This window comes from Homo sapiens, chromosome 5, assembly GCF_000001405.40.
Source record: "Homo sapiens chromosome 5, GRCh38.p14 Primary Assembly".
NCBI lineage: Eukaryota > Metazoa > Chordata > Mammalia > Primates > Hominidae > Homo > Homo sapiens.
The window spans coordinates 135,557,666-136,124,233 of record NC_000005.10 but is presented as its reverse complement, the minus strand read 5'-3'; the positions used below and the strand labels follow the sequence as shown (position 1 = coordinate 136,124,233).

Sequence of the window (566,568 nt, the reverse complement as noted above, 5' to 3'; positions counted from 1 at the left end):
TTAAACTGGTGTTTTTGCTGTCCTTACTGTTCCCACCTCCCACCTGGCCATCACATTGCCATCAGCACACCTTTGCTTTTATAGTAATCACTAAAGGAGATGTCCCTTCCTGTAACCAGTGCTACCTTTCCTTCCCAGGCCACCTTACATATCTCCTCCTCCTTCATGACCTGGCTGATCCTCAAGGATCTTTTATTGATGCTTGACATTCTGGAAGGTGCATAAAAAGGAAAAGAGATACACAATGCTGAAATGGAGAGAGGTGAGGGGTTTTACAACCATTTTACAGATAAGAAAATGGAGGTTCAGAAAAGTGAAGTCATTTCCTGAGTTTATACACATAGCGATGAAACTAGAATTCAAATCCAAGTGAACCTAACTCTCAAGCTCTTGCTCTAACCATGACACAATACTGCCTGCTTTCTTGACTCACTCTTTTTGAGATGCAGAACCATTCTAAACTTTTGCACTCTAACAAAAATGGTACTTATGAATCCTGTGATCAATGTCAGGGAACCATAATACTCTGTAAACCAAGCTGAGAAAACAATAGGTTACTAAGTAAGAGAATGAATAAATAAATGTGTCAATGTGCACAACTGCAATTTCTAGCCTGAATTTGTATTGGGTGATGGTGAAGTCATACAGAGAAAGTAAGCCATAAAACTTTGTATTTATTCTAACAGCCAGGTAAGGGCCCTGAGCAAGCTCAAAAGGCCCTGAGTGAATGGAGTTAGTGTTTCGACATGTTTATCTTGAAGTGTAGTGAAACCTATTCATTCTATTTGTATAATGACTAATGCTTCTGTGGATGTATCATTTACAATATGGTGGCATTACTAATGTGCCACATTAGAGGTGATTTAAAGTGTTGAATCAAATCAGTTAAGCTCTTCTAAGTCAACTCTAGCTACCCACCTCATGTGGTGTAAGGTTTCCACTGCAGAGAGAGACCATGCTAAGCAGTCCAGGGATGTTGATCTCATCTGTGTTGCCTCCACAGACCTGCTTTTATAGAGCACTGTTGCATTGTGTACTGAAAACTAAATTTCAAAGGTTTTAAAAAGAGGGTAGAAAGTCAACAAAGTCCTCTGCTTCAAATGTGTCACAGATGGAGCAGAAGGAGCCCCCTGCCAGGTCATTCTGTCAGAAATGAGAATTTGTACGACTTCTGAGCTCCAAAGTGGTCTTGGGTATAATGTCTCTGAGATCAGAGCAAAAACCATCTGGGGACTGCTTCTGGCTTCCATGACCATTGGAAGGAAGTCTGTTCTCATATGAGAGTAAATATTTACTTTACCTGCTTATGATTGCTAGATGAGTTTCCATTATATGCTAGGAACTATAAGGTAAGAAATTATTCTATACATTTCTCTATTTATTCATGAAAAATAAGGATATTCAAAGACAAAGATATCAGTGGAAAAGAATACACACCGGCCGGGCGTGGTGGCTCAAGCCTGTAATCCCAGCACTTTGGGAGGCTGAGGCGGGCGGACCACGAGGTCAGGAGATTGAGACCATCCTGGCTAACATGGTGAAACCCCGCCTCTACTAAAAATACAAAAAATTAGCCAGGCGTGGTGGCGGGTGCCTGTAGTCCCAGTAACTCAGGAGGCTGAGGCAGGAGAATGGCGTGAACCTGGGAGGCTGAGCTTGCAGTGAGCTGAGATTGTGCCACTGCATTCCAGCCTGGGTGACAGAGCAAGACTCCATCTCAAAAAAAAAAAAAAAAAAAAAAAAATAGAATACGCACCTCTCCCAGTGAACCTCTTTCCCTATCTCTTCCTTCAGTCAGTTCTCTGTCCTGATCTCTAGTATCATGATTACAACTCTCTTTTTGATTCATTTATTCACTCAACAAACATTTGCTGAGTGCTTGTTATGTGCCCAGCCCTGGGGAATGCCCTATAGAGTAAAAACAGGCAAAGGCTCTGCTCTCAGGGAATAAAATCAAGTCAGGGAGACAGACATAAATCGCTTAATCTCTAGTTTGCCTGAATAAGATGATCCAAAAACACCCTCTTTATTTTTCTGATCATCATTGGCTGAGCTAATTTTTAAAGTGTATTTTTTTTCTCTCTTTCTACTCATCTCATCATCAATACCTGGAGTTCATTTTTTGAGGCCTACAACCAGCCTCAGAGAAACAGATATTCTCATGGTTTGCTTGTTGTCTTTGTAACATTGACATAGCCACAGACAAATTGGAGTAATGAGGCAGCCAGATACCCAAACACCTACATCTACATTGACTCTTGAAGGATTTAGCACCTGGGGTGCTGATGATTACCATGATTCATAAGCAAGTCATGTCATCATTGAGCTGTGATATTTCACTTTGAAGACCCCAACAGTTCTAGAACTACTAGGATGCAATAAAAAATTTAGTCAGCAGGCTAATGCCCTGTAGCTAAATTGCATAGGAAAACCGACACTAGACACAGGTTGTATGCTGAGCAGTTTGTGGCTGCTACCTTTATTTTATTTTAATTTTTTTGAGAGACAGGGTCTTGCTGCGTCACCCAGGCTGGAGTGCAGTGGCACAATCACAGCTCACTGCAACCTCAACCTCCCAGGCTGGAGCGATCTTCCCACCTCAACCTCCCAAATTGCTGGGATTACAGGCGTGAGCCATTGTGCCTGGCCTGGCTGCTACCTTCAAAGACTCTTAGCACCCTTAAGTAGGAAGCCTTAAAAAGTACTTTAATGAAGTCCTTTTCTCCACAGCACACATGAAGACAAACATACCAAAAGAAACTCATTCCTTAGCCTTACACTTGTTTTCTTCTTACTCCTTATAATGGAAAGGAAGGGGTGAATACAAGTTAGCAGTGGTAGAAGAGGCATTTTGCAAGGACACATGAGAGTTTGAGGTGACAAGGAATATGGTTTCCTTGACCATAAAGACATACTTTATGGTATCAGTCTACTGAGGCTGGCTTGTCCAGCAGTTGGGGATCCAGCCAGCCCTAGAGTGGCCCTTCTTCTCTTTTTTGAACTTTTACAGAGTTCTTTGTAGTTAGTTGTCTCAAAAGAAACTCCTAAGTTTGCCATTACCCAAAATGAAGCACCCCTATTGGTTAGAAGTTCATGCCAAGCCTCCTTAGAAAGCATTGGTTTATCTCACGCCCAGCCCTTTTACAGTTTGGTAGGGACATCAGTCCTCATCTAGGCCATTATGGACAGAGCTACAGGGGTGCTACCACTTGAACCACATGACATAAGCCAAAACCACTGATCCAGGAATGAAGTGGCTCAGGTCACTTTCCTGATAAGATGACTAGGGGCATGGTAGACACCATGGACTTCCTGGACTCCAACACTGCCAGCCCAGCACACAAAGTGAGGGCTGGGCATCTGCTCGGCATGGCTACCTTTCCCCATACAAGACATTCCATGATTCATGTATCCACCCAAACACTCATACTTTTACAGACAGTCTACTATGTGGCAGACTTTGTGACAGGTGCCAGACACAGTGGTGAGCAGCAGGCCTGTCCCTGCTCACACAGATCACATAACCTAGTGGGAGGAATGGGTAATAATTGGATAACCACACAGTATGAAAAGGAGCATGGGCTGCCAGCGCACAGAACCAAAGGACGACGAGGGCTGCTCTGACACGTAGGTGATTGAGGTGAGACCTAGTGGGTGAACAGGAGTTCATGAAGTAATGGAAAAGTCTGGGTGGGGATTAGAGTGGAGGAAGCCTTGTAGGCAGAGGGAATAGTGTAAATGGAGACCCCAGGAACATGGGGAACATGGTGGTGACAATGAGAACTGAGGAAAAACTGATATGTTGGATAGAGAAAGCCAGGGGGAGATGGGCCTGGAGAGGCGGGCAGGATAACACATGTAGGCCATGAGTGGCATTTTGGAATTATCCTAATGGTGCCTTACATGTCAGGGCTGTTTGCTGGATTCTTCTGGGCCTCAGGCAGTTGCCTTCATAGTGAGGAGGAAGGCTGGAGGTATCAGGGAAGAGCTGGAGGTGCAGGGGGGAAGTAGATAGAAAAATGGAGTTGCTCAAAGGACAAGCTCTCCCCCAGCATTTCAGCAGCATCAGCCCTATCTCACTTGTGACTCCGACCCCAGGCTAGCCTGGGACCATTCTGCCACCCCAGATTTACCACAGCTGATACTCCCAAAACCTTGCACAGCTCCCTGTTGTGCCACGGGCTAATAACTGTAGGGACCAAGGTCCCAGTCCACATGCATGCCTGCTGCCAGGAAGGGCAAGAGTGAGAAGGAAGGTCAGAGGTACTGAGAAGCCATGTCTGGGGCACACAGACCCCACAGGAGGATGGAGACCCACACGCTACTTTTACCTTCCAGCAGGTGTTAGATGTCACTTCCCCTTAGGGGGCCCTTCCATGACTCCTGGATGAGAAGACAGCCAAAGCACCTGTGGGAAGACTCACTGCACCTGGAATTATTTCTGTAATGTGGGGTAGGGGTTGGGACATGTCTGTCCGATTGTTTGCTGTGGTGCCTGGCACGTACTAGCACATAGTCTACCCACAGTAAATGTTTGTTAATTGAATTATAAATGCAAAACATATAAAAGACACTTTTATTTTCTCTTATTACCTTGAGAGAAAAACCTGGGAAGAACACTCCAAATTAACAGTGAAAACCATCCTACTTCTTGTGCCCCGAGTTAAGTAGATGAGTCCATTATAAATGCTTTAAATGGGTAGAGAAGTTCTGGACTAAATTGGGGCTCCTACAGACTTTGCTCTCATTTGCCTATAAGACATTTATTTTTGTTTTGGTTTGGGTTTTTTGTTGTTGTTTTAACTATGGAGACTTCATTTATTTTGCCCTGGCCAGTGCTTCAGCAAAGGTTAGAGTCCAGAGAAGTTTTCACTGTGCAGATGCATCTCTTGGCTCTTTGTGTTTATACATTTGTGTGTATGTGTGTGTATACATGTGTGTCTGTACACGTATGTGTCTGTGCACCAGTGTGTATGTCTAGGGGGTCTTCTCCTCTCTAGTAACCTAGGAAGGCCCCCAGGTCTGGCTCACCAGTCAGGAGTAACAGATTTGGTCCAAGGCCATAGGGAGAGTTATGTAGATGTTCCCTTATGAAACACTGTGAAGAGCATTTTACTCACCTCTGGACCTGGAGGAAAATCCTGGCTCTGGAGCCCCAATTTAAATAACAGTAGGGATGAAGGCCCCTGTTTAATTGGGCTGTCCCCCAAAAAGAAAAGTAAGAAATGTGCTCATTCGCCTGCTCTTTTCCTGTGACCAGGACCTGGAGACTGAATCTAGGATGGGGCCAGGTTTCCCTCACCTTCTCTGCATGGGGAAGGGGGCCTTGGTGCTCTGCCTACCTGCCAACTGCTCTCTCCTGGTCCTTGAGAGGGTGGGGCCCTGTTGCTGTGTGCAGAGCCTTGGGTGCTTTTGCACATGTACATTTTTCTGGTGAGAGAGCCCTTTGTCCGTCATAAGGGATTATGATCCCCAAGAAGCTAAGAACCTCTTATCTTTATAAAGGGTATTCTTTACATTTTATCTCATCTTCCAGAACTCCAGCTGAGCATGGCCTCATTTCTCTTTGATCATCTCAGTACCCCGACAAAGACAGCTGTCACACAGTGGCCCACCAAATCTGTGAATGGAGGTGACAAAGTAGGAAACTCCCTGTAGGGATAAAAGGTGGCTCTGCCTGGGAGAATACCTGTCCCTCTTTGAAGCAGAACTTGCAACTAGTTCTGCTAGGCCCTTTCCACATCCAAGCTGAAGCTCTGCACTGTTAGGCCAAAAAGCTGCAGGATTCTAGTACCAGGAGAGCATCTTCAGATATCCACGGCATCCTTCCTTGTCCCAGGCAGCACAACGGATCCTGGTTCTGCTGGGAGATTGGCAATTGAGGAAGAAGTGGAGAGGAAAGGGGGCAGGGCGTGAGGTGGGGTGTTGAGGGTCTGCTGCTCCTCTTCCAGGGCTGGGGAAATTGAGAGAGTCCTTCCCATTTCTTTCCCACATACTCACAGCCTCCAGCTTGGGGAGTCTGATCAGAGGGGCCTTTGAATTTGATGCCAGACAAAGAAAATAAAATGGCGACGTGAAGCACTGAGCCAAGAAGGAGGACCGTGTGAGGAAAGGAAAAGTTAGGGATTCATGCGATGAGTGTGAGGAGGGCCCTGCCTAGTAAACAGGAGGCTGCATGTTGGGAGGGAGTGGGATCAGAAAGGGGTGTTTGGAGTCAACAAGCAGGAAGGAGTTGGGGTCTGTGAGAGCGGCAGGAAGGCTGGTTACCTGGCAGAGAGAGAGAGAAATCTCCAGACTGTGAGCTTAGAGCTCTTTGGGTTGAAGAGGGAAAGGGTCTGGGTGTCTGAGCCCATGGGCAATGACCTAGATTTCCTGAGGAAGGAAGAGGGCCCAGGAGTCCGGATGAAGAGTATGCAGTATTGAACCAGACGCTGGCATTTTAGATTCCCGTCCAGTAAAAATGACAAAGATTAAACCAGATGACCCAGTGTGCACTTCTGTCATGTTCACTTCAAATCCTTAATTTCTCGTCATTTTTTAATGAGCAGGCATTTGAGTCACTCCAACTCTTAGTTTCTCCCTCAGTAAAGAACTGAAGAGTTTAGTAAAGGAAAGGTTCCAGCCCTCTGAGGAATCCTTTGGTCTTGATAAGTTCACCCTCCATCTGTTTCCAAGTAAGATATACAGAGGGTGTGTGTGTGTGTGTGTGTGTGTGTGTGTGTGTGTGTGCAGGGGGTAGTGGTCATGGTAGTCATACCTATTTTCTTTTTTTGAGATGGAGTCTCACTCTGTCGCCCAGGCTGGAGTGCAGTGGTGCGATCTCGGCTCACTGCAACCTCTGCCTCCTAGGTTCAAGTGATTCTCCTGCCTCAGCCTCCCGAGTAGCTTACAGGTTCCCAGGATTACAGGCACCTGCAACCCCACCCATCTAATTTTTGTATTTTTAGTAGAGATGGGGTTTCACCACGTTTGCCAGGCTGGTCTTAAACTCCTGACCTCAAGGGATCTTTCTGCCTTGGCCTCCCAAAGCGCTAGGATTACAGGCATGAGCCACCACACCCGGCCCTGGTAGTCATACCTATTTTCATAAAAATAATTCATTCTCTTTCTCATTATCCCCTTCCCACCTCTTCTCTCCATTCTTCCTGTTGCCCCTAACTCACAGTACCATCCTCTCTGGCTGGAGGGTCTACAAGAGTCTCCTCCATCTCTTCCTGACCCTTTCCATTCATCTTCCACACAGTAGGCAGAATGAAATTTTCTTTTCTTTTTTTTTTTCTTTTGAGACGGAGTCTCACTTTGTCTCCCAGGCTGAAGTGCAGTGGCCTGATCTTGGCTGCAACCTCCAACTCCCAGGTTCAAGTAATTCGTCTGTCTCAGCCTCCCAAGTAGCTGGGATTACAGTTGCATGCCACCACACCCAGCTAATTTTTGTATTTTTAGTAGAGATGGGGTTTCAGCATATTGGTCAGGCTGGTCTCAAACTCCTGACCTCAGGTGGTCCACCCACCGTGGCCTCCCAAAGTGCTGGGATTGCAGGCGTGAGCCACCACAACCGGCCCAGAGTGATGTTTTCAAACTGCTAATATAATCCTGTCAAATCCCCAACCCCTCCCAGATTCAAACCCTTCAAAAGCCTTCACTTGGCTTTTAGGACAAAAGACATCCTTTGCTGCTCCCCAGCTTTCAAGCCTCAATTCTTCCTCCCTCCTCCATGCTCTGCATCCCTCCACACTGGCCTTCTTTTGGCTCCTTGCAGGGCACATTCTCCCTCCCTCACCTTGGACTATATACTTCCCCCACCATCCACTCCTACTCACCTTTCAGATCTCCGCATAGCTTCCTTAAGAAAAAGCCTTTCAGGATTTCTCAGTCTCGAGTGGCTCCTTCCTTCTAGGTTCCCAGATAACTATTTTTTTCAGACCGCATCTCTCCCTTCACTATTATACATTCTACATGGGGATTATGTGATCACAGGTTGCCTCCCTTGGTAAACTGTAAGCTTTATGAAGTTGGATATTCCTGCTGATGCTCATCAGTGTACTTCTGGAAGCTAGCACGGGGCTTGGTCCCCAGCAGGTACTCGAGAAATATATATCAAGCCAATAAGTGAATGAGGGCATTCAGCAACTACTTATTTATTCATTTATTTATGCAACAAAAATTTTATTGAGAGCCTACTATGTGTCAGACTCTGGGCTAGGTGCTGTGTATTCCATAGTGCACATAACAGACAAGATCCCTCTCTTCAAGGAACATACAGTCTAGTCAGAAAAATATGTATGTCTTCTTTAAAGAAGTAGTATTTGAGATGACAACCAAAGCAAGAGTAAAATTAGCCAGGCCGAGAAAGGAGGGGAAAGAATTTCAGGAAAAGGGACAGCATATAGGCAGGCTGAAAGTCTTGAAAAGTTTGAAGAGTTCAAAGAAATGAAAGAAGGCTGACATGGCTGAAAAGAAAGGGTGAGCAAAGGGGAACACAGTGGGAGATGAGTGCAGAGAGTTAGAACCACACTCTTGCAGGTCTCAGAGAATGTGGAGAGGAGTTTGAACTTGCTCCTACATGCAAAGGGAAGAAACTGGAAGGTGCAAGTGAGCTGGGGGTGGGGTGACATGATCTGTTCACGCTGGCTGTTGGGCTGAGAATGGATTGCAAAGGGCAAGAATGGAAGTGGTTGACTAGTTAGGAGGCTATTGGAGTTGTCCAGGCAAGAGAATCATCACTTGCTTTGAACCAGGATGGTGACAGTGGAGAGAGACAGGAAGGCAAATTAAAGAAGAATTTTCAGTGTAGGGTTGGTTGAAAGTACTAAGTGACAAACTAGATGTGGGGTGGTGGTGAAGAATAATGAGGTGTCAAGAATGACTCCCAGTTTCCTAGTTTGAGTAACTATGTGGTTAAAGTGCCATGTACAGATGATAGTAACCAGAGGAAAGGCAGATTCCTTCTGAGAAAAGATCAAGAGCTCTCTTTTGGATATGTTAAATTAGAAATGCCTATGAGATATTCACATGGTTGTAAGTAGATAGTATACATCTTGAGCTCAGGCAGTAATCTGGAATAGAGATGCAAATTTTAGAAATTCTCAGTATAAAGATATTGTTTAAAGCCATGAGTATCAAGTAGCCTTTGGTGTATAACAAACTACCCAAAAGTTTAGTGACACAAAACAACAGTTATTTACTAGCTCACAATTCCGTAAGTTGGCAGTTTCATCTGGGATTAGCTGGGTGGTTCATCTGCTGATCTCTCTTGGGTGAGAATGCTCTGCAACAGCCTCACTCACAAGTTTGTTAGGCTGTTGGCTAGAGCATCTTGGCTATCCTCCACATGGCCACTCCTATGGGCTAGCTTAGGTTCATTTACAAGACAGTTTTAGTGTCCAAAAGCACAGCAAGAGAGGGCGATCACCAACGTACAAATGTTTTTTAAGTCTTTATTTTCATCACTTTTAAAAATTACCCATTGACCAAAGCAAGCCCAGTTCTAAAGACTGAGAAATAGATTCTACCTTATGATAAGAGGAATGGCAGTTACATTTCAAAGAGGCATGTGTGCAGGGAAGAGAGGGAGGGATTGCAGCTGCCTTGTAAGCCACTACACTACAATAGTATGACAAGCTCACTCAGGGAAGAGCGCAAACATGTAAGGGCAGAGCTCTGAGGAGTTTCTATCATTAAACAACAACTTGAGGAAGAGGGGTGGCTGAGTAGGTGAGGAGCAGAGAGTAGGATTGAGGGAAATCCAGGAGCGATGGCTTGTGCACACTGAATGAAGACAGTATTTCAAGGAGGGAATAGTCAACAGAATGGCAGGAGGTAAAGTTGGGTCAAGTTGGATGAGGACAGCAAACCCTGGGCATGGCTGATGGGATAGGATTTCTGAGGAGGAAGGCAAATCAAAGACAACAGGCTGTGTTCACAGAATAAGTGACTCAAGCTGCTTCTAGCTCCCCTAAGCCCCATTTTCCTGTCCCTCAGATTCCTAAAATAGCTAGGGAGACAGAGATGGGCAGCACCCTGTTATGCCCTCTTTTCCTCCTGCTCCTGCGTCTTCCCCTACAGTGGCCTTGTGGGCAGGACTTTGGGGATGGTTTTTGGCATCAATGAGTTACTTCCCACACATCCATGGAGCTCCTGCTGGGGCCCAGACACTATGCCAGGTGCTAAGGGTGAGGGCAGGGATGGAGGGATCATGTCCTGTTAGGGAAAAAGGGATCTCAGAATCTAATCCCTATTATTCCCCCAAATCCAGCACAGGCCTTGATTCTCTCACCTGGATAGCAGCTGCTACCGTCTGACATATTTGCCTCTCTGCTTCATCCTTTATGGTCTACAACCCACACAACAGCAGGAGGCCCCTTATAAACATCCAGTCTCAGCCTGTTGCTTCCTGAGTTAAAATCACTCAACAGCTCTTCCCTGGCTAAGGATCAGCTTTAACACCCTAGCAAGGCCCCCACAATCAGGCATCAAATCATCTTTGTAGCCCCATCTCCTGCTACCACCTCCCCAGGCCCCTCAAACTGGATCACCAGCCCCACCTGCAACATCCCTGTAACATGCCATGGCCTTCTCTGCCTAGCCAAGGTGACCACCAACTTCGCCTTGGATCTCTCTCTTTGGAGAACCTCTCTCCCTCCATGCCTCCATACTGGCTTTGTTTACACACTGCTGCATTTGTGTGTCTGTCTGCCCCGACACTGTGAGCTCCCTGAGGGCAGAATATAGGCTCAGGTTTATCTTTGTTTCCAGCATCATACAACATGCATTCAATGTGTGCTTACAGGAGGAACGAAGTCACTTGTCTTTGTGTCCTCAAACCCAGCACAGCACATAGTACAGAGCCCATCAGTCCCACTCACAATTCGCTGACCAAGTGAATAAATGAGTGTCTTTGCTCTCCTTTTTATCCCCCAGATTTACCACCAGGCCTGGAACAGAGTGAATGACAGTAAATATTTCCAGAATCAAATGAATAAGCCCCCATCACCACAGGACCTCAGAGCTTTCCAGGTGTCCCCTGGGAGGGCAGAAATTAAAGGGAACAGACAGTGCCCAGAAATCAGCTAACCTGGGTGCTGGTCTTGGCTCTAGTTCATGGTGATGGTAACACTGAAGACATTTGAGCCTTCCTAATCCCAGTGCTGGGATTATGGACTGAACCCTAGCTGGCAGAAGGCAGCAGATTCCAAGGACTATTTCCCCCAGAGCTGCTTCCTTCCTGGTACTCTCCATAACCCCAGCAGGCCCCTCAACTCCCACTAGACCACACTGCTCCTCTAGGGGCTTCCCTTGCCTGCTGGTTCACAAACGCTGCTGCTCCCCTCCACTCCCTCTTTCCCTTAGCTGTGAGTTAAGAGTCCTGGGGCACTTCCCCATACTGACAATCTCTTTGGCCCCACCTCTCATAGAAACACATGCTCCTTTTGCAAGGGCCCATGTGAAATTCTGAGCATGACAGCTTTCCCTCCCAACTCTCTGATGTATAAAGGAATCTGAAGACAAGAAGGCACTTTGTTTTTGTCCCTAGTGAGCTTCCTAAAATGTTTACAGGTGTGTATTAGGCCATTCTTGCATTGCTGTAAAGAAATACCTGAGACTGGTAATTTATAAAGAAAAGAGGTCACGAAATGACCTCATGGTTCCACAAACAGTACAGGAGACATGATGCTGGCATCTGGTCAGCTTCTGGAGAGGCCTCAGGAAACTTACAGTCATGGCAAAAGGTGAAGTGGGAGCAGGCATGTCACATAGCCAGAGCAGGAGCAAGAGAGGGAAGGTGTCACACACTTTTAAATAACCAGATCTTATGAGAACTCACAATCATGAGGACAGAACCAAGAGGATGGTGCTAAACCATTAATAAGAAATTCACCCCCTTGGCCGGGTGTGGTGGCTCACACCTGTAATCCTAAGCACTTTGGGAGGCCGAGGCAGGCAGATCACCTGAGCTCAGGAGTTCAAGACCAGCCTGGGCAATGTGGTAAAATCCCATCTCTACCAAAAACACAAAAAATTAGCTGGGCATTGTGGTGCATGCCTGTAATCCCAGCTACTTAGAAAGCTAAGACAGGAAAATTGCTTGAACCCAGGAGGCGGAGGTTTCATTGAGTTGACATCATGCCACTGCACCCCAGCCTGGGTGACAGAATGAGACTCTGTCTCAAAAAAAAAAAAGAAAGAAAGAAAGAAATTCACTCCCATGATCGAATCACTTCCCACCAGCACCCCCCCACCCACCCCCCAACACTGGGGATTACATATGGACATGAGACTTGGGCAAGGACACACATCCAAACTATATCAAGGTGGGTGACAATCTTGTTCTCTACTCGCTAATCTTCACTGCCTGACAACTGCCTGATGAGCCCTGAGTCTCTTCCCAAACTGTTTTTCTAGGTCTGCAATTTGAGCTGCCACCAAGCTCTGAGCCTGGGACTAACAGCTTAGGGGTGATTAGCAGCTTAAAATGGAGAACCTTCCCTCATGTGGCTGTGAGACAGGCATATGAAATAGTAATTTTGACAGTAATTTGAGTGTACTGTTAAGTGTATTGTTATTGCCCCTATTTCACAGGTGAGAAAACTGAGGTTGAAAGCAACATGAGAAGGCCATTTGCTCAAAATCATATTATTATTATTATTTATTATTTGAGACAGAGTCTCACTCTGATGCCCAGGCTAAAGTGCAGTGGCTCAATCATATAGCTCACTGCAGCCTCGACCACCCAGACACAAGTGATCCTCCAACCTCAGCCTCCCCAGTAGCCGGGACCACAGGCAGATGCTACCAAGCCTGAGTTATTTGTTTTTATTTTTTGTAGGGATGGGGTCTCCCTACATTGCCCAGGATGGTCTCAAACTCCTGGGCTCAAGTGATTCTCCTGCCTTAGGCTCCCAAAGTGCTGGGATTACAGGTGTGAACCACCATACCCAGCCAAAGTCACACTTTTAAGTGATAGAGTCAAGTCTGTATGAATCCAAAGCCCAAAACTTTGATGCCTTGCTATGCTGCTATGTGTTCTGAGAACAGCCCAAATCTGAATGTTTTAAAGCCTAATTCATCCATAATGTTGAGTAGTCATTTCTGAAACTCAGACAGATTTGAATGATGCTGAAGATCATAGAGCATCCAGGTTTCCAGATGATAGGACTATTAACTTGGATTTGGGGAAAAAAAGAGAATTCTAAGGATCCACATAGACACCCTGAGAGGCAAGTTTCTGTTGCTATGCAGCAAGCTGTGTGCTAGGTAAAGATGACACGGAGCTTCAGTTTCCTCCCTTCGATCATTATTTTACTTCCCTGTTCAAAAATACACACCAAACATCCTCTACACAAGCATTGCTCATGTAACTGGTGTACAACCATGGACAAGCAGATGCAGTCCCTATTCTCATACATCTCATATTCGAATGAAATTCTGGAAGGGAACAACATTCCCTCCTTGTTAGAGCATCCTAGTCATCCTCTAACAAGCCTGACAATGGCCATCAGCTCTCTGCTTACACTCTTCCTGTGACAGGGAACTCACTGCTGCTGTAGGAAATGGTTCATTCCTTTATATACTCAGTTTCTTAGGTAATTCCTTACAATGAGTCAAAAATGCCCCACTTCCCCTATAACCCATCCCCATTTTATTATCATTACTATTCTTTTTGAGATAGGGTGTTGCCCTGCCACCCAGGCTGGAGTGCAGTGGCACAATCATAACTCACTTGCAGCCTCAAACTCCTGGGCTCAAAAGATCCTCCTGCCTCAGCCGCCCAAATGACTGGGACTACAGGCACATACCACTGTGCCCAGCTAATTTTTACATTTTTTTGTAGACATGGGACCTTGCTTTGTTGCCCAGGTTGGTCATTCCCACTATTGACAAGGATACATATCCTCTGGAAACCCACAGAATAGGTCTAAGGTCTTCCATCATGAGTTAGCTTTTAAATATTTCAGGGTAGTTCACATGACTTGTATAAATCTTCTCACTGTTAAAAAGGCTCAGAGACAGTTCTGGGCCTCTCCCCAGAAACAACATTAAAATTGGAAGCAGATCTCAGATGAGGTGGGATTAAGGGAAGCAAAGACTTCTCACCCCATGCCACCTTTCCAACAGGTCCAGCTGACTTTACTGACTCAAAAGAGGCACACGTGCTGTTCCTCAGACTCAGGTTCTAGAGCAGTTGATAATGTCTTGCTAGGGAGGAGGACTCTGTCCTGGCCTGCTTATCTGCAAGAAATGATTCTATGGTCTGAATGTTTGTGTTCTTTGTAAATTCATATGTTGAAACCTAGCTCCCAGGGTAATGCGGAGGTAGGGCCTTTGGGAGTGAATAAGTCACGAGGGCAGAGCCCTCATGAAGGGGATTAGTGCCCTTATCAAAGAAGCCTGGGGCAGCTTGTTTGTCCTTCCATCACAGAAGGACACAGAAGATACCATCTGTGAGGCACCTCACCCGACACTGAATCTGCTGGCACATTGATCTTGAACTTGCCCAGCCTCTAGAACTGTGAGCAATAAATTCCTGTGTTTATAACTTACCCAGTCCAGGTTATTTTGTTACAGCAGCTGAATAGACTAAGACAGCAACACAGCATAAGAAGCTGTGAGCAGAGTCTGCTCAGCCATCTGGATCCCAGAATTGACCGTCCCCCAGTGTGTAATCCAATCTTTCTCATCCAGCTCACCCTGAATCAAAACTTGAAGAATTAGGGAGCCATAAAGGGAAACATGAAAGTTTTTTTGGGGCCTCTTGGAGGAAGGAAAGAATGGAAAATCATCTGTTCAGAGTTTCCCGCCTGGGTGATGGATGGAGCTATAAGGAAACCCTTCCCTGTTGGCTCAGACCCAGGTCTGCTCTCAAGGGGCAACCAGGCTTTGACCACTTCCTCTGCACCCCAGCTCCATGGGAAGAAAAAGAAGGGGGCTGCCCCTGCATTCAGGTGGCCAGACAACCACCCCTCTGCTCTGATGCTCAGAACTCCCCTATCAGTGAGCGACTCACAAGGTGCTGGTTGGTTGGTGTTTGCTGCCTTCAGTGGAAAACAGGCCCTTGAGCTGCCTATGTCCCAGGTTCTAGCAAAACTTGACCACTGCCTACTAAAGATCCCACAAAAGAGCCCAAATCAAACTGCCTCTCTGCATCTTTGAAACTGCGCTCTAACTCAGCTGTTGCACATATGCTGTTATAACCTCTGCTCTGGGATTGATTTATCCTCAGTTTTGCTTATGTATAGTTCCTTAATCATTCTGACTGTTTTAAAATTCAAAATTAATGTATCCTCATCATGAAGAAGTCAAGCCCTATAGAAATAAATAATGTAGAAAGTACAAGTTTCCTGTAACCTCCCTCCCCTCCCCCACCAAGATAACAACTGTTAATACTTCTCCATACATTCATTCAGATCTTGTTGCCATATGTATGCTATCAAAAAGGATTTTAGTGCATTTAATGCTTTGCAATCTACTTTTTCCACTTAATATATATTTGGAGCCTTTCCATGCCACTGTAGACTACATACTAAATCACGTCCATTTTATAAAAGCTCCTACAAAAGAGTTTGCACCACCTTGCTTTTTTTGTTGCTGTTATAAACCTGATGTAGCAAGCATCCTTGCATCTTTGTGCAGTTGGATGAGTACCTGGGTTGTTTCCAGTTGTCTCCTATTACTGGCATGCTGTAATAAACAGGCTTGTGCCTATGCCTCTGTGCATGCATGGGCATGTTTCTTCTGAAGAACTGAGGTTTTGAAGTAAAACCTGAGTTAAAGAGTAGGTAAATCTTTAGTTTTGAAAAATACTGCCAAATTGTGCTCTAAAAAGGTTGTGCCAGTTTTCACTCCTACTGGCAGCGTGTGAATTAAGCAGTTGTGCTTTAATATTGCCTTTGGCTTTTACTGAAGGACATGCCAAGACACAGCCCCGCAGACTCATTCCTGCACTTGCTGTGGGACTTATGCTCAGCACAGTATGGTTGACATCCCTTAGGACCTGCCAGAAAGTCCCACTTGAGGTTGCTTATGAACAATGGCATGATCTAAGGGGACTTTCTCAGAAGGACATTCTGAGATACTCTAAGAGACAAGCAGAGGCAGGAGAAGTGGGCAGATAGATACCCAGGAAGACCCTTGTGTGAAGTATCCTCTGTCTTATCCAAGGAGCATATTATTTTTTTCTTGGTGGCTGTTCCACATCTCTCATCCAACAAACACACACATGCACAATCACACTTCCCAGGTTCTTGTGCTCTGGATTCCATCAGTGGTTCAAATAAAAGGCTCCCTGGAGATTCCATGACACTGCTCCATGGCCCAGCAGGTGGACAAGACTGCAATGAGTTCACAGTGTAGTGTAATTTTCTGGTCTTGGAAAGACATGGCATCTCAATTGGTTAGATCTCAGCTGTGTTGTGAATCATTTTGTCTTTAAAACCATCTACTGCTCTGTCTACTCAGCCTAGCCCTCTTTGTATGATGCAGGACTACTGTGGGCAGAGTGGATATTTGACCCATGTGGCCAGAAATGATTAGAAAATGAAGCAAAGTGCATAGAAACCCAAACTGGGCATCTGACATAAGCTTGGCTTAGTCATTACAAGCTGAGGCTGTCCTGAAAATAATAACCCATAATCAATATTAGTTAACATTTATTCAGGGCTTACCATATGTGCTAAACATCAGTGTTTACCTTTCCAAATGCTTTGTTTGTATGTTTATACACACACACACACACACACACACACACACACACACACACTATTTTATCAAATTCCCTCATCAATCTCGTGAGGTATGCATTAGTTTCTGAGTCTTATCTGAGTTAACCAGGTAGTCTGACCCCTCAGTTCACTCTGTTGGGATTTTCTATTTTCACAACACATCTCTTATTTTACAGAGCATTCCAAATATGTCATCTCATTTGATGTTCAGATAAAGAAATGCTGGGAGGCTGGGAGGACAGGTATTGTGACAGGTGGGGAAACTAAGGTATGGTGGCATGCCTTGCCTCAGGCCCCACCCCACAGGAGTGATAGAGCTGGAATGTGAAGCAAGTCCTTTGACTTTGGGGCTTCTCACATGACTCTCCAGTTGGGTGTCCATCGTGGGTGTGTGTCCTTAGTCTCAGGTAAGTCCTTAAAGCACAGTTTTCTCAAGACTTGAAGGTCTGGGTGCTGGGGCCATCACAGGTGGCCCCCAGCCAGGTGACAGGACCTGTAGACAGGCTCAGTCCTTGCTGGTGGCTTGGTATTCCTCGGGCAATTATTTTCAGAAGCAAATTGACATTTTGGTTGTCTAGAAAGCCTGGCTCTCACCTGCTGCCCAGGAATTGAACTGCTCATTGGCCCATGGGTTTATGAATGCCAGCTGCTTTTTCTCATTACCGCTTTCAATTAACTCATTGTTCTGAGCCCGAAGGTAACAGACTCCCCTTGGGATTCATTTGCATTAAGTCTGGGCCCTGGTTTCTTTTCCTTTTTTTTTCCTTCCTTTTTTTTAGAATAAAAATTCAAGTGTTGCGAAGTAAACAATTAGAAACTTCAGGGCTGGAGCCCCTGGTTGTGGGCCTGGGACAGAAAAGGCAAATGTTTTCCACCATGACCCTGCCAGGATGAGGTGCCCATGCTACCCAGGAGAATTGAACACATCCTTTAAGCATCAGATTGGTCTTTCTTGTTGGCGGCCGAGGCTGCAGGACAAAGATTCAGGTGTGTAGGAAGGCAAGATGTCATAAGACTTGCTGAAGAGGGCACCCTCCTGTTCTGTTGGGACCCACTGCTTAAGGAACATGTGTATAGTCTCCCATTACAGAAGGAAGAGAACTAAAGCTTATTGAACTTCTACTATATGCTAAGTGTGATAGCCCTCATTTCACATCACCCCCAGGGCAATTGTATCCCTAAGAACTATTATTCCCCCATGCCTTTTTTCTTTTTTGTAGAGACAGGGCCTCACTCTGTCACCCAGGCTGGAGTGCAGTGGTATGATCATAACTCACTGTAACCTCAAACTCCTGGGCTCAAGTGATCCTCCCACCTCAGCCTCCTGAGTATCTGTGATTACAGGCACATCCCACCACACCTGGTTAATTTAAAAAAAATTATTTTTGTAGAAATGGGGTCTCACTCTGTTGCCCAGGCTGGTCTCAAACTCCTAGGCTCAAGTGATCCTCGCACCTCAGCCTCTCAAAGTATTGGGCTTACAGGACTGAGCTACTGTACCTGGCCCTATTATTCTCACTTCATAGGTGAGGAAACTGGGGCACAGAGAGGGGCAGAAACTTGCCCCAAGCTACACATCTGGGATTAGTGGAATGATGATTTACACCAGTGAAGACAGAGGTAAGCAGGGAAAGTCAGCCCGGGCAAGGAAGGGGATAAGGTAATACAGGACTTTGTGCGATTGAGTGATAATTCCTTAAAATTTCAAGGCTTCCACTGACTCCCCACCTGTTTTTCATTCATTTCTTTGAGAAACACTTCCTCTGTACTGCCTATAGATGGTCAACAAGTGTTGACTTGACAACGGAGATGTTTATTGGTAGGTTTCTTATGTTAAAAAAAAAAGGCTCATGCTTCTCCCCTTTGGGGTGTGTATCAGATGGCTGGTGGACGCAGGAAAAAAGCCCCATCACTGCTGCTGCTTCATGGCCGAGAGCCGCAGATTAGAGTGGATTCCTGAGATGGGGGACCAGCCAACCATCCCAAGAGCAGGAAGACAGGAGGCACAGAGAGTCGGCAGATCAAGCCCAGGTCCGTGACCACCATCCTTCTCCAGAAATGTCTCAGGGTAGATATAAGCAGTGCCAGGGGCAGGCCCTTGAGCTGGGACACCCCACTCTGCCATCAAGCAAGGGACCTGGGGCAAGTCCTTCCCACTCAGGTAGGACCTCAGTTTCTACACCTGGAAAGTGAAGAAACTGAATGAGGTCTAAGGTCTGCCCCAGTCCCAAAGGTCTCTGCTGTGTCAAAGAAGATCTGGGTCTCTCATTATTCCTGAAGTTGAGAAAGCTACTTTACCTATTATTTTATCATACTCAAACACTTTGATGGTAACAGAATCTGTGTTTTTTTCCCTTGGTGTGTTATTTTAAGTTATTAACTTCTTTTCATTATCTTTATCTTTGATCAAAGCCACCTATTCTTCATTGGATCTGAATTTACTGATAGACCAAATGAATCTAAAAGCTGAATTGCTACCCTCTCACCCCCATTCCCTCCGACATCCACCGACAACCAATTTGCTGGGTAGAGCATATAAATACTATGCACGTTTGCGGCACTTTGCAGGCTACCTTTTGTTTCTCTTCTGGAGGGTTTTCATGCATCTGAGCTAAAGGAGACAGAGCGTGAAGAAGCTGAAAGATCTAACAGAGAGGAAAGGCCGGAAGTTTACAGGGAAGATGGCTGATCCTTGCCAATGGGGTGAAAAAGTCAGACATCTGGTTGCTAGTTGTGTTTCCTGCTGAAATTCAGGGCAAAAGGTCCCCTACAAGTTTGGGTCTGGGACGGAGGAAAAGAAAGGGAGTAGGAGGGTAGTTGTGAGACAGGAATCCTGCAGCCGGGGAAGGGGGAAGTGACAGGCAAAGACAACTGTTCTATGTGCTTTCAACTCAAATCTTCTTCTAAGAGTGGGAAGGAGATTTGGCAAAATATTCAAAGCAATCCAGCTTCCGGGGGGTGAGCAGTATCTGAGAGGCCCTTACAGGTTTGCTCTTGGCTCAAGTATGCATTTTCAGGAGGAGCTACGAGGCTGCAATCCAAAGTTCTGCCTGATAACAGAAGCTAGGAGTTAACCTGGAATTCCTTATTACCACTGCAGATTAGCAAGAAGGGAACAAACAGATACCCAGATGTTTTGTGTGTGCGTGCCTTATTGCTATAATCCTTAACAGCACTTTGTGTTTTATGCTTTTACAAAGGACAAGGCCCTACATCCGATTCCAACCATCCCATGTTGATGAAGGATGAGTTAATCTGGAGTTAAACTAGGCAGGTTGGGACTATTAACCCCCATTTCGCAGGAGAAGAAACATGCTCAGAAAAAAGAAGCAAGTCGACCCACATTGCAGAGCCGTATCAGGCCTTGATTAGGTCTCCAGGCCCAGACTTGTACCCTAATATCTCATGTCACCAGGAACTGTAAAGAAGCCTGAGCTTTGTGTGTGGCCCCTGTAGCATTCAGTCCAAAGTGCTGCTTTTGAGCCACATGGTATAGAACTAATTCTTTGACCTTGTTGACTCCTGTAGCATTTTGGAGTAATTTCTGATCCAATGAATATTTGTGTCACAACCAACCAACCTAACATTAAATTCAGTTTTCCTTGAAATGAACTCCAATTACTAGCTCTTATTTTATATTAACAATTGTTACATCGACACTACACAACTCTTTCAACATTCTAATGTTTAAGCATTATCGTATTAATACAATATCCAGGAAAACAGTTTATGTTTTATATTTAAACCTTCAAATAAAAGTGATGCATTGGCCTTCCTTTCTTCTCTCCTTTCATTCATCATTCCACAGATATTTATGAAGCACTGAGCCTGGTGCTGGGGACACAGCAGTGAACCAAACAGGCAAGAACTTTGACTTCATGATGATGAAGACTGACAATACACAAATAGACACATCTGAAAATACAATAAGTCTTCATAAATGCCTAGAAGAAAAGAAGTGTGCTATGGCAGAAAAAAAATTAACCGAAGAGCCTATATTCAAGATGAAGAGGGAGGCAAAGAGGCCACGAAAGAGGAATAAACAAAAGGAGGATACCAGCAAAGGCCAAGACAGGCTGGTTTCAGGAGCTAGAGCTGAGGAACACCAGTGTGGCCTGAGTTCCTAAGAGGCTTCACAGGGGGTAGCTAAACCAACAAGTGCATTCAGCAAGACATTGTGGAGTCTGTTTGCACTATGAACCTCTGTTTTCTCATCTGTAAAGTTAGGAGAGTGATACTAACCACACCAGATGTTTGAGAGAATGATTAGCCTCCAGCCCAGTAAAATGGAAATCCCAAGTCAAGATATGCAAGTGTGCCTTTGTAATACCAGCTTTGCTTCATTGTAATGTTTTCCTGATCTTCCTCAGTGGTGACTGGAGCACTTTGCTTTGGGTTATTCCTGCCCCTAAACTATTAAATGATCTATACACAAATCTTGCAGGGTTGCACCATGCAGGGATGCTGTAGAGCTTTGGTCCTGGGCACTGCGTCACCCTCTAATTTATGACTCAAAAGCATTCCAGTACTAATGGTAGGGGTCTAGCATTATTAATATATAAGGCTGCTGTTTGTGTGTGGAAGAAAACATTCTTGGCCGAGTGCAGTGGCTCACGCCTGTAATCCTAACACTTTGCAAGGCCAAGGCAGGAGAATTGCTTGAGGCCAGGAGTTTGAGACCAGCCTGGGCAACAAAGCAAGACCCTCTCTCTAAAAAAAATTTTTTTAAAAATTAATCGGGTGTGATGGTGCACACCCGCAGGCCCAGCTACTCGGAAGGTGGGTAGGATGGCTTGAGGTGGAAGGATTGCTTGAGACTGGAAGGTTGAGGCTGCAGTGAGCTGTGATTGCGCCACTGTACTCCAGCCTGGGTGACAGAGAGACTCTGTCTCAAAAAAACAAGTTCTTTCTTTTCTCATATCACTCCTTGCCTCTGTGTTCGGGAGACATTTTGAAAGTTTAGAAGGCACACTGAGATAAATATGAGCAAAAGTGTTTTACCAACTGTAAAGCAGCGTTTCTCCACCCTGTGCCATCTAGGTGTCATTTCCCCTCTGATACACCACTCCTCCTTAGAGAATCACAGAATCTTGGGTCACTGGTATTACAAATGTATGGGTACGTTATTGTTTTCTAAGAATTAAAGTATATTCTATTTAACATATCATGTTTCACAGTCTTAAAAACTCTTCGATGAAACTTATTTAAAGGCCTAACAACCCTGCCTGTTTGTTTTTATAGCACTTATCTGATTGCACCATTGGATATTAACTCATGGATATATTTTGTTGATCACCTCTTTTCCTAATTCTAGAATGTAAACTTGAGGAGACCTGTCTGTCTTGGTCACTGTTGTGTGCACAGCATCTAGAAATATGCCAGGCCTATAGTAAGCAATCAGTAACTATGAGTTTAAGGAAGTAATGAATCCCATTTTACAGATGGGACAACTGAGGTTTCACAGGGTTCAGTAACTTTTCCAAGTTCTTACAGGAATTAAATGGTAGGGCTAGGCTAGAAATCAGATCCCTAGATTTCTCCTCTAGAACTCTCTCCGGGATACTACCTCTCTTTCTGTGGCATAATCATAAGCTCAGAAATATCATATATAAGAAATATCTGAAATGGCTATCCACATAGCCCATGCTTATAATCAACGTGATTTTTAATTTCTCAAATAAAGGAGATTAGAAACTATAATGAATACGGGAAGCAGCACTGGGGAAAAGCTGACCCATCTGCCACAGACCTGATGTCAAGGGTCAGGCAAGAAGATAGAGAAGCAGGCCCGGGGCTTGCAGGGATTGGCTGGCCAGGCCATGCTGTGTAAGGGTGAATGGCCCCATGTATTGTCATAGCTCTAGATGAGAGCCTCTCTGCATCACAGCACTTGATGGAGCTTGTGGGAAAATTCAAAGTCAGGAAGGACTTTGCCATAACTGTTAAGGGTGGTTTCCTGGAGGATAGGAGCAGCCTGGGCAGACTTTCAGTGCTGACTGCATGGACTCTTGCATTGTTTATGTTTGTACAGCAAGGTATATTAACCATAACAAAAGCTGGACAAAAAATCATTCAGTGTGTTCTATTTAATGAGTCTGAAAAATATCCACTTCAGCTTAGAATGTTTCCATTAAAAATAATTAAGATATAAAGGAAAGTGTCCTTTTCATTGGCAGGTCAAGTTTCCTCTATGAAATATGCTTAATGCCTATTGAAAACTTATACCAGGCTCTAGGCAAAGCACTTTTCTTACCTATCTCATGTACCTCTCATGACAATCATATGAAGTGGTCTTTTTTATTATCCTAATTTTATGGGAGAGTTGGGCTCAATAAGGCTGAAAAACTTGCTCACAGGCACACAGGAAAGCTACAGAGCTGACTCAAACTCAGACCTTTCCAGCAATGAAGGTCTGCTTCTTAAACAATTGCCCTAGCTGCTTTGTTTTTTGTATGAATCTTGCATTAAAGAAGTTGTGGCAGATTAGAGGTGCATAGAAGGATTTCCATCCTATAAAATAGGATGTGCCTTCCTCTGCTCCTGTCAGTTACAGATGTTCATTGGACAACCCCTCTCTCTTTTCCAACTGCCCACTCACCCCTCTCCTCCAAAATCGAAGCCCCTTGCACTAGCCCATACCATGGTGGAGGCTTGTGTCTATCTCCTTATGAACAAAGGGACATAACCGTGTCTTCACTTGACTTTACCTTGAGTCATTCTTATGTGTCCTGTATCCTAAAAAAATGTTGCTTCTCCTGTATCGATCTGGCATTTACAAAGCAGCTTATGAAAGTGGCAAGCTATTTTCCTTTGGAGACCTGAGGAAGGATCTGGACACTTGAATCATGCAGTGGCCCCAGTTTTGCTTTGTATCTTTATGGCAGAATGTGACACCTTGGAATATGGAGATGATTGCCAGGGGCAAAAGTTTTGCTTCCTGAAATAAACAAACACATGAAGGTAAATCGATTTTGAGTATTTCCTAGTTTAGCTACTTGCTTTACATCTTTGAGAAGTAACCTTGGTCTGCTAGTGCAGCCTCAGAAGAAGGTGTTATGGAGCTGTCTGAAGCTCAGGAAAGGAAAGATCCAGTGTCTTCCTGGAGGCAGGGAGCTTTGCTTCTGTGTGATCAACTTATACGGAGTAGGTATCAGACCTGTTACCTAGAACAAGGTACTGAACCTCTCTAAGCTTCAGGTGAGTCCTTTTAGCATAAGGTTATTGAGAGCATTAAATGAAATTAAAGCTTTTAAAATTGCCTAGCACAAAGCAAATTCTCAGTATAAGCATTATTATTACAGTCTCATTGGGATGCCAAACATTGAATAAATAAATCATACACATTATCACAATACGATTGAGATAAATGCCATGTAGTATAAAGTACAGTGAAAAATCTCAATGAGAGGACAGAATCTAGCCTGGGTGGTCAGAGAAAACTCCCAGGAGGAAGTGAAGGTAATACTGAAATCTAAATGGTGAGAGGAGTCTGTCAAATGGGAGGGGGGCAGTACTACTCAAATTATGCTTTTCAAAAACCAACTGTATCAGAATCACCTTGAATGCTCAAGTATTGTAACTTTAGAAAAATCCACAAACGTAAAAAGCAAAAACGTATATGTCAGTACTGTTTTGTATTTGCATGTCTTCTTTGATTATTAATGAGGTTAAATCTGTTTTCAGAGATATAAATATTTGTGATGGTCATTTGAGTCTTTAATTATTATTTTTTGAGATGGAGCCTCATTCTGTTGCCCAGGCTGGAGTGCAGTGGCACGATCTTGGCTCACTGCAACCTCCGCCTCCCGGGTTCAAGTGATTCTCCTGCCTCAGCCTCCCAAGTAGCTGGAATTACAGGCCCCTGTCACCATGCCTGGCTAATTTTTTGTGTGTGTTTTTAGTAGAGACAGGGTTTCACCATGTTGGCTAGGCTGGTTTCGAACTCCTGACCTCGAGTGATCCACCTTCCTCGGCCTCCCAAAGTTCTTAAGTTTTTTATTGCTAGTATCTTTCCTGTTTATTTTTAAAAAGTTCTTTATATAGTCAGTATATTAATTCTCTCACATTTATCATAGGCATTTTTCCAAATTTGTTATTTAGCTCAATTTTGGGATGCTCTTTAAACTTTAAAAAATGTGTATATCTAAGCCTCCCCCATATGAAAACAATTAATTAGTATATATAATATACTGTTGTTGATGTTGTTTATCTGTTTAGAGAGTTAGTGCCCTTCTGACATCAGATAAATCCTCACCTGTATTTTCTTCTTTTTTTTTATGGTTTTGGTTTTGATTCACATACTTATAAATTTTAAAAACATCTTTGCAAGGTTTTATTCAATGTTGCTTTATTGGTTCTACACCCACATATTTTGATTCTTACTTAGGATAACCTACACTTCTTGGAATTTGTCTCCATTATTTGCCCTCCAAGTAAATAATTTCCTTTCTCATAATCTTTATTACTTTTCCCATTTCCTTTGCATTTTGTAAAGGCTGTTGAAATTTATCCTCCATGTGAATGATTTAATTTTCTGGCATTAATTATAGTTTTTATTGCCTCTAATTTGATGATTTTAATCTTATCATTAATATATGAGTTTCCTTGCCCTTCTTACAGCCCTTTTCATCTCATCTAGCTTTCTTCTCATGGCTTTCTACTTCCGTTTTATAAAAGCTATGTTTATTGAAAGTGTCGAACAGTTTTCTAAAATTTTCTTCTGGGATTTGCCATAAGTTATTTTCACTGTGATGCTCTTCTTGGGAATTTTCAAGATGTTGTTTCCTGTGGTGTTCCTGTCATCTTCACTAGGGTTTTTGTTGTTCCTTGTCAGGATTCCCCTGCTCCACTTGGCTCTGCACAAAGAAGGAACTGTGGGGACAGATGAGTGGATGTGTGTCCAGCCCCACTTCCCATTAATTCAGCAGTAGAGCAGGTGGCTGGAATAGCTCATGACCCAATTTCCAATGTCCAGGAGGAAGAACTATCGTGGCTTTCAGTAAAACCATTTTTTTTTTTTTTTCAGAAAAATACCGTACTTAGAACCTCAAGATAAAAATCTATGTAATCATAAAAACTTGAGTGAAGTGAGAGATAAGAGCTCAGAATAGCATTCCTGTCCTGTGCCTTTCTTGCCCTAAGGCACGTTTTCTCCTGCTTCCCAGTTCTTGGCTCTCCGAAAGGTTGAAAGGATGGAATACCTGAGAGTTGTGAACCTTTATCAGGTGCTGCTATGAAGATTTCCTCTCTCTTTTTTAAGGCTTTGACCTTGGGACTCTGCCACTCTAAAATGCTCCATCCCCCCTCTTTCTCTCTTGCCTACCCCCAATCTCCCTGCTCCCTCCTTTCTGGGATTTGCACTCTGAATGGAGGTAGAAACTGGTGTCCGCAGGGAGTGGGAAATGATAGTTTTCAGAGCACCTCAAAAGGCAGCCTCCTGCTGTTCTGAAATGCCTGTCTGATTGTATGGCTGTTGCAGAAACTTCCAGAGGGTAAAAATGGAAATTGCTGAAGATTCTTTCTGCCTTCTTTTGGGGAAGCAGGAATGCCCTGCTTCATGGGTGAGCACAGTTGGCATTGTTTTTTCCCTTAGTCCTACTCCATTTGCCCTATATTTGGTAGAAATTCTCCCCAGATTCAATTTATAGGGTATTTGCTAGGCATTGTGAGCCTTGGGACCTTTTCTGTATCTTCAGGAGTATTTTGGTGGGAAATTTGGGATAGGAGTTAGTATGAAGCTGCTTGCTCGTTTTTAAAAGTTCAAGTTCCAAGGATTATTTCATGACTGAGTAGACATCACAGGGACCATGGGCACTGCTCCTGCCTCATCTATAGAAGTGGTCTTTATATTTAAATTGTATCCTTTAAATTTTTGACAGTATTTGGTTTATAAGATATTCAATATATCATTACACTATACATTAGAAGTATATGCTCAGACATTTTTAGCAATAGAGGTAGTTGTGATCAAAACAGCCTGGGGAAAAAAAAAACAGTGTGAAGACCACCAGTCTGGAAGATCCTCTGGCACTTCTGGCTCAGGAGGTACAGGTGCCACTCTCCCTCCCTCCATCAGTGCTCCCTCTGGGCCCAGGCTTTTTGGGGCCTCACCATAGAGAAGAGGAGGAGAATACCTGGGCAGCATCCCTCCTGCCCTAGACCAGTCAGCCTGGCTCCTTCCCTACCAGGGCTCAGACACAGGTGTCATGGTCCCCTTTCTTCCCAAGTTGCTACAGTCATGACCTTGCTTTAGGATATTTTGTTCTATTCCAGAGCCCAACAAAGTCAGCATTTAACTAATGAGCACCATACTACTGGGAATATAAAAGACCCCATTGTTTCCCGCCATTTATGGAGGAACATGGCTTCCTGAGGTAAATTAATTTGCGGAAGGAGTTAGAATAACCAATAGCTTTACAATGAGCGATTCCTTACGCCAGTCATGCACAGGGTGGGGCTTAGGAAATTATTTCAGCGCATGTTTTTCTTCAACTCAAGGCTTTTATGAAGAAAAACATTTCTTAAAGCTGTTATTAAGGTATTCAAGCTAGGAACTCAGACGATTCTAAAACACTCCTCTATATTCTTCCTCATCTTCTTGGAATGTCTTTGGAAGAGAGAATTGTTAGGGTCCTGGAAAAAGAAAACCAACAGATCAGGTGGTTGAATATGGCTTCCTGGTGGGGCAGACAGTTCAAAGGATACCTTGAGGCATCTGGCAGTGCACAAGAAAGGGCAAAGCTTCCAGAGAGTAGCAAGTCACTGAAGACAGAATTCTGTTATAGAGAAAAACTGTGTGTGTGTGTGTGTGTGTTTGTGAAGCTTTTTTAATGAACTAGTTTGTTTTTGTTTTTGAGACAGTCTCACTCTGCCACCCAGGCTGGAGTGCAGTGGCGCGATCTCAGCTCACTGCAGCCTTGGCCTCCTGGGTTCAAGCCATTCTCCTGCTGCAGCCTCCTGAGCAGCTGAGATTACAGACACGCACCAGCATGCGCGGCTAATTTTTGTGCTTTTGGTAGAGACAGGGTTTCGCAATGATGGCCAGGCTGGTCTCAAACTCCTGACCTCGAGTGATCCACCCGCCTTGGCCTCCCTCCCAAAGTGCTGGGATTACAGGGGTTAGCCACTGCACCTGGCCTGAACTAGTATGTTTTTTGTATTATGAAAGTGATTCATCCTCAGGGTAAAATTCAAATAGTGCGGAAGGCACAAGGTGATTTAAGTTTTATTACAGTCAGAAAATCTATCTCTCTACCACTGCCCCCCAACTACACACACACACACACACAGACACACACACACATACATACACATATTCAATGTTTATCTTCAAATTAGGTCATTTATGAAAAAATGGAGAAAAATGCTTCTATAAGATATTCACACTGTTAACTGTAAGCAGTTTTCAAAAGTTACCATCAAGCTTACTCTCCTTTTCTTTGAATACTTTTGGAAGAGACACAATTTTCCAAACTGTGTTTGCCAAAACACAGTTCAGGCAATAGAATAGATGAAATTTTTACAAACAGGACAGTGAAAGCCTGGCACATAGTAGACACTCAGGAAATATGTATTGAAATATCTGTTGGCGAAATAAAACTATAATGCTCCTTTGCGATATGGTTTTCTCTCTTAACAATATATTTTGGGCCTCATTCCCTATTAGTTACTAGAAATCGGTAGCATCATTGTTAATCGCTGCTTTGTATTACCTTGTAGGGGTGCACTGTAATTTATTTAACTTCATTGATGGGCATTTAGGTGCATCCAATTTATTTTCTGTCACGACCAAAGCCACAAAGAACATCATTTTGTGTTACTTTTGCACATGAGTGTAAGTCCTTTTGTAGGATAAACAACTACGAGGGAAAAGACTGGGTCAAAGGGCTTACGCAGGGTAGAATTTCAGGATAATCCACTTCTTCAAAAACTTTAAGTGGGAAGTGAGAATAAGATCAGGAACTCTTCTGCCTTGTCCTTTTATTCCAAGTACTCTTGACTACTCAACAGGGCTTCACCAACTGTGTTAGTTTGAGCAAATCTAAGAGCAGACCCTAAGGCAAGTATTCAAGTGCCAGTAGCTTAGTTGGCAGGAGATCTGCAGGCCTACAAGTAGGGGTGTGCAGAAGTGAGACAGGTAAGAAAGGGTGTCTTATCATGCCACTTCTCACTGTGGACAGCTGGGACTAATCTTGCTGGGAAACAATGTAGTACACACCCCAGAGTTACCCCAGCTGTGGGACACGGAAGCTATGGTATTCATTCATCATGGCCATATCGAATTGTTGGATGAGAACTGAATCAAGGGGCATCAGGTATCTGGCTCTTCCTGCTTGTCCCGGGGAGAGGTCAAGTGTGCTTCTGCAGCTGGCAGAGAGCTGCAGGTGTTGGAAAGAATCACCTCTGCTGGTAGGGGTGAGTGCAGAGAGGATGAGCAGGGCAGCGACAACCTCTGCCTCGTCATCTTTTGGGATGTATCACAATCTCCAGCAGAATCGAAGGCTGCTACTTAGTGATAGAAATCAGAAGTCTACTGACGTTTGCCTAGATAACACATGCCAATTTTTAGCTGCCCAGAATATAAAACCCCCTTCTTTGGGGGAGACTTCTTTATTCTGCATGTCTTTGAGAGAGACTGAGCCCCCTTGCCACTGAGAAAGCCCAAATGGGGAATAATTATACTCTGCCTGCTGCATATGAGGCCAGGCAGTGGCACAAAGATTCAGGTACAGTCAGTGACTATTTATGGTGGCAGTAGCCAAGTTCAAAGTCCAGCAGCAGCACGGTGAGTGTCTGGGAACAGCAGAACAGGCAACATGTCATAATCAGACTGTTTTCATAGTGGAGTTCCCTACCATCCCACCTCCATTAGTTCCTACCCATTTTCTAAGCCTGCTTCTCTAATTTGTCCAGCCCTTCTTGGAGCTTCCCAATAACTATCAAATAAAATAACAGAGTTTATATTGTTTGCAATTAAGCAGTTTAACTATTATACTGAATCATTTCTCCTCCCCCAAAACCATTTTCTCACAGACATATCCATGCAAACAAATGATGAAATATGACATTTCATTAGAACATTAGACACCAGACTGTTGGGCAATGATTCCGGACATCAGGGGGACTCTCCATCTGTGACAGCCTAGATAAAGTCCAAAGGCTGATTGTTTGGGCTGCAGGGAGAAAATGGGGACATAAATGAGATAATGGGGAGTTTCCAACTGATCTCAGTGGAGGCAACCACTTGTAAGATATCTCTTTTTCTAATAAAGAGAGAAGCTGCCCCATGAGCCACCCAATCGTAGGCACTGCTTTCTGAGTGCTTACTAGGCACTGGAGAAAAAAACTGGATCCCCAAAAAAGAACAAAAATCAGGCCTGTATTAGACTTTTCCTCAACGATACTAAATAGCAGGAGATAATTTAACAGGAGAGGAAACTCTCAATGTTTTGGAGAAAAAAAGTTCACAGGCTATTTTAAGGAGGGAAGCCATGTCCCCAACAGGCACTGATTACACCTATGGAGGCAGTTCTAATGGAAGAACAACAAGAGGTCTCTAAAATGGAATATTTTAAGGAAGTTATGATGTAAAAACTGCAATTTTGTTTAATTAACCAAGGAACAGGAAATGAACAATTACTGATTAAAATGGAATTTGTGTTCTGGAAAATCAAATAAAGGAAACATCTCTCACCCACACACTTACAAAAGGCAAAAAATATCCACAACAACCAAAAGCAAATACACAAATAAATGCAAATAATGAGTACAAGATAAGATTCATAATAAGTAGGTCTGGGAGGTCTGATAAATAAATAACAGGAGATCCTTAAGGCAAAAGGCACAGAAGAAGAAAAATATTAAAGAAACAATGCAAGATAACTTTAAATGTAGAAAAATTTACATTTTAAGAACTAAATGGCTGCAAATCAAATTCCAAACTGCACAAAAAGCCCCAAACTCGTCATCTCCTGGTGAAATTTCTTAAATCTGAGATTAAAGAGAAAGTTCAACACTTTTCCAGGTGAAGAGAAAGTTTACTTATGAAGGAAAATGAATCAGATTGGTACGAAACTTCTCATCAACAACAGTGAAAATTAGAAGACAGTGAAACAATGATACCAGACATCCAGAAAAGAGAACTATATTCCAAGAATTGTATGTCCAGCCAAGTTATCATTCTTATGTAAAAACCATGTTTCTCGCTGTACCAGGACTTAGAAAGTACACTAGTGTTTTCTAGGTAAAAAGTACTAAGTACTCTAGGTGGGTTAAATTTAAATTACAAAATGAAGCATGCAAATTAAAGTAAGACGAGGAGTTAAAAAACATTTGGGAACATGAACACTGTAAGGTGTATGATTAAATCTCAAACCAATGATGATAATGTGACTGGGGATAGTGGTAATAGTCATTAAGTATTAAGAAAGATAGGAGGGAGTGAAAGCTTTTGAATGATGTTTACATAGAGGAGTGCCAACAAAAGTTTCATTTAGGACATTACTGATTACAGGAATATAGGTTTAAGCTTCTTTGGAAAAATTAAATATTAATACTATTGGAATTAAATTCTCCTACCAAATGACTACTTTAAAAAAAGGAACTATTTGAGACCAGCCTGGCCAACATGGTGAAACCCTGTCTCTACTAAAAATACAAAAATTAGCCCAGGCATGGTTGTGCACGCCTGTAATCCCAGCTACTCAGGAGTGTGAGGCAGGAAAATTGCTTGAACTTGGGAGGTGGAGGTTGTAGTGAGCCAAGATTGTGCCACTGCACTCCAGCCTGGGCACCAGAGTGAGACTCCATCTCAAAAAAGAAAAAAAAAAAAGGAATAAACCAAGAAAATATGTATATGTCTGTGTGTATGTGTGTGTGTGTATGTGCGTGTGTATAACTGATAGGATGTACAGAAAAATATTAACAAGAAATGGTAGAATTATGGGTAATTTATTTCTTCTTTTTTACTTATAAAAATAATAGAACAGGCCGGGCGCGGTGGCTCAAGCCTGTAATCCCAGCACTTTGGGAGGCTGAGGCGGGTGGATCACTTGAGATCACGAGTTTGAGACCAGCCTGGCCAACATGGTGAAACCCTGTCTCTACTAAAAATACAAAAATTAGCCCAGGCAACCTGTAATCCAAGCTACTTGGGAGGCTGAGGCAGGAGGATTGCTTGAACCTGGGAGGTGGAGGTTGTAGTGAGCTGAGATTGCACCACTGCACTCCAGCCTGGGCACCAGAGGTAGACTCCATCTCAGAAAAAAACAAAAGGAACAAACCAATAAAATATGTGTATGTCTGTGTGTGTGTGTGTGTGTGTGTGTGTATAACTGATAGGATGTAGAGAAAAATATTAACAATAAATGGTAGAATTATGGGTAATTTATTTCTTTTTTTTACTTATAAAAATAATAGAACAGGCCGGGCACAGTGGCTCAAGCCTGTAATCCCAGCACTTTGGGAGGCTGAGGCGGGTGGGATCACTTGAGATCACGAGTTTGAGACCAGCCTGGCCAACACGGTGAAACCCCATCTCTACTAAAAATACAAAAATTAGCCAGGCACGATGGCAGGTGCTTGTAATCCCAGCTACTCAGGAGGCTGAGGCACGAGAATCGCTTGAACCCAGGAGGCAGAGGTTGCAGTGAGCTGAGATCGTGCCACTGCACTCCAGCCTGGGCGATACAGTGAGACTCAGTCTCTCTCTCTCTCTCTCCATATATATACATATATATATATATACACACACACACACAAACACACACACACACACATACATACACACACATATACATATGAACAATATACATAGACCTATATATGTTCTATATATATAGAACAATATAATATATATAGAACCCAGGAGGTGGAGGTTGCAGTGAGCTGAGATTGCACCACTGCACTCCAGCCTGGGCAACAGAGCAAGACTCAGTCTCAGAAAAAAAAAAAAATGTGTATATATATATACACACACACACATATATATATATGAACAATATATATAGAACTATATATGTTCTATATATAGACTATATAGAGAACAATATAATATATATCAAGTAAGACTCAGTCTCTCTATATATACATAATAGAACAATATATATATAGAACTCTCTCTCTCTATATATATATATAATAGAACAATAAAATTCTACGTGTGGAAGCAAGGACAAATTTTGTTTTCTTTGATACTAGGTGGTCTATTTTTGTCTGCCAGTATGTCTTTGGGGAATGACCCCTCTCATATTTCATACTCCTGGCATTCCAGTCTGATCCACTTGGTTTGGGTAGGACTGATCCAGAGCCACCAGACTGCTCTGTTCTCCTGGCAATTGGCTCAAGGACGGGCATAGGATCCAAGCCAGACACTCAGAATTCAGATGACAATCCATCTCTTTTATCTGAAGTAGCATGACGTTCATCTTTACCTGTGCAGGAATGAAGCCATGTCAGGGCAAATTGGCAAGGAGAGAGAAGGGAAGGGAGAGGAAAAACACAGAGAAAGACAACTAAGAACAAGGTGAACCTTCCTACTCTGCTAATTTACTCCTTGGACTCCTCTGTTGTCATAGCCAATACATTTATCTTTTCACTTAAGCTAATTGAGTTGGTTTCCATCACTTAACTAAAGGAATCCTGACTCAGGCAATGTCCCAGCCCCTAAAAGTCAGGAACACATTTCTATCATGGCTTCTTTGGGTTTACTTTAATCAAGAATGCTTTCCCTTGCCAATATGTTATGATTTTAGCCTGAGATAAGTTTTTCTATGAAATCAACTGCCCATTCTCACTCTACTTGTGGGCAGAGAGAGCCTTTTCTGGCCTCCTCCCCTTACCATTATCAAGTGGGTTATCTGTTCCCACAAGTGTTGCTTTGGGATGGTTCCCCCCTCTCCACAGGTCTTAAATCCTCAACTGCGCCTCCTAAGAGATCCCCATCCATAGGAGATCTGCCCCACCCCATTCCGGCCTCATTCTCTTTCACTTTCGCCCCTGCTCATTAAACTCCAGACACCATGGTTTCTTTTCTTGACTTCAAAAATGCCAAACTTTTACCTCACCCCGGGGCCTTCACCATGCTGTTCCTACTGCCTAGAACTTACTTTCTTCTGAGATCCTCTCTTTCTTTCCCTTGGCTGACTTTTCATATGTCAGCCTGAATATTATTTGTAATCTTCCTTCTTCCTACTTTCTTACACTCCAATCTAAGATCTGACATCAGCTCTCATTTCACTCTTCACTGTTCTTTCATAGCACTTACCCCAAAACATAATTACACAGTTACCTGTATTTCCGTAATCATGTGCCTAATATCTACTTCCTTCCCTCGACTATAAGCCCCATGAGCTCATGAACAGGGTCTATTTGGCCCATGGCCCGATCCGCAGTGCCGACACATGGTTGACCTTCTCTAGATGGTTGAGGAATGGATGAGTGCATGCTCATGGCTAGCCATTAATACTCTGGACAGTTCCTGGAACACAGTCAGCAAGAGGGCTGCTTTCAGGAACAGGGCATCTTTTATGAGGCTTGCCAAGGAGACACTGCAGAGATTAATGGCCTTTGCGTTGACTTCAGCACAACAATAAAAAAAAGAATCCGGAAACAGAGTTTCCAGGAAAGCTCTAGCATCTAAAGAGCAAATAAATGGCATGGAACTAGGGAAGGCTCGGTGTTCCTATCAGTCCCCTGCAGACAGTGGCCAGGACTCACATACATCTTCTATATAGAGTGTTACAGGCCACTGTTAAATCAGATTAACTGGGAAACTCTTGGTACAATCAAATTTATTTTCACAGCATGCAAACGGTGTCCACCAAATTCAGAAAATGTATTAGGAACGTTAAGCAGTAAAGTTGGAGGAACGGCCTAATGAAGGTGCTAAACTCTCAGATCAGAAGAGAAGGGAGTGCTTTTAATATTAGAACTATGGTTTCCAAGACAATTTTATGAGCATTTGCAGATTATTTCTTGCAGCATAGAGTAATTGCAGAACAAGGGCTTTGGAGTCAGCAAGGCCTGGATTTGGATCAGGCCCTGCCGCTTACTATCTATGTGCGAGTTACTTAACCTTTTCAGGCTTTGAGCATTTTTTTCTTCTGAAAATGGTGGATAATATCAGAACCTACCATTTAGGGTTATAGTGAATGAGTGGGCATTAATGATCATAATCAATGCCAAACACAGAACAGCACCTGACATCTAATGAGCACCCAATACTTGTTAGCTATTGTTGTTGTCTTATTGTTATTGCTGTTGTTGTTAATGTAGGTAAACCCCCTGGAATGGTTACCTGGCACATAGCGAGTATAAATGACTGCTGTTACTCTTTGGGGTCCAGCGAAAGTGATATATTGAAGTATTTAGCAACCCTGGCACTGGCCAATCAGAGGGAGGCTAGGCATTAACCTTCTGGTGGTTGGATTTTGTGGGAAGTGAAGAGGAGTATCCCATGGGATGAAGGGGGAGGACAAGGTTGGCCATCATGGTGGGGGGTCATTTTGGGGGATATGGGAAGTGGCTAGTTACCACTCAGTTATTTCTACATTTAACTACCAGAATGGCTGTACCAGTGCAAACCAACTCACCACCAACTACTAAGTTGGATTCTACAGAGGATCTAAACCCAAGGGTGCTGCTGGTGCTCACCCAGTTAGAAAATCACCTCTGAATGCTCGCTCACACCGTAAGGGTCATTATCCAGCCTCTGCTTCCTTATCCAGACCCTTCTTTAGTCACTTCCTGCACAGGAACCATCGATTCCTCCACACCCAGCCACTGGCAGCCTCAACACCACCTCCACTCTCACACTTTTGCAGGGACTAGTGTCTCCCTGGAAATTCTTCCCTGCGAGCCAGCTTGACTCAAGCCTCAAGGCTCACTCCATGCTCCCTTCCTCTTCTCCCCACCCAAACCAGAGGTGGGAGCCACATCCGGCACCTTCTGCAATATAGCAACTATCCCATTGGCCTTGTGTGTCATCCCCCAACCCCAGCCCCAGAGCCTCAGGGCCCTGAGTATTCAAGTCATTTCCCACTCCCCACCAGGGCTGTAGGGATGGGGCTGCCGCCCCACACTCGGCTGACTCCCACTCAGGAAATGGCCAGTCTCTATTTTGAGCAGAGGAACGTGTCACACCTCCTGGGCCAGGACACCTCCCCCCTGCCAAGAAACCACACTCCAACTGTGCTTAGACAATGACCTTTCGGTTCTGTCCCGCAAAGGCCTTCAAGTTGCCCAAATCCTCTGAGCCTCCAAAAAGTAAATCTTATTTTCTCTTTCCTCCCAACAATCAGCTATATATAGCTCTGCACGCAATATCTAACCTTGGAGAGCTGAGCACTTGGACAGGCTTGGCCCATTGTCTCAGCACCCGCCCACGTGCAGTGGCTTGGAGCCACCCAACTGGGAGCTATCTGCAGGGAGGGGCCGGAGAAAGGGAGAGGAAACAAGTCCACCCTGTCAGTCCAGAAGGTCCTGGCCCTGTCATTTCCTTGCGGTTCAACTTTGGACAGCTGATTCGAGGTTTCTGAGCCTCAGTTTTCTAAACTGCCAAAATAGTGTAAATTTGTTGAGAGTATCAAAAGGATTAGTGTACAAGTTTGTCAAGAATCTGACACAAGCCTGGAGACGTGGTGGTAGCTAAATAAATACTTGCTGTTAATTATATTATCTGGTGACTTTTTGAAACCTCTGGGTATTTGGGCGATTGAGAAAAACATCCTTTCTCTGTCTCTCACAAACACAGCACACTCACACAGACACACTCACAAAAGGCTCTTTGCTCCTCATCTTTCTGAATGTTTAACTCTTTTCCACTGATGTCCTATCACCAAGCTGGTTCCTAACATTTGTGCAGCCCCAGACTAGAGTACATAAGGAGACTCATATACTATATAGTCTTTTAATAGCGTTAGTGAAGTGAAATTGATTACACAATAAACTGTCCGTGATTGATTTTGATATTGTATATACCCATGTATACCTCCATGAAAACATCGTCACAGTCAAGATTGGGAACATATCAAATACACTCCAAAGATCCCCCTCTGCCCCTTTGTGAGTCTACCCTCCCACCTTCCAACTCTACCCACCCCCCAGCCCCAGGCAACCTTTGCTCTGCATCTACTTTTGTCAAAATAGATTAGCTTGCATTTTTTAGAGTTTTATATAGATGGAGCAATACAGTATGTACTGTTTTCATTTGGTTTCTTTCTTTCAGAAAAATTGTTATGAAATTCATCCACATTAATGCATATATCACTATTTCATTCCCTTTTGTTGCTGGGTAGTATCCCATCGTATGAATATAACACAGATTGTTTATCCGTTGATCTGTTTAGGAACATTTGAGTCGTTTCCAGTTTGGGGCTATAATAAATGAAGGTACTAGGAATATTCATGTACAAGATTCTGTTTCTATATATGCTTTCTTTTCCCTTGAGTAAATATCTTATAGAATGGCTGGACCATGTGATAGGTGTATGTTTAGCTTTTTAAGAAATTGCCAAACTCTTTCTCTTCCAAAGTGATGATATCATTCTACATCCCCATCAGCAGCATATGTGTTCACATCCTTGCCAACACTTAAAATGGCCTTTTGTTCCAAACATTGTAATAAATGTGGAGTAGTATCTTACTATGGTTTTAACTTGCATTTCCCTAAAGACTAACAATGCTGAGATTTTTTTTTTTCATGTGCTTATTTGCTATCATATATCTTCTTTGGTGAAATGTCTATTCACATCTTTGGCCCATGGAAAAAAATGAGCTGTTTGTTTTCTCACTATTGAGTTATTTTTTATTCTGTATACAAGCCGTTTACCAGGTATACCATTTACAAAGATTTTCTCTCAGTCTGTGGTTTGTCTTTTTATTCTCTTAACAGCATCTTTTAGAGAGCAGAGTTTTAAATTTTGATGTAATTCAGTTGATCAATTTTTTTCTTTTGTGATTCTTTTGATTTTTGATCTTTCATCTAATAAATCTTTGTCTAACTGAAGGTCAAAAAGATTTTCTCCTAGAAGTTGTATGGTTTTTACTTTTAAAATATTTTTTAATTAATTAATTTTTTCTTATAAGTAAGGTCTCACTATGTTTCCCAGGCTAGTATGGAACTCCTAGCCTCAAGCAATCCTCCCACCCTGGACTCTCAAAGTGTTGGGATTACAGGTGTGAGCCACCATGGCCAGCCAAAGCTTCATGCTTTTTAAGTTATATGTTTAAATCTATGATCCAGCATTACTTTTTATTTTTATTTAATGGTTTTATTTTGTGTATGGGAGGAAGTGTGGTTCAAACTTTATTTTTCTGCATATGGATAACCAGTTGATTCAGCCCCATTTGTTAAAAAGACTACACCTTCTCCATCTAATTACCTTTGCAACTTTGTCAAGAATCAGTTATCTATATATGTGTGAGCCTATTTTTGGAGTCTGTTCTGTTCCATTGAACTGTTTGTCCATCTTTACGCCAATACTACACTGTCTTGATTTCTGTAGACTTAAAATTGAGTGGTGATAGCCTTCCGTATTTATTCTTCTTTTTCAAAGTTGTCTGGCTAACATAGGTCCTTTACTTTGTACATAAATTTTAGAATCAACTCGTCAACTTTTTACAAAAAAGCCTGCTGGGATTTGATCAGGAGTGTACTGAATCTGCAGAACAATTGGGACAGAATTGACAACTTAACAATATTGAGTCTTCTGGCCCATGAGCAAGATATGTTTCTCCGTTTATTTAGGTTTTAATTTCTCTCAGAAGTGTTTTGTAGTTTTCAGTTATGGATCTTGCACATATTTTGTCATATCCATTCCTAAGTATTTCATAACTTTTTTGTGCTTTTATAAATGGTACTTAAAAAAATTTCAATGTCTAATTGCTTGTTGCTAATAAATGAGGATACAATTTATTTTTGTATGCTGATCTTGTATCTTGCAACTTTGCTAACTCACTCACTAGTTCTAGCAGCTTTTTCTAGATTCCCTCAGATTTTCTATATTCTGCCAACAATTCTACTTCTTCCTTTCTCAATTGGATACCCTTTATTTCTTTTACTTGATTTATTACACTGGCTAAAACCTTCAATATGATGTTAAAAAAATGGTAAGAGCAGGCTTTCCTGTTTGGTTTGTGATCATAGGAGGAAAACAGTCTTTTCTATTTAAGTATGCTATTAGTGGTATCCCTTTGGTAGAGGCCATTATTACGTTAAGGAAGTTTCCTATCATTCCTAGTTTGCTGGGAGGTTTTTTTTTTAAAAAAATCAGGCATTCCTGATGTTAAAATGTTCAAATGCCTTTTCTGTATCTATCGTTATGATAATGTGAGTTTTCTTTTTTAGTTTTTTAACATAGTAAACTATGTTGATTGATTTTCAAATGTTTAACCAATCTTCCATTTCTGGGATAAACCCCACTTGGTCATGTTGTATTATCCTTTGTATAGATTGTTGGATTGTATTTGCTAAATTATTATTTAGAATTTTTGCATCTATGTTCATAAGGGACATTTTCTGCTGTTTTCTTATAAAGAGTTTGTCTGGCTCATAAAATGAGCTGGCTTCCCTGTTGGCATGCTCTGTCTTTGGAAGGATGCCCTGAGAAAAAGGCCTACATAGATGCTGAAAGCAGGTGGGCACAGTGCCATTCTGGCAGGTGATTTGAGTGTTCTGGTAATGTAGAGCATGATCTAAAAGAGTTCTGGGTTAGGTTATACACTTAAATCTATGCTTTATCATTACCTAAATTTAATTTTTTTAAATGGTTGCGTTTTGTATATGGCAGGAGATAGAGTTCAAACCTTTCCCTTGGTTCCTTCACAGTTCCTTATCACACTGTGGAGAGGTTTCCAGGGAGGGCTCTTTAAAGCATTAGGCTTAGGGCAGGGGCCCCTTTTGCCCAGGACTAAGGCATGCCACCTCCATGAAGCCTTCTGGAATCCTGACTAGCTATCATTTGGAATCCTTGCCTACTATGAATCCCACTTCTTCTGCAACCTTCCTATATGAATTATGCTAGTGAAAACATTCTCTAATGTATTTTCAACTTTTTTTTTTTTTGCCACTGCTTCTTCTCAACAATGTTTAGACATGCTCCAGGCTCCCATCTGAAAAACCTACAACAAGACAAAGCTCTCCCTAGTCCTGAATATCCTTACAACCCTTGCTCCCTCTCTCCTTTCACAGCCCAACTTCCAGAAAGATTTGAACATGCACACTGTGTCCCATGTCCCATTCATTACTCAGCCATCAAAAAGCTGACTCTCAGTCTCACCACTCCTGCCAAGGTGAACAACATACTCCTTGTTGCCACAGTCATTTGGGAGATTGACTGTGTGCAGCCTCTGGCACTGCTGGCCTCACCTCCATCTTGGTCCCTGTTCTGTTGACTTCTCTAATGCCTTGGTTCTAAGCTTTTTCTTCTCTCACAGAACGCTACATACTGATGCTCCTCTGAGATCTCTTTTCTATTCTCTTCTCACTTGTCAGATTGTGCACCTAAATCCAGATGACTTATCCCATTCCCACTGGTAGCCACGTATGCTTGCTCAGGTTGTACACTGCATAACTCTGGAGAGTACCATTGACATCACAGTCATTCTGAAGGGCAACACCCAGATTTGAGTTATGCACAATTTGGCCATATGTGATAGCCTTGCCTGTACATACTCCAAATATATCACTTGACATCCTACAGAACAATGATCTGTTACATGTCCTGGTTGTAAGGCTTTTGAAGGCTGAAATTACCCCCTTAATCAACCCTGAAGGGCTTGGCACAAAGTAGATGATCTTTAAAGGTATGCTGAATAGATGAGCCTGCCACTGAATTTTAGCCAGTATACATTTCTCCACTGAGAAGTACCACCATTGCACAAGCATGAGATTGAACTTCCTTTCAGACTATATGTCCTTTTGGACTAGAGGAAGAGACTGTTTTCTAACCTTCCCCTCACCAGGTACTCCCATTCTTTGAGCCCAACACTAGCTGGACATGCTACTTTACCTTTGAGCCTCAGTTTACTCATCCAGCAAATAAAAGGTTCTACCTTGCAGAGTTTGGTGAAGATTATGGAAGTAAAGTTGTGGAAAGCTCCTCTATCTTCTTTTCACTATTCCAGGGCACTCAGGATAATGCCTCTGACTAAAGGCTACCCCAGGAAAAAATTATTATATTGATCACGAAAGGGCATATGAAGGGCAGGAAACAAAAACCCCAGGAGGTATGTCCTGCCTCACCTGCTGCTAGCCTTCAATTTCAATTCTACTCCAGCTTGTTGGTATCATTTATTAATTAATTCATCCATTCACGTAACAAATGTTGAGCACTTTCTACTGCCAGGTGCTGTGGCAGGCACTGGGAGACAAATAGCATACGTAAGACAGATATGGTCTCTGTCTTCGTGACACTTGTCTCTACCACATTTGGCAATGTCTGGGTTAATGTCTTGTTAATGGTGGAAAGACGTAGGGTGATGCAACAAAGAGTAAGGAGAGTGTGTGGAGAGGAGAGAGGTGGCCTGGCCCTTTAGACAGAGTGTTCAACAAAGAGTTCTCTGAGGTGGTGGCATAAGAATTGAGTGTTAAAGAATGAGATTGGAGGGTGGGGAATCTCTGAGAAAGAGTGAACAGGATGGAAAGGGCATGCCTGAGAAACCAGAGAAGGCAAGGTGGTTGCAGCAGAGCAAAGAAAGAGGAGAGGGGCACCAGGTACTGCCAGAAAGTTAGGTGGGCACCTGATCATCCAGTAAACCCTGTCTGGATTGGATTATAAGAGAGGAGGTCTTTCAAGGTGCTGAGCTGGGAGGGGATGTGATTTGATTTAGAGTGTACAAAGACAGGGGATTTCCTTACTGTCCAGGGACATTTCCCCACCAGGGGGAGCACCTGGAACGCACCCGCTGGGTCCTTTCTGCTGGCCAGTTTTCATTACTAAATCCAGGCTCCAGGCAACGAAGCCAGGGCTGGATCAGATCAGCAGCTGGAAATGGCTAGCGGGGAAATGGTCATTGGCAGTTATTTTTGTAATTGTTTACCGAGACTACTAGGTACCTAGCCTGAATAAAATGTGTTATTTCAGCATAACTTCCCATACCTCCCTCCATCAGGGGTATGTTATCAATAGCCCCATTTTTGGATGACAACTTGGCAATTACAATGAACATATATGCTATTCAGCCCAGCAATTCCACTTCTGAGAGTTTATCCTCACATTCATGAAATTGCCCATGTTCACAAAAAGGCGTGTGCAAAGGTGTTCATTGGAGCGCTATTGGTAAACTCATGGAAAAAAACAAACAAACAAAAAAACCTTCAATGTCTAGCCCTAACAGGGGATGGCAAAACAAATCATGCTTCATGCACTCTTGGGGAGCCATTATAAATAATGAGGGACCTCCCAGGCATGCTGTGGAATTTCCCACAAAGCAGGTGCAGAACAATGTGTACAGTGCAGTCCTTCATATCAAAACACAGCCATAACCCAAATAAAGCTATATATTTTTAATTATCTTTATATAATAGAAAGAGGACTAGAAGGAGACACAGCAAAATTTTAAAAAACAGTGGTTACCTCTGGGGAGAGATCTGGATTGGAAGCTGCAGTTAGGTCAAGGGTGGTGGGCTTTCACTACCTTTATTGTTTTAATTTTTACTGTACTCGTGGTTTTTGTTTAATACAAAATGAATATGAAAAACAATTAAAAAGTTTAAAGCTACACAGCTAGGAAGAGGGGAAGCTGGATTCAAACCCAGGTTGGGACAGCGCAGTTTCTAGTATAATGGGGTCCTACTATCCCCAGTCACTCACTCACTTAAATGTTTATTGAGTGTCTACTGTGGACCAGGCTAGGAACTGAGGAGGATATAGGGAGACAGCAAAGAACAGAATGGAAGATCCCTGTCTAGTGCAGCTTACCAGTTGTTTGAGATACTTTTAAGCAAGACAGGCAGACAGACATACACTACAGGCAACTCTTTCTTGAGAGTTCAAACTTTGGTTCTGTTCCTGAATATGTCACTTTTTGTTAATTCCTAACATTTCAGTTACTTACCACCACTGATTCTCAGTTTATTCATTTGCAAAATGGGGGCAACATTATGGATCTCAGAGTTGTTCCGGCCATGAAATGAGGTAAATGTTTAACCCAGAGCGTGGCACATGGTGTGTGTGTGCTCAACAAACAGGGACATTATTAATATTCTGAAGGTCCCATTTTCTTTGTTAGCAATTTTCTCCATCCAGCTCCTGAATCTTTCAAAAGAAAAGTAGTGTAGACAAGGGGATGGGTTGGGGAAAAAGAGGAATGATTTATTCTCCTTCAGCCTTAACAGAGCGTTTCTCTTGAGCTATGAAGCTTTTAAATCTTCAGCCTGTGATCTCAATTCTGGGCTTACTCCTGGGCCCTAGTGCCCTGCTAATCACTCATTAATTCATTCAACTCCCCACCCAAAGAGGATTTGCTGATGATGAACTCCGTCTCCAGGGTCCAGCCCAGGACCTGGCAAGAAATGAAACCACAGAACCCCTGCCTTTGGCAAGTTCATAGGCTGCTTCGGGGAGATTTTATGGAGGCCTTAGGCTGCCCCCGTCTGCTGGAGAGAACCCCGAAAAGCCTTTGGCGGGGGTACTCCTCAGCAGCCTGGCTGCTGGACCTAGGTAGACGGCCCACACGCCCCCCCGCACCCTCCTGCCTCCCCTCCAGTGGGTGGATTTTGCCCCCTTCCACGGTTCCCGCGCAGGATGCGGGCGGGAGGAACTGAGAGTCCCTCCAGGACACGTTAGCAGGACGCCTGGCGCAGAGCGGGCGAGACCGCATGACGCAGGCCTCTCGGGGGCGGGGAGCACATGCAGCCCGTCCCTCTCCACATCGTCACTCTTCTATGGTTTAGAAGTTTCAGTCGCACACTCCTACCCGGGTCGGAGTTAGCTCAAGCGGTTACCTCCTCATGCCGGACTTTCTATCTGTCCATCTCTGTGCTGGGGTTCGAGACCCGCGGGTGCTTACTGACCCTTTTATGCAATAAATTCGGTATAATCTGTCACTCTGAAGGCTTTGTTATTTTTTATCCCTTTTAACTTTGCTAAATTAATAGGCTGATAACATAAGTTGGTGTCACTTTGAAGGTGTGACAGAAAGTATGGAGGCTGGCCACTGGTCTTACAGGGCGTGCGTGACCAGCCTGTACTGCCAGGTAGGACGCATGGGGACAAAAAAATGCTTGTGCAGTTCACGAGACACACCTGGAAGCTCCGAGACCCCACAACTTCGGACCGCGGAGTGCGTTATGGATTTCGTCCCAAGTAGGACGGAAGTTTAACAGCAATAGCTGCCGTCTACTGTTTTATCTGTATGACTGTTTTTTTCACATATATTGCCACCCGCCAGGACTTGCCTGTTGGACCACAGCGAGTGAGACTCGCTCCGAATTTTTCTTTACGTCTTTGAAAGTTCCAAGTTTCTTCCTCCCTGGCGGCCTGTACCTACGCTATTCTCACCTGTTCGCATCGTGTCCAGACATTTTATGCAATTTGTCTTTACCTTTAGCGTGGGGGCTCCCCCCTAGAAGCCATACAAGGGCAGGGGCCTCTCCCCTTGCTGTACTTACAGCGTCTAGTACATTGTTGACCAGATTTGAGTATTAGCTGATTTAAGTAGCTTAATGCACAGGGACATGCACATGTGTTTTTCATATTAAATCCCTATAAGTAGAATTGTGGAACACAACTTGCCTATACTTAGGGCTTTAGATTGAAGTGGCCTCAGTTCCCTTGGGAAAGTCTAGGCTGGTATGGGGAGGGGTCTTTTTCAGGGGAGAAAATGCCTGCGTCTCTGGGGAGGCAGAGAATGCAAGCCCAGAGGCAGTGGGTGTTCGCAGTGATGGGCTCCTGGGGGCGCTCTCGGGCGGCCTACAATCCAGAATCGTCTTCTTGTCCCTTGACCCGGTTGCGGACCACTGAGCAGCTGTTCCGCCTTGCTCTGGTACCACCATACGCACCTTTGATCAGGCCCGGCCCTCGCATTCACCAAGTCTTTTTGCCCTGGTAGTGCCCCTACCTGTGGTGCATGTTGCGCCGCACTTAAATTTTGGTGGGGGCACCTCCCCTCCGGTGTGCGCCTCCGGTCCCGCGCGCCTCCTCTCCAGTGTGCACCTCCCCTCCTATGCCCGCCCCCAAGCAGAGAGCCCCAGGGACTGCTGGCGGGCCCCCTGCTACACCTAGGGCTAGTGGGAGTTCCTCCCTCAGTTTGGCAAGCAGGAGAAGGACCTTGGAGATTCACGGACCCCCTCTGTTCCCCACCCAAGAGGTTGGACTGAAGGATCCTTATAGGGGTTTGGGAACAGCGAACATCAGGAGCGAGCACCTCCCTCTGGGAGAGAAACAACCCAGGCACAGAAAGAGGAGCCCAAACTTGAACCTTTCAGGGGAGAGAAACTGAGCTAAGGGGAAAACTATTGAGCTAGACCTATGATAGAAGCCAAGATATTAGCAGTGGTGTTGGTGGTGGCGGAGTGAGGGACTAGAGGGATTCAACTCAACATTTGATCAATCTTCATTTTCCAGTTTGCCATAAAGAATACAAATTACTTAATGTAAAACAAAACCGACACCAAATCCTTCCTGCTGTGGGTAGGAAAGGGACAATCCCCATACCAGCATCAACTGAGGGTCTTTTAAAAACTTCAGCTTCCTTCCCCGACCCACCCCAGACAGCTGAATCAGAATCACCGGGTGGTGCGCAGGAACCCGCGTTTTTAAAGAACACTAGTGTGACTATTTCATATTTCCTCTCCTCAAACCTTCTCCCAAACTGATTCATCTGCCTTATATTTCATGAAATGAATTTACATAAACCTGAAAATCTCCTCACCTTCCCACCACCAAAGCCAATACTTTTACCACAATGGTTCTAGGCTCTCTGCCTGCCTTCTCACCATTTCTAGTGGAGGTGTCCAGGCAATCACCACAGGAGATGCCTCCTGCAACTCCAGATCCCAGCCCCTAACCCAAGTTTGTTCAACCTGTGGCCCACAGGCCATATGTGGCCCAGGATAGTTTTGAATGCAGCCCACCACAGATTCATAAGCTTTCTTAAAACATTATGAGATTTTTTTTTTGCGATTTTTGAGCTCATCGGGTATCATTAGTGCTAGTGTATTTTATGTGTGGCCCAAGATAATTCTCCTTCTTCCAATGTGGCCCAGGGAAGCCAAAAGATTGGACACCCCTGGCTAACCTCTCACACCACCAGCTCCCCAGCTCTACCGAAATATTCCCATTAGCCTTCAAACTCGCCTTAATATGGTCCCCCTCACAGCAAAAACAAAACAAAGCAAAACACACACAAAACCTTCCCTAACCCATGTCCCTTCCTGACAACATCTATTTGTCCGTCCTCTTTATGGCAAAGCCTCTCTGTCCCTACTTGATTCATTTATTCACTATCTCTTCATTGGCCTCTACTCCGTGCCAGCAAGATCTCATCACAGGGGAGTGAGAAAAACAAGAGAGGGATGGAGAAGACAGCTTGGACACACCCCACAGCATCCTCTTCCTTCTCTACCATGAAGAGATCCATCCCACCAGCCCACACCTACTCCAGGGGTCAGGTGCCAGGATCCCCTCCCCAATAAGATCACCACATTACCTTTTCAGGGACATATATTCCTCTAACCTGGTGACTACTGGCTTCTAGACAGGAGGTCTTTGGGAGGGGAGGATGGGTCCTATTGGTTCTACTTGTAAAATATATCCTTAATTCAATCGCTTCTCATCATTGCCACTGCAACTTGGTCCAAATAAATTCCGACTCCATCCCTTTTCACCTGGACTACTTAACAGCCATTCATCTGGGCTCCCTGCTTTCTGTGAGCACCCTTTAGCCCATTCCTCACACAGTAGAGCGGACTGATGATCCATTCTGATCCTCCTTTCCTTCTAATTTTCTTTCATGAAAAAGGCAAGGAAATGCTCAAAGCTCCTGGGGCCATATTGGGATACAGAAGCTAGCTGGCCTAGAGGGATGTGGGGGGATATTCTGAGTCTATTTAAATCCCTAAATCTGAACCTTGTGAGGATGGCTGGAGACACACCCCATCTTAATTCAAGAGCCTCAGGCAGGAAACCAGTGGATGATGAAAAATGCATGTATTTGGCAGAAGATGAAATGGAGAAAGCACTCTCCTCTTCCTGCTCAAAGGGAACTCTAACTAGCTGCCTTCCGAAGCTGTTGATGTATGGTTCTTTATGCTCCCTTTGTTTCAGACTTGAAACAGCATTACAGCAACACAATTTTTTAGTGCGGAGGTCATCCCTCAGCTGTAAGAGACTTCTTGGTGGGGTTGTGCCCTGCTCCCTGTTTGGCTCCTCTTGCAGGTGTCCTGGATTTTGAAAGCTTCCATTTCAGGACCAGGCAGAGCAGCTGGGCTTTTAAATGGGAGACTTATGTGATCTCCCCAGAGTCCAGGGGTGGGAAGCTGGAGGACAGGGGCCATTTTCCGAGAAAGCAGAAGGGACCACTTCTGCCCCCAATCCCGAGGTCCAGCTCTCTTGTTCCTTCCACATTCAACTGTAATTGAGCATGCTGTCTTCAGAGGGCCAGGGCTCCAGCTCAGAGAGGCACAGCCATTCTGGGTTCTGCTTTTTAAGGGAGCTTATTTGGATTTCTTGCCCAGACCAAAGACCCCTGAAAAGGGTACCTGGTGACCTTGTGGGGGAGGGATCCTGGCACCTGACTCCTGGAGGGGGTATGGGCTTGGTGGGATGGATCTCTTCAGACTAGAGAAGGAAGAGGGTGCTGTGGGATCCCACCTATCCTGAGAACTGGACCAGTGAGTCCAACCTGTTTTTTCCATCCCTCTCTTGTTTTTCTCACTCCCCTGTGATGAGAAACTGCTGGCATGATGTAGGGGCCAATGAAGAGACAGTGAATAAATGGACAAATTAGAGATGATTTACCAAATGGCGGTTGTCCCAGGAGGACATTCAGAGTCAAAAGGCTCTTCTTTCCTCTAGCTCTCCTGGGGATGGTATAGACATGTGTGGGGCTGTGGAATCACTGTGCGCCAACCTAGCAGACACGAGCTGACTAATTCTGCACAAGTAGCCATTTGCTTTAGGATCTTTAACCAATTGCCTCAATCCACAGTTTTGCAGGTCCACAGGTAATGGATAAAGCAGCACTACATCCCACTTTCCTCCCTGCCTCATGGCCCCACAATCGACTGTGTGACCGGGGGCATGTGATGATTTCTGTGAGTCCCAGCTTATTATCTACAAAATCGAGGGGAGGTTAATGATACTGTCTACTTCATAGAAATTGCTTCATTGCTATAGAAACAGCCATGAGAAAATGCCATGAGAAAAACAGCCATGAGAAAACAGCCATGAGAAAAACATCACGAGAAAATGATAAAGATATCACTAACACAATAAATGGTATTATCATTTCTCCCTAGCATAGTGCTTGGCATACAACAGGTATTCAATACATGTTTACTGAAAGAATGAATAAATGAATACATGTTCAGAATGATAATCTTACTCATCCTTTCAGGAAGGTATTAACTTTCTGTATTTCCACAGGCCATGGAAATCCCACAGCTTTCCAGATATGGGTACTTAGGCTCCAGAAACTGATGCATTAAATTGAGAGAAAACAAACAAATCAACCCTGCATTGCATCTCCCTGGCAGCTGTTGGTAAGCCAGTAAATAGACATCTGGAGAGAGGACTGAGCCAGATCTCATTAAAATCAAAGTCAAGGGCTTTCCTTCAAGAATGTTGCTTTTTGCATATTTACATAATGATACCAACATGGCTGTCCCTGACCTTGTTGGGAAACTGAAGAATTCATGCTGAGTTCCAGATGTGGCTGGTAGGACGCTAGTCTTCTTACTGCTCAACCTGACTGGGCCCCCTGGGGAAACAGAGTTTTGCCTTTGAGCAAAGAAGAGACCTCTAAGACACTTGCACTCTGCTTGCCCTGAGTGGCTGTCTCAGCAGATGTGGTCCCTCCCTCTGGTGGTGGTTCCCAAACTGTACCCTGTATCACCTGGGGTGGGAACTTTCTAAAACAGCTGGACACCATTCTTTGAATTCTTGATCCAGTAGGGCTGAGGGGGTCTCCCAATTTCCATTTCTAACAAGTTCCCAGGTGATGCTGCCAGTCCCAGGACCACTCTTTTAGAAACATTAGCCTAGGGCAGCTCTTCCACACCTATTGAGGTATTTGCCACTCAAAGTGTGGCCCCTAGACCAATAGCAGTGTGACCTGAAAACTTGCTTGAAATGCAGAGTCTGAAGCTCCATCCCAGACCTCTCGAGTCAGAATCTTCATCTGAACAAGTTTGAGAAACACTGAGCTGGGAGGTATGCTAAAGAAGCTAATTCCTGGGGTCCTCCCTACACAACTGAAACAGGATGACAAGGTACAGCCTAGAAATCTTATATGTAACGAGGTTCTGAGGGGGTTCTGATGCATGGTAATATTAGAGAACGTTTGCTCTGCATATTGAAATCACCTGGGAGAAGTTTTAAAACTGCTGAGGACTGGGTTTCCTTAAGGTCAATTAAAATCAGAATCTCTGGTCTAGGTATCAGAATTTTAAAAAGCTCCTTGGAGTATTCTAACATGCAATCAGGATTGAGAACCACTTCTCTGTGTGTTGTTGCTGAATGCACACCCTCTCATTGGCCTCCCAAGGTAGTGGTTAAAAGAACCTAGAGTCAGAGTTGAGTTAGAATCCTGACTTCATCACTTATATAACAAAGCTTCCTTGGGTAAATTCCTGTCTTAGTTCAAGCCTCTGTAACAAAAATATCATAGGTTGGGTGGCTTAAACAACAGAAATTTATTTCTCACAGTTCCGCAGGCAAGGAAGTGCAAGATCAAGGTGCTGGCCAATTCGGTTTCTGGTAAGGGCCCTCTTCCTGAAGTGTGGATGGCTGCCTTCTTGCTGTAGCCTCACTTGGTGGAGGGAGGAAGCAAGCTCTCTCCACTATTCTTATAAGGACACTAATCCTATCAAGAAGACTCCACCCTCATCACCTAAGTACCTCCCAGATGCCCCATCTCCAAACACCATCACAGTGAGGATTACATTTTCAACATAAGAATTGTAGACACAGACATTCAGTCCATAGAGATTACTCAATCTCTCTGAGCCTCAGTTTTCTCCTCTGTAAACTGGAAACAAACATTATAACAAATGAGAACGTGAGTGTAAACTAGTGAGAATGAGGCTTTGTACAAACCAGGCCTTCAATAAGCAGTGGCTTTGATTGGAGGGTGTGAGGCGATCCAGGGCCCTTTGTTACACAGTCTCTCTCTCTCTCTCTCCAGCCAGCCCTAGAGCCACCCTTGACTGCTTTGGAGCAGAAATTTGAAGCCTTCAATACGTTAAAATGCAAAAGTGGACACTTACTCCCAGAAGACCCTGTGGAATCTCACAGGCCCAGCTGATGGTGATCACAGTTTGTCAGTCAATGTCATCCTGGTGTGTGTGGATGTCCTCAGGATGTCAGCTAGCTTGTCAGGGCAGAAGCCCAGGAACGCATGTGGTAGAAGGTGCAACCAGAGCCCCAGGGGAGTTCTGTACCCTAGCTCTCGGCAGGTGCCTGTGGGTCTGGGACAGTTTTAGGGCTGGGGAATCCCCCTGATTCCTAAGGGCCTTTTTCTTCACAGTAATGCCTCACAGGGCCTGGCCCTGATGCCTAGGCCCAGAGACCCCTCTTGGCCCAGGACTCAGACTTTCCATATACTCAGAGGTCTCTGCAGAGGCAGAGTGAAGAAAATGAAACAAAATTTGCAGGTTTATTCCCAAATATGATTTTTCTTAAGAATATAGTAAGAAACATGACAAAGGGCATTTCCACTGGTTTAAAGGCCTATATTAGTTTTCTACTGTTGCCTAACAAGTTACTACAAATTTAGTGGCTTAAAACAATACCCATCAATTATTTCATAATTCTGTAAAGTCAGAATTCTGGGTGGACTCAACCAGATTCTCTACTCAGGGTCTCACAGGCATAGTGACAGCAGGTCTCCTCTCTGGAGGAGCGAGAGGAGACTCCCTCTCCGAACTAATTTAGGTTAGTGGAGAATCCAGTTCCTTGCAGCTGAAGGTCCAAGGTCCCCATTCCCTCACTGGCTGTCGGCCTGAGGCTGCCTGCATTCTTTTTTCTCATGCCCCTCTTTCTTCAAACCAGCAACTTTGTACCAAGTCCTTCTCAGGCTTCAAATGTCTCTGATTTCCACCTCTGCCACCAGCCAGAGAGAAAAGGCTTTGCTTAAAAGGCTGCTATTTGATTGGGCCCACCTGGATAATCTCCTTTTTGCTATCAACAGAGTAACACTGTGGGGCAAAAGTCATGGTGGCCATCTTAAAATTCTGCTTACCACAATACCTATTTTCTTTTTATTTTGAAACTTATAGCACAATAGGGGAAGATTGCAATATATTATATATGCTCATGTTTTCCTCAAACACAGTATCTGAAAGAATCTGCTCCAGTGATTTGATAATGGTTTACTTTTTTCTTTCTGCTTGCCTATACTTTCTAAAACTTCCACAAGGAGAAAGTGTCAATTTTGTAAAAAGAAAAAAGTTATCTTCAAAAGCAAAGAGATCTGACTGTATGAGATATTAAAAGATACTAAATTAACACCAATTTACGTGGTGTGGTCCAGGTGCAAGCACAGTTATGTAGATCAAAGGAACAGATATTGTAGCCCAGAGACACAAGCTGATAGGAATAATGAAACATATCTCCAAGAAGGCAGAACAATGTAATGAATAGGCAAATAATTGATACATTTCTGACGGTAGAATAAAAATTTCTATGTGAAATTAATTCATTAAGACCCTGAATTTCCATCTTAGAGGAAATGAAATTCAAGTTGAATTTGAAAGTTAAAAATAACACAATAGAAACATTAGGAAATAAAACTAAATTCACACATACAATTTTTCTAAAATCTCGTTAGAAAGATGACAAAAGGACTTTTATTTTTAATCATTCAGCTGTGTAAATTCTATGATCTTCAAACAAAGAGATAGGCTATTGATAAATGTGTTTGAAGATTTCCTTCCTGGTTGAGTTCTCTCGAGTATGTAAATAATAAACCATAAAGAAGGTGCTTCCATGTTAAGTTCTCAGGGTTTCCCAGCCCATGGATTCTCTGATACTGAAACAGTTTTGCCTGTGGAGTAAATGTCGTCTACATTGCTGACATCACAGCGTTTCTCCTCTGCAGCATACTTTACTAAGCGAATCAGTGCCGTGAGCTCTGAGGGCCTTTCCACAGCACACCTGACTATGGCTCTTCTCTTTTCTCTCTTGCTGTTAGGCTGCCACTGCGCCATTGGGGGACAGCCCCTATGCCCTGTTGCAGGCAAAGAAACTGGGCTGCAGTTGGATGCCCTACTTGTTCTATGCTTATGCATGACCTACTGTGTGCAATGTCTAAGCTTGATGCTTTGAAGGTAGAGGACTTGTTGACTGCACACAAGAAGCACATAGTACTGTGCATGCAAGAAGCACATAGGTCTGTATGAAATGTATTTTGAATAGGGGCTTGATATGGTTTGGCTGTGTCCCCACCCAAATCTCATCTTGAATTGTAGTTACCATAATCCCCACATGTCACGGGAGGAAGCCAGTGAGGTAATTGAATCATGGGGTTAGGTTTTTCCTGTTCTATTCTCATGATAGTTAATAGGTGTCACTTGATCTGTTGCTTTTATAAAGGGCAGTTCCACTGCACACGCTCTCTTTGTCTGCTGCCATGTAAGACTTGCCTTTGTTCCTCCTATACCTTCTGCCATGATTATGAGGCCTCCCCAGCCATGTGGAACTGTGAGTCCATTAAACCTCTTTTTCTTCATAATTTACCCAGTCTTGGATATTTCTTCACAGCAGTATGAAAATGGAGTAATACAGAGCTCGAGGGACAGTGGTCATCAAAATCGTGTGTATTGTAGATACCTGTGCATTTTTCTGAGGAGAGGGTCCACGGCTTTTATCAGGAGTCCCTGGCCTAAGGAAGATTAGGAATCCTGTTCTAGTCTAAAAGTGAATAGGATCTGATTGTAGGTGATTCCTCTCAAAGCAGGGCTGGGATTTGAGGCTACATCTTCGCTGTTCAAAGACCACGTTCTTCCTTAGTTCTCAGGCATCACTGAACAACTGAGGACCCAGGAGTGCTTATTCCTATACCCCTTCTTTTCTCCTCCCTCCACTGTAGGAGGGACCAAGCCTTCTTCACTCCAAAGCTGGCTGAAAACAGCCCCTCTAGCAGGGCTTTTTCCCTCACCCTCCGATTCTGGAAGCCCAACTGAGAGCGGTCATCAGGGAAAGGTCCCTGCGTGCAGATGGCTTCCTTGAACTTGAATTATTCATAAGCTGTTGCCAAGAAGCCGCAGGGACTCACCCGCCCCACTGACAGGAGAAGAGAGTAGTTTTCCATCTGTTCACTCAAAAACTCATTTCCGCCCAAATGAGGACATTTAATCATAAGTCTTTCCCCTCTGTCTCTGCTACTCCCAAATCTCAGACTTTCTTCTAATAGAATTAGGATCCTGGGAATGGGGAAAAACCCTCCAAGCATGAAACTTCCTCCCCAGAAGGGTTAGAGGGTGGAGTCACCTGCTAAAGATGAAGCAGCCTTTCTGCAGTGTGACTCATCAGCCATTTACCTGTTCTCTGGGCCCAGATGTTCTCTCTGAGTTGGGGCCTGCTGACCCAGGGGTGACCTTTCTCAGTTAGGGAGTCTTAGCCAGAGGGGACCGAGGCACACATAGCTGGGCAGGAGGCTTCCCTGGGGATGGTGATGCTCATAAGCCACCCTGCTTTCCTGAGAAGACCCGAGGAGAGCTCTGGTTGCAGGCTTCCTCCAGCCCACATGCGTGAGAGACCCCAGAAGGATACCTCAAGGGTCTGGAGAAGCCTCCTCTTCCTTTTTTAGAGAGCAACAGGGGCCTGAGCCCACCTTGTTGACTGAAGGAGCCATTTGTTCTCTGGAAACACACCTTGTTGACTGAAGGAGCCATTTGTTCTCTGGAAACCAGGCTCTGAGATAACACTTTTTGAATACGTACTGTGTGCCAGGCCCTATGCTAGGCACTGGGCGGAGGAGTCCCTACATACCTTTGAGCAGCTCACCTCCTAGCAGGGAAGGCCAAACAAGAAGTAGGGAATTAACCCAAATAAGTCCTTAGGGCTATGGCGGCACATGTACGGGGGTTTAGAAGAAAGAGCTGCTGATCTGACATGAAGGGTAAGACTGAACAAGTAGACTTCCAGGTTTTCATATGCCTGTGGGGTTCTCAATCCCTGAAAAATGGCATCCATTCAAGCACTCACAGCAGAAAATGTATCCTTCTCTCCTGCCCCCTTTCCTCCCAGCCCAGAGTCAGTCCTCTCATCTCCCCCGAGAATGCTCTTGCCGTGGTTCCTGATGACATGCACATGGCTAAACCCATCGGACACATCAATAATTCATCTGAGTTGATGCTTGTCCTTAAAAGGCTATCCTTCCTCAACTTCCAGGATTCCATACACATATTATCAGACCCCTTTGCAGGTTTTTCTTCCTCTTCCAGATCTCCAAATGCTGGAGCTACCCAAGGCTCTGTCTCAGGCTCTCTTCTCTCTCTACACTCTCTCCCTGGGAGATCACATCCAGTCACTCTTTTTAAATAGCACCTATATGTACTAACTCCCCAACACTCCATCTCAGCTTAGACCTCTTCCTTGACTCTAGGTTTGAATATCTAACAGCTTTTTTTAACATCTCACTTGGATTTTTAATTGGCTTTCCAAACTTAAACTATCCAAAGGAGACTCTTAGTCTTTTTTTTTTTTTTTACCAGTAGCTTCTTCCCTGCTCTGAATTTTAGGAAAAAAAAATGGCATAACCCTTTAGCTGGCTGTTTAAGGCAAAAACCTTGGTACCGTTCTTGAATCCTCCCTTTCTCTCATGTTCCTCCTCCAACCCCTATTCTAGTCCTATCTGTTCTACCTCCAAAATATGTCTCAAGTTCCTCTGTGTCCTTCCATCTCTAGTGCCACCACCCTGGTCCTCCATCATGTCTTGCCTGGATGACTGTAACGGCCTCCTAATTGGCTTCCCAGCTGCTACTCCTACCCTCCACTTCAACCCACTTTCCACACAAAAACCAAAACAATCATTTAAAAACATATTTAACAATTAAGAAGACAATTCTATGTATAATAGCATCACAAAGTATAAAACACTTAAGAATCAATGTAGCAAAGGATATGAAAGACTTGTACACTGAACACTGCAAAAAATTGTTGAGATAAATTAGAGAAGACACAAATAAATGGAAAGACATCCCATGTTCATGAATTGGAAGACTTACTATTATTAAAATGTCAATAGTACTCAAAGTGATCTGCAGATTCAATATAATCCATATCAAAATCCTAATGATATATTTGGCAGACAGAAAAAAATCTACCCTAAAATTCATACAAAATCTCAAGGAATTTCCAATAGCCACAACAATTTTGAAAAAGAAGAACAAAGTTGAAGGACTCATACTTACTAATTTTAAAACTTACGCCAAGGCTACAATAATCAAAACAGTGTGGTACTGGCATAAAGACTGACATACAGACCAATGGCATAGAGTAGAGAGCCCAGAAATAAACCCTTGCCTGTATGGTCAAATAATTTTCAACAAGGGTGCTGAGATCATTCAATGGAGAAAGGACAATCTTTTCCCAGCACTGGGTAGCCACGTGGAAAATGGGGTAGCCACATGGAAAACTGGGTAGCCACATGGAAAAGAATGAAGTTGGGCCCTTTCCTTATTTCATATACAAAAATGAACTAAAAATGAATAAAAGGCCTACATGTAAGAACTAAAATTCTTAGAAGAAAACAGGAGAAAAGCTTCATGACATTAAATTTGGCAATGATTTCTTGGACATGACACCAAAAGCACAGGCAATAAAAGAATAAATAAATATTGTGAACTTCATCTAAATTAAAGATGTTTATGCATCAAAGGACACTGTCAACAGAGTAAAGAGGCAACCCACAGAATGGGAGAAAATATTTGAAAATCATATATCTGATAAGGAATCAATATCAGAATACATAAAGAACTCCTAAAATGTAATAACTAAAAAAGAAAAAAAAATTTTTTAAATGGGCAAAGGAATCAAATAGACATTTCTCCAAAGAAGAAATATAAATGACCAATAAGCACATGAAAAGAGGCTCAACATCACTAATCATTAAAAAACAAAACAAAATCAAAACCACAATGAAACATCACTTCACATTCAATAGAATGGTTATTACCAAAAACCAGAAAATAACAAGTATTAGAGAGGATGTGGAGCAACTGGAATCCTTGTGCACTGTTGGGGGGAATGTGACATAGTGCAGCCACAATGGAAACACTATAGCAATTCCCCCCCCTCCCAAATTAAAAATAGAATTACCATATGATTTATCAATTCGACTTCTGGGTATAACCAAACTAATTTAAAAGAGGGACCAAACTAATTTAAAACAGGGACTCTGACAGACATCTGTACACCCACATTCATTGCACCGTTATTCACAAGAGCCAGAAGGTAGAAACAAGCCTAATGTACATCAAAAGATGAGTGAATAAACAAAGTGAGTGGTATATATATGCAATGGAATATTATTCAGCCTCAAAAATGGAGGAAATTCTGACACACACTACAACATGGATAAGCCTTGAAGATATTATGCTAAGTGAAATAAGCCAGTCGCAAAGAACAAATACTGATTCCACTTACATGAAATACCTAGAGAACTCCAATTCATAGAGACAGAAAATAGAACAGAGATTATCAAGGGCAGAAGGGAAGGGAGAATGGGTAGTTAATGTTTAATGGAACAGATCAGTTTTGCAAGATGAAGAGATTGGTTGCACAACAATGGGAAATGTACTGAATACCACTGAATTGTATACTTAAAATAGTTGAAGTGGTAAATTCTATGCCATGTATATTTTACTAAATATAAAATATATATCTGATCATTGCACACCCCTCTCTATCTCCCTCCCCCAACTAAAACCCTCCAGTGGCTTCTCATTGTCTTAAGGATAATGTCTAAAATTCTTAATACTAATTATGATAGTACTTAGCCTATGAGGCCCAGTACAGTCTAGCTCCCAAACCTCTCACCAGAGGAATTGTCTCTCTTCTCTCTAGCCACACAAAACTCTCTCACATTTTCTCAGAGCCTTTATGACACTGTTCTTCAGACTGAATTCTCTTCCCCACCCTCTTCATTCTTCAGGTCTCAGTGACCTCCATCGCCTCCCCAAGTGATGGGGAGCTCCAGCACTGCAGGGACTGTTAGGGCCTGCATGGGTGACAGGGTGTAGCAGCTCCAGGGAGCCTCCTCTAACAGGCCTGAGGCCAGAGCTCCAGCTGCTGCCTTCCACCTCCAGGTCCTGGAGTCCTCTCCCCAACCACAAGTGGGTGTGCTGTGCCTGTTTTCTCTGCCTAAGGCTGTGTCTTCGGTTTCCCATGCAGGGGTGTGTGTGCATGCATGCATGTGTGTGTGTGTGTGTGTGTGTGTGTGTTTGTGTGTGTGAATGAATGTGCGTGTGTATAGAGGTTGTCCCAGACTCCTCCCCTCTCCACCCACCACTTATTCTCTGGGCTGGCTCTCTGGCTTTCTGGAATGGATGAGTTTCTTTCCCTGCCAGATAGGGATGGCCCAAGGTGGCCTCATTTGACTTCTCTGGACAGGGCTTCGGGCCCATCCCTCATTCCATGACTTTCTCTCCTGGCTTTGAAAAGAGTTCTGAGCATAATATTCCAGGCATCTCTTCTAAGAGCATAACACTGAATTATGCTTTCAAGCACAGAGGTATTTTCCTCTCTTTTTTTCCAGACATGAGTTCTGGGGCACTCGTGGCTATTGCTAATTCTTAATGCCCTGGCACCATAGAAACAAGTTATGTTCTAGGCTGTGCAAGCAGAGACCTGGCCTGCAGGGGCTTCTCTGGAGGGTAGGGGGTTTTGAGCCCTTCTGACCACCTGGCATTCATGTCTGCTTGTCCATGGCTGCCTTGACTACCCCTCCTGGCCTCTGGTATAGTTGAGCAGAAGGGAGAAGCGTGGTTAAGAATGGCTGGATTTGTGTTTCAGCCTCTTCTTATTCTGTGACCTGGCAAACTACTTTAGCTCTCTAAGCTTCTATTTCTGCAGCAGTAAAATGAGAATTTTAATAGTACTTACCTGTGTCATAGTATCAGTGCAAGTAATAGAAAAAATAATGCACATAGGTGCATAGCCCAATACAGCAGGCCTCTCTGGCCCCATGGCTGAGCTGGCCTCTCAGTTGGCCAATGTGGCCAGGTTTAGGCCACCCCTGTCCCCTGTGTGGGAAAGGCATACCCCATCCTGGGAGGCCTCAGGGCCCAATGCTGAGGGTCTTTGCAGTCCTCTCTACATCCCAGAAAGCTTTGTATTCCCAGAGTGACAGCAAAGACAGAAGTGGACTAAGAAGAGCCCATTCCCCTTCTTCCTCTCCTTCCATTTCCTTGGTTGGGGCTCAGTGGTCAGGGCTCAGGCAAGGCCTGGGCAACCTCCTTCTAGCTTGGGCTACCCTCTGGCCTTCTGATGGGGTGAGGCACACCTCCCTCCCCAAAATCACCCACCCCTGGAAACACACAGTGCTGGCCCCTCAGCTCTAAGGGTCCATCCTCCAGATGGCAGCCCTAATGAATGCTTAGCCCGAGTCTTCATGAGAAAAGAAGGGGTATGGATGGTTAGGAACCAAAAAAGGGAATCTGACCTTCTTTGGTGGGAGGGGAAGGCTGCGCCTTGTCCTCAACCACAGGGAGGATTTCTCTCCAGGGAGAGTTTGGAGCATAGAGTGGAGCCCACATTACTAGGGGGTGGGGCAAAGTCAGGGCAGGGAGTGGCAGGGACAAATGAAGGGGAGAACTGGAAACACACATCTTAGTGTTTGGCATTTATAATGGATCCTGTAGTGATTTTTACTTTAAATTTAAGGGTCTTTAAAACTTATGCTGATCACCTCTTTGGTTTCCGAGGTCATCTTGGTAAAGTGCAGTGTGTGTATTTTAGGTGCTCAAAGTGAAGCATAGCATAGGATACCCAGCATGAGCAAGGCCCTCACTAGCCGCCCAAGCCCGCATGGCTGCAGGGGAGGTGGGAACAGCAGGACAGAGCTATGGGAGAGTGACGGGAACTGAATTCACACCCAAGGTTAAGCCTTACCTCTCAGGACACCTTCTCCCTTGGTCCCCTAGCCTGATGCCTTCACCTTCAGGTAAGTTCCTTCCATTCCTCTCATCTCTTCCCACTTCTGGGAGCTCCTGGGCATTCCTGCTTCCAAATCCTTCATTATCTGTCACAGAACCACAGTGCTATCCTCAGAGTCACTAAGAACACACAGGCTGTAGTGCCATTATCTGGTTGACAATTCTCTTCCCCCCCATCAGTAGAGAAGCCTCATGAGAATGACATGTCTATTCCCCAGGGTCTAACATGGGGGTGCACATAGGTAGCCCTCAACAAATATTTGTGGAACCAATGGATGAATGATTTTAATGGATTGATGTCATATCTCTCTTTCCTCAGACTGGAAGCTATTTAAGAGAGGGCCTCTGTCTGCCACTACCATTGCTGTATTCCCAGCAGCAGTGGACTGACCAGCAGTAGTGCTGGGGATATATCTTTGGGTCATTGGTTCCATGAAGTGAAATGAGCTCCGCCTGCTGGAGTGAATCAGCCTTGGCAGAGATGGGTGTGGGTGGGAAGGAGGTCTGTCCCATTCTCTAGGAAAGTGGGCCAGCCCACCTGTGGGAAAGACACAAATAAAGGCTCTCTGGCGCATTGATCCTGAGCAGTCCCAGACGGCAGGATAAAAATAAGGCCACCTAATGTTGTACCAAGCATTTTATATAGATCATCTCATTTCATCCTCACGATGGACCCATGAAGTAGATGTGACGGTCATCTCCCTATTACAGAAGAGGAGACCCTGGGAGGTCACATGACTGGCCCCAGGCCACACAGGTAGGGGGCAATGGCACCACAACCACATGATATCACCTCTCAGAGTCCTGAGGATATTCTAGATGCCAGAGATTACGGGAGCCGGGGAAGGAATCTGAATGTGGGTTGGCACAGAGGGGATGGGCCTGGAAAACCTGGACTTATGCTGTTGTCAGTGGTGGTCACTGAGAGTCAGGAGGTGTGAGTTCCAGTCCCAGCTCAGCTATTTTACGTGCTGCTGGTGGTTCTCCCTTCCCTGGGCCTTGGTCTCCTCATCTGCATAATGGGATTATGCTGGCAACCACTTCACAGGTTGGTGCTGAGGACTCAAAAGTCCAGCACACAGGCAGGGGATCACCATGCTGGAGGGAAGGTACTTCCAAGTAATAAGAGGAATAAAGTGCGGGGTGAAGGCAACACTGAAAACTTGAAACCCCAGGACCGGAGGAGGGTGAAATAAAAACCTGTTTGGCAAAGACAGGCTCAAACCCCCATGAGCTGTCTGGCTGTCTGAGGGCTGGCTGCTGGAATCTCCCCAAAACCATCCCTCGGGGCTCCTTTCTGAGCTTCTCCAGAGCAGAATTGAGGTGTGGAGGAGCATGACGGCCTCAGGTCAGCACACTGTACCATGCACACAGGACGTATGTTTCTTTGGTTTTATTATTACAAACACACCATGGCTCTGTCACAATAGGGAAATCTAAGCTCTACATACCATTTCTTTTCTACCTGGACAGGGCCCCATAAAAGCCTCCAAGCCACGTGTAGATGTGAGACACATTTGACAGAACATTTCAACTCATAGCTTATAATGATGCCATTTCTCCAGCTGTGCAAGGGCTTTACAAAAACTGTGCCAGGACTTCCCATGAGGCTGGATTGCTTGATTCATGTTTTATGAGCCCCACAATACTGAAGCTCCTTTTCCAGGGACTTGGCATAGGCAGTCAATTCCACATTTGGGATAGGTCCTCTCTGGAAGTGAATGTCAGGCAGTGACATCCAAGTTTCTGCATGCAGTGGGTTAACAGCCATGTTTAGGGGGAACATGATTTAAAAAGTACATCTCTCTCCCTCCTCCCCCACATGCACAAGGCTCACATCTCATTATGGTGCGGCCCATGTACATTAAAGTGTGATACTTGGTTTTGAAAACATTCAAACAGTCTCTGTGGAAATCTGAGAGAAATTGGCGGAGAGCTGCCGTGGTGCATTCCTCCTGTAGTGCTTCAAGCTAATGCTTCATCCTCTCTAATAACTTTTGATAGACAGGGGCTGAAAAAGAGAAGTTGGTAACGTCAAATAGGTGCAGATCTCCCCATGTCTGTCTAGGACACTGTCAGAATCTCAAGGACCAGGGCCAAGCAGCCTCCTTCTGCCATGCTCTCCTGCACATAGCAGGTGCTTTGTGGTTTGTGAAACTTCACTCTTTACTCAAGGCCCGATGTTCTGGTTTTCTGTACCTATCAACTTGGAACTAGATCCTCACCATGGGTTCCTGCCAAGCCCTTTGCAATATTCCCAGACTTCCTAAGCTGAAAACTCACCTTAACCCTAAAAGGTTGTTACTCTTATTATCCTCATCTTACAGAGAAGGAAATGGGGTGCTCTGGGTCTGACCCCAAGTCACCCTGCTGTTCTGACTCCAAAGGCCAGGCTTCTTTTACTGCACCATGATGTTCTTATCTATATACAGCAGATGGCAGGCTTGGGCTTGCTTGGGGGTAAGGCCTAAACAGGTCTGCAATGACTTCAAACCCAGACCAGACTCACCTAGTCGCACAGACCTCTGGGAAGCCTGAAAGAAAACACAAGGTGTCAGGTTTTCTAGTGAAAGTTATACCTGCAACTGCTTATGACAATGGCTTTGCCCATTGCCACCCCTACTCAGAAAAAATGCTGGGGCGAGGAAGAGGAAGGGGAAGGTGGAACTTATAGGCACCAGGGAGTTCCTCAGGTGGCCTTGGCAGACATAAGTTGTGCAAGCCCCTATCAAGTGTGCCTTCAGGTGGACATTCCTAGGAGACCCCCAAGCCAGGCTTTCCCACTGAGACTACAGCCTAGAGTTGAGGGAGCTGGGGCTGCACAGAGGTGGCCTCAGGAGTAGAAGCTCAGGGCCAAGAATCCTTCTCGAGGGCACTAAGGAGACCCCTGTGTACAAAAGTAAAGTGACACAGTAAGCTCCAGGCCTCTGGGTTTAGGATGGCTCCCTGCAGCCTCTCCTCTTGAAGTGCAATCTTTCTGTAAGGCACTTCACATTCCCAAGAGGCTCCACCTGACCCGAAGTAGCAAAAGAGCCAAGTGGGGCACTGAGCACTGGGCAAGCTGGGGAGCAGGAAAGGAAGCTCAGAAAGAGCCAGAGAGGGTTTGAGAGGGAGGTGGGGCTGGGGCAAGGAAGGGATGGCTCCACACACATAGCGAGCCCAGTATCCCTGTATCCAGAATACATACAGTGCCCAGGAGAGCCCCAGCCTCACCCAGGATGGGCAATGCCATGGACAGCAGAAGAGTGACCCAGAGGCCCCGGCTCAGGGCAGGCCTGGCCACTGTAAGATGAACTTGGGATGGGCTGCCCTCTTGGGCAGATGGCTTCCAGAGCTATGTCTGTTCTCTCCAGCAGTGACTTCCCCATGATCTGAGGCTCAGAGGCCTCGGTGTGAAAGCCTGCGCTTTGGCCCATGAAAGCCAGGGAGTTGCCTTGGTTCTTTACTCTGAATTTGACACAGGCTGGGGCTGAGGATGCCTCAGTGGGAGTGGGGAGAAGTTTTAAGAGAGCCCTGGGGAGCAGCCAAGGAAGACAGGGGCTGGAGAGGCTCCTCTATGGCCCAAACAGAGGACCTGAGGCTGCTCAGGCTAGGCGCAAACCTAGCAGGCATCTTACCCTGGAAAACGCTGATGCTTGTTTGAAGATCTCAAGCGCAGAGTCTGCAAGTTCATCCCCTCTTTCCTGAGGTCTGTTGGCTGAAGAGGAAAGAAAAGGCAGGTTTGACCAGAGTGAAACCATTAGCATGTCATTCATAACAACCGTGACTGAGGGGCACTGGTGGGCTTTCTGGCTCACATTTCCAAAGACATGTTTTCTCCATAATGTTTCATAACTCATGGTAGAACTTGGCCCATGGGGAGAGAGCACCAAGAAAGGTGAATGCACACATGAGGAGAGGCAGGACTGAGGTTCAACTGCACTGGAGGCAAGGAACATACACTGAGGTGAGATGCTGTAAGAGGAGTGCTGGGAATCGCGCGGACAGCATCCACGCGAATACAGAAAACTGGGCTGTGTCCGAGGGGAGCTAATATAGCTGGGCAACTCCGCAAAGAGCAATGTGTCCTCACATTCCTTAGTGTGGTGCATTCAAAACCAACAGCTCCCAATTCACTCTGCAATCAGTCACATAGGCACAGTTTAACTATCACAATTACATGTTATTCTCATCATTGTTTAGAACAGTTTTTCTTCTCTCCACCAACTGCCACATGAAGAAAAGGACTGGCTGCAGAGTCAGTGGGGATGCGACACTTACCTGGAGGCTGCAGAACATTGGTGATGACATGGACCACGCCATTTGTGGCCATGATGTCAGGCTCGGCAACAGGCTCCTTGTTGACACTCACCACATTGTTTTTCTAAAAGAAAAACAGAGTAGTGGTTGAAAGTAGAGCATTTATTTATACATTTATATATTTATTTTATTCATTCAGCAAGTGTTTACTGAACAGTTTTCGTTTTTTTCCTTGTTCTTTGTTTTTGAGATGGAGTTTCAATCTTGTCGCCCAGGCTGGAGTGCAGTGGCATGATCTCGACTCACTGCAACCTCCGCCTCCTGGGTTCAAGTGATTCTCCTGCCTCAGCCTCCAGAGTAGCTGTGATTACAGGCATGTGCCACCACGCCCAGCTAATTTTGTATTTTTAGTAGAGATGTGGTTTCACCACGTTGGCCAGGCTGGACTTGAACTCCTGACCTCAGATGATCCGCCCACTTTGGCCTCCCAAAGTGCTGGGATTACAGGCATGAGCCACTGCACCCGGCCTACTGAACACTTTTCATATGCCAAGTCCTGTGTTAGACTGGGGATACTCTGGTGAATGAAACAGTCCCTGCCCTTGACAGACCTTCAGTGTGGTGGATTAATTCAAATCTCCTGTGTGGATTTAGCACTTTGCAATTTACATAATGCTTTTTTGTGTGATCCACTCAGTCCTCACAGCAGTGTATGATAAGGAGAGTAGATATTATTGTCCCATTCCACAGAAGAGGAGACTGAGACTGAGACTGAAGACAGGCGAAGTGCCTCTTTTAAGCTAAGTAGGTGGAACAGCTGGAAATGGAAGACAGGCTTCCTGCTCTGGGCAAAAGGCTCTTTCCATTTTGCCTGGGTGCCTCACTTAAGATTTTCTCATAGGAGGCCCACCCAGGGCAAATCTATCTCAGGCCTTCCTGAAGGGCCATGTGACAAACTCAAGGGGGTAGGAGGCACAGAAGCCTGTGACAGACAGGACCCCAGCATCTGAAACCAGGTGCGAGGAGATTCTTGAATGACCTGCTAAAGTCAAACAAGTCATCCCCGTGCCTACCTCCCTACATGCATATCTTCCTATGCTCCTCGTGAGAAACTGGTGAGCAATGGATGGCTGAAGACCAAGAGAGAGGAGCAGAGAGTAGAAGCCAGCCACACACTGAAGAGCGGTCCCTCCACAGAGGGGTCAGTGGCCTCTGCAGGTGCAGCCAGGGAGATTTCTGGAGCTCGGCTGGCTATCTGCTTTAGGAACACTCTTAGTGCAGTTACAAAGTTATATCATCAATGTGCAGAGCAAGGGAAGGCTCACAGAGCAAGTGTCAGAACTCAAAAAGCCTCTTGGGATGGTCTGGTTCATGGTACAACTCAGTGAAGCCCTGGGTTTGGGGGGTGGGATGGTGTGAGTACAGACTGATCTCTTCAGTCACATAACTAGTTGCCTACAACCTCCTTAAGAGAAGGAAGATCTAATAGCCTCTCTCAGATGCCAAATCAGATGCTCTATTCCCTTGTAAATCTGGAAGTTCTTACTCATGTCTAACTATGATCTCACTTGATTTCCCTGAAGACCCTCTTCTCTTTTCTCTTTTTCTTTGGACGAATTACACTCAGAGATTCGGGCTGCAACTTGAAGGTTGTGTGTGTATAATTCCATCCTGGGGGTGAGATATGTCCTGGAGCCCTGCCCTGGGGAAATTTAGCCAGCCTTTGATTTGCAGGACACTTACCAAGCTGACTTCCAGCTTGTCACCTTGGAGAGACTTTAGCCGCACCAGGGCCCCGATGCCTCCGCTAACCAGGATTTCATCACCAATGTGGTATTTCAGGATGTTGGCAAGTTCCTTGGCATCTCCTGCAGGTTGCGGGAAAAGGAGATAGAGTTAATCCCAAGAATGGTAATTAGCCTGGTCAAGGAGGGCCCAGAGGAGAAGATGTAAGTGGTCACCCCTGAAATGAAGAACTCCCTGCCCAGGGAATAAGCACTTATTAAGCTCCCACTGTATACTCAACGTTGTGACCCACAATCTGTCTAATGGTCAGAGGACACAAAGCACATGTTCATGACCACAAATCTGCCCCAGCAGTCAGTTGGCCTCTGGGTTAAATATGCTGTCTGGGATGCTGGGCTCCCTGGCTGCTGAGAAGGAGTTAATCCATACTCCTCTGTGAGTATGACTCATGTTTCCATGAGATAAATATTTGCTTGGAAAGCCAGGGACCTTTCCAGCACCGGCATCTGGGACGTTTCATCATCAGCATGGCTCCTGACGGTTATAACACAGTAGTGCAATATTTACACATTCTGCCCTCAAATGCACATTCTGTTTGAGATGGCTATTTCCTGAAGGGAGAACTTAAAAGAGTAGACAGCTGTACTGTGGAGGAGCCATGGAGCCGATGAGGTCAGGGCTGAGGGGGATATTCCCTCCGCAGCATCTCTCCTCGTCACGTCTCAGCATTCCTTTCAGCCCACATCAGTGTCTCCAGCAACTGGGGCAGGCATCTGGTTGCCCATAAAGGTGCAGAGGCATTTCCCAAATTAAGTGTGGGAGGTCATTCCGAAAGTTTCCAGCTGCCCTCTCATCTCGGATACTCCCATTACCAGCCAAAGGGCTAAATTTCCCCAGGGCTTATGAACAGCTATTTCCAGCATCTTGAAACTGAGAAGGGAGGAAGTTTTAACTTATTTTGGAGAGTTCACTTGGTTATTGACAAATCCACATGCCTGCCAGAGGATGGAGCCACTGGGTACCAACTGATTTTCAAACATCCACAACCTGGAGCTGACAAGGTTCCCCTTCCACAAAATATTGCCTGGAAGTACAGAGCCACACCAGCCCCTGGGGTGCATGGGATGTCCTTTCAATATCTCTAACACCTGTACCAACCTCTAACACTCTCTGTCCCCCAGGGGTGCCTCAGGCCTGGGGGAGGGTGTGTTTGGGAAGCTTTTCCCATCCCCCTCCTCAACTCCCACATAATTGAAAACAAAAAGAAAGCCAAGCTGGCTCAGGCCACTTGGGGAATATTCCATTCTTGCTGGACAGAGAGAGGATGAAAAGTTTATGTTCAGAATGAACTTCTCCCCTCTCCTTAGGAACATACGTCAGCATCACAGACACAGGCATTCATTTAGCAATAAAGAAAATTAAACAGGACACGAATTCAACTTAGAGCTGCCTGCAACCTGAACTTTCTATTCTGCTCTAGAGCAGGAAGGGAGGTGTAGACAATGTGGGCCCCAAGGTTTGTCAAGGTCCTTCCTCTTCCTCCTCCTTTTCCTTGGTCTCATCTTTCTGTGAGAGTGGAAGCATCTCTCACAGGCATGCATCTGAGCTAAACACTGCAACTCCCATTCCTGCTCCCCCCGCCCCCATCGTCATGGCTATTACTGACCAGGCTGTCTGCCTGGCCCTGTGTGTGGCATCCTATTTAATCCTCCCAACACAGGCTGCAAGATACTCTTACCTTCCTCATTTTTCTTAGCCACCCGTAACCACTAGATCCCCTGCCAAACATCCTCAACTAGATCTCTCAGAGCCATGACTAACTTCTTGGGAAAGCTTTTGTCTGGAGGGATAGTCAGTGCAGGTAACTGGCTTTATTATCACTGTGCTCATAGGTCTCCAGTGGGAAACGTGCCTCAGTGACTGGGCTGGTCGCAGCCACCCTTAATTCTTTTCTACTCCTCTCTGCCCGGTTTCCTGCCCAGGAGGCTGAGCTCTATGAACTGCATCAGTGGGCTCCCTCCTGCTCTCGCATCAGCCAACAAGAGACCCAGATGGCAACTGTCTGAGAGGGAGGCTGGGGCGCTGAGTGGTCCCCCTTGCATGGTTCTGACAGTGGCTGGCTGCACATGGCTCTGGCTGCTGTTCTGTGCCCTTGTCCAAGGCTCATGACCTCCCTGGTTCCTGCTCTCATCCTCCCATTCCCCCAGGCCTAGGGGTAGTAAAGGCTTCCCAGGGTTGCTAGTCCCTGGTTGGCCTCATCCTTTGCTAGTTCCTTTAGTCCCGCCCACTCTTTCACTAATAGTCTTGTCATAAAATCCCTTCAAGTCAATCCTTGATGTGCCAACTGTTTGCTGCTGGGGCCCTGAGGGATCACTACTTTAGAAAAATGGAGACGTGTACTTAAGTTGGTCTTTACCCAAGAGTCTGCTCCGTTCTCTTGGTGGCAGGGCTCGGAAGGCTTCATTTGTGGGAGCAAAGACTGTGTAGACTCCTTCCCGGTTGAGGGTCTCCGTCAGTCCTGCAGACTGGATGGCAGCTACCAGCATGCTGTAGATACACACACAGAAAATGTCACCTGTCAACAGGTATTTTCCTTAAATACCTCACCACGCTGAGAGGTATTTTCCTTAAATACCTCACCACTGAGGATAGTAGAGTCCAGGCCACTGGAATGCACACACCTTGGTTTTCATGCCCTCCGTATGCACAAAGAGGGAGTGATTCCAGGCTCCAGCTCTCTCCACCCAGCAAAAATGCTAAGCTCTGTTAAATGGCCAGACGTCAGAGGCCACAGGAGAAAGGAGGGAAAAGAAAGGGCAGAGGTATGGCTGACCCAGAGACTAGCTGAGCCTCCAGGGATATGATTCTGGGAGGGCAGAGGGGTGTGGTCTCCAAGCCCTTGTGCAGGTGGCTGAAGTCAGTGACAGGGAAACATTCAATATGACAGCACCCCAAGGTGAATGAGCAAGTCAGAAATGGAGATAGCCGGGCAAGAAAACAAACTCACAAGGGTGCTTCAGTTGCAATAAACAGATACTGCGCAGAGAGTGAGAGGCTCATCGTGCACTGTAAACTATGTGCTCTTGGCTCACTTGGAGCTTTACAATGAGAGGGTGATGTTTTCCTTGCACTTCAGTCATAAAAATGTAGTCCCCCCTCCCTGCTTCCCATGCATGTGAAGATTACACTCTTAGAAGTAACCCTTCTTCCCAATGTAAGCTTTCAAGGCGACCCTTGCCTTTTCCCCATCCCAAGTCTGGAAGGTCGCAGCAGTGCACTGCTAGTGTTAATTGAATCCCCAAGGTAGAAGAAAGCTTGACAAATAGCTGGGGCCCCACATCCCACTCCAGCATGACCACTGGGCAGAAGCTCCACCCGGGGATGGAACTAATTACCTAAAGCGATTGTCTCCCTTCAGGACATCCATGACAGTCCCCATTGGGGGGGTCAGCACCCGGTCCATCGTGAACAGGGTCCCGTACCTCCCCCTCTTGTCGTGGGCCGCGATGCAGCTGTTCTCAATGCAGAGGCTCTGCACAGAAGAGGGACAGAGAAAGAAAGGACTGGTTATACTTCCACGAGGGGCCTCCTGATTTGTTCAGAGCATGTAGCAGGGTCATTATCCATGAAGATGAAGGAGTATACACTGGGATGGGTTATTAAGGCTGGGATAAAATGATGTATTTTCTCCAGGAAATAAAACAATAAATGGTCTTCCTTAAGGAAAGAACGGTTAGAGAGGCCCCAATAAAGTCACACAGAGGTCCCATAATGAGAATATCAGTTACACATGAGGTCCATTGACAATGTTGAAATAAATACGTTGAACCCATTTATTTATTTCTTTGTTTAACAGATGATAACCATCTTTAGCCAAATGGTGCTGGTTGGTCCCAGGCAAGAGCTATGTTGAGTTGTACTTCCTTTTTGATTTCCAGGGTAACTGTTGGGTTTGAAAACAAAGAAGATACAGCAGAAGAGAGAAGGCACCTTTTGGACCAAGGAGGGCTGTATTTTAGTTTAGGGGGCTTCTCTTCTCATAAGCTCAGAAAGAGTCTGAACTCCATCCCTCCTCCCAGGTGTTAATTCCTGAATTCAAGAAGGACTTATTCCTTCACAATACAGGTTGGATAATTGTGTGGTTTATTCTCAAAGGCCTCCAGAAAAAGAGATTCCAATCCTTCTGCAGGATCTCATTTTGTTATCTATATTTTCCAGAAATTATTTCCTTCCTTGTCAGCAACCAGTTCTCATGCAAACTCCTGCTTATTGAGGACATTTTTTTTTACACTAATACAAGTCCCACAGTAAGGAGCTTCCCAGGAGCATGATTTAGGACCCAGAACTTACATTACGATAAACAAAAACTCTCAGTTTTTTGCCGCCCAGAGTTTCCAGGGTCTGTCCATGGTACAGATACTTAGAGGCCAGCTGGTCTTTAATTATGTGGTTCCGAAGCAAATTCCTTGTATGGGCATCAATTGGAGGGGTTCCATCTACAAGAAAGGGTGATGGTTAGGTCCAGAGAGATGTGCTCCTGCAATGAAGAGAGTGATGAGAGATAAATACAGTGAAAAAGCCCATCCCTCCTTGAGTTTGGAAACAGGGATTGAGAAACCAAGTGAAGCTGCCAATATTCCTTAACATCTGGTATCTTCTATGGAGAATTAAAGAAGATCCAGATAATCAAGGGTGTTTGGAGTTTTGCCCTAAGAGGGAAGGGCAGGCACGCACACAACTTGGCCCCCTTCTCTGCCTTCCTGGGGCTGCAGCTCAGCTGTACCCTCACTCTGACCTCTTGACTATACATTGGCAAGTGACCCTGCAAATAGAAAGGCAAGGGAATGCTCTGCTCTCCCAGATGTCAAGTCTTGAGTTCTGAGGAACGGCTGCCTCCCAGATGTCAAGTCTTGAGTTCTGAGGAACGGCTCCCCAAAGGCATTCTCTGCACTGCCTAATGAAACAACAGAGCCTCTGAAGTTTCTGCTGAAGTCACATCTGCTTTTGGTTGAGCTGAGTGGAAGTTCTAATGTCCCATGGGGTGCTGTAAATCGGAGAGTGTTGTGGAGGTGACAGGGGTGGGGAAGCTGCCTCCAGGGACAATCTAACAGGGATGCCTTCCCCATGTTACCTTTGAATACAGAATTCAGGGGAGCCAGGAGGGTCAACCGCTCACTTCCAGAGAGATGATTGCCGAGGCCGGCTTGTCTGAAAAGGTCAATGGCTGTGGACACATCAGACTCTGCAGCCAATTCAAATAGTGTCTTGGCTACAAGGAAGGAGAAAGTGGGTTCAAAAGTTAAAAGCGCTGTTTTCATTTATCATTCATCCACCCCAGGGCATGACACACATCAGCAGGAATGTCATCTCGTGAGTCAACAACCCCTCTAAACACTGCTGGGGCCCAGCGGGCTTGTGTCATCAGGGGAACAGTCACCTAGAAAATCTAACCAGTCAGGAGGAGAGGGAGGAGAGGTGAGCTCAGTTAGGCAGAGATCAGCCTCTGTCCCAGGCCCTGTGGGCTGCTTGGTCAGGGCACATTCTAACAATGGGAAGAAAGACAGTCTGTGTGATGGCTTCTGTGGTGTAGATAAGGCCAGCAACCACACCCATAGAAGCATTTTGTTTTTTCCTGTGAGATTCCTTCACTCATGGACAGATCTCACTGGAAGACTAGAATGGGGCTAGGATTCCTAATGAGACACAAGCCAAAGTCCATTCAGTCATTCTAACTGGGTCAGTGACCATGGGACAGCTTGGGCACTACTGAGAAAGCACATGCTCTGAGGTCAGCAAGTGGCCCTCTTTGCCCATGCACAGCAGGCAGATCTTCTGAAAGGCCTCTGTGATTGAGTCTGTCCCCAGACCCCTTCAATAGCTCCCCACTGCCTCTCCACTGCACTTGCAAGCCTGAAGCTCAAGACACATCAGTCTGGTCACAACCCACACATTTGCAGTGGCCGAGAAGCTGTGAGCTGGGTCCAGGCAGGGAAGTCGCCCAAAGATCTCTGAATTTCCCCTCCCCCGCCACAAAGGATGGCAGAAGAGATGGTGGGCCAGGCAGGGCCAAGGCCCCCGGAGGCCTGGCCTACCTGAGTCTGGGATGAGTAGCTCATCAATGTAGTGGATCACCCCGTTGGTGGCTAGGATGTCTTTATTGGAGATGATCGCCTTCCCGTTGATAGTGAGCATGTCCCCGCTGCAGCCCACCTCCAGTGTCGTGCCCTCCAGGGTCTCTACAGACAGCCCCGCAACGATGGCTTCAGCACACATAGCTGACTTCAAGATGTGGTTGTTCAGCAGGTCTGGGGTCCAAACAGACTCAGGTCAAGTCAGGGTCCACTCCACGATAACCTCAGGGACCACTTGCAGCCTGCCCATGCTGTGAGGATCCTGTTCTCTCAGATGAGGACCCTCAGATGAGGCTGGGGCACCACAGGGCCCAGATCCTCCTCGCCTTCTGCCTGCTGCCCTAGAAAACCAGCTGGGGCCCTGTGGCCACTTTCCAGCTGTGGGACCCTGGGAGAGTCATTTAGCCTCTTTGAACCTCAACTTCCTTATCAGTCAAGTGGACATAAGAATTGCATTCATCTCCTAGGGCTGCTGTGGGGATGACATGAAATTCTGAACCTAAAGCACTCGGCACGGGGCCTGACAACAGAGTAAATGCTCAACAAATGTTAGTGATTAGCTTATTTGTAGCTGAACTTCAGGGATACAAGAAAAACTCAAGAGAGCCTACCACGGGATTTTAGAAATCTACTCACCTTTATAAAAATGTAAACTGTAGTAGGAAAAGACGAAAAGTGTACAAATGACAGCTTTGAGTTATTTGTGTACACTTTATTTGTCCAGTTTTCTGTTCATTTAGCCCAAGGGTCTACTAGCTGCCAGGATATATCTTAAGGTTTGGTGATCAGTAAGACTTGGCCTTTGCCATCCCATTCACCACACCCATAAATAGTAAGTATAATAATTTATTTGCTTATCCAAGTGCTACTTTAGGGGGCAGGGCAGGGCTGAGGCCCAAAGGGGGCTCCTGACCCATCGTGACTCCTGCTGGTCTCCATTGCCTCGGAGAGCCCAGACAGGCTGGATGGAGGCAAATGCAAGGACCAGTCAAGGAGGAGGAGCCCCCCCCAACCCCAGGCTGAGCAGGTGGCCTGGACTGCTGCTCACCAAGGTCACCGAGGCTCTATGTCCCATATTCTCACCACGGAGGCGAGTTTCAATCTGATCCCAAGTGTGGGAACCAAAACCACACTGTCATAGGCAGGAGGAAGCTCTGAGGCCCTGCAAGGCATGGGGCTGCTGCAGACGAGTTGATGGCCTTGGAAGCCCGTGCTGGCCACATTCAGCCAGAGGGAAAGAAAAAGGGTGAGAAGGCCTATGGGAATGAGGCCTTGGGGATTGAGCTTCTTAGAGAAGGAAGGTGAAGTCCACGATGTGGTAGAGGAACCTGCCAGGGCCACTTGGAGGGTGAGCAGGGCCAGGGCTGGAAACTAGTCTTCAAACTGGACACACCACCAGCCCTGGCTGCTTCTCGCCTGCCTGCCTGCCAACCTGCCGGTAACAGCAGGAGACTGTTGGGTGTGGGGCAAGGACCTCTTCCTTCCAGTCTGCAGCGATGGCACCAAACAGAGTGTCCTTGCTCTGAACCAGCTGGTTAGTGAGTAGGAAAAGGCAGATTTGCAAAAGGGACGAAGTAGGGGCCTTTTTTTTCTTACAGTTTATAATAAGGAGTTTTTTTTGTTTTGTTTTGTTTTGTTTTGTTTTTTTCTTTTGAGAGAGTCTAGCTTTGTTGCCCAGGCTGGAGTGCAGTGGCATGATCTGGGCTTATTGCAACTTCTGCCTCCCAGGTTCAAGTGATTCTCCTACCTCAGCCTCCTGAGTAGCTGGGATTACAGGTGGCCACCACCACACCCAGCTAATTTTTGTATTTTTAGTAGAGACGGGGTTTTACCATGTTGGCCAGGCTGGTCTTGAACTCTCAGCCTCAAGTGATCTGCCCGCCTTGGCTTCCCAAAGTGCTGGGATTATAACCATGCCCGGCCTATAGTAAGGAGTTCTGAGGTCTCCAAAGCAAAGAATGTGCTCTGTGCAAATCATGTTTTAATAGGGAATACAGTTCTAAAAGCCTTTGGGCCCCTTAAGGCTATGTGTGTCCCAATGCCCGCCCTCATTCCCCATTTTGTGCTGTGAGTATCTCTGTCATTGCACTCACCAAATCAGATCCCAACAACCTGTTTTAAAGCCTGCCATTTCTACTAGGTCTTAAGTTTCTTGGAGGCAAAGGCTGTGCTGTATTCATTTTCATGGCCTCTGTCCCCAGTGCCGGCCAGGCGCATAGAGGTACCATAATCACCTGGACACGGAACAAATCCCGTCTTCCCATCTGTGCTTTCAGAAATATGCCCTTTCCCATCCCTGCACAGATAGAAGGAGAACACTTTAAATGTATAGATGTATAGGGTGTCTGAAATGCATTAGACATTTTATATAGCACATTGACACGGTGGGTTTAAATAGATTCAAAAGAAATCAAGTGATCCTGGAATATGTTTGAGAGGAAAAGTGTGGTGGGGTACATCAGAGACCTGGGGCGTACCCTGCATTTCAGGGGACTCAGGCAGCAGCTTTGTGCTCATGGCCTTTCAGAGGTCCTGGAGTAGAAAGGGGCAGGGTAGGGGGAAGGCAGAGTCCTCCTTTCTCATCTCCAAAAGGAAAACATGTGAAAACACGTTAGCTCCTTCCTTCCCTCTCCTGCAGCAATAATCAATGCACTGCCTAACTTAGCAGCTCATTGAGGAGGGCATGACGAAATCTGAAATGGAGAGTCAAAAGTTGACTACTATAACTGTTTTTTTTTTTTTTTTTCTTGAGACGGAGTGTCGCTGTGTCACCCAGGCTGGAGTGCAGTGGTGCAAGCTTGGCTCACTGCAACCTCCACCTCCTGGGTTCAAGTGGTTCTCCTGCCTCAGCCCCTGAGTAACTGGGATTACAGGTGCCCACCACCATGCCCAGCTAATTTTTGTATTTTTAGTAGAGATGGGGTTTCGCCATGTTGGCCAGGCTGGTCTCAAATTCCAGATCTCAGGTGATCCGCCCACCTTGTCCTCCCAAAGTGCTGATATTAAAGGCGTGAGTCACTGTGCCTGGCCTATGGCTGGTTTTTAACTGTAATTTTGGTTTATCCATAAATCCCCTAGCCACAGAGAAGAATAGTGAAGCGTGGGCATGAGGAATCCATTTCAAGGGTGCCAGTATCTGCCACCCCCACACCTGTAAGCTGTTGCTCTACCTATTAGCCTTGCTCTGGCCTTGGCTATTCCAGCCTTTCACTCTCCCTGTTTCTGGCCAGGGCCAGCTATGGGTCTCCAGCTATGCCTCTCTTCAGTCCAGCTCTCCCAGACAAAAGCTGCTGGATTCTGTAGTCAGCCCTCAGAGTAGTGTGGCTGCTAGAGACACGGTTAGCTGAAGCAACAGGACAGGATGACCCCAGCCCATGGCTGCAGTGGATATCCTGAGGGTCACCTCATGGCAGGTGGTATGTTCATCTTGGACCAGAGCAGGTCTTGGGCTCAATCTAGCTGCACAAATGAGGCAGCAGCAGGAGCCAAAGGATGCTCACCTCTCAGGGCTTCTGGGTCGCCCAGGATACGGTTCAAAGTCTCACTAGGGATCTTCTCGAAGGCCTCATTGGTCGGGGCCAAAAGCGTGTACTGGCCGTTACCTTCAAGCATCGTGTTGAGCCCTGATGCAGCCACAGCAGCCTGTGGGGAGGAGAGAAGATGGAGTGCTCCCTGAAGACTCTGGCACTCCCCACAGAAGATGCACACACAGCTTCACTGGTTCCCCGCAAGGGCTCGAGGCTTTCACAGAAGCCCAAGACGAAAACAGAAGCCAAACCCAAGCTCACCCATGACCATGGCCCCCAGGGGGCCTTGCTGGGCCTGAGCTCCAGCCAGCCTGGCCATCTTTCATGTCCTTAACCTGCCTTTCCTCTTCCTGCCCCCAAGTCCTTGTCCCTGCTGTCCTCTCTGCTCTTCCCTCTTACTTTGCTTCTCTGATTCTATTCATTCTTCCACTAAAATATCATTTCTTTGGGAGGTCAACTTGGCACACTTCCCACCCCATCTCACCGCCAGACAAAGGTGAGTCTGTCTGCTGTGCCTACACTCATGGCTTGCAGCCCTCCTCACACTGTCACTCGACAGTTACTGGTAATCACGTACATGAGCCCATGCATGGAAGGATCACACCACCCATTCTCTACACAGCTGCCAGAAGGATCTTCTAAAGGCCTGAGTGGTTTCCTGCTGCTCCCAGGATGGAGATGCACTCTTTCCCAGGTCTGCAAGTCCTGGAGGATTGGGCCTGGCCACTCTGGCCTTGTCTTTGCCCATTGTATGCCCTTCACATGTGACCTCACCCACTGGCCTCTCCCTTGCCCTTCCTGCCCTGAGCCTTTGCTATTACTCTCCCCTCTACTGGGTGTGCTCTTGCCCCAGCATTTTGTATAATGGACCCATTCTCATCCTTTAGGCTGCAGATCAAAAGCCACCTCCTCCAGAGAGAACTCCCTGACTTTCCAATCCTCCCTGCACTACTGTCACTCCCGATTTACCTGCCCACTTGACATAAATTATCACAGCCCCTGGCTACCTTGTTGATTTGTTTGTTGTCTCTCTCCAGATAGAGTATTAGCTCTACTGAGAATAGAACTTTGCCTTCCTTGTTCACCTCTATACTCCTGGCACATAGGCCCACCCGGGAAGTAGCAGGTACCTAGTAAGTATGTGTTATAAGAAGGAAAGATCGGCAAAATGGAGGGTCAGAAGAGGGAAGGAAGAAATATTTACCAAATCTAAACAGTAAGAGGAGGTGATGCAAAGGGATCAATTGCTGTTCACGTGCTGCCAACTATGTGGGAACATCATTTTCTTGCAGACCCCCGTCCTTCGAGCAACCCAGAAGAAAAGCATGGGAGAGGAGCTTAGACAGCGAAGCTCCCAGCTAACAGCCATCCACACCTGCGAGGCCTGTCAGTGCCAGCCAGCCCCAGCGTGTTTGTCTCTCTGTGTTGGAGATCTCTAGGGAGGGTCCGCCTCACTCCCACTTGTATCCTTTGTGGTTAGGAAGTTCTCCTTGAATCAAGGCAAAAACCCTGACAGGGCAGCCTGCCTCCACTTCCTCCTGAGCAGTCCTTGCCAAGAGGAACATGCCTTCCCCTCCAGTTGTAAGACAAATGCCTGCTGGGCATGGGGGAAGGAACCGTATTCCTGCGGCCCCAGAGCAGTCAGAAGCCAGGCTGGAAATCAGACCCTTGACTTCTGTGTCCACACTGGTGGCTTCTCTGCTGTTCTGGGCTCCAAGAGAACATGCGTATGGTTGGAACCAGGGTCCTAGGGTGGGGACATGTGATCCCAAAGCACACACAGCCTGATAGGCCATTTATTCTAGTACCCCATGTGGGAACTGCCACCTCTGGAAGCCACAGTGCAGGTCCAGGGCTCAGAGGACACTGTGCTGCTGCAGCCACACACCACTGACCTTTCCAGGGGAGGCAAGGAAGGGAACACTTTATAAAGAAGATGGAGAATTTCACAGGTTAGGTCAAGCTGAATGTCTGGTCAATGAATTCTCCATGTTCAAGGGCATTCAGGGGAACCTGCTCTATGTTCCCCTACAGGAGCCATCCTCTACCTCTCCTGCAGAAGAGTTCCTGCTAGGCCCCTCTTGGGAGGCAATGTGTCCCAAGCCTGGGCCTCCACCCAGGGCAGTCCCTTACCCGAAGGGTCTCAAAGGTGTCCTCGATCTCAATGATCTGCTGGATGTTGTTGGTGATGGTGGAGATGACCTTATCGATGAGGTGCACCACCCCGTTGGTTGCATGGTGGTCGGCTTTCAGCAGCCGGGCACAGTTCACAGTTACAATCTGCCCAGAGAAGCAGCAAGGATGAGCAGTCAACACAACAGAGGCATAGTCCCAAAGCCCCGGGAGGAGAAAACAGTGTTTTCAAACACAGTAGCAAAATGTGGGTTCCACAAGCTGTGGAATAGAGGGCCCAAGGAGAAGCAGGCACAAAGAGGGTGGGTTGTCTACAGCTTAAACCCCAGAAACCAGCCCACACATGGAACAGAAATGGGTTCATTATGCACCAAGGGCCATGCAGTATGGCTGGGGATCCCCTACCCCATTAGGATAGTGGTGGATCTGGATGTTGGAATTCTGGTACATAGAGGTGAGGGTCATGCCGTGTTTCAGCTCATCAGTCAGGACTCGCCTGCCCACCATATGGTAGCGGAGGGCATTGAGCAGCTCAATGTTGACATTGCTGACCAGGGAGTCCAGCACTTCCTAGGAGGAAGGACAGGGTGTCAGTTAGGGGCTGCAGACTCTGTGTTTAAGAGATGGGTCCTTGCAACTCTGGGAAACATGTTCTCAGCCCTCGTGAGCCCAGGCCTCTCTTCTGCCAAGGATCCCTCCTCAGGAAGCACCCAAGTCTTTCTGCCCAGTAGGGAACGGGGGGCATTAGACGCAACCTGGTAAGACATATTTTAGCTCAAGTTCCACAGCCTTTTCTAAGGGGTTAAGGAGAAAGCTTCCTGAAACAGTAGGAAATGACTGCAGACTCCCATTCATCATGCCCACCCCTCGGGGAAGTAAGGCAGTTCCCCATAAGAGTCCCCCGGGCAGACGGAGGTCATCTCACAGCTGGCAAGGAGGCCCAGGCCTCGTTGCTAGGGGCGAAGATGGTGAAGCTGCCGGGCCCCTCCATCTCAGGCCTCAGCTTCTCCGTGCGGTCCGTGTACAGCTGAGTGGTGGTGGATCCAACGACTCCCAGGGTCTCGTAAAGGTTTGAGAGTGGTAGGGCTGCAGGAGCAGAAGACAGAAGGAGGGATGGCCTCTGGGGGTCCAGCCCAACCACACCCTCCCTTCTCTGACAGAGAGCACGGTACATCTACAGGTGGAGAGGACGAGGAGGCATGTGGGAAAGCCCAAAGACAGGCTGTTTCTGGGGGGCTTAAGGCTTGTTATAGTCTTCTTAAAACAACTCAATAAGTCAAATGCCTGTCTACGTGAACTCAACTAATTGGTGATTTTTAATCATTTTAAACACAGCAGAGCACAGCTCTTGTTCCCAGACATTTAGATAACAGAGGCAGGAATGGACACTGGAAACAGATATCCTAATTACAAACTAGTCTTACAGATTTACCTGTTTATTGAAACTGGTTCCCTAATGGCTTCTATTAGAATAAGAGACTATTATAAATCTCCAAAGTACTGTGTGTATTTGCAGGTAATAAAATGTTATTTCTTAAAGCAGCTTGAAGTTTAGAAGGGGTTTCTCAGACCTTATAAGACCAAAATGAGTTTCATGTTCATTTGTTTTTTGTTTCTTAGACCAAAATGAGCTTAATATTCATTTTGAAGGGTCTGAAATTAGGGTTCAGAGGTTGAGCTCCCCTTCTAAGGTCAATCTTCTTTTCCCATCCCATTTCCCCACCTGTCCCTCCACTTGAGTCAGTACCTCCATGGCCCCACCCGCACCAACCTCTCCCATCACATACTCTAGGAACCTTGGAACCAACCAAATTGCCCTCCTTCCTGTTATGTCTCAGTCTCATGATTTATTTATTTATTTATTTATTTATTTTTGAGATGGAGTTTTGCTCTTCTTGCCCAGGCTGGAGTGCAACGGCCCTATCTCAGCTCACTGCAACCTCCGCCTCCTGGATACAAGCGATTCTCCTGCCTCAGCCTCCTGAGTAGCTGGGATTATAGGCGCCCACCACCACACCCAGCTAATTTTTTTGTATTTTTAGTAGAGACAGAGTTTCACTATGTTAGCCAGGCTGATCTCAAACTCCTGACCTCAGTTGATCCACCTGCCTTGGCCTCCCAAAGTGCTAGGATTACAGGCGTGAGCCACCGTGCCCAGCCCAGTCTCACAATCTTTAAGAGACAAGGTCTCACTATGTTGCACGGGCTGCTGGTCTCGAATTCTTGGCTCAGGTGATCGTCCCCTCTTGGCCTCCCAAAGTGCTGGAATCAAAGGCATGAGCCACTGCGCCTGGCCTCAGTCTCACATTCTTAACTAAAAAAATAGCCAATACAGTTGGCCCTTCGTATCTGTGGGTTCTTCACCCACAGATTCAACTAAACATGGACCAAAAATATTTTTTGAAATACAATAAAAGATAATACAAAAATTTAAAAGAGGGTATAACAACTACTTACATAGGATTTACATTATATTTGGTATTATAAGTAATCTTGAGATGATTTAAAGTACATGGAAGAATATGCATAGATTACATGCAAATACTATACCACTTTATATCAGGGACTTGAACATCTGAGGATATGGCATCCTAGAATGGGTCCTAGAATCAATCCCCCGCAGATACCAAAAGATGACTCTATTTCAAAATTAAAACAAAATACTAACTCCCCTGTACAGTCACTTGTGTGTAGCACTAAAAGAAAAGCTCTAATAAAATTCACAGGTGCCATGCTGTCTTTCGCCCAGTGCAACCATTTGTGGGACTCTCTGCTGACTCTGGGTGAGCCCACCTGGCCTATGGCTCTTCTCCCTACCGAACTCCAAAGGGCCAAGTTTAGACACAGAGGGAGATGGGGATGGCTTGGGGTTGCCAGCCCACCAGTGACCCCCTCCTCCCACATCCCATCGGCTCTCTAGCAGAGCTGATCGGAAACTGATGGGCTATCAGGCTGACCCTGCTGGATGTGTTTAGAATCACTCCCAGCCAGAGGCAGAGGCCAAGAGCCTGAGCCTGAGCCTGTGCCTGCTGGGAAGGGCATGGACAGGCCACAGTTGGAGTCTACTCCACCAGTGTGGTAAGGAGGCCAGGAGGAGCAGCTCAGGAAATGCGCTGTTTCCAGCTTCCATTCCTCAGCCCCTCGCATAGAGCCTGGGGCCAGTGGGCACGTGGGGAGAATGCCATGTCCTTGTGCCACTGCCCCCATTCACACTCTGCTGCCTTTTATGTGGGTACTCCTCTCTCCCACCATTCCCTTCCACCCACACCAACAGGCAAGGCCCGGAGGATTCATTCACCTGCTGGACAGCCCTTCTCCCCAGGGACCTTTTCATATCCAGGACAGCACTCGTAGCTGATGACTCTGTAACAAGACAACCATACATTGTGTTAGGCAGGGCTTCACTGTTCCTCACAGGTCATCTGGCCCCTCTCCACTAAGTTGCCTCCACAGCCAAGGAAGAGGAATGGTGGGTGAAACACTCTCCTCTTAGGAGTTATTTGCTAAGTCATAGGTCTGCCTTTCCTGAGCAAGGAGAGTCTCACTCCTCCTCTGTTCTGTAGAATGCTCCTGGCGGCTGCCAACACCTACAGCCAACCAACTGGGAGAACAGAGGACTCTGGCAGCCTAGTCAATGTTGTGACTAGAAAACATAATGCACCAAGGATTTTATCTCAACATTATTCACAGGAAAGCCGATGGTGAGTGTTCCTGAAAGGGAACAGGAAGGAATAGAAAGAGCCCTGCACCAGCTCTGGCTCTGAGTCTTTCACTGACCAGCTGGGCCATCCTCAGCCAATTTCATCATCTCTCTGGGTCTCAGTTTCCTCATCTGTAAAACACATATGTGTATCAGGCAGTGGTCATTAAATCTCTCATGATTTTCTAGTTCTCTGATTGAATAGCCAAAGAGGGGAATATATCTACAATCATCAAGTTTTTCTCTGTCTTCACAATCAAATTTTAAACTTTAAAATTAAAACAAAGCTCCTCTTACGAAGATACTTACTTTTTATTTTTTAAATAAAAAAAGTAATCAATAAGAACTTTTGTTTTCTGGTTTGAAATTGAAAATATACAAACAGTGACCACTGTCTGGAGATCTGAAATACACAGCTTTAACGAACCAATATTCTGGGGACGGCTAAAACACTGAGAATTTCAAATAATATTGCAAGGAAGGAAGTGTTCTGAAAGCCCACACCTAAGAAAGACTTGCTTAAAACCAAATCCCCAGGTTCTGCTGAAGGCTACCCTGTACCTTCGGTGGAGTGAGCACGACCTCTACTCAACAGGCCTGGAACCAAATGCAAACAGCCAGTCCTTCCTTTTCCTTTCTTCTATATGAATATGCCCTTTGAGACAGGAAAGGACTCAGACTTTAATTGCAGCGGGTTTTACCGCAGAACTGCTCACTGTGGGACTCTCAAAGGGCGTTTAATGACATCACCAGGAAAGAAACAGGCCGACTGGAAGAAATACAGGCTTTAGGGCTCTGGAGGGGCCTCTGGAAGGTGCTCTCAGTGTGCCCAGGAAATCCTGCTCTTGTTCATTTAAATGGAGTCGTCTCAGGGAAGACTTAGTTAAGCGAAGATGAAGCCTGATTCATCTGTTCTCCAGGGGGTGTTTCAGAGACAGATCAGCTAAGATGCTCAGGTGGCCAGGGAGTTGCAGCTGTCACTTTGCTAGAAATGGGCTCCCAGGAAATGACTGAGGAGTGACAAGCTATGCACATTCTTTTTTTTTCCTGTTTGCTTCCTCCTCCTTCCTTCCTCTTTTGTTTTTTTCTCCAGTCCTCCTTCCATCCTGTTTCTTTCTAACCTTTCATCCCTGAACTTATAAGGGCTAAACAGGCTATTGTCTTGGGACTCATCTTGATTGACTCACAATTTTATCTTCAGAAACTAAAGTCATCCTCTGCAACTAAAGTAAGATTTGATTGACACACTTTCAAAGGTGGTGTGGTGTAAGAGAAACAGTGCTAGAATCAGGAGATTTGACTTGTGATCCATCAGTAACTAGCAGGGTGAACTTGAAAGTCCATTTCTCTCTCTGGTCTCAGTTTCTTGGTCTATGAAATGGGGTGAAGTTAAACTAGATGATTTTAAAAGTTACTTGCAATCTCACACTCACGATTCTAGTCCATATTTCTAGAAGACAGAGAAGAACTGTCTGCCAACTTTTCCCAGCTAAATCCAGGGAGAGCTCCAAGCCTTGAACCCATAGGACTAGGGATGCATATGCATGGGATATGCATGGGATTCTAGGCTTTCTGTGATAAATTCCAGGGCTGTATTACTGGGGCTGTGATGTGGGATTAGGTCAAGTCCCCCCAAACTTAGTTTCTTTCCTAAAGTGTCTGTGTGAAAATCCATGGAGATGCTGAAGCAGAGTTGGAGGAATAGTGTTATCCTCAAAGTCCTCATGTCAGGGCCCCCTGTGCACACGGGTGCAGTACTCTCTATGGCATGGAGCCCCTGGGAAAGCTGGCCAAAGACTCTTTTTCTATATTGTTGGCTTCTGAGTTCCATCCCCAAAATACCGCAAGGGAGCTGAACAGCTCAAGTGGCCTCACCAGGATCTCATTGAGGACAAAAGAAAACCAACTCCTCAAATATTAACTCATTGGTTCCTGTGGCTAGGTGTGTGTGTATGCTGAGGGGTGTGTAAAGAAAGACACCAGGAGAAATGGAGGTTGGGGGTTTAGGAGGAAGGGATAGATCTAAGCAGAAAAGTCTCAGCTTGGAGTAGAGTAACTCAGGATAGAATCAGAAAGAAAGCTGTAAGGGTTCTGAGGGGTGAAGGAGTTTCTTAAGGTCATAGGTAGGTAGTAACAGACCTAGGACTCTTGCTGCATTCCATCAAGTCCAATCCTTTTTCCATTGCTCTTGAAAATGCACGTTTGGAGGATAGCAGACAGATTTGGAAAGTCTGACATCTAGAAGACACAGGGGGTGTCTCCAAAGTGATCAAGGCTAGCCCTTGTCAGCACTCACTGTTCCTCTCCATGTGGTCTTTCAGCACCCATGTCCCACAGTGGCTGGACTACACTCTACTGTCACACATGGATGGCTTATGCAGCACATGCCCAACAACCAAGGCTCAGTCCCTCAGGCCACTGAGTCTTCTCGTGCCAAGGGCTTTTTCCTGGTTAACCGAGTGTGGCTTTCAGCCAGGAAGCTCTCTCTTAATCCTCTTGCCTTCCTGCTGCCCAGTCTGGCATCTCTGTCACTCTCTAGGTGTGCAGGGGTTAGCCACGCCTTCAGCCCCAGTGCAGCAGCCTGTGGGCTGGGAAGGTGTCAAAGCTGGCAGTCCACCTGCCTCCAACTGCCCCAACAAATTAACTCTTTTCTGAACTGGTCTGCATGGCCCCAGAGCAGCAGAGAGCAGCTGTGAATCGAAGGCTGAGAAGATTTCAGGCAACTTTGACCAAAATTTTCTGGGCTGGCAGTGGCCTGCTCCACTCTCCTTATACTCAGCTCAGTGTGCCATGCTCCCTGGCCCTGGTCCCAGGCAGAACATAGATGCTGTGGTTGGATGGGCTGGGAGCAATCACAGAGGCATGGGTCTGATGCCATTCCTCCAGGATGAACATAGGAAAGGATGGAAACAATAGGGGGCTTCCCAGCCATAGCCCCCCAGTTCCTAGGCTTCCCTGCATAGAAAAGACCAATCTGTTGGTTTCTGAATCTAATCTCATCAGCCAAAGCTGTTCCGATTAAAGGCTTCAGGCTTCTCCTCAGCCAGATACAGTCTAATAAAGAAAAACCTCAGGTCAGAAAAAGCAGATCCCTTAGGACAGCGGTCCCCAACCTTTTTGGCACCAGGGATCAGTTTCGTGGTAGACAATATTTCCCCAGATGGTGGCAGGGGGAAGGGGTGGTTTTGGTATGAAACTCTTCCATCTCAGACCATCGGGCATTAGATTCTCATAAGGAATGCACAAGCTAGATCCCTTACACGCACAGTTCACAATAGTATTCGGACTGCTATGAGAATCTAATGCCACTGCTGATCTGACAGGAGGCGGAGCTCAGGCAATAATGCTCACTCCCTGCCACTCAACTCCTGCTGTGTGGCCTGGTTCCTAACAGGTCACAGACTAGTACTGGGAAGGTGCCTAAATTAGGGAAGGCACCTAATTTAGAAGAAAGTTTCAAGGAAGGTGCAAAGAGATAATGTCAACCCAAAGTCTATGTGTAGGGATGTCTGGGAGGCTCTCCACCAGTCCCTTCTAACATTTTTACTCAAGATTGGATAGAGAGAAGTACTGAGTTTTCTCTCCCTAAAATAAGTTTCCAAGAAGTTAATATAATTTAAAACAACCACTGCACTTCACGGATTTGGCCGGCTGCTCTGGCCGTAAATGCCTGGGGATTAATTATACTCGAGAAGTCGTTGGAACAAGGAATGGCCCTGTAGGCCAGTCACCTGTGACTGAAGGTAAACCATACAGGGCATCATAGTTTCCGAGAGGAATGGCAGAGCAAACACAGACCCATAACGTCTAGACATCTGACATGGCCCATGGACTGCTTGCCTGGGATGGTTTGCTTTCTGCCCTCCTGGTCTTGGAAACACAGCTGAGCTGATTCTGAAGCCTCCCAATAGAAAATCATGGCTTGCTTTAACCTACTGTCTACCAACAAAGGCCTCAACCACTACAGCCCTCACCAGGGGCCAGCCTGGTTGGTGATGAGGACAGAGTCTTCAGAATGTGGATGTACTTTATTTGTGGCAATCTGTATGCAGCATGTGAGGGCATTTTGGGCACTCCTGGAGGCTGACTGTGTCTCCTCAGTTCCCAAGCTCCTTGTCTGATGAGCGGTCTTGGGGATCCCCTTTACAGCAGGGGGTGAGCAACCTGGAGAAGGTTGATGACCCTGAGACAAAGGCATCCTTCTCTGATGCTGAGGAGGCCTTGTCTCTGGGACCCACAGCCACAGGTTTGAGGCTGTAGACAGAGACCTGGGGCAGTTTAGCCAGGTCCTACAGGCCTGCTCACTTGTTCACCTCCTAAGTCGCTGACACTAACTGCCAGGCTTGATACCCCCTGGGGGCAGCAAAAGGAAGTGGACAGACCTCCTCAGCTTACCAGTGAATGACTTTGACCAGGTTGCATAAAAGTCTTTTGAGCCTGTCTCCTCATCTGTAAATGGGCTAATAATCATATTTATCTTATAGTGTGATTGTGAGAATTGAATGAACTTACATATGAGAAGCACTTAACAGATGCTTACTGTTTACTAAGTGGTCAGTTGTGAAGCTTCTAAAGAAACTCCAGATATAAACCTTAAAGTTGAAACTATGTTAATATCTTCATTGAAAGCAATACCCTACATGAGACCATTGATAAAAGTACATTGAAATAAAGAAAAATGCATCTATAAGTCAACAAATAAGGCCTGTGTTGGCTTCCCATTGCTTTCTGTGACAAATTACCACAAATTTAGTGGCTTGAGATCATGCAAATTATCTTACAATTCCAGAGGCTAGAGTCAGAAATCGGCCTTATGGGGTTAAAATCAAAGGCTGCATTCCTCACAGAGGCTGTAGGGAAGAATCCATTGCTCGTCCTTTCCAGCTTTGAGAAGCTGCCTGCATTCCTTGGCTTGTGGTTGCATCACTCAAATGTCAGCTTTCATCATCACGTTGCCTTCTCTGACTCTGATCCCACTGCCTCCCTCTTTTTTTTTTTTTGAGATGGAGTCTTGCTCTGTTGCCCAGGCTGGAGGGCAGTGGTGCGATCTCAGCTCACCACAACCTCTGCCTCCTGGGTTCAAGCAATTCTCCCGCCTCAGCCTCCTGAGTAGCTGGGATTACAGGTGTGTACCACCATGCCTGGCTAATTTTTGTATTTTTTTTTTTACTAGAGGGGGAGTTTCACCATGTTGGTCAGGCTGGTCTCCAACTCCTGTCCTCGTGACCCGCTCGCCTCAGTCTCCCAAAGTGCTGGGATTAAAGGCGTGAACCACCAGGCACAGCCTGCCTCCCTCTTTTAAGTACCCTGATGATTATATTAGACTCATCAAATAATCCTGGATAATCTCTCCCTCTTATGATCCTTAATTTAATCACACCTGCAAAGTCTCTTTTTCCAGTAAGGGAATATATTTACAGAATTAGAGATTAGGATGTGGACATTTTTGGGAAGTCATGTTTCTACCTACCACAGGGTCTTACCCCAGGTGGCACATAGGTTCATGTAAATACCCAACAGAATAAAATTCCTTGTCAGCTAGTCAGCCTCCTAGTTTACAGAATGGGACAGAACCCTCAGGAAACACTGCCCAACAGAGGCGTTTGGTCGATCTCCGCTGTTTGGTGTATGTCCAATCTCAGTGCCCCCAGAGCAGATTATTCAAGAGATCCCAGCTGGCTGCACAGGGATATGAAACAGGAAAGGAGGCACTAGTATGGGTCTGGGGTCTGCTTGGATGACTTCTCACCATCTTCTTTTTTTTCCTCTTGGGACCAAGGTTGTGGGATATAAGGGAGGAAAACGACAGCTCTTCTTCACCTTCACGTCAGCTGTCCCCAGTGCCCTGCCCAGAAGGACACCTACTGAAAAAGCCCTGCCAGCTGATGGAAAAGCTCGACCATGCACCAGCTGATCTCTTTAAAAGTTAAATCTTTAAGCATTAATGCAGTGCTGAAGGAGTATTAATATTTTTGCCCCTGGGCAAAGGAACACTTGCTACTAGAGAAACAGGAGTGCTCTGCCAGCTCATCTTGGCTCCAGAGAAGGGCTTCGCACTTGTGAAATGTGTTGCTCGTGAAACAATTTCAAGACTTTTGGAATGAATAGCTGCCACCCATACCCGCTAGCTCCTCCACCAGCCCTCCCTATGCCACGTTTATGATGTCTGAGCTCCTGCTATGACTATTCCAGTCCCATGATGTCAACTTGGACTTGGCTGTTAAATAGGCCTCCTCTCCCTGGGGCTAGCACAAAGGAAGCCTGTCGAGAGGCAGCCAGGCTTCCTGACCACAATTTCCTGCACCTTTGCTCAAAGTGCCACACGTAAAAAATTTTATGGCTACTAATCAAACCAGGGCCTGAAATCACAGAGGGGGATGCTGACTGTCTGCTCCCCACAGCCCTCTTTGTTTGATTAGCCATTGTATCACTCCGGTGCTATTTAGGATCTGAAATAAATGCTAAAGTGAATTTCCGAACAATAAAATTCACAATAACAGCCACTAAATAGGGACCCACTGGTAACCACTTCCTGTAATAAAGTCCATATGTCAGCTTGACGCATTGCACCAGAAACTCAGGCCCTTCTCTCTTTGTAAATGCAGAAAAGCTTTTGTGTGCAGGCAACAGAGCTTCACCTGATGATAGCAGTGGAGTCTGGGGCCTCACAAAAGCAGGCAGGTGGCTCCAGGCTCCTGTCTCACCAGGTCGGCTCCTGTATCTCTGTGTGACCTCTCACCACAAAGTATTCCCCTGTATGCTTGGTACCCGTTGTCTGCTTCCAAGGTGAAATTCTCCTTCTGGTTTCTTGACCCTTGACAACCTGAGCTGCCTCCTCCCCCATGATACTTTACTCCTTTTCATCCCAACATACACCTCTGCTCCAGCCTCCTTCTCTGGAGTCTTGCTGAGAAAATTCCAACTGCCTATGGACCTCATGCAGAGACAGTCCTTTTTGCCCCAACCACTACTGTGCTCCCATTTCCCAGTCTGCTCCTCACTCAACTAAAGGCATCTAGGGACCTACTTTCCCCAGGATAACATCAACTCCAGCCAGCACAGTCCTCTCCCCTTCCCACCTGACCACCCATGGCACTGAATTCTGACCGTATGGTGGTCAGACAGTAGCCTCCTCACTGGTCTTGGTCTCAGGTACACAGGAGCCCTGCCAAGCCACTCTTACTGAGCTCTCTACAAGAACAGAGATGGGTTCCACCTCTTCCTCTCTCTGAGTTCTCTGGATCTTTTCCAGGGCAGCTCCACCTTCCTAATACTACATGTAATGTTCCAGGAAGGGCCTCTCTTGTCCTAGAAGTTTTATATCAAATAATATTTTTCTATCTTCATTTTCTCTCTTTGAAGTTGCCCAAAGCAGTGGCCACAAATTCAAGAGTTGAATGTAAATGTCATATCCTTCTGGCTTTGTGAGACTAGGCCAACAGCTGGGACTGGGCATCGGGCTTTGCCTGAGTCCACTCTGAACCCCATCTCCCCACCTCATCCAGACATTTCTTCCTTTTCCTAGAGGACTCCCCTTGTGCTCACTGGGTAAGGGAGCTGCGCCACCACATCACCACATTATCATATCCAAACCTGCCCCCGAGGGGTTGACCTGCTCATCAGGAACATTTTGGCAACACACAGCTCTGTTGCTTGTGCCTTGTCCTGGCACACAAAGATACAGGTACAAGAGCCAAGGCGACTCATCACTGACAGTATTCTCAGCCTGGACACTGATAGGGAATGTTATCGAGCTATTGTTAACTAGCTGGGCAAATGCTTCAGCCCAGCGGCACCCCCGAAACAGTGTGGCAGATGCTACCCTGTAGCCAGCTTGTCATCATAAACGGGTCTCCATTTTCAGAGAAACTTGAATTAACAAAAAAGATGGCCCTCTGAAGCCCAGGGCTCTTGAGATATAGAAGAGTTGTTTGCTTGGCACTAGCACTCTGGTCACCTTCCAAGAAGCAATTAGGTGAGGCCTGGCTTTGTGTTTAATTAAGTAATTAATTGTTAATTTGAGTAGATAATATACACACATGGGAAAAAATCAATCAGTACTAAAGGTTTTCTTTTCTTTTTTTTTTTTTTTTTTTGAGACGGTGTCTCACTCTGTCACCCAGGCTGGACTGCAGTGGCACGATCTTGGCTCACTGCAAGCTCCGCCTCCCAGGTTCACGCCATTCTCCTGCCTCAGCCTCCCGAGTAGCTGGGACTACAGGTGCCCGCCACCACGCCCGCTAATATTTTTGTATTTTTTTAGTAGAGACGGGGTTTCACCATGTTAGCCAGGATGGTCTCTGTCTCCTGACCTTGTGATCCGCCCACCTCGGCCTCCCAAAGTGTTGGGATTACAGGCGTGAGCCACTGTGCCCGGCCCATCTTTTTTCTTATTTTTTAAGTCAGGCATCCTGGAAGAATGGGTGGTGTATAATTTGCATAGTCTCCTTTTGTTCATAGCAGCAAGAATATCGCTGGGTGTCTGTTAGCTGAATCTTGGCAGTGTGTCCTCCTAGCTCACTCAACTTTTAGCTTGCAGGCTGGGCTGTCAATCAGGCATGGAGCAAGCTGCCATGGACCTGCCCTGGACAGGCTCCCAGGGACTGCTGGTATCTCCCCAGCTGTGCCATGAATCCCAACTTCCCTCAATTCATATTAGGATTGCTAATTGCCTAACATAATCAGGGTCACACATTGGAATATTTATTTCCACATACAGTTTAAGGAAAGAGCATTTTCTCTTCTTTCAGTTGGCTATTAAATTGGAGGAGATGTCTGCTCAAAAGCAATGTCACAACAATAAACTTAAAAATCCCTAACATTGAAAAGTGCTTAAGAGAGTGGCTTAGAGTTTCTTAATCATCCCATTATGTATGGAGACAGGAGGAAGGTCAGGCCTTCACAAGTGGCTCAGGAGATTTGTCATACACATCTTCCTAGCTATAGGAGACAGCCAGCTTTGAGATCTGTTGACAGTGCCAAAACAGATTAGGTTTCCCCAGAATTGTTAGAACATGCACCTGATTCCACCAGGGAGCTGGGCAGTGGGGTAAAAGCTGCCTCCCTCCTTGCTGAAACAGACATCAACAAGCCCTATTGTAACCACACTGGTCCACACCCCGTTGGCACTCTTACTTCTGCTTGTGTGGTCTAGATTTGCAAATCTAGGGTGATAATAATAATAGTAGCTAGCATTTATTGAGCACTGATATATGCTGGGCACCATATTCAGTCTCTTATGTACATTATTTCATTCAATCCTTGTAACAACCCCATAAGGTGGGTCCTTTTGTTATACGAACTTTTCAGGTAAAGCAATGGAGGGTTCTAAAGATGAATCGACTGGCCCAGGTAGAGCTAGGGTTTGAATGAGGAAGTCTGTGCAAATATTATATGCTATGCTGTCTCATAATCTGCATATGTTTAGTGCTCTAAGTCTTTTTGGGGTGTTTACCTTAGGACTGTAAGATAGGGATGGCATTCTTTAGTACAGATTCACCAATGGGCTTTCTTTTCCAGAGTCACATGCTGGTGGCTTCTCCACTGCATATCTGTATTATTTTATGAGGATTGAGAAACACACACACACACACACACACGCAGTGTTTCATGTTTCTTGCAAACCCAAACCAGCCCTGAAAAATGTCTCCAAGTCTTGTCAGCAGCCTTAAAAATGCAAAACAAAATTGGCCAGCTTCCTAAAAATGCCACTCCCTAGCACGCAGGTCCCAGACATGTTCGCACATGCATCTTCATGGCTTTTTAGGCAACCTGACCTTCTAGAAGGCTGGCCCAGGCCCTGGGGAACTGCAGCCAGCGTGCATACAGCTTGGTCTCCTGGCTGGTTACAGATACTCACGTTGATTTGCCACAGATTTTCCTTTGGTACCACTGCTTGCAGTTGGTGAAGTACTTCCTATTAGTGCCAATAACCTTCTGCACAGCACACACGTTGGGGCTGAAAACAAAAGCAGCAGAATTAGGAAGATGATCAGCACGTCCACCCCACTTTAATGACTCCCATCGTGTTTGCCTCCTTGGGTCACTGGAACTTTCTAGAGATAGAGGAGAGAGTCATTTCAGTCTTGGTACTGGGGATATCTTGGGTTTAGACTTTGGTTCTGTTTACCTAGATTCCCATCAGCCCCCATGAAAGCTTCCCCTGCAAAAATTGTTAAAATCTCTCTTACATACTGATGTAACTTCATGTACATATCCTTCTTTGACATGGGCAATTGATAAGTGTAAACAAAAGCATCTCTCAGGCAGCTCTCCATACAGACATGCTCTGCATGCCTGGACCAGCTGCTTGGCTCCCAAAGACAAGCCATTGTTACTGTCTATCCTATAAACCCGAGGCTTTATAGCTGGTTTAAACCATGGCTGGTTGCTCTCAGGACCCTGATAGGGGATGCTCTCCCATTTAACTCTCAGTTGTTCATTACTTAGATCACAGCTCAAGTCCCACTTCCCCCAGGAGCCTTTCTCCAATGTCCCAGATGACATGCTGCTTCCCATCCTCTGACAGTGGATACGGTCCTTATTTGATGTTGGGTTCCAAACAGAATTCCTGTAAGTGATGCGGGGAGGTGGGGGGTGTCTCTTCTCTGCATCTAACACTCAACAGAACCTTGAGGACAAGTGTTCTGCCTTGTTCTGTTGTTCACATTCTAGATGGGGCCTAGCATCCAGGCAGGGTGTAGAAGGAGCACGAAATGAACTTGTTGAAAATACTGCTCCCCAAACTACCCAGATCCAAAGAATCCTCAGGGACCCTGTGAAAAAGCAGAGTGTAAATGTCTGGGGGTTCTGCTAAGAAGCCTTTTCCAGAACCACAGGATTTTGGTTTTGCATGTTTTTTTCAAGTATACCAAGTCCTGACCCAAACTGTGCTCAGGCCAGGTGATTGTGAAAGCTTCATTAGGAGCCCCTAGGGAAAGGAAGCTGCTGTGCTACGTGGTCAGTCAGGAGAGGCGTGGTCAGTCAGGAGAGGGTTGATCTTCCTGAGCCAGAGGCAGGCATGCATCTGACTGAATCACAAGTCAGAGGAAAGCAAATAAAACAAACAATACTGAGGGCTTTCACAAGACCTCCAAGCTCAGAGAACTTCAGGTATCACCCAAAGGATGAAGTATTTCTTTAACATCAATTTCCCTGTTACTTTAAGAATGCCATCCACAGACATCACTTGATGTGCAGCGTATTTGTTAAGAAGACACCAATATTGCAGTAAAAACTACACCTACTGTCCCCATCATGATTCCTCTGCAGGAACTTGAACAATTCTCAAATATTCAGAGTCAGGCTTTTGGGTGGGAGTCCATTCTGCCCCTTCATTTCTCTGCCCTGTCTCTTCTGCGGTGATATGACTGTCACCTCTTGGCCAGTTTTTTGTTCAACAGGTGAAAGTGAGTGGGCCCAGGAGGGACAATGAGCATTAATGAATCCATGTAAGGATCTAGGGACAAGAGAAGTGAAGGCTGGAGAAGGGACCACAGCCAGCAGAGGCCCATGCCTCCCTAGTCCTAGCTGGGCCTGACCAAATCCTCCAGATTTCTGAATACCTGGTTTCTGTTTGCTGCCTAGGATTCACAGGTTAGACAGTCCCTGAATAACCCCTGAAGAGTCCTTGCTGGCCATACTCCAGCCCCCGGTCCTATTTATTGTTACAGAATCCCAGAAGCTCTTCAATCTGATCAAGCAGGAAACAATTACTGTCAATGAATTCCCTGCCACTTTCCGTAGGCGTTTGGCGAATCTTCAGTGAGTCTCTTGTGGATGTGGCTCCAACATTCCTTTGCTGAATGTTTCCACTGCTGCTGTCCTTGTGGCAGCAGCAGAGGCTGGGGGCGGCTGTGACCCTCTCCTTCTCACATCGGGGAGTGTGGGTGGGCTGTGTACATAGGAAGTTCATGCTGAAGCTTAATTGAAATGAGCAAGTTGCTTCTGGGCCTCAAGAATAACAGCATTGATGTTCAGCTTAGATTTGAAAACCAAGTGCTTCAGGAAATTCAGTTCAGTTTTTGGTGGTTGATGTTTGGAAGTGTGATTGTATTTTTACTTCTCTTTCAGTATTATTTTTCCCCTTCCCTATAGCAACACAGATATAGCTGGGAGTCAAGAGACCATATCATAGTTATTACTCTCCCAACAGCATTCTGTGTCTGAACTAAGTCACTCTCTACCTCACTAAGCTGCAGTTTCACCTCCTGTAAAATGGGAACATGAACAGTAGATCTCACTGTGTTGTGGTGAGGTCGAAAGCAAAAGCGGCAATCGAGTGCTGCGCACAAGCAAGGCACAGCTGTTATTTCTTCCTTCATATCAGGCAGCACGCTACAATTCCTTAAAATAGCAAAGTTTTCCTTCCCTTTCTAACAGTTTTCACTTTGAATGAAAGGCTGGAGCTAGAACAACGTTATCCATTTGCACAAGGCGCCACAGCCCTGTGTGCCAGGCCAGGCAGCCCTGTGGCATTAACAGGGACAGTTAGATCAGAGTAAATACAACTGTGCCTGCAACCATTTTGCCATGGTTCATGTGCCTGCGCATCCAGATTCTACTGGGACAGGGGTGCTCCTGTGACTTCTTAGATTACTCTGCCCATCACAGATTACAATAGGCCTTTCCAGCTGTGCTGCAGGAAGCTAATTAAGAGGCTTTGCCTGCAGGGGTATGGTGGGGAAGTTGATCTAATATCTGGAACTCATAATCAAGAGCATCTGCATTTAAGAAAAAAACCCTGTTTTCCAGCTGGTCAGCACTCTTCTGGGCTCTGAAGGGAAAGAGGTTTGCTGTAAAGATGGCTCTTGATGGAAAGCCCTCAATACCTTTGAGGATCCTTCACTGTGGCTGTGCAGAGAGATGCCCTTACAGGTGACACTGTTGCAGGGCATGCTATAAGGATCTTCTCCTGACTTAGTGGCGAAGATACAGAAGAAATAGAACCCTCCTAGGCAAATTGAGGCACCCAAACATAACACAATTCATTGGCAGGAAAGGCAGAGAGACCAACGGAGAGGTGGGCAGAGATAATAAAAATGCCAGGTGCTTGCATTTTGATGTTGAGGCCTCATATCCCTCTCATCTTTCTGACATCCCCCCTCACTCTATTCTGCACACTGCCCAAGTCAAAGCTGATTCTCCCACTTCCAGAAAGACCCCAGGATATCCCCAGTATTCTCCTCTTTCCAGGAGGGTGTTGAGGTTGCAGCCAGGCCTGGTTTGATTTCACTCTGCAGGGTGGCCAGATGTGCTCCCAGCAGGCCCTCTCCGCCAGAGCCCCAAACTCCTGAAAGGCCTAGACCATAAAGCCACAAGTAGAGGAAACAAGAGCAACTATGCCCTACAAGGGGCAGCCTGTACCCGTACCCAGAGCACTCCTAGTGCAAGGAGCCAAGACTTTCAGGGCCTGTGAAGTCAACTCTATCACCCCCAACAATGAGTTTTGATTTGAGCACAGATCTGCCCAGTCTCTTGGAGGTTTGGGCATTGCTTGTGGGTGTGAACGCCAGACCCCGATGGTATTTAGGCTTCCTCTGAGGAGTCACTACAAGATTCTACTCATATATAGTTTTACCTAGTTATGAAAAAGAAGTTGGTGCAACCAGGTAGGCTGGAAGCTGCAGCAAAGCCTGGGTATTTGTGACGCAGGTATGGCCTGGTTTTTGAGGTAGAAATGTTGCCTGCCTCTGCCTGGGTCAGTATTAGGGCCACTATCAGACCAGACCTTCTGCTTGAGTTTGTCTCCTAAAGCCAACACATCTTCAGGGTCTCAAAGGAATTCCTGCAATGATAGTGTCCTACATTTACAAACCCAGCTATTACTTTAAGACAGACTCCAATCCTGGCTCCAGTGCACACTTCAGGACTGTGGGAAAGTGGAACCACTCAGGACTCAGTTTCCCCATTTGAACAGTGTGTGTGAGGGCCCAGTGCATTCTCCTGCTCTTCATCGGGCAGGACAAGAAGTGCCACATTGCCCTTGCTGTACCCAGAGAGCAGTGTCGGGTGCCAGCAGTGTCTGAGTGCAGGGCCTGGCCAGGAGCACAGGAGCCTGGGGCACCTTAGATGCTGCCACCGTGTGTGGCCCAGGTTCTTGTCTGGAGTCGCTGGCCGGGGGCCTGGCTGGGTTGGAATAGGTGTACTGCTGGGTGGGCTTTGCCCTTGGCACCCTCCCACGGTGATTATGGCCAAAGAGTTGCCATTTCCCCCTTTCTGCAGTGGCTGGGAGGAGAAGCTGAAAGCGCTGTCCGTCTCAGGCTCTTGGCCTGCGTCGAAAGTCTCTGGTCCACTTCCCCACTCCCTTCTACAAAGCGGCGGCCTCCCGCTTTCCCTCCATGGTCCTCCACCTCCCTCCCTCTCTCCTTCCACCGCGTGCAGGGCTGGTGTCCGAGCGCTCCATGCTGCAAGGTTTTTAGTTCGGGCTTTGTCCCCTGCGCCCCCAGCCCAGTTCAATGCCCCCAGCGGCTTGCGCTCCGAGCCCCGACTACCTGACCTTCCGCAGCCCCTGGCCAGGCGGCTCGGCTTACCCGTGCTGGCGGCCCCGGAGCCTGCTGTGCTGCAGCACCAGCTGGTAGGGCGACTTGGCGGGACCCGCCAGGGTCGCGGCGGGGCCCAGGGCCAGAGCCAGGGCGAGAGCCAGCAGCCGCACGAAGAGCGCCATGGAGCGGGACGACGCGCACCGAGCGAGCTAGCGACCGACGGGCAAGCGGGCGGCTCCAGGGAAGTGAGAGCGCCTCCGCCGCCCGGGCCAGGTTAAGTAAGCTGCGAGCGGGAGGGAGCGGACGCCAGGGGCGGGGAAGCTGGGCCGGCCCGTGCAAGGAGGGCGGGCCGCCTGGCGCCTCCCAACCCGTGCGCCCCTGGCTGCCCTGGGCACCCACCCGCTCCCGCACTGTGCCCGTGCTCAGTTTTCCCAGCCCTTGCCCTCACTGCCAGCCCTCCCTCCCTCTCTCCCTCGCCACAGTCTTCCTCAAACCAAGGGTATAGGTCCCTTAGGCCTCCTGTGGCTGCTTCCAAATGGGGACCTTGGGACTGAGGGACAGCTGTCTCGGGGGCTTCGGTCCTGCATGCTGGGGGCCCGAAGATTCCCTCACTGATCTTGAGGCTACAAAACACTGCAGGGAGGGGTGAGGGGAGGCAGTGCTGATTCCCAGAACACCATGGCCCATCAGACTTGTTTCTGCACCCCAGGAGCTGACCACCCTCCCCAGCTCCTCAATCTCTAATCCCTCCACCCCCACCCCACCTGTCATGCTCATTGAAAGACAGATGAGTAAATCGTGTGATCCACAGAAACGCCAAAAATGTGGGGCAGGTTTTGTTGGGCTCTAAGCTGCTTTTGGAGCCCGTGGGGAAGGGTGGGGTCCTCACCTTGGTACTAATTCATTCCCTTCTTCAGTAAACATCTCTGCAACAGTACCTGCCAGATAGATTCTGCAAAGGCAAGAGTCCTGCCCTGGAGGAGCTCAAGGCAGGTAAACAAATTGTCACATGGTAAAGAGGTGATACTTACCCAAGCATCTATTAATCACCTGTCAGTTACTTGGCACTGCTAGCCCTGGGGAGACACAGATGGATTAATAGAATGAGTGAGACCTAAGCCCTTTGTGAAAAAGCTCCAATTTGGGAAGATCCGTAGCCCAAGCCAATGATGTTCCATGAAGAGTAGCTGGGGCTTTGGGAGCTAAGAAGAGGCACCTGGCCCTGACAGGGTGATACCTGCTCTGAGGCCTGAAAGATGAAAATGAGTTAATCAGGTAAACTGAGGCATGCATTCACGAAACTCAAGTTATCTGGTTGGCTGAAGCACAGGGAGGTGGAGTCAAGGGTAGGGAAGAAGGGGAGGAAGGTAGCAGGGCCCAGACTCCAGCTAAGAGCCTAGCGGGTGATGGGTGGAGGCAAGTGACATGGCCAGTGTCATGAGAGGCTTAAGGAGGCAAGAAGAACAGGTAACCAGGAAGGGACCATGGGAGAGCTTGAACTATGGTGGTAGAGGCAGAGATGGGGAAGGCTGGGCAAATGTGAGGGGTGTAGGAGGTAATAGTCTCAATAGAATTTGGAGTCTGTATACAGGGAGAAGGGGAGAAAGGAGAGTCAAGGATATTGTAGGGTGTTTGTGGTCTGGACATTGCAGCAGGTGATGGTGCCATGTTCAGAATGAGGCACATGCAGAGTGCAGGCTTGCCAGGTAGATGAGTGGTTTGGGACACCCTGAGTCTGAGGTGCTTATGACTCATCCTGGTGAAGCATCCCATGAGGATAAAGCTGGATATGAGGATCGGGGGCTTGAGTGAGGGACGCGGGATGAAGATTCACACCTGGGAGTCATCCTCCAGTGACAGAAGAGCCCAGGAAGTAGAGAATGTGGGGTTGTAGTCAAGGAGGGGTATCCTAGTAGGAGGGCGCTGCTCAAAGTGAGGAATGCTGCCAACAAGACAGATCTGAATGGCTTTCACTGTGTCAGAAGCAGAGAGGCCACTGGGGACTTGGCTGTGGAGAGCAGATGGCCAAAGCCCGAATATGGTGGTTTGATGGAGAGATGAGTAGCATGTAGAAGCTTGTCTGAGAAGGGAAGGGGCGAGTTAGGATGGCAGCCAGGGAAAGAAAAAGACAAGCGGGGCTTGGAGAGGTTAGAACTCTGGTAGAAAGAAGGTGGGAAGGAGAAGGGAGAGAGTGTGGGCACTGGAGGAGGGCCTACTGAGAGCATAAAGCAACTGAGGGCCTGCATGGGGAGTGATCAAGCTAGTGGAGAGGAGGGAACAGGTGTATGGGAGATTTTAGTGGTAGCATTGATTAGACTTGGAAACCCCTTGGGCATGCAGGGTTAGGGAGGGGGAGTAGAGCTAACCTCGAGGCTCATAGCTGGCAGGAAGGGATGCCTGTGCTGGGCACGCTGGTGAAGGTGCACATTTGGGTGTGTGAGGAGAGTGCTCCATTTGTGTTCACATTATGTGTGAACAAGCCACCTGCATTTCCAGGAGGGATGGACAGGAGGGAGCTATATTCAAAGGTCTTGAGCTCAGGATAGGTATGAGGATTGGAGATGCAGATTTGAGTCACCACTACGAGCAGGTGGTAGCTAAAGTCATGCACTGGATGAGCTTCCTTGGGAGCAGGTGTTGGAAGAGAGGAGGAGGAGGAAGGAGAAGAAAAGGAGAAGATGGGTTCAAATACCAGTCTTTCTACTTCCTAGCTGTGTGGTCTTGGGCAAGTTATTCAACCTCATAGAGAGGATAATAAAACCTACCTCACAGGACTCTAAACTAGATTACATGATACAATTCAAGTAAAATGGCCAATAAATATGCATTGCTATTATTATTATTACCTCTCCCCAGTCATTGTTCTATATAGTAGGGTTCAATGAAACAATATGATAGTTTTGAGCAACTACAGAAATAATTATCTGAAAATGCTCATTTCATTTATTGAAAGCAAAACATTTCTCGGTTTCAGCATGACTGCTTGGCATAGGATAATGGGAAGAACCCAAAGGGATTCAAGCTCAGGCTGACTCCCAGAACAAGTTTCCCCTGAGACCAGTAGAATTTGGCTGCATTGCAGTTTCTAGGAAAAATGCTCCTTGTATGTAAGAGGCCAGGAGCCCTGCCATCTGGTTCCAGCTCTCTCTCTAGCAAGATTTAGGGCAAGTCAAGCAAGTTCACTGGACCTCACTTCTCCAGTCTGCAAAACTAACATTCGATGACTTGAGTTTTTCCATGAGCTCAGTAAAGAGATTGCAGTAATACTTTATTTATGGTTTAGATATTTTTTTAAAATCCCACATCCATGCCCCACCACCCATCCCCTCTTTCAAACATGAAAAGCAGAATGCTGTGAGTATAACCATTCTCCCACCTGAGGTTGCTGCTTCTTTGGAGACAAGAGTGATGCTGCTGGAGGTAAGAGCAGGGACCCTCCATCCCCAGATGACCCAGAGCCAACCAGGCAAACACAGAGCACCAGAAACCCTGTCATTTGAGAAAGAATTTTTTCCTTCCAGATTAAACAATCTAAACAGGAGAAAGTGAGGCTTGCTTGGAAGAATCTTTACTAGACTTTTTCAAGCACTTTTTAAAAAATGACTGCTTTTACATTTTGTGGCACATGAAAGGTCACCAAAAACATTCAGGTTTTGAAAATAATACTGTAGGGTATGACAACAAGCTTTATGCATCATGATAAATTAGTAGTTCCAACAAGTTCTTCACAAAGGAACCTAGGAAAGAAACTGGTTCTGGGCCTGTTGGTGGGAGAGCTGGCATCTGCAGCCCAGCTGACACCAGGCCTGCCTTTTCCTTACTCCCTAAAGTTCCTGGTGATGCTTGGGCATACATGGAGACAGAAGATACAGTCAAAATCATTTTCAGAGGCCACCATATAGCTAAATAAAGAGCTCTTAAAATTCAGCTCCCCAAGACTTGCTAGGGAGAAAAAAAGGTGAGTTTTGGCAAGAGATATCCAAATGAAAAGATGTGAATCAAATTTTGGGGAAAATTGCCATCCCTTGTGTAACACACAGAACTTAGAATGGTACTTCATATACAGTAATTGTTTTTTCCATGTTACAAATAAAGGTAAGAAACATCTCAGTTTACTAACATTAAGGTGTGATTGTAGTACCATTTAGGGGATTTTGGATTGATTTCTCAAGGATTTTCCACAGTCTTGCCACTCAAAATGTGATCTGCAAAACAGCATCATCAGCACAACCCCAGAGTTCATTAGAAATGTGGAAAATTTAAAAATTTTTTATTTATTTATTTATTTTTTCTAGCTCTCATGAAGAAACGTGGAATCTTATAACCTCCCAACCTCCCAAGACCCACTGAATCTGCATTTTCACCAGATCCCAAGGTGATTTGTATGCACAGGACTACAGGGTCATGTTAAATAGCTATGAGCTCAGAGGTGGTTAACAGAGGATTCAATTTATGTAGGCATGGAAGAAACGAAATACACCTGAAAATGTGTACCAGTGAAGTGACCACAGAGGAACTCTCATCTTCCGCTGAGGCCCAGCTCACTTTGTGGAAGACCTTCAAGATGCCCAGGCACAAGGTCAGTAGTTGCATATTCAGTGTCTTCCACACACTGGACAGGGAGGGGAAATTGGCCACAGTCACCTTCCATTCTTCTCTCTTTTCAAAGCCCGCAAGGGAGGCTGGGATAATCGACAGGTTTGTAATGGCAGGAACTTAAAACAAACTTGAGGCTTCGGGCTCTGCAATTGATGGGAACAGAACAGCCGTCGCAGCCCTAGAATGGCATTAGGCCCCAGTGTTTAGTTTCTTAAATGACTTGGCTGTTTTCACAACTTCTCCAAACACTGGCTTTCTTAATCAGGGCCTGCCAAATGCTACTTGTTGGTTAGAACCCAATTTCATTTTCCAGGGAAACCGATTTTTCATGAGAGTTTCATTGATTTGGCTCAGCTAAAATATCTAAGAAGAATCCAGAGGCACTTTTGAGGTTGCTTTAGTTGCCTGACCTCAAATACTTTAGTGGAAGGATGCCCACAGATGATTGTTGGCTTACACATGCCTTTCCTCTGCTTCCCACGAGTTTTCTTGCACGTAGGATAAAGGCCTTCAGGGAAATGGACACCACCCAGCAGCAATTCATTCCAAAATGCAGAAATCCCTTGGCTCTTTCGTCCAGCTCCCCTTCTTCATTTCTTCATTCTTGCCTGTGGTGCCGCTCAAGGTTGGAAACCTTGCATTCAGTTTTGCCTGTCCCTGCTCTCTGGTCCCCCACGTGCAATCAGTCACCAAGATCCTGCAGGTGTTCTTTCCAAATCTCTCCTAGATGCTTCTGTTCCCTCTTTTGCTACTCAAATACTCCAGCTCCCCACTGCCTTACCTCTCACCACCCACAGCCTCCAGCCAGTCTGACATCAGCTGCCACCCCAGCCAACCATCTCCCAACGTGGCTGGTCTTATCTTCCTAAAACACTTCTACCAAAACACTGCACTCCTAGGACACTCCCGATGGCTTCTATTGTTTGTAAAAGAAAATCCAGACTTCTCTGATTGTTTATTTATTTTTTTGATGAACATTTTATCCTCCCCAGCACCCCACCATGTTAAAAAGGAATACAGGCACATTACCAAAAAAAGAAAAACCTTAAAAAATACTGAAAAGGCTAGATAAGAGGAACACACACATCCATAATCCCTATACTGAAAGAACTTCCCATGTATTGCCCTCTTTCTACTGTACCTGGCTTCTAAAGTCCTCTGCAAAATTCCCCCTTTGCTTCATGTAACCTGCTTTCCCTGTGTCCCAGTCTCAGCCTGGGCTCTTGCAGGGCCAGCCTGTGCCTCTTCCACCCACTCAGCCCCCCACCCCCAGCCTTGCTCTGCTCCCCGTGTAGTGAGCACTGTGCTCCTTCTTTGCCTCTACACACGTATGCGATACTCTCCCTCCAAAACCAGCTTTGCTAAGAAGCTTTGCTCAGGCAAATTCCTTCACCTCTCTGGGCTGCTGTTTTTTCAGCTGGTCTCCCTTCCGTGGCTCTCCCACTGGATGGAGCCTCTCCTTTTTGAAGTCTAACATCCGTCATCACAGTGAGCCCATGTGTTTGTTCCTCTGATTCTCTAACAGCCTCCTAATAAGTCAGCACGGAGCCCAGTTAGCATTTGCGGATCCATCAGTTGACTGGCTTCCTAAATTCTTTCTAGCATAATTCACACTTATTCTAATAGAGTGGTCAGAATAGACAAAGACATTTGTTGGCTCTGCTGTAGGTGACTGCTCCACCATATGCTGTGGACTAGACTCATTTGCGTGGCCCTCTGGGTCAGGCAGGGATTCTGAAGGGCTTTAAAGAACATCGGACCTGGCTCCCTCTCCAGCTTCCCTAGCACAGGCCTTAAGTCCCAGCACGAAGGAGAAGGATCGAGCTTCTCTGGGGCCGGTGCTCCCAACATCACATCCTGATCCTTTGGAAGCTCCCTCATGCTAGGTGAAAGAAAGTCTCTGCTTCCCCAGCTGCAATGTTGTGCCAGCATTAGAAGGTAGAAAGGGGAAGCAGGGTTGATGCAGCCATGACTGATGGCTCCACAGCAGCCATCCTGAGAGCCATTTTCAAAATTCCTAAGAATTTGCTGCTATCCTGACCCGATCCACCCTACTCCAAAACACCCTGGACATTCAAATCCATGGTATAGAAATTAATTTGTGCAGGCTAAAGAGCTGGTGAGATGAGAGCCACCATATTTTGCCTGCTGGTTTTAACATTTTAGAACTTGCTCATTGTCCAGATCAGCACCTTTGCCCTGGCATGAAAGGACAAAAATTAAACCCCATGTAGAGTGCCCCATGATACCCACCCCAGACTTCTCTGGACCCTCCACTGCCCCTCATCTAACGATTGGGCACTGGGCCCAGTGGCAGGCCAGCCATAACACACCCTTCCCCAGTCTTTCCCAGCATTTTCTTCCTCAGTCTTCCATCCATGGGACTCCTCATATTTCACTGGGACAGGAATGGGGTGAATGCTGTGCTCTACATAAACCACATAGTGCTCTGTAGTTAAGATACAAATGTTTAGAATGATTTCTGCTTCTAAAGACAACAAAAGCAAGAATTAGCCTCCAAGCTTCCTCCAGATGAGGCTATGTTTAGGAAAGGCTATACGTTTGAGAATGATGCAGGGAAGAAAGCAGAAGGAAAAAAAAAAACAGTAGGAAAAAAAAAACAGTGCATGCATGTGCCCACGTAGAATACTGGCTTATTAAAGAAAAATAAGAGTTTACCAATGTCAGGTACTATTCTCAATACCTTTATGTGTTAAGTCATTCCATCCTTAAAATACTCTTATGGGTTGAGTACTGTTCTCTTTTCTGTTTTCCAGATGAAGAAGGCAAGGCTGGAGAGGTGAAGAAGTTTGTTGGAGTGGTGACAAAGCTAGTGGGTAGGAGAGCCAGCACTTGAACACAGGCAGCCCAGCCCTAAGTACTTGTCCTACCTAAACCACTATGCACCCCCTCCCCAGCTAGGGTAGTTGCATATTTTTGGAAAATCCTTGATATGGTTTGGCTGCGTCCCCACCCAAATCCCATCTTGAACTGTAGCTCCCATAATTCCCACGTGTTGTGGGAGGGACCGGGTGGGAGATAATCGAATCATGGTGGTACCTTCCCCCATACTGTTCTCGTGGTAATGAATAACTCTCATGAGATCTGATGATTTTATAAGGGGAAATCTCTTTTGCTTGGCTCACATTCTCTCTTGTCTGCCACCGTGTAAGACATGCATTTCACCTTCCACCATGATTGTGAGGCCTCCCCAGCCACGTGGAACTGTGAGTCCATTAAACCTCTTTTTCTGTATAAATTACCCAGTCTCAGGTATGTCTTTAACAGCAGCATGAAAACGAACTAATACAACCTTCAAACCTTCTCCCTTGAACACATTTTCACTGAGCAAGACTCTAGCAGCTGCTGTGGTAAGTGAGGCAGGCTTGGGGAAGAAAGCAGCCAGCACGCAGCCACTCATCCCCTTCTCCAGACAGACAGGGGACCTGAGCTGCTGGATCACTCTCTAGATGACCATGAATCAGCATTCCTTTCAGTGGATCAACTAGAATTGCTTAGTAATCCTCAACAACCTTTAATTCCTCATTTAATTACTGATGAAATAGCAATTAAATGTGCCTGAGAAATCTTCAAACTCGTGGCACGGTCATTTCAATGAACATTTGATACACCAAAATCCCAGGACAACAAAAAAATTAAAATGACCTCCAGGGTGCCTAGAAAAGATTTTCCCACGTTAGTTAGCACATTCCTGAAGTAACAGTCTAACCAGAAGTTCAGTTAGTCCTGTTATTCTACATTATTTTTAAAAACTACTACTGACAACATATGAACAACCAGCTTGCTCCAGAAAGTGGTTCTTGATCGATTCTACCAATATTTACTGAGTTCATGTTAGGAGCCCAGCAGTCGGCTGCTTATTACGGTTCTAGACACAAGTGAGTCATTCTTTGGTGGGGAGCCAGGCACATATACAATGAAATAAGTGCCAAATGCATGGCTATACCCAAAAGGACTCCAAAGGGAAGTACCCAACCACACACCACACAACGGGGGTGGGAGGGTAGCAAGGATTGGCGGGGGGAGTTTGGGGTAGCCGGAGGGAAACCAGATTCTTCCCAGAAGGGATGATTCATCATCTGGTGGACAGTGAAGCCAAGTCATCAAGGTAGACTGCAACTCATCAAAACAGAAACCGGAGACGGGGTTAGTACTAGAGACAGGATTGCTGGTCTGAATTTCTGGTTCTTGTTAGCGCTTTACAATTCCTGAGACATATATAAGCCTGAAAGAAATGCTTTCCTCTGTATTCACTCTTAATGGCCACGTTTATTCCTCCCTCTATTGTAGAGAGATCTACTAAATATCTTATGACTTGATTTGGTCCTTCTCAAAGATAGGTTCAAGTCTTCTCTGTGGGCACTTTTCAAACTCCAAAACCAATAAGCCTCAAGGTAGGCCCCTAGCCCTTGTGGAGTCTATTTATACCTTTGGGGCACGATCAGCAACTAACATCACATAGCACTGGTGCTACACAAACATAATTCAGGTTCCTTCTTAAATTTCTAGTTACTTACAGTGAAGGAGGCAAGGAAGGGCAACAAGTGTGTATCTGTGTGTGTGGGTCTGTGTGATGTGCAAATAACAGACTCCTCTATCTGTGTGTCCAGATCCAATAAGTACAAATTCTATCAAGCCCTTGAGACTGACAGGACAGAGTTCTGCCAAGCTGAGGAGGGGCACAGAGCTCAAGACAAAGCTTAAAAAGGCTTGGCTCAGTGATTAAAGTACAACACAATAAGCAACTTTAAAATGTGTTTATTTAGATACAAACTCCATCCAAGACCCCATAAGTTAGACCTTGGCCTGTTTTCGTGAAGTGGTGTGACGGCAGTGGCCTTTTAAAAATTTAGTTTCTGTAACTTACTCTGGGGACATAGGTTGATCACTCTAAATCAGTATGTTAATAAATAGAGCAGCAGAAAGGAAGGCTGCAGGGTCATGAGACCCAGGCTTGCATGCCTCTTCTTTCTTGATAACTGTTTCCAGATGTGGGTGTTGGCACAGTATCAGCTTGATGACAAAAACGAATGAAAGTCCTTTCTCCCCAGCTAACAGCAGGCGGCTACTGGTTCCGGCAGAAGGCCTGCTTGTGTTTTCCTTTCAGAGGTCTCACGTGGCTGAAAGCATTTGCCTCTTGCTGAATGTTTACCTGGCATACGCTAGGAACAGCAAATGACACAAGAACCTCAGTGCAAGATGTCTCTTGAAGAAGAAGGTGGTAGAAAAGTGCATACATCTAATAATCCTAAACAACAGGGAAAGACACGGCTGGATTTGGGGTAAAAACATCTCATCACCAAGGAAATGATATGCAGGAAGTCGTCAGCTCAGGGTCCTATTCTTATCATAGATGAAATGGTTGCTTCCGCTAGTGTTCTGGAGGGGAGAGGTGAGAGAAGATTGTTCCTGACTTCAGGGTGCCTAAGAGGAGTCACATACGCATGACACAAAACAGACATATTAAAGGACTCACTAAGGACAGTTGGGTCTGCTTTCAGTAGAGAAAAGATGTGCACTTAGGAAGTGGTAGTTTCTGGCATGGTTCAACTGGCCTGTCTCCATGTGTGTGGAATCTCACCTTTGACCTCAGACCTTGGTCACGTACCAGGCAGGCTGCATGTTGCCCAAGGCTTGGAGACCAGGCTAGCTGAGCTCAGACTTCTCACATTCTGCTTCCATCCTCCTTTGACTTTTGGGAAAGTCTCCTCCTGCTGATTTTCATTTGCTGGCCAACCCGCTTGCCACAAACCAGGGAAAATCAGCTCTGAATTTTGAAAACTGGAAACATAAATTCATTTGGCATAAACACAGCTTTCTCCAGCAGACACACAGGAAGTAAGCTTACCTATGTATGCGATGGTATCATGGACCACCTTAGAGCCTATCATAACTAGCGTTCAGTTGGTGTGGATGGTGTAAGAATAAATTTCATTGCTCTCTAGGACACAAGGAGCACTTAACTTATGGATTTCCGGGAAAAGTTTCCAGCTAGGAATGCTCTAAAAGATTACCAAAAATCTTTGTTTTCATGCCTCAAAAGAAATATCCGATCTCAGCTGGTTTTGACTTGTTGGTGACCACAGCTTATTTCCCAGTGTCATTTGCACGAGTCAATTTTGTGGACTTGATCAGAAAGCCTTGAAGGGTGTGAGAAGAGGAGAACAGATGGCTAGCAAGGGCCACTTTGGGACAGCAAGAAAGGCCGAGTCCATCTACTGGTGACTGGATCTGACCTGTCCATGATAGAGCCAGAGTCTGAATGGACAATCCTGCTCTCTCATCCCTCCTGCCAACCCTGTGCCTTTCCTTGGTCTTGGACAGGAAATGCAGAATGAGACAAGCCATCCATTGCCATTCATCCATCCCACAGGATCAGAGCCCCAGCCCCAAGGCCACTGGTTATGAATATCCCTTGCAGGTGAAATGCTCCTATTAATACATAACCCTGAGTTTGGGATAATGCATGAAAAGATATTTCAGAGCATGGCTTCCTGTAGATACATGTCTTAAGGGCCAGTAGGTGGATTCTGTTAGCCCCTTTCTGGCCAGAAGGGATTCTATACAGTGCTGCCCAGGCCCAGGGAATGTATGAAATGAGCTCCAAGGAAGCTTCGGAGAGGTCTCCTTTTCTAGTAAGTTCCACACCCACTAAGCATTTATTAAAGTGTCAGCTGTGGATATTGCATAGTCAAGCAAATACAGGGTAAACACAAAAGATGTAGAAGGTCCTTCATGTCTTCCAGAAGCACACCATTGTCTGTGAAGGCCAAGGAAAGGCAAGAAATCAAGTTCAAGACTGGAAAACATACATTTTTATAGCCAATTTACTAAAATATTTTCAGTTCTCTGAACCTAGCATGCTTTTTTTCCACCTCCAAACCTGTGAACACAGACCTTTATTCTTGCTGTCTGGCTTCCATGTGTCCATGAGATTTTAATTTAGACCACACTTTCTCTGGGAGGCCTTCCTTGATGCCTTCAGCCTGGGTAGGTGCCCTTTCTGTGGGCTTTTACTGGCTCCTTTTCTTCTCCCACCATAGCATCTATCAGTGACATGTCTGTTTTCTCTACCAGACGGCAAGTTTGATGAGGGCAGGGATAATGCCTGCCTTCTTCACTACCCCATTCCCGGTATTCATTCATTCATTGGTTAATTAACTATGGAGTGCCTGGCATGAGCCAGTCAAATGATGAAAGAGAAAGGTCACTGTGAAGCTGTATTAGTCAGGGAAGGCAACTTGGGGGAGGTGCATTTTGAGATGTTCTTTGAGGAAGTTGAAAAGGGAAAACAATGGGAGGCATGAAACTTGGGGGCCTCATGCTACCCCCTCCCTCTCCACAAGATGTCTAGGCTTCCATGGGAATCAAATCTGGGAACCATTACTAAGGGGAAGGGCACTCACATTCATGGAGCTCTTACCACATGCCAAGATTTGCCAGACGCCAACCACATTAATAATACTTGCCATTCACCCTGAGTTGGCTGCAGGCCAGGCCACTTCTTGGGCTGTCTCATTTGATCTTTTCAACAACCCTGCTGAGATGGTTGTCCCCATTTTTACAGATGAGAGACTAAGCCTCAGAAAGAGTGGGATTTGGCCAAGATGGCATAGTGACTAAGCCAAGAGTCATAGCCAGGGCTGTTTGGCTCAAAATCAATGATCTTCAAATATTTTGCTCACAACCCAACTCAAAGAATTGACCTTTTTTGCACATTTTAAAGTTGACTTATAAAGATTTTTTATCATGTGTTTAAATAACTGTAAAAGATGTCAGAGCATTGTATTTTGAATATGAGCATTACATTACGTTTTTGTCAAAATATTGGAACTTTAGATTGAGTTTATGCAGTTGATAGAAAATCTCTGCCATATCTCAACTCTGTCCCTCATACCAGCCTTGGATGAGTTACTTAACTGCTTCTATGTCAATGTTTTCTGCAAATTGAGAATAAGAATAATACCTACTTACAGGACTATTAGGAGGATTATATGAGATAATTTTATGTAAAGTACTTAGAAAAAGGACTGCTCCACACTTCTGTATAAATGTTTGCTATTATTATAAACTCTAATTGAACATTGAGAGGCTGCCTTTTCTAATTCCCCTTTGTTAGAAGTCCTGGCACAATGCCCCATGGTAAGCTGGTAAGAGGGAAATCTTGCCTTCATGAAGAAGGGAGGTTGAGGAAAGGGAAGTAGGAGCATCAGCAGAGGGGAGGCGCATGCTTAGGCTGATCTGTTCTAGGAGAGGGCACTTGTGGAAAATGGGGACTTGGAAGTTGATTCTGGTAAAAATTATGCATGCTCCCTAAAAGGTCTTCCTGTAGCCCCAAGGATGTGTGTGTTCCAGTTTGAAGTCTCCATTTGTCCTTGAAGAGCAACAACCACCAGTGAATGAGGCAGCCCTCTCTTAGCAGGGCCCAACATCCCAGGGAATAGCAGATGAAAAAAGGTCAAAGTATTTTTGGAATTTCTCCTCCCTAGAGAAGTGAAAATGCAGGCAAGTGCTGTGCTGATGTGGCATGGTCAAGTCCTACTCAAAAAGTGGTCTATGGGCCAGCATCACTAACATTGCCTCGAGCTTTCTAGAACAGGCCTCAGCCCATTGAATCAGAATCTGCTACAACCAGTGGTTCTCAACCCTGGCTGCAACTTAGAATAAGTAATCATGGGGAGCTTTTAAAAAATCCTGATGCCCAGGGCCACATCCCAGACCACTTAAACCAGAATCTCTGGTCATGTGGTCCAGGCAACACTAGTTTTTAAGTTTCCCTGGTGACTCTGATGTGCAGCCACAATGGAGAACCACTTTCATTTGTAGCAATGTTAATACAGAACTTTAAATGTGGGCTCCTTCCCTTCTAAATAATAGCCTTATCTGCAGTAGCTCTTCTGTGCATTCTGCCCACCCGTTCGCCGCTGCATGCTCATTCTCTCACCTGGGCTACTGTGGCAGCCTCCAGCCCTTCCCACCCAAAGGAAGACCTTCCACAACATTGCCTTGACTTTTCTTCCAGACTTTTCTCCAGACACTCCCCTCCATTCCAATCCAACCTGATGATTCTCTCTTCCCTAAACATGCCTCAAAGTTTCCCACATGCCCACCACAGTCTGGTGTCTTCTTCTCCATTTCTTGCCCAAATTTCTGCTCCTTTGGGGGATCATGTTAAGATACCTCCTCCGTTGGATCCCCTCTGCCTGGTTGTGAATTCCCTGTAGTGTTTTCTTCCCTTATACTTTCTACTTTAGATTCACATTTTATGCCTTCTTTCCCCACTTCACCCCATCCCATTAGCCTGTGGGCTACAAGAGCAGAGTAGGGGCCCACTTCTCTTTATTTATCCTGAAAGACCTGCCACTTGCCTGGGCACACAGAGCTGCACCCCCGCCCTGCTCCCTCCCCAGGCAGAGACAGGCTCAGGGAGGCTTGCAAACCATCGCCCCTACCGCTGGCGATTACTTGGCATACTAATTGTTCCATTAAATTAAAGCTCTTTAAAAATTACTACCCTAAGGGGAGCGGGCAAAACCCACATCAGGCAAGTTGCTTTAAACGTTGCCTAGAAATGAAAAGTTTTTTTTATCATTTATAGCAATGTTAATACAGAACTTCAAATGTGGGCTCCCTCCCTTCTAAATAATAGCCTTACTCTTCCTAGAACAAGATGGGTTCATCAGCACAGCCGGCAGCAGCTGACCACCAAACTTCAAAGGAAATATTCTCCAATCGCTCCTTCCAGATCCATCTGGCACCCTGAGCCTGGCCTCAGCTCAAGTCCATGATAAGTGTTCCTTTAATGCAGAGACTTGCATTTGGGCTTGGACTCCTCCTCTGTTTTCCCTTCATGCTATGGAAATCATTTAGTAATTTGCCCTCATAAAAATCAAGCAGAGAACCAGATATTTAATGTCTACAGACAGTGCACAGGGCAGAGACGTCACCTCACCATCATTGCCATTTATGTGCCTTTCAGCAGGGCTGACAAAATGTCTTCCTCTCCAAGGTTCTACAATCCAAGCTGCTGTTCTTTCTAGTTGCTGGTGACCTTCACTTTCATTTCTTGCCCTTGCCAGACACCTATTTCTAATATGGATCTGCCTTCCCATTTTGTAGACAGGATTCTGGTAAGTATCAGTGCAGATTGCATTCAAGACTCATTTCTTCTCTGAGATAAGAATCTGTACCGATGGGGTTGCAGGCATATGGCAGGATTTATTAAAGAGCCAGATAACTTCTTTCATTATTATCTTCTTAGTCCCAAACCACAGGTCTCAAGAGAAATGTTAGAAAGTGTTGCTTCCCTAGTACACATAAGAGAATAGATATTTAGCAGAGACAGAAATGAGTCAGCCTCTCTCCCTGTGTCTCACCTAGGCATGTGCTGTTAAGGCCAGTACCCCGCAGGGCCCCAGGTTAGAGCGGGGCAAATTTATATTACACATTTAAAAGGGCCTCTTGAGTGTTAGGCTTGGAACAGGCTGCAGAGGCTGCTGGGCGGCTTCCCAAGGAGAGCTTTAAGAACATACAGCCATCTATTACACTTGGCTGAGGACAAGCCCTGCAAAGAGGGAGGATGGGGAAAAAGATTTCTGAAGGCTGCTGCTACCTTGGGGTTTTTTTGGGGTCATTTTTGTTTTGTTTTTATTTGTTATGGATACAGAATAGTTGTGTGTATTTATGGGGTACATCTGATGTTTGGATACAGGGCATACAATGTGTAATGATCAAATTGGGATAATTGTAGTATCCGTTACCTCAAGTTTTCATCATTTCTTTGTGTTAGGAACATTTCAATTCCACTCATTTAGTTATTTAAACATACACAATAAATCATTGTTAACTACAGTCTCCCTGTCGTGCTACTGAACACTAGATCTTATTCATGCTATCTAACTGCATTTTTGTACCCAGTAACCATCCCCACTTTACCCCCCCATTCCTGCTGCTCTTCCTTACCTCTGGTAATCATCTGTATCTCCATGAGATCAATTTTTTAAAAATTTTAATTCTTACATATGAGTGAGAACATGTGAAAAATGTGTCCTTCTGTGCCTGGCTTATTCCACTTAACGAAACCAGACCCTTATCTCAAGACTTAAATCTAAACCTGAAACTATGAAACTACTAAAAGAAAACATTTGGGAAACTCTTCAGGACATTGGTATGGGCAAAGATTTCTTGAGTAAGACCTCGAAAGCACAGGAAACCTAATCAAAAATGGACAAATGGGATCATATCAAGCTAAAAAGCCTCTGCAGAGCAAAAGAAAAAATAACAAGCAAAAGGACAACCCACATAATGGGAAAAATATTTGCAAACTACCCACCTGACAAGGGATTAATAACTGGAATATATAAGAAGCTCAAACAACTCAATAGGAAAAAATCAAATAATCCAATTAAAACATGAGGAAAAGATCTGAATAGATATTTCTCAAAAGAAAACATACGAATGGCCAACAGGTTTGTGAAAAAAATGCTCAACATCACTAATCATTAGAGAGATGCAAATCAAAACTACAATGAGATATCATCTCACCCCAGTTAAAATGGCTTTCATCCAAAAGACAGGCAATAATAACAAGTGCTGGTCAGGATGTGGAGAAAGGAGAACCCTCATACACTGTTGGTGGAAATGTAAATGAGTACAACCGCTATATAGAACAATCCTCAGAAAACTAATAATAGAGCTACCATTCAATCCAGCAATCCCACTGCTGGAAATAATTCCAAAAGATAGGAAATCAGTATATTGAAGAGATATCTGCAATCTCATGTTTATTGAAGCACTACTCACAATAGCCAGGATATGGAATCAACCCAAATGTCCCTCAGTGGGTAAACGAATAAAGAAAATGTGGTACATATGCAGAGGAATATTATTCAGCCATAAAAAGAATGAGGTCCTGTCATATGCAACAACATGGTTGGAGCTAGAGGACATTACCCTGGGGTTTTGTGATGTGTACAGCTGGCCTCAGGTCAGAGCCAGTAGAAGTTGCAGCTCTTCTCTGATTTTTGCTTAAGTGCCTGTATCTCCACAAATGTTTCCAACTTCCACTCTACTATGAGGTCTCACTCTACACAGGAACTTCAGCTCAGAGGAGAAAAAAATAGAACCTTCTAGACCAAACACCAAGAAACTTTTGTTTGCTCATGTCTGTACATGCATCTCTTCATAGAATAAAACAGTTGTGGAATATCTAAATTCTGATCTGCCTCTTGTCTCAACAGATGTTTAAGAAAATGACACCTTAAAGTTAACTAAGAACTCAGAGATTCATATTTTGAGTACAAAATTTTTGATGAGATCTGCAGTTTTGCCGTTTATAGAGAAATGCATGAATTAGACACTTAGGGTAAGAGGAAGTGGCTTACTAAATATCAGCGTTAATTCTTGAGATTCCATTTAATTGCACAACATTCTACTTCCTCTTCCTCAAGTAACATGAACAAGCAATTGTCTGAAATATTAAACACATAAAACTACAGCAAATATTAACAAATTCTAAAATTGTATATGTGTGTTCTTCATATGCAAAAAAATATGGTATCATAGGAAGAAAATATCATATACCTGAGAGAGCCTTCCCCCTCTCCCCTATTCCTTAGAGATTCTAGGAAACCATTTTTCAAGTTCTTTTCTGATTTTCAAAACCACAGGCTGACAACAATAAGTAGTTAGCTTTTAAATCTTTTACTACAACCACCCAGATTAAATTGTTCCCTTATTAATCTAGGGAAAATAATTACCAGGCAAAAGATCCTCTTTTGTCCATTAGCCATGATTTATTTCAAATGCGTGCTTTCAGTCCACATTCAATTTTTTTCACATATGTGAACACTTAGATATTGAAATTCTTTTCCTGTCAGCTGTCAATGTGCATTGCTTTTTAATCCAAAAAAGACTTAAAAGATTATCAGATAAAAAGTATTTCAAAGCTTAAAACGAATCCTCCTATTGTATTCCCAACTACCTTATATCTCCTATCGTAAGGTTATATTAAGTGCTTTTGGCTGTTTTCCCAAACATCCAGACATGTTTTATGTGAAGTGTGAGTCATGGCAGCTTTGCTTTCATGGTTCAGGACAGTCTCCTTGAAGCGGGAACTAAATGGTGGAATCTTAAGTTGTTGGTGATGATGGATTGGGAACTGGACATTTATCCAAGTGCAGAAAATGAAATAGGAAAATGTTTCTTGCCAGTTTTAAATCAAAGGAGCTAATTGCCTTACTCGAGTTGTGTCTACTAAGTAGCATGGGATTGTGACAGAGCCTGGAAAGAACAGAAGTTAGAGAGAAGCTCCCTCATGAATGAAATAATTTAAACTCTAGACTAAAATGTGAATTTGTTAGAGTTTCAGGAAAAAAAAATTTATTCCTCTTCCTCCATTTGATGTTGTTTCTATATGGTAAAGAGTTATGATGGCAATTTCCACAGACTGTGAATCTAGTTATTTCCTAAAATGTCAATTTGAATCCAAATGCAAGTTAACATCTGTGTGATGGGACAAAAATGATGAATGCATTTGTTTCTAGGGTCTTTGCTCTTTGACATCCTATCTAAGAAGAGTTTCATTTCTGCCAGACCAGTAATAGGAGATTTTGTGTTTTTAAATCAAGATATCAGGGCAAAGAAGAACCACAGAGCAAGGAGAAAAACGTGAAGACTTCTAGGTAGTCTTAATTGATCTGATCCATGGCTGTCCAGTAGAAATACAACCTGAGCTACATATGTAATTTTATACTTTATAAATATAAAATCATATTTTATAAGTAGCCATATTACGAAAGTAAAAAGAAACAGGTACAAATTAATCTTAAAAATATTTCTATGGAAGCCAATATATTTAAAACATTATCATTTTAACATGTAATCAATATGAAAAACATTAGTCAGACATTTTATATTTCTTTTTTTCTCATCTCAAGTCTTCAAACTCCAGTGTGCATTTTACACTTATAGCACATCTCAAATCAAACTAGCCATATTTCAAGTGCTTAATTAGCCACATATGGCAGTGGCTACCATATTAGACAGCACAAATCTAGATAATTAATTCCTCGGAGGGAGGCATAGAAATAAAGAAGAAAAGCCATAAGAGCTGTGGATTTAGGAAGAGTTTTGGCAAGGGTAAGAACTTTGAAGAGAGCTGGCTGGAGCAGCTGTGGACTGTCTGGTGAATGTATGGAATTCCCATGGAGCATGTACTTAGATCCCTTATATAACTTTCTTTTCTTTTTTTTTTTTTTTTTTTTTTTTTTTTTTTGAGACAGAGTCTCTCTGTCTCCCAGTCTGGAGTGCAACAGAGAGATCTTGGCTCACTGCAACCTCCATCTCCCAGGTTCAAGAGATTCTTATGTCTCAGCCTTCCGAGTAGCTGAGGTTACAAGCACACGCCACCGTGCCCAGCTAATTTTTTTTTTTTTTGGAGATGGAGTCTCGCTCTGTCTCCCAGGCTGAAGTGCAGTGGCATGATCTCGGCTCACTGCAACCTCCGCCTCCTGGATTCAAGTGATTCTTCTGCTTCAGCCTCCCGAGTAGCTGGGACTACAGGTGCACGCCACCATGCCAGGCTAATTTTTGCATTTTTAGTAGAGATGGGGTTTCGCCATGTTGGCCAGGCTGGTCTCAAACTCCTGGCCTCAAGTAATCTGCCTGCCTCAGCCTCCCAAAGTGCTGGGATTACAGGCATGAGTCACCACACCCAGCCATATAATTTTCAAGGAGCAAAATACTTGAGTTATTTTGAAATTAATTAGGGTGGATGGACTGTGTTTCTTTGAATAGCACCTCCTTGAAACTGGACCACTTGGTGCTGGCTGTATAAGGGTTATATATCCAATCATGGATGAAGGAGAGGTAAATAAAAATGCAGGGTAGAAAGATGCTGATGGTCGTGGGCCATTCCCCATGTGGGAGCGGTGGGCAGAGGCCTGACCTCTATTATTATCTGGATCTGCACAAGGAACCTCTGTCCTTGATTTGGCATGAATGACAACCAGCCCAAGAAGACATGAAGCCAGCACATCAATCATATGCAAGAGAGGACATCAATTTGAAGGGCCCATTGGTGCTTTGAAGCAACGATCTGGAAACTCTTGGAGGAAACAGGCACAGCCCACATGGTATAGATCCTGACCTGTGGAGCAGTGTGGGAGGTTACCTGGCTGCAGCAGCAGGAAGCACACAGGATAAAGGACTCCGGCCACCACCTCCACCACCCTCTGGTGCCCCATAATCAGAACATGAATGAACAGGATTGACTGGCACTTGGGCCTTCACACTCAGTAGAAGCCCAAGGGCGAGTATAGCCTAGAGCTCTGAACTCAGATCAGATGGAAGTAAGAGGATTCCAAATCAGCTTGTCAGCACCATTCTTGAGGCCCAATCTCATGGGATCCTCTGAAAGAAATACACTGCCTCATGAGAGTGATCTATTCACCAAACCATCTTTCTGGAACTGGGGCCTGGCCCCAGGGTCCCTCGATAATCCCATGGATGTGATTCCTAAAATTCCTCAGAATATCTGGTTGACCCAGCATAGGTGAAAGAGAGTCAGATGTCCCACTGGGGAGACATGAGGACCAGGGCCCATATGAGTCCTGGTCTAGGTTTGGGGCACCCTGCCTCGCTGTCAATGATGGCTCCAGCTGGTCCCAGGCATCCAAGGGGCTTAGAAAATTTCAAGGAAGTTACCCCAAAGCACAGGGTCCCCAGAGGCATGGAGCCCAGGACAGAGATGCCACTTCCTGTGTCTAAAGATATTTGGGAGGAAGCCCTCCTAAAAGAGAATAACATCTACAGAAACAGAGAAGCAGAGTGGGAAAGACCAAGTGACAGAGACAATCCTGCCAACACTGAGCCCTCCATGCCAGTTGTGCCCTGGGAACGACCAGTTTTGATAGCCAACAAATTCTTTTTCTGACTTTAGCTAGTTTGTATTATGCCTCTGTCACTTGCAACTAAAAGAGCCCTGGCCAATGAAGAACAATTCAACGCTTTCAAGACCAAATTTGTGTCTTCTATCCTCATGGGAGCCACTCTGTTCCTCCCTGCCCCACAGCCAAGGAAGTACCTCTCCCCATGTGTCCAAACATGCACCAGATGGTGAAGCAGGCGAGGTTCCTCTGCCTCCTGGAAAACGACAAGAGTGGATGTATTAGGTACATCCTGTACATGAAGGATGGGACCCTGGTTTTACCAAAAGGTCTTTTCAAAATGCCTCCATGAACAGATTTGTCCCACCCTCCTCTGCCCAGCTCAAAGTACCTTAGTGGTTCCCCAATGCAGTCAGAGTAACCCGTGTGATCTGGCCCTAGCCTACACTTCAGCCCTCCACTCCCCAGTCCCCACTCTCCACTCCCACTCTGTGCTCTTCAGCCACTCTGGATTCCTGTTTCTTTAACAAGAAAGTTTAGTTCCACCTCTGGGCCTTTGCACTAGCTATCTCCTCCATCTGCAGTGCTCTCTCCCCTTTTCATTATTCAGATCTCACTTTAAAGCAGACAGAAAGGTCTTTCCTGATCCCGATCACTCTCTATTATCTTAAGTCTCTTAATGACTGCTACTATTTGATTTGTTTTGTTAGGTGTTTATTGTCTGTCTCCCCCTACATTTAAACTCTTGTGGGTAGGAATCTCACTGGTGTTGTTCACTGCTATATCCCCAGTATCTAGACGAATGCCTGACACAGTAAATGCTCAATAAATATTTATCAATTATGTAAACTGAATGCACACAGGCTACGTTTGTTGACTTGTCTTCTCAGGAATATCATCCTTTCAGCTCTTTAGCAAAGCCTTGGGCTGACTTATTTATTTGGTTCAACAAATCACTGCTGAGCATCCACTCTGCTTAGGTTCTGTCCAAGATGATAATGAGCCCTGGTTCTTAACCTTTGGAAGTTCAGACCCAGGGAAAGATAGACACTAGGCAAATGCCAGACAATGTGGAAAATGCTATGGTCAGGCTGTGCACTAGCACTGGTACTGGGGAAACAAAGAAGAATGTGATCTTTTTGTTGGGTACAAGAGTTCAGGCAGTGAAGTCCCAGAAAGCCACAGAGAAAGATCCTTTGGGACCTGTACACGTTCCCCTCTTGCAACACCTCACAGTTGGGAATTATGAAAGCAGTTCTCCCTGCCCTTCTTTCTCCCTAAAGTATTGGTATATGTGAGTGGGATAAGTGTGAGCAATTTGTCCTGAAAGGAGAGGGAGCTGGAACAACCAGTACTTGGGAGAACTTGTGATTATCCTGTTTGCGTGACAACAGCCAATTAAATTATTTACGCCTCTCAAGTGCATTTTGCATCAAGTAGAATATCTGGTCTTGGCGCTATTTTATAATCTGCTAAGTTAGCTAACTGCCCCTCCTGTCCTGGGTTGCGGCAAGGAGATGTCTTGGGACAGAGTAGAGGGTATCGGGGGGCTCCTGCCTTTAGAGAACTCGGGACGACAGGCAGCCAGCCGTGCCCATGTGTGGAGGGACAGAGTACAGGAGTCCCTGAGGTCCCAGGTCTTCCTTTTATTGCCCCAAGGGGGTTCACACCTAAGACCAGCCGTGCCAAACAGCAGGGTGCCACTCTGCTCTTTACCATGAGGCTGACTCACCTCTACATGTCAGACAGTAGAGAATGTGGAATTCTGAACAGAAGAGAAAAAAATCCACTTGGAGGCTCCAGACTAGGCCTCAAGGTCTCTGGAACTCAAGGAGTCTCTGCACACCCTGATGCATCAGGAGTTACTCACTTGTGCCTTAGATTCCTTGTCTAAACTTGGCCTAACAAAGGGATCATGGCTCATTGTCAGAATGAAGTAACGTCCAGCTCCTTATGGCTAAATTATGAATCAGTCATAAGAGGGATAATTGACTTCTTTTAAAAGGAAGCCTGAAATCCATTTTCTGCTATATTAGGTGCACACATACACAGAGGCAAGATGACTTGAGTAGATCAAATGTTTGTAAAGTGAAAAGTTATACAATGTATGGGCCAGCTCCTCTGAGGAAATCGAACAGAGACAAGCTGGAGAAGTGGGAATGGGGCATAAGAGACAGCAGCCCTCTGGGGGCACACGAGATTCTCCCTGGCACAAAGGCGGGACACTGGGAAGTATCTGCTGTTTCTGTTCCTTTGGCCCCTGGAGCTGACCATTCAGCTCAAGGTCAGCCAGTCCCTCATTTCTGCAGTGTTCCCACTGAATCACAGCAGCCGAGAAAGATGATGAATGTTGGAGCTGGAGGCACACTGGAAACTAGACCAATCCCCTCATTTGTAAACAAGGCAAGAGAGTTCCAGAAGGGAGCTCTGCCTCATCTGAGGTTACACAGCAAGTCCGTATTGGAGTCACGAAAGGGGAGCCGGTGTTCCTGATTCCCGGCCCACCACGCTCCCAGGGCACCCTCGTGATACACCGTCTGGTATTGTTAGTTATTTTCTATGATACGTGTGTCTGTCTTAGCGCCCTAATGAGACTACTCCCTCGGTTGCTTATAGCATTTTATTCTTTGTGATCCCCCGTGGCCCCTTAGTTAGAATTTTCCTCAAGACTTTAGTTTTTAAATGATTCTTGGTTAATAGCCTCCTACCAAGCTGCTCCCAACTTCTCCTGAAAATATCCAAGATGATGTTGAAAAAAGTAAAAACGTTATTCTGTGAGTTAAGATCAAGATTCAACCTAAGGCCAGGCAAGAAGCTGGATTGAAAATCTCATTTCAGGGCCACCCACACTGTGTGCCAGGGAACCTGCCCCTATAACCAGGAACACAGGGCTGTGCCATGCAAAACTCGGGTGCTTTCCCGGGGGGCCCCCTGGCTGCACGGGACCCCCTCCTCATGGCCTTGGAGATGCACAGGGAGGAACTATGGGTTCCACAGTAGCCAGGAGGAGAGTCCCATGGGCACGGCACTGCAGCCACAGCCCACGATGGCAACGTTGGAGGGAGGCATGCCAGGGCACTGCCCTTTCTACACATTCCATTTCTGTATCATGTCAAGGAGCTACATGGTGGGGTAGAAGAAGATGGATTTCAGTTTAACAGACGTTCAGTAAACAAAAACGTGTGGTCACTAAGAACAGCACTAGAAGCTGCACACCACAATCGGCTGCTCAACTGTTTATTTAACAAGGCTTTTGATAGACACCCAAGATGTCAAGGGCAGTGACAAGTACAAACCCCTAAAACTTCTCTTTTATAAATCAGTGGGTCTAGATAGACCTTTCACTATTTGAGGAGGGGTGGAGGGGTGGGGACTGGGGGGAGAAAATCATGAAACTTCTGAAAAAGTACTCAGGTTTGCAATTAAAAATGTTTTTAATGCAATATCTGAAAAAAAAAATTAAGTCAACAAGGAGCAGAGCTGACACCATAGAAAAGTGAATCAGTAATGTGGAGGGCAAGAATGAGATCAAAGGAGAAGAGCAAAATGATGAAAATGATGAGGAAGGACAGGATGATTCGGTCCTCCTTCTCTGTCCTGCTATATCCAAGAATTACAGAACTTCTGAAGAAAGAAACCCACTCAAGTGGGAAGAAAGCAATAATCAAAGATATCATTAGAGAAAACAGCCCTTAGTATGCAAATCGAAATGGCCCATAGCATTCTAAAAAAAATAAATTTAAAGGGGGCTGTCTAGAAAAGAGTTCACCGAGCAGGCCTGAAGACTGCAATACTTAGAAAGGCCTGCTACTAAACACCTGCTCTCTTGGAATTTTAGTTCATGCTAGACAGAAGGACCTACATGATCATGATCAGACCCCAGTAAAAAAAACTTGTGTAATGGGTCTCTGATGGGCTTCCCTAGACAGATACATCATGCATACGTTGTTTCATTTTTCTCACTGGTGAAGAGTAAGCTGTGCGTGACTCCTAATGGGTGAGAGAGAGCATGAGGAAACCTGCACATGAATTCCTCCAGACTGCCTGTGCCTTTTCCCTTCATGAGCCACTCATATATCCTTACAACACTGCTGTAATAAATCTTGGCTATGAGTACACTTTAAGCTGAGTACACTTTAAGCTGAGTTTTGTGAGTCATTTTAGTGGGTTTCCAAACAGCGATGGACCTGTGGCCTAGGGGATCCCTGACAGAGAGGCCTCACTGTGTCACAGGGGCTAAAACACATTCTAGCAACATATTTGAATTATAAGACTAATTTGTTTTCATGTCATGAGCATTGAGGGAAAAAAAATACCTCTTTCAAAGTTTACAAAATTGGTTGGCTTCAGACTTGTCCTTTGCCACCCTGTATAGAGCAGGCTTTAGAAAGTTTTGAAGGAAGAAAGTTAGGATCCAGTAATTTTGCAGCCTTATGAAGGCAACAGACAGACATTCTTAGACATTCAAGGACTTGAAATAGACTTATACTAGTGACTGAGGTAATAAACTTGAAGAACACAGGCCGGGCGCAGTGGCTCACGCCTGTAATCCCAGCACTTTGGGAGGCTGAGGCAGGTGGATCACCAGGTCACAAGATCGAGACCATCCTGGCTAACACCGTGAAACCCCATCTCTACTAAAAATACAAAAAAAAATTAGCCTGGCCTGGTGGCGGGCACCTGTAGTCCCAGCTACTTGGGACGCTGAGGCAGGAGAATGGCGTGAACCCGGGAGGCAGAGCTTGCAGTGAGCCGAGATCACGCCACTGTGCTCCAGCCTGGGCAACAGAGCGAGACTCTGTCTCAAAAAAACAAAAACGAAAACAAAAAACAACAACAACAAAAAGGGAATTCTGGATATGCAGCTCTTCTTTTATGGAGCATAGATCCCAAATTCAAAAGTCCAGTTGGACTGTGTTATCAGAGAATTCTGAGATTTTATGCTTAGCCCTTTGCTATTTCCCTAAGCTGTCCTTGGCTTCTGAAATTTTATAAGAAGACCAAGAAATTAATTTCTTATGCCATATCTTTCACCCTACAATTTAGGAAGTATCACCTGCAATGACGGATGGCCACCAAAGCTATTACGCAGTGTAGGTCTTTCTTAATGATTGTTAAACATAAAGGATGATGAGACCTATGGGTCTCAATTTGTAGGAGTACCTGTGTTGAGGATTGTGGCATTGAGGATTACTGTATTGAGCAAGATTCTGAGCCCCTTCTGAGCTCTGCGGGAGAGAATGCAGGGGTCAGTGAGTGACACCCAACCTGGGGAAAAAGGGAGCAGGGTGGTACATTCATTTCTTACCTGCTATTCTTGATGTATATATTCAGAAGATTGTGGTTTAAAAATTAATAAACAAAAATGACCAAAAATGAATATAAATACTTTCTGTAATTGTTGTGCTAGAAAATAAAATAACCGCAACTTCAATTTTAAACAATAGGACAATATCTGTATTTAATGCTAAGGTTTACTTAATATTTTAGGTAAGACAGAAAAAAAACTTTAAAAAATAAAATACTGTAGGAAGAAAGTACCAAGAAAAAGATTGATAGATTAGCTGCATAGCATTTTTGAACCTCTATTTCACAAAAATACAAAACATCATAAGCAAGATAAGAAGGCAGATAACAAACCGAGAGACATGTTTGCAACACAGGTGGCAAAGGATCAACATCCTTAATGTAAAAGGCTTTTGCAAATCAACGTAAAAATAAATTACCTAATAAATTACATTGTGTGAAGAGCATGAACATTGAGTTTACAGAAGGTTAAGTTAAAATTGACAATGAATGAAAAAGTTTCCTATTTGGATCACTAAAAAAAATGAAAGGTATAAAAAGGAATCATGCATTTAAAAAAATCTTCTTTGCTATTTTCGTAAATGAAAGATTATAATGCTTAGTGTTGCAAAGAGTAAAACTTTTCTTAAAGGCAATTTCCCTCATCTTTCAAAACTTCTTAAAGTATCATGCATGTCTATTAGCTCAAATTCCACTACTGGCAAATCAATGGATATAGCCTTAAGGGTATCTGTATTGAATGATCATCTCAGCATTATAATGACAACATTTGGAACAACCCAAAGTCAGGGGATTGGCTAAACAGGTTCAGCTAAATCTATGTAATGAGATATACGCAGCTGTTAAAATCATGCATACAGGACTATTGGTTGAATAGTCCCCATCTACTGCTTAGTGAAAAACAGGACACAAACTGCCTTGCATTTCATGTATAGTGTGTACGGTGGAGGTAGTTATGAGCTGTGAAATTTGGAGTTACCCAACCTGCAACTGAGTCCTGAGTCCTGGTCCCACCACACCTTCCTGGGTGATCTTGAGCGGAGCTCCTGCCCCTCTTAACTGCAGTGTCTTCATTTGTAAAAATGCTGTTAATGAAATTATTTACTCATAGGGTTGTACTATATGCAACCTGAAATTATCCCCTGCGAAGTACTTAGAATACTGCCTAACTCAGCAGCGTGCATTAGGTCCCGATATTTTTTTTTAATGATGCTAAAAAATAATCAAGAAAAATAGACCACTGACAGAACACATCAAAAAAAAATCTTGATAATGGGGCTGTTACTTTTTGCTTCTTTTCATTCTTCTAGGTTTTCTGCATTAAACGTAGAATACATTTACACTGTTCATAACACACACACAGGCAGACACACACAGACACACACACAGTAAATATCGACTTTACTAGGAGGTTACTATGAGTCTTGGGAAAACAGCTGAAATCCATCTTTCTAGAAAGAAAAGGAAGAAGAAACGGCCAAATGAGGGGGAAACCACCCCCACACTCTAGGAAACACAAGCTCCCCAGCCTCTTGGCCTTCAAGGCAGAGGAGGGCCACTCCCCAGCCTGCCAGCCAGCAGGCCATGGGGTCACCCTGTGGGGCCACACCCCATGCAGGCTGCATACTGCCCCATTGTCTAAGCATGGCCCCACTGAAGTCAACGAGAAACAGATGGTGAGAAACATTTCTGCTCTTCCACACCTAGGATGCGGTTCTGCTCTGAGCATCCAGCACCAGTGAGGCAATCTGCTTTTCATTTATGGGCAGAGAAAAGCCACAGAGGAAGGAATGAGGGAGGCCATAGTTCTCAGAGTGTCGGAGGAGTTGATGCAATAATAATTCAATTCCCCCTACTCTGAAAAGCAAGGCAGTCCAACCCGGCAGGATGCCTGCAGCCAGGGCTGTAAACTCCAGCTCACCTCAGGCTACCTCCAGCTGAGCAAGCCCACACCAGAACCTGTGGGCCTGAACTCTTGCAGGGGAAGAGTTCAAACAGGGCCTTTTCCAGTTTGCATCATGTGGCAGAGCCCTGTAGCCAATCAGCTGGAAGCGAGTTCCAGGTAGGTGGGATGGGAAGGATCTGGACTGGGGGGCCTCCTCACAAGGGAATCATCATGGACACTGGCAACTAGGGGGTAGCTCCTCTGGCCAGTGTAGTTCTTTCTTCCCTTTGCCTGGGTAGAAGCATGGACTTTGAAGCCAGCTGTCTGGGACCCTATCCCAGTTCTCTGCTTACTTGCTGTGTACCTTAGGTGAACTGCTTTAACTTTCTGAGCCCCTGCTTCCTCATCCGAATTGTGGGCATGAGACTAGTGTTACCCAACAGGAAATATGAAGACTGCAGGAGATAATCCATAGGAAGTGTCTACGCTGTGCTTGGGTCATGGAAAGTGCTCATTAACTGTTAGTTATTATTATTATTATAATTGCCAGATTCTCTCTGTGTCTTATTTCCTCTTTAAACCATGGCATAATTTACACTATGACACGCTCTTGTGCATAATTTCTTCTCATAGTCCTAACCAGTTGTAGTCTCTGCTTGAGGGTGATCTATGCCTGTGTACCCTCTATCGGTCCCCCTGGCAGTCACCATCCCTCTGGACAAAAATTTGCGTGGTCTTTGGAATGAGTCTGGGTAATTGAGTGGCAGCCAACCTCTGCCAGCATCCTCCCTCATCGGGAGACTGTGGAGCAGGGGCAATGGTCTCCTGAGCCAAAGAACAGCTTGCAGATGGCCCCAGTGAGAAGTGCCACTCTGAAGCCCTAAAAGATGATAAGGGAGAGTAGGAGAAGCAAGCCCAGAGAAGAAAGAAAGTGGAGAATGGTCCCCAGAGGAAGGGAGGCAAACAGGGAGCAACAGTTACACAGGTGACTGCAATGTGAGAAGCATCCAAGAACGGACAGAGTTTCAAAATGCTCAGGAAAAAGCAAGGTGCAGTCTTCTGGATGTGGTGGCAGAAAAGACCCCAAGAGAAAGACATCATCAACATAAAAGCCTGGAAAAAATAGGGATCATAAAGATGCCTGTGTGACTGACAAACAAATTAGAGGTGTAGGAAAAGAAAAGAGCGGGAATGGCAGGTTGCAGGTAATTGAGATTTTTCAGAACAAGATGACAAGTAAACTACATCAAAGCATGTCCAAGTCAGGTTTGACTGGCAGTTTTCCCTGAATGTGCTAATTACTCTTATTTGTTCTCAAACAAAAATTATTTATTTATCATGAGGGCTGAGGGCCCAGGGTGTGGGAGAGCATCTTCTCTCAGCAAGCAGGTGAGTAGCTCAGTTTGAATGACGGAAGATACATGACTATAGAGCAACACAGTCACTTTTCATCAAGATTGAACCCTATGGCTATATCTTTGAGAAGCCACTGCATCAAAGACCTGGCTCAGATAAGAGTTTCCGGAGAAAAAGAGAAGGTGGCAGCCAGAATAACTGTGATACTGTCCTTTTTGTACCAGCCAGGATAGGCTAGGTGATGCTGCAGTAACAAACAATCCTAAATCTTAGGGGCTTTAAACAACAAAGATTTATTTCTGTCATCTGTGCCACAAGTCCATTTCGGGTTGGCTGGAGTTCTGTTCTGCATCCCTTCAGGGACCCAGGATAATGAAGCAGCCACCGTCTCAAACTGCTAGTCACTATAGCAGAGGACAAGGGAGTTGAGACAACACACACACTCACACACACACACACACACACACACACACACGGGCTCTTAAAACTTCAGCTCAGAATGATAGACATCATCCCTGCTCAGATTTCACCAGCCACAGTCAGGCACATGCCTATACTGAATTGCAAAGGGGATGGGGAAGTAAAATCCCACTTCCGCTGCTCAGAAGAAGAAACAGAATGTATGTGAACAGCCCTAATGACTCACCAAACATCCATTCCAGGAGCAGGCCTCCCTGCCCGTTACTCAGCTGCCCCTCCCTTGGCCTGCGACCCCTTCAGTGGTTCTCAGTCATCTCTGCCCCTGTCCCCATCACTATCTTCAAGGCACATTTTGGATGAGATGATTGGGCATAGTGCTTCCAAATGGACTCTAATCATAAAATGAAGGAGAACACAGACTCAGAGTATTGGTGCAGAGCAGAATCTCTGAGAGGACCTAGCCCACAGCCCCTGCCTTTCTAGATGGAGAAATAGGAAGTCAAAGGAAAAACCATGTGCAATGCGCAGAATTCTAAGATGGGTCCTAAGATTCCTGGTCCCTGCTGTGCAGGCATCATCTCCTCCCTTTGAGTGTAAGTGGGACCCGTAAATAAGACTGGCTGTCACTCCAGTGACATGTTACTTTGTATGGCAAAAGGGACTTTGCAGATGTAATTCAGGCACTCTCCTGCTGGCCTGAAGGAAAGTAAACAGCCATGCTGTGAACTTCCCGTGGAGGGGACCTGCACGGCCCTCTAGGACCTGAGCGCAGCCCCTAGATTGGCTAGAAAATGGGACCTCAGCCCTACAACTGCAGGAACTGAATTCTGATTACCGGGAACCCTGAGCTCCAAATGAAAACATAGCCCTGGTTAACACTTTGATTTCAGCCTGATGAGATTGTGAGCTGAGAACCCATCTCCTCTATGTCCAGACTCCTGACCCATGGAAACTGTGAGATTAAACAAAAAAAGCCACTGTATTGTTTTAAGCCACTAAGTTGAAGGTAATTTGTTACCCAGCAATAAAAACAAGTATGTGAAAATGGGAGACTGTGTAGCAGGGCCATGGTCTCCTGAGCCGAAGAACAGCTTGCAGATGGCCCCAGTGAGAAGTGCCACTCTGAAGCCCTAAAAGATGATAAGGGAGAGTACGAGAGACAAACACCTCTAATTTGTTTGTCAGTCACACTGGCATCTTTATGATCCCTATTTTTTCCAGGCTTTTATGTTGATGATGTCTTTCTCTTGGGGTTTTTCTGCCGCCACATCCAGAAGACCGCACCTTGCTTTTTCCTGAGCATTTTGAAACACTGTCTATTCTTGGATGGCTTCTTACATTGCAGTCACCTGCGTAGCTGTTGCTCCCTGTTTGCCTCCCTTCCTCTGGGGACCATTCTCCACTTTCTTTCTCCTCTGGGCTTGCTTCTCCTACTCTCCCTTGTCATCTTTTAGGGCTTCAGAGTGGCACTCATCATGGCAGTGGCAGGTCCTGCAATTTGAGCAGTATTCAAGGCCTTTTCGTGATTTCTGTCCCACTTGCTGAACACAAACTCTCTATTCCAGGTCTGGCGGCATCTTTGCAGCCTCTCACCTGCCAGGATTGCTCCCCCTGTGGTCTTCCTCTGCCTGCTTCCCAGGGCAGGGCTCCATCCAGCGTCATTTGATGGAGCTTTCACATGCCATTCCCCAATAAAATAAAATGCCCTGAAGTGACCCCGGCCCCCTGTACTCTTCCATTCTCTGCCGGTTCCATAGCATCCAGCACAACTACAAGCCTCCCTGCAGTTGATTATATCCCAATCATATCCAATAATAAAATTCCACGAGGATTAAATCATTTAAATTGTCTCTTTTTGCCAAGACTTTAAGCTCTCTAAGGGCAACAGACGTGTTTACTCCAGGTGCTACATCAGGAATCAGAAAAGGCATTTGTACTTGTAATACACCAAACTGGAAACAGCCCAAATGTCTATCACTGAGTGAAGAGAGAAACAAATTATCTTATTTCCATACAATGAGATACTGCTCAGCTAAAAAAAAGAACAAATTATCCATAACATGCTATAACATGGGTGAATCTCAAAATCGTAGGCTGAGTGTAAGATATAAATGATATCTACTGTATGATAATTTACATAAAAATCTAGACAAAGCAAAACTCATCTATATTGACAGGAAGCAGGTGGGTGTTTGCTCATGGCTGGGGTTGGGGGGATAATGGCAAACGTTGCATTCTGGGGTGATGGAGATGTTCTGTGTCTTGATTGTCGTGGCGGCTATGTGGATGTACACGTTTGTCACAACTCATCAGATTGTATACTTAAAATATATACATTTTATTACACATAAATTATGCCTCAATAAAGTTGACTTGGAAAAAAATCTTTGTATATTCTGAGTCAGCTAAAGCTTTGTTGGAAATGCTTTGAGACATGATTTCTCATGTCTCATGATTTCTCAACATGATTTGAGAAGGGTGAGCCCAAGAAAACATCTACAGACTTCTGTTTAGGTAGAGCCATCTCCCAGAGACAGATGAGCTCCCAGGCTGAGAGCAAAGATATGCCTCAAAAGGTAAGTTAACCGACTTAAAGAGAGATTGCTTGGCCAGAAAAACCCAGAAAAAGAACAGAGAGGATGGCAAAAAGGACCCATGTATTCAGGCGGAAAGGCCTAGATTGGGGGGTTCAAGGATAGTCTGGCTGTGAGCTCTCCCCATGCTGTGTGGTGGGGTGGAGCTCTTTCAGCGGTCTCACCATGGCCCAGAGAAAGAGCTTTTGGGACCAGCCACACTGCTTTGCTCTGAATCCACAGCCACTCCACTGGCCACCAGCCTGATTAACTTCTAGGGAAGCCGGGTCCTGGGAAGAAGGCATGAAGTTTCTAACAAATATGAAGGCATCATCATCTGGATGAAGTGTCAGAGGACCATAGTCCAGGCAATGCTGCCTGCTGTGGCTTTTGATTAGTCAGGCATGACCCATTCCTCCCACTGTCACTCAAGACACTGCCCGGAGAGACAGGCACAGCCAGGGCAGCAGCCAGAATGCTGAGGATTTTGTGGGTTACCTAAAGCTGTGGAGAAGCCAGCAGGGCTCCAGACCTGGAGAGAGCCCCATAAAAAGAAAACATTCCCTTCTTTGGTAGAAAAGAAATGATACCCGAGCAGCTAGCAACCCTGACTGTGCAGAGGCAAAAACCAAGTTCTGAGGTAGGAAAAGAAAGTGTTTGTGTGAAAAGCCCGGGGGCTTGGAAGAGCCTCGGAAATGAAACAGGAAAGGAGGGAAGAGAACAGGAAAGCTCAGCTGGCTGCTGTGGGGCTCAGTGGCGAGGCATGAGCAGCAGCAGAGGCTGAAAGGGGCAGAGAGGGTGCTCACAAGGAAAGGCAAGGGGAGGAGAGCTCTGCAGTCTTAATGGGGGCATGGGGGTTGTGTGTACAATGGCTGCAGGGTGGACCCTCCTCTTGACCAAACCCCAAGTGCCCTCCGTCCCCCTGAATTCCAAGCATGATTATCAGCACTACTTTCCACTGGAGTCACCCAGCCCAACACTTGTGCGCACTGCCCTGACTCCAGCACTCCATAACCCAGCCGTCTAGACTCTGCAGTCTTCTGGCCCTAAGTCAGGGGTTGTCCACTCCTCTCTGGGGAGATGACTAGAACCTCTTAATTAGCTTCTCTCCCTCCCCACTTGTTAAACCTTATCAGCAGGTACTCCATCATGGAGAAGGAAACCAGTGCATGTTAAGCATTTATTATCCTAGGCATTTTAATTATAATTCTCATAACAGCCAGATGAAGAAGGCAGCACTATCTCCATCTTATGAAGAACCCGAGGCTCACAAGGGTTTAGTGATTTCCCCAAATTCAAACAGCTAGGAAGGGGCCAGCCGAACCAGGATCTCAACTTTCTTTCATCCACTGCTCCCACGTGGATCTTAAATACAAATCCATTCAATTCATTTCCCTGGTTAAAATCCTTCAGTGTCTTCCCACCGCTTACAGACATGTTTCTTTCAATATTTTTTGTCCTTATAGAACTACTTTCTAAAAAAAAAACACTTGTTTTACTTTATTTGTGCTAATATAACAAAACACCACAAGCTAGGTAATTTATAAACAATAGAAATGTATTTCTCACAGCTCTGGAGGCTGGGAAGTCCAAGATCAAGGTGCTGGTAGGTTTGGTATCTGGTGAGGGCTGTTCCCCACTCCCAAGATGGTGCCTTGAGCACTGCATCTTCCAGAGGCGAGGTATGCTATCTTTGCATGGCAGAAGGCGGAAGGGCAAAAGGGGCAAACTCCTTCTGCCAAGCCCTTTTATAAGGGTATCTAATCTTATTCATGAAGGCAGAGCCCTCGTGACTTAATCACCTCCCAAAGGCATACCTCCCAATACTGTTGCATTGGGGATTATGTTTCAACATAGATTTTGGAAGGAACAAAAACATTCAAACCACAGCAAATCTTTACATGAAATGCTACCCTATCACACAGAAAACAGCAGAGCTGACCCAGTGTGAGTGGGGGTAAGGCACAGCATCCTGTCTCTACTTTCATAGTTGACATGTCCACTTGAAGTTTCAGCACCATGTCAGTTTGTTTAAGGTTGAACTCTTGATCTAACTCCCAGTATCTCCCAGAGTTTTCTATCTTAAAGAATGGTTGGACCATCCATTCCAGAGCCTGTGAGCCACCTCTCTCACCATCTTCACCCTCATCCTCCTTAAGTACATTCAATTTTGCCTTCTACATCTCCCTTGAAGAAGACTTTGTCCTTCATTTGCACTTTCATCACCCAAGCATCCAAATCCAAGCTCTTACAGCCTCTTACCTAGAATAGGGGCACAGCCTCCTTACTTGCACCACAGAGCCCTGGCAGTCCACCCCCAACACAGTACTCAGACTGTGCTGACAGAAAATTCCCAGCAAAAGGAGAGGGCCACTCTGACATGGAATGTCCTGACATCCAAGTGTCATTATCATTTAGCAACCTCCCCCATCAAATACGACAGTATTTCCTCTTACTTATTATTTTATTAAAAAATGTTATAACTTTGAGATGAAACTATGCACTAAAAAGTAAGCTAAGGGTCAAAAGAATTGAGGGCTGGTTGTTTGAGTTGCTGTGGGGCCACTGAGTTTCCCCAGCTATAGAGCAGAGTTAGTTACTAGAATCTGCTTCTTCTCTCTTGCCCACAGTTGTTATGGAAATAACTTATGTAAAATGTTCAGAATTAATTACAATGAACATATACAACTAAAGCACTCTTATGTCTCACTGACATGAAATAATAAATTTGGATATATGGACATCTGGTTGACAATGTGACATTCCAAGATCTAAAACAAATTTGATGATGTAATTAAATACCAATCTTTCTACTTTTACTTGTATATAGGACAAGATCCCTCGCAGAACCTATTTATATGTATACTTGGAGCTGGCCTCATGGTCACATAAATCATAGGAAAATTTGGAGCAGATGTTGCAGGGTAGCTGGAATTCTCCTGTTAGGACTGCGTTTTAATGGAAAAATGACACAGAGCAGACTTCCCACATGCTTCACAGATAGAGTAATAGAGCTACTTGAAAGGAACATTTATATTCTAGATAGGCTGATTTTTAATCAACAAACGTGATTGCTTTATTATTGTCTGGTCTCGGATGAGTCATTCAGCAGAGTGCACAGGCATTTCCGGACAGGAGGGGAATGGGCCACAAGGGAGAAAGCTTTACAGTACCTTGTATGTCTGTCTGTCTGTCAGTGTGGCCTTGAGCTCTTTCTCCTCTTGCTGGTAGTAGAGATCTTCCCTGGGGCCTTTGACAGTGGCCTCCCATGGGCTTGCAGCCTCAGAAACTTTTATTTGCGAGGAAAGGGGTAAATGTGAGCTAAACCTGAAATCCCACGAATTACAGAAAAGAACTTGTTGGCAGCACACACGCAAAGATTTTCGAAATCCTCTGTTTCGCTGGTGTTTATGCATTTGAGCCTGTTTCATCTGAAGTCATTGTTTTGAGCCTTGTTTGGAAGAATTTTCCAGACATGATTTTCTAGGGAGGAAGAATGTCATTCAGAAGACAAAGGCCTGTGCTTCTGAGATAAAGTAGGTGATGTTCTGCTTCAGATGGCCTCTGGCTCCCTGGCTTTTATCCTCCCTTTCATGTTACCAAGTAGAGCTTCAAGAGCCGTAGTCCAGATTTTCTTCTGCTTCTTCTTTTGTAACTTGGAAAATGAAGACGTAGAACTAGAGTGTTCATTGTGGGAGGTCTAGTGGATAAATGGATGAGAAATGACTTAAGCCAAACAATGACTCAATTAGATTTTCTGACATAGTATCAGTTTGTTTAACCCTGCTGATCCAATGAGGTTAGGTGTTCTGAATAACTGAGAAGGGTGTTCTGACATAGAATCAGGTTGTTTAACCCTGCTGGTCTCAGTGAGGTTAGGTGTTCTGAATAACTGAAAACACCTCCTTAGTCGGGCAGCCATCTTTGATTTCAGGGGAGGTTTGGGGTGGGTGCTCCGAAGAACAGGGACTGTACCAAGTGCCCCCTGAGTGTGTGTGGGGCTTGAGGAAGGGGGAGACACAGAAGACACGCTTCTCTTCCTGCTCTGAGCCCAAGGGTGCAGAAGGCCCCGCCATTGGTGTTCATCAGGAGAAAGGCAGCGGCAGCCCCAACTCCTGGCTTACACTGCCTCAGAGTAGCAGGGGTTCAGTGTGGCGGAGTGAATGATAAGATGAAGAAGAATGACAAGCATGCCTTGAATCGGACAATCACTTTTCTCGTTGAGGTAATTACAAGAATCATGAAAAGCAGGTTAGATATTATCAACTAGTTTTATACAGAGAGACTTGTGCATGATTCAAAAGAGTCAGTGCCAAAGCTAGACCATGTTGCCTTTGTCATTTAGATGGATCGCTTACTGCATTTACCATTGGAAGCTGGTTGGCCTACATGCTTCTGCATCCTAGGAAGCTCCCACACTTAGATCCTCTGAGGTATCTTCATAGCTTTGCAGTACATGATTCCTAGATAGACAAGTTTGGAGCAACCGATAACCCCTATGTCAAAGCTGAATTTGTTTAGATATATTTTATGTACATCAAAATGGAATTTACAATACATGTCAAAACCAGAGGGAAAACCAGTGGCTGTGATCTGAATTTGTTTCCCCAATGTGATAGTACTAGTAGATGGGGCCTTTGGGAGGTGATTAGGTCATGAAGGTGGAGCCCTTGTGAATGAGAAAAGAGGCCCAAGGAAACTTGCTTGCCCCTTCCACCACATGAGGACACAGCAAGAAGGCTCCATTCTATGAACAAGGAGGTGAGCCCTCACCAGACAGTGAATCTGCCAGCACCTGGATCTTGAACTCCCTAGCCTCCAGAACTGTGAGAAATAAAATTTCTGTTATTTGAAAGTCACCAGTTTATGGCTTATGGCATTTTGTTATAGCAGCACAAACAGACTAAGATACCAGTCCTTCTGTTTTCTGCCAGAAAATTGCACCACACTATTGCTTTTAATCTTTTTTCTTGGGCCAAGTTTAGACAAGAGGCATCAACTCTAGGTAATTCTGAATGCAGCAAGACATACAGAGACACCTGCTGCTGGAAACACTGGGAACTTCACTGAAGAGCAGGAGGGCCAAGGACTCAACTCTTTATAAATACTAATTGCATTAAGTAAGCATTTTTGGATTTCACATGTTTATAGCTTAAAATACTTGCAGAACTTGCAAGAAAAACAACAATAAAAATGAAATATTTGATGAACTAGATATTACCAAGGGGCACCTTACTGCAGGGAAACGGTGTGTAGACTTGTTCTAAATGAAATTTGACGTTGTCATGAGTTATGGATACACCTCAAAATCATGTGAGAGTGTGATAATTATCCCGGTCTGAGAAAGCCTGCTTCACTATTGCCATAAAGTTCAAGGCACAAAGTGCATGAGTATTATTTTTGCCTTGCAGTCAACCAGCGGAAAATACTGGTTTTGAACTTGGAGCTACCAAAGTGTACCTCTAAGTTACTTTTTGATTATCTCAGCATAAATTTTCTTCACATGTTTGCTAAACAGGGCAATATTGCCATGGATACCTTCCACCATCCCATAGCTTCCCTGACACATTCTGGCACTTACTCTCAAAGCTACCACGTATGACACTGATTGAACACATCAGCATGTCATTTGTTCTCAGCGCGGATGGGAAATCCGGAGAAAAGGCTGCCTAAAAACATAATGCAGAGAGAGGAAACATAAAGTGGAGAAGCCTGGGAGGGGTGGAGACACAATCGGCCTTAGAAAACAGCTGGGGGGTACTGAACTCTTTCCTAGCTCCGGGAGCCTCCATATTCAGGCTAGAAAAGGTGAGGTGATACAACGTGGGGCAGAGGGCAGAGAGGGAGGAGACTGTGGCACACACAGAAGGTGGGGGCAGCTCTCCTTGCACCTGGACTGGCACTAAGAGCCAGCAGCCTCGTCACCCCAAGGCGCCACTTTCAGGGGGCTGCTGAGCAGCCTTTGGTGTCTTCACACACCGGTGTTGTGCTGAATGACAATATCTTCTCTGCGCTCACTTTGGAGGCCTCTTTGGGAACTGACAATTCTGAATTGTGCGTTTGGCTGCTGAGAGAGGCTGTCAGGACTCCAGATATCTGTCTGATGCTCCCTGCCCGACTGTGACGGAGAGACTACAAGGGAGTGCAGCACAGGGGCGACAAGTGCTCCTGGGGATTTGCTGCCTGCATGGCCTCCCTAAAGCCCCTGCCATCTGCCCACTGCTCTCCACTTCCGCTGCCAGGCTGAGCCCAGCCGCGGATTCCCAAACGCCCCTCATGGCCCTTCCTTGGCCCTGATTCACCAGTCTCCCTTCTCTTCTCCTCACTGCGGCTGCAGTGGCTTCACTCCGCCCATACGCCTTCAGTGGGTTCCCCTTTTATTCTAAGACAGAATTCAGCATTTTTCCTACGCTGTGTGCAGTCCTACGGGGTGGGCTTCTCTGCTCTTCCCCACCCCTGGCCCCACCTCCGGCTCCTCTGACGCCACATTTTCTGCTCTGTCTCAGTCCCTCGGGGCACACTGGCTGTCTTCTTGCAGGGCCGTGGTGCCTGCTGCGCCCTGTGCCTGGACTGCCTGGCTCTCCTTTCCCCTGGCGCTGCTCCAGCACCCTCAGCACCTCCAGCACCCCCAGCACCTCCAGCACCTCCAGCACCCTCAGCACCTCCAGCGCCCCAGCCCGTCTTTCAGATCTTGGCTCAGGCATCACTTCTTCAGAGAAGCCTTCCCTGACCCTTGGCCTAGGCCAGGTCCCCTCATTATGCGCTAAGATAGAACCACCTTCTTTTTCTTTATGGTACTTCCCCAAGTTCCTAACGGAGACATTAAGCACATAATCACACTGCTGAGTCCAGGGCTCTTGGCCTGGAACCTAAGCTCCACAAGGGAAGGGCAGGTGCTGCTGTTGAGTAACCACTTAATCCTCAGCTCCTAGCACAGGGCCTGGCACAGAGCAGGGGCTTAATAAATATTCGCATTTTCTCAACTATGCCCTCTAACTTAGTTAGATACCAACTTCTCAACCTCCACAACCAGCTGTGATGAGCAGTTCACTTTTACTTGCATTATCCTTTTCTTTCTTCTTTTATATTTAACCTCCAAAAAGCTGACTTCATCAAAACCTAAATAAATGCTTTCTTTTATAAACGACTCTCCTTAATGATAAATCATGCATAGAGCAAGGAATAGGAAAATGTAACGTGCTTTTATTTCTTTATCTCTATTTGCCACCGTGAATTGACAACAATTTCTGGGCAACTCTCAACCACTTGGTGACGCCAGATCATAGAGAATTCAAAAGGGGCCAAGGTCAGAAACCAGAACCTCATCAGTTAAGCTCCTTGTCATAATTAGAGCTTCCCAGAGCTGACTGTCCTCTGTGCCTGGACAGCCAGAGATGTGTACACGATTCCAAACAAATATAAGCGAATGGGTCGCAAGTGCTACTCCTCAGCACTCCACATTCTCAGGAGCTGTGACACTGGGACAGTGCAGGTCCTGAATGGTGAGAGACCTTAAGGCTTAAAACCACACATGGCATTACCTGACTTCAAATTATACTACAGAGCTACAGTAACTAAAACAGCATGATACTGGCATAAAAACAGACACATAGACCAATCAAACAGAACAGAGAATTTAGAAACAAATCCATATATCTACAGTAAACTCATTATTGACAAAGGTGCCAAGAACATATATTGGGAAAAGAACCTTCAGTTCAATAAATGGTGCTGGGAAAACTGGACATCTATATGCAGAAAAATGAAAGTAGACTCCTACCTCTTGCCATATTCAAAATTAAAATCAAAATGAATTAAAGACTTAAATCCAATACTTTAAATGATGAAACTACTACAAGAAAACATTGGAGAAACTCTCCAGGACATTGGTCTGGGCACAGATTTCTTGAGTAATACCCCACAGCCACAGGTGACCAAAGCAAAAATGAACAAATGGAATCACATCAAGTTAAAAAGCTTCTGCACATCAAAGGAAACAGTCAACAAAGTGAAGAGACAACCCACAGTATGGGAGGAAATATCTGCAAACTACCCATCTGACAAGAGATTAATCCCCAGGATATATAAGGAGCTCAACAACTCTATAGGAAAAAAAACTAATAACCAATTAAAAATGGGCAAAAGATCTGAATAGACATTTCTCAAAATAAGACATACAAATGGCAAACAGATATATCAAAAGGTGTTCAACATGACTGATTATCAGAGAAACACAAATCTAAACTACAATGAGATACCATCTCACTCCAGTTAAAATTGTTTATATCAAAAAGACAGGCAATAACAAATGCTAACGAGGATGTGGGGAAAAGAGAACCCTTGTACACTGTTGGCGGAAATGTAAATTAGTACAACCACTATGTAGAACAGCTTGGAGGTTTTCCAAAAACTAAAAATAAAACTGCCATATGATCCAGCAATCAATCTCACTGATAGGCATATACCCAAAATAAAGGAAGTCAGTATATTGAAGAGATGTCTGCACTTGTATGTTTATTGCAGCACTATTCACAATAGTGAAGATTTGGAAGCAACGTAAGTGTCCCTCAACAGATGAATGGATAGTGAAAGTGTGGTTCATATACACAATGGAATACTATCAGCTCTAAAAGGAATGAGATCCTGTCATTTGCAGCAACATGGATGGAATTGGAGGTTCCATGTTAAGCAAAATAAGCCAGACACAGAAAAACAAACTTTGTATGTTCTCACTTACGTGTGGGAGTTAAAATTTAAATCAACTGAAACCACCGAGTTACAGAGTAGAAGGATGGTTACTAGATGCTGAGAAGGGTAGTGGGGGGTGCGGTGATGGGAGGGTTAATGGGTACAAAATATAATGGAAAGAATGAATAAAACCTAGTATTTGCTAGCACAACAGGGTGACTATAGTCAATAATAATTTAATTGTACATTTAAAAAGTAACTAAAAGAGTATAATTGGGTTTTTTGTAATACAAGGGACAGGTACTTGAGGGGATAGATGCCTTATTTGCCCTGAGGTGATTATTATGCATTGTATACCTGTATCAAAATAGCTAATGTATCCCATAAATATATACAGCTACTATGTACCCACAAAAGTTAAAAATTAAGAAAACACACACTTGGCCACAAAGAATATTATTGTGAATAAACCTAATTGACATTCACGCATAAGAAAAATATCAGAGCATCTCAGCTTAGAACTTGCCAGCAGACAAGCACACTGAAAGAGCAAATCTTTCTGTTTGAGGGCTGGCTATAGTGAGGGTTGTTGACTTCTTACATTCATTCACAGAACATTTGGGAAAGTGGTGGTGAGTCGGCGAAAGAGACTCAGAGACACACGGTGAATTGCCCAGCTTCTCAGATCGAGCTGATGGAAGAACCAAGATGAAAACTTGCTCCAATTACAGCTAGTTTAGGGTTCTTGTGTTCAGTACACAATTATAAAAGGACTTGATAAGATGCGGACTAGGGACCACTTGCATCAAAACCACTCCAGGGAGTTTGCGGGAACACCCTGACTCCAAAATTTCTGGGGATGGGACCCAGACATATGTATGTTCAACACCCTTACAAGGATTCTGATGTCTACTACCAGGCGAGAATCACATAGCTGGACTTAGCTTTCTGTCTTAAAAGCTCACGTGTGTAGAGTAAAGCCTATGATCTTCTTGAATCTCTTGGTTGAAGTCACTGGTCCTCGGGCTGAGTAAAGGGACTTCCACATTATGAGAACTTGGGGAGAGAAGGAGTATATTGCTAAAATTAGATGAATTATTTTGGATAAGAGATGAGCATTCTTCTCAGTAGTTTCTAGTGGAATTGATCCAACCCACAGCTTAGACTTAAAGTCTTAACATAGTTCTTGTAGCTTAGGGCTCAGCTAGTAGAATCCAGGGCCTGCCAGTTGGAAGAGGATAGAGGCACTGAAGGGCTACACCCCAGCAGTAGGGGGAAACAGAACTAGGTAAGCCTTTGCAGGGACCATAGCCCAGCTTTCAGTCATCTCCATCTCTGAAGTTCTTTTGAGCTCATCCTGGCTTGTTGCAAGGCTTAGGAGTCTGGCAAAAGGAAACACAATCCACAATCCTCTCTGGAATTATAACCTCCTATGAGTCTTCTATTTCTACAGACATTTTGTAAATACAACGTCCCCACAAGATTAAAAATAACCAGGGCCACTGAAAGACAAGGCAACCCGAGAAAAAAATAAGACAAACTAGAGAAACGAAACAGACCCATAAGAATTTCAGAAGCTAGAGTCACCACACTGACTTTAAAATAACTATGTTATTAAAAGGGAAGCTTAAGAGTTTTATCAGAGATCTAAAAATTATAAAAATGAATCAGAAAGGCATGGTGGCTCATGCCTGTAATCCCAGCACTTTGAAAGGCCAAGACTGGAGGACTGCTTGAGGCCAGAAGTTTGAGAACAGCCTGGCTCGGCAAGACAGTGAGACCCTGTCTCTACAATTTTTTTTTCTTTTTTAAATTAGATAGGTATAGTGGCGTGCACTTGTCATCACAGCTACTTGGGAGGCTGTGGTAGGAGGATTGCTTGAGCCCAGGAGTTGGAAACCAGCCAGGACAACATAGCAAAACCCTGTCTCTTCAAAAAATACAAAAATTAGCTGGACACGGTGGCTTGTGCCTGTAGTCCCAGCCACTTGGGGGGCTGAAGTGGGAGGATTGTTTGAGCCTAGGAATTGGAGGCTGCAGTGAGCTATGATCATGCCACTGCACTCCAGCCTGGGTGACAGAGCAAGACCCTGTCCCCTGCTCCCCCCAAAAAAGAATCAAATGGAAATTTTGGAAATTAAAAATACAATAACTGAAATTAAGAACTCAGTGAAGAGAGAACTAGTCAGTCTTCTCAAGGTTCAAAATGACTTGAGAGAGCAGAAAAGGAGACTGTGGCTGAGGGACTGATCTGGGGTGAGGAGTCCCATGCAGGAAGGGACTTGTGTCATTTGAATCTCCTATTGGTGCCAAAGCAGGAAAGACCCTGGTTTCTTATCAGCTTTCCCAGATGTGGAGAAGAAAGGGAAGAGGGAAGGGTGAGGCTCAAAAACTGCCAGCAAACATCAGAAAGTGGAGTCAGACTCCTTATTACACAGAACAAATTACTTAATGTAAAGAATGATATATTTTCTTCTAAATTTACCGTCTTATTAGGTGCTATTTTCCTGCCTATTTTACATTTCCTTGTCCCTCCTTTCTTGCCCTCTTTTTGATTATTTCTATATTACACTTGCCCCTCTATTAATTGGGAGTTTTATATGATTTTTAAGTCATTCCTTTAATATTCATCCTAGAGATTATGGCATGCATTACAACCTATCAAAAATTTAATATTAATTGGTGTTTTTGTTTCATGTGGGATAATGCAATGATTTTATAAAACACTTATATAACTCTCTGCTATTATTTGTATTTTAATTGTTATATCTTTTAAACACCACAATACATTATTTTTATTTTATGCAGTTGCAAATCATTTAGATTCACTCAGACATATTCAATTTTTATCATTCTTTGTTTCTTTCTGCATCTCCAGACACCCATCTTCAAACCATTCCTCTTCAGAAGGAATCTTTCCTTCTCCTAGAAAGATGCTTTTCAACATTTCCTTTAGTGAAAGACTTCTGGAGACAAATTCTCTCATTTTTTGTTTCTCTGAAATTTATCATGTCACCACTTCTTAAAAACATTTATTGGTAGCTATAGGATTCCAGATTAGCGGTTATATTTTTTCAGCACTCTGAAGATATAATTCCAATACATTTTGGCTCCCATTATTTCTATTTTGAAGACAGCTGTCAGTCTAATAGTGGCTACTTTTAGTCTGTTTTTACTTAATTTTGGCTGCACTTACAAGTTTTGTTTGCTTGCTTTTGTCTCTGGTTTTTAATAGATTTTCTTATGTGCCTAAGTGTGGATTTCCTCTTATTTCTCTTTAGGGTTCCTAGAGCTTTAGAATCTGTGCTTTGATATCTCTTATTAGTTTTGCAAAGTTCTCTGCCAGTGTCCCTTAAAGTATTGCTACCGATTCACAGCCGAATTCTACCAGAGGTACAAGGAGGAACTGGTACCATTCCTTCTGAAACTATTCCAATCAATAGAAAAAGAGGGAATCCTCCCTAACTCATTTTATGAGGCCAGCATCATTCTGATACCAAAGCCAGGCAGAGTCACAACAAAAAAAGAGAATTTTAGACCAATATCCTTGATGAACATTGATGCAAAAATTCTCAATAAATTACTGGCAAAACGAATCCAGCAGCACATCAAAAAGCTTATCCACCATGATCAAGTGGGCTTCATCCCTGGGATGCAAGGCTGGTTCAATATATGCAAATCAGTAAATGTAACCCAGCATATAAAGAGAGCCAAAGACAAAAACCACATGATTATCTCAAAAGATGCAGAAAAGGCCTTTGACAAAATTCAACAACCCTTCATGCTAAAAACTCTCAATAAATTAGGTATTGATGGGACGTATTTCAAAATAATAAGAGCTATCTATGACAAACCCACAGCCAATATCATACTGAATGGGCAAAAACTGGAAGCATTCCCTTTGAAAACTGGCGCAAGACAGGGATGCCCTCTCTCACCACTCCTATTCAACGTAGTGTTGGAAGTTCTGGCCAGGGCAATCAGGCAGGAGAAGGAAATAAAGGGTATTCAATTAAGAAAAGAGGAAGTCAAATTGTCCCTGTTTGCAGATGACATGATTGTATATCTAGAAAACCCCATTGTCTCAGCCCAAAATCTTCTTAAGCTGACAAGCAACTTCAGCAAAGTCTCAGGATACAAAATCAATGTACAAAAATCACAAGCATTCTTATACACCAACAACAGACAGAGTGCCAAATCATGAGTGAACTCCCATTCACAATTGCTTCAAAGAGAATAAAATACTTAGGAATCCAACTTACAAGGGATATGAAGGACCTCTTTAAGGAGAACTACAAACCACTGCTCAAGGAAATAAAAGAGGATACAAACAAATGGAAGAACATTCCATGCTCATGGGTAAGAAGAATCAATATTGTGAAAATGGCCATACTGCCCAAGGTAATTTACAGATTCAATGCCATCCCCATCAAGCTATCAATGACTTTCTTCACAGAATTGGAAAAAGCTACTTTAAAGTTCATATGGAACCAAAAAAGAGCCCGCATCGCCAAGTCAATCCTAAGCCAAAAGAACAAAGCTGGAGGCATCACACTACCTGACTTCAAACTATACTACAAGGCTACAGTAACCAAAACAGTATGGTACTGGTACCAAAACAGAGATATAGATCAATGCAACAGAACAGAGCCCTCAGAAATAACGCCGCATATCTACAACTATCTGATCTTTGACAAACCTGAGAAAAACAATCAATGGGGAAAGGATTCCCTATTTAATAAATGGTGCTGGGAAAACTGGCTAGCCACATGTAGAAAGCTGAAACTGGATCCCTTCCTTACACCTTATACAAAAATTAATTCAAGATGGATTAAAGACTTAAACGTTAGACCTAAAACCATAAAAACCCTAGAAGAAAACCTAGGCATTACCATTCAGGACATAGGCATGGGCAAGGACTTCATGTCTAAAACACCAAAAGCAATGGCAACAAAAGACAAAATTGACAAATGGGATCTAATTAAACTAAAGAGCTTCTGCACAGCAAAAGAAACTACCATCAGAGTGAACAGGCAACCTACAAAATGGGAGAAAATTTTCGCAACCTACTCATCTGGCAAAGGGCTAATATCCAGAATCTACAATGAACTCAAACAAATTTACAAGAAAAAAACAAACAACCCCATCAAAAAGTGGGCGAAGGACACGAACAGACACTTCTCAAAAGAAGACATTTATGCAGCCAAAAAACACATGAAAAAATGCTCATCATCACTGGCCATCAGAGAAATGCAAATCAAAACCACAATGAGATACCATCTCACACCAGTTAGAATGGCAATCATTAAAAAGTCAGGAAACAACAGGTGCTGGAGAGGATGTGGAGAAATAGGAACACTTTTACACTGTTGGTGGGACTGTAAACTAGTTCAACCATTATGGAAGTCAGTGTGGCGATTCCTCAGGGATCTAGAACTGGAAACACCATCTGACCCAGCCATCCCATTACTGGGTATATACCCAAAGGACTATAAATCATGCTGCTATAAAGACACATGCACACGTATGTTTATTGCGGCATTATTCACAATAGCAAAGACTTGGAACCAACCCAAATGTCCAACAATGATAGACTGGATTAAGAAAATGTGGCACATATACACCATGGAATACTATGCAGCCATAAAAAATGATGAGTTCATGTCCTTTGTAGGGACATGGATGAAATTGGAAATCATCATTCTCAGTAAACTATCGCAAAAACAAAAAACCAAACACCGCATATTCTCACTCATAGGTGGGAATTGAACAATGAGATCACATGGACACAGGAAGGGGAATATCACACTCTGGGGACTGTTGTGGGGTCGGGGGAGGGGGGAGGGATAGCATCGGGAGATATACCTAATGCTAGATGACGAGTTAGTGGGTGCAGCGCACCAGCATGGCACATGTATACATATGTAACTAACCTGCACAATGTGCACATGTACCCTAAAACTTAAAGTATAATAAAAAAATAATAAAATAAATAAATAAATAAAAGGAGAGTAAATTGAAAAAAAAAAAAAGTATTGCTACCAATCTATTTTCTCTCTAATCCGCTTTGGGGACTCCAACTACACTCATGTAAGACATGAGTCTCATTGCTTTCACTTTGCTTCTTTACGTTTTCTTCCATATTTTTTATTCTTTTTTTCTCTCTATGCTTCCTTCCGAAAATTTTTCTTTTGTTAACCAACACTTCTCAAACTTTAATGTCTTTAAAATCATTTGAGGATCTTATTAAAATACAATTCAGATTCACTAAGTCTGTGGTGGGGCCTAAGATTTTGCATTTCTGAAAAGCTGCCCTACAGAAAGAGGACACTAGGTAAAAACTAAGGAAATACGAGTAAAGTATGGACTTCAGTTAATAAAAATGTATCTGAGCTATGTTTGCAACTTTTCTGTAAATCTAAAGCTAGTCTATTCTAAAATTAAAGTTTTATTTTAAAAAATGTTTTGAGATTATGTCAATGAGGCTGGTCTACATATCACAGGTTAAGTGATTGGTTGAGATTCTAACCGATCTTCCAAGATTGACCTCTTCTTCCAGACAACCTTAATTATATAAGTAGTAAACCTTTAACCTTCTTGGTGTGTATGTATGGTGTCATCAGTTTCAACATTCAAACCAAATTTTGGATAGGGATGCATTCTGCTTCTGCAGGCTGGCTGAAACAGACTACATGTGTCTTAGCCAATTTTGTGCTGCTATTATAGAATAGCAAAGGTGAAGTAATTTATAAAGAACAGAAATTTATTTCTCACAGCTCTGGAGGCTGGGAAGTCCAAGATTAAGGTGCCAGCAGGTTCAGTTGTTTGATGAGGGCCCAGTCTTTGCTCCCAAGATGGCAACTTGAACAAGTGCAAGTCCTCACATAGCAGAAGAGTCCAAACCCACTTCTGCAAGCCCTTTTTGTAGCGGAATTAATCCACTCATGAGGACTCTGCCTCCTATTAGGCCCCATATCCCAACACTGTTGTATTAGGGATTAAGTTTCCAATACATGAATTTTGAGGGACACATTCAAACCATAGCAATGTTCTATTTAGGAGACCAAGATTATGTGACTTGATAAAAAAATACAAAACTCTAGGCCAGGCACAGTAGCTCACACCTGTAATCCCAACACTTTGGGAGGCCAAGGCAGGCAGATCGCTTAAACTCAGGAGTTCGAGACTAGCCTGGGGAACACAGTGAGACCCCATCTCAACAAAACATACAAAAATTAGCCAGGCATAGTGGTGCACGCCTTTAGTTCCAGCACTCAGGAGGCTGAGGTGGGAGGATCACTTGAGCCCAGATGGTCAGCTGAGATCACGCCACTGCTCTCCAGCCTAGGTGACAGACTGACACCCTCTCTCAAAAATAAATAAATAAATAAATAATGCAAAACTAAAATATATACCGTTTACAAGAGCTGTGTCTAAAACACAGAGACACAGAAAGATTGTAAATAAAGGGTTGAAAAAGATAACAGGGAAACCACTAGGTTAATATTCAAAGATAAAGGACTTTAAGGTAGACTGCATTATCAGAGATAAATAGTGACATTACAAAAAGCTAAATTATTCAACTCAGAGGATGATGTCACTATTCTAAAATTGCATGCATCTAATAAAAGAGCCTCAAAATATAAATGCATGAATCAAGTTTCCAACACTAACAGAAACAGAAATGTGCAATCATAGTGGGAAATTGTTACACAACTATTTCAACAACTGACAGAACAAATAAACAAAAATCCAGTAGAGATATAGAAAATATAAACAACGTGATTAGCAAACTGACAGAATGGACACATTTTCTACATTGCATACCAAAAATGTAAAAGATGCACATGGAATATTTACAAAACACTGACCAAGTGGTAGTTACATAGAGCTTTCCTTTTTGATAAATCATCGAACTGTACATTTTCATTTTATGCACATTACTGTTTGTGTACTGTTTCTCATAATAGTCTGGAAGTTCCCTGTCTAGAACTATTAAGACCCTCCATGGTGTCAAAGACACAGGCTCTTTCTACCTTGTTATTCCACTATATATATCTTCCATTTTTAAGGCGATCTCCTGTCCAAATGCCTGCTCAAATTTCTAGCCATTGAAACACATCCCAATCACAGGAAGGAGAAAAAAGGAAGCGAGGGGATTCACAACCTCCCTTTAAAAAACCCTTTGTAGAATCTGCAGGTACTATTTCTGCTTATATCTCAGTAGCCAGAACTTAGTTACTTTCACACCTAGCTCAACAAAAATTTGAGAATGGAGTCTTTATTTCAGTTGCCATGTGCCCAGAAAAAAATAAAATAAAATAAAGGGAGGACGAAGATTCTATTGCTACACAAGAGAGATAAAAATGTTACCTAGATATTAAAATAAAGGGGGATTTTGATCTTGTTTAATGGATTTTTCCCTCAGACCCAGACAATCGTCAACATAGAAAAAGACAGATTTTACTCCCAAGGACTCCTCTTTGCCTATATTCCTTTTGTGTAGTATGAGGGGGGATTGAATGGGTCAGGGAGAAACAGGCAAGTTTATTTACTTGACTTGGCTTTATAATTGCACCCATACCCTAAACATACTACTTTTAATGAATAGGCTGCAGAGGTCTTGCTTTTTTGAGTTAAGATGAGTGAGTTGCATGGAAACTGAGGTCATTAATAAATACAGCATCTATTCCAAGTATGATGTCCAAGTCTAAATCAAACACAACTGTTGAAAGGCCAGATGTTATTCCCATTGCTATATTTCAGTGTTTTCCTGGAAGTGATCTCACCCTGATGGTAATGCCGTTGTCCAACTGTGTATGCTATTTATATCTAGAACCCCAGCTTTCAGGTTTAAAATGCACCAAACTGCAAATAGCTATTGCTTTGAGTGCTGAGCCTGTCATGGGGAATTTAAGAAGAATCCTTGAGTTGTGATGTGCTAACTTGGATGGCTATCAGGAAGGAAAGAATTTATGTAACTTGTAAACATGTAGATATATTGTGATAGAGTTCTAATGCATGGCTCTGAGAAGCACCTTCATTCATATTCACCAATGCAGGGAATCAAAGACTTCACTGTCCCCTCTGTGAAGAAGAAATTTAACTGCAATTAATTATCTCCTACAGACTAAAAAGTGTATAATCCCAAAGACCAAAGGAACATTTAGTCAGAGCCATAAACAATGCCAATACTTAAAAAGAAAACACTCTCAGAAAAAAGTGTGATGATGCCTTTTATCTGGTGTATTAAAACAAGAAAATACACCAGATAAAAAGCATCATAACACTTTATTTATTTATTTATTTACTTATTTATTTATTTATTGCTGAGATGGAGTCTTGCTCTATCGTCCAGGCTGGAGTACAGTGGTGTGATCTCTGCTCACTGCAACCTCCACTCCCTGGGTTCAAACAATTCTCCTGCCTCAGCCTCCAGAGTAGCTGGGATTACAGGTACCCGCCACCACACCCAGATAATTTTTGTATTTTTAATAGAGATGAGGTTTCACCATGTTGGCCAGGCTGGTCTCGAACTCCTGGCCTCAAGTGATCCACCCACCTCAGCGTCCCAAAATGCTGGGATTACAGGTGTGAGCCACTGCGCCTGGCCCACACTTTAAAATTTGGAGGCAAAGAGAGTCATCACGAGAAAATAATCTGTTTTTGAAGAATATCATAGACTTTTTTTTTTACAAATAATTTGTAAAATATTTTGGTTTATGCATTCATCTCACAAAAACATTATTTGTATAGAGGTGATTACGATGCAGTTACTAACACATCTATAGCTGCATACACTTTTAATAGTACATTTACATAATAGATGTGAAATAGAACATTTAGCTGGCTCCTATGAATATCAACATGAAGACAACTAGTGCGTAAGACTGATAAAAAAAACAAAAGCTAACATTCCTGAGGTACTTCCTATCAGGCAGGTTCTGTGCTAAGTGGTTTATATGCTTTATCTCACCCAATGGGAGATTCTACTATGGTCTCCAATTTCAGCAGAGGAAAGGGAGGTGTGGGAAGGGGATGTTACTTGCCCAAATCCTTGTGGCTCTTGAGAAGTGGAGCTGGGACTTGAGTCCAGGTCTGCTGGCTCCAGATCCTGTCTCTGTAGCACCAGATGGCACGGCCTCGGATTAAGTGAGACATACATGCTATGAGAGCTTCGTCCACTGCTTGACCCATACTGAGCAGCCAATAAAGGCTTACACAAAAGCAGACTAAGGCAGGCTGCAATCCACACCCCATCCACAGCACTGAAGGCTCCCAGAGCACAGTTAAGGTAATGAAAGGTGCTGGGAACCTCTGGTTGAGGGTCCCTTTTTGGTGCTACCTCTGCCTGTCAGTTATCTACGAGTTTCAACCCTGCCTAAGTCACTGAGGGGCTGGATGGCTACGGGACCAATCCCTTCTTTCTGGACTGGACTTTCTTCTGTAAAAGAAGAGGATTTGACTAGAACGATTCCTAAGCTTTCTCCCCGCTCTGAACTTCTACCACCCAAGTCATCTCTAAGCTTTTGCGTGTGAAAATTAGTCCAGAAGCCCAGGGAGGCCCGTACCCGCCCTGAACATGTAGGAAGGGATTAACCATCCTAATAAAAAAGACAGCAGTGCTCTATGAAGATCAGCATTTTCCACCAAGGATGAACTTTGTTTCAATGGCAACAGGCCATGGTGGCAAAACTGCAAACTTCTAGTGTGGGCATGACTCAAAACCAGAGGGCCAGGGCAGACCTTTAGAATAGCTGATGGAATCGAATTATTCCACCGACTTTCACAATCCTGGCCATTTCAGCCCCACATGCGTCAGTCAGGATTGGAAATTGACGCAGGCTGTGGGGCTCTGGAGTGCTGAGGCAGAAGCGCCGAAGTCCGCTCAGCGGCGCCCACTAGCGGAAGGCCACAGAGCGGCGGTGCAACGGGACGGCTCAGGGCTCCAACTGCTCTGCACTGTGAAGCTGCAAGTCCTCCCTTGCATCATCGCACAGGGAAACGGAGGGAGAAAGGCCACCAGCTCCTTAGAGGCAGAGTTGACCTCTTGGCGGCCATTATGGTCCATGAAGAAATTCCCTCTGTACAATACACTAATTTTTCTTCATCATAACCTAACACATAGTATTTATTTATTGCAAGATGCTGGTCACCGTATTAAAAGATAATACAAATTTATTCAATTTTTTAATCCAAGAAAATGTAAAACATCTGAAGAAAATCTTGGTTCTTTTGATTCTGTCATAGTTTAATAACTGTGCAAATGAATGCTTGGGATCCCTGCTCCCATGAATATTTTATTAGGGGCAAATGGTTTATAGAGATAATATTGGAAATAAGAATTATTTGACAGATATTTTAAACATTTCATGGGTGACTGGGACGCATATTGCAAATTCTCAAACATCAAAAATCTGACAAAGTTCACCAAATAGTCTCAAAATAAGTTTATGGTAGTAATGTCATTTATTTACTGGATAACTAACCAACACTTAAAAAAGTTAAGCATGTTTGGGTTAAAGTAGCGTTTGACCATGTTAGGGAAGCCCAGTTCTTATCCTTAGAGAGGTTGCATTCTCACAGGTAAATGAGATCTATACAAAGGATACAACATAAGACTATAATTCTGAAATAATTTAAGTGTCCTAGAAAAATGTTCTGAAGGAGTTCAGAGAAGGAGTGCAGAAAATCTAAAAACAAGTAGGAGAACCTCATGGAGTGAGTAGGACTTGAGTTGAAACTTAAAGGATGGGAAGGGCATTTAAGTAGAAGGGAAGGAAGAGAAGAGCGTGTTCGGGGTAGTCAAAACTCATAAGGACGTATGGTGATGATTGGTACAGGAAGGTGTTTCAGGAAAGAAAGTGGGTATTCAGAGCCCTCCTGCCATGGCTTACCTCATTTATGGCTTTAGCCTCTAAAACTTCTCCCTTGTTGTCAGTTGGCTTCTTTCTTGCCTTTTATTTATTTATTTGCCTCTTTTCTAGTCTAGAACTCATGGTCAAGCTTGCTGAACATGTGCTTTAGCGACCTTGCTACCTCCTTGTGCTGTGGCTCCTGGGCAGCCAAACACTAGAGGAGAGGGCGCTGGGAAGCCAGGCTGTGTGGCAATTCTTTTGACCAGTTGCCATACATCAGCTGCAGTGACCAGCCCAAACGTGTTTAACTCAAACTCACATTCATTTCCTCGCCATCCTCACACCTTCTACTTACCTCATCTCGGGAGACTGGGGCTATTCTACATGAGCTCCCCAACGTACCTCGTCTCCACTTTAAATTGTTTCTTGATTTTCATTCTTTCTTCACCTGTGTCCCAAACCACTCCCTCGCATTTACACATCACCTCCTCAGGTGAGGCTCAATCGTTAGGTCCTCTGACTCTCCCATTTGAAGTGTCTCACAAAGGAGAGCACTGTCTTTGCTTTCAGGCATTCTGTGCTTTAGGTGAATGTGAAACATACAATGGAAAAATCTCTGTTACACGTATTCAGCCCCGGAGCTCCCGTGATTCCCAGAGAGTGGGTATTAGAAGTGATCCCAAAGAGACCGCCCCTGGGAAGGGAGAATGGATATAGATGACAGCCTCCTGGAGTCAAGGTCAAACAGTCATCACTTAACTTGTCTGAGCTTCAGTTTTAGCACAAGCAAAGAGCAAGAACAAATGAAGCAGTAAGTGCAGAAGCGAAAAGGTGCTTTGTTCTCTTTAAAAGAAGCACACTGAGGAATGAAGTCCCCTGAACTGCTAAATGGAAGATTTACATGCAATCCTTCTGCCTTTGGCGAGGCAAAGTTTTTTATTTTTTTAAACAACAAACTTTTGGGAAGAAAGGAACAAACTGCAACTTTTGACAATGAAAAAATATTCCAAAATATTTGATATTGAGCAACAAAAGCACTCAGCCATTTAATAGGTGATTGGTGTTTCAAAAACCATGGGTAAAAAAATCTCTTTCAGCTAACATGGCTCTTAAATGATCCATTGGAACAGGCTTTGTTATTCGTTATTGAAAATGTGGAGATCTCGCTAACCTGAGTTTCTCTCCCTTGGTGGGAGTCTCTCTGCTTGCTCCAGCATACCACCCACTCTTCGCTTTTCTCTGGTAGCCCTTCTGTTTCTGTATGGTTTGGCCCTGGGAAAATAAAGACACATGCAGAGTGCTCACAAAATGCAAAACATGCTAATGAATGTGGGAATTAGGGATGTTTCCCTGGCTCAATCCTTTCATTACGTCTTATTTTTCCTGTAACTCCTCATCAAAACTTTAAATTAAACAGGCCATATGGAAAAAGCTTTCAATGAGATTGTAATTAGGTATATAAAGCTTTCATAAATTAAACCAAGAACAGGAAATTTTTTTTGAAATCCCATGAAGGCACTCACAGCGGCAGGCTCCTATGGCACGCCAAGCTCTGCTCCTGTTCTAGTTCAACTCCTGAAGTCAAAGGACATAGTCAAAGTCTTGCTCCTGAACCAAAGGCACTACAATGGTTTGTTTGACGGTTAGCTCTCTGTGTCAACTTCGCTCCGCCATGGTACCTAGATATTTGGTCAAATGACAGTCTAAATGTCACTGTGAAGGCATTTGTAAGATGAGATTAACATTTAAATCAGTAGGCTTTGAATGAAGCCGATTACCCTTCATGATGTGAGTGGGCCTCATCCCATCAGTTGTAGGCAATAAGAGAAAAAAGATGGAAGGCCCCCAGGAAAGAGGGAATTCTTCCTCTAGACTGCCTTTAGATTCCAAGATGCAACATCACCTCCTCCCTGGGTCTCCTAGCCTGACACCTGCCCTGCAGAGTTTGGGCTTGCCACCTCCCACAACTGCATGAGCCAATTCCTTAACATAACTGTATTTATCTATCTACCTATCTATAAATATGTATAGCTCCTATTGGTTTTGTTTCTCTAGAGAACCCTAATACAGATGGGTGCTCTTTTGTTAATTGCAAGAGAAAACATCATCTCCAACAGAAAGAAACTGTCTGAACTTGAAATCACAGAAGATGTTTCCAGGCTAGGACTGTTACATTTTCCCTGAAAATTTCTGTTTACCCTGTTGCCTGGCTAAAGTTCAATTTAGGTAGGGTGATGCACTCTGAAGGTCACATTTTCTCTCTTTTATGTCCAGCAGATCCAACCAAGTTTCTTTCCTTGACAGTTCTTATTTAGCAATAACAGAAGGGATTGTTTTATATCTGATATATGTGCTCATAAAAAATTTTAAAGTAAACTTTGAAAACAGATAAAAACATGAATGTATTTAGTTCTTGCCCAAATGCTTTTAAACCTCCAATAATTAGTTCCCTATTCTCTCTCATAGCAGCCAGCAGAAATATTCCTGGAACAATTCCAGATCTCCCTAGAGTCAAATGAAATTCAGAAACTCCAACTTTATTGTTGGAAACAGGGAAGTAGGGGGCTTAGGCTTGGCTCCCAATGCCCTCTACAATGCTTCACAGGCTCAGTGAGCTACAGGACACCCAGCACTTCCTCCACTTGTCTCCCTTTTCCTGGGTCCATGCTCACCCTCATTCTCACCTCAGGGCTTGACCCCTCCCAGGTTCTCAGTCTTTACTGGCTTGCTTTCCTCCTTACCCACCTTCATGTTCTTTCTGTGCAGAGTTCAGTGGCATGCGCACTGCACACTGGGTGTGGGAATGACTGAGTTGTTGAAAGGTGAAGTAGTATTGTAACCAACTGTGACAGTCCTTCTTGCCAGTTTCTTCTTTCAGGAGGTATCAGTAGCAGGAGAGGGATTTTCATGCCTGAACTGGCTACCTTCATTTCTTCCATTATCATTGTTGAGTTACCACTAGCTTAAGATGTTCCACTGGCCTGAGTCAATCAGAACAATGGTGCCAAGAATGTGTGTGTTGTAACCTCTGGCAACTCTCTGACTATGTCTGTGTGTGGTGTAATTTCAGGGTTCAAAGCTCAGTGGACCAAACACATCTGTTTACCATGGTCTGGAGTAATGTAAGTCTGTTTCCCTAGGTGGCCCCGGGCTGTTTGCTTTCTGCTGGTCAAAGTACTAGCACATGGTGAAGCTAAGTGAGGAACTATGCCCACTACAGTTCTGTAAGTATTTGATAGAATGAAGATTTTCTATTGACTGGGGCTTAGTACATTCTGAAATCTTAGAACCACATGGTCAGTTTCCACACAAAATTCTCAGACAGAATTTTAAAACTAAGAAACTCTCATTTGAATACAACAGTTTTAAATAACGAGTAATTGTAGAGTCTCTTGATTGCCTATTTGCACCCAATGGGATGTAAAAAGCCATTTTTGGTAAAAGTTTGTGTCTAATTTAAACATCATAGGCTAGAGTAATATTATTTTATTTCATGTAAATGATCATCAGTCAGTTTTTTTGGGCCAAAAGATATGACAGAGACAGAGAGTTAATCAGTTCACAAGAATTCTTGAGAGCAACTTTAGGTAAATATGAATAGTTGTAAGCTGTAAAGGTAGACGATGTAATTTACCAAGTTATAAGAGATAATCTCCTTTTGGTTCTCTTCCTTTAGCACTCGGTAGGTAGAAAGAGGGAGGACACTTACATTCTACATATGTTCTACATATGAACATTTGTACATTTTACATGCATACTTTCCGTAGGGTTGTGGATCTGGTTGTGAGATACAGTCACACAACTTCATGTAAGTACTGAATACAGAGTGGAGATGTCTACTGCTAGTAGAGTTCAATGTCTTTGAAGTTTTATATTACATCCTTACTAAGTTATGTAGATTTTTGCATCCTATTCCATAAAATGTCCAAATTAGTTTTAATATAAAAATAATGGTCATGGATACCAGCAAAAATGGTAGAGTAAGAACCTCTAAAAATTCCATCTTTCATAAAAATAATAAGAAACAGGCAAAAATTGTCAGCATCAACTTTTTCAGAGCTCTGGAAATGAACTAATCCTGGGAGCACTTACTGAACAAAAATGGCTGAATCTTGCTAAGAACAGTAAGTTTTGTGGTATTTTGACTCGGTAAAAACCTACCCACTGCTTACCAGCCTACCTTTGAAACCAGTAGCCTGGCAGCAACTGGCAGAAGCAGAATAGAGCTTGAGCTCTTTTAAAGCTCATTTCCAAGAATTGTCATTATTTGACTGTCAGTATGTCTTTCAAGGACCCCACTTGAAGGCTGTCTGTTTTTGAACTGACTTGGAGCTTGCCCTGTCCAAATAGCCTTTCCCTCAGAGTGGTTGTTGAAAAACAATTACAAACAACTGCTTAAATCCACAGCTGCTTGAGATGGTGAATAAAAGTTGGGGTAAACAATAGACTAACTAAAAAGCATAAAAATAAAAAATAAGCTGTCCATAGGGACTTTGAAAAACTCCTACATATTCCTGGGAATTAAAAGAACAAAGTCATGTGTCCATGCCTAGAGCTGTGCAGGTGCTCAGGAAAGACATGAGAAGGCCCTAAGGCATTAACTTGGGCTGACTTTGATGCTTTGCACAAGCAGGGAGTGAAGGCTTAGACAGAGCTGTAAACTGCCTGGCTGAATGTTGAAGGCATCCCCTAGCACACACAATAAACCCCTAAGCAAAGACAGGGATACTTATTGATTCCAGGTGTTTAGGAAAAGTTCTGCCTAAATATTAACTGGCCAAACATAAGCAGACACTTTAGTGGCCACACATGACAAAGATTATGGACGTTATAGAATTGGTTCAGAAAGGTCAGTAAACAAACTAAATCAACAACTACAATAAAACAGAAACAACAACAAACCTTGGAGACTTGGGAAGGGTGGGGGAGGGAATATGATTTCCAGAATTGCCACATGATATTATTTTAAATATTGAGTTTTCAACAAAGATGTATGAGACACACAAAGAGGCAAGAAATTATGGCACATACAGGAACAAAAGCAGCCAATAGACATTGTCCCTTTGGAAACCAGATGTTGCACATACTAGACAAAATACTGTCAGTTACTTAAAATATATTCAAAGAACTAAAGGAAACCATGTATAGAGAACTAAAGGAGAGTGTGAGAAAAATGTCTCACAAAATAGATAATACCAATAAATAGAAATTACATATAAAAAAGAATGAAATAAAAATTCTAAAGTTTGAAAGCACAATAACTGAAAAACCTTCCCGAGAGAAGCTCAATAGAAGATTTGAGCAAATAAAAGAAAGAATCAACAAACTTGAAGATGTGTTAATTGAGATTATCCAGGATGAGGAACAGAAAGAAAAAACAATGAAGAAAAATAAAGAGAGCCTCAGAGACCTGTGCGACACTCTGTAGCACAAGAATATATGCATAATGGGAGGTGTCTAGAAAGATAGGAGAGAGAGAAAGCAGTAGAAAGAGTATTTAAAGAAATAATGGTTCAAAGTTTTCCAAATTTGATAAAAACCATTAATCTTCATATCCAAGAAGCTCGAGAAAATTGAAGTAGGGTAAATTCAAAAACTCAAAGATGACACATTATAATCACATCATTGAAAGACAAATCTTGAAAACAAGAGAGAGAGACTCATCTCATATGAGAGATTTTCAGTGAAGTTAACAGTTGATTTATCATCAGAATCCATAGACGCCAGCAGTGAGATGACATAGTACTGAAAATACTGAAAGGAGGAAAAAATCTTTCAGCCAAGAATTCTATATCTAGCAAAATTATCTTTCAGAAATTAAAGATAAACAAAAACAGATAATTTCGTGCAAGCAGATCTTGCCTGCAAGAAATGCTAAGGAACTCCTTTAGGCATAAATGAAACAACACTAGATAGTAACTTGAATCTACATGAATAAAGAACACCGGTAAAAGTAAGTACATACGTAAATAAAGCAATAATTATAAATTCATGTGTTGATGGGTATACAACATAGAAAGATGTGATTTTTATGACAAAGCACAAAGGAAGGGAGAAGGAATGAAGCTATGTAGGGACAAAGTTTTTATGTATGATTACAATTAAGTTGGTATTAATCTGAATTATATTATCATAAACTAAGTAATAATCACCAGTGCAACCACTAAGGAAATAACTCAAAAACATATAGTAAAACAATGACAAGGAAGTGAAAAGATACAAAAAGTGTGTATTGAACATAAAAAAGTCAGTTATGGAGGAATGGAGGAACAAAAAGTCATGACCTTGAATACAGAAAATTTGAAAGAATCCACCAAGAAATAAAAAGTGTTAGTGCTAATGGTTACCTAGCTTGAAAAGGTTATAGGATATAAGACATACAGTTGACCTTTGAAAAATATGGGTTTAAACTATGTGGGCCCACCTAAAGGCAGATTTTTTTCAATAAATACAATCAGCCTTTGATATCCATAGGTTCTACCTCTGCAACCAAATGCAGATAAAATATACAGAATTCATGGGATGTGAAACCTGTGGATAGAGGCCAGATGTTTTGTATAAATGGGTTCCAAAGAGCCAAGTGCAGGACTTGAGTATGTTAAAATTTTGATATTTCTGGGGATCTGAGAACCAATCCCCCACAGATACCAATGCACAATTGTATATACAAAAAGCAATTGTATTTTTATTCCCTAGAAATGAACATTCTGGAAATGAAATTAAGAAAACAATTTCATTTACAACAGCATCAAAAAGAATAAAATATTAGTAATAATGCCAACAAATGAAGCACAAAGTATATTCTAAAAGCAATAAGATTATTGAAGAAATTTAAGAGAACCTAAACAGATGGAAGTACACCTCATGTTCTTTGAGATGGGAAGAACTTAGTATTGTTAAAATGGCAATACTTAATACTGATTGAAAAACTTAATATTGTCAAGACAGCAGTATTCCCTAAATTGATCTACAGATTCAATTCAATCCCTATCAAAATTCAAGTTGCTTTTGTTCCCAGAAACCCACAAGATGGCTCTAAAATTCATACGGGAATGCAAAAGATCCAGAATAACCAAAGCCATTTTGTAAAAGAAGAGCAAAGTGGGAGGACTCCCACTTCTAGATTTCAAATTTTCCTACAAAGCTACATTAATCAAGACTCTGTGGCACTGGCATGGAATAGAAATATAGATCAATGGAACAGAATTGAGAATCCAGAATGGTCGATTGATTTTTGACAAGGGTGCTAAGATAATTTAATGAGAGAAAGAGTAATCTTTTTTAACAAACGGTGCTGGGAAAACTGGATATCTACATTAAAAAAGTTAATTTGGACCCTTACTTTATACTATATACAAAAATTAACTGAAAATGGATCAAAGACCTAAACACAAGAGATAAAACTATAAAACTCCTAGAAGAAAACATAGGCATAAATCTTAATAACCTTTCTTGACATTTGCTAAGAGAGTAGATCTTAAGTATTCTTACCATAAAAAAGGTAATTGTGTGAAGAGGTGAATACATTAATTGGCTTGCCTGTAGCATTCAGTTTACTGTGTATATGTATATCAAAACATCACATCACACACCTTAATTCTATGCAATTTTAATAAAACATAAAAAATTTTAAATAGAAATATAAAATGAAGATTTCTGATGGTAAACGTAGTGCCCGCTGATTATAAATATTCAAATAGACATTTTTCCAAAGAAGACATACAAATGGCCAATGGGTATATGAAAGGTTGCTCAATATCACTAATCATCAGGAAAATGCAGATCAAAATCACAATGAGATATCACCTGTTAGGATGGTTATTATCAAGAAAAAAGCCAAATGATAACAAGTTGTATTAGTCAATTTTCATGCTGCTGATAAAGATATACCTGAGACTGGGTAATTTACAAAAGAAAGAGGTTTAATGGACTTTACAGTTCCACATTGCTGGGGAGGCCTCACAATCATGGCAGAAGGTGAAAGGCACATCTTACATGGTGGCAGATAAGAGAAGAGAGAGCCTGTGCAGGGAAACTCCTGTTTTTAAAACCATCAGATCTCATGAGACTTATTCACTATCATAAGAACAGCATGGGAAAGACCTACCCCCATGATTCAATTCTCTCTCACTGGGTCCCTCCCACAACACATGGGAATTATGGGAGCTACAAGATGAGATTCAGGTGGAGATACAGAGCCAAACCGTATCACAAGTGTTCATGAGAATGTTGAGAAATTGAAACCCTTTTTACTGTGTTGGTGGGAATGTAGAGAATGGTGCAGCCACTATGGAAAACAGTATAAAGGCTCCTCAAAAAATTAAAAATAGAATGATCATGTGATCTAGCCATCCCACTTCTGGGTATACATCCAAGAGAATTGAAATCAGGATCTTGAAGATATATCTGCACTACCATGTTCACTGTAGCATTATTCACAACAGCCGAGATATGGAAACAACCTAAATGTCTGTCAACAGATGAATGGATAAAAAAAGTGGGGGCATATACATGCAATGGAATATTATTCCACCCTAAAAAAAGGAAGGAAATCCTTCCATTTGCAGTAACATTAATGAACCTAGAGGACATTATGCTAAGTGAAATAAGCCAGTCACAGAAGGACAAACACTATGTGATTCCACTTATATGAGATATTTAAAATAGCCAAACACCCAGAAGAAGAAAATAGAATTGTGGTTACCAGGGGCTGGGATGAGGTGAAAATGGGCAATTGTTGCTCAATGGATATGAAGCTTCAGTCATGCAAGATGAAAAAGTTCTAGAGGTCTGCTGTACAACATAGTACCTATAGTTAAAATACAGCATTGTGCACTTAAAAACATGTTAGGAATGTAGATCTCATGTTGTGTTCTTACCATACACAAATATAATAATAAACAGAGACCACACACATAAAATAATACAAGAAAGTTTTTGAAAATTGTGAATATGTTTAGTACCTTCATTGTACTAAATGGTATCGCATGTATACATACGTTCAAATTTATCAAAATACATAGATTAAGCATGTGCAGTTTTTTGTTTATAAATTATACCTCAATAAACCTAAAAAAATCCTATGACCTTGGATTAGACAATGGTTTCTTAGATATGACAGCTAAAGCACAAGCAGCCAAAGGAAAAAAATACATAATAAAACTTCATTAAAATTATAAAACTTGTGTGCTTCAAAGAACATTATTGAGAAAGTGAAAATAAAACCCACATAATGGAATAAGATATTTGCTAATTATATATCTCACAAAGGTCTAGTATCCAGTATATATAAAGAATTCTTACAGCTCAACAATAAAAAGATAAGTAGCCCGATTAAAAACCGGGCAAAGGATTTAAATAGACATTTCTCCTAAGAAGATAAATAAATGGTTAACAAGCATGAGAAAAGATGCTCAATATCCATAGTCATTGGAGAAATTCAAATAAAAACAATAAGATACCACTTACACCCACTAGGATCCCTGTAATTGAAAATACAGATAACAAATACTGGTGAGAATGTGGAGGAATTGGAACTCTCATACATTGCTAGTGCAAATGTAAATTGATTTGGAAAAGAACTTGACAGTTCCTTGGAAAGTTCAACATAGAGTTACCATATGACTCAGCAATTTCACTCCTAGGTATATACCCAAGAGAAATAAAAACGTATATCCACACAAAAACTTGTACACAAACGTTCGTAGCAGTATTATTAATAATGGCCCCAAAGTAAAGACAACCCAAATGTCCATCAACTGATGAATGAATAAACATGTTAGTATATCCATTCAATGGTATTGTCCAGTCATAAAAAAAAAGAATGAGTACTGATACACAGATGAACCTTGTAAACATACTAAGCGAAAGAAGCTGGACACAAAAGGCCACATACTATATGATTCCATTTATATGAAATGTCTAGAATAGGCAAATTGATGGACAGAAAAGTAGATTACTAGTTGCCAGGGGCCAGGAAAGTGGAGAATGGGGAATGGCTACTAATGTGCATGGTTTTTCATTTGGGGTGACAAAAGTGTTCTGCAATTAGATAGTGATAATGGTTGCATGACTTCGTGAATATACTTAAAAACCAGTGAATTGTACTTTAAGGGGTGGATGTTATGGTTTGTGAATTAAATCTCAACTTAAAACAGATTAAATACTAATTAGCAGATATAAAAGGCATATGAGATATATAATAGTTCTTCCTTTTCCTCTTGTCCTATTCCCAGATCCTAAGGAAACACTGACACCCTGCGTCACCATGTTTATCCTGTGGCTTCTTGTATTGCCCGGCCCACCTCCAGGCACTCGCAGTTGAAAAACATGAGCCTAGGAAGCCAAAAAGGAAATCAAAGAGTCAGAGGTTCTCAGGTCCCTTAGGTGATGCCCGGGAGAAACACTTTCTACTCCATTTTTTTCATGGGAAAGTAAATATATTTCAGATTAGACCACACAGTTAGTTGGAAAAGCCCTTAAAATTCTTCACCTTTTTTTTTTTGCCGTCATTTCATATTCATAATCCCAAGGATTATAACAACAGGAAGAGAGCATTTCCCCCCATTATAGAAGAGCTATTGCCACTGAAAATCATATCCATCTTCTATCTTGTCTATCTATCATCTATCTATCTATCTATCTATCTATCTATCTATCTATCTATCATCTATTCATTTATCACTGTATTCATTTATTTGGTCCCCAGTAACTTGATGAACTTGAACTACTCTCCCTAAGTCTGAGTCTGGGACACTGAAAAAAACCAAGGGTCAAGACTCTGGATTAAGGTAAATTAACCTCCATCAGGGATGCCAAGTAGATTTTAATCTATATGCTAACTTCAATACATTAACAGTTGAGAAAGTTTCTGTGCTGAGCAAGATCCTAGGGACATGTCTGCATCTAGTTTGACAGAATGGTGTGCTTGATTAGTAATGTCTGCTTGAATTCATGTAGGAAAATCAGGGCCTGTGTACAGCAGATACGCCACCCTGACTTAGCGCATGCTCCCTCAGGGGCCTCTAGCCAGAAAACCTCCTGGTCATATCACTCAAACCTTGAAATATTGCATTCGGCCCAATATGAAATTGTATTGTATGTGTACATTTCACCTTCAGCAGCCTGCAGCTTAATTTAAAGCAAATCAAACCAAATGCCCACTCTGTTGTAATGATTACAACCTGTCCTATCCATTATTCCATCAATGACAAAGGAAATGACTTATTGGAGAATGCTTCTTTAGGTTCCTGTCTTCTAGGATAAGTCAACCACCCTTTACATTAGACCCCATACATTAGATAATGCATGTTCAGGGTGGTATGGCTGTAGACACACCCCATTCATTAGAAAATTTAGAAATGATTTCCTATCTTAAAATTATTGTTGCCATCAAATCCCCCTTGCTTTTTCACTTCCCAAATTGGTGATGACTAATCTCTCATACTTGTAATTATTTCCATTCTTTCTCACTCAGCACAGAGGATTTGTGTGTGTGTGTGTGTGTATGTGCATGTGTGAAGGCAGAAGGATGGGGACAGGTAGAATGGAATGATTTAAATGTTTACTTTGCATTTTCAAGTCAGAGATGGAAGATACCAAGTGGGGACTCATTATTAAGCTAAGGCTCCCACTGGCCAAAACATGTGGATTTAATGCCTTCTCTACTGGGATCATGAGTATGCAGACTTTATTAATAGAGCAGTTCTGGACTTTCTTCAGGTTTCTGAATGCATTTGGTTAATAAGGCAGTGGTCTAGCACAGCCTGCTGTTTCTGGGTAGGTTCTTTCCACTGAAACACAGGAGGAGGAGAGAGGGAGGGATCCCTGCGTATTTAGTCAGGACACCCAGCCAACAACCCTTTACAAAGCACATGTTCTCCATCCTTTTCTCAAAGGCTTCCAAACTGCAGATCAAATAAACAATCAAAGATACTGAAGAGATTTCTGATTTCCATACCCTCTCACCCATTATTCCCACAGCTAAGTAAAACCAAATGGTGTTATGTAAATTTTATTCAAATAAAAGCACCCAGACAAGTCCAATACTTTAACTGTTCTGTTATTTAACATTCTATACAAATCTTTACTCTTTTCTTGCATTTTACTTCTAGTGCTGTGCTCAGTTGAAGACAGTGCACATCTAATAAAACACTGATATTTTCCTGATAATAGACACAAGTTAAAAAGAAAAAGAAAAATACATACACCAAAAACATTAGTGGGGATTTGTTTTATACTTTTTTGCATGTTGGGGTAATTTTTGCAATAAGAATGTATTGCTGGTATTATTAAAACAATCAATATAGCTATGTCTTACATATCAATAGGCAGGTTATCAACAAAAGACACAATTAGCTTTAACAGAAGAAAAGGAAATGATTTTTTGGCCAACGGCTTACCAGAAAGAAATAACAGAATAGGAAAAACTAATGACAGGGGAAAATGTCTGCCTACCCACAGCAGAGGTGTAAACATCTTTGACCTTTATTAACGACACAGCAAGGGCCTTACAATCAGAACATGGACCTGAGTCTTTTTGAGGTACACATCCCGTTTAGCATATGGGGGGGGGCCTCCAGAATTTGCCCTATAAACAAGGTCACCTTATTATGAAATCTTCTGGTTTCTGTAACCTATTCCAGCCACAGGACATTGGAAACAGTTTGGGATCATAATCCTGAAAGACACAATCCAAATGCCATAATCCTAAAGGTTGAAATTCCAAAAGATCAAAATCTGTAAAGTCCAAATCCTTCAAGTCTAAAATCCCTCACATCTTAAAATCCTGAAGATCACAATAACAGAATAGTTGTGTCATATTAGGCGGAACTATTACCTCGTTAGTGTCTCTATTTGGGAATTAAGTATGGTTTAAAGAGAAGAAATTGGTGGAAAATTCAGATGATTGGTCATGCTATATGGCAACAATGAAAACTTCAGTTTAAAAAGCCATCGGTTGCCTGCATTAGCATTCCTTCCATCTCATTACATTCCGGGGGCTTTTAATGAATTAAAGCCACGTTTGCCTGAAGAAGCCAGTGAAGTTTCTGCCTGGTTAGAAAATAATTATGTGCATGATAGGATAAGAAGACCCGCAATAGTTTTGCACCAGTATTATTTCGAGAATGGACTTCTATGTACCCAAAACAACATGGAACCAAGGCACCAAAGATGGGAAAACTTAATAGGGAAGGCTATTATGTTGTTGTATACAGAATCATAGAAGAATTTTTAAAAGAGCAGTGCCACATAGAAAATGAAGGTGAACATATTCTCTGAGGAAAGCCATGTCCTAAAAGGAAAAAAGCAGCTATTCACTGAAATGCAAGATTTCAAAATACAGTTAATGCCTGTGAAAGTCAGTCATTTTTTACAGACTACCTTTGCACAATGCCTATAATCTATTCCTGTAACATAGTTCTTCATATGCGAAACTTCCTTTTTAGTTTTTTCTTTTTTAAGTTTTATTTTATTATTTTAAATTTTCAGCATTATTTTTTTTTACAATTCACTATGCACATTTCATCTTTGCATCATTTCCAATACTGGAGGTATAAATTGTGTAGAGACTTTCAGAAAGTTCTAATTCATTGCATACATTTTTGCAAATTTGACTTCGCAAAAGTATATTATCACAACAATGACTTTGTGTGTAAACATCGTGCCTGTACGTAAAACGTTGAAACATCTTCAGTAAATAAGGAGATGTTCCTTTTGTGCATCTGCATTTGTGAAAGATAAAATTTCTCAAGATCTCAGATCTTTGGACAACTGTATGTTATGATGGTGATTCACTGTGGTTTTTGATTGATCCCATCAAAAGACTTGGGTTGTGCATCACAGTATTTCAGATAACTGCAATGTTAAATCTGGCTGCACACAATTTCCAACAATAGTAATATGTACTTATACATTTCCCTTTTTGACCTATTTCTTTATGCATATGATTCATTTTCTCATCACTATTATATTCATATGACCGTTGTTAGTATACCCAAGTGCTTATGCTTGCAAAAATGTGTATTTTTGCCTATTTTATTGTGTAAAGTAGCCTATAGTGCTCTGTCACGTTTTCATGTGTCTCAAGTAAATCTCCTTTTGAAAATGTAAATCATAGCTTTAAAAAAATTTTAATTTTTTTTCCAGAATTATAGTTTCAGGATTTTGATCTTTTGGAATTTCAACATTTCGAATTATGGCATTTGGGGTTGTATCTTGGTGATTATATTTGGCTCCCATAGGAAAATAACTGAGTTTACATCTAATTCCATTTTAGAGTAGATAAGAAAGCAGGTGAGGGTGAATTTTATTAAGTGTTTTATTTTTATTTTTAATTAATTATTATTTTTATTTTTATTTTTTGAGACAGAGTCTTGCTCTGTTACCAGCCTGGAGTGTAGTGGCATGCTCTCAGCTCACTGCAACCTCCACCTGTGGGGTTCAAACAATTCTCCTGCCTTAGCCTCCCAAGTAGCTGGGACTACAGGCATGCGCCACCATGCCCAGCTAATTTTTGCATTTTTAGTAGAGACAGGGTTTCACCATGTTGGCCAGGATGGTCTCAATCTCTTGACCTTGTGATTCACCTGCCTTGGCCTCCCAAAGTGCTTGGATTACAGACGTGAGCCACTGCACCCAGCCTTAGTGTTTTGTATGTGCTTGGCCTAATGTAATTATTTTAGGAATACTACTTCATTTAATTCTTACAAGAATCCTATGAAGGTTGATATCATCATCTTCATTTTAGAGGTAGTAAAATGAAACTGATGTATTGATTGTCAAGCTTCAAATTCTGAAATATGAGAAAGGCTGTGTATGAATGATGAGTCATTCATTGAACCATATAACAAAATATGTAAAAGTATGAATTCTAGAGTCTAGTAGAGTTTGAGACTTGGCTTTGGCACATCCAGCTGTGGAACACTGAACATGTCACTTCAGTTCTCTGAGCCTCAAGCTTCCTCAGCTTTATTGCTCAGCTTTTTGCGAGGATTAAATTATACAGGGAATGCACTTGTTACAATACACTCTGTACAGTAAGCTTGCCTCCACTGACTTCTGCAAAAAATCTTTAAACAATTTTTATTGCATAATATTTTTTATTATTTAAAAAATGATTTACATATATTGAGCTAGTCTTGTATCCCAGGAATGAAGCCAACTTGATTGTGGTAGATAAGCTGTTTGATGTGCTGCTGGATTCAGCTTGCCAGTATTTTATTGAGAATTTTTGTTCTCAATAAAATTTTTGTTCTTTCTGATGAATCAATGTTCATCAGAGATATTGGCCTGACTTTTTTTGTTGTTGTATCTCTGATAACTTTTGGTATCAGGATGATGCTGGCCTCATAGAATGAGTTAGGCAAGAGTCCCTCCTTTTCAATTGTTTGGAATAATTTCAGAAGAAATGGTACCAGCTCCTCTTTGTGCCTCTTGTAGAATTCAGCTGTAAGTCCATCTGATCCTGGGCTTTTTTGGTTGGTAGGTTATTACTGCCTCAATTTCACAAATTGTTCTGATCTATTCAGGAACTCAACTTCTTCCTGGTTCAGTCTTGGGAGGGTGTATGTGTCTGGGAATTTATCCATTTCTCGTAGATTTTCTAGTTTATTGCTATAGAGCTGTTTATAGTATTCTCTGATGGTTGTTTGTATTTCTGTGGGGTCAGTAGTGATATCCGTTTATTATTTTTAATTGTGTCCATTTGATTCTTCTCTCTTTTCTTCTTTATTAGTCTAGCTAATAATTTATCTATTTTATTATTTTAAAAAAAACAGCTCCTGGATTCACTGATTTTTTGAAGACTTTTTCATGTCTCTATCTCCTTCAGTTCCACTCTGATCTTGTTTTTTATTGTAATTTTTTTGTCACTTAAAATTGTGTGTGAATGTTGAAATACTGGAAGATAAAAATCTGGAAAATATAAAATGTATAAAACATATATGTACAGTTTAAAGGGTAATAACCAGATGAACACCTGTGCCCAGCAACAGGTTTATAGGAGCATTATCAGCCCCCATGAAGCCCAGGTGCCTGCCCCTGATCACATCCCCTTCCTCTCTCCTGAAGGTAACCAGCATACAAATTGTGTCAACTCTTCTCTTGCTTTTCTTTATATTAATAGTTTTACCATCTATGTATGTGTTCCTAAACAATATATGCTTTAGATTTGCATGTATCTGAATGTTTTAGAAACAGCTTCATCTTGAGATATAATTTATAAAGCTTACTGTTTCAAGCATGCATTTGAACTTTTAATAAGCATATACTGCATATTGTTCTGTGATTTCCTCTTGTGTGTGTGTGTGTGTGTGAGATGGAGTCTTGCTCTGTCACCCAGGCTGGAGTGCAGTGGCGCAATCTCGGCTCACTGCAACCTCCGCCTCCTGGGTTCAAGCGATTCTCCTGCCTCAGCCTCTCTAGTAGCTGGGACTATAGGCGTGCACCAGCATGCCCAGCTAATTTTTGTATTTTTAGTAGAGACAGGGTTTCACCATGTTAGCCAGGTTGGTCTCGATCTCTTGACCTTGTGATCCGCCCACCTCGGCCTCTCAAAGTGCTGGGATTACAGGCGTGAGCCACCACGCCCAGCCGATTTCCTTTCTTCTAATCACCATTATGTTTTTGAGAGTCATCTAAGTTGATGTATTTGGTTGTATTTTATTCATTCCCATTCTTGTAGGGTATTTCATTAAACAAAAATACCAGAATTTGTTCCCATTCTACTGTTGATGCACATATAGGTTGTTTCCTGTTTTACACTACTACAAATGATACTACTATGAACATTTTGAACGTGTACACATGCAAGAGTATAACTAAGAGTGAAGCTGTTCTGTCGCAGGGTATGGACAGGATCAACTATGTTTCTTAGGAGGACGAGACCATCACTCAACCCACTATCTGAAATAAAAAGACAAAGCTGAATGAGTGACAATAGTTAGGAAGAGCTGTGTCGGTCAGGCACAATCTTTCCAAGCAGAGCAGCCTGTTCATCTTATTTATGTATGGATTTGGGAAGCTGGGAGTTCGGGGGTTTGTGAACTTTCGGAATGTTAGAGGTTTGACGGATTAAAAGACATGGTGCTCAGGTAAGACTGTTGTTGATTGGCTGGGAATCACTTACTAGAGTGAGTCTGTCCCTAATTGGCTGAAAGTCAGAAGCAAGGGGCTGTTATTGATTGGTTGTTTTGAAGAGCATGTTTACCAGACGTGGGTTGTCATTGACTGATTAAAGGGTTTAAAATATAGGTGGCTAAATATTACCAAGGTTACAGAAAAATCAGTTTTTCCTTGCTGTATGGGAACTTTTTTATGTTCAAAAGATATTGCCAACAAATTAATTGTCCAACAAATGTCTTTATTTAACTTGTTGCTATGGGAAAACTTTCAAATATAAACAAACTGGAGAGGATAGTATAGTAAACTTCTGCGTACTCATTACCCAGCTTCAGTAATTAGCAGTTCATAGCCAATTGTGTTTAATCTATATGCTACCTACTCTCCTAACTCCTGGATTATTTTGAAGCAAATCTGAAACATCCTATGATTTCATACCCATAAATGTTTCAGTATGTATTTCTAAAAGATAGGAACTTTTTACAAACACCTAATGTATTATGCTTAAAATTACACAGAATAATTTCTAATATCATCAAGTAGTGTTAAAATTGTCCCTATTCTCTGTTTCTCTCTGTCTATCATTTCCTCATTTGATTCAGACTCCAAGTAAAGTCCATACACGGCATTTTGTTGATAAATCTTGTAAATCTCTTCTAATCCACAGATTGCCCCTCTCTCTATTTTCCTTTCCTCAGAATTTATTTGTTGAAGAAACCAGGTTCTTTATCTGGTAGAACTTCCTACAGCCTGCATTTGTCTGACTGCATTCTTGTGGTACATTTAACATGCATCCCTGTGCTGCATAGTTCCTGTAAACTGAAAGTTAGAGCTAATGGCCTTATAAGACTTTAGCCTGATTTTTTGACAAGAATACTTTATAGGTTGTGTTGTGCATTTCCAACAGGAGGTATAAAATGTCTGATATACTCTCTCCTTCTCTCTCTTCTTAACAATACGATTGATTAGGTATCATCAGCCTGATCCATCCATTACAAAGTTTCTCATCAGCTTTTCAGCATTGATGACATTGCTCAGATCCTATCCCATTACGGGTTTCAAAAGAGTCTCCTACCATCTCTTCTGCAGTTTAGAGGACGGCACTGGCTTCAGAGGGGAAGATACATTGGAAACAGTTAATGCAGAAGGCAGGGAAAATAGGAGGAAAGCAGGCCACAGGTAGGAAAACAATAGCATTGCTGGAGCAAAGGTTTTGTGCATTTAAAAATGTGAGGGGTATTGCAAAATTGTACTCTAAAGAGGTTAAACCAACTTACACTTTTCAATAAATGTTTCTACATACCTTTGTCAATTTGATGGGTGAAAAACTACACCTCATTCTGGTTTACAATTGTTAATTTTAAGTGAAGTGGATCATATTTTCAAATACATATTGGTAATCTGTATTTTTTCTTTTAGGAAAGTCTGCTGCTATCTTTTGCCCATTTTTCTTTTTTTTTTCTTTTGAGACGGAGTCTTGCTCTTGTTGCCCAGGCTGGAATGCAATGGCACAATCTCGGCTCACTGCAAACTCCGCCTCCCAGGTTCAAGCGATTCTCCTGCCTCAGCCTCCCAAGAAGCTGAGATTACAGGTGTCTGTCACCACATCTGGCTAATTTTTGTATTTCTAGTAGAGATGGGGTTTCGCCATGTTGGCCAGGCTGGTCTCGAACTCCTGACCTCGTGATCCGCCTGCCTCGGCCTCCCAAAGTGCTGGGATTACAGGTGTGAGCCACCGCGCCTGGCCTTTGCCCATTTTTCTATCAATTTGTTTACACCTTTTATTTTTTTAAAGAATTCTTTATATATTAGGGAGATGAGTTCCTTATCTGTCATATTATATGGGTTATAGATATTTTTTTCAGATTATTATCTTTTGACTCTGATCAGGATACTGTTGGCTTTGTAGAAAGTTTTTTTTATTATTGTTATAACGCATTTATCAAATATTTCCTTCAGCACTTCTGGGTTTTTTAACATTCTTTGAAAAGTCCAACCCATACCAAGACCATTAAAAATCATTCATAATTTCTCCTAGTATTTCTATGGTTTCAGTTCATTTCTTTTCTTTCTTTCCTCCTCCTCCCTCTTTCTCTCCTTTTGCATACAAATGTTTGGTTCACTTTGATATGGATTGAACTTTTATTTATTTATTTATTTTGAGACAGGGTCTCACTATCTTACCCAGGGTGGAGTGCAGTGGCATGATCGTAGCTCACTGTAACTTCAAACTCCTGGATTCAAATATTCCTTCTGCCTCAGCCTCCCAAGTAGCTAGGACTGCGTACACACACACCATGCCTGACTAAGTTTTAAAAATGTTTTGTAGGAATGGGGTTTTGCTATGTTGCCTAGGCTCGTCTCGATCTCCTGGCCTCAAGTGATCCTCCCGCACAGGCCTCACAAAGTGCTAGGATTACATGCATGAGCCACCACGCCTAGACTGCACTTTTATTTCTTGCCAGTTGTTGTCTCAATACAGTTAATAGAATGACTTATATTTCCTCTAATCATTTAAAGTATGACTTCTATTGTATACTACATGCTGTATATATTTGTGCCTATTTCTGAATCATCTGTTTTGTTTCACTAACCTATTCTTTCAGTACATTGACTCAGATCCTTGATGTATTCAATGCGTTGGCATTCTATATTGTATACATTAGATGCCTCCTTGAAAGGTTGTGTGTGAAGCAAAAACAATTAGGTGCATAATCTCATTGGCATCGTTTAGTTATTGTTGTGTGACATACCACACCAAAACTCAGTGGCTTCCAATGACAGCCAGTTAAGCCCATACATTCATAGGGTATACTAAGCTGGATTTTGTAGGGGCAACTGTGCTCTGCATGGCATCCATTCCCTTCCCAGGGCAGCAGGATCATCTGCCTCACGGCGATGTAGAAACACAGGAAGGAGTGTGCAAAGACTAAGGCCCCAGAAGACCCAGGCTTTCCCGACCCACTGCCACTTCTGCCTCATCTTAGTGGTCAAAGCTACACAGCTAAACCCAAAATCAAGGGTGAGGAAAGTTCCCTTTGCCCCCATGAAACATGGCAAAGGTGTGGATGCAGAGAGGGTGAAGAACTGGGGCTACAATCCCAATCTCCCACAGCTACTGGCACATAATTTAAATGGGGAAGCTTCCATAGAAAATTCCAGGTGCTCATCTAATATTAAGCTAAAAAGGAGCTGCTAACATATATTTGAAACACACTGAAAATTTAATTCCCCAGAAAAGTACAGGGTAACATAACATCCATGTGTCTATCTCCAATAATTAACAAATTAATATTTTAACATATTTGCTTCTGATTTTTTTCTTTTTTTAGAAATAAAATATTTTAGAGTTTATGTACTCTGTATATCCTTCCACGGTTTTATTTCTCTCACTATCCAGAAGTAATTAGTACCTTAAAGGTAGTCTGTGCATATTTTTATTATACATACAGCATTCATTAAGATTAATATACTTGTTTTCAGATTTTACATATTATAAATAGTATGATACTATATATATAATTCTAAAAATAGCTTTTTAATTCAACAGTATATCTAGAGATCTAGCTGTGTTAATACATGTAGATTGTCTTCATTTAAATTGTTATATTTTACTCTGTTGTATGACTGTATTATTCTGTTCTTGCATTGCTATAAAGAAATACCTGAGATTGGGTAATTTATAAAGAAAAGAGGTACAGAAAGCATGGTAGCTTCTTGGGACGTCTCAGGAAACTGAAAATCATGGCGGAAGGCAAAGGGCAAGCAGGCATGTCTTACACGGCTGAAGCAGGAGGAAGTGAGAACAGGGGAGGTGCTACACACTTTTAAACAACCGGATCTCACCATAACTCACTCACTCACTATCAGGACAACAGCACTAAGGGGATGATGCCAACCCATTCATGAGCACTCTAGCCCCATAATTCAATCACCTCTCACCAGGCCCCACCTCCAACACTGGGGATTACAATTGAACATGAGATTTGGGTGGGGACACAGATCCAAACCATATCAATGACTATATTATAATTAATCTTTTTTCCTTTATTGATGGATGCTTTTAATGGTGTTAACTTACCATTATCATAAACAAGAAAACATTTAAAAATCACATATTTAAGGTGAATACATGCAATTTTATTAAAATATTAAAGTTATTTGCAAATATTACACAGGTGAAATATAATTAAACTGAGAATTCAAAAACACCTAAGGGATATATTAAGGAATATGTTATGAAGGGCTACACATTATTAATGACCAATTTTCTTCTGAAATATGTGCTATCAAGGAAATAAAAGAAAGATCTACCAGCAGGCAGCACTAAATATTCCATCATTCGCACGAACATTCTCCTACAAGCCACAGCCCAGAAGACTGTCGATATGCACCTAGCCTTATCATTTTCTGTTAATATTTAGTCAGTATTTCCAATATAATTGGCTTCTTCTTCAGATCAAAGGCTTTTACATAGGCCCTACCTGCAAATCAAATAGCTATCCATGGAATATTAGAACTTGACTTGCTCCATCCTCTTAAACTTTTTGTGTCTCACACTAAAGAAATGAGAGATGCAGAATTCTAAGGCTAAATAGCTAGGAAGTATTCATTCAAACTTGAATATTCTTCAAAGAGAGTGTGGGGGCAACTCTAATCAGAGGAAGAAACTAAAGGAAGTAAAACCAGATGTTTTCCACCAAAGCCCTCCTTTTGGCTGGTCTGATTTCTACCGGTAAGTCGAAAGTGCAATTTTAGAATATTGATTAACTTTTAAAAACTGATTTCAGGGGAAGACTAAAAAGATTAAAAAGTCATTAATAGCATGATCACAACAAAGACTTGTGTATTTGGCTATTAAAAATGAAATAGGAATGACACATGGTCCTGAGGATGTTTTAAGTAATTTAAATGGAATGTTCCGGTTCTTTAATGAGGGAAACATAATAGTGGGTTGAGAAGACATTACAAAGCCTTTCAGTCTGAGTCTGGGTCTGGGACTTAACTAGAACAAAACTAGATAATAAAAAGTTGATATAAATATTTGATTCTGATTTTGATCAAAATCAAATTCTGATACAGATACTAATACAGAGACTGGTATGGATTAAGACAAAGGGATGGCTCCCTTAATACTCACCGAAGGAGGAAAAAGTGAATAAATTACTACACTGTCTGATATTTGCCTCAATTCCCAAGGATAAATATTAGTTGCCAAAGTGATGGGATTATATCTTGATCAAGGTGTTGATTTGGAGCTTGGCTCCAAGGCATAAAACTTTTGAAACCCACCTTTTAAAAGTATTTTAAAGAAGAGGCTTAATGGCCATATTCTGTAGGTTCTCTTCACAGGATAGGTATTAATGAAGAGTAAAATGTCTTTAAATAAAATCAATAGTCAAATTACCAGGCTCTCGCTTTTGCTTGTTTGTTTCAAAGTGCAAGGTTGAGTGTGCTCACTGTATCTCTCTGTGAATGTTAACACTGGAAATCCAGGACATTTAATTCCATTGAACATTTATTAAGTGCTTACTATAGTAAAGAAACAAATTGTGCCTGAAACAAAGTTTGCACCAAGTCTGCTGAGAAAGCAGCCCCTCCTCCACGTTTCATAATTTTTCATATAATTGGTTCTACTCCTTCTCCTACCTTCACCCCTAATCTCAGTCTAGGCTAAATTGGTTTGACATTTCAGATTATTTTTAAGAATCTCCCTCTTCCATGTTGGCAACTATGAGAGATTTATCTAGTGTTAAACAAACTTGGCTAGTACAGAGTTCGTTTCTCCTTTAATTCAAACATTTGCTTGGATTTGATTAGTGGAACTAACCATTTCAAAATTACAATTTCTAAAATTATTTTCTGAGCCATGCTATTTTATTATTTTTGCTTAATCTAAAAATAATGATCCCCATGGCAGATAATGAGCAAAGAAAAATAGAAAAGCACAACTTATACCATTTACTAATGGATCTGAAGCAAAGTATAATGATGGAGGCCAATGCTTATAAAGAAACACATTCAGCTGGGCGCAGTGGCTCACGCCTGTAATCCCTGCACTTTGGGAGGCTGAGGCAGGCAGATCACGAGGTCAAGAGATCAAGACCGTCCTGACCAACATGGTGAAACTCCGTCTCTACTAAAAATACAAAAATTAGCTGGGTGTGGTGGTGCGCACCTGTAGTCCCAGCTACTCAGGCGGCTGGGGAAGGAGAATCACTTGAACCCAGGAGATGGAGGTTGAAGTCAGCTGAGATCACGCCACTGTGCTCCAGCTTGGCAACAGAGTGAGACTCCGATCCAAAAAAAAAAAAAATTGTATTCACTGATACTCTAACGTCACAAAGCAGAATTCTGTGGCCAGGGAAAAAGCCAATTTTACATCTGAATCAGGAAATAAAATTCTGGAAGGACGATCTTCCCATAAATACATAAAGTCCAGGGAAAACTACAGTGAAAACAGAATTGTCAGGATCAACTGTGTGACTGATAAGGCAAATGGGGATAGGAAATGTCTGAGGCCAGGAGCTCTGCTCTCACTTTTCTCCTTTTTAGCACTGGCAGGGCCATGGGCTAATATATGTGCTGGCAAGTCTTCCAATGAGATCCGGACGTGTGACCGCCATGGCTGTGGACAGTACTCTGCTCAAAGGTATGAAGTTGCACAACCACCCACCCAACCCTTTGGTCCCTAACCTCTTTTCTTAGTGTCCTTGCCCAACGTTGGTTGCCTCAAGGGCTCACAGTTCTGACAGCATGAAAAACCAGAGATGTAACCAGTTACATCACTGTCTTTGGAGCAGCTTCCAAGAACTCTGCTTCAAGTATGAGCTATAAATTGGGATCAGAATGTGGAAGAAGGAAAAGATCAGGGAGCAAACACAATGTTTTCCTTCTGAATGTCTTCACACATTCACTTATCTCAACTGTTTTTTTCCAAAGGGTTATTAAACACAACTATCCCATTTTATAGAAGAGAAACTTTAACTGAGGTACCAAAGGGTTAAGGGACCTGCCAAGCACAGTTGGAGATGGTGAAGCCTGGACCTGAATTCAGGCTTTTGGTTCCTCTTCCCACCAAACCACGCGGTTACTGGCTCAGGCTCTGGATGTTGAATATTAGAGGCTGGCCCTAAGCAGGAGAGAAAGCACCACTATCTCTTCCAGAAAATGAGGGTCACACTTGTGAATTTTCAGTTATACCCAACATCACCTTGGGGTGCCACTTTCTAATGAAATAGCCATGTGTCCAGTCATATCACTGATCTCCATCCTAACTAGAGGGGAACTCTCACATATACAGATACTACTTACAAAGCAACCTCAAATACTGAAACAGGACTAAGAGAAGGGAAATATGGGAAACGTCCCTTGAATTGCCAAAATTCAGACTCAGCTTATACTGCAAAGTTTATGCACTTGATTGATACAGTAAATTCTTGGCTCTTGAGCTTGCTCAGTGTTGCTTTGTACATAATTGCAGCAATCCTGGTGAACCTGATCGTTCAGGTGACAGCCTATTAGAAGGTAGGGGAGGCTGGTGAGAGCAGGCATAGTGACAGCAGCGGGAAGCAAGAGCTGAGGGGTTGCTAAGACGAACTCAAGGCACGTCACAATCTAGAATAGTTTGATTTGGGCTCCATGCACTTTAATAAACCCAGGAGGTATCACTCATTGTATTAAAATACCATATACAGTAAGTGACGTTTACAATCACTTTTCTAGATCACTGCAAGAAAAATAAGACTAGGGTAACATGTGATACTTTTATGATAGGTTCCCATAAAAAGACAGCTGTTTTCAAAGTGGGCTTGAAGATGTCAAGATCTAGGTATCTAGAAAATGCACTTACATGGACTGCCTCATTCCCCCAACATGCCATAAAATAATAGTAGCTAATATTTGCTTAAGGCTTATTATGTACCAAGTACCATTTTAAATGCTTTCATCTTTATGATATGGTTATTAGCACCTGCGGGGAGGGAGGTTAAAATTGGGCTAAACAGAGTGAGGCATCCTGGGACATCCCAACATGTTCTGGCAGCTTCAAGCTTTGGTACCTCGTCTGCAAACAGTGGGCTAACACCATGTTCCCAGGCAGTAAAGCTCCCCTAAGGCAGTTCCTCAGTCTGTTCGTTCTTATTTACATCCTAGAAGTCAGAGGCCTCACCAGGGTGTGGACATCTTGTGCTCTGCTGGATCTACTGTGTACGCACCATTCACTGGAATGATTGTGGGCCAGGAGAAACCTTATCAAAACAAGAATGCTATCAATAATGGTGTTCGAATATCTGGAAGAGGTAAGAGAGGTGGAGTCTACACCTGGGGTGCCTCCTGGAGATGTTGATGCTCATTTATTTAATGCAGGTTCCATACGTAGAGATTTTGTACTTCTTTCAAAATGATAAAACCTGGAACAGAAAGAATATAGAGTGTACCCAAACTAGCTGATGCATTTTTTAAAAAACTTTTATTTTAGGTTCAGGGGTACATGTGCACATTTGTTATATAGGTAAACCACATGTCACAGACATTTGGTGTACAGATTATTTTGTCACCCAGGTAATAAGCATAGTACCCGATAGATATTTTTTTCTGATCCTCTCCCAGCTGAGGCACTTTCAAGGACGTTTCACCATTTTCTCTGAAAACTTCTGCTTCATGCACACACTTCACGAAACCCCACAGCTGATTGGAGGCATTCCTTCCTGTGGCCCATGTGGTTTTGCTTAACAATCTATAAACAAAGCCACTTTCAGCAATGCTAACCATAATGGATAGATACTTGCATTTACTCAAATCCCACAAATCATAAATGCTGGCACTTCTGCAAGAGTTGAATGTGAAATATTTTTGAAAGCTTCTAAGTTTTAGGTAAAGCTAGATCTCCTGGTACTCCAGGTATTGGTTTTGTTGTTTGGTTACTCCATCAAGGTATAAATACACACATAAAAGTGCACAACACATCCATGTATAGCTCCGTGAATTTCAAAAAGTGAACACACCTGTGTAATCAGCACCCAAATCAAGAAAAAGAACATCACCCACATCCCAGAGATCCCTTGTGCTACCACTTAGTCATTATTCCCAGCAAGATAATCACTATCTCAAGTTCTAACACCATGTATTAGTTCTTCCTGTTTCTAAAAATGGTATAAATAGAATTAAACAGCATGCACTCTTTGGGTCTTCTTTCATTCCACATCGTGATTATGCAGTTTATGTTTTTGTATCCACGTTCTTTCTGATGCATGATATTCCATTATATGCGTATACTTTCATCTATTTATCTATTCTTCCTCAGATGGACTTTTGGGCAGTTTCCAGTTTAAGATGATTATAAAATTGCTGCTACGAACTTCCTTATACCTTTTAATGAACATATATATGCATTCCTATTGGGAGTGAGTCCAGAGGAGACCCTCCTCACCAAGCCTGTGAGAGGCATCTTTTGAGCGAACCCACATCCTTGAGGAGCTACATAGTGGTTGTCCTCTGTAGGCCAATGTCACAAGGGAAACTTCTGCCATTGAACTGTGTCCTCTGTAGTGGCACTTAACAGTTAATGCCAAGGTCAGTGAGAGCAGAAGCAGTAATCAGATTCGTCTAAATCTCAGAGATTTGTGACACTGGCTAGTAATCATGGTGACTCAGGAACTGAATAGATGAGCAGCCAACTAAAGCCTTATTGGACTTGTATGAATGGAAATGCTCCAGGTCTGATGAACAAAATGCTGACTTCAGTCATCACAATAATGGGTCCCAATTCCCAATAAATTCCCAGGCTTGAATTGGTTCACAGTCCCAGAGCCTCTTGAACAAAAGGGAGGCTCAGTCCTTTTGCGTAAGGGTCCTGCTACGCAGCCAAACATTTATACTGTAAACCTTACTTCTAGCTGTCCCCAAAGGGACCTGCAACGGTTTAGCAGGATGACAGCACATTAGGGAAGAAATAATTAGGCTCTTCAGAGATTACTGGACACTTGCTCAAAACTGACACTAATTCCTGGAGATCTAAAAGGCCACTGTGGTTCACCAGTCAGACTAGGGGCTTAGAGTCAGGTGGTAAATATAGCTTTTCACTAGGGTCCATCTTACAGTGAGCCCAGTGCATCCTCCAATCTACCAAGAGGTTATTTCCCCAGTTCCAGAATGCATAATTGGAATTGACTTTCTTCTTCTTTCAGACTGCCTTGGCAATTCTTGGTTATTTGCATTTCCAAATAAATTACAGAATCTGTTTGCTAATTTCCACCAAAAATCCTGCTGGGGCTTTGACTGAATCTGCAGTAAATATACAGATCAAATTGAGAACTAATATTTTTAAAGTAGTGAGTCCTCCAATCAATGAACATATTATGTCCTCCACTTACTTAGGTCTTCCTTCACTGTTATATTAATGGTTGTTGTAGTTTTCAGTGTAGAGGTCTTGCACATCTTTTGTTTAATATTTATTCGTAAAACCTACCTGATGGAGTTTTAGCTCTTCTACAGCAGAACTATCCAATAGAAATATAACAGAAGTCATATATATAATTTTAAATTTTCGGCTGGGCACGGTGGCTCGTGCCTGTAATCCCAGCACTTTGGGAGGCCGAGGTGGATGGATCACGAGGTCAGGAGATCGAGACCATCCTGGCTAACACGGTGAAACCCCGTCTCTACTAAAAAATACAAAAAATTAGCCAGATGTGGTGGCGGGCGCCTGTAGTCCCTGCTACTCAGGAGGCTGAGGCAGGAGAATGGCGTGAACCCGGGAGGCGGAGCCTGCAGTGAGCCGAGATCGCGCCACTGCACTCCAGCCTGGGTGACACAGCAAGACTCCGTCTCAAAAAAATAATAATAATAATTATTATTATTATTATTTTAAATTTTCTAGTAGCCATGTTGAAGTAAAAAAACATGGTATTTTAGTATTTTATTTAACTCAATATTTTCAAAGTATTATATCAATATGTAATACAAAAATTATTGAGATATTTTACATTTTTAAATACTAAGTCTTCAAAATCCACTGTGTATTTTACCATTAAAGCACATCTCAATTCATATTAACTACCTTTCAAGTGCTGCATAACCACATGTGGCTAGTGGCTACCATATTGGACAGCATAATTTTACAGCCTTATTTTTATGCTCACTTGACCGGTTTGCAGTGCCACTAGTGTATCAAAGTCTCCTATTATTGGTGGGTTTCTATCTATGTTTCCTGGCATCTCTTGTAGTGTCTGCTTTATATAGATGACTTGTGCTATTTAGTGCATGGATAGTTGTAACTGTTATATCTTCATTGTGACTTGTGGCATTTACCCTCTTACATTATCTTCGTCTTGTTTCAATGCCTTTTGGCCTGATTTCCACTCTTCTGGTAACAGGACAATAGCCCTTGCTTTCTTATTGCTTGGCAAATCTTTGTCCATGTGCTTGGCAAATCTTTGTCCAGCTCTTCACTTTCAGCCTTTTCAATCGCTGTGTTTTATTCCATACAGCATTCAATTGGGGTTTGCTTTTCAACCCAATGGGACATCTTTTAATAGGCAAGATAAGGCCATTCACATTTATAGACATGACTCCTGTATTTGTACCCAACACCATTTTATTGTATAATTATTATATTGTACTCTATTTCTCTACTTGGGTCTTTGCCTTTTTAATTCTTTTGATATTTAGCAAAGTTTGTATTTTTGTTCCAGTTATTTCTATTTTTCTTTATCTCTAAAGTCCAATCATTCTATCAGAATATGTTTTGGAGTTGACATTGTTCAGGGCTCACCTTTTCTAACTAGCTAGTATTTTCCTGCTATTATTCTTCAATGCCTTTATTAGCGTTTCATTTGAATCTATTCTTCCTTTGGCATCTTGTAATTTAGTCTTCCTTTTTAATATCATTTTGTCATTTTCATCTATTCCTCTCCTGAGTTCATTCAACATTCTTTTTTTTATTTTTTGTCCATTTGTTATTTTTTTAATTTCAGATTCAAGATTACTGAAGCCCAGATAAATAATTATACTTATTTTCTTTTAGGTTTTTGTGTCAAAATGTTCTACATTAAGCCAATTAAGTATAAAGGTCCTATTAAGAAGGGAGAAAAACTTGGAACTCTATTGCCCTTGCAGAAAGTTTATCCTGGCATACAATCGCATGTGCACATTGAAAACTGTGACTCGAGTGACCCTACTGCATACCTGTAAATCGAAGGCCAATGGTCAGATCTTCAAAATAAAAAGTCATCTTAAAAACCTGGATGCATACCCTTCTCTTCAAGAAATTTGTGTTCACAAAGGAAAAATGCATGAAGGGATGGATACCCCATTTTCCATGACATGATTATTACACATTGCATGCCTGTATCAAAACATCTCACGTACCTCATAAACAAATACACCTATGTACCCACAAAAATTTTTTAATTAAAAAAAGGAAATTTGAGTTTAAATAGAAACATGATAAATGCAAGAAAGAAAACATTTTGATTTTAACTCATTGTCACTCTGATGTTCATGTGAACTGGTTGCTTCGGGCTCTTTGATCTGTCACCTATGGAATCTGAGTGGTTTTATTTTTTAGATTTCTCAGTCCCGAAGATCTAAGATAAATAAACAAGAGAACTTACGCTGGGCCAGGCTGCATTTTTGACACCTCTAAAACTAGCAACCTTTCTGCTTGAAAATAAGAAAAAGCCTGAAAGTGTTTCTATGGTACAAGAACAGTGAGTGGTTTATAATGCTAGATTTAGTATACATTTAATACATATTCAATGAATAAGTTGAGTTTAGGTAGTAGACTCTCAGCAATATCCTTAGGTTTATCATATTGGTTGGAGAGAGAGCTGCTTTCATGGATAATAAAGGATTTGCTGGTATTTCCATCCACTCACCCACATGATTATGAATGATGGCAGTCCAAGAAAACATATCCCAAGAAAACAGTGAGGCTGCACTACAGGAAGGACTAGAGTGAGAATGAGGCCTACCTTTATCTGAAGTGTCTCATGGAATTGGGCCTGTCAACTTCATCTAGCCATATGCATATTACAGCTACTTATTTCTACACATCATTGTATTATATCTATGTTATTCTGTCTTAGTTATATTGACAACAGGTACTATGAGGAAACAAGACCATACAAATGTCCAAAGGACCAGAAATAATTCTGGCTCCTTAGAGTTTAGCCAGTTGGTAAGAAATGAATACATTGAACTAATCATTCTGGAAACTTCATGAATTTCTGCTTAAATTTGTTCGGAATGCAGAAAATGCCAGCAGAATGATTATATTCTTATGTGTAGATTGTTAGAGGAAAACATAATTAACTGAAGTTTATTGTTAGAGAAATGGCTGCATTTGTGTATCAGGGCATATGTATGAGAATGTTCATGATATCACTATTTTTCATAGCAAAACCTTCAGTGACCTAAATGCCCATCAACAGTGAAATCCAATAAATAATCTCAAAGTTATAGAATGTAATAGTCAACAGCAGTCACAATAAATGAACTTCAGCTAAACATAATGACCTGAATGAATCATGGCAATATAATTTTAAGTTTTAAAAAGTCCAGAAGATTACATAATGGATGATAATTCTTTTTATAACATTAAAACAGTTAAAATACAATTTCCTTTTTATATAACAAAATCATATACGAAGGCGAGCAAGAAAATAATGAACTCTAGTTAACTCATAACTAGATAGAGAGAACCACACAGAAAGATATAAGTTACTATCAGTGCTGTAGTTTTGCAGTTGGGAGGTGATTTCATGGGTATTTATTATTATGAATAACATGTCACAGAAGCAACAGGACTTGCAGTGGGTGGCCAGGAAGAAAGAGTTATCATGATGACTCTCAGGTAATTGAGAATCTATGTCACACATTTAGCACCTTCTTATATCTATTAGGTTGGTGCAAAAGTAATCACGGTTTTTGCTATTACTTTCAATGGCAAACTATATCTAGCACTGTCTGATTTGAATATGCATCTCCTTGGTACCAAATAACTTTAGGTTGTTTCCAGAAATTTGGCTTTCAAAAAATAAATGCTGTACACCACTGAGGACACACAAAAAGGAAATAGCACATCAGCTCTTAAAGGCAATTTTAAAAGAAACTCTGAAATATTTGCACAATAAAATATAAGCTTAGTTTTCCAAATAATCATCCTTCTGATTATTTAGGAGGCAAAACACAGGTGGATATGGATATTGTTTTAAAAACCAGACTCATGACCTGGAATGGAGAAATTCCTCAAGGTAGAGCAGGGACATTGCCTTCCCCTCAGCCTTCTCACATCTGCTCAATGGAAATGCAAACTTTGGACCAAAGGACTTATTTCTCAGGAAGAACTGGAATACAGCGCCCTCTAGTGCAACAACAAATCCGTGTTATTTTCCCCCTTGTCTTTTAGGTTTGGATGTCAAAACGTTTGACTTAAGCATAAAAATGTTACAAAGGTTTGAATGGCAAAGGGGTAACAGTATGGAGAAACTTACTTTTCATTAGTAACCATGATGATAATATACACTTCAAAAATTGTGATATTATTCTGTCAGGTTTGATAGCTACACATTAATAATGTGAATAAAACCAATATTTACTTTGAAAATGTTTTGAATTATCTGCAAGAGATAAATTTAATAGAAGAAAAAGAAGGAGGTAAGTGGCCAATTTAAGAGGCCAGGCTACAAAAGGAAGAATCCTTGCATCCATTTGACATTTATCACACTCAGTGGCATATTACAGTAATCACATACCTGTTGCCTCTGTGACATGTTATTAATAATAATACCCATGAAAAATAGGCTTGCTTCCTGACTCACCTCTCCCATATTTGGTACAATACAAATGAGGCCAGCAAGGATCACAAGGAAGGAAAAACAAAAAATATGAGCATCCTATTTTTGTGTTTCTTCAGCACAACCTACAGTAAGACCTTTCCCCCATTCTCTCCATTTACCAAATTTTTGCCCACAAAATTATCCAAACTTCTCCAGAATCATCTAACAAATGTAAACACTTTTAACATGAAAAAGTTTGCTTACAGAACTAAAATATTCTCCAAAGACTAAAGTTTGAAACCCACTTAATGTCAAATCCTTTATCTAGAATCCACTAGTTTTAAGTAAACAGTACTTTTCATAGACTTCCAAAGTAGAGACATTTTCATTAGATAAAACATTTAAAATACTCTATAAGTTCTTGTCTTATTTTTGGCTGTTGTAGGAATGTTTTACTCTTCCATTTACTTACCCAGTAAGTCAGGCCAATCAAGGTAATTTACATGAGTTCATGAACTTAGATTTACTCTGAGTTTTGCTCTAAGATTCATTATAGTGCTTAGTTCACTAGGTTCAACTACTGGGCCACTAAAAAGCACAATTTAGAGCAGCACCTTCTTATTCTATGTAGAAGAGGCCAATGGTACTCATCATCTCTCCATACTAGTCGACAATGGGGAGAAACTCACCCCCAACCTCCCTTCTCTAGTCCCTCTGTTTTGCTTCATTATCCTCAGTGCAAACTCCACTGGCATTCTATCACCTAACCATTCGGGTATGTATACTCCCAACTCCTCCTAGAATATATCATGGTAGAGTGATCCCAGGTGAGACCAGAGGCTTATCCCTTCAGAATGTCCACCACTGCTCTGATCCCCAACTCCATCTCTGTTAAGCTATTTCTTTTGTTTGTCCTGTTATCCTAATCAGGTTTTGTTTCATTTTGTTTTGTTTTGTTTTGTTATGAGATGGAGTCTTGCTCTGTTGCCCAGGCTGGAATGCAGTGGCATGATCCCGGCTCACTGCAACCTCCGTCTCCTGGGTTCAAGCAATTCTCCTGCCTCAGCCTCCCAAGTAGCTGGAACTACAGGCGACCACCACCAACCCACGCTAATTTTTGTATTTTTAGTAGAACGGGGTTTCACCATATTGGCCAGGCTGGTCTCAAACTCCTGACCTTGTGATCCACCTGCCTCGGCCTCCCAAAGTGCTGGAATTACAGGCGTGAGCCACCACACCTGGCCCCTAATCAGGTTTTAAGTCCTGTATTATATGATGCTTCTGTATCCTCCTGAAATCTTAAAGTATAAATTGTATTATCTGTAATTGTAGTACCATCCCCGTCCTCAAGAAATTGGTTTTATTTTTTTTAACCAGTAAAATCAGCTCCACTAGCATTTATGGAGTAATTACTAATGTAGCAATACTGCTCTGAGAGGGAGGAACACATAGGTAGATATGAGAAGCCTTACAGAGCTTATAGTGAGAAATAACATGGCACAGTGGTGAGAATGTACACACAAACATAGTCTCTAAATACAGGGATATGAAAGTGCTATTTTTTAAACTGCCATTTACACATCACAATGTATTCTAATTGCTTAATAGGTAAAAATACTTATAATTTTTTCCTAATATTCCAAACTGGAAAGTGATGAACATATTTAATTCTCTCTTTTTATTTTAATTGATTTATTCAAAATTTAAGATACTGTGGGGCAAACTGAGTGGAACAAGCTTGAAAACCAAAGTACTTACGTAAAATTTATTGAGTGCTTACTACGTGCTAACCACTAGCATGGCAGATTCTGGGGATAAAACAGTGAGCAAAAAACAGCAAGGATATTGCACTGATGGAGTTTACAGTGCAATGGAACAAACAGGTAATAATCAGACCAGTAAGTAATGAATTATAACAGGGATAAGTGCCGCACAGTAAAGCCAGGGTGCTGAGTGCCCTGCACAGAGTGCACATCGTGGACCTGACCTAAGAGCAGGGAATGGGCTGGGTGTCCAGGAAGGCTTCCATGATCAAGGACATACAGCTAGAGGAAAGATCTGAGGAGCACAGAGAGTAAGCCAGGCAAAGAGAGATACGAGTGAATTCCTTGTGACTAGAGGGTGCAGGACAGTTCTAAGGAACTGAGAGGAAATGGGAACTGAAGGGCAAGGGGCAGCTTGATGGGAAATGAGGCAAAAGAAGCAGGGAGGGACCAGACCTTGCAGGACCTTGTGGGTTATTTTAAGGCTAGATCTTCACCCTCAAGACAATAAGCAGCCACTAAGGAGTTCTAACTGTGTTGCTAATTAAATTCTAAGATCACTTATACAAAGGATCTGGCACAGTTCCAGATCCATAGCAGGAGGCAGCAAATGCTGATTCCCTCCCAAACACATCCTGCAACATTTACTGCTTTATTCAAATAGTCTACCAACTAACAATCAGAATGACTATCTCTTGTCTTTTCACCTCAGTATCATTATGAAATGAATTAGTATTTTTAAATTTTAATCGAATGTCCATTATCTCTCAATATAATAAAGTAGAATCTGAAGTACTTTGGAAATTAGAAGTTTTTTACTGAATCACAAGATGATCTCATAGGGTGCTAAAAATGTTATAGTTAAATAAGCTTTAAAATATTTTATATTTTATAAAATATATTAATACCAAGATAAAATAGAATCAAATAAAACAATGTAATAAAGCAAATGACATAACTTTACAGAATCCAAGTTCAATATTACACACTTACTTAGCAAGCTACAATATGCCTCCAAGGAAAGGTGAGAAATCTACTTAGAAACCATCTGTAGTTTTTGGCATATCGACCATCTAATCCATATACAGGGCTTGTGCCCTATTTACAGCAATTTCTTGCTTTTCAAATTTCTTATTTTTTTCCAAATGTTTCTGCAGCAATCCATCACGACAGTTTGCAAACAATCAAATATTTGACCTAAAATACAGCAGCAACACATTTTAAAATTTACATTTGCTTAGATAGAAAGCAGCTAATCATACTGATTAAAAAAACAACAACAACAATTTCAGAATCTTTGGCAGCCCATTACCAGAGAGGCATCACATCAGGGAACCATACTCTTCCCAGGTATTTGGAGACTTCAGTGTGAATTTCATCTAGGCTATAATCCTCATCAGGGATCAAAACTTCCTCCATTACAGAGAGCTGTGTTAACCTTCTCTCACACAGTCTTACAAACCTGATGAAGGCACTGCAGCTAACTTCACATTTGCTGAGGCCCAAGGCTGTTAGGTTTGTACAGTGTTCAGCAATACAAATAAGTTCATTATCAAGAGGCTGAAGATCATTAGCACACACCACTAACTCAATCAGTCGAGGACAGTTGAGACCTACCCGTCCTAAAACCACTTTGCTGACTGAACGACCAAAATAAAGGTGAGTAACAGGGGTTTCTTCTTTGAAGAACGTCTCGAATTCCTCTTCATATAGAAAGAAGTGCATAACAACATTAACTCTAGGGGAATGTTTAATAAGTGCATCCCAACTGTGTTTTTTAACAGCATGAAATTTAATCTGTCCAGGATTTTCACTCACAACATCAATTCGAAGATGTTCAAGGTTAACATGAGTCTCGCTTGAGAGTGCAAGGAAAAGTTCATCAGTTAGGATGTAATAATTCAACGCCAGTTCTCTAAGGCCTTGACAACGGTCAGCTACACAAAGAATTCCTGTGGGAAGTTGGGAAAAATTCTCAAGAACAAAGAATCATACTGATCCTAATATAATATTTTGTAAATTTAAATTTAATATTAATTATTCATTATTTGTGAAAATAGCTATCTAATAACAACTTCTGAGAGCATGGCTGCCAGGAGGTATTATGTATATAATGAAAAGCATATGTATATATGTAAAATTAAAATATCTCAGGAGAAACTTACTATAACTATACCTACCTTGCAGATTAAGAAATCTTTTGAAAAAACTTAAATAATTTATGCTTCATAGGTATATAATTTTCAAAAGGAAATTGCATCTTTATAGTTATTGTAATAAAAATATCATATCATTCTAGCTTTAAAAAATGTAACCCATCATCAGATGAAACATGAGGACAGCTACTCATCTTTGGGAGTCTTAGAGTGTCACTATTATTGGCCACAAGAATCTTCAATGAAGGATCATCCACTGGTGTATCTTCAATTTTGATTGATGATAATGATTTTGAGTTGATAAAAACAACTGTAAGTGCTGACACAAAATGAGACTTGCATGGCAATAAGAAAAAATTATGAAAACATTATTTTAAAATGTACAGCTTTAAGTAATTCATTAAAACTATATCAATACATGCTAATGATAACATAGTAAGAACCATGAACATACGGCTGTTTCCACAGAATCATTTTCTAGTAGAAGATATTTTTATAATGAAGTATAGTTTTATACTTTTTATAATTGATAAATGAAATAGTGAGAAAAAAAAGCTTCAAAGATTTCATAAAACATGTCTTCCAATTACTTCAATTAAGGATTTGGTTTTCAATATTAGAAGGACATGATTATTGTATATTTATTTCCTAGAACAGGGGTTGGTAGATTACAGACAACTTGCCAAATCCAGCCCATGGTCTGCTTCTGTATGGCTCACTAAGAATGCCTTTTGTATTTTTAAATGGTTGGAAAAATTTTTTAAAGAATAATATTTTATGACATGAAATAAACTTGAATTTCAGTGTCCCTAAATACAGTCTGATGGGAACACAGCCATGCCCTTTATTTAAATATTGTCTGTGTCTGCTTTCAGACTCCAGTGTTAGAGTTGAGTAGTCACAGCGTAACTACTTGGCCCCCAAAGCCTGAAATATTTGCTATCTGAGTATTTTTGACCCCTGCCCTAGAAGAAACAGAATTTTTATCTGATTTATCCACTCCCGTATCTCTAGCACCTAAAATAGTATCTGGCACATAGCACGGCAAATGGATGATAAAAATTTGTTGAATGAATAAATGAGGTTTTAATTCATTTTATAAGATTTCACAATCTTCAGTGACATGCTTTTCCTAGCCAATTATCCAAAGTAAATCCAAGTCGTATATGCTTTGAAGACTGACAGACTAAAGCTTACTTCTAGTTTGATCTGAAAATGAGTAGAATTTCAGAAATTTTCAGATTCAGTATTTTTTGGCAAAGATAGAAAGTCTGGAAACCAAATCTGTACATGATCACTTTTCCCTTTTTAAAATCAATCAATTTGGATTCTACCAAAGGTTCTATTATGCCTAACAGAATGACCAAATTGGTTATAAATGTTCATTAATTTATAAGAAAACATATTGATTTATACTAATTGTAAACCGGTTTGCACATATTTTCAAATGGTACAAGGCTAAACTTCTTCTGTAAATTTTATGGTGCCAAAATTATTAGGGGAATATAAATACAAGGTTTAGTTTCCCTTTAATCAATTGTCAACTGACTGCTTTAGTCCTGAAGGACGACTTTAAAAAACATTAGAGTACATATTTCATTATAATAGCAACATATTAGTTTAGTACTATTTATGCTTAGCAAAATGCTATACTTTTATTTTTCCTTAGTTAACAGATTAAAAAAACTGAGTCTCAGAGAGATCTGTGGTCTTGCCAGAAGCCACAGAGATTACTTTAAACAGTAGAGGCAGAGCTTGAAATGAAGCTTGCTAATTAATTCCTGGTATCTAGCTCTGGTGACTGCATCAGCTAACCTAGAAGCTGGCCCTGGAAGCTGATGTGCAACATTAGAGACAGCTTTTAGAATATAAGAAGAATTTCAGGGTAATCGGATTCTGTAGTTCATAAACAAGGAAATAACTAGAAGTGGTAAATTTCATCAGATTACTTACATTACTCTAATCCCTAAATGACCCATTTTTTTTCAGCACATCCCTTTAGAAGATAAACAGGCCAGCAAAAATACTTGCTAGAAGAGTGCCATGACTCAGTTTATAAGAGAGAGGCTGCTATTCCTCTATCCTCCTCCATAGGAAAATTTCCATTAGCCAGCTTTACCAACTACCATAATTTAATGCCTATCATATATCAGGTACTATTCTGACTCTGGGTTTATAATGGTAAACAAAATAGAATCTCTGCCTTCAATGAGTTTATGTTTGGTATAAGGAGAAGAGAATAAACACATTAAATAAATAAGGTGGTTTCAAGTACTGATGAATGACATGAAGAAGATAAAAATAATGTAATGGTAGAGTACATTATTACTGGAGCAGGAGGTGCCATTTTCACAATGGTTAAGGGGGGGCTCTCCAAGGAGATGGCATTCAGGTTGAAGCCTGAATGAGGAGAATACGGTATGAGTTTCTATGGCAGAGCGTGGCTGGCTGCTTGCTGGCAACCATTTTTCCTTTGTTTGTTAATCCAGTCCCAATTTTTAGCTGGGCACACTGCCACCCAGCTCAAAGATTCCCCAGACTCCCTGGAATCTGGTGTGGCCAGACTTAGAGGTAAACAGAAACACTGTGTGGTACTTACGGGTAGTCTCCTTGATAAGGAGAAGGCACACCCTTCTTCCCCCATTTCTAACATCCTAGCCCCCAGAGCAAGGATGTGATGGTCAGAGCTCAGATGGTCATCTTGAAGAAACACCCTGGAGAGAGTGGAGTGGCTGGAAGAAACCTAGGTTCCTACCACCTTCATACCAGCTATGGACTGTCTCACCTATCAATTTCTTTAATGTGAGAGAAATATACTTTGATCATGTTTTTAAACCACTTTTGTTTTGGAGTTTCTACTGCATGAATGTAAACATCATGCTAACAAGCGTAGTTCATTTAGTTAAATATTATATTGTTCCACCTCCAAAAGACAGGCCACAGAATCACAGGAAAAACACCCACTATTGCCTCTACATGCTCTATGTTCAAAGTAACTACATAAATTGTTATTTAAGTAGAATAAGCACAATATCCAAATTTTATATTAATGACACTGTGGTAACCATGACTACAGTTACAAAATATATCTAAAGAATGAAAACATGCATAAACTATTTTTGCAAAAATAAGTGCTAGTCAACAGAAAACAGCTTTAAATAATACTTTGAATACAAATAGGAGATGGTCTGTCTTTAGGAAAAAAATGGCTTTTGCCTAGTTTGGCAGTCTTTAGGGATTTTAGTATAGCTCACCAAAAACGCATAATATCCTTACCTCCGACACATTCATGAAACTTGGCTTGGCTGTTGAAATCAAGCCCAAGGTCTGGATGGAACAATTTACCAGCTGAGAGAGTATATCACAGGCAGCTTCTGCTGACTCAGCGCTACTGTCAACCTAGACAGACAATTTTTAATCTCGAATAATTTCCTGAAGATAATTTATCAGAAATACTGGCAATGTAATTATTTAGTAGAATTCAGTTGCAAAATTTTATTCATTCCTTTGAGCTATCATATAAATGAGTATTTTTTCTTCATACAAAATGTCTGAGATGATAAAACGAAAAACAGAGATGATGACAAATTAGCTTTCCAAGCAGTTCATATTTTCAAATCTTTTACAATTACCTGAATTTTAATAACAGCATACAAATGATGGAAACTGCATTTTAAGTTTTTCAATTACGGTTCAAGTTCTACACTTCAATCGATGCAAATAACTGCAGAAAAACAGGAAACCTCTTTGGATAAAATGATTTGCAAAATTCACTGACTGCCTCAAAATAAGGCTCTAGATATACAAAAGCATTGTTAACGAAATGTAAGTCATGGTTTCCATTTAATGCTTATTTTTCTTACCTTAAAGCTGACATACTGAAGATGAGCAAAATGCTTTTTAATGATCTGCTGAATGAGATCAGGATGAGTGGACTTAAAAGATGAAGTAGCTGACTGGTTCAGTTCAAATTCAAACTTTCTCCAAAGGTCAGAAATATGAAAAACTTCATTCCACCTCCTACATACAGAAGATGCACAGGCCCGATCTAGTAAAGGAAGTTACTGAAAAATTTGTAATACTACATGGTGAGGCAAACTCCCCCAGTCTAGAAGAACCGTGTGTGTATGAGTCTGGTTGAGAGAAGAGTAGAACCCAACTTTTGGCTGTTTCGCTGCTCCTGACAACTGGACAATTTTATTCTCAACAGATAAACTGTTCCTCTTCATTCTGTAAACATTAGAAAATGTTCAGTTTCTGATAGTTTTTTCACATTTCCACCAAATATTGGCACTCTAACTGTACAGAATAACATTAGAAAATGAAAAATTGTTTAATACAATTTTAGTAGGTATCTTCCACTTTCATGCATGGATAGGTGCTACCTCATGCTGGGGATACAGAGATAAATAAGTACAAACCTGTTCTCAAAGAGCTATGGTAAAATGGTGAAATACAGTGATAAATGCTATGACCAAAGTTGGGACAAGTTTCAACAGAAGGAAAAGAGGATGCATGTGATTGAGTTTGTGTGTGGAAGAGGTGGCTTGGGAGGCTTCCAGGAGGAAATGTCCAAGGAAGCAGTGTATGTCCCAAGTTTTTTTTTTCCTAGTCAATTATTGTATTTTATCTCTTTCAAAGAAGGAAGTATCACATTGCGATTGTCCTTAAAAAAAAAAAAAAACATGGGAGGTCTGGGAGATAGTAAAACACAATTAAAAGCATAGGTCTAGATAAGTCCCTACTCTGCTACTTACTAACCATATGATCTTGTCAGAACAAATTACTCTAAGCCTCAGTTTCCTCATCTCCAACAAGAAAAGTACCTATATGATCATTGTGAGTATTAAAGTGCCAGCAGATAGTTTAGTTGCAGTCTGTGTTGCTATATTAAATTGTCCAGTGCAGTTTTCTGAACTGTTTTCATTACTTAAGTCAAAGCACAATTCTAACAAAAACTCAAATGATCTGCAACAATTTTCAGACGACAGCCAGGACACAGGAGCTCAGAGAAGTTAGATATGGCAGGGACAAAGTCTTAGTTCAAGCAACACACCTGATCCTCTCCAGTAAAGCAGACAGGGAATGAGCATTCTTACCCTCCAAACAGAAATGATGAATCTCTAGGTATTAGCCAGCTTGGGACGCAATTAAGTTCCAGCAAATTTGAAGTCCAGATACGTCCAAGTATATATGGTCATCTTGTACGTATATTTTATGTAAGAATACAAAGTATTTTAAGTATACAATTATTTGAAAGGCAAAATAATGGTAAGAGTGGTTCTGAACTTTATTGAACTTTGGTTAACTATATAACCCTCCTTTAACCCCTGCAATGTTAGGAATGTACACATGAAAGATTCAGTGTCATAATTGAAACATACCTTGAAATCTAATAAAATATTTATGTGATAGGTAAATATCTCTGTCTTGTGATTCACTCTGTCTGATGTGACACATTTCTTAAGCACAACATAGAGTTGGATCCCAGAAGCAGGAATGACCTATAAAGTCATTGAACAAAATGAAAAATCATCTTTAGGGTTTGGAAAATTGAAATGAAAAGCAAAAATAGTTACAAAGCTGCATCTCAAGCATCAGGCAAAAGAGCTACTACACACATTTCAGTCTGACTAAACCAGTTACATGCATGACTTAGGCCCTGTCCAGCAGTACTACGTAGACTATGTGAAACTGCTGACTACCAAGAATTCAAAGCATGTGCTATTTTAAAAGGCCCGATCTACTACTCTTCAATGCTAACTCCTTAATGCTGTAAGGTACAAGAACAGATGCTGGATTCTAAACTCTGATGTGGAGCACAGTCATTGACATTTTGCTTGCAACCGTTTCATTTGGAAATCAACAAAATGGATAAATTTTCACTAAGTTTTTATAAAGAAGTTACCCTTAATAGAATCCTTTACTTGAAAACCAGTGATGCTAACATAAAACAAAGACATCACTCAAATGCCAGGTTAGAAAACTACCTTGCAGTCCTTAACAGAGGGACTGTGCTATATATTAAATCTCATTGTATGTGGCATGGATTGTTAAAATTATTTAATGATATCATTAAATTGCCAATTCACTGATAGTAGAATTGCAATAAGTAATTTAAGGTATTATATTAATACCAGTAACTTGTTAAAAATAATATTTTAATTTTTTTTAAGTTGTGTAATCTTCCGAGCATAAAGATTATGCTCATCCACAAATCAAACACTTCATATGATTTTATAGCTATGTACATTGTAAAATATATTTTAGACAAATTGATCTTTATTAGCTTGAAAACGTTAATCTAAACATTCTAGCTTAAAGATATGTGACCATTTAAAAAGTCGATCATTTCTTTTTCAAGCTTTTCTTACCTAAGGAAGGCTTCCAGATTAGAGTTCACTCTGAACCATGAAACGAAGCAATGGTTGCCGTGGGGTACTCACCAACCTCCATTTGATTTCACTTCCTATCTTGGTGAAATACCACAAAAACACATTCATCAGAATACATAAATAAACATTCAATAATTTCTATGCTTAGGCTCTTTATATATCACTCTATATATTGAAGGATTTTGTTAGAAATTATTGATTCTGAAACTATTTTTTGTTGTTGTTCATTGATGAAACCTTGTCTCTACTAAAAATACAAAAATTAGCCAGGCATAGCGGCGGGTGCCTGTAGTCCCAGCTACTTGGGAGGCTGAGGCAGGAGAATGGAGTGAACCCGGGAGGCGGAGCTTGCAGTGAGCAGAGATTGCACCACTGCACGCCAGCCTGGGTGACAGAGCGAGACTCCGTATCAAAGAAAAAAAAAAAAAAACCACGCAAAAAAACCTAGCCCTGCCGGGCGTGGTGGCTCACATCTGTAATCCCAACACTTTGCGAGGCCGAGGCAGGTGCACCATTTGAGGTCAGGAGTTCAAGACCAGCCTGGCCAACATGGTGAAACCCCATTTCTAAAATTAAAAAAACTTTTTAAAATTTTTTAAAATACAAAAATACAAAAATTAGCTGAGTGTTAGTGGCGCATGCCTGTAATCCCAGCTACTTGGGAGGCTGAGGCAGGAAGGCAGCGGTTGCGGTGAGCTGAGATCACACCACTGCACTCCAGTCTGGGCAACAGAGTGAGACCCTGTCTTAAAAACAAAAACAAAACAAAGTAAAACAAAACAAAAACAAAACAAATTCCAAAAAATTAGCATGGTTAGTGGAAATCTTGTTATGATTCCCAGGAATTATTCTTGAGGCTTTACCAAGGCTATGGATCAAAGAGTGAATGGACTCTGAGAATCTGTATTTTAATTAATGTCTATAGAGAGATACTACAAAAAATGTGAGGGAATTCATGACTACAATTATCTGTTTACAGGCTGTGTAAATCTTCCAGTTCCAGATTTTAGTAGCACATAATACCACCACAGTTATAGTAAAGAGGCAGACATGAGTGATTTTTATTATTTTATCATTCCCATATGAATATAGTTGGACTAGTCTGCTGTTAATAGAATATATGCTTCATATTTAAAAATCATTTCATATATATTGATAGAGATGGCATTGATTCAGTCATACTCTTTGAGGTTTGCCAAATTTCAGGAAAATGACTTGTCAGAGCTAGCAGGAAAGTCTATGGAAACTGAAGAAAATAGTAATATAGGTCTACAGCAGGATAAAACTCACACCCTTGGCATCATGAATAAATGTCGTAAGGTAAACATAAATAAATACATTCTACTACTTTTGTAAACCAAACTCAACTACACAGAGGAGTTAAACATGGCAACCTATTAATTTACTAAACAGTTCCCTTAAACCTCTACTGTCTACCCCCTGTTAATTTTCCATTTCTCTCTGAATCCAACTCCTAAAGCAGAACTGGGGAGGACAGGCTAGGGGAATGTATTTGAGCTCACGATCTACCATTTGATTTCCTCACTGCCACCAGCTGTTACACTGTTTTCCAGATAATGTCACGGTTGGCTGTCCTTCCTTTATTCCAGATGTAGAGGGAAAGGAACTCCAGGGCACACTTTCAGTGAAACACCAAAAATAAAAGACAAGTCGAGTTACTAGTTAACTCAAATCAGATGACACACAATTTTATTTACTGCAGAAACTTTTCTCCTGAGTTACACTTATGGCTAATTTCTGTGCCAATAGGCCATTCTTCATGTGAGAATACTGACATAATACTGACATATCAATAGGGAGTTGCTACCCAAGACCAGTAAGAAGATGGTGCACCACTACCTATCTCAGATCAGTTCACTGAAGTCTTCCGAATCAGATGAATTACTTCCCTGGTTGCTGAAGGAACATGATGGCTCTCATAGTCACGAGAATTTTGAGGACAGGTAGGGAACAAAACCAGAATACAGGACTCCATCAAGTGATAAGCCATTCTTCCAAAAAGGGAGAAAAGAGCAAGCTGGACACGGATCTTCAGCACAATTCCAGAGTATGAAACAAGTTTATTAGCATTGAGGAGCTCCACTAACCACCTTAACTCAAATGCCTTTTTTGATGTGTTTTCTAATTTGGTAGATCAGGTGACTACGTGAATGGGATCCTCTAGAAGTATCTAAGAGATTGCCACAGTATTCTTGAGGGCAAGATTATCAAAGAAGATGAGATGAAGACTGTCTGAACATCCACAGCCAACTCACTAAAGGCCATGGAAGCAGCTCTCTTCTGCACCATCACTAGGTTCTTCCAGATTGGTGAAATGAATACCCAGAAGTGACTTTCAACAGTTTCAAGTTTTCAGTGATCACAACAATAGAAATAATAGGTGAATACCACAGATAACAGAACATAGATGCAAAATTATCTGAAAAGGGTGGACAAATTTGTTGGGAGCAGCAAAAGTAAAGGGAAATAATTATTAAATGTCCTTTATTTAATCTCCTTCCTAAAGTTTCATGATAAGCAATCAGATTGTTGCCCCAGGCAGACGGTCCGTGTTAAGGAGCCTGGAATCCTACTCACCAGTGCAAGGGCAGGGGAAGCATGGCCTGGACAGGAGGGCTGAAGCCTCGCGCTCCAAAACACGTAAAAACACACAGTTTTCCAACAAAAGAATGGAGCAACACCTCTTTCTACTAAATATAATCCAAGCAAAGGACAAAACATAATTTGTTGGAGACGTTGTCAAACAGATTTATGTACTTTGCAGCCCATAAGACTCTAAGTTCCCTTCTAAGTCTAAAAGTTACAATTCTTTTTAAAATATCAAATCAAATAAAAATATCACCGAGATATTAAGGAGACAAAACATGAAAAATATTTATGTCAAATATTTCCTAAAGCAGTGGTTGCCATCTTTGCAGTGTTCTGGCATTTTGTCACTGGTTTAGCAATTTTCTACACTCAAGTCTCTCTGTGGTACTAGGACATATCTACTTAAAAAGAAAATTTTTACTTCCTAATAAACATAATATGTATGCTTATTTTTAAATAAATCATATGAAAACTGAAGTTTTCCAAATATATGTAGATTGAAAACACCTTTGGAGACGCAAGGGACAAAGCTGAACTGGGCAGTTTGTGAAAATCCCTGAATGGGGGGCGCCTAGGGCATCTGTTTCTCTCTCCACATCGACCCCAAAGTCGCGTCTCTCCGACTCTGGAAGCGAAAAGCGAGCGGACAGCAAGCCAGGCCCTCCGCGGGGAGGCCTTCCGAGCCAGGGAGAGCCCGCCTCCGGATGGGCATTCTAAGGGGGCTAACAACGAACACAGGTGTTTCCAGAAATCATTTCTGCAAGATTTTTCTGGGAGAAAACAATCATCATTTCTTATTCAATTTATCTTGGAAGCGTCTTAAAAGGCACACTCGCCAAAGACAAAGACGGTACACCTTAAAGCGCACAGGTGAGCGCTTTCAGCTCGCCAGAAGGCTACTTTTTGACATTTGTGGCAACTATAAACTCCGGTGAACTTAACTGCAAGCAGTCATGCAAAAAGCAACCTCGGGTAGCACTGATCACTGGACGAACGCCGCCCTTTCTAGGCTCACTCCACCGAAGAGCCAGACGCGCGGCTCATGGGGTGGCCGGGTGGGCGCCCGGCACTGCAGAAACCCAGCCCAGCGAGAAAGCGGACGCCCGGGGGCTGCGAGTCCTCACTGGCGGCCCGAGCCAGGCCCCGCTCACCCCGGCTTCGGGGGCGGCCGGGCCCGGGCCGCGGGAGGGGTCGCTCCAGGGGGCGCTCAGCCGCCCGAGACCGCCCCGACGTGGCCCAGGGCGCGAGCGCACGCCTCCCGGGCCCAAAGAGCGAGCCCATTCCGCCCCACGTCGCCACCGCCGGCGGTGCCCCCGCGACACCCGAAAAATGTGCTACCTTTAAAGGGTTTCCGCGCGTGCTCAGCGTTCGCGGGCCGGGCCAAGGTGCTGGAGTCCGGCCGTCCGGTCGGCGCAGGAACACGCCCGAGCGAGGCCGGCTCCGCGCACTGGAGGCACAGGAGCGCCTAGGCACGGGGGTCCGCGCAGACCGCAGCCGCCCAAGGCCCCGCCCCGCCTGGCCCCGCCTCGCGCCCGCTCCTCAAAGGCCGCCTCCCCCAGCAGGCCGCGGCGATGGCGCCCACCTGGCGCAGCACCAAGTCACGCACGGCGATCTGAGACCCCAGCCGCTCCTCCCGCAGGGGCGGCGGTTCCGGGAGCGCCCCTTAGGTGGCATGTGGGAGGCTTCCTGCCTGCTGGTCTTCAGCTAATTCCCCGTGGCCACCTGCCTGTGACTCCACACAGGCATGAGCCAACGCTTGTGGTTTCTGGGACTTACTCCCGATGAAGGGCGCCCCTTTATCAATGCACAAATGCAATGGGGTTTCGTTCTTGTTGCCCAGGCTGGAGTGCAATGGCGCAATATTGGCTCACTGCAACCTCTGCCTCCTGGGCTCAAGCGATTCTCCTGCCTCAGCCTCCCAAATAGCTGGGATTACAGGCATGCACCACCATGTCTGGCTAATTTTGTATTTCTAGTAGAGACTGGGTTTCTCTATGTTGGTCAGGCTGGTCTCAAACTCCTGACCTCAGGTGATCCGCCTGCCTTGGCCTCCCAAAGTGCTGGGATTACAGGCATGAGCCACCGTGTCCGGCCTCATTTTCTTTTCTTTCTTTCTTTCTTTCTTTCTTTTTTTTTTTTTTTTTTTTTTTTTTTTTTGAGGTGGAGTCTCGCTCTGTCGCCAGCTGGAGTGCAGTGGCTTGATCTTGGCTCACTGCAAGCTCCGCCTCCTGGATTCAACAGATTCTCCCGCCTCAGCCTCCCGAATAGTTAGGATTACAGGCGTGCTCCACCATGCCCGGCTAAGTTTTTGTATTTTCAGTAGAGACGGGGTTTCACCATGTTGGCCAGGCTCGTCTTGAACTCCTGATCTCAAAGTGATCCACCTGCCTCAGCTTCCCAAAGTGCTGGGATTACAGGCATGAGCCACGGCTCCCGGCCCCAGCCTCATTTTCTTAATGGTGTCTTTTGAAAAGCAGAAGTTTTGATTTTGATGAAATCCAGTTTATCAATTTGTTTTTTTATGGATCATTTGTTTGATGTTAAACTTAAGAAATGTTTGTCTAAGTCAAGGTCACAGTTTCTTTTATATTTTCTTCTACATGGTTTATAGATTTAGATTTTACATTTAGGTCTATGTTCTATTTGAGTTAATGTTTGTGTATGCTGCAAGATAGAAGTCAAGGTTTATTTTTTTCATGTGCAAGTTGTATCCAATTTACCTAGCACCAGTTGTTGAAAAGGCTACTCTTTTTCTCCATTAAATTGCCTTTGCACTTATGTGGGAAATCAGTTGTCCATGTATGTGTAGGTATATTTTCAGACCCTCTGTTCTATTTCGTTAATATATTTTCCCATCTTTACACCAATATCGCACCGTCTTGATTTCTGTAGCTTTATAACAAGTACTTGTATTGAAATCACATAGTTTTAGCCCTCTAACTTGTTCTTCAAAATTGTTTTGTCTATTTTGTCTATTCTAGATTCTTTACATTCCTGTATGATTTTTTTAGAACAAGCTTGTCAATATCTACAAAAATATTGCTGGGATTTTACTGAAGATTGCCTTGAATCTAGAAATCAACTTAGGGAGTATTGGCATCTTTACAATGTTGTGTCTTCGATAAACATGATTGATATAGCGCTCTATTTACTTAGGTCTTCTTTAATTTCTCTCAACAACATTTGCAGTTTTCAGGGTATAAGTCTTACACACATTTTGTCAGGACTATTCTTAGATATTTCATAGTTTTTAAATGTTATGGTAAATAGTATTGTTTTTTAAATTTTAATTTCTATTTGTTTGTTGCCAGTATGAAGACATGCAATTGATTTTTTATATTGGTCTTGTATCCTACAACCTTGCTAAAATCACTTGTCAGTTTTATTAATAGAAATTTTTATTAGAATTTAGTATATTCCATTGGATTTTCTACATAGACAGTCATGTTGTGTGCGAACAAAGACAGTTTTTCTTTCAATATAAAATGCATTTTTATTTTTTTCTTTCCCCATTGCACTATATTGCCGGTACAGTGTTAAATAATTAACATTAATAAAGAGATATATCAATGACATTCATTGGTTTGAAGACTCCGTATTTTTAAGATGTGAATTCTCCCCAAACTGATTTCTACATCAAGGTGAGAACAGACACTTTTGTCTTGTTCCTCATCTAAGAGGGAAAGTGCTTCATCTTTAATCATTGACATATTGCATGGATGTGCATATTGCATAGATGCTCTTCATCAGATTGAGGAACTTCCGTTTTATTCCTCCTTTGCTGAGAATTTTTAGATGAAGAATGGATGTTAGATTTTATGAAGTACTTGTGTGTGTCAATTGAAATAATCTTATTGTTTTCCTTTTTAGTTTATTAAAATGATGGACTACATTGACTGATCTTCAAAAGTTAAACCAACCTTGCATTTCTGGCAAAAGACTTATTTTATCATAATTTATTATCCTTTTTACCTATTGTTTGAGTCAATTTCCTAAAATTTTGTTTAGAATTTCTGCATCTAGGTTCATGGGGGATATTAGATTGTACTTTTCTTTTTTAGTAATATCTTTGTAAAATGTTGATATCAAGTAATACAAGCCTCATAAAGCAAGCTGAGAAGTATTTCCTCCTATTCAATTCTGGAAGAGTCTATATAGAAATGGTATTATTTATTCTGAAATGTTTGGTTGAATTCACCAATAAAGCCATCTGGGTCTGGAGTTTATTTTGTGGGAAGGCTTTTAACCAGAAATTCAATTACTTTAATAAATTTAGGGCTATTTCTTCTATTAGGTTAGTTTATCTATTTCTTCTTAAAGGAGCTTTGGTAGTTTACATCTTTAAATAAATCTATCCATTTCATCTGGATTGTTAAATTGATAGACATAATATTGTTTATAATATTCTCTTATTATTCTTCTAATGTCTGTAGTATCTATAATGATGTCACTCTCTCATTCCTGATGTTGGTCATTTGTATCTACACTATTTTTTATCTCATCAGTCTGGTTTAAGGATTATCAATTTTATTGATCTTCTCCAAGAACCAGCCTTTGGTTTAATTAATTTTCTCTATTATTTTTCCTGTTTTATATTGCATTGGTTTCTGCTGTCATCTTTATTTCCTTTCTTTTGAATTTAAATTGCTATTTATTTTCTAGTTTCTCAGGGTAGAATCTGAGTTCATTGATTTGAGACCTTTCTTCTGTTCTAACATAGGCTTGCAGTGCCATAAATATACCCATAAGTACTGCTTTAGCAGCATATTGTCAACTCCTAAACTCAGGGTGTCCACTAAACTTAGTCTGGATTCCCCCTCTCTGTGTAGCAGACTAGACATTCTTTTAAGGCAATAAAATAAGGGTAATCATAGGACTTATCTCATTTATTTCTTATCTCTTGGAGATCTTTGTCTTTTGTTGCCTGATATCTTGTTTCTCAAAAGTGTTGGGGCTCTGAAAATGACTCCAAAGCGAAGACCTTAGAAGCAGCCTCAAAAGCAAAGTTTCTCTCTGATCTTTTGCCCTTCTATCTCTCACCCCTCATTCTTCCCTGAGGCAAACCATAGAAACTAGAATTCCTCTTCCCCAAGGTAGGTCATAGAAACCAGAACCCTTTTCCCCCAAAGCCAGCCGTAAAACCTAAAAGTGTTGCTCTAACCTTCCTCTGCCTTTTTGGGTAACAGCTGGCTATAAAGAAATTAAGATTCCAGAAGGGTCCTACCCTATACCCAGGAGGAAGAAATGCTACAATATTTCTTCCTCAGGAAGAACCTAATCAGACAGACCTTGCTAGGTTTTTCCCAATCAGCCTATTACCATTAGCTCATAGCCTTTTGTTCATCTAATTACATTTCTATACACTGTCCCTGCTTCATCAAACCTAAACAAAAATCAGATAGCTCCCCTGTATCTTTGGGTCTTCGTTCTGAAGATTCCCATATCACATAAAGCTATGATCAAATAACTTTGTTATGCTTTTCTCTTGTTAACCTGTTGTCATAGGGATGTTGGCTGTGACCTATATAATGATGAGGAGGAAAAAAATCATTCCCTTTCTATTCCTACAAAAGTCATTGTTTCAAATACTTTGTGTGTTTTTGTTGTTGTTGTTGTTGATTTTGTTCTTTGGTTGTTTTGTCCCGGTTTTGTTTTTTTGTTCTTTTATGCAGAGAGGGAATTTATTCCCTATTTCTCTATCTTGGTTGTAATGAGAAATCTCTTCCTCACTTAGTAATGGCCAAATGAGCAATCCCCTTATATGGAAACATTGCAATTCTTTAACCTTCTTCTATTGCTGAACATTTAGTTTTTACTATTATAAAGTAGGCTGTGAAAATCCTGTATCTTGGTGCATTTCTGTGAATATTACTGAAGAATTTTTCTAGAATTTCAATTATTAGTATAAATATGTTGGATTTTGATGGAAAGAGCCATATCTAAAATGATGTCGGTCAGATAATTATGATATACTTTACAATACAGGAATACACAATATGCCATTTGTGATACAAAAAAGAACATCTCTGTATAGTCCTTTCAAAGAAAATATTATTATTAAGCTTTGAGCAAACAAAGATTTTGGTTGTTTAAGTCAGAATAGGCTAGGTTATGCTGAAATAACAAACACCTGTGATTTAATGCAAAAAAAAGTTTATTTCTCAGTCATGCTACACTTCTATCACACTTCAGCTAGAAGCTGTCATCCCTGTTGTGTTCATTCTGAGACCAAGGACGTTAGAGCAGCCACTGTCTGGAAAATAGTCTGTGACCATGGGAAAGAGACACTGAGGTACATACACTGCACCTTAACTTCTAACTGTATGTCAATTCTGTTCTTACTTCATTGGCCAAAGCTAGCTAAAATGGCAACACCTAACTTAAGTTAGGTAAAGAAGTGCAGTCCTACCTTATGCCTGGAAGAAGAAACCTGGAATGTTTGGGAACATCTGTACTGACTGTTACAAGTAAAATTGTGCAACAAAAATCACATCAAAAATATTTTCACACATAAAAAGATGTCTCTGTTTTGGTGGGGGGGGGTGGGATGGGAGGGTGGAGGGGGAGTGCATGTTGGACATTTCTGGGAAACCCTCAAGACAGCTTTAACTTCTGACACCAACTTCAGAGCTTGTGGATTCTCAAGATCAACCTCAAATGTGATAATTTGTCAGAAGGACTCACAGAACTCATGGAAAGCTGTTATATTCATGGTTGTAGTTTATTACAGTGAAAGGATACAGATTAAAATAATCAAAGGAAAGAGAGGCATGGAGAAGAATGCAAAAAAAAAAAAATCCATATGTAGAGCTTCCAAGTGTCCTCTTCCAGTGAAATCATGAGCAGTGCTAAATTTCTCCAGGCAACAATGTATAGCAATACACAACAGAGTACTGTCAATCAGGGAAGCTCTTTCATGTTTTGGTTGGAGTTTGGTCACATAGACATGGTTGACTGCCTGTGTGTGGTTGCTCTTTAGTTTCCAGCCTTCCCCACCCCTGAGGTCAAGGTGATATCACGTAGCCCAAAACCTCCACCATAAACTACATTATTAGACTGTCCCATGTGGCCCGAGGTTCCCAGGTAAACAAAGACACTCCTATCAGGTAAGACACTCCAAGGACTAAGAGATCACCTCCTAGGAGCTAAATGCAAAAGTCAGACCTTTGTTTGGGTAAGGTTAACTCTTTACTACACTAGGATCAAATTGTATTTGACTCAACATCATTTCAGAACTCTGCAATGAAATTGTTTATGTATCTTATTGTGAAGAAAAATACAGGTAAACTCTACCAATAATTTTTCTATTTAATAAAGAATCTTTATTTTTGGCACTGTGGTGGGATAAAGTAATGCTATACAGGCATATTTCACTTTATTGCACTTCTCAGATGTTGTGTTTTTTACAAGTTGAAGTTTTATGGTAACCCAGGATCAAGCAAGTCTATCGGCACCATTTTCCCAACAGCACGTACTCACTTTGTGTTTCTGTGTCACATTTTGGTAATTCTTGCAATATTTTGAACTTTATTATTATTATATCTGTTATGGTGATCTGTGATTTGGGATCTTTGGTGTGTCCATTGTAATTGGTTTGGGATGACACAAACTGCACCCATATTAGAAGGCAAACTTGATAAATGTGTGTGTTCTGAGTTCCAATCACTGGCTGTTTCCTCATCTCTCTCCCCCTCCTTGGGCATCTCTATTCCCTGAGACACAACAGTATCGAAATTAAGCCAATTAATAACCCTAGAATGGCCTCTAAGTGTTCAAGTGAAAGGATAAGTTCCTTGTCTCTCACTTTAAATTCAAATCTAAAAATGATTAAGCTTGGTGATGAAGGCATGTCAAAATCGGACATACGCTGAAAGTTAGGCTTCTTGTGTTAAACAATTAGCCAAGTTTTGAATGCAAAGGAAAAGTCCTTGAAGGAGATTAAAAAGTGCTACTCCAGTCAACACGCAAATGACAAGAAAGTGAAACAGCCTTATTGCTGGTATGGGGAAAGTTTTCATGGTCTGGATAGAAAATGAAATCAGCTATAACCTGCCCTTAAGCCAAAGCTTAATCCAGAGCAAGGCCCTAACCTCTTTAATTCTATGAAGGTTGAGAGAGGTGAGGAAGCTGCAGAAGAAAAGTTTGAGATTAGCAGAGTTTGGTTCATCAGATTTAGGGAAAGAAGCCATCTCCATAACATAAAAGTGCAAGGTGAAGCAGCAGGTGCTGATGGAGAAGCTGCAGCAAGTTATCCAGAAGATCTAGCCAAGATCATTGATAAAGGCAGCTACATTCAAAACAGATTTTCAATGTAGATTAAACAGTCTTCTATTGGAAGGAGATGCCATCTAGGACTTTCATAACTAAAGAGGAGAAATCAATGCCTTGTACCAAAGCTTCAAAGAACAGCTGGCCTCTTTTGTTAGGAATAATGTGGGTGGTGACTTTAAATTAAAGCATTGGCTTTACTTTAATGTTCATTTACTATTCTAGAAATCCTAATTCCATTAAGAATTATGCTTAATCTGCTCCTTCTCTGTTCTAGAAATATGACAAAGCCATCTGTTTACAGCATATTTTACTATTTTAAGCCCACTATTGAGATCTACTTCTCAGAAAAAGAGATTCCTTTCAAAATATTACTGTTCATGGACAGTGCTCACCCAAGAGCTCTGATAGAGATGTACAAGGAAATTAGTGTTTTCAGGCCGGCTAACACAATATCCATTCTGCAGCCCATGCATCAAGGATTGATTTCCAAGTCCTACTATTTAAGAAATATATTTTGTAAGGCTATTGCTGCCATAGATAGTTATTCCTCTGATATATCTGGGCAAAGCAAATTGAAAACCTACTGGAAAGGATTCACCATTCTAGATGCTATTAGGAACATTTGGGCTTCATGGGAGGAGGCCAAAGTATCAATATTAACAGGAGTTTGGAATAAGTTGATTCCAGCCTAAATGGATGACTTTGAGGGGTTTAAGACATCATGGAGGAAGGAAGTGCAGGTGAGGTGGAAACTGCAAGGGAACTAGAGTAAGAAGTGGAGCCTGAAGATGTGACTGAATTGTTGCAGTCTCACAAGAATTGAACAGATGAGGAGTTGCCTGTCATGGGTGGGCAAAGAAAGTGGTTTCTTGAGATGGAGTCTATTTGTGGTGAAGATGCTGTGAACATTGTTGAAATGACAACAAAGGATTTAGCATATTCCATAAACTTAGTTGATAAAGCAGCAGCAGGGTTTGAGAGTATTTATTCCAATTTTGAAAGAAGTTCTAATGTGGGTAAAATGCTACCAAACAACATTAAATGCTACAGAGAAATCTCTTGTGAAAGGAAGAGTCAATCCGTGTGCAAACTTCACTGTTGTCTTATTTTAAGAAATTACCACAGACACCCCAATCTTCAACAACTACTACCCTGATCAGTCAGCGGCCGTCAACATCAAGACGAGATCCTCCACCAGCAAGAAGATGATGACTCACTGAAGGTTCAGATGATGGTTAGCATTTTTTTTTCAGTCAAGCATTTTTAAATTAAGGTACGTAAAGATTTTAAACATAATGCTCCTGCACACCTAGACTACAGTATAGTGTAAATATAACTTGTATATGCACTGAGAAACCAAAAATTCATACAAATTGCTTCAATGAGGTATTTGCTTTATTGCAGTGGTCTGGAACTGAACCCACAATATCTCTGAATCATGTCTGTATGTGGCTTAATATGTAAACTGCCCACTTCCGAGAGAAAAGTTCAGGTACATTTTGCACATGTTTTCCCTTGGACACTGCAAAACACCTTGCCAGCATAAAAAGACACTGTAAGATTTCCCTCTGTTCTAATTCATTTCATTTAAACCTGCAATGGATTAATTATGTCCTGAAGATTGATCATATTTTTCCTTTAAGAATTTGTTTTTTACTATTTAAAATATAAATAGCCTATTATCTACATCAGTCAAGATTTCTTGCCTGTGCAAAAATCTCTCAACATTTTTGAGATACAGTTTTTACTTCATATTTCTTTAGATTAAGTTTTCCCTAAAGGAAATTAGTAAAGGAGCTATTTAACTTTACTTCAAGATTAAGGCTATTCATTTTAAAATCACAAGTCCCAGCTAGTGTGTCTCTAAATGTAGAAGAGCTTGCTGTTCTTTGCATTCTATCCACAGTATGAAGCCCTCGTAAATGGGGAATTATGAAATAAGCATTTCTAAATGGGTCAGGCTTAGTCATCACTGACAACATTGATTCAAAGCCATTACTCTGTGTTGAAAAGTGAATAAAGTCAAGGGCATTGTATGGAGCTCAAGATTTCATTAACAACATGTTCTTCTGGTTTATGGTGGACTTTTTTTGCACAGCTTCATGGATCTGAAGTTATCACTTTTTAAAATAAGGAATAAAAATAATTTTTAACCTATTGCTTTTTACTATTGCTCTTCTAGTAAAGCTTTCACATTGCAACATATTTAAAATAAAATGTAACACTGAATCATGTTTTCCAACGTTGCAGATTACTTGGTTTCAAAAGCTGAAATTCAAGGAAAATAATTCTACAAATATATTTTGTTTAAAAAGAAGCAAGTGATTTTATTGCCATGTTTAACTGAAAATTTCATAGGAATACTTTGTTAATCTCGAGATAATTTTCTGTAGTCATTTTATTTATGAAAGACAAAACTCTGTATTATTACTTTGATTGTCAGCATAAGTCTGGGATCAAGAGAAACAGGGTTAGTCCTTCAAAATCACCTAATAAAAGTAGGTTAGTACGTCATGTTTTATAGATGTCCTGGTGATCCGTCATTTTAAAGTGCATTTCAAAAAGGAGTCATTACCAAAAAAAAATTTCATAGTGTTTTTAGCAAAAGGAAAATGTTAACACAAAGATATTTCTTATAAAGAACAGGGAACTGTTTCAAGCTACTAAATTTTGATTTGTTTGTTTATGGCATGTCCTCCCATGTTAATTTACAACCTATGAAAACTGACATATTTTAAGATTAAAAATTAAGAACTTAAAATTAAGTGGTTTTGATTAATTTGATTTACTGGTTCTAGAAAGAAAATGCTCTGAAGTGATTTTTTAAAAAAGATTATAGTTAATTGAAGGAATACTCTGTATTACCAATTACCCTAAAATCATAAAATAGAGTACTTCCCAGAGGAAATAGAAAAGAGCTACAATAGTTAACAGATATAATATTTAAAATGCCATAGGATAGTGGTATACTGCCAGCAATCCCACCAATCAAGTGCCAACAGAAATAAGGCAACTCTTTATAAACAAGGTATTGAGAAGACTTTAAGAAATCAGACTTACTGATATCAACAAGGTTTGCCAGTGAAGGACTATGCAGCCAATCCAGGACAGGGAACAGTGCAAGAGAACAAACTGTGGGCCCCACACTTATACGTACAATGCAGCTAAGTGCTTGCAACAATAAATATTTACTACTGGTCATATCATCTCTGAACACACCAGCACCTACCACCGTGTCTTCTAGATGGTGGTGTTAAAAGTTATTACAAAAATAGAAATTAAAATAGAGGACAGGATGTCTGACTTTTACAGTTCCCAGTACGGACTCCCTGTTTTGAGTAAAATAATAAAGAACAGCACTTGTAGGGAGAAAGGCATCTTCAGATCCTTCACGTGCATTTGTATTTGAACCTTACGAAAATGGGATGAGGTGTGCAGAGCATATACAAATAAAAATTTAAGTGAAACCCACTTGCCTGACTATATGAATATCTGGCACTTGGAATGATGTGGGCACTAACTTGGGCTTTGAGAAAAAGTCCATTCTTTAGAGAATGCAGAACATTTTGTGTCAAGGGAAAGATTTCTTTCCAGAAGTGGGGAGCAGATCTTGTGTATGAAGAAGTATTTTCTTCCCACAGTGATGATCCTCAGCATATATATTCAGTTTGGATTGAATCATAGTCAGAGTATACTTTAAATTCCCAAATCCTTGTCAAGCATTGTTGCCCTTATATTTAATAAAGAAAGTCTTTAGAAAAAACTTTGATATTCATTTTTCTTTATCAACATTTACCACCCATTCTTACCTTTAGGGAACTTTTCAAATTTTTGAAAGGAAATCATCATACTATCCACTGTTGATTGAAGTATATTTCACCACGAGTGAATTGCTATTGAGTCACATCCTAAGAGTGTGTTGTTACTTTTAGTGGGATAATTATACAGGTGCTTCAGAAGAGAACCCTGTCAAACTCTTATTGTATTGACACATTTCCCTTTCAAACAGAGCTTTCATTTTCAATCCAGGAAAATTTACTAATATTAAACTTGTATATATATATATATGTATATATATATATATATATGTCTCCAATCTGACCTCCTCCCCTCCTCTTTGACTTTGTCTTCTGCTACCTCCTACATATATGTGTGTGTGTGTGTGTGTGTGTATATATGTATATGTATGTATGTATGTATGTTGTCTTTATCAAATAGTGGTAGTGATGTGCAAATACTTCATTGACCCCTGAGCATAATACTCCAGTTTCACTTGTTTGAATTTTTACTTAACTAGAAAATTGTGCTAGAAACTGAATTAATACATCACAACATTGCTTATACCACATTCATAGCATCCCTAGTATTTTTCTTAATTGCTTTCAGGTTGGAGTTAAAGCATTATTTAATTATAAAAGGTAATACATTTGAGCAAATGATCATTTTCACAAATTCAGATTCCTCTAAATTCTGGAAGGCATACAAAACCTATTTTCACACAACCTACATTTAATTCAGAATACTTTTTGGTATTATTTGGTAGAAGTATGTTGAGAACTGTAATTATTATATTCTTGAATTAAGCAGAAAAAATATATCCAAATAGTTTTTAAATCAAATGCTTTGGTTTTAAGGCTTTGGTGCGCATCCTCTTTTAAAGTAGAAAACATGATGGAAGGCATATCTAAATAGAGTTCCGTGGTTGCGTGATGCAATAGAATCTCCCTTAGCATTGCTTTGTCTGACTCTCAGGCCAAATCGCACACATTCTTCTAAATAGAGATCAATTAACGTAAAATGGTTTTGGGGTATGCTACTTAATTTTGTGCTATTTCATGGTAAAAGACGGTGAACTTAGCCTCTGACATTCCCCCCACTGCTCTAGCCAGTCTTCTGCTTGGCTGATCCCCTTCAAGTCCCCAACCTCTAAATACTGGAGTGCTCTGCAACTCAGTCCCAGGAGCATTTCTGTCTACCTGCGCCCATTCCCTTGGGGTGCCGTCCCATCTCATGGCTTTAAGTGCAGTGTCCTGTGTGATTGATCCCAGTTCTGTATCTCCAGCCCTGGAGATACAGTTCACTTGAACTGCAGATGTTTATATCCAGCTGTCTACTGGACTCCTCGTTGATTTTAATAGTCACCTCATACATGTCCACAGTGAATTCCAGATCTCCTTTAAAACTTGTCTTCCTACCTCAGTGAATAGCAATTCCATGTTTTCAGTTGCTCAGGCCCAAAACTTTGGAATCGTCTCTGACTCCTCTATTCTCTTTCACATTCTACTTCTCATCTGTCAGCAGAAGATGGGTTGTAGAATTCTGAAGACTTCTCAATGGGCTGACCACCACTATCTGGGTCCAAGGCATCACCGTCTCTCACCTGGAGTGTGCAGCAGGCTCCTAGCTGGCCTCACCACCTCCACCTTGCTCCCTACAGCGTCTTCTTAGTACACAGCTAGGAGTCCTGTTAAAATGTCAGCTCATGCCACACATCTGCTCAAAACCCTCCAAAAGCTTCCTCTCATTCTGAGTAAAAGCCAAGTAAGTCCTTAGAAGGACTTATGCAACCTCTCCCAATCTGACCTCCTCCCCTCCTCCTCTCCTCTTTGACTTTGTCTTCTGCTACCTCCTCCCTCCTTCCCTCTGCCCTAGTCATAGGGGTCTCCTCCTTGCTGTTCCTCAAACCTTCCAGGCCCAATCCACCCTTGGGGCCTTCATACTCACTGCTCCCACTACCTGGAATGCTCTTTCCACAGTTATCTGTGAGGGTCACTCCCTTTCCTCCTTCAGGGCTCTACTCAAAGGATATCTGCTTTATTTCCTGCTTAGAACTAACTGCTGTTTTGCAGTTAGTTCTGTCTCTCTCCTTAGAAGGTAAGCTCCAGGCAGGTAGGGATTTTGTCTGTTTTGTTCACTGCCGTATCCTGACTACTTAGAGTAGCGCCTGGCATGGTGGGTACTCAATGCATAATTATAGAGGTGATGAATGAATGAATGCTCTATCATCTACCAAAATTGTTCCAGTAGACAGAGGATAGGTAGGGAGATAGATACATCAATCCATCGATGATAGATAGATAGATGGATCAATAGATAGATAAATAGATTGATTGATTGATTGGTAGATAATAGCACTTATGGACAGGTTGTTATAACTTGTCACCACCACTAACCCCCTCCACCCCCATCTAGGAAAAACAGCACAAGTACCAATATAGACTTACAGATAGAACGCTCCCATTTTAGACTAAAGACAGCATATAATCATTATACATTTTCCATTTCTCAGAAATTAAGTATTAAATAACACCTTTCATTTGAACATCTTAAAAATGTGTTACCGAAAAAAGAGTACTGTAATTACATGGATTTATACATCACTGTTATACATCAGGTAGCAATGAAAGGCTTAATAGATTCAAGATCTCAGTGGCTCTTGACACATTTGTATTGAAACATAAAAATGCAAGATAAGCTCAAGCAGCAGTTTGACATTTACAATATGTCATTGAAGCCTGGGAAAGTCTATCGTTGCCTGGCTTATTAGCATAAGAAAAAAAGTGGCATGACATGTAGACTATGAGCACAATCTCACGGTGACCTTGGGCCAGTCAGTCACCTCGCTTAACTTTACTTGGTTCTTCCTGTCTCCGTGGGCATATCATGGTTGAACAGACTATTCAGGGAAGGCGCTGAGAAAAAAGTGAGCCTCAATCTTGGCGGTTAACCAAAAGTGTTTTCCTGAGGTCACAATGCGAGTAACACATGTGCTCTGTGTTGACCACACTTAGAATGTAAAGGCAAGTGTTTTTTATGAGACTGAGCCTTCACACACTTGCCAGATGTTTAGCATGTGGCTTGGATGCCTTGGTCTCTTACTGCCATGCCCCTCAGAACCTTAAATCTCCTCTGCTGATGTCCAGAGCCATTGTGCCTCTTCCTTTCAAAACCAACACCAGGAAAGCCTCTGATCACAGCTTATACAAGCTGCCTCTTCCAAGGTTGTTGTTTGTCTTTTTGGAGAGGGTGAAACGAATGAAGTCCCCATGCTGAAATTTCAGGAATCAAAAAGCCAGGTTCAGCCTCTGTGGTTTGGGGTCAGGACTCTGACTGCCAATGCCCTGGAGATAAAGTTGAGTACGACAGACACAACCCATGCACCCCAACCATCTTCAGCATATAACTTCTCTGCTTATTAAAATGAACTCTGCTCCATGGGTCTAGAGACTGAAAGAAGCTCCAACAGGCCTTAATCGTGTTCACAGACTCCTAGAAGACCTTAGAAGTCATTTAGTCTAACTCCTTCATTTTATACATGAGGAAATTGAGGTTTCAAAAAGTCATCTGCTGATCTGCGAGCTTCTCGGTACAGATTCCATGTCTTAATTTTTGTGTGTACTTGGAAATGCCCAGACTACCTTTCTTGCAAAAGATCCTGTAACTCATTCTGCACTTCCTCTTAGTCTAGACTAGTAATATTTGACTGAGCTTGTCGGTCAGGATGCTCTAAAAATACTCATGTTTTAGGAATATAAATAATATAGAATACTTAAGAAGATTTAAGTTGGGCCTGGAGGAACTAACTTATCACTGCCTCTAAACTGGAGTACCCCCATGACCACAGGCGCCAAAATGGTAAAACAGTATTCTCTGCTCAACCAAAGAGAAAGCATGGTAGTGTGGAGAGGACCCTGGTTGGGGGAAGGTAGTGTGAGTTGTAGCCCTAGACTTTGTCACAATACAGACATTTCACTTTGGGTAAGTACTTTATCTCTTTGTAAAATAGAAACCTTCCTAGTGAGTAACAAAACTTACTATTATTCCTTAGAACATGACAGATATATGAGCAAAGGACATGAGTAATAATTTTGCTTTATAGATAAAATGCCTCACTGGTTCCGTGTCTCCTAATCTATCAGAGGCACGGAGAAACATTGCCTGGAAAGGCTGACGGCAAAACTTGCGCTATCTTAATGCTTTCTAGTTATTTCTGTGGCCAGAAAATGGACAATAGATCAGGAACCAAGAAAATTCATCCCCCACCCAATTAAGAGGTGGACATAAGTTCCACATTTGACCAACGGTAGGACCCTACTCCCCTAGCAACAGAGATAGTTTCAGAGGATAGGAGTGTGAACAGGGCACAGCCAACCTGAGTTCTTCCCTCAGACTGAGCCACAGATCTTGGGAATTAAAGTCTTTTCCTCTAGGAATTAAGAAGCTGGGATGATAACTTAAAGTTACCAGTGGCTGCTTCCCTTAGGCCCATAGTGGAAGCCCATTTACAGGAGGTGAGAAATGGCCAACACAGAAATATGCACAGCTGAGAACAAGACAATGTTCTAGTGCCGTGGTTTAAATTCCTGGATCCAGCCATGTCTGAAGATGTTTAGTTGAAAAATTCTCTTTTTTGCCTGAACTAGTTTTAGCTGGGTTCCTGTCACTTTTGTTTAAAAGAATTCCAAGTAATCATATATCTTCTCATTCTTCAAATGTGGAAAGTGAGGCTCATATGGAGGGAGTGACTGATTTAAGGTTATACAGCCTGTTGGAAACAAAATCTTGATTTGAAGTCGGGTCTACTGATTTCCATTCCAACGCATTTGCTACTACACTGAGCTTTATACACCCTCTCTTGGGAATTATCCCACATTTTCTGAATAATAGTACAGTTCTCTTCCCCTACCATACTACAACACGGAAAAATCCATTCATTTAAGCAAAAGATAGAGGACCATTTCTTAAGGACTCTAAGATATGACACGAGAGCTTAGATTAGTTGGTTGGTGTCTAGGTAAGTTCAAATAAAAGATTCAATCATGTCAGCATCAAAGGTAGAAACCATGTGTTTCATTCTTTTTTTTCCCCCTCCAATGGAAGATCTACTCTGTTCTAGGCATAGCAACAGGGTTTTTCATGGTTCATAAGTAGTTGTCTCATGCTAGACTTCCTGCATAATGGAAACACAATAGATATTTGAAGGAAAGATGAAAAGAAGGAAAGAAAAAAAGAAGGAAGGATGAAGAAAAGAAGGTAGAAAAGTAGAGTGGATTTCAAGTAAAAATTGTTTTTCCTACTGTTCAACAGAGCTTACATTTAATAACCAGTATCTTACAGTGATCTGAAAATATGTCTACAAGACCTAGCCCACTGTGCAACTACTGCTTTTCCTAAATTGAACAGAAGAAACTGTGAGAAGAGAAACCTCAAGGCAGAGCCTCAGACCACAGGGTCATCATGGTAGGGCTGAAGATTTGGAGCAAATGAGGTAACAGAAGATGGTGACATTCGATAAATGCCCTCACTGTAGTAGTTCTGTGAACTGGTCATGACGAGGCTCAGTCATCATTAGTAATATTCGTTTGCAAGGGCTGTATATTAGAGTAAATTGTATATAAGTAAGCAGTTCCTGGATTTGGTAACACCATGAATAATGTTTTAGTAAACTTGAACATTTAATGATGAATAATTTTTAAGATGATTCTAACTATTGTTTAGTATGTGTTGTATCATTCTTTGTGATCAGATTTTATTTAAACCACAAACAGGATGCACATAAATGGTGAATAAAGTTTCAGAGTCAGAAGAAAAGATGGTTATCAAAAGAATTTGTTTTCTATGACTTCGTAAAAGCACTCAACCACTTGAAAACTTGCTATTTTCTAGTTTCAAATTCAGTAATGAAAGGCAACACCCTAAATGATTCCTTAGTATCATAATCACATAACTGAAGAGTGTCTTTTCTCATGCTGTATTTAGTTAAAATTTAGACATTGTGAAAAAGGGAAGGGAGGGATGTTTCATTATTACCCTAATTGAATTAACCAAATAGAATATGCCATGTGAATTCAGATATTAAAATAGGGTTTTCAGACTGGGTGTGGTAGCTAGCACCTGAAATCCCAGCACTTTGGGAGGTGGAGGTGGAGGTGGGAGGATCACTGGAGCCCAGGAGTTTGAAACCAGTCTGGGCCACATAGGGAGACCCCATCTCTACGAAAACATTAAAAATTAGTTGGGCATAGTGGCATGCACCTGTGGTCCCAGCTACTCAGGAGGCTGAGGCAGGAGGATCGTTTGAGCCCTGGAGGTTGAGGCTGCAGTGAGTTGAGATCATGATACTGTACTCTAGCCTGGGCAACAGAGTGAGACCCTGGGAACAGAGTGAAAAAAACATATTTTCTTTGGGTAAGAAATCTTTAGTTTAACATGTGGTAATCTAGAAGATCCAATTTTAGTTATAAATGGGTTTTATTGATATTTTCATGAACAGTTTTTTATTCCAAGCATAGTACATTATAGAAACTATTTTTGAACTTTTGAAATATTTAGAATACTGAAGTATGAAATCTGTTAAGATGCACTCACAGCACTGACATCAACTTGCCATGCAATTTATTGCTGAAAACTGGATAACCTGAGTGGCTGGTTCACTGTCCAGTGAATTTTTAATGATTTCTTACTTCTATTCTTCCATCTGTGTGTCTCTAGATCCACGTCACTGTCTTTCTGAGAAATACTAAAGCCTTGGCTTTGCTGGTTAGCAACAACTTAACTGTCTTTTTATGAGACACCTACAATAACATCACATGAAATTTTCACCATTGATTCTTTAAGTCAAGTGTTCATTCCACAAATTTGTGCCATTCAGTGTTTAAGATCCTGAAAATAAAGGCGGACCTGACAGAAATGGTCCCTGCTTTTGAAATTTTTATTCTTGCAGAATTAAAAGAGGAAGAAACAAGAAATACGCGAATGAATAAATGATTTTAGGGGTTGATAAACATCAAGAAAAAAACATGTAATATGACAGAAGATGTGGGAGGAGGATAATATGAATGGCGTCAGTTAGGAAAATCCTTACTGAGGATGTGACGTTTGAGCCCAAACCTAGATGAGAAGAAGGAGCCAGCCTGTGTATTCCAGTTTGGCAAAACAGAAAAAGCAAAAGCAATGGTCTGGTGTCATGTGGGAGGAAAAGAGGGTGATAGTGAGGGAGAATGGCAAGGCTAGAGAAGGAAGCAGGGTCCCAGTGTGCAGGGCATCACAGGCCATGGTGGGAAGTTGAAATACGGTTCTAAGAGTGTTGGGAAGACATTGAGGATATTCAGCAGGGCAGTGAGATCTAATTTATATCTTTAAAAGATCCCTCTGGCTGCTGGTGGATACTGAATCATAGGGTGCAAGCAGAGAAGCGAGGAAGACTGCTGGCTGGGTTTTGATAGGTTGGAGTCCACACAATGGTGCCGGGCAGAGCAGATGTGTAGAGGTTGAGATCCAGCCCTTGCCCATTCACCAAGCTCCATGTCTAGCCTGGGACTGTGCTCACGTGTAGAAAGGGCTGTCTTTTTTTTATTGCATACAAAGCACCATATGGAAGCTGCCTCAGAGGTGGGAACAAGGAAGAGGACATTGCAGTAATCTTTGTAAGGATAATAGCAGTGGTGGAGAAAGAGAGAACGGGGTGGATTTAGGATGTGCCTGGAGGTAGAGCTGGCAAGACATACTGATGGACGAGATGTGCAGGGTGACGGGAAAGGAGGAATCAACCGGGAGACTTAAACTCATGGGAGGATACGCTGCCACTGCCTAAGGCAGGGAAAATTAAGAGTGGAGTGGTTTTTTTGTTGTTATTGTTGTTGTTTAGTAGGCAGGGAGGGAAGAAGAATTCAGTTTAAGCTAGGTTTGGTCTAAGATTCATGTTAGATGTCAACAATCAGATTTATGAGTTGCAGAAATTTGTGACTGCATTAAGTGTAACCTAGAAGTGCAATACAATATATCCTCTTGGATCTTCTTCATGACTGCTGGACCCGGTGGGATGGGGGTTGAGTCGGGGAGGGAACTAGAGTTAGTCCAGCCTGGGATTCTTCTCCTGAGGGCAGCATTTAAACAGGTGCAATCTCTCAGATGTTCAGCCCATCACTCCTGTTCTCCAAGATGCCAGGAGCCTATAGTGCCCTCCAGCAGGGCCCGGAAAGAGTCAGTGAATTTTAGTGTCTCGCCTCCTCTGAACTCCATAGTCATGCACCTTATTTGCAAAGTCCTGGTCATCACTGGCCCCGCTGGCATTCACTGTTGAAGTTGGCAGCCAGTGTGGCTTGGTGAGGGCTTGGTGGATGCTTGGGACTCCCTGGCTGACTCAGCCCCGTGTTGGATTGCCCTGTGCACCCCTCTAGCTGTCTGTCATATTCTCCACCCAGCCCCTGGTTCAATGGCCCACTGTGCCCCTTGCAGCCACAGGCCCTGTGAATGTCCACTAGCTTTCCACCTAGATATGGTCCACTGACACTTTGGCAACATGTGGGAATTTCTGCATCCCATCCTTACCACAGGGGACCTTAAGGTAGCTTAGCTACAATCCAGCCCTGTCTCTGCCTGACCCAGCTGTGCCACTGATTGTACTCTGATATATTTGCCTGCCACCTCCTTCCCACTGCCCAGGTCGGTGGCAAAAAGGCCAGTTGGGTGATGATCTCCTCCCAGAGCTCCTAAAATAAATCAGGCAAAAACTCTCCTCTCAGCATTCCCCTGAAGAGCTATAACCCATCTTCCCCTGATTGGCCAGAAGTTCGGAGAGGGGAGGTCAGCACCCACATGTCTGCCTCTGATCCCTTGGTACCAGATAAGTGGGGCTTCCAACTTTTATTCCTCCTGGTTCATTCTTCTCCTGCCTGGGGGCAGCAAGACCACAGCCCAACTATCAGAGTCAGACCCTCGTTTCTTCCTTAAAAAGATACTGAGGATGAGTTGAAAGGAAAAAAAAAAAATCTCATAATTTATCTGAGAACCATTGTTCACGAAATTTCATAAAATCTCTTTGTATATTAAATCCTAAATATATTAAGGATTGTAAACATTGTTTTCAGTCTCACAGCTACATCTTGATTGCTGAGGAAGTTAGAGAAAAGGTGATCTGATTATTGATAAGGGAAAGAAAATCTGTTCCTATTTAAACATGTCACACTTGTGATTTTGTAGCTCTGGGAAGCTACTGATGCTGCAGATACAATTTGAGTCATCAGCACGTGGATGAGTAAAGCCATGGGCTGAATGGGAACATCTATATCATGGTAGAGAAGAACAGCAAGCTCAGGACTGAGTCCTGGGGCAATCCGGTAGGTAGAGCCTGAAAAAAGTGAAGGAGCCCCACAGAAGACTGAGAGGGAGCAGTGCATAAGATAGGAAGAGAGTTATTAGCAAGAGGTGCCCCTGGGGCCAGGAGACTAGCAGGTTTCCAGAGGGGGAAAATGCTCGTTGAATTAATTGTATCTAGGATGCCAAACCTGTAGAAGAATCCTAACCTATACTCTGATCCTAACCCTGACCCTGACCCTGACCCAGACCTTCATTTTTTCCTTAGAAGGATACACTGAAAATGAGTTGAAAAGGAAAAAAAAACCCACAACTAATAATTTATCTAAGAGGACCATTGATCACAAAACTTTGTAAAATCATGTCACCATTTTTAATTATGATGATACTCTATTTAGCAAATGCAGGGCTCTTTGAGCCCAGCTGGAGCCCCACCGGGATGACTGAAGTAGTGAACATGGGCGCTGGAGTTCCTGCACTGGTACTGAGAACTTTTAGAAGTGCTGCACAAGATCCCCAATCTGCTTCTTATGAAGTAGCATGAGGAGCAGAATGACTGTTTCTTTCTTTGCTTTGCTTATCTTTTTCTGAAATCAACTTGGAAAACACGTTTGTCTTTCATCCTTTCAGGCAGACGCATGGTTTTGTGGGTGAGGCTCCTGCTGGGTCCTGTGCTTGGTGTCTCAGGCATTCTGGCAATGGCAGGAACATAACCAGAGGTAGAGACACCTTTTCCCCCAAGAGGAGCAGTGGAATTAAACCCCTGGGGTGTGCGTGGTGCCTGCACCCTGCTGCCTCTCCCTACCATTGCTCCGAGTTCCTGGTGCCCACCACTCCTATCCTGACCTCCACTCCCAACAGTGACATCCCTACAGCCATCATAGGAATGTTATTCATTTCTTCCACTCCATTTTACATATTTCATCAAACTGAGATTATTTAGACCATGGAGAGAATAATCCGAAAATAGTGTTTGAGTTCAGAGTTTGAATTAAGTGTTTACTTTGATGGTCAACCAGGGAGCCAGAATGAGGTAGGACAAAGAAGGTGGGTTGAATCCTGGCTCTATCTCTCACCAGCTCAGTGAGCTTAGAGTAATCCAGTGGGTTAGAGCCTTCTCTCTAACTTGGACTGAGCTTCTAGAACCCATTACAAGTAGTGAAGGAAGAACACAGTTTGTCATGACTGTGGGGAGAAGGAGTGAGTCAGGACCCAGGGAGAGAGTCACCATGAAGCACTCCATCCAAGGGAGCAGGATGGAGAGGTGGAAACAGACAGAGGCCAATAGTATGCATTTGGGGCCAACCCCAGAGAGAGTTAGCAGATGCGAGGGGTGCGTGGGAAGTGGAAGCTACCACTGTCCCTGAAGTGCTGAAGCACAGAGCCCTGTCCCCTTTGAGATGGAGACTGCAATTGGATGAGTCAAGCAATAGCGGGAATGCGGGGGAGTTGCTTAGGGTACTGGGATGCTCAGACACTGAAAAGTTACCTAAGTCCTCTCTACCTCTGTTTCCTCATCCACAAATTTCAGGTAACAATGCCTTCCTCGTAGAATTGTTACAAGGTTTAAGATGAGATAATCCTATAAAATATCTAAGTCTAGAGCTGGCTCATAAGAAACGTTAAAACAACTCTCATCGAGCAACAACTGACTGAATGTTTTCATTTAAGCTCCTTCGTAATTTCAAACTCAGCATATTAAAAATCAAAATCACAGTACCAGGACTAAGGTAGTGTTCCAAGCCTTGTTCTATGCACATTATTTCCCGATATCCCACAGAAACAACCCAGCCTACACCAGATGAAAAACTATGTACCTTCTCTGGGGACTGGAGTAGGCAGGTCTTATCCCTATCTGTATGAGCAGACTTCTAAGGTGGCCCCCAAGGACCCACATCTCCTAGCGTTCATATTCTTGTATAATCCTTCCCCCGAAGTGTGAGGTGGACCTAGTGAGAGGATGCCACTTCAGCGATGCGGTTATAAAAGATTCCAACTTCTCTCTTGCTAGCAGATGTCCCTATTGCTTTCTCAGTGTGCACACTTTGATGAAGCCAGCTGCCACATTAGAGAAGTCCATGTGACAAAGGAGCCTTCAGCGCATAGCCAGGGAGGAATCAAGATCCTCAGCCCAACAAGCTTGGCAGGAGGAACTGAATCCTGCCAAAGCCATGTGGGCTTGGAAGCAGATCTTTCCCCCAACGGAGCCTTTAGAGGAGACCACACTGCCTCTGTCAACACCTTAACTACAGCCTTGCGGGAGACCCTGAATCAGAGGAACACGTAAGCTGTGCTCAATTCCTGACAGACGCAAACTACTGTGCAATAATAGATATGTGCTGTTTTAAGCTGCTAGGTTTTGGAATAGTTTGAATGCAGCAATAAGTAACTAATCCATCAACCCTGTTATGCTATGAAGTTTTAGTCTGGGATGGCACAGTCAGGAAGAGGATCAGGGGAGGGCTGGTTAGACATCACATCATAACAGGCAGGTTACCTGGAGTAACTGTTTGTTGTATTACATCACTAAAGCAAAAGCAGGTTGTTATGGAAAGGAAGCAACAGTCAAACAATTCCTAAAGATAAAATGTACCATAGCACAACTAAAACTATCTCAAGAGTAATAATAGGCACGCCCTAGCTGCCATTTTGATTTATAATAAAATGGTTCCAATAAAAGGAACCTGGGCTCTTTGGAGAAATGACTGCTTCTAGGACTGGGGCAGGAAATAGACAAGATGTGCCTGGAGTGTCTTGTAGTGCCAGAAAGTAATAAGTGCTCAAAAAAAAAAATCCCAAAAGCCACATTGAAGGGGCCAAAGGGAACACAGAAGCCAACTCAAAGGGGCCCCAGTGGCCAGCACTGGAAAAATTTGAGCAACAAAATAAACAAAGCAGTACTGGATTATAACCCGAAGTATAAAATTAATATCCATGAACCCTTAATGATATAAATGATAGAATAAATAAATAAATAAATGGGGGGGACAAATATCCTATGCAGAAGAATTCCACATAATTATGTGGATACTCAGCTCTCGAGGAAGTGGAGCATACCTCCCTTCCACTTAAGTGTGAGACTTCCTTCCAAAGAGTGCAGCATGGAAAGGAGGGGGAAAGATGAACTTTGCAGTGGAGAAACCTGATAAACACGACCTTGGCCAGATGATCAATGTCACATCAGCAGTGATAAATTATGTGGATAATATGTACCTTTGATATGCTATAACAAAAATAGCACTTTACTTCTGTGGTCTTTCTCCCAAAACACATAACCCCAGATTAATCCTGAGAAAAACATCAGGCAAATCCCAATGGAGGGACAGTCTACCAAACACCTGAACAGTGTGCCTTGTAACTGTCAAGGTCATCAAGGAAAATCTAAGAATTTTTTTTGTGACAGGGCCTCACTCTGTCGCCTAGGCTGGAGTGCAGTGGCACGATCTCGGCTCACTGAAACCTCTGCCTCCCAAGGTTCAAGTGGTTCTCCTGCCTCAGCCTCCAGAGTAGCTGGGATTACAGACAAGCGCCACCAAGCCCTGCTGATTTTTGTATTTTTGTAGAGATGGGGTTTTGCCATGTTGGCCAGGCTGGTCTTGAACTCCTGACCTCAGTTGATCCACCCACCTCAGCCTCCCAAAGTGCTGGGATTATGGGTGTGAGGCATCGTGCCCGGCCCTAAAGTCTAAGAAATTATGGCCAAGAGGAGCTTAAAGAGACATGATGACTAAATGTAATATGGTGTCCTGGAAAGGATCCTGGAACAGAAAAATTACCAGCTATCATCCAGTAATAGGTATGTGGTCTTGGGCAAGTTACTTGACATTAGGTAAAATTAAGGAAATCTGAATAAGGCATGGACTTAATTAATAATCATATGTCGATGTTGGTTCATTAAGTGTAACAAATGTACCCTTCTAGTGGAAACTGCATTTGGGGTATGTGAGAATTCTCTGTAGTGCCTTTATAATTTTTTGGTAAAAAAAAGCTGTTCTAAAATAAAAATTTAATTAAGTAACAAAAAAGAAGATGGGGAGATGCTGAGGAATGAGGAAGAGTGTGGAGAAGAACAGCTGGAACCAGATGACTGGTTTTAGGATCTGGCAGTGGTTGCCAGGTCTTGGACAAAGAGAAGTTGAATGGCTGTATCTGAGGTAGAAGAGTTTTCATGGAAACTAGAGTTTAAATTGAATTTTTATTAACTTAATTTTAGTAGGAAATTCAAAGACCACTTTATGGGACTTTGTCATTCGTATATCATCTGTCTTTCCCGGGGCTTCATGTGCTTGTTATGTGCTTTTTGGAATGCATATTTACATTTTAAAAGTATTTAAAGTTAAAATGTTCACTGGTTTAAAAAAAAAAACGGAATAGAGGCTGTTAAACAGCAAATGGGAATCTTTGGATAATTGCACTGGGAATGAAAACACCCAATCCAAATGTTCTCCCAGAAATCAGTACTAAAAAGAATAATGATAAGACATTTAAGAGAAAAAAAAATACGTGAAAAATAGGTTTAGGAAATTTTGACACACATATTATAGGAATTATAGGAATTATAGTAGGAGGAAAAAGGAGATTGGAGGTCAAAGAACTAATGGAAAAAAATTTATTGAGTTCGAGAATGTCATCTTAAGATCTAATAAGCCAATTGCATGCTCGTCAGGAGGAATCAAAGAACAGCCACAACTAGACATATCCTGGTGAAGTTTCTGAATTTCAAGGATGAATATCACGGAATTACAGTCTTAATCCTGAAATTACAGACTATTAAGGAATCAATAAGAATGAGCAAACTACTTAACAAAATCTATGCAGTGCTGTCCATGCTGTGTTCAAAAGACAGCTCCTTATCCAGCTATAGCTATGTGATGCTGGGCAAGTTACTAGACTTCTTAAAGCTTCCATTTCCTCATTTTAAAATAATATTAGTTTGGTTCAAAAGTATTTGTGGTTTTTACCATTACCTTTAATGGCAAGAGCAGCAATTACTTTTGCACCAATCTAATAATATCAACTACTTCCACTGTGCTGTGTGTGGGTCAGACACTGCTCTAGGGGCTTTCCAGGCAGTAATTAATTTATCTTCCTCCACAGCCCCATGGTGTAGCTTATATAATTATGCCGTTTTGCAAATGAGAAAACCAAAATGCAGAGAAGCTATTTGCACAAGGTTATGGAATGGTAAGTGGCAGAGACTTTCTCAAGTCTGCACTCATAATTACTTTGCTATAAATACCTCTTATATGGCCTGGTGTGGTATTATGAGGATTCAGTGACATAATGCATTTAAGATGTGCAGCATTGGTGCCTACCATACAATGTATTAGATAATTGAAGCTAGTATTTGTTTAAAAGGTGAAGCAAATATTCAACTCAAGGAGCTAGAAAAGGAATGATAAGATAAATTTAAATCAAGTAGAAATTAACAATGAAAAAGCATAAAATGCTAAGTTAGGAAGATAAAAATCGTACACAGAATTGATAAATAAAAGCAAAACTTGAATCTGAAAAAAATCAAATATACAAATTTCTTACAAGTTTTATTACAGAGAAAGATGGGTAAAATGCACAGTATTACACTTTGTCAAATCTGGGATTATTTCCTACAAAAATGCACACAAAAATATTAAGCAGAAAATGTAATAGAGTAATTAAAACAGAAGAAATAGAAAACACCAACAAATGTACCTCCAAAAGTAATCATTCCCAGATTTTACAAATGAGTTCTGTCAGAACATAATTGATTCAGCAAATATTCTAATTATGGCCAGGTGTGGTAACTCATGCCTGTAATCCCAGCACTTTGGGAGGCTGAGGCTGTAGGATCACTTGAGGCCAGAGGTTGGAGACCAACCTGAGCAACATAGCAATAGCTATGTGAGGGAGACCCCATCTCTATACAAAATTTTTAAAAAATTAGCTTGTTGTGGTGGTGCGTGCCTGTGGTCCCAGCTACTCAGGAGGCTGAGGCGGGAGAATCACCTGAGCCCTGGAAGTCAAGGCTGCAGTGAGCCAAGATCATGCCACTGCACTTCAGCCTAGGTGACAGAGCAAGACACTGCCAAACAAAAAAATTCTAATTACTATGTGTTGGGAACTGTCTTGTCACTGGCTTTGTGGAAATAAAAGAAGAAAAATCCTTGCTATGGAGGAGTGAGGAAATATTGAAAATTCTCTTACTATTTAAACTCTTCCTAACTCACTTTTTATGTGCCCCAAAAAGAAGGCACATAAAAAGAATATGAAGAATGAACTCCCTTAGGGATGGACACTATCTAAGTAAAGTTGTTAATGCAGCCTCTTCCCTTCTGAAAGAGAACCTGGCTTTTCCATTCATTATTTAGCTCTGTTCCCCTACACACCAGATGAAGATGAAATATCAAGTAGGCCTGGGTGGCAAAGTGTCTGGGCTGGGATGACTATAAATGAACTATCCATTTTTAGTGGAGTGTCACAGCCTTGGGCTCTCCTGAGTGCAGGGGCCTTGGAAGCTGTCTGTGATCTCTTTCACCAGATATTGACTCCTGTGGGGCACAAAGCCTTAGGCCAGGACATATCTTGGGCCTCCCAATGGAAGTCGTGCTTCTCCACACCTGAGTCATCACCTGGAGCACTAAAGAGAATGGTGCCTGGACGACCTTGAGGGCCATTCCTACTGAAGAGCAGCACCTAATGCTGCCACCCTGGGAACCTGTGTTTCATCCTCTGTTCAAAATAAAGGAAGAACAAATTGATTCCATCAGCGTATTAAAACCATAATATAGTATGACCAAATAGAACTTATTCCAGGAATGTGAGGATGGCTCAACATTTAGTAATCAGTTAAAATAATGTATCATATGAGTTAGTGGAAAGAAAACTCATGATCCTGATAAAAACTTGAAAGGCGTTTGTAAAATTCAGCTATCATTTCTAATAAAAATTTGGAGAACTAAATATTCGAAACTGTTCCCTATTAGGAAATCAACAGCAAACATGATATTGATTGATAGATGATTATTTTAGATTCAGGAGGTACATGTGCAGCTGTGTTATATGAATATATTGTGTAATGGTGAGGTCTGGGCTTCTGATGTACCCATCATCCAAATAGTGACCATTGTACCTAATAGGTAATTTTTCAACCCTTGCCCCCTCCTCCCCTCCCCTATTTGGAGTCTTTGGCGTCTAGTGTTTCCATCTTTATGTCCATGTGTACCCATTGTTTAGCTCCCACTTATAAGTGAGGTCATGCAAGCAAACATGATATTTAAATGAAAAGCATTGAAAGCATTCCCAATAATATGAAGGAAATGTCGACAATCATTTTATTACCACAATTGCATTCTAAGGTCAATCTAGAGCTGTAAGATAGCTCATTGGACTAAATTAGAGTCCAGAAAGATACTTAAGAAAAATTAAAATTTAGTGTTCAATAAGGTAGTATTTCAAATCAGTAGGTAAAAGAGATATTTAGTTAGTAATAGTATCAACCAAACATGGAAGAAAAATAAATTAGATTTCTTCTATACCCTCAAATAAACTCTAAAAAGATTAAAGATTTAATTGCTGAAAATAAAATCATTCACAGACTGGAAAAATAGAGATAAATATGTTATATGTTTGACCACATGAAAACACAGTCAGAAAACACTACAAGCATAACAATAAACAGAAGAAAATAAATGTAATATATTTGAAAAACAAAGATACACAAAGAACTCTTAGTAATCAGTAAGCAAAAGATTAATATACCAACAGAAATCTGGGCACTAACAGGTAACTCACAAGTGAAGAAATATAAAAAAGCAAGAATTCATTAATTTATGAATTCAATACATATGTATTAGCATCATAAATTTGCCAGACACACGGCCAAGGTTAATAAAAAATCACTGTCCAGTGTTGATAAGGATGTCAGAAGTGGACATTCTTAAACGTGACTAATGGGATTATTATAAATTATAAATTCTATTATTATATGTTAGAACATATTTCTGGAGGACAGTTTGGCAAAACGTATTGAGAGTGAAAGGGTTGCAAATACTTGACCATTCATTCCAAATGTAGGATTTATATTGTCATGAGTGGACGTGAGCCCTGGAACTGGGCAGTCATCTTATAGCCCCAAGGGGAGGGAAGTCAACCCACAGAGTGGCAAAGCAGCCTGTCCACAAGATCTCAGAGCTGCAGATCCGACCACCCCAGGACCCACCGTATCCACAGATGCAGTGTTTTGTGAGATGGCAAATTTCCTTATCACTCCAGTCAGTGTTAACTGGGGTTTTGTGATTTGTGGTCAATGCAATCTTGATGACACAGGGCTCTGTCCTTCCGTTCAGAACTTCTAGCCTCATCTTCCACTTCTTCCCAACAGCCACTTCTGCAGTAGTCAGGCTGCTTCCAACCCTGTCAACACCTTGATTTGCACTTCTGGTTCCAAGATTGTGCGAGAATAAATTTCCGTGGCTTTAAGTCTCCCAGTTTGTATACTTTGTGATGGCAGCCCCAGGACACAGATATAGCTGAGGCCTAGAATCCACCTCCCTCTTCCCCAAAGGCATACTTTGATTTTCTGCTTGTATTAAGTAGACTTGGAGTACAGCCTATAGAGTATCGGTCAACAGAAGTGGAGATTGATTTATGGCCTTGCAGATAAGAACACAGGCTCTGGGGTCTGGTAAATCTCATTCAAGTTGCCAGCTGTGTGTCTATGGCAACTCTCCTAGCTTCTCTGAGCTTCCATTTGGATATCTACAAATAGGGTTAATAAAGATTGTTGAGGGGGCTGAGTGAGATGATATATATAAAGTGCTTAATAAGTTATCTTGTGCACAGGAAGATTTAACAAATTCTAATGCCTTAAGGCTCCAGTGTAATCCAGAACAACAGTTCTCATCCTCCCTTAATTAGATGGACATCAATGAATTGGCCACAGCAAAGGGTGGGGAGTTGGGGGAGTCCCATAGTCTCTGAGAAATACAGGGGCATGTCTCAAGTAATGGTGGACTATGCCAATGGGAGGATGTGAAATTCCATTTACAAGGATAGCCCAGATTGTTATTAACCAACAACAGTGAGGAAAGAGAAGTGAGAGGAAGGAGGAAAGAAATAGATCCTAGGTCTTGGAGCTCAGAGAAAACTGTGTGGGGCCACACAGGGAACAGTAGCTTCCAAGGGCAGCAGACACAGGGTTTGCTCAGGCAGGATGTGAGGGAAGGGGTCCTGGGTTCCCCTTCCACGGAGAGAAGACCCAACCGAAGGACAGCATCACCAGTGGGGCTTACCCCATCATGCTTACTTAGAAAGTAGTGATCTAGAAATAACTACTTGATTAGGAAATTAGCACTTGAGGATTCTCATAACTAGTTACCTCTTGGCTGCTTGGAGTAAAAGGCAGAACAGGTTTTACTTGGAAATGCAGTGCCTTTTTTTTTTTTTTTTGGTCATTTTATGCTGTGCCTTCCTAGAACACATAACCATTTTGTTTTATTCCTAGAGAAATAATCCATGACATATGAGCTTTTATCACAAAATAAAAACATCAAACTTTATCTTTGGAACAAAATAAATGGTTGATCATTGTCTTTTGTCATTTATTGTAAAATATGTTATCTATGATAACTCTTGGTATGCATCTCACTCTAATCTTGATATTTAAAATAGGTGAGTAATTGATTTCTGAGCGTGGTGTATTTGCTCTGTAGCTTATATGCATACTTACATTTTGATACTGAAAGAAATCCTAGGAGTTAAACCTCAAAAGTCATAGACTTTGCCTAGATAAACATCTGCTGTTTTAATGGTATTTTGAACTGCAGAGCTACCGTTTAACAACCCTGTATTCTTTTCTTTTTTATAACTGAGTGGGTGGGGAAATGGGAAAGAATTCTAAAGAACCAGTCACCTCACCTGTCTCCTTCTCTCTGTTTCATCCTTTGCAGAGGAGCTCCTGCACCACGCATGCCTTCCTCATGCAGTTAGTATAAGAGTCCAAAGAAAGAAGCGGTTGAAAAGCACTTCAGAAATTCTCAAACCCTGCACCAATGTAAGGAACTACAGAACTGCAGGAGGCTTTACTCCCTTGTTGGTTAATCACTTTTCAAATGTGTTCCTTGTTCAGGTAAATGTGACATCTGCTTTTTGTTTGTTACCTGTCTACTGGGAACCATGTGTTGGTCATTTCATCAGTAACACAAATTTAATAAATGTTCACAAAATTAAATGTATTAGTCATTTATTCATTTAACCAGGAATTCCTGAGCACTCTGTATAGACTATGCCCTGGGAATAGTGATGAGCAAGAGAGTCCGTTGTAGTGTCCATTGTCATGGAACTGACATTCTCCTGGGAGAACCAGACACTGAAAGAGGCACAGGCAGATGGCAGTGATTGCTATGGTCAGAGAAGGTCTTGCTGAGGAGGTTGTAGTTGAGCTGAAAACTAAATGATGAGAACAGGTCACGTAGGGAGGAGCTGAGGAAGGAGCCAGCAGGCCAAGCTTAGCAAGGGTAAAGGCCTGGAGGATGGAAATGAAAAGAAACTGATGTGACGGGAGGGTAGTAATGAGGGGGTATCAAAGAGCGAGGCACCTGGACCAGACCAGACCACATTTCCAAACAGAAACATGCCTCATTCCTGAGAGTATATCCCAAATGGAGCACTCCTCTCTTTCATGAGGAAGGGCTGGGTGAAGGCTTACATTCCTTTCTCTAAGTGAGTGAGCACTGGGGGTGCATTGGTGCATGGAAAGGGTAAGTAACCTGCCCAAGGAACACCAGTGGCCATGGATCACTTGACCCTGAGCCAGCTCCTGAGGGTAGCAGGGAAGGTGGGTGACCCAAGGCCTGCTGGTCAAGCCAAGACTTAACTTGTTAATTCATTCACTTTTCTCCTAACTTCAAAATGTGGGACTTTTCCTAGTAAACCAGAGCCTGCCTGAGATATCTTTGCTGCAGCTACCGGGTTTCATTGAGAGAAGATCTTTGGTTCATTGGACCAGCGAGCTCACTCCACAAAAAGCCTCAGGAAATGGCAGGCCCCCAACACTTCGGATAATCTGGCAGTCTGTGGCCCAGGTCCCCTGCTCCCTTCCCTCTGTACAGATACCTGACCTAAATAACCAGATGGGGAAAGGGAGAAGAGACACCTGAGCAACCAACCCCTAGCTCTACCCTTCCCAGGACTGGAGGATAATAGTTGATGTCTTCAGAAAATGTGGGGTGGGGTGTGGGAACTCAGCCAGGGGGTGGCCAACTTTTCCTGTAAAGGGGCCAGATAATAAATGTTTAGGCTTTACGGGCTACATACGGTCTCTATCACACATGCTTGTTTTTATTTGTTAATTATTTCTTTATAAACTTTAACCCTCTGAACCCTTAAAAAGGTAAACACTGTTCTTAGCTTGTAGACCTTACCTTCAACCTGAAAAGTGGATTACAGTTTGTTGACCGCTAACCTCGGCTGCTTTGCCCTAACAAACTTCAAACCGGATGCCACTTAAACCAAGTTAGGGATGGAGCAGCTGTTTCTTTTAATCTCTATGGGAGTACCCTGAGGGGAGCCTTCACTGACAACTGCATCCCTAGATCCCCATTCCCACTTTCCACATCACCATCCTCACTTACGAGTGAGTGAGAACTGACAACTGCAACTGCATCCCTAGATCCCCATTCCCACTTTCCACATCACCATCCTCACTTACGGTCAGGAAATGGAAGCTGGGAGAGGCCAAGCAATCCCCCAAGGCCATGGAGCTAGCAAGTGATAGAGGCAGGACTTGAACTCAGGCATTCTGATTCTAGAGTCACCGGTCTTAACCACTGCACTGTACTATCCCCTGCTAGAAACTAGAGCTGTGGCTTTCTCTTCTTGGGCAAAGCCCCCATCTGTACAACAGGAGGGGTGGGGTGGTGTTTTCCTCAATATGAAAGGCATACCCGATGGCAGGTGAAATGATTTCCACGGTTCACACAGAGAGCATCAGATAATATTGATTCACAGAATGAAAAGATGATTGCCTTTTCACATCTCTCTCAAGTCTTCCAATAATGTCAGGGAAGGAGGTTTAGTCTGATGGTAATGTATCTTTAAAATCTCTCCAAAGCATGCTAATTTTCTTTTCTTTTCTTTTTAAACAAGAACAGGTTTTATAACTCAGGATCCTCAGTAGGCAGTGATAGCTAGCTAGAATTTTAGTATCACTGTTGTACTATTATTATTACTTCTCTTGTTAGTCTCATGGTTTTATTTTTTATTGCCTTTCTGAATATTTGCTATTTATGAAAAATGTTAGTGTTGCCATTGCTGTAATTCTCTTGTCCATTTCTTCATAGTTATAATATTGCTGCTGAAGCTCCTGCCATCACACCCAAATTGGAATTAAGGGGAAAGACAGGGTTCAGCCACTTTTGTCTCCTATTACCAGGAAAGCAAAATAATTTTACATACTTTGCATTGATCGAAACATGCTGCATGGCTACATGTAGCAGCAAAAGAGGCTGAAAATGTGGGTGTTTGGCTGGATACATTGGTACCCCAAACTAATCAGAATTCTACCATCAAGAAAAAGGCATACATCCAGTGCTTTGTAACAAAAGTGTTTGCCACAGGCTGGGAATCCTTTGAGTTTTCTCTTCAGTGTCTGCAAAGAGCAGGGATGGAAGTCAGAGATGTGGGATGGCTTAAGGGAATTTAGCAAAACACCTGTTTCTCTTTACCTTGTTTACCACCAAGACACTCCCTTCCCCATAGTGCAGTGGAACACTGACGAGCCATCATCACTCCTAAGAAACAATACAAAATGAAAAAAAACAGTATTGCCATACTCTTACAGTGGAGGCGAGGAAATCTTATGAGTTTGTCCCCACTGGCTATTATAGTTCAGAGTGCTAAGCTAAAGAACCCCTCACCTTTTCAATCTACTGTGTAGAAGCTATATTTACTTACCTGCACATACCTCCAAATATGTATCCTAGAAATCAGATTTGAAATCTTATAAATCCCAGAAGTAGGAAGTTCGTATTTCAAGAACTACTTTTCAAATTAGTGTTTTAATTCAACAAGCATTTAGTGAGTGCCCACAGTTCCCCAGGCACCTCCTTAAGTGCTGAGAATATAGGGGTGAACTGGACCCATAAAGCCCTGGAGTATATATCCTGGTGGGAGAGGCAGATAAAAGATCTGCAGAAAAACAGGAGTTCAGGAGGATTAAGAGCTGAAATCAGGAGGCAGACTTCTGGGCTTGAATACAAATTCTGCGGCTTCCTGGCTTTGTGGTTTTGGGCAAATTACCTGCCTCTCTATGCCTCAGTTTCTCCATCTGTAAGATAATAAGAATAATTATAGTACTTCATAGAGTTACACTGAGATTGCTTTTTTGACTCATAGTGATTAAACACAGCCATACTGAAGGGCCAGGAAGCTAAGATGTAGACAGTGTTTTAAAGGGTAAAAAATGGTGATGACAAATTACTCCCCACCTCATTTGGCAGCCGAGTGTATTACATGGCTTAATGCATGTAAAGTACTTAGAAATGTTGCTAGTATGGTCAGGCCCAGTGGCTCATGCCTGTAATCCCAGAACTTTGGGAGGCCAAGGCGGGCGGATCACGAGGTCAGGAGTTCAAGACCAGCCTGGCCAACATAGTGAAACCTCGTCTCTACTAAAAATACAAAAAATTAGCCGGGCGTGGTGGAGGGTGCCTGTAATTCTAGCTACTCGGGAGGCTGAGGCAGGAGAATCGCTTGAACCCGGGAGGCAGAGGTTGCAGCGAACCTGGATTGTGCCACCGCACTCCAGCCTGGTGACAGAGGGAGACTCTGTCTCAAAAAAAAAAAAAAAAAAAAAAGAAATGTTACTAGTATGTAGTAAGTTCTCAGTAAATGTTAGCTACTATACTCTTTCAAGTGCTGGGTTTTTACTTGATGTCATACAGTGTTATATAAGATCTCCAAAGATACTGAGGAGTCCTCAAGGCCAATTTTAACAAGCATGGTTGCCGCATTCTTGTGCTTATAGTTGAACATTTCTTCTTTCAGACACTTGCACAAAGGGATACTTCTAAGATGCATTTGCATTAGGTGGCAAACTTCATCCTGGGTATGAAAAACATTGAGATTTGGGAATAAAGCATAGTAAGACTGAGGTTGCAATTACTAAAGGAAAACCCCAACAGAGATAAGTGAAGTTCTGCAATATCATGCACCCTCCCCCAACCCGCTCTGTCTCCCCAGGCCCCCCTTCGTTAGAACACCCATGACTGGCTATATTATATCAGCATTTCCCATAATGTAAAAAGGGAAAATACAGACCTGGGCGTTCATGGAAAGTATTCTAACTCTCACAACCAGAATCCCTGTCTTTGAATTTTTTTTCTTGGTTTTTAGATCTTTAACTTTTCCTTCAGCATTTCAGTACTCAACTTTTTGAAAATCATCTTTTCTGAGGAATGATATTTCCTGGCACAGCATCATCTCTGTCAAGTGACTCAGTTTGATTTTTTTGTTTGTTAGTATAAAGTGGCCCCAACTTACAGAGAAAAAGTGGGCTCTTGGTATCAGTTTGATGTCAGGGTTTTTCCGTGTTTGAGAGGGAGCTTTAAATACCACTCGATTTGAAGGTGTCTGCAAGCGAGCTCCAGTCCGCTGTCAAGATGCTTCTGGCCATGGTCCTTACCTCTGCCCTGCTCCTGTGCTCCGTGGCAGGCCAGGGGTGTCCAACCTTGGCGGGGATCCTGGACATCAACTTCCTCATCAACAAGATGCAGGTAGGCTGCAGGGGGAGCCCATGGGAAAGACAGCTACTGACAAAGTGAAATATGTATGAGGATGAAAAAACTCGGGGCTGACTAAAGGTTCTTATCTCTCTATCTACTTTAGGAAGATCCAGCTTCCAAGTGCCACTGCAGTGCTAATGTGAGTGAATGCTCTTTAAGAACTTTCCAAATTAATTTTAATTTTCACATCTGGAATCTTCACTCTGAAATTTCCCTTGCAGGTGACCAGTTGTCTCTGTTTGGGCATTCCCTCTGTAAGTATAGTGAAATAACATAATGTTGACCTTGGATTTTTTTGGTTTGTTTTTAAGTAAAAATAAGTTGCTTTATTTAATATTTAATGTTATACATTGTTGCTTAATTTAATTGTTACAGATTAGTATTCCCTGTTAAAACCACATTGTTACAAATTATTCCCTTTTAAAACTACGATCTTGAAATCCTATATTATGAACATTTCTTTGTATTTAATTAACTTTATGCCTCTTGAGAAGTTTGAACACTTTTCAACATTAAAAAAAGAATCCTGAATATCTTTTTAGATAGGTGGCCATGTGCACAATTAAATAAAACTGGAACTAAGGATATAATAATTGCTGTAGCTCATATCATATTGCTTTCTAACTCATTTACTGATAACTCTAGAGTTGTGAAACAATGTAAATAAAATGACAACTCCTTATCTTTCATCTGTCATGAATGATCTATGCGCTATACCTCCCCCTCCCTGCCTCCTCCCTTCCTCCCCACCACCCTGTTGTCTGTCTAGCTGATTAGAGTGACTGTTGGTTTGAATGCTGCCCTCTGGGCAGGTAGAGGATCTGAGGTTGTGAGTGGAAGGAGGGCTTCCAGAGGGCCACTGCCCACTACGGCAGGAAGGATGGGTGGCAGGAAAGTTCTGATTCCTAATTCAAACTCCTGGTTAGGGTGAGGAGGAGGCACTTCTCCAAGGTGCAGTGCTTTATTCTTTCTCATGCAAGGCCTGGGAGAATCTGAAGAATCTGAGCTTCTTGCCCTGGCTAGGGTAAGACATCGCACCCATCGCGGTCCATCCATTAGATGAGAAGAGGATAGAGTGCCTTCTGGGCAGGAACCAGGCAGACAGCACAGCCCCTGTCCCTTGGAGTACCGTCCATGTTTTTAGCTGCTGCTGAAATACCAGCTGCATTCAATTGTCACATCCCATTAGCTGGTGTGAAAAGGCTTTTCCTCACTCTGCACTTTCAGACTTACAAGCCTTGAAGCCGGGAAGCACCCGTTGAAAAGAACATTCAGAGCCGACTATTTCAGGGCCCAGAGCCCTCATGTTTCCTGGATGTAACATACAGGAAGTCTCCTCCAGGGGATGTCACTGTGGAAAAATGGCATCCCCTTTAAATACGGGAGATCACTTCCTACATTGGCAAGGGACCTGTCTAAAAATAATGCAAGTTTGAGTAATGGTGATTAAATAAAAATCATCTCTATTATATTGCTCTTTGTGATATATTTCCAAAGCTGTCCTCAGAATATTTCTTTGAATAAATCCTTACTATTTACCAGGACAACTGCACCAGACCATGCTTCAGTGAGAGACTGTCTCAGATGACCAATACCACCATGCAAACAAGATACCCACTGATTTTCAGTCGGGTGAAAAAATCAGTTGAAGTACTAAAGAACAACAAGTGTCCAGTAAGTTTGTTTTCATATGTGATATGTTCCTGTTGGTGATTTCTATGTGAATGGTGATGCCAACCCTGTTTGAACACAAAAGGATGATAAAGTTGGAATTGGTAGTTCAAGGTTGATAAAAGACATCTAAGAATTTTAATCAGAAGTAATATAATTAAAGTGAGATCCACTGAAACAATAGAATTAAAGTGAGATAGATCATTGTTCCTGACGAGGCCATTTACTTCTCTCTACTATGGAATAATGAAAGAATCCTTTCTGAGTGTAATTAGAAGCTACAATCTAGAGAATCAGGGATGTAGCTCACATAATACTAAATTATCCTAGAGATTCAATGTACTAACTGAATGGATGTTGTTAACAGGGATTTTTTTTTCCTGTTGGTTAAGGAGGTTTTGTTTTGTTTTGGAGACAGAGTCTTGCTCTGTTGCCCAGGCTGGAGTGCAGTGGTGCCATCTGAGCTCACTGCAGCCTCTGCCTCCCGGGTTCAAGTGATTATCCTGCCTCAGCCTCCCGAGTAGCTGGCATTACAGGTGCGTGCCACCATGCCTGGCTAATTTTTGTATTTTTAATAGAGATGGGGTTTCACCATGTTGGCCAGGTTGCTCTCCAACTCCTGAACTCAAGTGATTTGCCCGCCTTGACCTCCCAAAGTGCTGGGATGACAGGTGTGAGCCACCATGCCTGGCCTGCATTAAGGAGGTATTTAAAGGGCAATGCACCCAGGTCAAGGTGGAAGCTTGCTACTCATCCTGAATGCCCATCCACACATTCTTTTCTTCAGCATATACCCTAGTCCCTGACAGCAGACTGGGATGGCAAGTTGGGTAGAGGTGACCTCCCTCTGTTTTTTGGGTATTAGCATCTCCACACAAGATCCTAGAAGGCTGAAAGCCCTGAGCTCAGCTGTTTAGCTGCATGCGTTTCTACCATCAATGGCATCTAGTTCTAAGTGCTTAATATATGCTGTCTCACTGAATAAATACATACCTTAGGGACAATTATTCAATTTATTACTCTCAGTGAGGTTAACTAATTTGCCTAAGGCTGCATATTTGATAAGTGGCAGAGCTGAGATTTGAACTCAGGCCTATATGACCTCAGAGCCCCACTCTTAGCCATTGTACTGTCAAATGACCTTGGAAAGACAACCTAAAAGGATAATGATACAATTTTAGGCCTCAAAGAGTCCCCAGAAAAGGCTTTCTCTAATGCAGAGATTTAGGGCCACTTAATAGGGGTGTGTGTGTGTGTGTGTGTGTGTGTGTGTGTGTGTGTGTGTGTGTAAAGACCCCTGAAATCCAATTTGAGGTCAACCACCTATGCTGTCTTTACACCACATGAGCTAGCCTGGACCTGCCCACCTATTTGCTCTGTGTCTCAAGCCACTTCCCTTCCCATCCCCACAATCCTCACCACCGACTCTGGCTCTTGGCAGGTAGGCTTCTGGGGCTGCTTGGCTCTACATCATTTGAGTCACTCTGTCCTTATCAACTTTCATCCCCACAGTATTTTTCCTGTGAACAGCCATGCAACCAAACCACGGCAGGCAACGCGCTGACATTTCTGAAGAGTCTTCTGGAAATTTTCCAGAAAGAAAAGATGAGAGGGATGAGAGGCAAGATATGAAGATGAAATATTATTTATCCTATTTATTAAATTTAAAAAGCTTTCTCTTTAAGTTGCTACAATTTAAAAATCAAGTAAGCTACTCTAAATCAGTATCAGTTGTGATTATTTGTTTAACATTGTATGTCTTTATTTTGAAATAAATACATATGTGGAAAAAACAACATGAGCTGGTCTCTTGGCAATTATTCATTTCTTGCTGCTCAGAACAAAGAAAGCTACAAGTGTTGTTAAGGGGAAGAATAGATCAGAGACTCCTGTAGGAGTCTCTGTGATAAGACTCCTGATGCTGAATACAGACCCTCAGGCTCATAGGCTGTGGCTGGAGCTGCAGGAGGGCTGCAGGGAGCAGTTACAAAGAATGTCTATGAGGACCATCTGAGGGTTGCCACTAGGGGAGGCTGAAGGCATGTCTGACACTGCTAAGAGGGCTAGGGTCCTGAGAAACTGGCCTTGTGCCTGAAAGAGGAGAAGGCAGCAGCTTGGAAGTGGGAGACTGCTCAAGAATGTGGGCATGCAGAATAAATGCTTAATAATTAAGTGCTTAACCCACTAGTTATGGTAGGAAGTAGATATTATTATTATGCATTTCTGTTTTATATATACTGAAACCAAAGCTTAGAAAGTCTGCATGGCATTCCCAAGATCCCACAGGTGGTGAGATTTAGAAGAAGGATTCACCCCTCGTGCTCTCTGCTTCCAAACCCTTTGCTGTTTGCATTCTGCCCCTTTCTTATTCTCTTTATACCAAGGGTGTGCATTGTGCTTCTTCCAACCACAGCCTGAGGGTAAAATAGACCCATCATAATTCCAGTCCACACTCTCATATCCAGAAACCTAGGGAGTCAGGTTTCAGAATTCAAGCTTTTTAGCCTTTTAGAAAGTTAAAACAATCCACGTGCCATATATTACATAACACCCACAGCAGGGCCTGGGGCAAGTTTCCATAATTAAACATATCAATTCTGCAACAGTCACTGAAATGGTCAGGTTTTGCAGCCAAATGAGTCCTAACAAATCTTGAGTTTTCGCAGCTGTTTGGATTTCAGAATAATGATAAGAAATTAGTAAGCTGCATTAACAAAACAGCCTTTCTCTAGCTCATGCCCTATTTAACAAGGGAGGTGGGGGTGGGGGGCACTCTTACGAAGACATTTTATGTGGGGCTGGGCTGGGTGTCTCCAGGAGGGATAAAGGTTTCTGTAGCTTCCTGGACAGCCAGCCACATGGAGTTCCAGATCACAGCTGAAGGGCCTTCTCTTCTCCTCTCCTCCATGTGGGTTTTCTGAATGACTGGCGCCAGACATAGTTGAATCATGTGACACTATGTGGTTTACCACCTGTGGCATGGGGAGACACCAGCCCAAGCAGGATCCCAGCAGGGACAGATACTGATGGTTGGTGATGGTTTCAGAATATAACTCGGAAATGCAATGTCTTGCCAGAGGAGACGGGCAGAGACGAGCTTCCACTCACTGATGCAGATTAATCACCAGCATAGCTTGGTGCTTTCCCTAGGCTTTTCTGCAAAAGTCACATAACCTGCAGTGTTCATTCCTGCAGGCAAGCTCCAAGGAGGGTTCACTTACAGTAAAGTGTGCTATAATTACCATCTTCTCTGTGCCAGGAGAGTTGAGATTCATCAAGAAGCCACCCTGGAGAAAGGAGAACTAATATTTATTGTTTACTCTGTACCAGGCAGTCCTCTAAGCCTATTTTGTAGAATATCTGGTTGGATCCTCACAACAACCCCATGAGATATTTATATAATTGTTGTATGTAATTTTTCCCACTGCACAAATGAGATAAGTAGGCCCAACGAGGTTGCATAACTTGGCCAGAAGCACGTTGCTCACAAGCAGTGAAGTTGCTACCCTCTCCAGGTTGCCAGGCCCCAGGCAGAGTTGTTTCCAGCAGATTCCAGATCAAAGCACACACTGCAGGCCAAGATGTGGCCAGCCATAAAGCTAGCTTGCCCATCTATCCATCCATCCCTCCCTCTTTACATCCACCCAGTTTGAAGCAGGAAGATGCTGTGATGTTCAAACCTCACAATTCCTCTCCTCCCATTGTCACATTGTCACTCTGCTTCATTGACCCCAGACCAAGACCTCCCTTTCTCTGCAAAGGAAGGCCTCAGCAGAAACTCAAAGAGGACCTAAAGGTCTTCATTCTTTATTTTTATCACTTTAAAAACATGGCTTTAGCTAGGCACAGTGGCTCATGCCTAAAATCCCAGCACTTTGGGAGGCTGACGCAGGCTGATCACTTGAGCCCAGGAATTTGAGATCAGCCTGGTCAATATGGTGAAACCCAGTCTCTATGAAAAATACAAAACTTAGCTGGGTATGGTGACATGCAACTGTAGTCCCAGCTACTCGGAGTCTGAGATGGGAGGATCACTTGAGCCTAGGAGGTCGAGGGTGCAGTAAGCCATGATTGCACCGCTACACTCCAGCCTGGGCAACAGAGCAAGATCCTGTCTTAAAAAAAAACAAACAACAACAACAGCAGCAACAACAACAACAGCAAACAGATGGCTTCATTGAGATACGCTTCATATACCACATGCAATACAATTCATCCATTTGAAGCGTATAATTCAATATATTTTAGTACATTGGCAGGTTGCACAACCCTCACTTTTTAAACTGTGTCATATTATCTGTAAATAGAGGTAACTGACTTCTTTTTTTCCAACTTGGATGCCTTTTCTTTCACTTCCTTGGCTAATTTCTGGCTAGAACTTCCAATACAATGTTGAATAGAAGTGGTGAGAGTACACATTCTTGTTTTGTTCCTGATTTTAGTGGGAAAGGATCCAGTCATTCACGATTAAATATTAATATGATGTGAGCTGTGGACTTTTCATAAATGCTCAGTATCAGGCTGAGAAAATTCCCTTTTATTCTCAGTCTGTTGAGCACTTTTATCATGAATGAGATTGGACTGTGTCTGATGTATTTTCTGCACTTATTGGTATAGAGGTTATTGATACAGAAGTTAATTCTTGGCTTTAGAGTTTCCAGTGGTAACCTTCCTAGCCCTGGGATAGAAAGTAACTCCTTGGACTATGGAAGAGAAGTCCGAGAGGAGAGGATGATGGCAGACACTATTGAGTTCCCTGGAGAAGAGCTCTCTGCCTGGCCCCCAGCAGAGCCTCGGGGTAGAGGGCAGAACTCCTGGGGAGGGTAGAAAACCAAGAGTGAAGGGCACATGAGCTGTATCCCCTGAATGGCCTGGGAGATGACACGAAAAGAGAATGCCTCTTGCCACCACACCTAAGGTGTGGTATAGGGAGGACCACCCACTGGCCCTAGGAAGCTGGGCTTGATGCAGCCCCCTGAATAGTTTCAACGGAGAAACCAAAGATTTTCACACAGGGCAGAGAGGGGCACTGATGTGTCTTGGAGGATGGTAAGGCTGGAGAGGCCTTGGGATGGGCACATATGTCAGGCTCGGACCACGGGACAGGGACCAAATGGGACTGAAGATGCTTATACAGAAGCCACCCTGGAGGGAAAGCCATGCCCAGGACTAGCCAGGAAGAACACCAGGGTAGGACAGAGCACCTCCCAGGACCCTGAAGCCTCTCCCTAAATCCCAAACCTCCCAGATCTAAAGTCAACCCCAGGGGAAGGTGGAGAAGGAAAAAATCTTGAACTGGGCATTTAACTTGGAATTTCGAAGTTTTACCCTGAAATGGCAAAATTATTTTTTTCTGTCATCAGCTTGAAAAAAATCTCAATTTAGTTAATAAAAAATAAAGAAACTTTCATTTATTTGCTGCAGACCTGAGGATGTGATTTAATCACTCAACAGACACTAATAAGTGCACAGTGAGGAGCACGCACTGGACTCAGCGTGCGGTGAGGAAGGCGCTACCGCTGTCCTCAGGATCCACGGGTGCAGGAGCGGGGAAAAACCTGGTCGGTGCTGAGAGGAGACTGGAGGCACGGGGACGTGTTACTTGAGACTGGAGGGAGTGGCTGAGCCCAGAGCTCACTGGCCCCTCCCCATCCTCAGACAGAGGAGTGAAGCAACGTTTCTCTGGGTGGTTTCTGGCTCCCTGGTGCTCATGGTCAGGACTTCTCAGCTGGACCAAACATTTCTTGGAAAGCTCTTTGATGCCAGCCTAGCAGAGTGGGCATTGGGGATCAGAACCTTGGAGGGCTTGAATCAGTGACTCATGAGGCATCCCAGGCATCAGAAGGGCCACGTCAGTGTCTGCACCATCCTAGCCCACGCTTGCTAATTGATGTCCACTTGGAGGTCCAAAGGCCAAACATCTGCAGCTCTCAGGGCTTCACATGCAGAGATGAGGCCCAGGGAACACTGTAGTCATCCTGTGTTCACCTCCTGGAAACAGCAAACAACCCAGACTCAGAGAAGAAGGCAGGCAAAGAACAGAAACCAGAAAAATCACACCAGGCCACCCCTTCCTCTAACCCCTATGTTTTGCACTTTACAGTTTACAAAAACACTTTTGCACTTGATTCTTGTGGAAGCTGTGCAAAGTAGGTAAGGGAGACCAGTGTGGCCATTTTACAGATGGCTCAGGGGGCACTGCTGCCTGCAAGAGCACAGGGGGCACTGCTGCCTGCAAGAGCACAGGTGGCTGATGGCCTGCGTGAAACTGGAACCCAAGGGGAAGGCCTCCCTAATGTGAAGTTCTTGCCACCACAGAGAAGGAAAAGGGCAACGCCAAGGGAGATGGTGAGACCCAGGAAACAGGAAAAGAAGTGTCACGGGGCCCAGGTGTTCTCACCACAGGGCCAAGATCGTGCACTCCCAGACGCGGATTCCTGCGGAGGGTTTAGTTGACCTCTACTGCCACCAAGTGGTGGTTCTGCAGGGTATCAGCCTTTGGGCGAGGGATATGTATATACACACATATATATGTGTGTGTGTGTATATGTACACACACACACACACACATATGTATTTTTTCCCCTGTAGGGCAGCAGTTCTCAAAGAGGACCCACGAGGTCAAAACCACTTTCATAGAACACTAAGATGTTATCTGCTCTTTTCAATCTTATGTTCTCACAAGCATACGGTGGAGTTTCCCAAAGGCTATAATGCAAGTGATAACCCATAGACTAAAAGCAAAAGCAGACAGAGGAACACAATTGCCCTCTGTTTAAGCCAGACTTCGCCGCAAAAACGGAAAACGCAAGTCTTCTCGTTAATTATATTGGTTTAGAAAGAATCGTTATTTTCATAGAATGTTATTTATGTTAAAATGTCATGGGTTTATTATTATACCTAAATGGATAAATATTTTTGAAATTCTGTTTGAATTTCCAGTAATTGTTGGTAAATATATAAGCAGTTGTTCTTCGAGGTCCTTAATAATTTTCAGGAGTGAAAGGGGCTGCTGTTGAGGACTGCTGCTGTATGGTAATGATTTTTGTTCTTCTTTTCATCTTTCCTGGTAAGGCAAATTGGCCAACCCTGAAGCCCCCCAACTCCAAGGCACAGACACCAAAACTGGTGCTTGGCTTGGAATTCTGTTTTGTTTTCATCCTTCTTAAAAATAGGATTCCATTTGTTTAAAGACTTTCCTGACCATGACAACAGAAATTAATGCCTGATACTAAGCTCCCTGAGGGCAGGGTCCCTGCCATTGTCACCCAATGCCTGTAACAGCACTGGCCACAGTCAGACTACACACACACACACACACTCTCTCTCTCTCTCTCTCTCTCTCTCTCACACACACACACACACACACACACATATATATATTTTATATATATATATATATATATATATATATATATATATATATATATATATTTGGTTAAATAGAACCATAATGTGTTGATGGAGGAAGACTCACAAGCTGTTGGCCCAACTATTCCACAAGATTGCCCTCTCCAGAAAAATCTAAGAGGAAGCAGATCCATTGCTGGCTGACCCCTCCCAGATCTGGCTACCTCATGAGATTTGTTTGGGCTGGAGCTGAGTTTCTTCAATAAAGCCGAGTTTCATTCATTGCAGCCCAGGTGCTCCTGAGTGGGAGTGAAGGTGCAGAAGATGTGCTGAGGCATTGTCTGCCCAGCATGGAGGAGGGCGGGGGGAGGGGGTGTGGCAGGGGCTGTTACTCAGAGCTGGGCTGAGGCTGGGCAGCGAGGAAGAGCCAGCCCGCAGCCTGGAAAACAAGTATCCAGCAGGGAGCCCTAGCTCTGCAATAAGGTGTGCTTTTATTTTAAGAAATTATAAAAACAATATATGTGTGCTGTAAAAAAATTAAAACATTACAATAATCACCATCATCAAATCACCATCATTATAGTGATGTACAAAGAAATCACCAACATCAAATTCGGAACTGAAAGCCTTCTCCCAATCCCACATCCCAGAAATAGCCACTATTAAATTTGGTGTGTATCCTTCAAGGGTTTTTCAATGCCCATATAATTACCCATATACGATATATATTTTAAAATGAAAATGAATAACATCATATATGTTATTCTGCCCCTCCATTTCTGCACTTACAATGTTGCTGACATATTTCCATGACAATATATGTGAGATCTATCTCATTCTTTTTAGTGGCTGTTTGTTCAACCCCCTCTTCTATTGATAGGCATTTAGAAACTTTCTGAATTTTCATTATTACAAACAATTCTCAATTAACATGGTCATGCTTGCATTTTTGCCCATTAATTTATGCTTCCTTTATTCTAAACCCTGTTCATTCTTGCTGCTATGCTGAATCTAAGGATTGGGAAGACTCAGCCCTGGCTCTGAAGGGGGGCACAGGCCAGTGAGAAAGAGAGGGTGCACAGACATGACTGTAGCACAGGGAGGGACACAGTGCCAGAGGGGTCACGTTGGTGGAAGGACCATGGATGCTGCTGGAGGGGAGAGAGAGAGAGAAGCAAGGAAGCCCTAACATCTAAGGGCTTAAAGCATCTGAGCTGGGTCGAAAACAGGGAGCATTCCTGTTCCTGGTGATGCTGGGGGTAAGAGTGTCCTGTAGGTTAAAGAAAAGCATAGAGGCAGGGAAGCCTGGAGGGTGTTGGGCACACAGCAGCTGGCCCAGCAGGCTTGTGGGATCACTTGGGAACCCTTTCAGCAACATTTAAATGCCCATTGTATGCCTGGCACTGGATGGGATGGGGGAAATGATGAGAGCACAGGGAACCTGGACCAGAGCAATGGGAGGTGGGTCCAGAAGGGCAGTTCTGATGTGGTTGATGGGAGGCCTTCAATAGCAGTTTCAGACGCCATACTTATGTGTCCCAACAACTTTGTCTTTTTTACACCGTAAAATAGCCATCATCATGGCTGCTGGCGATGTACCCTGGGCTGGACAGCAGGGAAGTGTAGCCTCAGGAAGATTATCAAATGGGATTGGTGGTAAAGTCCTGAGCTGGGGCTCAGGTATGTTGGAGCCTCAGTTCCTTCATCTGTGAACTGGATCAGCAATGCTTCTCTCTGCATGCCTCCTTCTACCATCAAGAGGTGCCATGATGATTAATAGAAACTAGGAAAAGCTCAGACACCTGAAGAAGGTGGTTGTTGCATCTCAGCCTCATCAGGAGCACCCAGTAGAAGACCCCAGTTGGCCTTGTGGACACAGCACCACTTCTAAACAAACTGTGCAAGCATGCCTCGCACCGGGAAATGGTCCAGTTGAGGCAGACTTAAGAAACACATTCTAGGATGTGTTAGAGCAGAGACTTCAGGTCTACCCAGGGATGAACCAGGTGCCAGAAGCATCTCTTCACTCGCATCCTCCGTGCCCACCCAGACCCAGTGATACTGGGGCAGACAGGCAGGCTGGTCTCTCCCATCAATAGAGCCTCTCCAATGCACCAGAATGACATGCCACTGGAGTCCCTCATGGCTGTCCCCACCACCTAGGTCAGCATCTGCTCAGCAAATGTTTGATGACTGAACAAATGAATGAATGTCCCACTGCTGGAGGGTGGGCAGCTTGAACAGTAACTTGCAGAGATACCCAGGGGACCCTGCAGTCCCAGGGGCTGTGAAGGAGAAATATTGAGGAGGGCATGCTGAGGGTTTTATTTCAAGCATGGAACCCTCCGCTCCAGTAACAGGTTTCACACCGAAGAGACGGAACACTTTCAACTCTTTTGCACCATAGAATTGCTTTGGTCTTCGGTCTATTAAGACAGAGATTTTTCAGAGACATGGCCCAAATCACTCAAAGGCAGGGGGTGGTTGGGGAACAGCGTAGTGGAGAAACCAAGGAAGACCTTTTCAAGAGAAAGAAAAAAGAACAAATTTGAGGACATTTCCTTCACTGGGATTTAAGCCAGGGATGGCAAATAGATTCATTTTGTATGACAGTTCTGCACGGCTGGTGGTGGCTGCCACGGCACTGTGCTGAGAAAGACTCTGAGGCGCCACTCAGCTCATCAAGAAAGGGCTCTATGATTGACTAGGAATGCTTGTTGTGGGCACAGAATTGGAAGAGGCTGCAGGGACACAAGCCACATAACAGCAAAATAGCAATGGCCTCCCCACGCGGCTCTAGTAAGGAATAAAATTTAGAACAATGAAGTCACTCTGGAAGCCAGACTGTGGATCAAGTGTTTTGTTTTGTTTTGTTCTCCATGTAAAAATAAGGCCCAGAGAGTGCCCACCCCAACCAAGCCCAGGGCCAAACTCTCTGAAGCAAGTCACCAACGTGTGCCACTGCTCAGGGTGGGAGAACCCCTAGAAGGTTTCTGTCCCTCATCACCCTGTTCAACCACTACGCCCTCTGCTGCCGACCTTAGGCATCTGGGAAAAAAGAAGCCAGGCTGCCCCGGCTCAGTTTCTCTCCTCACCTGTGTGGAGGGGTTTTCCCTCTGGGCCTGCAACACCCACAGAGGCCTGAACAGAGAGAGAGGAATGACAGTGGCCAGGTGCCTCTTGGAAGCTAGGCAGAGGCATCTGACAGAGAAACAATGTGAAGAGGTTTTTAATGCTTTTATTTTGAAACTTAGAGCCAACTCCAGCTCTTCCATGAATTCACAGTGAGTTTACAATGGCCATGGGGGGAGGGTCTATTTTACTCCAGTTTTGTTTTGTTCTGTTCGTTTGTTTGTTACCAGGTGCAGGTCCAAAGCTGGAATAGTTGGTGATCAGTTGACCAATGGTCAGTTGAATCCCTCCAAGGCAGAAGCTCCGCTGCCCCAGCCGGGGTGGGGATGAGAATGCTTGTAATTGTGAAGGAAGGAAGAGGTTCTGAGGACAGCCTGCCTGGCTGAAAGCCCACCTGGTGGAGAGTCTTTCTCTTCAGTAAATTCACATCATGGGTTCTGCAGACACTTTTAGCATTGACCTGTTAATGGGATGAGACCCTGGGAAAAAGGAGGAAAGACAAGAACATCTTCTAACGGGAGTCTTGAAATCTTGGATCTTGGGGTCAAACAACCCATTTGGAGACTGGGTTTGTGAAGCAGTAAGAGGCAAAGTACAGACTGGCAGAGGCTCTCAGGGTTGCCGGGGCTATTTGAAAATGTTCAGCAAAGGTATCATAAGAGCACTATGTCTTCTTTCCTTGAAAATCAGTTTTCCTGAAACCGAAAGTAGGCTAGTGAGACCTGCAGCATGCATGTCAGGACCGAGGGCAGACCAGCACTATTCCAGGGAGCTCTGGGGGCTGGTCTTGGACAGGTAGGGATGGCAGAGTTGGATTCATGAGCCACAGACAAGTCTGAGAGCCAGCCACTGGTAAGTGGTCGGGATGCCACTTCTACCACCAAAGGTCACTGATCTTCCCGCATGGAACTTGGAAAAGCTGGGGGATATCTCCATGCCTGGTTGTTGGAAGGCACCTGGCAACTGCTGGGAGCTGGGTGATCTATCCCCTGCAGGCTCTTAGAAACAATTCTCAAGTCATCCCTGTCATCTGTACTCAGGAACTCTCGAGATGGTCCCCATCCCGCCACTTCTTAGGGACAGCTTGGCACCCTAGATCTCTAATATACATCATCTCACTCTGTCCTGGGTCTAGACAATGAGGGAGGCATTCAAAGAGTAGGTGTGACTGCTGCCTGAGCATGGGCTTCCCCAAATCTCAGAGCTACTTGGTAAATTAAAATCCAGTCTTGTTAAAAGGCCTTGGTATTTGGGGGTTAGAGCAGGAAGTTGAATGCCATGGGCAAGACTTGTTTAAGATGAATCTGCAGACCAGTGGCTGGGAACCTCCCTCTCCCACCAGGAGGCAATAGCCTCCTCCCTGCCTTAGCAGTCCTCCCTCCTAAGGGAGACAGACATCTATGCCCCTTGCAAGAAAGAGCGCTTCCAGAAAGAAAAGCTTCCAATTGGGTTGGTCACTGCTTGTGAAAGGCTAAATGCAGGACAATCGTGATTGGGTAGCTAGAAATTTCCTCCTTTGTCCTGAAGCAGTTAATCACCAGGGTGGTCACAGTGGCAGGTACGACAGGTTGGGCAGGCATCCAGCCACTCTGGGATCTGGGAGGTCTTGGCATTAAAACCATCTTGTAGCTGAAGATTTCATGACATGGGAAAATGGTCCCAAACTACTAAATGGGAAAAGAGGGCTGTAAAACACTGTGTAGAATAGGATCCCAATTTGAAAATACACATAAGACATACTTGGAAGAATAACAACAAGGTCTTGTGATGACAGGTCTTATTATTTTGTTCTTTCTGTTTATTTAAATTTTCTATTTTTGTCTACAATAAAAATGCCTGGCTTTTGTTATAGGATTTTTAAGAAATTACTTTTCTCTGTTAAAAGGGGGAAATGGCCAATATCTGAGCACAGCTTTAAGAATAAGATGAATTCCTTCCCTATCCTGGATGCCACCCAAATGCAGTAATTCTTCACTCAAGATGTTTAATTATGTAAACTGTGTTGCTACCCTTTTCCTTTTATAAGAAAGGGCAAATAGCCAGAGAAGCTGTGAATGTTGCCACTTTAGCAAAAAGTGGAGAGCATTTTATTTGAAGCCAGCTTCTGGGGCTTGTCCTGGGCTGACTACAGTCTGCCTGATTGGTCAGGCCCCCTCCCTTTGTCCAGGTTCTGGCACCACCCGTGCACCCTGGCAGGGCTCTGCCGTCCCGAGAATGCCCCTGCCAGCTCACGGGGGAGGCAGCAGTGAGGTTTTATAGACAAAGATCATCCTTCCCAGGAGAATTTGTGCTAACCAAGACTGATGTCAAATGGCTTCTTGGTTGACTAGAAAGTTCAGTCCACACTTACTTTGTCTTCTGAGCTTTGCAGGTAGCCGGTATGGGGCCAGACAATGAGGAAGAAAAAACACAGGGAGGAAGAGGAGGCCTGAGGGCATATGGGGGTTGGTCATCCACCCATCCGATGACACTGCTGAGTGGCCCTTTGTGTGCTGGGCTCTGTGCCAGGCACCATTAGTGCAAAGGTAGGGACAGCGCAGCAGCCCCACCTGGGGAGTGAGGGTGTCCTCTGGCATTTAGGATGCAGTGTGGGTGGGGGTGGGGGATGGTCTGCAGAAGGCGCGACTCACCCTAGCTGAGAAAGCAAGCCGGCATCCTGGAGGAGGAGACTTCTACAGCCTGGATGGCAAAGAGCTGGTGAAGCCAAGGACAAGTAGGAAAGGAGCGAGAAGAGGATGTCAGGCAGAGGGGACAGCCTGAGCAAAGACCTAGGGGTGAGAGAGACGGCGGGACATTCAGAACAGTGGTGAGGAGTGAGGCTGGCGGAAGCAGGGTGAAGGCTTTATCTAGAGGGCAATGGGGAGCCAAGGAGGGCATGTGAGCACAGGAGTCAGACTGCTGTCTTTAGAAGAGTCCTCAGGCTACAGTGATCTTTCTGCAATGAGAAAGAAAAAGAGGGTATGGGAGGCAAAGAATGGTGGCAGAGACCTGTCCTCTAGGGCTCTGGCAGCCTGTGGGTGGCTCTCAGAGTCAGGCTGTGCAGTTCAGTAGGGAGGTGGGGAGACGGTGCCCCCTGCAGGTACCCTGGTTGCAGTCCTCACTTGTGAGCCTGGGTCACTTGCATCTGCACAGTGAAGGTAAAAGTACTTCTCTGAAAGGGCTGTTGAAGCTGCTGGAAGGGGAAACGGAGAGGCGAGCTGTCTGGAAACAGGTATATTCTGTGCCAGACTTGGTCCCTGGGGACCCAGCACACCACCAGTCACTGGTGGGCATTTCTGAACTGCTGTTTGGTGACGAAAAGGGTGGCAGCCCCAGCCTACCACAGATTAGATATGTGACAAACAACAGGACATTTCAGAAGGCCACAACATTCTCATGATAAAAAAAAAAAAAAGTTTCAAGTTCCTGGGAGGCACAATTGGCCAGGATGGAAGCACACTGACCTGGCGCTTATGGGCTCGTCACTGCGTGGTCCCCGCGGATAGCCTGCAGCGACAGCTCGTACCCAAGGAACATGGCCGCACTCATGGGGAAGCCCCGCACCGCGTTCACAGTGATGCCTCTGAAAAACACCTTTGCACAGGGGCCAGGTTATTGCAGGGGACTGACCCACACTCTCTGCAGGGCCACCAAGGAGGGGCAGAGAATAGCTAGTGGTGCTGCCTACCCAGGCCCGGTCCCCCACCAGAGCCCAAAGGACCTGTGCAGGCAGAGACCACACAGGGAAGTCCCAGTCATGCCCTGCCCTGACCCGCGTCATGCCTGGTGGTGCTTTTCCTCCCAGACCCTGATACACATGCACTAAATACTATAGGTAAGCTGTTGGGCCAGGCAAACACCTACATATGCTTTTTAAATTGCCCTCTCTCTCCCTCTCTTTCTTCTTCTCTCACATGTACACACACACACACACACACACACACACACACTCTCTCTCTCTCTCTCTCTCTCTCTCTCCTCGGGAATCTAGAAGCCCTGAGTAGACAGAGCACCCAGCCATGCCCAATCCCTGTAGCAGGGGCTTCACAGGACATCCCAAAAGTGGCAGAGAACAGAACTCGAGCTGTGCTTAAGACTCTGCAGACATGGGGTTGAGGCACGGCTTTGCCATTGAGTCACTTGGGCCAATGGCAAACTCTCTAGAACTCAATTTTCCCGACTGTAAGGGGCGGGTAATAATAGAATTGACCTGATAAGAATGTTGGAGGGACTAAATGAGATGAGGCTTTTCAGGCACTTGCACGGTGCCTGGCATACAGTACAAGCATGTATTAACTGCTGATTATCATCATCACCCTCCTTGTTCTTATCAATAGTCTATCACCTAATAGGGAGTAGGACTCAACCTCCATCACTAGGATGCATGCTCAGGAAGAATGGCCTGTGCTGATGAGCTGATGAACTCCGCCTTTGCTACTCCATGACACCTGTATTTGTCTTCCATCCCTAGGGAGTATTATGTGATGCTTCCCAAACACTGCCTATGATCTTCCTTTCCTCCCTCAATCTTCTTGCTTGGTGTTGTGTGTCGGCTCATAAATGTGATGGGATTCCAACTCTCAAGCAGTTATAACCCATTAGCAGAGACAAGGCCCCTTCAGGAACAATGACAACATGACCCAGAAAATGATGAGAGCAGATAAAAGCTTTGGAGAGGGGGATTGTGGGGAGGAGCTGGCCTTTAATGCATCCTCTGGTAAGAAACGACCACCTAAAAGCAAGTTCCCACACAAACGTAAATGACTTGAGAACTGTCAGGCACAGATAGAAACCTACTCTGATTCCTGTATAATTTTCTAAGTTTAAGAAACAGAAGTGGTCATTTTGTAAAGGTAGAAACCAACCCTTTTCATTTCCCCAGTTTCCTCAGTCTCTGGGCACTGTGGTATCAGAGTTGGTGCAGGCCTCTGTCACTGGCTAGGATATCAGGTGGCCTTCCTTCAGGAGAGGTGCCAGCACCTCACAGCAGCCTCCAGGGTGCAACATGTCCCTGGGAAAGGGGCTGATGGACAAGGATCCCTAGAGATGAACAAGTGGCTCAGCCAAGCCCTCGAGCTGTTCAGTCAGGGTGTAAGTGAGATCCTGGTAATATTAACACTCTTCTCTAATGTCTAACCTTTCTGGAATTCCACAGGCTCATCCAGAGTGACTGAATAACAGCCAGGAACTGGGTCAAACTCTGAGAGGAAAATTCCATGCCGGTGCCCACAGAGGTTCCCCTGTGGGTCTGGGCTTGGCTCTGCTCTGCAAGGCGGAGGCAGCCAGGGCCCAGCTTGGAGTGTGAGCCTTCTGTCCCACAGCCCCGGGCCCTGCAGGAGCTGTGGGCCACTTCAGACCAGCAGACAGCTCACCCTCCAGCAGCTGTGGCCTGCTCTGCTGCAGAGCCCACAGAAGGCAAACAAAATGCAGACCTGCCAGCTTTTACCCAGAGCTTTCAGAGCATATGACCTCCAGACCGAGTCCCCCCTCACTCCCACCCTACAAAGCCTCAATGTCTCCCTATGGCCTAGGGTCACTCTTTCCTGGCTTGCAACGACCCACATGCTCTCCCTTGCACTTTCTCTGGACGGCCTCTCACAGCTGACACTCTGGGAAGGTTAACAGCCTGTCATTCCCTTAAGGGGCCAGCCTTTTTCCTCCACTGGGCCTCTTCTGGTCCCCTCTGCCTGGAGTGCTTCCCAGGCCTGGCTTGCAGCCTGGCAGTGTCCCCATGGCCACCCCCAGGTGGATGATGGCCCCTCACCTTCTGTGCACTTGGTATCTCCCCATCACAGCACTCCTCACACTGTTCTCCAAGTGTCACTGACTTATCTGTCAGGAAGGACAGATAACAGAGGTGGGGGTGGGATTAGCAATCACAATCAGGGCAGTGAATGCAGGGCTGTGTGGATGGTTTGCCTCTGAGACCCCAGCACCTGCGAGCGCTTCGCCCAGAGTAGACCTTCCATAAACACATTAATTGAATCAGTGAATGGATGGATGGATGAGTAAATGAATGAATGAATAAATGAATTTTGGACGTGACAAAGGAAGAGCGTCTGAACTGAAAGAGTCCTGGTGCCTGCAGTTCAGGTTTCCTGGAGTGACAGGAAGGCTCCAGATTCCCCAGGGACAGCAACCCAGGGCAGCTGGCCCTGGTGCCTCCAGAAGCTGTCTACCTACAAATGCCCCCTCTGTCTGCCATTCAGCCTCATCTCACTGCCACAGCCCCTCCACAGCAGCTGCTTCCTTGGAGCCAAGATTACCAAGGTGCTCACCAGCCTGGTTATTTCAGATGGCAACTCTCCAAGTCAGAGCTATGGTCCATGTAGCCCAAGACGACCCTAACAGTGGGCAGAGAATGGCTCCAAAACTACCAGACTTTCCTTCTGTTTCTACTTGGGGATGCCTCGACAAGTCCATGGACTTTTGATTTTCCCCACCACAAAGGCTGCACCACTGATCATTCCTAAGTTGGTTACAAAGAGCTACTCAAATTGGTCACCATCGTCATTATTAATGCCTTTCTAACTCTTTCCTGTCACAAACTTCTTCCTCCATAGCAAGGTGAGAACAGATTGGAATGATGATGGGCTTTGGGCCTTGCACTCTATCTCTGCGAGCCACAGTCAAGAATGCTTGGGGAGGGGTGCTCCATTCAGCCAGAGCCCAAGCCAACTGGGAACTGGAGCCACCCCTGGGGCACTGGAGGAATCCTCTCTACCTTCTCCTGCTGCGGCTGCCAGAAAACTGCCTTTGAGACAACCTGATTGTTTTAGATGGTGTGATTATTTTTGTTTATGTTACTATTTATGTTCATAAGTAAACAGTCACATATACAAGCATACATAGATATGTACATACACATATATTCTTTTATACACTGTAAATGTTTTTGAAATGTATCACAAGAAACTTTACGGTAATTGCCTTTGAGCGAGGACAGGGACCACAGGCAGGGCATCGAGATAGTATATCCTCATGTAGTTTTGGAAGCTTCCTATGTTCATACATTACCAATTTTTGACTGATTAATACAAATTTTAAACAATTAACCTTGAACCGTCTGATCATGCAGTGGTTACTCAAGCTGAGTATTATTATCTTGACTTAAAACCTGTCTCTGAACCAACAGTGAGGACCAAACGCTATCGAGATTAAGAAACCAATCGTCTGACCTCAGCTGACTTCCAGGACTTCATTTTTTTAAAAGAGCACAGTAATTTTCAGAGGAAATAATATCAGCAATATATTTTGCCTCTACAGACTTTTTACGAATTATGACACATTAATATTTGGGGAAGTAGACAAAAACATCTCAAATAAAAATGAATCATCCACTTGAAACACTTTTATATCCCTCTATACTCATTGGCTGAATCACAAACTGTATTTCTGCTAAAAAAAAAAAAAAAAAAAAAAAAAAAAAAGAAGAAGAAAAAAAAGATACAAAAGACAATTGAGGCCGCACCAGGGCTGGGCTTCACCCTTCTGTCAGAGCAGCTCTTGTTAAAAATTTAAAAAAGGAATTTAAAATAATGAGAATAGGAAAGCTTTGAGTTTCTCCATCCTTAAAACATAAAGACAGAACTCAAGTTTCCTCCGTATCACATCTTCTTATACTAACCAGGGTCCAGCTTCTCCTCACATGCTATGATATCCTGCTCTTCATTCCCAGGGCACCACTAGGGTCTTGCTTAATGGGTAGTGACCAAAGGTGGATGCAACATTCCAGCTGCAATCTGGTCAGGGCAGAGGCCTCCACCTCCCTTATTCTACCCACTGTACTTCTATTAATGCAACCTTAGGACAGGTCTCACTGTTCGCTCACTGCCAACATTAGCTGATCAGAGAATGGGCTTTTTCTCTTTTGCTTACTGCTCTGTCCCCAGCTCCTAGAACTGTGCCTACCACATACTAGGTGCTCTAAAAATAAGCATTTGAAAACTAAAGCCCTTAGGCATTTTTCCCTAGAAGCCTTCATCAAATCGGATTGCCCCATCCTCTACAGAGATGATTGATCCATGATTGAATACTAAGGGCTGGACTTTACAGTGACTTCTGGTAGTTCTGTCTTTTAGTGTGGCCCTTTGATCTAGCTTTTGGATCTTGTCCCTCTCATGTGGCATGTTAGTTATTTACCTCAACACTGGGTCATCCAACTCTGGATCTTTCCCAAGTTGGGGGAGAGAGTAAAACAGGACGTCAGAAAACTTGCTGTAAGAGGCAGAGAAGGGGCAGTATAGAAATAGCTGTTGCCCGTGGTGGTGTGTGAGAAGCCCCTTGAGAGAGGTACAGGAGAAGCAAGCCAAGGACATGGATCCTGGGAATGGCAGCGGACTGCACTGGGCCTGGAAGGATGGGGCAGATTCATCTGGCAGGGCCTGGGGTGGGGCAGCCATGTGAGAAAAGACTCAGAGCTCCAGGGTAATACCGGTGCTAAAAAAATCAACACTGATAATACTAATGCAAATGAGAAATGGTTAACTCTTCCCTATGGGTTACATATTGAATGGAGTGCTTTTTGTATTAACCCACAAATGCCCCGCCCTTCATGGAAGGGATGATCATTCTGGGAGAAACTGAGGCCCTGAGACATGAAGCTGCTTGCTTGGATCCTGCCAGCTCACAGTAGCTACATCTGACTTTGAACCCATGTCTGCTGACTCTAAGAGCCACACCAAGAAAGCAAGGAGCCCGTGCAAGCAAGAGCCAGCAGGATAGTTCCTGCGGAGGGTGATGAATCTGTGTATTACCTTGGACACCAGACATGGAAGTCTGGTCTATCCTGGGGCAGCACCTTTTCAGGTGGTGGGAAGGGGTGTGTGTTAAGTTAAGCTCTTGAGCTGTAGGAAGAACAGAGGAGACACAGCCCAGGGAAACGTGTTGGAGGCTGCCTCCTCAGCCACGACCAGAGGTCTGGGGTCAGGGCTCAGGTGGGAGAGCAGAAGGCAGTTCACAGGGCCTGGAGCTGGTGAGATGAGCTGACTGAGGACAGGAAGGAGGCAAGGCAGCTCTGGCACTTCCCACTGGGAGGAGGAGTGGGGAAGGCACTGAGCCATGAGTGAGGAAGGGCTGCCCAACCTATCTTGATGAGAAGGCAAAATGCGGAGACAGACAGAAATGGACCAGGCCCAGGCGCCACCATGGACCAGCTGTGTGGCTGCGGCAGGTTACCAGCCCTCTCTGAACCTCTGTCAGGTCACATACCTATCTCCTCCACTGGCCATGTGAAAAGACCACCCAGGTGAAGTGCTTGACAAAGCACCCACTTGTGGCACCTGATACATAATCACCAGCAGCCCCCTGGTCTCCTGATTCCCTTCTCTATAGTCCCACATCCCCCTAAATGTGTGAACCACCTTCCAGGGACTGACACTGACCCCGCAGGCCTGCTGTGGGCTTACTTTAAGACCTTCCTTCTGGTAACTCTGGGAGATACAGTCCAGGACACCTTTATATTTGTTTAAATAAACCCCATCAGCTTGGAGTCGACTTTTCACGACATCCATAGGAGTCGCTGTCCCCCAAGAAATTGCTCCTGCAAAGAGAAAGAAACAGGTGTCAGGGGCTAGCTCCTTAGGATCTGGAGGGGCCTGGTTCCTTGCAGATTTCTACCATTTAGAGATTCATTAAGCTGGGAGAAGGGACAGAGCTCAGGCTTAGAACCTGCAAAGTTTGTTTCTGATTCTCCCTCGCCACTTGCTGTGAGACTTGGCAGAAGTTTCCTCCCTTCTCTAAGCCTTGGGCTTCTCATCTGTAAAATGGGATGGCAGTACCTATCTTTATGGGGCTGTTTTGAGGACCAAATGAATTGATGAACGTGAAGCATTGAGCAAGTGCCAGTCCACAGCCAGTGCTCGAGACGTGGCAGTATTTATTAGCAGTTTTTATTGGAGAAAGAGTAACAGGCTCCACAGGTACTTGGGAGCACCTTCCCAGGGCACCAGAAGAGAGCCCAGGGTGAGGCATGAGGCTGAAGGTTTGCAGCTCACTGAGGGCAGGATTTACTCTAAACACAGAGAAGCTAAACAAACACAGGCAGACAGGCTGCTCACAAAGGAAGGGCCAGCCTGGGGGTTGCAAAAAGAGAGCAGGGACAGCTTTTTGAAAAATCTCTTTTCTTTTTCAAGTATGTGGAATAGAAGCCTTGGGATCACATGCCACTAGGTCATCCTCATGGGATATGCTCAGGTAAGGAACTCTAGGAAAACAATGCCAGGTTATTATAGAAACACAGAAATTGGTACATTCCTAGATGGGGAGAGAAAAACAAATTGATGTTAAAGTCCAGGGCAACTGGTTTGCATGGTTTTGTAATTGCTGCGCAGTAGCTCTCAAAAGAGACCTTAGACTGCCCTTGGCCCTCAGCCTATCCTGGCCTCTGGTCCCCTCAGCCTCCTGCCCTTGGTCCTCCAGGAGCCTCTCTAAACCTGTGCCTTCTGCCAGGACAATGGGGCCACTTCCCCAGGTGCTGCCCTGGTGCACTCCCTTGCCCCTCAGCCCATGGGTGAGGGCATCACAAAACGGGATTTGCCTGCCAGGCCATTCACACCTGCTCTCTGCAAAAGTGAGAGCAAATGGGGCCTTGCCGTCCTCTCTGCCAGTCGGTACTGACTGAGCTCTTACTAGGAGCTGGGCATGAGCACAGGCACCTGGGGGCCAGAACGTGAAACTGTAGTTAGGTGGCTAAGACATGAGCTTCGTTATATGTCTGCTATGAGCTGACAGCATGGCAAACTGTGATGATGAGGAGGAGAAAGAGAGGGAGGAGGAGCAGGAGGAGGAGGATGATTCATGATTTTCTTCTTTCTGTTAGATCTTTCCCATCACATCAAACATGTCATGATGTCAGCCTTCTTAAAAAGTATCCTCTCTTGGCTTCCAAAGGCCCTTCTGGCTATGGCTCTGTTTCTCTGTTCCTCATTACAGCATAGCAGAACCCTCAGAAGAGTTGTGTATACTTGGGTGCACCAATATCCTTCATCCCATTCTTTCTTTATCCCACTTCATCAGGTTTTTACACCCTTCTCTCCATCAAATGGCCCTTGCCAAAATCCCCAGTGGTCTCCACGTTGTTAAATTCAGGAGGTGGTGAGTAGCAGGTACAAAGGCCCTGTGGTCAGGGAAGGGCCAGGCATGGTCAAGTTGCAGCAGAGACCAGTGTGACTGGAGAAAGTGAGGAAGGGGAGAGGAGTAGAAGTGAGGTGGGTGGGGAACAGGGAGCTAGATCACTGAGGGCCTGGAAAACCATTGCAAAGATATCAACTTTTACCTTAAATGAAAGAAGGATGTGGTGCAGGATTCTGAGCAGGGAGGTTAAGCAACAAGTCCATGGTCACAAAATGATGAAGTGTGGATTTGAACTTAAATCTTTCTGACTGCAGAGTCCTGCTATACTGTCAGCTCCAGCTGTATGACCTGGGATTGGCTACTTAACATTTCTGGACCTGAGTTTTCTCATCTGTGAAATGGGGAAACCGATTCCTACCTTGTAGAACTAATGGCATCCTTACATTACAAAGATTGCATTTAATAAACTGAACCATGATAATGGATTTCCTTTCCAAAGCTTAGTAATGCCTGACACAGAGTATGTGTTCAAAATATATCTGTTGCCTGAAAGTCAAATGGGAACTGCCATTCTCATAGCTGCATAGGGAAGGGATGAGACTGAGGTGGGAGAGGGCCGGGGACAGAGTAGGTACCTAACAAAGAATTGTTGGGTGAGTACCTAAATGTGTCCTGCCCTCCCCCTGGGCTGAGAAGGGCATGGCAGTTCCCCAGCTGTCCCACTGCTGTGGCCTGCACAGGGGTGCGGCTCCAGCTGCTGCTGCCCTTACCTGCCATGCCGCCCGCCAGCCACACGGCACAGGGGCTGGGGCCTGTGCAGGCCTCAGGTGTGATCCACTCACTCAGGAACACGTAGGGGATGAAGTAGAGGCAATAGCCTGGGACATCCCTCAGCAGCATGGCACTGGCCCCCCGGTATAGCCCCGCCAGGCCCTCATTCCTCACAATGGTTGTAATGCAGTGCACTGGCCCCTGGTATGCTGGCTGCTCCGCAGGAGCCACTGCCCTGGACTTCAAACCGAGGTTGGCTGCAAAGACAGGGGAGAGAAGGTGGCAAGTGACCCAGGGTGTAAGAGACTGGACATTCCGTGACACTGGAGCCAGCCCAGCCCTTTGACAGTTCCCTCTCATGTAGCCCATCAGCTTTTACCAAATCTGACCTTCTTGGCAGCTCAAACCAGGATACTGAGGTCCCAACAAGAGCCCCTGCCAATATACACAGCCAGACTGGGGACGATCTCAGCCACGTGATAGAACACCAGTTACTTTAGGTCAATACCACTACTTCTTTCGAAGCAAATGTGACTTCAGAATGTCTAGAATCAATTATGACAAGCCACACTAAGCTCTTCTTTGAAGCTAGAAAATCCAACATGCTGTGTGTGTGTGTGTGTGTGTGTGTGTGTGTGTGTGTGTGTGTGTGTGTGTCTGTGTACACATTTATTTATGCACAGTGTGGCGGAGCAAAATGTATATGAGATTTGGAGCCAGACTGTCCTGGCTGCAAATCCTAGCTCTACCGCTTATTGAAAATAATTTATAAATTATACATAAAATTTAAAATCTATAATTTAATATTTATAATTTTATAAAAATAAAATAAATAATTTTATTAAAATTATTTGGAAATAATTCGAAATTTACCTTGGCAAGGCAGCATTTTCAGCCCATTTCCTTATGTTAAAAGAGGGGGAGCTTGTCATGAGTGCAAATAAGGTAATACATGTACAGTGTTCAGCATGGTGATTTGAACATTGTAGGGGCTTAAAACGTTATCAACTGAGACCAAGGTTGCTGACATGAATTGGTGGCAGGACCCACAGGTTGGAGAGCTGGGTATATTCTCAGTGACTCACTCCAGCCCTGGCCAGGCTGTGCCCTAAACAGTTGTAGGGCAGCACTGGGGCTCTTGGCCCCTCAAAGTCCTGGGACCCAGGGCTGCTATCTTCTTGTCTAACCTCAGTAGTCTATGCTGGCAGCTCAGGGGTTGTTTGTCTCCAGCTTCTTCTAGGGGTGCACATAGCCAGCTGAGACTCTGCCTCTCTCTCATTTGCTACCCATCTCCCACTCTGATGCTTGTCTTCTCTGCTACGGACCCTTCTCTGCTATGGATCCTTCTCTACTATGAGGCTTTGACTCATGACCAGACAGAACTTCCAGACCCAGTGCAGATAAAGTAGGCTCTTGTTCTTGACTTTCCCTTCTCCAGGAAATAACATAATGTGACATGACCAGGAAAGAAATAGAATAAAGTGTGTCTGCGACCACAAGCCTATTTTGCCACCTGAGTTTAATTCTCTGTACAGTGTTCCAATCTGATTTTACACATGCTGGTAAACAGGCAGACAGCTTTCATCATATAGGTCAATGTCCAAGTCCCCCAAACAGTCCATCTTTATCAGAGGAAAGGTTAGAAGCATTCGGCTTCATGACTCCACAGTCTAGAGATTGGAGAATAAAGTGTAATCTGTACTTTAACTCATCCCAGAAGCAGGTGAGGTTGAGGGGGTGGTTTCTGCGTGCCTGGGAAGTATGCTTGAACAAACCCATGCTGTATTTTCCATCTTCCAGTGGGGAAGGGAGTAAACCCCTGCCATATCCATTAGGCCAACTTCAGTGTGGACAGGAGATGGAGCCAACTTCTTCCACAGTGGATCCCATAGGAGGTGAGCCGGGGTAGTAGCCACCTTTGGGGGCACAAGACCCCTCTGAGCAAGATCAGACATGATGGCCTTTGAAAGCCCACTGAGAGATCACTAGGCACCCCTTCCTCTTCCAGACCCATGGTGCTACTGCCTGGTTCATCTGGAGAAATTCTGCCGTTAGACAGAATAGATGTCATTGTCCCAATGTATAAATTTTGCCTGAACTGCTTTCATCTCCAGGCAAAACTGACTTGACCCAGGAGTCAAGGTTTTCATGAAGCAACTATGGGTAAATAGTGGCTTTCAGGAGTTACTGACTGAGGGAGAGGATCTTGATAACATTCTGCTTGTTTGAAAGTACAGATGGGAAAACACCCACCAAACCTCCAACTGGCCTTGTCAACAAAAATCCTGTACTGTTTTCCTTTTCCCTGCGGAGTAAGCAATAAGGAAATTCTCTCTCATTCTCCCAGGTTTGCCACATAACCAATCTAGCTTTTATTGCTTTGGAATTACCCATTTATGGCTGTTAGTGCAGTATAATTATCATGGTGACTCCCATCACCAGGATACTGACACAGCTCCAAACTGACCCAAGTTTATACTGTGAAGCTCTTGGAATTCTTTCTAGCTCCTTCATTCACAATATTTTTTTTTGAAAAAACTTTTTATTTGGAAATAATTCTAAATTTGCAAAAGAAGTATAAAAAGCAAAATAGTATAAAGAATGCCCATACATACAATTTACCCAGATTTATCTATTGCTAACAATAAGCAAATAAGCTCATTTGCTTATTGTTTGTGGGTTCTCTCTCCCACTCTCTTCACTTCCCTCCCTTCTCACTCGTGTGTGTTCAATTCAACTGAATCGATATAATTGTCCCAGTGTCTAAACTTTGCCTAAGCCCCATTCATTTCCAGGTAAGAGTGACCTGACCAGGAGTCAAGGTTTTCATGAATCAGCTATGGGTATGATGTGGCTTTCAGGAGTTATTGATTGAAAGAGGGGATTCTGGTAACATTGTGTCTGCTTGGAGGTGCAGATGTTGCAAAAACACCTGTCAAACCTTGAACTGACTTTGGCAACAAGACCCAAACTTATCCTTTTTCTTCTTTTCTTCCCAAGGTAAGCAATAGGGAATGTGTGTGTGTGTGTGTGTGTGTGTATGTGTGTGTGTGTGTATACACATAGATGTATTTTTACACATTCATACATAACTTCATTTTCTAAACTATTTCTGGGTGAGTTACATACTTGAAGAGTCTTTACCCCTAAATATGTTGAAAAATATTTCCTAAGAATGGAGATATTGTCTTATATAACTATAGCACAATTACCAGTTTCATATAGCTACTTTGACAATACTTTAATCTACCATCTATGATCAAATTGTCATTTGATCTTCATGCATGCCCTTTATAGCATTTTCCCCTCCAGGACAGGATCCAGTGCTTCAATCTGGAACATTTCCATAGCCTTTCTTTGTTTCTTGTGACACTGACATTTTTTAAGAGTACACAACCCCTCTGCTTGTTAATAGAGCTTTCCTGATTCGGGGTTTGTCTGACATTTCCTTATTACATTGTGGTCATGCATTCTTGGCTGGACCTCCTCCCCATTCTTAAGTCTCATTCTCAAAAGCCCCTGTTCTCCTCCTCTGGCCTCTTATTTTTGTTTTTTGTCAGTTTGTCTTTTAATTGAACTATACTTTGTATTCAATAAAAGGTAAAGCTTTCAAGTGCACGATTGATGAGTTTTTACAATTGCATTCACCTATGTCATCACACTCTACAATGGAAGTGACTTCTCATATTTGAAATAAACTGTTTTGTTTACAGCCCAGTTAGGGAGAGCAGTGATTCCACAGCCTAACTATCCTCTCCTGATTTTCAAGGTAAAACAACTCTGTGATATCATGAGGTGTCACTCATTGAGAAGCAACCTTTCTCTGGGGCAGTGGTTGTAACTTACAAGTCCATCAGCACTAGCACTACCAATAGTGGTATGGATGATTCATATTGGGTCCACAGAGCAGAATGTCATCAAAGGTAGTTATTATAATTCCAAGCATAAATATACCTGAGATAAAAATGCACCACACCACCACCATTGGTGAGGCCCAAAGTCCAACAAACCTAACATGATGATGCACTTATAGTAATACTGATTTTCAATTCAACAGCAAGAGTAGGAGCCATAGAAAACTATGACCAGTATAAGATAGCCCTGCTGATGAATAAACAGAAGAGCCTTCTTCTGGAAAACAGCAGAAATCTCCGCCAGTGGCCCATGTGGTGCTAAGTGCTCTCTGGCTTGTGGGGGTGGCAGAGCCGGGGGGTTGCCAGGAGCCTCAGCAGATAGCCTCAGGAAAACACTGGATCGGAGTTCTTGGTACTCTGATACCATGGGACCAATTTTAGTTTGTGAAAACCCAATTTTGATGACTCTTAAAAGCTGATTTGAAAAGTTACTGGTAAGTCAGTCTTGGAAATATGCACAACTGAGATCTCTGGACTTGCAAGTCCTTTGTCCAAGGAACCTGAGGAAGACTACGAGGTGCCGGATCAGGACACAGCTCACAGGAAACTGCCAACTCCCAGCCCATTGTTTCTGAACCTTCAGGGTGTACATGCATATGCGAAAGGATTGGCATTAGATATATATCCTTCTCAAGCGAAGTGTACCTAATTTCTCTAATTAGAATTTTTTATTCTGTAATGAGGATTAAAACATTAATCAAATTTTGATCTTTTTAAAATCATGAATGCTTTGCATTTGAGACCAACTTTTGCTGCCTCTCTAGATCAAGGGCATACTACCTTTTATTAGGATAGATATGGATTACGTACCTCAAAAACTGCTGCCTCTCTAGATCAAGGGCATACTACCTTTTATTAGGATAGATAGAGATTATGTACCTCAAAAACTCAGGAGGCATGTGGTTTCCTTCATTTCCCCAACTTCAGTTAGGGCTATCTCAGGCCCCCTGCACCTATGTAACCAAGACTAGCAAGATGTTCAAAGTCAATGAAAATAGCAACCCACTGCCGTAGGAAGTGGAGGAGGGCCCAGGCCTCCTGCCTTGTCCAGCTCAGTCCCGGCCAGCACACCTAAAGCCACAGGCCATGGCTATCTGGCTCTGCAGCTCTCTGTGAAGTGCCAGTGCCTTACTGCTGGCCTCCTGTTTGGCCTGGGAGGTCCCTTAGAGGTAGATGCCTCTTCAGGGAGTTTTATTTTGGGGTGTGGTGGTTGTAGGTCCAGGTTTGGCCAATCCTAACAGGTACCAATACAGCCATCTCTTAGGGGACATCCAACTTCAGAAGGGCTGAGCTGGGCTGGACACAGACAGGAGACACCAGCTCTACCACTATTGCCCCTTTTCCAGAACCCAGGGACCCAGCCACAGAAAGTCACTGTGCCTTCCTCAGACACAAACACAAAGATGTTCCATTTATTTTCCTTTCTCAGTCAATGCTATTCAATGTCTTCAATGGGCCATGACCTTGGAAACAGTAAGGCCAGCAGAAACACAATGGCTGGCCACTGAGGGGAGCAGGGCTGGCCCTCAGGAGCACAAAGGCCTGGCCACTCTCTGGAAGGGAAAGTGCTCCCAGCCTCCTCTGCTGTGTGGGTATGTCGGTATGTGGGTGGTGGGACAGGGAACACAGCATAATTTCTCAAGAGGCCACTTTCTACAGAAAATCCTTCACAAATCAGCCATCCACAAATGAGGCCCTATGGGTCACTAGTCAGGGATGTGTGGGTTTTCACGAGGGTTCTATTCCAGTAAGGCTCAGCCAGTGGGAGTCATTTCAAGGCACCCCACAATCCATGAGCATTATGCATTGACAGAATTCCTACAATGTCTCACACATACATATGTGCCCATTTTTCTCATATGTGTGGGTACTATCACAGGTAACACAATAAGATTTTACTTAAACATATTAGTAATCCATAGTAGCTTCCTTACATATTTGTTTTCTTAGTCCACGAACTCTTAAAAGTACAGCTGCTGTTCGATGGGTTGGACCACATTTTCCATATTAACAAGGCGCTCTTAGAAAAAGGTCCCCACAGCCCATGCCTGAGGCTGTGCCCCCTAGTATGGCTTGCCTCTGTTGCTACTGTTTTCTGAGTGTGTTGTTTTGCCCTTAGTGTGGCGGTGAGTTTCCTGATGACAGGAATCATACACTATGGCCCGAGTCCCATATATATCTCAGCATCTACTCCATGGACAATGGAGCGCCTGACTTAGGCAGGTCTCAGCACTCCCAAGACTCACACCCTTGGCATTCATCAAAAGTCTGGCCCTGACTGATCCTTGGGTCAGAGGCTTTAGATATTAAAGGAAATTCCAAAATCAGGGTCCCACCTACAGCACTGCTTAGATTTGATGGAAGCATCAGTAACATGGCTGTACATCCTCCAGCAGACAGGCTGGCTGTAACATCCTCAGTTTGGGTTTGAGCTTGAGCAGGCTGGTGGACCCCTCAGATCACTTCCCAGGATATTACCAGCTGGGAAGCTCCTACCTAGTTCCTGTTTCTAAGAGTCCAGCAGTTTCCTCATGACGTGAGAGGCCCAAGATAGGCAGATGCTTTCATAGAAAGAGCCCTGGATTTGCATTCCTATTCAGTTGCTACTTAATGTACAACCCCATGCAAGAGATTCAATCTCACTGGGTCTTAGTTTCCTCATGATCTGTGAAAGGCAGAGAATAAGTGGCCTGTCCACCTCATTTGGCTTTTATGAACATGAAAAGGGAATATTGACAAATGTGCTTTACTGAAATACATGCCATGCAAATGTCCCTTACTCAAGGCAAATAGTTCTTATTCCTATTTTTATCACCATGTCCTTATATGACTCTGGATTCTGGAAGTGCCAGACCTGCCAACTGCAGGCAGCTGTGACCTGCAGCCAAGTCTACTGTGGGAGATCACTGTTGCCCACATGGGGCCAAGAATGACCAATACTGGTGTTAAGTCCAGAAATCAGGACAATACTTGCTGTTGTCAATTGCTTTAAATAAACCATGTGTCACCAATGTACGTAATTTGTACAATGGTGTAATATGCACTATCATTAATGTCTGGTAACTATGTGGGACAACTGTTTGAAAAGGACAAACTGTTCAAAGGGTTCAAACTAGTCAAACCGTTCAGAACAAGGACTTCTTTGGAACTGCATGGCCATATGCTTGGCCTCTCCACAAACCTCCTCCCTTCACTCCTGGGCTGCCATTGCTCCAGCTCTCACTTGCTGTTGGCAACCCACAGCCTACTTGAGAAGGCCCAGGCTATACAGGCCTGGGTTGTCTTCAGGATTTTGGGTCCCTTTTCATGCTCCAAGGGTTCCTGCCTTTCTACATAAGGTTTCATCTTTAAGGGTTGTGTGTCCCTTCAGGGATCTTAACATCAATAACCCCTACCCTGTACTGGGAAAGTCTTGGAAAATCTGCTGTTCCTTCCCAAGGTCAACCTGCCTGGAGAAGAATATTTTCCTTGGTTGCCACACATCTTCAAAGTAGCAATAAAATATTGCTAAAGAGACAAATGGATGCACTCAGGGCCTCAGAGGTACAGCTGATGACCTCCCAGCCAGGCAACTCTGAGGATTCAGGGAAACTAGAGAAATGTTTTTGCCTTATTTTGTCACCATGCAGATTCTTGGGCTCAGATGGCTTTGTGGCTGAGACCCCTCTTGGCTGACCCTCTCTGCTGTTACCATCCAGCCCAGCTTGTCTGCTCTTGTCATGTCCAGAAATTAGAACCTTCTTCACCTCAAATCCTGGCCCCACTCTGATTCCTTTCTATCCATATGGTCTTCAGTATGATGGAGCCAGGGCTTCTGACATCAATTCCCTCAACTTCCTCCCACTTGCCCTCAAGAATCTCTCTGCATTTTTACTTTCTTTCTTCTTCTCTCCCAACTTGGAAATGAACGCCTTTTCCTTCTCCATTGCCCTCTGTCTCTGTCCCCATCATCACCCCAACTTTAGCATTTTTCCCCTCCACATGCTCCTTCCTCCTACTTCAGTAACACCAGTTTCTCAGGACTCAGTTTCTAGGGGTCATAGAGTTGCACAGCCTGGGGTAATTCCCCACCTCCCCAAGGGATAGTTATGTGAGCATGGACAAATTATGTAATTCAGCCTCGGTTTTCTCACCTGTAAAATAAAGATGATAAGTGGGCCTATTTCATAGGGTTGCTGTGATGATAATGGAATGGGCATTAACGTGGTATAGCTCAATACATGGTATGAGCTCGATAATTTTAACTGCAGTTATTAGTGTTACTGTAACTCTCTGCTTCTTCCCAAATTCCTTCACTAAGTCTTCTCTTTGCTGCCATCCTCTGCCTTATTTGCAGCTCGCTTGGTGTTTGCATCTAATGTTATGACCTCAACTGTCACTTCTATGCCTATTGCACTTGTGCCTCTACCTGCAGCCCTGATGCTTCCAGGTGCAATCTCACAGGCACCTCACACTACATAGACCAGGCAAAACTCATCCTCTTCTCACTCAAGTCTGCCCCTCCAGCAGCAGCCACAGTAAGCATTGATTGATTACCTGCTCCATGCCAAGAACCGTCTTAGATGTTTCATTTGCTACTTAATTCCCTGTGTGGGGGGTTCCACTTGTCTCATTGTCATCCAACTTTGGGGTCTTTGGTCATTTTTGACACTTTCCTCTCTCCTGCTTATGCCTAATGCTTGGCCTGCTGCTTCTATATCATCAGGGCCTCTGCATCTGCCACCTGTCTCTGTTCCCAAGCCCAGGGCCCCAGGTCTGTGGCTATAGCCTTCAAATCAATCTACCCACTTCTACAATTCCCACCACTCTTCTGCCCCTTCCAGAGGCCAGTTTTCTCTTCTCCAACACCACTCTGATTGCATCATTCTGGTGTCCAAAGTGCTTCACTGCCTGCTGAATATAATCTAAGCCTATCCTCAGCGAAGAAATCCAAGCGCTTCCCAACTTACTCCACATCTTCCAAAACCCCCACCATCCCTGCATTGCTTGTCTGTGCTAACCAAAGGCTCCCTTGTCCCACCATGTGCCTACATTTTCCTGCCACTAAATCTTCCCCTATGTTGTTCCCACAGTATTAAAACACTTCGCCATCCCATGTCCCCATCTCTAAATGCTACGTAGAACTAAAAAACCCGATCAACAGCCTCTTCCTTTCTGGAGGCTTCCTGATCCACCAAGCCAGAGTCAGGGGTTCCAAAGACTTTCCTGAGGCCTTTCTCATTGAAGCACACATCTGGCTCCCCACTAGACTGTGGACACCCTGAAGGCTGTGGCTTCCAGCGCTTCTTTACCCACTGTGTCTGCCTCAAAGCAGGGGCTCAGGAAATGCTTGTGAATGAACAGTTCACAGTGAATTCAAACAGGTGTAAACACTCATCTCCTTGCCTCCAGTTGGGCCTGGTGCAATGATTAGGATAGTCAGCACAGAGTTAATGTTCAGTCCTTCCCTGATCCTCCCAACTCCAACCTCCTGTTATGTGGAGGGCTTTGTGATCTGCACATTAATTAGTCTTTCAATGGAAAAACAGATCTAAACACTCCCAGATGGGGGAGGAGTGAGTGTCATTAGCCATGAACTTCTAGGAAGGACATGGCTCAGGCAGCAAAGGGACTACTGGTCTGCAGGGTCACAGCCCTGACTTCTAGCTCAGGCTCAACAGGCCACCTAGTTAGGCTTATGCCCAACAGGCCACCTAGTTAGGCTCATGCCCAACAGGCCACCTAGTTAGGCTCATGCCCATGCAAAGGGCAGTGATTTTAAAAGGAAGGGTTTTTTCACAGGTGCCTTACTGTCACAGGCACATACAACTGAACACAGGCCAATGTCTCCTTGCTTGCCAAGTGGCAGAGGCCCCAGGAGAATACCTCTGTTAATTTGGAAGCATTTACATGGGGGCATAACTACTGGTTATTGTGCAATGGTAGTCAGTGTCAAATGGAAATTCCCTTTAAATGTAAGCAACTGCTTATATGATTTGGTAAAACTCTTCTGGATAACAATTTCACAATATGTACCAAGAATGTTAAAAATGGCCACACCCCTTATCCCACTCATGAATCAAAGAGCCCACACATTTAGGGAAATAACCCTAAATAAAGAGAACTCTTTATGAATATATTCGCTGATCATACCACTATTTTTAAAAGAGGAAAAACTGTAAACAACCTAAATATTCACCATTAGGAAGATTGTTAAATAATACATTTACTGATAATTAACATTTATTTCACATTTTCTATATGCCAGACATTGTGCTGAGGTCTTCATGTATAATACATTTCATTGCATCCCAGCTATAAAGTAGCTACTATAGTTATGCCTGCTTTGCAGATGAGTTAACTGAGGCTTGGTGACATTAGGTGAGCTGTCTAACCTTTTTTGGGTTCAGTGGAAGTAGAATTATAAGCAGGTAGTCTAATTCTGGAAGCTTAATTTTTACCATACTACATAGACTCTTTCAGTGTGTGTGTGTGTGTGTGTGTGTGTGTGCGTGTGTATTTGATGGACTAGTGCACATCCATTTTAAATATTGCCCATCTACTTAAAAAAATTTTATATGCTATTTTAATAACATGGTTAGTGTTTCTATTATAATGCTGAGTTAAAAACAGGACATGAAATTGTCCATATAGCATGATCACAGCTTCTTAAAATCTTTAATCTATGTATACAGAATGGAAAAATAAACACATTAATGTGTTACCAGTGGTTGTAATTGCATGAATGGGCACTTTCTACCTCTACTTTCAATGTTCTGTAGCTTGTAGATTTTTAACCATGGATCACCACTAAGAGACAATCAGGAGGGGCTGGCTGAATATACACTGGCTATATATTTGCCAGTCCCCCAACCACCTGAGCTGGGCTCTCACCTCAATGTGGCCCCCAGTCCACCTGTCATATGTACCAGAGCGAAGAAGCCAGAGGCCTCTTGGCACCTGGCTTCCGTATGTGAGTGCTGTCTCTCATATCACATAGGATCGCCCTGGAAGTGGACTGGCAATCCTGAGGCAGAACCACAAAACCCAATCAGTCTCAAAAGCCCTGCCCAAGGCTGCCTAGAAATGCCCACATGAGCACAGTCAACACATGGATTGGGACTGACCCAGGGCGCAGACCACAGGACTGCAGCCAGCCCCAGCCCCATTCTATGCAATTCACACAGCCTTGGGCTCTATGGTGTTCTGTTTGGTTTTCACTGAATTACATGATCATTCCAACCAAAATATCTCATGAAAAAAATCTACCTTTTTGCCTTCTCTTAAAAATCGGAGGATCCAAGCACATCAGGCCACAGGGCAACAGTCCGATAAAGTGGGGTTGTGACCACTCCCTTGGACAGGATGTGGGCCCAGCTTGCCACAGTCCCCACCACTCCCAGCTGCCTCTCAGACACTGAAGCTTACACATCAGGCTTGAACTACTGCTTTTCTAATAGCAGAATGAGGCAGAAGATAAAATATGTTCTGTGTCCAGGTTTCAATCGAAAGAGGAAAAATGAAACATAGATTAGGAGAGCTGTGGTCTCAAGAAAAATGGGAGAGGATTCACTTCCCCAGACACCTCTTCTCACTTATGAAACTACCTTTGCAAAAATTAGATCAGTGAGAAAATTATGGCAGTGGGGGCAACCTAATCTAGCCAATCCCCCTTTTGACTTTATCCTTCAAGCTGCCTTGATTATTTCTTGGCTTAGGCTGAGCTAACTTTGCCAGACATTTAGTTTATACTTTAAATGATAATCGCCCTTCCCTAAAAGTAATGAGAGGTCAACAGGCTAGAGGGAGGAGAGGAGCCTGAATTCTGCTAAGGTATGGAGGAGAGGAGCCTGAATTCTGCTAAGGTATAGACATAAAGGATTGCCAGCCATTATTTAGGAGGTCACAAGATATGCAAACTTCCCCAATTACTCCTGCCGATAACATCACTGCAGGAGTAATCAGTATTGTGAAACCTAAGATTTGCCCTTTGAGGTATCTTTTCAGGCTTTTTGCATGTCTGACACCAGTGGCACCAACTCACCAGCCCTGCTCCTGGACCCACAAACCCTGCTCCTGTGGCCTCACCCAGAAGCAACAATGTGCATAGGAGGACAATTTTCCACACCTCTATGATTGCATGCCAACCAATCAGCAGCAAGCACCCATTGCCTAGCCATCTCCATCCCTTCCCACAAACTGCCTTTGAAAAAGCCCTAACTTATAAGCCTCCTATGAGATTGATTTGAGGAATAACTCTGTCTCCCACGTGGTGTGGCTGGCCTTGTGTCAAATAAACTCTGTATTTACTGCAATGCCAGGGGAGGCGATATGATTTGGCTGTGTCTCTACCCAAATCTCATCTTGAATTGTAGCTCCCATAATCCCCATGTGTCATGGGAGGGATCTGGTAGGAGGTAATTGAATCATGGGGGTGGGGTCTTTCCCATGCTGTTCTCATGATAGTGAGTAAGTCTCATGAGATCTGATGGTTTTATAAATGAGAGTTCTCTGGCACACACTCTCTTGCCTGCTGCCATGTAAGACGTGACTTTGCTCCTCCTTCACCTTCTGCCATGCTTGTGAGGCCTCCCCAGCCATGTGGAACTGTGAGTCAATTAAACCTCTTTTCTTTATGAATTACCCAGTCTCAGGCATGTCTTTATTAGTGGCAAGAGATTGGACTAATATAGGAGGTTACATGTATGTTAGCTCCCTGTCGTGATGAGTCTCTGAGTTTTCTATCTCTAGCCTAGAGGGTTCCTGAGGAGCAATTGAAAGAAAACCACATTCCTTCTCATTTTCTGGAGGGATTCCTGGCAGAAAACACTGCCTGGTGACTTTTTGTCAGCCTCCCCTCCCTTCTCCAGTAGTTGATCCTGTCTAGCACCTGCTGCCACCAAATTCCTTCCCCCAAGCAACTGAGGGCAAGGGAGATCAGAGGGGGCAGCCCGATCCCACAGAATTCACACCCAACCCTTGGAACCCACAAGCTGTGCCCATTACTTGGACAACGTCATTTTGGGGACATGCTCCCAGCTCACTTCTCCCTAAAGTTTGAAGCTATTTGTGTGCATGACAATTTTGCGCAAAGGCCCAGGTGGCCCAATGTTATCAACGTTGTCATAACCTCAGCTTCTACAAATCCTGGGGCAAAAGCAGAGAAAGCATCAGTGCCTCTGAATCAGACCTCCTCCACCTCCCACTAAGGGAGGGACCTGGGGGTATGAAACCTCTTTGTTCCTCAGTCTCCCCATAGTAAATCCCCAGGAATTGGGTTGTTGTGAAGATTAAACATATGCCAAGCTCCTAGCATTGTGTTTGGCACACAATTAGGGTTCAGTAAACACTGGCCACTCAGCCACTACTGCCAAGACCATTCTTATTCAGTCCAGATCACAGAAACTTGTGGGGGCACGGCAGAGGTGGGTCCTCCAATCTTGGCTTTTACTCTCCCTCCATGCACTTGGTGAACCATCTTTGGCTTTGGCTTTGCTCTTTGTGCTAAGCCGATGAGCCCAGGTTCTAATGGCTCAAAGCTTTGCAGGGTTGAGAAATATTTGCCTGCAGAAACCTCCATGCCTCTTACTAAGAGCCTTCTCCAAGCTCCCAAAAGGCTGGTCTCCTGGCACACAGGGAAGAACAGAACAAACACATGTTCATTTTCTGTTGCTGCCTCGGGGGTTTATTTAAGAGAACTGGTTTCCTTCTGGCACCACAGACAAATAAACAACCTGAAGGCACAGGCCATGGGCAGATTGCCATACAGGAGGCTCGGGGAATCTTACCTATCCTGAGACATGTCAGCACCTCCCCATGGTGGAAGGACAGGGTCCCTGTGTTCTCACTGCTCAGAGGCTTACCCAAAAGACAGGGCCCTTTAAGGACAGGTGCCAGGTGGTAAAGGGCCCTTTAAGGCCCTTTAAGGATCCCTTTAAGGACTTCCCTGATGAGAGATCTGAAGGTCCCCAGGTAGGCCATATCTCAGGCTCCCATACCTAGGCAAGGCAGACCTGAGTGGCCCTCAGCACTACCTGGGCAGGTGCACAGCCCTGACCTCCAGGCTTTCCTCCCAGCCCTTCTCCCACCCTGCTCCCAAACCCTCCTTGACTCCAGCCTGACAGCCCATTGTATTTCCCTACCACCATGGTTTGTAGGCACCCAGTTCCTCTCTGGCTCTCAGCTGGATGCCACACTGTAACAGAGACAGGATGCAGTCTTTTGTTCACCACTGCATTCTCAGCACATAGCCCTGTGCCTGGCACCCAGTAGGTGCATAACTATCATCTTGGAGATACGTGAACAGAGATGGCAATCATATCTGCCTCATGCTGTAATGGTGGATATTAAAGAAGGTGATGGGTGGACAGTACCTTATGTGGTGTCTGGTATAGAGTGAGCATGTCACATTGGCAGCTGCTAATGGTGGCTGCTCAGCTCCCTAACACTGGCCAGGAGCTGTGCACCCTGCTTGGAGGCCATGCTTGGATTCAGCCACTCCCTTGGCTGCCTCCCATTCTTCCTCTAGTCTCCAAATGCTTCTAGCCTAGCTTCAGAATCCCCTATCACTCAGGGCCTGGTATGACACCATTCTAGCATACTGTACAGGGAAAGCTGGAGTGGAGGTGGGCAGGACAGAGGATAGAACAAAAAGTTGTCAAGAAACCTTCAAATGTCCCAGACCTTCTTAAGGAAAGTATTTATTGGGAAACACCTCCCTTGGCGTCCCAGCTGGGTGAGGGCCCCCAACAGATACTTGCAAACAGATATTCGCAAAGCTACCCCCATTTCCTCCCCTTCCAGGGACAAGGTGCCAGGTGGTAAAGGAGGCGGGGCTGCTTCCAGCAGCCAAAAAGCCTCATTGCTGAGCCTTTTCCAACAACCGAACCCCAAACAGTTTTAAGACGTATGGAGATTTCCTTTCCCCTAAGGCAAGCTTTTCTGAAGCAGTCGGGATAGAGCAAAGAGCCAGCACAGGGGCCTGGATGCCTGGGTTCTCAGCCTGCTCATGACAGCCTTCATTCCTCTACATCTTTGCTTATGCCTCTGGGATGGGACAGATCAGCAAAGTTCAAACATTCCTCAGAGGTGCCACCCTTGAATCAAATTGAATTGTGCCAAGACATGACCCAATATGCTGAAGATGAAGGTGAAGAACTGCCGGCCCTGTGTCTCCCTGATGGCCCCATTTGTTTTCCTGCGTCTCCCCACGTGCTGCAGTGGCCATGAGCCTTGGGGCATGTGACACACAGCCTTGGGGCAGCCAGGCCTCAGGCCCTCCATGCACCCCAGCAAGGAGCAGCAGCACCATGCTTAGAGCATGTGCAGACCCTGTCCTGGGCAGCTCCGGGGCTGGGGCAGGAGATGCTAGGCTGGGATGCTCCTGAGTGAGCTGCTGGGGCTCTGACCATGATACATGCTGAAACCCAGCCTCCCTGGGCAGAGGGGTCACACAGGGGCTACTCAGAAGGCTGCCAGGGAGAGGAGTCTTCTCCACAAGGGCCAAGATCAAGCTGGAGACTGTCAGCCCCATCAGATGTCTGAGGTGACAGGAAAGGACTCTGGGTCCATTTCTTCCATTACACAGGAAAGGACTATGGGTCCAGCCTTTCCATTACACAGAAAAGGAGCATGAGCCTCAGGAAGGGCAGTATCTAACCTGAGGAGACAGGGAACTGAGTGGTAGAGCTGAGAATCAAAGTACCTCAAGGTACTGAAATACGTCTCCTACCACTGCAAGCCTATCCTTCCTCCAAAGCCGGCACTCTCTCTGCTCTGCACAGCAAGTGCCTTCCTGTTTTTTCTACCCTCCTTTGGGAAAGCCACTGCCAGGAAAGATGCAAAAAACTCTTTCCCAGCAAGGAGGAACGAGAGATGAGGGTTTGTGGTGCAGAAATTGCTACATCGCACAACAAGAAGTGAAGCTCTAACAGGAAAGGCAAGGGCTGAAGGACAGGCAAGGGTGGGTAAGGGCAGGAGACAGGTGGTCAGGAGCAAGGCCTCGCCTGCTGCACTTCCTGGCATGTGGGCCAGGTGAGATCGGGACTCTGGGCTTTTGGATGAGACATACATGCGTATGAGTCCCAGCTCAGCTGGGGCTAGCTTCGTGCAGATGAGACCAGTGTGTTCACACAAGCACCATGCTTGGCTTAGTGCTTTGCTGTTGCCATTGTAAAATATGGCATAATTTTTGAACAAGGGGCCTTAGCATTTTGCACTGGGTACTGCAATATTTGCCTGCAGAAACCTCCCATGCCTCACTCTCACTGGTGGCTCTCACTCACCAGTGGCTAATCGTGTGTTCTTGAGTAACTACCTTAACCTCTGGGAGCCTGTTTTCTCATCTGTAAAATGGAGATAGCAGCATCTGCCTCACAGAATTGTTACAAGATGAATTATGAGAACATATGCAAAGGTCCTAGAGAGTACCTGCCACATACCAAATACTTAATCAATGACAGTTACTGCATCAGGTTAAATAGTAATAAAACCACACCTTGTTTGATTGTACTTCACTTCATTTCACTTCCCAGATATTTCATTTTTTACAAATTGAAGGTTTGTGGTCAGCTTGAGTCCAGCAAGGCTATCGGCACCATTTGTCTAACAGTATGTGCTCACTTCCTATCTCTATGTCACATTTTCATAATTCTCACAATATTTTCAACCTTGTCATAATCATTATATCTGTTATGATGATCTGTGATCTTTGATGCTACTAATGTCATTGTTTGGGGGTACAACAAGCTGTGTCCATATAAGAGAGTCAGCTTAATCATGGTTGCTCTGACTGCTCCACTGACAAGCCAGCCATTCCCTATCTCTCTCCCTCTCCTCAGGCTGCCCTGTTTCCTGAGACACAACAACTTGAAATTAGGCCAGTTTGTAATTCTACAATGACCTCTAAGTGTTCAAGTCAAAGGAAGACTCATAGATGTCTCACTTTAAATCAAAAGCTAGAGATGATTAAACTTAGTGAGGAAGTCATGTTGAAAGCGGAGACAGGTCAAAAGCTAAGCCTCTTTTGCCCAAGAGTTAGCCAGGTTGTGAATGCAAAGGAAAAATGCTTGAAGAAAATTAAAAGCACTACTCCAATGAACACACAAATAATAAGATAGTGAAATATCCTTATTGCTGGTATGAAGAAAGTTTGAGTAGTCTGGATAGAACATCAAATGAGCCACAACTTTCCCTTAAGCCAAAGCCTAACTCAGAGAAAGGACATAACTCTCCTCAATTCTCTGAAGGTGGAGAGAGGTGAGGAAGCTGCAGAAGAAAAGTTTGAAGCTGGCAGTGGTTGGTTCATGAGGTTTAAGGAGAGAAGCCATCTCCACAACATAAAAGTGCAAGGTGAAGCAGCAAGTGCTGATGTAGAGCCTGCAGCAAGTTATCCAGAAGATCTAGCTAAGAGAATTGATGAACATGACTATACTCAACAACAGGTTTTCAATGTAGACAAAACAGCCTTCTATTGGAAAAAGATGACTTCAGGACTTCATAGCTAGAGAGGAGACGTCAATGCCTGGCTTTGAAGTTTCAAAAGACAGGCTGACTCTCTTGTTAGGGACTAATGCAGCTGGTGACTTTAAGTTGAACCCAGTGCTCACTTACCATTCTGAAAATCCTAGGGCCTTTAAGAATGACAATCAATCTGCTCTGTGTGTTCTAGAAAAGGAACAACAAGGCCTGGATGACAGCACATCTGTTTACAGCATGGTTTCCTGAGTATTTTAGGTCCGCTGTTGAGACCTACTGCTCAGAAAAGAATATTCCTTTCAAAATATTACTGCTCATTGACAATGCACCTGGTCACCCAAGAGTTCTGGTGGAGATACACAAGGAGATGAATGTTGTTTCCAGGCCTGCTAACACAGCATCCATTCGGCAGCCCGTGAATCAAGGAGTGATTTTGACTTCCAAGTCTTGTTACTTAAGAAGTATATTTCTTAAGGCTATAGTTGCCATAGATAGTCATTTTTCTGATGTATTTGAACCAAGCAAATTGAAAAACCTTCTGGAAAAAATTCACCATTCTAGATGCTCTTAAGAGCATTTGGGGTTCATGGGAGGAGGTCAAAATAGCAATGTTAACAAGAGTTTGGAAGTAGTTAACCCCAACCCTCACAGATAATTTCAAGAGCTTCAAGGCTTCCATGGAGGAAGGAACTGTAGATGTGATGGAGAAAGCAAGAGAACTAGAATGAGAAGTAGAGGCTGAAGATGGGGCTGAATGGTGCAATCTCATGATAATATTTAACGGATGAAGAGTTACTTCTTATGGATGAGAAAGACAGTTTTTCTTCAGATGAAATCTACTAGTGGTGAAGATTCTGTGAATGTTGTTAAAATGACAGCAAAGGATTTAGAATATCCATAAACTTAGCTGATAAAGCAGCGTCAGGGTTTGAGAGGACTGACTCCAATTTTGAAAGAAGTTCTACTGTGGGTAAAATGCCATCAAACAGCGTCTCATGCTATAGAGAAAACTTTGGTGAAAGGAAGTCAATGGATATGGCAAACTTCATTGTTGTCTTATTTTAAGAAATTGCCACAGCCCACCCAACCTTCAGCAACAACAACCCTGATCAGTCAGCAGCCATCAACATCGAGGCAAGACCCTCCTCTGGCAGAAAGATTACGACTCGCTGAATACTCAGATAATTGTCAATAATTTTTAGTACTAAAGTATTTTTTAATTAAGGTATATATACTTATTTAAAACATAATGCCATTGCACACTTAGACTACAGTATAGTCTAAACATAACTTTAAATGCACTGGGAAACCAAAAAGTTCATGTGACTTTTATTGTGATATTTGCATTATTGCAGTGGTCTGGAACCAAACCCATGTCTCCGAGGTATGCCTGTAATTACGGACTACTAGGTGACAAGGTAGATGCCTTGCTCAATAAAAGGATTTTAACAACCATGTCCCAGATCCCACAAACCAGGAAAGGGCCACAAGTCCCAGACACCAGCCTCCGCTCCCCTGGCCTCTTACCGTCCCGAAACGGTTGTGTCTGCATCTGCAACCGGATCTTGATGAGGTCCACGGGCCCTCCCAGCCCGACAGAGACCACGCCGGCCACCATGCTGGCCAGGAGCAGGTCTGACAGCGTGCGGGGAGGACTGGCCTCTGGCTCCCCGCAGCGGTGCTGGCTGAGGAACCGCTGCGTGTTACTGAAGACCCCAAACACCACGGAGTTGTAGACGGCAATGCTGGCGAGGGGGAAGGACATGCCCTTGAAGAAGCCGAACATCTGCAGTGAAAACCAGAAGGAAGAGGCGTGAGGACCCCGGGCTGCCGTCGCAGAGCCTGCAGGCTGACGGGGTACACCACCGGACACATCTGCCCATGTGTCCATGAAGAGAGGGGAAGAGGGTGCTGATGCGACAGGAGGTAGGGGGTGGGGAACCACTCAGGGGCAGGCATTCTTGCTCCGAGGACAGCCCGGCTTCTGCAGGCCGCTTTGTTTCCTGTGGGTTGTGTCCTGGCCTGGAACCCACACATGCCATGCATGCGCCGGGAGGGGCAGTGATCTTGGGCTGGAAAGAAGTCAGGCTGTGGCCAAGGGGGATCCTGAGGAGACCTTAGGAGCAGTGGGCTGGCCAAGCACCACACGCCCCCACCTCATATACCACAACAGAAACATTCTCCAGGCACTGGCCAGGGGCCAGGCCCTGGGGAGCAACCATAAGGAAGAAACAGCCTCCGCCCTCACTGAGCTCATAATCTGGGGAAAGTGAGGTGTGGAACAGACAAATTGACAGGCAGTTACAACAAAGGCAGTCTACTAAGCCTGTGGTGTAAGACAGGGGTTCCCTAGACCCCCGAGGGGTGCCTGGGCCAGCCTCTAGATGAGTGCCCATGAGCATGGGTGTCTTCTGACAGAAGTGGCTGAAGGGGCCACATAAGGACACAGGATGCGCACACACAGGCTGCAGGAGGCTGAGGAGGGGGTGCTGCAGGCCGGGTTCGGTCCCTTCCACACGGCATTCTTGATGAACACCACAGATGTGCTGAGGAAAACCGGAAAATTCCACAGGCCCTTGGAGGAGTCAGGGCAGCACACGCGTGCCAAATCAAATGTGAGAAAGTACTGGGAAGCTATTGTGCAGACTCCAGGCTGTGCACAAACCCACTAGTCCTCACTGCGCACACTGTACCCTGGCTGCCAGAGGCAGGATGCCTCACACACACCTGCACACGCACACACACGCATATATACACACGTATGCACACACACACACGTGAACACACCCTGCTTCATGCTCTTCTTCCATCACAAGATCCTTCAGATAACTTGGGATGTGGCTTAGCCATGGGCTGCTATGTCTCAGAGAAACCGCCCGCAGTCCCCACCAAAACCCCAGAGCTTGGACACAGACTGGCAGACACTGTCGGGAACATGTGCCAAAAGGAGAATCAACAGCCGCTTTCAGGGGACTGTGGACTCCCACAGCATCACCCGGGAACACCAAGTGCTGGGCTTGCAGCGCTCGCCCCAATTTTAAAGCAGCCGATCAAGGGAGTTACACCACCACCCTGACGCAAGACACACTTCATCCGTGGGAAAACTCTAGGTGCCTGCAGGAGGCTTCCGAGCCCCAGGACACTTGTTAGGATGGAGTCCGGTGGAGACAATGGCTACAGTGGGACCACATTTCCAGTGACTCAGGGAAAAGTCAGAGGGCTGCGACAGGGTTCCACCTGATGGTTTCTTTAAATCAGGTCATTTCATTCAAAATTTTAAAATTTATTCTAAATTCCACAAAGAGGGGCCTCAGAAAGTTTTCCTGAAGCACATGCTGATTCTCAAGAAGGGAGCCTGATGCATCTTCTACAAAGCATCATTCAGTTTTCCCTTCGGAAAAGGAATACCTCAGGTCGCATGGTCTAAAGTGACCTGGGCGCAGGTAAACTCTGGTGTCTAGGCTCAGACACATCTGGCTCCGGCCGGGCCAGATAAAGGGAGGTCTATCAGCACACGGTTTGCCAGTCACTCATTCCTTTGTGAAAAACTGAGCCATCACCTTGTTTTTGCAGGAATTTTCCACACTGCAGCTCCAGATTCTTCAGGATTTCTCCACAGAGGTTACACACAACTGGAGTTTTTCCTCAGTTATGCTGTGGTAGTGGCAGGGGTGAGTTTAGGTAACACATAATATTTGAGGTGTGGTGTGAGATGAAGTAGGGAAAATCAAGCTGAGTGTGAAGAGCAGGATGAGAGGCCCCCACCTGCATGCTGGTGTGGGGCTGTGGCCCTGGTCCCCAGCCTGTGGGGGCCCAGGCAGGCATCACTCCACCCGCCCAAGGGGCACTTACACTCTCCCTCCTGTACACCACGCGGATGCAGCTGAGGGTGTTTCCGTAGCCAACGCCAGCCTGCAGGCGAGTCTATGGAGAGAGGCAAGGACATGGGTCAGCGCAGAGGTTATTCATAGCCCCACTGCTCCGGAGATGCCCAGAGGGAAAGGCCCTGCTCATAGTGACCCCCGCCAGCAAAGGGTCTGGGTTTCAGTCCTGGCCAGGCTGGTGCCCTGTCTCCAGCTTGCACTGCCTCCCTCTAATGTCCCATTCAGACTCACTCAATGCAGAGAAGCCTGCTTTGCTGAGAGAATGGCAAAGGCCAGCTAGTTGTGCCGAATGATTGTATGATCCCCACCTCTTGAGTACAAAAACCTAAACTGGGACTCTACCCTATCTGCTGTCTGTCGCTCCACCCTCCAAAATATATTTGGGGGACACCTGCTCTTCTTGTCCCTAGAACCACCACCCTAGGCCTCACCCCTCATCCTCACCAGAAACATGGCCTGAAGCCCTCCCTGGTCTCCTGCTTCTCCCTCACTTCCTCCATTTCTCTTTACACAACAGGCAGACTGATCATTTTCAAAGGTCAATGAAGCCTCCAGTGGCCTCCCATCAAATGTAGGATAAATTCTGCATTCTCCCTGAGCCTGGGAGGCACCTGTCTCTCACCCCACATGCCATCTCCTCTCCCTGAGCCCTGCATGAGTTGCATGTTCCCAGACCCTAGAGCAGCAATTCTTTCCTGCCTCCAGCCAGCTGCCCCTGCTGTTCCCCACTTCTGGAAGGCTCTTCCTCCAGCTCCTGCTCATCTTTTAGGTCTGAGTCGAAATGTCGCAGTGGCCCTATGTATTTGATTATATAGAGTTTATGTAGGACCACCCAACTAGGGTAGGACCACCTGTGTTACTTTCCTTCCATCCCCAGAGCTGGGCACAACCCTGGCATAGTGGCCCCTTTGCACTGACTGAACAAGGACTGTATGGCTAATGTGTGGTGGCCTCTGATGGAAGCTGGCTTTGGTGACCAGGGGCAGGAGCTGACAGGCATAGAGGGTCTGAGTAAGCCCACCGAAGAGTACCCCTGCCCTAGTCTTAGAGGGTTCCACTTCTTTTAAGACGTGCAGCCTATAATTCTCCATCAAAACACTTTGTCAGCACACACAGCATGTCATGCCTGGGCATGAAGGAGCCATGAGACCACCAAAGAGGAGATACTGGCCCATCCCCATGGAACCCAGTGTGCAGTGAGGGGCTGAGACCCAGAAAAGCAGGCTAGCTCTTCACATGAACTGCCTGAGATCAGCTCTGTAGACAAGTGGAGGAGGCCCTGGAAGAGTACATATAGTTAAAATGGTGATCTCAGAGGTGAAGATCACAGGCGATGTTTTCCTGCATGGGACTTTTCTGTATTTTCCAACTTTCCTACGATAAGCAGATGTTACTTTCATTATTTTTAATTTATGTAGTTTAAAACTAATGTTAAGTACACAACTCGTATGGAAATAAATTCTCTCAAAAACAACAACAACAAATTAATGTCACATGTAAGGCTAAAGCTTCATTGGACCCACCTTCGCTCTCACCCTACTCCTCTCCTGAGTTTATGACCATGGCTAATAACGTGGCCAAGAGTTTGAGAAGCATCCATTTGAATAGTTTTATAAACATATGTAGCCATAGGAAAAATATAGGAAATAGTATCACCCTGTTCATAATTATTACTTTCATAATCAGAGAAGTGTGTTTATTGACTCACTCAACCAATATTTGTTCGGGGCCTATTTTATTGGAGGCACTATTCCAGTCTCAGGGAATTCAGCAGTAAAGAAACCAGAGTCTGCCTTCATGGAACTTACAACCTAGTGGAGTCAGGAAAGATGGTCAATAAAAAATAATTCCCAAGTAAATATATATTTTAGATGAAGACAAGTACTACAGAGGAAAATAAACCAAGGATAAGAAGAGCTGGGTGATAAGAAGGAAAAGGTAATTTTAAATTCAGTGGGGGAGACTCCCTGGAAAATGCAGCAAGATGAGAACTGGGCCTTCAAGGTCTTCTTGTTAAGCAGAACCACAGAGGCCTACCTCGGAGTGGGATGTCCACAACCAGGACAATGACTTGGGCCAGGTGGTGGAGGGGTGCAGGTCTCTCTCTGTGCCCCATGTAAGGCTGTCATGAGGTCCAACACTCTCCCAGGGCTGTCCCTGGAAAGTGAATCCACAAATGGCTGACTGCCACCCACCCCCTGCAACAAGTAATCAATTCCTGCTAAGAAAATTGAGTGGTTGAGTCACTCAAGCCAATAATACATGAAGTGACTCAACCTGAGAGCCAAACCTGGATCACAGAATAATTTCAAAGCCATGGAGCAAAGGTCTGTCAGGCATGCTGAGCACTCGGGTAGGCTGGCACTGAGGCCAGCAGCAAAGCCCAAGTCTCTAGGGCCCCCAGTGATAGCAGGAGAAGGCATTTATTATGCACCAACTGCATACTGACCATCATATAAAATTGACCTCACTAAATCCCACAGATGCTCTAAGGCACGGATACTGGTCCCATCTTACAGATGAACACAACTGACTACTTATATTAGTTTCCTATTGCTGCTGTAACAAATTACCCCAAACTTCATGGCTTAAAACAGCATGAATGCATTATCTCACAGTTCTAAGACCAGAAATCTGAAATGAGTCTCAGTGGGGTAAGATCAGAATGCTGGCAAGGCAGCACTCCCTCGGGAGGCTCTTGAGGAGAATGTGTTTTCTTGTCTCCCCCAGCTTTTGGGGTTCACCCTCTTTCCCGGAGCCCCAGCATCATGGCTCCTCTTCTCTCCCTGCTTCTGTTGTCACATTGTTTTCTTCCTCTTCTGTGGGAAGAAATCTAAATCTCTCTCCACCTCCCTCTTATAAGGACACTTGTAATTACATTTAAGAACCTCCCTGATAATCCAGGATCATCCTCCCATCTCAAGATCCTTAACATAATCATACCTGCAAAGTTTTCTTTTGCCATATAAGATGACATTCACAGGTTCCACAGATGAGGACACAGGCACATCTGGGGACCATTATTCAGTCAACCACACTGCCTCACATGGTTTCCCCAGGAACCTGGCCCCCTCGTTTTGTTCATCCCCAAGGCCTTTCACTCCACAGGACCCCAGAGGCTGCTACTCCCACCAATCTCTAGCCTACTGAGACCAAAACAAGTCTAGTCCAAGCTCTTGACCAGGTGTGGCTGCCCTCAGTGTTGGGTTCTGACCTATACATAGTGTTAGGTATATAATAGATACTCAGTGAACACCTATGAAAGGCAAGAGAGAAGAGAGCTTGGTTCCCTAGCCCAGCTTCAGTGCTTTTAGTTATTATGGAAAATATCTCCAAATCTGAGGTGTCCAGAGCACTCATTTTGGGCCTACAGAATTGATGGTCTTGCCATTATCTTTCTCGTCTCTCCTGGTTATGTAGAATCAAGGCCATTTTAAGACTTGCTTAGATTTTGGACTCTTTCGCTTTTGCAAACCTGCTCATATTGTATCAAGTAAGATAAAATTAAGCATAATTGTATATATTTAATGTACATCCCATATTAATATCATCCACATAGACCTCCATGAAAGCTGAGTTGCATTTGACTATTTAACATGAGGTTATATTTTGTAAATATTTAGTGCAGCATTAATTTTGATTCTGTACTTTTCTTCTTATATACTATACTATTTTCTCAGGTCTCTGACACTTTCTTTGGTCCTTATAGAGAATGGGAGCCCTGGATTGTGTGAATGCAGTGGATACATCTTGAAGATCATGGCCCTTCATGCAATATTTAGCCCAAAACTATGAGCTTCATGTCAGGGGTGCTGTGAATCTCATGCTACTCCAGTTCATGGTTTCTCTCCCATTGGAACCTCTCAGCATCCCAGAGCTGAAAACCCAAGGAGAAGAGGATGAGTGCTCAGTGTCAGAGGTGAGGTGGCTGAAGCCTCAGAGCTCAGAGCTGAGCCACTGCCTGGCCTGCCCCTGACCTGGCAGAGCAAGCCATGCCCTGGCTGTCCTGGGCCAAGATGCATGCCCCAGATTGGACTGGGTAGTGAGGGGGCAGCCTAGAATTGTGGGGAGCATGTTGAAGCAAAACAAGAACCCCCACTGGGATGTTCATGAGAAGGAGGCAGACACCCCCTCCCAAAGCCTGTCCATTGCAGTCCAGTCCCAGTGGTCTACAAGAGTGATCCCCAACATTTTTGGCGCCAGGAACCAGTTTTGTGGAAGACAATTTTTCCAAAGACCAGGGTGGGGTGATGGTTTTGAGGTGAAACCATCAGATAATCAGGCATCAGATTCTCATAAAGAGCGGGCAACCTAGATCCCTCGCATGCGCAGTTCATAATAGGGTTTGTGCTCTTACGAGAATCTAATGCTGCCACTGATCTGAGAGGAAGCAGAGCTCAGGCAGTAATGCTCACTTACCCACTGCTCACCTCCTGCTGTGCAGCCCCGTTCCTAACAGGCCACAGGCTGGTACTGGTACGGTATAGGAGTTGGGGACCCCTGGTCTAGAGGCAGCCAAGCCCTGACTAGAAAACCTAGCCACGCTGCATCAGACATAGGCACCAGCCAGGCCTCCTCAACCTAAGACCACGCAGCCAAGGGCACAGGAATAAGCCTTTCACCTGGGTCAGCAGCACAGGCCCTTGTAGCCGGGTTCTTCCACAGGTGAGTCCCCGGACCCTAGACAAGTGACTGTCTGCCTCCCTGCACTCCAGCCTGTCTATTCTTGATAGTAGCATCATCTCGCTCATTGCTGTATCCTCAGTACCTCCATGAACAAGCTTCATGACAGCCCCACCAGGGAGGTGCTACTTGCCCACTTTACAGACAAGGAATTCAAGGCTCAGGAAGGTTAAGTGCTGTGCCCAGGTCACTGGAGAGTAGGTGATAAGGCCAGGACTGGATTTCCAGTTATTCAGACTTGCCTGGCCCTTTCTTGGTGGACAGGGTCTGTTGAGAAAACATCAGCCAGAAGGAAGGAAAGAAGGTGTGCTGGAGTGCAACAGGGGCACTCAGGCTGAACAAAGACTGGATGTCATGTTTCAGGAGGGCTTCCCTCCAGAGCTTCAGGGCAGAGTGCAGAGAAGGGAGAAAGCCCAGCCTTTTCAGGCAACTGTGGCCAGGGAGCTCCACTCCTGTAAATTGTGCTAAATCCAATGGCTAGTGTCCTTAGGAAGGATGGGCAGATCTGACACACAGAGACTCAGAGGGGAGGCCATATGAAGACAGGCAGGGCCTGGAGTTACAGAGCCACTGCCCAAGGAATGCCGAGCACTGCAGCAGGCACTGGAAGCTGGTAGAGGACCATGTGGCAGGTTCTCCCTCGGAGCCTCCAGAAGGCATCAACACCTTGGTTTTGGACTTCCTGCTTCCTGACTTGCGAGGAAATAAATTTCTACTGTTTTAAGCCACCCAGTTTGTGGTTATTTGTTACAGCAGCCCAAGGAAACTAATTCATACCCTCAAATTTTTACCATTAAATCCCTCACACCCAACAGTGACTTGTTACCAACTCACTTATATTAAGTCAGCCTGGGTTTTACAGAAACAACAGCCCTTTTCCTTGCCGAGATGCTAGGCCTCTGGTAGGCAGTTCCATGGTCAGGGACTGAGCATGCCACTTGGAGAATGCTTGTTCATCTTTTGAGGTGTCCCACTGACCCCCAAAGAGAAATTTATAAATACCATTTAAATCAGAGAATTGAAACACATTCTCCAATTTTGGTTAAAATCTTGCTGGACATTGTCACATGATGTGGTAACTGAGCAAAACTTAATATATATCGAATGATGTTGATAAAAATAGCAGCTACCGATTTTGAATCCCTGCTAGGTACCAGAAACAATGCTTATAATCTTACACTGACCCTGTAAGCCAAGGATTTGTATCGTGTTTAACAGAAGGCTATGCAATCAGGAAATGGCAAAAACAGGATTCACACCTAGAGCCTGCGTGGTTCCAAAGCCCATGCTTTCTGGCTTGGCCATGCTGCCTCCCCACTGATCCATTCTTGTGAACTGGTTTGTTGAATGAACCCTGGAGAAGACAGACTGGGAATGACTTAGGTGAGTTTGGGAGGGTGAGAATTGCCAGGAACAACCAGCACTCTCATGGAGACATTAGGGAGTGCATCTGAGTCTTCCAAGTCTCCCCAAGGCCCAGCCCTGGAGAGGTATGCAGCAGGCACCTTGAACTTGGCTGAGGTCCCAGATGGCCACTCATTCAGCAGGTACTCACCCAGGGAGGCTGTGCCCAGCCCCGTGCTGAGGTGCACTCTGAACAGGAGAGAGTCAGAGGCCACAGGCTAGGGAAGCCAGGCCTGGGCACGGTAACTAGCCAGCTCTCATGGAGGGTGGAGAGGGCTCAGTGGGCAGCTACCACAGAGGTGGAAAAGGTTTCTAAGGACCTGGCTTAGCTCTGGACAGCCCTGGGGAGTGCCAGACATGGGCCCTAACTCTGGGCAGCAATGGCTCAGCCGTGATATGCTAGTAAGTCCACTTCAGACATGAACTTGCTGCACAGCCCTCCTTGGTGGGCTCTGGGACCCAGGGCCTGGGTGTGCAGGGCTGGCAGGAGGCACGCAGCAAGGCCCCTAGCACACTCTGCAATCCCATTCTCCCTTGGCCTCTCCAAGCACCTGCACCACACCACTTGCTCAGCTCACTGTGTGCACCACACACACACTGGCCTTCTTTGTTTTCCTGGAGAATGTACATCGCAGCCTGTTCCCACCCTTGGGGCTTTGCACTAGCTTGTCCCTCTGTGAATAGCACTCTGACCTCAGTTCTGCGTATCTGGCTCTTTGTGTCATCTGAGTCTCAACTTAGCTGCCTCCCTGGCAGAGAGGCCATCCCTGACTCTTCAAAATACAGAAGGCTCTCATCACTGTGTTTGCCATCACCTTGTGTTATTGTCCCCCAGCACCTACCACTGTCCATAACTGATTTGTGCATCTGTTGTGTTCCCTAATTATTGTCCATCAGTGTCCTAAAAATATCTGTCTCCTTGCCTGCCTCCCTCACTCCTGAGTCCTCAAAGCCTAGGTCAGCCCAGAAGTAAAATTTACTTTGGAGCTTTGAATCCAGCACTACAATGCCCGGCTCTGAGGTCTGGGGCAGGTTCCTAAACTCTGCACCTTACCCCCCTCCTATATAAAATGGGAAGATTATACCATTTCAGGAGGGTAGACTAAGCCTGCTTCACTCACCACTTTGTGTGCCCATCTCCCAGCACTGGGTCCTGCCTGCCATCCCCCTGCATTGGGATGTCCCCTGGGGAGCCTAAACGCCCCCCTTTACTACTTAAAGTGTTTCTTCAAATATTTAAAACAGGTAGGCTGATCTTCCCATCAAGAGGGTGAGCATGGGCCCTGACCTAGGAGAGGGTCCATTTTCATACAGGGAGCAAGATGGGGAGAAAGGACATTGCAGCAGCCATTTGAAAACGGTCTGTGAGGCTCCTCTCTGTGCACAATCCAGGCAGAGCTTTAGAAATGGATCTGGAAGGCAGTCAGCAGTGAGGAGGCACAATTTATGGCTCCGTTCCCAGAGCATAGCTCTAAATTCTGCTCACCACTGGGGACGGGTGCAGGGGTGGGGATGGGGTGAAAGACTGCTCCTTTGCAGCATCTCGCACCTCAGTTTTTAACTTGTTGTATGATCTGAGATGAGCCCCTTCCCCTTTCTAGGGAACATCCCAGAACAAGGGGCTTGGATAATCCCAATGCCAGGAAGGTCCCAACAGCCCCAGAGTCCTCACACCCATGTGCATCATCAGGTAATGATAGGTTCCCATCTCCAATCTACTTCTAAAGTTCTACCTGGACCTCTGAGGGTTCTGAACCTAAACCAGACCTCCTGGCACCCAACACCCCCTGGACTGGCAACAGAGAGTCTGCCCTGGGCAGAAGACTCTCTGAGAGATTAGAAACAGCAGGAATAGTCCCAGAGGCAGGTCAGCTCCATGCCTCTTTTTAAGAGGTAATGGGAAACATGGCTACTGTACCTTGACTGTGTCCAGAGGGTGGCCAACGATGACACTGGCTGCACCTGTGGATCAAAAAAGAATGCCTAGTAACTCAGCCCTTGGACTCCTGGCTTACACCAGCCAGCTCTTGGGACAAAACAGGCACTTGTTTAGTCAACGGTCAATTGCTGGGGTAGGGGGAGTGGGTGGGCTCCAATGTGCTAGGCACTGGCCCATGCACCAAGGAAGGCAGAGAAAATAGAGTAAAACAAGCAATCACTCCATAAAAGGAAGGCAAAGGGACTGGGACAAGTGGATATTCACAGGCAAAAGGGTGAAAGAGTGGAGATAGACCCCCTACCTCATACCATATACAAAATTAAATCAAAATAGATCAAAGACCTAAATGGGAGAGCAAAACTATAAGATTCTTAAACTAAAACATAGAAAAAAATCTTGACCTGTGATTTGCAATGGACTCTCAGATATGATACCAAGTGTACAACCAACCGAAGGAGTGAAGGACATGCCATACCAAAATATAGCAGATGGGTGCATTGATTATTTCAAGTTGAAAAGATTGAGAAATCATAACTTCTGAAAGGCTGAACTGACCTGCCTCTTCCTGCATGCAGCAAGCAATAAAGATTCCTCTGGGAGGGTTACCCTCTCCATACCAGGGTAAGAAAATAGCCCTTATTAGCTGGGATTCAGAACTGAAGGCTGCAGTGGCCCTGAATTCATACTTAATGAAGTAATCCTTATCTTCCACCTGTTTTATACCCCCCACCCACACATCTCCTAGTGACTCCTCTAGCAAAATTCCACCACCCTAGCCAGATTTTCTTTGTCCTGTCATTTCTTCTCAAATTGATCACTCTTTGTCTAAAAAGTATGAAAAGATCTTGCTTTGGCCACTTCTCCCAACTTCACTCTCTTGTGAAGATCCCTATGTCATGAAAAACTAATAAAATCTGTATTATTTTTCTCTTGTTAATCAGTCTGGTGTCAATTTGGTTTTTATATTCAGCTGAAGAGCCCAGTAGGAGCTAAACAGGGGGTTGGAGTTTATCTCTAACTCCCCTACACAACACAAGAAATAATAACATTCATAAAAATTGAAAACTTTTGCACACAAAAGTGAAGACATCCTACAGAATGGAAGAAAATGTGTGGAAATCACGTATTTGATAAGGATTTAGTATTCATATATAGGAAGAACTCTTACAACTGACTAAAATAATTTTAATGGGCAAAGGACTTGCACACACGTTTCTCCAAAGATGATATACAGATGACCAACAGACACATGAATAGATGCTCAACATCTGTAGTCATTTGGGAAATGCAAATTGAAACCACAATGAGATACGTCTTCACACGCACTAGGATAGCTACAATTGAAAAAAAGTGGAAAAGAACTGTTGGCAAGGATGTAGAGAAATTGGAACTCTTGTACATTGCTGGTAGAAATGTAAAATCATACAGCCATGGTGGAAACAGTTTGGCAATTCCTCAAAAAAGCTAAACATAGAGTTACAACCTAACCCAACAATTCAATTCCTACATATATACCCAATAACAGAAAACAGATACTAAAACAAGTACAAGTACCACACATCACGGCAACATTGTTCACAATAGCCAAAAATGCCCATCAACTGGTGTATGAATGCCCATCAACTGGTGTATGAATAAACAAAATGTGGGATATTTATACAGAGGAATACTGTTTGGCAATAAAAATAAATGAACTATTGATGCATGCTACAGCATAGATGCACCTCCAAAACATTATGCTAAATTAAAAAGGCCAGACACAAAAGGCAAGGTATTGTGTGACTCTACCTATATGAATTACCCAGAATAGGCAAATCCATAAAGACAGAAACTAAGTTAGTGGTTGCCAGGACTGGGAAGAGGTGGAAATGGGAGTGACTCTTGAAGCGTACAGCATCTTCTTTGGTCATGAGAAAAATGTTTTGGAACTAGATAGAAGTGATGGTTGCACAGTGTTGTGAATGTAATACATGCCACTGAATTATACACTTTCAAATGGTTTTCTATTATATTAATTTCAGCTCAAAAAGCGGGGTAGGGTATGTGTAAAGAAAAAACCTGAAAACTTTTCAGTTACCTGCAGGTTACTTAACTTCTCTATGTCTCACTTTTAGCATGCATAGAGTGGGAATAATAACAGCACCTACCTCCTGCTTCCATGGTAAGAATGAAATCCAGTAATGCATATAAAATACCTAGCAGAGAGCCTGACACCTATAGGATGCTCAAATGTGAGTGATGTCACCATAGAATTTTTTTAAAAGAAGACCTCTTTGGAAAAGTGATGAATACACTGTACCTTTTCACAGAAAAAAATACCTACACACACACACTCAAAAGACCTGTACAATTTGAAGAGAACCAAGGCTGCCCTAAGGCCACTTAGATTAAGAAGCCCTTTGTATTAGTTTGTTCTCATGCTGCTATCAAAGACATGCCCAAGCCTGGGTAATTTATAAAGGAAAGAAGTTTAATCAACTTACAGTCCCACATAGCTGGGGAGGCCACACAATCATGGTGGAAGGTGAAGAAGGAGCAAGTCATGTCTTACATGGCAGAAGGCAAAAAGAGAGCTTGGGGAACACCATTTTATAAAGCCATCAAGTCTCATAAGACTCATTCACTACCACAAGAACAGCACAGGAAAACTCGCCCCCATGATTCAATTACCTCCCACTGGGTCTTTCCCATGACACATGGGTCTCTCCCATGACATATTATGGGAGCTATAATTCAAGACGAGATTTGGGTGAGGACACAGCCAAACTATATCATTCCACTCCTGGCCCCTCCCAAATCTCATGTCCTCACATTTCAAAACAAATCATGCCTTCCCAACGGCGCCCCAAAGTCTTAACTCATTTCAGCATTAACTCAAAAGTCCACAGTCCAAAGTCTCATCTGAGACAAGGCAAGTCCCTTCCACTTATAAGCCTGTAAAATCAAAAGCAAGTTAGTTACTTCCTAGAAACAATGGGGGTACGAGCATTGGGTAAATACACCTGTTCCAAAAGGGAAAAATTGGCCAAAACAAAGGGGCTACAGGCTCCATGCAAGTCTGAAATCCAGTGGGGCAACCAAATCTTAAAGCTCTGAAATGATCTCCTTTGTTCCATGTTTCATATCCAGGTCACACTAATGCAAGAGGTGGGTTCTCATGGTCTTGGGCAGCTCCATCCTGTGATTTTGCAGAGTACAGCCTTCCTCCCAGCTGCTGGCATGAGTGTCTCCCAGGAGTTAGCAAATGCTATCAACATAGCTCATCTGCATGCCCCACTGCAAAGGAAAGTGCTCTGAGAGGTCACCATCAGGGAAGAAACTGAGGGAGAAAGGAAATGGGGTTTCTTTTTTAAAAAATAATTTTATAAAAAATTATAATACCCATGAGGCTGGCAATGAGTGTCTGTGGCTTTTCCAGGTGCATGGTGCAAGCTGTAAGTGGATCTACCATTCTGTGGTCTGGAGGATGGTGGCTCTCTTCTCACAGCTCTACTAGGCATTGCCCCAGTGGGGACTCTGTGTGGGACTCCCACCCTACATTTCCCATCCACACTGCCCTAGCAGAGGTTCTCCATGAGGGCCCCACCCCTGCAGCCAACTGCAGCAAACTTCTGCCTGGACATCCAGGCATTTTCATACATCCTCTGAAATCTAGATGGCAGTTCCCAAAGCTCAATTCTTGACTTCTATCCACCCACAGGCTCAACACCATGTGTAAGCTGCCAAGGCTTGGGGCTTGCACCCTCTGAAGCCACAGCCCAAGCTGTACCTTGGCCCCTTTCAGCCATGGCTGAAGTGGCTAGGACACAGAGCACCAAGTCCCTAGGCTGCACAGAGCAGAGGTCCCTGGGCCCAGCCCAGGAAACCATTTTTTCCTCCTAGGCCTCTGAGTCTGTGATGGGAGGGGCTGTCACCAAGGTCTCTGACATGCCCTGCAGATATTTACCCCACTGTCTTGGTGATAAACATTTATCTCCTTGTTACTTATGCAAATTTCTGCAGCAGGCTTGAATTTCTCCCCAGATAATGGGTTTTTATTTTCTATTGCATTGTTAGGCTGCAAATTTTCCAAGCTTTTATGATCTGCTTCGCTTTTAAACATAAGTTCCAATTCCAAACCATATCTTTGTGAATACATAAAACTGAATGCTTTTAGCAGCACCAAAATCACATCTTGAATGCTTTGCTGCTTAGTAATTTCTTCCACCAGATACCCTAAAACATCTCTCTCAAGTTCAAAGTTCCACAGATCTCTAAGGCAGGGGCAAAATGTCACCAGTCTCTTTGCTAAAACATAGCAAGAGTCACCTTTATTCCAGTTCCCAACAAGTTCCTCATCTCCATCTGAGACCATCACAACCAGGACTTCATTGTCCATATCACTACCAGCATTTTGGTCAAAACCATTCAACAAGTCTCTAGGAAGCTCCAAACTTTTCCACATTTTTCTGTCTTCTTCTGAGCCCTTCAAACTGTTCCAACATCTGCCTGTTACCCAGTTCCAAAGTTGCTTCCACATTTTCAGGTATCTTTACTGTAACATCCCACTCTACTGGTACCAACTTACTGTATTAGTCCATTCTTATTCTGCTAATAAAGACATTACTGAGACTGGGTAATTTACAAATGAAAGAGATTTAATTGACTCACTGTTCTACATGGCTGGGGAGGCCACACAATAATGGTAGAATGTTAAAGAGGAGCAAAGTCACATCTTACATGGTGCCAGGGAAAAAGAGAGCTTGTGTAGGGAACTCCCCTTTATAAAGCCATTGGATCTCATGAGACTTATTCACTACCATGAGAACAGCATGGGAAAGCCTGTACCCATGATTCAATTACCTCCCACAGGGGTCCCTCCCATGACATGTGGAATTATGGGAGCTACAATTCAAGATGAGATTTGGGTGGGGAAACAGCCAAACCGTATCAGCCTTGTTGCAGCAGTTAGTGACTGAAATTGAAAGGGAAACTGTTCTTCAAAGACAAATTCCCGAGAACACTGAGGAGGAAGGAAATATCTGTGTTAGTAGAGGTGATTTAACCAGGTAGCTAAGGGCTCCTGGAATATTAGATATTTATAGGGACAAAGAAACCAGCTAATCCCAGAACAATGATTCCCTGGGTCCAGAACCACCTGTCCCCTCTTATCCCCTCCTACCTACTAAACTGGGCAGAGGCAGAGAGGTGATGGCAGTAATTAACCCTTCCCAGTAGTGGGGGGAGGTGCGCTGGTCCTCAGGCTCCATGGCTTCCCCCATAGTGAGTGCACACATCCTTCAGCTCAGGGCAGGCTTAGATCCAGCCTTGGGCCAACATCTCCCTGCCACTTATTAGCCCACCCATCTGAAAGCAGGGGATTTGAGATTTAAAAAAATGGGATTATAAGGTCAGTGATTTCCAGACCTTGGCACTTCACAAACCAGTAAAATCTCAAACAAAATGTGTGTGTGTGTGGGGGGGGGGGGTGGGGGGGGGGATAATATCAAAAAAAGGGCAAAATTTTGTTATGCAAGGTTGTTCAGAAAGAGTTAAGATGAAATTAAGATGGCAGATTCTGGTGCCAGGCAGCCTGGGTTGGAATCCTGGTGCCAATGCTAGATGCATGGTCTTAGGCAAGTCAGTGAATTTCTCTGTATCTCAGTTTCCTCATCTGTAAAATAAGGATGCAACGGTACCTACCTCTTTGGGGTTGTTATAATAATTAAAGAACTATACATAAACTGACACAAGAGATCACATATTGCAAGATTCAATTGACATAACATATACAGGAAAGGCAAATTTACAGAAAGGAGATTAAGGAGAGGGAACAGCATTCAACTTCAAATGAGGGATCTTACTGGGGGATGAAAATGTTCTAAAACAAATTTATGGTGATGGTTGCACCTCTTTGTAAAATTACTAAAAGACATTGAATTGTACATTTGAAATGGGTGAATTTTATAATACATAAAATAAACCTTGATAAAATTGTTTTAAAAGAATACATATAGCACTTAAACTATACCTGGCACCTAGTAAGTATTCAAGTGTAGTAAACACTTACCATCATTTCATGGAAGCCAAAAAAAAAAAAAGCCATGTTATTAGTTTGGTGCAAAAGTAATTGCGATTTTTGCCATTACTTTCAATAACATCACCAAAGTAAGGACCAGAATAAAGCACAAAAATCCCCTACTTGCTGTGAGTCGGGGAGGGTTCACATGTTATCACGTTTGGGGATGGGGAGGGGTATCAGAGTCTTGGAACTACTCTGACTCAGCCCTACCTTCCAGGGCATTTTTCAAACCAAGCCATTTGCATCCCTACCGAAGGTGGTCTGCTTATTTAAGGGGCAGCCCACGGAAGTGTCTCCTCTCTCTGCCTGCCCCGCTGAATGGTGGAATAATTGTCCAGTCAAAAAGGACCTGGATATGCCCAGCGGGCCTCAGGCTGCAGCCCCCTAACTGGGAAAGTTAGGAGAGGCGGGTCTCAGCCCCACCCAAGGGCATCTGTGCCAACAGACTTACTCAAGGTGAAAGGAGCCACCTCTGCTCAGGAAGGTGTGAAGCAGGGCCCTGCAGCCACCGGTCTCGGGAGAGAGGTGGTCTCCTGCTAGGTAGGAGGGGAGGAGTTGGGATCCAATCTGGTTTGTTGTTCTTTTCATCTTATTTTTTCACCCCTTTGGTGAGGGGCTACATTTGCCAACATCCCTTTTAGGATAACCCTTTTAGATGGGTCCAAAGAAAGACTTTTTTTTTTTTTTTTTTTTTTTTTTACAATTAGCAAAGTCCCTCAAACTTCCCCCTTTCCTAATAGCTGAGAAAAGAGGGATAGACCAATTGGAAAGAAAAATGGAGAAGCAAGGAAATGAATGCAACTCTCGCCCAGGCAACCCATCCCAGGCCCAGTAAAAGAGTGGCTTCGGGAGCTGTGGCGAAGGGATCAGCAGACCCAACAGTGCCCGGAGAAGGGGCCTTGGAGGTAGGCGATGGCTGACGGTTGGCGGCGGCTGAAGGCAATAAGTGCTCCTCGCAGCCTGGCAATGGGCACCTGCAGCCGGCGCTCCGCTCCCTGCTGTGAGAGCTCTGCTCCCTCCAGTCGGGACGCCCCGTTGGGCCGGCCTAATCTCGAAGCCTGGCTCCCACCACCCTGCGCCCCGGGATCAGCAGCCAAGCGCTACCCTCATACATAAGTTCCCGCGAGCCACGTCCGCAATTCAGGTGTGCACCAGGTCACTGAAGGGTGTGTGCGCCGCCAGGAGCCTCCATTGGCTGTGGGCTTTGACGAGCTGTTTAATCATTACCTCATCAAGTCCCACGGATCCTAACTTAATGAGCAAATCAGAAGCTCAGCCCGAAACGCTGTGAAGCTCTCAGAATTTAGCCCTGGCAACTGCAAGACCACCAGGGGGATCTCGGGGCCGGGCACTCCCCAAAGCAGGCTGCGCGCACAACGGGGAGCGGGATGGCAGCGCACAGAGGCAAAGTTTCCTCAGAGCATAGAGGCAAACTCCGCCAGGCTCGCTCTCTCTGACCGGGGGTCCCCGGTAAGCACACTCACCTCCGATCCAGCCCGCCGCAAAGTCTTCCAGCTGGAAGCTTCCCATGGCCGGCGCTCGGTCTCGCCCTCCCGGAGCCGGGGCAGTGCCCACTTAGAGTCAGTGGGGCATGGCCCGCGGGCGCGAGCGCGCCGCAAGACCGAAGTCGGAGTCTCGAGCACGCCGCAGGTCCTACTCCAAACCCAGTCCCCCAGTCACCGGCTGCGCGGGCTGCCGCGCTCACCTCTCCAAGTGCCGGAGGGCGGCTGACATCACGCCCCCAGTGGACCTTAAAGGCACAGCACTCTGGGTGGATAAGGGTGCGCTCCGCGCGGCTCATCCCAGACACAAAGAGGCAAGGGTCATCAAGTGAAATTCTCTTAGTCCTCCCTTCTCCGGGTTATCCTCTTCCTTGCCAACTTCAGAGCCTCAGCGCCTTTGAACTGAAAGTGCCAGCCGCCCATCCAGAGACGGCAATGCGCGTATCTCCCTGTACTGTGCTGTGCTGACAATGCTGATTCCAATCAGCTGTGGACTCTCTCCCATCCCAACTCTGGGCAGTGATGCCTTTTTGTTCATCTCAGCCATGTCCCACTCAGTACCCCGTGCCTAGAGCAGGCACCTGGTGGTTCAGGGTCATGTCTAACTTTCAGCTACAGCTCTCTAGGGGCCCAGCTCCCTGCCTGGCCCTGGCTCACCCTACACTGTCCGCCCTGGGCCAACAGAAGGCAGAGGTGGTGCTCTGTACCTCAAACTCCCTCTCTGTAGGCAGACCCTACATTCAGCCAGGCCCCAGGCCAGGGGTCCGTGCTCACTGGAGAAGTGGCCTGCTGTGCGGAGAGGCTTTTGATTACAATGAGAGTGTCTTTCCTCCCTTCCTAAGAAGACTCGAAGCCCCCCAGCGTTCTGCTAGTTTCCAGCAGGGACTCAGCTGTGGGTCTCAGCCAAGACACCCCAAGGTTGACAAGAATGGTGAAGGGTATGGTCAGGAGGAAGGGGCCTCTGCTGGGCCTGCTCTTGTCCCACTGGGCATATTCATGTCACGTCATCCAGGTTAATATGAAGCGACAGCCAGCCAGACCTCCTTCTTCCAAAGCAAGACAGAGCCTGACCACCGAAGCTTGATCCTACAAAGGCCTGTCCACTGAGGAGTGGGGACTTGGAGGTGAAGGGACCTTCCTGCAGCATCACTCCCTCCCCTGCCCCGGCACACAGAGAGTGGACCTGTATCGGGAGAGGACAGCCCGGGATGGAGTCGCCGGCCTGGCTAGGGAAGTATTGCAAAGTTCCAGGGAGGAGTGGAAGCATCACACCCCATCCCGGCACCTCAACTTCCTGCTGCTTATGGTGACCCACTCAGTCTTGAGGCTTCAGAGTTGCCATCAGCATCAACCCCAAGCTGTGCCCTGTCATGCCCGGGATATATGCCTAGGGCTGCTATGAGAAATGCAGGTCTCTGAAGAGTGGCCTTTTACTGAGTTCACCATTGGAATGCATCCACAAGTGGAAAGCCTGACAATTCTCAAAACCCACTCCTCTGGAAGACCACCTAAGGGGTGCCAGGCAGTTTGTCATCCCCTCAGTCCTGTGTCAGCACCAATTGAGGAGGTCTTACGTTGGCAGGCAGTGTCCCTGGCAGCCCAGGATGGCCTCCCAGGCCCAGAAAGCTGCTGCTTGAACTACTAACGAGCTGGAGCAGAGCAGGAGTGGGTTGCTTTCCAAAATGAATTACTGTGCTCCATTCCCATATGCATGCCACAAACCTGCCCATGGGGCGCATCACCCAGGGAAGTGAGGGGAGGACCCTAGGTTTACCAGCAACCATGGCCAGGCCTGGAGAATCCCAGACCACAGGGCTATGAGCCCAGGCAGAATGCTGGCTCTGTGGCCAGGATCCAGGCCATCCCTTCTTCCTGGCCTTCGCACTTCAGAGCACCATTTGCAGTGTGCTGCCATTCACATTTGCATTCTACACTCGGGAGAGGGCAGGGCAGCTACTGGCCATTACAGAGAGAAAGAAACTCCACAGAGATCCACTCCCTGCATGACTAGGGCCAGAAAGCAACCCCATTTTCTTTCTCCCTCAGTTCCTTCCCCAATGATGACCTCTCAGAGCACTTTCCTCAGTAGCAGGACATGCAGATGGGCTATGCTGATAGCATTTGTTAACTAGTGGCCCACTCCCCATTTCTTATTTACCCTTTCAGGCCACAGCAATTTCCTGAGCATCAGTCTGTGCTAGTGCCTTGCTTTGGGGAAAGTCTCTGTTTGAGAGGAGACAATCCATCTGAGATGCTACACAGAGGTGGCTGTAAGAGCACTGGAGAGGGAGTCCATCGTTCTACAGGAAGCAATCAGGGAAGGCTCTCCAAACTTGGAGTCTCCTGGCTGCACCTTTAGTCTACACAGCCCCACAGCTCCCACCTCCCCAACCACTCTCTCAGGCAAGCCAACAATCCCCTCCCCATGTCCACCTGCCACACTCGGGCAGCAAAGGCCTGGGTCAGCTGTCCATGCCTGACCTGCTGCAGTGAAGGCGCTGCCCATGCCGCCTGCTCCCCTCTGCTTCCAGATTCCTGCCCTCACCCAGCTTTCCTCCTGCTTCTCCAGCTCTTCTCATCTTCTTCCCTGGTGCCATGGCCCCTTCTCATGCTTAGGTGTGAATTCCTCAGGGCCCCATCTGGACCCTCACCCACCCGTACCTCCCATCTCTCAGCGTATAACCCCCACACCTTGCTTCAGAGTCCAGACATCCCTCTACTCAACACCTCCACCTGGGTGGCTCGGGTCATCTTAGCGCATCCCTCGATGAACTCTCTCTTCCTCCGCCAGTGCCTCTTCAACTTAGAGAAACACACCTCCACCCAGTGGCCACCCAAAACAGAACCTTGGATGCCATCCTCCATTTCTCTCTCCCAAGGTCTTATCCCACCAGCCGCAAAGTCCTGAGTGTCCATCCCCTCAATGACACCCAGCCCTCATTGCTGTCTCCGAATGTGGCTCAGCCCAGCCCTGTGCCACTGCCCTGCCTGGATCACAGTGGACACGGGTTCCTGGGTCCCTCTGCCCCTGTCCTACTGCCCCAGTGAGCTTCTGAAACTTTGAATCTGCTCAGTTTAGTGAACTTTGATGACTTTCTGTGATCTTGAGCATAAATTCCAATTCCCCAGTGTGTTGTGTGTAGCTCAGTAGGACTGGGTCTGGCTGCTTTTCCACTTTGCACCTCAATGTCTCACATTCTGTGCATGTGTGTGACTGCGCACATGCTATTCCCTTGTGGGGAACACCCTCTCCCTCCTCCCCTGGCTAATCCCTGCCCCCTTCTTCTTTAAGACTCAGTTCAGCTGTCACCTCCTGACAGGCCTTTCTTGAAGGCCTTCCTCATCACCCTATGCCACATGGTATCTTCTAGATCTCATCTGTGTTTCCTGAATATTCTGAGCATATCTGTATCTCTGCTGTCAGACTCAGTGGTTGATTGTCTTCCCATCCAGACTGTGAGCCCACTGAGAAGAGGGTACTGCCTCATTCTGCACTGGACCTGCAGAGCCTGGCGCAGGCCTGATGGGCAGTCAGTCACTGCTTAGTCCGCTGGGCCTTAAATGAGGAGACATGGGGAAAAGTCTGAAGGTCCTGCTGGTGGCTGGCAGACAAGGAGGGTGTCTGGATACAAGACAGAGCTGAAGAGGTGGTCACATCATTCCCAGGTGTGAGGACTCCCCCTGGCCTTTCCTGGAGCATCACAGAAGCCCGGCTTCTTTCAGGCCCTCAAAGGTACCAGCCACATTTCCCCCACAGAGCTTTTGCACTGATCACTCCCTCCACCTGCAGCTCCCTCTCCCTGCCCTCCTCATAGCCGACTCCTACCTCCTTCAGATCTATACCAAAGCATCTTCTGCATGAGGAGGCCTCCCCAGGCCCCTCACAGGAGGTCACGACCTGGTTGCCCTCTCTCAAGGCACCCCTGCTTCTTTTTCCAACTCTCACCATGCCGCTCAGTCCTTGTGCAATGCTTGGTTGCTCCAGGAAGATAGATAGGACCCGTCTGACCTATCTGCCACCGTGACATTTTCGGGCTCTGCCACAGAGCAGGCAGACAGCAATTACTCAGGACCGAGTTCAAAGGATTAATGAAACCGGACCACGGGCTTGTGCTGTCTTTCTTCTTTGAGTGTTTGCCCCAGCTGCATCATTCCTGCACTGGCCTCAGACAACGGGAGCTCTGAGCTCCCTCCTTGACTCTGATGGGAAGGAAAAGGAGCACACGATTTTCGAGCTTCTCATTGGGAGCAGGATTTCTTCCTTTGTTGATGGCACTTTGGGAAAGTATGTGCAGAGCATGTGCAGACTGAATCTGGCCCATCACCTGTTCAGCTTGAGGCTGGCAGTCAAGAAGCAGAGGTAAGTGGCTGTGAAGTGAGGGGGTGAAGCAGCTGGCGGGAAAGCTGGGCTGCCTGGGCTCTGGTCCTAGTGCTGCTGCTGCCTCTCTGGGCATCTTGGGAAAGTCCAGGCCTTAATTCTTCCTCTATTTTTTGGAAGGTAAGGACGATCTCCTCTTAGGTGGTGTCTGCAGAAGTCTGAAATTCTTGGCCACGGGGATATCAGCTGCGGAGGTCTCATCAAGATGCGCCAGGAGAGGGCGCTGCTGCGCAGCGCTTGAGGCTCTCGGGCGGAAAAGACAAGCGTGGCTGCTCATTCTGGATAGTTTCCTGGCCCGGTTTGCCTGGCACTGGCTGGCAGACAGCCACACTCAGTATATGTGTGGGCCGTGGAGGAGATGCTGGCCCAGGAGGCTCAGAGGGGAGTCTGAGGTGCCAGAGCAAACCTCGGAGAAGCTTGATGAGAACCCATCTAAGGTGTTTGAGTACTGTGTGCTTGGATGGGAGGCGACACCCCAATCTCTGTACCTGTGTAGATCTATCGAAGCCTTGAATGTCCCAGGCTTTCTTCCACCTCAGGGCTCCGAGCTGGCCCAGTGCTGCATGCTCCGTTTACACCATCTTGTTGAATTCTCTGACGCAAGTTCTCCTTGGGTAGGTGAGAAGAATGAGGTCCAGAGAGGTCAAGCAGTTTCTCTAAAGCCACACAGCAGTCAGTGGAGGATGATGAAGTCACACCTGCTGTTTGACTCCAGGGTCCATGCTATTAAAAAAAGTGCTGCCTCCTAGCCAAGACTCGGGAAGTAGAAGTGACTTTCCCAAAGACCCTTGCCCCCACCCCCACCCCTCTGCATAAATGCCCTAACTTTTCTGCCTCAGTTTCTCCACTATCAGTGTGATGGTACTAACACTGTCCAACTGTGCCATATTCATAGGACTCCTGCAACAGTTTAATCAGGGGGAAAACATCCCTTCCCCAATACCATCCCAGTGCCCTGGGCTGCCCTCTATCCTTTCTTTCCTGACAAGGTCCTGTGGGTCCACAGAAGTCTGAAATTCTGGGCCGCGGCGATATCAGCTTGAAAATCATATGTGCTTCTTTCCATCAGAGTCAACCTGCGGGTTGAGGCTGGCTCTGCGGACATCTGAGAATAGGAAATGCTGCTGTCCGCCTGACTGAAGGCCAGGCAGGTCAGTGGACCAGGCAGCCCAGGTTGGAGAGGTTTGGAATCAAGGGGTTTCTGTAGGAGTGTAGGAGGAGACCCTGCTGCGTGCTGCTGTCAAGGTCCCATCTGAAAGCCTGGCTGAGCACCTGCTATATGCTAAACTCCCTGGGACTCAGAGGAGTTTGAGTGCTGACAGTGACAGAAGAGCCAGTGTTTGGGGACAGCCTACTCCATCTTCTGCCATGTGGCATTCTCCTCTATCATGCAGTCATCAAACATCAGCTGCTGGGCTGGGGGAGACCCATAAATCTCACATCAGGCCTGACCTCAAATAGAGGCCAGGACCATAGGAAATTTGGAGGGCAGAACCCAGAAGTCTCGGGAAGGAGCAGCATTTGAGCTGGAACTAAAAAGACAAGCTAAGTTGTGAGCAGTGGAGAAGTGTGCAGAGGCAGAGGGAACTGCCTGAGTAGTGCCAGGTGGGAGAATGCAAGGGGAGTCGGGAAGAGTTTTGCTCACCCAAAGCCCCCATGGCTGTAGGAGGGGCAGCTGGAAGGCTTGGAGTTTGGCTCCTGAGGACCCTGAATGCCAAGGAAAGGGGCTAGGCCATGATTCTGTGGGCAGTGGCGTCTACAGGCTAGAGGCAGTCCTCAGTCCTGCTGCTGCTCTGCGAGTGGATGAAAGGCCCATCTCTGGGGCTAGCTGTATCTCACCTGGATGAACCTCCATAGCCCATGCTGAGGCTGGCTCAGGCTCCTTGCAACCAGCATTTTTCTCTGCAGGGAACTGGTGGGCTTGCCCTTGGGAAGTTGAGGCCTGTGCCTGTCCAGCTCCTCAGAAGGGCTATGATCCTCCTCAGCACCTGAGAGCAGGCAGTTCAGCCTCCCCCAGCAGGAGCTCACTGGGTCATTTAATCCACTGCACCTGGACATCCTCCTCTGTAAGATGGGGGTGATAACTGTACCTCACTCAAGCTGCACTTAACACACTCAGTGAGTCAATGCATGTCAAGTACTCTGCACCATGACTGGCACGCAGTAACACACCCAGCAAGTCAAATCTCTCCATCGTTATGACCTGTGTGTCCTGAGTGTTCACGTCTGTGTTAGCACATGGACAGCTCCCAGCCAAGGCCGGCAGGTGGGCCAGAAGCAAACTGCCCTTCCAGCTGAGCCAGCCCCTTATCTGGGATCTCTTTTGCACCAAATCTTTCCTGCAAACTACTCCCTTAGAGAGCTCTGCAGCATGGGAAACCTCTGGCGGGTCTCTTCATCCCCATGAGCAGGGGAGGTACCTCCAGCTCGCCAAGGGGTTGCTGACAGGCTACTGCAGGGCTCTCGGCCCTCCTTGGGTTCTGGATGGCACACACATGGGAAGAGAGGAGGGGACATGGCTCGGACCCTGCTTGGGCTGCACAAGGAGAGAGTGGCCCCAGTTTGTACCATAGACATAGATACCTCCCAACCTGTCTGTTCCTTTGGGGGCAGTGAGGGCCCACAGATGCCAGCTCCTCGATGAGGCCCCAAACTAAAATGACAAGCTAAGTTGTGAGCAGTGGAGAAGGGCACAGAGGCAGAGGGTTGGATACCTCCCAACCTGTCTGTTCCTTTGGGGGCAGTGAGGGCCCACAGATGCCAGCTCCTCGATGAGGCCCCAAACTAAAATGACAAGCTAAGTTGTGAGCAGTGGAGAAGGGCACAGAGGCAGAGGGAACCTCCTGAGCAGCACCAGTTGGGAGAATGCAAGGGGAGTCGGGAAGAGTTTTCCAGCCTTATGGAAAATAAAGGGAACAGTCCTATTGCCTCACCCCAAGAACAAAGACGAGTTTTCCTGGCAAGGGTACCTTTATTTCTTCATACTCCCATCATACTCCAAATCCCAAATCCCCAAACCCAATGGGAAGTCATAGGAGTGCCTTGGAAATAGTAAAAAATAGATTTTCTAAAAAGAATTTCTTTGATGTAACTCTAGTGTGACCGATTGATTTCTCTCTCTTTCTTAAAGTCCTCATCCTCAGGAAGCATGTGAGCAGGTGAGGGCATTCCAGACAAGCAGCCATCGGGTGGAGGAGCAGGGATCCAGTGGTCAGAGGTGTGTGAGTGTCAAAGCAAACAAAGAACCTACACCCGGGGAGGAGACACAAAACCAGCGCCACGGGACAGAGAGGCTGTGAACTTGGGACATGCCAGTGTGGCTGGCACTAAAGGATTTTCAAACAGGAATCAGCATCTAAGTGTCTGGTCCCGGGGTAGGTGGGATGAGCATATACTCTCAAAATCCCAGTGTGATTCAGCCACTCACCAGGTGAGCCTGGGGTTGGAAGTTGGGCTGGAGCACCAGAAAACAGGTCCACAAGGTCCAAGGAGGTAGGGCCTAGCAGACACATGCAGAGTCACCATCCTTACCTGCTCTACCCAAGGGCAGGGGCAGGGGAAGGAAAGGTGCAGAGGCAATGAGGAAAAAGAGAGAGCAAGATGGGTCTAGGGGAGCACGTGGCTCATTTCTTGCTATGCATAGACCCACTGAGGAAGAATGTAGTGAGGAGGTGCTTAAGTACTTGGCCCGAGGTCAGACAGAGCTGGTGTGAATCCCAGCTCCACAGTTCCCGGCTGTCTGCTAGCTGTGTGAGCTCGGGCACCCTATGTAACATCTCTTAGCCTGTTTACTCAGCTGTAGAATGGAGATGACACCAGTGTCTACAACCCATGATTATGGAGATGATCTCTGTAAAGTGCCTAGTACAAAGTAAATGCTTAATAAATGGAAGCTGCAAGTATTACTCCAAAGCATCCAATTAGTGCACCAGCGCCAAGGTGCACGATTTATTTACAAAACCAGCTTCTGGGTGTCTGCACCCTTCAGTTGTTCAGGTGGCTCCTGCTTCCTCTGTCTGAGCTTGGGTCAGGCTACAAAAGGAATGGTCTGAGGTCAGAGTGCTGGACAAGATGGACACTTCTCTCCAAAGCCACTTTTGGTGTGGCTGTTCAATTCTCATGTGGCAGTTTTTCCAGCTAGGAGAACAGGAAGGTGGCAGCGTGGGGCGGGATGGGTCTCTTCCTGGGGGTGGAGTGGCTGAACATGGGGCACAGGCTGAGTTTCTCCCCTCTGCTGCTTGAGGAGAAAGGCAAACCCTAGGCCTGCGGAGTGGGACACCTCATGCTGGCAGGGAGCAGCCTGGTGGGCTGAGAGGGGCTGGGAGAATCTGCCAAGGGTTGGGTTCTTCCTGCTGGCTCTGCTGGGTAAGGGGGGTAGGATGCCCCTCATCCATGGTCATGGGCACTGAGACAGAGAGAATACAGGCCTGAGTGCCAGGGTCCCAGGCCAGCTCTGGTCCCAGGGCAAACTGACTGACCTCTGGGAGCCTCCCCGCAATCACCTTCATCCCTCGACAGTCAGTGGGTGCTGGGGGCCTGCTCTCCAGTGGTTTCTGTTGCAGTCAGCTCCGGCTTCCCCGTGGTGTGACTGCACCAGCCCTGGGCAGCCCCTGAGGGCCCCTGGCTCCCAGATGGAAAGGCAGGAGGCCCAGGGCTAGTGTGTAACCCCTCCTCAGGGGTTCTGTAGTAATGCACAAATCCTGAGGCATAAAGACCATGGTCCCTGGAGAGAGGGGCATCCCGGTCACTGTCACGGGGGAACTCTGCCGAGACCTGCAGGACGGGGCAGCAGGCCAGTGAGTGTGGGGACCCAGAGATGAGGTCCTAGTGTGCCGAGGCAGCCTGGGTATGAAGGAACAGGAAGGTCAGCCCGATGCAAGCCCCCCTCCCAGGTTCAGGCCCAGATACCCGGGACCAGCCTGTGCCTGCAACACCACAGTGGCAGTCCCAGAAAAGGACAGGCCCATGTCTGCTCTACAGCCCAGGAAGCACTCAGCAATGTCACTCACCCATCCAAGGGCACCCTGCTGGGAGGGGTGTGTCTGGGATTAAAACCCACCGGCCTTGCCTCCTCTGTCTCTGCAGTCATGGGCCACAGTGCCCAGCTGCATGGTGGTGATTAGGAATGTTATAGACCACAAGCTTCGGGTCAAATCCCAGGTTTGCTACTTGCTAGCTATGTGCCCTTGGCCAAGTCACTTAACTTCTCTGAGACTCGTTTTCTCATTCATAAAATGGGAATAATAGTACGGCTTGTTTTATAGGATTACTATTAGGATTAAATGAGATGATGCTAATGAAACATTTGTCTGAGAGCCTAGCAAGTCATAAGGACCAAATAAATGTTTCTGTGAGCTCACCATCCTGCTGAGCACTTTAGGTACGTGGTTGTATGTAATTCTCACAATGGCTTTATTGTTGCTGCTGCTGTTCTCTCTTTTATAAGGAAACCACGTTCCCCAGGCCGCTCTCCTAGCAGGTGGTCAAGCTGGGCTTGAACAGGACAGTCTTCCTGCAGTGTCTGTGCTCCCAACCAGTGACACCTTGCTCCAAGGGCCGCAGCAGCCCTGAGAGGGGCCTGTCCAGGGGCCTGTTAGAGTCTGGGCCCCAGGACAGAGAGGTTTGAAGGATGCGGGGGCCTAGTGCTGCTCCCCCCACCCTCTATGGCCTCCTCAACTCACAGAGCATTCGTCCCTGACTGTTGTCCTGCAGAAGCAGCCAGCCCGTGCCTCCTTCTCAGTGGGCAGATCTTGGGAGCCCCTGTGTGACCAGCCAGGAAGGGCCAGGCTGGGCAAACTCTCCTCCTCAGAGCGGTAGTAAGGGAAGAACCCACTGAGCAGTTCTGAGTCCTCCTGGAGCGGTGTCTTGGGCTGCAGGACCAACCCCTCCTCTTCCAGGAGGCACCCATAGGTGCAGAAGAAAGGCAGGTACTCCAAGGCCACCTGGGCCCTATGTGAAAGGTGGAGGGAGCTTAGGGGCTTCTTGTCCCTTGAACTGGTGGCCTGCTGTTGGGAGGACAAGGGTCCTGGGTCATCCTCCTCTAGGAGGCTAGGAGAGGTTGGGGCTCCGGATTCAGCGTCACAGTTCTGACACATCTGAGAAAAGAAGGACGTTCCATCTGTTACTGCATCCTGAATTCCTAACCACACCAGCTCTGTCCCCAGTCCCTGCCTACATTGGAGTCCAGAGGGGTCTTACAAAGCCCAAACCTGACTGTGGTTCTCCTCTGTGAAAAGCCAGCAATGGGCCTCAACCATGGCTAGATTGCTCAAGCACTCAGGGCTTCTTGCCATTCCTAAGTCACACCAAACTTGTCCTTCCCTTAGAGCCTGTGCCAAGATCTGCTCCTGGACTCTCAGCTCAGAAGAGCCTTCCCAGCCCCAGCCTCCCTGCAGGGTGACTCCAGATCATTTCATCACTGGCATGCTCTTCCTGGGCTGTGTGGTCTGCCTGCTTCATGTGTGGGGTGGTCTTATCTGTCTTATCTGTCTGGTGCCTCTCGTTCACAATAGGAACTCAACTGACACTTTTTCAACTAGTCTGCTGGCTCTCAGTCCAACTCATATTCCCTTCACTCTGTCCAGTCCAGCCACACAGGCCTTCTCTTGATCCATCTCACTTGCCAAGCATCCTCCTGCCACAGGGGCTCTGCATGGGCTAATGCTTCTGCCCAGAGTCTCTTCCTTCTCCTTTCTCCTAGGTGGTGACTTCCTCAGCGCTTGGTTAAGGTCACTTCCCTAATGTCCCTGGCTTAGTGGCATCACCTTCTTCATGACTGCCACCACCCTCATACCCCTCATTCAGAGCACCCGTTCCTCTGCTGTGAAATATTTGACTGTGTGGTTTCTTGATTAATATCTCTCATCCTGTTAGTTACAAATTCCACCAAGGCAAGGCCCATCTGTCTAGATCACTTCTGTGTCCCGAAGGCCTAGAAAAACCCTGGCATATGGTAGACACCAAGTATTGGAAGAAAGGAAAGAAGGGTGGGAGGGAAGGAAAGAGGCAGACAAAAAGAGAACACCTTGGCCAGGAACGAAGTCTTTATCAGACTCCATGGTGATAGGAGGGAGAAGTCACGTCTTGGGGAGAGGGTGGAGAAGCGGAATGAGGAATTACTTCCCAGGCCCAGAGGGGACACGTGGCCCAGAGTGCCAGGTAGTGAAAAGCCAGCTCATTCCCACATTGACTATGCCAGACCCAGAGCCCATCAGGAACATGGCAGGGGGCCCCTTTGATCCTGAGCAAGCCCCCAGGCTGTTCCACTTGTGGACTCCTGACCCATGGAAGAACTTATGGTGGCTTAGCCCCCAGCCTTCGTGAATCCCACCCTGGCCTTCCCGACTCCCACCCTAGCCCCTGGGCCTTGAGTCCCCGCCCCTGACACATGCTCCTGTGGTCCATGCTCTCCCCCAACTCCCTGCAGGCAGCCTGACCACTGAGGTCCCTGTCCTAAGCCAGACTCCTTGGTAAGTGCCTACTGGCCCATAGACTGCCAGCTTCTGGTGAGCAGGAACCAGGCCCCCTCCTCCAAGTCCCAGAGACCCAGCTCAGGGCCATCTTTGCTGAGTTTCTACCACTCCCAGACACTCTGCAGAGCTCTGTGGTCCTCTCTCTCAGGTAATCCTTAGGAAGCCCACCAGGATAGACTTGCCTTTCCAACCTCACTGTGCCAAGCAGAAGGGACAGGCTAAATGGCAGCACCCAGGTCTGACCCACTCTGAAGCCTGTGCTCTGTTCGCTGTGAATTATATGTTGTTGTGTGTCCCCCATAGGACATGTTCAAGTCTTAAGCCCTGGCACTTGTGGATATGACCTTATTTGGAAATGGGATCTTTGCAGATGCAATCAAGTTAAGATGAGGTCACACCGGGTCAGGGTGGGCCCTAAATCCAATGGCTTGTCCCTATAAGATGAGGGAAATTTGGACACAGACACACAGGTAGAATGTCATGTGATGATGGAGGAAGCTATTGGAATGATGCTGCCACAAACCAAGGCACATCAAGAATTGCATCATCACAGGAAGCTAGGAGGGAGGCATGAAGGAACAGATTCCCTGCTGAGACCCCAAGAAGAAAACAACTCTGCCGACACCTTGAGTTTGAAATTTTGGCCTTCAGAACTGTGAAAGAATAAATGTGTGTTGTTTTAAGCTACTAAGTTTGTGTTAATTTGTTCTGGCAGCCCTAGGACACTAACTCATGTGGGTTTGCTGGATGGCTCATTTGTGGGGATAAAGGGATTTGGCACAGGCTTGAGGGCTCTCCCAGCACCACCCTGTGAGCAGCTTGGGGAGAGAGGCCCATTGCCATGGCCAAGGTTCACTCTGTTGGGGGGGCTTACCTAAGGCCCTACCCTTCCTGCCATCCAGTGGGCACTGGACAGCACAGACTCCCTGTGGTGGACCAGTGGCCCTCCCACAGCTCATTCTTTCCTGCGAGGGCCCCGGCTCCACTTCAACAGTGAGTCCTGGATTGAAGGAGGCCAGGTGTCCTCTGAGCTCCCCTGGGAGGCCTCAGCAAGATGGCAGGTGCACAATGCCACTCACAGTCTCTAGTGAGCACCACTTCCGGCGTTGTGTTTTGGGGTCAGCAGTAGCACCGCATCGTGACATGATGAAGCCTAATTGTCAAACTCTGGCTGAAAAGACAAAGCCTCCCTCGGCAGGCCTCTTCCTCCCAGCCTCCTCTTTACCCTGGCAAATCCCCCTCTGCCTGCTGAGAGAAGATTCCATCATGAAGTCATAAGGTCTGGTGCCAGGCAAGAAAGCCAGATGGCTCTGTTACCATGGAGACTCCACCCAAGCACCCAACACCTGTGATCATCACCTGTCTCTTAATTCAGCTTAATCCACATCTCCCCAGGAGACTCAGGGGAAACAAAGAGAATGCAAACATCTTCTGGAATCTGATCAGTTCTTCATGACTGGGGGCCAGTGAGCTCACCTGGGACTTCTGCCCAGAGACTGTGAGAGTGACTCAGCACCTCCAGTAGATGGTCAGGAAGGGCCCCAAGGATCTGTTCCCCCAAGTCCAGGGAACTGGAGTGAGCTGCATGGGCCGCTGCTCTCTGGGGTGCCTCAGTCCGCTCAGGGTGGGGCTGAGACACCAGTCTCTGCCCTTGTCACTCGCTTTCAGCTGCCTCTCCTCTGTGGCTCCTCTCCAGTCACTTGCTGGCAGGACACAAGACAAGTGGAGCAGTCATGGGAGGGCTGATGATGTAGGACATCTGCTTTGTCCCACAGAGCCACCGTCCCCAGCTCCTCTCCCAGGCCTGGTGCTCCTAAGTGTTAACTACTGCCCAGGGAAGTTCCCATGTGGTGTGTCATGTAGTCCTCTCCACAAATCTTCAAGTAAGAAAGTGCACCACTGTCATGCCATTTTGCAGATTGGAGAGTTGAGCCTCAGTGCCGGGACAGGAAGGTGAACCAGCCTGAAAAGGGGGCTCTAGTTAGTTTCTAGCCTTAGGGCTTGAGGCAAGAAAGCCTTGGAATGCCATTGATGGTCACGAGGCTGAGACATCTCCAGGACCTCACACTTCCCCAGGGCTGGTGTCCAAGTCAGGAGTGACCCAGCCGGGTTCTCCAGGCTCAGGCATGGCTACCACATCTCTCTACTCTGTGCCCTCAGACCCTGGTCCCCATCTACTGCTGGGCCATTTTCTTTTGTATAGACTTAACTCTTTAATCTATGTCAAATTTAGTTGTTGTAAATGGTAATAGATAAGCCTCTTATTTTATATTTTGAATAGTCACTCGACTCAACGTCACTTAAGAATAAATTATTTGTCCCTAACCTGATTTGAAATACCAAAATAGACACATTCTAAATTCTTAGCTATTGCAAACTTGTCCATTTTTATGATTTTTTTTATCCATCTCTTTGTCTCTCTTTGTACCAATACCATATTATTTTGATCTCTTTAGTTTTATATAAATTTAATTCATGTTATGTCATCACCTCTTAAAAATTCAACTTCATTGAGGTCTAATTTATATACACCGTAAAGTGTGCTGTTCATGAATTTATACACCAAATAACAACCTCTGAATTAATATATAGAAATGCCTCTTTTCAGGTAATCTGCTCTCTTGCTTCCCAACTCCAAGCAACCACTGATGTGCTTTTTGATACTATAGATTCATTTTACCTATTCTAGAATACACGGAATCACACAGTGCATGTTCTTTTGTGCCTAGTGAGCATCTAATATTCAGCACTATGTTTTTAAGATTCATCCTTTTTGTGGTACAGTTTGCTCCTTTTTATTGAGGAGTAGTATACTGTTATGTGGCGTAACACAATTTGCTTATCTAGCCTTCTGTGTATACAGTCTAGTTGTTTCCATTGTGAATAGTGCTGCTAGAAATGGTTAGGTACAAGTCTTTGAGTGGGTATAGTTTTCATTCTCTTAGGTAAATAGCTAGGATTTGAGTAGTTTGATCACATGGTAAGTGTATGTTTAACTAAATAAGAAACTGCCAAACTGTTTCCATTTTATGGAATATAAAATGATCCATTCATTTTACATTCCCAACAGTAATGTGTAAAAGTTCCAGTTTCTTCACATTCTTACCACCACTTTTTAACTTCTGCCATTCTCGTGGGTGTATAGATACCACGCTGGTTTTAATTTGCATTTTCTTGATGACTAATGATGTTGAGCATTTCTTTTATGTGCATACTGCCAATTTGTATATTTTCATTTAAGGGTTTACATCTTTTCCCATTTTAATAACTTTATTGTTATAATTAAAGTACAATTAGCTACATAAAGTGTACAATTTGATCAATTTTCACATATGTACACACCTCAGAAACTATCACCATGGTCAGGATAACAAATATTTATATCAACCCCCAAAATTTTCTCATTCAGTTTTATAATCCATTTTCCCTCCATTCCCATCCACAGACAACCATTGATCTGCTGTCACTCCAGATTATTTTACATTTTCTAGAATTTTATATAAATGGAATCTAAAGTGTATGCTTTTGTATGATTTCTCTTAGCATAATGCTATTGAGATTAATCTATGCTGTTGCACGAATCAATAGTTTGTTCCTGTTTTGTTGAGCACTATTCCACTGCATGGATATATCCCTGTTGTTATTCTACTGTATGTAGTGTGCCATTCTTCTCTAGCTGTTTTGAAGATGTTTTTCTTTAAGCTTTGTAAGTGGTAACAGATAAGGTTTTTAGCACTTTATAATGTGTCTAGGCATGGTTTTCATTGACCTTATCCTTTCTGGGGTTTACAGAGCCTCTTAAGTACATTGATTTACATTTTTCACCACATTTAGGAAGCTTTAGATCTTTATTTTGTCAAATTTTTTTTTTTAGCCTATTTCTTCTCGCCTTCTGGGACTCCAATGTCATGTATGTTAGATTTTTTTTTTTAATGTTTTTCCATGGATCCCTGAGGCTCTGCTCATTTGTTTCTTAACCTTTTCTCTGTGTCCTTCAGATTGTGTAAATCATATGGATCTATCTTTAAGCTCACAGACTCTTTCCTCTTGACATCACCATTCTGCTACTGAAATCATTCAGTGAAAATTTTTTTTCACATTTCGTATTTTTCAGTTCTAACATTTTCATTTGGTTTTTTTTTATAGTTGCTATTTCTCTATTGAGAACTTCTTTTTATTCGTGCCAAATGTGTTTTTCTTAACCTCACAGAACGTAGTTGTAATAGCATTTTGAAGTCTTTGATGATAATTCCAACACATGGCCCACCTTGGGGTTGACATTAGTTGTCTTTTCCCTTGAGAATTGTTCACATTTTTCTGGTCATTTGTATGCTGGGTAATTTTAGATTGTCCTAGACATTTTGAATATCATTTTGTGTAGACTTTGGGTCAGGTACATAATCCTCTGTAGAGAGCTGATGTTTTAGCTTTATCAGGAAATCAATTTAGTTAGGTTTGAGCTGCAAGTTCTGTCTTGTCTTTCGTCTACAGTGGTGCAAATTTCAGTTCTCTAAGCATTTGCTGTATTCATTTGGGTCTGTTTTTTGGATGCATTATTTAGCAATTAGGATAAAAAGATGTGTGCACATGGTTTAAATCTTAGTTGGGTTCTTTCTGAAGGCTTTTCTATTCTGGTTTAGATCTATCCCACTCATGCATAACTCAGGAGTTAGGCTGAGACTTGTAGGCATTTATTCACAGAATTAGAGGACTGCTTTTCTGGCTACCTTCCCTCCTGGATGTCCTCATGCTTTGTTTCCTTCCAGGGTCTCTGTCCTGGTTCATTTGACCAGAAATACTGGATTTCTTCTAGAGTAGCCATCCTTTTGCCACCACTGCATTGCTGTTGTGTAATTAGAATGTGCCTTCTGGGCAAAGCTGAGAGAGAAAGAAACAGAAACAGAGGGAGAGAGAGAGAGAGAGAGAGAGAGAGAGAGAGAGAGAGAGAGAGAGAGAGAGAGAGAGAGAGAGGAACAGAGAGAACAAACCTGGGAAACTCTCCCCTGCATGGATCACTGTCTTAAGTCCAAGTAATCTTGCCTCTCCTCCACAATGTTTTTGTTTACTTTTTAGAGTTCTCGGGTAGCTAGTTTTTGCGTTTTGTATAGAGTTTTTGGTATAGTAAGTGGGAAAATGGGCCATAGTGAGCTTAGGCTATCATGCTATGACCTTCATTTTGCCCACTTCTTGTAAGATTGTTTGTCTTACTGTTGAGTTGTAAGAGCTTTTTGTGTATGCTGGATACAAGTTCTTTGTCAGAAATAGGTATTGTGAATGTTTTCTCCCAGGTTGTGCCTTGACTTTTTATTTTATTAACAAAGTCTTTCTAGGAAATGGAAATTTTAAATTTTGATGGAATCTATTATTTTTTGTGTTTTTTGTATGCTATCTAAGAAATCTTTGCCTACCATAAGATTGTGAACATTTCTTCCTACCTTATTTTTCAAGTTCTATAGCCTCAGCTTTTATATTTAGGCCTGTGATTCCATTTGAGTTCATTGATGCTATTTGAGTTTGGGAGCAAGATTTATCTATATTTTCCATTTGGATAGCTATTGTGCCTCACTGGCTGAAAAGACTTTTCTTTCCCTCATTGATATACACTGGCATATTTGTCAAAAATCAGTAATATACATGTGGATTCATACCTGGATTGTCTATTCTGTTCCATTGATCTCTACTCACTGCCTTATTGTGGATCACAGTTTCTCAGCCTTGGCACTATTGATACTTTAAGCCAGATAATTCTTTGTTTCGGGCCATTGTCCTGTGCACTGTTGGATGTTTAGCAGCATCTCTGGCCTCTACCTACTAGATGCCAATATCATACTGCTCTCCTCCCTCCAGAGTAATGACAATAAAGAATGTCTCCCAACTTTGCCAGATGTTCCCTGGGGGGGAAATTGGCCCCATTGAGCACTGCTGCTATAAATTTGCTATATTCCTTGATAGCTAGGATAGTCTGCCAACTTTGCTCTTTCTAAAATACATTTTTATATTTTTACAATATAAACAAAAATATATTCTAGGTCCTCTGCAGTTTCATATATGTTAAATTTATCTCTAAATATTTTGGGGTTTTTATGTCTCTCTTTTTTAGCTGGTTTTATTGAGATCTAATTGTGTACAGTGAAATTGTCAAATACAATGTTACATTCTAAAGAATGCCTTCAGGTTGAAAGCTGAGGTAATTTTAGGGCTCACCTCATTTGTTCTCTTTCTCTTTGGATCATTGTCCTGTGTTTTCTGTTTTCCATCATCTTTAAATAGTGGTTTCTTATTTTATTCAGTTTTCTTGTTGTTTATAGTGGGAGGGCAAATCTAGTACCAGTTACCTCACCATGACTATAAGCAGAAGTCCCTAATAACCAACTTTTAACAGTCTCATTTATTTGAGTGGTTACTCTGTGCCAGAAACTACACTAGTCATTCTTCATTGATTATTTTATTTCTTATGAATAATCTTATCAGGTAGTTACCAATGATCATCCCTATGTAAAGATAAGAAAATGAGGTTTAGAGAGGGTAAGAATTTATTGAGTAATAGACAGTAGCAAATGGCAGGGCTGGAATTCAAATTTTGGTAGTTGGATTCTGAAGCGAAGTGTTTAATCACTTTGCCAGTTGTACAAAAGCACTATATGAAAAACGATTTTAGATGACACACAGGTTAACTGTTTTTATTTTAGTAGCAAATTAATGTAATATATTTTATGTAATATATGTTAGAAAAAATATAGTTACCACATCTGATATGGTTTGGTTCTGTGTCCCCACCCAAATCTAATCTCCAATTGTAATCCCCACATGTTGAGGGAGGAACCTGGTGGGAGGTAATTGGATGATGGGGATGGTTTCCCCCGTGCTGTTCTTGTGATAGTGAGGGAGTTCTTACGAGATCTGATGGTTTTAAAAATAGCAGCTTTCCCTGCACGCTCTCTCTCTCCTGCCACCATGCGAAGAAGGCACCTAATTCCCTTCACCTTCCGCCATGACTGTAAGTTTCCTGAGGCCTCCCCAGCCATATGGAACTGTGAGTCAATTAAACCTCTTTTGTTTATAAATTACCCAGTCTCAGGTAGTATCTTCACAGCAGTGTGAAAATAGACTAATACAACATCTAAGCCATGATTTTTCAGATACTTTTGCTTGGGACAAGAGTGAGTAGATTTTTTTAAAATAAAAATATGAGTCTGTTTAAATATCTGTATTACAGGTCATAATCAGATATGGCAAGAACATGCAGGTGACAGAGAATATCTGCACTCTGGGAAGGTGCACTGACTACACGTATCCCTTCTGGCTTGGTGAATGTGGCTCCAGGCCTGCCCCTGTGTCCATGTGCATCTGTAGACATGGATGGATAGAACTAATTTTACATAAAGGAAACTCTCACTGCAACTTGCTTTCTTCATTCCACAATATGTGCTAGCCTTTGCCCTTACCCATACATAGAGAGAGTTCAAAGGCAGCCCCTCAGGCCTTTCTGTGTGGTTGATGCTCTTCCTTACCTGCAAGCAGCTTTTGGTGCCTTTATAGCAGGGGTCCCCAACCCCTAGGCCATGGACTGGTACTGATTTGTGGCCTTTTAGGAACCAGGCCACACAGCAGGAGGTGAGCAGCTGGCAAGAGAACATTACCACCTGAGCTCCACCTCCCGTCAGATCAGTGGGGGGCATGAAATTCTCATAGGAGCACAAACCCTGTTGTGAACTGTGCATGTGAGGGATCTAGGTTTCATGCTCCTTATGAGACTCTAACTAATGCCTGATGATTTGAAGTGGAACTGTTTCATCCCACAACCATGCCTTCCCCCTCTCTGTGGAAAAGTGGTCTTCCACCAAACTGGTTCCTGGTGCCAAAAAGGTTGGGGACCGCTGCTTTAGAGTACATCCACCTCACAGATGCTGTGAAAGTCAGGGTTCCAGGATCTCCATAGCAGGCCCTCAGTTATCCCAGCCAGCACAGAGCCCAAGAGGAAATGCACATAATTCACTGTGTAAGATGAAACTTAATCAAACTGGGAGGTAACAAAAGGCCCACAGCTCCAGCATCTGGTCTAGCAGAACCCACAGTACTCTGTGGGCCCATCACAGTAAGGCCCTGCCAGTTCACGAGGCAGTGGCCTCCCATGGCCCCATGGCCTCACTGAATCCTCACTAGGCCTTCATGCCCAGAGACCAGCCTGGATGATCCAGCTGAGACAAACGATGACTTGTCCAGGGCTGTAGAATGATGGAGGTGGGAATCAGCACCAGGAACTGTGCCAAGGAAACAGTTTAAGCATACTCTCACATGTAACTGTCATCACACCAGGGCTGGGGATTCAGAGCACCATCCTGGAGATGCGGCACTTGAGGTCAGTGTGTCTGGGTGCCTGGTCCCAGGTCCCTCTGACTCCGGAGCCTGTGCTTCTAGCCCCTACTCTGCAGGAAAAGCATGCTTGCTGCCCAGACAGACTGCACCATCTAGAAGGAGAGGGACACTAGCCTTTCTGATGACTCATATTTTGTCTGTGTAACAGGGACCATCTGACCCATCCTGGAAGAAGCAGGTGAGGACAGCACAGGCAGGATGTTTGACATTCCTACTGTCCTGGGACACATGATCCCAGGAACACATGATCCCCTCACTGCTGCGTGCAGTTGGAGTTCTCAGAAAGCAGAGGTTAGCAAAGGCTGGAGTGATCAGAGTAGGCTGTCTGCAAGAGGCAGAAGGGCTGGACTGTGACCAAACTGAGTGAATCTTCAGGGAATGGATCTAAGGGACAAGTGCCCAAGCAGAGGCAGCCAAAGGATGGAGCATGGAAAAGGCCCAGGGTGCAGAAGCCCAGTCAGGGACATCCATGGCAATGGTGCTCATGGGCATGGACCCTCAGCTCAGTGAGAAGTCACTCTCAACACCTGGCTCAACTGCAGCGCAGATTCCATTTCATCTGCAACTTGGTTTTCCATGATGGGGGGAAAATATCCCCAAACCCGCCACATGGGTGCCTCTGATCAAAGCAGCCCTTCATGTTTCCTTTCCTGGAGTGACAGGAATAGCACACTCTGTGTCACCTATGTGCTTTTCTTTCTCGGGGATTCACTTCTGACCTTGTCTCCAACCACTCATCACCCAGAGCCGGCTTGGGGGTTGGTGCAGTTGCTCTGTGGGGCACATCAAGTGCCTTTGTTCCTGAGCGCCTGCACTCAGCGCAGCACCCTCCTCTTGCCCTCTGGGAAAGTTCTCCTCTCTCCCCTTTTTCCCAACATTGCTCTTCCTCCCGCCCAGGATTTCTGCCTGAAAGGATTGATGTTGTGTTTAATTTTCCCTCTCTGCCTGACTACCAGATGAGCTGGTTGCCAACTCTCTTCTCCAATTCAGATAAGAAGTTTGTCGTGTCCGAAGGACAAACTTTCAGAGTAATGTCCCCTTTTCAACACTGACAAATCAAAGCCATGGCTGTATATAATAGATCCTGGTCATAGTAACAACACCAGTGCTACTCAAGGGTCTTATAGCTCTCCTTCCCTCTCGCCCCATCTATGGCCCTGACATCTCTCACCTATCAGACAGTGTCATCTGGATACCCCATGCACAGTCTCTGTGTCACTGTGTGCTATTCCTTCTCTGGGGTCCACTTCTGGCCCTGTCTTCAACCACTCTCATTCCCACCCTCACTCTGACTGTGGACAACTACCGCATTTCTCAGCTGGTCCCAACTTTCAACACTCCCCCAACCCACGCTGCTACCAGGCTTCTTTCTCTAAAATTCTGACTTCATCCCATCACTCCTGAGGCCCCTCTTAGCCTGTGGCTTCCCCATTTGAGTTATGAACCTTGGGAGATGGCAGAGGGTGAGTGGTATTAGGTAGCAAGGCCAGGCGCTGGGCACCTCCAGAAGGGAGCTGGTGGATGCATTGAGCCAGGAGTCTTCAAAAGAAATCAGCTTTATGTTCTAACAAGATTAGGTAAGTGGTATCCCAACAACCCCGGGGGCCCCTCTCATAATTAAAGGCAGGCTTGAGTTTTACGGGGCTTGGGGCCCGTAGCTAAGCCCTTGGATCCAGTTCCCCCAGAAGCAGCCGCCTCTTCTCCACCTGCAGCTGGCACTCACCTTTAACTTTTTCACAGCACACTGCTCTCCTGGTTTTATCACTTCATTCACTCTTGACACAGACACAGACAGCAAAGGACAGGCTGGCAGCCTGCAGTGGCTGTCCCTCCTGCTGCCTGGTGTACATGGGCAGCTGGGGTGAATGCAGAGGGGCCGGACAGCTTCCAAGTCAGCTCTGGGGAGCACACATCTTGGTTTGCTGTGCCCCAGAAGTCATCTCCTCCTCCAGGAGCCCTTGGACCCCGCAAAGGGGTTGGAACTGGATGTTAGGGAGAAAGACATCGCAGATAAGCCACACTTAGGGCAAAAAGCTTGGTCAGGGCCAGACACATTGGAGAGTCCTAGGAAGACATCACAGGTGGAGGTGTGCAGAGAAGATGCAAATATAACAGGAGGGATGATAGCTGAAAGGAGAAAAACAGAGTTGAAATTCAATAATTTGTGTGCCCCTGTCCTAATTTCTCACAATCCCACCTATCACCAGGACTATTGTTGTCTACAGTTTGTCTATAAATTAATTCACTTAAAAAAACCTTAAGCACAGCAGGGTGACTACAGTCAACAATAATTCATTGCACATTTAAAAATAACTAAAAAAGTATAAATGGGAGTGTTTGTAACACAAAGAAATGATAAATGCTGGAGGGGATGGATACTCCAGTTACCCTGATGTGATTGTTACAAATTGCATGCCTGTATCAAAATATCTCATGTACCCCATAAATATATACACCTACTATGTACCCATAGAAGCTTAAAAAATAAAATAAAATAAATAAAAATCAATTCAGTAAATAAAATCCCTTAAATATTCATATTTATTTGTTTATTTATTTATTTTTTTTGAGACAGAGTCTCACTCTGCCACCCAGGCTGGAATGCAGTGGTGCGGGCTCAGCTCACTGCAACCTCTGCCTCCCAGATTCATGCAATTCTCCTGCCTCAGCTTCCTGAGTAGCTGGGATTACAGGCCCATGCCACCACACCCAGCTAGTTTTTGTATTTTTAGTAGAGACAAAGTTTCACCATGTTGGCCAGGCTGGTCTCAAACTCCTGACCTCAGGTGATCTGCCCACCTCAGCCTCCCAAAGTGCTGAGCTTATAGGCATGAGCCACTGCACCTAGCCTAAATACTCATATTTAAACAGGCAAATTTTACCAAAGGAAGAATTGGGACAGGACGGTGTCTTTCTTTTATTGCATTTTTCCTGCACTTATTTTTTTTTAAATTACTTACTCATTTTTAATTGACAAGAATGGTATATGCTGTATTATGTAAAACCTGATCTTTTGAAATTACATGTATATTTTAAAACATTGAACTAATTAACATTTGTATTTCCTCACATACTTATTTTTTGTGGTGAGAACACTTAAAATCTCAGTGATTTTCAATAACACAATACATTGTTACTATGGTCACCATGTTGTACAACAGATCTCTGGAACTTATTCCTCCTGACGAACTGAAATTTTGTACCCTTCGACCAATATCTCCTCAATCCCCCACCCCTAGCCTCTGGTAACCACCATTCTACTCGGTGCTTTTATGAATTCGATTGTTTTAGATTCCACATATATGTGAGATCATGAGATATTTGTCTTTCTGGGCCTGACTTATTTCACTTTATAAAATGTCCTGTAGGCTCATCCATGTCACAAATGACAGGATTTCCTGCTCTGAGAAGCAGCCCTGCCCATCCTCCTTCCCAGGGAGAATCTAGGGGTGGGGATAGGGAAACAGAGGAACCCTCCTTCCGCTCCTTGCATTTCATGGGTTTGGAAGTCCTGGAGTGGTGGAAACCTATGCCATGTCTCCCAGGGGGATCCAGAGGCAGGATCCCTCCTACAGAAGCCCCTGTAGCTGCAGGAGGCTTCCAGGCAAGAAGTCCCGAGTTCCCCTACACACTCCAGGGAGCAGCCGATCATCGTCCTGTGTGGCCAAAGTCAGTTCCGGTAGGTGCTGCTGGTTCCTTACCCAGTGTCCACTCAACCCCTCCCATGATTTTCTCCTGGATTCAGTGAGAAACATTCGCTTATCCAGACCCCTTTGCAGCCAGAGAACCCTTGCGAGTGCTGGCAAATGGGCTAAAAATGGAAACACATGATGGGCCTTCTGGAAAAGACGTTCCCTAATAAAAAGCGAAGGCGTTCAGTGATGTGTCTGCTCTTTGTTCTACCCTTGCCTTCCTGCCTCGAATGAGAATATCAAGAGGCCCCTGGCACACAGGGACTTGCAATATAAAATACGAAACCTCCTTGGGAAGAGTAGGACAAAAACCACATGCTGTGTGTGGCAGAGCAGAAAGAGAGGAGCCAGTCATCTCCCTGCTCAGTTAGGATTGCTTTTGGCTGCATGTAATAGATACTTGACAACAGTGGCTTAGCCAAACAGGAATTTATTTTTCTGTCATAAGGAAAATTCCAGAGGGAGACAGATCAGGCAGCTGCAGCCTCAACTGGTGGCATAAAGCCTGGGGAGAGGGACTTTTAGTGGGGCCTTTGCTCATTTACAGGCCAGCTGGGGCCATATTACCCAAAACAAAAAGACAAAAACAGTAATTGGCAAGTGAATGTGAGTTTCACAATCCACAGATTAGGTTGCAGGAAGTGACATTTTTATCTTTCTATTACAACTAAATTATGTCCCCAGACCTAACTGGGCCCCATGGGAGGAAAACTAATGTAGTTTAGCCAGTGAATTCAATCAGCTCAGGGCCAATTTGGTCAAAGTGAGTTGTTCTCTTTCTTTCTTTGTCCCCAACATGGCATCAAAATGGTCCATCTGAGGCAAAGCACAGTGGCTCATAACTGTAATCTCAGCACTTTGGGAGGCTGCGACTCGAGGATCACTCGAGTACAGGAGTTTGAGACTAGCCTGGACAATGTATTGAGACCCCATCTCTACACAAAATTTTAAAACGAGCTGGGCACAGTGGCCTGCGCCTGTGGTCCCAGGTACATAGGAGGCTGAGGCAGGAGGATCGCTTGAGTCCAGGAGGTGGAGGCTGCAGTGAGCTGTGATTGTACCACTGCAACTCCACCCTGGGCAACAGAGCAAGACTCTTTCTCCAAGAAAAAAGAAGGTCCATTGGTACCGTGGAGTACCACTCACCAGTACTACTCAAAACAGCACAAATGAATCTCAAATGTTAAACTATGTGGAAGCAGCTAGGCTCAAAAGATGATATTGTGTATTGGTCCATTTATATGACATTCTGGAAAAGACAAATCCACATGGACAGAGGACAGATCAGTGGTTGCCAGGGGCCAGAGGTTGGGGGAGAGTTGTTGACTCCAAAGGAGCACAAGAAAATTGGGAGGGGAGAGACAGGATGTTCTAGATCTTAATTGTGTTGGTTACACATTTGCCAAAACCCACAGAAGTTTCCACTAAAAACAGTAAATTTTACTGTACATCAATTATACTTCAATAAACCTGATTTTTAAAAATAGAGGGAGGATCTTGAGCCTCAGAAGGCAGAGATCATGTCTATTTTCCTCACCATTAAATTCCTGGCATCCAGCACACTATTGAATGAATGAATGAATGGATATCTAAAATGAGAGCTTTCTCATTCCAGAAAAGTTATTCAACTCTATATTCTATAACAATTTTTGGTTTTTAGAGAGACAGTCTTGCTCTATTGCCCAGGCTGGAGTGTAGTGGCATGATCATAGCTTCCTGCAGCCTGAAACCCTCGGGCTCAAGTGATCCTCCTGCCTCAGCCTCCCAAGTAGCTGGGACTACAGATGGATGCCATCATGCCTGGCTATCTTTTTTTTTTTGTAGAGATGGGTCTCACTATGTTGCCCAGCCTGGTCTTGAACTCCTAGCCTCAAGCGATCCTCCCGTCTTAGCCTCCCAAAGTGCTGGGATGACAGGCATGAGCCCCCCCGACCCAGCCTATAACATTTTAATTATACCAAGAAACTTTCCTCCCTCTTTGGCTGGTGGGAGTAGCAACAAAATGACAAGGTATAGAACAAGGGAAATACTTGATTTGTGGGGCTTCTTCCTGTTGTTGAAACGGGAAAGAGATTAATCTAACTCTCAAATGGTCTTTGTTAGTAGAGTATGATGTTCAATGGCCATTTCCACCCAATCACCTAAAATCAGGAGTGGGTATGAGAGGACCAAGGCAGAGAAAGTAAAGATAAGTAACATTTAGTAAGCACCTTCCATGTTCTTGTGCTTTACATGTACAAATTTATTTCATTTCCACAGCAAACCTTTAAGGAAGACTTGACACCGACATCTTACAGGACAGGATCAGAAAAGCAAGCGGGCTCTGGTCCTCTCGATGTCCACAACACTTACCCCTCAGGATTTTCTAAGATGGGATGTCACATACAGGAGGGCCTACACGCAGAAGGCAGCCAAGAGATGGATGAAAAAGATTTGGGTATTTTTTTAAGCACTAAATGGTTATGGTAAAGTATTCTTTGGAGGGAAGTGAGGGGGGAGGTGAGGGAAAAAAAGTTTTTTTGTGTAACATCAACAAGTATAAAGTGAAATTTAGGGTTTCTTATCATCCTTGGCTTCTTGTAGCCTCCCCAGATATAATTAATATTATCAGATATCCTTTCCAGAGATAATTCATAGATATATAGCATATATATAGATAATATCATATATAATACACTATGTTAATAAAATATCTAAAATATTTATAATAATATCAAGTGTTAATACAGTGTTACCACACTATGTTAATAAAATATCTATAATATTTATAATATCTAGTGTTAACACAATATGATATTAATAAAATATCTAAGACATTTAAAATATCTAGTTTTAACACACTGTGATATTAATAAAATATCTATGATATTTATAATATCTAGTGTTAACACACTATGATATTGAGAAAATATCTTTATATTTGTCTTAGGTAGTGATAACATACTATGATATTAAGAAAATATGTATGATATTTACATGACCTTGTGTTAACATACAGTGTAAACACACTATGATATTAAAAAAAAACTAAGATATTTATAATATACAGTGTTAACACACAGGGTTAACACATTATGATACTAAGAAAATATCTATGATATTTATAATATCTGAAGTTAACACACAGTGTTAACACACTATGATATCCATAAAATACCTATGATATTTATTAATGTAAACACACAATGATATTAATAAAATATCTATGATATTTATAATCTCTAGTGTTTACACACAGTGTTAACACACAATGATATTAATAAAATTTCCATATTTATAATATCTAGTGTTAACAAACTATGATATTAATAAAATTTCCATATTTATAATATCTAGGGTTAACACACTATGATACTAATAAAATATTCAGTTTTAACACTATACTATTAATAAAATATCCATTATATTTATAATATCTTGTGTTAACACCTGTGATACTAATAATAAATCCATAATAATCATATGTAATGTATCACATAGTGTTAACACACTATGACATTAATAAAGTATCCATGATATTTATAATATCAAGTGTTAACACACTAGGATATTAATGAAATATCCATAATATTTTAAATATCTAGTGTTAACACACTAAGATATTAACAAGATATGATATTTATATCTAGTGATAACATGCTATGATATTAAGAAAATATACATGATAATTACTATATCCAGAGTTAACACAGAGTGTTAACATACTATGACATTCATGAAATAGCCATGATATTTATAATATCTAGTGGTGACACACTATGATATGAATAAAATATCCATGATATTTAAAATATCTGATGTAAACACACTATGATATTCATAAGATATCTTTGATATTTGTAATATCTAGAGTTAAAACACAGTGTTAAACCCACTATGATATTAATAAAATATTTGATATTTATAATATCTAGTGTTAACACATTATGATACTAACAAAATATCTCTGATATTTATAATATCTAGTGTTAATCCTGTGTTTTAACACAGTTATTATGATATTCAAAATATCTAGTGTTAACACACTACGATATTAATAAAATATCAATGACATTCATAATATCTAGTGTTAACACACTGTGATATTATTGAAATATCCATGATTTTATAATACCTAATGTTAACACACTGAGATATTACTAATAATAATAAAATATAATGATATTTATAATGTCTAGTTTTAACACACTATGATATTAAGAAAATATCTGTGATAATTATATCTAGTATTAACACACAGTGTTAACACAGTATATTAATGAAATATCCATGATATTTATAATATCTAGTATTAACACACAGTGCTAAGTTATTTATAAAATATCTACAATATTTATAATATCTAGTGAAAACACTATGATATTAAAAAATCAATGATATTTATAACATCTAGTGTTAACACACGATATTAATAAAATATCTTGATATTTATGATATCCAGTGTTAAAACACTATGATATTAATAAAATATCTTTGATATTTATAATATGTAGTGTTAACACAGTGTGAACACATTATGGTATTAATAAAATATACATGATATTTATAATAACAAATGTTAATACTCAGTATTAACACACTAAGATATTAATGAAATATCCATGATATTTATAATACCTAGTTTTAACATACTATGATATTAATAAAATATTGATGATATTTTGCATGATATCCATGATATCCGTTATAGCCACATCAGAGTACATACCCACAGGGTGTACATCCACTGGAATATTAGGAATAATATCTTTCTAGATATTATGAATCATATCACGGGGTGTACATCCAGTGTGTACACCCACTGAAATACTAGGAGTGATATCTATTTAAGATGATAAAAACGACAACAAAGGCTGAATGCAAAGGGTGTACAATAACTGAGATATTAGGGATAATATCTCCCTAAGCTATTACAAATGACATGACAGAGTGTACACACAGGGTGAACACTCACTGGGATATTAGGAGTAATATCTCCCTAAGATATTACAAATAATATCACAGGATGTACACACAGGGTGTGCACCCACTGGAATATTATGAGTAATATCTCCCTAAGATATTACAAATAATATCACAGGGTATACACACAGGGTATACACCCACAGGGATATTAGGAGTAATATCTCCCTAAAATATTACAAATAATAACACAGCATGTACACACAGGGTATACACCCACTGGGATATTAAAAGTAATATCTGCCTAAAATATTACAGATATCACAGGGTGTACACCCACTGGGATATTAGAAGTAATATCCCCTTAAGATATTATGAATAATATCACAGGGTGTACCTCCACTGTGATATTAGGAGCAATATCTGTTTAACATATTAGAAATATTATCACAGTGTGTACACATACTGCGATATTAAAAGTAATATCTCCCTATGATGTTATAACTAATATCACAGGGTGAACGCATGTGGTGTACACCCACTGTGATATTAGGAGTAATATCTCCTTGGGTTGTTACGAATAATTTTCCAGGGTGTATGCACAGCGTGTATACCCACTGTGATGTTAGGAGTAATATCTTCATATTACATTATAAATAATATTTCAGGGTGTACACAAAGGGTGTATGCCCATGTTGATATTAGGAATTATGTCTTCCTATGACATTACAAATAATATCTCAGGGTGTACACACAATGTGTACATACACTGATATTAAAAATAATATCTGCCTAGGACATTACAAATAATATCCCGGGTGTACACACAGGGTGTACACTGACTGTGATGTTAGGATTAATATCTCCCTAGGAGATTACAAAGAATATCCCAGGGTGCACACACAGGTGTGCACCCACTGTGATATTATATTAGGAGTAATATCTCCCTATAATATTATGAATTATTTCACAGGCTGTACACCAACTGTGATATTAGGAGTAATATCTTCCTAGGATACTATGAATAATATTTCAGGGTGCACACTAACTGTGATATTAGGAGTAATATCTACCTAGGATATTACAAATACTATCCCAGGGTGTACACTTACTGTGAAACTAAGAGAAAAATCTCCCTGGGATATTACAGATAATATCCCAGGGTGTACAGTCACATTAACATTAAAAGCAATATCTCACTAGGATATTACAAATAATATGTCAGGGTGTACACCCACTGTGACATTAAAAGTAATATATCTCTAAAATATTATGAATATTTTCACAGGGTGTACACTTATGATGTACACTCACTGTGATATTGAGTAATATATTTCTATGATATGAATAATATCACAGACTGTACACACACTGTGATATTAGAAGGAATATCTCCCTATGATATTAAGAATAATATCACAGGGTGTAAACACATGATGTAAACCCACTGTGATATTAAGGGTAATATCTCTACACCCACTGTGATATTAGGAGTAATATCTCTCTAGGATATAACAAATAATATCACAGTTGGTGCACACACAGGGTGTACACCCTCTATGATATTAGATGTATTACATCCATAGCATATTATGAATAATATCACAGTGGGTGTACACACACACACAGCGAGATCTTACTCCTAATGTCACAGGGGGTGTACATTATGGGTGGAAACCCTGTGACATTATTCATAATATTCTAGGAAGATATTACTCTTAATGTCGCCGGGGGTATACACCATGTGTGGAAACCCTGTGACATTATTTGTAATATCTTAGGGAGATATTACACTTAATGTCACGGGGGTGATCAACGTTTGTGGACACCTCGTGACATTATTCATAATATCCTAGGGAGATATTACTTCTATGTCACAGAAGGTGTACCCTGTCTGTGGACACCTTCTGTGACATCATTCATAATATCATAGGGAGATAGTACTCTTAATGTCAAAGGGGGTGTACATCATGTGTGGAGATCATGTGACATTATTTGTAATATTTTAGGGAGATATGATTCCTAATATCACAGAAAATGTACAGCATGTGTAGACATCCTGTGACATCTTCCTAAGAGTAGTATCTTCCTAGAATATTAAGAACACAGTGGGTGTACACACAGCGTGTGCACTCACTGTGAGGTTATTCATAATATCCTATGAAGATAATACTCCTAATATCACAGAGGGTGTAGACAGTGAGTGTACAAGGTATACACAAGATGTGCACTCACTGTTATATGAGGAGTAATATCTCCTTAGAATATTACATATAATATCGGAGTGGGTATACACACAGGGCGATATCCTATTACAGTGCCTGTACACCCTTTGATATGATTCATAATATCCTAGGGAGATATTACACTTAATATCACAACACTTTGATATTAGGTGTAATATCTCCCTAGGATATTACAAATAATATCACAGGGTGTACACCCACTGTAATATTAGGAGTAATATCTCCCTAGAATATTACAAATAATATCACAGGGTGTACACTGACTGTGATATTAAAAAATATTATCACTAAAATATTATGAATATTATCACAGGGTGCACACCAACTATGATATTAGGAGTAATATCTCCTTAGAATATTAAAAATAATATCACAGGGTGTACACCCACAGTGATATTAGGAGTAATATATCCCTAGAATATTATGAATAGTATCACAGAGTGTACACCTACTGTGATATTAGGATTAATATATCCCTGGAATATTATGAATAATATCACAGATTGTACTCACAAGGTGTACACCCACTGTGATATTAGGAATAATATCTGCCAAGAATATTATAAATAACATCTGCCAAGTATATTATAAATAACATCATACAGAGTGCACCCACTGTGATATTACACGTAATATCTCCCTAGAATATTATGAATAACATCAATGGATGTACACACAAGGTGTACACCCACTGTGATATTAAGAGTAATACCTCCATAGGATATTACTAATTATATAACATTGTATATACCCACTGTGATATTAAGAGTAATAGCTCTCTAGGTTATTATGAATAATATCACAGTAGGTGTACACAATGTTGTACCCTACTGTGATATTAGAAGTAATATCTTTCTAGGATATTATGAATATCACAAGGTGCACACTCACTGTGATATTAGGAGTAATATCTCCCTAGAATATTACAAATAATATCACAGGGTGTACAAACATGGTGTACCCCTACTGTGATACTAGGAGTAATATTTCCCTAGGATATTACAAATAATATCACAGGGTGTACTTACATTGTGTACCTTCCCTGTGATACTAGGATTAATATCTCCCTGGGATATTATAAATAATTTCACTGAATGTACACAGATTCTGTATTCTCACTGTGATACTAGGAGTAGTATCTCTCTAGGATATTATGAATAATATCACAGGGTGAACACACATGGTGTACCCCTACTGTGATATTCACAATATCTCCCTAGGATATTGTGAATAATATCACAGGGTGTACACACATGGTGTACCCCCCACTGTCATACTAAGAGTGATATCTTCCAAGGATACTAGAAATAATGTCAAAAAGTGTACATATATGGTGTACACCCACTGTGATAGTAGGAGTAATACCTCCCTAGGATATTATAAATAATATCACAAGGTATATGCACATGGTGTACATTCACAGTGTTAATAGGAGTAATATTTTTCCAGGATATTACAAATAATATCATAGGGTCTACACACATGGTGTATACCCACTGTGATAGTAGGAGTAATATCTTCCTAGGATATTACAGATAATATCACAGGGTATACATGCATGGTGTACACCCATTGTGATACTAGGAGAAATATCTCCCTATGATATAATGAATAGTATAACAGGGTGTAGTCATATGATGTAAACCCACTGTGATATTAGGAGTAATATCTCCGTAGGATATGAGGGTATTGGGAGTAATATCTTCTCTTCCCCTGGATATTATGAACAGGGGAGTGTACAACCCTTGCAATGTAACAGGGGTTTGTACATTCCCTGCAATACTGGGTGTAATAGCATCTTATCTCCTTCTGGATATTATGAACAATATAACATTGGGGTGTACACCCACTGCAATATTGGGAGTAATATCATCCCCTCTTTCCCTAAATATTATGAAAAGTATCAGAGAGGGTGTACACTTCTTGCAATATTGCGAGTAATATCATCCCCGCCCCCCGGATAATACGAACAATATGATAGAGGAATGTACACCCTCTGCAGTATTGGGACTAATATTATTCCCTTTCTCCCTGCATATTACGTACAATATCACTGCGGGGTGCACACACCCTGTGATATTGGATGTAATATCATCCCCTCTCCTTCTAATATTACAAACCTTATTATAGGGAGTGTATTCCCACTGTGATATTGAGGGTAATATCATCTCCTCCCCTCCTGGATATTATGAAAAATGTAACAGAGGGTGTACACCTTCTGCGATATTGGAGGTAATATCATCCCTTTGTCTAATAAGAAGAAGTAATATCATCTTCTTCCCCCACTGAATATTATTAACAACATCACAGGGGGTTTACACACCCTGTGATATTGGGAGTAATATCATCCTCTCGCCCCCTAGATATTACCAACAATATCACAAGCAGACGTACACCTCCTATGAACAATATCACAGGAAGGAGTACACCCCCTACGATATTGAGAGTGATATCATCCCCTTTTTTTTCTAGATATTTTGAAGAATATCACAGGGGAGTATACACCCCCTGCGATATTGGAAGTAATATCATTCCCTACCCTTCCGGATATTACAAACAATATCACAGGGGGTGTACACCCCTTGTGATATTGGGAGTAATATCATCCCCTACCACCCTGGATATTACAAACAATATCACAGAGGGTATACACCTTCTGTGATATTGGGAGTAATATCATCATCTTCCTTCCCTGGATATTACAAACAACATCACAGGGGGGTTTACAACCCCTGAGATATTGGGAGTAATATCGTCCTCTTCCCGCCTAGATATTATGAAAAATATCACAGAAGGGTGTACACACCCTGCGATATTGGGAGTTGTACAACCCCAAAGATATGGGGAGTGTTATAACCCTCTCCTCCCCTGAGTGTTATGAACCATATCACAGAGGGGTGTACACGCCCCTGCGATATGGGGAGTGATATCATCCTCTCCCCCTCTGGATGTTACGAACCATATCACAGGCGAGTGTACACTCCCCAGCGATATGGGGTGTATTATCATCCACTCCCCACCGGATCTTACAAACCATTTCACAGCAGAGTGTACACACCCCGTGATATCAGGAGTAGTATCACCCTCTCCCCTCCTAAATATTACAAACCCTATCCCAGGGGGGTGTACACTCAAGGTGTTTACGATATTGGAAGTAATATATTCTCCCCTCTGGATATTAGAAACAACATCACCCGGGAGGGTGGGTGTACAGCCACTGCGATATTGGGCATAACTTCATCCTCCCTCTTCCTCTGGATATAGGAATTATACTACAGGCGGGGTGTACACCCCCTGCGATGTTGAAACTCATGTCATCCTCTCTTCCCCTGCATATTAGGAACAATATCACAAGGGGGTGTGGACATTTTCTGTGATATTGAAAGTAATATCATCTGCTTAGCTTCTGGATATTAGGAACAATATTACAGAAATGGTGAACACCCCCTTCGATATTGGGAATAATATTATCTTCTGCTCCCTAAATATTAAGAACAATACCACAAGCGGGCTGTACACCCTTTGCTATATTTGGACTAACATCAAACTCTCCTTTTCTGGATATTAGGAAGAATATCACTGGGCGGGGTGTACTCTCCCAGTGATATTGATAGTAATAGAGTTCTATCCCCCACTGGACATTAAAAGCAATATCACAGGCGGGTTGTACAGCCCCTGGGATATTGGGAGTAATATAATCGTTTTTCCACCTGGGTATTAGAAACAATATCACCAGGGGGGTGTACAGTTCCTGCAATATTGGGAGTAATATCATCCTGTCCCCCCTGGATATCAGGAACTATATTACACTTGGGGTGCACACCTTCTGCGATTTTGGGAGTGATATTCTCTTCTTATCTAGATGTTAGGAACAATATCGCAGAGGCAGTGTAAACTCCCTGAGATATTGGGAGTAATATCATCCTATTTTCCCCTGGATATTAGGAACAATGTCACAAGAGGGTTGTACACTCTTTGCGATATTGTAAGTAATGCCATCCTCTCCACTACTGAATATTAGGAACAATATTAAAGTGGGGATGAACACTCCCTGCGACATTGAGAGTATATCATCCTCTCTCTGCAGCGGATATTAGGAACAAATTTACAGGAAAGATGTCCACCCTTTGCGATATTGGGAGTAATATTATTTTCCCCTTAGGTATTAGGAACAATATTACATGGTGGGTGACCAGCCCCTGCAATATTTGGAGTAATATTAACATATCCCCACCTGGATATTAGGAATAATACAACAGGGGGGTGTACACATCCTTCGATAATGGGAATAATATGATTCTCTTTCCCCTGGATATTGGGAACAATATCACCGAGAACGTATACACTTCCTGCAATATTGGGAGTCACATTATCTTCTCCCCCCACCGGGCATTAGAAACAATATCACGGGGCGGGGGGGCACTGTGTACACTTTCTGCAATATTGGGAGTAATATCATCTTCTTTTCCCTGGATATAGAGAACAATATCACAGGGAGGGAGTACATCTGCCCTTCAATATTGGTAGTAATATTATCCTCTCCCTCCCTGGATACTGGAAACAATATCACAGAAGGGGTTTATACACCCTGCAATATTGGGAGTAATGGCATTCTCTTTCCTTCTGGATATTAGGAAGAATATCACAGGGTGCTGTACATCCCCTGCGATATTGGGAGTAAAATCATCCTCTCCCGCCCTGTACATTAGGAAAAATATCACCAAAGTGGTGTACATTCTTTGCGATATTGGGAGTAATATCATCCTCTCTTCCCTTGGATATTAAAAACGATATCACAGGCGAAGTGTACACCCTCTGCGATAATGGAAGTTGTATCTTCCTCTCCCCCCCGGATATTAGAAACAATATCTTATTGCAGGTGTACACTCTTTAGGATATTGACAGCAATATCATCGTCATCCCCATGGATATTAGAAACAATATCACAAGCAAAGTGTACAACTTCTACAATATCGGGAGTAGTATCATCCTCTCTCCCACGGGAATTAGAAGCAATATCATGTGTGAGGGATGTACACCTTCTGCGATATTGGGAGTAATAACATCCTCTTTCCCCATAGATATTAGGGACCATATCACAGGGAGAGTGTACACCCCCTGCGATTTAGGGAGTAATATTATCCTCTCACCTTCTGATATTAGGAAATCTATCACAGCAGGGGGTGCAAAATTTTGGGGATATTAATCATAATACCTTCGTCTGTCCACCTGGATAATAGGAACAATATCACAAGGGGGGTGTACAACCTCCACGATATTGAGAGTAATAGCATCCTCTCCCCCCCGGTTATTAGTAAATATATCACAGGGGGGAATGTACACAACCTGCGATATTGGGAGTAATATCATTTTCTCCCCTTCTGGATATTACAAACAATATCACAAGAGGGTTGTACAATCTCTATGATATTGGGAGTAAGAACATTCTCTCCCTCTCTGGATATTAGGAACAATATCAGGGGTGCTGTACACCACCTGCGATATTGGGAGTAATATCATCCTCTTTCCCCCTGGATATTAGAAACAATATCACAGGGATGGTGTAACCATCTGAGTAATTAGGAATAATGTTATCTTCTCCCCACCCTAGATATTAGGAACAATATGACAGGAGAGGTGTACAGCCCCTGTGATATTTGGAATAATTTTATTATCTCCTCCCTGGATATTAGGAACAATATCACAGGGGTGGTGCACACACCCTTTGATATTGGGAGTAATATCATTCTCTTTTCCCTTGATATTAAAAAGAATATCACGGGAGGGTGTACACCCTCTGTAATATTGGGTGTAATATCATCCTTTCTTCCTCTGGATATTAAAAACAATACCATAGAGGGGGTGTACACCCCATGCGGTATTGGGAGTAATATCATCCTCTTTCTCATGGATATTAGGAACCATATCACAGAAGGGGTGTACACCTTTTGCGATATTGGAAGTAATGTCATCCTCCCCCCTGCTTGATTTTAGAAACAATATCACAGGGCTGGTGTACATCCCCTGAGATATTGAGAGTTATATCATCCTCTCTTCCCCTGGAAATTATGAACAATATCACGGGGGGGGTTTACACTTTCTGCAATATTTGTAATAATATCATCTTCTGCCTGCCCTGGATATTAGGAACAATATCACAAGGGAGGTGTACACTCCCTGTGATACTGGAAGTCATATCACCCTCTCTCCCCCTGGATACTGACAGCAATATCACAGAAACTGTGTATACCATCTGCAATATTGAAAGTAATATTATTCTTTTCTAAACTTTAGGAAGTATATCAAAGGGTGAGTGTACACTTCCTGTGATACTGAAATAATATCAGCCTCTAGCCCTTTGGATATAAAAGCAATTTCACAGCAAGGGTGTACACCCCCTGAAATACTGGAATTACTATCATCCTCTCTCCCTCACGATATTAGAAATAATATCACAGTGGGTGTGTAAACCCCCTGCAATATCCTTCTGTGGATATTAGAAACAATATAACAGAAACAATATAACAATGTCACAGCCCCTGTGATATTGGGAGTAATATCATGCTCTCCACTTCTGGATATTAGAAACAATATCACATGGGGGTGTACACCCACTGCGATATTGGGAGTATTATCATCTTCTTCACCCCTGGATATTAGGAAGAATATCACAGAAATGGTGCATACCCCTGTGATTTTGGAAGTAATATCCTTCCCCTTCGCATATTAGGAACAATATCACAGAAGGGATGTAGACCCCTCTCGATATTGGGAGTAATATTAGTCCTTTTCTCCCCTGGATATTAGAAACAATATCATGGGGGGGTGAAAACCACCCTTGATATTGGGAGAAATATCATTCTTTTCCTCCCCTGGATATTAAAAGCAATATCGCAGGAGGGGTGTACATTCACTGCACTATAGGAAGTCATATCATCCTCTCCTTCCCTAGATATTAGGAACAGTATCACAGTGGTGGCACACACCCGTGCAATATTAGGAGTAATATCATCCTTTTTCCCCCTGGATATTAGGAACAATATCACAAGTGGGTGGTTACACACCCCGCAATACTATGAGTAATATCACGATCTTCACAATGGATATTACAAACCATATCACAGAAAAATGTACACCCCCCGGGATATGGGGAGTAATATCACCATCTCCCCCTCTGGATATTACGAACCATAACACACTTCTTGCAATATGGGGAGTAATATTACCCTCTCCCCCTGTGGATATTATGAACCATATCAAACCCTCAACGATATGGGGAGTAATATCATCCTCTCACCCCCAGGATATTGCAAATGATATCACAGGGGTGTGTACACTCCCTGGGATATGGGGAGTAATATCACCCTCTCCACCCCTAGATATTGTGAACCATATCACAGGGGGCTGTATGCCTCCTGCGATAAAAGGCGTGATATCACACTCTCCCCTACTGGATATTACAAACCATATCACAGGGGGGTGCACACCCCCCACAATATGGGGAGTTAGATATCACCGTCTCCCCCGCTGAATATTGTGAACCACATCGCGGCGTGATGTACTCCCCCCGTGATATGGAGAGTAATATTACCTTCTCTTCCATGGATATTGCGAACCATATCACAGGGGGCTGAACACACCACACGATATAAAAAGTAATATCACCCTCTCCCACCATGGATATTGTGAAACATATCAGGGGGGCTGTACACCCCCTGTGATAAGTGGTGTAATATCATCCTCTCCGACACTGGATATTAGGAACAATATCATAAGTGGGCAGTTACACCCACCCCCCCCTCGCGATACTGGGAGTAATATTATCCCCTCCACCCCTGAATATTATGAACCATATCACTGTGGGTGTACACCCCCCACGATATGGGGAGTAATATCACCCTCACCCCCACCCCCGCCACGGATATTATGAACCATATCATCGGGGATGTACAACTCCAGCGATATGGGGAGTAATATCACCCTCTCCCCCCTGGATATTATGAACCATGTAACAGGGGAGTCTACACCACCAGTGATATGGAGAGCAGTCACACTCTCTCCCCCACCGGATGTTATGAACCATATCACCTGAAAGTGTAGACTTCCCGCGTTATGGGGAGTAATATCACCCTCTACCCCCCTGAATATTATGAACCATATCACAGGGAAGTGTACAACCCCTGTGATGTTGGCAGTAATATAATTCTCTTTCCCCCTGGATGTTAGGAACAGTATCACGTGGGAGGGGAGTGTACATGCATGGCAATATTGAGCGTAATATCAATCTCTTTCCTCTAAATATTGGGAATAATATGACAGGAGGGGTGCACACCCCATGGGACATTGAGAGTAATACCATCCCCTCTCTCCCTGGATATTAGGAACAATATCACAGGAAGAGTGTACACCCCCTGCGTTATTGGGATTAATATTATTTTCTCCCCCAATGGATATTAGGAATAATATCATGGGGGGTGTAAACCCTTTGTGATATTGAGAGTAATATCATCCTCTCCCCACTGGATATTAAGAACAATATCACAAGGTGGGGTGTACACCTTCTGCGATATTGGGAGTAATATCTTCCTCTCCCCCATGAAATATGAGAAGTAATACCACATGGTGGGTGTACACCCCTTGCGATATTGGGAGTAATAACATCCTCTCCCACCCAGGGTGTTAGGAACAATATCACAGGAGTGGTGTACAGCCCCTGTGATGCTAAGAGTAATATCCTCTTCTCTCCTGGAGATTACAAACAATATCAATGTGGGGGTGTATAACCCCTGGGAAATTGAGTGTAATATCATCCTCTCCTCACCTGGATATTAGGAACCATATCACAGAATGGTATGGTGTACGCCCCATGTGAATTTGGTAGTAATACCACTTTCTTTCCCACAGGATATGAGAAACAATATCAAAAGGGTTGTGTTCACCCCCTGATATACTGGGAATGATATTATACTTCCCCCCCGAATATTAGGAACATTATTATGTGGGGAGTGTCTACCCCCTGCAATATTGGGAGTATTTTTATCTCTTCACTTGGATATTTGGAACAATATCACAGGAGGGGTGTATACGCCCTGTGATATTTTAAGTAATGTCATCCTCTCCCCCCGGCTATTAGATACAATATCACAGGGGTTGTACACCCCCTGCGATCTTGGGAGTAAATTTATTCTCTCTCCACCTAAATATAAGGAACAATTTCACATGGGGAGTGTACACCTTCTGCAATATTGACAGTAATATCATCTTCTTTTCCCCTGGATATTAAGAACAATATCACAAGTAAGGTGTACACCCACTGCGATGCTGAAAGTAATATTATCCTCTTCCCTCAAAGATATTAGGAACAATATCACAGAAGAGGTGTACACCAACTGCGATATTGGCAGTGATATCATCATCTCCTCTCGTGGATATTAAGAACAATATCACAAAGGGGTGCACAACTCCTGTGATATTGAGAGTAATACTATCCTCTCACCCCCTGGATATTTGGAACAATATCACAAAGGATATCCCCCGCAATATTGGGAGTAACATCATCCACTCCCCCCCTAGATATTAGAAACAATATCACAGAAGGGGTGTACACCACCTGCGATAATGAGAGTCATGCCATCCTCTCCTTCATGGATATTAGGAACAATCTCACTGGGGAATGTGCATCCCCTGGGATATCTTGAGTAATATCATTCTCTCTTTCCCTAGATATTTGGAACAATATTACAAGGGAGGTGTACAAATCCTGTGATATTAGGAGTAATATAATTTCCCCCCTGAATATTAGGAACAATATCAAAGAAATAGTATACACCCTCTGCGATACTGGGTGTAATATCACAAACTGTGTTACCTCTCCAGAATATTACGAATAATATCCCAGGTTGTACACACATGTTGTACACTCACTGTGATATTAGGAGAGTAATATCTCCACATGATATTACAAATAATATCCCAGAGTGTACACACATGGCGTAAACCTACTGTGATATTAGGAGAGTAATATCTCCCAAGGATATTACAAATAATATTCCAGGGTGTACAAAAATGGTGAACACCTATTGTGATATTAGGAGAGTAATATCTCCCCAGGATATTACAAATAATAAACCCAGGATGTACAAACAAGATGGAAATGCACTGTGACATTAGGAGAGTAATATCTCCCCAAAATGTTATGAATAATATCCAAAAGTATACACACATGGTGTAAACCCAATGTGACATTAGGAGAGAAATATCTCCCAAGGATATTACGAATAATATTCCAGGGTATACAAACATGGTGAACACCTACTGCGATATTAGGACAGTAATATCTCTCAGGATGTTATGGATAATATCCCAGAATGTACAAATATGGTGTAAACAAACTGTAACATTAAGAGAGTAATATCTCCCCAAAATACTACGAATAATATCCCAGGGTGTACACACATGATGTACACCCTCTGTGACATCAGGAGGGTATCATCTCTCAAGGATATTAAGAATAATGTTCCAGGTGGTACACAAATATTGTATACCCACTGTGGTATTAGGAAAGTAATAACTCCCAAGGATATTATAAATAACATCCAGGGTGTACACACATGGTGTACACCCAGTGTAATATTAGGAGAATAACATCTCCCCCGGATATTACGAGCGATATCCCAGAGTGTACGCACATGGTGTACACTTACTGTGATATTAGGAGACTAATATCTTCCCTGGATAATACAAATAATATCCCAGGGTGTACCCACCTGGTGTACACCCACTGTGATATTAGGAATAATATCTCCCCAGGATATTATGCATAATATCCCAGGGTGTACATACATGGTGTATATCCACTGTGACATAATGAATAATATCTTTCCAGGATATTACGAACCATATCCCAGGGTGTACACCCACTGTGATATTAGAAGTAATATCTCCCCTGGATATTATGAATAATATATTTGGGTGTACACTGACTGTAATATTAGGAATAATATCTTCTCAGTATATTAGGAATAATATCCCAGAGTGTACACACATGGTGTAAACCCACTGTGATATTAGGAGGTAATATCTCGCAAGGATATTACAAATAGTATTCCAGGGAGTACAAATATGGTGAACACTTACTGTGATATTAGCAGAGGAATATCTCCCGGGGATGTTACGAATAATATCCAAAGACGTACAAACAAGGTGTAAATGCACAGTGACATTAGGAGAGTAATATCTCCAAAACTATAACAAATAATATCCCAGAGAGTGTATACACATAATGGTTACATTACATGTAACCAGAGGGTTACATTAAGATTAACAACCCCCTAAGATATTACAAATAATATAACCGGGATTGTACACATGGTGTACAAGCACTGTGACATTAGTAGCAGCATCCCCTTAGGATAATAGAAATGATATCACCCCCTGTGGTGTACACACATGGCGTACAACCACTGTTTTATAGGAGTAACATCCACCAAAATATTAGAGATAATATCCCCCTAGCTTACTACGAATAATATCACAGGGGTTGTACACACATGCTATAGAACCCGTGAGATATTAAAGTTAAAATCACCAAAGGTTATTAGGAATAACATAACGCAGCGGTGTACACACATAGTGTACAACCCAAGTTACATTAGGAGTAACATGCTCCTTGGATGTTATGAATAATATTACAGGGTGTGTACACACTTGGCGTACACCCACTGTGACATTAGGAGTAATATCCCCTTAGAATATTACGAATGTTAACATAGGAGGTGAACACCCACAGTGATATTAGGAGTTATATCTTCCTAAAGTAATTCAAATAATATCACAGTGTGTACACCGTGTGTGTACATGCACTGTGATGTTTGCGGTAATATCTTCTTAGGATATTACATATATTATCACAGAATGTACATACCCTGTGACATTAAAAGTAACAAACCTCTAGAAAATTGTGAATAATATCACAAGGTGCACACCCCCTGTGGCATTATAAGTAATATCATCCTAGGGTATTACAAATAATATCACAGGAAAGACAACCCCTGTGACATTAGAAGTAACATCACCCTAGGATGTTACCAATAATATCACAGTGTGTACCCCCAATGTGAATTTAGTAACATCCCCCTATAATATTACCAGTAATATCACAGGATGTACACCCTCTGTGACATTAGGAGTAACAACCACCTAGGATATTAAGAATAATATCACAGTATGTACACCAGTTCTGACATTAGGAGTAACATACTCCTAGGATATTATGAATGATATCACTGGGTGTACACCCCCTGTAACATTAGGAGTAACATCTCCCTAGGATATAACGCATAATATCACAGGGTGTACACTCCCTGCGAAATCAAAAGTAACATCCCCCAAAGAAATTATGATAAATATCACAGGGTTTACACCCGCTGTGACATTAGGAGTAACATCATCCTAGAATATAACAAATAATATCACAAGTTATAGATCACCTGTGACATCAGAAGTAACATTCACCTAAGATATTATGAATAATATCACAGAGTGTACACAAACTGTGACATAAGACATAATATCACCTAGGATATTATTGCTAATATCACAGGTTGTACACCCACTGTGATACAGGGTGTACCCTCAGTGTGATATTAGAAGTCATGTCTCCCTAGGATATTACAAGCAGTATCACAGGTTGTACACACAGGCTGTACAACCACTGTGATATTAGAAGTAAAATCTCCCTAAAATATTACAAAGAGTATCACAGGGTGAACACATATGTTGTACACACACTGTGACATTAGAAGTAACACCCCCCCCGTAATTATACAAATAATATCAAAGGGTATTCACACATAATGTACACTTACTGTGAAATTAGGAGCAACATCCCCCGAACACCAACTGTGACATTAGGAGTAACATCCCCCTAGGATATTACGAATAATATCACACAGTGTATACACATAGTCTACACCCACTGTGACATTAGGAGTAACATCCACCAAGGATTTTACAAATAATATCACAGGGTGTACATACATGGTGTACAGCATTTTCCTAGAATATTATGAATAATATCACACAGTGTATACACATAGTGTACACCCACTGTGACATTAGGAGTAGCATCACCAGAGGATATTACAAATAATAACACAGGATGTACACCCACTGTGACATTAAATGTAACATCTCGCCAGGATATTACAAATAACATCACATATGGTGTACACCCACTGTGACATTAGGAGAAATATCCCCCTAGGAAATTACAGTTAGTATCACTGGGAGTACCCACACATTATGTACACTCACTGTGACATTAGAAGTAACATCCCCCTATAGTATTATAAATAATAAAACAGGATGTACACAAATCGTGTACACCCACTGTGACATTAAGAGTAACAACTTCTAGGACAATACAGGTAATTTCACAGAATGTACACCCACATATTTCCCTAGGACATTATGAATAATATAACAGAGTATACACACATGGAGTAACCCACTGTGACATTAGAAGTAATATTTTTCTATGATAGTACGTAAAACCCCACAGGGTGTACACACATGGTGTAAACACACTGTGACATTAGGAAAAACATCCCCCTAGATTATTATGAATAATATCATATTGAGAATTAAAATAACTATTATGAAAAATAATTAATAATTATAATAATAATAGATATCATTCATCATATCCAAGAAAGATGTTACTCCTAATATCACACGTGGTGTACTCCCAGTTATATTATTACTAATATCCTATTGAGATGTTACACTTAATTTCACAGGGAGTGTACACCCAGTGGTATTGTTCATAGTATTATACTGAAATGTTACTCCTAATGTCACAGTGAGTGTACACCTTGAGAAATTATTTGTAATATTGTAGGGAGATCTTACTCCTAATGTCTCAAGAGGTGTACACCCTGTGAAATTATTCCAAATATTCTAGGAAACTGTTATAGCTTATTCCAATGTAGATATTACAAAGGATTGTACACCCAGAGATTTTACTCCCCATATCGCAAGGTACAATCGAGAAGTAATACCAGGCTATCCCCCCTTAATATTAAGAACCATATCACAGAAGGGTGTACACCCCCCTGCCACATGGGGAGTAATAGTGCTCCCTGTATATTACAAACCATATCGCAAAAGGCTGTACACCCCCCGCCACATGGGGAATAATACCACCCTCTTCCCCACTGGATATTACAAACCATATCGCACAGGGTTGTACACCCCCAGCAACATGGGGAGTAATACCACCCTCTCCCCTCCTGGATATTACAAACCATTCCGCAGGCGGTTGTACACCTGGGAAGTAATACCACCTTCTCCCTGGCTAGATATTACAAACCATATTGCAGTGGGGTATACACCCCGGCCACCTGGGGAGTAATAACACCCTCTCTTCACTGGATATTACAAATCATATGGCAGGAAGTTGTACACCCCCCGCCACATGGGGAGTAATACCACCCTTTTCTCCCTTGGATATTACGAAACATATGGCAGGGGGTGTACACCCCCTGCCACATGGAAAGTAACACCACCCACTTCCCCCTTAAATATTACAAACCATATCGTGGCGGGGGAGGGTGTACACCCACCGCAACATGGGGACTAATATCACCCTCCCCACCCTGGATATTACGAACCATATCACAGGGATGTGTACACCCCCTGCCACATAGGAAGTAATACCTCTCTCTCTCTTCTCGGATATTACAGACCATATGGCATGGGGGTGTACATCCCCCAACACATGGGGAATAATACCACCCTCTCCTACTCATGGATATTACAGACCATATCACAGGGATGTGGACACCCTCCACACATGGGAAGTAATACCACCCTCTTCCCCCCGGATATTACGCACCATATGGCGTGGGGGTGTACACCCCCCGACACATGGGGAGTAATATCACCATCTCTCCCTCCTAGATATTACGGACCATATGGCAGGGAGGGGGGTGTACATCCCCCACCACCACACGGGGAGTAATATTACCCTCTCCCCAACCCACGGATATTACGGATCGTATGGCAGGGGGGTGTACACCTCCCGCCACATGGGGAATAATGTCACCCTCTTCCCCCCCTGGATATTAGAGACCATATGGTGGAGGGGTGTACACTCCCTGCCACATGGGGAGGAATATCACCCTCTCCCTGCCCTGGATATTACGAAGCATAGGGCGGGGGTGTGTACACCACCCTCCACAGGGGAGTAATATCACTCTCTTTCCCACCCTGGATATTACGGACCATATGGCGGGAGGTGTACACCCCCACCCCATGGGAAGAAATATCACCCTCTCCCCCCACGAATATAATGGACCATATGGCGGGAGGGGGTACACCCGCCGCCACATGGGGAGTAATATCACCCTCTCAATTCCCTGGATACTATGGACCATATGGCGGGGGGGTGTACACCCCCCAACCCATGGGGAGTAATATCACCTCTCTCCCCCCGGATATTACGGACCATATGGCAAGGGGCTGTACATCCCCCACCCCATAGTGAATAATATCACCCTCTCCCCATTCTGGATATTACTGACCATACAGCGGGGAGGTGCTACGACCCCCGCTACAAGGGAAGTAATAACACCCTTCCCCCCACCCCGGACATTACGGACCATATGCCAGGGGAATGTACACCCCTCGCCACATGGGGAGCAATATCACCGTCTCCCCTCAGATATTACTAACCATATAGCGGGGGTGTGACATTATAAGTAATATCACCCTAAGATATTACAAATAATATACAGAAATTACAACCCCTGTGACATTTGGAGTAACATCACCCTAGAATATTATGAATAATATCACAGGGTATACCACCGTTGTGACTTTAGGAGTAACATCCCCCAAGGCTATTAGCAGTAATATCACAAGGTGTACACCCTTTGTGACATTAGGAGTAAAATCCACCTAGGATATTAAGAATAATATCAAAAAATGTACACCAGCTGTGACATTAGGAGTAATATCCCCCTAGGATATTATGAACAATATCACAGCGTGTACACCTCCTGTGACATTAGGAGTAACATATCCCTAAAATGTTACGAATAATATCACAGTGTACACCCCCAGTGACATTAGGAGTAACATCCCCCCTAGGATATTACGAATAATATCACAGAGTATACACTCCCTGTGAAATTAAAAGTAACATCCCCCTAGAAAATTACAATTAATATTACAGGGTGTACACCTCCTGTGAAAATAGGAGTAACATCACCCAAGAATATAACAAATAATATAACAGGTTATACATCTCCTGTGATATTAGGAGTAACATTCCTCTAAGATATTACGAATAATAACACAGGGTGTACACACACTGTGATATTAGGTGTAATATCCCCCTAAAATATTACTGCTAATATCACAGGTTGTAAATCGACTGTGGTACAGGGTCTACACCCAGTGAGATATTAGAAGTCGTGTCTCCCTAAAATATTATGAATAATATCACAGATTGTACACACAGGCTGTATAAGCACTGTGATATTAGGAGTAAAATCCCCCTAAAATATTACGAATAGTATCACAGGGTGAACACATTTGTTGTACACCCACTGTGATTTTGGAAGTAACATCCTTCTGTAATTATATGAATAATATCACAGGGTGCACACCCATGGTGTACACTTACTGTGAAATTAGGAGTAACATCCCCCTAGGATTCTACGAATAATACCACAGGGTGAACACACATGGGTTACACCCACTGTCACATTAAAAGTAACATCCCCCTAGGAGAGTACAAATAATATCACAGAGTGTATACACATAGTGTACACACACTGTGACATTAGGAGTAACATCCACCTAGGATTTTACAAATAATATCACAGGATGTACACACATGGTGTACACCTACTGTGACATTAAGAGTAGCATTTTCTTAGACTATTACCAATAATATCACAGGGCATAAACACATGGTGTACACCCACTGTGACATTAGGTATAAAATCCCCAGAGGATATTACAAATAATGACACAGGGTGTACACCCACTGCGACATTAAATATAACATCTCGCCAGGATATTACAAACAGTGTCACAGAGGGTGTACGCACATGGTGAACACCCACTGTGACATTAGGAGAAATATCCCCCTAAGAAATTACAATTAGTATCACTAGGGGTAACCGTACATTGTGTACAATCACTGTGACATTAGAAGTAACATCCCCCTATAGTATCATAAACAATAAAACAGGATGTAAAAACATCAGATACAGCCACGGTGACATTAAGACAAACAACCCCTAGAATATTACAGATAATTTCACACAATGTGCACCCATGTAATATCCCCTTATGACATTACAAACAATATCACAGAGTATACACACATGGCGTAGACCCACTGTGACATTAGGAGTAACATTTTTCAAAGATACTGCATAAAACCCCACAAGGTGTACACACATGGTGTACACACACGGAGACATTAGAAAAAACATCACCCTAAAATATTACGAATAGTATCATGTTAAGAATTGGGAGTAATATCACCCTCTCCCCTCTGAATATACGATCCATGGTGCAAGGAGGGTTTTACACCCCTGCCCCATGGGGAGTAATAGTACCGTCTCCCCACTTGGATATGATCCATGGAGCAAGGGGGGTGTTCCACCCTCTGCTCATGGGGAGTAATATCACCCTCCCCCACCCCAGGATATTAGAATCCATGGGGCAAAGAAGGTGTTCCACCCCCAGCCCCACGGGGAGAAATACCACCGTCTCCCCCACTGGATCCATGGAGCAAGGGGCGTGTTTCAACCCCCGCCCCATGGGCCGTAATATCACCCCCTTTCCCCATTGATTTACAATGTATGGGACAAGAAGGATGCTCTACACCCCGCCCCATGGTGAGTAATGTCACCACCTCCCCACCTGGTTATTACAATTTATGAGGCAAAAGAGGTGTTCCACCCCCGCCCTATGGGGAGTAATGTTACCCTCTCGCCCCCTGGATATTACGATCCATGGGGCAAGCGGGATGTTTCACCCCCGCCCCATGGAGAGTAACATCACCCTCTCCCTCTCCCCTCTGGATATTATGATCCACTGGGCAAGGGGTGTTCCACCCCCCTCTCCCCATGGGGAGCATTATCACCCTCTCTTTTCCTGGATATTACAATCCATGGGGCAAGGCGGGTGTTCCACCCCTCGCCCCATGGGGAGCATTATCACCCTCTCCCCCCCTGGATATTACGATCCATGGGGCAAGGGGGTGTTCCACACCCTGCCCCATGGTGAGTAATATCACCCCCTCCCGCCTGGATATTACCATCCATGGGGCAAAGGGGGTGTTCCACCTCCCGCCGCATAGGGAGTAATATCACCCTTTCCCCCACTGGATATTACAATCCATAGGGCAAGCGGCGGGGAGGGTTCCACCTCCCGCCCCAAGGGGAGTAAATCAGCCCCTCCCTCCCTGGAGATTACGACCCATGGAGCAAGGGAGGTGTTCCATCCCCCGTTCCATGGGGAATAATATCACCATCTCCCCACCCGGACATTACGATCTATGGGACAAGGGGGGTGAACACACAGTGTATTTACTTTTTTGGCAATGATATTATCTCCCTTCCTACATATTACGAACAATCTGATAAGGGGTTGTACACCTTCTATGATATTCGGAGTAATATCTTCCTCTCAATCTCTGTATAACACAAACCTTATTAGAGTGCGTGTGTACATCTCCTATGATATTGGGAGTAATATCATCCTGTCCACCTTATGATATTAAGAAAAATATTTGTATACAACTACTGTTATTTTTGGAGTAATATCCTCTTTCCCCCTGGATTTTAGAAATAATGTCACATGGGGGTGTGTACATTCCTTGTAATATTGCTTGTAATATCATCCTCTTTCTAACTGGATATTACAGTCAATATCACAGGGGAGGTATACATTTCTTACGATATTGGGAGTAATATCATGCTTTCACTTTTATGATGTTAATAACAATATCACAGAGGGGGTGTACACTGGGTCTTCCACTGGGTATTAGGAAAAATACTATGGAGGGAATGTACACTTCCTGCGATATTGGGAGTAACATCATCTTCTCCCATCCTGGATATTAGGGACAATATCACAGGGTGGGTATACCCCCCATGCGATATTGAGAGTAATAATAACCTCTCCTTCTCTGGATGTTAGAAACAATATCACGTGGTGGGTGTACACTTTCTGCAATATTGGGGGTAATATCATCAACTCCCTTTTTTGATATTAGGACAATATCACACAGGGAATGTGCACTTTCTGTGATATTGGGAGTAACAGCCTCTCCCACTGTGGATATTAGGAACAATATCACAGGGTGGGTGTATACTTGCTGGGATATTGGGAGTAATATCAACCTCTCTTCTACTGGATATTAAAAACTATATCACAGGGGGGTGGAAACTTCCTGGGGTATTGGGAGTAATATCATTCTCTCATTTCTTTATATTAGGAACATATCACAGGTGGGGTGTACACTCTCTGCGCTATTGGGAGTAATATCATCCTCTTTCTCCCTGGATAGAAGAAAACAAAGCAGTGTTAGGGTGTACGCTTATTGCAATATTGAAAGTAATGTCGTCCCCTTTTTCCCTGGATATTGGGAGTAATATCATCCTCTCCCTTTGTTGATATTAGGAACAACATCACAGGTGGGGTGTACACCTCCTGCGATATTGACAGGAATATCACCCTCTCTTTACCTGGATATTAGAAACAATATCACAGGATAAGTGTACACGTCCTGCGATATTGGGAGCAATATCATCCTTTTCCCCCCTGATTATTAGCAACAATATCACATGGGGAGTGTACACTCCTTGCAATATTGGGAATAATATCATTTTCTCCCCACCTGAATACCAAGAAGAATATTACAGGGAAAGTGTTCGCTCCCAGCGATATTGGAATTAATATATTCTTCTCCTGTATATTAGGAATGATATTACAGGGTGGATGTACACCAGCTGCGATATTGAAAGCAATATTATCCTCCTTCCCTCTGGAAATTAAGAACAGTATCACATGGGGTGGGTACACGCCCTTCGATATTGGGAGTAATATCTGCCTCTCTTTTTAGTGGATATTAGGAACAATATCACTGGGAAGTACAACCCATTTGATATTGGGATTAATATTATCCTCTCCCCCACTGGATATTAGTCACAAAATCACACAGGGGGTGTACACCCCCTGCCATACTGGGAGTAATATCAGCCTCTTCCTTTTTGGATATAAGAAAGAATATCACAGCAGTATGTAAAGCCCCTGCAATAGTGCGAATAATATCATGCTCTTTTCCCCTGGATATCAGAAACAATCACACAGGGGGATGGTGTACACCCCATGTGATACTGAAAGTAATATCATTCTTTCCCCTTCTGGATATTAGAAACAATGTCACAGTGGGGATTGTACACCCCCTGCAATATTGGGAGTAGTATGATCCTCTGTCTTCCTTGGATATTAGGGACGATACCACAGTGGATATGTATGCCTCATGCGATATTGAGAGTAATATCATCCTTTCCCTCACTAAATATTAGGAACAATATCACAAGGAAAGTGTACGCCCTGTGCGATATTGGGGGTAATATCATCTTCTGACCCCCTGGATTGAGAAACAATATTATATGGGGGTTGTAACTGTGCTGTGGTATTGGAAGTAATATCATCCTCTCCCCACCTTGAAATTAGGAACAATATCACAGTGGGGGTGTAAACACCCTGTGATATTGGAAATAATATCATTCTCCCCCCCTGGATGTTAGGAACAATATCACAGTGGGGGTGCACACCCCCTGCGATATTGGGAGTAATATCATCTTCTCACCCCCTGGATTTTGAACCAATGTCACAGGGGGTTGTACAGCTGGTATGATATTGGGAATAATATCATCCTCTTCCCCTCTGGATATTAGGAATAATATCACAGGGGAGGCGTACACGCCCAGGGATATTGGGAGTACTATCATCCTTTCTCACCATGGATACTAGAAATAATATCATAGTGGGAGTGTACATCTCCTGCATTATTGGGAGTAATATCCTCTCCCTTCCTGGTTATTAGGAACGATATCACGGGAGGGGTATACAGCCTTTTCGATAGTGGGAGTAATATCTTCCCCTCACACCTGGATATTAGGAACACTCTCACAGGGTGGGTTAACCACCCTCCCTACCATATTAAAAGTAATATCATCCTCTCCTTCCCTGGATATTAGGAATAAAATCTCAGGGATGTTGTACACACCCTGCAATATTAGGAGTAATATCACCTTCCCCCTGCTCGGATATCTGAAACAATATCACAGAAGCGATGTGCACCTGCTGCGGTATTGGGGGTGATATCATCCTCTCACATCCTGGGTATTAGGAACGAGAAAGGGGGGTGTACACACCCTGCAATATTAAAAGTAATATTATCTTCTCCCCACCTAGATATTGAAAACAACACCATAGTGGGGTGTATACCCTCTGCAATATTGGGAGTAATGTCATCCTCTCCCTCCCTGGATATTAGGAACAATATCACAAGAAGGGTGGAGACTTCCTGCGATATTGGGAATAATATCGTCTCCCCTCCTTGATATTAGGAACAATATCACAGGGGAGATGTTCAACCCCTGTTATATTGGGTCTAGTATCCTAATCTCTGCCCTGGGTATTAAAAACAGTATCACAGAAAAGGTGTAGACACCCTGTGATATTGGGAATAAAAGCATCCTCTTCTCTGGATATTAGAAACAATATCACAGGGAAGTTGTACAACCCCTGTGATATTGGGAGTATTATCATTCTCCTCCACCCCTCCCCCCAACCACTGATTATTAGGAACAATATCACATGGGAAGTGAACACCCCCTGCAATAATAGAATTAGATTATATTCTCCCCCTGTAAATATTGGGAACAATATCACAGAAAGGGTGTACACTTCCTGTGATATTGACAGTAATATCATCCTCTTTCCCATGGATGTTAGGTACTACAACACAAAGGTAGTGTACAGCACCTGCAATATTGAGAGTAATATCATTCTCTTTTCCCCTGGCTATTAGGAACAATATCACAGGGGAGGTGTACACCCACTGCGATATTGAATGTAATATCATCCTCTACCCACGGGGATATTAGGAATAATATATCAGGGAGTTATACACCCACTGCGATATTGGGAATAGTATCATACTTCCGCCTTTTGATATTAGGAACAATATCACAGGGTGGTTGTACCCTTTCTGCAATATTGGGAAAAATATCATCCTCTCCCTTCCTGGATATTACAAACAATATCACAAAAGGGTTGTGCACCTCTTGTGATGTTGGGTGTAATATCATCCTCTACCCCCTGTATATTATGAACCAGATCACAGAGAGGCGTACACATCCGCGATATGGAGAGTAATGTCATCCCTACCCCTTCTGCATATTACGATTTAGATAACAGTGGGGAGTACACTTTCTGCAATATGGGGAGTAATATCACCCACTCCCCCCGCCTGGATATTAGAAACAATATCACAGCGGGGGTGTACATCGCCTGTGATATTGGGAACAATATCATCCTCTTCCCCACTGAATATTAGGAACAATATCACAGGGGGATATACACCCCCTGCAATGTTGCAAGTATTAACATTCTCTCCATTCCTGAATATTAGGAACAATATCAGAGGTGGTGTACGCCCCCTGCAATATTGGAAGTAGAATCATCATCTCCCCCCTGGATATTAGGAACAATATATAGGGGTAGTGTACACTCCCTGAGATATTTGGAGTAATATCCGCTCTTACCCTGAATATTAAAAACAATATTACGGGGGGATGTACACTCCCTGGAATATTGGGAGTAATATTATCCTCTCCCCACCTTGGATATTAGAAACAATGTCACAGGGGAGGTCTACACCGCCTGCGATATTGGGAGTAATATCATCCTCTCCCCACCTCCCCGGATATTAGGAAAATATCACAGAGGGTGTATTCACCCCCTGCAATTTTGGGTATAATATCATCCTCTCCCAACCCTGGATATAAGGAAAAATAACACCGAGTGAATATATACCCTTTATGACATTGGGAATAATATCATCTCCTCCCCCCCCAAAATATTAGAAACAATATCACAGAGGGGTTATATGCCACCTGCGATATTGAGAGTAATATCATCCTCTTCCTTTTGGATACTAGGAACAATATCACAGGGGAGGTGTACACCCCTTGGAATATTGGGAGTGACGTCTTTCTCTCCTCTCCTAAATATTAGGAACAATATCACAGTGTGGGTGTACACCCCCTACGATACTGACAGTAATAACAACCTCTCCCTGCCTGCATATAAGAAACAATATCTGACCAGGCGCGGTGGCTCACGCCTGTAATCCCAGCACTTTGGGAGGCCGAGGCGGGCGGATCACGAGGTTAGGAGATCAAGACCATCCTGGCTAACACGGTGAAACCCCGTCTCTACTAAAAATACAAAAAATTAACCGGCCGTGGTGGCGGGCGCCTGTAGTCCCAGCTACTTGAGAGGCTGAGGCAGGAGAATGTCTCAAAAAAAAAAAAAAAAAAAAAAAAAGACGAAGAAACAATAACACAGGCACGGTTTACACCACCTGCGATATTGGGAATAATATCATCCTTTTTTCCCCTGTATATTAAGAACAATATCACAGGGAGTTTTGTACACCCTATCAGATATTTGGAGTAATATCATTCTCTACCTAACAGGATATTAAAAACAATATTATGGGGTATTGGATGTATGCCCCTGCGAACTTGGGAGTAATATTATTCTTTACCCTACCTATTGGGATCAATATCTCATGGGTGTGTACATCCCTGAAATACTAAGAGCAATATCACTCTCTCCTCCCCCTTCCTGGATATTAGGAACAATATCACAGGGAAGGTGTACACCCCTTGCGATATTGAGATCAATATTATCCTCTCCCCAGTTGGATATTAAGACCAGTATTACAAAGGGGGTGTAGAACCCCTGAGATATTGGGATTAATATTATTCTTTCCAGCCCTGAATATTAAAAACAATATTACCGGGTGGTTGTACATCCCCTTCGATATTGGGAGTAATATCATCCTCTCCACTTCTGGATATTAAAAACAATATTATGTAGGGAGTGTACATCCCTTAGATACTTGGAGTCATATCATCCTCTCCCCGCCTGAATGTTAGAAACAATATCACAGGGGGGCATGTACACCCCCTGCAATATTGGGAGTAATATCATCCTCTCTCCCCTTGGATATTAGGAAAAATATCACAGGTGGGGTGTACAGTCCCTGTGATATTGGGAGTAATGTCATCCTGACCCCCCTGAATATTAGGAACAATATCACACAGGGGGTATCCACCCCCTGCAATATTGACTGTAACAAAATCCTTCCCCTCCCTGCATATTAGGAGCAATATCTCAGGGGGAGTGTTCACCTCTGCAACATTGGGAGTAATATCAGCCTCTCTCCCCTTAGATATCAGGAACAATATCACAGGGGTGTGCACACCCCATGCAATATTGGGGGTAATATCATCCTCTCATGCTCTGGATATTAGGAACAATATCACAGAGGGGGTGGGTGTACGCTTCCAGCAATGTTGGGATTAATATAATCCTCTTTCTCCTTAAATATTAGAAAAATATCACAGGGGGTTGTACACCTACTGTGATATTGGAAGTAATATCATCTTTTGACCCTCTGGATATTAAGAACTATATCACTGGGGGATGTATATTATGTGATATTTGGGGAAATATTCTCTCCCCCCTTGAGAACTAAAACATATATGAGTGGAGGTGTACACCTCCTGCAATATTGGGAGTAATACCAGCCTGCAACCACCTGGATATAAGGAACAATGTCACGGCGGGGCGGGGGGGGTGTGTGTACACCACTGGCGATGTTGGGTATGATATTATCCTCTTTACCCCTGAATATTAGAAAAATATCACAGAGGGGTGCACATCCCCTGCAGTATTGGGAGTAGTATCATCCTCTCCATCTTTGAATATTAAGAAAAATATTACAAAAGGGTGTACAGCCCCTGTGATACTGGGAGCAATGTCACCCTCTCTCACACTGAAAGTTAAGAACAGTATCTTGGAAGGGGTGTACACCGCCTGAAATATTGGGAGTTATATTATCCTGTCTCCTTCTAAATATTAAAAACAATATTACAGGATGGTGTACACCCTCTGCGACATTGGGAGTAATATCATCCTCTTCCTCCCTGGACATTAGGAAACATATCACAGCGGGGGGACGGGGTGGGGTGGCGGTGTACACCACCTGCTGTATAGGGAGTAATATCATCTTCTCATTTCAGAATATTAGGAACGATATCACATCGGGGGTGTACATCTTCTGCGATATTGGGAGTAATATCACCTTCTCCCTTCCTGGATATTAGGAACAATATCACAGAGGGGTGTACACCTCCTGCAACACTGAGAGCAATATCATCCTTTTTCTCCGTGAATATTAGGAAAAACATCACACAGGGGGTGTACACGCCCTGCGATATTGGAAGGAATATTATCCTCTCCCCCCCTTAATATTAGAAACAATACCACGGGGCGCATGTACACCCCCTGCTATATTGGGAGTAATATTATCCTCTTTTTTCCTAAATATTAGGAATAATATCACAGGGGTGGTGTACAACTCCTGCAATATTGAGACATATCAGCCTCTCCCCGTTTGGATATTAGAAACAATATCACAGGGGACTGTGTACACCATTTGCGATATTGGCAGTAATATCCATCCTGTCCCTCAGCCCAGGATACTAGGAACAATATCACAGGTGGGATGTACACCCCTTGTGATATTGGGAGTAATATTATTTTTCTTCCTTAAGCATTAGGAACAATATCACAGTGTGGGTGTACAGCCCCTGCAATATTTGGAGTAATATTAACATTCCCCCCCCCCCCGGATATTAGGAATAATATCACAGGGGGTTGTACACATCATTCGGTATTGGGAGTAATATAATTCTATTTTACCTGGATATTAGGAACAATATTACACAGGTGGTGTACACCTGTGAGATATTGGGAGTAATAATATCCTCTCTCCTCCTCGATATTAGGAACAATATCACAAGGGGGCGGTTACATGCCCTGCAATATTGGGAGTAATATTATCCTCCTTTTTTCTAAATATTAAAAAAAATCACAGGGAGTGTGTATACCTTCTGTGATATTGGAGTAATATTATCCTCTCCCCCCTGGATATTAGAAACAATATCACAGGGGGGATGTACACTTACTGAGATATTGGGAGTAATATCATTCTCTCTCCCTCTGGATATAATAAAAAATCACACTGGGGCTGTACTCCCCCTACAATATTGGGAGTAATATCCTCTCTTTTTGGATATTGGGAACAATATTGGGGGGTGGGGCTGTAAACCCTTTACGATATTGGAAGTTAATATCATCTACTACCCCTCTAGGTATTAGAAACAATATGACAGGAGGAAAGTACACTCCCTGCGATATTGGAGGTAATTTCATTTTCTCCCCGCCTGGATATTATAAACAATATTACGGGGGGTGTGTACAGTTCCTGTGATATTTGAAATAATATCGTCCTCTCCCCGCCTGGATATTAAAAACAATATCACAGGGAGAATGTACAACCCCTGCGATATTGGGAGTAATATAATCCTCTCTTCCCCTGGATATTAGGAAAAACATCATAAAAGGGGGGTACTCTCCCTGCCATATTGGCAGTAATATCATGCTCTTCCTCCTGAATATTAGGAACAATATCACAGGGAGCCTGTGCAGCCCCTGCAATATTTGCAGTAACATTATCATATCTTTATCTGGATATTAGAAACAACATTACAGGGGTTTGTATATACATTTTGATATTGGGAGTAGTATGATTCTCTTTCCCCTGGACATTAGGAACATTATTGCCAGAAATGCGTACAACCCCTGCAATATTGGGAGTAATATCATTTTCTTTCCCCACCCCCCGGGTTTTAGGAACAATATCACAGGGTGTGTGTACACCCTCTGTGATATTGGGAGAAATATCACTCTCCCTCCCCCTGGATGTAAAAAACAATATCATGGGCTGGTGTATATCCCCTGCGATATTAGGAGTAATATCATCCTCTCCCTCACTGAATATTAAGAACAATATCACAGAAGGGGTGTACATACCTTGCAATATTGAAAGTAATGTTATCTTCTTCCCCCCTGGATATTAGGAAAAATATCACAAAGGGCTGTACACCTCCTGCGGTATTATAAGTAATGTCATCCTCTCCCGCCTTTTATATTTGGAACAATATCACAGAAGGTGTGTACATTCCCCACGATATTGGGAGTAATATTATCCTCTCTTCCCCTTTATATTAAAAACAATATCACAGGTGAGGTGTATACCCCGTGTGATAATGGAAGTAATATTATTCTCTCTGCCCCCCACCCCCCAGATATGAGGAACAATATCCTCTGGTAGGTTTACACCCTTTGAGATATTGACAGTAATATCATCATCACTCGCTTGGATATTACAATCAATATTATAAGTGAGGTGTACAATCCCTACGATATTGGTAGTAGTATCATGGTCTCCTTTCCTGGAATTAGGAACAATATCACAGGGGACGTGTACACCTTCTGCGATATTTGGAGTAATAACCTTCTTTCCTCTTCTTGATATTAGGGACAATATATGGAACCATGTCACAAAGAGGGTGTAAACCCCCTGTGATATTGGGAGTAATATCACCCTCTCACCTTCTTATATGAGGAACAATATCACAGTGGGGGTGTACACTTTTGGGGATATTGATCGTAATACCATCATCTCCCCCCTCCCCGGTTAATAGAAACAATATCACAAAAGGGGCGTACAACCCCCACGATATTGGGCGTAATAGCATCCTCTCCCTTCCTAAATTTTAGAAAACATATCGCAGGAGGGGTGTACATGCCCTGTGATACTGGGAGAAATATTATCCCTTCCCCCCTGGATATTAAGAACAATATCACAAAGGGTTGTATACCCTCTGCGATGTTGGGAGTAATAGCATCCTCTCCCCTTCTGGATATAAGAAGCAATATCACAGGCATGGGGTACACCTCCTGCGTTATTAAGATTACTATTATTTCCCCCCCACCAGATATTAGGAACAATATCACATGAGGGGTGTACAGCCCCTGCGATATTTGGAGTAATTTTATCATCTTCCTCTCTGGATATAAAAAACAATAGCACAGGGGGGTGTACATCCTCTTCAATATAGGGAGTCATATTATTCTCTTTCCCCTGAACATTAGAAACAATATAGGGAGTAATGTCATCCTCTCCCCCACTTGATATTAGAAACAATATCACAGAAGGGGTGTACCTATTCTACGATATTGGGAGTAATGTCATCTTCTTCCCCCCTGTATGTTAGAAAGAATATCACAAGGGGCTGTACACTCCCTGCGATATTGGGAGTAATATCATTCTCTCCCACCCTATATGTTAGAAACAATATCACAAGAGGGTTGTACATTCCTTGTGATATTGGGAGTAATATCATCCTCTTTTCCACTGGATATTAAAAACAATATCACAAATGGCGTGTACACCCCATGCAATTTTGGAAGTAATATCATCTTCTCCTTCACTATATATTGGGAACAGTATCATAGGGTGTGTGTACATCCTTTGGGATACAGACAGTAATATCATTGTCACCCCCTGGATATTAGGAACAATATCACAAGCGGGGTGTACAACCTCTATGATACTGGGAGTAGTATCATCCTCTTCCCATCTGGAATTAGAAACAATATCACGGGGGTGTGTACACCTTCTGCAATATTGGGAGTAATAACTTCCTCTCCTTACCTCAATATTAGGGACAATATCACAGGGGTGTGTACACCCCTTTCAATATTTAGAGTAATATCATCTTCTTCTCCTCTGGATATTATGATCAATATCACGGGGGGGGTGTACACTCCCTGTGGTATTGGGAGTAATATTATCCTCTTACCCCCTTATATTGGGAACAATAGTACAGGATCAATATCCCAAAATACACTTTTTGGGATATTGATCACAATGCCATCATCTTTCCCTCTGGATAATAGGAACAATATCAGAAGAGGGGTGTATAACCGCTGTGATATTCAGAGTAATATCATTCTCTCCCTCCCTGGATATTAGAAAATATATCACAGGGGGCATGTGCATGCCCTGCAATATGGGGAGTAATATTATCCTCTCCCCTTCTGGATATTAAGAACAATATCACAAGCGGGTTGTACACCCTCTGCGATATTGGGAGTAATAGCATCCTCTCCCACCCTGGATATTAGGAACAGTATCATTGAAGGAGTGTACACCACCCGACATATTGGGAGTAATATTATCCTCTTTCATCCTGGATATTAGGAACAATATCACAGGGGTGGTGTACACCTCTGGCGTTATTAGGACTAATGTTATTTTCTTCCTCCCTGGATATGAGAAACAATATCACAGAAGGGGTGTACAGCCCCTGCGATATTTGGAGTAATTTTATTATCTCCTTCCCTGGATATTAGGAACAATATCACAGGGGGGTGTACACACCCTTCGATATAGGGAGTAATATCATTCTCATTCCCCTGGATATTTGGAAAAATAACATGGGAGAGTGTATACCCCCTGCTATTTTGGGAGGTGTAGACTGCCTGCGATATTGGGAGTAATATCATCCTCTTTCCCCTTGGATATTAGAAACAATATCTCAGGGGAAGTTTACATCCTCTGGGTTATTGGGAGTAATATCTTCTTCTTTCCTTATAGATATTAAGACCAATATCACATTGGTGGTGTACAGTCCCTGTGATATTGGGAGCAATATCCTACCCTCCCCCCTCTGGATATTAGAAACAAAATCACAAGGAGGGTGTACACCCCCTGTGATATTGGGAGTAATATCATACTCTCCCTTCATGTATATTAGAAACAATGTCACAGCAGTGGTGTACAACCCTGCGATATTAGGAGTAATATAATCTTCTCCCTTCCTGGATATTAGAAGCAATATCTCAAAGGGGGTGTACACATTCTGGGATATTGGGAGTAATATCAATCTTCTCGCATTATATCTAAAAGGGTGTACTCTTCCCTGATATATGGTTCGTAATACCCAGGGTGGGGGGATCGCACAGTATCATAGGGGAATGTACACCCCCTGTGATGTTGGGAGTAATATAATTTTCTCCCTTTCTGGATATTATGAACAATATCACAGGAGGGTGTACACCCCCTGCGTTATTGCGAGTAATATCATCCTCTGCCCCCTGGATTTTATGATATTGTCACAGGGGGTGTACACCCCGCTATGATATTGTTCATAATATCCAAGGTGTGTACACCCCTTCTATGATATTTTTCTTAATATCCACAGGAAAAGAAGATGATAGTAATACCAACATTCCAGGAAGTGTACACATTCTGAGATATTGGGCGTAATATCATACTCTCCTTCCAATAATATTAAGAACAATATCACAGGGAGGGTGTATACCCCCTGCGATATTCAGAGTAATATTATCCTCTACCACCCTGGATATTACAAAACAATATCACAGGGGATTGTACACCCCCTGCGATATTGAGAGTAATATTATCCTCTCCTTCCTAAATATTACAAACAATATTACCGGGAAGTGTACACCCCCTGCGATATTGGGAGTAATACCATCCTCTTTTCTTCTTGATACTATGAACAATATCACAGAGAGGTGTACACCTTCTGCAATATTGGGAGTAATATCATTCTCTCCTTTTCTGGATATTACAAACAATATCACAAGGGAGTGTACACCCCCTGCAATATTGAAAGTAATATTATCCTCTTTTTTCTTCGTTATTCTGAACAATATCACAGAGGGTTGTACAACCCCTGAGACATTGGGAGTAATATTATCTTCTCCTCTCTTGGATATTACGAAAAATATCACACCATCTGCGATATTGAGAGTAATATTATCCTCTCCTTTCCTGAATATTACAAACAATATTACAGGGAGGTGTACACCCTTGGCGATTTGGGATTAATATCATTTTCTCCCCCCCTCCAGTTATTACCAACAATATCACAGGCTCTGTACACCCCCTGCGATATTGGGAGTAATATTATCATCTCACCCCTTGATGTTGCAAACAATATCATAGGGGGCGTACACTCGCTGCAATATTGGGAGTAGTATTATTCTCTTTCTTCGTGAATATTATGAACAATAACACAGAAGGCTGTACACCCACAACGATATAGGGAGTAATATCATCCTCTTCCCCTCTGGAAATTATGAAGAATATCATAGGGGAGTGTACACACCCTGCATATTGGGAGTAATATGATCATCTCTTTAGGTGGTATTAAGAACAATATTACATTGGGGTGTACACTACCTGTGACAGTGGGAGTAATATCCTCTCTCCCCCCTTGATATTACAAACAATATCTCAGAAAGGTGTACACCTCCCTGCGATATTGGGAGTAAAGTCATCCTCTCACACCCTGGGTATTACGAACAATATCACAAGCGAGTTTACACACCCTGTGATACTGGGAGTAATATTATTTTTTCTCCCTCTGGATATTATGAATAATATCACAGGGTGGTGTACACCTTCTGTGATATTGGGAGTAATACCATCCTCTCCCATTATGAATATTATGAACAATATCATAGGGGAGTGTACAGCCCCCATGATATTGGGAGTGATATCACCCTCTTTGCCCCTGTATATTACATACAATATTACAGAATGTTGTACACTACCTGTGGTATTGGAAGTAATAGCATCCTCTCCCACCCTGGATATTACTAATATCACAGGGTTGTGTACAACCCCTGAGATATTGAGAGTAATATTATGTTCTCCCCCCCCTAAATATTACAAACAATATTACAAGAAAATGTACACCCACTGCCGTATTGGAAGTAATATCATCCTCTCTCCCCTTGGATATTACAAACAATATCACATGAGGATGTACACCCCCAGCAATATTGGGAGTAATATCACCCTCTTCCTCCTGTAATATTGCAAACAATATCATAGGGAAGTGTACACCCCCTGTGATACAAAGAGTAATATCATTCTCTTCCCCCCTAGATATTAGGAACCATATCACAGGAGGGTGTACACCCCCCACGAAAATGAGAGTAATATCACCGTCTCCCCACTTCCTGGATATTACGAACCATATCACAGGGGAGTGTACATTCCCATGATGTGGAAAATTATATCACCCTGCCCCTTCTGAATAATACGAATCATATCACAAGGTGGTGAACACCCCCCGTGATATATGAAGTAATACACTCTATCCCCCACTGGATGTTACAAACCATATCACAGGGGGATGTACACCCTCCGCGATATGGAGAGTGTTATCACCCTCTACCTCCCTGGATATTATGAACCATATCGCAGAGGGGTGTACAATTCCCGTGATATGGGGAGTAATATCACCTTCTCCCCCCCGGCTATTACAAACCTTATCACAGGGGGGTGTACACCACCCGCGATATTGAAATTAATATCATTTTCTTCCCCACTGAATATTAGGAGAAACATCACCGGGGGGGTGTACACCCCCACGATATTGAAAGTAATATCATTCTCTCCCCTCCCTAAATATTAAGAACAATATCGCAGGGGGTATTTACTCTGTCTGCAATATTAGGAGTAATATCATCTTCTTTTCTTCTAGATATTAGGAACAATATAACAGGGGGTTGAACACCTCTTGAGATATTGGAAGTAATATAATTCTCTTTTTCTCTGGATATTAAGAACAATATCAGAGAGGGGGTGTAAACCCCCTGCAATATTGGGAGTAATATACACTCCTTCCCTAGATATTAGGAACAATATCACAGGGAGGGTATACACCCTTTGCGATATTGGGAGTAATATCAACCTCTCACATTATGGATATTAGGAACAATGCCACAGGGGTGGTATACACCTCTTTGATATTTGGAGCAACATTATTCTCTCATTTTCTGGATATTAGAAACAATATCGCGAGGGGGTGTACACTTTCTGGGATATTGGAAGTAATATCATCCTCTCCCACTGGCATATTAGGAACAATATCACAGGGGTGTGTACATCCCCTGCCATATTGGGGTAACATCATTCTCTCCCCACCTGGATATTACAAACAATATCACAGGTGGTTTGTGCAACCTCGGCGACATTGAAAGTAATATCACCCTTCCCGCCTATGGATATTAGAAACAATATCACAGGAGAGGTGTCCACCCCCTGCGATACTGGGAGTAATATCATCCTCCCCTCCAGAATATTATGAACAATATCACAGGGGGAATGTACTACCTCTGCGATATTGGGAGTAATATTATCCTCTCCCCCTGCATATTAGGAACAATATCATAGAGGGGGTTTACCCCCCTGCAATATTGGGAGTAATATCATCCTCTCCTCCTCTTAAATATTAGGAACAGTATCTCAGGGGGAGTGTACACCCCCTGCGATATTGGGAATAATATCATCCACTTCTTTTCTGAATATTAGGAAAATGTTACAGGGTGGGTGAACAATCCCTTGCAATATTAGGAATAATATCATTGTCTCCCCCCCGGCTATTAGGAAAAATATCACGTGGGGGGTTTGTACACTCCTTTCAATATTGGGAGTAATATCATTCTTTCCCCACCTAGACATTACCAACAATATCACAGGGTGGTTTACACCTCCTGCGAAATTGGGAGTAATACTATACTTTCTCCCCCCTGGATATTACGAACAATATCACAGGGGTGTGTACACCCCCTGCAATATTGGGAGTAATATTATCCTTTCCCCTCATGGATATTACGAACAATATCACAGGGGGTGTAAACTCCCTGCGATGTTGGGAGTAATATCATCCTCTCTTTTTCTGGATCTAACAAAAAGTATCACAGGAGGGTGTACACGTCCTGCGATATTGGGAGTAACATCATCCTCTCCCACGCTGGATATGACAAACAATTATCACATGGGGGTGTACAACCCCTGCGATATTCGGAGTAATATCATCCTCTACCCAACTGGATATTATGAACAATATCACAGGGGGTTGTACATCCCCTGTCATATTCAGAGTAAGATCATTCTCTCCTCACCTGAATATTACAAACAATACCCCAGTAGGGTGTACACCACCTGCAATATTAGGAGTAATACCTTCCTCTTTTTGTCTGAATATTACAAACTGTATCACAGTGGGGTGTACACTCCTGGGAGTAATATCATTCTCTCCCCCACTGGATATTGCAAACAAAATCACTGAGTGGTGTTCACTCCTTGGGATATTTGGAGTAATATCATGCTCTTTCTTTCTGGAAATTACCAACAATATCACAATATCACAAAGGAATGTACACCACCCGTGATGCTGTCAGTAATATCATTCTCCCCCCCCAATATTGCAAACAAAATTACAGAGGGCTGCATACCCCCTACAATATTAGGAGTAATATTTTCCTTTCCCCCCATAAATATTATGAACAATATCACAGGGGGGTGTACACCCCTTGCGATATTGGTAGTAATAGCATTTTCCCCCTGCCTGAATATTACAAACAATATCTCAGAGGTGTTTACACCCCCTGCAATACTGGGAGTAATATTATCCTCTTCCCCCTGGATATTACAAACAAGATCGCAGAGGTGTGTACACCCCCTGAAATATTGGAATTAGCATCATCCTCTCCCCCTATGAATATTACGAACAATATCAAAGTGGTATCTACAACCCCTGCGATATTGCGAGTAATGTCATCATCACTTTCTCTGGATCTTACAACCAATATCACAGGAAGGTGTACACAAAGGGTGTTTACAATATTGCGAGTAATATCATCCTCTTTTACCTGGATATTATGAAAAATATCACAAGGGGTTGTACAAGCCCAGCGATATTGAGAGTAATATCATCCTCTCCCTCCCTGGATATTATGAAAAATATAACAAGGGTGTGCACATTCCTGCGATATTCAGAGTAATACCATCCTATTTCCCCCTGGATACTATGAACAATATAACAGGGGGGTCAACAATCCCTGCGACATTGGGAGTATCATCATCCGCTCCTCTTCTGGATATTATGAACTATGTCACAGAGGGGTGTATACCCCCTGCGATATTAAGAGTAATATTATCCTCCCCTCCCCCAGACATTATGAAACGTATCACAGAAAGGTGTACACTCCCTGGGATATTAGAAGTAATATCCTTCTCTCACCTACTTAATTTTACGAACAATATCTCAAGGGTGTTTACATTCATATCATTCTCTCTCTCCCTGGATATTGTGAACAGTATCACAAGGGAGTGTGTACACTCGCTGGAAATTGGGAGTAATATCATCCTTCTTTCGTTGCATATTACAAACAATATCACAGAGGGGTGTACACCGTTTTCAATACTGGGAGTAATATCATCCTCTTTCCCGCTGAGTATTATGAAAAATATCACAGTGGGGTGTACACTCCACTGCGATATTACTCCCAATATCGCAGTGGGTGTACACCCCACTGTGATATTTGGAGTAATATCATTCTCTCACCACTTGGATATTAAAAACAATATCACAGGGGGGTGTACACCCGCTGCGATATTGGGAGTAATATCATCCTTTCTCCCCCCTTGATATTATGAACATTATCACAAGGGTGTGTACACCCGCTGTGATATTGGGAGTAATATTATCCTCTCCCCCCCCCGGATATTACAAACAATATCACAGGGGTGTGTACACCCCAGCGATATTGGAAGTAGTATCCTCTTCTTTGCCCATGGATATTATAAACAACATCACAAGGGGGTGTACAAACTCTGCGATATTGGGAGTAATATCATCTTTCTCTGTGGATATTATGAACAATATCACAGAAGGGAGTACACACAGGGTGTTTACGATATTAGAAGTAATATCATCCACTCCCCCCACTAGATATTATGGACAATATCACAGGTGGGTGTACACCCCCTGCAATAATAGGAGTAATATCATCCTTTTTCCCCCTGGATATTGTGAACAATATTACTGGCGGGTGTACACCCCCTGCGATATTGGGAGTAATCACATCCTCTTCCTCCCCTAAATATTACAAAAAATATCACAGAGGGTGTACACAGAGTGTTTACGATATTGAAAGTAATATCATTTTCTTTCTGGATATTATGAACAATATCACCAGGGGGTGTACACTCCCCACGATATCAGAAGCAATATTACCCTTTTTTCCCAGGATATTATGAACCATATCACAGGGGTGTGTGCACCGCCCGCAATATGGGGAGTAATATTATCCTCTTCTCCCAGATATTCCGAAGCATGTAACAGGCGAGTGTACGCCTTCCACGATATGGAAAGTAATATCATCCTCTCGCCTTCTGGACATTACGAACCATATGAAGACCACCCCAATATAGATAGTAATATCACCCTCTCCCACTTTGGATATTACAAACCATATCACGGGGGGGGGGTGTACCTGTCCTGAAATATTGGGAGCAATATAACCCTCTGCCCCCCTAAATATTACAAAACATGTCAAGGGAATGTACACCCCCAGCGCTATTAGGAGTAACATCACTCTCTTTCCCCTTGGATATTATGAACAATATCACAGGGGGATGTACACACCAAGCTATATGGGAAGTAATATCACCCTCTTTTCCCCTGTATATTACGAACCATATCATACTTCCCGTGGTATGAAGAGTAATATCACCCTCTCACCACCTGGATATTATGAACCACATCATAGGAGAGTGTACACACCCCCTGATATTGGGAACAATATTACCCTCTCCTTCCTTGGATATTACAAAATATATCGCAAGATGGTGTACACTTTCGGCAGTATGGGAAGTAATATCACCCTCTCCCACCCCGTATATTATGAACCATATCACAGGGGTGTATACACTCCTGGGGATATGAGGAGTAATAGCACCCACTCTCCCCCAGGATATTACAAACCATATCACATCACTCGTGATATGGGGGAGTAATATCACCCTCTCCCCCATGGATATTATGAACCATATCACAGAGAGGTGTACCACCTTCCGTGGGATGGGAAGTAATATCACCCTTTCCTTCTTTAAATATTATGAACCATATAACAGGGGTGTGTACACCCCCCACGATATGAGGAGTAATGTTACCCTCTCCCCCCTGGATATTATGAACCATATCACACCACTTGTGATATGAGGAGTAATATCACCCTCTCCCTCCCTGGATATTATGAACCATATCACAGGAGGGTGTACAATACACCGACATGGGGAGTAATATCATTCTTCCCCCCCCCTTGATATTACAAACCATATTACAGGGGGGTGTACACCACCGCAATATGAAGATTAATATCATCCTTTCACCCACTCCCCAGATATTACAAACCATATCACAGGAGGATGTACACCCACCGCGATATGGGGAGTAATATCACCCTCTTCCCCCTGAATATTACAAACCATACTACACCAACCGCGTTATTGGGAGTATCACCCTCTCCCCTTCTAGATATTATGAATCATATCACAGGGGGCTGTACATCCCCCGCGATATGGGGAGAAATATTACTCTCTCCCGCTGGATACTATAAACCATATCCTTGGGGGAGGTGCACACCCCCTGTGATATGGAGAGTAATATCACCCTCTCCCGCCTTGGATACTAGAAACCATATCACGGGGGGATGTATGCAATCCACGATATGAAAAGTAATATGACCCTCTCACCCCTGGGATATCTTGAACCATAACACAGGAGGGTGTATGCCCCCTGCAATGTGGGGAATAGTATCCCCCTCTCCTTTCTGGGATATTATGAACCATATCACAGGAAGGTGTATGCCCCCTGCAATATGGAGAGTAATATCCTCCTCTCCCACCCAAGATATTACAAACCATATCACAGGTAGGTGTACACCCTCTGTGATATAGAAACTAATATCACCCTCTTCCCCTTAAGATATTACAGGGTGGTGTACGCCCCCAGAGACATGGGGAGAAATATCATTTTTTCCCACCGAGATATTATGAATCACATCACAGGGGGGTGTACAGTCCTTGTGATACAGGAAGTAATATCACCCTTTTCCCCCTGGATATTAAAAATTATATTACACCCCAGCAATATGGGGTGTAATATAACCCCCTCACCCTCTGGATATTACCAACAATTTCACAAGGGGGTGTACACGCCCTGCGATATGGTGAGTAATATCACCCCCCTCGATATTACAAACCATATCACAAGTGGGTGTACACCACCAGCGATATGAAGAGTAGTATCACCCTTTTTTCCCCTGGATATTAAGAACCATATCACACCCCCCACGATATGGAAAGTAACATTACCCTCTTACCCCTGAATATCACAAATCATATCACAGGGGGGTGTACACACCCTGCGATGTGGGGAGTAATATCACCATCTCCCACCCTGGATATTACAAACCATAAAACAGAGGGGTGTACACCCCGCGATATGGGGATTAATATCACCATCTCCCCTTTGGATATTAGGAACCATATCACAAAGGGGTGTATGCCCCTCTGTGATATAGGGAGTAATATCACCCTTTCTCCCCCTGGATATTACGAACCATATCATGGGTGGGTGTACACTACCCCCATATGAGGAGTAATGTCACCCTCTTTCTTCTGGATATTATGAACCATATCACAGGGAGATGTACACGTCCCGTGATATGGGGAGTACTATCATTCTCTCTTCTCCTAGATATTAGGAAACACATCACAGTGTGATATACACCCCCTGCGATATGGGAAGTAATATTACCCTCTCCCTCCCTGGATATTGCGAACCATCTCACACCCCCCGTGATATGGGGAGTAATATCACCCTCTCTCGCCCTTGATATTATGAACCATATCACAGGTGGGGTGTGCACCCCCCGTGATATGGAGACAAAAATCACTCTCCCCCCCAGATATTATGAATTGTATCACAGGGTGGTGTACACCCTCTGCGATATGGGAAGTAATATCACCCTCTCCCCCCCTGGATATTACGAACCATATCACAGGGAAGTGTACACTCCCCGAGATATGGGGATTAATATCATCCTCTTTCTCCCTGGATATTACGAACAATATCACACTCCCCGTGATATTAGGGGTAATATCACCCTCTCACCTGCTGGAGAATCATGAACCATATCACAGTGGGGTGTACAACCCCCACGATATGGAAGTTATATCACCCTCCTGGATATTACGAACCATATCACAGGGGGCTGTACACCCTTTGCAATATGGGGAGTAATATGACCCTATCCTGCCCTGGATATTATGAACCATATCACAGGGGGGTGTACACCCTCCACGATATTGGGAGTAATATTACTATGTTTTTCTGTGGTTAATACGAACCATGTTAAATCCCCACGATATGGGGAGTAACATCACCCTCTTCTGCTCTGGATATTAGGAACCATATCACTGGGGGATGTACACCCCCTGCCATATGGAAAGAAATATCATCCTCTACCTCCCTGGATATTACAAACCATATCACAGAGGGGTGTACACCCCTTGCGATATGGGGAGTAATATCACGCTCTTTCTTCCTGGATATTATGAACCATATCACATCCCCCGAAATATGGGGAGTAATATCACCCTGTCCCCCGCACTCGGGAGGCTGAGGCAGGAGAATTGCTTGAACCCGGCAGACAGAAGTTGCAGTGAACTGAGATCGCGCCACTGCACTCAGCCTGGGCGGCAGAGCGAGAATCTGTCTCAAAAAAATAAATAAGTAAATAGAATTGAGTGACACAAATTGAGACGGATGCTGAATTGTAAGCAGAGCAGGTTCTTTCTGGGTTTTCTCTGTCTCTCTCTCGTGTGTGTGTGTGTGTGTGTGTGTGTATGTGTGTGTTCCTATTTCTCCGGTTTCCTAAGCACTGCTTGGAGCCACCTCCAGTCACAAATTTTGGCTTCGAGAAAGACAAAGTTTAGACAAGTTTCCTGCCTGCCATAAGGTGGGCCAGTGGAACACCTGTTGGCTTGAGTGGTGCTGAGGGCTCATTTGATCTGAAGGATTCCCTCTTTCTTCCCCTCCTCGAGGGATTCCCTCTTTCTTCCCCTCCTCCTCCTCCATAGAATATCACGTTGCCTCCAGCGCTTGTGGGATCTGGGGCTGGGTAAACAGGGACAAGTGAGGCTGTGTAGCTGCTCCTGGGCTGGCTGGAGGGTGCTGGGTGCCCACTACGGGCAGGTCCTGAGCTGGGGCTGTGGGTAGACATGGCAGGGGGATGACACCATGAAGTTCTCAACTCAGGAGGCTCTGCCATGGCAGGGGCTCAAAACCTAACAGATGCCATTGCTGCTGCTACCACCTTGTATGCCAGGCCCTTAGGAAGCATTTCTCCAAGCACAGCTAGCCCCGTGAGTCAAATGCCAGCAAATTAAATTTCCACCATCTTATTGTGTGGTTCTCACTGAGGGATTTCCCGTCCTCCTCCCATGCCAGGCTGTGAGCTCTCCACGGTCAGGGTTTGTGTTTCAACTGTCTTTTTCTTCCTGGATGACTCCCATGCCTGATCTCACACACAATGCACACACATATTCACCCACACTGACACACAGCCTCACGCCCCTCCAGGTTCACTCTCTCACACACAGAACTCAAACTCTCTCACGTTCACATATACACATGCACACACATACTCTTACACTGTCACACACACTTACCCCTACTCACACCCATACTCAGCCACACAAACACACATTCACACACTCACATTTGCTGTTTCTCACACTCACACACTGCAGTTCTCCCACTGATTCTTTTACAAACTCACACATCCACACTCACATTTATACACATTCACACTATGCTCTCACACACCCATCCTCTAACCTACACACATGCTCAATTTGTATTTGCATATGCACACACTCATATTCAACTTACACACGCACACACTCATTCTCACTCCCGTTCTTATATACTCAACACTCCTGCACTCACATTCACACTCCCATTCTTTCATAGTTACCCGCACACTCACTGTGGACACATCCCCTGACCCAAGACACATATTATATACTATAATATACCCATATAGCATATAATATACCCATTTGCTATAATAATACCCAGCAATGTTCTGCTCCTCCCCTGCAGCCATTTAGCAATATCTTTCAATAGATCAATATTTGGAATTAGTAATACATTAGCGTGGTTCAAAATACAAAATGTACACAAGAGCACACCTGGAAAATCTCCCTCTTGCCCTCTGCCAGCTCCTCTCCTGTCCTCAGTCCTTCCAGCACGATGTGTGCCTCTGCAAACACCACCCTTCACCCCCATTTTCAGCAAATAACAGCAGATTGGGCCCTTGCCTCTCCCTGCACCTCATGCATCCATCTGCATGGTTATTCCACATTAGCACACATAGATTTCCTAGCCCCGTGCTGTTCAACATGATAGCCACTGGCCACGTGCGGCCATTTAAATTTCAATTAAGAGTTGGCTAACCACATTTCAAGTGCTCAGTAGCCACATGTGGCTGCACAGAACAGTACATTTCTACAGAACAGCACATTTCTACAGAAACTTCTGTCGGACAGTGCTGTGCCAGCTGTCACCTAAGACAGTCTCCAATGCGTTCCTTCGGCAGACAGATGGGTTTCATATCAGGTTCACAGATGCAGCACAGTCCCTTTCCAGCCCATGGAGCTCAAGCAGCTGTCTTAAAACAATCTGGGCAGGTTCCAGGCAGCGATGGCAGGAAAATGGCCCATCAACCTTGGCCTGGAGCATCCAAAGTGTGGGAGGCCAAGTGGGGGGCGCAGGATCTGGAATCCTGCTCCTGGGGACAGTGAGGTCTCACCTCTTCCATCTCACCGACCCTCCTCCTCCACTGCCCACACAGGGTAGGATTCTGCCAGCCATCTGGCATTTCAGAAAGAGAATGTGTTTCCCATGAATACGGTTTAAGAGAGATTGAAAACAATCTTCTGGTGATGGACGAGAGGCCTCTAAGCAGTGGTGTGGTGGAGCTAGGGTATTTGCATTGGAGTAGATCATTTTTTTAAACACTTTCCTCTACTGTACAACATTTTCAGTAATGGTTACATTTTTGGTTAGTTTTATGGTTTTGTAACAATTAACAAATAAAAGGAGAATATAGTTCAGTTTTCTTTTTCTTTCTTCTTTTTTTATATATATATTTTAATTATACTTTAAGTTCTAGGGTACATGTGCACAACATGCAGGTTTGTTACATATGTATACATGTGCCATGTTGGTGTGCTGCACCCATTAACTCGTCCTTTACATGAGGTATATCTCCTAATGCTATCCCTCCCCCATGCGGTTGGGTCTTGGTCTGTCATCCAGGCTGGAGTTCAGTGGTGAGATAATGGCTCATTGCAGCCTCAACCTCCTGGGCTCAAGTGATCCTCTCACCTCAGCCTCCTGAATATCTGGGACTACAGGTGCGCCACCATGCCCGGCTAATTAATTTTTATTTTTATTTTTATTTTTAGAGATGGGGGGGTCTCACCATGTTGCTCAGGCTGGTCTGGAACTCCTGGGCTCAAGCTATCCTCCACTCCTTGGTCTCCCAAAGTGTTGGAATTACAGGAATGAGCCACCATGCCTGGTCAATGTTAAATACATTATTTGGAATCAGTAAAAGATTTCATGGAGGAACTAAAAATGTCACTTTCCAAACAAAAATACTACACCTTGCAGACTGCACTCTGCTTTACTGTTATACTCTTGACATAGGTTCTTATTTTTCTTTACACCAGGGAAAAATGCACACGGGTTATACACACGTACACACATGGAAGTAGAGATCATATTTTATCTACATATGTTAAATATCCAAAGTCGAATATCAGAAATTTGAGATTAATTCTTTCCTTCAAGAAGCCCCACCTTGCTTAGGAAAATCAGGCAAAAGCCCCAAGTGGCCGACAATCGGCTCAATTTCCCGGGTGACTTAGTTTCACTCTGTGGATGGCAGACTTTCATGGCATCTATCCTCACTCAACTTCCCAGATCACTCCAGCAGCTGACCTGGAGCCCAGCTGAGCAAGGTCCCAGACACTTCCAGCCTGCAGAGAGCAGTCCACTCTGAAAATCACCAACGGGCATTTTTTGGCCTCTTGCTGTGTTTTTCTAAGGCTCTGCCTTCCCCTCCACAGCAGCCCTGTAACTGGCATCAGTTTGGGGGAATCTTGGGGAGCCACTTTCTGGCCTTGGTGTTCATGCCTGAGCTCCCCAACACCCAGACCACTGGGATCCCAACCAAGTCAAACAGGCAGAAGCCGCCACACCTGAGTGGGATCTGTTGGCAACTGAGCCAGGGCTCAAGGAAAACCCTGTGTGCTCCCCATAGAGACCCTTAGAACAGGAATATATGCACGTATATGCACTATGTAACTATAACAGGAATATATGCACTATGTAAAAAGTACATAGTAATAAAGTGTATAACAAGAGGTCCGTAGGAGCGAGAAATCATCAAGATGATATAATAACAGGGGCCGGGCGCGGTGGCTCACAGCTGTAATCCCAGCACTTTGGAAGGCTGAGGGTGGTGGATCACTTGAGGCCAAGATTTTGACACCAGCCTGGCCAACATGGTGATATCCCCATCTCTACAAAAAATACAAAAATTAGCTGGACGTGGTGGTGCATGCCTATAGTCCCAGCTACTCAGGAGACTGAGGCAGGAGAATCACTTGAACCTGGGAGGCGGAGGTTGCAGTGAGCTGAGATCGTGCCATTGCACTCCAGGCTGGGCGACAGAGTGAGACTCTGTCTCAAAAAAAAAAAAAAAAAAGATGATATATAACAAGTAAAAAATACACACGCTCTTCAATCCCGCAGCTTCTTCTGAAGTTCTCACACATGCCCAGATGCGTATATGGAAGGATATTTGCTTTTAGCATTATGCTAAGTGAGAGTACTAGATTCAAAGGACTGCATCTTACTTGATTCCTTTTATGTGGCATTTGTGAGGACCAAGGGCCCTATTGGTGGCAGGGGGAAGGGACAAGAAGACTCCCTGTGGTGATGGAAATGCTCTAATCTTGGCTGTGAGTAGGGGCATCCCTGTATGACTTATTCAGGACTCAGTAACTATGTGCTGAAGAAGGAGAATTTCACTGCGTGAACATTGTACCTCAATAAACTTGACTTAAAGAAATTGCACGAGAAAAGATATTTATTGCACCAGTGCTTGTAGTAGCAGAAGTCAGGGAACAACTCAAATGCTCAGCCATAGAGAATGGTCAAATAAATAATGGTACATCCGTACCATGGAGTACTACACAGCTACCAAAAAGGAAGAGATGTTTATAACTCGAAGTGGTATGGTCTCCAAGAGCATTTGTTATGTGGAAAATGCTTTGTATGGTATTAATGATTTATTTCATATATATATACACACACAGATATCATAAATGATATTCTTCATATCATAGTATGTTAACACTAGATGATATTGTTCATATCATAGATGTGTTAACACAAAATGATATTATCCATATCATAGGTGATATTTTATTAATATTATTGTGTGTTAACACTAGATATTATTCATAGCATAGATGATATTCTATTAATATTATAGTGTGTCAACACTTGATATTATTCATACCATAGATGATATTCTATTAATATCACAATGCATTAATGCTTGATATTATTTATAGCATAAATATTCTATTAATATCATAATGTGTTAACACTTAATATTATTTATAGCATAGATAATATTCTATTAATATCATAATGTGTTAATGTTTGATATTATTTATAGCATAGATAATATTCTATTAATATCATAGTGTGTTAACACTAGATATTATTCATAGCACAGATGATATATTAACGTCAATGTGTTAATGCTTGGTATTATTTATAGCATAGAAAATACTCTATTAATATCATAGTGTGTTAACACTAGGTATTATTCATAGCATAGATGATATTCTATTAATATCATAGTGTGTTAACACTACATATTATTCATAGCATAGATGATATCATATTAATATAATAGTGTGTTAACACTAGATATTATTCAAATACATGATATTCTATTAATATAGTGTGTTAACACTAGAGGTATGATAGATATCACAAAGATCATATTCTATTAATATCATAGTGTGTTAACACTAGAGATAGTAAAGATATCATAGAGATCATATTCTATTAATATCTCAGTATATTAAAACTAGAGATGTGATAGATATCATAGATAATATTCTATTAATATCACAGTATGTTAACACTAGAGATATTGTAGATATCATAGAGATGATATTCTATTAATACCACAGTGTGTTAACACTGGAGATATTACAGATATCATAGAGATGATATCCTATTAATATCATGTGTTAAAAACACTAGGGATATTATAAATATCATAGAGATATTCTATTAATATCATCATTGTGTGCTAACAACACTGGAAATATTACAAATATTATAGAGATGGTATTCTATTCATATCATCGTGTGTTAACAATACCAGAGATTTTATAAATATACAGATGATATTCTATTAATATCATCGTGTGTTAACACTAGAGATATTATAAATATCATAGAGATGATATTCTATAAATATCATTGTGTTACACTAGACAGTATAAGCATTATCTAGATGATATTCTATTAATATCATAGTGTGTTAAAACTAGACAGTATAAATATCATGTAGATATTTTATTAATATCATAGTGTAACATTGTGTAACCCTACACAATATATCATCTAGATAATATTTTATTAATAGCATAGTGAGTTAACACTAGCTATTATAAATTTCATATAGATATTTTATTAATATCTTACTGTGTTAACACTGTGTAATAACACATTATAAATATAATCTAGATGATACTTTATTAATATTGTAGTGAATTAACACTAGACAGTATAAATATCATCTAGATGATATTTTATTAATATCATAGTGTGATAACACTAGACATTATAAATATCATCTAGATGTTTTTATTAATATCTAGATATTTTATTAATATCATCTAGAAGATATTTTATTAATATAGTAATAACACTGTGTGTTAACACTAGACATTATAAATATATAGATGATATTTTATCAATATAGTGTGTTAACAGTAGACATTATAAATATCATATAGATGATATTTTATTAATATTATTGTGTGTTAACACTAGACATCATAAATATATAGATGATATTTTATCAATATCATAGTGTGTTAACAGTAGACATTATAAATGTCATATAGATGATATTTTATTAATATTATTGTGTGTTAACACTAGACATTATAAATACCATAAAGATGATATTTTATTAATATCATAGTGTGTTAACACTAGTCATTATAAATATCATATAGGTGATATTTTATTAATATTATAGTGTGTTAACACAAGACATTTTGAATATAATATAGATGACATTAATATAATGTGTTAACACTAGACATAAATTCTATAAAGATATTTTATTCATATCATTCATATCATGGTGTGTTAACACTGTGTTAAAATTAGATATTATAAATATCTCATGGTATTTTATAAATATCATAGTGTTAACACTAGATATCATATCATATACATATTTTATTAATATAGTGTTAATACTAGATATTGTAAATATTATATAGATGATATTTTATTAACATCATAGTGTGTTAACACTAGATATTATAAATATCATCTAGATGATATTTTATTACTATCACAGTGTGTTAATACTACATATTATAAATATCATTTAGATATTTTATTAATATAGTGTGCTAACACTGTGTTAACACTAGATATTATAAATATCATCTAGATGATATTTTATTAATGTCATAGTGTGTTAACACTAGATATTATAAATAAACATCTAGATGATATTCTATTAATATTATGGTGTGTTAACACTGTGTGTTAACACTACATATTATAGGTATCATACAGATAATTTTTTGTTTTGAGACGGAGTTCCACTCTTTTTGCCCAGGCTGGAGTGCAATGGCATAATCTCAGCTCACTGCAACCTTCGCCTCCTGGGTTCAAGTGATTCTCATGCCTCAGCCTCCCGAGTAGCTGGGATTACAGGCACGCACCACCACGCCCAGATAATTGTATTTTTAGTAGAGATGGGGTTTCACCATGTTGGCCAGGCTGGTCTCAAACTCCTGACCCCAGGTGATCCACCCACCTTGGCCTGGGATCACAGGCATGAGCCACCACACAAGGTCGATATTTTACTAATATTATAGTGTGTTATCACTAGGTATTGTAAATATCATATAGATGATATTTTATTAATATCATAGTGTGTCAACACTAGATATTATAAATATCACAAAGATGATATTTTTCTTAATATCATAGTGTTAACACTAGATGTTATAAATACCATGTAGACTTTATTTTATAGATATCATTTTGTGTTAACACTAGATATTATAAATATCTAGATGATATTTTATTAATATCATAGTGTGTTGACACTAGATACGATAAATATCACAGCAATATTTCATTAATACCATAGTGTGTTGACATTAGATATGACAAATATCACAGCGACATTTCATTAATACCATAATGTATTGACACTAGATATTATATGATAAATATCATAGTGAAATTTCATGTCCGTTGACAATAGATATGATATATAGCACAGTGATATTTCATTAGTATAGTGCGTTGACACTACATATGATAAGTGCCACAGAGATATTTTATTACTATCATAGTGCGTTGACACTAAATATGATATGATAAATATCACAGCGATATTTCATTAATACTACACTGCATTGACATTAGATATGAGATAAATGTCGCAGCGATATTTCATTCATACCATAGTGCATTGACACTACGTATGACCATATATATATATCACAGCGATATTTCCTTAATAAGATAGTGCGTTGACACTAGATATAAGAAATACCACAGCAATATTTAATTAATACTATAGTTCGTTGTCATTAGATATGATAAATATCACAGCGATATTTCATTAATACCATAGTGCGTTGACGCTACATATGGTAAATATCACAGCGATATTTCATTAACACCATAGTGTGTTGACATTAGATATGATAAATACCACAGTGATATTTCATTAATACCATAGCGCATCAACACTAGATATGATATGATAAGTATCACAGCAATATTTACTTAATACCACAGTGCATTGACACTAGATATGATAAATATCACAGTGATATTTCATTAATACCATACTGTTTTGACATTAGATATGATGAATACCACAGTGATATTTCATTAATACCATAGTGCATTGACACTAAATATGATAACTATTACAGCGATATTTCATTAATATCACAAGGTGTAAACACTGTGTGTGAACACTGGCTATTATAAGTATCAGAGTGATATTTCATTAATATCACAGTGTGTAACTGGATATTATCAATATCAGAGCGATATTTCATTAATATCACAGTGTGTAAACACTGGGTATCATAAATAACGCTGCAATATTTCATTAATATCACAGTGTGTAAGCACTGTGTATAAACACTGGATATTATAAATATCACTGCAATATTTCCTTAATATCACAGTGTGTAAACACTGGATATTATCAATATCAGAGCAATATTTCATTAATATCACAGTGTGTAAACACTGGATATTATAAATAGAAGAGGGATATTTCATTAATATCTTGGTGTGTAAGCACTGGATATTATAAATGTCAGACCAATATTTCAATATTATCACAGTGTATAAACACTGGACACTATAAATGTCAGAGCAATATTTTATTAATATCACAGTGTGTAAACACTGGATCTTATAAATGCCAGAGTGATATTTCACTAATATCACAGTGTATAAACACTCGATATTATAAATGCCAGAGCGATATTTCATTAATATCACAGTGTGTAAACAATGAATATTATAAATATCAGAGCAATGTTTCATTAATATCATGGTGTATAAACACTGGATATTATAAATATCAGAGTGATATTTCATTGAAATCACAGTGTGTACACACTGTGATATTAACATCATAGTGATATTTCATTCATATCATAGTGTGTAATCATTGGATATTATATCAGAATGATACTTTATTAATATCAGAGTGATATTTTATTAATATCACAGTGTGTAAGCACTGTGATATAATAAACATCAGAGTGATATTTCATTAATATCACAGCATAAACACTCCATGTCAACACTGTAATATGATAAATACCAGAGGGATATTTCAGTAATATCACAGTAATTTCACACAGTAATATCACAATAATAACCCTGTGTGTAGACAGGCAAATGGCATTTATCATATCATATGTAGTGTCAACGCACTATGATATCCTGCATAATAATACCCTTGAGAAATGACTGCTGCTATCACCGTACACACTGTACACACAGTGTACACCCTGTGATATCCTGCATAATATAATCGAGATATGACTGCTACTGTCACAGTAAGGGTACACCCTGTGCATACACCCTGTGCTGTCCTGCATAATATCCTTGAGACATGACTGCCACTGTCACAGTGGGTGTACACCCTGTGATATCCCGATTAATAATATCCTCAAAATATGGCTGCTGGTGTAACAGTGGGTGTACAGCCTGTGCGTACACCCTGTGATATCATGCATAAAAATATCCTCGAAATATGACTGCTAAAGTCACATTGGGTATACAACTGGCATGTACACCCTGAGATATCATGCATAAGAATATCACTGACATAAGACTGCTAATATCACAGTGGGTGTACACGTGATGTCATGCATAATAATGTCCTCGAGATATGACTGCTAATATCACAGTGCGGTATCACACTGCTAATATTACAGGGTGTACACACAGGGTGTACAACCACTGTGATATTGTGCATAATATTCTCACTGCTAATATCATAGTGGATGTACATCCTGTGTGTACACCCTGTAATATTAGGCATAATATCCTCGAGATATGACTGCGAATATCACTGTGGGTGTGCACCCTGTGTGTACACCCTGTTATATCAGGCATAATATTCTTGAGATATTACTGTTCATGTCACCAAAGGTGCACACCTTGTCAGTACACCCCACGATATTAGGCTTAATGTCCTCTAGATATTACTGCTAATATCACCCTAAGTGTGCAACCTGTGTGTATACCCCATGATATTAGGAATAATTTCCTTGAGATATTACCACTAATAACACCATGGGTTTGCGCTCTGTGTGTACAGCCCGTGATACTAAGCATAACGTCCTCGAGATATTACTGCTACTATCATAGTGCGGGTAACTCTCTGTTATTATGCATAATTTCTCAAGATATTACTGTTAGAATCACCGTGGGTGTACACCCTGTGATATTATGCATAATATACCCTCAAGACATTACTGGTAATATCACAGTGGGTGTACACATATTATGCATAAAATATCCTCAAGACATTACTGCTAATATCACAGAAGGAGTATACCTGTTTCTGTACACCCCCTGTGATATTACGCATAATATATCCTTGAGCAATTATTGCTAATATCATAGCAGGTGTACACCATATGTACGTACACCCCCAGTGATATTATGCATAATATATCCTCAAGACATTACTGGTAATATCATAGGGGTGTGTACACCATGTGTGCGTAAACCCCTGTGATATTATGTAAAATATATCCTCGAGAAATTACTCCTAATATCACAGGGGGTGTACACCATGTAGTATTATCCATATCATAGAAGATTACTCATAATATCACAGAGTGTGTAGACCATGTAATATTATCCATATCATAGAAGATTACTCATATCACAGAGGGTGTACACCATGTGTTTACACCCAGTGACATTATTCATAATATCATAGAGATATGACTCCTAACATCACTGTGATATTAATCTTAATATCATAGGGAGATATTACTCCTGAAATCACTTTGGGTGTACACCCTGTGTTATTTTTCATATCATAGAGATATTACTCCTAATATCACACTGTGTGTACAAAATGTGTGTATACCTTGTGATATTATTTGTGATACTGTAGGAAGATACTACTCCTAATATAACAGTGGGAAACCACCCTGTGATATTACTTGTAATATCATGGGAAGATATTACTCCAGATATCACAGTGGGTGTACACCATGTGTGGACACGTTGTGATACTATTTGTAATATTGTAGAAAGATATTACTCCTAATTTTTGTATTTTTAGTAGAGATAGGGGTTTCACTATGTTGGCCAGGCTGGTCTCGAACTCCTGGCCTCAGGTGATCTGCCTGCCTTGGCCTCCCAAAGTGCTGGGATTACAGGGGTGAGCCACTGCACCCGGCTGGAAGTCTTTTATCAATTATGTGTTTGACAAATGTTTTTTCCTAGACTGTAGCTTGTCCTTTTATTCTCTTAAAAGTGTCTTTTGAAGAGCCATTCTTAATTTTGATGAGATTTTATTTGTTCTTTTTTTATGTATTGTGTTTTTGATATTATATCTAAGAAAGATTTACTGAATACAACAACACAAAGATTTTCTCCTATTTTTCCTTCTGGACATGTTATAGTTTTAGACTCGACATTTAGGTCTCTGATCCATTTGGAGTAAATTTTTGTAGGTAAATTTTGTATGTGGTGTGAAATATAGTTGAAGTTCATTTTTTTCTGTTTGGATATCCAATTGTTCCAATACCATTGGTTGAAAAAGCTAGCCTTTCTCCAAAAAATAACCTTGAACCTTCATTGAAAATCAGTGAACAATTTCTGGACTCTATTTTTAAATATATATAATTTTTTTATGAGACAAGGTCTCAGTATGCTGCCCATGCTGGAGTGCAGTAGTGTGATAATAGCTCATCGCTCATTGCAGCCTCCAACTCCAGCAATCCTCCTGCCTTAGCCTCCCAAGTAGCTGGGACTACAGGCACGCACCACCATGCCCAGTTAATTTTTACATTTTTTGTAGAGACAGGGTCTCACTATGTTGCCCAGGCTGTTCTCCAACTCCTGGCCTCGAGCAATCCTCCTGCCTTGGCCTCCTAAAGTGCTGGGATTACAGGTGTGAGCCACTGCACCTGACCTGTGTGACTAATTATAGCCAATGAAAAGTTGGCAGATAGGTGTCATTTCTAGTGGAAACATTTCAAAACCAGTGTAAAACCCCTGGCTTGTGTCCTCTGTGTTCAAAAGGGGCCACAGGACACGGTGGAGTTTCAGTCTGTGTCCCTAAGGAACCACAGGGAGCAGGGGCCTCTGTCCATGAAGTGACATATGGAGCAAGTGCCAAAATAAACTTAGTTGCCTTGAGTCACTTCAGTTTGGGGATGTCTGTTTTAGCAGCATAGACTAGCATATCCCGGCTGAAACAAACACTGTTGCAGGCCCAGGAGAAGGAGGAGGGCCTGAGCTGAGGCAGGAGGGATGCTGGAAGGCACGGAGTGTCAGTTGTCTATAGCCACCCCAAATTCAGCAGTGTCAAACAATCAGCATTTAGCTAGTTCACCAGCCAGTGCACGGGCTGGGTGGTTCTCCTGGACTCATGCATCTACAGCCAGCTGTGGATCTGGATGGCTGGATCTGCAGCTATTGGCTGGATTCTTCTCATGTGTCTCAGGGCCGCTGGTTTAAGATGGCCTTGGCTGAGAGCACTGAGGTGGCTCAGCTCAGTTCCACATGTTTTACCTCCCGTGGGTCAACCCAGACCTTCTCCTAGTGATTGCAGGAGAGCCAGAGAGAGAGTGAAACAGGCAAAAGCCCTATTATAAGTTTTTGCTTGTGTCACATTTGCTAAAATAAGTCACATGCCTGAGCCCAGAGTTAAGGGGTAGAATAGAACCCCCTCCCCACACGTAGGAGGGCAAAGTTAGACAGCCAAGGGCACAGATCCAGATGGGGGAAAGAATTGAGGTCATGTGTGCTACCAGTCTACCACCTGGGGGCGCAGCTGCTGGCCTGATGTCCGATTGGATACAGGGGGTGCTGTGGGCATCTCTATGGACAACATTGCCCCCCATCCCTGTATAGGTATGCCACCCCACTCATCAAGAGGTGGAGTCTGTGTCTGCAGCCCTTGAACTTGGGCTGCCCCTGTGATGCTTTGACGGAGAGAATATGGTGAAAGTGACTGCCACTTCCCAGCTTTGTCATTCCCAGCTGCCATTTAAAGGTACTCAGGCTAGACCACTGAATACTGAGAGAGGGAGGCCACTAGGAGGGAATCAAGGCCAGTGGGAGAGTGAGGCCATTTGGGACCTTCCAGCCAACCCCCAGTCGAATGAAGCCACATTAAGGGAGCCCAGGTGAAACCAGAAGAGTCACAGGAAGCAATAAACCATGGTGGTTTTAAACCATTACATATTGGGGTGACTTGTTACACAGCACTTGATAACTGATGAAAATGGAGAAAACTAAGCAAGGCTGATGCTCAGATTTATGGCTTGAGTTCTTAGCCCAGGGGTCAACGCCCTTTCCAGGGATAAGAAACCCAGAGGCAGGAACTGGCTTGAGAAAAAGTTGCAGACATTTATTTGTTATGCTTGTGGGACATCCATGCAATAAAATCCAATAGGCACAAGGTAGGATACACAGATCTGAACTTACAGAGAAAGAGGTGCTGGAGCTAGAGACAGACGATGGATGGTGTCAGGGCTATCAGCTGCTTGCCCAGGAGGAAGTGGGAAGTGGGACTGGAAGTGTCCCAAGAACAGAGTCTTGGGGAGCACTCACCTTAAGAAGCGGTCCTGGCCGGCGAGGTGGCTCACACCTGTAATCCCAGCACTTTGGGATTCCGAGGCAGGCGGATCACCTGAGGTCAGGAGTTTGAGACCAACCTGGCCAATATAGTGAAACCCCGTCTCTACTAAATATACAAAAATTAGCCCAGCGTGGTGGTGTGCGCCTCTAATCGCGGCTACTTAGGAAGCTGAGACAGGAGAATCGCTTGAACCCGGGAGGCAGAGGTTGCAGTGAGCCAAGATCATGCCATTGTACTCCAGCCTGGGCAACAAGAGTGAAACTCCATCGCACCCCCACCACCCCACCCCAAAAAAAAATAACAATAAAAAAAGAAGTGGTCCTCAGGTGTTAGTGGATGTGATCACCATCTGCTGAGACCATCAAGATGCAGATCAGATTCCTGCCCAGCTCTGAGTTTCTGATTCAGGAGGCCAGGGATGGGGCCTGGGAATCTGCTTTGCAATCTAGGCTCTGTCCTTCTGCTCCCAATACTAGGGATGGAAAATTCCATCCCAGGTGAGATGGGGGTTTGGCTGGGGGAGGGGGACAGTGGGAGAAACCTGGAGCAAGGTTGAGAGAAGGTTTACTTCATTTTCTTGGGGTTTTTTTTTGTGTGTGGAACACTTGATCATTTTAATAGCCTTGTTGTGGGGAGGGGTGAGAAGCAAGGGAAAGGTACAAAAAACAGTAGGCATTTCTTCCTTGCCACTGTGCAAAGACTCACTGAGTGCAGAGTGGGAGAACCCTGTGTGACTAGAGACAAAAGAGAGATCTAAAGTGATGTCACTGCTGGAAACAGCTAGGAGGAGCCCGCCAGGAAATGTCTTAAGGGACATCAGGAAGGAAGAACAAAATGGACCTGTCTCAGCCAGGCACCACAGTACCTGAGATGGGCTCACATCTGTAATCTCAGCACTGTGGGAGGCCCAGGTGGGTGGATCACCTGAGGTCAGGAGTTCAAAACCAGCCTAACCAACATGGCGAAACCCCGTCTCTACTAAAAACACAAAAATTAGCCAGGCATGGTGATGTGTGCCTATAATCCCAACTACTCAGGAAGCTGAGGCAGGGGAATCGCTTGAACCTGGGAGGCGGAGGTTGCAGTGAGCCAGTATCGTGCCATTGCACTCCAGCCTGGGCAACAGAGACTCCATCTCAAAAAAAAAAAAAAAAAATTTACCTGTCTCAAGCCTCTGAAGTGTGACAGAGGAAAAAGATCCTGTGGTCAGAAGAGTTCCAGTGGAGCCTGCTGGCTGTGAGAACTTAAGCAAGTCACTTCACCTCTCTGACCCTCAGTTTCCTCAGCGAAAGGAGAATAACTTGCAGCAGGGCACGGTGGCTCATGCCTATAATCCCAGCACTTTGGGAGGCCAAGGCAGGCGGATCAACTGAGGTCAGGAGTTCAAGACCAGCCGGTCCAACATGGCAAAACCCTGTCTCTACCAAAAATACAAAAAATTAGCTAGGCGTGGTGGCAGGCACCTGAGTCCCAGCTACTTGGGAGGCCAAGGCAGGAGAATCGCTTGCACCCAGGAGGCGGAGGTTGCAGTGAGCAACTGTGACAGAGTGAGATTCCATCTCAAAAGAGAATAAAAATAAAAAGAATAACTTGCATCCTGCCCTCCAATGTATAGTATAGTGATTAAGAGCCAAGGCCCTGTATCAGACCTTGTTAAAAACCCAGTTCTGCTCTTTACTGCCTCTCAGATTGTGGGCAAGTAAATCTTGGCAGCCATCTTATCACCTGTAAGATGGAAATGACAATAGTCCCTACCTGATAGGTGACTTCCTCTCTGCTCTCCAGGCCTTTGCTGATGGCCCATCACTCTGTTCTTCTTCTCCTGACCAGATTGGGCTCCAGATGGCAGGGGGCAGGTCAGTCTGGAATCTAACTCAGTGCTGGCTGGGACCATGTGTTACTAAGTGCAGGCTCTGCAGCCGGACAGACCAGTTTTATCACCATGGTTCCCCTGCCACCAGTCGTGTGACCTTAGGAAAGTAGTTTAACTACTTTAAGCCTCAGTTTCCTCATCCAAAATGGAGACAGTAGGACTATAAAAGGACATAAATTAGGTAATTCACACGAAAGCACAAAGATGGTAGATGGCAAATAGTAAGTATTCTACAAAATGCTGGCTATAATTAGTAGTACTGACAGGCAACTGATACATTGCAGTTTAATAAATGTTTCTATATTCTTAGTGTCTGGGGCCAGGTAAAGTTTGTTCACTCATTAATATTCCAGGTGCCAAACCTGTGATCAATGACATTCCAGTAGCAATGAGTAGTTGTGGCATCCAGATCTTGGTTTCTGAACTGTTGTCTGCTAAAAGTAACCAAGGCTCCCCGAAGAAATGACTGCAGCAGTGAGAAGGGATGACTGAAATATCTTATTGTATCAGAAAGCAAGAAAATGCTCAAAGAAGTTGTATTAGTGCCCAAAGAACATAAGAACTGTCTTGAAGCGGCTTCACTGACCACACTTGGGGGGAAAAATTGACCAGAAAGCATAATAATAATTTATTATAAAAGACAAATTAAAAAAAAATCCAGGAATCCATAGTGAGACTCCAAAAAAAAAAGGAAAGAAAAAAAAGAGAGGGTATATAACTGATATATAGATATATATATAGATATCATATATGAAACTGTATCTATAGTTATATATATTACATCAATGCTGCTAAAATCACTCAGTGAAAGGCTGATAGGGAAGAAGATGGTCACATGGTCTTTCAGTGCATCACCCCAGAGAATACTTGTTAATTACAAATGGCAGAGGGTACCATTCACTGGAAAAATGGGGCAGACACCACCTTTACCAAGCCATCAAGCTTCACATTACCAAAAACGGGACAAATTGACATTATCCAAGTGTGTTCTGCAGGAAAAAAAAACAACAACAAAAAATACTTAACCTGAATCTAATGACGGGGCAAGAGTGAGGAGAGGATCAGACAAATCAAGATTATGGGATATTCTATAAGACAACGGGTCTGGAGCTGTCAAAATTATCAATGTGATGAGACTCCCCCTAAAAAAAGGAAGGACTGATCTGAATTAAAGGAGACCAAAGAGACGTAACTCCAGGCAATGAGTGAATCTAGGGTGGGAGGGGTCTTATTTGGAACAATTAAAATTGGAATATAAACTGTCTATTGACTAATAGTACTGCATCGATATTAAATCTCTTGGGTATGAAAATGACACTGAGGTCATGAAGAATGCCTGTGTTCTTAGGAGATGCACTGCCGAAGTATGTATGATAGGAAATCCCTGAAAAGGAACAGAAGTGAGTCCCAGTCGCTCCGCCCAAGGTTCACGCGTGCCCACAGCCCTCTCTTTTGGAGACTTATTTTGCACCGGAGAATCGGATTGTACCTGCAAGGCGGAAATGCACGACAGCAGTTCCGGTGACCACAAAGGCAGCAAAGGCGACAGAATGGAGAAGGTGCCTCACGTGAGTTCCTGGAGGAGGCGTGGGTGGCAGGGCAAAACTGTAGCGAGCTGCTGTAACTGTGGTCTTGTCTCTGTGCAGACTTTCCAGGGGCCCTCAGTGCCCAGGGAGGCCAAGGTGCTTCATGTCAGGGATGCCCCAACCAGCGGCTGTGCACTTCTGGAGTGGGGGCTACCCCAGACCCGGGTAAGAAAAAGGCAAGGCCTCAACAGGAAGTGAGAGGCGCAGGCCTGGAAAAGGCTGCACATGGGAGGGAGGGAGCGGGATCTGCAGAATGAGTGATGGGTACGGGCTAGAAGGTATTGTATACGGAGAGGAGTGGGGCCTAGAGGGCGCTGAGCATGAAAAGTAGGCAGCGTGAGGGCGGAGCTTGAAATGAGTGACAGGGAGGAGGACTGTAGAAGGCGAGAGCAAAGGATGTGGCACGGATGGAGGCCAAGACTAACCTGTGCAGCATCAGAAGGGACATTAATTAAGAGGATCCGGGACAGAAGTTTGAGTGACAATAACTGACCACAGAGAAAATGGGATAAGCTTCAAAGTCAGGGAGTCCTCAGACTTAAATCCTGGCTCTGCCAGCTATTTTCTTGACATAATTTTCTTCCTTTTGAGGAGTGATTCTTCCGTTCATTCAACAGAAGTGTGTTGACCGCCTCGTAGGTACTGTGCTGTGCTGGGGACACAGCTGGGGATCAGGCATGGTCACTGCCCTAGTGGAGTTTAGCTTAACAGGGGAAATATAAACACGTGAGCTAGCAACTAAACCACCACAGCTTTAAGTGCTGTGAAGCACAGATTCAAGGATGGGAGGACCTTAGGAGCCTGCTCAGAAGGACCTTAAAAAGCAGGAGGCAGGGGGAGAATCTTTTTTTTTCTTCCCACCACCCCCGCTGGCCTTTTTTCCAGAGGGAATCTTGCTGTGTTGCTGGGAACAGGCCCCCCACATCTGGCCATAAACAGGCCATGAGAAACTGGCCATAAACAAAATCTCTGCAGCACTGTGACATGCTTGTGATGGCTATGACACCCACGCTGGAGGTTGTTGGTTTACCAGAATGAGGGCAAGGAACACGTGGCCCACCCTGGGTGGAAAACCGCTCAAGGTGTTCCTAAACCACAAACAATAGCATGAGCGATCTGTGCCTTAAGGACATGTTCCTGCTGCAGATAACAAGCCAGAGCCTGTCCCTTTGTTTCCCATAAGGAATGCTTTCAGCTAATCTATGATCTATAGAAATAATGCTTATCACTGGCTTGCTGTCAATAAGTATGTGGGTCAAACTCTGTTCGGGGCTCTCAGGTCTGAAGGCTGTCAGCCCCCTGATTCCCACTCTGCACTCTATTTCTGTGTCTTTGTCTTAATTCCTCTAGCACTGCTGGGTTAGGGTCTCCACAACCGAGCTGGTCTCGGCACTGTGTAGCCCAGGCTGGAGTGCAGTGGTATGATCTCAGCTCACTGCAACCTCCGCCTCCTGGTTTCAAGTGATTCTCATGCCTCAGCTTCCCCAGTAGCAGGGACTACAGATGCCCGCCACCTCTCCTGGCTAATTTTTGTAGTTTTAGTAGAGACAGGGTTTCATTATGCTGGCCAGGCTGGTCTTGAACTCCAGACCTCAGGTGATCTGCCTGCCTCAGCCTCCCAAAGCTGGGATTACAGGTGTTAGCCACCACACCCAGCCAAGGGGGAGAATCTTGAAGGAGTTCAAAGAGAGAGTTGGGTTTGATTCTTGGGTCCATGTGGTGTGACCATCAGCAATAGTCATAACCTCTCTGAGCTTCTGGTTCCTCATCAAAAATGGAGACAGGCCAAGTGCGGTGGCTCACGCCTGTAATCCCAGCACTTTAGGAGGCCGAGGCAGGTGGATCACTTGAGGTCAGGAGTTCAAGACCAGCCTGGCCAACATGGTGAAACCTGTCTCTACTAAAAACACAAAAATTAGCTGGCATGGTGATGCGTGCCTACTCTTGAGGCTGAGGTGGGAGGATCACTTGAACTGGGGAGGTGGAGGTTGCAGTGAGCTGAGATCATGCCACTGCCCCCCAGCCTGGGTGACAGAGTGAGACCCTGTCTCAAAAGAAAAAAAAAATGGAGAGAAAAATAGTTACCTTGTCAATCCAATGGAGAGACTGAACCATCTCTACCAGTGGAGGTTTATTGAGCCAGAGCTTGAGGGCATGCTCTGGAAAACACAGAAATGTCTGTGGCCTGTGCTCCCTGGAGAGGTTCCAGGAGGCTCGTGTTTATATATTTCTTTAAAAGGGGAAAAAGCATGCAGGAAAAAGTGCAGTAGGCCTTGAGGCAGTTAGTTAAATTCCTGTGAGGTTTAAATTAGAGCCCAGTATATCTATGCTATACAGAAGATAAGGTAAACATTCAAAAGAGGGAGTAAAAGAAGAATTAATTAGATGTCTCAGGGTAGGAGAGGAAGGATTAATCTTATCCTGTCTTTGTTTGGCATGTGAGAAGATAAGCTTGTAATGGATGGACATCATCAATGTGACATTTAACAGACATCAGTAGCAGACAAGGAGTTAGACTGAGGTTACAGTCCTAAAGTTACAGTTAACATGTCCTTGTTTATGGGAGGATATTCATCTTCAAAGGTTTAGGGGCCATCAAAGAAGCTCCTTAGGAGCAATTTGTGAGGGCAGTCATCCCACGATGGAGATGCATGAGGCCTTTGGCCTTTTGCAGGGGTCTAGTTAATGTAGAATGCTTTGATCCAAGGTTGGGAAGTAACAGCTGTCTGTTGATGGGGAGGAGGACAGCAGTGTTGGGAGGTTTCCAGGCTTAACTTTCACTTGAATTTGAGCAGTAATGAGACATTTTATTTTCCATTATACCTCGTGTGTTAAGGATTTGAAATGAGATAGTTTCATTGACAGATACTTAGTACGTGCCTGCTATCTATCAGGGTTTCTCACCCTCCACATTGTTGACATTTGGAGCAGGATTATTCTTTGTTGTGGGGGGCTGTCCTCTGTATCATAGGACAATTAGCACAATCCCTGGCCTCTACCCATCAGATGCCAGCAGTACCTCTCCTGTCACAATGAAAAGTGTCTCCAGGCTGAGCGTAGTGGCTCATGCCTTTAATTCCAACACTTTGGGAGGCCGAGGCGGGTGGATCACTTGAGGTCGGGAGTTCCAGACTAGCCTGTCCAACATAAAGAAACACCGTCTCTACTGAAAATACAAAAATTAGCCAGGCTTGATGGCAGCCACCTGTAATCCCAGCTACTTAGGAGGCTGAGGCAGGAGAATCACTTGAACCCAGGAGGTGGGTTGCAGTGAGCTGAGATCATGCCACTGTACTCCAGCCTGGATGACAGAGTGAGACTCTGTCAAAAAAAAAAAAAAAAAAATGAAGGGAAGGGAAGGGAGGGGAGGGGAGGGGAAGGAAAGGGAAGGGAGGGGAGGGGAGGGAAGGGGAAGGGAGGGGAGAGGAAGGGAGGGGGGGGAGGGAGGGGAGGGGGAGGGGGAGGTCTCCAGACATTTCTAAATGTCCCTGGGGGATTTTGTCCCCTAGTTGGAGACCATTACTATACGCAAAGTTCTCTTCTGGAGCTGGGAATACATCACTGAAAGCTTCAGACAGTCCCTACCCTTGTGGAGAATATGTTCTAGTTGGGGGAGACAAATGTGTAAACCAATAAATGAGGCACTTTCAAGTGTGATAATAGCCTTATTTTCTTCCTAGCACTTACTTCTACTGTTGACTAAGAGGTATTTCAGAGGATACTTTTAAACAGCCCCAGGACTAGGACTTAGCTCTTCCTAGCTTACTGAAAGAGTGACATTCGAGGTTCGGTCAGAAACCTCATCCCCTAAACTTTGGCTTTCTTTGCAGCTATAGAGGAAATCAAAGAGAAAATGAAAACCATAAAACACAAAATCTTGGTATTGTTTGGGAAAGGCAGTGTTGGGAAAAGCACATTCAGTGCCCACCTTGCCCATGGCCTAGCAGAGGATGAAAACACACAGGTGAGACCTCAGGAACCACTGGGAGATGTTCATTCTATCTGAGGGTCGTGATGGCTATTAAATAACGGATTCCTAGGCCAGGTGTGGTGATTCATGCTTGTAATCCCAGCACTGTGGGAGGCCAAGGCGGGCAGATCACTTGAGGCCAGGAGTTTGAGATCAGCCTGGCCAACATGGCAAAATCCTGTCTCTACTAAAAATACAAAATATTAGCTGGGTGTGGTAGCACAGGCCTGTAATCCCAGCTATTCAGGAGGATGAGCCATGAGAATCACTGGAGCCCAGGAGGTAGAGGTTACAGTGAGTCGAAATTGTGCCACTGTACTCCAGCCTGGATGACAGAATGAGACTCTCAAATACAAAATAAATAAATAAACAAAAATAATTAAAAAAACTGATTCCTTAGACTAAGTTGAATTGGCCTCTTTGGAATCTCAATCCCTGCAGAGAACAAAGAAATGCCCAGTAGTCAAATGAAGCATTTCATTGGATTCTGTAGCCAAGAAAATGGCTAGCAGATGTACATCTCTCCTTGCACGTGGATAGTTTATTACATTACATTCACGCTTCTTTTTCCTCCTTATTAACCCCTTTTTGTTTTTCTTGAAGCCAGGGATGTGCAAACTATAGCCAGTGGGCCAAATCCAGCCCATCTCCTGATTTTATGGCCTGTGAACTAAGAAGGGCATTCACATTTTTGAAATGTTTTTTGTTTGAGAGAGGATCTCACTCTGTCACCCAGGCTGAAGTACAGTGCTATGATCAGGACTCACTGCAACCTCTATCTCCCCGGCTCATCAATCTATCCTCCCACCTCAGCCTCCCAAATAGCTGGGACTACGGGTGTTTGCCACCATGCCCGGCTAATCTTTGTGTTTTTTGTAGAGATGGGGTTTTGCCATATTGCCCAGGCTAGTCTTGAACTTCTGAACTCAAAGCATCCCCCTGCCTTGGCCTCCCAAAGTGCTGAGATTACAGGCATGAGCCACTGCACCTGGCCTAAAATTGCAATTTTTAAATTAGTACCTAAGTACCAACATATGATCCTTGATTTTGCCCACAAAGCCTAATTACATATTTTCTATTGGCCCTTGCGGAAAATGTTTGCTGGACCTTACATGAGTTTATTCATTTCCACCCAAGTATACAGATGAGCATGAAAATTCAAATTACCCTGTGCTGCCCTCTGGATGTCAACTTTAATAAAAGGGGTTGTGGGTAGCTAAGAACACATACTTTGGAGTCAGACACCCCAAACTCAGGTCCCAGCTCCATCCACACCACTGCTGTGACCTTGGGCAAGTTACCAGGCTTACTCTGCCTCCGTTTTCTCATCTATAAAATGGGACTCTGAAGACTGAGTGAGATGACACATGTAAAGCACTTAGCATAGGGCCTGACAAATAGTAAATGTTCAGTAAATATCTGTGATGGCCATTTTTATTACTTTATTTCACTAACTGGATATGAAGGGATGATGATTTTATCTGCCTTAGAGATGAGTTTGTAGCCCACCCAAAGTACAGTATTGAGTAGATTCAAAATATACTTGGGCTGGGGGCAGTGGCTCACGCCTGTAATCCCAGCACTTTGAGAGGCAAGGCATGCAGAGTTTACAGCTTGCAGTGAATGCCAAGAATGAGTTCTTAGACAATTCCAGCTGAGCAGGGCTGGGGGGCAGCTTTTCTGACAGAGTCCACCCCAGCATCTGTCCACCAAGTATTTATTGAAAGAGCTTGTTAAACCACAAACACCCCCTAGATGGCTTTTTTGAGGCTGGGTTGTGAGACACCTGTGGCCTTGTAAAAGCACTCAAACGGCATTCTCAGGAGGCTGTTTTCAGTGTTCGTTATCACACCACACACTCCACTCCCTGTCCTGTTTTCAGGGTCAAGGAGTTTCATTCTCATGCACAAATAACATGCACACAGTGCCTCAGTATTTTTCCATGCCCTGACCTCAAATGCCTTGTACATAAGCTTGAATATGTTGCCATGCACCCCCCGCCCAAGGCAGGTGGATCACTTGAGGTCAGGAGTTCAAGACCAGCCTGACCAACATGGTGAAACCCTGTCTCCACTAAAAAACACAAAAATTAATTGAGCGTAGTGGTATGTACCTGTAATCTTAGCTACTTGGGAGGCTGAGGCATGAGAATCCCTTGAACCCAGGAGGCAGAGGTTGCAGTGAGCCGAGATCACCCCACTGCACTCCAGCCTGGGTGACAGACCGAGACACCGTCTGAAAAGAATGCATATATATATATACATACACACACACACACATGCACACACACATATATACTTGTTGATTCATTCTTCTGTTAGCAATCTCTTTCCATTTGAGGGTCAAATTTATATTGACCTGGTGGGCTCACTAAGAAATCTGCTTTCTCAGATTGTCTATATAGTTTAGAATAATCTTTGCTTTTTGAAGCTGTCAGGAATACTCTTAAACAGCTCACTGGGGATGGGCTTTCATCTGGCCACTTGCAAGTAACCACTTGTGAGTAGACAACTGTTTATATCATTCACTTTCACGTAATTATGTTCTGATGTCTTTGCTGCATGCCTGTCTAGACTTTGCAATATACAGAAGGAAAACACACCATTCAGTGTGGAAATATGGCTAGATCAGCTGTTTTTCTTTATGCAGTGGTAGTTTAAAAAAAAAAAGAAGTCAGCATTTAGGAATGTGTGTTTTCCCCAGGCAGAACTGCTCATGACAGTGATATCACTATTTGCAAAGTGTCAACACATGGAAAATGCTGAATATGTCTTGATTAAAGTCAAGCAGCACAGATTTCTCCCTGCCCTAAATCCAGCAGGATGATGGGACACACCCTGACCCTTTTCTGCCTGCCATCTTGTGAAAGCTTGGCTCTAACTCTATGCAAGGCCATTCCCTGTTAGTGCTTGAGGCAGGCAGGTGTCTGTCATCTCATTGCCAAACGGCCTTGGATCAAGAGAGAGAAGAATTAGAAAACACCCCTGACGAATCACAGGCTGGCCAGGGAGTGTGTAAGTTGTGGTGAAGGCAGGAGGAGCCTCTGTAGCATAAGTCTGAGCCATGAGACAGCAAAGAGTAACACACCATCTTCTACTACAAAAGTCACCGACTCCCAGCCTGGGGTACAAAGTGAGACCCCTATCTCTACAAAAAATAAAAAAATTAGCCAGGCATGATGGTGAGCACTTGTAGTCCCAGCTATGCAGGAGACTGAGGTAGGAGGATCACTTGAGCCTGGGAAGTCAAGGCTCCAGTGAGCCATGATCACATCACTGCACTCCAGCCTGGGCAACAGAGTGAGACCCTACCTCAAAAACAATGAATAACAAGTCCATAAATTAAACTTGTTTGTTTGTTTGTTTGTTGAGATGGAGTATCGCTGTGTTGCCCAGGCTGGAGTGCAGTGGTATGATCTTGGCTCACTGCAACCTCTGCCTCCGGGGTTTAAGTGATTCTCCTTCCTCAACCTCCCAAGTAGCCAGGATTACAGGCGTGTGCCACCATGCCTGGCTAATTTTTGTATTTTTAGTAGAGACAGAGTTTTGCCATGTTGGCAAGGCTGGTCTCGAACTCCTGACCTCAGATCATCCGCCTGCCTCGGCCTCCCAAAATGCTGGGATTACAAATATGAGCCACTGCACCTGGCCACCATAAATTAAACATTTATGATTTTGTGATCTGAAAGGCAAACTATCATTACAAAGTCAGCACTGGGTGTTTCAGGACTGAGTGTGCGAGGCCCTCCTGTGGGGCTTGGGACTGCAGAGCTGGAAGGGGCCTTGATGATCCCGGAGCACTCGTCTCACAGATCAGAAGCCCAGACAGCCAAGGCTTAGAGAGCAGAAGCAACTTGTGCAAGGACTAAAAGTTGGGACTAAACCAGTCTTCACCTATCCTCCTCATCAGGGGCAGTTTGAGAGTAAAAGGAGTAAAGGAGATGCTTTGGGTCCTGATAGCCCTGTAGCATCCCCATCCCTCCACCTTCTGCAGCAAATGTCACCTCTTCCCATCAGCTGCAAACACGGGCCCAGGGGTCCTGGTGTGGAGGAATTCAGGCCATTCCTCTCAGCTGTGCTTCTCTGGCCTAACCTAAGCAGAATTAATTGGACAGATTTTGAGGTAGTAATAGGATCAACAGGAAGTCTGAATAGACAGGACACAGAGCCACCCTGGCCATCTGGGTAGCAGGAGCATGTCAACAGCCTCTTGGGCCTGCCACGGGAATGAGTGCACTTGATCTGCTTTTCGCATCCTTACATCATTTTGCTCAAGATTCACTCCCCAAGGGAGTGAAATTCCTCTAAAGGGAACTGATTAAAGTGTTCCCTGAAGGAAGGGCATGGAGACAGAGTAGCTAGAAACCTGAGAGTATCGAGGAAAGTCTCTATCACAGTCATAGTGATGGTGTCATTTCCCCGTGGATCATTGACACATCAGTCCCAAGTATCAAGGTCCTGAGAGAACAAGTCAGGTTTTCCAATGATGTCGCTCTGCTGAGCTCCTCGGATGGTCCTGTAGAAGGTGCCCGAGGCCAGCCCTGGTCTGTGGATGGCATTTTCCCATGCACAGGTTTGAGACACCACTGGGTGCTGATGAAGTAGGAGGCTGGGTTTGTTGAGAGGATTGAAGAGGAAGGCAAGAAACTAATTCAGGGCAAGTTAAAAAGTGACCCGGAGGTGCAGCACTTTGGATCCGAGTCATTGCAGCTTTCAAGATGAATACTAGCCCTGTTCTCAAAATGTTCCGGAAGGTTGTCTCAGACCTCCTGTACCAGAGGGGAAGGTTTGGGATGGAAGGAGTCACCTGAAGCTGCACCTGAGTCACAAACAAAGAGCTTTTCCAGGTTTCCATCTTTAAGTTTCTGTTTTGAAAGTTTAATCTAAACCATCATTCATCTTCAGGATCAAAGGAAAATAGGGCTTGGTCAGGGTTCAGCTAGAGGTTCTACTCTTGTCCTCCATGTCAGGTCTCTGAGCCCAAGATAAGCCATCATATCCCCTGTGACCTGCACATATACATCCAGATGGCCTGAAGTAACTGAAGAATCACAAAAGAAGTGAAAATGGCCTGTTCCTGCCTTAACTGATGACACTACCTTGTGAAATTCCTTCTCCCGGCTCATCCTGGCTCAAAGTCTCCCCCACTGAGCACCTTGTGACCCCCACCCCTGCCAGCCAGAGAACAACCCCCTTTGACAGTAATTTTCCACTACCTACCCAAATCCTATAAAACGGCCCCACCCCATCTCCCTTCACTGACTCTCTTTTCGGATCAGCCTGCCTGCACCAAGGTGAAATAAACAGCCTTGTTGCTCACACAAAGCCTGTTTGGTGGTCTCTTCACACGGACGTGAGTGAAATTTGGTGCTGTGACTCGGATCAGGGGACCTCCCTCGGGAGATCAATCCTCTGTCCTCCTGCTCTTTACTCCATGAGAGAGATCCACCTACGACCTCGGGTCCTCAGACCAACCAGCCCAAGGAACATCTCACCAATTTTAAATCGGGTAAGCGGCCTCTTTTTATTCTCTTCTCCTCCCTCTCTCACTATCCCTCAACCTCTTTCTCCTTTCAGTCTTGGTGCCATCTTTCAATCTCTCCCTTCTCTTAATTTCAGTTCCTTTCCTTTTCTGGTAGAGACAGGAGATGCGTTTTATCTGTGAACCCAAAACTCCGGCACCGGTCACAGACTTGGGAAGACAGTCTTCCCTTGGTGTTTAATCATGCAGGGATGCCTGCTTTATTATTCACCCATGTTTCAGAGGTGTCTGATCACACGGGGATGCCTGCCTTGGTCCTTCACCCATAGCAGCAAGCACCACTTTTCTGGGGGCAAGCACCCCCCACCCCTTCTCTCTGTGTCTCTACCCCTTTTCCGCTTTTCTTAGGGGCAAGCACTCCCCAATCCTTCTCTCCATGTCTCCACTCTCTCTTTTCTCTGGGCTTGCCTCCTTCACTACGGGCAACCTACCACCCTCCATTCCTCCCTCTTCTCCCTTAGCCTGTGTTCTCAAAAACTTAAAACCTCCTCAACTCACACCTGACCTAAAACCTAAATGCCTTATTTTCTTCTGCAACACCGCTTGGCCCCAATACAAACTTGACAATGGCTCTAAATGGCCAGAAAACGGCACTTTCAATTTCACCATCCTACAAGACCTAGATAATTTTTGTCGAAAAATGGGCAAATGGTCTGAGATGCCTTACATCCAGGCATTTTTCACACTTCATTCCCTCCCTAGTCTCTGTACCCAATGCGATTCCTCCCAAATCTTCCTTCTTTCCCTCCTGCCTGTCCCCTCAGTCCCAACCCCAAGTGTCGCTGAGTCTTTCCAATCTTCCTTTTCTACAGATCATCCGACCTCTCCCCTCCTCCCCAGGCTGCTCATCGCCAGGCTGAGCCAGGTCCAATTCTTCCTCAGCCTCCGCTCCTCCACCCTATAATCCTTCGATCACCTCCCATCCTCACACCCAGTCTGTCTTACAGTTTGGATCCAAGACTAGCTCTTCTCCAGCTGCCCAACAATTTCCTCTTAGAGAGTGGCTGGAGCTGAAGGCACAGTCAGGGTACATGTGCCTTTTTCTCTTTCAGACCTCTCTCAGATCAGTCAGCACTCAGACCCTACTGAATATATACAGGAATTCCAATATCTAACTCTGTCCTACAATTTAACCTGGAGTGACTTAAATGTCATCCTAACTTCTACCCTCTCCCCAGATTCACAGGAAATTTTTTCTCTGGCCCAATCTCACACTGACAACCGCTGGCTCCATGAACCAGACCTCCAGGAAGGCATTAGCGCAGTTCCCCGAGAGGATCCCCAATGGAACTATCAGGCAGATTCCCCAAGTATAGCTAGGTGAGATTACATGGTTTCCTGCCTAGTTGAAGGATTTAAAAAGGCAGCTTACAAAGCTGTTAATTATGACAAGCTTAAAGAAACTACCCAAGGTAAAGACGAAAACTCAGCCCAGTTCATGGCTCATTTGGCAGCAACCCTGAGATGCTTTACAGCCCTAGACCTTGAAGGCCCAGGCTTTCTGACTGTCTCATTCTAAATATGCATTTTATCACCCAGTCAGCTCCTGACATTAGAAAAAAACTTCAAAAATTAGAATCCGGCCCTCAAACCCCACAACAGGAATTAATCAACCTCACCTTCAAGTTGTACAATAATAGAGAAAAGTTACAATTACTTGCCTCCACCGTGAGACAAAATCCCAGCTACATCTCCAGCACACAAGAACTTCCAAACACCTAAACCGCAGCGGCCAGGCATTGCTCCAGGACCCCCTCCCCAAGGAACTTGCTTCAAGTGCTGGAAATCTGGCCACTGGGCCAAGGAATGCCCTCAGCCTGGGATTCCTCCTAAGCCGTGTCCCATCTGTGCGGGACCCCACTGGAAATCGGACTTTCTAACTCGCCTGGCAGCCACTCCCAGAGCCCCTGGAACTCTGGCCCAAGGCTCTCTGACTGACTCCTTCCCAGATCTTCTCGGCTTAGCGGCTGAAGGCTGACGCTGCCCAATTGCCTCAGAAGCTTCCTGGACCATCACAGATGCTTTGGGTAACTCTTACAGTGGAGGTTAAGTCCGTCCCCTTCTTCTTCTTCTTTTTTTTTTTTTTTGTTTTGAGATGCAGTCTTGCTCTGTCGCCCAGGCTGGAGTGCAGTGGCACGATCTCAGCTCACTGCAAGCTCCGCCTCCCAGGTTCACGCCACTCTCCTGCCTCAGCCTCCTGAGTAGCTGGGACTACAGGCACCTGCCTCTGCGCCCGGCTAATTTTTTTTGTATTTTTAGTAGAGACGGGGTTTCACTGTGGTCTCGATCTCCTGACCTCGTGATCCACCCGCCTCAGCCTCCCAAAGTGCTGGGATTATAGGTGTGAGCCACCGCACCCGGCCCCTTCCCCTTCTTAATAAATAGGGAGGCTACCAACTCCACATTACCTTCTTTTCAAAGGCCTGTTTCCTTTGCCTCCATAACTGTTGCGGGTATTGACAGCCAAGCTTCAAAACCCCTTAAAACTCCCCCACTCTGGTGCCAACTTGGACAACATTCTTTTATGAAGTCTTTTTTAGTTATCCCCACCTGCCCAGTTCCTTATTAGGCCAAGACATTTTAACTAAATTATCTGCTTCCCTGACTATTCCTAGGCTAGAGCCACACCTCATTGCCACCCTTCTTCCCAACCCAAAGCCTCCTTTGCATCTTCCTCTCGTATCCCCCCACCTTAACCCACAAGTATGGGACACCTCCACTCCCTCCCTGGCAACCGATCACATGCCCATTACTATCCCATTAAAACCTAATCACCCTTACCCCGCTCAATGCCAGTATCCCATCCCACAATAGGCTTTAAAGGGATTGAAGCCTGTTATCATTCGCCTGTTACACCATGGCCTTTTAGAGCCTAAAATCTCTCCTTACAATTCCCCCATTTTACCTGTCCTAAAACCAGAAAAGCCTTACCGGTTAGTTCAGGATCTGCGCCTTATCAACCAAATTGTTTTACCTATCCACCCCAGGGTGCCAAACCCATATACTCTCCTCTATCCTCAATACCTCCCTCCACAACCCATTCTGTCCTAGATAAACCTAGCTGACCCCATAAATCCTAAATCCTTTCCCCACTCCCCTTTCCATTCCTTAAAAAACAGCCCTAAAAGCTGCTCCCACACTAGCTCTCCCTAAATCATCCCAACCTTTTCATTACACACAGCCGAAGTGCAGGGCTGTGTGGTCAGAGTTCTTAGACAAGAGCTGGGACTGCACCCTGTAGCCTTTTTATCCAAACAACTTGACCTTACTGTTTTAGCCTAGCCCTCATGTCTGCATGTGGCGGCTGCCGCTGCCTTAATACTTTTAGAGGCCCTCAAAATCACAAACTATGCTCAACTCACTCTCTACAGTTCTCATAACTTCCAAAATCTATTTTCTTCCTCCCACCTGATGCATATACTTTCTACTCCCCAGCTTCTTCAGCTATACTCACTCTTTGTTGAATCTCCCACAATTACCATTGTTCCAGGCCCGGACTTCAATCCGGCCTCCCACATTATTCCAGATACCACACCTGACCCCCATGACTATATCTCTCTGGTCCACCTGACGTTCACCCCATTTCCCCACATTTCCTTCTTTACTGTTTCTCACCCTGATCACATTTGGTTTATTGATGGCAGCTCCACCAGGCCTAATCGCCACTCACCGGCAAAGGCAGGCTATGCTATAGTATCTTCCACACCTATCATTGAGGCTACTGCTCTGCCCCCCTCCATTACCTCTCAACAAGCCAAACTCATTGCCTTAACTCGAGCCCTCGCCCTTGCAAAAGGACTATGTGTCAATATTTATACTGACTCTAAATATGCCTTCCATATTCTGCACCACCATGCTGTTATATGGGCAGAAAGAAATTTCCTCACTATGCATGGGTCCTCCATCATTAATGCCTCTTTAATAAAAACTCTTCTCAAAGCCACTTTACTTCCAAAGGAAGCTGGAGTCATTCACTGCAAGAGCCATCAAAAGGCATCAGATCCCATCGCTCAAGACAATGCTTATGCTGATAAGGTAGCTAAAAAAGCAGCTAGCTTTCCAACTTCTATCCCTCACGGCAGTTTTTCTCCTTCTCATCTGGCCACTCCCACCTACTCCCCCACTGAAACTTCCACCTATCAATCTCTTCCCACATAAGGCAAATGGTTCTTGCACCAAGGAAAATATCTCCTCGCAGCCTCACAGGCCCCTTCTATTCTGTCATCATTTCATAACCTCTTCCATGTAGGTTACAAGCTGCTAGCCCACCTCTTAGAACCTCTCATTTCCTTTCCATCGTGGAAATCTATCCTTAAGGAAATCACTTCTCAGTGTTCCATCTGCTATTCTACTACTCCTCAGGGATTTTTCAGGCCTCCCTCCATTCCCTACACATCAAGCTCGGGGATTTGCCCCTGCCCAGGACTGGCAAATTGACTTTACTCACATGCCTTGGGTCAGGAAACTAAAATACCTCTGGTCTGGGTAGACACTATCACTGGATAGGTAGAGGCATTTCCCACAGGGCCTCAGAAGGCCACCGTGGTCATTTCTTCCCTTTTGTCAGACATAATTCCTCGGTTTGGCCTTCCCACCTCTATACAGTCCAATAATGGGCCGGCCTTTATTAGTCAAATCACCCAAGCAGTTTCTCAGGCTGTTGGTATTCAGTGAAACCTTCACACCCCTTACGGTCCTCAATCTTCAGGAAAGGTAGAATGGACTAATGGTCTTTTAAAAACACACCTCACCAAGCTCAGCCACCAACTTAAAAAGGACTGGACAATACTTTTACCACTTGCCCTTCTCAAAATTCGGGCCTGTCCTTGGAATGCTACAGGGTACAGCCCATTTGAGCTCCTGTATGGACACTCCTTTTTATTAGGCCCCAGTCTTATTCCAGACACCAGCCCAACTTGGACTGCACCCCAAAAACTTGTCATCTCTACTATCTTCTGTCTAGTCATACTCCTATTCACCGTACTCAACTACTCATAAATGCCCTACTCTTGTTTACACTGCTGGTTTACACTGTTTCTCCAGGCCATCACAGCTGATATCTCCTGGTGCTATCCCCAAACAGCCACTCTTAACTCCCTCTTAAAGTAAATAAATAATCTTTGCTGGCAGGGCCATGCTGAACCTCCTTGGGCACTCTCTAATTGGATGGCCTGGGCCCTCCCAATTCTTAGTCCTTTAATATCTGTTTTTCTCCTTCTCTTATTTGGACCTTGTGTCTTCCATTTAGTCTCTCAATTCATACAAAACAGCATCCAGGCCATCACCAATCATTCTATATGACAAATGCTCCTTTTAACAACCCCACAATATTGCCCTTACCACAAAATCTTCCTTCAGCTTAATCTCTCCCACTCTGGGTTCCCACGTCACCCCTAATACCGCTTGAAGCAGCCCCAAGAAACATTGCCCATTATCTCTCCATAGCACCCCCAAAAATTTTCGCTGCCCCAACACTTTACCACTATTTTGTTTTATTTTTCTTATTAATATAAGAAGACAGGAATGTCATGCCTCTGAGCCCAAGCTAAGCCATCATATCCCCTGTGACCTGCAGGTATACATCCAGATGGCCTGAAGTAACTGAAGAATCACAAAAGAAGTGAGAATGGCCTGTTCCTGCCTTAACTGATGACACTGCCTTGTGAAATTCCTTCTGGCTCAAAATCTCCCCCATTGAGCACCTTATGACCCCCACCCCTACCAGCCAGAGAACAACCCCCTTTGACTGTAATTTTCCATTACCTACCCAAATCCTATAAAATGGCCCCACCCCTATCTCCCTTCACTGACTCTCTTTTCGGACTCAGCCCACCTGCACCCAGGTGAAATAAACAGCCTTGTTGCTCACACAAAGCCTGTTTTGTGGTCTCTTCACATGGACATGAGTGAAACTCCACAGCAGGCCCTGTGGCATACTGGAAAGAGCCCTGGTTGGGGCCGGAAGATCTCAGTTTATGTCCCAGCTCTGTTCCCCACTTATTGAACTGGTCCCCTCTGAACCTCAGTTTCCTCCTCTGTAAACCAGAGATAATGATACTCACCTTCTAGGCACATGTCACCTTTGCTCCAGTACCCAACAAGTTCCTCATCTCCATCTAAGACCACCTCAGCCTGGATTTCTTGTCCATATCATTATCAGCATTTTGGTTAAGGCCATTCAACAAGTCTCTAGGAAGTTTCAAACTTTCCCACATTTTCCTGTCTTCTTCTGAGCTCTCCAAACTACTCCAACCTCTGCCTGTTACCCAGTTCCAAAGTTGCTTCCACATTTTCAGGTATCTTTTCAGCAGCACTCCACTCTACTAGTACCAAAATCTGTATTAGTTCGTTTTCATGGTGCTGATTAAGACATACCCAAGACTGAGCAATTTATAAAAGAAAGAGGTTTAATTGGACTTACAGGTCTGTGTGGCTGGGGAATCTTCACAATCATGGCAGAAGGCAAGGAGGAACAAGTCACATCCTAAGTGGGTGGCGGCAGGCAAAAAATGAGAGAGCTTGTGCAGGGGAATGCCTCTTTTTAAAACCATCAGATCTTGTGAGACTTATTCACTATCATGAGAACAGCATGGGAAAGACTTGGCCCCCATGAGTCAACTACCTTCCACCAAGTCCCTCCCATAACATGTGGGAATTCAAGATGATATTTGGGTGGAGACACAGCCAAACCATATCAAATTGGAACAGTAACAGCAGAGGTTTGTTATAGGAATTAATTTAGAGAATAGTCATAAAGAAAAAGAATAGCACTTGGACTCTAGTAATCTCCCCCAAAATCATGGTGATTTTTATTTATCACCTCTTCGGTCTGAGCCCCAAAGCTTCTTGCCTGCAACCTCTTTATATACCTTACACCTGTCAGTTTATGAGCTCTGGGCAGGGACATGAAGAGTGATTTACCTGATGAAGTTGCCCATTGCTCTGAGCACGTGAGACAGGAACCACTACATAATATATATTACATATAATGAATGTATAACATCACCCCTTTTATTTATTTTTACTGTGTTATTTAAAAATACCAGTCACAAGGCCAATTAGCTATTACAAAGATATGTCTAGTTACTTTAACACAAATTTTATATAAAATGTACTTCCTATTACTTTTAGATGAGAAGGAAACTCATATAGCCTGTGGTTCCCTCAGAACTCTCACATGTAACTTTTAGTGAGGAAAATGAGGAACTTTCTGAGCTATCCACAAGGGGGTAGACTGATTCCATTTCTTCTGGAAGGTATCCATGGGGTCATCATTAATGATCATTTAAAACTGATATTTCTCATTTTAAGCAACTGTCTCCTTCCAAGAAATAAAATTTACTTATGCAAGCAAGATGCCACTTTTTTAGGCTGACAACTTACAGATGACCCTTGGTTTAAAAATGTATTGCAAAATCATTTACACACATTTTCCCTGCAATCAATCATGGAGGATTCTAACAAATGCCACATTCAGAATCTAAGAACACTGCGGTCTTTCCACTAGAAAGTCAAGCAAATTATTTAAATTCCCAGGGACCAAAAAAAAAAAAATCTTTCCTCAACATCAAACAAAACATTCTCTCTTTGAAAATGTAAATCCCTTGAACATATTCAAGAATTTTAACAAGCTTCCCAGAAAACTATCCTATTACTCTTTGAAGGCCTTAAGGAATTTTCTTAAAATAGTCACATGCTACTCAGGGTGTGGAGAGGGCCTAAGTGACAATGGGAGTCAAAGCTCTACAGTAGGGCCCCAGAAGTCCCCATGTACCTCCTTTCAGAAAGGAAGAGCGGCCCCCAGAGAATTACTAGGCACATGGAAGGGGTATGGGGAAATCTTCTAAAAGGAATAAAGCACAGGACCCGTTTCGCATCTGTTTTGCATCTGGGGTTAGCAGTAGGACACAGAGCTCTGAACTACAGGAAGAGCCTCAAAGAAGATGTTAACAACAGAGAGTTTAGAGAATGTGGAGCTCTCATCTGTTTTAACTCCTCTATCCAAGCCTTGGGGTGTGTGTGTATGTGTGTGTGTGTGTGTGTGTGTGTGTGTGTGTGTGTGTGTGTATTTGTGTATGTGTTCAGGGGAAATTCCAAGAGGATGAAACTGAGGTGAAAGGCAAGTCAGAGGTAGAAAGTGGCCTGAGCTGATAACTAAATGCTAGTTTCACTTCAAAGAACTGGATCTTCATCTGACATCAGAAAAACAGAAGAATCAAGAAGGCACCAGCAATTTCACTCAAATAAGTTTTTCCTGAGGAAGTAATTGAGTATGTTTTCAGAGACATAGTTTTAAGATATTTATCACAGCTTGTCTATGACAGGAAAAATTAAATACACAAACAAGAAATTTAAAAAAGAAACACCCTTAAGTATGCAACAGTGAGGGATTAGCCATATAAATGATGCTGTATCCACATAAGAGAATAGTATGAAATGATTTAAAATTACAACTATCACCACGGAAAAAGGGTCATCATATTCACTTATATTGTTGGGTGAAAGATGATTATAAAGCAGTCTATATAGGTTGTATACACTGTGATAGATTTACAGATGTTTTTAGTTCTTTTTTGCTATTTTAAATGTTCAACCTATTAAAAATACAAAATACATGCTAACTATAGAAAGCCACATTTTTTTTTTTTTTTTTGAGACAGAGTCTCGATCTGTCACCCACGCTGGAGTGCAGTGGCGCGATCTCAGCCCACTGCAACCTCCGCCTCCTGGGTTCCACTTATTCTCGTGCCTCAGCCTCCTGAGTAGCTAGGACTACAGGCGCCCACCACCATGCCCAGCTAATTGTTGTATTTTAGTAGAGATGGGGTTTCACCAGGTTGGCCAGGCTGGTCTCAAAACTCCTGACCTCAGGTGATCCACCTGCCTCGGCCTCCCAAAGTGCTGGGTTTACAGGTGTGAGCCACCGTGCACGGCCAGCCACGTTCCCTTAAAAGACAGAACACAAAATTTCTATCAAAATCCCAGCAAATTATTTTGTAGATATAGGCAAGATTATTCTAAAATTTGGAACGGCAAAGAAACAAGAAACTGGAATTGCTAAAATAAAATGGAAAGAATCACTCTCCCTGATTTCAAGACTTACTTTTATAGCTACAGCAATCAAGACTGTGGTATTGGCCGAGAGACACACAATGAAATAGAAAAGGGAACCCAAAAATGGGACTCACACAAATATGTCCAACTGACTTTTGATAAAACTACAAACACAGATCAACAGAGAGAAGATAGTCTTTTCAATAAATGATGTTGGAACAATTGACAATATATGAGCCAAAAAAACCCTTGACCCAAATCTCACTCTTTATATGTAAATTAACTAAAAATGGCTCATAAACCTAAGTGTAAAACGAAACACTATAAAACTTTTAGAAAAAAAAATAGGAGAAAATCTTTCCTAGGGTTAGGCAGAGTCCTTCAACTTGACATCAAAAGCACGATCATTAAAAGGAAAAACTGATAAATTGGACTTCATCAAAATTAAAAACTTTTGCTCCGAAAAAGACCCTGCTAGGAGGATTAAAAAGCAAGCTATAGAGCAGGAGAAAATATTTGCAAACCACATATCTGACAAAAGACTAGAATTTAGACTCTGTGTGTGTGTACATACATATATATGTATTTTAGAGTGTTTTTTTTACTATCACACATACATATATATCTATATTATTTTTACTATACACACGTATATATATATATATATATAGCCTGTGGCTATATATGTAAAAAACAGTAAAAAAAAATTCAATTTAAAAATGGACAAAAGACAAGAAGACCCATTTCTCCAAAGAGGATATACAGATGACCAATACACACATGAAAAGATGTTCAACGTCTTTAGCCATTGGGGAAATGCAAATTAAAATCACAAAGAGATATCACTACACACCTGTCAGAAAGGCTAAAACTGAAAATAGTGACACCAAATGCTGCCGAGGATCTATAGAAACTGGATCACTCATACATTGCTGGTGAAAATATAAAATAGGACAACCACTCTGGGAAACAGTTTCTCAAAAAACCAAATATGCAACTACCAGAGAACCCAGCAACTGCACTTCTGGGCATTTATTCTAGAGAAATGAAGATGTTCACACCAAAATATGTACATGAATATTTATAGCAACTTTATTCATAGTAGCCAAAAACTGGACATAACCCAGATGTCCTTCAGTGGGTGAACGGTTAAACAGACTGTGGTACACGCACACCATGGAGTGCTACTCAGCAATAAAAAGGAACACACTATTGACACATGCAACAACCTGGATGGAGTTCCAGAGCATTACGCTGAGTAAGAAAAGCCAATCCAAAGAGTTACATACCACAGGATTCCATTTATGCAACATTCGTGAAATGACAAAATTACAGACATGGAGAACAGTTTCATGGCTGCAAATGGTTAAGAAGGAATGGAGGCAAGAGGGAGGTAGGTGAGGCCAAAAAGGGCAACATGAGGGATCCTTGTGATTATGGAAATGGAAATGTCTCCATTTGACTGTATGGAGGTCAATATTCTGATTGTGATATTGTACTATACTTTTGCAAGATGTTACCATTGGAAGAAACTGGGTAAAGGGTACGTAGATTCTGTATTACTTCTTACAACTGCATGTGAACCTACAATGATCTCAAAATTAAAAGCTTAATTAAAATAAAAAGGACATAGCATGAGACTGTCCCCAGAAAACTGGCAGACATGGCCCTGCTGCTACACTGCTGGGGCTTCATCAGAGGCCTCCAGTGTGCACTCAGGCACTGCTGGCCTGGTAGGGCCAGACTCTGGCTATAGTCGTAAGTGTGGTGCACACCTGGATCAACCCCACAACAGTTACACTGTCTCTTCACGGGGAGATCCTCGAGTCTGTCAGTGTCCATCAGCAACCAGCCAATAAGTAGGCGCAGCTTGTCAGTGCTGTCTCCCCTGGCATTAATGGTGTGTTTAACTAAGAGCCATTAACAAGGGTAGCTTTCTCCAATTAAATAACCACAGTGGAGTTTTTTTTTTTGAAAACCCTAGCGTTCCTAAGGTAAACATAACATGATTTGTCACTTTGCAAGGTCCAAGAAATGCTATTTTGATCTGTTAACTGCCTCTGATGAGGACACAGCTATCTGAGATGTAAACATGCCATCAGACGGAGAGGTCTGAAAGTTTGGAGGGAGCATGACATTTAGAACAGTTACTGCTTGCCCTAGAGCTACAGCTAACACCTCTGACTGCTGTGTGCCAACACAGGAGCCCACGAGAGGGAAACAGTAATGACTATAGAGGCAAAGGAGGAATACAGCCCAAACAGGTAACTTGAGGAAGGAGAGGGAGGCCATTTGAGAGATGCAGGTTAGGAATCCTCTTACTCTAAATGGCACTAATGCTGAACCTAGAATAAAATCTGTCCCTTCAGCCTCCTTTCTGTTCCTGAAACTTGCCTAGCTGTTTCCCACCTCAGGGCCTTTGCACGTGCTGTTTCCCCTGCCTGAGTGCTCTGCCCCAGATCTGCACTTCCTCAGAAGGGCCATCCCTGACCACTCCACCAGCCCCCACTCCAGTCACAGTCTCTTCCACACCTCCTAGACTGTCTCCTTCACATCACTTGTCTTCAGGAAGTATCTTGCTTGTTGACTAGCTTATGATCCGTGCTAAGATAGATGTTTCATAAAGATAGAAAGCTTGTCTGTCTTATTCCCTCAGTTAACCCCATTATCTGACACAGAAAGCTTCAATAAATACCTGTTGAAAGAATCAGTAGCAAAAGCTGTCTCTGTTCCTGTAGCAGTCTCTGCTTCTGCCCAGGAAAGGTATGGTCATCACGAAGGTCCCTCTCAGGATTTTTACTACTTGTGGAAGACTCAAAAGAGCAAAAAGCCTTTTCCTTTTAGGAAATCCCTTTGGCAGGAGCTCTTGTGATAAGCCTGACCAGGCAGGCCAGTAGCCAAGGCTGGGCTGGGCCCTGTTCTGTGTTCCTCACACACCCGAGTCTGTGCTGTTTCTCCACCTCTGTTCACCACACTGGGCACCAGTCACTGCCTTCTTTCCAGTTTCTGCCATGGGCTGTCTGGTTACATGATGGCACCAGCCTGTTCCAAGGGCAGAGCTATTGGCCAACTCTAAAGCCTCTCCTTCCATTTCAAATGCAGTCTGTTGAAATCATCTCCCAACGAGGAGAACAGAACCCTGGTCATAGGTCAAGAGACCAAGGTTATAGCCTATCAGGGCCAATGACTCACCCTGTGACCTTAGGCAAGGCTTTTCCTGTCTCTGGGCCCCAACTTCTGCCAGACACAGGCCTCTAAGTCCCCATGTCAGCCAGGCACACACTGTCCTGTCCAGGGTTCCTGTGGGGTGGAGGAAGGCTGGCTTTTCTACCCAAAGAGAGACGCACTGTGGGGAAGGCACCTTGGGCTTAGCAGCCCATCTTGCGAGCTTTAGACCAAACTCTACCCTGCAGGAAAGGCCCTCACTCGAGGAGCTGGGTGGCGCAGGGGCTCACGCCTACCTGAGGGGGCTCCAAGGAGGTATGGGATGAGATGAGGCAGGCAGCCTCTGACATTTAAGAGCCATTAGACTTTGAACAAGCCACTTCAACATCTTGAGCCTCAGTTTCCTCATTTGTAACTGAGGACAATAACAGTGGCAACTAATGGCATTAAACAAAATAATGATGCAAAAATAATATTTAGAGTGCCTGGCACAGGGAAAACGCTCAATAAATGGCAGCTCTTAGAAAAATGATCATGATGATGGTGGTGATGATAATGGAGAACAAATTGAATTCCCGTTGAGAAAAGCCATTGAAAAGGACAGTCTCTGGTTGTGCTGCTGAAAAAGACAAAACCATGTGTGCAAGGGATCTGGGCTTGAGCCTCCTTAGAAAACAAAGACACTTATTTAAATAAGTAGAGAAGACCTCCAGTCTTGGGTCAATAATGTATCTTTCCCAAGGAAGCTTTTTAAGGCCAGGTATTTCTAGAGCTCAATAGCATTGAGAAATTATAGAAATCACCTAGATGTTTGTTTCTCAGCTAATGTGGGCTCTTCCAGGAAATGATGTACTAGTCAGCTAGGCGGCTGATAAGTAAATTCCAGAAGCCCCACTTGATGGAATTGAGTGAGCCATTAAAAACGATGCCTATGAAGACTGCAGGGCAAGGGTTAAGATATAAGGGAGAAACAGAATGCAAAACTGTGTTATGATTACAGTTGTTTAGAAACATGTCTGCTTACAGGCAGGCCCTGGAAGGGAAGATTAAAAACAGTTGATTTGCTTCAGTGATGGGATTAGGAGTGATTAAAGCAACATTTCTGTTATGGTTTTACAGTGTGGTTTTGTGTCTTTTTTTTTTTTTTAGTGAAAAAAAAAAGAGGACTGCAGTTGTCATACTATGGTTTGTGCCTTTTTTAAATAAAAAAAGAGAAAAGGGATTGCAGGGGAATGCATGTACCTCAGACGTCCCTAGAGCTGTCCCCCTCCCCATTGTGTGTGTGTGTGTGTGTGTGTGTGTGTGTGTGAGAGAGAGAGAGAGAGAGTGAGAGACAGACTCCCTTCCACTGGATACCATTCAGAATAGTTTCAGCTCCCATTGAATGGGGATTTTTGCAAATTTCTAGTAGCTGAAAGAATAGTGAATTGATTCGCCAATGAAAACCCATTGTTGGGCTTTGTCTTCAAGCTTGTCAGTGCACTGGGGAGTTAAAAAGACTTAAGAGCAAATACATAGTCTGGGGCGCCAGACTTTGGAATTGAGCTTGCTAGAAGCCTCTTGTGTCAGGAAGCTTTGAGCCCTCAGGTATGGGTGCACAGGGGCTGGCTCCTTCCTCAGCAAGAAGATACCTAGCCATGCGGGCCTCTCCAAAGAGGGGCAGGGGCTCTGTGGTGAGCAAAGCGGTCATGCAGGAACATCAGGCCATGTAGTCTGGCCCTATCTGGGGGTGACCCCCTCATGGGCAGCCAGCATGGAGCGCTTCATTCCCTCTAGATGGCCTATGGACTCTGCCTGGGAAAAGCTAAATGAGATGAAAAGCCTGAGCCCATCACAGCTGAGCTGAGGTCAACCTGACCGGACACCAGGGACAAGGAGGACAAGGCTGGCATTCCAGAGCACCCTCTAAGATCCCCTAACTGTCCGGACAATGATGAGGTCATTGCTGCTGTTGTTTCAATCATGAGACCTCACTACAGGCCTGACACTGTTCTGAAAGCTTTACATGCGTTATTCAATTCAACCCTCATAATACTGTAAAGAAAGCACCATTAGTAATTCCCTTTCAGCAGTGAGGAAACAGTCTCCGAAGAGACTAGTAACTTGCCTAAGATTCAAGGCCACACATCACAGTAGATGACAGAATGAGATTCAGTTCCACACCATGTTCCTGCCTGTTCACCATAATAAAAAATGTAAACACGTGGCAAGGTGTCTGAAAAGAGAAAGAAAATAAAAATCGCAGGCAAATACCTTTTGCTACAAACACACAAATTCATAGGTCCCTCAGCCAGTCAGGTTACACAATCAAACTGCCTAGAAGTTTGCCCAAAGTGCTGCTAATAGTGTAAGAAGCTTGGGGCAGGTAGTATAGAACCTCCGATAGTTGAACCATCAGAGAGACAAACACCCAAACAGCCTGGCAAAGTGCTGCTTTCAGATAGAGCAAGCACAAGTAAATGTGAGAGATTTCGAAGAAAGAGAAGACAACAGATTCCTGACCCATGGCTGCTCAGTTAGCATGTTTCTACATAGATTCAGAAGATACTTCATTTTAAATTATTTCTGTCCTAAGCCTGCTGATATTGTTGACAACAACGGCAAAACCACAGTATACAATTTCACAACAACATGGAGTCCAGAGAGCCCTTTAGACTAAACTCTGAGGATTGCTTTGGAACAGCCTTGGGGAAGCAGAGAGGGGGCCCCAGGCCCCACATACCTGGGCTCAGTGGCCTCTCTGAGGATCATTTCTGGTTTTCAGCAACATGTTTGTCACCAAAGCACATCTTATAATAAAGAAGAATTCCAGGGCATCACAACCCCATCCTTCTTGGGCTGTGGCCAGGGTTCACCTTCCCAGAGCTCTGGCACCCTCCCAGTCAGTGAGCAGGGCTGTCAGCAGCCTGCTGTGGACACACAGTTCTCTGCTGCCCTCTTCCTCCCCTTCACCTGCACCCCTTGAGAAGTCTCCTCCTCCTGCAGGAACTGTCCCCCTCTAGCCCTCCCAGCTCTTACGCTTGCTTTTGGAGAGCAGGGATCCATTTCAATTATGCAGTGCTCACACCATCCAGCTGGTAGCTTTTACACAGCTTCAGCTGTGGAATCCTTTGGAAATGAATCTTACATGGGTCCCAAAGTGTAATGAGACACAAGTGGAACAACTCCAGTTAAAATGTGAGTGGGAGGCCGGGTGCGGTGGTTCACACCTGTAATCCCAGCACTTTGGGAGACCTAGGCGGACAGGTCATTTGAGGTCAGGATTTCGAGACCAGCCTGGCCAACATGGGAAAACCCCATCTCTACTAAAAATACAAAAAATTAGCCAGGCATGGTGGCAGCCACCTGTAATCTCAGCTACTTGGGAGGCTGAGGCAGGAGAATTGCTTGAACCCAGGAGATGGAGGTTTCAGTGAGCCAAGATCACGCCATTGTACTCCAGCCTGGGCGACAGAGCAAGACTCTGTCAAAAAAAAAAAAAAAAAAAAAAAAAAAAAGGCCAGGCATGGTGTCCCAGCTACTCTGGAGGCTGAGGCAGGAGAATCGCTTGAACCCAGGAGGCAGAGGTTGCAGTGAGCTGAAATCAGGCCACTACACTCCAGCCTGGGCGACAGAGAGAGACTCTGCCTCAAATAAATAAAAATAAAAATAAAAAAGGGAATGGGAGCTCAGAGCCCTCTAGCCAGGTCTCCCTCTGCTACCTACCCTAAGAGCACCCCATTCTTTAAGCATCATTTGTGTTCCTGATATACTCAGGAATGCTAGGATTTCACATGCCAGTGTCAGAGGGAGGGCCAGAACCCAGGGTTACCAGGTCCAGCCAGAGACTTCCACCACCACATCCATCCCCGTCCACCACCAGGAGAACTCCAAAGTGCACGCTTCTCCCTTCCCTACACCACCCTGCTCCACTCCCCATTTTTGTTCAGTGGTTTCCAGGCCTGGCTTATGTTCCTCTCTTCCCTTTTTTTTCACCCTGGTCTCTCCGTGCAATGGATTGGGGGAGATGATCATGTGACCAGGATCCACCACGATTTTGCAGGGCTGGGCTATGCATGGGGCAGATGGATATCGGGAGCCACAGCATCAACCCATTCTGGGGAACCCATGGTTCTTTAGTATCAGTGACAGTGAACATTGGATTCACAGGGTCATTGATTCTCGTGAAAAGTCACTTTACTCCTGACTCCTAAGTGTGTCCTGAGTCACACAGGCTGGCTGGGTCACCAAAGGGGTGGCACAGTTTAGGTGGAAGGACACCTAAGTAGAGGCAGCTGCATGTGTCACATGGCCTGGTGCCCACCACCAACTCCACATCCTCCTTTCACAAAGGGCCTGGGCCCAGCCAGTGCTTCTGTGCCAACTGGGGCTTCCACATTTGCTTCAAAAGCACCCTTCCGGGCCCTGGCAACACAGACCCCTCCTGTGGGTCCCAGCAGCTGTCTTACCTCAGCTGCCCTGGACCCAAGAATGGGTCTGAGTCAACTGAATCACTCAGGATGGAAGAGAACCCTTGGAGGGAAATCCCACCCCATAGTCAAGAGCTCCACTGCTACAATGAGCAGGAGCTGGAGTGACTTTGAGCTACTGCGTTTTTCAGCCTTTAGCTGACTAAATGAAAAAATGGAATACTGAAAGGCTTATACTTGGCTTACAAAACAAATGGTTTTGGGGAGACTACTGATCTAGCTCATCTACAAGCCCCTTCAGAACTTGCTTCAAAGAAAGCCTTGCTGGGTGGACTGCAGCCATGCCCTGCCCGCAGGTAGACAGTGCCTCTGCACCGTGACCTCCCACCAAGTCAGTGTGGAAGGTGGTGTCATCTCTACTGCAGGAGATGGCAGCGAGGGGCAGGTGGTTGGTGCCACCTCCAGGGCTGGACTGCAGGAGGGCAGTGGGTCAATGCAGATGCAATCCACAGGTATGCTGATCCGAGCCCCTTCTCAGCCCACCTCAGGGAGAGAGGCCATACCCTCAGCTGGCAATCAGGACCAGCCATAAACAGCACTGCACTCTCCTCCTTACTCCCAGTCCTCCCTCTCCTGTCCCACACTCCAGGACACATTCCTGAGCAGGGCTGGGCTCAGATCCCCTGGGTGAAGGTTCTTCAGGCTCTCTCTTCATGTAGCAGCATGAGGGTGCCTTCCCTCCCTGGTGTAGGGAGCATCTCTCCTGGTGTCCCCCCACTACCTCTCTGCATCCCTTCCCTTGGGCTCCATGGGGAGGGGTGGAAGCCAGGATTCCACTCTTTGTGCTTCTCCCCAACTTCTGCTTCTCCGGCATGCCTGCTCAGCATCCCCAGCCCACTCCTGAGACACTGACACATACCCATACACACCTACTGCCTCTGGTACACTAGTGGGCCCAAACATACAACTTTCAAGTCAATTTGACTGAATGCAATGAGAGAGTGGGTTCTAGGAAAATCTCAAAGGGAAAAATAAATCCCGGATTTGTAAAATGTAAACGCAGGCTCTTCAACTTACTGTGTTTACATTTCTATTTTTAGAGTTAGCCCATCTTTTAAATTAAATGTTTGATTTTGAGATAATTGCAGATTCACATGCACTTGTAAGGAATAACACAGAGAAATCCTGTGTACCCTTTACCCAGTTTTCCTCAGTGATAACATCTTGTAAAACTATGGTATAAAATCACAACCAGGATAATCTTGTTCATGCAATCCACCGATCTTCAAACCTCCCCAGTTGTACTCATTTATGTGTGTGTTCAATAGTTCTATCACACATATAGTTTTGTGTACTCACAACTACAGTCAAGACACAGGGCAGCTCCAAAGCCACAGGGCCCCCCTTGCCCTTTGATAACCACATCCACTTCCCTCCCACCCCTCACCTCTGGCAACTACTCATCTGTGCTCTAAGATTTCATCACTTGAAAAACATTACATAAATGGAATCATACAGTAAGTAACCCTTGGGGATTGGTTTTTCTTCAGGCAGCATAATTCTCTGGAGGTTCATTCAAGTTGTTGGATGTATGAAGAGTTTGTTCTTTTAATTGCTGGGTACTATTCCAAGGCTGTTCTTTTTAATAAAGGGATTTCTCTTTTTACAATTAGAATCATCATAATAATAAAAAACACGTTTATATTCATTATTACTGTGTGACAGTCATGGTGCTAAATTCTTCTATAATTCTCATTTCAGCATAGAGATCCATATTACTGTTATTCCCATTTTACAGAAGAAACAGATGAGGTGCAAAGAGATTAACAAGGTGATCCTCAAAGAGAGAGATTCTTCCCAGATTGTTGCAACCTACGTGGTTTGAGATGAGCTATGTCACATCTTTACCACAGTCCTCACCAGTGACTCACCGGCTTGATGCAAGGAAAAGGCTTTGTCATGTGAGCCTAGTGCCCGGCTATTACTTTTCATCAAGGATAGAGGCAGCAAAGTTTCCACAGGGTTCCATGAAGTAAAGCCTGCTGGGGAGCCAAGGGGACTCAGCTTCCCTCACCCCTCACCAAGGCCTGAGGTCACTCCTTGTAATTAGCCAGGCATGGTGGTACGCACCTGTAGTCCCAGCTACCCAGGAGGCTGAGGAAGGAGAGTCGCTTGAACCCAGGAGGCAGAGGTTGCAGTGAACCGAGATCATGCCGCTACACCCCAGCCTGGGCGACAGACCAAGACTCCCTCTCAACAACAACAACAAAAAAGGAGTCTCAAGCCCACAATTAATTTCCAGAAAATTGACTTTTTAAATTTGACTTACGTGGCCATATGCTGAGAGACAAGCAGAGAGGAGAGACGCCGTTTACCTGACGTTCCTTTTACCTGTTCATATTCATTTCTTAGATCTGCTGCAGCAAAGGACCAGAACTGACAATATTCAAAGAACAGAACTGTATTCTCTCAGTTCTGAAGGCAAGAAGTCCGAAATCAAATCGTGGGATCAGCAGGGCTGTGCTCCCTCTCAAGGTCTTGGGAAGAGCCCTCCCTTTTCTCATCCCACTTCTGATGGCTCCCAGCAGCCTTGGAGTTCTTGGCTTGTATCTACACCAACCTGTGCATCCCCCATCATGCGACACTTTTCCCTGTGCGTTGTGTAGCCATGTTTGAGTCTCCCTCTCCTTTCTCTAATAAAAGGACACCAGTTATTGGAGTTAGAATCCACCCTGATCCAATGTAACCAATTTTAACTAATTACATCTGCAAAGATCTTATTTCCAAATAAAGTTCCATTCACAGGTACTGGGGTTAGGATTCCATATCTTTTGGGGGCAAATTCGGTCCACCACATTGCCCACAAAGATCTCAGCATCTGCTCTGGGGTGGACGGGCCCTGGTACAAGACAGCCTGGAGTGATACCTTCAAGCAGGGCACAGATGTGGCCTGTGGCGATTTCTCACAATCTGCTCATGGGTTGACAGGGCAGAGGGAGTAGGCAATGTGCTGTCTGTGACCGCAAGAAGCAGAAAGAGGACCAGTGGGCAGGACCTGCAGGAGACGAGTTTCTTGCCAGAGCTGGCCACCTGTGAATGGACCTGGCTGCCCTGAGGAAGAGCAGGTAGTGAGCTCCCTGATGCTAGCGACATCTGCCCGAAGGTGGACAGCTACTGATCAGGGATATGCTAGCAGACACACTTTCTCAAGGAGGGTGAGATTAGCCCCAACAGGACAAAACATCATGCTTGGGGGTTGCAAAAAAAATCTTAGCTATTATAATGGTTATGCCCTCCCAAGGCCCATAGTACATAAACCGGTATACAATGTTGTTGTTGTATTAAAATTTTATGGGAAGGAGTGATTAGGGGAAACATTTCTAAATAGGCTCCTTCAGGAGCAATAAAGAAAAAAGGCTGAGAGATGCTGCTATGGAGGGAAGGCTATGCTGGCCGGAGCTGGGGATGAGTGGTCTCAAAGGCCATCCTTCCTAGTCCAGAGCTTTCCACAACCCAAATCCTATGTTTGTAATTTAAGGCTTCAGACCCAACGCCTTGCCCTAATCGACCTTTTACATAGATAGAATCAGGGACTGCCTTTTTATTTGGAAGACTCCTTGTTGGACAAGAGTCCTTTCTTTACCTGATACTGGCTGACAGATGCCTGAAACCTCTTGAAGAGGAAACAAGGCCAGACATCTACTAAGGGAGGTGGAGAAGAGGCAAACTCATTCACACTAAGGTGCAGGAAATGATCCGCAGTGAGAGCAGAGAATGTCTGGTCCCTCTGAGGAGATTTATCTACCCCAATCTCTTGGGAAGCCCAAGAGATTCTCAGAGAGCATAAGTCAGCAATAGGCTCACCCTCTTCTTGAAACCCAGATTACCATGCACCTGCTGGCCCATATAAATGTGTTGATAAAAAACCCAACTGTCTAAGCCAATGCAGCAGCCATGTGCACAGTGGAGCGGGTGGTGGAGTGGAGCAGTTCTCTCCCAGTTTTCTCAGTAATTGTGCTAAGTTTTGCTTCTCTTCCCTGATGGTGATCCTGCTGGCTGTCCCAGACCAGGTAAGCATGAGGTTCACTTTTTCCTGTAGGAAGCAGCCTCCATCTTGAGGAAAGGAGGATAGTTCGGCCAAAATGCTTTGTCAACAGTGAGAATTTTTCACAATGTAGGAATACACCACCAGGTGACAAGGGGTCCAAGCTGCAGGTACCACAAAGCCTTGAAACCCTTGGAAACTGCACTTCTGGATAACTGGCAGTTATTAGTGCTAGAAATTAAACAATCAAATCTCACAGGAACCTACTTATTCCAAGTAAAAGCCAGGAAATACAAAGTGGAGCCCCACAGCCCAGAGAAACAGGATTACATCACAGCACAGGCATGTCAAGCTGATTTTAGCCTCAGAAAGCCACACCTTGGTCAAGCCAGGTCTTCAGTTTTATAATACAGGAAATGGCTTTAATGAGGCACTGCTGCCTAATTATAGGCACAAGTGGTTCTAAGAGAGAAAAGGCAGTGTTATCCAAGTTGAAGGTTTTCTTTCAGGAGGCATTAGCATAGAGCTGACGGATTAGTAGTTTAAGAAATTTGTTTTCTCCTACAAATGCCCTTTGGCATGCCAACACTCTAGTGCCCAAACATCCCATTCATTTCTTGGGGCTTTGGAGCGTCCAGTAAGGTGAAGTCACCTCTGACCGGTCACAGCCTCCCAACCCGCTCCTGGGCAGCATTTCACCCAGCAGCTACAAGTGTCTGTAATAGCCCACAAAGGGGCAATGCTGGGAAAGGGGTGGGGTGGGAAAGGCCACTAAAGTCAACAGAAGCCATCCCAAGGCACAAGGCACACCCACTGTCATCAGGCTTGCTGGGGAGAGCTGTACCACCCTGACTAGGACTGGGGCCACTGGGTCAAACCCCAGAAACCTGAATGAAGTCCCCACTCACTTCATCCCCTGCTATAGTGACTCACAGCTTATGCAGGGAAGAGACAGAAATGTGCCCCTTCTGCACCAGAAACCCCAGCCTAGACAAGGAACCCATTGTAAATATCAAATCAGCAGCCAAATTCTATCCATTGCACCTCTGCTGTTTTTTTCGAAGTGGCTCATCAGCCTCACTATCTCTGCCCCAGTTCAGCCCTCACCTCCTCATATTTGCCCTGCTGCAATAGCCTTCTTGGGGCCTCCAGGCCTCCTGTCTCCTGCCTCTCCAATGCGGCCCCAGAAATGCTTACCTGAACCATGGGGCAGATTCTTTCCTCCCCTCCAGAGACTCCCCTTTGTTACAGGGTGAAGCTCCGACTCAGCAGTCTGCCCTCAGCATCCTTTCTCCATGTCATTGCCCACAGACCCCAGGCCTGAGCCCAGGGCACTGAACAGAATGGTCTGTGTGTCACCTTTGCACAGGTCTTCTTACTGCTCTGCACAGGGCCATAGGGCTCTTCCACTCACCAGTGACTTTGGGCAAGTACTTGGCCATTTTGTGCTTCCTTTGCTCCATCTATAGAATAGGATAATAATGGCCTTCCTGTCTCCCAGGGTCGGGCTGGAGGTTGAATGATGTAATGCCTGTAAAGCATTTAGAAGAGTGCCTGGAATAGGAAATGCTCAGTGTTAAGTAGCACTAACAATTATGAACTTTGTCCACCTGCTTTTTGCAGCCAGGGCACCTAAGTCAAAGTGTGGGTGAAGGTTCAAGGGAAGGTAATACACCCTGGACCCCATACCCACCAAACTGCACATGCCCTGAGCAGCCTCACTGCTGTTGGCTTCCACTGCAAGCCCGACATGGTGGGTGGAGCTTCCAGCGGGCGCCACACTGAATAGATTGCAGGACATCTCTGGAGGATGGGCCAGGACTGTGGAACAGGGCAGAGAGGGCACTGCATGGGGAGAGACATCTGGAGCACGTCTTTTCCAAGTCGAGGGCTGGGGCTGGAGGAATTTGTGGACCACAAAGCCCTCATCTGCTTCTGTCTGGTCCCCAGGGAGGCTAGGCACATTCCTGTGGTCCAGGCTTTCCGCACTCAGACCTCCCTGCCCTTCCTTTACACTGCCCATCCGTTGGCCTCCCAACAGGGGCATGCCAACCCCTCAGCCGATGCGCCTCTCTGCACTCTGGCCACACCTCACCAGCTCCAGGTGGATAGCTGGAGCCCAGCGCCCCCAGGGAATGGTAGGGGTGGGGCGGGCAGGCATAGATGGTTCTAACTTCATCAGTCTCACAACCGGGAGACCATTTTCAATAAGCCCTGCCTTGCATCTCGCCCGCACTCCTGCTCCAGCCTTTGGGGCTGCTTCCTTTCACTCGCAGGGGATGAGAAGCAAGTGTTTCCATCTCCTGGAACAGCTCCCTGCATGGTTTCCCACACGACCAACCCAACGGAGGCTCCTCGAGGGGAAGATGTCCTGTGGACAGAGGGCCTGCAGCCAGTGCAGGAGGGAGGCTCCCAGGTGAGGCTGTGCAAAGTGCATGGGATTCTCTGCCCCACCAGAGTAGGAGTGTCATTCCACACAAATTCAAACCTCGTTGTAGAATTTGAAATATGATGGGGGAGGGAGGAACACTCAAATCTGTCTGCTACAGAGCTTCAAAACGCCTCCTCACCCTAAGAACTAACTTCAGTCACTTGGAGATGCAAAGTTGGAAGCCTGAGGTTGGAGCATCGGTACTGCTACTTATAAGCTATAAAGAGCCAGTCTTGACCTATTTGAGCCTTAGTTTCTTCACTTGCAAAATACATAATGTCCCGTGTCCTGTCTCTTTTGGAGGTTCTACGTTTATTCATTTGTTCAGCTACTAAACAATTTTCCAATGACAAGCCTCATCAGGGCTGCTGGGAGGCCTCAGAAGGGCCCCTGGTGCCTCTGAGAACTCAGTCTAGCTGCTCTGATAACCACACAAGTTCATAGTTGTGAAAAAGTTTCGTAAAAGTATGAAATACCAAACTACTAGCATCATTAACACGAAATGCCTAGCGTTGAAAGCCATTATACTGCTGAAAAGAGCAAAATATATATTAGGTGAGTGCTTCTCAGAATTTAATGTGCATTTGAATCTCCTGGGGATCTTGTTAAAATGCAGGTTGCAATTCAGAAGGTCTGGGCTGGGCCTGAGATTCTGCATTTCCAACAAGCTCTCAGGTGATGGCACTGCTACTGGCCTGGGGAACATATATTGCATAGCAAGTTCTTAGGTTAATGCTGAGCGATCACTGTTCGTTAAACCCAAAATATAAGTTGGTTTATCAGATCAGCTGATTGCAGAATTTGGCAGAAGGGGAACATAGGATGGATAAGTTTTGATGGGGTGGGTGCCTGAGACTGGGCAAGTTCTGGCATACAGAGCCTCCCTGAATGGTGGCTATGGAGGATGGTCTATGCATGCATAGTTGCTTTGCAGAGTGAGACACAGGGGCACTGGAGGGAAACGGAGTCTGAAGAAGGGAACAGGTAAACATACTTCATGTGCTCCTCAGTCATGTCTAGAATGCTTTGTGGAAGGGCAGGTTTGCCCCAAGTGCAAGGGGCAGATGCGGTCTGAGCACAAAGCTTGAGTACTTCTTTTGGAGTACCCTCTCCTCCCCACAAGCATTCAAGGGGAGGAAGCTGATCTTTTGGTGAGCCTCAGTTGAAACTGTTTGGGTTGAGGGAATAACCAGGCATAAGCCAGAAGTATCCTCATGATGAGGTATCAACTCTTGGAGCCTAAGGCAGTGAACACAGTCAGGTCTCAGGGGAAGCCTGCTGGAGACTGATCTCTTCCTCAAGCCCTCTCTCTTGTCTCTTGTATTTGTTTCTCATTGTGTATTCTCCAAAGTGTCTACTGTAAGGCTGCAGAAAGGGCCCAAGGAAGTCACCAGAAACAGAGAGTTAATAAGTATTAGGGTCATAAATTTGACCTTGAAAGACACAGAAAACTCAGAGACATACTCCCGCTTTATGATAGGAGTAGAGGTGGAGCACCTGGAAGATTCTATTCTTCACTTGATGAATTCTTTGCTCCAAAAATAAAGCCCATAAACTTGTTCAACAGCTGGAATTTTCCATGTGAAGAATGTACCTCGTCTGGCAGTTTACTTAAGCAGTTATTTGCAGCCTATAATTTTCACAAAAACAGTAGGGTGTGCCTGGCGGGAGATACAATCCCACTGAAAGAAAACAATGAGAAAACTTTGGAACAAAAGATGCTCTGATTCCATTAGAAAATCATCGACAATTCAGGGTCAAGGCCAACAAAGACGTGGGAAGTTTTCAAGCAGACTTGCGAGAAGTTGGGAGAACTGTGCTTCAGAGGGACTGAAGAATGCGGCCTGCAGGATGCCTGGGTGGGAGGGGGACACTAGAGGCAGGGGGGCCAGTGAAGGGGTGGGTACAGAAGTCCAGGTGAAAAAGTTCTGAGGTCTATGGAAGTGGCAGCTGTGGCCCTTAGGAAGAGGGATGGGGTAATCAATAAACGGAGCAGAATGAGGGTGCAGGAGACATCAGCAATCATGGGGTGCCAAACCCAGTAACTGAAGAATACAGTCCAGGCACTGAGGAGAGGGCACAAAAGGATGGACAGATTTTAATGCGCTGGAAAGACTTTGGGATCAGTAGCAACTTGAAAGTAGTCTTCCATTTTTTATGCACAAGCAGGTTCTATATGTTCCTGGGAGAAAGATGAAGTAAATTAAAAGAGTATTGTCTAATGGTCTTAGCACTGAAGCGTTCCTTGCCTCCAAATAACATGAATCTAGCAGATCACATGGCACTCCTGAGAACCCACCAGCATACCCATGAGGCCAAAAGCAACTTGTGAAGCAGCCCCTGGAGAGGCTTGTAATTCTTCTCCCAGAGGCTGGGGTTCATATTTGAAGCTACGAATGGTTTCCCCCGTCTTCTCGATGCTGCTTGTATGCCTAAGACAAGTGCAGTAACTTGGGGACACCTCTTGTGCCTTGGTTGAGCTGCTCTGGAATATGACTGACTATCTCTTTGACTGGCTCCCAAGCTTCCCAAAGTGCATGTTGCTTGTGTGATGCATTAATCAAGGTTGCCTAATGTTAGCTCATGCAACAGAAATATCTCAAATCTCAATGGCTTCATGCAGAAGAGGTTTATTTCTCTCTCACAGAAAGTCCACAGTGAATATTTCTGGTCAGGCAACTCTTGCACTGCTCTCCTCAAATGGGAACTTGGGCATTTCCCTCAAATGGGAACTTGGCCATTTTTGTGGCTCTGCCATCTTGCAGCTTTTCCTATTTTATGGCGAGGCTTCTAAGTGCCATGTAACCATCCAACTTATATTTCAAATCAAAGCTTCCCAAATATATCCTCCAAATTTGGTTTAAAAAATCCACATGATGGATTTTTAGGAAAGAACTTAATATTTCTTTATGCAGAAAAAAATACTTCGAGGAGGAAATAAACTTTTGAAACTTGGTATTATGAAACTGTCCACTCTTCTCTCCTGTACAAATGAGGCTAGGTTATCAGTGAGCATCTAAACACCTGGATAAAAGGCTTCAGAGAAGCCATTTGGCCAGTGCCTTCTTCCCAGGAAGTCACAGGTTGAGGTTACATTCACTGAGCTTCTTTTCTCTTCCAGGTCCTTTCCTATGCACATAACCTATGTTAAGTCTAATTTGAAAATACTGCAATGCATTCATTAATATGCCCATTTGCACAGAGGAGCAAACTGTGCTCCAGAGAGGTAAGGCAACTTGCTCAAAGTCACAAAGATCTTGTTATGTAGCAGTGCTGGAATTTGATCCCAGACAGTCTGGCTCCAAGACCCACACTTGTTTCATGACATAAGCCTGCCTTTGTCAGTGATCAAAACAAGACGGAACAAAACCAGAACCAGCAAAAGAGACGGCAATGGCTTCAGAGGCATCACACCCTTTCATGCAATCCATGGCAAATGGTAAATATTAGTGAGCTGGAGCCGTCTCACCCCTTTGATAATAATTTCTGCTCTAGGTTCCCAATGACAGTAATTGAGGCTATAATTCCCATTTCCTGCATCAGCTATGAGTACATACAGACTGCAAAGCTGTGCGAAAACCAGCTGCCCTTTGCAGCAGGAGGTAGAGTTACATCAGACTCTCTGCTCGCAGCCCTCTCTGCATTTACCAGCTCCAACCAAGGCAGCAGTGACACACTTGGGGCCTCACAGTGAAAGGGGACTTCCTGTTGGTGTGCCAGAGCCAGCTTTTACCAGCTTATATTGGCCAACTGTGCACATCTCTTCCCAACTTGGTGTTCAATGTCATCATGTTGTGAGCTTTACAGTGACCATGGTGGGAGAATTTACCCCACAGGAATTGGTAAATGTCGTTTATCTGAGCCTTTTTAAAAACCCAACGACCTAGGTGATAATATTCTTGAGAAAGGTGGGAGTAGGGAACAGATGTGCAGTTGAGGAATGATGGAAAATAATAGTAATAAAGCAGTCAACATGAACCAAGTACTTACAATGTTCCTGGCACTGTGCTGAACTCATAAGGCATTATCTTATACAAACCATAGGAATCATATAATGTAGATATTATTATTATATACATTTAAAAGGAGAAAACTAGAGTTCAGAAAGGTTAAGTAACATAGTCAGCAAGCCAAGATTCAAACACAGGATTTCAAACTCCAATAACCCTGCCCTTTAGACACCATGCTGTGCTTCTTGTCGTAGCAGTGCCTCTGGGATGTGGTCCACGGCGCCCTGCTTCAAAAGCACCAGAGTTAGCTTACTAAAATGCAGATTCCAGGGCCTTGCCCTTTCTGTACTGAGTCCGAACCTTTGGGGTGGGGTGTAAGAATTTAGATTTGTATCAGGCTCTCTGGCTGATTCTGCTCCCTAATGGTTGCAAGCCAGGACCCGTGGGTTAAGAACTGGCCTCCAACAGGGCTCTTCCCACAACTTCCCACAAAATTCAGGGGGAATCTGGCCAGAGAGTCAGTCTAGGACTTGGGTGGGGTTGGAGGAATTGGCCCAAGAGCCCAAGGCTAGGGAGTCCAGGCCAATTCCAGTTCCTTCCCAGAGGCAGGCCAGTTCTCAGGTTCTGCCACTCAGTGGGCAGCAGGACAATGCAGTGCAGGGAGCTGGTGTGGGCTCAGGGGCTGGATACCTTGGGAGCTGTCAGGGGTCTTTGTTTTACTGTCATGAATAGTTGTGGGTTGAGATCTCAATTTTCCAATGAATTTTAGTATGTGAACCAAAATCTGTTTTGTATTATTTTCTTCTTTGAATGGAGTTTTCCACATTTTGTAATAATAAAATCACCTTGGCAGGATAGTCAAGCAGCCTAAATAAAAACACTACCAATAAAATGGCATTTTACTAACTTTAAGCAAAGCAAATGTCATATTCTACAAGGAAAGGGAGCCCATCTAGCCATGATTGTGATGAGAGCCAGCCCACTTCTCAAAAGCAGTGCCTGCTCTGCCCTGCCCCACTAGGATTCATGGTACTCACTCACTCGCTCTCTCTCAAATGTGTTCTTCCACCAGAAGTCATGAAGAATGATTCTGAAGACACCTGGGCTCTCCCCAAACCAGGCCCAGCTCAGGTCTTGACTGGCTCACAGCAACCACTTCTTCCATTGCCCTTACCCCAGTCTCTGGGCACCACAGCAGCAATGTTGTAGACTCGAACCCAGCTGTGGTCCAGGGTTGCCCTGGGATAGCTGGGTCATCTCTGCCTGACCGGGGTGGGGCCTGACACTCCACCATTAACACAGAGAATTTGGATGAATGCACCATTACAGTGACCATGCAAATCTCAGACATTTATAGCTTAATGGGAATATATTTAGCAGGTCTCTTATTGAGAGCTAGTTTAACTCAGGGAGAAGACAAAGCACCTGAGGACTCAGGATACATGGGGAAGAGAGAGATACTAGGAGCCTGCAGAAAAAACTTGCTGGGAAGTATTTCTGAGCTCTCTACATGAAAGAGGTGCTCATAGATTTGCTTTGGAATAACTTTTGCAAGGTGAAGTGGGGTGTAGAATAGATGAACAAGATTTTCCAGGAGCTGCTCATTGTTGAAGCTGAGTGATGGGTACATAGGTGTGGTTTATGCTATTCTATTTTTGCAGGTGCTTAAAAGTTTCTATAATAAAAAGTTAGGAAACAAAAGGGGGCTCACGAATAGAATCTATATCCCTATCCCAGGCCCCTGCTGCCTGGAAGGCTGGCGGGTGCATGTCACAGTGCCATAGAGCCAGCAGGGAAATGATGTCCCAGCCCCAGGCACCCAGCTGCCCAGGCCACTTCATCTTCTGTCACACTCAGCTCCAGGCACTGAGGCCTCAACTAGCCAATCCATCCATCCATCCATCGATCCATCCATCCATCCCTCAACTCATAAATATGTATTTACTGTTCTCCTACCTCAAAGCCTACTCCATGCCAGGCACCAGAGTCCAGCAATCAACAAGACAGTCATGCTCCCTGGCTACATGCCCTCGCAGACAAGCTGAGGGAAAGAGACAATCAACACATGAACAAAAGAACACATGAACAAATACTTGAAGTCATTTCAGACTGATGAGGGGCATAAGGAAATAAACAGGAGGGTAGGAAAGGAGGGGCTGCTTCTGCTAAGGGGGTCACAGGTGGCCTCTCTGAAGAGTGATGTTGGAGCAAGGACCTGAGCAAAGGGAGTCTGTGACAAAGTAGCTGGGAAAGTGTTCCAGGCAGAGGGAACAGCAGGTGCAAAGGCTCCAGGGCAGCAGTGTGCTTGGTGGGCTGCGGGGACCCAAGGGCGGGGGCGGCGGGAGTCTGAAAAGAACAGCAAGGAAGCCAAAGTGGCTGAAGTGCATTAAGCAGGAGGGAGTAGGAACTAACTCAGGGAGGGATCTGGGCAGGGCAGATCACAAAGGCGCTTGCAGACTCAGTGGGAGTTTGGATTTTACTCTGAGTGGAGCAGAAGAAATGCCACAGATACTCTGGTTTTCAGTGAAGAGAGGAGACATTCAGGAGCAAGAGTGCACAAGGCCTCCTTTTTGGGCTGCAAAGCTGGCTTATCAGATGGGGTCAGGCTCTAGGGACATGCCCTCCTTCAGTAGTCCACAGGCCGTGAGTTCAGTCTCCAAACACAGGGCCATGCCCAACAGAAGTGAATAAAGGACCCTGGGAGCTTCCCTGGACAGCTTCCACCCTACCCCACTTCTCCTGCAGCACATGGGGGCCCCTGCCGCCCACACCCCCAGCCCTGGCTTCGTCATGCCTCACTGGAAGTGCCCCCTCTCAAAGCCCACTCATCCACTCACTGCACACCCATGGCCTCACCTCCTGCATTTTCCATGTCTTCTTTGTGCTTTCCTCTACCTGGCCTATTTGGTCAACAAGTAGCTGTTCTTAGACTCCGTCATGAATTCCATTTGTCCCATGAAGATCTTCCCAATTATTGAAGTGAAGAGGGGCTGCTACCCTCACCCACCACTGCCTGACAGTGTTCCTCATCTCTTTCGTGACATGTGTCATGACCTGCCTGTCATGCAGACCCAATCGGGGAGATGAGACCTGTCTGCACATCAGTGGCTTGAGGGAGGGGACCGTGCCCCTTACCCCTCTCGTCCTCCCAGGGGGCTCCCTCTTCACACTGCATCTTGGTGGTAGCTTCTGGGCATCCAGGCAGCTCTAGGTGCCCTTTCTCCATGCGCACACCACATCCAGTACTTGCCACGCTAGAGCACTGGTCTCATGCCTCCATAACAACTGGGAGCTTCTCAAGAAAGAATGGCAACGCGCTGATGATGGTTGATAAATATTGAGTATTTCTTATGTGTTAGACCCTGTACTAAGTGCATCTTATCCCATCAATCCTTTGAGGTGGGTAATATTGTTAACCAGCTTAAAGATGGGGGACCTGAGGCTAAAAGTGCTTTACCAAAACAAACAGCAATGACCAGCAGAGCCAGAATTTGATTCAAAGCTTGCCTGAGCACTGAGATCCTGCTCTTGCTGTATGGTACCTCCTACACCCAACTCAAGGGCAGAGAAGGTGTAAATCACTTTTGTAACCCAGGGCCTGCCACAAGTCACCAGGAGTCCTGGAGGCTCATGACAAACATCTCCCTCCTGGCTGCCCAGCCCAGTCAGGCCCTGTTTGGAGGAAGTGGCCAGGAGAAAGGCTATGTTTACCCAGGTGCCAGGTGTAAAGGGCGCAGTGGGGCGGCCTCAAAGTCTGGGCACCTTCTCACAGAGAAGAGGCTTTCTTTGAAAAGAAAGGGTTGGGCCGATGACCAGAAGGGCAGCCGGGAAGAGACAGCCCAGTTCAAAGAAAGCAGTTACAGGTGAGAGACTCTTGAGAACAAAGGTGGGACGTCTGCTGTACAAACCAGCCTGCGTTCCAGCCAGGCCAGCTCACCCTCAAGAACAGCCTCTGCCACCCTGCCAGTGTGGCCAGATGGGAGACTTTGCCATGGGGACCAGCCACCCCTCAGGAGCAGGACATCCCCGATACCCTGGGAAGGCTTAGTTCCATCTCCTGGGAACAAAGGCCCAGTCCTCATGCTGCAGGTGAAATTTCTTCTGAGTGGATGGGCTCAGAGAGGCTGAGTAACTTGTTCAAACTTGCACTGTTTTTAAGAGCCAGAGCCCAGATATAACAAACCATAAGGTTGACTCCAGCCAACTATATACAGGTACTTTTATGTTGTCATCTGTTCTTCCAAGCAAGGTTACCACTTATGTAGGCACTAAATAATGTTAGTGCATGGTCTAGCTTGAATTGAAACTTGCTGGAAACATACCTCATGCTTTGTCATCATCATTGCTGCCATCATTTAATACTTACGGAATATTTACAGTGTGCTAATCACCTTGCATATATTATTTCACTGCCACCTCACAATGACTCATGAGACAAATGTTACTATCCCCACTTTAATAGATGAAGAAATCAAAGCTCTGATAAGCTCCAGAACATGCCCAAAGCCTCACATGACGAGGTGGCAGAGCCAGCCTTCCCATTTATCAACAGTGACAGCATCACTGGGACTGCCATGACAGCAGCTGCTTGCTCCGCGCTGAGCTAGAGAGGCCACAAGGGCCACTGCTCTCTGTGAGTCAATCTCAAAAATGCAGGCCTGAATGGAGCTCTGAATCAAGGGGTCCAGGACTGAGAGCTCTGAGAACAGGCCCGCAGGGAGGACGGGGGTTATGTCAACAGGGGATTTTAGAGCCTAGCAAGCAAGAGTCAGGACCCAAGAGACAGTGACCAATCCCTCCCTGTCCCAGGTCATCTTTGCTTGGCCAAGAGGTCTCCTGGAACCCCATTTAGCCATCCTGACCATGCCCACATATATCACAGGCTATCCTCAGCAGTCCTCTCAGCCCCAACACCTGAATGGCAGTCAGAGACACTGCTGGATTTGTACCATCAACCCAGACCACACACTGCAGTCTGCCTAATGCCAGGAAGCTACCTAGACATTTGTAGAAGCGTCCAGAAAAGTCAGTTAAGAACACAGCTTTATCACTGGCCATCAGCCAGTACAGGATTTGAATCCTGGCTCTGTGACTTATTAACGTGTTATGCTGGCCAAGTTATTTAACCTCTCTGTCCCTCAGTTTCCTTTTCTGTAAAATGGGAATAATAATAATATCTACCCCCAAGACTTACTAGAGAGATTAAATGAGATCACACATGTAAGGTTCTTAACATACTTCCTGGAACACAGTAAATATTAAACAAACAAATAATAAAGCTAGTTAATTTTGGTCCTATCTGACCCTTACATGTGTCCCATAAAGTAACTGGCCAAATAGCACTGATCTGGAAGTCAGAAATCTCAAGTCTGAGTTTAGCCAAAAGACCACACATCTCTGGGCCTCAGCTTTCTCTCCTTTAAGATGGAGATGTTGTCACCATCCCTAGTCAATATTTAACAAAAGTATCTATGCTGCTGATGCATAAGAAAGATCTTTGAAAAGTCTGAAGCCTTGAAGCCTGGGTTAAAGACAGGCCCAGGGCTGGGGCATCTGATATAACTGAGAAGCCAAACTGGTGAAGAAAACAGCCTTGTTTTTAGTCTGATTTGCCACCAGTATGCACATTCAGGGAATTTGCTCCATAGCAAAGGACTTCCTCCTGGTCCCGACATCCTCCAGCTAGAGGCTCCTCTCTCCCGCTGAGCCTCTGCCGCCCAGAACAGTGTGTGAACCCATCACTGAAACCTTTGCCTTCTTCATAACTTCAAGTCAGGTCCAAAATGGAATGTGACAGCCAGAACACTAACTGAATGGTCCAAATTGACACAGATATTTGCTGCACCTCAGGGTGGAAATCTTTGCAAGAATGTGAGGCTGCTGTAAACACCAAACACTGAGTCTGGCATTGTGCAAGGAGAACCAAGAGGGTGCTCATGACTCTGTGGTCCTTTCCCCCCAGATCTTAAGGGCACAGTACGCAGAAAAAGGATGCTAATGGGTGAGGCAGTGGAGATTGAGTGGGCCCTGGAGAAGAGGGCAGATGTGTATTCATGCTGAGTGCTGGGCACACAGTGGTGAACGTGACCATCCAGTCCTCACAGAGCCCACGGTCTGGCAGGGCCAGTCACTGAACAAGTTACTGTGTGGTGTCAGTCAGTGCCTCAAAGGAGGAGGCACTCACAGGTTTCCTGGGGAGAAAGTAAAGCAGGAGAATGGAGTAGACTGGAGAGTCAAGGAAGGTTTCCTGGAGGAAGTGATATTTTTGCTGAGAGGTTAACCAGGCAGAGACGGGTTGTGGGGAAAACTGTGGGTGGTAGGATGCCAGGCATGTTACCAGAGCTTGTTTTAAAATGCCCACCCTGTTAGAACATGGCAGGGCCAGGTGCGGAAACAGCTCCTTGCAGACTAAGCAAGTGTATGGCCTTGGTATCTGCAACCTCAGAAGGTAAGAAAAGGCAGCTTCTCACCCTTTGTCTGCAAACAAAAGGGAGGCCTCACTGGGCTGCCGTGTGGGGTTGTCTCTGAGGCATTCTTGGCTCAGAGATGGAGGCATGCTGAAGCATCCCTGAGTAGTGATTGAACATTTCAGGTTTGCCTTTGGGGCAATTCCTCTGCAGAAGCTAATGTGGAGTTCTCACAGAGCAGCTCCACATTTCAGACTTCTGTCTTTCACACTTTAGACAAAACAACACAAGCCTGTGCATCTGCCTCTGCTATTTGCCCGTGGGCCCCTGTCCGGTATTACATATTACCATCTTGTTCACTGCTCACAGTGAATGGCATTTTCATAGCCATTTCTATAATTATTAAATTTCTTGAGGCCTTTTATTTTCCAGCGCTGATGAGAGTGCAAAGGGGCTGTCAGAGATGATGAATAAGCTCAAGTACATTCACTCAAAAAGAAGGTGTTTTCCCGAAGAGGGTCCTGTGTGTGACTCCATTCTGGCCCTGTGTGAGCCACGAAGGAGGCTGGTTTGGTGTTGAATAGCCTTTCTCAAAGGGTGCTCCCGGAAGCCCCAGCTCCACGCCACGCTAACACGTGTTTTGTGAGAATGGGATCCCAAGGTCAAATTTGTTTGGGAAATGCATGATTTAACAATATTGTACAGGCTTCCTGGCTTTGGTACTTCTCAGAGCCTTTCCTATGTGGCTGGGCATTGAAAATCTCCAGGAGGAGGACACAGCACCAGGTATGGTCCAGACTCTCCTGACTGTAAGAATAAAATGGTCCATTGCTTTTCTACAGATGTCATCACAAAGTACCACAAACTTTGCCTGTGGCTTAAAACAATAGAAATTTGTTATCTCATAGTTTGGAGGCCAGGAATCCAAAATCAAGGGATTGGCAGGGCCGTGTTCACGCTGAAGGTCCCAGGGAAGAATCCGCTCTTGCCTCTTCCCACCTTCTGGTGGGTGCTGGCAATCCTCAGCCTTCCTTGGCTTATAGACGCATCACTCCCATCCCTGCCTCTGTCATCACATGGCATCCTCCCTGTGTCTCTGTGTCTTCACATGGCCTGCTGATAAGGACACTGGTCATTGGATATAGGGCCTACCCTAACCCAGCATGACCTCGTCTTAACTTGGTTACACCTGCAAAGACCCATTTGCAAATAAGGTGACATTTAGAGGTACCAGGCATTAGGACGTGGACATATCTTTTGGGAGGATATTATGGAACCCACTAGAGGTAAGTTAGAGAAAAATGAAAAAGCAGGAAGCAGTTCATGAGGTGGCTCAATGTATAGACTTTGTAGCCAAATTCCCACCCCTGCAATTGCTATGATTTCCAGCAAGTTAGTAAATGCAGTATCTCCAGGCTCATCTTTCTCATCCATATGTAAACATCCTAACACCTACCTCTTAGAATTGTTGCAAGATTAAAGAGATAAATATATAAAGCATGGAGCCCAGTGCCTGGGCACACAATAAGGATGTTAAGCAAAAGAGTGACATGGTCAGATTAATTTTTTAGAAGGAAATAATCACTCTTGTTTCCATGTGGAGGACAGGTTGGCAGGGGCAAGACAGCTTCTCTTTTGATCTTGCTGGGTTCCATCTCGAGTTCACCCAAGGATACACTCCATATAGCCCATCCAGCCACATATGAGGAATGCCCAGATCTGGACCACATGAGGACCTTGCCGAGGGAACATGGAGCATGGGCTGCCTATTAGTCTGCTGGCTCAGACACTATCAAAGGCCATGGCCTATGCTACCAAGAGTTTTGGGGCCTGTCTCTTTTAAAAGTGGGAGGGACAGTCCTTTATTGTGTACCTTAAAGGATGACATTGGGAATGAATGAGAAAATGCACAGCAAAAGCTTTGCAATATGCAATTCAGTGTTCAGGGTGTATATGTGGTGGGGGCCGGTGGCGGGGGGGAGTTATGTTCCTCAAAATACTGCTCCCAATATGTCACCAGGTCCCCTGCTTAGACATAGGCAGTTTGGCTAACTTTGGTAACAAGGAGGGTGAGAACAGGGTAGAGGTGATTATCAGAAAAAAACTCCCAAGATGTGAAGTTGTTGAACCTCAGGATGTGACCTAGATGGAGCCATCACTAGCCATGTCACTGAAGCTTTGGTTCCCAGTAATCAGAGACGATGAGGGGAGAGCAGGGTGGTACACAGCCTGGGCCAAGTGGACCAGGGCAGGCAGGCTGAGCATCAGTCCTGGGGGTTCTTGACTGGAGGACTGACGGCCCACACTCTGAGGAAGATGGGTGCTACTCGGCCCATTACTACTGGAACTGGTGGCTGACAATACTCTAGGAGTGGGGAGAGCTGCAGGTCCCCAGGTCACTCTGTGCAGTGGAGGATGGCCCATTGCCAGATCTATAGGCAGGATGGAGCCCAGCAGAGCTGCCTCCTGATTCCAAGGCAGGAAAGTGAGCTCCCCCAGGTCCCAGGCCCTCTGCGATTTATGAGACCCTGTCATGCCTCAACCTGCACCAAATCTGCCTTAGCAGCTGGGAGCAGAGGCAGGCCTGGCAGGCCTCGGAGCACGTGCACAAGTGGTATCCACTGTGTTGTTACTGGTAGGTGCACCCCTGCTAGAGCTGCAGACATGGGGAGCCATGCAGAGGCCCAGGTAGGCACCCAGAGCCTGAGGGGACTGCAGAACTCTCCCTCAGACAGGGTGCCTATGAAGAGAGGAGGGTGCCTGCACCATTGAGAACAGTATTTACAACCTGGGCCACAAAATATAAAACCTAAGCCTGGGCCTTAGGGCTGGAGACAGCCAGGGAGGAACACAAGGAACAGCAAACACACAGGGGCCACCAGACATCTGCCCGTGGGGGCCTCTCCCAGAGATGGGCTCTAGAGGCTGGGCACCCTCCTTCATTGCTGTCCTCGGCCCCTAGCATAGCGTTTGATGTTTAGCAGGCATTCACTCAATATTTGGCTGACTAAAATTCACATTTTCAGTCCAATATCATTTTCTTTTCTTTCTTTCTTTTTTTTTTTTTTTTTTTTTTGAGACAGAGTCTTGCTCTGTCACCCAGGCTAGAGTGCAGTGGCATGATCTCGGCTCACTGCAACCTCCCCCTCCTGGGTTTAAGCAATTCTCCTGTCTCAGCCTCCCAAGTAGCTGGGATTACAGGCACACGCCACCAGACCCGGCTGATTTTTGTATTTTTAGTAGAGATGGGGTTTTGCTATGTTGGCCAGGCTGATCTCGAACTCCTGACCTCAGGAGTTGGCCTCCCAAAGTGCTGGGATTACAGGCATGAGCCACAGTGCTCAGCCCAATACCATTTTCTAAGTGCAGGACTGCAAGGCCATGTGTCAAATGCTGGTGGGGACTCAGAGATAACAAAATGAGGGGCAGACAGAATTAAAGGGAATAAGGCTTCAGGCCACGGAGTTGAGATTCTGTCTCCACCATTCAGTGGCTTTGTAACCCCTCAGAGACTCCATCTCCTCATTGGGTAAAAACAGGGTGTCAGGATAGCTTTTGATACAAGCTTTCAGGGAGCACTGGAAAGTGTAATAAGAGACTGGATATTAAAGAACCAGATAATAATGCATGCTGCATGACTAAGAAGCTCCTCTCTCAACACTTACCAAGCAGGTGGCTGTGAGCATTGCTGAGACCCTCACTAGGCAGTCTATCACTGTGCTACACAGAGGGAGTCTTCAGTCCATGCTGGCTATTACCATTGTTTTTAAAATCAAGTTATGAAATATAGAACATGTTACACATAATAAAATGCACAGATCTCACGTGTTCCAGTTGATGAGTGCTGATAATTGTACAGACCCAATTTCCAGTCACCCTGGAAGTTCCCTCGTGCCCTTTTTCAATCACGCTCTGCCTCCTTGCTCCCAGAGGCAACTTTTCCATCATCGTAGACAAGTTGTGCTTATTCCAGTACTTCATGTAAATGGAATCATGTCATGTATCTCTTGGTCTCATTCTTCCATGTCTGGCTTTTTTTTTTTCCCAGCGTAATGTTTTTGGGGGATTCATCCATATTGTTGCAGGTGTTAGTAGTTTGTTCTTTCTCCTTGATGCATAATATCACATCGTAATGTATACACATCACATTTAAAAATCTATTCTCCTGTTGAACACTTGGTTTGTTTCCAGCTTCCGGCTATTATAAATAAGTTTGCTATAAACATTCCTGTATAAGTCTCTGTACGGACATATGTTTTTACTTCTCTATGGTAAATAATTAGAAATCAAATCACTGGGTCATATTATAGATATGCTGCCAAACCGTTTTCCAAAGCGGTTTTATCATTTATGTTCTTACCAGTATTGTATGAGAGTTCCATTCATTCCATATCCTCACCAGCATTTGGTGTTACCCGTCCTTTTTATTTTCATCATTCTATTGGGTGTGAGTTAATATTTTAGGATGGGTTTGATTTGCATTTCCCTGATGACTAATGATCTGGAGCATCTTTTCATGAGTGCATTGGCCATTCACATATCTTCCTTTGTGAGATCTCCGTTCTCATTTTATAAATTAACTTGTTTGTCCTTTTTTCTGATCCACAGAAGTTTTAAAATATATATTCTGGATATAATTCCTTGATCAGATGTATGTATTTCAAATATATGTATTTCAAATGACTTATTCATTTCTTTATTGGTATCTTCTGAGGATGAAAACCAGAAACTTTTACTGTTGATGACCAGTTTATTCTTGTTTCTTTTTACGGCTAGTGCCCTTTGTATTCTATCTAAGAAATCTTTGCTTACCCCAAGATTATAAAGATATTCTTTCCAATATCTTTTTTTCAAGAAGCTTTTTGGTTCCAGGTTTTATATTTAGGCTTATGATCCATCTCAAATTATTATTATTTTTAAAAACTGTAGTGGTTGCTCAGAGCCATAAGGAAACACTCAAGTTCTTTATAGGATCAGACTTTTCTTAAGCTTCAGGCTGAAGATAGTATCAGTTCTAAGAAAAGACTTTTGTTAGAGTCATGGCTTTGACCCAGCCACATAGTTCTGCTGACTGACAACAGGCCACAGAGAGCTGGCTTAAGAACCACCAGCCAAAGAAAAAGCTAAGTTGATTTCCCTGTGTCCAACCATGGGGCACTAAGCTGATTGTTACCAACTCAAATCACCACAATGTGACCTTACAGTGACCATGAGAACCATAGCAGGTCCCAGCCTAGGGCCTTATGGTGACCATTAGGAGACAGCACTGAGGGTGTCAGGTGACCCTCACCCCCGTGAAGCCCAGCTGGTTGTTAGAGGCCTCCCTGCACTGACAACTTGGTAGATAATGTGATTTAGGCAGCTCCTCATAGGTAGATGCAGACCTAAAGGTGGCGAGGCCTGATTGCTGTGAACGTCAGAGTCCCTGGCATGGCCCAGTGACAATCTGGACAGTTGGGGTGGTAGGTCCAGGGCAAGGTGAGGTGGGAGCCTGGGTCAGAGGCAATGGGAAGCCGTGAGGGGATGGGTTTCTCATGAAGCCAGGAAGAGAGGCCTTTGGAGGTTGTGATCTTGGGAACAAATGCCTGCAGCCCAGTTTTTGAGAGCCTAACCCTGGCAGCTCACCTGGCAGCCAGGAGCCTGCTGATGCATTCCTATCACTCTGGAGATACACCAGGAACAGCTCTCTTTCAGGCCCTGGGAGAAGGCTGCTGGCACGTCCTGTGTCTCCAGGAAGCACCTGCCTGCAACCTGAATGCCACTGGCTCTGCTGGCACATCTGACATACAACTTGTCTACCTTCCCGTTATGTAGGACCTGGTACTTTTATCATGGCACTGGCACAGGGGATGAGAGTGTGCAGTTGGGGCTCACAGAAGGACAGGGTCCAGTCTCTGGCAAAGGAGGTTTTCCAGCTGGGCACACTCCCACTGGTCTAACTCCTCAAAAAGGGAAAAGATGTGCCAAGGTCATGAGCCAGCAAAACACGCAGCCAGCATGGCTCTCAGACAGCCCTTGACTCAAGGAGCTGTGACCACCCTGTGTGGGAAGCACCAGAAAATCACCACCTACCAAGCCCAACAACCCTTGCAGAGCTGAGCAGAGCTGAGCTGAGCCAAGCTGAGATAGCACTGTGGAGGGGCAGCCTCTGTGTTGCCTCTCTCCTTTGGAGGGAACCATTACCTAAGGTGACCCGTGACACTCAGGGTTAATCTGGAACTTAGAGTTTTAAAAAGCAAAATTCCTTCCTCGGAGTCTCTTAAAAGAGACACATTCCAGCATCATTTCTAACTCAAATAATTTTGGATGTCAATTGTATGTCTTTAATGAGCCCAGAAATTTTCATAATTATCCTTTTTTTCAAAACCATAATTATAGGTTAGAGTACATGCTACAGACAAGAAATTTAAATAGAGCTTTTTAAACACTTAGGCATTCTGCTTCTTTCTCTTCTTAAAAAATTCAATTATCCTACTGTTACCTTTCTTTTCTCCTTGAGGTAGACACTGGGAGATGAAATTTTAATTGTCCAATGCCTCATCCCCAGGGGCCCTTTCCCAGCCCCATCTCCCTGCTCCTTCAGTTCATACCCAGCTCCCCTGTGGCTGCACTGGGCATAGTGATTGGCAGGAGGTGGAAAGGCTTGGCTGGAGCTGCTTCCCAGTATGGAAGACCCAGGCTAGCCCTGAGCATACCTGGAGGCCTCCCGCAGGTGTACAGGGAATGAGTGAATGAAGCCTCAATAGGAACTGGGACAATGTGGCAGAGTTTCCCAGTTGGGTCTCCTCCAAGGTTAGAACCTGCCTCCAGTGACAATCCAGGACCTGTCCTAGTTCCATTGTGTGGATTTGCTTTGGCAGGTAGGGAAGGGCCCAGCAGAGAGAGCACAGGGAGCCAAGGAGACCAAGATTCTAGATTTAATCATTCATTCATTCATTCATTCATTCACTCACCCAGCATTCACTGAGCATCCCTGCCCTTCTGGAATTCACTGCCAGGACTGTCTCTCTCTTCCTTCACACCTACTGTGTATCTGGCACAGAATTTGGCACAGGTGATCCAAGATAAGTGATCTTTCTCACTCAGAGCACCTAACATCCTGACAGTACTATCAAGTTTTGCATTAAAGTGGTCCCTAGATGACGCATGTCCCCAGCTTGCCCTCAACTGGTAGCAGAAGGGAGGGCTCTGCCTCACCCCTCTTTGGCTCATCCCCTGTGCACCAAGTCAATCTGGTCCCTACCTGGTGGTCTTGCTGCAATGCATTCTGCTGACACTTCCTGACATTCCCAGATATTTGATACTGAGCTTGAGCCAGGCACTTTCTGTGCATGTGTTGCACTGTTTACTTTCCACAGTCGCCCTTGGGCTTTAATGCTATTGCCATGCCCATTTGTGGGTGATGACACTGAGGCTCAGAGAGGTCAGTGTGCAGCAGGATTTGCCCTATGTCATGGCAGATGGTAAAGACTGCAGACTTGTGTCCTCTTGGGTTAGGATGGGCTGTCTCAGCTGTGAAGGGGCAAACATCCTGCTTTTGGAGAGACTTTTGCATTTTCTCTCTTGCCAAGTGACTAAGATTAAGAGCTGACCTCCCTCCCATCCCAGAGCTGCTGGGAATTTGTTTACTTCTGAACCCAAGGGCCCATATCCTGGAGAGAAGGTCGGGGCAGGAGCAAAAACATGTGGCCAGCATCAGAGGGGAGACTCCCAGGAGCCTCTGTCCTCCGGCTGGGGTCCAAGAAGAAACACAGCCGCCTCCAGCACAGGAGATGGGAGGAAAGTGCCAGCACAGCTGCCCGAGGTGGGGGCTGGCCAGAGAGAGACCCCTGTGGGTGGGAGGCAGTGCATTCTCAGTGTTGAGCAGGGGCTGAAGGGAGAAGGGCCACCGAGGCCTGTGCATGCATCATTTTGGCATACCAGGGGCAGGAGGACTGGGGCTGTGCCCATTGCAACCTGCCACCTGCAAAGCATGCTGGGAAAATACAGGGAAAGAAAACAATTATCTGATCCCAGGAAACCCAGCAAATTTTTCTGTTGTCAAATTCTTATTGAGAACAGACTCTGTGCCAGGCACCAGATTTGCTCTCATAGATCTTATATTCTTGTAGAGGAGATTGACAGTAAGCAAGAAAAACATAAAAAGCACAAGAATTTCAGATGGCTGCGAAGACAGAGCAGGGCAATAGCACAGAAGGGTTTTGGAGGAAGGGAAGGCCACTACCTCAGACTGGATGGACAGGGACAGTCTCTGAAGAGGGGACTTGGAGTTGACTCATGAATGACAAGAAGCAGCCACCCCGCAAGTATCCAGGGAAGAGAGGTACAGGCAGAGGGACCAGCTAGCGCAGCTGCCCGAGGTGAGGCAGGAACAAGGTTGGTGCTTTGAGGAGCAGGAAGATGCAAATGCAAAGCCGAGGGCTGCCAGGAGGAGAGGTGGGTGATGGGCCCAAGCAGCTGGCTCATGCCCAGCCTGTATGTTTTCTCAGTGAGGAGCTGGGATTTCACACTAAGTGGCTTGGGAAGCCTTTGAAGAATTAAATTCTAAAATCATCCATCTGGGCTGGGCACGGTGGCTCACACCTATAATCTCAGCACTTTGGGAGGGCAAGGTGGGTGGATCACCTGAGGTCAGGAGTTCGAGACCAGCCTAGTCAATATGGCGAAACCTCATCTCTACTAAAAATACAAAAATTAGCCAGGCATGGTGGCATGTGCCCGTAGTCCCAGCTACTCAGGAGGCTGAGCAGGAGAATTGCTTGAACTGGAGGTTGCAGTGAGCCAAGATCATGCCACCGCTCTCCAGCCTGAGTGACAGGCAAGATTCTGTCTCAAAAAAATAAAAATAAAAATAAAAGTAAATAAATAAATAAATAAAATAATCAATGTGGCTTCCACGTGGCTAATGAATTTCCAGGGAGCAAAAGGCAAAGTAGAGTAATGGGAGCTGACAGAGTTCTTATTTTAACATTATTGTTTGCAGCCGCTTCTGGGGAGCCATTTTACATCCCTAAATATGTAAATATATAAAGGATGCTTAGATATTTCTAACGGGGAGCTGGTTTCATCTTCAGGTACCTCAAGGTGGAAACGGTTCAAATGGCTTTAACCTCTGCAGCCCTCCCTCCACAGAGCCTGTGGCTAGGATGGGGCCTCTGGAAGCCTGTGTGGGCGGGACACATCTGTGTACTCAGCGGTTCAATAAAAATAGTTAATACAGCATACCAGGCCGCCCAGGAGACCCGTGGTGTTTCATCCAGAAGCCAAGAGTCTTCTTTAAAGTCCCTCCCAGTCTCTGTGCAGGCCCAGCCATTCATTCCTGCCCACCGTGTGGCTGTTTGGCTTCCTGTGAGACATTCTGTCTAGGAAGACACCCCTGGCAGGGTGGAAAAGGTGGGCTCAGCGCCTAGAGCTCACCAGGCACACCCTCATCGCAGCCTTTCAAGTGGATCTCCTAAACCACTTGGTAAAGAAATGCTTTTTTTTCTCCAGAATGTTTCATTCTGCTGACCCCAGAAACCTGCAGAACAAAGAGTCTGAGAGGCTTATGGCTTGTCTGGGAGGCTGGGGAGGCCCATCGCCCCACACGCCTTCGCACTGTGAGGGGCAGGGACCCAGCAGGCCTCATTCAGGTTGTGGACGGTTGCTCCCCGACAGCCCTTCCTCCTCTATTCCCTCAGACCCCCTCCTTTTTCCCATGGCAGATGCCCAGACAGGTTGCTGCAAAGCCAGGAGGGCAGCTATGTTTCACTCTGGTGTCAATTCCATTCAGTTGGTAGTGGCTGCTTGGCACGGGTGGTGTCAGGTGGTAACAGGGCTTCAGCGCCTGTCTTGCCTCAACAGGAAAGAGTGAAGTAATGGATTAGTGATATCTGCCCTGAGCACAGGAGAAGATTGTGGAGGTACACATGTCAATCCTACCCAAGGCTGGCAAGCCTGGACACATTAGAGAGACCTGGCATACCACCGCATCTTCCTCTTCTTTGTAGCTGAGCCTCTCAGGCTACTGAGTCACTAGGCAGAACCAGTCCCCATATTCCAATCAGTTCCCCTCAGTGTGGAGCTCACAGGGCAGCCCCTACCAAGGAGAACTGCTCAGCCTACTCAGGCCTGACCCATTCCTTTCTTTGACCTCATGCAAAATTCACTAACTTTACAGCAACTGAAACAGGTTTCCAACCCAGAGTCTTCTTGTCAACATTTACCACAGTAGACTATGCAGCCTTTAGATCCCTGCTAATATACCAAGCCAAATGTAGAAGTTTTAATTAAATATAAATATGAAGACAGTTTAAATTTTTAAAAAACCATGAACATCTTAAGTTATTAAAATTCCACTCACAAATAGAATCAAACAAGGAAAAAGTACACTGAATGATGGAACCAATGAAAATGCATCCCAAACACAAACACTTTTGAAATTTAAGATAATTTGTTTTGAGCATTTAATTTGATCTTAACTGGTATTAAGGTTTCATCTTCAAAGGAGGAAAATTTAAAGCACTTAGAGGACCTTTACTCATTGGACCTTATATTCTAATCCAAATCTCAGTCTTCAGCTCAGTGGAAGGCAGGCAGGATCAAATCCAGCTCCATTGGAAAACAGATATTCATCTCTTAGTTGAGTGGCAGGTTTAATTAGCAGCCACATTCTATTTTAATTGCTAGATTATTAGCAGAAACAGCATCACCATGGATGGCTGCATTGCATGTAAATTTGGAGTGAGATACTCTGCTATGTAACTTTTTCCAAAGAGATTAAGACATGCAAGAAGACAGCTCCTCTAAGCTCTCAAAGACGGCATTTCCTACCTTTCCCGTGACTTCTCCTCTGTCTGGGGCACTTTTTAATAGCAAATAACCCTCTGAGAGGACAAAGTGAGATCAAATTCTTGAACACTAAAAGAGCCTCCTTAAATCTATAACCCATCTTGATTGTCTATTTTTCCACCTGCATGATGCAGATTTTTCAAAATATGTTTAATCAGAAAACTGATTAAGCCATTCTCAGGGCAGCACATTTGATTCTCTGTGAAACACTGGCCCTCCTTTTGGCTCATCCGAAAAGAATCCCACTGCCAGACAAAGAACTAGCACGAGCTACTGACTACCTTTTTTTTTTTTTTTTTGAGACGGGGTCTTGCTCTGTCACTCAGGCTGGAGTGCAGTGGTGTGATCTCGGCTCACTGCAACCCCCTGCCTCCTGGGTTCAAGCAATTCTCCCGCCTCAGCCTCCCAAGTAGGTGGGACTACAGGCGCATGCCACCACACCCAGCTGATTTTTCTGTATTTTTAGTAGAGATGGGGTTTCACCGTGTTAGCCAGAATGGTCTCGATCTCCTGACCTCAGGATCCGCCTGCCTCGGCCTCCCAAAGTGCTGGGATTACAGGTGTGAGCCACCGCGCCCGGACTGCCTACCTCTTTTTTAAAGATTTGTTAGCTTGAAGAACACAACTCACGTAGCTCTTGGGCAGGACTCTGGACTTCTCTGAGCCATGTTTCTGGGCTGCTGCAGGGTTGAGAGGAAGGCTCCTGACACCAACCACACTTGAGCAAGGGCCAGATGATACATGGACTCTGCAGCTGTTCAGCAACTGTGTCAGAGTCCGTGTCCCATGCTCAGCACTCATCTACCTAATCTCACTTAAGCCTTACACAACCCCAGGTGGAATATGTGATTTCCACTTTACAGCTCTAGAGGTGTGGGCACGAAGTCTAAATCCAGCATCTTTGGTTTTAGACATCTTGCAAGATTTGAGGGCAGGTAATAAGGAATCTTGCAAAAAGAGCAAGGTCATTTATAGAGTATCCAACTTGTCCCAGTTTGCCTGGGACTCTTCTAGTTATAGTATGGAAAGCCCTTCATCCAGGATACCCCTCAGTCCTGGGCAAGTGGGGATGGTGTCTCAGACTATTTCTAAATGCCCAAGAAGAGGCACACACAAGATGCCCCATGCAGTGCCTGGCTCTTCCAGGGAAGCATGTAGAGCAACACCAAGCTGCCCTGGAGACCCTGACTCTTTCCCACCTTCCCTCCTCCTGCTGAAGCAGGGCAGAGCACGGGACTGGGTTCCCAGGAAGGACTCCCATACAACCCGTGCTTTTTATCACCCAGCTCTGAGCAAGAAGCCCTCCTCCTCATATGTGTCTGTGTTTGAAAGCCACAGCCTCTGAATAGCAGGTCTATCTGTGAGTAAAATTTATGACTCTTGTTTCCACTGGATCCAACCTTTTAACCCTGGGAGTGCTTAATTGCCTTTTCCAGGTTTTGCTTTAATAACCAGCTTGATTCTTGCCAATTTGGGCTGAATCGAGAAGCGCTGAATGTGTGACGGGAAACGGAAAGCTCATTACTTGATACTTGATACAGCTTATGCCAAATCCTTAATTCATTGATTTCACTCGTGGCATCTTTTCTTAAACGACAAGTCAGAAATTCATATGTAAAACTTCCAAACTCAGTTGGGGATCCTCAAAGCTGATTTTTATTAAAAAAAAAAAATGCCTTCCCTGAAGACACACTTTGGGAGAAATTCTGACCATGAATTACAGGACAGCTTTGGAATTCTTGGTCTCTCCCAGAGGAGCTCACCCTTTCTGTTGGGGCCTCTTGGGCCCCACACTCCGCCTTCCAAAGCCAGCACAGAGTAAGGTGTGGACATCTGGTTCCTGTTTCTGGATTCAAAATTGATCTGCTGGGTGATTCTTGGCAAGTCACTCAACCTCTCTGAGCTTAAGTTTCCCTAATCCTGGCTCACCAGACACCTCTCATGGGGAGGGGCGGGTGGCCTGTTAATGAGCAGGTGTTTTGGGAAGGGAGGGCTCAGCTGATGGCACAGCATAAGAGAATCCCAAGGAAAAGCAGGGACAGGTGGGGGCTGCAAATCATAGCAGAGCAGTAGCTAAACCCTGCAAAACACAAGTGGCTTGTAGCAGGGAAGAAGTTATTTCTAGAATCACTCATGTTTTACTCCAAGATAATCAAATCTCCTCATACAATCTCAGACCCAGCCTTGTTAGTTCTTCAAGGCCCCTCTGGAGCACGCTTACCTTCATGCAGCCTTCCCCAGTTCTCTTTGGCTTATGCTGGCTTTGTTCTTTCCTGAACATTCCACTGCTCTATGTGATTTTCATCCCTCCATAATATATTAAAGGATTCCTACACCCATGCTCCCAATGCCACATGCATTATGAGTCTTCCCACATTCACTTCTCCCATACATGAACTTGAAGAATTTGTTGTTATCTCCATTTTGCAGATAAGAAGACGGAGGCATAGGGAGGTTTACTAATTTTTGGGGTGACCAACTTGTCTTGGTTTGTCTGGAACCATCCTGGTTTTAGCACTGAAAGTCTTGCATCCTAGGAAACCCCCCAGCCCCAAGCAAACCGAGGCAGTGGGTCACCCTAGTTCGAATGTACATGTCTGGCTGACCCAAATAAGTGCTCTTTCCTCAGCGCCCCTTGCTCCTCTCCTTACCCAGTCCTCGTCCCCAAGTCCCCAGGCAGACACAAACTCCTCAAGGACAGCAACTATGTCTTAAAGCATTTTTGTATAAAATAACCTGGAATAGAATGGGAGTGGGTTCATATTTGCCAATTTGAATAAAATCGTATCTTCATTTCCATGATGGGAAGATCACTTTTCCTCTAACAGCATAGCTGGGTTGCTCTTGTAAGCTATTTTCGGGAAATGTCTTGCACAATTCAGCGTTACAGAGACAGGCACTTTCAAGCTCATCTCTCCTCTTTTACCAACAAGGAAATGAGTCGGCACAATGGAGTTTTAGGACCTTCAGGTTTCTAAGCAAGAACCACCTGCAATCCTCAATCTGTGTAGATCCAAATGCATGAATGCACAAAATAGATCTTTGAAAAGGCACCTCTATTACTGTAGGACTCTGTGATATAGCATTTGAACTTGCACATCCAGCTCTTCAGCTCTCAAGGCCCTTTCTTTTACTTTAGACACTTATTCAACAATGTATGTATGCTGTCACCAGGTGCCGGTGCTGCCTCACTTGGGATGATCCATATTGAACACAAACCTCAATTGACCAATTATCTGATTCCTTCCCCAAAACCATGGGCTGTAGAAGGAGGGTCTATTGTATGGAGAATCACAACAGGTGCTCCAGTTCTCAGGGATTACAGTTAAGAGAGTGCCTGTGCCTGTAGATTCCCTCTTAAGACTTGGATGAGGCCTCCCTATGAAACAGAAGGGACTGATAGGTCCAAGAGGGTCTGAGGCACCCAGTTCCTTGCTGCCAAAGGCCATCAGGAGAGTATTTGGCTTATCTCATTGATTTCATGCAAACCAATGATCAGAAGCAGCAAAGCATAGTGGTTAGGCTCACAGACTCGGAAGCTAGACAAACTTACTAGCTATGTAGCCTTGATCTTATTAATTAATCTATCTAAGTCTTAGTTACCTCATCTGTAAGGCAGAAATAATAATATTGTCTTATAAGACTGTTGTGAGGATGCACTCAGAAACATATGTGAAGAGTTGAAACACAGTAAGCATTCAAAGAATGATAGCTATTATTATTATTATTTGATTATATGGTTGGACATGGTCCCATTGGCTCCCATTGACATTGACTCCCAGTGAGGGTTCAGCCAGGCTGGAGTGGGGGCAGCTGCTGGTGAAAGCATCTCTCCATTGTACAATTTACCACTCTCCTCTGCACCAGTGGCAGCTAGAATTGCATCTCGATGAACTCATGCCCAACCCAGCCTTCAGGGCCTGCTTTTCCACTGAATCCCATTGCATGGGATGAATGTTGGCTTTTCACAGAGTGTTGGCGTTTTAGCCTTTGTTTTTTCAGCATGTTTACAGGGAATGTGAATGCTCAAATCAATATTCCCTGGATAGCAATGTTCCCTCATGGAATAAGTTATTTTGCAATTTCTTTCCATGGTGTGTGTGTGTGTTTAAGCTGCAATAAATCATTCTATGACTTCTTCAGTGTTGCTGAACTTCTTCATAGACATTCATGCAGTGAAACACAAGGAGCACTTTGGATCCTAAGTCAAAATCTCTTACAGGAATATCTGGATTATCTAGAGATCAGAACACCAATAAAGTCAACTATTCAACTGTATCCACAGAGGCTGTTAAAAAAAAAAGCCTGAGAGAAACATGGAAGCAATCCAAATATCCATTGGTGGATGAATGGATAAGCAAAATGTGATATAGACATATGACGGAATATTATTCAGCCTTAAAAAGGGAAGAACTCCTGACAGGCTATGACTTGGATGAATCTTATGGGCATAATACCAAGTGAAATAAGCCATTCACAAAAAGACAAATACGGTATGATTGCACTTGTGTGAGGTACTTAGAGTAGTGAAAATCACACAGACAGAAACTAGACTTGGCGGTTGCTGGGGCTGGGGAAGGGGTGAATTACAAGATGAATGAGTTCTGAAGATGGATGGGGGAGATGGCTGTACAACATTAATGAGTGTCAAGTATTTAATACCACTGAGCTGTACACTTAAAATGGTTAATATGGTTTTATATTATGTGCATTTTACCACAATTTAAAAATAATTGGGAAAAAAGACCCCAGAAAAGTAAGTAGTTATCAGAAAGCCCATATGCAATAAGCCACACTCAGGACAAAAACAGACAAAAGTAAAGCCATGCAATAAACATGGAGAGGAGAAGAATTGTTAGTAAAAACAGAACAGTCAGCATCCATTTCACTCTGCAAGAGCCCTGAGAACATTACCAAATACAAGAATCCAGGAAAACAATGTCTGTTTACAAAGATAACTCTAAGTCTTTATGAAATTGTGACTTGTGTCTAAGGTGCTATTTACTAAGGAGGAAAGGGAAGATATCTTTATTAAAACAGCAACATTAAAAAAAAGACTTGACCTGAATTGACATAAAGGAAATTATAAAAGATTTCAAAAATGCTTTGAGTCATAACAATAGTGTTAGAAAAATAAAATGAATATTTAAATATCAAGCCTCAGTTACACAGAAATCTCAGTTACACAGAAATCTGATTTGTCTGGATCACCATGTTTCTTGGCAGATAAATGGAGCATTTTGCATGTATAAATACTGTAATTCTAAGTGCCATTGTAAAATCATAGAGGATTAAGCTTCTGATACATTATGACTGACTTTTCCAAAAATTACCTAATGATTTTCCAAATATATAGGTGGTAAAGTGCTCACCTTCTCACCCAATCTGTAGGTAACCTTTTTGAAGAGTAAATAAGATTCTTTAATGTCAGAGTAAATAAGATTCCTTAATGTCAGAATTCTTTCAGTCTCCCTGGTTCCCACTCAGAGTGAAGACATCAAGACACAGAAGAGCGCACAACTTCATGATCTTTGGGCATGAAAATCCTGGATGAGTCAAGCCAATAAGCCACTTAATGGATTGTTTTAAAAATTGTCATGGTCTGGGTTGTGCTGAGAGGGCATTAGGTTGTTCATATCAGGATTCTGCTTCTCTGTGGAAAAAAAAAAAACAACCCTTTCCCTTTCTTTGAAGTTAGCAAGTCATAGCCTTCAGAAATAAATGAAGCTCTTCCCAGAATGTCAGATGATAACCTAAACACCTTGTCTATCCATCAGTTCATCTATTCATCCTTCCATCCACCCATACTTCCATACTTATATCTGTCTATCCTTTCATTCCCTCTATCTATCCATCCCTTCCCATCCTTCCTTCCCTTTTTCCATTCATTCATTCTTCTATCTAGCTGTCCATCCAACCATCCATCTGTCGTCCAGTAAAACTTCACTGGTGCCTGCTAAATATGAGGTTCTGGACTGAGCCCAGGGGAGAGACGCAGTGCCCCTGCCCTCATGGCATGTTCGGTCTGCGGAGACAGGTTCACAGCAAATGAGAAGCATGAAGTACTATAGTGTGCCAGGGTGTAGCATGGAAGGCTCCACCATACGGGGAGCAGCGGAGTCAGAGAAGGCTTCACTGAGGAGACTACCCTGAGACATGCGAGATAAATGGGCATTAGCCCAAGTACAGTTATCCAAGGAACTGGAAGAGACTTAGTGTGGCTGGAGTGCAAACAACAAGGTAGGGGTCAGAGAGCTGAGGGACAAAGAGGAGCTCACTTCTGAGGGCCTTGTGAGCCACGCCTAGCAGTTTGGACATAATTTAATCCTCTCTACAACCCACAGAAATAACTGTTTAATTAAATTTAATCCATTTAATCCTCTCTACAACCCACAGAAACACCTGCTAATTTTCCCATTATAGAGATGAGGAATTGCACCTCAGAGAGATTAACTGATGTGTCCAAGATGAGATGGTTAAGTGGTGATGAGAAGATTTGAACCCAGGGCTGCCCAACTGCAATACCATGATAATAGAGAGGACACTCTCTGACAAGCTCCATTCAAGTTCAGCTTGCTCCGGCCTCATATGAACCAAGTCACAGAATGTGTGACAGCTCCAGCAGCAGTCACCTTGAGAGACAGAAGATGGGAGATGGGAGGGGCTGTGGTGCCTGGAACACCAAGTCTACTGAACAGGAACTCCAGGTCAAAAATCCCCAGGGAATCTGCAGGACTTGCTGGGCTGCTAAAGTAGGGGACACACCACTGAAGGCAGAACAGCTGCAACTGGCTTCAATCCCAGCATGTGGATTCAGTGGTGGATGGAAGAACACAGGTCATGTATAGGAATCAGAAATGCCGCAGAACCTATTCTTTAAAAGGTCCTTACATAGGCTGGGTGCGGTGGCTCACGCCTGTAATCCCAGCACTTTGGAAGGCCGAGGTGGGTGGATCACCTGAGGTCAGGAGTTAGAAACCAACATGGTGAAACCCCGTCTCTACTAAAAATACAAAAATTAGCTGGGTGTGGTGGCACGTGCCTGTAATCCCAGCTACTCAGGAGGCCGAGGTATGAGAATTGCTTGAACCCGGAAGGCAGAGGTTGCAGTGCGCCAAGATTGCACCATTGCACTACAGCCTGGGCAACAAGAGCAAAAGTCTGTCTCAAAAAAAAAAAAAAAAAAGTCCTTACATCTAAAACAGCTTCTTCTCCCTACCTAAGATAAAGAGCTAACTTGTCAATTTCTATTACAAGAGTCGAATTTTCTTAATATATAACATTTTTCAAAATATATAAAATTTCATAATATATAAAATAATATATAAAGAGTTTCTACAAAATCCACAAGAGAATGGCCAAAAACCTAAAAGATAAGTGGACAAAGGCTATAATCAAAAAGTTTGCAGAAAAAAAAGAGATGCAAATTGCTTTAGACATAACAAAAAGATCCTCAATCTCACGCATAAAAAAGAGAAATTCAAACTGAAACTACCACAAGATACCATTTTTAACCTTTCAGATTGGGAAAAATTAAAATTTTTGATAATATAATGCAGGCAAAGGTCAGGAAAACAGACAAGCTCATACACTGCTCGTGAGAGTGTAAACTGATACAGCCTCAGTGGATGGATTGGATAATAGCTTCCAAATGAAAAGTGTACCTAGTTTTTGGCCCTGTAAGTTGACTACTTGCATGTCTATGAAGAGATAAATCTACACTGCAGAACAGGATATAATTGCAAAAGAGTGGTAATAAACCAAATGTCTATCAATGGGAAACTGACTATGTAAAATATGCTATACCCACACAATGGAACACTCTGCAGCCATTAGAAACGGAATAAGGAAGTTTATGCAGTTATGTGAAACAAATTTCAACATCTACCGTAAAGTGAAAAAAGCAACATACATGTGCTGCTGGAGGGGATGCTGTGTGCTGGGCCCAACCAGATCCCCCAGCTGCTGTGAGTGTTGGTGGCTGACAGTTAAGTCCTTCTCCAGGAGTTACCCATGGCTGAAGAGAGTAGCCTTTGGAAAATTATGCTCACATTCAATGGCCTGCTCCCCTCCAACCCAAATTGGGACAACTCTGAAGGCTATCCTAGCTCCCCACAGAGCTGGTGGAGGCCTCTGTCGAGACTGCAATACAGTTTACTCCCTCCCTATGCTCAATCCTGCTTCCTTCTCTTCCTTGCAGATGTTGATCCCAAAGGCACTCCCCAGGAAAATTCCTGTCCTGCAAATCTCAATCTCCGAGTCTAGGTCCCTAGAACTAACCTGCTATCTCTACCATTTGTGGAGGAAAAAAAAGGGGGAGAAGGGAGTAAAAATTAAAGAATTGCACACTGACATACCTGTCAGTTGTGTAAAGAATACACCTAGAAAGACATGCAAGAATCTGGAATATTGATTAATTCTGAGAACCGAGTTGTTGGGGATCAGGAGAAGGAGGAAAACTGCTCATGGATTTTTCATTTTGTGTTTTTGAAATTTATATCATGAACATATGTTACCTATTAAAAATACATTTAAATAGTAACAATGCCTTTAAAAAGTGAAGGTGGAAGATGTTCAAGAAAACCGAATGGGTCTCTTCTGGCCCTTAGATATCACCAGCATTCAGCATGAAGTCTCTGCCAGGCTGAAATCCTAAAATCACAGCAATGAAACCAGAGCTCATGTTTACCACATGGCCTGCTGACACTGCAGGGAGAATGCTACTTCTTGTCCATTTCAAAACTCACAGGGACATTCTAGATCCAAGCTAAGCTGGGAATGGGGAATGATTCCCGCAGGGCATCCACTCCTGAGTGCTCCATGGGGTTGTTCCCAAAGTCCGGGAACCTCAAGTGCTCAGTGTTAACCCACATTCCATTAGAAGGACTAGAAACTGTAAGGTATATTTGTCCTCTTGTCATGGGCAGTTTGACGATGGTGGGATGACCCTCCTATCAGGTCCATTCCTAGGAAGCTGTCCAAAAGCCTGGCCTTGAGTGCCTTGGTGCTGCTGACCACCCAGCTAGTCAGCACATACTTAGGGGTGTGCTTTTCTAGATGCTCCCTCCAAATCAGAATTCCTGCCACCCCAACTAGCCAAGACTTACTTTAAGAAATGTATTCCTTATCCCACTTATAAATACAGAACTGCAACATGCCAAGAGGGATCAGGGTGATTTCTCAAGAATTGCTAAGTCAGCAAGAATGCCAGTTAGCAAAAGATGAGATTGGGATTGGGACTTTCCAGTGAGAGCAGATCCTGGGGGCCCAATAAACATGTGATGCAACAATTTTGGTCCCTGCCACACTGTAAAATGCCTTTATAAGGTCTGACTCTTTTCCATATATTAGAGTTCTCCTCATTCCCAGAACTCTCTGCCCCCCTGCCCTCCTCCCACCCCATTCCTTGGTCAATACTGATTAAACCAATAGTAGTTTATCCATTTTCATTCTGTCATGTATGTTATCTGCAGGTGCAGTCAGGTCAATGGAGGGTTGAGATTGACGCCACAAATGGAAGCAGTGTTAACAGTGGAGACAGTGGAGAGTTATTCTGGTCCACCCTCCAGAGGCTTCTCCAGTGGGATTCAGATCGTAGAAACAGCCACAGCCATCCAGTGACATTAATCCCTTCTACCCTCTCTCATTCAGCCATAAAATGAGTTCTCATAAGCAGACCTGATAAATGATGATTAGTAATAATCATAATAACAATAAAGATATGTTGTGCCTCCCAGTAAGACCATGGATAGAATTACATTTTAAAAACTATAAAACACTGTGCCAGTATAAGGTATCATTTTGACATACCCTCCCCCAGATTGAATTATTACCTGCTGTTCATTTTTAGAAAGAATATTTGTCTGGCCATTCTGGGGACTTGAATTATAATTTCAGTTGGTTGTACCTCTTATCTCTCAAGGATTGATAGCTCAGAGCCCCACCCAGCAGCCCTTTTTTCTCTTCTTCTTCTCCCCCATAAAGAAATGTGATTGGCATACAACCTGCAAGAATGCCTTGCACATAGCCAAAGTATTGTGGTGATTAGTTAATTCTCTTTACATCCTTCAAGGAAAGGCACATATGTATGCAAGCATATGACATACATGTGCTCACACATAGGTATGCACACACATATATATTTATCACACATATACATATAAATTTAAACACATGCATGCACACTTATACCAATCTTACCTAATCCTTGGCCAGGTTGAAAAGTACCAAGAAATTGCCTTGACGAAGAGTGACACTAGGAATGATGAGTAAGAGGAATTAGATTGACCCTCCTACCCTAAGCAACACAACAAAAAAATCCTACAAGATATATAAAACCACAGTTTTCAGACATCAGACTGCAGGGCTCAGAGCAGTGGTCCCCAAGAGAAGGGAAACTAACAAGGTGAGCCCTACTTGTTACCCCAAATTACTGCCTGCCTATAGTTTCCAGGCCATAGCAGACAGGGGGAATCCAAACAGAGCCTATAAATTCTCCTAAGTTAAGAATTTTGGGAGGCAAAGGCAGCTAGGATTTATGGGGCAGAGTACCAGAGAGGAGAGAATTGCACAGAGAGAGCTCCAGATATTTGCAGACTCTCAAGTCTTTAGCTGAGTATTGATCATCACATCCATGGAAAGAAACTACCTGAGTCCAGGAAAAATCCACCCAAAAGGAACACATAAAACAATCATCAATCATCATGTAGAGCCAGGAATAGTTTATGTTCCTATGCCAGAGTGGAAGAACCTCATTTTACACATGCTTAGGGGCATCAGATAGCACATTCAGAGGGCATTGCCTCATTAACGAAAAAAAACTAGTCTTAGACTAGAGGCTGTTCTGGCCTTGAATAACAAAGCTTAAAAAGTAAGCTGCAAAAGGATTAAATTGTTTCTAAGTAGCTTAAATGAATCTCAGAGCAAAGCTTAAGAATATTTAAAAGAATACAAAAATATCCAGCATACAACACAGTAAAATCAACAATGTCTGGCAAGCAATTAAAAATTACCATATTGCCAAGAAGCAGGATAATACTACACATATCAGGAGAAAAATCAATCAAAAGAAACACACAGAAATAATACAGATGATAGAATTAATAAACAAGAACATTTAAAAGGTTATTACCATTACATTCTCTGTGTTCTAGAAGATAGACGAAAGTAAAATGTCAAGGAGAGACATGTAAGATAAAAGACCCAACTGAACTTGTAGATGTAAAAAATACAATATCTGAAATGAAAAATACATTGGATGAAGTTAACAGAAAATTAGACACTGCTGAAGAAAAGAAAATAGTGAACTTGAAGACAGAAATAGAAACTATTATAAATGAAACACAGCTGGGCACAGTGGCTCACGCCTGCAATCCCAGCACTTTGGGAGGCCGAGGTGGGCAGATCACCTGAGGTCAGAGTTTGAGACCAGCCTGACCAACATGGAGAAACCCCATCTCTACTAAAGATACAAAATTAGCCGGGCATGCCTGTAATCCCGGCCACTCAGGAGGCTGAGGCAGGAGAATCACTTGAACATGGGAGGCAGAGGTTGCGGTGAGCCAAGATCGTGCAATTGCACTCTATCCTTGCCAACTAGAGCGAAACTCCATCTCAAAAAAAGGAAAGAAAAAAAGAAAAAGAAAATGAAACACAGAGAGGAAAAAGAGAGAAAAACTATAGGGAAAATCAATGGGCTGTGAGACAACTTCAAATGGCCTAGGATACATATAATTGGAGTTTCAGAAGAAGAGAGAGAGGATGGACAAAAAATTGCTTAAAGAAATAATGACTTGATATGGTTTGGCTGTGTCCCCACCCAAATCACATCATGAAACGTAGTTCCCACAATCTCCACGTGTCATGGGAGGGACCTGGTGGGAGATAATTGAATCATGGGGGTGGGTTTTTCCCATGCTGTTCTTGTGATTGTGAATAAGTCTCATGAGATCTGATGGTTTTATAAAAGGCAGTTCCCCTTCACACACTCTCTTGCCTGACACTATGTAAGATGTGCCTTTGCTCTTCCTTTGCCTTCCACCATGATTGTGAGGTCTTCCCAGCCATGTGGAACTGTGAGTCCATTAAACCACTTTTTCTTTATAAATTACCCAGTCTCAGGTATTTTTTCAAAGCAGTATGAAAACAGACTAAAACATGACTGAAAATTATCTAAATTTTATCACAAATTCATCCATAAATTCATTGTAATCCTAATCAAAATGTCAACAGGATTTTGGGGGTGGAAATTAGCAAGTCAAATTTGCATGAAAATGCAAAGGATCTGTGCTAGCTAAAACAACATTGAAAAAGAATATCAGAGAACATATACCATCTGATTTCAAGATGTAGTGTAAGGTAACAGTAATCGGGGAGGGGCTTCAAAATGGCTGACTAGAGGCATCTGGTACTCACCTCCTTCATAAAGAACCAAGATAGTTAGTAGATAATCACACTTCAAATGGACCATCTAAGAAAGAACACTTGAATTCAAAAGAGTAGTGACTACAGACACCTAAAGCAAGAAGGAAAGGTAAGCGAGGCAGCCTGCTTGGCTGGGATTGGCTAGGAGCTTGGAGAGGCAACCCAGTGCAAAAAAGGGTAAGTGAGTGGCTCCCAGAGGTCCACGTTCCCACTGTAGATACCTGCATCCTAGCCATGGGAAGGCTCCAAGACTTTCATGAGCCCCTAGACTAACCTAGGGGGTACGCCTGGAGACCATGTGAAGGCATTGCTCTGGAGAGAAAGCTCGCACTGGATCCCAAACACACTCCCAACACCTAAGCAGCTACAGCAAGGCACTATACTGACAGCCCAGCTCCAGCAGACTGCATCTGGCCTGGAGACCCAAGAGCCTCTATAGCTCCATATTTCTTGAACCCCATTGACCTTCCGAGCCCACAGCCACCACCTCAGCCAGGTGCATGGCCTGAAGCCCTGGGCCAGAGCTGAAGCACAAGCCATTGGCAAATACCTCACTGGCCCCAGCAGCAAAGTCACTGTGCATTTTTATGTTGCCCTGAGGAAAAAATCCCCTTCCTGCAGCAGATGCCAATGCAGGCTGACACAGCCAGGTCTGAAGTGTAAGCAAAGTGCATGCTCATCAGCCACCTGCATATGGTTACTGCCACCAAAGTAACCTTGCTCTCCCCAGTAGCAGGGCTGAAGTACAGCTGCTACCACCACCGCCCAAGCATTCCACACTGGTCCTGGGGATCACCCTACCACCTGGGAGCCTGAGGACAGATCCACCTGGCCCAGCTCGGCCCTCGCAGTGCCCAGACATGCTGTCCAGGGGCCTGAGGACTGCCCGGCCCAGTTTACCTCTGTTGTAAGCCTCCTACTGGGGGCCTGCAGTCAGGCCTACCCAATCTGCCACTACCACCATAGTAGGCACCCACCCACATGTCCCACCTGCAAGTCTGGGGACTGACCTGCCCAGCTCATCACAGCCACCATGAAAACCAAAATGGACCACTTGGGACCCAGAGGTTAGTCTCACTGCTACTGCCATTGCCTATGCCACAACTGCTGCCCAGGGGCCCAAGACCCACCTGCCTACCCAGCCCACTACTGCTACTACCAGCACCCAAGCAAGCTGCCTGCAGACCTAAGAACTAACCCACCTGGACTTATGGACACCGGTGCTAGTGTACACTGTCCTGGAGCCCAAGGACAGACATGTTCAGCCTGTGACTGTAACCACTAGGGCCCAGGAATGGACCCACCCTATGTCCTTGTCCCCAGAAAAATTTTACCACAGCCTCCACTAACAACCACACCCTAAGCTACTGAGGAAATCACAGACATGACTAATGCTGTTTACAGCTGAAAAAAATCATACCAAAGACTATGCTACTACATATGTCTAGAATCAAAGCCAAAGAACCCTTCCAACCAGCACCATGGATACTACTTCAGGAAAAATTACCCCCGTCCCTCAAAAGCAAATTTGAAAAATTGGAAAAAGTGACTGTGACACCAGATGTGCAGATATCAATGTAAGGACACAGGCAACATGAAAAAAAGGAAATATTATACCTCCAAAGAACACAGTAATTCTTTGGCAACAGATCTCAATCAAAAATAAATTTATGAAATGCCATACAAATAGTTAAAAATAATGATATTTAAAAAGCCCAGTGAGATACAAGAGAATTTTAAAAAATACAAATAAATCAGAAAAAGAACTCAAGATGTGAATGAGAAATTTACCAGAGAGATAGATATTATTAAAAAGAACCAAACACAAATTCTGGAACTAATGAAATCATTAAACAAAATGTAAAATACATTGGAAAGCTTCAACAATAGACTAGATTAATCAGAATAAAAACATTTCAGAACTTGAAGACAGATCTTTTGAAATAACCCAGTCAGGCAAAACTAAAGAAAAAAAACGAATTAAAAAGAATGAACAAAGCTTATGTGGTATATGTGACACCATAACGTGAAAAAATATTTGAATTTTTGATGTCCCAAAAGGTGAAGAAAAAACAAAAGGGATAGAAAACCTATTTAACAAAGTAATGATGAAAACTCTCCAAGTCTAGCAAGAAATTTAGACATCCAGATACAGGAGGCCCGGTGACCCCTAAATAGATACAATGCAAAAAGGTCTTCTTCATGACACATTATAGTCAAATTGTCTAAAGTCAATGACAAAGAGAAAATTCTAAAAACAGCAAGAGAAAAGGGTCTAGTCACTAATAAAGGAGCTTTCATCAAACTAACAGCAGACTTCTCAGGAGAAACCTTACAGGTGAGGAAAGAATGGGATCACATAGTCAAAGTGCTGAAAGAAAAACACTGCCACACAACAATATTGTAGCAGTACAATTATCCTTCACAAATGAAGGACAAATAAAAATTTTCCCAGATAAGCAAATGCTGAGGGAATTCACCACCACTAGTCCAGCCTTATAAGAAATGCTCAAGGGAGTCCTAAACCTGGAAGTGAAGGGTGACATATACCATCTTGAAAACACATAAAAATATAACATTCACTGGTAAAGCAAGTACACAAATGAGGAAGAGAAAAGACTCAAATGGTACCACCACAGAAAATCAGCAAACCACAAAGATAATCAATAAGAGAAAAAGAAAGGAATAAAAATACACAAAACAACCAGACAACAATTAACAATATGATAGGAACAAAACCTCACATATCAACAATAACCCTTAGTGTAAATGGATGAAATTCTCCACTAAAAAGACATAAACTGGCTGAATGATTTAAAATACATGATCCAAGTGTATGCTACCTACAAAAAACATAGACTTTACCTAAACAGTCACATATAGACCAAAAGTAAAGGGATAGAAACATATTTCATGCAAACAGAAACCAAAAGTGAGGAGTAGCTTTACTTATGTCTGATAAAACAGGTTTAAGTCAAAAGAATAGAAAAAGTTCATGATAAAGGAAACAATCCAGCAAGAGAATATGACAATCCTAAATATTTATGTACCCGACACTAGAGCATTCAGATTCATAAAGAAAATATTACTAGATCTAAAGAAAGAGATAGACTCTAAAACAAAAATAGTGGAGGAGTTCAGCCCTCTACTATTAGCATTAGACAGATGAGCTAGACAGAAAGTCAACAAAGAAATATTGAATTGAAACTGCATATTAGACCAAATGGATATAACAGATATTTACAGAACATTTCATCCACCAGCTACAGAGTACACATTCTTCTCATTAGCACACGGAACATTCTCAAAGATGAACCATGTGTTAAGACACAAAACAAATCTCAACAAATTTTTAAAAATCAAAATCATATCAAGTATTGTCTCAGACTATAGTGACCTAGAAATCAATATTAAGAGGAAATTTGGAGACTGTACAAATACATAGAAATTAAACAACATGCTCCTGAATAACCCCTTTTTCAAGGAGGAATAAAGAAGAAAGTCAAATAATTTCTTGAAACAAATGACAATTGAAACACAACATACCAAAACCTATGGGATACTGCAAAAGCAGTGTTGAGAAGGAAGCTTATAGCAATAAACATGTACATCAGAAAAGAAGAAAGATTCCAAATAAACAGTCTAATGATGCCCCTCTAGGAACCTAAAAAGCAAGAAGCCAAACCTAAAATTAGTAGAAGAGGAGATATAATAAAGATCAGAACAGAACTAAATGAAAGGGAGACCAAAAAGGGTCAATGAAAAGTTGGTTTTTTGAAAAGACAAAATTGATAAACCAATAGTTAGAGTGACCAATAAAAAAACAGAGAAGACTCAAGTAAATAAAATCGGAAAATAAAAAGGAGACATTACAACTGAACCACAGAAATACAAAAGATCATCAGAGACTATTAAAGCAACTATACACTGATAAACTAGAAAACCTAGAGGAAACAGACAATGTCTGGACACATACAACATACTAAGATTGGATCAAGAAGAAATATTAATAGAAAACCTGAACAGACCAATAACAAGAGATATCCCCTTTACAGATGATATGATCCTATAACTAGAAATACCTAAAGAGTCCACCAAAAAACTCTTAGATGTAATAAATTCAGTAATGTTGCAGGATATAAAATCAACATACAAAAATCAGTAGCATTCGTGTTCACCAAAAATAAGCTAGCTAAGAAAGAAATCAATAAGGCAATCCAATTTATAATAGCTACAAAAAATAAAATAAAATGCCTAGGAATAAATTTAACCAAGGAAGTGAAAGATCACTACAAGGAAAACTACAAAACACTGATTTAAAAAATTGAAGAGGACACAAACAAATGGAAACACATTCCATGCTCATGGATCAGAAGAATTAATATCATTAAAATGACCATATTGCCCAAAGCAATCTACAGATTTAATGCAATCCCTATCAAAATACAAATGTCACTTTGGGCAGAATTCTAAAACGTAACCCTAAAATTCATATGGAACCGATAAAAGCTTAAATAGCCAAAGCAATCTTGAGCAAAAGAAACAAAGCTGGAGGCATCACATCACCTGACTTTAAAATATATTACAAGATTATAGTAACCAAAACAGCATGGTATTAGTATAAAAACAGACATGTAGACCAATGGGACAGAATTGAGAATCCAGGAATAAGTCCACGTATTTACAGCAACTGATTTTCAATAAAGGTGCCAAGAACATACACTGGTGAAAGGACACCCTCTTTAGTAAATGATGCTAGGAAGATTGGATATCCATATGCAGGCCAAGGTTTTATGGCTAAGACCTCAAAAGCATAGGCAACAAAAACAGAAACAGATAAATGGGACTATAGTAAACTAAAAAGCTTCTGCACAGCAAACAATCAACAGAGTAAAGAGACAACTTGTCAAAATGGGAGAAAATATTTTCAAACTATTCATCTAACAATGGACTAATGTCTAGCATATACAAGGAGCTCAACTCAGCAACAAACAATTCCATTAAAAAGTGGCAAAGGACATGAATAGATATTTCTCAAAAGAAGACATACAATGAACAACAGGTATATGAATAAATGTTCAACATCACTAATCATCAGGGAAATACAAATTAAAGCCACAATGAGGTATCATCTTTCCCCAGTTAGAATAGCTATTATTAAAAAGACAAAAAGTAACAGATGCTGGCGAGGATGCAGGGAAAAGGGACTCTTATACACTGTTTGTGGGAATGTAAACTGCTACAACCACTATGGAAAATGAATATATTTCTCAAAAAAAAAAACCCCACTAAAAATAGAATGACCATAAGATCCAGCAATCCCATTACTGGGTATTTATCCAAAAGAAAAGGAAACAGTATATCAAAGGGAGGTATGCACATGCATGTTTATTGTAGCCCTATTCACAATTCACAATAGCCAAGATATGGAATCAACCTAAATGTCCATCCACAGACAAATGGATAAAGAAAATGTGGTATACATACATACTTAAATACTATTCAGCCATAAAGAAAGAATAAAATCATGTCATTCACAGCAACATGGTCAGAACTGGAGGTCATTATGTTAAGTGAAAAAAAGACACAGAAAGGCACAGAAAGACAAAAGGCACAGAAAGAAAAAAAGACACAGAAAAAAAAGGCACAGAAAGACAATCATCACATGTTCTTACTCATATGTGAGAGCTAAAATAGTTGATTTCATGGAGGTAGAGAATAGAGTGATAGATACCAGAGTCTGAGAAGGGCTTGTGGGTAAGAGGTAATAAGGAGAGATTGGTTAATGGGTACAGACATACCATTAGTTAGTTAGATAGAAGAAGTAAATTCTAATGTTTAATAGCAGAGTAAGGTAACTATAGTTAACAAAATATTGTATATTTCAAAATAGCTAGAAGAGAGGACTAGAAAAATTCCCAACACATAGAAATGATAAATACTCGAAGTGACGGACACTCCAAATACCCTGACTTGATTATTATACAGTCTGTGCACGTAACACAATATCACATGTACCTTGTAAGTATATACAAATATTATAAATCAATTAAAATGTTTTTAAAATTAAAAATAAAGCTACAGTAAGCAAGGCAGTGTGGGTCACACAAAAATATATATATTAACAAATGAAACATAAAAGAAAGTCTAGATATAGACCAACCACACATGTGGTTGATGGATTTTTGACAAAGGTACCAAGGCAATTCAATGGAGAAAGGAGAGCCTTAGAACAACTTGTATAAGAACAATCAAATACCATGGGGGGGAAAAAAAAGCCTTGACCCTTACCTCATCTTACCTCATATCATATATAAAAATTAACTTGAAACAGATAATAGACCCAAATGTAAGAAGAGCTAAAACTATGGAACTTGTAGAAGAAAACCTTAAAGAAAAATCTAAATGACTGGACTTGGCAAGGATTTCTTAAATATAATACAAAAACACAAACAAAAAAGCACAATAAATTGGACTTCATCAAAATTTAAAATATTTGTTCATTAAAAGACACCTGTGGAAATATAAAGGCATGCCACAGACTCAGAAAATAATTGCAAAACATCTGACAAAGAACTTGTACCAAAAATATGTAAAGAACTCTTACAACTCAGTAATAGGAAGACAAAAAATTCAGTTTAAAAAATAAGAAAGTTTTTGAGCAGATATATCAAAGAAGATATCCAAATGTCAAGTGAATGAAAATATATTCAATAATATTAGTTGTTAGAGAAATACAAATGAAAATTACAATGAGAAACCACTACACTTTCACAAGAATGGCTAAAATTAAAGTGCCCATATCAAGTGTTAGCATGGGCAGGAACTGAAACTCTCAGAGGCATTTCTGGAGAGAATACAATAAGGCATAGTCACTTTGGACAACAGTTTGGCATATATTTGGAAAGTTAAGCATACATCTACCATACAACTTAGCTATTCTACTCCTAGGCATTTACGCAAAGAGGAATTAAAATACATTTTCACACAAAGATTTAGGCATAAATGTGCATAACAGCTTTATTTGTCATAGCCCCAAATTGGAAATAACCCAAATGCCCATAAACAGATAAATTAAAAAACACATTGTGATATATCCATACAGTGGAATACCACTCAAAAGGGAATAACTATTGATATGTGCAATAGCATGGAGGAATATTAATATCAAAATAATTATGCTGAAAGAAGCCAGATAAATAAATATATATACTGTATGATCTCATTTATTAAAAATTCTAGAAAATGCAAATTAATCTATATTGACAGAAACCAAATCACTGTATGCTTGGGGGTGGAGCATAAGGGTAAAGATGGAGGGAGGAAGGGATTTACAAGGGCCTGAGCAATCTGTTAGGAGTGATGGATACATTTATAATCTTGATTGTAGTTGTGGTTCCATTGGCATATACATTTGTCTAAACTCATCAAATTGCACACTTTAAATATGTACAACTTCTTGTATATCAATTCCACCCCAATAAAACTGTAAATAATAAATAACTTTTGCAAAAACTACGAAAAAAACAGGGGATGTTACGTGTTCATTTCCAGAACACCTGACCAGGATCTGGCTGCCCAACCACACTTTCCTGTGAACCTCCACTCCATCTTGGCCATGGCTGGTCTTACTGATTAGCAGCTAGAGCTGTGACCTTGACTGTTGAAGACTGGACACCTGAGACGAGACCATGGGTTTGAGCAGCAGTCACAGTCTCACACTCTTGTGGGGACACTCTCTTCCTGCCATTTAACCTGTCTGGTGATGGACTAATGGTAAGAAATAAATAAAAGGAAAGGCTCATGGGGTGTCTCAGGCACCGATGACAGCTGCACAAAAACCTGCTGTGGTTATGAAATGTTCAACATGATCAGCTTCTTCCTTGCTCATTTCAGGCCCAAAACCCACATTACCTCCTTTCATAACCTTTAATATCCCTCGGAAACCCTCTCCCTTTACATTCTCCATCTCTTCCCTGGAACATCTCCAGAAGGGTTCGTGATTGGGTTACATACAAGTTTCCGAGGCTGTAACTTCCTTTCAGTCATAAATCACCTCTTACACACTCACTTTTTCCTTCTCATTGTTCTTCTGTATTAATAGCCCCAAATCCTGGGAGCATTTGAGAACTGTTCCAATTTTGGTTTGAAAATCAATTTGGAAGCTAATGGTTGGCTTTGCTTAGACCTCCAATTCCTCTGGGAAGGCCAGTTCCTACAAATTGGCCAAGCCAGGGATTGGGGGCTTCTCTTAAATGCCGGATACTTTGGTCTCAGTGTTTTTCTTCTACTCTGTCCCTAAAATTAAAAAGTTAATTCTGGGTGGGGGTGGGGGAGTAGAGGGAACTTAATGCCTTCTGTTGTATGAGTTGGTAGATAATTTTTAAAATGGTTCATTTCATGGTAGGTCAAATTCTATTACGAAAGAAATATAAAAATGAAATTACCTTGTGTTTGTTAAAAGGCTCTGATGTTCTTCTCATTTTTTTGGAAACATCTTTCTCCTAAATAAGTTCTGCTTCCTCCATAGGCTGCTGACCTCCCTCGGGGAAAGTGAGAAAGTGTCAGATTCATCAAATGTTAATGGGGCGGGGCTCCCCACCAGATGGGAGCAGCGACCCTCGGCTGGTTGACAGGCCTGCCCTCAACATCAGCCAGCTGGGATATGCATTCAGGGATAAAGGAAACAGACTCTTGGGTGGGTTTCTTCAGGAAGACAAAAGAGGAACCTCTCACATACAGCATATTGACTTATCTGGTCTGTACCCCAAACCAGAGCAAGAAATGGAACTGATATTGTGCAAACCTAGAGGCTAACACCAGGCCAGAAAAGATTCAGCCAAGGGCACCATGGCCAGCCTTCTAGAGAGCCTGCTACATAAAGGAAAAAAGGCTAGCACAGTGTCCACCAGCTTATCAGTGACAAACTTCCCAGCTCCAGGTCTGGGCTTGTATGGGCACACCTGTGAATTGCAAGCTTGAGCCCAAGATTAAAAGGCATTCCTTTTCCTTCCTCTAGCTCCTTCGGCCCTTATTCCACTCTCTGATGTTAGAGTTAGGTTTTTCATCTTTCCCCACACAGCTGGCTAGGAGCCAGCTAGCTCCTGGGCACCCACTTCATGTATCCCAACACTGACCCCCAAGCCATTCGTCCGTGCCATGACAGCAGGCCCCAACCTCTCAGCCAAGACTGAGTCTCAGGTATACCAGGGATTAATCATTTATTTAGGCATCGCTTCATAAAACTCCCTTTCTGAGATATCATCCACATTTCAAGAGGCTGATAAAGTCTCTTGCATCTGGGGAGGGAGGCTATTAATCTATTCATTAGTATGAGACAATGTCCCTTTTGAATCTGATATGTCTAATTGTGGAAGAGAACAAAGACTGACAATTACAGACAGAGACAGGCAAAGAGCGTCTGCTTCCATGACGTCAGTACTTCTTCCAGGAGACTCGCAAAACGTTGAATGCTTCCTCCCAGCTCTACCGAGTGAGACCCCTTTCAGGACAAAGCTATGATAACAAGAGGCTAATATTTACAGCACACCATGCAAAGCACTGAACATGCACTATCTGATTTAATCCTCACCATACTAAGAAGAATTGAGTTGAATATCTTCATACTGCAACTGAGGGAACTGAGGCTCAAAATGGTTAAGTGGTTTGCCTAGAGTGATACTGCCAGTGAGCAGCAGAACCAGGACTCTACCAGAGCCTGCTGGTTGCAAAGCCCATGCTCCAACCCTCCACTCTGTGTCCGTGCCTGGAAAAGACTACAGCAGGGAGCCCTAGAACGAGATCTGGGAGGCCTCTAGCCTGCAGCTCTATTTAAAAACTGAAAAGAGCTTGCACAACGGATCATTTGTCTATGTTCTGCAGAAAGCCCCCTAGCTCTATGCTGGGTGAGACAGCTTGACCTGCTAGCTGGTCAAGAAACCAGAAAGGCTGGCCTGCTTGATACTCCCTTTTCACACCTGAGACTCAGAAAAGTTAAGGGACTCTCCAAAGCCACAGAGCTTTATAAGTGGCAAAGCTAAGACTCAAATTCAGGTCTACTGCCCTGAAATCTGGGATGACTTGAAAAACTTATCTACAAAGGCTTCTACAACGATTTACTAAGAAACTCCCAGTTAATTGATCTCTAAATTGCAGGGACATCATTCCAGTCATCACGGGAAGGTCTGCAAAGTACCTATGCGTGTTTATGGGTAAGAAATTGCTCTCTGCTAGGCTTGAACTCACCATCATGGAGAACAGAGACCTCTAATTCTGGAAAGAAGTTAATGACTGGGGCTTCAACCTCAAGCACAGCATGCTGCCTCCTCAGCATAGGAGGGGAGCAGGGACTTGCATTGCCATCTCATCCCTCAGCCTCGGGCACCATTGCCCAGGGAACACAGACTCTGAGACATACCTAGAACAGTGCACTCACCTCTGTGCATGAGGCTGTTCATTGAGAACTCAGAGTCTCCCTGCTGGGTGGCTTTTTGCTAGCTGTGAGGCACATTCTTGGACAGCACACAGGCAAGCCAGAGTTCCTGAGAGTTAAGGCTCTTAGAAGCAGCCCTCAACTAATGACAGATGGTGGGCATGGTGATAAAATCCCCAGCTGCTTCACCACTCAGTTAGGATAACTCTGAGCCGTGGTCTATGTTGTCACACTGAGCTCCCCAGTGGAAGTGACATCCCGTTGCCCACAGAGGTAGTTTGCTAGATTATGTATTTCTGCTTGAGTTCCATCCCTTCCCTTCTGTTTCACATCCCTCCCCCCAGATAGGTGCTTCCTGGCATCACTTCCCAATAAGCAACTTGCACACAAATCCTTCTCTCAGAGTCTGCTGGTGGGAGAACCCAAGAAGGCAGCCCCTATCCAGAAGTGTCCTTTCCCACCTCCAGGCCCCAGAGCATCTCCTGTAAGCCTCTCTTCCCAGGATGCATGACAGAGGCTGAATGCTCAGGCTGGGGAGAAGACAGGTCTGGATTTAGATATCAGATAGGTTCTTTGAAGGCCATGTTATCCTAGGCACATCAACTGGCCTCTCATGGCCTGTTTCTTAAAAGATAAAACATGACAAGTGCATTGACATCACAGAACAGGTGTGGTGTGTGTGTGCATGATAGAAACTTAGCACTGTGCCTAGCATATCCTGAGTGCTCACTGAAGGATAGCTGTCATTATTATTATTACTGACATTCTCTTTTATTAGAATAACCCAAACACTTGTCCTGCCTCCCTCACTGAGCTATGACATCTTTGAAGTCACACACCATGGATATTTTATCTTTGCCTTTCCCAGAAAGCCCCTCCCAGAGCTGATGCTCATTATATACCTATTGTGTTAAATTGCTTTGTTTAATCTTTGCATTATCTATTTCTGGATGAAAGCAAGGAAGACATGCTAATTATCCTATGTTGCTGGCTTAGGGAACAGAGCCCCTAAAGAACTTTCTCCCTCTTTTAATTCTTCATCCCCTGTTTGCTGCTTTGTGCAAGTCCATAGGTCAAAGGTGGCAGCTGTGATTGATGTTCTGGGTTATGATGTTGCTTTTCATACATTTGTTTGTCTCACACTAAACAGTGAGTCCTTCAAGGAAAACATCAGTGCTTATACATGTCTATGTTCCACTATGTCAGGCTCATGTAGGTGTTCGATAAATGTCCTCTAATTGACTTAAATTATTTGATATGAGTATATCAAATAGCACCAGGTAGCTGCTAATAACCTCAAGTCACTGACAACAGGATGTAGCCAGAGCCTGACTAGACTGATGCTTGCAAGAAGATGTTTCAGAAATTAGAAGGTGGCAGGTTGTCACTACTATTTCAACTTCACTCTTCTAGGTATATTTTATGGATATAAGGTTACATTTAACTTTGCTGCGTATATAAATAGCTCATATTCATTTTTGATCCATAAGTCTTAAACTTCTCAGCTTATAGGATCCTGAGTTTTGATCATTTGGTCATTATGATGAAATCTCTGGCCGCTTGTTAGTGCCAATATTTATTAGTTGAGATTTTAAACACCAGATTAGGAATTAACCCAACCACCATTCATGATTGCTTATTAGGTATTATGACATCTTAGAGTGTGAATGAAGCCCTTTCTTGGCCCTGGAAAGCTCTTCCACTGGACTCTTGCACTGGCTGCTACAACTTTCAGAGAGGCCAGGACTATGTCTTCACACCCCAGAAATTTCTAAATAGATTTTATACTCAGGAAAGAGCAGTCACAAAGCCCATGCACTTAGCTCCACAGGTGAGACTAAGGCGTTGTGCCTGGGTCAAAGCAGGAAGTGATGCAATGTTTATAGAGTGAGTGAACAATCTTTTTCCCTCCTGAATGCCTGTGAAAACATTACTATTTGAAAGAAACAATGAAGGTGTTTCACCAAGTGGACAGAACTTTTAAATGACAGGATTTTTTATGGCTTTACGTCATTCATTCAAAGGTATTTATTTGGCACCAACTGTGTGTGCTAAATGCTGTCAACCAAGAAGAGGCAAAAGACCAGAGAGCAAAGCAGTAAGACAAGGTATTCACTGGAGTCTTAGGAATCACAATTTGGGAGATACAGATTCAGCTCGAAGCCAAATTATATTCCAAAGAGAGGGAAGGGAGTAGGGGGTTTTTAAGAGAAAATAACAAGAAAGCTAAGGGTGGTTACACAAGCTGTTTTGAAAGGATTATTATTGGTGGACGCAGCTGGCTTAGCACATGAGCCCATAGCTCATTGGTTGTTACTGTTCGGGAGTTGCAGCACTGGTGAAATTCATTTGTTTTCCAGGATGTTGTGGTCATTGTACTTTGGCATACTTCAAAGGTTCAAAGCAAGTTTCTGTTTTGTTTTGCCAGTTTGCAGGACACGCAGGCAATCCTTTTTAGAATGGCCTAACTCCAACTCCATTTTAGAGCTCTGAACCAGAGTGGTACCATTTTGTATATCCCATTTCACAATGCCAAGCAGAGTGCTTTTAGAATACAGAGTGGAAGATGCATAGGTACAGGCACACAGAGGCAAGGGCAGCACAGGCTCAGAGATGGAAAAGTATGGGCATGTTCCAGAACATGAAATAGGAGATTGGCTAGAGCTCAGGGCAAAGTGAATAAAGCTGAGATATGGAAAAAGCCAAATACCATTCCATGTACTCCTTTTAAAAAGCCAGAAAAGATCCCACACCCATTAGAAAGATTCCATTCCCAAATGATTATACTCTTTCAAAATCTCCTCATTGGACCAATATTCTGTATTCTGGGAAATCTGTTCATGGTAAACCTTATTCCTGTAATTCTGGAACAGTGAGGCATTGTTCCCATTGAATCTCCTCCCGCCTTTCCCCATAGTCACCACCCTACACCCTTGGCCCTCCAAAATGAGCAAGGTAGGGATAGGAAAATAGCTTTCCTTTTCTAAATAAGCAGCAACTATGATCCCCAGATTCCTTACAACTCTCAATTGGGTTCCTAAAATACAAGGTTTCCTTCCCCTAAACTAATTCTCTCTCTCTCTCTCTCTCTCTCTCTCTCTCTCTGATGCCCTGAACCACAGGCTTCTATTAGAAATCAAAGCTTTTCCAAATCTTCCTAGGGCCTTCATGTCCCAGAGTGAGGGCCCTAGTTTTCAGCCGTGGCTATAAGTTGGTCCCTGTTTCTAGAAGTTCCCCCCAAGACTACAGGTAAACATCGAGGAGCAGAAGGATGTAGGCCAGGAGTGATTAGAATTGGGTTTCAATCCTTACCCTAGCCTGCTGAGTTCTTCCTGAACATAAGCTCTTTATGTGAAAGATATCTGAAGACAGCAGATCCCCGGGGTATTTTACTGAAAAACTGCATCACTATTTCCTGGTCTAAAATATACAGATTGCTAAAATTAGCCCTCTAATAAATGGAGAAGTTCTCCTCTAGTGGTTCAGTGCACTTAAATACATAGTCTCACCAGATCTCTGGGGTAGGGGCTGTTTCCCCCACTTTGTGGATGGGACACTGAGACGTGAAGTTATGAGAGCTGGCCAGGGTCTTAGTGAATGGTGGCAGAGCTGGTCAGGATCCTGGTGTCCTGGATGGTCCACAGAAGGACCTTGTGTTACAGACAGTTCACCTCTGTCACTGGTTCATGGCACAGGATGACCGCTATATGCTCAAGGAGTCAAATCACACATTGGAGTTTCACCTAACAGTGATGGTGCTCACAGTGGGTTTAAGGCAAGTCTTCAAGGACAGTCCACATTAGAGAGAGAGAGGAAAAAAGTACCCAAATAAGTATTCTACAGAGCAGAGCTATGAAAGGTCCCATGAGAAGGCCAAAGTGTGGGACCTGGAAGGAGAGAAAGAGCCCACATTTCATCATATTGGGAGCAAAGAGGCCTCACGGAAGCTCAGAAATCTTGGAGGCAGGACTCAAGGATGAATCTGATTTTTTTTTTTCAAAAAGAATAACAAGAGTGTTTAAGAAAATTTAGTATCAAAAAGTCATTTATCAAAGCATACAAAAACATAAACTGGGGAAAGGACACCTTATTTAATAAATGGTGCTGGGAAAACTTGCTAGCCACATGTAAAACGCGATCCCTATCTCTCACCTTATACAAAAATCAACGCAAGATAGATCAGAGGCTTAAATCTAAGACCTGAAACCATAACAATTCTAGAAGATAATCTAGGAAAAACTATTCTGGACATTGGCAAAGAATTCATGACTAAGACCCCAAAGCAAATGCAAAAAATAAAATAAAATAAACAAAAATAAATAAATGAAACCTAATTAAACTAAAAAGCTTTTGTACAGCAAAAGAAATAATCATCAGAGTAAACAGACAATCCACAGAATAAGAGAAAATATTTGCCAACTACGCATCCAACAAAGGACTAGTATCCAGAATCTACAAGGAACTCAAATCAGCAAGAAAAAAAACAACAAATAATCCCATCAAAAAGTGGGCAGATGACAAGAACAGACATTTCTCAAAAGAGGATATACAAATAGCCAACAAACATGAAAAAAATGCTCAAAATCACTAATCATCAGGAAAATGCAAATTAAAACTACAATGACATACCACCTTACTTTTACAAGAATGGCCATTAATAAAATGTCAAGAAACAATAGATGTTGGCATGGATGTGGTAAAAAGGAAATGATTATACACTGCTGGTGGGAATGTAAATTAGTACAACCTCTATGGAAAACAGTATGGAGATTGGTTAAAGAATTTAAAGTAGATCTACCATTCAATCCAGCAATCCCACTGCTGGGTATCTACCCAAAGGAAAAGAAGTCAGTATATCAAAAAGACACTTGCATGTGTGTGTTTAATGCAGCACAATTCACAATTGCAAAGATATGGAACCAACCTAAGCACCCATCGACCAATGAGTGGATTAAAAAAATGTGGTTTATATACACCATGTAATACTACTCAGCCACAAAAAAAATAATGTCTTTTGCAGCAACTTAGATGGAGCTGGAGGCCCTTATGTTAAGTGAAATCACTCAGGAATGGAAAATTAAATACTGTGTGTCTTCATTTATAAGTGAGAACTAAGCTATGGGTATGCAAAGGCAAACAGAGTGATATAATGGACTACGGAGACTTAGGGGGAAGTTGGGGGTGAGGAATAAAAAACTGTATATTGGGTACAATGTAAACTGCTTGGGTGAAGGGTGCACCAAAATCTGACTTGACCGCTAAACAATTCATTTATGTAACCAAAAACCACTTGTACCCTAAAAGTTATTGAAATAAAAGAAATTCATAATCCTGCTTCCCATTACAACAGAAGGTCCATTCTAGATCGGTCCATGCTCACCACTGGAATGCAGACATGTTTGGGCTAGAGAGCTGGAGGTAGGTCACCAGGGTCCATTTGCCCAAGAGATATGGGAACTTGCTGGGACAGCATCAGGCACAATGTGCTGGATCAGTGACAAAGCCAAGGTGGTCAGAATGATGAGTCTGTCGCCATATCTGTCTCTTGGATTTGAAGCCCAGCCCAGCCTTCCATGGGTTCCTATCTAAGTGGCAAAGAGTAACTTTACTAAAATCACATGTCCATGGTTCTGCAGAGAACTGAAGAACCTAAATTTTATTCAGTGGGCAATGGGATGTCATGGAAAAATTCCTAGCAACAGAGAGGGAGGACCCAAGGGCTGACTCTTGACTGCAGAGAATACAAAGAGATTGTGACACCCTGAGGCTTCCCACAGATGCAGTGCCACATCAGGACCCCAAGGACCCATGTGCGTGGTGGAGGACATCAGTGCCTGGCAGGTGGCTCATGTACGGGCATCACCCAGCCTGACAGGTGCCTGAGGCCAGTGCAGATTCCATGGGAGGGGAACTTGTCTGTCATGAGATTTTTTTTTTGTGAGGCCAAAAGGACTCCCAGGAATTTCTGGGGCCAGAATCTTGTGATAACAGGTGGAGGTGAGAGATAACCAAATGCAGTCTGGTCCTGTAAAAAGTGGCCACATTTTAAACTCCACACAAGAGTAGCCCACAGAAACGCAGTTTACATAGCTGTGTTCATTTTTGTGTACCTGTTCCAGTCTTCATTCACTTGCACACATAACAATCATGGTGTATACTTTTCTGTAATTTGCTTTTTAAATGTATCACTATATTACAAATCAGGGATGAAGAGACATGGGAGAAGGATTTCCATGCAGATGAAATGATATTACTTTAGAGCACTGGTTCTTACCAGAGTATGATTTTTGTCCCCCAGGGGTTGGACCTTTGGTAATGTCTACAGACATTTTTAGTTGTTATGACTGGGGACAGGGTGATACTACTGGAGAGAAGTCAAGATGCTACCAAACATCCTGCAATACACAAAACGGCTCCCTCAACAAAAAAGTATCTGGCTCAACATGTCAATCATGCCAAGGCTGAGAAACTCTGTTCTAAGTACAGAGATCAGAAAGTATGATTACAGGAGTAATTATAAGTAGCCTGATTTGACTTGAATGTAAGATACATGTAGGGAACTCAGAGAAGGAAAACCAGGAAATTCAGCTGGGGCAAAATCCAAAGAACCTGAATTTTATTCAGTGAGCAATGATATGTCATGGAAAAATTCCTAGCAACAGAGAGGGAGAACCCAAAGGCTGACTCTTGAGGTCTTTGGCTTGAGTGACTGACTAATTCACAGCACAAAGGATCAGCTTTAGGGAGAAACACACTGGAAAGTGAACATTGTGAGCATTCCTGGGCACAGGGCACCAGGCAGAATTGCTCCGAAGGCAGTGGAGAATGTGAGCTGGAACCCAGGAGAGAGCTCCTGCCTGGTGCAGGAGATGACACTGAAGCCGCCCTAGTGGATATTATTGGGATGCACCTGGAATGTATAGAGGGGGAATTGGAGGACACTGAGAGAAGGACCCTTCGAAGGCAGGAGGGAAAGAGTGGTGACAGAACAGAGAAAGAAGCTGGCAACAGTAGTGTCACAGAAGCAAAAGCTCACCCCTTGCTCCCAAGGGACCTGAGGGGGAGAGGCAGGTCAAAAGCTGCAAGACGGCAAAGAGAATGAGGAGGAGGTAAGCTGGGGGAAGCTCACCCCTGCCTTCAACAGGAAGAGCCAGGATTTGAACTCAGGTCTGCTGGCCCCAGGCCCAGGGGTCTCCCCATTGGCTGTATCTCTCTGTATTAGGACCATGCAGACCCACAGATGGGCCTCTTATTTGGACACAGGGGCTAGCAGGAGTTGCACCATCACAGACACAGAATGACGACTAACAGTTACCAGAACAGAAAGAGTTTAGGGTCACATGGAAGCTTTCTTCTTTCTTCCAACATGAGCTGCAGGCCCTCTGGGGACTGCAGTGACTGCTTCTGCAGCAAAGTCTTTAAGTTAAACAAATAAATACTGCTTACCTCCTCCCGTGAAGCTCTCAGTGGTGAGCTGAGCCAGGCAGGCAGCGTATCCTGGCCAGGGGGTTACTAGGATCCTGATTTCATGAGATGCAGATGGCAAATAAACCTCAGAAGAGATGCTCCACCATTCTAATGATTAGAGAAATGCAACTTGAAACAAGCACAAGATGTTATCTTTCCCTAGCAGTCTGACAAAAATCAAACAGCTTGTTCATAGCTTGCCACAGCAGGGGTGGGTGTGTGGAAGGGATTTGTATGCATTGCCAGTGGAAGGTTAATAGTGGGGGGTATGATCTTTTCATAGGGCACCACCTATCAAAAATGAATATGCATTTTGCTCTGATGATGCCACTCTCAGGCACCTATTCTTGAGAATGTTTACTGCAACTTGTAAAGGCAAAAACTTGGACACAAACTGAACGTTCATCTGTGAAGCATGAGTAAACTACACTGTGGTATATCCACACTGTAGGGTGTAGCTGTTAAGAGTAATGAGGCAGATCCCCAGGTTAATACGGTCAAAAAATTTAAAAGTCCAGGATTTATTCTGAAGTGAGAAAAGCAAGTTGAAGTAGTGAGGCAATGTGCATAGTATGATTCATTATTGTTTATATATGAATGTATAATATGCACCCCTAGAGAGAGTAGCAGAAAGACACACACCAGTCAGTTGATAGTGGTTACTCCTTGAGAAAAGGACCGGGGAGGGAAGAAAAGGAGTGAGGCTTTTAGCTTTATACAGTGATGTGCCAGGTGTATTTTCACAAGGAGGCCATGTTTTTTGTGGGATTTAATGCCTGGAAGGTGGCTTTGCAACTGTCAGAAAAATCCCAGTTTGCTCACCTTACCCAAGGCTGCTGGCTCAGGTCTGGGAACCATGGCAACCTAGGGCACAAAGACTCCATAAAGGAGCATTGTAGAACTGCTCCCTGGGCACAGTTGTCAACCCCATTACTGTCACTGATGTAATAAGAGCAGGCCAACCTTTGGCAATTTAGAGCTGCTCCCAGCTACCTGGGCACAGGTGTTCTTGCTTCTCTCATCTGTCTGAAACTGCTGTCTCTCCCCGCATCTGCCTATCCGGTGAAGGAAGAGAGGCAGCTGCAGGAGCTGCTGTTCTGGAGGCAGACAGGAAGCTGGTGAGGGAGCTAGGGAACTCCTGAGGCCTGCCTCTTCCTGTAGGAAGCAGCACTAAGATAGAGATTTGGGACCAAGGGCACCAACTGCACTCTCACCCATTTCCTTTAGGGCTGTCTGCCTCATTCTCAGAGGTCCAGTCTGGCCCTGGGACTGACAAAGTCAGGGGCATTCCAGAGTCTGAGCCTTGAAGCTAAGGTTCACTGCTTTGGGTTCTGTCCAGCATAGCTTCAGACTCATGCTGAGAAAACATAACCAACAATTACTGAGTGCTTACTCTGGCCTGGCACTGTTCTGAGTTCCTGCTGCTCAGAGTGTGGGCTGTGGACCAGCAGCAGCAGCACCCGGGGACTTGTTAGACATGCAGCATCTCAGACCCCAACTGCTGAATCAGAAGCTGCATTTTAACAAGACCCAGGTAATTGTATGACACGAAAGCTTGAGAAGCACTGTTCTTCATACTTAGATCTATTAACTCAGTTAATCCTTTAACAATCTTCTCAGCTGAGTCCTTTTATTATCATCCGCACTTCCTATACAAAAAAAACCTGAGTCATAGAGAAGTCAGGTAACTTGTCTTAGGTCACACAGCTAGTAATTTTGATAGGTAGAATTCAAACCTAAAAAAACTGCCTCTGGAGCCTGCATAGTTAGCCACTATGATGCTGACCTTGTAAACAGCATGGAGAACAGCTTCTTTATCCATCCAAATGGCAGAGGGCTTAGGACACTAGTGAGGAATAAAGTCAACTTCACCAAGATTGACCTGATGAATACCATGTCTTTCAAAAGCATAGAAATGGAGACCATAGTAGTGGTTGTCAGGGACTAGGGACAGAGTTGGGTGGGGTTGGATTATGGTGGTGATCGAACTCACTGCATCTTGATTGTATCATCATTGATATTCTGGTTGTGATATTTCACTATGGTTTTGCAAGATGTTATCATGGGGGAAGCTAGGTAAAGTGTGTAGAGGATATCTCTGTATTATTTTTTACAACTGCATGTGAATCTCAAAAAGAGTTTAATTTGAAAAACAAAAGCCTCCACAGCTGAAAATTCCAAGCTTAGAACCCCACTAGATGAGCCAATTTTTATGTATGCACAATTAAAGGCCCAAGGAATGAGTGGAGGCATCCAATATCAAGTGCAGCTATATACCAAAACCATTTGTGCTTCAACACTGTTATGGTTTGCCTCTGTGTCCCCACCCAAATCACATGTTGAACTGTAATTCCCGAAGGTGGGTGGGACACCTGGTGGGAGGTGATTGAATCATGGGGGCAGATTTCCCTCTTGCTGTTCTTGTGATAATGAGTTGAGTTCTTATGCTATCTGGCTGTTTAAAAGCATGTAGCACTTCCCCCTTTACTTTCTCTCTCTCCTGCTGCTATGTGAAGATGTGCTTGCTTCCTCTTCACCTTCCACCATGATTGTAAGTTTCCTGAGGCTTCCCCAGGCATGCTTCCTGTACAACCTGCAGAACTGTGAGCCAATTAAACCTCTTTTCTTTATAAATCACCCAGTCTCAGGTAGTTATTTACAGCAGTGTGAGAACAGACTAATACAAGAAAATTGGTACCAGAAAGGGGGCATTGCTATAAAGATACCTGAAAATGTCAAAGCAACTTTGGAACTGGATAATGAGCAGAGGTTGGAAGACTTTGGAGGGCTCAGAAGAAGACAGGAAGATGAGGAAAGGTTCGGAATTTCCTAGAGACTTGTTGAATAGTTTTGACCAAAATGCTGATGGTGATATGGACAAAGATGGCCAGGCTGATTAGATCTCAGATGAAGATGAGGAACTTATTAGGAACTGGAGTAAAGGTCCCTCTTGCTATGCTTTAGCAAAGAGATTGGCAGCATTGTGCCCCTGCTTTAGAGATCTGTGAAACTTTGAACTTTGAGAGATGATTTATGGTATCTGGTGGAAGAAATTTCTAAGCAGAAAAGCATTCAAGATGTGGCCTGACTGCTTCTAAAAGCCTACACTCATTTTCATAACAAAGAAATGACCTAAAACTAGAATTTATATTTAAAAGGGAAACAGAGAATAAAAGTTTGGAAAATTTGCAGATCGACCATGTTGTAGAAAAGAAAAACCCATTTTATGGGAGAAAAACTCAAGGGAGCAGAATGTTAATAGCCAAGACAATAGGGAAAATGCCTTCAGGGCATTTCAGAGACCTTAGCAGCAGCCCCTCCCATCACGGGTCTAGAGGCATAAGAGGGAAAAAATGGTTTTGTGGGCCAGACCCAGGGCCCCGCTGCTCTGTGCAGCCTCAAGACATGGTGCCCTGTGTCCCAGACACTCCAGCTCCAGCCATGACTAAAAGAGGCCAAGTATAACTCAGACTGTTGCTTGAGAGGGTGTAAGCCCCAAGCCTTGGCAGCTTCTATGGAGTATTGGTCCTGCAGGTATGCAGAAGGCAAGAGCTGAGGTTTGAAATCTAGCCTCCACCTAGATTTCAAAGGATTTATGGGAATACCTGATGTCTAGGCAGAAGTCTGCTGCAGGGTAGAGCCCTCATGGAGAACCTCTGCTAGGGCAGTGCAGAGGAGACATGTGGGGTTGGAGCGCCCACAGACAGTCCCCACTAGGGCACTGCATAGTGGAGCTGTGAGAAGAGGGCCATAATCCTCCAGACCCCAGAATGGTAGACCCACCAATAGCTTGCACCATGAGCCTGGAAAGGCTGCAGGCACTCAATGCCAGCACATGAAAGCAGTTGAGAGGGCTATACCCTGCAGTGCCATAGGGATGGAGATGCCCAAGGCCTTGGGAGCCCACCCTTAGCATCAGTGTGCCCTGGATATGAGACACGAAGTCAAAGGAGATTTTTCTGGGGCTTTAAAATTTAATGACTGCCTTGCTGGGTTTCAGACTTGCACAGAGCCTGTAGCTCCTTTGTTTTGACTAATTTCTCCCTTTTGGAATGGGAGCATTAACCCTATGCCTGTACCTCCATTGTATCTTGAAAGTAATTAACTTGTTTTTCATTTTACAGGCTTATAGGCAGAAGGGACTTGCCTTGTCTCAGATTAAACTTTGGACCTGAACTTTTGAGTTAATGAGTTAAGACTTTGTGGGATTGCTGGGAAGGCATGACTGTGTTTTGAAATGTGAGAAGGACATGAGATTTTGGAGTGGCCAGGAGCACAATGATATGGTTTGGCTCTGTGTCCCCACCTAAATCTCATGTCTAATTATAATTCCCAATGTTGGGGGAGGGACCTGGTGGGAGTGGATTAGATTATAGGGGCAGATTTCCCCTTTGCTATTCTCATGATAGTGAGTGAGTTCTCCATCTAAATTACGAGTTTTTGTAAAAGATCAGAAGGGTCTACAGTAAAGAGAGGAAGTCCCTGGAGGTCAGTTCATCGGGCTAATGCATTTCTTCCAGTTGGCTGTCACCCACAGCAACCTGCTCATGGCAAATGCAGGCTGGCAAGTGCTGCTGACACTCCTGCCCAGGGAATTTAGACTAGATACACACAGTCAGTAGCTCTTTATTCAGAGCCCAGTAGGGCCTGTCATGCTAGAGGGAACTCTGCAAAATGAGGATCAAGAGAACTTACTTGGGACTCCCATCTCCCAGTCACTTTGAACAGCAGTCTGTAAACGACAGTTCCCCTTCTGATCACTGCCAAAAAGCAACGTTACTCTCTGTATACACAAAGAGCAAGGGATAACTGTTGGTTTCCTTTATTCCATAGCTCATGTCGTGGTTATGACTGCCATGTGCCATAAAAATATGCAAGAGTTTGCATTTCACAAACATTTGACTTTCATAAGTCTTCATTTCCCACAGAAAGCCCTGTTCTACAGCATTCTGAGAAACATCTTTCACCAAACCAGGGTCTCACCTTTGTCTCTGCAGTAGAAGAGTAAACTGAAAAGAAAACTTTGTGTATTTGGATGTTGGCTCTAAACTCTATCTGGCCCTGGTCTCCTGCTATGTATGATTTAGTTCTGCTTGGAACTGAATCATGGTAGAACTAAATTACAGGGTTGGTCAATAGAAGAAAAGTGGCTGGTCTCAGCAACACCTTTGCAACACTCACCCTCTGAGAAGAGTACCCAATATTGTGAGTGCCCATTCAGATGCCCATTGAGGAGGGGTTATGCTGGGTGCTCCCAGAGGGTGGAGGGGCAGGCAAACTGCTCACCCTGAGATGGAGGATATACTTGTTTCCTAGGGCTGCCATAACAAAGTATCACTAACTGGGTGGCTTCAGACAGCATATTATTGTTTCACTATTTAAAAGGCAAGAAGTTCAAGATCAAGGTGTCTGCAGGGCCTTGGTCCCTCAGAAACATGTGGGGCATTCTTCCTGGCCTCCTCCCAGCTTCCAGTGTTTTGCTGGCAGTGGCAGTCCCAGGCGTTCCTTGGCTTGCAGATGGATACCTCCCATCTCTGCCTTTATTATCACATGGCCTTCTCCCTGCATATCTCTTCTACTCTTCTGATAAGGAAACCAGAATTGAGGGCCTGCCATACTCCAGGATAACCTCATCTTAATTTAACTAATTACATTTGCAATTACCCCATTTCCAAATAAGGTCACATTCTGAGGTACTAGGAGTTAGAATTTCAACATGTCTATTTTGGAGGGGATACAATACCACCCATAACAGAGAGGGGGACAGTCCCCAGAACACGGAGAAGATGGTGTCTCAGGGGTTCCATAATCAGCAAGGTCCAGTGTCCTGGGAGGATGGCAGAAAGTTAGCAGACCTCCAAAGCAGGAACCAGGACCCAGGACCCAGGGATCTCAGCTCTTGCAATAGTCTGGTGCCCAATCTGGGTGTAAAAATAGCAAAGCTGCCCTAGCCAGACTGTGTCAGATTGGACAAGTAGCACATCAGGATGGCCAGTGTGAGATGGGGACCAGAACACCTTCCCGTGTGCTGGCCAATGTGGTCCTGAGAACTTTCACAACCCAGGATAGCGGGGGATTGGAGAAGGAGTCCCAAGAGGGACAAAAATCAAACCCCTAGTCTTGAAGCCGAGCTTATTTTAAAAATTAATGTAAACAGAGAGTTCTTAAAGCCAACTAATGTGATGACTGCAAATTTATAGCTATTCTAAACATATTCCTTCACCTATAGTCACACTCCTCTCCCATGCACTGCACAAGGACCAGCCCTCAGGATAAGAAAGACATGAGTCAACGTGGCAAACGGGGTCAAAATTGACAGAAAGAGGGCAATCATGCATGTCAGTGGGGAATAATGATGAACCTGGAGAAACCAGTATTGCTCCAGACCCCCCTCCCAAATCCTTGCAGAAAAGAATATTAATAAAATAAAATTCCAAAATCTGATCCCAGAGCAATAATAGAACACCCATGCCAAACTTCACAGCCGTGGGGAGGATGCATGTAGCTGAGCAATCTGTGGATAGCATTTCTCAGCTGAAATTCTTGAAAGCTTGTAGTGCTCAGGCCAAAAGGCTCTGGAAACCAAGTCCTGTGGAAAATGCAAACTTTATGAATCACACATGTGGCCACAAAGCCAGCCCTGCAGCTCTGAGTGAAAAGATTTGCACAGAAATCTGTCCCCACACTGAAGACCACCAGGGCTGATGTAGAGCGTACTATGGGCCCTGAGAGGATAGGAAACTCACTCAGCCCTTTGGGGACTTTCTTGGCAAACTCTGGAAGATACAATCCAGTGGAGCTCTGGGCTGGAATTAGACGCGATAGACAAAAGGACCACTTCTCACTGTCTGAGTGGTCTGCCTGGAGAAGAAGCCTCCAGGGGGAGAAATGAATCCTTTTCTAGCTACTTAACTTTTTGTTCCTCCATTTTCTCATCCTTGAGACAGGGAGCACAGAAGAGCACTTATCTCATGGGGTCCTTGTGAGAGTGAAATGAGTTAATACACAGGAAGCACTTAGAAAGCGCCTGGCCCCTCAGAACAGCCAATGTAAGTTCTCACCTGCAGCAAGCACTCTTAGCAAAGCCGGGGTTTTGGAATCTTCCCCTGAAGTTGCATCTCTTCCAGCACTCCCCCTCAATTTTCATTTTTGCTTTATAGATCTCGGATTCGCTTCCCGCTTTGTCTCCCAACAACCTATTCACAATCTGGAGTGCTTCCCGCTTAATGTCATAGGACCTAAGGACAGGAAAGGCCCTGCTAGGTCCCCCAGCTTCCGCCTCTGCCCCAAGGCACAGCTCTGTTCACACTGACTCCGACAGATGGATGTCGTTTCAATACAGGAAATATTTATTGAGCATCCACTCTGGGCCAAGCCTTATGCTCAGCACTGCTAGGAATACACACAGGAGTGGGGCAGGCCGAGTTCTCGCAGTCTATGTGGAAGAACTGGAAACTCCAGCAGCAGCTGATGCTGCAGGCCACAGGCAGACTTTCTTCTTCTCTGGGAAACCCCAGTTTCTGCTCTTACGGCCTCTGACTGATTGGACAAGGCCCACCCAGATCATGAAAGGTAATCTCCTTTATGTAAAGTCAACTGACTGCAGATGTTAATCACATCTAGATTTGTGTTTGATTAAATAACTGGGTAGTGTAGCACAGCCAAGTTGATACATAAAATCAACCATCACCACAGACTCGTTTGTCCTTGCCCTGCCCACTTTATGTCCAGTGTTTCTTCCTGAGCTGTAGGTCTGTAACCTATAACAACTTTAGGCCCACCATGAGATGCAGAGAAAACAGCTTTCTGTGGAATTCTTCACCAGCTCCCCCACTTACATAAGTTTGAATCCCCTAAAGAAATCTTTCATTCCATTTCACTCATAATGGTTCTCCTTCCCTGACTGAACCCCAACTGATACAAACCCTATGTCCCAGAATCGTCTGGCCTTATAGAATATTGGAATCGACTCCTGAGCCCTTAGCTACGGCTGGTTGCAAGACCATACCTTGCAAGACTGGGGGCTCTCCAACAGGCTACAGTTGCAATTTTAAACCAGCAACCAATACATGATGCCATTTTTTCCATTGCCGTAATACATGGGCCCAGAAATCCAGCCTTCTTGCACTATTGTACCTAGTAACCCGTACTCACAATTTTGGGCACTCCTTTTCCCTAGACGGTTGCCCATTTTTGTCTCTCCTGCTGAAAATGTCACAATTGGGTCCCACTGGTGGCTGTTACATAAGCAGGCTGTGGCTCTCTGGCTGCCACTGCCACTAAGAAACAGGGGCTCTATATGGCAGGTCCCAGGTTAGCCCTGCCGCTACCCTCACCACCATCCAAAGCTTCCCAGCCCCAGAGAGAACAACATTCCCTATGAGAACCCTGAGTATATGCTTGCCCTGTGGCTGTGTCTGGCTATACAATTCCTGGAACAACTCAGTCCTGGAGGTTGGATCCCATAAGGAAATACCCGCTGTCAATGAGATATTCCTTCTCTGGCCACCCATCATGGACATGGCCTACTGATTTTGCTCTCACTGCTTTCAGCTCCTTTATCTTCCAAAGGAAGCTTATGGGGAGTGGAGATTGGTCTGTCTTATGGGAAAGTCTTCTCCCTCCCTCTGACTCTTTGTACCTCAACTAGCCTGCAGTCTCCTCCTCCTCTAGAGAAAATATGCAGAACTGGTACACTCCTCGTCTCTATCACTGTCTTGAGGTTATAATTGATATCTATGGCTTCCTTCTTCTACTAACCAATCTGTGCTTCCCCATGCTTAGTCAGGACTTCAGCAGACTGGGGTCTTTACCTGGTAGAGTGACCAAAACCTTAATTCCTGAAGGCTCTGAGTCCTCAATTACCCTGCCTATATTTTGGTTACTGTAGTTTTCCATTAACTTTTACTAGTGGGTATGGAAGTGACCTACAGAATCTCCTCGGTTCCAGAAATAGTCTCTCTTGCCCCCATTATATAGCTGCAATCCAATCATCCCGTGGTAATCAGGATCAATCACTCCAGCCAGTAGAGTAACTTCTTATTCTGCCTTTTGATTCAGTGGCCTTGTCCTGGTCTGTTTATGCAGTTATAACAAGATACCTGAAACTGAGTAATTTATAAAGAACAGAAATTTATTTCTCACAGTTCTAGAGGCTGGAAAGTCCAAGATCAGGGTGCCAGCATCTTGTGTGGGCCTTCTTGCTATGTCTTCCCATGGAAGGTGGAAGGGCAAGAGAGGATGAACGCTGTGTTCTCACATGGCAGAAGAGTGGAAGAGCGTGAACCCACCACAAAAGCCCTTTTATGATGGTGTTAATCTACTCATTAAGGTGGAGGCCTCATGACCTAAACACCTTGCATTAGGCCCTACTTCCCAACACTGTTGCATTGGAGATGAAATTTCTGATACATGAATTTTGAAGACACATTCAGACTATCACAGTCCTTAAGCCCAAAATGACCAGATCCTTCTTTCAGTTTAATGAAATCATAGTTGTAGCTCCTGTGTAAAGCTAAAATTCTGTGCATAGATTACTAGACATAATAGTAAGAGATGTAACTCTATTTATATCCCTTGATTCCCAGACCCTTGTATTCTGGCTATGGGGAAATAACGCCATATTATGGTCTCTGACTCAAAGCATATACTATGTCCTTTAAGACAGAACCCAATCCTTTCAGGGTGTTTAATCCCAAATGGTGCTCCAACTGAGTCTTCTGTAAGTGACTGCACCTTTCATTTAGCCCAGCCACTTCCAGTTAATGGGGTATATAGTGAGACCTGTTAATTCCATGGGAATTAATCCATTGCACCACTTTCTTTGCTGAGAAGTGGGTTCTTGGATCAGAAGCAACGCTATGGAGAATGTCATAATGGTGGATAGGCATTTTGTGAATCCATGGATGGTGGTGCTGGCAGAAGCACTATGTGCAAAGAAGGTAAGTCGATTTCTAGAATACATATCTATTCTCATGGTGACAAATCTCTGCCTCCTTCATAATAGAAAAGGTCCATTGTAATCAATCTGCCACCAGGTGACTGTCTACTCACCCCCAGGGAATGGTGTCATATCAGGGGCTCAGTGTTTAGTCTCTGCTGTAGATAGGTTAGGCACGCAGCTATAGTATTAGTACAGCCTTTATAAGGGGAAGTCCACCCTGTTAAGCTCCTGCATAGCCTCCATCCCTGCCAACTTGGCTTCTTTGTTCATGGTCCCATTGAGCAAGCACTAGGGTGGCTGAGGGAAGAGGCTGACAGCTTCTGAGCATGTTATTTTGTCTGATTATTAATCTCTTCTACAGTAATGATGCCCTTTGGGCATTCACACGGGACTCAAATATCTTCACCGTTTGTGCCCATTATGAGAGAGATCCATCCATATATATCTTCCCCAGACTTTATTATCACTAATCTTCCAATCCTGCTCCTTCCAAGTTCCTGTCTATCCAGCCAAACCATTAGCAACTACCTATAAATCTATGTAGATCCATACTTCTATCTTTCATTTCACACTAGTGGACAAGCAAATGCACTCCTCAAAGTTCTGCCCATAAGGTCCAATGAGGACAAAGAAACCACACAGCAATTTTCAAACAGAAAAAAAGTTTAATATGAAGAATTATTAATAAAAGAGCAGAATTAACTCTGGTAAGAGTTAAAGAATATAAGAACAGCAGATATAGGTAGCAGCCACTACCCCTAGGGCTGAGATTGATGCCCACAGAAGAGCCTCTTCCTCCCACTAGGGCTGGGATTAAGATCTTGGAGAGGGGATAGCCATGGCCTACTGGATGAGAAAAAACTAATGAAGGCAGATGACTTGCTGGTAGGACTTGCTGGGAATCTGCCTACTAAGGTGTCAGGGGAAGGTGTCCACACATGCCATGCCTAGGAACTCACTGTACAGTCACCTGAGGGAGTCCTGGGGGAAACCACTCACAAGGATGAGTGTGGCATTCCACTGGAAGGTTGCCAGAGGACATGGTTGAGAGGGAGGGGGCTGTGAGTCACTGGGCACTATAGGAGCTCAAAAAGCCCCATCTGCAGGAGCAAGGCATTGGGAAAAGGAGTTCACTGCATGAGCCTAGCACAGCAGAAACTACATGCTCTCAGGACCTAAGCCTGGAGAAAGCATGCTCTGTAGGAGCCTGGTGGACCAGGCTCATGGGAACCAGGAAGGGGAAACCCCTTCTCTCTCCAGTGTCCCTCCAATGCTCTTTGTCAATAAGGGAAAAATATTTACAAAGCCCACCTCCATTATCAACAAGCAGGAAAATAAGGGTAGATTTGGAGCTGAAAGGCAATATATTGATAACTGGCATGGATGTAGGGGTGTCAGGAAGTGGCGCCAGAGAGGAAGGCAGGGAGTAGGCCAACATATGTATATTATTCTGTGAATAAACTGAGCAAACAAAGCTCTTGATCAATAAATAGGCCTAAAGCAATCAGGAAGCAAAAAATGAGCTCCTCTGCCTATGCCCCCCATTCCACCCACCACACACACACATACACACGCACAAAGATGACAGGCTCAATCCAAAGATGGGGACTGGATGTTCTCAGTTCTGTTTGACTCTAAGCAAACCACCGTTAAAAAACAAACCTTGTGGTCCTGACATTGAAATGAGCACCTTCTCTCATTTCCCTGGAACCTGGCCAGGGCTGAGCTAACAGTAGGTGCTTAATAACAGTCAGTTGCTTTGAAAGAAAGAGTTCTGTTGTTGTTTTTTTTTTAGTTCCACTCCATCAGTGACTGCACTTTTTGTTCAGGGTCATCCCTTGTCCTGGAGTCATCCTTCTCCAAGGCAGCACCCTCCTGATGAACCCGGCTGGTTCCTGGGAACTCACTGTGTCTGGAGGCTCTCTCCCACCCCATGTGAAGGAAGCATCATCCTCAATCAATGTTGCCACACTTCTGACCTCTTGAATGCTGGCAATGTCCGTCCATTCTCATGACTAAGTGAGCTTGGAGTGTACCAGTCAAGGAAAAGGGAGGAGAAAGGAGAAACCAAACTTTGAGTAGCAATTGTCTACAGTGTGTGGCTTAGAGAATCAAGCTGACACAGGCCAGAGAATACAGGCCTCAGCAAGGACTATGAGGTTGGACAAGGCTTCACAGAATTTCTGGCACTGGAGCTGGGCCTCCTGACAGCTTTCTCTCCAAGCAATTATGGGCCACCTAAAGAAATGAGACTGCAGGAAATATAAGAATATTTTTGAAGAATATGAATGATCATAAGAAAAGGGCGAACTATGAGAATGGCCTCTGACGATGGCTGGCAGGAGAAGCGGGTGGATGTAGGAAAGGCTGCATTAATTCACTGTCTTTCTACAAGTGCTTAGGGAGCCATGGTTTTCAGCTTCTTAGCCAAGAGCTTGGCATTTTGCTGCATGGGTGCTGTGCTTAATCTAGGGCATGTCCATTCCAAGGTCTCTGATGGGTACACACATAGTCCTCTTTGCATCCTGTATACCCATGATCATCCTAACCCCAAAGCCACCCCCTACTACCCAGGACACATAGTCAAAGAAACCCTGCATGTGCATCTTCAATGCCTGTATTCCCTCACTCATTCAAACCACTCTGTGTAGCCCGAGCCCAGCCCTTCCTGGCTTTAGAGCCTTAGCCTGTGCTGTTGTGTTGCCTGGGATTCCTTTCCCTCCACCCTTTGTACACTGGCTCCTCCTAACCCTTCTGGTCTAAGTATAAAGGCACTACCCCAGAGAAGTCTTCCCTGACTACCCCATCTGAGTCACTGGCCACTCTCACCAAAGCACCCTGTCTGCTATTTGTTACCCCTTCTTCAACTGTGGTTCACCTGTTCGTATTCCTTCTCCCCAGCCGGCATACAGTCACCACCAAGTCAGGTACCCAACATAGTACCTGGGATGGATTAGACACTCAGTCAACACTTGATGAAGAAAACAATAAAGCCTTATAGACTCATGTCCCCCTCATGAGGGGTGCCCTAGCCAACTGACACCAAGTCAATCATTTACACCATTTTTTTTCAATTTGTGTTATTAACCACAGAACTCTTTTCCACCCTAAAATAATCTTATCCCACAAGACCCCATACCTAGTGATTTCTGTGGATGCTGTTGCCAAACACCTCAGGGCAAGGGCCAGGCACAGGACAGGGTTCCCGCTATTGTCTCTACTCCATCTTCCCATAAATTGGTTAGCTGGGACCTCCTCACTGAGTCGCATGGCTCCAACAAGAATCCAAAGCTGGCAACAGGAACTCTGCAGGGCTCTCCCAGAGGGAAGCTGGGAAGTTAAGGCTGCAGGCTCCAAGCCCTTGTTCCTGGAAGAGAACTAAGGAACTGGTACCATAACCGGTGTCCAGGCTGCTGGTTTGCCCCAGTTCTGGGCAGCCACAGGCCCCCAGGGGCATAATGACCAGCTAGTGCCTTGTCTTCTCCTGCCTCTTCCATGCTTTTACTGTGATTCTCATCCACAGGCACCAGAAGAAGGGGACTTTCTAAGCACTGTTTACATTCTTGTCATTTTGCCTGTGTTTAGACTTACAAAAAAATGCATCTTAATCATTTACAAGCAATCATAGGCCCTCATGGATTTCAAGTAAACTTTCCTATAAACCAGTCAACTTCAGAGTCTCTGTTCCCTCTAGGATCATAAACCCTCAGAGCTGGTAGGCCCTTAAGCTAGAGAAATTGAGGCCTTGGGGTTAGGGACCTGCCCAGGCTCACATGGCACTTAGTGCTACAGCTGGGCTGGAGCGCAGGTCTCCTGCTTCCACAGCCTGTGATTTCCATTTCATGAAAAGAAAAATCAGAGCCCATCAGCACAATGTTTCTGAGGGCATGTGGTTCTAGTTTTTAAGAGAACAAACTGATTTGAGGTTTCAAAATATTAATGTACTTAAGGTTTGGAGTAGGAATGTACATTAAGTGCACTTTCTTGGTAGTCAGCCAGGCTCCATCGTCAGGCAGGCTGGCTGCCTGATAGGAGTGCCCTGGGACTTGGGGTGCTGAAAGCATCTGCTGCACAACTCCAAGGCCTAGGACCCGAAACTGTCAAGACTTCAGCATGGCTCCAGTTAAAAGTGCCAGACCCCAGAGGCAGCCCAAGAGCAGGTCCTGGGAGAGAATGACAAAGACCTGCCCTCTCTAGCCAGTGCTGAGGATTTTCATTCAAACTCTGCACTAATTTGGGGGTTGAGGCTACCTGTACTTCATAAGACTCTCAGTGGACCCCGGAATGAATCTCCCCGTTGAGGCCTCTCATCACAGGCCACACAGGCCTGAGCCCAGAGAGGAAGAGTCTAGTGCAAAGCCAGAAGACACCAGGAGGCCCTATGCCCCTAGGACCACCACCTTCCTCTCTCTACAACCACAGGCCCAAGGCAGGAAATGAAACAAAGATCCTTCTAAAGCGCAGTGGTGGAATTTCCAAGCAGTGCTCCCAGAGAAGAGGCCTAAACTCCAAGGAGTCATACTACAAAGAAAGCTAGGGCCCCAGGGATTCCCGCCACAGGTCCTGTTCTGCAGAGAGCATTGGACTGGCACTGGCTTGGGATGGTGAGGAAGGCCCAAAGGCTGGCTTAAGAGCCTCAGGAAAACAGAAAGTGACCCCTTCCCTGCCATGAGCACAATGCAAAGACTTCATGTGTCCATGTGTCCCAGAGCCCAGGAGGCCTCCTCTGCACATGCCCTGGCTCTGTCCTCCAGGAGGCTGGGGGCTGAGGGTGGGTAGAGCACTGAGGACTGCTCTACCCTAATGAGGACTGCTCATTAGGACCCTAGGCCCTAATGATCTCCCCAGATTACAGAGATTTGGGGACAAGATGTTTTTAGAGCAAAGTCACTGATAACATCCCCAAGCTCTGGTTGTGCCATGGCCCCATGCATGACTGTGCTGTGCTTGAGGGAAGGGAGGACACAGCTCCTGTCCCTGGGATTCTTACAGAACAAATGGAGAAGGATAATAAAAATAAGTCTAAATATAATGCGGTGCCCTGGATTGGATCAAGGAACAGAACAGGACACTAGTAGAAAAACCTAGTAAAATCCAAATAAAATCTAGAATTTAGTTAATATAAAGTACCAGTGTTGGCTTCTGAGATTTTTTAAGTTTCCTCAAAACTCATTTATTTGTTTATTTCTAGTTTTATTGAGGTACAGTATAATTGACAAATAAAAACCGTATGTGTTTTTGGTGCAGAACATGACGTGTGATATAAGTACACATTGCGAAATGATTACCACAATTGACCTAATTAACATATCCATCATCTCATATAATTACCTTTTTGTGTGATGAGAACATTTTTCACTCTCTAAGCAAAGAGTGTACAATATAGTATACAATATATTGTATATCATATAATATAATATTTCAAGTATACAATATAGTATTATCAGCTATAGTTACCATGATCTCTAGAACCTATTCATCCTGTATAATTGAAACTTTATGCCCTTAGATCAACATCTTCCCATTTCCCCCACTCCCTAGTCACTGGCAAACACCATTCTACTTCTGATTCTATGAGTTCAACTTTTTTAGATTCCACTTTTCAGTGAGATGATGTAGTGTTTGTCTTTCTGTGCCTGGCATATTTCACTTAGCATTATGTCCTTCCCATTGTATATATATATATATATATAATGGGAAATTATATTATAAATGCGTATATATATACATAAATGGGAAATTATATATATAATGAGTATATACATTTAATCAGTACTTTACATGAATTAGATCATTAAATCCTTCCAAAAACTTTATGGAGACTACAATTATAATCTTCATCTTACAGCTAAGGAAACTGAGGCCAAAGCTGTAGACATCCTGAGTCTAGGTGGCCAGGAGGTGGTGGCTCAGAAGTCACCAGAACTTGAAGGAACAGAGATAAGGCAGCCACCTATACAACCTCAGGTATGGAGGGACTATTGGATCAACTTGCTAAATGGAAATCCAAGTCTAAATAAAAATGAGTGATCTGCCATAAGGCTCCTGAAACACATGCTGGGTCTCCTGAACTCCCTCCAGAGCCAAGCCGGCCGGAGAGGGCTCTTCCTCCGTGTGCAGCGTCCTCAGTGAGAATGCCACCAACACCCCTGCCTGCAGTGTGCAAATCCTTCCAGCGGGAAATTAAATTCTTTCCTATTTCCTCCCCTAGGGCCTTGGAACGTAATCCTCAGAAGCTTACTAAGGGAAAATTCTTTCTTCCTTCTATTTATAAGATTTTTTTTCAAGATTCAAAACACTTCCTAAGGCTCTTTTTCACACAAACAGAAAACTTGCAGCTATTCCCAAGTCTCTTATTAAGAATGAATTCCTGTGGCCATCTTATTGCCTGGTCATGCCCATCAATGCAATCCCTTGGCCCTATTCTCTTTACTCCTCCCTTGGCCCTGAACTTCACTGCCAGCAATTGTAGTTCAAGTTATGAGATAAAGGGAGAAGTTCTACATTCTCTCCAAACAGCACATGAGCCTACACAGGCAGAGAGCAGATTAAAGTCTCTGAGTTTTCTCTTTTGGGTATCTATGCTTTCCTGAGTGCTGGAACTATGAAGCAGCTGCTAGTAAAACATGAGCCACTGAAGGACAAGCCCCAGGCAGGAAGGAAGAGGTTTCATGTGGGGTCCAGTAGTCTCTGCCCTCAATTTCAATCATGAGCAGCAGAGACCAGGCTGACCTGTCTTCCCTAAAAACACTTTTCTAAGAAGGGTTATGATCACAGACTTGGCAGAACTCAGGGCACTTGCGCAACCATGTCACAGCAACTCAGAGTGAATTCGAACTCAACACATGTGTCAGGCTTTGCGCTTAGTGGCTGAATCAATCTTATTAGAAAAAAATCCCCATTTCGTCCTCAAGGTTTTAACCACTTTCTAGTGGTGACGCCAGCTAGCAAGGCCACAGCTGAGACGCTGATGGTTGTTCAGGGGTATTTCATGCTCAGTGAATAATTATGTGAACAAAATAACACAAAGTGGTTGCCAACAGCTATTAGACCTGTGAAAAATAACAATGGAAAACTCAGTTGACTGGCTATCAAAGGGCCCTCACAGAAAGGAGGAAACCAGCTGTGGCTCCACATCTGTACACTCAAACACAATGCAAAAGAAGTGAACAACCAAAGGGAAAACTGTCCACAAGTCCTTACTCTCGGAATTATATCAACGCTCCCGTACGCCATTTAATTGGCTGAGAGTTGGTTTCATTCCAAACTGGCGTGCACCTGAGCAGTGCAGAGGAAGCCTTGTGGAGCCTTTGGCTGTTTTAGAATGGGGACAGATGGAGCAGGAGACAGGAAAGCGGATCCCCCTTGCCTTCAAATACAAGAGTTCTTGTATTTGAACTGGAGTTCTCTCTTCAGAGACTGCACTGCCTTCCACTGTAGGTAAGCCCAGCTCAGAAGTCAACAGTGATGGCAATGGAAAGCCTTGGTGGAAAGTCCCTCCCTGCAGGTAAAATCAGTGCTAGGTGGCAGCCTCACTGTCAACTTACACTTGGGAAAGTGACCTCCCGGGCATGAGGATGAGCAGAAAAATGGTCTTCATTTCATTTCTAATCTCTGGGGAAAAGTTCCATGTGTTGTGCAAAGAGCATGGCTTTGGAACCACACAAATCTGGGTCTGACTCCTAGCTCCATCATTCATCAGCTGGGTGGCCTCAGGGAGGTGACTTAACCTCTCCGAGCTTCAGTTTTCTTATCTGCTTTGCAGGGCTATGATGAAGACTAATGATAATGAATATAAAGCCTCTGGAATGATGGCAGTGATGCAGACACTTAGAACAAATGCTGGCTATTTTCATTAATATTAGCAGGTGGCACTGCCCCAGACAGCCTAGAGACATGTGCACCTGGGGTTCATCAGATGTCACCATCAATCACAAATCTGCACTCAGATCAGAAACATTACTGCCCCAAACCCTCATGGCTTTTACCGTCTGTGTCAGACGGTAAAAGTCAGACTCCAGAATTTTAGCTGTCCTGTGTCATCTTCCACCACCTGTTTTCACAAGTCCCAGGTTCCCACCATATTAGGCTTCTCAGTCCAAATATGCCCTGCTCAGTTCTGACACTTTTGCAAAGGCTGGCCCTCCTACTGGGTTTTTTTTTTCTCCCCATCCGCAACTTGCTGAAATTCCATTTGTCTTTCAAAGTCTGTCTCATGAATCATCTTCTCCAAAGAGCCTTCTCTAATCTCTTTATTTGAATAACCTCCTTGGCCCCTCCATAGCACAGTGTGTAACATCAAATGCTTATCATAAGAACTAGATTAAAGTATCTATTTTCTCTGAGATCAGTCCTCTGGCTCTAATAAAGAGTGTGGGCTCTGGAGTTTAAACCCTGGCTCTTCCTTTTACTAGCAGCAGCCTTGGTCAAGTTACTTAGCTCTCTAAGCCTTAATCTCCTCATCTGCAAAATAAGATGATAATCATAGCGCTAAACACATGGCATTGTTGGGAGGATTAAATGTGATGATGCTGGTGAAAATGTCTGCCACATATTAGTGCAGTAAATGTTGGTAGCTGCTGCTCTGAGAACTTGTGCGAGTTAACGGGGTCGCTGCTCACTAACCTGGGAGCTCCCCAAGGCCAAGAACAAGATTGTCCCACAGAAAAAACATGGTTTCTGGCATGACGAGATGCCCATAAATGTTGGCTGAAAGGACCGGACTTTCCATTGGGAGAGTTGACTCTGCGAAGGCTGAGATGGTGTCTGTCCTGACCTCTCTGAGTGGGGCAGAGGGCAAGTCACCCCTTCATTAGCATTGCAGGAGAGCAAGGCCCATGAGAGACAGGCTAGATGGGAGATGCTCTTCTGTGCAGTGATGGGGCCATCTTGGCACCAAGAACCAATTCTTGTTCCACCCTTACTTCCAGCCCAGAGGCTCTTCCTGCAAGTGTGGCTGACTGACATTCTGAATTGGTCACCATAGAAGGGCCTAGAAACTCAGCTCAGCCTTCTCTTCACAGAGTCTTGTGTGTTCAGCCCCAGACTGAGAAGGGCTGAAAACACACAAGGACTCTGGCCTCATTCTCACTGAGGCTGCAGCTGTTCTCAGCTTTTTCCCCACCGCCCGTCAGGAAGCAACTCAAAAACATAATCAAGCAGCTGTGTCTGTAAAAAGAACCTGCTTCAGAACAATACATCGTGTCCACCAAGGATGTGTCGCAGTCCGGGTGACGGGACGGCTGACATACATGTTGGGGGCTGAGTCTATTCAGCGCACCCCAGACTGCTGACTGTTCTCTGCCCACTTCCCTTCCTGTGTGCTGGGGGTTTAGGACTTGCGTTGCTGCCGCCCTGGCTCCCACTGGCCTGGGTCCTTTCCCTCAGAGCCTATGTGTGAGATAGTCTCTCAATTTCTTTGCAGAAGCCATAAGTGATGTGCTTAGTCCTGTGGATACCATCTGAGCCTGTGCCCTTTTCTCTCTACTCTTGAGCAAGTGCCCATCAGGAGCCACATTTGAGTCAGGACCTGCCAAGAGCATTTTCATCTCATCCTCAGTTCCCCTTTTGTCTGGAACCACTCGCTATGAGTTTCTATGAGATCGTAGCCAGGTTTGACCAAACCACTCCTGCACACATGTTGTTTTGAAAGATTAGCACAGAATCCAACACAACATTTCCCTTGGATTCATCTTTCAAGCCAACAGAGAAAGAGCTATTTCCAAAAAAATAACACATTATTAACCAATGAATAAGAGCCAAGAAAACAATGTAGCCAGCATATTTATTCCAAACAGCTTGTTTAGAATGCAAATTGCAAATACATCTATTTCCACCCGGCTCTTTGGGGAACCATGCTGTAGACCTCTTTGAGCCAGCAGAGCCAAGCAAGCTACCTAAGGGGTTTTGGTCCTGCCCACCAGGCAGGGGCTGTCCCTGACAGGGCAGTCCTGGGTTCTCCCAGGTAAGAACTTGCTCCATGCCAAAGGGCTCCTTCCCAGAGCCCTGCTACCTCTCACACCTCCCACTTGAGAGCAACACTCCTTCATCCCAAGCTCTACCTTTGCCTTAAAAGCAGCCATCTGGCCCTAGTAATCAGCACCATCAGAGAAGCCTCCCTCTAAACAAAGGTAATTTCCCTGTGAGAAGAGAAAACCAAACACCACTATGACAGCCACCATCAGTAGATGTCAGAACTGGCCCCCAAGCGTGCGAAGGTCCAAACCAATTTGATTTATGAAAGCTAAACAAACTTCCCAGTAGGTTTGGCATATCCATAGCATTGGAGAAAGGCCTTAATTATACTACCACTGCTCATTAAAGAGATAAGATCTTAGAAAAGACAAGCTATGTTCTGCCTTCAGAAAAATATGTAAAGCCATCTGGCTCTATGTATTACACTAGTTGTCAATAGCCTGAGGCTATATGAAATGCCCAGCATTTTCATCTTCCAGGCTCTGGGGGTGGAAGAGGAGTGAGATGTCCAAGTGAGCACTCTGCGACTAGCAGCATGGTGATGAAGGGGATGATGGTGATGTATTGGAGCATTCCTGTTTCCACAGAGCCCCAGAGACAGATACTGCACATGGACTAGATGAGATGCCAAAGCATAATAAAAAAGCCAAAGAAAGAAACAGCGCTGGAGTTTATCACAGAAATGCCTCCTGTTGGGTAAGCAAGGGAATAAGATTCATATGACCCCTTTCCCAAGCCAGAAGGGACAAATTCTGCCCTACAGCTACCCAAAGAGGTCATCACTAATGCTGATTGGAGAGCATCAGTTAGTATTAATAAGAACTGACTATGTAAGCAAGAGTTCCAGTACCCTCTGGGAGCCTATGTTGTTCTTCAAATGAGAGTCCCTTGGAGCAAATATTGATTTATACTGAGTCTACACTACAGCACAAGCCCCACAAGTCCCTCTTCTCACAATCAGGACCCAGAGAAAGAGCCAACTGTGAAACTTAAAAGACTTTCTGCACCAAAGGACTCTCAGTCCTTGGACCTCTCTTCTTCCCTCTCCATCCTTATTCCTTAGAGGATTTCATTCATCCAAAGGTCACAAATATCTTCTAAAATCTATTTCTACATTTATTTCTCCATGACAGGCCTCTTCCTCAAACCCTATATTTCAAATCGAACTGCCAACCTGACATTTCAGACTTAACACGTCCCAAGCCAAGCTTCTGATTAATCGTGTATGTTGACCTGCAATGATATTCATTTTATTAATTCCAGTATTTTTTTCTGTAGATTCTTCAAGATTTTCTACATACAAGATGACATTGCTTGTGAATAAAGACAGTTCTATTTCTTTCCAATTTATATGTCTTTAATTTCTTCTTGCTCCATTTCAGTGCATATGACTTCCAACGAAATGTTGAATAGAAATGATGAGTACAGACATCCTTGTCTTATTCCTGATCTTAGGGGAAAAATGTTCAGTCTTGAATGATTAAGTATGATGTTTGCTGTAGATTTTTCATAGATGCCTTTTATCAAATTGAGAGAGTTCCCTTCTATTCCTAGTTTTCTGAGAATTTTGATCATGAATGGGTGTTAAATTTTTGTCAAGTGCTTTTCCTGTATTTATCAAGATGATCATATGGTTTTTCTTTTTTGTTCTTTTAATCATAGTGAGTTATGATTATTAATTTTTAAATGGTAAACCAAGCTTCTATTTCTGAGATAAATTTCAATTGGTCATAACTAGTATAATACTTTTTATATATTTCTGGGTTCAATTTCCTTATAACGTGTTAAGGATTTTTTATGTTTGTCTGTGTTCAGAGGGATATTGGTCTTTAGTTTCCTCTTGTATAATATTTTGTCAGGTATTGTATCATGCGGAAGGTTTTATTCTTTTTTATTTGTTTTCAGCCAGTGACTATAATGTCCCTTGGTATGGGTTCTTTTAAATGAATCCTACTTGGGGTTTGCTGATCTTTTGAAGTTGATGTTTTCCAAAAAATTTGGGAAATTTTGAGCCAATTATTTCTTAAAGTATTTTTCTGCCTCATTCTCTCTCTTATCTTTGAAGCCCTCCAATTACTCATATGTTAGATTGCTTGCTATTTTCCCATAGGACATGAGTCTCTGTTCAATTTTTAACTCTTTCTTTTCTCAATTCTTCAGATTGAAACATTTCCATTGTTCTCTCTTCCAATTCACTGGCCCTTTCGTCCACAGTCTGCAATCTCCTGTTAATCTAGTTCAAGGAATTTTTCATTTTAGATATTGTGCTTTTCAATTTAAAATTTCCATTTGGTTTGTTTTTACAGTTTTCATCTGTTTCCCCATTAAGTCCATCTTTTCCTTTAAGTTCTTAGACATATTTATAGTAAGGTTTTTAATTCCTTGTCTGCTAATTACAACATCTGGGTTGCCTTATGGTTTTTATTTTTTCTTGACTAGCAATCACATTTTACTGCTTCTTAGTATGTCTAGTAATTTTTGTTGTATTCCTCACACTGTTCCCACTGTTTGGGAATCTGAATAATGTTCTCATCCTTTAAAAGCTATTGCTGTTTGTTCTAGAAGATACTTGTCATTGGTGGGTCCTCTTGATATTGCTGAGTTTGATTTTATTCTTTGTTAGAACTGATCTAGTTTGGGTTTTGTTTCTTTTTCCTTAGTCTCAGGGTATGAACTTTACTCTAGAGCATGGTCCTTATTCCTAATACATGACCTTTCCAAGATAATAACTGAATGTTTGAGATGCTTATTGAGTTCTCTCCATTCTGGCTTGATCATAATTCATCTTTGAGCTCTTTGAGACCTCTTATATTTATATTAAGCTCCCAAACCCTGAGCAGCCACTCTCCCCGCCTATACACAAACACTGCAGCCCTCAGCCAAGAATCCGAGGACTCCTATTTAAATTTCTGAACAATTCTTGTCATCTACAATATCCTACCCCATTGCATGCCCAAACTCTGATTTCTGCCTCATCTGTCAATTTTGATTTGCTATATTTTATTTTTTCAAAAAAGCTGGTGATGGGTGTTTGTGGAATATAAAGCTTTCTGAACAACACATAAGAGCTGTGAGACTGAAAGTTTTCATTGTCTGGCATCTCCCTTGCTGTACTATAGCCCTTTATGCACAAAAGTAACTTCTGATGATCTTAGAACCATTATAAAGACAAAGTTGGTAGTTAACAGCCCCAGCTGTGCCAAGTAACTGTTGCCCAAAAGAACATATTGAATGCACTTTTCATATCTGTTGGTATCTGAATATCATTTTTGGGCCGCATATTTTTCGTATTTTAGCTTCTTGGTTAATCAGACAGCGTGGCTATGAGACTAATACTACTTAAGTTCTTTGAAAATTCAATTTAAAATGTAGTATCTAATCCATTTAGTTAGAAGAAGAAGGTGAGAGCAAAAATTTGAAAGAAATGAAAGTCATTTATATTTAAGATTGTGTTTTGTCTTGCTGGGTTTTTTTGAGAACATAATACCTTGTCATTGGCTTTCTTGACAAGATGCAGAGGAAAGGTTCATATAGTGCTTATATAGAGTTGAAACATGGTGTATCACGATTTATATAAAGACAATGATGTATGCAGATTATGGTTTTCATTAAATCTGAGGCCAATTGATCATAAGACGTTATATTTGGTATCTAAATTAAACTATGACATGATACCTTATCAATAGCCATGTGAGACACATGAAATCAATCACACCACTAATGCTTCAAAATTTCTTTCATCCTATCCCTGGGGATTTGGTATTTCTCTTTCCTTTAGTAGCATGACTTAAGTGATACACAATCCACTGCACACAACTCAGAAACAAAATGAGCACAGTTTTATCTACTTGTGGCTAACTTATTTGTTTAGGTCTTGTAAAGCCTTGTTACTCAAACTGTGTTCTGGACCTGAAGCATTGATATCACCAGGGTGTTGGCTACAAATGAAGAACTGCTGCCTCCCCTCCCCCACCTACCAAATATTTTTAACAATATTCCCAGGTGATTTGATTTGTTGGCACATTAAAGTGTAAGCCATATTTTCACACAGTACTTGGTGTTCTGCAAGAAAATACAGAATTTCGGTTATTTCTCCAGTGACAAATATTAATATTTGTTTCACTAATATCAGTTTTACATCTACTCTTTTTTTGTTTTATTTCAATACCAAAGCATAGTATAATTTATTTTAAAACATTACAAATTTCAATTAAACTTAACATATGTAGAATCAAAATGCATACAGCTTCAAAACACAATTGCAGCGAATATGTTAATAGCTAAGACCAGGTCTTCACATGCATAGATGATGACAACTATGTCACAACTGTTCCGTGGCTGACAGTAACTGCACAATGCCCTTAATTTTATAGATGTTAAAATGTGGAAAATAAGGAGAAAAGTATATCTTAAAATTGGTGAAATAGAATAAGTGATGAAAAACATACTCATTCTTGATCTAGATTTGGGCTTTTCTGATGCCAGGAATCAAAGTACTTGAGCTACAACAACAACAACAACAACAACAAATACAGCCCAAACATCCAGTACAGGCCTTGTCTATGTGGCCTGCCTAGTCAGTAGAGTCTCCAATTAGTTTCCCGAAAAATGACAGGAGGCTGAGGATGCCACCTTAACAAAGAACAGGGGTTGAGCCCCCTAACCCACCTTGTAACCAAAGTCTCTGCTACTTGTGAAAGGGATTTTCTGTGCTTTGCTATCTACCAGAGTTTTCAGCACTCTTGCATTTCTCTCCCGATGGAAAAACACATTGGCCAAAGAAGACCTGCTGGGTTAAATAAAATTGCTATACTCCTCATCTTGATCTTTAGCATGAAAACACTAAGGAGTTAGGGGCCATGAATAAATGAACCCCTCAACAATCTTTCATCCAGTTTTCCCTGATTGGCTTCAGAGACTGAAGCTCTTGAAGTTGGTAACATCTTTCTCTTTTTTGTGTTCCTTCATGCTTGCTCGAACTTTCCTTTCCAAGAAGTGGGAGGCATGGGGGTCGGGGGGAAGAAGAGGAGAGAGAAAGAGAATTAATTAATTAGTTGATTTAATCTGGAAATCCTGGGAATTCTGCAGCAGCCACCTCTTTACGAAGCTTTCCTCCTCTGGTTCAACTCCAGCAGGAAGGTATGGTTTCACTGTGTAGGTTGTTTCACCATTTTCAGAACCAGCATGTGATAGAAATTTTACTTGTTGGTGATTTGTGTTGACCACATTGGTGATAAATTATAAACTCTGAAGGCCAGAGACAGGGTCAGTTTAACTCACTGTGCATATCAACTCCAAATCTAAATGGCTATTAAACAAATGCCATTTACTGCTGTGAGTAGCTGTGTTTGTTCACAGCAGCTGGCTTTTAAAGGTCATCTTTTATATTTCCACCCTACTCGTAACGGATACCCACTCTTCCTCTCTATCCCTCTGCACCAAGGCAGCATAGAAGTTGGGGAGTTCCTCCTGAGTCCCGTGGGAAGCAGACCCCACTTCAGCAGAGATGCAGAACGTGGCTTGGTTTGGCTATCAATAGCCCACATGTTTTCTGGTGTGTGAATATAATGTTACTCAACCTCGAGGTAACGGAAGTTGAAAATTGGCACCAGAGTCCAATATCTAAAGACTTTGGCTACTGTGCATGCAGTTGCTACAGATGATGTTTCTAATACAAGAACTATGGGCTTATTCCACTCCACATGCTGAGCTATTGATCAGGCCTAATGATGGTGCTGTTAAATCCCCTGCCTGTCACTGCAACGTGAGCAGATTCCTGCAGCCATATGTGTGACAGAAGCTACCCAGAGCTTCATGGGGAAGGTGTTCTCTGCTCTTAGAAGTCAGACACAGAAACTGGTCCCTTTCCATAGCAGGGACACCAAAAATAGCAAACCACAAACATTGTAGCAATTTACATATGACTACCATTGAGGCTTAAAATTTCACATCATCTTCTTTGACCATCCAGTCAGAAGTGACCTTTCTACAACTGGAGACCTCCAAGCACATTCTCTGCCCCTCTCTCATGGAACAAAATACTTAAGAGTCTTGGCTGACTTGTCTCTCGCTCATTAAACAGTGAGCCACCAAGAGCTGAGACCATGCCTCACTCACTGTTTCCCCACAGTGTCCAGCACACGGCCTGCACAAAGTAGATGCTTTATTGTGATTGTCGAATGAAATTAACTGGAAATGTAATGAGCTAGATCTGGAGTAACCTATATGTGGGCAATCTGGTGGTCAGTACAAGATTATTATCCAAGACCAGTACATAATCATTACTCTTTTTTCATGAGAATCATTCACCTCTAATCTTAACTCCCTTCTTCTTTAAATATCTGTAGAAATAGGAACCAGAAATGGGAATGGGGAGTTGGGGGACTACTCATTAATAGGAAAGAATGACAGACTCTGGCTGGGTATAATTTTCTGACATTTGCTTCGGGATGGACTTACTTTGGTCCTCAAAAAGGTATCAAATCTGACAGACGTCAGACAGAAGGAACGATGACTGGAATGGGCTGTACCAAGAGGTAGTGGGTTTCCTGTCACTTAGCGGTATCCCATTAAAGCAGTGGTATGCAGGATCTGGCTCATACTTTCTCGTGAGAGCTAGCTGTCAGTATCTCTTCCCAATTCTGCGTTCATGGATGTCTTGTTGGTAAATTGAAACCAGCCGTGGTGGGACTATTTATACCATGGAAACTGACAACCGCAAATCAAGACTGTTTTACTTTCTCCAGAGAGCCACTTGTTAAACATTTACCAGCATACCACTGATTCATTCAAGGCAAAATGACCAGTATTAAGAAAATCTGTAGATGAAATCCTGCACTAAAGCATTGGCTGGTAAGATAACCTCTAAGGCTCCTCTAGTGCCAAGGTTTCAAAACATCTCTTATCCCAGCTGGAGACAGAGGTCCCATGCCTGGGATTGTTGCTGTTGTTGGTGTTATCATTACCAGCTTCCCAGGTCTGTCCACTCTACCTGTTTAATTATGGACTTAGCAGAGGTCTGAATCCAACACTACCATTACAACCAGACCCCAGCTCAATAAACGCAGTTTCAGCATCTGGCAAGCAATCCCTCTCAGAGCCCTGAGCTGGCAGATGTCTTGAGATGATTTCCTGATCTGTGGCAGGAGAATGTTCCACCAACCCCACTGCAGTTGTGGAATAGCCCTGGATTCCACACGCTGGTACACCCACAGAGGCCAGAGGGCAGAGTCACAATCACTAGAGTTTTCCTGCAGACAGAGGACACCTTCAGAGGCCAGCCCCAGGAATCCTGTTCCCATGTGGAACAGAGACATGGGGGGCCACCGGGAAGAAGGATGGGTATGTGGAGTCAGAGGAGACACAGATGGAGGCAATTAGCCATTGTCATAAAACAAAGCTGCAGCAACAGCAGTACTCACTGCCTGGGTGACACTTGTCTTCCTCCCATGAATAAGGAATTCATCTGGCTCCAGAGTTCTTGGTCTTTAGAGCCCCATCTGCCCTGGAGAGATGACTCTCCCCAATGTGGCTATGGCTACTTGGTTTCTTCTTAACACGGTGGCACAGCGCAGGCCTGGCATGCAGCAGATTCTTAAAAAGTATTTGCCTAGTGAGCAAACAAATGAGGAAGCCATTGGAGCTCTGTCTTGGGACTCCCAGACTTCACCCCCTTTTGAGGGTCCAAACAAGCTCCTCTCCTCCAGAAGGCCTTTCTAAACACAGGTGTCAACTATGTCATCCACCCAGGACAACACTGAACCCCAAATCACTGCTTTCCCTTCTCAAAAATCTTCCAATGCAAGTCAGTCTTTTATGACCTTCTCTTTGGGTTTGTCTTGTTTCCCTAGGGAAATCATGAGCTCCTGGAAGGTAGGGCCCAAGCCTTCTCTTTCTCTAGTGTCCTTCCATGGTGTTGAGTTCAACATAAGCTGGACATATCTTAGGAGTCCCATGGCCCCATGATGATTGGCCATTAGCCAGAACTTCCACTCCTTGGGTCACAGCTCAGCTCTAGAAGGTATTTCGCCCTTCCCTCCTGAATGGCTTCTCCTAGATGATTTTGGAAGAGATGCCTGTTATTTGCATTTGGTACACTGGGTTGCAGGATGGACCCTGTGCCAGCATCGTCTCCTTGGCCGTTAACAGAAGTGTCCACCACATCCCTCTTGAGGAGGCAGCATAGTCCACAGGCCAAGCACACACAGCACCCCCACACCACCTAGGCAAGTCTAGAATTGGCCCTGCCTTCTTACCTTGTTTTTGGAGAGCAAATAGGACTGGTGAGAGATAGAGCCATGGGCAAGGTACCCCCATAGCACAGCAACAGAAGTAGAAGAATGCACTCGGCCTTGCCCAATTCTAATTTAGTCTCTGAAAATAGCTCAAGCTCTGGGAGAAATGCATCTACCCTCCCTGATACTGAGAGAATTCAGAAGTTATGTGAGGAATATGTTAGCCATTTGCCAATATAAGATTTAAATTAAGTTAAAAAAAATTTAAAGATCACAATATTTATGCAGATTTTAAAATTGAGCAAACAATATATTTGCCACATCACTGATGCAAGAAGAGGAAAGGAAAATCAGCCTCCCTCTCCATTAGATTAAAAATCTAAATCCAGAAGAATTAGTTTTCATTTTCAGTTCTCAACTTGGTACCCTGAGAGTGGACTTGTTTTGTTCAAATGAGACACTATTAGATCATCCTCACATCTACATGTCTACCTCAGTCTGCTTGGGCTGCCACAAGAAAGCGTGTGGCTTAAACAACAGAAATGTATTTTCTCATAGTTATGGAGCCTTGAAATCCAAAATCAAGAGACAGCATGGTTCTGGAGGGGGCTCTCTTCCTGGCTTGCAGGTGGCTGCCTTCTTGCTGTGCGCTCACATGGCCTTTCCTGGCATGTGCACTGAGAGTCAGGGGAGAGGGAGATCTTCCTCTTTTTATAAGGCCACCAACCCTATTGAATTAGGACCCCACCCTTATGACCTCAGTTACCTTAGTTACCTCCTGAAAGCCCTATCTCCAAATACAGTTACATTTGGGATTAGAGCTTCAACATATGAGTGGGGCAGGGGGACACAATTCAGTCCCTAGCAATGTCTGTGATGAGTTTCACTATGCCTCAAGCACACAGTTCTTCCAGCCCAGGCACCTTTCTCATGGGCATTGTGTCTGTGAATAAACCGTACAGCCCACTTTCTTTCAAGAAACCTATAAAAATAATATCCATCCACAGTCTGTCATCTTCCCCTTGTACAGATTGGCTGCCCTCCCCCACTTGAAATCACTATTAAACTGCAGAGATAACTGCCCGTCTTAGGGCTGCAGTCCTCCCACATAACCTGAAGCCACTGCCATTTGTCACAACAGATCATTTCTTGAACTCTGACAGCCAGCCTTGGAAGCAGGAAGCATGCTCATTTTCCTCACCCTGCCGGAGCTTCAGAAAGAACTCAGCTCAAAATAGACGCTATTGAAGCAGGAGACACATGAGGAGGTACACAGCCTATCAATACCTCAACACTGGCCTCTCCTCGCCCTCCAATCCTATTGACTGCATGAGAGCCACTGCTGAAGGCTTTGTAATCCAAAACCATTAAGTATTCATGGGGCTGGCAACCACAAATAGAAAATGAATTGGATTGCTCCCTTTCAAATTAGTATAATGACATTATCTGGGAAATGATGATTTAAAAAATAGTTCAAAACATGGGTTTGAATGTTCTTCCTACTGTTCTGCCCAGGCTCCTCTCTGTTTTTTACAATAGAGAAGAGCCCTCCTGGTGCTGTGGAGACATTCCCAAGAATGAGAGAGGCCAGAATCAACCTTGACTTTGTACACCCATTCTGTTTTCTGGCCAGAAACTAGACTTCTCCTTCCTCTGTACTTCATAATCAATCCCTGAGCATGCTAAAGTTTACCTCCTAGGTATTTCTTGACTGTGCCTCTCTTTGGCATTCCATCTAACCCTTCTTGAGTCCAGGCTACCACTCCTTCTCCCACCTGGGTAAACATATCTACCTCCTAATAGGTCGCTGTGCCTCCAGGTTCCCTTCTCTAATCCATCCTCCACATGGAAGCCTGAGTCAGTCTTCTAAGACAGCAAACTTCCTTGCCGCTTTCCTGCATGAAACCTTTTAGTGGCTCCCCATGGCCCTCAAGACAAAGCCTACGCACTGTAGTACAGAAGACAGAATCTTCTATGACCCAGTCATCTTGCTAACTCATGATGTCACCATGGATCGGGCCTCCAAAGGATGCTGCAAAAGACAATCAGGCCACATGTGTTGTCACACTGAAGTTAGCCTTACACACCTCTTTCATCCTCATCCTCAGGAGGCCAAGAACCACATAGGTAGAGGGGCTCTGAAGAAAAACAACATGGAGGCACTTGTGGGCTGACATCGTCTCAAAGACCTCCCCCTCCCCTGGGTTGGACTTCAAAAGCAGTCCTCTGCTTAACAGTGTTATAGATAAAGAGCAAAAATATACCACAGGAAGTTACACCCATTTAAATTTACACTAAAGATGGGATTGAGAAACTCTTTAAATCATGTGGCAGTCCTCCGTATAGGGATAAATTGCAAAGCAACCTCATAGAACAACATTTTAAATGAATCATCCTCAAAACAGATTCTCCCCTCTGGAGTAGCCCTGTTCCACTCTTCTGCGATTACAGTTGTCATTTTGTACAACATGAGAATGACTTTGACAGTTATGCTGATCCGGGGAGACAAAAGGGGACAAGTTGAGCAGGACAGATTAGTTCTGGAAAATTAGCCATTTGTTGGGTCACCCTGGAGCTTTCAGCTTTGAATTTGGCCTCCCAGAGCATTAAATAGGCCTGAAACCTTTCTAAAATGAGAACTATTATACTGCCAGTTGCACAGAGCAATTCTTGAGCTGCCAAACAGATGGGAGCCCTGTGAAGATAAAAGGCTGCCAATATCCCAAAGGCACAAGCCATGGCTCCGCCTCCATATCTTGGACACAAAAGTTAGAGCATAACCTGCGCACTCTGAGCCCACTTCCCAGGAAACACATCAGTCCATTAAAGGAATCCCACCATGAGGAATGCAGAGCCAATCAATACTTTGAATGAAGAAGCCCCTCTTACAGACTATTTCCTTTTCTCATTTTCCATTCTCTACTCTCCTAACCAAACCATGTCCAAAATGCTACCTGGAGAACCCCACGCTCAGCCCAGCTGACCTTTGATCATCATAAAGCTAGCCACAAAACTGTCTATTTCTCCAAAGGAAAAATGTACATGCATCTAACTCGAGGCTTTCTGCTGGAAGTTCAGGGTCGATGCAGGAAGACAAGGACTCAAAGGCTTTGGCATATTCCATGTCTTCTATCTGGTCCAACAGTGTAGAGATGATGCTGCCAGCTTCAAACAAGGCCCAGGTCCAGGAGCGTTATTGTTAAGTACCTGGGATGTGCTCATTAGAATACTGCTAAGCCTAAGGCCAGGCACGGTGGCTCATGCCTGTAATCCCAGCCCTTTGGGAGGCCAAGGCAGGCAGATCACTTGAGGTCACAAGTTCAAGACCAGCCTGGCCAACATGGTGAAACCCCATCTCTGCTAATAATACAAAAATTAGCCAGGCTTGGTGGCAGGCACCTGTAATCCCAGCTACTCAGGAGACTGAGGCAGGAGAATCACTTGAACCTGGGAGGCAAATGTTGCAGTGAGCCAAGATCACTCCACTGCACTCCAGCCTGGGAGACAGAGCATGACTCTCTCAAAAAAAAAAAAAAAAAAAAAAAAAAAAAAAAAGGTGCCCAGCCTAACCATCTTCCCCTGCTTTCATCTCTTATCCTTCCACCCTGAGCACCAGAAGAAAGAGGAATGTTTAGTTTCTAAATTTCCATCCATTGGCTTTATCCTGAAGTCCCCATCCCTGGATGCTCAAGTCAAGGATCTGCCTATTTTTGCTGGAGTATTGGTTTCCTCATCCCCATGAGAATGAGCTTAGCTATGGCAGTTTTCTCCAAACTACCCTCATGGGGCTGAGTGTTCAAGTCTCAAAGCTAAGGAAGAGATTTTTCTTAGAAAGAGCAGCAGAAGAAACCTTTCAAGGAGGCCTCCTGGGATTACAGCAGAGGCAGGAGGAAGCCAGCCAAGCCCATGTGTCTAAGGGAGTTTGCTGAGCCCAGGGGTACCCTCCAGTCCAGACAGGCTCCACATCAGCAGAAAGGTGACTATGGCCTGCCTCCCCAGAACTCTCAGTGACCTCCCATATTCTAGCTGAGCCATTCATTCCTTGGCATATGCATGATCCCTTCCTAAGCTGCGGGTAAGAACAAATCCTCCTGGTGGAAGTGAAGAGGATCATCCACTGGGTTCCCAGCAGGTGCACACAGATGGACTGATCAGATCATGAGTCTCTGGGGTCTTGTGGCAGGTACCTGTGGCAGTCACTGCTGGTGCCTTGCCCGTTTCTCCTCCTCATTCTCATGTCATGCCTGTGACTTCCAACTACTTTCGGCAAGTTCTTGATAGTTTCTGCCCTAGGGTTTTCTCTGGCCAATGGGCCCACTCAGCCCATGTGCAGAGCAGGCCAGAAGTGCTGGAGAGTTAACATGCCCTACCACTGAGAGCAACCCTCCACCCATGATGGATGGGGAGTTGAAGGATCAATGCCCCAGCTCCCTCGCTCCTTGGTTGTGATAACTGATCACATTTCACACCGTCTTCCAGAGCTGTTGAGCCTGATGCATCCTCAGGCGCCCACAGAGTCAGCCTGCTGGCTAACACATCTTTTATCGGCTTCTTTCCCTTCCATCTCTTACTTCCTCACTCCACATTCCACCCCCACCTCCCAGGGTCTCTTGGGATTAGAGGCCAAGTCTATGTGGCTCCAAAGCCCAAGATCGTTTATAACACCAGGCTGACAACCACCCCCAACCCCTGTGTACCCAACTGCCTCTCAGGGGCAGCCAACAAAGTGGGGCACTGTGGGGTCCTGTGCTCAGGGCCCACACTGACCTGTGAGACCACAACTTAGCCACAGGTGCTGCGTTCCTGGCATTCCATGCCTGTTTTCTGCATTCCCAACCCAGGTGTTTGGCTGTACATCCAACGTCCAGCAGGGTTTTTTTCCTCCTTTCTTTCTTTAAGCTGGGCTGCTAAAAAAGAAAAAGAAAAAAGAAAAAGGCTATAACGGTGGAGATTCTGGCACTGGATGACACTTCAGGGCCATTCTAGCCCTGAATTTCTGTGAAATGATCCACAGCAGCCCAAGGCAAAATTGGATCTATAATGAAATTTCTCCTCCTTAAAAAGTCACAGTTTAATGGCTGTTCTAACTGCTGGGGAATTTATGAAAAGGGACTGTAGCCTAATTCTGGAAATTAACCTAGCACCAGCTGCAGCTTCCTGGCCCCAGTGCTGTGGACATATATCCTTGTCTTCACACATATGCTCATCTGGACATGGGGTGGCCTCAGGGGTCTGAGACATGCAAGATGAAATCCCACAAATCTCCATTATTAAATCCATGATGTATTTCGAATCCCGCCCTCCATCTTGGTAATGACGCCTCTGACATCCCTCCAAAATAGGAGGGAGGGAGGACAGGTGGGAATGAAAGAGGGAGAGAGGCTCCTCTTGTATTTGTCCTATATCTACCATCTCTGTTCTGCCATATTCCTGGGTGTGGTGAAGGCGTTTCCATCCTCTAAGACAGGTCTCCTCATGCTCAGAGACAGAGACTGCTGAAGACACTGCCATCCATTGACTGATGTAAATCTGCCCAACGTCACCTCCCTTTGGACCCATATCCTCAGGCTGCCTTACACTAATCCAGATCTACTGGGATGATCTCTCCAGAAGACCTCTGGAACCCAAACTTGATGTCACCCGTCTTCTGTTCTTCTCTCCTCCAACAACTTACCTTTTCCCCTCTCCATGAGCAGATATATGGAAAGCCCCCTAAATCCCAAGTAGAGTCCATCAGAGGATAACCCAGCCTTAGAAAGGGACCTTCAAGATATTCTGCATTTGCCTAAAACCTCCGAGGGATTCTCCCCAGGTTCCTCGGGGTGTAAATTGACCCCCTTCTGTAGTTGTAGCACCTCCACGAAAAGGTTTTTGGAGTCTTTACTAAGGCATAGATGGGCAATTGGGAAATTTGCAGTTATTCAGAGAAATTTGGAGTCTTAGACTCCACATCTAATCCCAGAATGTCTTTTATGAGTATCACCCCTACAAGCACCTCCCCAGATCCTACCCATCCTTCAAACCCAGCCAAATGTCACCTTCTCTAGAAGAGAAGCCAAATTCCTTGTGTCAAAGGAGGCTTCCCTCTCCAACTTCCCTGAGCCACCCTCCTCAGGTGGTGCCTCACATCACCCTCACCTGTGTGCATGCCTCAGCATTCTCAGTGTGCAGGGGGTTCATGGTGGGCAGGGCCTGTATCCTTCATCTCAGGCCCCAGTCCCCACCCCCAACCATGCATAGAGTCTTTTTGCTGAGAAGAGTTGCTCCACAAATGTTAAAGGAGGGAGGTGGGTAAAGAAATAAATTTCAGGTCCCACTCCATGACAGGAGTGACCATGGGAGGGCATTCATGATGCCCTCCTCTCCTAACATGAACACTAAAATACCTGTATATGCACATGCAGTAATAATAGGACTGGGTGACTATACCACCAGTGGCTCACTGCAGCAAATGCTGACTCCTCAGCAAAATGGAGATGGGAGAGAAATAAAGGAGGAGAGATGAGGAAGAGGGAAGGAGAGTCCTTGTACCAGTCAGGGTCCAGTCAAAAAACCATGAAGTACTTTAATGAAGGGTTTTAAGATAAGAAACAAGTTCCAGAGTATTGGAAGAGCAGAAAGACCACACGGGGAAAGAGGAGGCAACCCAGAGCTTAGCACTAGCAGGAATCCGCCACCACTTCTAGGATCGAAGGTCAAAGGAAAGAGGTAGCATTACTAGAGCCCAGGAGGCAGAATCATAGTCATGACCTGGGCCCACAGATTGAGAGAGAGGGGCTGGCCATGGATAATAGAACCACAGTGAGGATGCAGCCATTGTCCTAGACACTGCCCCAAACAGACATGAGGAGAAATACCCTGCTTCTTCCTTCCTCCCACCCTCCAGTCTCCCATTGGTGCCTCCTATTGGCCCAACATAGACAGAAATCAGAGGCAAGGGGGCCTGAGAAATGTTAGCTCGAGCAGTCAGCCACCCCATGGGGCAGAGAGAGCAGGGCCTGACATGGATCTGAGCAGCAGCAGTCCAAGGACCAATACTCTTCTTTCATTTCTCCCACAATAAGCACCTCCCTCCCTCTGCGTGATCCTGGGCTCTCCTTTTTTCACAGATGGGCTCCTTTCTCCCCAGGCTCCCACCTCCTGTGCCAAGCCAGGCCATAAGTGGGGCTACTTCTATGGGTCTGTTGCAAGAAGGCAACCAGCAGGCCAAGGTGGGTGGCTGGCTGGACCCTGGATGGTCAGTCACTGATCAAGGAGCATCGGAAGGTCTGGCCTGGACAATCTGGGACTGAGGGCAGTGCAGGCAAAAATCACCCAAACTTGGCAATATGTCCAGGGGAATTTGGAACTCCCAGCTCTCACACCCCACCCCCTACATTCCAATGGGCCCATAAAGCCAGCTCTCTCAGGATGATATAGTCGACCTGAACTTTCAGAACTTGCTAGGATGCATAGATTGGGGCATTACCCTCTAATTCATTCTGAAGAGAAGCACCGAAGTGGTTTGTCCACATTAAAGAGGAATTAGGAAGCCTGCTTTGCAGAAACACACATGTATGCAAGCACACACACACACAGACACACACTTATGCACACACATATATGCTGGAATTCTCTGGATGTTTCCCCAAAGTTCTCCTTAAAATGGATTCTTCTTTTCCCCTGGATAAGCCAAGGCTTTGGCTTGAGGGCTCAATGTTCTAATATTAAAAAGCCTCTGTTCACCAGAAACACACATTAAAACCTGGGAGCCAGTAATGCTGAAAACAACTGACTCTGACATTTAAGCAGAGGTCACGCACCCATGGATGTTTATAGGACAAAATGGAAGAAATCCCACTTTGCAGAAAAACAGCTGGGTGTGGAAAAACATTGTTTATACTTGAGCATCTGCCTCAGGAATTTGTCACTTTAAATAAGCTCATTGCCACCCACCTTGTCCAAACATTCATCAGAGAATGGAAAAGGGGAGTGAAGGCAGGCAGGACTGACCATGCAGACTCAGGCCCTTGGCGTCCCAGCCTCGCCATGCTGAGTTGGCCTACCCTGACCCCTGTCCTACCCCATTGTCCTGAGGTTTATTTCATCAGGTTCAGCCTGGGTTTTAGGGCCTGCTGTTGACTTTTGGAGAGCACAGGGGGTGCCCAAACACAGGAGATGGGGCAGTGGTGGCCACTTAGCTCATCTAGAGGAAGTCATTCTTGGGGTCTGGAGATACCTACAGGAGAGATTTACTGAACTGGCTGCATTCCCAGAATGTGTCCACTCCTGCCCCTTACCAGGATGTGAAGGTTGACCCAGTGGGACTCTGAGGGTCTCCTTCCTGGTTGTTGTCATAGCCAGCACTATAGGAGAGAGTCTAGGGTGGTTTGTCTCCTGCATTCTTGCTTCTCCTATCAATGACCTTCTTCCCCCTGTTCTACCTGGGGGCACCTCAGAAGGCCTTAAAAACACCCAAAAATCCCAGACACCATCAAGCCTGCCACAAGGAATCTTGGGAGCAGATGCATACCAAATAGGAAACTAAACCTTAAGCCCCAGAGCTAACTCCCGAGTGAGACTGCAGAGGTAGGCAATCCATGTTGGGCTCTGGCAGTCCTCCTCTTCTACCCAGAGGGCCACATCATGTCCCACAGAGTCTGTGGGAGTGCAGCCATCTAGGTGTGGATGAGAAGGACCCTGACCAAGAGCTCTAGAAACAAGTTCACCTCTCAGTGAGGAACTGTGACTTCCTCCAGTCCCAAGGAGGGACTGCCCATCTTGCTAGCCACATCTCTTCTGTCCCCACTCCTCCACTTCATGCCCCTCATCTGTTCTCAGGGCCCCTCCATCTTCACAGCACACAGTGGAGGCTCTCTGGTGCTGTGCAGCCTCTGTGCCTGTGCCCATGCCTTTTGTCCTCCTGCAGGACTCTTCCCCACCCAGAAAACCCTTCCCTTCAGGGACCAGGTTAACCGTCACTTCTTCTGGGAGGCCTTTCCTCATCTCACCCTCACCTATCAGGGCTGCACCCTTCCCCAAATCAGGGAAACCGCTCCTTCTTCTGATTGCCATGGCTGCTATGGCCCTTGTCTTGAAAAAAAGACAGTGAGGACCTCTGAGCACATGGCTCATCCTTCTCCCCTGTGACAGAGAGCCCCACAAGGACAGGGATCAGAATATGTTGCCAGCCCTGGGCCTGGCACAGTGATATTCCACAACTCAGTTCACATACAGAGAAGGAAACCACATCACTTCATTGTATTAGCAATGCTTTGTCACCAGATTGGGATCGACAGTGTTCCACAAATCGGATCTGTTGGCCATAGACATAAAAGCAAACTTCTCCATCGTCTGATCCAGCCAAGAAAATGCCAAGCCAGCCACACCAGCCAAAAACAATCACTGTCTTTTCTATGTATCTACAGACTCAAACGCGCTTCAAACAAGCACCAACTTTTGATAAAGTTCCTCTGGGTTTGGACTAATTTAAGGGGTTCCCCACCTTGCCAGTACTCATTTAAGAAGACCCATAAAAACAGACAAATCAGGAAGGCATATTCATTTTACAAGAGGCAGGCATAGAATCCCAGTTCCCTTGGAACAGCATTTGCCAAACAGTCATTCTCACACCATTGTTGCAATTTTTCTGCCATCATCTATTTACCATCTACACTATTATTTATTTTATATTTATTTTCCATATTAACATGAAAATGACTCTCTTTTACTTAGTTTTACTCATTCAATGCATTTTATTTTTCTTAACATCCACTAACCCAAACACAAAACAATTGACATTTCTAAGTTTGTATAGAACCTAAAATATTTTTGCCTCTCCATTAGGTCCTGCATGTCCCACTTGTGGGTAGCCCCGGTTTGCTCGCCTGCCTCTAGATGCTCTGGGACGGAAATGTCAACACTGTGCCCCACCCCATCACTGCGCTATGGTTCCCAGGTTCTCAGGATGCCTCATCCACCCTGCCCAACAACTCTCAAGCACCCAGCTAAGGAGGTAACGGTGATCAGAAGCTGCAAACACTAGAAGGCTGAAGACAGAAAGGCAAACCAGGCTTTGTGCTCATTTCATGGAACAACCACACCAACCCCCCGCTCCCACCCGTGATTTCCATCCCCAGAGCCTCTCCTACTGACAAGAGAAGCAGCACAGGGAGCCCTTTCTTACAGAGATCCAAGAGCTGTAAGCTCTGTGAAGGTGAGGCTGGAGAGCCTTGCCATTCCTCATGAGGTACCCGGGGGGACAGAGGCCATAGCAACAGCAGCAGCAGTAATAATGATGACAACCTGTGTTCTCAGAAGTCTTGCTGCACAGGTCAGGCATATTTTGTACAGCACCTGGCACCACACACTGTTGAGTGATAGCTAAATTTCTGCAAGGTTAGGGAGAACAGAAAGGCCACAATCATGATAAACATGATTTCCTGGGTGTCTCCTCTGTGTAAGGCTGGGATAAACACTTGCATACATTTGCTTATTTAAGCCTCACATGGCCCTTTAAGGTACTATTACCAATGGGGAACGTGTTTATAGAAGGGCAGCCTGAGGCTCAGACTACTGAAGTGAAGGGACAAGCCTGAGGTCAGGTGGAGCCTTCATGTTTGAACAACAAGAGGAGTCCATACCCAATTTATATGGCTCCAACACCCCTGAGCCTTCCACTGCTTTCCCAAACCTGACTGAGACCAACCTTCCCCAGACATGTTGGTATCCTCAGGCAGATGCTATCATCCATTTGGAATGGCCAAGAGCCTTGAGCACCATGCCGATGGGGAAACACCTGTCTTCAGAATTCCCCACCAGCTGTCTTGGCCAGTGAGCAACCAGGATCCTGGAGCTAGGTAAGGCACTAAAATGGGGAGTTAAGAGGAGACAAAGCTTAGCCAGGGAATTGTATCAGCAACCTCAGGGCTTCCCAAGAGCAAACTCTTTATGCTAAAAGTCTCATACTAGAGTCTTTATACTAAAATTCTTCCTTTCAAAGCAACAAACCAAGAAGGGATGTCCATGCACCATCCCCCTTTGCTGGAGCAGCATGTTTATAGGTAGCTAACAGGATGGAGAGGTGCCTTAGCATACAGATTTCATTTGCGCCCAGTGGAGGGGAGTCTGCAGTGCAGGTTGACTCAGAAGGGGTTTCAGCTGCTCTGAGAAGCTCTGGTGCCCTCCAAGCCCCCGCATATTCAGCCCTCATCCTGCCCATCCATCCTCATGGCCCCTGCTCCTCACATAATCAGATTCTAACGTAGCCATTCAGCTTCACTGATCTATTAAATCCAGAAACACAGTCTTTTTATTATTACCATTTTAAAGTAACATTTATTTCAGAATCTCTTGGCCAGTCTCATCTGTTTTATTATCTTTTAATTAACATGTTATCATTACAAATGTAATACATGTACATCGCACAAAATTGGAAAATAAAAAATGTGTAAAGAACATAAAATTGCTCAAATCTAATCATCCTGATGTAAACACCATTAACATATGATATACATTTTTTCTTCTTTCCATCTTTTCTCTATGTCTCTGATTATTTTTAATTAAAAAAATGAATCATGCTATATATAGCTTATATCCTGGTGTTTTCACTTAATACATTATGAGCATTTTCTCATGTCATTTAATGACAGGATTCTTCAAAAACATGATTTCTAATGACCACAGAGTATTCATCATATGGATGGGCCATGATTTAGTTAACTATTACCATATTGTTGGACATTTCAGCTGTTTCCAATTTTTTCTATTAAAATAATGCTACAACAAATATCTGCACAGGTATATAAGTCTATATGTGAATCTCTGATTCTTCTTCAGGATAAATTTAGAGAAGATGAATGGACTGGTCCATAAGTATAAATATTTTTCAGGCTCTTGATATAAGCATTTCAGAAAGTTTGTTCAAAGTACCCACCCATCCCCTGAATATCAAAGTGCCCACTTCACTCTGTCCTCAGTATCACTGGATCTTCTAATTCTTCAAGTACTTTTCCTCTGGAAATATGAAAAATGATATATTGTTTTATTGTGCATTTTTTGACTGTCAGTGAAGTCTGGCATTTTTCCATATGCTTCTTGGCCTTCTCCGTTCTTCTTTTATGGTTTGGTTATTTATGTCCTTTGCCCTTTTTTCTATCATGCTTTTATATTTTTCTTATTGAACTATACAAGATCTTATATAAACATGAAAGATAATGTAAATATTCCTTTATATTGTCTTCTGGCTTTAAGGTGGTAATTTTGACATTTATTCCTTAATTCACCTGGAATGTATTTTAATATATGGTATATGACAGCAGTTCTCACACTTTAATGAGAACTAGATTCTCTACTCTGTACTCTGGGGTGGAGCTTGGGAACCTAAATTTTAATAAGTGCTCCCAGGAATTCTGATGCCTGTAAACACCTTTGAAAAACACCGATATAGTGAAAGAACCTAATTTTTTTTTTTAGTAGTGGATGAATTGCCTTAGTATATTTATCAAATAACCCTTCCTTACCAATTGCTGTAAAATGCTGAATAATAAACTACATTCCTATATCCCACTTGAGTCTGTTCTTAAGCTTTATTCTATTCCATTGATTTGTCTTTCAATTTTTGTGCCAGAACTATTATTTTATTATTATTAAGGCCTTGGAATACACATATCTGGACATAGAAATACTCCTACAACTCTTATTTTTCAAAATTTTCTTGACCATTCTTACCAATTTGTTAATTACTAGATAACCTTTGTAACATTTCTCCCAAAAATCCTTTTAGAATTTTGTTTGATATTCCCATAAACTGAAAACATAATTTAGAAAAATTAGTATCAAAATGACAGCTACTATCTACTGAGCCATTTCCATGTAGCAGGTACTGCTCTAGGCCCTTCACACATATTAACTCACAGAAACCTTGTAGATGGGAAAGTTGAGGCCCAGAGATATTTAGCAATTTAACCAAGATTACACATCCAGTAAGTAGTAAAGCTGGCACTTGGATCCAGTTAACTATAGCACTTTTCCTCTTGGCAGCATGCAGCCCTGTTTGTCACATACATTCAAAATACTCAGTCCTAGAAGGGGCTTCAAGATGGCTGACTAGATGCATCTTACACAAAGAGGAACCAAAATAGCATGTAGATAATCAAACTTTGAATAGATCATCTGGAAGGAGAAGGAAGGGAGGTAGCCTGCTTAGCTGGGATTTGCCATGAGTCTGGAGAGGCTCCCTAACGCGGGGAAGGGGTAAGAGAGAGATCTCCAGCAGTCCAGATTCCCACTACACATCTACAATCCTAGCCATGGGAGAGCCCCTCAACTCTCGCAGCCCCAAGTATGACATTTGGAGCACCCTGGAGACTGCATTGCTCTAGAGAGGGAGCTCACACTGATTTTCACACACCTTGGAGTTCGAAGCAGCTGCAGCACAATGCCATTTTAAGAGCCTAGCTCCCACTAGACTGTGTCCTGTCCTGCCACTGGGCTGAGGTGAGAGTCAGGAGCAACAACCCCACTCCCCAAGCAGAGGAGTGGCCATGCATTTTCTCATGTCCCAAGGACAAATTCCCCTGCCTGCAATTACCACCTGCAGTCTGCTGCGGGGCTGAAGTATGAGTAAAGATTGCAACCCCCTATGAAAGCTTCCAATCTTGGGTGCTTCCAGAAAAAGCAACCCTGCTCTCCCCAGTAGCAGGACTAGGACTAAACACGGACACTGCTGCCCTACCTGTGCATGCTTATAGCCTGGGGATCACCCTGCCCCTGACTACTGAAGTCAGCACCCATATATACCACTGGGTGGCCCGAAGGAAGGTCTGCCCAGCTCAGCTCCATCCCCATGACACCCAAGCATACCATCCAGGGGTCTGGGGATTGCCCAGCCTAGCCCACCACCAGTGACATCTGAGGACTTCTCCTGGGGTCTGAAGTCAGGTCCAATCAACCTACTGCCACCAACATAGTGGGCAGCCACCCACATGCATCACCTGTGGCTCTGGGGACCTACCTGTCCAAGCTGTCAGAACTATGCCAATATAAACATGGACTGCTGGGGTCCCAGAAGGTTGTCTGACCACTGCTATTGCCATCGCTCATGCCACTCCTGCTGCCCAGGGGCACAAGAGCCCACCTACCTGCCCAACCTACTTCTGTTGCCATTTCTGGCACCCAAGCAAGCCACCTGGAGGCCCAAGAATGGGCCTGCCTGGACTAACATCAAATCCAGTGAACATCATTGTGGGACCCAAGGACAGGCATACTCAGCCAAATGATACCACCTCAGGTCCCCAAAGTATGGCCCACTTGGCATCCCAGTCCCTCAAAAAATCTTCACCATAGCCTCCCCTAACAACCATACCCCAAGCCACCAAGAAAATCATAGACACCACTGACACTGTTTACAGCTAATAAATCACATACAGACTACAGTATTGAACACACCCAGAATCAAAGCCAAAGTACGCTACCCAATGAACAGCATAGATGCATCTTCAGGAAACAGTTGTCCCCTATGAAAGCAAATTCAAAACATTGGAAGAAGTGACTGTGACACCATGTCACCATATCTGCAGATATCAACATAAGGGCACAAGAAACATGAAAAAGAAAGGAAACACAATACTGCCAAAAGAACCACCACAACTCTCCACCAACAGATTCCAATCAAAAAGAAATTTATGAAATCCCAGCTAAAGAATTCAAAATAATGTTACTAAAGAAGTTCAGTGAGATACAAGATAATTCAGAAAAATAAGGTATGAAAGAGAAATTTACCAAAAAGCTAGATATCACAAAAAAAGAACCAAATAGAAATTCTGGAACTGAAGGATTCACTAAATGAAATACAAAATACATTTGAAAGCTTTGATAACAGATTAGATCAAACAGAAGAAAGAAACTCAGAACATGAAGACAGGTGTTTTAAAATAATCCAGTCAAACAAAAATTTTAAAAGAAAAAGAATTTTAAAAGAATGAGGAACAAAGTGTTTGTGACACATAAAACATCATAAAGTGACCAAATATTCATAGTTTTGGTGTCCCAGAAGGTGAAAAGAAAACAAAAGAGTTATAAAATTTGTTAAATAAAGCAAAAGATGAAAATATCTCAAGTCTAGCCAGAGATTTAGTCATCCAGATACAGGAAGTTCAGATTTCCCTAAAATAAACAAAATTCAAAAAGGTTTTTACCATGGCATATTTTAGTGAAACTGTTGAAAATCAAAGACAGAGAAATTCTAAAAAAAAAAAAGAGAAAGGCATCTAGTCATCTATCAATGAACCCCTATCAGACTAACAGAAGATTTCTCAGAAGAAACCTTACAGGCCAGGAGAGAATGATATAATATATTCAAAGTGCTAAAAGAAAGAAACTACAACTCAAGTATACTATACCCAGAAAAATTTTCCTTCATAAATGAAGGAGAGATTAAGTCTTTCCCAGACAAGCAAATGCTGAGGAAATTCATCACCACTGGACCAGCTCTACAAGAAATGCTTGAAAGAGTCCTACACCCAGAGGAGAAAGAACAATAACTACCATCATGAAAACATAAAAACCACTGGTAGAGCAAATACAACATACAAACAAAGAAAAGAAAAAACTTAAATGTAAACACTACAGAACACCATCAAACCACAATGATAAACAATAAGAGAGAAAGAAAGGAACAAAGGACATACAAAACAACCAGAAATCAACTTTTTAAATAACAGGAATAAGCCCTCACATATCAAAAATAACCTTGAATGTAAGCAGATTAGCTTTACACTTAAAAGATAGAGATTGGCTGAAATATAAAAAAAAATGATCCACCTATTTTCTGCCTGCTAAAAACTCTTCTCACCTATAAGGACACAGATAGACTGAAAATAAGGGAATGGAATAAGATATTCAATGCAAATAGAAACCAAAAGTAAGTAGGAATAGCTATACTTATATCAGATAAAACAGACTTTAAGTCAAAAACAGTAAAAATAGACAAAGAAGGTCATTGTATGATAAAGGGATAAATTCAGTAAGAGGATATAGCAATTCTAAATATATATCCACTCAACACTGGGGCACACAGATATTTGAAGCAAAAATTATTAGATCTAAAGGGATAGACAGACTTCAATACAATAATACTTGGGCGACAAATCCCACTCTAAGCATTAAACACATCATCTAGACAGAAAACTAGCAAAGAAACATCAAACTTAAACTGCATATTAGACCAAATGGAGCCAAGAGAAATTTAAAGAACATTCTCCTCATCAGCACACAGAACATTCTAGATAATAAATCATACGTTAGGGCACAAAACAAGTCTCAAAAAACTTTTTTTAAAACCAAAATCATATCAAGTATCTTTTCAGACCACAGTGGAAATCAGTGACAAGAGGAACTTTGGAAACTGTACAAATACATTAAAATTAAACAGCATGCCCCTGAATGACCACTGGGTCAAGGAAGAAATTAAAGAGAAAATTTAAAAAAAAACTGTTGAAACAAATGAAAGTCAAAATACAACATACTAAAACCTACAGGATATAGCAAAAGCAGTGCTAACAGGGAAGTTTACAGCAATAGATGAGTACCTCAAAAAAGTAGAAAGATTTCAAATAATCTAATGGTAAACCTCAACTAACCAAAAATGGAAGATAAAACCAAACCGAGAATTAGTAGAAGAAAAGAAATAATAAAGATAAGAGCAGAACTGAACAAAATAGAGACTAAAAAATACAAAGAATAAATGAAATAAAAAGTCATTTTATTAAAAACAAATAAACAAAATTGATATATCACTTGCTACAGTAACCTAGAAGAAAAGAGAAGACCCCAATATACAAAATCTGAAATAGAAAGGAGACATTACAACTCATACCACATAAATACAAAAGATCATCAGAGAATATTATGAACAACTATATATTGACAAACTAGAATACCTAGAGGAAATGGATACATTCCTTGACACACACTGCCTACCAAGATTGAATCTGAAAGAAATAGAAAACCTGAACAGACCAGTAATGAATAATGAGATTCAATCAGTAATAAAATGTCTCCCAACAAAGAATAGTTTAGGATTGGATGCCTTTATTGATTAATTCTACCAAATTTTCAAAGAAGAAATAACACCAATTATCCTCTAACTATTCCAAAAAATTAAAAAAGAGGAAATTCTTCCTAACTCATTCTATGAGGCCAACATTACCCTGATACCAAAACCAGATAAGGACACAACAAAAAAGTAAACTACAGGTCATATCCCTGATGAACATAGAAATAAAACTTCTTAACAAAATACTAGCAAACCAAATCCAACAGCACATCAAAAAAGTAATATACTATTGTATTAGTTCGTTCTCCCACAAATCCAAACCATATCATTCCACTCTGACCCCTCCCAAATCTCATGTTCTCCTCACATTGCAAAATACAATAATCCCTTTTCAACAGTTCTCCAAGTCTTGAATCATTTCAGCATTAATTCAAAATTCCACAGTCCAAAGTCTCATCTGAGACAAGGCAAGTCCCTTCTGTCTATGAGCCTGTAAAATCAAAAACAAGTTAGTTACTTCCAAGATACAATGGTGGTACAAGCATTGGGTAAGTGCTCCCATTCCAAAAGGGAGAAATCAGCCAAAAGAAAGGGGCTACAGTTTGAAACATGCAAGTTTGAAACACACCAGGGCAGTCATTAAATCTTAAAGCTCCAAAATAATCTCCTTTGACTCCATGTCTCACATCCAGGCTACACTGATGCAAGGAGTATTTTCCCAAGGCCTTGGGCAGCTCTGTTCCTGTGGTTCTGCAGGGCTCAGTGTCCATGGCTGCTCTCAAGAGCTGGCACTGAGTGTCTGCAGCTTTTCCAGGTGCACGGTACAAGCTGTCAGTGTGGCTTCCATTCTGGGGTCTGGAGGGCGGTGAAACTCCTTTCACAGCCCCACTAGGTAGTCCCCCAATGGAAACTCCATGTGGGAGCTCCAACCCCATATTTCCCCTCTGCATTGCCTTAGTAGAGGTACTCCATGAGGGCTCTGCCCCTGCGACAGTCTTCTGCCTGGACATTTAGGCTTTTCCATACATCTTCAGAAATCTAGGCAGAGGCTCCCAAGTCTCAACTCTTGCACTGTGCACCCACAGGCTTAACACCAAGATGAAGCCTCCAAGGCTTATGGTTTGCACCTTCTGAAGCAGCAGCCCATGTACCTGGGACCCTTTGAGCCATGGCTGAAGCTGGAGCAGCTGAGATGCAGGCAGCAGTGCCCCAAGGCTGCATATGGCAGCAGGGCCCTGTGGCAGGCCCATAAAACCACACTTCCCTCCTAAGCTTCTTGGCCTGGGATGAGAGGGGCTGCCTCAAAGGTCTCTGAAATGCCTTCAGGGACTTTTTCCCATTGTCTTGGCTGTTAATACTTGCTTTCCTTTCAGTTATGCAAACTTCAGTTATGCAAACTTCAGTTATGCAAACTATGCAGCTGGCTTGAATTCCTCCCCAGAAAATGGGTTTTTCTTCTCTACCATACGGCCGGGCTGCAAATTTTCCAAAACTTTTACCCTCTGCTTCCCTTTTAAATATGTAAGTTCTGGTTTCAGGTCATTTCTTTGCTCATTTATGTGAGCATATGGTATTAGAAGTAGCCAGGCCATATCTTAAATGCTTTGCTGCTTAGAAATTTCTTCTACCAGACACCCTAAATCATCATTCTCAAGTTAAAAGTTACACAGATTCTTAGAGAAGGAGCACAATGCCACCAACCTCTTTGTTAACACATAACAAAAGTGACCTTTGCTCCAGTTCCCATTAAGTTCCTCACCTGTATCTGAGACCTAATCAGCCCGGTGTTCACTGTCCATATCACTATCAGCATTTTGTTCACAACCATTTAACAAGTCTCTGGGAGGTTCCAAACTTTCCCTCATCTTCCTATTTTCTTCTGAGCCCTCCAAAGTGTTCCAACCATTACCCAGTTCCAAAGTTGCTTCCACATTTTCAGGTGTCTTTATAGCAATGCCCTATTTCTCAGTACCAATTTTCTATATTAGTTTGTTCTAATACTGCTATAAAGAAATAACTGAGACTGGGTAATTTATAAAGAAAAGAGGTTTAGTTGGCTCACAGTTCTTCAGGCTGCACAGGAAGCATGGCTTGGGAGGTCTCAGGAAACTTACAATCATGGCAGAGGGTGAAGAGAAAGCAGGCACGTCTTACATGGCTGAAGCAGGAGGAAGAGACAAAAGGGGGAGGTGCTACACACTTTTAAACAACCAGATCTCATGAGAACTCACTATCACGAGAACAGAAAGGGTGAAATCTGGTCCCATGTTCCAATCATCTCACACCAGGGCCCTCCTACAACACTAAGGATTACAATTTGACATGAGATTTGGGCAAGGGCACGAATCCAAACCATATCAACCGTGATCAAGTGGGATTTATCCCAGGGATTCAAGGATAATTCAATATACAAAATCAAACATGTGGTAAATCACATGAACAGAATAAAAGGGAAAAAAACATATGATCATTTCAATAGGTGAAGGAAAATAATTTAATAAAATTCAACATCCCTTCATGGATAAAACTATCAACAAATTAAGCATTTGAAGGAACATAACTCAACATAATAAAGGTCATATATGAGAAACCCACAGCTAAGAGCATACTGAATTGGGGGAAGGACAAGGATGCCCATTTTTGCCACTCGTATTCAACACAGTACTGGTAGTCCTAGCTAGAGCAACCAGGCAAGAGAAAGAAATAAAAGACATCCAAACTGGAAAGGAGAAAGTCAAATTGTCCTTGTTTGCATATAATATGATATTATATCTAGAAAAGACTCACCAAAAACTCTTAAGTCTGATAAATTCAGTAATGTTGTAGAGTAACAAATCAATATACAAAAATCAGTAGTGTTTCAAGGAACTAGCTAAGAAAGAAATCAAGAAGACAATCCTATTTTCAATAGCTACAAAAAATAAAATACCTACAAATAAAATTAACCAAAGAGGTAAAAGATCTCCACAAGGAAAACTACAAAACACTGGTGAAAGAAATTGAAGAGGACACAACAAATGGAAAGACATCCCAGGCTCATGAATTAGAAGAATTAATATTATTAATATGACCATTCTGCCGAAAGCAATCTACAGATTCAATGCAATCACCATCAAAATAACAATGTCATTTTTCACATAAATAGAAAAAACAATCCTAAAATTCATATGGAATCATAAAAGAGCCTGAATAGCCAAAGAATTCTGGAACAAAAGAAACAAATCTGGAGGCATCACACCACCTAACTTCAAAATATATTACAAGGCTACAGTAACCAAAATAGCATGGGGTTGGTGTAAAAACAGACACATAGACCAATGGAACAGAATTGAGAATCCAAAAATAAACCCATGTATTTACAGTCAACTGATTTTCAACAAAGGTGCCAAGGGCATACACTGGGGAAAGGATACCCTCCTTAGTAAATGGTGCTGAGAAGAGTGGATATCCATAGATCCATAGACTGGATATTCAGAAGAATGAAAGTGGACCCCTCTCTCACCATGTACAAAAATCAACTCAAGATTAAGTAAAGACTTAAATATAGACCTGAAACTATAATACCACTGGAAGAAAACATAGGGAAAACACTTCAGGACTTTGGCCCTAGGCAAAGATTTTATAGCTAAGACTGCAAAACCACAGGCAACAAAAACAAAAATAGACAAATGAAATTATAATAAACTTAAAAGCTTCTGCACAGTAAACAACCAACAGAGTGAAGAGGCACTCTGTTAAAATGGGATAAAATATTTGCAAAGTATTCATCCAATAAAGGACTAATGTCTACAATATACAAGAAACTCAAACAACTCAGCATTAAAAAACAAGCAAACAAAAAATATTTTCATTAAAAAGTGGGCAAAGGACTTAAATAGACGTTTCTCAAAAAAATACAAATAGACAACAGGTATATGAAAAAATGATCAGCATCACTAATCACCAGGGAAATGCAAGTCAAACCACAATGAGATATGATCTTAGACCAGTTAGAATGGCTATCATTAAGAAGACAAAAAATAACAGATGCTGGTGAGGATATGGAAAAAACGGTACTCATACACTGTTGGTAGGAACATAAATTAGTTAGTACAGGCACTATAGAAAGCAGTATGAAGATTTCTCAAAAAACTAAAAATAAAACTTCCATATAATTCAGCAATCCAACTACTGGATATTCATACAAAGGAAAAGAAATCAGTATATCAAAGGGATATATGTGCTCACATGTTTATTGCAGCAGTATTCACAAATACCAAGATATGGAATCAATCTAAGGTCCATCAATGGACAAATGCATAAAGAAAACGTGGTATACTAAACCACATATGCATAAACCACAAATGCATGAAGAAGATGGAATACTATTCAGCTACACAAAAGAATGAAATCCTATAAGTTGCAGCAACATGGGTGGAACTGGGGGTCATCATGTTAAGTGAAATAAGGCAGACACAGAAAGACAAATTTCACATTGTTCTTACTCATACGTGGGAGCTAAATATGTTGATCTCCTGGAGATAGAGAGTAGAATGATAGATACCAGAGGCTGGGAAGGGTGTGTACGTGGCAGGGCAGGGGTGGAGAGATGAAAAGAGGTGGGTCAATGGGGACAGACGATACAGATAGATAGAAGTTATAAGTTCTAATGTTCAGTAGCAAAGTTAAGAACAATAAATTGTATGGTTCAAAGTAACTGGAAAAGAGAACTTGAAATGTTCCCAACACACAGAAATGATAAATCCTCAAGACGATAGATACCCCAACAACACTGATTTGATCATTATACATTCTATGCATTCAGCAAAGTATCACATGTACCCCATAAATATGTAAAATAGTAGGCATCAATTAGAAAATATGCAGTCTTCCAATTCATAAACATGGTATTCTTTTCCACCAATTCAAATAATCTTTAATGACTTTCAGCAATGTTTTGTAATTTTTAAAATTTGTCCAACTTATTTTTTATTCTGCTTATTTTAGGTATTTTATATGTTAGACAATTAAAATGAAATATTTTGTATTATAGCATTTTCAAGTGGCTAATATTGATACATAGGAAAGCCACAGCATATAAACCGTTCATGTTGCCTGGGCACCTTAATGAACTCTCTTATTAATGCTAATAACATTTCTATCAATGTTCTTAAGTTTTCTTGGAAGGCAACTACATAATTTTTAAATAATGACAATTCCGTTTCTTTTCAACAGCTGTGTCTTTTGTTGGGTTCCATGCCTTATTGCATGAAATCATATTAAGTAGCAGAGGTTGGAATAAGGGGGAACATTCTTATCACATTGTTGCTTTTAATAGGAATATCTCTATTCTTTCCCTATTTTCTACAATGTTGGTTGTTAGTATAGACAAGTGAGGTTGTTTGTTTGTGTCTTTTTGAGACAGAGTCTCACACTGTCACCCAGGTGGGCGTGCAGAGGTGCAGTCTCAGCTCACTGCAACCTCCACCTCCCAGGTGCAAACGATTCTCATGCCTCAGCCTCCCTAGTAGCTGGGATTATTGGTGCATGCCACCATACCCAGCTTATTTTTTTTTCTTTTTTTTCTTTTCTTTTCTTTTTCTTTTTTTTTTTTTTTTTTTTTTTTTTTTTTTGAGATGGAGTCTCGCTCTGTCACCGAGTCTGGAGTGCAGTGGCACAATCTCAGCTCGCTGCAAGCTCCATTCTCCCGCCTCAGCCTCCTGAGTAGCTGGGACTACAAGCGCACACCACCAAGACCAGCTAATTTTGTTTTTGTATTTTTAGTAGAAACAAGGTTTCGCCATGTTGGCCAGGCTGGTCTTGAACTCCTGGCCTCAAGTGGTCTGCCCACCTCAGTCTCCCGAAGTGCTGGGATTACAGGCACAAGTCACCGCACCCCGGCCTGACAAGTGTTAAGAAAACATTCTTTGCACCGTAGCATTTACAATTTTTAACCATTTCTAATTTTAAAACATCTTTCTAAAATTTGTTGCTTGGCTTCTGTCTTCTTTAAACAGATTTAGAACATAATTTACATTGAAGATTCAGAATCATTGATTGTACAACTATTACTGTAATGTTTCCAGACACATGGAACACTCCCACCTTTATTAATCCATCCCTCAACACTATGTTTTTTGAAATTGAGTTTCTGCGCTTTGTAAGTCTTTTCTATGTTATTAGGCTGTCATGTCTTGCTAATGTCAAAGTATCTGCTTATTCCTCTAAATTAGAAAATTCTACTCACTAAAGTTATGTATAAAGTGAGAATAAGCTCTGAGAAAGCATTTTCTATATGAGTAAGATTAAAGTCTTATTATATGGTAAACTTTGGATGATTTTACCTGCTCACTAAACTTTTCCCTTTATTCAGTGGTTGTCAGCTCTGTTCTGGAGAGGAGAGGATTCCAAGTACTGAAGTTTTAGGCAGGAAAGTAAACATAATCATGCTTTTGGAAGTTCAACAACAGAAAGGGAGTAAACCAGACAGTAAAATTGAAGATTAAATTAACCTCAACACCTCATTCCACAATAATTCAATTGGCTTTCTATAAACTTACTAGAAGTTTTCATCCTAATATCTGATGAAATTATTGCTGTCAATGTCTTCACTACCCTGGAAAGGACATGGAAAGGGAAAAATAAATAACCTATCAGGGCAAGTAAATATTTGTTATATATGTTCCACATATTAAATACTACATGAGGCATGAGGCTCTGTGGCAGGAGCCCTAGGGGTTAATCCTGCAAAAAAAATCGAATGTGCACATAAATAATTATATTAAAAGTCAGCACATATGTGAGGGTTGGGGCTGTGATTTTTCAAGCCCAAATAAACACATTTATTGAGTTTAAGCAGAAGTACAAGAGAGGGGAGATGGGCACCCCCGTCAGGTGTAGTGAGAAGAAAGGCCACGGAAATATGTCTGTGCATGTGTGGATGGATGCCTAGGGTCACCGTGCCCCCCTTTCCTGGGCTCTCCATGCTGGAGCTGGCCCCAGGCACTGCTCAGTTCCAGACCTGGCTTGTTTTCCTGGCACCTGGGAAATTCCACACACACCCATGTTCCCATATACCTGTCTTGCTTTTGCTACCAAATGGCCTACAAACATTTACTTTAAATAAGTATACATATTTTTATAAAAGTGAGCTTATTCTAAAGTAGCATATGCACGTGGTTTAAAAAATCAAACAGTAAAAATAGATGTGCAATTAAAAGTGAGTCTCTTTTTCACCATAGGCCCCAAGACTCCCTTTTTACCTATAACCACTAATTTCTGGTATATCCTTCTAGAGATATCTGCAAATATACAAGCATATATGAATGTACACGTATTCTCTTTTTATATAGATGATAATAAGTTATGCAGCTTGTTCTGTGCTTTGCTTTTTCCACTTACCTATCTTAGACATGGGTTAATCTGTAACCCAGTGGTCTCAGGTTACTTCCCATGATCCTTGTAAGGAAGATTTGTAAACCACCTGCCAGAGATGTCAATGGAACTCATTCTGCGTCCTTCTGTCTGGAATATGGTTCTGCAACTCTACACAGCTGTCTGGTCATGTTCAGGTCTCTGTATAAAAGTCACCCTCGGAGATGAGGCTTCTCCAATCACCTCATCTGAACAGTACCCCTTCCCTCACTCAGGCACCTGTATGTATCTCAGAACTTGTATGTTTTCTTCATACTATTTAAAGTGGGATCTATTTTATTTGCCGGTTTATTTAGTCGTTCATCATTAATCTCTTCTCATGAAACAGCAGCTCCATGAGGGCCAAGGCTATGATTGTCTCAGTCAGTTGTATTCCTGGCACCCTCCACATGCTGCCACATGACAGGTGCTCAGTGTATACTCAGTGAGTAAATAAAGTAACCTTGTGAGTTCACAAAGCTCCTTAACCTCCTGAGTGAGGGATAGATGAGGTGGTATGAGATCACTGGGGTAAAAATTAATCCCAAGTTAGAGATGGAAAAACAAGTTTGGGGAAGAAGCACAACTAGCCCAAAGCCACAGAGTGGGTCAGTGGTGAGCCAAACTTGTAACTCGGACATTAGGACTTTAAGACCCATGCCCCTTCCACCTCCAGGAAATATCAGGTCATGCCAATTGAAGCTCAGCGTCCAAAGTGCCAGCTGTTGTTTCCAAATAGGAGCCCAACATGGCAGATATCCATAGATAAAGGGCCAAGACAAGACACCTTCATGCTCTTTCCTCCAATTAAGATCTAAAGTCATGTCCCAGGTCACCCCAAGAAGCAGCAAGTCCAGCAAAGGACACACACTATCCCTCTCACATTTGACAGATGTCAGGGGCCTCAGGCACCAGTGACAATTCACTAATTTCCTCTCACTCTAGCTTGGCCAGCCTTGGGAGAAGAGGGAGGATGGAGACAGAAGAAGGCACCCTCCATTTCCTGCTCAGCCTAGCCACTTCTATCAGTCATTGTCTTGGCCACGGTGCAGCAACCTCATCAAGTTACTGCACCTCCAGGCACGACTGACCTGCATGCTCCAGCATGTGCCCTGTAACTGCAGAGCCATGGCTGGAAGGGGGAGAAGACAGGCGCAGCCCCACATAGAAATCTGCCCTTCCTCCAATGGACCCAGCTTTCTGGGACCACCTCATTGGCTGGCTCACCTGGAGACACGCTAGGTTAACTGCAGAGTCATTGCTCATGGAGAGAAAAGAACAGCAGCTGCTCACTTCTAACTTGAGCTATACATACTCAAGCACTGATCTCAGGCTGGTGCTGGTCCCATTCTGACCACCATCATTTGATGAACCTAAAACATGACAGAACTCGTGCCACTGAGACAGAGGTTAGTCTTCTGCTTAGTTCATGTCCTCTATAGGAAGAAAACCATATGATTTCTCCTCCCAATCAAGATAGTCTTGAGCATATAAAGGATCAGTCTTAATACTTTTGCCAGGAGTTTGGGCATGAATCAGGACTGTCTGGGCAAACCAGGTGTATGTCACTCTAACTAAGGCAACAAGTGTGCTGGTCCTAACAGCTGTGAACACATCTCTGAGCTTGGACCATTTATCAAAAGACTCACTCAAGTACATTTCTTCAACTGCTTGCATTTATTTAAAAATTCACACACATGTTCACATCTGTATAATATTCTTAAGAACTATGAAAACAAGTATAGTCTCCACTTTAAGAATGAAGACACAGAGGCAGAATAATGTAAGGAGACTTGCCTCAGATCCCACAGAAGTTAGTGGCAGAAGTGGAACTACAACTCAAATCTCCTGATGTCAGCCCCATAAATAAGCCAATTCTGCCTCCTACTTCAACTGTTGGTGAGTCCTGATTTACATACCTACCAAAGTAAAAATGGGCCCCTGTTGAAGTCACCAAGATGAGCTTCCACTAGGAACTAACAAATCACTATTTGCTAAGAAATCCTGAGCTAAAGAAATTTCTCTCTTTTTCCCTAATACAATTTCCAGCTGGCTTACTTCATATAGAAGCAGGAAAACATATACACTCAGAGATGCATGCATGCTCTTCTTCTAAAGGCAATCACCAACAGAACATGCACCCTACACTTTTCTGATTGAAGCACATCTCATTCTAGAGTAAAGTTTGGGAGGATCTCTCCTCCTAGAGGTAAGAATCAGGACGGTCTTCCTCGCTGTTATACCTCACCTCTTAACACAGCATCTGGCACAAGCAGGTGCTGAAATTCCATGAGTAGGAAGATGAAGGATGAATGCGTGCACACATGGATAGATGTATGCATGGGCACATGCATGCATGCATGGAAATGAGTTGGTCTCCTTGATTGGAGATCAGCTGTATTTATAGATCTATTTGGAACTTGATAAGTAGGTCATCATTAAATTCAACCTTTGATGTCCACTATTTTTGCTATTGATAATTCAAGGGCAGCAGTGTAAGAATGTAGGGGAAGGAAAGGGGCTGGAGAACCTTCTAAACCAAACCAGTGAATACAGTGAATTCAGAAATCTGTGCTTCTCAGAGGCAGCGCCTTTGGAAGGGCAGCCATGGGGCATGAGAAGGAGGAGGAAATATGTTAACTCAGTGGACACTGAGAGGTCCTGAGGTCTAGGCCAAGTCCCCTGGGTAAGAGTTCTTGAGGGTCAGATGAGTCCAGAAGCAGTCAAGGCAGGACACACGGTAAAGAAGGGGAGTATGCAGGGAACAGAAGAGAATTAGGGGTTTCGTCAGCAAGGAATTCTAATTCATTGCCACAGTGGTGATTTTAGCCATTTTATTGCTCCTCTGAACTATAAAAGCAAATCAAATACACGTTCAAAGCAGCTTCGCTGGGCCTGGAAAACCTCTTATTTATGGTTGGGGAGATTTGTTCAGAGGCCACAGATACAAAGACACCTCTAGTAGTGATGCTGTTTTTCCAAGGAACTCCCTTGCTGGCAAGTTTCACTGACCCTGAAAGAAAGCACAGCCTGTGTGCCAGGGATGACAATGGATCCTGGGTATTTCAGAGACAAAGGAGCTGGGGGCTTGTTCAGGGTCTGCCACTCATTAGACAGGGACCTGTAGCCAAGCCACTTAACCTTCTCCAGTCTTGGTTTCTCACCTGTGAAACAGACCCGACAATGCTGCTGGCTCACAGGGCTGCAGCAAGGATGAAAAGAGCCTGCCATAGATACAGCACAGTCACTTTGTGACCTGGTGGTGCTCTGCAGATGTATAGTGGAGTTATTTGTCCACTTAGAGGATTAAAAATGTGATATAATTTATCAGCAGATCAATGCTTCTCAACTATTTAAAATAAAATGTTGAAAAATCAGATCCTAGTAAACTATTATCATTTCTGGGGTCTCAAATTAACTTCAGGTTTGACTCAAGTTAACATACTCCCCTATCTTGTCAAGATAGCCTTGCAACCCAGACCACCTCCCTGACAATGCAGACATTTTATGTGGAAGAAAAAGGTAAGCCTGGTAGAGCAGGAGCCAGTCCAAATAACTGGGTCTCTGTCCAGAAGCAGGCCCAGCCCTGACTTAGTTTCATGTCAATGCAAATCCAGTCTCAGGATTTTTTAGCCAGTTCACCTTTGCTGAAAGGCCAGATTTTTTTTTTCTTTCCCCTAGGGCTGAAATTGTTCTCCCAGTCCTCTGCAGTGGCATTGCTTAGGAAAGAATCTAGCCCATTTGGGGTGTTCAAATATGCATTGCTTGAGCTGAATCTTAAATTGGAAAATAATAGGTAACATGTAAAATGCTGGCTTCAACCAGCAAGCTTCTCTTTGACAATACCTTCCCAAGCCAGAAGTCCATCTCCCTAAAACTTGTAATTTCTGTGGCACCACAGATATTTCTCTGCTCATATCTGGTACTGTAATAAATAAACATTTTCCCGGGATCCAAGACAGTGCAGAAATATCTCACCCAGTCAGAGACTTTACAATGGTACCAAACTTAGGACAATTTCCAAGTTCACTACCACTTCCAAAGATATGTGTTTCAGAATGGCCAAATTCCCAGCAAGAAAGTCAGGCAGTGGTAGAGGTAGTGAAGAAGATGTTAAATGTTCTCATTTCTGAAAAGCAAGTACCTAAGGTAAGCTAAATCAAGAGTGTCCATTGTTTCTATGGATACCTGCAGCATTTCTGCAGGAGCTGGAGACAACCCAGGAGAAATGAGACCCTGGAAAAGGCAGACCACACCCAGAGGTTCTCCCCAAGCATCCTCACTGTGGACAAGGCAGTCAAACAGGCATGATGCAAACCCTCCTGGCCACATCCTCACACTCAGAAGATGCAAATCCTTTGGATGTTTCCAGACGAGACCTCCCAGCCTTTCAGACGAATACAGTACTCATCATTTAGAACCAATCTCATAATGGGAATAGGGGCTGGAGGCCAGCATGAAAGAGAAGTCTTTGTTTTGTATTTTTTAAATTATAAAGTAATTCTTGCTCCTTGTAGAAAATAGAGAATGTTATAAATAAATAAAAATTATCCAAAATTCCATAACATAGATAGCCATTATTACAAATTATATAAGTGCATACATATAAAGAAAATTAGAAGCATAATGTGTATAGTTTTGCAGCTCAGTTTATACCCAAAATTACTTAAAAGCATTTTTCAATGACATTCAATGTTTATATTTCAAGAACACCTACATAGCACTTACTCTGCACCAGAAACTGTTTTAAGTGCTTCATAAGCACACAACTCCCCACAGGCCTATGAGATGAGTGTTATTATTACCCACTTACAGGTGGAAACGCTGAGGGACCACAGAGCAGGCAAGTGGCAGAGCTGGAGTTCACGCCTGGCAGTCTGACTCCAAAGACCATGCTCTTGACCACCACACTGGGCTGCTGCTGTGGACTTTGGACACCTGACCTTTTATGACTCCGTAATATTCTAGTTTGGTCTCCTGTGATTGAGGCAATGCTGAATTTAAGACCTCAAAGTCCCCTCTAGTCAAAGTCCCTCCAGCTCTCTGAGTTACCCTTGTATCAATTGTAGGAAAAAGCTTCTTCCCAAACATCAGTTATCTCAACTGTTAACTACAAGGTTGGGGTGGGACCCACTGAAACAGACTATTCATAGGGAACCAGAGGCAAAAACTGCCAAAGAAATAACCATCAAAAGAGCAAGGAGCCGTTGGCTACAGGTGTTCTGAGCCCTGGCCTCCCCATCCCTCAGTGCCCCAGGACTGGCCGGTTCTCCACTTATTCTTTCAGGAAAGGCTCGATTTATCTGCACTTAATTTCTCATTAATAAAATGGGGCACTTATACCTGCCCGACAGGATGTCTGTGAGGATTAAGGAGACAGAGAGATGCCTATCAAGCACCTGGCCCAGGCTGGCCCTGGGCTGGGTAAAGTACAGACTGCTTTTCGTTGGTTTTTGTTTTTCATTTACTTGTTCATGCAGTTAATTATCTACCTGTGCCTCATCCACAAGGATGGAAAGAACAGATTCTGGACTCAGACGGGCTGGGGTTGACTCTGAGGTTTCTTAAAGCTTGCTAAACCTCTGTTTTCTCACCTGCACAGAGGGCATAATAACGGAACCCACCACGCAGAGTTACTGTGAGGATTAAATGAGACAATTCATGTCAAAGAATTTAGCACCCAGCAAGGGCTCAATAAGTCAAAGCTGTTTGTTTTCTTTCTTTCTTCATTTTCCACACCGTCTGCTTTCCCCTGTACTCATTTCACTGGCCTGGGAAGGGGGCAGGGGAAACACCAACAAGGCCTGATCCCGGTAGAGGTTAGAGACCTCACCACCCTCCACCTCCCACCTCCCACTTCACAGTGGAGGTGACAGAGGGTGCCCGATCATGGTCACAGAGCCTTGTAGGGACAGTGAGGCCTCTTCTAGCACTCCAGAGAACCATGAGCATCTCATTGCTAAAGGAACGCCTTCTCCTTTCAACAAATAAGTCTGGGGAGCTGTGTCCTTCCCCCAAGGCTGAAACACCCTGTTTCTGAACCCCCTTCCTTGGGCACTAAGTGAGGCAGGCAGGAAGCTGGCTGTCACCACCAAGCCTGCACTTGAGGAGGTCAGGCTCCCCAGGGCCCTGAGCTGGCTCGCACCCCCCCACCACCAGACACAGGGAGGGGCCGTCAGAGGGATGAGGCCAGAGGCAGGGCCGGGCCTGCTGGGAGGCCTGTCCTGCCTCATCAGGATTCTACTCAGCCCTCAGGCTGAATGAGAGGAATGGGACACTCCTCAAAGCCAGCATGGTAATTGCAGGAGGCATTAAGCTTAATTAGGCTAATCATCTGCCTGAAGTCATTTACCTTCAACCTCATGAAAGCGTCTTCAGAAAGCAATCCCACTGCAGCTGTGAGGCTGCAGGGTGCAGGTGCAGGGTTTGGGAGCTGGTGTCTGGAATTCCTAAAAGGATTCCAGCATGGCCTCAGGAGCCTAGAGGGACAGAAGGAACCAGATGAATGTATGACTGAGACTGGCAAAAAGGGAAACTTCTGGAACATTAGTCTCAAGCCAGGATATGGGCCTGGGCTGGAGGCTTGGGAGTGACTTTTCTGTTTTCCCTCTCAGCCTATTTGATTTGGTCAGGGGAGACCCCACCAAAGGAACCGACGTGCGCACAGGTTCCTCCAGGTTTCTTCAGGTTTCCACAGGTGTGCACTTTTCAGCTGTTTCAGTCTCTACAGCAATGACCTGCTGGTGTGAGAGCTGAATGGACTGACAGTGAGGTGCAAGTTTGTGTAACTGAGACCAGCAGAGAAACAGACATATATCCATCTGGTGAAATGCCTCTTTACTCAAAAACTACATGCAAGGTGTTCTCACTCATAGGTGGGAATTGAACAATGAGAACGCTTGGACACAGGAAGAGGAACATCACACACCAGGGCCTGTCGTGGGGTGGGGGGAGAGGGGAGGGATAGTATTAGGAGATATACCTAATGTAAATGACGAGTTAATGGGTGCAGCAAACCAACATGGCACATGTATACATATGTAACAAACCTGCACGTTGTGCACATGTACCCTAAAACTTAAAGTATAATAAAAAAAAAAAAGAAAGAAAAAAAAAAAGAAAACTCCATGCAAGGACTGATGGCTACAAAGCCCCCGGTGGCAATGCTTTGCAATAAGAAAATAAACACACAAATATTCTACTTAGTAACTAAACCTACTTAGTTAGTAGAACCCCTAACCCCATAACTCAAAAACTTCAGGGAGTAGAGATGACCAAACCATTGTACATAAGCCCATTTATGGGGACTAGGGCAGGGGAGGCAGCCTCCTGGAAGCCAGGTCCATCCCAGGTCTGCAGAAGTCCACTCACCTGTGGCAAAGTCTCACTGAACTGATGTGGAATCTCTTGGGGCAGGGGGTTGTAAATGATTTGGGGAAAGTACATTGGTGAACACATTTGTGAGGGAAATGTTTGGCCTTACTGAGTGTTCTCAATTCCTTTAGCAGCACATACAAGCATATACGAATCCAAACACAAGTTATCCTCTTTTGTTCATCAGAGCTGATTCTCACCATGTTATAGGCTCACTGTATTTGCTGTGGGCCCTGGCTCTGTACACATTATTTACAAAAAATTAAGAGATAGGAAGTTTCTGGATAAATGTCTAGCATGTGCCAGAGACAGGTGCACTAATCCTCTTTGAGCTCCTACTAAGTGGCAGGCACTGTACAAGTGATTAACATTGAAGTTATTCCTCACTATAAACCTGTGCAGTAGACATTGTTAACCATGTTTTATAAAAAGAAGAAACCAATGCCCAGAAACATTAAGTGACCACCCGGGGTCACTGAGCAAGGGAGCACACTGCTGGATTCAAACTCTAGTCTTTGGACATCAAAGCTTGCACACGTGACCTCCCCAGGAATTCAAGAATACAGTTTCTTTTGGCTCAGCCAGGCCTTCGCTTTGGCAGCTGTTGGGAGATGAATAGATCAGAGAGGGCAAGAAGTCCAGATGAGCAGCTCACTGTCCCTGCAGTCTGGTAGGAGATGGCCAGGGAAGCAACGGAGTGGGACCCACCAGAGAAAGCTGTAAGGAAGTTCAAAGCTTGGGGAGGAAAGGGAGTTTCTTCAAAACTGTGTGACCCATGGGTTCCAGTCAAGATGGAGAGAGGGGAGAGTGACACTTTCTCCTAGGAGTTGTAGACAAGGTGAAGACAAATTCTTCAAGTACACATGAGCTGCTCAAGGATACAAGAATATTTCCCTGGAAGGTTCCCAGAGATGTCTAGGAAGGTGAGAATTAAGGAAAGGCCAGATTCCCCAGGATGGCAGCAAGAGGTACCTGTGGGAAGAGCCAGCCCTCAGCAGTGGCAACCTCTCACATGTGCACAAAACAGTATGCAAAGTGTTCTTACATGACCCCCACCAGAGAGCTTCAAGGACAGGAGGCAGGCAGCGGTTATTATCACGAATGAACACCTTGGTGTCAAGAGCCATTAAATGACTTACTTGTCCCATGGATGGAGTGGCCTCACGGATGGGGTGACCTCAGCAGTCGGAACTTCCCTAGTCACTTCCTCCCCACAGTGGTCAGCCCTTCACTCTTCAGTGTCTTCTGTGGTTGGTTTTTTGACTTCCCACTTATGTGACCAACTCTGTGAAGCTGGGGAAGGATTAACTTGTTCATTCATCCATTTAGTCAGTCAGTTAGTCAAAAAACACTTGCCGGGCACGGTGTCTCACACCTGTAATCCCAGCACTTTGGGAGGCCGAGGCGGGCAGATCACGAGATCAGGAGTTCAAGACCAGCCTGGCAAACATGGTGAAACCCTGTCTCTACTAAAAATACAAAAAAAAAAAAAAATACCCGGGCATGGTGGCACGTACCTGTAGTCCCAGCTGCTCGGGAGGCTGAGGCAGGAGAATTGCTTGAACCCAGCAGATGGAGGTTGCAGTGAGCCGAGATTGCACCACTGCACTCCAGCCTGGGCAACAGAGTGAGACTCCATCTCAAAAAAAAATAAATAAATAAAAAAGAAAAAGAAAGAAAAACACTTGAGCACCTATGTGCCAGGCACTGTGTTTGGTTCTGAGGACACAACAGTGAAAAATAAATGCAGTCCCTGAAGGAGGAGGCATTCCAAGCAGGAGGAACAAAGATACAGAAGTGAACACTACAAAAGGGTAGGAGCCCGAGGAAGGTTAGTCAGGGAGACAGCATGGGCACAATTCTGAGCAGGAGAAGAGAAGATGTGTTCCCTGTCAACCCAGCCATTCGGTGGAAAAGTCCAGCTGGGTCCCAGGGTACACCCCCTCAAAGGACTCCAGCACTTCAGTCCCTGACTTGTGGATCCTCAAAATCCACAAACTTATAGCCTTGGGGCTTGGGCAGTGAGCAGCCGAGAATGTAGGGATGAGGGCCCTGCCCACAGGGAGCAGGAGAACCACATTATTCATCTGCTCTCCAAGCTGTTCCTTTGAAATGTCTCATCCATCAGCATCAGAGCCGTGAAGGCCCTTAGAAGCGCCTCCATCTACCTCATTACTTTAACCTACTTTTAATCAATCAAAAACCACACCCAAAGACACAGTTCCCAGCATGAAAAGCTGTAATGAGGCCAGAAGAAGTATCCTTGACAACTCAAACACAGCAAAAGTGATGAGTGAGATATTGAGCCCCAAGGGGGTTGGCCAAGGGAGGGGGGAGTATGTAGAAATACAAATGTTTTTTTTTTTCTTAGATATGTTATGGCAGGGACAGACAGGAATAGACTCCTCTTCCCAAGGTCATTGCTATGTGCTGACGTCCCCCAAATTTTTAAAGTTCTACAAGGCTTCTGGGGAGGCAGCCCCATCCTGGGCAAGCCTGGGAGTGCGAAGGCCAGAACTGAGGCTGCTCCTCCTGCATGCCAGCTCCTTATACAGGATCAGGCCAAAGGTGGCACCAAGAAACACTGGCTGGATAAAATGAACAAGAGAAGGAAGGAAGGAAGGAAATAAGGAAGGGAGGAAGGAAGAACAAGCAGCTTCTTGTGCTGGTCTGTGGTCAGGAGTGCATGCGGAAGAAACATGCAGCTGGAGTGGCCATTCACACAGCCAGTGCTGCCTGGGCCTCACAACTCCCAGCCTCGGTTTCCCCAGCAGCCCACTCCTGCTTCCAGTTGTTCTAGAAGTGCCCCAGCGATTGATAAAGGGCTGGACTACCTGCAGATCCCAACACGACATAGTAGCCTCCAACTTATGCATGGCCAAGGAAGAAGAGAAAGGGGAACAATGGGTAACCTGATTACAGCAAACCCCCAAAGACTGCCTATCAGAATCTGACAGGAGCGGGGCACTCCAATATCCATGAGCTCTAAGGATGCCAACTCAGACAGCCTGGGAGGGATGTGTACAGCCACAGACTCAGATAGCAGTTCCCAAAATGAGAAGCAAGCATGACCATCTGGGTGAGAATAAGCTTGGAAGCTGGGAGGCCAGGGAGAAGGCAGCCACACTGTCCATCTCCAAGAGTGTGATGAAGACTTGACAGGGCTGTGGCAATGGGCTGAGGGATGAGTTGGTATTTAGAAATAAAGACAAAATCCTAAGCCCCCGAACCAACTGAATGAGTCACACTCTTGGCCAAGACGACCCCAGAGAAGCCTTAAAATAGTGAGTTCCTGGCCATGACGAGAAGGGAGGTCAGACACACCTCGTTATATCCCCTCCTTCACTCACTGCCATTAGACTTTCTTTCCTAAGAGTTAAATAGAATCCAGCCCAGCTGCACTCCCCTCTACTTTTGCTGTTTTGACACAGCAACTGTGCAGCATTCCTTCCTGATAAGAGACCACCGACCACAGACTGGTTCTGCTGGTTTACGGACGCTGCGCACAGGATGCCTCTATGTCCTCCATTTCACTTTATGATGTACAGAGCCTAATTTTAATGCATTTAAATGTTAATACTCCACCCCAAAGTGAAAATGGGATGTATATAACATGCATGTTTGCTTACTACACATGTGTGTGTGTCCCTCTTTATGAATATTCATAGTTCCTCCTATAACCTATTGAATATATTTATATACTTAGCCGACCTGTTCAGCATAAATTCCTACCTCACTCTTTTCTTCTGTGAAGTGCCTGCTTTCAGCTTCTGCCACAGGCTATGCTTCCCAGTCTGCAGGGTAGCCAGCCTGCAGGCTGCAACCCTTTATAAGAAATGAAGCTTTCCTTTTCATATTGATGAACCTCATGATTCTTCAGTTAACAGTATGCCATTGTAGAAGCTATACAAAGCTTGGTGAGTGGTTGGGTGAACATGTTAGTGAGGAAGGAAAACAAGTCAGAGTGGTCCAAGTTCCTGGCACAGGCAATATGGTGGAAGGAGAAATGATGATGCTGTTAAATGAGATAATGCAATAGGAAGAACCACTGGGTAAGGGAAGCCCCTAAAGCAGAAGGAAATCCTTAAAATTGTTTTATAGGGGACAATCAAATTTGTGAGTCCTCCTGAAGCCAGGCTGCCCAGGAAAGCCAACATAACTACAATAATGATAATAATTATGTCACTTTTTTTGATCACTTGCAGTCATCCTAGTGGGTAACACTTTGCATTGAGTTCTTTTGGACTGGTTCTTTCCATCTCCATTCTACTCTCCTAGTTGGGGACGTTGCTTTTGTTTGTTTGTTTGTTTGTTTGTTTTTTGGTTTGATTTTTTTTTTAAGACAGAGTCTCACTCTGTCACCCAGGCTGAAGTGCAGTGGCACAGTCTCAGCTCACTGCAACTTCCGTCTCCTGAGTTCAAGTGATTCTCCTGCCTCAGCCTCCCGAGTAGCTGGGACTACAGGCGTGCAGCACCATGCCCGGCTAATTTTTGTATTTTTAGTAGAGGCAAGGTTTCACCATGTTGGTCAGGCTAGTCTCAAATTCCTGACCTCAGGTGATCCGCCCACCTCTGCCTCCTAAAGTACTAGTGTTATAGGCGTGAGCCACTGCACCCAGCTAGGTGGGGACTTTGGAAAGCTCAACACATTTCCCAGACTCCTAGACTCTTTTGTAGCTAAAGCTTAGGATGTGAACTATGTGCCACCAATTGGATGCACTCACACCAGATTTGAGAAGTAGAAGTGAGGTGGAGGCCATTCTCGCATCTCCTTTGATTGTTTCTATCGGCAAGCAGGGTCCTTTGCAGCTGGTTCCAGTGTCCATTCTGCAGTGTCCTGGTGGAACTGCAAGAGCAAGTGCAGTTTTGATTCCAGTTTTCTGGTACCTGGATCCCAACTGTAAGAATGAGTCCTGAGCTCTTAATTCCAGTGTCAGAGGCAGGTCGGAGGCAGGTAGCCCTAACCTGGAGGGTGACTTCTGAATTGTCCTGGGAACCTTCCCAGAGGCCCATCAGTGGCCACCCTGTCAGCCCTTCCCATGATTTTGTAGTACTTCATTCCCTGTATCCAATCCCTTCTTGCTCAGATCTGCAACTTGGTTTCAATTTCCTGCATTGAATCCAGTCTGAGATAGAGATAGAGATATGTGCCTGGCACTACTCTATGAGCTGTAAATATTAATACATTAACTCATTTAATCCTCAAATCAACCTTATAAGTTTAAGTATGACCTTGAGCAAGTCACTGACTCTCTGTCTGGGGTTAAGAGCCCTGTCTGATATGCTAGGCACTATGCTGGGGCTTTTACATGCATTGTCTCCTCACAACCTACTATTGGCTCTTTTTTCAAAAGACGACTGAGTCATAGACATGCTTACTTAGCATCTCTCACCCAAGGTCACACAGCTAGTCAGTGGCAGAGCTGGGTTTCAGCCCTCTGCCAAGTGCACCCCCAATCATTACGCTACACCACATTAAAGCAGAACTGTCTCCCAAAGGCTGTCCCGTGGTCATTTGGAGGCTACCAAAATGATAGTGCAATCAGTATGGAGGGAGCACTCAGGAAGGTCAATCTAATGAAAAGTGGGGCATGAAGCTCCACTTGCTTAGCAGTTTACACAGGATAAGAAAATTCCCCTTGTCCAAATTCAAGAATGGAGGGGGTGGCAAATGGAGATTGCAGGCAAGAAGGGGCTGACAACCACTCGCTCCTCAGCAGCCCCACGGACAACTGAGCACCTCTGCTCATTTCAGTGCCTACACCCTCCGGCTCAGTGAGTCAGGAAAGAGATCATTCAGACAATGGAAGTGAAGAGAAGAGAGTCAAGATACATCTGACTTTGAGGACTACGGAGGCTAAACCCTCGGTCTTGACAGGTATGGGGACATGGTGTTGCTGTTAAGTCCTTGCTAATCCTTTTCCTTCCCCAGAGATTTTTCCTTGGCCCATGAGTGAAGTCACATGTCTCTGTGCATAAGTTCAACAACTATAATTTGCAGGGAGTTAATTACCTTCATACTTTGATCTGGTGGAGTTTCATCTCTATGGTTACCAATTGAGTATAAACAATTATCACTTGTCTCTTTTACATAAAATATTCTGAAAAAACACCCCTAGGGCTCCAATCATGGAAATCAAATATACAGAATGTTCACAGAATCTTTTAAAATTTTTGTATGAAATGTCTATACACACAAAAATAGATAAAGTTGGGTAACTATTTGGCTATCAATAATAATTCACGAATTGTGCAGACTTGTTTTTCAGCCCTAGCCTCAGATCTCCTAAGTGAGGCAGTTCTGGCAAGGGTAAGGGGTTGGCCGAGTGACAGGTGGAGATGCCCAGAAAACAGAAAGCACCTGATGATGTCCACTCTGGGAGGGCTGGTGCCCAAAAGGACCAAGAGGATCATTTAGTCATCGTGCTTGTGATCGTGCCTGCTAGGGGCCTTATACTGATGCGTGTGTGAATAGATGCAACCTGGGTTGAATGAGTGAATTATGATAATGACAGTTAACAGGTATGGAGCATGTACTATGTGCCAGTCACTGTCATGGGCTTTACAAGTATTTCTTCATGTAATCTTCACAATATCACTATGAGATGCATATAATAATAATTACACTTAATTTACAAATGAAGAAATGGAGTCTCAGAGCAGTCACACATCTAAGAAACAGAGCTAGCATGTATGCGCAAGCCCATCTCAATTCAAAGCCCCTGCTCTCTTCACCCCCTCCTTTCTGCCACCACACAACAGTCCCACAAACATGAATGTTATGTCTACCCAGCAAAACTCTGAAGTTTTCAAGGTGACAGACACGACAGCTTTTCTAACTTGCCAAGGGGGAGTTCCCTGGATAGGTGAGCCTATGTCCATGGTGAGTGGTGTCTGTCCATTGGAAGCTCTATGTTCCTGGTTGGCGGTGCCTGTCCATCAATAACCTTCCAATCCAGTGTGGGGCCCTTGGCAGCTCTGACCTCCTAGAGCCCATGAGGTTGGGTGGAATCACCATGTCCCACAACTCCAGGGACATACAGTGGGAATGGCAATGCCCAAGGATTTAGGCAAGCAATCCCATAGCCCTGCCCATAAAATCTTGTCTCCAAACACAGCAAGTGACAGGGGCTGCATGAGAGTGGAGCAGGGTAAGGGAGAGGGGGGTTCATAGAATTAAGGCAGGTGGGTTCTGGGTTCACCAGCCTGCCTAAAGATGGAGGGCTCCACCTGCCTCCACCAGGGACTGTTTGGAAATGAGGCCTGAGACAGTGTCCTAGGCCTAGCCTCAGATCCAAGCAGGCCTAGCCTCAGATCGATGAGGCTGAGGCCTGCTTCCCTGGACTAGGAGTTGAGAGACCAAGGTTCTGATTCCATCTTAACTGAACTTCCAGCACCCTTTCCCTCACTGCACCTCAGTTTCTTTATCTGTGAAATATGCATCATGATCATTGGGCCTCCTGCCTAACAGGAAGACAAAAAGGCTTACCTGAGCCTGTGTGTGAAGGTGCTCTTCATGCTGTCAAATGCTATGCATAGGAGGGATCTGGGCACCCTCCAAGCAGTGATGCCGTGAGAGCAGCTGAGGTGTGGCCAGGTTTTGTATTCACCCACTCCCTTTCACTGACCCCTTTGGCAACAATGACATCCTTGCTGCCTACTGCTGTGCTTTTGCTCTTCCCCTTGGGGGCCAACCAAGAGGAAGAACAGTTAGGGTTAGGTTTAGTTCAACCATGACCCCCCAACACTGTCCAGACCCCTCCCACATGCCAAGGACTGGGGTAAGTCTGATGCAATCTTCACAATCATCCTATGAGGGTACTGACCTGGCTCCATTTTACAAATTAGGAAACTGAGATCAAGTGCCAGAAGTCACACAGCTAGAGAGTGAGACAGCAGGATTTGGAGCTAGTGTTCTCTGGCGCCAGAGTCCTAGACTTTCCACCACATCACGCAGTGTCTTACTGTGTTCTAGGTTGTAATGGGACTTGGGGGTCAGGGATGTGTCAGGTTTCACCAAGCCTCTGGTTCTACTTAAGTATCCCCAACTGAAGCCACTTTCTCCCAAGGGAAATTTAAACAAAGAACAGTTCTGTAACTAAATAGATGTCTATCCCAGCCAACACCAAAGCTTTAAAAGAGCTGATTTTTATACTCAGGTCCTCAGAAATTGAAGATGAAGTCATTGTGGCAGCCCTCTGACTCCTTGACCACTAAAGTCACCGTGTTTGAGAGTTCCTCTTTTGCTCCTGACTAAGCCTTGTGTTCTTACCTAGGGCTATCCCTCGGGGGACTGTTCATTCATTCTGTAATTATTTAGCAAGACCATGCTGTGTATCAGATACTGTGCCAGGTAAACAAGATGATGCAGTTCCTGTGGTCACAAAGCATTCAGTCCCATCCAGCCAGTGACCAGGGGGGCTGGTCCCAGAAGTTAGCAAGCCTTGACTCCAACATTTCTCCCAGCTATGACTCCACAAAGAACAATAATGTCCCCATTAACTCTTCCTCCCATTTCAGAACGTTTGTCTGTCATTCAGTTTGTTAATTACAACTAACGCTATGATCAGACTTCAAAGGTCCATCGATTACATCTCCAAGATCCATAATCTAAGTACAAGATCTAATAAAAGAATATCTGGAGTAGGGACTACTCCTCAAAGCCCTGGATGTCAGGTTCTCACAGAAATGGACCACTGCAATAGTTTTAGCTTATCAGTCAGTACCTGAAGGCGCTGTCCTCCATCTGCCTCCTGGGAGAAGCCCTTGGAACTTTGTCTATGGTGCTGGAAACCACAGATGCAGCTTAATCAACTTCAAATGCTACTTAATTAAATGGAATTGCTTCCCAGATCCATCAAAGCCCCATTTTTATCTCCTATTCTGATTGGATCTGCCAGAGGCTAGAAACACGAAATATCCATTGAGTGTTGACCTGAGGTTAAGACACGTGCATTGTGCCTGTGGCTGACTGTGGGTCACAGCACAGAAAACCAGCTGTAGGTGAGCCTCTGCAGGAACAAGAAGCCTATACTCAGCATCTTCCTGTGGCCCTGCCATGCACATAGCCCTACAGATTCCAAGATCAAGAAGTCCTGGCTTCTGACCTCAGGAGTGGAGAACACTGAGGACTCCATCAGCCGTGACTAGAAATGAGGGACTGGTCAATCAGAAAGGAGGGGTGTGGGGGGAACAATGCAATACAACCTTGAAAGCCTGGAGAGTGTGCTCTGAGTCCTCAGACCTGAGCCCTCACTATTAAACAGGAGTCAGGAAGCCGGGAGCCTGGGTCCTGCTGAGCTCTGGTGGGGAATTTCCCCTGACAGGTGCTAGAGCTCCAGGAGCTTCAGTGGTGGTTCAGGGCAGCCAGTGATATTCATATAAGTTATAGAACGTTTATACCAAGCGTCTCTGTCTCTCAAGCTCTACCCCACACTGCACTCTCTCTTTCTCTCTGGGCCTGAGAGTTCTGCCTTAAGGCATTGATGCTTTTGGCAGTTTCAGAGTTTCTGAAAGCCACAGATGTCTGTTCTTCACTCTCTAGTACCTGCATGGGAACCAGCTCTCCCCAAAGTTCCCAGCGCCCTCACTTTACCTTGCTGCCTCTCAGGGCCATCTCTAGACCATTTCAGGACACACCTGTGGTGCTCTCTCTCACTGTCTCTCTCTCAATCTCTCTCTCACACACACATACACACACGCTCACTCCCTCATTCCTGACTTGCCTTCCTCTTCCAGTAAATCACACCTTGCCACTTTCCTTTTCCAAGAGATTTAACCTTTCATGAGCTATTTCCTCAAGCACTGCCAGCTGAGCCCTTAACACGCCCTTCTCTATAATGGTGTGCATTTGCCAGTGACACCTGTTACACATGCGTTCTACAGATACAGTCCTGGTACTAATCTGATGAGCACTTACTACATCCCAAAGGCATGAACATCTCATAATGAACTTTCAGAGACAGAACAAAGTCAAGATGTTTAGGAATGGAAGAGCACTCCTGGAGCAGCAGAAAACACCTGTTCCTGATAGGCCAGGCTTCATCACGCCTCCCTGATGAGGCCACGGGGGTGAAGGGCTCAGCGCTTAGTAGGTGTGTGGCACATCAGCTCATGTTTCTCCTCCTGCCACCACTTCACCAAATCCAGGAGACAGGCATGGAGCCTCTTCTCACCGTAGATCCTTGCCTCAGAGATAGGATGCCAAGCTCTAGTCCTGCCTTGGCACTAAGGGACCTTGGGCCAGTCAGTCCTCTAACTTGGCCTGTTTCCCACTCTAACACAAGCAGAGCTGGTTCTCTTTGAGAACCACAGAGCTTTGTGGTTCTCAAAGGCCTTTCATACTACAAAGTCTCCCATCCCAGGAGTTCCTCACTGCCTCTGAAGAGTTGGGGGCAGGTTCAGCCAAGAAGCTGCTTAGCTTAGGTTCTCCGCTCACAGAGCCTGAGTGATCTATTTGGGAGAAATCCCAGGAAGCAGGAGGGAGGGAGCAAGGAGAGAGAGACTAAAAGGAGAAAAGGTAAGGTGGGTGTCAACGTCACAGGTATAGGCAATAGGGCCCCCATTTTGCCAGGGTCTCTGAAAGCATTCAATTGCCTCCCAGAACCGCTCCTTGAAAGGCAGGGCCAGAACAGTCACTCACCAGCTCCCACTCCCCATTGGCTGGGATCTGCCCCAGAGGTATGCACTCTGGCCACCCAAAGCCCCTTCCACATCTCCAGGCTGTTTGAGGAAAAGCAATGGGAGCTGCGTAGGCTGGAGCAAGCGCTGCAGAAGAAAGCAGGATACATGGAACACTCCAGGTGGGTTGAGGCAGGGAGAGGTGAGTCAGAACTGTCCAACACAGCTGCCACTGAAATTGGAGGTGGGCCCAGAAGGCAGCTATGATGGGTGGTGTAGGCCCGTGCTCCTGCCTCCAGGTCCTGAGTCATGTTCCATGGCACAGAAGGACCATCCCCCGAACATCCAAGTGATGCACCAGGCACTATTCTAGACATCAGGCAAACAATTGAGAACAAATGCGCCACACTTCTGTGCCCTGAGTAAGTCCCTTCTCTGCTCTGGGTCTCAGTTTCTTTATACCCTAAAAGGGGATCAGAATGCCTGCCTCCCAGAGTGGCATGAGAATATCTGCAGGGTCATTGTGTGACCTCCGATGCTTTGCATTTGCATCATCATGGGGGTGTAGGGACCCCAGAGAAGTGCAGCTTAATAGTGGAATCACAGGCACCCTGCAGTTAGGGGAAAGCTTTGGAGAGAAGGCAGCTCTGGTCACCCAGATACCCTGGAGGCTCCTACCTGAGTGCCAGGCAGCACTGAGAGGCAGGATGATGCTGTGGTGGCACATGAGCCTTAGAGTCAGGAGGGTTGAGAGTTCACAGCCAGCTCTGCCCACAGGCTGGGTGACTTCCAAAAAGTCATTTATTCTCATCGCCAATGGGCATGTGCCGAACATTGGGATGGGTTGAGAACTCAAAGAGATGTTGTCTGTAAAGCACACGGTAGGCCTGCAGCCAATGCCCTCTTTGGGCTGCCCTGCCTGAGAGCCATGGCGTGTCTGGATCTCAGGTCTCACAAAGCCAGCCTATTGTCTTTTCTCCAAAGCCTCCCACCCTCTTTGCAGGACAGGGAACAGCGTAACCCCCAGCATAGGTGTTGGGGTGGGGGTGGGCCAGCAGCAGCCCTGGAAACGTTCAAGCTTTACGGTCCCCCAGCAGGTCTCTGTTCTCCTCCACTAGCTCAGCCCCCAGCCCTCTGAGAAGCCCCGAGCTTAAGGGAACCAGGTGCCTTCATTTTAAAAAAGGAAAAAAAAACCCACACAAATAAAGGGTGATTTTGCAAGAGGAGTGTGGTGCATTCTTGGGGGCTCCAAGCAGTTTTACAGGCCCAGACACAGAGCAAAGGCACTCAGGGACCATGCAGAGCTCTCAGGCCCTGCAGGCTGGCTGGGGCCGGGGGCCCATGGGCAGGGATGGTGTGGGAAAGGCCCTCCTCCAGCTCTTCAGGGTTCTCCAACTGCAACCCAGGCAGGCTTTGCTCAGAGGGTGTTCCTCTGCACATTGATGGGGTGAAGGAGAGGAGGGAGGTCCAGTTCCCTGGGAGTCAGTTCACATGGACTTCCCATGTTGGGGGCCCTATATGCACCAGGAAAGCCCTATCCTTAAAAGGGTTTTATCTTGCCATGGATATGGGATAGGTACAGGGAGCCCTGAACAAGAACTTCCCAAATCGCTATTCCCAGGCACCACCAGAAATGTGGTGCTTTTCTCTGCCTCCAAAAAAAACAAAAAAGCAAATCTGGGAATTTACCTCATAATGAAAACCAATAGACTGGATTTAAAATGCATCTTCAGGCACTGTGGCTTATGCCTGTAATCCCAGCACTTTGGGAGGCTGAGGTGGGTGGATCACCTGAGGTCAGGTGTTCAAGACCCAATTGGGCAACTTGGTGAAACCCTGTTTCTACTAAAAATACAAAAAATTACCTGGGTATGGTGGTGGGCACCTATAGTCCCAGCTACTCGGGAGGCTGAAGCAGGAGAATCGCTTGAACCCAGGAGGCAGAGGTTGCAGTGAGCCAAGATCGTGCCACTGCACTCCAGCCTGGGAGACAGAGTGAGACTCCGCCTCAAAATAAATAAATAAATGAATACATTAATTAATTAATTAAAATGCATCTTTAAAATCTTCCCTTTTTGCAATACTACATGGGACATCCCAAATTCAAAGTATGAATGAATGCATCAACCACCAAATACACTGAAAATGGGCACACTCAGCAAGACACAGAGGCCCGTAAATGTTACCAATAGTTACTAGAAACTAACTTTGACAAGCTGATATTTCAGGGCCTTGGCCCTTCAGCATATTGACTTGGAAAATTAACCTGGAGCCCCTACAGGACTGAGCCCAGTGCCTGGTGTCAGCCCAGCCACCTATCAGGGACCAGGCAGACTGTGACAACCATGACACAGTTCCCTTTTCGTCGCACTATGGGAGCATGTGGTTGAGGGAAATGGGGAAGCCAAGGTCTAAGGGCTTCCCAAGCCACTGCAAGTATAAACTAGAGACACTCTTTGAGAACCCCAAATTTAAAATCATTTAGCTGGAAGTTGTTCACATTTCATAAAATCTGTATTTCACCCCAGGACCTTTTAAACCTCCCTAGGCATTTAAAGTGGGGATTATACAGCGTTTATGAAACAGTGTGCCCCAAAGAAAGATGCGTACACAGGATTATGCAGTGTGACTGTCATTATGTGAAAGTTTCTGTGCACGGGCACAGGCTGGACTGGTTCTGGGAAGGATGGAAAGTTCCATGTGCCCCTTTTTCTCTTCAGTGATGCTGTACTGTCTTCAGAATGGTATCATTTGTTTGGTTCTTTGCTTATTTTTGCTTGTTTGTTTGTTTTTTTGTTTGTGAAATGGGAGTTGAAATGGCCTCAAACAGACCTAGGCACCAAATCCAATTTTCCAGTCAAATTAATTATGAGTTCCTGATGCAGCATTCAAGGCTCTCCGCAATACCCTCTTGCTGCCCACACTCCCTGTGTATACTCTACCTCCCATCAAACCAGCCAGTCCCTGACTCATCACATGTGTTCTGACCTCAGGCTGGACCTCAGCTGCCCTGTCCCTGCGGGTCACCTTCACTCACCCCTCTCTACCTGAGCAGTCTTCCTCATCCTTCAAGGTCTATTTCCACTACCTGCTTCATGAAAGCATTCCCAATCCCCAACCTGGATGGGACTGCCTTACAGCCCCCCATCTGGAATCCTCGCATCCGTAACTCATTTGAAGTATTCTCTCAGCCTGCTGGCAAGGGCCTCTCTGGCCTGCAGACATCCTGCCGAGCCTCTGGCCCGCAGCCCCCGCAGCCCTGCAACCCCGGCACAGAGCAGGCACTCAGCAAGGGCTCAACTTGGTGTTTATAGAGGATTTTGCTTACCAGAATAAAATAAACCCCCCATTTCAGGCCAAGGATGGCAACTTGGATAATCATGTTTTTCATCCCAATCCAAATGGATTTCCACATGTGTTAGTGGCTTTTTTTCCTCCACAGGATAAACAAATTTAGTCTCTTTGTGATAGCTCAAATACATGTTTAAAGAACTGCCCCCAAATGTTTCATCTTCAAAGACAAAAACTCAGGAAAAACTTGTACAATACTTCTGTTAGTCCAGCTGAAACAGTAGCTACAAGAACATTAATTCTCCGGCCTCTGCCTTCTTCCTTGGACACTGGACCGTCAGCCACGACACCAGGAGCAAACCCGCCCTGCTTTCCGTGGTTCTGAGCCTCTTGAATTCGGGCCTCCGCCAACACACAGCAGGACATCTAGCCTTACACAGGGGCCCGTTCTCAGAGTCCCCATACCACACTTTCCCTCCTGCCCTCTCTCTCTAGCATCCACATCTGGTTTCCCTTCAGCACAAGTTTCACAATGGACAGATTTTGCACTTCCAGGATTTATGGTTCCTGCTGCCCCTCCTTGCTTTTGATATGATTCCATTATGTGCTTAAAATCTGGGCCGCACTCTTGGCTCTGGGGAGCTGTTTATGACAATTCTTTTATGGCCTTAAATCGCTCACCGTTAAGAACCTGATCATGTTCAGAGGCAATGACTAGTTGCTAAGAAAGAAAATTGCAACATGTCTCAGATGGTTGCTTGAAAAGTTTTCTTCATAGAAGATTCATGAAGGCTAGTATTTACCTGGCAGGTAAATCCTCTGAGGAACACCTTGGACCCTGTTCTCCTCCATCAGCTGCCAGAGACTGATTAAAAGCAAATTAGTCACAATCTTCTCACCCCAGACCCAATCACTTCCTCCCTTCTGCTGTGCTAGAGACCACACTGACAGAATTGGTAAAAATAAAAACACCAATATCACAAACACTCCCTCTTGACAGCAAACGAGACTGAGAACATTTTTTCTTTTCCATCTGTGCATTACATTTTTTCAGAAGGCAAAGAATTTCAGGAATAAGAAGACAAAAACTTTTATGAAAGACAGGGCATGGTGGCTCACACCTGTAGTTCCAGAATTTTGGGAAGCTTAGATGGGCAGATTGCTTGAGCTCAGAAATTCAAGACACGCCAGGGCAACATAGTGAGATCCCCGTCTCTACAAGAAAATTTAAAAACTAGCCAAGGGTAGTGGCATGTGCCTGTAGTCCCAGCTGCTTGGGAGGCTGAGGTGGGAGGATCACTTGCGCCTGGGAGGCAGAGGTTGCAATGAGCTGAGATCACACCACTGCACTCCAACCTGAGTGACAGAACAAGACCCTGTCTCAAAAAAACAAAACAAAACAAAAAAAATACAATGCCCTGACCTTTGGGCAAGAACTTCCCTGAACCAAGGTTTCTCTTGCCTCCCATCTCCCTCTCTGCCATCCTTCTTTCGTCCAGCAGCCAGACAGATCTTCTCATAAGGCAAAACCGAATCACACAACCCTGCTTGAAATTCTCCAATGGCTTCTTATAATCCAGGTGATGAAGCCCAAACTCCTCAGCTGCCCAGGACCCTGCACAATTTGGTGCTGATCTACATATTCAGCCTAATCACCCTTCCCTCCCCTGCCCAGATCCCTGCCCTACACACACAGGGCTCCGTTAGCATCCTACAGTTTCCTTGACCTTCCCCATCCCATAGCAGTTGTTTAAGCTGTTGTCTCTGCCTGAACCATCCTCCTCAATGCCTGCTTCCCTATCAGAGCACGAATGCCCACTGTGCCCTATGAGAGCTTAGCAGTGTGCCTAGCCTTTCTCTCCCCACATTCCGCCCATGGCAGACCCAGAAGGCTCCATGTCTGTGTCTGAGATCACTGCAGAAGACTCCTTGGACCACCACATTACCACCCTCTGGTACTGGATGTAGGGTTGCCAGTTAAAATACAGGCCACAAGTTAAATTTGAATTTCAGTATAAACAATGAATAATTTTGAGTATAAGTATGCCGTAAATATTGCATGGGCATTTTGTATTTTTTGTTTGTTAAAGTTGACAATCCTAGCTGGTTGAGAACTCTGGGATGCCCTCCAGGGAGAAGAACTGAGGACCAGGTGGCAGCAGCATGCAGACAGGAAGGTAGTGGGTGACACCTGGGCAAAAGGTAGGGAGCGTCCCCCCACCCTCCTCCTGGGAGGCAGCGTATGGCCGTGCAGAGCAGGACTCCAGAGTCAGATTGCTTGGGTTTGAATCTCAGCTCTGCCACTTGGTAGTTATTTTGGGCAACATACTTAACCTTCTCCTCAGTTTCCTCATCTGTAAAATGGGGATAACCTACTTTGTGTGGTTATGAAAATTAAATAAATTAATATTTGTATAGCACTTAGAACAGTCCTTGAGACATAGTAAGCATTCTATAAGCATTTCATAAATATAAAGCAAAAGAAATTAGCCAAGCCAACCCACAGATAAGGGGAGTGAGTCTACGAGATTTAATAATCATAAAACAAGAATGAACATTTATGGAACACTTACTATGTGACAAGATACTGTGCAACATGTTTGTTCTATATCAGCTCATTTAATCCTTATCACAGCCTGATTATTTATTATTATTATTATTATTATCTTCTTTTTACAGATGAGGAAGCAGAAGCACAGAGTGATAGACTAGTACTCTAGACCAGGAAGTCTGACTCTGTAACACACTAGACTGTGATAAACTGTGATCCACATTAATTCATTCATCCTGCATTCGTTCATCCTGCATTCAATCATTTCTTCATTGAGCACCTACTGTGTGCCCGGCCCTGTGCTCAAGCTGGGGAACTAGAATTAATAAGAAAGACACAGAGCAACCTCAGAGGATCATGGACCTGAAAGAAGACCTCATAGGAGCCTTTACAAGTGTGAGGAGTGGCACTGGAGACAACAAGGTCTACGAGCCACGCGGACAGCAGGTGCCTCTCCTACCCTGGGGCTAGGACGGGAGTCAGGCAGATGTGTGCAGTCAAGGAGGGCTTCCCTGTAAAATGACATCTTCGCAGTTTCAGGAAGGCAAACGAAAGCAAACAGCCTAGCCAAGGAGACAGGACTTGGCGGTGCCTGCACAGAGGCCTAGGACTCTGCTGCAAACATGGAACAGGGCTGGTGAGAGAGGCAGGAGGTGGGGCAGAGCAGAATGAGGACAAGTGAGGCCGGATGGAGGGGCTGCTTGTTCCCCTGTGCCAAGCAGTGGGGGACAGCTCTAAAGATGGGCCTAGACCCTCACCATGGGACTCACCCAAGCCACCAACAACTCTACCTGCCTCTCTGCAGTGCCACCTGCACAGCACAGGTGCTCATCGCCCATCGCCAGCGTCTGCTCAGTGAGGCTGAAGGCTGCCCAAGCCCTCGCTGAATCAACTGCTCCTGAGTTGCTGTTATAACAAGAACATTCTGAAAAACTGGAAAGCAAGGAGAGAAGCTTTACAACAACAATGCCCAACATTTCGCCACTCAAAGAGAATGACGTTTGTAACTCTGTCTTGCCATCCTTTGTACAGAGGTTACTGTTTTGCATACTTATAATCACAGTGTTTACACAACCTTGTGTTTTTTCTACTTACTGCATAAGCATTTACTCCACAAATTTAGAGCTTTCATTGTTTTCTTAATCCCCCATTGTTGGGCATTTAGTTTAAATCTTTATTTTTAACAAGGACTAGCTTTGCATGTGGTATTTCTCCATTATGAGAATTTTAAACAGATTTCTGAAGTGGTTAATAAGATGAAATGGTTTACTTCAAACAGTCTGGATACCATACTATAAATATAACTTCCCCAAATTTTGTACCAATTGATAGTCCCATGAGTGATGCTTAAGTGATGCTTCCTCACTTTACCATTATCAGCTTTGGATGTTGCTATTTAAAATAAACATTTCCTCATTGAGTGGGACCAAAACCAAAATGCCGTGATCCTGCAGCACTGCTGTGCTTTTCCTTCATTGCCAAAGAGGATGCATGTTCTTTGATGAATTGGTTAATTGCCTTTCTTTTTCTCCTGAATTGTCCTTTGATGTCCTTTGCTCATTTATATGTTAGGGCCCTCTTCGGAAATATCTTTGCATGTGTTCTTAATATAATAAAGATGCTTGCCTGTAAGGGAGTGTTGTTGGATGAATAGATGGTGGAATAAATGCTACTTGTTGGTTTGTCATATTTGCTGCAAGCATTTTCTCCCATGTTTAGGGGAATCTTGCAGTGCCCCCTGTGACCCATCTGAGTAACAGAGCCCCCCTACATACACTCTGCCTCGGGGCTGCTTTAAGCCTAATTCAATACTGCCTGGCTGTCCCCCACATCATTTTCTCTGGGCTTAAGTTACTCAGGATCTCTAAATATTTGCAGTGTGAAGAACAAAACCAGAGGTTGTTCTTGGGAACCTTGGTCCTTCAACTTCCTTCACCCCAGAGCATGGCCAGGGAAGGGGTCAGCATGCAGGGCTGTAGCTGAAAGAAAGCTGCACAGAGGAGGCAGCTGGCTGCCCAGACTCCACAGGCTGCAGGTGAACAGACAGAGGGAGGAGCTGGAGAGGGAGAGGCACCCGCCAGGCTTGGATTCAGAGCCAGCAGCCACACAACACAATGGAAGCAGGTATTTTGGGGTGACCCACCATGTCATGAGTGGTGATGGGGCCAGACAGGTTACTGGAGCCCAGGATCTTGCTCTGGCCTAAGTAGCTAGGTACAGGACACAGAGACAGGAGGCTGGCTAACATTAATGCACAGGGAGATCTTGTATGCAGTCAACCCCATTGCTGGGCCTCAGTTTCCTCATATGTACAATGAAGGCCAGTTGTGGCCTCAGCCTCTACCAGTGCTGAATTCTAGGATTCCTGTCCTGCCAGGGAAGTAAAAAGGACTCCTCTTCTGAAAAGAAGGTCAGTCACGAAAAGAACTAAAAGAATGGGGGAAGGAATTGCCCTGGATCCCAGCTCCCAGGGCAGAAAACCAGCCTTGACCAGTCAAGACCCCTTTCTAAGCAGACCAAGGAGGTAGTGCCCAGACACCTGTGGGATTTCCTGGAAAGTCACACTCCTGTTATCACCACCTCCTCTTCCCAGAGACTTCATCTCTAAAACAAATGCCCTGAGGATGAACTGGCTTCCCTGGGAATATGGACTCCCCATGGCCACCCCTACACACACGCAAACACACACACACACACACGCACACACACTTTCTCACATGCAACCTTGTAGCCTGTGCAGCCTGGATTCAGCAGTACTCTCACATGCTGAGCTGTTGCCTGAAACATGTTTTTATTTACTCCACAGATAGGGAGTGAACCCCTGCTACATGCCAATCACTGTTGTAGATACTGAGGATGAGCAAGACAGACACCCACAGACACAGACAGATCATCCACAATGCACCCCCAAATAAATATGAAAATGTACAATTTGAGGTTGCTGCACATACAATGAATAAACTAAAATCGGTGGCAACACAGAGAGGGACTGTTGTTGGGGGTATGCTCGTGGGATTAGAACTGGATGGTGAATATTGGAGCCCAGGCTCACTGAGGAGAAGAGGGTTGCCTGTCAGCCCCTGGGGAGGAGCACTGCAGGTGGAGGGGCCAGTGAGCACAAAGACCCTGAGGTGGGAACAGGCTTGGATGTTTGAAGGTAAGACAAGGCAGAGTATCTGGAGCACAGCCTGTGGGGAGCATGGCAGGTGCTGGTCATGATTGGGTGCGCACTGCTGGGGACTTGGCTTCCACTCTGCATGAGATCGGGAGCCAGTAAAGGGTTCAGAGCAGGGACTTCCCCCAGGAGATCACTGTGTGAGCAGCAGGGACCATGAAGGGCCAGGAGTGGCCTCCCTCCTGTGGTCACTGGTTAATTCCTTTCCATCCTTCATATCTAACTCAATGGCCCTTTCCTCCAGGAATTTGTCCCCACCTCGTCACCCTGTCAGATCCCCTGATGAGTCTCCTAGCACCAACCACCCTCCAGGACACTGACCTCTGCAGGAGTTTCACACTGATCTCTGTGGTTTATAGCTAATGTCTGCCTTCCCCACTAGACTCTGAGCTGCTTGGGGACAGGCACACAGCTGCCTTGGCTCACCTCAAACCCCCAGCACCTCGTACAACGCCTGGGACACAGTGGGTGCTCAATAAATGTAAAGAGAAGAAATAAGCAAATCCCTGGGGTCTCAGCAAAATTTCCACTCCCTCAAGGAGTGATGTCCTGTTTCCACTTCCTCCCTCCTCTGTGCCCCCACACTTCACGTCTACCTCTTCTGTAGAATCCAGTATGACCATGAATGTGTTGACATCTGCACACATGCATACACACACACAGGCAAGGCATGTGTGCTGTCCTTCACTGTACCCCAGGGACCTCCTTGAAGCAGACAGTGCCACTGTACAAAGAACGGCCTCACACATGCCCACCTGCTCAGAGGCCCTCGGCTTGGGCTCACTAGACAGTCTGTGCCCTGAAGGTGTGTCAGGGGCCAAGCCCCCTCCCTCACCCAGTTAGGCAGCATCCCCCACAGACCTGCTGGCAGCAGGGGCCTCATGCTCTCCTGTACCATGGCTCCAGAAGAACTCACACAAACAAGGGCTCAGCTCTGCTTGCACAGTGGCTGCCTTCTGCAAACCAGAGATCTGCATACACAGACTGAGGAGTGTAACTGAGGACAAAACACTGGGACGTCTGACCTCTGGTCCAGCCCAAGAAGCTGGGGAACGTTGGTCCATATTTCTAGAGCCAACTACTTTTTCCTGTGAAAACTCAGTGCCCACGATCGCTGGTGTTGTTAGATCCCAGTTAATCAATCAACATATTCTTGAAACAAACATGTTAGAAATAAAATCGTTAATAAAAAATAATACTTTACATGCTCTAGGAAAGCTTGGTATTTAAGAAATTCCTTTGCAGCATAAAATATATTTTTTTGGAAAGCAATTGGCAATTTCTATGAAAAGTCTTAAAATGGGCATGTGCCATGGCCCCATGATTCTATTTCTGAGGGCTGATCCAATGTATTAAAACCTACCCCAAAATGGAGCTACAAGAATATTTGTCAAACAGCATTGGTTGTAAGAGGGTAAGGTTGAAAACAATCCAAATGTCCAGCAAGGAGTAGTCAAATTAATTCTGGTACATCTGTATGACGGAATACTCTGCAGCTAAAATCATGATAACCGCAATGGTCAGCACATATCAAACACTTACTCTGTGTTGGGGACCACATTAAAAGCATTACATGCACTATCTCATTTAATTCTGCCTATGCTGTACATATTATTATCATCTCCATCTCACAGATGAGGAAACCAATACCAAATAGAGTTAAGGTATTTGCCCAAAGTCACACAGCTAGTCCCTAGGATGCATACTCAGGCAATTTGACTCCAGACACCAGCCTCTTAGCCATTATACTACCCGGCCTCAGATGAAACCATTAAGGGAGCTATTGTTGTAGCAAGGCTAGCCACATGGAGCGATGTTCACAATATGCTAATAGGTATAGCAAGCAGGTTATTAAAGACTACATGCAGCCTGATCCCATGTGTACATGTGCACACAAAGCAAAAAGAGGATGCTTTGGGAAGATTTCACCCAAGATTTTACTTGCGTGAAAATGTTAGTTTTCTTCTGCTTGGGTTTTCTGATTTTTCTGGGCAAACGTGTTGTTTCTATATTTTAAAAAATTATTTTTAGAGTTAAAAACTAACATAAATGCCAAAAGTCACTCCCTCATACTCATCTCATGCATAAATGCAAATGTCCAGCTATTGGCTTTGCTTTAGGTATAGGCACAACAGCACGCATAGGCGCTGCTTGCTTTTCATGGCTCAGCTTCTTCTTGAAGCAGCAAGGGCTCTCCAGTTGGGAAGAGACGACACAGATTCTTCCCATTGCACCCTTCAGCAGACTGTCCCCATCATCCAGAAGCCCTCTGGGCATTTTTGCCTCCAGGGAACTGCCAGGCTGATGGCATAGAGCTGGGTGAGCTCTCTCCTGACAGCCAAGCCCAGGGACTCCAAGAGCTTGAGATGATCCACCTCCTGTCTCTGGGTCTCTCAAGGCAGCAAGAAGTGAAGGGCAGACAGGCCTCAAAGCAACAGAGTGGTCCAGGGACAGGAGTCCCAGTTCTGCAGCCGTATATACTGAGGACCCTCCTGGCCTAGTCACCTGCTTCCTAGCTCTGTGACCTTGGACAAGTTATTTCTTCTCTCAGAGCATGTTTCCACACCTGTCAAATAAAGAAATTAAAAGTACCAACTTGGAAGAAAAGTACCAATTGGTAAGAATCAAAGTAATAGATAAATTAGACATAAAACGATGGTGCCAATAAGTAACATTTCCTGGGTACTGACAACATGTATGATTTCTATAGTTCTCACAGCCACCCTATCAGAAACACTGTGATGATCTGCACTTTACAGATGATGAAACAAAAGCTGAGAGCGGTAAAGTCACTTGTGCTGGAAAGTAGTGAGGAGGGAATTTCTGCCACTATGGCTGGGCTCACACCACTATACCTCGCATTCTGGCACAATGTCTAGAACATGGGAAGGCCTTCATCCAGATGGTTACCACTGTCATCGCTCTCCACTAGGGCTCTCTACCTGGCTTTGGAGAGTAGTGTGAGAGTGAGGACTCCTCCTGGTTCTCCCCACCACCCAGACACTCACACAGCCACCAGGCCACTGACCCACTTTAAGGAGCTTTCCTTTGGGAGTCACCAAAACTCCTCCCCAATACCCGTCCCCACCCCCGCATACACACACATACCCTCTTTGAGTCAGTTCCAGTGATCACAGTCAATGACTTTGCTGCTGGACAGTCTATGACAAGCCCCTGTCCAGAACTGGCCTTGTGTTCTGGCCCAGCAGGGGCCCTTGGGGGTCAGGCCTGCAGGCACTCACACTTGGCACCTGCTCCAAAACCCTTTCAGGTCTTTGAGGATCTGAGCCCTGGGCCTGGGTCTCCCGCCGGCTCGGAAAAGCTGGCCTGCCGGGCCAGAGAGAGAACCACACGATTCAGAAAAGCAGTGCCCTTCAGCAGCCTCTCCACCGTCTGGGCTCCCCAAAGGCAGAGCGGGACGCTGGAAATGTGTGCGCGCTGTGGTATGGGTGTGCAAGTGTGCGAAGGCGGCGTGTTGTGTGAGCGAGAGGGTAGCGGATGTGTGTGTGCGTGTGCGCGCGTGGCTCCGGGTGTGCGCCGCTGCGATAGCGGGTCCTTTCCCGGGGCGGGCGACGGGCGGGCTGGGAAGGTCTCCTCCCCTCACCACATTGAGAAATCTCAGTGAGTCACCGAGTGGTTCTGCATATTAATGAGCTCGCTCGCTGCGAGGGCAGGAGCGGATTTAAAAGAGGCCAGGGCGGGCGGAGGGAGGCTGTGGAGAGAGCGCGGAGACAAGCGCAGAGCGCAGCGCACGGCCACAGACAGCCCTGGGCATCCACCGACGGCGCAGCCGGAGCCAGCAGAGCCGGAAGGCGCGCCCCGGGCAGAGAAAGCCGAGCAGAGCTGGGTGGCGTCTCCGGGCCGCCGCTCCGACGGGCCAGCGCCCTCCCCATGTCCCTGCTCCCACGCCGCGCCCCTCCGGTCAGCATGAGGCTCCTGGCGGCCGCGCTGCTCCTGCTGCTGCTGGCGCTGTACACCGCGCGTGTGGACGGTGAGTGCGGGGAGCTCCCCTTGTCGCCGTCTCGTCTTGTCCTGTCCTGGGGAACCCAAGCGCCAATTTCTAGGCATCCTGGGATCCCGCGGGGGGTGGTCTGGGTGGGCACCAAGGTGGTCGAGGGGCAGGAGACCGCCTAGCAACTAAGCCGTTGCCCCGCGCTCGCTCGCAGGGTCCAAATGCAAGTGCTCCCGGAAGGGACCCAAGATCCGCTACAGCGACGTGAAGAAGCTGGAAATGAAGCCAAAGTACCCGCACTGCGAGGAGAAGATGGTTATGTGAGTTCTCGCTCCTCACCTTGAGGGGGTGCGCACTGCTGTCAACCCAATGCCAGGGCACAGCCTGGGCCTGGGTCGGGCTAACAAACATTTCTCTCCGACTTTGTCAAGGCCCTGGAAAAGCCTTTGTAATTGCCCAGAGAGTCCTTAGGACGCTGGCGAGACACTCTGGAAGACAGTCGGGAAGGGGGGTCACTGTCCCGCTCCGGAACAGCGCCTCCAAGTTCACCCTTGCTAGGATTCAAATGAGCAGTCTCCCTATTTGTACCATGGGCCACCCACTCTGCTAGGGCCATCAAGGGTTAAAGGGTTCCCTTGTGCCAACTCAGAAAACCTAGACTGAAATCACTTAAAACACACTCACACCCAAACTGTGAGGCGTGCTGCCTTCCTGTCACTGGATAGAGGACTAATGCAAACACTATCTTAAATCCTGAGTCTCCTTCAGAGCCTTGTTCCAGTCAGAGACAAGTGGACCGCAAGTTTTTGGCTCCTAGAGATTTTATTTTGAGAACGCTCCACGAGCTTCCCTCACCGACTGTACTCCTTGTGGGTCCCCAATACGGAGCAGTACTGCAGAAAGTGCTCTGCTGGGGTTAATGTGCCACATGGCTGGAGCCCTGCTTGGTGGGGATGTGGGGAATGTTGGAAAAACTGGGGCAGAGTGAGAGAACACTTAGTTTCTTGCTCCTCCGCCTTCCCAATTAACCACTTGAGGCCAGCACCGCTGCCTCCTCATCAATATGCTCTTGGCCAGGAAGGGAGCCCTTGGCAAAGCGGCTACCAAATATTTGCCACAGACCATTGGCCCCTCTTCCCCTCCCCCAGAAACAGGACGCACTTTATTCTCAGTCTGGGCAAGTGCCCTCCACCAGCTGGCCCCCACCGGCGCAAAGGCCTTCACAGTGTCTGCGAAAGCAGTGCACACCCCTACCCAGCACCCCCCATCCCCGTCTAGGGGCTACACTGTCAGGCTGAAATTAGGGGAATTCAGAAATCCACTGGAACTGAGCTGACCCCACTGCCTTCCTTCACAGACACCTAAATTAACTTGCTTGTCCCTACCCCTTGCCTTGCAGACCAAATTCAAAGAAAATACCCAAAAATCCTTTTGGGTGGGGGCCAAGTGTCAAATGAGCTGGGAAAGGAGCTCCAAGCTCCTCAGGGCTTCCAGTTTGGGGGCTAAGAATGACAGGGGAATTCCAAGTTAAATCTCACTCGTCTAAGAGCTGAAAACCACTCTATTAACCAAACAAGTTTCTGAGACCTTGCAGGGGAAGAAAGCAGGGTAAAGGATGCAGTGATACCTAAAAAGGACAGAGCCCTCAGTAAATAGGCTTGCTCTTTTCCTGGCTAAACTTTTCCACATATAGAGAAAAACTATAGCTAGGCAAGTGTGAGAAAGGCTTTACGGAGCCTTGTAGAAACGTGCAGGGGCCTCAGGAGATCAGCACACAATCCAATCACCCTCTACTAAACCTCTAACCCACCCCCTAGGGCCTCCCACTCCATCCCTGAGGGCTGGGGGCTCCTCTCCCCCTCCACAATCCTAAAACTCTCCAAATCAGATGAGGGGCCAGCACTTTTGCAAAGCAGGTTTTCAGCCACAAAGGCTGAACAAAAGCAAATTTTCCAGCTTACCCTGAGTCACCCAGAAATCTCTGCTGAGGCTGGGGGTGGGGGCAGGAGTAGGGGCGGGGGGAGAGGTCCGCTTTGCAAGTGGGAGTCCTTGCACCCAGAAGGATCCAGGAGAGTCCGAATTCTAGAAAGAGCAATTTGTGTCATAGGTCCATGGAGCTCTCACCAAAACCCTTACCCCCACCGCCAGAACTGTGGAGGAGAGGGTCACAGGACTCAGAATTTCTGATAGTTGCTGGAGTCACAAATCCCTATGTCTGCACTCCACAACCGATTTTCATAATCCCAGTATTATGACGTGGCATTTGAGCACTGTAGTGAGAGGGCTGAGTGACCCTTCCTGCTCTCCCTTCCTGCTCTCCCTGACCTTCAGGATTTGGGATGCACAGCCTGCACACTGACCTAACTGAGAAAGGGTTTTTATCAGGCATTACCACGTCCTTTCCTTCAGAATGCTAAAGCAGCCTTGTAGGCAGAAAGAGAAAAGCATTTGCTAAATTCCTGCAGGGTGACTGGGCACAGTGGGGGAGAGAGACAACCAGAGTTCACTCTGAAGCCTGGCCTGTGCTCAAGGCTAGAGGAATGACCCGGAGTCACAGAGGAGTCCAGTCAAGGCAGGCACCATCACCTGGCATCAGCAGGAAGACCCGCCCCTGCCCCAAGGAGCTTAGGCCCTAGCAGGGACCCCAGAAACCCAGAGCACGGAGAAGGGAAGAGAACAGGTTGCCTAGGAACATTATGCCCCCATTCTGGTGGCAAGATCCGATTTTCTTTCCCCATCAACTGGGAGACTGAAGTAATGGGAATCCTGTCCCTTCTAGAACTTAGCCCATATAAGCCATGACATTTTCCATTTGGTTAACAGTGGGGAACTAGCTGACCTCTGTCCCTCTCTTCTCACTCTTTCCACTCTCACTTCCAGTCTCCCCCTTTGCCCTCCAAGCCCATTCCAGCACCCCAGTCTACCATCATGGCTTGCATGGCTGTGACCCCTCAAGAAGTGGCATCCTCACCTCTCACCTTGCACTTTTCCAAATACCCTAGGTGGTCTCTTATTCCCCACAACTCCTGTCATGCCTGTGGCCTAGAGGTGCTCAGAAGTTCTGAGCAGCAGGCTTGCCTCGCCCTCCAGGCTGGAGCCCCCACAGCAAGGCTACTCTTTCCCCTTGGCCACTTCATCTTCCATGACCAATGACTAGTAACAGTAACTGTTAATTGTGCATCTACCAGGTCCTGGGTACTTTCTAAAGATTGTATCTTTTAATCATCCCAATAACCCTGTGAGATAGTCCTATTATTATACCCATTTTACAGATGGCCAAACTGGATTCAGAGAGGTTACCCAAGGTCCCACAGCCAAATTTGAGATTCAGTCCCAGGCCCTTACAGTCTGCACAACACCTGCTTCTCTACCACATGGCTAGGCTTCTGCTGGGTGTTGGGACATTGGCTGATAGAGGCCTGAGATCTTCAGGCTGTGCAGAAGAGAGGTCTTACTCTTCTGCTTAGGGGTGAGATACCTGGGACCTCCCACAAGGCCAACAAGACTTTGCCTCAGGATCAGGAGATGCCCAGCCCTGGGACAATCTGTGGTGGGTCAGAGGGAACTGGGGTTGAGGAGACAGAAATCAGAGTGTCTGCGGGGCATGTCTGAGCCTTGCCATGAGCTCCTCAAATCCAAGGACAGAGGTTTTGGCATGTGCACCTTGCTGGCATTAGCTTTCTCCACCTCCTGATCCCAGGCTCAGAGAGGCTGGGAGTCCTCTGACCTTTGTTCCCCAAAAGAGGCCTGAGCCCTGGAGACAACACACTGCATGAGGTTGGGGGTGGGAGAGACCATCCCAGACTCTCAGGACTCCCAGGGGAAAAGTGAGGGCTGCTCACTACATACAGGGTTAGGCCCTAACATGGAGTCAGAGAATAAGGGGACAACCAGAACCTTCCAAAGAGCCAGCTTGGAAGTGAGCACACAAGTCGGCTCCCTTGAGAGGAGGCAGGAAGCCACAGTCTCTCAGGGCCCTGACTTAGCCCAGGGCTACTCACAGGCCACACAAGAGGCAACATGTTATTCAGGCTCCTCAACCCTCCACCTCATCCTGCTCCGTTTCAGCATCACCACCAAGAGCGTGTCCAGGTACCGAGGTCAGGAGCACTGCCTGCACCCCAAGCTGCAGAGCACCAAGCGCTTCATCAAGTGGTACAACGCCTGGAACGAGAAGCGCAGGTACGCCCCGCCTCTACTCACCTTCCTTCCCACCAGACCCAGCTGTGGCTCTCAGGATGGGAAGGGACCCCCCCACCAGGTCATCTAGCCCCATCTAATATGTGAACACCCACCACAACATCCACAGCAAACAGATACTCAGACAATGCTTACATACCCCCAGGGACAAGGAACTCACCACTTACCAAAGCTAGCTATCCATCTCTTGTCCATTTGCAAGCATGGCAGGTTTGTCATTTTGTAAACTAAAGTCTGTCTCACTCTAATATTTGCATTATAATCTTAATTCCTCTTTTTATTTCAGTTACGTAAGTTGTTAAATGGCAGAGTGAGCACTGGCATGGCTGCCAGGGGAGCTCTGAGGACTTCAGTGGGGTGAAATGTGACCACTTAGGTGACTGTGTATGTTGGCTATAAAACTGCGCTATAAAACCATGAGGTGCTGAGGATGATCCTTGCCAGAAACATGTTTTCTTCTCCAAGGTGCCCCACTCCCTCTGCTGCCCAGAAACCTGATAAACTCCTTCCTTCGCAGGTGCTGGAAGGCACCACAGGTTTGGCTCTTTAAAATCAGAGCCACTGTTAACCAAGGCGGGCAGCAGTGTTAAGACCACCAGCACCCTGAACCAGCCCTGTACTTACTGGGCACTGTTTCCTTAAAATCAGAAGGTGGCTTCCCATCTCTGGTTTCCTGGGGTCTTATGTCTGTCCTCGGAGGGAGAATCCAGTTCCTAGCTCCCCTGTACCATGCGAAGGTAGCCTGTCCTGTCTCACTCCTCAGATACGCAGAGTCTGTTTACACATTTGCCTGCATAGCATGATCAGGAAGCACACACACACACACACACACACACACACACACGCATGCATGCACACACCATGCAGGTGACTTCCCCAGGAACTAGTGCCAGCACCCCTGCTGCAGAGGGGGATATCAAGGCTAAATGGAAGAGAGGGGTGACTTGCCTGGGAGCACAGGGCAAAGCCAGGACAGCAAACCAGGCCTCCTGGTGCTACCCCACCAGCTGCCCTCACAGGGTGGAAGGTACAGCCATAGTGGGTGCCTGCATTGCCCTCCCCTCACCTGGCCCAGCCATGCTACCCCAAGCTCAGCCCTGTGACCAGCTCTCCCAGAGCTGACACTCGGGCTCAACCCCTATACCTGAGCCTTTTTTGCTGCCTCCAAAACAGCCTCATCTGCAGTTGCTTGAAATAGAAAGTGATGAGAGCAATAAATTATTTTCTATAAATCTGCTGGGAATGAAGCCCTCTTTCTGGTCAAGCCAGGCAGCTCATGTGGCAAAGGCCAGAACTGCGCAGTCCACACTCTGTCACCCTCCAGGCCCTGTGTCATCAAAACTGGCAGAAGGCTAATCCCATGGGCAGGTTATGGAAGAGGCTGAGGGCATCTTGATCTGATTGCTGGGGGATACTCAAACCTTTAGCTCACCTTGCTTCTCCCCTCCACCTGAGCTGCAGCCTGGAAAAGGAGGCACCCACAGGTCTAAACATGGCCCTGCTTTTTTTTTTCCTGAAAATTCCAATAACAAAAGCAACGAGAGCCTCTCACTACCAGGCCTTCTCTCACTTTGCTATAAAATTAGTTCACCCCTCTTTCTTAGAGTGTTGAGGTCCCTGCCCTCCCCACCTCCCTCCCCTGAAACAAGTTGAAAATATCTTAATGAACATAGAACAGTGATAAAGGAAGTGTTTGAAGTCCTCTTTGTACAGAGAGAGAGAGAAAGAGAATGCCAAAGCTAGGTTGGAGGAAGTAGAAGGGTATACGGTGGGCTCAGGCCCATGGGGGCCACACAGAGGAGCTCTGTGCACTTCAGAGACCAGAGCTTCCAGGGAGCTTCTGGCCACCACAGGAAGCAGCCTAGTCAGGCATTTTATTTCAATGGATAATTCAGTGGTCTTACTCAGAAATCAAGAACGAGACAGAAAAGTGATAGGCTAAGTGTAACGTATGGCCCCAGGGCAGCCATGGGGCAGAACTAGAAGAAAGCAAAATATCTAACTGGGCACAGCTTGAGAGGTGAGGGGAAGGTGGGGCTGGGAACGAGTAGAGATGAGGCAATGCAGCCAGGAGCAGGGACTGAGGGGCACAGGCCTCCTGCACCACTGCCCCACCCCACCAACCACCTCTTCTGTCTCCAGGAAGCAGCTTCTAGAGCTAGCATTCTTCTGGAGGACATGCATTATTTGGGCAAAATACAAAGAAATATACAAGCCTAAGTCAAGTAAGGGAATGCCTCCCACCCTTGCTATTTTCTCTAAATAGAGAGGCTGAGTACAGACGCGGAAAGAAACAAGGAGGTGTGGGAGCAGCCCGCCATGCTAGAGAAAGACTACATTCCTGCCACTAACAGTCGGTGGCCACTGGGCAAATCTTAAGTCTGTGGTGCCTCAGTTTCCTCATATGCAAAGCGGGTTTGTTCCATAGGCCTCTGAGGACAAAATGAGATTGCAGAAGTGAGATTGCAGATGGTTAGAAAAGACAAAGCCACACTGGTGTGAGTTTTCATGGTCCCCGGGACCACATCCTCAGAAGGATCCCTCCCACTTCTCCTGGGGGTTCCTGCAGTTCTGGGACAGGGGCATTCCCTGCAGACCAGACGTGAATGAAGCCGCTTAGCCAGCATCTTGTGAACGGCCTGCCTCATGTCCTGAGCCACTTACACATGTGTTTTTTCTCCCCAGGGTCTACGAAGAATAGGGTGAAAAACCTCAGAAGGGAAAACTCCAAACCAGTTGGGAGACTTGTGCAAAGGACTTTGCAGATTAAAAAAAAAAAAAAAAAAAAAAAAAAAAAAAAAAAAAAAAAAAGCCTTTCTTTCTCACAGGCATAAGACACAAATTATATATTGTTATGAAGCACTTTTTACCAACGGTCAGTTTTTACATTTTATAGCTGCGTGCGAAAGGCTTCCAGATGGGAGACCCATCTCTCTTGTGCTCCAGACTTCATCACAGGCTGCTTTTTATCAAAAAGGGGAAAACTCATGCCTTTCCTTTTTAAAAAATGCTTTTTTGTATTTGTCCATACGTCACTATACATCTGAGCTTTATAAGCGCCCGGGAGGAACAATGAGCTTGGTGGACACATTTCATTGCAGTGTTGCTCCATTCCTAGCTTGGGAAGCTTCCGCTTAGAGGTCCTGGCGCCTCGGCACAGCTGCCACGGGCTCTCCTGGGCTTATGGCCGGTCACAGCCTCAGTGTGACTCCACAGTGGCCCCTGTAGCCGGGCAAGCAGGAGCAGGTCTCTCTGCATCTGTTCTCTGAGGAACTCAAGTTTGGTTGCCAGAAAAATGTGCTTCATTCCCCCCTGGTTAATTTTTACACACCCTAGGAAACATTTCCAAGATCCTGTGATGGCGAGACAAATGATCCTTAAAGAAGGTGTGGGGTCTTTCCCAACCTGAGGATTTCTGAAAGGTTCACAGGTTCAATATTTAATGCTTCAGAAGCATGTGAGGTTCCCAACACTGTCAGCAAAAACCTTAGGAGAAAACTTAAAAATATATGAATACATGCGCAATACACAGCTACAGACACACATTCTGTTGACAAGGGAAAACCTTCAAAGCATGTTTCTTTCCCTCACCACAACAGAACATGCAGTACTAAAGCAATATATTTGTGATTCCCCATGTAATTCTTCAATGTTAAACAGTGCAGTCCTCTTTCGAAAGCTAAGATGACCATGCGCCCTTTCCTCTGTACATATACCCTTAAGAACGCCCCCTCCACACACTGCCCCCCAGTATATGCCGCATTGTACTGCTGTGTTATATGCTATGTACATGTCAGAAACCATTAGCATTGCATGCAGGTTTCATATTCTTTCTAAGATGGAAAGTAATAAAATATATTTGAAATGTACCAAAATTCTAGACTGCCACCTTTTTTCTATTTAATTAAGCTAGGATGACAATAAAATGTTTACCATGTCCTGAAAAAATAAGGACAAATATGCTGGGAAAGAAAACTGGTATTTCCCAAATACCTGTCAACACCATCACCTCTGTGGAACGTGTGGAGCTGTCATTACAGTCAGGAAGCCAAGAAGCCAGGCCTTGAGGCTAAGGCTCCTTCCCCGACGATTCCTACCCCTGCAGCAGGTGTATCAGAGCAGGCAGGTTGGAGCACAGGGAACTAGAGGGTCACGATCCCAGCCTCCTCCACGCAAGACCACACTGAGCCTCAGCACCAGAGGGCAGCAAAGAGGCTGGATGCCTCAGCCAAGGGCTCTCCAAGTTCCCTGGGGCTGCATAAGGACGGCAACAATAGAGGACTGGTGTAATTATTGCCTACTGTGAGCCAGACCCTGTGCGGGGAGCCTTACATGCCCTATCTCTTTGAATCCTGGTAACAACCACAACGGGGGTGGTTCTATTGAAGCTCCATTTTACAGATGAGGAAACCAAGGCTTAAAGAGGTGAGCACATCACTCATATTCTCCCACTTAGAGAAGATAGTAGATGGGGCCAGTCAAGATACCCTGGGGTCCAGGGCCCCAAGATGCCAGGGGGACTCGGGGAGGTGGGAAATGCCCACCTGGGAGGCTGTGGGACTCTGGAGCTGGGCAGACTCTGGACTCTGGAGGCGTGGGAGCCACGCCTGGGAGATACTGGAGCTGTTCCTGCTCCTGCCAGGTGGACAGGTGGACAGTAGGGCACACCTCATTGTGCTTCTAGGGACTGCATGTCGTAGGCCCATGTAAAGCACTTAGCAGGATACCAGGGCATGGTGAGCACGTGGTAATGGAAGCCCTTTTTTTATTTTTTTATTTTTATTTTTTTCCTGAGACAGGGTCTTGCTCTGTCACCCAGGCTGGAGTGCAGTGGCACGATCATAGTTCACTGCAGCCTTGAACTCCTGACCTCAAGGGATCCTCCTGCCTCAGCCTCCCAAGTAGCTGGGACTACAGGCACATACCACCATGCCTGGCAAGATGGGATCTCTCTATGTTGCCCAGGACAGTCTCAAACTCCTGGACTCAAGTGATCCTCCTCCCACCTCAGCCTCCCAAAGTGCTGGGATTACAGGCATGAGCCACCATGCCCAGCCAGAAGCTATTTTAATAAGCACAACACCAGACCAGCCACTTTGCACTTTGTACCAACTACCCACAGCCCTGCATCTCACCGTATCCTAAAGTCAGCCAGGCCCTGAAACAGGCCTCTCTGCCTTCCCTGGGTTCTCCACACCCAGAAGGACTCCACCCTGTCTGCTACACTAGCAACTGGAAGCCAGTCACCCATGTCCCCTTCACCTCCCCGGAAGCTTCCTGAAACACTGGTTCTGCACACACTTACGAGGACACCCAGCAAGTACCCTGTCTCAGCATGTCCCCGGCAAGATGCTACCACAAACGCTTTTATCACCATCTTATTTCCTCCTGGCGGCTTCAGATTACACCACATGTATTCCTGAGGAAGCTGAAGATCAGAGAGGTTGAGAAAGTTGCCCAGAGTCACACAGCTACCACTCATCACACCCTCCAATGGCTGGGCCTGGCAGCCTTTCTGCTGAGGGGTGGAGGAGGGGCAAGCTGAGGCCACAGTGAGCTGGTGACCATGAATGCCCTGCAGCAGCCCTGCCTTTCCCTTCATTATGGAGAAAGAAGGTAGACTAGACAGGGAAACCCCAAGACCAACAGACAGAACAGAATGCAAGAGCCCCAGAAGACAGTGCATACCAGGGCAGGGCAGGGCAGAGCAGAGGCCAAGCCTCTTGCTGGGAGCCCTGAACCCTGCCTGGCCTCAGAGCAGCACCAGTGGAGCCTCAGGAGGGAAGGGCAGTGTACAAAGCTGGCTGAAGAGCCCCGGCCACCGAGAGCAAAAGCTGCTCCAAGACAGCACAGGCCGTGGGGTGCCGCTTGTAAACAAGCCATACACACTCCCTGTCTTTGCTGGGGCTCTCCTCGTCCTGCCTGTGGCTCTAGTGCTAGGCCACCCTCCTCTAACTCTGCTGGCCCCGATGGTCCCTCCCTTCTCTGACATCCCAAGTTACAGATTGGATCATTAATAACAGCAACAGTGTCACCTCACACTGGTCCAGCCACTGATCCGGGCACTCACCCAAGCACTGGCCCCACATGCTCTGTCTGCACTCCCACAATGCGCTATGTGGCAGGTGCCCAGAGAAGTGAAGCACTTTGCTTAGGACAGTAGAGGAAGTCCTGGAAGTCAAGCCTCAGCTGGTCAAAGCGCAGAAACGGTGGAGAGTCTGCATGTAAATATCTCCATTCCCTACAGAGATGGGGTCCCAGGACAACAGAGGCTGGGCTATGCTTCCAGGGAGAGCTTGGGCCCTTTCCTCCCGCAGACAGGGATTAACCTGACCACTAAGAATAGACTCTGAGCCCAAACACTTCACCAAACACCAAATGAGGACCCACAGGCGCCTAGAACTGTGCGAGGCTCCAGGGAAGAATCTTCTCTCCCCGGCTACAGACCTGTTTCCTGTACCTCTTCTCTGGGCCTCCCAGTATCCCTATGAAGTGTCCACTTGCCAGCTTCCAGGAAAGAGAGTAATCCCAGTGCAGCAAAGCAAGGCCAGGTGGCCTTTCAGAGCGGGCTCTGCACTGGTGGCTCTCATGGGCTTCCCTGGATAAGAGCAAGCTTCTCCTCTGCACACAGGGCAGACCCGGCCCACATACAGGCCCCACCTCCACTGGAGCCACTGCATCCTCACAGTTAGGCTTGTTTTGATTCCAAATGCCATTGCCCTGACTTCCCATAGGCTCGTCCTGAGCAGGCCCTGGTGCTGTAGTGGGCTGACACCAGCATGGCCATGTCCTCAGAGAGCTCCAGCCTAGCCCTGCAGTTCAACTCCTCCACCTCACCTGACCGCTCTCAGATCTACTCCACTCAGAGCTTCTCCTGGTCATCCTGGACTGACTACATAATTTGCAGGCCTAGGTGCAAAAAAAAAAAAAAAAAAAAAAGATGCAGGCCTCCCGTTCAAAAATTATTAAGAATTTCTAGACGGCAACAGCAGGGCATTAAACCAAGCATGGGGCCCTTTCCAGACATGCTCTGTGCAACTCACATGTCACAAACCCATGGGGCCAACCCTGCCTCCAGTATCAACTCTAATATCCATATAGGTGACTCATTTTGGTCCTGAATTATTACATAATCTGCACTACAGTTTAACAGTTTTATTTGAACCTGAGCATCTAAGAAGAAGCCCTTCTTAGAAACCAGGAGCTGTGTCATATGCTGCTTTGTAAAAACCTCCCAGAATCTATGATAGCACTTACGAGGTATTCAAACACAGTTGAATTAATATTAGGATCATAGGGAGATCCCTGAGAACATGCTTTCTTCACGCATTCCTGAGCTACTGCTATGTGCAAAACTCTGCTGGGCACCATGGGGAACAGAGGTATGACTGGCTGTGCTCCTTTATCCTCAAGGACAGAGTTCAACCATTCATTCACCCAGCTACTGTTGCATGATTAAACATCTGCTCTGTGCTGGATGCTGGAGATGGCCCCTCCAGAAACTCAGTCTACAGGGAGGCAAAGAAGCTGCCTGAAATTGCCTGTTGGTCTGACTGCCAGACGGACTCACGGCAGACTCTGGGGCAGCCCCAAAGAGCGGGTGTCTCACCCAGGGTCAGAGGAGGAGACTGATCAAGACATCTGTCAGTCCTGGGAAGGCTCATGGCAGATTGCAAGTCATTATCAGGCAAGAAAAAAAAAAAAAAGGTGCTGATTCCATCCTGGCTCTCACATGGCCCGTGGCCGCCACGCCCATGTGCGATGAGATGGGCTAGCTGCGGCAGAGCACCAGGGGCAGAGAAGTAGAGAACACTGGGGGATTTAGAGGAGGCCCGGGAGCATCGGCCATGCCCCAGATGCATGTCCACAGAGCCCAGCCCCAGCCTCAGTCCCCACTCCCCTCTCGCCCAGCTCCCTTCTCTCTGCCTGTCCTGCCAGGACACCGTGATGGGGGCCTCCGGAACCTCAAAGGCAAAGAAGCCCACACAACCCTTCCTGCTCAACCTCCACACAAGGAAGACACCGTGCTGCTTTTTAGAGCCCCTGGGGTGTTTTCTTCTCCTCCTGTTTTTGAAAAGTTACATGGATATTCTTGGAGGTCTTCAAGAAAGCACTAAAACCCTAAGCTATTTTCTTGCTTTCAAAGTAACATTTCCCAGCTTCCTCCACGCAGGTCCGCGCTGAGCCTCACCACCAGAGGGCAGCCAAGAGTCCGGGTGTCTCAGCCAAGAGCTTTCCAAGTTCCCCGAGGCTGCATGAGGACAGCGACAAGGACTAGTGTAATTATTACCTACTGTGAGCCAGACCCTGTGTGGAGGGCCTTACATACCCTATCTCATTGAATCCTGGTAACGACCACAACGGGGGTGTTCTATTGAAGCTCCATTTTACAGATGAGGAAAACAAGGCTCAGTGAGGTGAACACATCACTCGTGTTCACACAGCTAGCAGGTGGAAGAGACAGGATTCAAACCCACGTGTGTCGGGCTGCAAGGAGACTGTCTGCTCTCTGAAGTACACAGTGTCTTACAGTTCCTGTCCACCCCAGCCCACAGGATGCTCCACTGTGCTCTCATGCTCCGGCTCAGGGCTGACCCCCTGTTTATCAAATGGAGATTAATCACCCAGTTAACCTGGGCCACACGAACAACCAGCCTCAGCCAGGTTTGTTTTGCTGGTGTCTAGTTCTGTCTCCTACAGGCAGACATCTGCAGAAATCACATGCTCCTCTAGAGCCTCTCCCCCCGATCCAGAAAGGGAGCCCCGGAGCTGTGAAACGGCTGCTCCAGCTCTCATTTGGTAGACACAAATTCCACTTCAGTAGAGGAGCAGCAGGGTTGGTTTTCCCCCAACACCAAATACACTGAAGACGCAAAATGACCATGATGTCGTCAAGTTCAACTCAACGCTTTGGTTAGAAGCAAAATGATCTTCTGTTGGGTAAAAAATCAATTCAAAGCTGGATTTCAAATAATCTGCCCCATTTCACAATGAGGACAGAGTTGATATTCCGGGATGAGTGGTAGGCATGTCTAATTAGATGCAGATGAGACTCTGATCTAATATTCAAAGTTTTTCCCCCAGAGCAACGGGGATGATGAAGCAACAAGCTCTTTCTTTCAACCCATTGTTATTTAAAGGCAGTGCTCACACAAGAATCATTTCTAAATCACAAAGGCTTTTTTCCCCTGAAATAATGGCCTGCAAAGATAGACTGGAGTTAGGTATTCACATCGGTACAGCCAAAAAAAATGTCATAAGCCAAGAAAAGTACGAGACAAAGCATACCCTTCAATTCATTTATAGCTACTAGGGTACCAATCCTGCTGATTCCACATATTTTGAGGGGAGCAAAGTTTAACCAACACAATAGCAACAACCGCACTTTCTTTCTCACCAAACTCCACTATAAGTCCTGTTTTGCAGATGAAGAACTTAAGGTTTAGAGAAGCTAAATTGTCCTGGGCAGTGTTAAAAGTTTTGGACACTCCTAGGTTGGATGACCACATATTCTGGTTGGCCTGAGACAGTCCTGGTTTATGGTAATTGACCCAATGCAATTATGAAGAATGTTCCCTTTCACTCTCAAAAGAGTCCGAGTATGGCTGATATACTGTATAATCACCCCACTGACAGGGCCTAGCAGAAAAGTATATATGACGGCTAAGGAATGATCAGTCAACCTCTCCGCTTGGATCACCAACTCGTAAGTGAGTTTGGGCCCTTTAGAAGTTATGGTAACTCTTTAACCCCATAGAGTACCCTAAAATCCCCTGTTCCAGCCTGGCCTGCCTTCCCTGCAGCCTGGATCTGATGTTGTCAGATTGTTCGCTGGGAGGCACCAGGTATTTTGGAGACTCATCTGTTGAATGAAGAACTAAATAAAAAACACTGTCCCTCTCTCCATGTGTCTGCCCATATGAGATTCCCCAGACGATTTAAGCATCAGGTTCTGGTTTCAAGAAAATAAAAGTCAGCCAGGCAGCTGCACTTCCAAGAGGACTGAGGCAAACTTTTCCTTGACAATGTGGTTGGCATGTGCTTTAAGTGAGGGATTAGCTACTTCAGAGGAGTGGTAATGCGATATGGGCCTTTGACATCCTATTCCAATTCAAGGAGGCTGTAGAAGGCTGAAGCATGCCAAGAAGGTTGGGGGATCCTTCCAGACCCAAAGGCGCAGCTCCCTCCCCACCTTGCCGAGGACTCCCTAACTCTGGAGTGTTAGCCCACCAGAAGGCTACTCACTTGCTCCTTTCCCTGAGCCTGAAGGAGCTGGGGTGAAAGAGAGGGCACAGACCTAAGATGCAGCCATGGGGTCCCTGCTGGTGTCACAGCCTCTCTGAGCCACCTGGAGCCAGGCAGCTCTGGGGTGGCCCCTGAACCCTTCAGGTTTACCGCCTCAATTTTCCTCTCTGTGTTTAGCCCAGGGCCAGAGCATCGTTCTTGGGACTTTAGGAAATGTCCAGTTGCCACTGTCTTACCTGGATGCCCACCCACTCCAGATGCTAGGGGTTTTCTGCACTTCCCTGGAAATCTATTCCAATGGCTTCTCATGGGAACAGATACACAAAGGGGCGCAGACCCCCAGCCCAATGTCCACCCCCAGCTGTCTGCAGAGCTGTCCTCAACCCTCTCCTTCAAAGTCTAGGGGCCCGTGGATAAAATAATTTCTCCCAGTCCCAACTTTACAACTATAGTATTAAATGAGATAAATGTCTCAACACAGAAAGTAGGCAGTAAATAAATGGTAGTTGTTATTATTATTATTACTATTATTATTATTATCATCTGCCTTTAAAATGTCCAAGAGAAACTTTAGTTTTATATCCTATAAAATCTGGATTAACCAACCTGGATTAACTTTACGTTTGTGTTTTTTTTTTCCTGAGACAAAGTCTTGCTCTGTCACCCAGGCTGGAGGGCAATGGTGCAATCTCAGCTCACTGCAACCTCCGCCTCTCAGGTTCAAGTGATTCTCCTGCCTCAGCCTCCAAAGTAGCTGGGATTACAGGTGCATGCCACCACACCCAGCTAATTTTTGTATTTTTAGTTGAGATGGGGTTTCGCCATGATGGCCAGGCTGGTCTAGAACTCCTGACCTCAAGCGATCCACCCGCCTCAGCCTCCCAAAGTGCTGGCATACAGGCTTGAGCCACCGTGCCCGGCCAACATTACATTTATAAGGCATAAAAAGGCCAAACTTGAAGAACGTATCTACCAAGAGAGGAATCTGAAACCTTCTGTGACCTTGGGCAAACTTCCATGCCTGTTTCATCACCTCCAAAATAAGAATAATAATAGTGCTTAATTTCAAAGAATTTCTTGAGACACTAAATGAGACCATTCAAATAGAATATCTAGCACTTTGTGTAGCATATAATAAGCACACAGTGAATAATAGTTAATAATAATAAATTTGTGTTTCTTAAAAAATGTATTTAACAGTCCAAGGAATCTTAAACCTGGGGGAAGAAATACCTTAGAATCTAGTCCCACCTTATATCCACTAGAAAAATTTCTTTGAAGCTGTAAATTTTTTAACTGCTTTTGAACTCTGGGCCCCCTTGAAAAGCTGATGAATGCTATGATTCCTTTTCCCTGAAAAAAAAAAATGCCCAGTATATTTTGCAAACCATTTCAGGAGATTCTTAGACTTCCCTGATGTCATCCTTATGGCTCCTTGGACCCTGTGTGAGTAATTCCTGCCTTAGACAATCCCAGGTAGGGCATCCAGAGGTGGCTTGGATATCTCCAGTAACAGGAGCCTCACAGCTCAAAAAGCAGCTCACTCTATGATTGGAAAAGTCCACATGCTAAAAAGTGTTAGGATTAAATCAGGACACTAAAAGATGCTTCCTGAGTTCCATCCTCAGAGCTACACAGAGGTAGCACAATGCCTATTTCAGGTACCAGCCCTTGACATGTTCAGAAGGCAGAGGCCATGCTGGGACATACCTGACCTTCTCCTGAGCTAACCCTGCTGTCCTCTCAGCCATTCTAGGTGATGGTGTCCAGGCCCCTGCCTTCCAGGTCACCCTCCCAAACCACCTGCTGTGTGGCTGTGGCTCATTTTCTTTGTCCTGGACACAGTACTTTTATTAACCCCATCTAAGTCTGCTAATGTTCTCAGCCACCAAGTCACATCCATTAAGCAAGCATTTAATAGGTCCCCAAGGCCTCATCACACAAGAGCAGAGTTTCATGCCACACGTATCTCCACTCCAATCTTACGCTGGGGTAATTGATCCTTTGAAGCTAGCCCTACCACTTTACATATGCCCCAATTAATCTTACCAGTTTTTTTCCTGTCACTTCAACCTTTGGGAAGTATTTGGAATTCACATTCTATCACCCAGTGTACTGAAAATGTTTGCAAATCTCTTAGAGGGTAAGGAGATCAATGAAACTTGTGCATCTCCCTGGGTTAAGCTTGGGACAAGGTGCCTTACCCAAGTTCTCATTCAATCTTCACATCAACCTTTTGACATCTATACTTCCGTCCTTGTCTTATACGTAAGAAAACTGAGTCTGATGGAGATTCAATCACTTGCATAAAGATACCCAGCTACCAGAGAGCCATGCCAGGATTTCAACCCAGGCCTGTCTGAGCCTCACTATTTTACCACACCTCAGCATTAACACATTAAACCGCATTGTTATAGATATGTGTGTTTCTCCAACTAGGATGTAGGATCCCTAACAATAGTGAATAGACTTTGTCTCAGAATTCCTAGCCCCTGTGAGTCCCTAGCACAGAGTAGGTGTTTTACAACTGCTGGGAGGAGGGAGAACAAGGAAAGCGGTCAGTTGGGGCTAGCAAGCTGGGAGGATGCTTCTTGGAACTGAGCCCTGATGTCCAGGTTCTTCTTTTAGAGCATATATTCAACTCTGTGAATCATTAGGAAATGTTATCATCCACACATGACCAGAAGGTTCTGGGACCCTCCCACCCAGGACATGCCAGCCCTAAAATTGTGACATTCATTCACCCGAGTCATTGGAAAGCTGACCTGAAGGGTGTCCTACGTCCCTCCCACACCTGGGTACCTCCCTGAGCCCAGCAGGTAGACTCTCCCCAAGGTGCCCCCCACTTCCCCACCCCACAGCAGCCTTCCTCCGTGCAGGCGGCTGTGTGGTGGGAGGGAGAAGGTTCGGGAAGCCTTTGACTTGAGATTTCTCAAAAGCTCTTGAAGGGACACTGAAATTCCTAACTCACTCTTTTTCAAACAGATTCTTGAGTGAACTCATAGAACTTTTGATACTGAGGAATCGGCCTAAGGAGAAGAGGCTTACTGTGAAATGACCAAACGCCACCACTGGTTTCCAACCACCATCTGGGTGCTGAACAGAGTTCTTCTGTCCACACAGCACCGCTTTTCCGTGCACACACCCCTCATGGCGTCCAACCGCGACTATGGCCTGTTTCTTTTCCAACAGGCTGCAAGGCTTTAATTCTGCGGAAAACCGTCAAGCAGCAGCTCCACTAAACACATCTCTGTGCATTAACAGGAAGTGCAGGGAAAGGCAGTCCGGGCCCAGAGCTCACATTAAGGAGAAAGGTCGAAAGCGCCATCTTGTGGTGCCTTTGCAACTTGCGTGCCGCTTGGCGCCTGAGGTGGGTGCCCTGAGGAGGGGAAGGCAAGGTGGAACAGAGGGACTTCCCCTTTTAACCCAGTTATTGATCATAAAAACCAAAGTAGAATGCTTCCTCGCTGCACAATCTAACCCTCGGAACTAACAAAGAAACTATAATGTATCGGATAAGAGCACAGTTCTAGAATCAGAAAGCGCTGCCTAGGTTTGAATCCTGGCTTGGCCATTTACAAACCATGCAACTTTGGTCAAAGTCCCGCTTGGAGACTCAGTTTCTCTAGTAGTTAAATGAGGATAATAACTGGGCCTATCTCGTAGGGTAGTTAGAAGGACTAAACCTAATCATGCACATAAATGCTTAGCACAGTCCCTGAGTGCCTACAGTCCCTTAGCATGCACATTACTATATTTCTGTTTTATGACACCACTGATGGTAAGAAGCAGCATCAATTTAATATAAGATGGAGGTAGGCGTGGGGCTGCGGAGGGCTGGTAATCCACTACCTACAATACGCACATTTATTAGAAGGCATATTTTGATTTAAGAGATGTTAAAATAGGAAGAGGAGACAGATCATTTTAGATCTTAGATCTTGCTGCACTGTGAGAGCAACTGAGTCACGTGGGCTGCCCTGCACTGAATCTGAGAACACAACACATCACCCTCAAGGCTGGCACTCCTCTCAAAGGTAGAAAATGCAGTCAACAGTCACCTTCTTAGGTGCCCGAGGGAAGGATTTCGTCCATTCCTGCTACCCTCTGATTGGGCATGCACCTCTGGGAGGGAGTGATCGAGCCCCAGGAACCCACAGTTACCCTTATTTCCCCACAGTTGGGTGGCTGGGTAATTGGTAGCTGCTGATAATTACAGGTGGGTAAAAAAGTAGCTACAGGGCAGAGATCAGGAGGGGCCTGAAGACTAGGAAAAGATAAAAATGAAAGAAGGGAAAGAGGCTCTTGCCTTGTGCCAGGCACAGTGCACAGGGAGGATTAGGGATTTTCCAACATTTCTAGGAAGACATTCGGAATGCCACTTGGTGACTCTCCTCCCATTTCAAAAGCTACAGGGCTACAGGGCAACCATGCCCAGGTAAAATGCCTTTATATTAATCAGATTTACTTAACCCTAGTAGGTATGACTATTGTGGCTGTCCTCAAAACTAACAGTTAATGAAACTTACTCCATGCCAGGTAGAGTGACAAGCACATTGTTTTATGTAACCTGCACAACCAGCCTGGGAAGTGGGCACTGCTGTAATCTCCGTTTCACAGAACAGGACGTTGACGTCCAGAGAAGCTCGGTAACTCACCCTCCTCTTCATCCAGCATCCCTCTCTTCCCCGTGAGGCCCAGGGGAGCTGTAAATCATGATTCCATGCACTCTGATGCTAGCCACAGGACTTGGGTGCACATGACCCAGGTTGGCCAATCAGAGCCCAGGATCCTTCCCCCAGCACATTGATTGGCTCAGATATGGACACCTGACCCAAGAAAGCCAGTGAGAGACTTCACAAGATTTACTAGATGGAAGCTGGAAAAACAGGCCTGTTTTCTCTTTGGGTCCCAAGCCGTAAAGACTTGAACTCAGAGAACCAGAAGTTTGTTTTGAGGTCCTGTGAAGAAAACCTGCCTGAGACCAAAGCCAACACACAGAAGGAATCAGAGCAGAGAAATGGAGTGACGGGATTAAGACCGCATGGGTTAGCCCCTGGATCTCGCTTTGCCTTGTACAGCCCTTCTCAGTTTATAGGAGCCAACTCATTCTGTTTTTGCCTAAGTTAGAGTCAAACCCCTCAGTCTAATAAATAAAGGCAAAAAAGAAAAACTGGTTAAAGCCCCGTTGCAAAAAATAAGTAACTTTATAATTACATCAACTTTATCATTAACAAGGCTTTAAAAAACAAGTACCTATGAATAACAGCCCCCAATGGATTCAAAATTGAAATAATCACATAATGTAACAAGGTTTAAAGCCATGGATTTGAACCTAATAGAGTAAAATAAAAAGCTAGCGTGGAAGGAAGATCTCCATTAGGAGTGATTGCTGAGCATAACAGAACCCTTTCTGGGTGTTTTGTGTTATCAAATATCTCTCTGCAGCAACTCTTTCCAGTGTGGTATTATAGAAATATCTTCAGGAATTGCTGAATAAGCCCTTTAAGTGAACAATGCCATTTCTAGGAGTCTATCCTCAGGGAAGACTTTCAGTGGAAGAAATTGATAGCTGCATGGAGATGTTCACTGAAGCATCATTTACCACAGGTAAAAATAAATAAATAAAAATAAAAGGAAACTGAATACTCAAAGGTCAGGATACAAGTAAGTATATTATAGCACACAATTTTACTAAGTATATGTAGCTAGTGAAACTATTCGTGTGAAAACTGTAGAAATGTTTATTCAAATATTTGTTGAACACCAATAATAATTTGCTGCGTTTTGATTATGGGCTGTTTTGCATGCTTCCTGACATTTCATCCTGGAATCATTTAAATGTTAGGTAGTTTTTTTTACAATCCTTTTTTAGGCGAGTAATCTAGGGCTTAGAGAAATTTATAACTTTTTGATGAAAGTGGCAGACGAAGGATTTGAACCTAGTAGTCTGAGTGCAAACTCTAGACACATGCCCATTCTGCTGCACACCACAAACCAGGTGAGCTGCTGAGAGAGCCTCCTAAGTTATGCGTATAGGCAGCGCATGGCCTTTGTGGGAGCTGCTTTGTCTGTTCAGATGTCCTTTCTGGCTCACGTTCTAGGGGGAGGCGGCGGAAGGGGGTTTTATTCAGCATCTACCAGGGGCCAGGCCCTGTACTAGGTACTTGGTTTCCACTGTCTAATTTTTCCTTTGCAGTGATCCCTAGGGGGGAGATGTCACAATCCCTTTCCATTTATAAGGAAGATCGAGACGTTTGCTCAAGGTCAGGGGCACCAGCCCCTTATTCACATGTGTAACCAGCAGATGAACAGGGGAAACCATGGAGACCCGCTCAGTCAGAGCAGAGTATAGGGAGCTGGGAATGGTCTGCGGTAGTGGGCGGAGAGGGGGCTTTCAAAGATGGGCAGAAGGGTATCTGCACTATAAATCAAGGGTGGGCACAATGGAGAGAACAACTATATTATATAAATGGCTACCGTTATTGCCTTCATACACTATGCCAACAGTATCCATGATTATCTCACCTCATCCTAATAATTGGCCTCCAATCCAGGCGTTATTATTCCATTTTACAGATTAGGACACCCAACAAGTCAGTGACACACCAGCCTACAAAGCTAAGTAAAGATCCATCCTCTC

The 566,568-nt window shown here is 44.1% G+C and overlaps 5 protein-coding genes, 4 long non-coding RNA genes, 2 other non-coding genes and 1 pseudogene across 31 annotated transcripts, besides 19 other annotated features; 7 read left to right on the top strand and 5 right to left on the bottom strand.

Moving 5' to 3' along the window:
• Positions 43,636–43,743, top strand: VTRNA2-1 (vault RNA 2-1). Its single transcript, NR_030583.3, has one exon.
• On the bottom strand, positions 60,416–95,246 carry TGFBI (transforming growth factor beta induced). Its single transcript, NM_000358.3, has 17 exons — positions 95,045–95,246; positions 90,373–90,471; positions 80,112–80,176; positions 77,739–77,899; positions 77,219–77,383; positions 76,814–76,960; positions 74,654–74,795; positions 71,115–71,327; positions 70,154–70,291; positions 69,373–69,518; positions 68,418–68,554; positions 67,439–67,569; positions 65,020–65,144; positions 63,298–63,400; positions 62,655–62,734; positions 61,547–61,571; positions 60,416–61,048 (listed from the first exon to the last, which is right to left on the bottom strand). The coding sequence occupies exons 1-17, from the start codon at positions 95,176–95,178 to the stop codon at positions 61,008–61,010; spliced, it is 2,052 nt and encodes a 683-aa protein (NP_000349.1). The 5' UTR covers positions 95,179–95,246; the 3' UTR covers positions 60,416–61,007.
• Positions 61,457–61,556: a silencer, noted in NCBI's record as "silent region_16378". NCBI's record gives its function as "represses an Ori minimal core promoter by ATAC-STARR-seq in GM12878 lymphoblastoid cells {active_cell/tissue: GM12878}" and the evidence as "EXISTENCE:reporter gene assay evidence [ECO:0000049][PMID:35858748]".
• Positions 69,803–71,002: an enhancer, noted in NCBI's record as "P300/CBP strongly-dependent group 1 enhancer chr5:135388921-135390120 (GRCh37/hg19 assembly coordinates)". NCBI's record gives its function as "activates an origin of replication core promoter dependent on BRD2, BRD4, P300/CBP, MED14 and CDK7 cofactors, with strong dependence on P300/CBP, by STARR-seq in HCT116 cells {active_cell/tissue: HCT116}" and the evidence as "EXISTENCE:reporter gene assay evidence [ECO:0000049][PMID:35650434]".
• Positions 86,760–86,809: an enhancer, noted in NCBI's record as "active region_23177". NCBI's record gives its function as "activates an Ori minimal core promoter by ATAC-STARR-seq in GM12878 lymphoblastoid cells {active_cell/tissue: GM12878}" and the evidence as "EXISTENCE:reporter gene assay evidence [ECO:0000049][PMID:35858748]".
• Positions 92,960–93,029: an enhancer, noted in NCBI's record as "active region_23176". NCBI's record gives its function as "activates an Ori minimal core promoter by ATAC-STARR-seq in GM12878 lymphoblastoid cells {active_cell/tissue: GM12878}" and the evidence as "EXISTENCE:reporter gene assay evidence [ECO:0000049][PMID:35858748]".
• On the top strand, positions 98,341–102,676 carry LOC105379189 (uncharacterized). Its single transcript, XR_948809.3, has 4 exons — positions 98,341–98,416; positions 99,292–99,371; positions 99,455–99,575; positions 102,373–102,676. It is a non-coding gene; the product is annotated as an uncharacterized LOC105379189 (long non-coding RNA).
• Positions 122,367–122,868: an enhancer, noted in NCBI's record as "H3K4me1 hESC enhancer chr5:135337055-135337556 (GRCh37/hg19 assembly coordinates)". NCBI's record gives its function as "activates a minimal SCP1, AML or CMV promoter by ChIP-STARR-seq in primed H9 embryonic stem cells {active_cell/tissue: H9 hESC(primed)}" and the evidence as "EXISTENCE:reporter gene assay evidence [ECO:0000049][PMID:30033119]".
• Positions 148,447–148,948: an enhancer, noted in NCBI's record as "NANOG hESC enhancer chr5:135310975-135311476 (GRCh37/hg19 assembly coordinates)". NCBI's record gives its function as "activates a minimal SCP1, AML or CMV promoter by ChIP-STARR-seq in naive H9 embryonic stem cells {active_cell/tissue: H9 hESC(naive)}" and the evidence as "EXISTENCE:reporter gene assay evidence [ECO:0000049][PMID:30033119]".
• Positions 150,580–150,874: an enhancer, noted in NCBI's record as "tiled region #2274; HepG2 Activating DNase matched - State 5:Enh". NCBI's record gives its function as "activates a minimal TATA promoter and a strong SV40 promoter by Sharpr-MPRA in HepG2 cells {active_cell/tissue: HepG2}" and the evidence as "EXISTENCE:reporter gene assay evidence [ECO:0000049][PMID:27701403]".
• Positions 150,580–150,874: a silencer, noted in NCBI's record as "tiled region #2274; K562 Repressive non-DNase unmatched - State 22:ReprW". NCBI's record gives its function as "represses a minimal TATA promoter and a strong SV40 promoter by Sharpr-MPRA in K562 cells {active_cell/tissue: K562}" and the evidence as "EXISTENCE:reporter gene assay evidence [ECO:0000049][PMID:27701403]".
• On the top strand, positions 169,251–177,330 carry LECT2 (leukocyte cell derived chemotaxin 2). Its single transcript, NM_002302.3, has 4 exons — positions 169,251–169,446; positions 171,267–171,363; positions 172,866–173,011; positions 176,737–177,330. Exons 1-4 carry the CDS (start codon positions 169,401–169,403, stop codon positions 176,901–176,903), a joined length of 456 nt encoding a protein of 151 aa, NP_002293.2. The 5' UTR covers positions 169,251–169,400; the 3' UTR covers positions 176,904–177,330.
• Positions 177,331–182,237: 4,907 nt separating this feature from the next.
• On the bottom strand, positions 182,238–193,937 carry FBXL21P (F-box and leucine rich repeat protein 21, pseudogene; annotated as a pseudogene). 2 transcript variants are annotated; one of them, NR_152421.1, is made up of 6 exons: positions 193,754–193,937; positions 189,785–189,883; positions 188,795–188,914; positions 187,274–187,640; positions 186,687–186,809; positions 182,238–183,745 (listed from the first exon to the last, which is right to left on the bottom strand). The product of NR_152421.1 is annotated as an F-box and leucine rich repeat protein 21, pseudogene, transcript variant 3 (transcript). The 2 variants fall into 2 exon arrangements; NR_152420.1 differs by having other exon boundaries at positions 189,785–189,879.
• Positions 193,938–228,085: 34,148 nt separating this feature from the next.
• On the bottom strand, positions 228,086–233,778 carry LOC124901074 (uncharacterized). The gene is made up of 3 exons (XR_007058947.1): positions 233,433–233,778; positions 231,631–231,792; positions 228,086–228,536 (listed from the first exon to the last, which is right to left on the bottom strand). It is a non-coding gene; the product is annotated as an uncharacterized LOC124901074 (long non-coding RNA).
• On the top strand, positions 228,393–231,988 carry IL9 (interleukin 9). Its single transcript, NM_000590.2, has 5 exons — positions 228,393–228,531; positions 228,644–228,679; positions 228,762–228,794; positions 230,083–230,214; positions 231,724–231,988. The coding sequence occupies exons 1-5, from the start codon at positions 228,418–228,420 to the stop codon at positions 231,841–231,843; spliced, it is 435 nt and encodes a 144-aa protein (NP_000581.1). The 5' UTR covers positions 228,393–228,417; the 3' UTR covers positions 231,844–231,988.
• A 1,818-nt stretch (positions 233,779–235,596) lies between the features above and the next one.
• On the bottom strand, positions 235,597–545,062 carry SLC25A48 (solute carrier family 25 member 48). 19 transcript variants are annotated; one of them, NM_001349335.2, is made up of 11 exons: positions 544,637–545,062; positions 494,858–494,997; positions 489,278–489,465; positions 311,308–311,711; positions 281,775–281,818; positions 273,738–273,809; positions 271,413–271,671; positions 252,516–252,773; positions 250,080–250,213; positions 244,137–244,266; positions 235,597–236,202 (listed from the first exon to the last, which is right to left on the bottom strand). In NM_001349335.2, the coding sequence occupies exons 7-10, from the start codon at positions 271,669–271,671 to the stop codon at positions 244,144–244,146; spliced, it is 774 nt and encodes a 257-aa protein (NP_001336264.1). In that variant the 5' UTR covers positions 273,738–273,809; positions 281,775–281,818; positions 311,308–311,711; positions 489,278–489,465; positions 494,858–494,997; positions 544,637–545,062; the 3' UTR covers positions 235,597–236,202; positions 244,137–244,143. The 19 variants fall into 19 exon arrangements, 18 of the variants coding, with proteins under 18 accessions (NP_001336264.1, NP_001336265.1, XP_006714613.1 ...); NM_001349345.2 differs by lacking the exons at positions 235,597–236,202; positions 250,080–250,213; positions 252,516–252,773 and adding exons at positions 240,784–241,172; positions 243,324–243,461; NR_146141.2 differs by lacking the exons at positions 235,597–236,202; positions 311,308–311,711; positions 489,278–489,465; positions 494,858–494,997; positions 544,637–545,062 and adding exons at positions 240,784–241,172; positions 243,324–243,461; positions 289,341–289,571.
• Positions 246,175–246,676: an enhancer, noted in NCBI's record as "H3K4me1 hESC enhancer chr5:135213247-135213748 (GRCh37/hg19 assembly coordinates)". NCBI's record gives its function as "activates a minimal SCP1, AML or CMV promoter by ChIP-STARR-seq in naive H9 embryonic stem cells {active_cell/tissue: H9 hESC(naive)}" and the evidence as "EXISTENCE:reporter gene assay evidence [ECO:0000049][PMID:30033119]".
• Positions 290,105–290,606: an enhancer, noted in NCBI's record as "H3K4me1 hESC enhancer chr5:135169317-135169818 (GRCh37/hg19 assembly coordinates)". NCBI's record gives its function as "activates a minimal SCP1, AML or CMV promoter by ChIP-STARR-seq in naive H9 embryonic stem cells {active_cell/tissue: H9 hESC(naive)}" and the evidence as "EXISTENCE:reporter gene assay evidence [ECO:0000049][PMID:30033119]".
• On the bottom strand, positions 297,652–302,451 carry LOC107986453 (uncharacterized). The gene is made up of 4 exons (NR_171171.1): positions 302,288–302,451; positions 299,418–299,831; positions 298,239–298,509; positions 297,652–297,768 (listed from the first exon to the last, which is right to left on the bottom strand). It is a non-coding gene; the product is annotated as an uncharacterized LOC107986453 (long non-coding RNA).
• MIR5692C1 (microRNA 5692c-1) lies at positions 321,159–321,249 on the top strand. Its single transcript, NR_049867.1, has one exon. It is a non-coding gene; the product is annotated as a microRNA 5692c-1 (primary transcript).
• Positions 388,857–389,356: an enhancer, noted in NCBI's record as "H3K4me1 hESC enhancer chr5:135070567-135071066 (GRCh37/hg19 assembly coordinates)". NCBI's record gives its function as "activates a minimal SCP1, AML or CMV promoter by ChIP-STARR-seq in naive H9 embryonic stem cells {active_cell/tissue: H9 hESC(naive)}" and the evidence as "EXISTENCE:reporter gene assay evidence [ECO:0000049][PMID:30033119]".
• Positions 390,849–391,633: an enhancer, noted in NCBI's record as "OCT4-NANOG hESC enhancer chr5:135068290-135069074 (GRCh37/hg19 assembly coordinates)". NCBI's record gives its function as "activates a minimal SCP1, AML or CMV promoter by ChIP-STARR-seq in naive H9 embryonic stem cells {active_cell/tissue: H9 hESC(naive)}" and the evidence as "EXISTENCE:reporter gene assay evidence [ECO:0000049][PMID:30033119]".
• Positions 429,855–430,354: an enhancer, noted in NCBI's record as "H3K4me1 hESC enhancer chr5:135029569-135030068 (GRCh37/hg19 assembly coordinates)". NCBI's record gives its function as "activates a minimal SCP1, AML or CMV promoter by ChIP-STARR-seq in naive H9 embryonic stem cells {active_cell/tissue: H9 hESC(naive)}" and the evidence as "EXISTENCE:reporter gene assay evidence [ECO:0000049][PMID:30033119]".
• Positions 430,355–430,856: an enhancer, noted in NCBI's record as "H3K4me1 hESC enhancer chr5:135029067-135029568 (GRCh37/hg19 assembly coordinates)". NCBI's record gives its function as "activates a minimal SCP1, AML or CMV promoter by ChIP-STARR-seq in naive and primed H9 embryonic stem cells {active_cell/tissue: H9 hESC(naive and primed)}" and the evidence as "EXISTENCE:reporter gene assay evidence [ECO:0000049][PMID:30033119]".
• SLC25A48-AS1 (SLC25A48 antisense RNA 1) lies at positions 470,299–475,551 on the top strand. The gene is made up of 3 exons (NR_027127.1): positions 470,299–470,392; positions 471,773–471,879; positions 473,711–475,551. It is a non-coding gene; the product is annotated as an SLC25A48 antisense RNA 1 (long non-coding RNA).
• Positions 520,585–521,157: an enhancer, noted in NCBI's record as "NANOG-H3K27ac-H3K4me1 hESC enhancer chr5:134938767-134939339 (GRCh37/hg19 assembly coordinates)". NCBI's record gives its function as "activates a minimal SCP1, AML or CMV promoter by ChIP-STARR-seq in naive and primed H9 embryonic stem cells {active_cell/tissue: H9 hESC(naive and primed)}" and the evidence as "EXISTENCE:reporter gene assay evidence [ECO:0000049][PMID:30033119]".
• Positions 538,990–539,491: an enhancer, noted in NCBI's record as "H3K4me1 hESC enhancer chr5:134920433-134920934 (GRCh37/hg19 assembly coordinates)". NCBI's record gives its function as "activates a minimal SCP1, AML or CMV promoter by ChIP-STARR-seq in primed H9 embryonic stem cells {active_cell/tissue: H9 hESC(primed)}" and the evidence as "EXISTENCE:reporter gene assay evidence [ECO:0000049][PMID:30033119]".
• Positions 545,063–545,242: 180 nt separating the features above from the next.
• CXCL14 (C-X-C motif chemokine ligand 14) lies at positions 545,243–553,555 on the top strand. Its single transcript, NM_004887.5, has 4 exons — positions 545,243–545,519; positions 545,695–545,800; positions 549,549–549,662; positions 552,366–553,555. Exons 1-4 carry the CDS (start codon positions 545,456–545,458, stop codon positions 552,379–552,381), a joined length of 300 nt encoding a protein of 99 aa, NP_004878.3. The 5' UTR covers positions 545,243–545,455; the 3' UTR covers positions 552,382–553,555.
• Positions 553,753–554,253: an enhancer, noted in NCBI's record as "H3K4me1 hESC enhancer chr5:134905671-134906171 (GRCh37/hg19 assembly coordinates)". NCBI's record gives its function as "activates a minimal SCP1, AML or CMV promoter by ChIP-STARR-seq in primed H9 embryonic stem cells {active_cell/tissue: H9 hESC(primed)}" and the evidence as "EXISTENCE:reporter gene assay evidence [ECO:0000049][PMID:30033119]".
• Positions 554,986–555,915: an enhancer, noted in NCBI's record as "H3K4me1 hESC enhancer chr5:134904009-134904938 (GRCh37/hg19 assembly coordinates)". NCBI's record gives its function as "activates a minimal SCP1, AML or CMV promoter by ChIP-STARR-seq in naive H9 embryonic stem cells {active_cell/tissue: H9 hESC(naive)}" and the evidence as "EXISTENCE:reporter gene assay evidence [ECO:0000049][PMID:30033119]".
• Positions 558,546–559,066: an enhancer, noted in NCBI's record as "OCT4-NANOG-H3K27ac hESC enhancer chr5:134900858-134901378 (GRCh37/hg19 assembly coordinates)". NCBI's record gives its function as "activates a minimal SCP1, AML or CMV promoter by ChIP-STARR-seq in naive H9 embryonic stem cells {active_cell/tissue: H9 hESC(naive)}" and the evidence as "EXISTENCE:reporter gene assay evidence [ECO:0000049][PMID:30033119]".

What these genes read in the sequence shown, in the direction of transcription:
- TGFBI (NM_000358.3), bottom strand. Translation starts at nt 95,178, where the DNA reads ATGGCGCTCTTCGTGCGGCTGCTGGCTCTCGCCCTGGCTCTGGCCCTG. An exon ending in TCCACCACTATCCTAATGGG is followed by an intron (nt 76,961 to 77,218) that starts GTAGGGGATCCC and finishes TTCTCTGGGCAG; the next exon opens with ATTGTAACTGTGAACTGTGC. An exon ending in CGACCCAGAAGCCCTGAGAG is followed by an intron (nt 71,328 to 74,653) that starts GTGAGCATCCTT and finishes TTTGGACCCCAG; the next exon opens with ACCTGCTGAACAACCACATC.
- LECT2 (NM_002302.3), top strand. Translation starts at nt 169,401, where the DNA reads ATGTTTTCCACCAAAGCCCTCCTTTTGGCTGGTCTGATTTCTACCG. An exon ending in GGCTGGTCTGATTTCTACCG is followed by an intron (nt 169,447 to 171,266) that starts GTAAGTCGAAAG and finishes TCTCCTTTTTAG; the next exon opens with CACTGGCAGGGCCATGGGCT. An exon ending in GGACAGTACTCTGCTCAAAG is followed by an intron (nt 171,364 to 172,865) that starts GTATGAAGTTGC and finishes TTTACATCCTAG; the next exon opens with AAGTCAGAGGCCTCACCAGG.
- IL9 (NM_000590.2), top strand. Translation starts at nt 228,418, where the DNA reads ATGCTTCTGGCCATGGTCCTTACCTCTGCCCTGCTCCTGTGCTCCGTG. An exon ending in TCTGTTTGGGCATTCCCTCT is followed by an intron (nt 228,795 to 230,082) that starts GTAAGTATAGTG and finishes ACTATTTACCAG; the next exon opens with GACAACTGCACCAGACCATG. An exon ending in TAAAGAACAACAAGTGTCCA is followed by an intron (nt 230,215 to 231,723) that starts GTAAGTTTGTTT and finishes TCATCCCCACAG; the next exon opens with TATTTTTCCTGTGAACAGCC.
- SLC25A48 (XM_047416804.1), bottom strand. Translation starts at nt 289,386, where the DNA reads ATGGGAAGCTTCCAGCTGGAAGACTTTGCGGCGGGCTGGATCGGAG. An exon ending in GACACAACCGTTTCGGGACG is followed by an intron (nt 252,774 to 271,412) that starts GTAAGAGGCCAG and finishes CTGTCTTTGCAG; the next exon opens with CCAACCTCGGTTTGAAGTCC. An exon ending in GCTGGCGGGCGGCATGGCAG is followed by an intron (nt 250,214 to 252,515) that starts GTAAGGGCAGCA and finishes TTCTCTTTGCAG; the next exon opens with GAGCAATTTCTTGGGGGACA.
- CXCL14 (NM_004887.5), top strand. Translation starts at nt 545,456, where the DNA reads ATGAGGCTCCTGGCGGCCGCGCTGCTCCTGCTGCTGCTGGCGCTGTAC. An exon ending in GTACACCGCGCGTGTGGACG is followed by an intron (nt 545,520 to 545,694) that starts GTGAGTGCGGGG and finishes GCTCGCTCGCAG; the next exon opens with GGTCCAAATGCAAGTGCTCC. An exon ending in TGCGAGGAGAAGATGGTTAT is followed by an intron (nt 545,801 to 549,548) that starts GTGAGTTCTCGC and finishes GCTCCGTTTCAG; the next exon opens with CATCACCACCAAGAGCGTGT.